Here is a 519,231-nt window from a genome sequence, read left to right on the forward strand (position 1 = left end):
TAGAAGAGAGCTGGCCTGGAAGAGGGGCAACCGGGACAGAATCCGGCGCCCCGCCTGGGACTAGAACCCAGTGTGCCGGCGCCGCAAGGCGGAGGATTAGCCTAGTGAGCCGCGGTGCCGGCGAATATATTTTTCTAAGAGAAGAAGCAAAAATAAGAAAGGTTGAAGACATTCTAGGTGAGCCTGTGCTACAGCAAAATCTCCTTTTTTCTCTGCTTTCTGACTATACTACACGGGTTTATGGACTTGTGCCTGTTTACTGGGCCAGGCCGAACACAAGGCACAAGGCAGACTGAGGAGAGACACTGGATGGGTAAGTACAGACTGGGGAGGAGTGGTGATCATTCTTGGGGTGTGTTCAGAGAAGGCTTCACGAGGGAGGTGGTGTGAGACCACGTGGAGAACTGACAAGGGGTGAGCAGCGGTGCTGGGGAGGCAGTGTCCAGAGAGCAGCAGGCACCAAGGCCCACGGGTGGACGATTGGTGGACACTACAGTGGACGAACTCCCTTTGGCAGCTGTCTGAAAGCAAGAACAGAACAGAGCTTGAAACCCGATGCCGGGCCTCTTTGTACTCTGACAGGGCCAGTTCCACGCTCGCTCGCTCGGGGTGGCCTTGCAGTTGCTGCTGGAGGCTGGTGGCTGAGTCCCACCAGCTCCCCCCAACCTCTCCCAGGTTCATTCTGTCAGGCAGAGCCCAGCAGGCGGCAGGGAGGCCCCAGCCTCAGTCAACAGCATTGGGGAGGAGCCACGGAGCTAGGTGTAGGCAGGCAGGCATGAGGTCAGGGCTGCAACTTGGGGGCATTACCTAGCAGGAGAGGGCTGTCGCTGCGAGAGGGCTGTGGGCTTTGCAAGAAGCATGAGCACAAAGCCAGTCAGGCGTCCACTTCCTTAATCTAACAGCGGGGCCTTTTGCACTCCCTCGGACTTGCTTGCTGAGTAGAAGAAAGGAGAGGGAAATCCCTTCTCCCGCACCGGCTGGTTGGAGTGAGGACAGGAAGTAAAGGGCAGGAGACTTTTCACCCCTGAGTCCTCTCTCTGATTTTATTTATTTTAGGGGAATAGGAAGAGAGTGAGAGGGGTGTTGGTACCCAGGGCTTTTTGTTCTTAGTGGACACACGGTCTCAGTACAATTTGTGACACCCTGCTTTCTATTTTCTTTCAACACTCTTTTTTGTAGGCACACTTTTTTCTGTTTTCTATTTGGAATCTGATTTTACCATCCAATGAGTATGAGGCTTATGTATGTATCATCCTTTTCTCCCCAATTTCAAGTCTCATTTTCATGAAGGCACTGTCTGGATCTTGTAATCTGTCCTCCCTACATTGCCTGCCCAAAACAGCACAGAAGGTGTTGCCTGGAGGGCTCCTGATGAGTGGCTGATGAATGAACAAATATATGTCACGCGTGCATGCTGACATTTCACACAGGGACGGACAGCTGACATGATGGTGGTCGCGTGAGATGAAAAATGGAGCTGGAAATTCCTATGCCTAGTGACATTGTAGCCGTCACAGTGTCCTAGTGCAAGGCGTTAAGTGACATCTTGGCGGTGATGCTGGCGTGAAGTGACCTGCTGTGCTGCCAGTGGAATAAAAGCGTGGCACACACAGTGATGCACAGTGCTTAGTCAGAGTCGATGATAAAAGATGACGCTGCTGGGGCTTGCATGTACAATGCTGCATTGTTATCATTTAGCGTGCATGACAGCGCGCTGTCTACCACCAGCAGCCTCTGCAGTTTGCCAGTCGCAGCAAGGTTCACGTCATGGGATCGACGTGTGTTGTCTAGGTTGGTGTAAGGACATGTGCGCTATGGCGTTCCCACAAAGACAAAATCATTTAATGATACACTTTTAAGAATGTTTCCATGTTGCTAAGTAACACATGACTGGAAATGAGAATGTCATTCTAGAAAATTCTGAAACCCAGAATAACATGAACCATCCCACTATCTAGAAACGTGGACACCACTTCATGTGCAACACTCTGGGCTGTGTTTCACCCCGGGAAGGTCTTTGAACAACACGGGCATCATATTCTGTATGACTCTCTCCCTTAGCACATTACCAGTGCTTCTCCAGGTCATCAAATGTCCCTCACCCCTCAGTCACAGCAGATCCAAAGTCAGTCCAGATCCAAAGGCACTTCTAGGCCGTGCCACTCCCGGGTCCAAGGGCTGGGTTCCGGGATCTGTGATGGGAACTCCGTGTCCCGACCTCTACTGGAAAGGCATTCTGGTGTTACATCAGGGAACTTGCTGCCAGAGGTAAGTGTGGAAAGATGGAATGGGCCAAAGTCCAGGCTTCCCTTGCCAGAAGCTAGGAATGCTGGGACCATGGCATTCTCCTAAGCCAGATTACCCCAGCTGCCCTCGTCTTTTCCAGGAGTGGCTACGATGCCGGAAGAGAGCATTTGCGAGATGCAGAGGCAAGGAGCTGGAGCAGAAAGAGAACTGGCCAAGTAGCTATTAGATAATTCCATAACTAGTATTGGGACTATTTTCTATTGTGCAGGTATATTTGGTGGACTGTTAAATAGATGTTCAAGTTATTCTCATAATATTTGTGAAAATTAGATAGGAAGGGATTATTTTTATCTCATAAAGAAAATAATTGCTATTCACAAAGATTTGCTATCACCAAAGCAAGCTTTTGACTTAGCAGGGAAGTCATTGCCCAGGACACCACGCCCCCTGCCGCGGGAGTGCCTGGTTTGAGTCCTGGCTCTGCTTCCAGTCCAGCTTCCTGCTGATGCACACCTGCGAGCACTCAGGTACTCGGGTCTCTGTCACCCACTTAGGAGACCTGTGGTCGGTTCTGGGCTCCTGGCTTTGGCCTGGCCCACATGTGTGTATTGCAGTCATTTGAGAAGTGAACCAGCTGATGGAAAATCTCATCTCTCTCTTTCTCAAAACCATTGGTACCCTACCCTTAAGAACAATAGCTCCCCTACAGGAATAAGAGACGCAGATAACGAGGGTGTCGCTGTTTGTGCGATCCACTCCCTTAGTGGTCGCTGTGACATAAGCATGAGGCAGAGCTGGTCCAGCACACACGAAGGGGTGCACACCGGTGTCTTCCAGACGGACGATGAACACTGTGGCTACAAGCACAACAGGACACATAGGGTTTCTGTTGTTCACTTATATTTCCACTGCACCTTGCAAGGGTTATTTACAAAGCTTATCTTGTAGGGTAACCAGACTCCAGAAAATACAGACTCCAGAAAAAAGAAATAACCAGACTCTGGAAATACAAACTCGCTTGTGCTTCCTGTACTTAAGTCTCCCAAACAGAAGTCCCTGGCTCTGGTAAGAACGTTCTGATGGACAGAACTGACCACAAACAAATGTGGCAAATGGCATAAACACACACACAAACACAACATCTCTGCAGAGTCCAAAGGAAATCTTGGCAAATCTCTTCTCCCAAGGGTTAGATATCTTACTCAAACTGAGAATCTGAGTGAGAGTCTCTATCCTGTGTATTAGCAAATAATGACCAGACAGTTGGCTGTGCAAGCAGGGAAGGTTAAAGAAAGAATCGTATTCTCTGGCGAGTCCCTATAGCATCCAGCAAGGAAAGCAGTAGAGTTTTACTTCGTGTGGCTTCAGACCCGCATCAGTCCATCTCCTCATTCTGTCCGTAGAGGGTCGGCAACAATGTCACCTTGTCTAGGCAGAACCACATTCTGCAGGCTTCTCTTCTAGAATGTTCTGTATCCACAAGTCCCGAGAGGTACTTTCTCTCGAGAGCTGGAGGCTGTCATTTATTTACAGGCTTCTCCGAGTGGCTCTGCTGTGACCCCAGGCACCCATGCTCTGCAGAGCCTGGCAGTCCTTGCTGATATTTCTGTCTCACAGTGACAATGGGGCAGGGAGTGACTCCCTAGGGTAACCGGCACACAAACACCTGCCCCTACTGTCCCCTGACTGGGAGCCTGGCACCACCCAGCTGGGTGCCATTTCCCCTTCCCCAAAGCACCTCCCTCTCTGTCCCACTGCAAGACTCCCAGAGTGGTTCCCTGCACACACTTTCCTCCCACCATGGGGGTCTCCAGTGTTGGTGTGGGGAGCCAGAAATTCCCACAGATTCATTGACTCACTCAGAAGCCAACTTAGAAAACACCTTTTCTAACGGTGTCAGCCTGCTGAGCTGTGCTGTCTGTGCCTGGGAGCTGAGGACTTCATACCCGGAAGGAAGATTGCAGGGTCCTTTTGGGACACGCATGAGGTTGAGGGGCAGCAGCCTGTCAGCTTTGTAGCTCAGCAACTGTAGACATGAACTCAGAGGGCCCAATTTCGCATGCATCATCCCTCGGTCCCCACGTGGTGCATCCTGGGGTCGTGACTGGGAGAGCAAGGTCCTGGATGGAAGAGTCATCCTTAGCCCCCTGGGCTCCCTCATCCTCTAGGAAGCCTCGGTTTTCCCAGCACTGATGGGCAAAGCTGCTCCCTGCCCAGTGCAGGCAGAGCACAGCACACCTAACTGTGCCCTCAGGCCGCACAACCGGCGAGCTGACCTGTGGAGAAAGACAACTCAGGTGTCCGGGAAGTCTCCTTTGCACTTTCCTGGGGGGATCGACATTCAGGGACTCTCCCAGCGTCCAAGCCTGGCTCTCTCTCTCCCCAGGATCCCAGGAGGAATGGCCCAGCAAAAATGCAGCCTCCATGCCAGAGCGACCTAAGCTCTGCTCCACCAGGTGAGGGCTCCTCCAAGGAGTGCCTTTCTAGAAACTTATTCTTTTGTCCTAATAGATGGTAAACGCCTTTAAGACATAATTATCCCGTTATTTGTTTATCCCGTGTGAGGACTGGGCTGGGCAGGGGGGACACGTGTAACATGTTTTTTGGTGAATAACTGGCTACTTTAGGGAGTGACAATGTGGTCCTTCCCCCTCTTGCTCCGGCAAGGCCATCTTGGGATTCTCTTAGATTCTGGAACTCAGGGCTATGGTCCAGAGCTGAGGGCTGTGGGTCTGAGAGGGGACCTTTTGCAGGAGCTCCTGGAGGAACCACTGAGACTCCCCCGAGAACCAACACAAGTAACCACCAGGCTGTCTTTGGAACACGGATGCCAAGGGGCTGGGGCCGGTCCTGTCCATGTGCGTCTGACCCTCTCTTCGCAATGCAGCACCATGAAGCTCCTCTCGGACCTGCTTCTCTGCTCAGCAGCCACGGCTGCTGCTTCTTCACTGGTGAGGCTACGGAGATTCGGTGTAAACAGCAGCCACCAAGAAGACCAGGGCCTTCTGGAGTTCATGTTCAAAGGCCTGGATGAGTTCCCTGGAAAAGTGAGAGGAGACAGACCAGAGATGAGGGAAGGGGTCCGTGCAGGGGTCTCCGCCCATCAGAAGCTGGGGGGACGGTGGATCCAGCAAAGCAGACTCAGGTGCAGCAGCTGTTGGGGAAAGAAAGCCGCTGTCCCAGAGTCCCTCACGCTGCAGTTATGGGTCAGCGGGGTTAGAGTCTGCCCGGCAGTTAGGAAACCGACCTTTGGATTAGCGGCACTGATCACTTGTCACGGAGGCTACAGAGGAAGAGTGGCGTGGGGCAGATGAGAGACAGGACGGCGGGGGGTGTGCTGGCAATGCCTGGACCCGAGACTTCACCCGAACCACGGACCAGGTGGCAGTTAGAACAGGCGCCCAGCAACACACTAATTTATAGTCAGTTAGTGGCGTTTCTGCAATAGAAACTAGCGATTAGAAGAAATAATACAAAACAAACCCCAACTACTTTTTTTGCTGTTTTTTTTTTTTTTTTTTAAGTTTTATTTATTTATTTGAAAGTCAGAGTTACTCAGAGAGAGAAGGAGAGGGAGAGAGTGAACCATCCGCTGGCTCACTACCCAACTGGCTGCAACGGCTGGAGCTGCGCTGATCTGAAGCCAGGAGCCAGCAGCTTCTTCCAGGTCTCCCATGCAGGTGCAGGGGCCAAGAACTTGGGCCATCTTCTAATGCTTTCCTAGGCCATAACAGAGAGCTGGACTGGAAGTCGAGCAGCCAGGTCTTGAACCAGCACCCATATGGGATGCTGGCCTGCAGGTAGCAGCTTTATCCGCCACACCACAGCACCAGGCCCCCAACTACTTCTGAAAGAGAAGAGTAACGCGGGCAATTAGTACGTGAATGAAAGCCTCAGTAAGTACACAGAGAATCACTGGCCAATAGAATAAAAGTCTCAGAGCTGGATACAGAAGAATATGGGAATGGAGGGCATGGTGGAGGCGGCAGGTGAAAGTAGCAAACAAAACACGGGCCCTTCTGAGCAGGCGCTTATGCCTGGCATCTGAGAAGCTCCCGTCCCTGGTCGGGTCCTGACTCCAACTTCCTGCCAGCGCAGCCCCTGGGAGCTGCTGGTGATGACTCAAGTAATTGGATTCCCATCCTTGACAGCACGGCTCCTAGCTCTGGCCAAGGCCCAGCCCCGGCCATTGTGGGCATCTGGGGGAATACTCAGCAGATAAGAGCTCTCCCTTTCTCTGTCTGTCTACCTCTCTCTTTGTCTCCCTGACTTTCTGCCTCTCAAAAAAACTTTTAAGATTAATTTATTTATTTGAAAGTCAGAGTTACACACAGAGAGAAGGAGCATCAGAGAGAGAGAGAGAGAGAGAGAGAGAGAGAGAGAGAGAAAGGTCTTTCATCTTTATAAAATTAGTTTTCTCGGGGCCGGCGCCGCGGCTTACTAGGCTAATCCTCCACCTAGTGGTGCCGGCACACCGGGTTCTAGTCCCGGTCGGGGCGCCGGATTCTGTCCCGGTTGCCCCTCTTCCAGGCCAGCTCTCTGCTGTGGCCAGGGAGTGCAGTGGAGGATGGCCCAAGTGCTTGGGCCCTGCACCCCATGGGAGACCAGGAGAAGCACCTGGCTCCTGCCTTCGGATCAGTGCGATGCGCTGGCCGCAGCGCGCCGGCCGTGGCGGCCATTGGAGGGTGAACCAACGGCAAAGGAAGACCTTTCTCTCTGTCTCTCTCTCTCTCACTGTCCACTCTGCCTGTCAAAAAAAAAAATTAGTTTTCTCATATTTTGTTGTAGTTATGAAAAGCTAATACACTACCATTTTGTATAAGTACATGCTAAGACTTTCTAATATTTTAGCCATTTTGTATGAGTTTTTTTTTTTAAGATTTATTTATTTGAGAGGTAGACTTACAGACATTAAGAGGGAGAGACAGAGACAAAGGCCTTCCATCAGGCAATGGCTGGAGCTGGGCCTATCCAAAGCCAGGAGCCAGGAGCTTTCGCCGGGTCCCCCACGCAGGTGCAGGGGCCCAAGTACTTGGGCCATCTTCTAATACTTTCCCAGGTCATTAGCAGGGAGCTGGATCAGAAGTGGAGCAGCTGGGACAAGAACCATCTCCCTTATGGGATGCCAGTGTTGCAGGTGGCGGCTTTACCTGCTATGCCACAGTGCTGGCCCCCACAAACCCTCATACATATTTTGATGAAAAGGGGGATCTTATCTTTTCTTTCTTTCTTTCCTTTCTCTTTCTATGTTTCCACTTATCTGTCTACATCAAGTCTACTGCCTGAATACATGTACTTTTGATCTTTATGCTATATTCCCTTCCCAGATTATGCTTCTCTCCCAGATTCATCACCTTGTCCCATGGCTGGTGGAGCAAAGTCACGATTCTCCTTTATCTTTACTTTCCTTAGAAAGGAACCACAAGAGATAGTCAAACATCTCATTTGCTAATTCCTACAGTGTAGTATCTATGTGAGGTTTCTAAGAAAATTGAGAGAGAGCAAGAGTGAGAAGAGAGACAGTGAGAGAGAGAGAGAGAGAGAGGAAATGGCAGGGGGAGGAAGAGGGAGAGAGAGAGAAGGGAGAGAGAGGGAGAGGAGGAGAGTTTCCATCCACTGGTTCACTTCCCAAATGCCCTCAAAGGCCAGTTCTCAGTGAGTCTGGGCAGAGCCGGAACAGCACTCCAGATGTCCTAGGTGGGCGGGAGGAACCCAATTATTTGAGCCCTCACTGCTGCACTCAGGGTTGCATGAACCTGGAAGCTAGAGTCAGGAGCCAGAGCCAGGAATCGAACTCAGGTACTCCAATGCGGGAATGAATGTCGTAATTAGGCCAAGAGGTCACCACTGTATGTGCCATTTTTGGGAAGATCCCCTCCCAAACAGTGATGAGAATAGAGAGCCACAAAGTGGAAAAGGAGTCCTGTCATCCCACACTTGGCTTTACAAATACAACTCCTTTCTGTGATATCAGAAGATAACAAGGGGCTGGCGCTGTGGCGCAGTGGGTTAATGCTCTGGCCTGAAGCACCAGCATCCTATATGGGCACCGGTTCTAGTCCCAGCTGCTCCTCTTTCGATCTGCTCTCTGCTATGGCCTGGGAAAGCAGTAGAAGATGGCCCAAGTCCTTGGGCTCCTGCACCCGCGTGGGAGACCTGGAAGAAACTCCTGGCTCCTGACTTCGGATCAGCGCAGCTCCAGCCATTGTGGCCATCTTGGGAGTGAACCAGTGGATGGAAGACCTTTCTGCCTCTACCTCTCTCTGTAACTCTGTCTTTCAAATAAATAGAATAAATCTTAACGAAAAAGAAGATAACAAGATGGGGAAAATGGCAGTTAGGAAAAACTGCCAGAAAACCAACACGTGGATGACCCAGTTTAGAAATTACTTGTTGATAAGGAAACACTATTACCCAATATGCTAAATTTTTTCTCTCTCTCTCTCTCTTTTTTTTTTTTTTTTTGACAGGCAGAGTGGACAGTGAGAGAGAGAGACAGAGAGAAAGGTCTTCCTTTGCCGTTGGTTCACCCTCCAATGGCTGCCACGGCTGGTGCACCACACTGATCCGATGGCAGGAGCCAGGTGCCTATTCTGGTCTCCCATGGGGTGCAGGGCCCAAGCACTTGGGCCATCCTCCACTGCACTCCCTGGCCACAGCAGAGAGCTGGCCTGGAAGAGGGGCAACCAGGACAGAATCTGGCGCCCTGACCGGGACTAGAACCTGGTGTGCCAGCGCCGCTAGGTGGAGGAGTAGCCTAGTGAGCCGCGGCGGCGGCCAAATTTTTGTTTACTGGGAAAAAATTGAGCAAGAAGGACTTTGCCAGGAGAGGGTGCTGGATTTAAAGCCCCTCTCCCCATCTCTGCCCGATGCCAGTAAGCTCCTAGCGGCTGCCCTGTGATGAGCGGGTGCCAGCACTTCTGCTCCAGCTGGAGATGCGCAGCAGGTGAGCCTCTCCCAGGGAGCACTTTCTCCCGTTCCACTCTGCAGAGCCTTAACTCACTTGAGTGCTGAATTCCAGGGGAGGAGAAGTTGTCATTTCTACTTCTTCATGGGATCAGTGCTGACCAGAGTAGAACTCAAGAAATGCTTATTGTTTGACTTTAGTCTACTTAACTGGGCATACATTGGCCACGGACCAATAACACTAGAGACACGGGGCTGAGAATTAAGGGTTTACACTAAAATAAAAAAAGGATTTATTTATTTATTTATTTAAAAGGCATAATAACACAGAGAGGGAGAGATTTTCCATCCACTGGTTCACTCCCCAAACAGCTACAATGGCTGGGATTGGGACAGACTGAAGCCAGGAGCTGGGAGCTTCTTCTGGGTCTTCCACACAGGTGCAGGGGCCCAAGCACTTGGGCCATCTTCCGCTGCTTTCCCAGGCCATAAGAAGGGAGCTGGATTGGAAGTGGAGCAACTGAGACTCCAACCAGCACCCATACAGGATGTTGGCATCACAGGCGGCAGCTTTACCCGCTGCATCACAGTGCCAACTCCCAAAGCAGATTTAAGATCTCTTTCTCTCTGATTCTCCCTCTCTCTGTCATTCTGCCTTTCACATAAATAAACATAATTCTTTAAAAAGCTCCACGCATTTTGATCTTCTCATATACAAGAATGGAAAAGGGGATCCAGCTGTCTTTGAAATTCAAGACTTCCAAACAGATGCACATTTTGACGGTGACTCTCTGTTCCTCTTTCTCTCACGTCAGCACAATGAGGCTTGTCACAGGCATTGTGCTGTGCTCCTTGGTCGTGGGAGTCAGCGGTGAAGGCTGGTTTTCATTCTTTAAGGAGGCTATACAAGGTAAGAAGGCTGGAGCCTCAGAGCTTCATCCAGCTGTCCTCAAGATGCCCTCTGAGCAAAGGACACACACTTGCTGGATGTGTGTGTTCCTCAAAGGCACTGTGAATGGGCTGGTGCGGAAGGGTGGTTCCCCGTATCTGGTTCCCTGCCAGGTTGCTCTGACTCAGCACCTTCTCCTGGAATCTCCAGACCAAAGGCGAAAAGTGCTGTGGACCCAGCATGGACTGCTGGCACAGCGTGCAGAGAGATCAGGAATTCCGGGGGGCAAGTTCCCACCGTCGAGTTTACAGTCTTAGAATGTAGCCGTGCACTCTGCCCACCCAGCCTCGGGCTCTACTCCAGGGAGGGAGTGTGCCTGGAGAGAGTAGATGAATGCCTGTGCCGAGAAGCCCCGCCCTTTAACTCAGCACAGGGCCAATGGCTTTTAGGCAGTGCTCATGGAAATTAAGCCCTAACTCCCATCCTTGCAGTGAAAAGAGCAAATTCCCACGCATCAGCCACTCAAAAGCTGCAATGGGACCAGGAAACTGACTTCCGCATTTCCTCATGGGCAATGAAGCTTTTAAAATGGCCAGTTTTTAAAATGGCAAAATCATGTTAGTTTTTGGAATATTTTGAGCATCATGAGCTATTAATTTTGTCATTTAGTTTCCATAGTTTTCAAGTTGCTGCCTGGGTTGCCAACATCCTATATTGGAGTGCTGGTTCAAGTTCAAGTTCTTCTGCTTTCAATCAACTTCCTACTAATGCATTCTGGGAGCAGCAGAAGATGGTTCATGTGCTTGGGTCCCTGCCACTCATGTGGGAGATTTGGATTGAACTTTGGGCCCCTGGCTTTGACCTGGCCCAAGCTCAGCCATTGTGCACATTTGGGGAGTAAAGCAGCAGATAGAAAATTTCTCTCTGTGTCACTTGCTCTTGCTCTCACTCTGCATTTCAAAGTAAAAGAAAATAAACTTTTTTAAAAAGGATTTATTTATTTATTTATTTATTTGAGAGGCAGAAGGAGAGAGAGACAGAGGTTTTCCATCCGCTGGTTCACTCCCTAAATGGCTGCAATGGCTGGAGCTGGGCTGATCCAAAGCTGGGTTCCAGGAGCTTCTTCAGGGTCTCCCACGCAGGTGCAGGGGCCCAAGGACTTGGGCCATCTTCTACTGCTTTCCCAGGCCATAGCAGAGAGCTGGATCAGAAGAGGAGCAGGCGGGACTCCAGCTGGCACCCATATGGGATGCTGGCACTGCAGGCGGCCGCTTTACCCGCTAAGCCACAGCACTGGGCCTGAAAATAAACATTTTTTTTTTAATTTAAAAATCAGTGTTGTCAGTCTCTAAAATTTCTGTCATTCTCTTGGGTGTGTAGTGACATCTCATTGCTATGACACCCTCCATAAATAGGAAAAGGAATCCAACCTACATCAAGTGCTGTAATATGCTAGCATTTTATGTATATTATTTTATTTTGTCATATCCTCTACCAGAGGGGTAAGTACGATTATCCCCATTGAAAGAGAAGGAAGCTGAAGCTTAATTGGCAGGAAAGAGTTAAATGTCTCCATTCACGCCCTTTAGGTAAGTCTGCTCATTCAGATCCTCTGGAGCCCTCTCAGGCACTGCACCTCACCCCTATTGCCTATTGCAGCCGATTTCCTGTGCCGTGTGTACCTGTGCCTTTCAGATTCATTCAAGTCACAGTTGCCTTCACTCAGCTGGGAAGGATCTGTCTGGATCTCCCATCTGTAGGCTCATTATCAATCCTAACATCCATTACACAACTGTCCACCTCTTCTTTATATACAGCATGCACAGACCCATACAGGAGGGCCGACACATGGCCTTGGGCACCACAGCTGTCAATCAGTGCGATCTAAATGGATTCCCTGAAAAGCATCTGCAAGGTGTCCGGCGCGTAACAAATCTTCCCAGGCAGACGAATCAATTAATTCACGGGCTTTTATTGGGGTTCCGCTCCCGGGCGAGGTTTCACGGCCCCAACAGAGCAACAGAGCGGGGGCCGGGGAAATCGCGCGTCAGAGATTGGGAGAGCTCCTTTTATAGATTCAGGGCATGGGGGTTAAAGGTTGAGGCGGGTCTGATCCTCATTGGTTGACCTTTAGGCACCCGCAGGGACCTTGACAAGGACTTTTCTTCCCCGCAAGTACAGGTAGGGACTTCCCATTCCGGGAAGTATAGGCCTTCCCTCCATGCGGATCCCAAAGCTACCAGCGTCTTTTTGTACGGGTGCCCAGGGAAGCCATCCAAAGGAAGGGATGATGATCCCCTGCATGATTCCAAAGGATGACTTTTTAAAAAAAAGATTTATTTATTTATTTATTTGAAAGGCAGAGTTAGAGAGAGGCAGAGAGAGACAGAGGTCTTCCATCTGCTGGTTCACTCCCCAAATGACTGCAACTGCTGGAGATGGGCTGATCTGAAGCCAGGAGCCAGGAGCTTCTTCCAGGTCTCCCATGCAGGTGCAGGGGCCCAAGGACTTGAACCATCTTCCACTGCTTTCCCAGGCCATAGCAGAGAGTTGGATTGGAAGTAGAGCAGCTGAGACTTGAATCGGCATCCATGTGGGACGCTGGCACTGCAGGCAGTGGCTTTACCCGCTGCGCCAAAGCACCGGCTCCTCAAAGGATGACTTTATCAAGAGTCAAAATCTGGAAATCGTGCCGGCGCCGTGGCTCACTAGGCTAATCCTCCGCCTTGCGGCGCCGGCACACCAGGTTCTAGTCCCGGTCAGGGCGCCGGATTCTGTCCTGGTTGCCCCTCTTCCAGGCCAGCTCTCTGCTATGGCCCGGGAGTGCAGTGGAGGATGGCCCAAGTCCTTGGGCCCTGCACCCCATGGGAGACCAGGAAAAGCACCTGGCTCCTGGCTTCGGATCAGCGCGATGCGCCGGCCACCATTGGAGGGTGAACCAACAGCAAAAGGAAGACCTTTCTCTCTGTCTCTCTCTCTCTCACTGTCCACTCTGCCTGTCAAAAAAAAAAAAAATTAAAAAAAATCTGGAAATCAGGGGTCAGCGCCATGGCACAGTGGACTAAGCCTCTGTCTGCGGTACCAGCATACCATAAGGGTGTTGGTTCGAGTCCTGGCTGCTCCAACTCGGACCCAGCTCCCTGCTAATGGCCTGGGAAAGCAGTAGAGGATGGCTCAAGTGCTTGGGCCCCTGCACCTGTGTGGGAGGCCTGGAAGAAGCTCCTGGCTCCTGACTTTGGATTGGCCCAGCTCTGGCCGTTGCGGCCATTTGGGGAGTGAACCAACAGATGGAAGACCTCTCTCTGTGACTCTGCCTCTCAAACAAGTAAAATAAATAAAATAAATAAATAAATAAATAAATAAAACCCTGGAAATCACTGGAATGTTTTTCATCCTTCCGCTTCTCCAGTTTCCTTTTTGTCCGTTTCTTTCCTTCCCAGGGGCTGGGGATTTGTTCAAATCCTACTGGGACATGCGAGAAGCCAATTATCAACGTTCAGACAGATACTTCTACGCGCGGGGAAACTATGAGGCTGCGCAGAGAGGTCCTGGGGGTGTTTGGGCTGCGAAAGTGATCAGGTAAGGCAGCTTCCTGCGGATGCCGGGCAGGGAGGGGCTGGCCGAGCTGGTCTGCCTCTCGCCGCTCCTGCCTGTGGCTCCTCTTCCTGCCCACACTCTTCGCGCCTGGGTGGCTCGGAACAAGACTAGGGTTGGTGAGAACGGGCCTCCTCGCACCCCAAAACTGAAAGTGAAAAGCTGGGTGGGGGAGCCAGGCTCAGGGTTGGGGTGAGGGTGGGGTGGGGTGGGGGTTGTCTCAAAAGTGCCTTGTTGCAGGAGGTAGAAAGAATGCACCGATTTAGGTCTTTGCCCCAAAGGGTAGAACTGACTTTGCCCACTTTCTCTTAGTCCTTTCTTGGATGGGAGGGGAGGAGGGAGTTGGGAGGTGGAGCTGGCTCAGGTGAGTCAGGAGATAAATCCGCTGTCTCCCTTGAATTCCAGCAATGCCCGGGGATATCTTGAGGACCTCTTCAACCGGTATTATTTCGGAAGCAGCAATCACAGATTGGAGGACTCGCAGTCTAACCGGAAAGCTGAGGATTGGGGCCGGAGTGGCAAAAACCCAGATCACTTTAGACCTTCTGACCTGCCTGAGAAGTACTGAGTTTCCTGCTCCCTCTGCCCTCAAGGTGTAGACATTCATCTATGTGTGTGAGAAGGGCCTGGGGCACAGCGGGTAAAGCTGCCACCTTCGATGCCGGCATCCCATATGGGCGTCAGTATGAGTCCTGGTTGCTCCACTTCCGATCCAGCTCCCTGCTGATGGCCTGGGAAAGCAGAGAACATCCAAGTGTTTGGGCCCCTGTACCCATGTGGGAGACCCGGATGAAGTGCCTGGCTTTGGCATGGCCCAGCCCTGGTCGTTGCAGACTTGGGGAGTGACCCAGAGGATGGAATAAACTCTCTCTCTCTCTCTCTTTCTCTTTCTCTTTCTCTCTCTCTAGCTCCGTCTTTCAAATAAATAAATAAATAAATATAAAACAAATATGGCTGTCACCACAAGTTTATGTACAGATGCAGCTGCACTGGCCCTTGGGGTCCTTTGGCCAGCTCTAACAAAAAAGAAAAGGGCCGAAGGGAAAAGACAGAAGTTCCTGCAGGAAGCAGTGTGGCAGTCTCAGCAGCCCAGCATTCACACCTCAAAGTGCTGTCCATGCCCCAGTCGCTGTGTAGGTGGTCCTAGTGTCCCACCCTCTGGAGCCACCCCAGTCTCAAAACATCGAGTAATGAAACCTTGGGAGGATTTTCACACCCAGGAAAGTGTGGGGAAATTAGGCACACGTGGCAATTCAAAGATGGCGCCCAAAGGAAGTAAGGTGGGCAGTACCCAATGTCGTTTACCACCAAAGCTGATTGGCCGCGCAGCATCAGGGGAGGTGATGACAACTGATGACGAGTGTACAGACATATGGCTGGTCCTGTAAAAAGTCGCCCTGTAAAATGACCTTTTAAGTAATTGGTTGGTCCTTAAGCCCTGCCCCAGTAATCATGTGGTCTTGTGCTTTAAAAGGCTTTGCCATGTGCCAATAAACGGAGTTTTTGCTTGCTCGACTTGACTCCCCACTGCGTCTGATTGTCTCCGGGATCGGGAGGCTGGGGAACGGGTGAGCGAGCGGCGCACTTACCTTTCTTCGGACCCAGTCCATCCTCGTTTGGGTGGACTAAGACCCAGCAGGAAAGCTTCTGTTCAGAAGAGCTAGAGGAGCAAAACGGTGGAAGGGGATCCTGTGCCCATATAAACCCCGGTCTAACATAAGCCAGGCACACACTTTCTCTCTCTCAGACTCACCCAAAGAGCCGCCTGTCTGGCTTGTTGGATGTGATGTGCCCCTGGGGTGCATTAATTTCTCCTCCAGGCTCTTGCCTCACCAGAGACCAGCATTCTAAGTACAACTGTGTGTAAGGTGCACAAAGTGATGAAATTCATTCAAAATGTGAGCAAATGAACACACACACACACACACACACACACACGAGCATGGGTTGCCCACACAGAGGAATATCCACTGTAAGTGGCCGTGAGCCAGAAGATTGTCTGAATGGAGGAGAGGTGGGGAAAGGGAGAGATAAAGGACAGGGCACCTCTAGCCATGGTCTATGGTAGGACAGGGAGAGAGAGAGAGGAGAAAGACCCCCCTAGTTGTTGGCCTTCTTTATGAGGAAGGAGGCGGTGTCTCTCCAGGTGTGAAAACACCTGGAAATTAATGACGCCACCACAAGTCCCACTTGGAGTTTAAATTCCATATTTTCATGGACCCCTCTTAGGTCCCTGATGAAGTAGAAAGCATCCTGGGGAAGGGGGCGTTTTTAGAAAAAGATTTGAAAAGCAGAGTTAGAGAAATAGAGAGATAGAGAGGGGTATCTTCAACACATGGATTCACTTCTCAGTGACTGCAATGGCTGGCGCTGGGCCAGGCGGAAGCCAGGAGCTTCCTCCAGGTTTCCCACATGGGTGCAGGGGCCCAAGTACTTGGACTATCTTCTGCTGTTTTCACAGGCACATTAGCAATGAGCTGGATTAGAAGTGGAGCAGCCAGGGCTTGAACCAGCACCCATATGGGATGCTGGCATAGAAGGTGGTGGCTTAACCTGCTATGCCATGACACCAGCCAAAAGGGGGCATTTTGATTGACAAGTAGGAGGATAGAATTACATATGGGGGTTTGCAGTGACTTGCAGATCTTAAGTAACGACCTGCCTATCCCACATCAGATGTACTACCTCATTAACTTTGCTATCTTGCTTACCACTACCCTCTGTCTTGTCTGCAATGCTTTTCTTTTTTTTTTCTCTCTCTCTCTTTTTTAGAAAGCTTTTATTTAATAAATATAAATTTCATAGGTGCAACGTTTGGATTATAGCAGTTCTTCCCCCCATACCTGCCCTCCTACCCCCAAACCATCCCACCTCCTGCTCCCTCTCCCATTCCATTCTTCATTAAGATTCATTTTTAATTGTCTTTATATACAGAAGATCAACTCTATGCTAAGTAAAGATTTCAACAGTTTGCACCCACACAGACACACAAAGTATAAAGTACTGTTTGAAGACAAGTTTTATTGTTAATTCTCATACTACAACTCATTAATTACAGAAGTCCAGGAGCTGGTGCTGCGGCGTAGCGGGTAAAGCCGCCACCTGCAGTGGCAGCATCCCATATAGGCGCCGGTTTGAGTCCCGGCCACTCCACTTCTGATCCAGCTTTCTGCTACAGCCTGGGAAAGCAGTAGAAGATGGCCCAAGTCCTTGGGCCCCTGCACCTGTGTGGGAGACCTGGAAGAAGCTCATGGCTCCTGGCTTCAGATCAGCGCAGCTCCAGCAATTGTGGCTAATTGGGGAGTGAACTAGCAAATTGAAGGCCTCTCTCTCTCTCTCTCTCTCTGCCTCTCCTTCTCTCTGTGTGTAACTCTTTCCAATATATAAATAAATCTTCAAAAAAAAAAAAAAAAGGACAGAGGTCCTACATGTGGACAAGTGCACAGTGACTCCTGTTGTTGATTGAACAATTGACACTCTTATGAAATGCTTTTCTTACAGCAAGACAAGGCCCTCTATTCCAGCCATCTCAGCTAACCAGGGACTCAAGCTATGAGGCACACCTGCCCTCCCACAACTGAGCTTGGTGTCCCTGGAAGTGCTACTGCCCAGTCGGTTGCATCCTGTCCACTTTCTGTGTCCAAGTCTTGTCCCCAGCTGCCTCTTCCCAGAGGTACATTGTGCTGGGAAGCCTGATCCCAGGAGTCCTGTGTTAGAACCTGTCACCTTGAACTCCAGCTTATTTCTAACCCAGCACCAGCACCTGTCCCTGACACGATTTGTAACTAGACTCTGTTCATTTCACCTAAGGAGTTCCTCTCATGTTAGCTGCCCTTACCTTTAACCTTGTTGTCTTTCAGTTCAAATAGAACTCTACGTCCTGTTCTACAGGGGAGGTGAGCCACGTAGATGGACACTTGCAACCCAATTTAATAAAAGCCTCACCAGAAGCACACACTAGCGGCAATACAAGCTCTGCTGGAGCGTAGGAAGCCAGTGAATAGCAACGGTAATAGCTGCCATTAAAAACATAGCTGGGGGAGGGAGAGACAGTGGGGAGAAGTGAATGTCATTATGTTCTTAAAACTGTATCTACAAACTATATCAAAGTTGCTAAAACTATTTAAAAATTAAAATTTAAAAAATAACAAAAATAATAAAAACACAGCAGATGTCAGACTGTGCTCCAGAAAGCATTTGAATCACGCTGCGCCAATCCGAAGCCAGGAGCCCACTCCAGCCTGGTCTCTGTCCCCACTGCTACTGCAAAAAACTCTTGTCGCCATTGACCTCCATGTTGCCCAAAAAAAACCCTGACACATTTCTCTTCTTACATCATTAGGTCTCAGAGCTACATGCGATGCACAGCTGTCCTCCTCCTGCTGATAGATTCCGTATCTCCTTAGTCAGCTCTAGAGTAACCTCACACCTGCCCAGTTACTCTCGGGCTAGCACACCAGCCATAACCACTTCTGTCTCTCCCCTGCTTCAAATCTTTCAGCAAGAACTCCTGTTTACCCCAGAAGAACATCCACATCCTCATCTTGGCCTTCACAGCCCAGCGTGAGCTGCCCCTGGCTGCCTTTCAGCACTCACACTGTCACTCTGACCACTAAACCAAGCTCTTATTTGCCACAGGGCCTTTGCATGTGACATTCACGCTGCCCGGAACACTCTCCTGGGTGGTTTTCACATGTGTGTCTGGCTCTTAGCTTGAGGGTCTATCCTAAAATTCCTCTTTTTTTGAGAGAGAGAGGCCTTCCCTGGTTGACCTACCATGGATATTCTTTACTTCTTACTAATTTTCAGTATGTGGGATTATTTCATCATTTTTTAACTTTTATAAACTTACAGAATTATCACATTGCTTCAATTCTAATGGCAGCAACCCTGAGGGAAATGGGCAGGGATAACCCTTCCAGCTTTACAGACAGAGAACAAGAAACAGGGAGTTCAACACAGGACACTGGCAGGATTTCTGTGAAACTTTACGTAACTGAGAATTTCGGGTGAATGTCTTATTCTAAAACAAATGATTCCCTTTGGCCAATAATGTGAAACTACTTAAAGTCCCTCAATAGGGCACAGGAGGAAAGAAAAAGGCCCACCTTCCACAGAGGCACAACCACAACAGACCAAGAGGTCTGAGGGTCTCAGGGGAACATGAAGTGTGGGTAAGTGGCACTGGCCTAAGATGTAGCAAGAACAGTAAAAACCAGACAAGGAAGGGAAAAAAATTAAAACTATGGGCAAGGGGCAGAGGGCACCAAGAAGCCTCAGGAGGTCTTCAAGGGGCACACATAGGCCAGTGTAGAGGACACAGACACAGCCACTGGACACTGGGACTGCGGGCCGAGGGGTCACCTAACCTCGGGTCAGCAGACCTTCCTGTGACACCCATGGAAACACACAGGATAGACTGTGACCCCAGAGACTCAGAGACAGCCAGCAGGGAGCAGAAGGGCCTCTGCTGCTCTGGACAGGCCCTTACAGGGCAAGCTCTCACCATGCCTAGAGAAACAGAGAAGGAGGCAAGACGTGTCTCACGGTCTTAAGAAATGTCTAAGGGTTTGCATTCGTTCGTATTCGGCCCAGATGCCAAAAAACCAGCATCCTACTCTCCCCTCCATTCAGTCTCCGGGGCTCCACCAACCCAAACCCTTCCCAACCCCGCAGTGGTCCACAGACTGTGAAAAGGCCCAGGGACATGAGGCACAGCTCTCAAGAGTCTGCTGAGGGGCTAGTAATGTGGTGTAAAGTGGCCGCCTGCAGCGCCGGCATCGTATATGGGCGCTGGTTCAAGTCCCGGCTGCTCCACTTCTGATCCAGCTCTCTGCTATGGCCTGGGAAAGCAGTGGAAGATGGCCCAAGTCCTTGGACCCCTGCACCCACATGGGAGACCTGGAAGAAGCTCCTGGCCCCTGGTTTCGGATCAGTGCAGCTCCGGCCGTTGCTGAGTCTCAGAGTCGGAGAGTGGGAATATTTGAAGTTCCGCCCATTTACTTCCACAAAAGAAAATAAGCAGAGACAGGAGGTGGAGAGCTAAGGTGCCGGCTGCCCTGCATCTTGCAGTCTTTATAACCGTGTCTCTGGATGTGTAGGCTGCTCCTCGGCTTTTCAGCTCCCGCACGATTCCTGTGGCAGGTGACCAGTGGCTGACACCGCATCCATACCTGGCTTAAAGTTGCTGACTCGTGGCCACTTGGAGACCCAACTGTCTTCTGGATGCATCATGGCAATAGTTCCATGAAAGGAAGAGCAGGTGCAGTCATATGCTGCCCCTCGGTTACCCCTCATCTGTAGGTATGCATCACCATGGTCACAACTGCCGTATTCAATCTGGTCTATAGTCTTGACCAGCGAACCCAGCAATCAAGCCCGTGGATGCCACAGGTCCTACAATACAGTCTCCAGAGCCATCTGCTCTGATCTGTTTTAATACATGAGTTTATTCTTTTTTGTTTGTTTGGATTTGCTTTTGGTCCACCTTCCTCCTTACATTATAAACTAGATGACCCAAGTGACCATTTTTGTTTTGTTTGCTCCTAAATACCCAGTACTAAATGCCTGACAACTAATGGATCCCAACAAATGCTATCAATTGATTGAATGGATGGAGGAATAATTGAAGGGTGGGCACTGTGGCATAGTGGGCTAGGCCTCTGTCTGCAGTGCCGGCGTCCCATATGGGCGCTGGTTTGTGTCCCAGCTGCCCCTCTTCTGATCCAGCTCTCTGCTTAAGGCCTGGGAAAGCAGTAGATGATGGCCCAAGTGCTTCAGCTCTGCACCCACATGGGAGACCTGGAAGAAGCTCCTTGCTCCTGATTGGGTCAGCACCAGCTGTTGCAGCCATTTGGGGAGTGAATCAGCCTTTGAAAGATCTCTCTTTCTCTCTCTCGCTCTTGCTCTCTCTTTCTGCCTGTAACTCTGCCTCTCAAATAAATAAATAAATCTTTTTATTAAAAAGAAAGAATATTTGAATTAATCTACTAACAAAAAAAGGTTTCCTTCTCAATATAGACAGGTCTAGTTTTGAGGAAAAGGAAGGACGTGAGATACTAAAGAAAAACGGAGAGGTGTAACAGGTGCACTGAAGCCTAGCGGAAGCAAGAGGAGGAGGGATTACGCCCATCACTGATGGGCTCTCCTCCAAAGGAGTAGAAACATCTCTTCCTCTGGGAAGGGAAGGAAGGCAAAGAGAATGGAGCCAGAGGAGGTAGAACATTTGGGGTGTAGGATAAGAGAACTGAGGGAGTTGTGCCTGCCACTCTTGTACATTACTGCTCCCAGGATACATCACATTCCACTGGATTTGCCCACTGTAGGGCGTGTAGGTAAGAGATCAAAGGGTGAAAATCACATCTACCCTACTGTGTGTCATCATTGTGTCAAGGTAGCTACTACAGCTCCTGGCACAGAGAAGATACTTAGTCGACGTGTGCTGAAACGAGTGAACAAAACAGGAGAAGGGTATTCTTCAGAAGTCCATGGGCCCGAGAGGAAGGTTTTGGAGTTGTAGAAAGTACAGATTTTTGGTGCAGGTTTTGTTCTGCAGAATGTGGTAATGAGTCACTTTGAAATTACTATGTGAATCTATATCAAAATCTATACTAACATAGCAGCCAAAATGACAAAATTTCACTTTCGCATAGAAACTATCCTATTTTTTTGAAATGCTTTGTGCACTCTCATAGAAATGAAAATTGTGAACTCCTGATATAAATAAACCATTAGTCATAATGGTATCTGATGAGAAGCCTTGGGAGAAAGTAAGAAATATTGAATTTCAAAAGTTTTGTACTGACTACCGTGGAGACAGCAGACTATAAGACACATAAGGCTTAGTCCATTTTCTGTTGCTGTAACTTAATACCACAGACCGGGTGATTTATAAAGAGAGGTTTATGTAGGTTACTCTGTAGGCTGGAAAATCCAAGAGTCTGGTGCTGGTATTTGGTGAGGGCCTTCTTGCTGCCTCACACATGGCAGAGGGCATCACACAGCAAGACACAAGAAGTTTAATAGCTTGTAATTTTTTTTTAATTTGCTTGTTTGAAAGGCAGAGAGATAGAATGAGCTGGGGGTGGGTTTTGGGCTGGGAAATCCATCAGCCGGTTCCCTACCCACATGCCTACAACAGCCAGGGCTGGGCCAGACTGAAGCCAGTAGCCAGAAACTCCATTTAGGTCTCCCGCAGGGGTGACAGGGACCCAGATACTTGGGACATCATCTGCTGCCTTCCCAGGCACGTTAGCAGGGAGCTGGATCGGATAGCTGGGACGTGAACTGATTCTACGATATAGGATGGGGGAATCCCAAGGGACAGCTTAACCTGCTGTACTACACCTGCCGCTCTTCCTCTTCCTATAAAGCCACTAACTCGAGCCCCCCTGATGGCCTCATCTAATCCTAATGACCACCAAAGACCCTATCGAATTCCACGAACTTTCTAGGCTCACATTTTGAAGTCTCTAATTAAGGGAAAGAAAAGTCAGAGCCGCTGGCAGAGAAAAATATGCTTTGTTTACATAAAAATTCAATATTTACAGAGTTCTATCAAAGCACATTGTTACAAAACCTCCAATCAATCAATGGTTCTCTTGTTCCTCTCCTGAAAGGGTCAGGGGAATTGCCAGTAACTCCAGGCTGGGCCCAGCATACCTGGATCCTGCTCGGCCTGACCTGGGGAAGTGCCAGGAAGCATAACAATCTCAATTTACTTCCAGGTAGAGCCGGACTTAGTACTGTCCAGATGGTGCCAGAGTTCTTTAAACACCTCACCTATTCACCATTCCGGTAAAAGTGCTTGCCAAACTCATCCATCTACCCATTCATTTAGTCAACACCTTTACAGTACTTCTTGTACAAGATGGGAACTCTTCTAGGGCCTGGCAATATAGAAGGGGTAAGATAGACAAGACCAGGGGTCCCAAGCAGCTGACTTTCCATTGAGAGAGTTATTACCAAGATAGCGAGGACAGAAGATAACTGAATTACATTCTATTGTGCACTGATTTGTTTATGTGCTATGCTGTTGCCAAGTTTGGGTGACAGCTCTGCAGCACATGGCTGGGAAGCCAGACACCGAATCCTCACGGTCCAGATTTAGATTTCTTCTTTGTGCTGGACTTTGTAGTAGCCGAGTGGAATCATGGAAACACACACATGCTAAGTTGTTAAAAAGTAGCATTTTTAATGATAGCTATTGTATTGCCATATGTTTGTATATTCATGTAGGTACACACTTAGAAAACAGATTGAGGTGCCGCCATCTTGGCCGCAGCCTGGGGGCGCGAGCCGAGCAAAGGCTGCCCGCCCCACCGCCCTGCGGGCAGCTCCAGGGCTCCTTCTCCTCCGGCGCCCAGCTGCCCGACGCCCCAAGGCTCACAGCCAGAGCAGAGGTAATCAAGATGATTACCAACTGGTTGGAAAACTTGGTCGGGGGAAAAGTATAGTATTTGAGGCTATTAACATCACCAACAATGAGAGCGTGGTTGTAAAAATGCTGAAGCCAGTGAAGAAGATAAAACGAGAGGTTAAGATTCTGGAGAACCTTCGTGGTGGAACAAATACCATTAAGTTGATTGACACTGTAAAGGACCCTGTGTCAAAGGCACCAGCTTTGCTATTTGAATATATCAATACTGCAGATTTTAAGCAACTCTACCGGAGCCTCAGACTTTGATGCCCGGTTTTTTATGTATGAACTACCTAAACCACGACTGATAGACTGGGGCCTGGCAGAGTTCTGAGGTCCTGCTCAGGAGTGTGATGTTCGTGTAGCCTCGGGGTGTTTCAGGGGACCAGAGCTCCTCGTGGACTATCAGATGTATGATCACAGCTTGCACACGTGGAGTTTGGGTGCATGCTGGTATGCATGATCTGCGGCAAGGAGCCTTTCTTCCACGGGCAGGACAACTATGACCGGCTTGTTCGGACTGCCACGGTTCTGGGTACGGATGAGCTGTATGGGTATCTGAAGAAGTCTCATAGACCTAGATCCACACTTCAGTGATATCCTGGGACAACATTCATGGAAATGCTGGGAGAACGTTATCCATAGTGAAAACAGACACCTTGTCAGCCCTGAGGCCCTAGGTCTTCTGGACAAACTCCTGCCATAAGACCATCAGCAGAGACTGACAGCTGGAGGCCATGGAGCACCCGTACTTCTGCCCAGTGGTGGAGGAGCAGTCCCAGCCTTGTGCAGCTAATACGGTGCTCTCCAGTGGTCTAACAGCAGCACGATGAAGACGAGAAAGTGATGGGTAATTTGGCATTGATGTTTGCCAGTAAAATCAACCAACCAAGAACAAATATTGAAGGAAAACTACAGTGTGATAAAAGAAATTCTGCTATTCCTTCTAAAAAGAAGAGTAAAGGCCTAAAAGCAACTCCCCAGTACTAGTGGGCATGGAGGCGGCCTGGCCCTGCACGTGGTTCAGGATCTGAGGGCACTCTGCCTTCGGAGTGCATGGGAAATGAGAACCTCAGAGTTGCTGTACATTTCTCTTAGTTCACAGGACAGCGCTGTGGAGTTAACCCGTGCTATCAACAAGCTCTGAATATCTGACTTCCTATCTATTCCACTATGGTCTGGGTTTCCTTTAATGAGAATTCAGGCTCAAGTTTTAGCAAACATCAGCAGTCTATACTGACTGGGCTGTATACAGCCTCACATACAAGATAGAAATATTAAAACAATGACAGTATTTTTTTCACTTCTACAAATTCATGTTTTATGTGTGTGTGTGTGTGTGTTTATGACATCAGCTCTCCAAGAAATGCCTCTTCTCCCTGCAGCTTTCCTCTAAGTGTGCACTTGCTTTCACAAGAGTCCTCTCTCATGTCAGAAGGCATCACCTTAAATCTGATGCCATGAACAGGTCTGTGGGTCTCGAAAGTTCCATGCTAAGTGCGTCACTAGGAGCACACTGTAACCCTTGTGGATTCACCTAACCATAAAATCTAGTTGCTATTTTTTTTGGGGTTGTTGTTGTTTGGCTTTTTTGTTTTTCCCGCAGCCTTCTAAGGAAGGAGAACCTCCCATTTCCAGCACGTCCCTGTGTGTACACCTATCTTAATGCACCTGTGAAACAAAGCCCTTTTTGTTCACAGCCATAACTAAAACTGGAAAGTCAGTTTTCAGGCAGATTGAGGAAAGAGAAAAATATCCTGTTAGATTTTTTCAGGAAAGACTTAACTGAAAAAAAGTACTGCCAATTCTACCCCGTGTTCCTTTCATCCCTACGAGGAAGCTGCTGGCTGTAATCGGGGTACTGTGCATTTGTCAGCTCTGATGTGTGATACTTGAATGTGATGGCCGTGATCAGTCTTTTATGCATGCAGGTACTGGTGAAGAGTTAAAATTGTATATGTGCAGGTGTAAAAAGTTAAGCTTAAGTTTACAGGTTTAAACCTTCCTGGTACAGCTGTAAAAATAAGACAGAATAGCACCTTGACAGTAGGGACTCCATTTTGGAGCACTTGAGACTCCATTCTGAGAAAGCACCCCCCCACCGTGAGACTCTGGTCTGAAACTATGATCTCAAATAGTCGGACAATAGCAGTGCACTACATCACCCTTGGCAGAGCACAAAAACCCCCTAGCATGATTGCTCAAGCTTAAAAGTAGAAAGGTTGCACCTGGGTTACCTGGGCTAATAATAAAGATGTGATTTGTCTGTGTCTTACATTAATGTCAAGTCCTAATTGCTAATTGTAATATTGTAACTGGTATTGTCAAGATTATGATAAATATTAATTTCACTTAGGTTTTAGGTTATGTTGACCCCAGTAACCATATACTCTCTTTTGATTTTATGTACTCTCTTTTGATTTTAGCAACTGTGTATAGCAACCGTGCATAGCAACCATGTATTTCCCCCCTTCCCGGTTTTGCGGTTTTTGCCTTTATAAACCCTAACCTTTGGTTATTCGGGGCTGCTCTGTTCATGTATGATCAGACAGCCCCAGCATGCTGGATAATCAATAAATCTTTAACCCTTTGCTGGTTGCATGAGAGAAAAGTCTCTTGGAGTCGTTCCTCGGGCGGTGGGCTTTTTCAGACTCTAACACTGGTATTGTGTGGGCAAGGCCATCCCCGTAACTCAGGTGCCTGAGAGATGTGTGTAGAGGGGCTTGGGGAAAGAGGGAGCACCCCCTGGGGCAAGTGTTAAAGCTTCCGATGATCCACTGTGCTAACTTAGCTTCATATTAGCAAAGGAAGTAGACTTTGTTTTTAAAAAGTGATAGGGCTGCTAGCATTTTGGGCTTACCTTACCATCAGCTTGGCTCGCCATTGGTCCCCTTGTCCCAGCTGCAGAGCCCTGCTGTAGCTCTGGGGACCTAACACCTAGGCTAGAGCTAGAGCTAGTGCTTAGAAGTGCCCTCCCCCCCCCATCACACTCTAGGACTTCTCTATTAACTATTAATAATGCCGTACGTTTTTATAAGGTTAAATTGTTTGTTTGAAACATCTGTTTACATTCTGTATTCCAATAAAATCGTATTGGTAGAAAAAAAAAAAAAAAAGATAGGAAGCTCCTACAGTGGTTCTCCCTACCCCTTCACCCAGTCTTGGCTGATAAAATTAGAACAGCTTTTCATGTTTGTCTTCACATTTATGGTATATTTTTCAAGTTTCTATCAGCAAACATATTCATTCAACTAAGATTCATTAAGGCAGACTATGTTGTGGGCACTTTCCCAGGCACTGCATTATCCGGGGTGAAAACCCCGCCAACCCAGTTCCTGTCTCAATATTGGGATTCCCATATTGAGATAATGAAACACAACAAATGTTTTATTCATAATATGGTTAACATATATATGACTCTCTCTGTACACACACACACACACACAAACATAATGTGCACCCCTCCCATACAACAATCAATGTACACACAGGTACACAAAAATAATGTATACAAATCATCAAGGATTATAATAAAATGTGCTCCATATTGAATCTGTTAATAATCCTATTGGGCCGTTTTCTGTTCAATGTGATTACATTTTCTCTCAGGCATGCAACTCTTATAGGGTTAGCCAATGGAACTCCAGCACTTGGCCTTGAAAACTAGAGGCCCTACTAGTTTCTGGTGACAGAAGCTTCTTCAAGGTTAGAACATGCTCCCTCTTGTCCTGCCACTGCAAGACTAGCACCTGGGATAATAAAAGCTGTACCGACAAACGTTAATTTCCAACCAAGGAGTTTTGTAAAACAGCAGTAACGACAGCACCAACTGCTACCTAAGGGTAGCAGACTTAGAGATTATCCCTGTGCCCTGGGAAAGCAATCCTACAGTGTTTAAGAGTTGGGCATTGGCCGGTGCCGCGGCTCACTAGGCTAATCCTCCGCCTAGCGGCGCCGGCACACCAGGTTCTAGTCCCGGTCGGGGCGCCGGATTCTGTCCCGGTTGCCCCTCTTCCAGGCCAGCCCTCTGCTGTGGCCAGGGAGTGCAGTGGAGGATGGCCCAGGTGCTTGGGCCCTGCACCCCACGGGAGACCAGGAAAAGCACCTGGCTCCTGGCTCCTGCCATCGGATCAGCGCGGTGCGCCGGCCGCAGCGCCATTGGAGGGTGAACCAACGGCAAAGGAAGACCTTTCTCTCTGTCTCTCTCTCTCACTGTCCACTCTGCCTGTCAAAAAAAAAAAAAAAAAGAGTTGGGCATTAATCTGTGTCTTTGAAACAAAATTATTATTTTGATGGAATTCATTAGGCTAGAAAAGCTGACAGCTGGATCATGCTATGTGTTGGCAAGGACGGGGAGCTCAAAAATCTTCATGTTCTGTTGGTGCATGTGTAGAAGGGGCAGCACCCTGGAGAGCAGTGTGACACATGGGAGTGCACATCCGGGTGTGCGGGCCCAGGACTATCCTCCTTATGGTGTACATGGCTTGTCAGATACATGTAACATGACACGCAGTTTGTGGCCTATTTTTATTTTTCTTCTTACTATAATTTGTGCATTGCTTTGTGTGCTTATTAGTTATTGGGAATTGTCAGGAAACTAAGTCTTTTTACAACCTTTATTCATATTCTATCGAAGTTATTGGCTTTTTTTAAACTGACTCCTTGTATATGTAAGATATGAATCCCTTGCCAGATTTCAGACATTGTCTTTTCCTATTCTCTAAAAACAAATTTTTAATTATTTAAAAGGTTTACTTTATTTATTTGAAAGACAGAGTTACAGAGAGAGGCAGAGACAGAGAGAGGTCTTTCAAGTGCTGGTTCATTCCCTAAATGGCCACAATGTTGGGAGCTAAGCAGCTCCGAAACTAGGAGCCAGGAGCCTCCTCCTGGACTCCCAGGAGGGCCCAAGGACTTGGGCTATCGTCCGCTGCCTTCCCAGGTGCATTAGTAGGGAGCTGGATTGGAAGTGGAGCAGCCAGGACTTGAACTGGTGCCCATATGGGATGCTGGTGCTGCATGCCAGGATTTTAACCCACTGCACCACAGCGCCAGCCCCACAAACTTTCAGTTTTGATTAGTTCTCTGAAATGATTGCTTCTAGTGTTGATAGGTTAGAATTGTATATGATTCTAAGGAAGTTGGTCATCTTTCTTTATGACATTTGCAATCCAGTGGGGAGCGTTTTCCCACACTCTTGGACCAGGGGCCTTGTGAGGAGCTCTGGAGAGCAAAGCCACCCCTGCCTCTGCAGGTAGCCTGGCCTAAGGGTAGGAAACTGCTGCCCTCTACAGGACAAACAGAGGCAAAGGCCCTGCCCTCGTTGAAATATCCAATATATTATTAGCAATGTTCACTACGGTGCACAAAAATTTATTCAAATTCCACAAATTGCAAATATTTACTCCTCTTGTCTAATTGACAGGAGGTCAATATCTCCACGCCCCGGCCTCCATCTACCGGCCTCCGGTAACCAGTACTCTGCTGTCCACTTTCAGGAGTTTGGCTTTTTTTAGACTCCACATAGGAGTGAGATCATTCAGATTTGCCTGACTGTGCTTCACTTATTTTGCTTGGCATAATGTCCTTCTTCCACCCATGCTGTCACAATGGTGGAATTTCCAAGCTGTAATGCTACCTTTCAAAACTGGTAAAAGATTAAATTTTCCCACAATGGAAAAAAAAGATATGGATATGAGTTGATGAATATACTAATTATCTTGATAAAAACAATGCTCACTGTGTACATATACATATATCAAAGTTTTCTATCATACCCCATGTATATATAACATACACATAATTATAATTTGTTGATTAAAAATGCAAATTTTAATTAAAGTATTTTTCTCCTGGTGTATACATTTTTCTTGTTTGCTTTATTGGGAAGAAAATATATCCATATAATTAACACTTATCTAAGAATCTAACAATTTTTTAAAAAGATTTACTTATTTATTTGAAGGCAGAGCCACAGAGAAGCAGAGGCAGAGAGACAGAAAGAGAGGTCCTCCATCCACTGGTTCACTCTCCAGATGGCTGCAACAACTAGAACTGCGCCGATCCAAAGCCAGGAGCCAGGAGCGTCTTTCGGGTCTCCCACGCGGATGCAGGGGCCCGAGGACCTGGGTCATCTTCTACTACTTTCCTAGGCCATAGCAGAGAGCTGGATCAGAAGTGGAGCAGCTGGGACTTGAACCAGTGCCCATATGGGATGCCAGTGCTGCAGGCGGCGGGTTTACCTGCTACGCCACAGCATCAGCCCCTCTAATAACATTTTTTTAAAAGATTTATTTATTTATTTGAAAGTCAGAGTTACGTAGAGAGAGAAGGAGATGGAGAGAGAGAGAGAGAGAGAGGTCTTCCATCTGCTGGTTCACTCCCTAATTACCACTACAGCTGTAGCTGCGCTGATCCAAAGCCAGGAGCCAGAAGCTTCTTCCGGTCTCCCACATGGGTGCAGGGGTCCAAGCACTTGCACCATCTTCTACTGCTTTCCCAGGCCATAGCAGAGAGCTGGATCAGAAGAGGAGTGGCCGGGACTCAAACTGGCGCCCGTATGGGATGCTGGCACTGAAGGCGGCAGCTTTATTTGCTATGCCACAGTGCTGGACCCTCTAGTAACATTTTAATTGTTTGAATGTGATAGAATTGAAGGATAGAGAATGGGAAGTCCAGACTTCCTGGTACTGAAATCTGTGTACCTGCAGTATTTGCTCATTCATTTGTTAAATAAGATTGAGGGAAGATACTGCTTGGTACTGAGCTCCTGCATTAGGGCCACCAGCCCAGTCCAGACCAGAATCGAGTTACCCATGCGTGGTGCTACATAGTCAAACTGAACTTAAAAACAGGCCAGGTTTCCAAAACAAACTAACAAAAACTCCAGGAAACTCACAGCAACCAAGACAGGCCGAGTCCCCCTGAGCAAGCATAAGGAAGTCCCCTCTGCTCAACCCATACAGAGATGACAGCTGATGCGTTTTCCCACTATGCTCTTTCCTCTTCCTGCTAAAGCTGCCTTACCGAAGCCAATAGTTCTTCCAAACGTAGAGCTCCCTTCTATTTTGTAAACTGAATGTTGCCCAGTTCATGAACTGTTAATGAAAGCTAATTGTATCTTTAAAACTCAATGTGTTGGCTGGCGCCGCTGCTCACTAGGCTAATCCTCCGCCTTGCGGCGCCGGCACACCGGGTTCTAGTCCTGGTCGGGGCGCTGGATTCTGTCCCGGTTGCCCCTCTTCCAAGGCCAGCTCTCTGCTGTGGCCAGGGAGTGCAGTGGAGGATGGCCCAAGTCCTTGGGCCCTGCACCCCATGGGAGACCAGGAGAAGCACCTGGCTCCTGCCATCAGATCAGTGCGGTGCGCCGGCCACAGCGCGCTGGCCGCGGCGGCCATTGGAGGGTGAACCAACGGCAAAGGAAGACCTTTCTCTCTGTCTCTCTCTCTCTCTCACTGTCCACTCAGCCTGTCAAAAAAAAAAAAAAAAAAAAACACAACTCAATGTGTTGACATTTTAGGGGCACATATTCTTCAAGGATTGGCATGGCTATGCCTACAAGGAAAAAGGAAAGGATTTGTAGAACTTTGAATTAAAAGGGGGTAGTCTCAAGCATATGCAGAGAAGTGTTTAACAACTGGATCTCCAGAAGGAAAAAACAGAGCCCTTTGTATAGTCTTTGGCAATTTCCACGGTGTCAATACCCTTACCATGGCTTATTTCAAATTGCAAGTGACTTAACACTTGGCTTGCCAGATCCCTGATAACCTAATAATTGATTCCCTGAGCTAGTATGAGCCCGTTCCAGTGTAGCATTAGGTAGTCACTTCCTATCCAATGAAGAGGGCAGCCAAACTGGCGTGGGGGCAATCCCCCTCTGAGGCTGTCCGCATTCACTTCTGAATGTGCTATCTCTTTAAATAAATCCTGCTTCCATTCTTGCACTTCATCACCCATGAATATGTAAAAATGATCAATCTCATTATTAATCAAGAAAATAAAATGTGATACTATTTATTACTGTCCAACCTACTTTGACTTGAGACAAGAACCTGGAATAAATTTCTGTGGGGTCCTGCACATTTCCTTCCATGATACATTATATTAAAAAAGTAGAATGAAAATAAAAACCACAGGGCCGGCGCTGTGACCTAGTGGGTAAAGCCGCCGCCTGCAGTGCCGGCATCCCATATGGGCGCTGGTTCGAGACCTGGCTGTTCCACTTCCAGTCCAGCTCTCTGCTATGGCCTGGAAAAGCAGTTGAAGATGGCCTAAGTCCTTGGGCTCCTGTACCCGCGTGGGAGACCCGGAAGAAGCTCCTGGCTCCTGGCTTTGGATCAGCACAGCTCTGGCCATTGTGGCCATCTGGGGAGTGAACCAGCAGATGGAAGACCTCTCTCTCTCTCTGCTTCTCCTTCTCTCTCTGTGTGTAACTCTATCAAATAAATAAATCTTAAAAAAAAATAAAAACCACAAATTCAGTTAAACATTTGCAGCACACATAACACAAGGCTTTGTATCAAGTATATAAAGAGTGTTTAAACATCAAGTGGAAAACCACAGGGGCAGGTGTTGTGCTGCAGCAGTTACCCAGCTTCTTGGCTCTGTTCATAATTCTAGCTTCCTGCTAATGTGCACCCTGGGAGGCAGCATAGCATGGTTCAAGTGCTTGGATCCCTGCCACTCATGTCAGAGACCCTGCAGGAGTTCCAGGCTCTTGGCTTCAGCCCTGCCCCAGCCCCAGCTGTCTCAGGCATTTGAGGAGTGAACCAGTGGATAAAAGATAGATTCTTTCTCTCTCTCTCTCTCTGTCTTTCAAATGAAAATAAATACGTAAAGAAAAACAACAGAAGAAATGAGTAGATTTTCACAGAGAAGGGAACACAAATCACCCATGAATATGTAAAAATGATCAACTTATTAATAATCAAGAAAATAAAATGTGATACTATTTATTACTGTCCAACTTGACATGAGAAAAACAGGTATGCTCTAGAACGTGGAGCAAAGGGGTGCTCATTGACTGCTCATGGGGATATAAATTGGCACAATTATTTTTGGAAAATCAATTTGGCATCATCAACTAAGGTTGAACATAATCATATTCTAGTCCTTTCCTGGGTCTGTGCCCATAGAAGTTGTTGTACCAGAAGATGTGCAAGATTGTTGAAAGCATCATGTAATAGCAAGGAAAGAAACAATCAAAAGTTGAAATCAGCTGTGATCTATTCAGACATCGGAATAGTCTGAAACCATCAGATGGAAGCCTTGAAAATGAAAGAACTACAACGCACATCAACATGTCTACGTCTGAAAATCATCACTGTTCAAAATAAACAAGTGATCAGCAAATCCATACTATTTAATTCAATTTATGGAAAGTTTAAAAACAGGCAAAGCCTGAATAGTATTTGGCTTATGGATACACATATATGATAAAGAACAATTTCTAAACAGCAAGGAAACAATAAGCACAAACTGTGGAATGGAGATGACCTTGAAGATAAAGCAGGGAGGAGCATGCAGCCAGAGGAGGAACAAACAAAAGTTCAGTGATAATGGTGCTTTCCTGGACTGCTTGAGGAAAGACTAAAACATTTAACTGTAAAGTGATATATTCTCATAAAATTGAAACCTCCCAAGGAGTGAGACAGGCACTTTTATTAAAGGCAGCTTTTAGGGAGAAGCATGCAGTAGGATTCAGCACCCTGGTCTTGCTAAAGATAACTTTTGGGAGAAGCAAGCATTTTGCATCCTCTTAGGGGGACTCTCCTTCCCTCATTTTCCACTGAGACCAACCTTCTACTGACCCATCTGACTCCCCACAGAGAGAGCTGCAGACCCAGTGCAGAGAGGTGCCATCAACTGGTTCACTCCTAAATGCCCGCAACAGTTGCAGCTCAGCCAGGTTGAGGCCAGGAGGCAGGAACTCAGCTCTTTCATGTGGCTGGCAGGGACCCAACTGCTTGAGCTCTCGTCTGCTTCTTTAGGTGTCTGTATTAGCATGAAGTTGGCATCAGGAGCCAGAGCTGGGATTCCGACCCAGGCTCTGGGATATGGGAAGAGGGGGTCTTCACCACTAGGTCAAACTCTTACTCTGCTGTGGAAAGTTCGGAGCTTCTCAAGCTGATTCTCATCTTCTCAATGCTATCCACTGGAATTCCAGGACTCAACCCTAACCCAGCTGGAATTCCATGCTTCCCAACTGCTTGTGAAAGAAGTCTCAGCAAGGAATATCCCTTCTTTTCTTGTGGCCAGAAGAAATGAGGCTGGTTTCTGCATCACCAACACATCTTTACAAGTTATTTCTAACAAAGGATCCTGAACAATAAGAGTACAGAGATGGCTGCTACATGCAGTAGAAGTCAACAATCATTAAAATGGTAATTCTGATTGGTAATATCACGTATTAATGTTAGTAATGTTTTGTCTTGATAATAATATTTTAATTAATCTTGATGTCCTCTGGAAAGTACAAAATATGTGTTTGTTTTTTTTTTTTTTTTTTGGCTCATTGAGTGCTTTGTATGTGTCCCGTTAGCATTAATCATCTAATCCTCACAGTGACCTTGCATGGCAAGTACCATTGTTTCCTTCCTGTTGTGTTTGGAGAAGTGTGAGTCACTCTTCCTGCCTGGGCATAGGTAGGTCTGAGATGTCATTGTTAGTCATGGCAAACTAGCATGTTTGCAGCTTTGTTGTCCTAAACCATACTAGAATTAAGCCTTGATGTTCTCCTTTTCCACTTAAATTAATTATAAGGAAAAAAAAAATGGCCTTTTAGGTCTCTTGAACAGCCTAGTCATTCATAGCTATTAAAGTAGGGTTATTATCTAATTTGCTACTCAAAGCAGGTTTTTTTTTTTAAAGATTTATTTTATTTGAAAGAGTTACAAAGAGGGAGAGGCAAGGCAGAGGCAGAGAGAGAGAGAGAGAGAGAGAGAGAGAGAAGACTTCCACCTGCTGATTCACTCCCCAAATGGTCTAAATGACCAGGGCTGGGCCAGGCCAAAGCCAGGAGCCAGGAGTTTCATCTGGGTCTCCAACGTGGGTGCAGGGGCCCAAGGATGAGGGCCACCTTCTGTTGCTTTCTTAGGCACATTAACAGGGAGCTGGATTAGAAATGGAGCAGCAGGAACTCGAACTGGTACCCATATGGGATGCTGGCCCTGCAGGTGGCAGCTTTACCTCCTACGCTACAGCACTGGCCCCAGTAGCTTATTTTTTGAGAGTAAAAGGAGGTGCCATTATTAATAATTTTTTGTTTGTTTTTTTACAGGCAGAGTGGACAGAGAGAGAGAGACAGAGAGAAAGGTCTTCCTTTGCCCTTGGTTCACCCTCCAATGGCCACTGTGGCTGGCGCACTGCGCTGATCCGAAGGCAGGAGCCAGGTGCTTCTCCTGGTCTCCCATGCAGGTGCAGGGCCCAAGCACTTGGGCCATCATCCACTGCACTCCCGGGCCACAGCAGAGAGCTGGCCTGGAAGAGGGGCAACTGGGACAGAATCTGGGGCCCCGACCGGGACTAGAACCCAGTGTGCCGGCACCGCTAGGCGGAGGATTAGCCTATGGAGCCGCGGCGCTGGCCCATTATTAATAATTAAGCTGATACAATAGTGCCAACAGGGCAAACCAGGATATACACTTGTAGGAGACTCTGGGAAAATTCCCTTAAATCCTGGAGAATGAAATCTTTCAAAGGAAAACAATGAAAATAGCTGATTGCCACAACTCCTGTTGTTGCAAGCACAGCACAGAAAGGAGCTGTGTGTTCCTTCCCAGCAGGCAGAATACACAAAAGATCAAGACATGCAGTTCTAGAAGGTGCATCTGTTCCCTTTTGGAATTCCCATCAGAGAAGGGGATGACTTGAACGTGGTGAGAAAGTGAGCAGAGGACGTCTGGCATCGTGTAGTCCCACAAGGAGTAGAACACTTGTGACGAGATGTCAGCACAGACCCACAATTTTTTCCTGAGGAAAGTAGCAAGAAAGGGTTCTGGACATCACACGGCCTCCTCTGTGGAGCATTCCCCCAAGCATGCCTGGACTCAGCTCCCTTCTTCTGCACCTCGCTCTGCCATCCACTCCCAGACCAAGAGAGCCCAGTCACTCAGACACCACTAGAACCTCAGGGAACCCCATCCTACCCAAGGAATAGGAGATAGGTATGAAGAATATCTGAATGTTGTGTGGTATTGCCTTGTATAAGAAGCAAAGGACACAGACATCCTCTGAGAGCCATCTGTGCTGTTAACTTTCATCCCACTGTGCCTAAATAAATAAATGAACACATAAGGCTCCAACCCAGAGAGAGGCATCACTCCTAATTTTGGCAGGCTCCAATCTAAGGCAATGATTTCCAAACATGGTACAACCTTTCCCTCATTGGCTAAATCCTGGGTCATCACTTCCTAATATCTGACTACTACTCCCTAACGTTTTATAAAAAGATTGGCAGTCTCACCCTTGTTCCTTTCTGGGTTAGTAGTTGGGCACAGGCCCCATCTCCTGCCTGGCTGGTGTTGCCATCTCCCATCTCTGCTACCCAGTCTCCAGGATTGACTCACATCAGTCTTGGGGATTACTTCCCTGTATCTCTAATGCAATGCTCACATTCCACTTCTGTGAGCAAATACTCTGGGGGGAAAATCCTGAGCTATTATAACCTGGGATGGGTCTTCTTCTTTTTTTTTTAAGATTAACTTATTTATTTGAAAGTCAGAGTTATACAGAGAGAGAAGGAGAGGCAGAGAGAGAGAGAGGTCTTCCATCTGCTGGTTCACTGCCCAATTGGCCACAATGGCCAGAGCAGCACCGATCTGAAGCCAGGAGCCAGGAGCTTCCTCTAGGTCTTCCCATGCGGGTGCAGGGCCCCAAGGACTTGGGCCACCTTTTACTGCTTTCCCAGGCCATAGCAGAGAGCAGGACTGGAAGTGGAGCAGCGGGGACTTGAACTGGCACCCATATGGAATGCTGGCATTGCAGGCGGCGGCTTTACCTGCTACGCCACAGTGCCGGCCCCTGGGCTAGATCTTATTTCCTCTACTGCTCAGGCTTCCAGCTCAGAATCACACTGGGAGAAGTAGATCTGTTGCCCTGTGGATTCTTCCATCATCTCTGTCACATTACACATGCATCCTTGCTTTTTTTTTTTTCCTGAAGATTTATTTGTTTATTTTGAAAGTAGAGGGACACAAAGAGAGAGGGAGGGAGAGAGAGAGAGAGAGAGACAGACAGACTCACAGAAACACACACTCACATACCCCTTTCATCTGCTGGTTCACTCCCCAAAAGCCTGTAACAGCCAAGACTAGGCCAGGCCAAAGTCAGGAGCCTGGAACTTCATCCTGGTCTCTCATATGGGTGCACGGCACATAAACACTTGGGCCATCTTATCTCCTAGGTACATTAGCAGGAAACAGGATCTGTAGCAGAGGAGCTGGGACTGATGCTTTGATGGTGCTCTGATTCGGAATGTGGGCATCCCCAGTGGTAGCTAACCCAGCGTGCCACAATGACCTGGGGGTGGAGGGTGCTTTTTTTCCTTTATTCTTTGAGGTTTTCCTTTTGGGTGAAAAGGCAGGGAGGGAGCAGGTGAGGAGACTGAAACCTGATAGCACCTCATGCAGTTTCTCCCTAAGATAATCTTTTTTTTTTTAGTTTTTTTTAAAATTTTATTTATTTATTTTTTTGACAGGCAGAGTGGACAGTGAGAGAGAGAGACAGAGAGAAAGGTCTTCCTTTGCCGTTGGTTCACCCTCCAATGGCCACCGCGGCTGATCCGAAGGCAGGAGCCAGGTGCTTCTACTGGTCTCCAATGGGGTGCAGGGCCCAAGTACTTGGGCCATCCTCCACTGCACTCCCTGGCCACAGCAGAGAGCTGGCCTGGAAGAGGGGCAACCGGGACAGAATCCGGAGCCCCGACTGGGGCTAGAACCCGGTGTGCCGGTGCCGTGAGGTGGAGGATTAGCCTAGTGAGCCACGGCACCGGCCTCCCTAAGATAATCTTAACTCACACAATACAGCACAATCTTGGTTTTCTGGGTAAAACCACTATTCTGGAACATCTCACCCTCCCAGTGCCCTTGTCTAGTATTATCAGTTCACTCTCCTTTCTTCTTGAGTCAACTATTCTCTCAGTGTAGCAGCCAGCGGGTCTCCTGCTCATCTTTATCTGTGCTGTTTTTCTTTCTTTGGAGCAAGTTTTTAAAAATTTTTTATTTTTCTTAAAGCTTTACTTATCTGTTTGAAAGTCAGAGTTACAGAGAGAGGGAGAGACACAAAGAGAGAGGTCTTCCCTTTGCTGGTTCATTCCCCAAGTGGCTGCAACAGCCAGGGCTGAGCCTGGCTGAAGCCAGGAGCCAGAGGCCAGGTGCTGGGGCACAATTACTTGGACCATCTTCTTTCGCTTTTCCCAGGCCATAAGTAGGGAGCTGAATCAGAAGTGAAGCAGCCGGGACATGAACCAAAGCCCATATGGGATGCCGGCATCACAAGTGGTGGCTTTACCCATTAAGTCACAACGCAAGGCCCCTGGAGCAAGATTTTTTTTTTTTTAAGATGTATTTATTTATTTATTTATTTGAGAGGTAGAGTTACAGACAGAGAGAGGGAGAGACAGAGAGATCTTAAAATGGCCACAATGGCTGAGGCTGAGCCAATCCAAAGCCAGGAGCCAGGAGCTTCCTCTGGGTCTCCTATGTGGGTGCAGAGGCCCAAAAACTTGGGCCATCTTCTGCTTTTCCAGGCCATAGCAAAGAGCTGGATTGGAAGAGGAGCAGCTGGGACAGAAACTGGCACCCATATGGGTTGCCAGCACCACAGGCAGAGGTCTAGCTTACTATGCCACAGTGCCAGCCCTGAAAATTTTTATATTATAATCCAGCATACCTAGATTACATCATCCCCCAACATAATCTGTCCTATGACCATAGTAGCAACTGACCACGCATACACTTGAACCTGGAGGACTCCCGCTTCCAGGGCTGAGTCTGCTCACATGAGTGCTGCAAGGTTTATTTTCCAGGGCTGTCATCTCCTTCCATCCTGCTCTTTGTGCCCTGAGGTCTCAGCTTCATTCTGAGCTACACTTGCCATGGATCCAGCTCAGACATCCCATTTGTCCTGCAGTCTCACATTCTCTAGACAGGAAAATCTTTTTCTTTTTAAAAGCATTTTTATTTATTTTACTTTTGAGATAACAAGCTTTTCATTTACATTACAGTCAAAGGTTTATTGGGCCACTAAATAAAAAGATCAACAAATAAAAAGTAAAAATACTCGTAGTTTCACAGGAATGCAGGCAATAAACAATAATCAAATGGAATGATGCAAGTTTCACTCATATACAGTAAATTTTTTAAAGATTTAGTTATTTATTTGAAAGTCAGAGTTACACAGAAAAAGGAGAGGCAGAGAGAAAGAGAGAGGTCCTCCATCCGATGGTTCACTCCCCAACTGGCCACAACAGCTGGAGCTGCGCTGATCAGAAGCCAGGAGCCAAGAGCCTTCTCCAGGTCTCCCACATGGGTGTGGGGCCCAAGGACTTGGGCCATCTTTTACTGCTTTCCCAGGCCATAGCAGAGAGCTGGATCGGAAGTGGAACAGCGGGGACTAGAACCAGCATATGGGATGCCGGCGCTTCGGGCCAGGGCATTAACCCACTGCACCACAGTGCCGGCCCCTATACAGTAAATTTTAAAATAGCCACAGATCATTAAAATTATAGTACATCATTCTTAACAATTTGCTTAACAAAGATCTAACACAAAGTCTGACAAAACACTGTATTTGCAGCAAAACTGGTACACACATTTCTTCCTTTTCTTGTTTTGTTTTTTAAATTAAAAAAATCTCTTTTTCTAATGTTGACTTCCTTCATAGTAAGTTGTCACTGCATTGTTGGGAAGGGGAGAGAGGAGGGCTTTCCCTTAGAGGAAATTTTCTGGAAATAGGCAGAAAAGCCTAACTTACTACAGTCTTGAAATTCACCACATTGCGCAATCTGGGAAAACCAAGTCTGTCTCAGGAGAAATCCTCATGTTTTGAGGGATTGCACAAGAGGTAGGAGAGGTTTGCTCATTCAGCAAAGTGCCAGTATATATAGCACCAGCCGCTTCTCTCCAGCAGGTGGCTCAGGCAGCTCATCTCCACCAGAGGCTTGGGCAGGATCTGACAGTCAGAGGTAAGCCGCTGGAACTTTCCAACAACTTCAGTCTTTGGAGAGTCTCTTCCCTCCAGCGTTCTCGTGCTGCATTCTCAGCTCTCTTTACATCCGCACTTAATTTGCTACTCTGATCATTAAAATGCACCAGATGTGAACCGTTTTTAGAGTAGGGGTTTTGTTCTGTGCTTCTGCTGTGTCAGGTCAGTGATGGATGAAGTAGGCATTCTACAAATAGGTGTTGATTGTTTAACTCAAGTTATTGCATAGATTGGTCACAAGGTCTCTGCCACTGGGTTTCAGGGCTGATAAGGGAAAATTGAAATGGGAAGTGGTTTATACTACAGGTTCACTGCAGTCTCTCAGATACTGGGATTCCAATGAAACAAGTGGAAATGGAGAATTAGGTCTTCTGAATCAGTATTATTGTTTATTTATTGTACACTCATGTGTGTCTATCAAATTGAGTGTGTTTTATTCGTTGAATACAAGAATGGGTCAACATTACAAAAAAAAAAAAAAAACTCACATATCATTCTTGTTTGTTCTTCCTTGTTCCACAGCAAGATGAAGCTTTCCATTGGCATCATTTTCTGCTTCCTGATCCTGGGCGTCAACAGCCGTGAATGGTTAACATTCCTCAAGGAAGCTGGTCAAGGTAAGGACCACACAATGGAGACAGGAGGCTTCATCTGGCTGTCCCCAGGAGTCACCTGGGCAGAGGTCACATCCTCACTGGGCAACAGCGCTAATGAAGCTACAAATGGAAAAAGGAGGAGGATGGCTTTTCCTAACAGGAGTTCCCCCAGGCTTTTCTGCTCAGTGTTGACATTCTTCTAGGAGGACTCCAGGTCTCAGGGCACATAAGGTTTGAGTCACAATTTTTCAGCACTAGTGTGAGAGAGACCTGGAATTCAGGGACGTGGGATCCCTTCATACAAGTGGGACTCAGGGACAGCTCATTTCTGTGCCTCTTGGGTGGCCATAAAATGGTTGCATCAGATATGTGGAGACTGTTCACAGGGAGCCTGAACAGAGCCAGCACAGTCCCCAGTCTCACAACAACGCAGATAACTGAGCCTGTGATCTGTGCTAGGCACAGTTCAAAGAGCTTTACATGTCTGAACGAATCAATTTTCATCCTTTAATTCTGTGATTTAGGCACCAGTATTAGTCTTTTGTAGGGAAACTGAGGCACAAATAGACTAAGGTACCTAAGATATCCCAAAGCAGAATAGGATTGAACCCAAGTAGCCTTGCTCTTCAGACCTCACTCTTAACCACACAGGGAGGGATTTTGAACATATATCCCATTCTATTCTTTAAAAAGATTTATTTTATTTACTTGAAAGGCAGAGTTACCAGGGAGAGAGAGAGAAGCTATCGAGCTTCAATCCACTGGTTCATACGCCAGATGACTGTTTTGGCCAGAGCTGGGCCAGGTTGAAGCCAGGAGCTTCTTTCAGGTCTCCCACATGGGTGCAGGGGCCCAAACACTTGGGCCATCTTCTGTTGCTTTCCCAGGCCATTAGCAGGGAGCTGGGTCAGAATTGGAGCATCCGCGACCTGAACTGGTGGTCATACAGGACGCTTGCAGCACAGGCCAGCATCCTATACAGGCTTTACCCACTATGCCACAAAACCAGTCCCACCCACTGCATTCTTTACTGGGGGAATGGCAAGCAGTCAGGATATAGTATCTTAGAGGTAGGCACTTCTAGCTTTCCTTTCCACTGTAAAAGATAAAATGAATTACCTTTGCAGCAGATCTGCTGGGGCTGGGACATGGCCAGGAAACCAATAGCAATGGCTAAGTGGCAAATTCTCATTTTCAGGATGCACTGTTTGAAATTCCAGATATTATTATTTTCCTGATATAGTCTCAAAATATTTGTTTTAAGGATTTTTGGTTAATTCTATCTAAATTCTCACATACCCAGCTAAAACTTTCACTCCTGAGGTCAATGATTTAAAGGGTTGTTCTAGGACCACTTGCATGAGGATCACTGGGGGTCTGGGAGCTCTGTAAAATGTAGGTTCTCACCCCACACTCCCCTTCCACGAGTCAGAGTCTTTGGGGTGGGAGCTTGGCAATCTGGCCTTTATCAAATACCTGACTGAATTGTTATACACTGTAAACACTGACAACTGCTCCCTCTGGCTTTGCTGCTTTGCAAGTGCTAAAAGACGAAAGGCAATTTGGAAATACCTATTAAGCCAGTGTGGATGCCCAGGATCCATCTAAATCAGAACTCAGAGGGAATTAGTGGAGCAAAATATGTAACTCTCAATAAATTAATCCACCCAAAGGCCAGAAATAATGCAAACATACCATGGAGATAAGTTATCTCAGAGAATTTATGTAAACAATTATAAGTCAATGTTCGATTTCCCCCTTTTCTTGACCCGCTAATTTTAAAAGGTCTGGGTCACTGAATTCTAGCTTCATCAGATTCGCTCAGTTCACAAATCCCAGCTCCTTACCTTAGGTCACTCCTTTTTCTTTTTTTGTTCATTTTTCCTAAGGACCAGGGAAGTGAAGCAATGAACTATTGAGTGCCTAGGATGTTCTAGACACCACACTCAAATTTTCTCAGTTCTTCTGCACAACCACCATGAGGCGGGAAGCACTCCTCCATTTCACTGGGGAGGACACTCAACGTTTTGAACTTGTGGGTCAGTTGCCCTTTTGCTGCACCCGATCTCCCAGTTTCTTTAGCGCTCTCTGTAGAGCCTGCTGATTCAATCCTGATGGTTGGCCAGCTTCAAACATTTCCCTGAATGTCCAAAAGTGTGCAGGCCTGAGTTACCCTTGACTCTGCCCACAGGGAGGAATCTCTCCCACTGGCAAGGTTGGAAGCGTGGTACGTCTGCAGCCTCCCTGGGAAGCCTCTGTGTTCTCGGGCTCAGGACAGAAGGTTCCCTGGGTCTTTGCAGGTCAAGACTCATTGCACAATGAAATGCCCCTTAACAACCAACGCGTGTCTTCTTTCCATGCATCACACATGTGGTCAAAAACTAAAGAGTGACCTAAGGTGAGGAGCCGGGATTTGTGAACTGGGACTTAGGATGGAGTCAAATAGAATACAACTTGCCCCCAGCATGAGTCCCGGCACGTTAGCCCAGGCAAGGGAAAAGCAAAGGAATAGTCATTTCAACCAAGGACCTTGTCAGAGGTTGACTTCTTTGGAGCTGGGAAGAGGAAAGCCCTTTATTCCTCTATTTTGCCAAGATGTGATCATCTTCATCATATTCTTTCTTTCCAGGGGCTAAGGACATGTGGAGAGCCTACTCCGACATGAAAGAAGCCAATTACAAAAATTCTGACAAGTACTTCCATGCCCGGGGCAACTATGACGCTGCCAAAAGAGGCCCTGGGGGTGTCTGGGCTGCCGAAGTGATCAGGTAACTGGGGCTCCCAGGGAGGGCAGAGTTGGGTGAGCAGAGCTTGATTGCCTTGTAGAAGAGTCCTCTAGAGGCTGTGACCGCTCCTGTCTTGCCCATGCTTCCTCTCTGGGCTTAGTGTGGTTCTGGGTGGCTGGTGGCAATGCGCGGTTCCTGTCCCCAGCTGGTGCTGTCCATCCGCATGAGGGTAAGCAACCTGGGCTCGGCAGGGCCTCTGGGGACTGAGTAGGTCAGGCAGGGTCAGTGCTGAAGCCCCTCTGCCTGTACCTTGCTGGGCTGCTCTCAGAGCCTGCTCTTGGAAAGAGGAGGACTTGGGGTAACCAACCTGGTGACCAATCGATTTCTGCCTCAATTCCAGCGATGCCAGAGAGAACTATCAGAAACTCATAGGCCGTGGAGCAGAGGACTCGAAGGCCGACCAGGAGGCCAACCTATGGGGCCGCAGTGGCAACGACCCCAATCACTTCAGACCTAAGGGCCTGCCCGACAAATATTGAGCTCCCTGCTCCCACCGCGCTCAGGAGAACTGAGCCTGCTGGGACACTGCTGAAGTAGAATTCTGTATCTCTAGCACTTGGTAGAGAACATGTAAAATTGCTTAATAAATGCTTGTGAAATCAAATTTGTTGTTGGATTCTGGAAATAGCAGATGACAGTCTTCCTGGGAATTTGGGCATGGTCTATAACATAGGCATTTTTTTATTTAAAAAACAATGGAGATGAGGCACTAGTAAAAAAAAAATAGTAGGAACTGGAGAAGAAACTGTCCATACATAGACCATGTTATATGGATTGTAACATGGGCCAACCATAAGTCTATAATTATATGGTCCATAAAATAGAAATGATAGTAAGAGAATCTATGAATAACCTTAGCAATAAAGTTTAAAACTAGATAAAAATCAACAAATTTTCTGGGAAGGTGCTTGGTGCAGCAGTTAAGACGTCACTTGGGAAGCCAACATCCCACATCAGAGTGCCTGGATTCACGTCCCAGTTCTGCTCCCCTGCCGGGAGGCAGCAGTTATGACTCAAACACTTGGTGCTAGGAAAAGAGTGCAGATTGGTGCCTCCTCACACAGGGCGTTAGGAAAAGCAGTGCAGAACAGAGAGGAGACAGACCACGAACTTGCAGCCAGACCAAATTTATAAGAGAAAATAAATCCACAGAGGTCGACCAATTGCCATTGGGCTCAAAGTATGAACACGTGCCAGAGGCCTCAACCCCAGCAGGCTTTTATATCTTAGGTGGGCTAGGGGTGGGGGTGTGGGCAGTAGGCAGAGATGAGCTTCTCCATACTGGTCCTTCAGGTTTGGCACACTGGCTTCCAAACCTGAGGAAGAATGCAGGGGGTCGGGTGGGAACAATACAGGGTGTGAGATGGAACTCATGAACTCATCTCTTGAAAGAAGGCAGGGGCAACAAGAAATCCAAGACTCAGGTTGAGGCTTATGTCTTTGTTCCATTACTTGGGTCCTTACCACTCACGTAGGAGACACAGATTGAGTTCCTGGACCCCAGCTTTGGCCTGGCCCAGCCTTGGCTGTTGTAGGCATTTGGGGAACCAACCAGCAGATAGGAATCTCTGTCTTTCTATTAGTTTCAAATAAATTTAAGAATACTTTTAAATCAATAATTCTTTATAAAAAAATACAACTTACAGGGTCTGGCATTGCAGTGCAGTGGGTTGAGCAGCTGCCTGCAGCATGGGCATCCCATATGGGTGCTGGTTCAAGTCCTGGCTACTTCACTTCCAATCCAGCTCCCTGTTAATGCGCCTGGAAAAGCAGTGGAAGACAGCCCAAGTGCTTGGCCCCTGAACCCACATGGGAGACCCAGAAGAAGCTCCTGATTCCTGGTTTTGGCCTGGCCCAACCCCAGCCATTGTAGCCATTTGGGGAGTGAGGCAGCAAATGGAAGACCTCTCTCTCGCTCTTTCTCCCTCTCCCTCTCTGCAATTCTGTCTTTCAAATAAAATAAATCTAAAAACAATAAAATAAAGATGTGCTTACCTATCTGAAAGAGTAGGAGAGAGAAAGAGAGAGATCTTTCATCAGCTGATTCACTCCTCAAATGGCTGCAACAGCCAAGGCTGTGCCTTGGCCAAAGCCAGGAGTCAGGAACTCCATCCAGACTTCTCACATGGGTGGTAGGGATCCAAGTACTTGAACCATCATCTACTGCCTTCCCAGGCACCTTAGGAGGGAGCTGGATGGTAAGTAGAGCAGCTGGGACTCGAACCAGCACTCCAGTATGAGATACTGGCATCATAAGCAGCAGCTTGATCTGCTGCACCACAATGCCCCTCCTTCAGTCATATATTTGAATATGCAATGTATGACGAAGCATATGAAAAAGAGAAAAGCCCTTCCATTCCCACTTTTCTACATCTCAGACATCCCCTGATCCTTTCTGGAAAGCCCTAGCCAACTGTTTCTGGAGGGAGCAGTTTCTTTCTGGGGACTCTCCATTCCTACTGTCTCCTTTGTCACAAGTAAATAAGGGTGAGCACTGGCACGGTGGTTGAGACGCAGCTTGGCAATAACAAAGAGCAGTCCTTGTGTAGACTGCTGAGGACCGGTTCTCTGTTTTTTTACTCCATTTTTTCTTTTCTTTTTTCTTTCTGTTTCCTTTTCTTTCTCAGATCAAATAGGAGAGGGGGGAAGGGGGATGGGTGGGAGGACAGGGGCGGTATGAAGAATTACTGTGTTCCTAATGTTGTATTTATGAGGTACATACAAATACAAAAAAAAAAAAAATGCAGCTTGGGATGCCTACATTCCATATCAAAGCTCTTGGGGTCCCATTCTGGATTCTGCTCCCCATTCCAGCTTCCTGCTAAATGTGCACCCTGGGATGTAGCAGGTGATGACTCAAGTACTTGAACCCCTGCCATGTGGGAGACCTGGACTGAATTCCTGGCTCTGGCTTCAACCTGCTGGACCTAGCCCTGAATGTTGTGGGCATTTAGGGAGTGAACCCGAGGATAGGAGCTTTCTTTCTGTCTTTCTGCCTTTCAAATAAATAAAAATAAATAAGTAAATAGTAAAGCTTCATGTTAGAAGGTATTTGTGATGCAGAACTCATATGGGTTTAGTACCCAGAATAAAAAGTCCTGTTGAGTCCATTAGAAAGAAATGAAAAATTGGGCAAAAGATAGGAACAGACAATTCACAAAACAAGAAATAAAATGGAAGGAAATATATGAAGAAACACTCAACTGTGATTTACTAAAAATCAGAGATATATAAAATAAAACCAATACGAATTACTATTTCAACTCTACAAAGTCAGAAAAATCTTTTTAACTTGACAAGTCCAAGTATAGATGAGACTGTAAAGAAATGGGAAGTTTTGCACACTGAAGGAGAGTTTCACAGTAGCACAATCACTTTGCAAAACAATTTGATAAGATCTCTCATTTTTAAAGTAGCACTCCATTATTGAGCTTGAAATCAATTTAGGGGATATTACCAACATTTTCAAAAGACACAGAACCAACTAGACCATGAGAGAAAATATCAGAGGCTCTATATCAAGGATTAGCACTGTTTCACACAATTTTTTTAAAAAGATCTATTTATTTATTTATTTATTTATTTTTATTTTTTTTTTGACAGGCAGAGTGGACAGTGAGAGAGAGAGACAGAGAGAAAGGTCTTCCTTCTGCCGTTGGTTCACCCTCCAATGGCCGCCGCGGCCGGCGCGCTGCGGCCGGCGCACCGCGCTGATCCAATGGCAGGAGCCAGGAGCCAGGTGCTTTTCCTGGTCTCCCATGGGGTGCAGGGCCCAAGCACCTGGGCCATCCTCCACTGCACTCCCTGGCCACAGCAGAGGGCTGGCCTGGAAGAGGGGCAACCGGGACAGAATCCGGCGCCCCGACCGGGACTAGAACCCGGTGTGCCGGCGCCGCTAGGCGGAGGATTAGCCTAGTGAGCCGCGGCGCCGGCCTATTTATTTATTTATTTGAAAAGTAAAATTACATAGAGACAAAGAGAGACAGGGTGAGAGATAGGAAGCAGAGCAACCTGGACTCAAACTAACGCCCATATGGGATGCTGGCAGTGCAGACAATGGCTGAACCTGCTATGCCACAACCCCAGCCCCAGCCCCATTTTTAGTTATACACAAACACAAATATATTGTTTCAGGAAACCTTGTTTTAACAGGTAGGTTGTATTTACTGGCAGACATCGGAAGATGAGAGGCCTGTCTCTGGGATCTTTGGTGCTTATTTCACTCAGAGGTGAGTAAGAGCTCTGCTTTCCAAGTCTTTAGGTCATCTCCTTTGGTTCTCACCACAGGTCTGTGAAGGAGGTGTTAGGGTGTGGCAGCTCCCTGCAGGATGGCTTTTGGGGGTGTTAGTTATGCTTCCCAACACTCTCATTTCAGGCAGCATCACATAAACCTACAAATGGCTGCCAGAGAGGGTTGTTACCTGTTGCTCAGCTGTGTTCACTCTGTAGAAATGCAGAGTGATTGCTCTTGGTCTCATCTGCTCTGCCTGGGAATCTCCTCATGCTAGATGATGATCTGACCCTTGGAGGTGAGGGTCGGAGATAGGACAAGCTCAGTGATGAGGGTGGCAGGTGGGGGACAAGGCTGTTTCTTTGGTCGTTTTGTTAAAAGGTAAATGTTCAATGAACTGTTCTCAGCCGTGTCAAAGTGTAAGTTAATTCATCAGAGGAGTCATCTCCGTCACCTATCCGAATAAATTGCCAGCCCCTTCAAACACTATGTGGTGATCCTGTACCTGGCTGGGAGACTGCCCACGCAGGGGCTTAACCTGACTGTTGGCAGGCGGCAGGAGCCCCAGGTACATTTCCTCCACCCCTACCAATCAGGTAATCCAGGCCCATCAAAAAGGCTACCTCAGCCTACGTGACTTTCAAGCTGATTGGAGAAGCATAGTGGCACCAATATTGGCTCTACCCTACAGATTTAGTGTTGCCCTGAATTACCTATGCCCCTTCTGTCTGCCCTTTAAAAGGCTGCTTTATGGTTAATAAATGGACATGTTTACTGAAACTTGTCTCCAATGCTTCTTGTTGAAGAATGCTGTCCGCTGGTTCGAGACCCAGCTGCTCCACTTCTGATCCAGCTCTCTGCTATGGCCTGGGAAAGTAGTAGAAGATGGACCAAGTCCTTGGGTCCCTGGACCCACGTGGAAGACCTGGAGGAAGCTCCTGGCTTCGGATAGGCGCTGTTCTGGCCATTGCAGCCAATTGGGAAGTGAACCAGTGGAAAGAAGATCTCTCTCTCTCTCTCTGCCTCTCCTTCTCTCTCTGTGTAACTCTGACTTTCAAATAAATAAATAAATCTTAAAAAAAAAAAAAAGATTGCCGACGCCCCACCATCCCACAGTGTACGGGCCTCTTGAGACAAGTCTGCATGCTGTATCATATCACCCTATTTCACTTTCTTTATAATACATGCATGTGGAAAGCCAAGACTCTGTGGCAAAAAAAAAAAAAAAAAAAAAAAAAAAATCCTACATGGAGGATCTCTGTGAGACCTCAGTGGAAAGAATGGGTCATCAAAGAAGGATGTACTCTTCTCTGAAAGGAGGAGAGAACATCCACTTTGCTTATGGTTGTGTCCAAATACCGATGGAGTCTGTGGTCACAAAAGGCTTCCATAGCCTTGGCAGCTCATGGCAAGAGCCTTGGTGATCACTGACGTCATAAATAAGAGTGTTAATTGTTAAAGGAACAACAGAAGTCACTGTGCACTTGCTCCCCATGTAGGACCTCCGTCCCTAATGAGTTGTACTATGAGAATCGACTGCAAAACTTGTTCTCAAACTGTACTCTATATGTCGTGTGTGTGTGAGTGTAAACTGTTGAAATCTATGCTTAAAATGGAGTTGGTCCTTTGTATATAAAATCAAACTAAAAATGGCCGGCGCCGCTGCTCACTAGGCTAATCCTCCGCCTAGCGGTGCCGGCACACCGGGTTCTAGTCCCGGTTGGGGCGCTGGATTCTGTCCTGGTTGCCCCTCTTCCAGGCCAGCTCTCTGCTGTGGCCAGGGAGTGCAGTGGAGGATGGCCCAGGTGCGTGGGCCCTGCACCCCATCGGAGACCAGGAAAAGCACCTGGCTCCTGGCTCCTGCCATCGGATCAGCATGGTGCGCCGGCCGCAGCGTGCCGACCGCGGCGGCCATTGGAGGGTGAACCAACGGCAAAGGAAGACCTTTCTCTCTGTCTCTCTCTCACTGTCCACTCTGCCTGTCAAAAAAAAAAAAAAAATCAAACTAAAAATGGACCATATTGAAGAAGGAGATGGGTGAGGGAGATGGAGGTGGGATGGGAGTTAGGGTGGGAGTGTGGGTATGGGGGAAAGAACCACTATATTTCTAAAGTTGTACCTATGAAAAAATGCATTCATTAAATAAAAACTTAAAAAAAATAATGCATACATGTGTCACTGAAATGATTTTGTCCAGCTATTTACTTCTTTCTTGCCTTATTCTCCCTTAGCCCAAGTTAATTGAGATCAGGGTCCTGGTCTACCTTCTTCATGCCTAAGTTTCTAATAAGATAGTGACACTAAATAAAGATTTGTTGAGTAAATTTATATATCTCTATCTCTCTCTATATATAGATGTATATAGATGCAGTGACTAAATGGCTACCATTAAAATATTCTGTGACCCTTATTAATCCTTGATTTTCCTGACTCAGTAATGTTGCAGAATGATGAGGTAATCTCAGTTCTTGTTTCACACTGAAGAATTTCCATGTGGACAGGAACAGTGAGCAAAACAAGATTTACTTAAAGTGAGAAACCTCCTGCCACAGCAGTCAGCAGGGGGACTCAGGGGAAGAGTTGCCAAAGAAGCTTACCAGCATTGTCTCTTTTATACACAGAGTGGCTCCCTCTGATTGGTTCCTTCCTAAAACTGGATCCAGATTTAACCAATAAGAGGATGAGTAGAGTAACAGCCAATCAGAAGGCAGGGATAACAACCAATCAGAAGACAGTATGTTAATGAGGTAGGCTATATGAACCAACCAGGGAACTGACATTGGAGTAGCTTATTTTGCACAGAAGTGTGCATAGTGTTCAATGAGGTCTGTTGGGCAGACTCAACAACATCTGTAGATTACATTGTATATGTTCCCCCCACATCCTCCCTCAGTGTCCCCCTCCCTCAGGGCTCCTAGAGACTTACACCATGTGGTTCTTTTTTGCTATGTGCCATCCTCAGTCAGCCACACACTGCATCTCATCCCAGGAAGGCCCATTCTTAACTACAAGACTGATGACAGACCTGTGTGTTTGAGAAAGGCAACATTTTAAAATCAGGTGATAAATGATCACAACTAAATACAAAATTTCAGTTAATAAATCAAATCCTTGCAACAGAATTGCCCAAGAGTTTTTTTTTCTTGTACAAAAACAGCTCACACTACTCAGCAAAACACTCAACAGCAGCCTGTAAAACACACACAGTTCAGCTGAGCCATCAGTCCCCTACACCCCACCTGTCCTCCAAAGGATGGTTCCAGAAGTCATTTGGCTCCTGAAAACCATGCTCCACAAGACGTCAAGGAAGATTTCTCTGCAGGTTTCCCTTTGTGCCTCTTTTGCAGTGTAAAGTTCTGAATTAGAGCTTGGGGGATGAGGGATGCTATTAAATTGGCCACTTCCTTAGAGAATGGCAGGAGCATAGTTCCCAAAATGTATCTCCTCCAGGGATAAGGAGTTAAACTCGGTTCTCAGCAGGGACAGTACTGCGTCCACCTTCACTTTCGCCCCAGCTCTTCCATATCTTGGGAGATATTTTGGTTGGCACAATGATGGAGGGGCATTTAGTGAATGGCCCAGAAATACAGGCATCTCACAATGGATTGGATAGTGCCACAAACACTCACCCTGCCTCCTGCATGACCTCTGTACTGTGCTGCTGGACCATGTGCACCTGATGAAGCTTAAGCTTCAGGGCCCTTCCCTGCTCTGGAACCATTCTAAGTCCCTGGGAAACATTCTAGCAAAGTGTTCACGTGGTCAACCAGCTCTGTAAAACATACAAAAGAAAGCTACTTTAGGGGCCGGCACCCTGGCACAGTGGGTTAATCCTCTGCCAGTGGTGCTGGCATCCCATGTGGGCGTTGGTTCTAGTCCTGGCTGCTCCTCTTCCAATCCAGCTCACTGCAATGGCTTGGGAAAGCAGTAGAAGATGATCCAAGTCCTTGGGCCCCTGTACCCATGTGGGAAACCAGGAAGAAGCGCCTGGCTTCTGGCTTTGGATTGGCACAGCTCCAGCCATTGCGGCCATTTGGGGAGTAAACCAACGGAAGAAAGACATTTCTTTGTTTCTCCCTCTCACTGTGTAACTCTAACTCTCAAATAAAACCAATAAAATCTTTTAAAAAAATAAAAAGAAAGAAAGCTACTTTAACTGCAGGGTGTGAATGGCTCTTACTCAGTCCACTCCACCTCCTCACCATCATAGTTCCTCCTGGGTTGAGTGACACTGGAGTTACAGGCATTTTGGATTTGACCAAGGACAGGTTGAGTTGGGAATATAAGTGGTTTGCTATCTTGGAGGAGGAATGGCTTTTATGTAGGCTGCTACTACCTATGGCAGGGATTCACAGGTGCAGGGTCAGGAGACATAGGGAAACATGAACACATCCCATAGGGCTCAGTCCAGAAGTATATGGGTAACTGGTGAGAAATATACTTGGAATGTACAGAGTCAGACATGAAACTATGGGTAACCGTAAAACTGGAAGTGGAAGATTTGGTGCTCATTGAATGCTGGTCAAAATGGGAATTCTCCCTTTGACAGAGGTTTCTCAAATTTAACAACAGTCAAAAATTCACAGTATTACCAACAAGGAATTGTGAAGCTGAAAGAAAATGTTCTTTTTTTTACTTACTTGAAAAGCAGAGACAGAGATTCTCCATCCAATGACCACAACAACCAGCACTGGTCCAGGCTGAATCTGGGAGGGTGGATCTTAATCTGGGTGACCCTCATGGGTGGCAGGGACCCAAACATTTGAGCCATCACTTGCTACCTTCCAGAGTGTTCTGGAATTGAGAGTGTACGTGAGACTTGAGCGCACGCACTTTGATATGTGACGAGGGTGTCCCAAGAGGCATCTTAACTGCTATGACGAATGCCCACTCCTAAAATAAAACTTTCCTAAACTACCAACAATAACATAAGAAGTCAATCAGTCAAGCTAAAGACAGAATTATCTATTTTTTATATACAGAAATGATCTTACAAGGTCAAAGGCACATAGAAAGTTGATCAAGAAATCTCAGCAAAAATTATGTTTAATAAAGGATTAGAGAGGTGGATATTTGGTGCAGTGGGCAATCACCCCTTGGGACACCTCCACTCCATCCTGGAGTGCCTGGGTTTGAGTCCTGGGTCCGCTTCCAATCCAGCTTCCTGCTAATGTGAACTCTGGGAGGCAGCAGGTAATGGATCAAGTACTTGGGTCCCTGCCACCAACATGGGAGACCTGGATAGAGTTCGTGGCTCCTGGCTGCAGCCTGACAAAGCCCTGACTGTTACAGGCATTTGGAGAAAAGACCAGTGAATGGAAGATACTCTCTCTCTCTCTCTTTCTGTCTTTCAAATAAAAAAAATTTTTTAAAGGATTGCAGAAGCGTGTTAGGGTGTTTGTTAACAAAAATATTTGGATATTATTTTGATTTTGATGATGTGTGTGATACTTGTCAACTATTTAAAATTTGTAATTTCTCTTATTTACTATTGTAACTAACTTAACATTTGTTTTTATTGTTTTTCCTAAAGAGGGATCTCTAAATTTCATAATTCAGTTCCCATGAAACCTGCACATAGGTGAAAAACATGGACCTAGGACCTAAGTGCATTGAATGGATTAACTCGGAATTTTAATTTTTTTCTAACTTGAGAGGTAGAGAGAGATCCTATTCTCAGGTTCACTCCCCAGAGGCAATGGCCGCTCATTGGGGTTGAAACCGAGAGTCGGGGACTCAATCCACCCACACGGGTGGCAGGGGGGCTCAATTACTCATCACCTCTGCCTCCCAAGGTCTGCACCAGGAGGAAGCTGGAGACCAGAGCTAAGACCGGGACCCAGGTACTCCAACCTGGGGAGGCTGGCACCTTAGTCACAAGGTCAACCGCCAGCTCCCAGTCCTCGCATTCTTACCGGTGTCTTACCGTACCCAGGACTCCACACCTGGGAGAAGAATGAGAACTTACCAAGGTCTTCAGCAATGGCAATGCGGGCTCCAGGACCAGAAGGCATTTAGAATGAGACCCATACTTTCTTTTCTTCTCTTTAGGTTTTGTACCAAAGACATCGGCCTGTTCTCTGTGTCCCCTCCTCCAGTCAGGAAGGAGCTACTGGAGAAACGGTGATTAAGCGGCTTGGACTGGCCCTCAGGCAGTGCGCGCTCCAGGCAGCAGGAGGCGCTGTGGCGGGAGCCGCGCAGCGCGCTCCGGGCGCTCTGGCGCGAGGACGCCTCTCGACTCCTCCGCGGCTTCCGGCGCGTTTCCCGCGCGACAGAGTCATGGACCGCAATCCCTCGCCGCCGCCGCCGAGTGAGGACAACGGGGAGGATGCGGTGGCTGGGGGAGACTGCATAGGGAGCACGGTCTACAGTAAGCACTGGCTCTTCGGCGTCCTCAGCGGGCTTATCCAGGTGTGGAAGCAGCCCTCGGGCCCCGCGGCCTGCCTCTGGCGGCTCCTCCTGCCGCACCCGCCGCCATCCCCGCGACCACGCCTCCCCTGGCGCGCGCGGAAGGCTTGTCCCCAGCCCCGGGCGCCTCTCAGTTCCCAGGGCAGTGTAGCTTCTGGGATGCTGGGATGCTTGCAGTTAATCATATTTTACGTTCGTGAATTCTCTGAAAACGGACTACCATGTAGATAGCTCGCTCTGTCGTTTCTGAAGCCCAGGTCCTGGTTTATGTCCCCGTATTTTGGGGACTTTTGTTGTTCTACGATCGAAGGTGGCTCCGGACTCGTGCAGATGCAGCTTGCTCCACCTACTAGCTGGGTGACTTGGGCAGGTCTGGGAACTCAGGTTTCTGTCTCAGTTTCGCTAAGGTGATCGTAGCTCTGAGCGTGTTATTATATCTACAGGTAGAATAAACAAGATAATAGTGGTCGCAGAGGGGGTGATGGGGTTGGACTTCAGTGTCCCATCAACACTAAACTACTCGCCCTTCTCCTGACCTGTTGAGCCTTTCCTAACTGTACTCCTTTGCCTTGCGGTTGGTCACAAGGCAGACAGGCAGACGTGTCTCTCTCTCCAAGATTTAACCGAAATATCACATCTGTGCAGAAGTGTTTCCAGCGCGTCTCAGGAACAGGTCATTGGCCGATTATTTTTGCCACCACGACTCTTCTTCCCAGTTTATTTGAGTCACTTTGCCTTTTCTCTCTCTCTCTCTCTCTCTCTCTTTTTTTTTTTTTTTTTTTTTTTGACAGGCAGAGTGGACAGTGAGAGAGAGAGAGACAGAGAGAAAGGTCTTCCTTTGCCATTGGTTCACCCTCCAATGGCCGCCGCGTCTTTTCCTGGTCTCCCATGCGGGTGCAGGCCCAAGCACTTGGGCCATCCTCCACTGCACTCCCTGGCCACAGCAGAGAGCTGGCCTGGAAGAGGGGCAACCGGGACAGAATCCGGCGCCCCGACCGGGACTAGAACCTGGTGTGCCAGCGCTGCAAGGCGGAGGGTTAGCCTAGTAAGCCACGGCGCCAGCCGCCTTTTCTCTTTCAGTTGGCAGCCTGCTTACCCCCCAAGAGATCCTAAACCGCTGGAAAGCAAGGAATTGTACTTGATTCATCTTTGTGTTTCTACCCTGGTGCTTAGCAACAGTATACATGGCGTGAATGTTGAATGATTCACCCAAGGCACTCATGTTTTAAAACAAGACTTTTGTAAGAGAAGGTGTTTTGGGGACAGTGTCTTTGTGACTTTGTGACTAGATGATTATGTGATAATGTGTCTTGGGAGTACCATTGACAACTTCTGTTCATCCCTTTTCTTTGTTTCTGAAGATCGTTAGCCCAGAAAACGCCAAGTCCGGCTCAGAGGATGAGGAGCCGCAGGTGGAGCTTGATGAAGAAGTGGAGAATGAAATCTGCAGAGTTTGGGATATGTCGATGGATGAGGTACGAGATTGGGAAAGAAAACAGACTTAAGATGAGGAGGCAGAAATGATTTTTTTTGTTTACTTAACAAAGTTACACCTGGAAAAGGTGTGGCACCTGGCTCCTGGCTATGGATCAGTGCAGTGCGCCGGCCGTAGCGGCCATTTGCGGGATGAACCAATGGAAGGAAGACCTTTCTTTCTGTCTCTCTCTCACTCACTGTCAACTCTGCCTGTCAAAAAAAAAAAAAAAAAAAAAAAAGTTACAGGGAGGGAGGGGGAGAGAGAGAGAGAGAGAGAGAGATAGGTAGGTAGGTAGGTCTTCCATCTGCTGGTTCACTCCCCAGATGGAGTTAGACAGTGAGAGAGAGAGACAGAAAGATCTTCCTTCTGTTGGTTCACCCCAAAATGGCTGCTACAGCTGGAACTACGCCGATCCGAAGCCAGGAGCCAGGTGCTTCTTCCTGGTCTCCCATGTGGGTGCAGGGGCCCAAGCACTTGGGCCATCCTCCACTGCCCTCCTGGGCCACAGCAGAGAGCTGGACTGGAAGAGGAGCAACTGGAACAGAATCCGACGCCCATATTGGATGCCGGCGCCACAGGCAGAGGATTAACCCAGTGAGCCACGGCGCCGGCCCTGTTTATTTATTATTAAAATATTTATTTTTGGTTTTTTGAAAGGCAGAATTGCAGAGAGAGATAGAACTTCCATCTGCTGGTTTACTCCCCAAGTAGCTGCAATGGCCAGGGCTAGGCCAAGCCAGAGCCAGGAGCTTCTTCCAGGTCTTACTTGTGGGTACAGGGACCCAAGGACTTGGGCCATCCTCAGCTGCTGTCCCAAGTGCACTAGTAGGGAGGTAGATCAGAAGTGGAGCAGCCAGGACTCTAACTCTCACTCATATGGGATGCTGGTGTAGCTTTATCTGCTATGCCACAGCACTGGCCCCACAATACCAATATTTAAATCTTGTTATTATTGTTGTTGCTATTATGTACATGTGATTCTTTCTTATCCCTTTTAATATAATCATGGTGTATCAGTGGTCTTCTCACTCCTAGCCTGCTTTCAAATAAAAGGTCAGAGTTCTCTTGAGGTAGATAAGTATCAGAACTTTTCTGGGCTTTAGCATTTATGAGAGCTAAAAATTTAAGCTCAGATCCACTTCCCTCAAAAGCAAAAGTTTAGCATTTGTACTCCTGGCACCTAACTCTCTAAGTTATATAGCATCTATACTCTGATTACAAAGAGTGATGGACTGAACCTTTTTGTGTTTTTTCAAAAAAGATTTTATTTATATGAAAGGCAGAGTAACAGCGAAAGAGATCTTCCATTTGTTGGTTCACTCTACAGATGGCCTCACTGGCTGGGACTGGCCAAGGCAGAAGCCAAGAGCCCCAGTAAATGGGCCATACTCTCGCTCTCCCAGGCACTTTAGTTGGGAGCTGGATTGGCTGCTGGGCCAGGACTCAGACCAGCACTCTGATACGGTATGCAGGCGTTTCAAGCAGCAACTTAATCCTCTGCACCACAGTGCTTTCCCCAGCCCCCGAAAGTTTTTTATGGCCCTTCATGATGTTTTTCTCTTGCCCTTCTATCACTACAGTTTAGTTTTCATGTTCTAATGTTTTATATACATGGGATTATAGTCTGTCACTCAGAATTATTTTGATATTCATCCATGATGAATGGATATATCATGGATATATCCTGAGTGGTATTTCATTATGGACACATACTACAGTGTATTCATCTGTTCACCTGTTGATGAATATCTAATTGTTTATAGCTTATTACAGATAAAGCCTTTGTGAACATCTGTGTAGAAGTTTGTATGGACGTAGCCTTTCTTTCTCTAAGATAAATACCTAGTGGTGTGGCTGGATCCTGCAGTAGGTGTGAGGTGCAATTCCAGCTTCAGTTTTTCCTCCTCTCACCAACACTGAGGAGGGTCAGTCTTTAATTTTAGCCATTCTAATAACTGCAGTGATAACTTGTGATTATAATTTAATTTCCCTAATTACTGATAATGTTGAACATGTTTTCATGTGCTCATTTATAATCTGTCTCTTTTTTCCTTGTCTTATTCCTGATTGGAGGGGGAAAGTTTTTAGTGTGATGTTAGCTGTGAGTTTTTTGAAGATACTCTTGATTAAAAACTGAAGAAGTTCCCTTTCTGTCCCTAGTTTACTGAGAGTCTTATCAGGAATGGGTTTGAAATTTTGTCAGACTTTTCCCGAGTCTAATGAAATAATCATGTGGGTTTACTTTTTAGGTAATATAATAAACTGTGTTGATCGTTTCTCAAGTGCTAAATCTTATTTAGAAATCTTGCATCTGTGTTCATGAAAGATATTCATTTTGTTGCCTTTGGTTTTCAGATGAAGGTAATGCTGTCCCACGGAATGTGTTGGAAAGTTTTCCCTTTGATTTTCAGGAAAGATTTGTGTGGAATTCATGTTACCTCGTCCTTAAATATTTAGTGGAATTCACCTGCAAAGCTCTCTGGGCTTAGAGTTTTCTGTGTGTGAGGATTTGTTTAGTTTTATTGCTTTTTATGTTTGTATGTTTTTTTAAAGATTTTATTTAATTGAAAGGCAGAGTTACATAGAGAGGGAGAGAAAGAGAGAGAGCTTCCATCCATTGGTTCACTCCCCAAATGGCCACAATGGACGGGGCTGGACCAAACTGAAGCCAGGAGCTTCATCTGTGTTTTTCAAATGGGCTATCCTCTCCTGCTTTCCCAGGTGCATTAGCAGGGAGCTGGATCAGAAGTGGAGCAGTCAGGACTTGAACTCGTTACATTACCCAATACATCACAATGTTGGCCCCATTACTTTGTTTCCTCTCATGAAACCTTAATGTTGGGGCTGGTGCTGTGGCCCTTTTGTTTATTAGTGTAATGGGGCAGATAATAATGACTTTCATGGGGTTGTTTTGAGAATTAAATGAGATAGTATGCAAACCATTTCAGTGTGTCTGGCATTTAATATTTGTTCATTAAATGTTAATTGCCATAATTATTGCTGACATTATTATTATTATTATCGGTATTGTTAGATCACACATATGTTACTCCTGGAGTCATAAACTGAAACATAATTCTGTGTCTGTTTTTTATGGTACACATCCCCTACAGCTAACTGATGTAGTTTGTGTGTCTTACATTCCTAGGCGAGGTTTGACCCACTTGGGGCCACATGTTTACTTTAGGTTCATTCATCTGTGCAGTATGCCTGTTTAGGTACTGCAGTTGGGCAAATGCTAATGGATGAAGATGTGAGTCTGTCACAGTTGCGGTGTGATCAGATGTATTTGCCGTGGAAGTTTGGAAAACAAGTGATTTTGGGCATGGCCCAATAGCAGTTCCTGTTAGCTCTTAGAAGACAGGAATTAAGAGTTTTACTCTTTTCTCGTATCCTCAGCTTCTAGCATAATACCTGACAATCAGCAGATGTGTCTGAATACTTTAATAAGGATCCCTGGTGAGTATAAAATCCATTCAGGTAAACATATTCAGGACAGAATAAGAGGAGGACAACCCTCTGGAGTACATTAGTTGTTTTAGATTAGTTATGGAGCCTTCCCGTTGTCTTGGGACCAGATGCCAGAAAAGACTCTCCTGCACTACTTTTATCTGTTGACATAACTCCTAACCTTTGTTGTTTTTCCCCTCTTGTGTCTGAAGGAGGTATGTGAGCATATGCATGTGGAGTTAACAATTTTTTAATGGGGTTTAAAGAGAAATATTGAGCATCCAAGTTAATGGTCATTTTTGTTTTCAGGATGTGGCTTTATTTCTCCAAGAATTTAAAGCTCCTGACATATTCATGGGAGTACTGGCCAAATCCAAGTGCCCTCGGTTAAGAGTAAGTATGTACATTTCTAAAGCTTTGCTCTTTGGAGCAATAATACCAGATAGTGCTAGAATGGTGTTTCTTTCTCACTTTGATTGTTTTCCTGGCTGTAATCAACATATCAACATATCAATGTTTATTGAACATTGCCAGGTGCTAGGTAATGTGCTATTTGAAATTATTAGAGCCACAGAATTATAGATTTGGACTGGATGAGGGAAACTAATACTTTTCATTTAACAGAAACCAGATAGGTGAAAGCAGAGTTATGCTGCTGATCTGTAGTAGAGCAGGATCAGTGCGTGAAACATCCTGTTTTTCATTTAATTTCTCTGTTTTATTCAAAAACTCAGCTGTTACTCAGGACTTCCACAATCTGAACCTAAACTATCTTTTCCAGCATAAAATCTACCTTCTAGATGGTCCTCCTGGTTTAGCCAGGCCTGTCTCTTCCCTCTCGTCAGATTACTGTGACTGCCGTCTCGGGCCTCCCTTGAGTGGCCTCCATCCCCTCTCAGTACCACGTCTGTTTCTCAGGGTGTACTTTTTCTCCACATCATCCCGCAGAAGTGCGCGCTCAGTGATCACTGCTGATAGTTAGCTGCATGAACAGTGGATGAAGACTGAATTGAGATCTCTGTACTCTATGCTTTGTTGCCATTTCATTTGCCATATGCTGTGAACATCATGGAAGATTAGTAAAGATCTCTTGAATAGTTGTAATTATGAATAACTGCTTTTTTTCTGAATATTTAGTTTTTACTACTCCTATGAGATGCTGTATACAGATGAAAGAACCAAATCTGAGGTTAAAATCAGTGTCCAGGAATACCCAACTAGTAAAGAAATGGAACTGGGGATTGAACTAGGGCCATAATTCAGTATAACCACTATACTATATTGCCTCTTCCCTGGAGATTATAGAGAATTCTGTAGTATGTTTTAAAGATTTTTTTTATTTATTTGAAAGAGTAACAGAGAAAGAGGTCTTCTATCCGCTGTTTCACTCTCCAAGTGGCTACAGTGTCTGGAGCTGAGCCATTCTGAAACCAGGAGCCAGGAGCTTCTAGGTTTCCCACGTGGGTGCAGGGTCTTAAGGACATGGGCCATCCTCCACTGCCTTCCCAGGCACGTTAGGGAGATGGACTGGAAGTAGAGCAGCCAGAACTTGAACCAGTGCCTATATGGGATGCCGGCGCTGCTGGCTGGGGCTTTTACCCACTGCGCCATACCACTGGTCCCAGTACTATGTTTTAATAAAGCTAAGTTTTTGTTTAGTAGAATGTTCCACTTGTATTGGGGCCAGATGAACCCTTTTTCATCTGTTGATAGTAACATAAAGATTTGATAGTTCTATGACTTTTCTGCTGGGTTTTTCTTAGATGTATTGACCCACAGTTCTCCCTAAGAGCACTTAGTGTGGTACCTGGCCATAGTGAGTGCTAATGAACAACGACTGCTATTACTGAGATGGAGTCTTTTAAACTTTTTTCTATTACAGTGCATTATGCTGTTTCAGTGTGTTGTCTGCTCTCTTTAAGAACCTTCATGGTTCCAGATAATCTCCCAGGCTAAGTCCGACCTCTTCACCATGGCATTGCAAGTGCTTAGTACGGATCCTGTGCATCTGCTATATTTATCGCCTAATTTTTTCCCACTTTGTGCCACTGCAGGGTACTTTTTTTGTTAGCTATATGTGTGCCAACTGTATAGATCATCCCTTCCTGCCTTCTCTGGTCCTTTCCCATTATATGGACATCTTCTTGCTTGAGTATCTAAGTTCTACCCATCATTTAAGGCTCATTTTCTCCATAAGATTTCTAATTCCAGGGCCAGCGCTGTGGTGTAGTAGGCTAAGCCTCTGCCTGTGGCTCCTTGCTTCAGATCAGCGCAGCTTTGGCTGTTGTGGCCATTTGGGGAGTGAACCAGTGGATAGAAGACCTTTCTCTCTGTCTCTCCTCTCTCTGTAACTCCACCTCTCAAAATAAATAAATCAATCTTTAAAAAAAAATTTCTAATCCCATAACTCCTCTCTTTGATCTTTCTTTTTCTTGTGTCTTTCATTCTTTCTCAGATACTGTAAGCCTGTCAGCATTGGGGTACAGGCAGTGTATTTCTATAACCTGCCTTACTTCCCCACCCTAAACTTGGTTCAGTGAAAGGTTTTGTTCAGGTTGTTATTTTTATATATTTGACTTTTACTTCAGAACCATTATGACCTGTGAAATTTGATTTGGCAGGAAATCTGTGTTGGAATTTTGGGCAATATGGCCTGTTTCCAGGAGATATGTGTGTCCATCAGCAATGATAAAAATCTTGGGTAAGTCTTGCTACGTGATAATTATTTTTTAATAGATTAATATTTTATACCTAAGAAAATCCCAGTACACAGGAAAGATAGGGAAATGTGCAATGTGATGCTTCTTTGTCCTAACAAATGCTCTCCAGGGTCTTGGTTCTGTGTTGATGGTTGGTAGCTGTGGGCTTCCATGCTATGTGTGGGCATGATTAGCATGTCAGCCTGTTTTCTTCTTCACTGGCAGAGGGACCAGAGTGTCCTCTGTGGTAAGCCTAATAGAGGAAGAGCCACTGTCTTAAAACCTGGAGATGAAGGCAGCTCACCAGAATCCCAAGCAGTTTAGACACAGAGACTCTTAGGTCTCTGAGAACTGGCGTCTAGAGCAACTAGAGTCATTGAATAGTGTCACCCTGAGAGCTACTTTGATCAGGGGTAGTACTTGCCAACAGACTAGACAATATAGATCACCTCTGCTTGGAAGCTAGTTCTCTTCTACATGCAGGGAAGTTTTGAACAGAGAGTTTTTTAGTGTCAGAAACCCTAATGGTTGCTTTAGGTACAGGGATGGGGATCCCTTTTCTGCCAAGGGCCATTTGGATATTTATAGCATCATTTACAGGCAATACAAAATGATCAACTTAAAACTTACCCTGCAATAGATTTGTTGAATTTCGAGTCCTGCCTGTGGTTGCATTCGCAGGGCCACACCAAATGGTTTGTGGACCTTATACAGCCAGACACTCCCCACCCTTATAGGTCTGAGAGTACCCTGAGATTACTTGCTACATTCTGTGAATATGCTCATTTTCTAGGCAGAGTGTTCATCATGGCTGTTAATCAGAATCTTAAAGAAATCTGTGCCCCAAATGGTTTAAGAAAACTATTTTAGGGGTCAGAGTTGTGGCATCGCAAGTTAAGCCTCTGCCTGTGATGTGGGCATCCCATATGGGCACTCGTTCAAGACTTAGCTACTTCATTGTCAATCCAGCTCCCTGCTAATGCTCCTGGTAAAGCAATGGAAGATGGCCCAAGTGCTTGGGCCCCTGCATCCATGTGGGAGACCCAAAAGCTCCAGGCTCTTGGCTTTGGCCTGGACCAGCCCTGGTCGTTGTAGCCATTTGGGGAATGAACCAGCAGTTGGAAAAATCTCTCTCTGTCTTTTAGTCTCTGTCTCTCCTCCTCTTTCTGTAACTCTGCCTTTGAAATAAATTTTTTCAAAGGTCTCAAAAAAAGAAAGAAAGAAAAGTGTTTTAGGTAATTGTCAGTTCTTGGACCATGAAGGTTTATCACAGAATTCAAGTACCTGGGTCTCTAAAAAGAGGTATTTACCTGTTCCAGATGTAGAGGAACTTTAAGATCCTAGTTCAAGATGTTTATTTATTTATTTATTTTATAAAAGATTTATTTATTTTACTTGAAAGTCAGCCGGTGCCGCGGCTCACTAGGCTAATCCTCCGCCTGCGGTGCTGGCACACCGGGTTCTAGTCCCAGTCGGGGCGCCAGATTCTATCCTGGTTGCTCCTCTTCCAGGCCAGCTCTCTGCTATGGCCCGGGAGTGCAGTGGAGGATGACCCAAATCCTTGGGCCCTGCATCCGCATGGGAGACCAGGAGAAGCACCTGGCTCCTGGCTTCGGATCAGCGCGGTGTGCCAGCCGCAGCGTGCAGCTGGAGCAGCCATTGGGGGGTGAACCAATGGCAAAGGAAGACCTTTCTCTCTGTCTCTCTCTCTCACTATCCACTCTGCCTGTCAAGAAAAAAAAAAAAAAAAAGAGTTACACAGAGAGAGGAGAGGCAGAGAGAGAGAGAGGTCTTCGATCTGATGGTTTCCCAATTGGCCGCAGTGGCTGGAACTGTGCCAATCTGAAGCCAGGAGCCAGGAGCCAGGAGCTTCCTCCAGGTCTCCCACGCGAGTGCAGAGCCCAAGGACTTGGGCCATCTTCTACTGCTATCCCAGGCCACAGCAGAGAGCTGGATGGGAAGTGGAGCAACCAGGCCTTGAACCGGCGCCCATATAGAATGCTGGCGCTACAGTCCAGGGCGTTAACCGCTGTGCCACAGCGCCAGCCCCAAGATGTTTAATCCTTAGTAATTTACAATCATTTATGGAATAAATATTCAGGATTATATTTTGTCCCTAATATTCTCTACCAAAAGCCTCATAAATGTTAAGTTCATTGAAATGCTCATCTTAAAATTAATTTGGAACAATTTATATGGTGAATAGGGTGTAAATTTGTTCATTTTTGAACAGCTGGGCATTCTCTAGTCAGACTGAAAGATGTGCATAAGCTATGACCCATCCCTGTTACATAGATACATATATGGGGAGGGCAACCTCACGTGCTCAGCAGCATACTCAGACAAGGTTATAGGTGCATTCCTTGAGATGGCCCCAAACTGGAGTCAGCCCAGATGTCCGTCAGCAGTAGGCTAAAGAAATAATGTTATGTTCACATGAGGAGCCTGTGCAGCAATGAATGAAAGAACAGCTACAGGAACACCTGGATGGAGCTTACATGTGTGGTTTTATACAGAGAAATAAGACTCATAAGAATACACCAACATATGTCTAAACATCACACTGGACCCAATCAGTAGTACAATTATGTGTCAGCAAACACAAAGATGGAAAGATAGGCTGGCGCCGCGGCTCACTTGGCTAATCCTCTACCTGCAGCGCCACATCCTGGGTTCTAGTCCCGGTCAGGGTGCTGGATTCTGTCCCGGTTGCTCCTCTTCCAGTCCAGCTCTCTGCTGTGGCCCGGGAAGGCAGTGGAGGATGGCCCAAGTGCTTGGGCCCTGCACCTGCATGGGAGATGAGGAGGAAGCACCTGGCTCCTGGCTTCGGATGGCGCAGTTCGCTGGCCGCAGTGCACCTGCCGCAGCGGCCATTTGGGGGGTGAACCAACAGAAAAAGAAGACCTTTCTCTCTGTCTCTCTCTCTCTAACTCTGCCTGTCAAAAAAAAAAAAAAAAAAAAAATAATAACCAAAGGCATTTTTAGGAGAAAAATGCAGTATGTAATTTATTTCATATAAACTTTAAAAGCAAAACCAAAACTATATAAAATGTAAAAGTATGTGTCGCTCCCCCTCTTCGTGGAGGAACGACACAGGACCCTGCGCTGTTCTTTCGTCTGCTCGGCCCTCCCCGGGTTTGCTGCTGGTTCTTCCCGGGTTGGCTACTATCCCTTCCACCTCCGTGGAAGGGCAGTTCCCCCTGGCCACATTCCCCACTTCCGCAGGGGAGCGGCACACCGCCGGCCGGCTCTCTGGGGGCTGCACAGGTGTTCCCTTAGATGTTCCCCTTAGATGTTCCTCGTGCATGCCGTCTCTCTCCTCCTTTATAGTCCTCCTCCGCCAATCCTAACTCGGCTGCCCACACGCCGAGTACGCTGCTCTCCAATCAGGAGCAAGTCCTACAGTTAATTGGTTGAACTGGAGGCAGCTGTGCGGAAGCTGTTTACTTCTCTCCCAGCGCCATATTGTGGGAGAGCAGATGCATAGAATAAGTCTTAATTCCAGTAACTCAGTCCAGTCCGGGCTGCTCCCCACAGTATGGAGCAAAACAAAGAAATGATTGCTAGATAAGTCAGGATGGCATTCATTTCTAGGTGGGAAAGAGAATGGTAACTTGGAGTGGACACATTGGGGCTATGCAGATGCAACACTGTTGCATTGTTCTGTTTGGTAGAAATGTGAATGCTTTCTAATTGTTGATTAACTATAGATTTGTATTTTACAGGCTTTTCTACATGTATACAGTATTTCACAAAAATATTTAAACAAAAACTCTGATGTTTGAAATCAGGAAAGTAGGGTTTAAGGCTTAACTCTGTTGTTTTTGTAGGGAGGTGTTACTACACTGTTTATATGATTCAGACCCTCCTACTCTGCTGGAAACAAGCAGGTATGCTTTTCTGTTTTTATGAATTCTCTACCCCATAAAAACCCATGGGGAATCTAGGAAAATAAATCTTCATTCTCAAATGTCCTTTACTTGTTTTTTTGAAAAGATACTAAACTCACATTTATCATATAGGTTGTTGCTTACTTGCCTTTCCCAGACAGAAGTGGCCAGTGTCTGGGTTGAAAGGATCCGGGAACATCCAGCTATTTATGATAGCATTTGCTTCATCATGTCAAGTTCAACAAATGGTATGTACATGTAATCTAGAAGAAAATATTCTAGATTATGTTTGGAAGCTATATAACTTTCTAGAAGTCACTTTTTAAAAAGAAGGTCAGGGGCTGATGTGGTGTAATGGGTGAAGCTTCTGCCTGCAATGCCAGCATCTCTTATTGGTGCCAGTTCAATTATGTGTGCCTCTACCACCTACATGGGAGACCTAAATGAAGCTTTGGTCTCCTGGCTTTGGCCTCGCCCAGTCCTGGCCACTGTAGCTATCTAGGGAGTTAATCAGCAGATGGAAGATCTCCGTCTATCCTGCTGTTCTTCCCTCCCTCCCCTCCCCTCCCCTCCCCTCCCCTCCCCTCCCCTCCCCTCCCCTCCCCTCCCCTCCCCTCCCTTCCTTCCTTCCTTCCTTCCTTCCTTCCTTCCTTCCTTCCTTTTGAAAGAGTTACACAGAGAAGAGAGGCAGAGAGAGACACAGAGAGGTCTTCCATCCCCTGGTTCACACCCCAGTTGGCCACAACTGCCGGAGCTGCGCTGATCAGGAGCCAGGAGCTTCCTCTGGGTCTCCCACATGGGTGCAGGGGCCCAAGCACTTGGGCCATCTTCTAATGCTTTCCCAGACCATAATGGAGAGCTGGATTGGAAGTGGAGCAGCTGGGACTTGAACCGGCACCCATATGGGATGCCGGTGCTTCAGGCTAGGGCATTAACCTGCTGTGCCACAGCACCGGCCCCTCCTGCTGTTTCTATAACTCTGATTTTCAAATAAATATTTTTTTAAAGATTTATTTATTTATTTACTTGAAAGACAGTTACAGAGAGGCAGAGTGAGAGAGTGAAATCTTCTATCCACTGGTTCATCCCCCCCAAGTAGCTGCAACAGCTGGTGCTGAGCTGATTCGAATCCAGGAGCCAGGAGCTTCTTCTGGATCCCTCATGTGGATTCAGGGGCCCAAGGACTTGGGCCATCTTCTACTGCCCTCCCAGGCCACAGCGGAGAGCTGGATCGGGAGAGGAGCAACGGGGACTCGAACTGGTGCTCATATGGGATGCTAGTACTACAGACGGCAGCTTTACATGCTACACCACAGTGCCAGCCCCCTCAATCTTTTTTTTTTTTTTTTTCCAAAAAAAAAAAAAAAAAGGGCAGATGTGTGGCACAGCAGTTAAGATACCACTTGGGACACCCACTTCCCATATTAGAGTACTTGGTCAAGTCTCCATTCGGCTTCAGATCCAGTTTCCTGACAAGTGATGGTTCAAGTACTTGGATCCCAGACACCCATGTGGAAGACCTGGATGGAGTTCCATGCCCCTGGCTTTGTCCTGGCCCAGCTGCTCATCCTGGGCATTTGGGGAGTGAATCAGTAGATGGAAGATCCGTTTCTATGTTCCTGCACCCCATGTTTCCCTCTGCCTTTCCAAAAAAATGAATAAATAAATAAATAAAACTTAAAAAAGGCTAAGTGAAAGAGAAAGGTTTTGTTTCATTTTTTAAGATATACTTGTTCATTTGAAAGTAAGAGAGAAGTAGACAGAGATCTTCCATCCTCTGGTTAACTCCCCAACTGGCTGTGATGGCCAGGGCTGAGCCAGACTGAAGCCAGGAGCCAGGAGCTTCATCAGATCTCCCACCTGGTGTGGCAGAGGCCCAAGCACTTGGGCCATATTCTACTGTTTTTCCCAGGCCATTGGCAGGGAGATGAATCGGAAATAGAACAGCTGTTACACAAACCGGTGCCCAGATGGAATGCTGGCTTCAGGCGGCAGCCTAACCCACTATGCCACTATTCTGGCCACAAGAGAAAGTATTTTGATTCAGTATATAAAATTTTATCTGAAACTCCCAGGATGCTAATAAATCCCTCACTTTAAAATAAGGGAAGATAAGCAAATTTAAACATAAGAGATAAACATAATCACCTATGGAGTAAGACTGCTTTGGCAAGATTTGGCTTTCCTGCAATAGTTTTAGGAATTTTACTTAAGCTTATTGCTTTAGGCATTTTGTTTCTTATTTTGGTATCTGCTTTGTTCTCTGCAGTTGACTTGCTGGTGAAGGTGGGAGAGGTTGTGGACAAGCTCTTTGATTTAGATGAGAAACTAATGTTGGAATGGATTAGAAATGCACCTGCTCAGCCTGTGGACCAAGCCCAGGAGAATTCTGAAGAGCAGCCAGCATTTAGGATTGTGTCCTGTGTACTTGAAGCTGCCAAACAGATACGGTAGGTGAGCTCTTTGGTGCAGAATGTTTGGGGAAAATTCAGTTGCTAGAGCTATCCTTAGATATAAAAATTCTTAGTAGCCTTTCAACAGAATAAAGCATACAGCCTACGTTTGTTAGATTTGATTCACTGCTAGCTAATATTTGTGGTATTTACTCTTGGCAATTATAATGCTTACAGAGTACCTGTTCTAATATCATTTAGCTAAAGGTGATTATTCAGCATTAATTGTGGTTACTGTCTTAACAGCATCGTAATTTTATGAAATTTAAATTTAAAAGAGAGGCTTTTTTTGTGCTTTATTTTGAATTGAACATTTAGCAAATTTGTCAGTTAATTTTGGATTTCATTTGTTTTCTTACTCCTTTTGTGTATATGCCAGGCTTGAATGAGTGATTGATTTTGGGATTTTGAAGTCTTACCAAGGGAGATTAATAGGTTTTACAGGTTATTGAAACAGTTTATTGTTATCCACTAAAAATTTAATTTTTGTATTGTTCTTAGTGGTCAGTAGTGCCTTCTTAGTATAAGACATAGTAAAACCTACTAATTCCATGTCCTTTATCAGTGAGGATTTATACTCATCATATTTCTGTCAAACCTGTTTCTTCAGTATTCTTAGTAAACGATACATTGTCCCCTTCAGATGACGTGGAGGAGACCGGGAAGCCATTATTCACTCTTCCTTCCCTCCCTCTTTCCCATGGTCAGTCAGCCTGCAGGCATTGTGGATTCCATTCATGCCAACCAGGCCACTGTTGTCTCTTACCTGGACAACTGCTTTATTTTCTTCCCTGAGCTCCCTGCATCTAGACTTGTCCCTTAAAGTCTAAACTTCAGAGCCATCTTTGCAGAACACACAGACTTTTCAGTTACCTTCCTTAGGATAGGGTCTGGAGTTTTAAAAGCACATGGCTCGTAAGGCCCTGCACAATGCCTTTCTGTCCTTGCTCTTGAGCTTCGTGCTACAACCACGTGAAGTCAAGCTCTCTTGCCTCCAAGCCTCTGTCTGCATAGTGTGTCTCTTCTGCCTCAGAACTTTCTTTGTATCTTCAGCTACTACCCTGACCCTCCAAACTAAAGTAAGCCTACTTGCCCTGTGATCTTCTAGCACCTGGGACTTGTAGTGTTACATTGTTACCATTTTATTATAATTGCCCCATTAGATATCTTCTTTGCTTTTAGATTAAAAATTTTATGAAGATAGGGATAATGTCTTATACAACTCTGTTTTCCTGGCCCCTAACATAGTACCTGAAAATAATAAGTACTTAAATATTTTCTGAACTAACTTTTTAATTATTCACTATCTTTTCACTTGTTTGGTTCAAGAACTAAGATTTTGCATTTCTGAGAATCCAAATTATTAATAAGAATTACATAGTTTTTGAATTCTCATCTAGGCAGCTAGGATAATCCTGTGAAGTTTTAAAAGCATCATTTAAAAAAATTTATTTATTTGAAAGGCAGAGTTACAGAGAGGCATAGGCAGAGAGAGAGAGTGAGAGAGAGAGAGAGGTCTTCCTTTTGCTGGTTCACTCCCCAAATGACTGCAACAGCCGGAACTAGGTCTATCTGAAGCCAGGAGCCTGGAGCTTCTTCCAGGTATCCTATGTAGGTGCAGGGTGCCAAGGACACATTAGCAGGGAGCTGGATTGGAAGTGGAGCAGCCAAGACTTGAACCAGCGCCCATATGGGGTGCTGGCATGGCAGACAGTGGCTTTACCCATCACGCCACAGCACCAGCCCTGAGAGCATCATTTTTGTCAGTGCTTGGAGCACTGGGCTTTACATTTGTACTATAAAAGTCTCATTTGTTCTTTGTTCTGATTATTGAAGTAAACCAGAATGATGATGTGTTTACTAAATTTCTGAATTGTTACTTGTGTGAGACACGGCTAAAAAGAATTTTGACTTGTCTTGTGTTTGTTGATATAATATTGTGTGATATGTTTGCTATTTGTTTACTGCTGTTTCCCTTATTAGAATATAAACTCTGATGAGCACAGAGACCTTGCTGTATTTCCTGTTTTATCTCAGCACCCACAGCAGTGGCTTGCAGAGTAAAAATATTTGTTGAATGAATGAGTGATTGCAATTCCCTATAAAGTTATTGATTCAGTGCTTTTGCTTTTTGTGTTTAGTTCTGAAAATCCAGAATGGCTTGATGTTTACATGCATATTTTACAATTGCTTACCACGGTAGACGATGGAATTCAAGCAATTGGTAAGGTGTTTAATTGAGGCACAGTATAGTAATTCGTTTAATTGTTTGCTGTTTTTAAATTGCTACTTTGTTTATCATCTTTTTTAAGTACAGTGTCCTGATACTAGAAAAGACACTTGGAATTTGCTTTTTGACCTGGTCTGCCATGAATTCTGCCAGTCCGATGATCCACCCATCATACTACAAGAGCAGAAAACAGTGCTAGCCTCTGCTTTTTCAGTGTTGTCTTCCATCTATGCTTCACAGGCTGAACAGGAGGATGTCAGGGTAGGAAAAGGTAAGTACTGTTTTGTTCACTAAATTTAACTGTAATCTGTCAGATGTTAAAAGCCAGTCTTGTGTTTATTCTTCACTTGGTTTCTTTCTCCCATTTAAAAAAAATGTTTTTATTGAGGCAGGCGTTGTGCTGTAGTGGCATGGTGCAGTAGTAATGCCAGCATCCAATGGAAGCTCTGATTCAAGTCCCAGCTGCTCCACTTCTATTCAGCTCACCTTGGGAAAGCAGTGGAAGGTGGCTCAGGTGCTTGTGCTCCTACTGTGCGTGTGGGAGACCTGGATGGAGTCCTAGGCTAATGGCTTTTGAGGAGTAAACCACTTGATGGAAGGTTGATCTCTGTCCATCTCCCCCCCACCTCTATAATTCTGCCTTTCAAATAAATAAGTTTTAAAACATTGGTTTTATTCCAATTACAAAAATATTACGTACAAACAGAAAATTTTGTAATATTTATAAAAGGCGAAAAACTGTGTGTAATGTTACTATCTAGAGATACTACACATTCACATGCATAATATACATATATATATTTTTTAAAGATTTTATTTATTTACTTGAGAGGTAGAGTTACAGACAGTGAGAGGGAGAGACAGAGAGAAAGGTCTTCCTTCTGTTGGTTTACTCCCTAGATGGCCGCAACGACTGGAGCTGTGCCGATCCAAAGCCAGGAGCCAGGTGCTTCCCAGTCTTCCATGCAGGTGCAGGGGCCCAAGAACTTGGGCCATCTTCTACTGCTATCTCAGGCCACAGCAGAGAGCTGGATTGGAACAGGCGCCCATTTGGGATGCTGGCCCCACAGGTAGAGGATTAACCTACTGCGCCACGGAGCCAGCCCCACATAATATATTTTTATGTCCTGCCTTTCAGCCAACTTTTATCATTTAGAAATATAAAATGAGTATTTTTCAACACATTCTTCCACAGGATGATTTTTTAAAAAAATAGTTGTTTGGGGCTGGTGATGCGGCTCACTAGGCTAATCCTCCGCCTGTGGCGCTGGCACCCTGGGTTCTAGTTCTAGGTCTGGGGTGCCAGTTCTGTCCTGGTTGCTCCTCTTCCAGCTCTCTGCTGTGGCCCAGGAAGGCAGTGGAGGATGGCCCAGGTCCTTGGGCCCTGCACCCGCATGGGAGACCAGGAGGAAGCACCTGGCTCCTGGCTTCAGATCAGCGCAGCGTGCTGGCCATAGCGGCCATTTAGGGGGTGAACCAATGGAAGGAAGACCTTTCTCTCTCTCTCTCTCACTAACTGCTTGTCAAAAAAAAAAAAAAAAAAGTGAATGAAGGAGTGAAAAACCCAACTTAACGGCTGATTCCATGTCTCTTGATTTGTTTATCCACAGAGCTTCCTCTAATTGAAAGCCTGATTCGGGTCTTGCAAAATATGGAACATTGTCAGAAGAAACCAGAGAACTCAACAGCGTCTAATACAGAAGAAACTAAAAAGATTGACTTAACCCAAGACGACTTCCATTTGAAAATCTTAAAGGATATTTCATGTGAATTTCTTTCTAGTATTTTTCAGACATTAACAAAGGTAGGAAAGAAATTTTGGTGATTTTTTTTTTTTTAGCAAAAGAATATATAGATTGCTCAGTGCTCAAAGTTTATACGTGTTTTTTTTTTTTTTATGTAAAAGTTGTATAACCCTGTTGCTTAAATATGAGAAAATAAAAATCTTCTATTATAGGTTTGTAATCTTAAAACAGCAGCTTAGGGGCTGGTGCTGTGGTATAGTAGGTTAAGCCTCTGCCTGTGGTTCTGGCATTCCATATGGGTGCTGGTTTGTGTCCCAGTTGCTCTTCTTCTAATCCAGCTCTCTGCTAAAGACCTAGGAGAGCAGTGGAAGACAGCCTAAGTGCTTGGGCCCCTGAACCCAGATGGGAGACCCAGAGGAAGCCATTGGCTCCTGGCTTTGGACTGACCCCTGCGCTGGCTGTTGGTGGTCATGTGGGGAGTAAACCAGCAGATGGAAGGCCTCTGTCTCTCTCTCTTTCTGTAACTCTGCCTCTCAAATAAATAAATAAATCTTTAGGGGGGAAAAAAAAAACAACTTACATGGTTTGACAAATTTATATATAGATTTTTCACATGCTTTTTTATCTTATTAATTTATTTGAGAGTTACAGATAGAGTATAACTATAAAGAATATATTCATACTCACTGAATTTTTCCCAGAAGATGACTTCTTTTTGAAAATTATTTGTTTATTTGAAAAGCAAAGAGAGGCAGAGAGAGACATCGTCCATCTTCCTATTCACTCCCCAGATGCCTACAATGGCTGGGCCAGGTCAAAGGCAGAAGCCTGGGACTCAGTATGGTCTCCCACAGAGGAGGCAAGAACCCAAATACTTGAGACTCATTGTCTGCTGCCACTCAGATTTTTCACATTGGCAATAGGCTAAAATTGGAAAAGGATGTGGGGCTGGAACCTAGTACTCATAGGAATGCGAGCACCTTAGCTGCCATGTCAAATCAAATGTCTTACTCGAGAATATTGCTTTGAATAAGTTTCTGTTATGGTGAATTTTTTTTTAAGATTTATTTATTTATTTGAAAGACTTAGTTGGTGGATGGGCAGGGTTGGGGAGAGACAAGAGACATTTGCTAGTTTACTCCCCAAATAGCCCCAATGGCTGGAGGTGGACTGATCCAAAGCCAGGAGCCAGGAACTTCATCTAGATCTCCCATGTGGGTTCAGGGCCCAAGCACTTGGGCCATCTTCCACTGCTTTCCCAGGAGCACTAGCAGGGAGCTGGATTGGAAGTGGAGCAGCCAGGAACTGAACCCATGACCCATATGTGACACTGGGTCAAAGCAGTGTCTGCTTTGCCCCTTGTTTTGTTTTTAGTGAATTATCCTGCTTTCCTTTTCTGTAGTTGTATTTTCCAGATTTAAGTTTGTTACTTTAGAAAAGGGTTTTAGAAAATAAATGAGTTTCAAGCAAAGCGGCACAGTGAATTAAGCTGCTGATTAGGATAACTGCATCCCATCCTGGAGTCCTGATTGCAGTCCCAGCTACTCTGCTTTGATCCTGCTTTCTGCTTAAATACCTGCAAAGGCAGTGGATGAGAGCCCACGTTCTTTAGTCCCTGCCACCAAATAGAGTTCCTGAATTCTGGAACTTTTTTAGAAATTTTTAAATAAAGATTTATTTATTTATTTATTTGAAAGAGTTACACAGAGAGAAGGAGAGGCAGAGAGAGAGGTCTTCTATCCGCCAATTGGCTGCAATGACTGGAGCTGCGCCGATCTGAAGCCAGGAGCCAGGAGCTTCTTCCAGGTCTCCCACGTGGGTGCGGAAGTCCAAGGACTTGGGCCATCTTCTGCTTTCCCATGCCATAGCGGAGAGCTGGATTGGAAGTGGAGCAGCCAGGGCCTGATCCAGTGTCCATATGAGATGCTGGCACTGCAGGCAGCAGCTTTACCTGCTACACTACAGTGCCGGCCCCAAATCCTGGAACTTTTGCCTGGTCCAACCTCATTTGTTGTGGGCACTTGGGGAGTGAACTAGCAGGTGAAAGATGATCTCTCTCACCCTTTTCCTCCCTCTCATCTCGCCTTTTGAATAAATTAATTAGTAATTTAACAAAATGCTAGATAACTAGGTCTGGCATTCATTATATGCAAGTAAGTATGAAGATTACTGAGGCATCATGGCTATATTTTCCAAAGTGCTATTGGCATGTTGGTTCTACTTGACCCCTATTATTGGGTACTACAATTTTTATATCGAGTACAATTCAACAGATGATAAATTGTATCTTATTTTGATTTTTATTAGAACATATTTCCAAATTTTTTATATTTCTTGTTTTATAGATTTGTTCATTTTGATTGTTTGTACTTCTTGGGTAATAATTTTTTTTTATTCATTGCAAGTATTCCTTGTTTACCAATGTTTTTGTTTTTTAGAGGGAAGGACACTGAGGTGCCTTAGTTTTTAAGTGGCAGGAATTTAGAGAGAAGATGGGTGATGGAACACTGGAGATAAGATCATGAAAATCTTATTATGCTATATTTAGGGAATTTGGTCCTAATATTGAGGAAACTGAGGAGATACTAAAGATTTTTTTAAGCCTCAAGTAATATCAATTTAGAAAGATTACACCCAAAACAATAGAGAAAAAGGATTAGAAAGAGTTGAGGCTAGAGGCAAAGAGACCAGTGATGGACTCTTTTGGTTGATAATTCAGAATAATCTGAAACATGATGAGAGCCTAGGTGACTGAAGTGTGAATGGTGAAGAGGGGTGGGATGGATGAGAGGTTAAGTAGAACAGAACTGAACACTGCAGTGGGGATAGTCAGCAGTGGGAGGTAAGCAAAATCTTGGCTGTGCTCTGGGGTTCTGGCTGCTGCAGCAGGTGGGTGGGGGTGCCACCTTTCACTAAAATAAGGACTGCAGTGGAATAGAGCAGGTTTGGGATATGCAAGCCTCCTTTGATGATGGTTTATTCGGTTGGGACATTTGAAATACCCATAGGATTTGTGGAGAATTATACACTGACTTGAATTTATTCACCAGAGAAGAGCTTTATTTAGAAATCTTTCCCTTTTGACCTTAAATCTTTTGTTGGTTTGTGTGTTTGTTTTAGGAGACTGTGGCTCAGGGACTAAAGGAGGGCCAGTTAAGCAAACAGAAATGTTCCTGTGTATTTCAAAACCTTCTTCCTTTGTATGGCCCTGTGGTGAGTATGGGTAAACACATAGGTGGCTGAACTGCACAGGAGTATTAAAATGTCTTCAAGTAAGCACCTCATCTTTTTGAGGCCGTTGTCAAGAAAGTTAAGAAAGATAGTATGTACAATTACTATTATTTATTGGGTTTGTGAGAAAGATTACCACTAGATAAATCTGCTGTCCTGGTAACAGTTCTAATTTTAAGAGGAAGGACTCAACAGTGAATTTATTGTATCCCTTTGTATTATGATGTACACAGCATACACATAAAGGTAATTTAAAAGTTCATGAAAAATGAAATTAAAAGATAAGCTTTGGTGCAAAAAAAGTTTTGAGGGGCTGGCATGGTTATATAGTGGATTAAGCCACTGTCTGTGATGCCAGCATCCCATATGGATGCCGGGTTGAGTCCTGGCTACTCCACTTCCTATCCAGCTGTCTGCTGGTGCACCTGGGAGAGCAGTGGAGCATGACCCAAGTGCTGGCCCCTGCACTTACGTGGGAAACCAAGAGAAGCTCCTGATTCCTGGCTTCAGCTTGGCCCAGCCCTGGCTGTTGTAGCCATTTGGGGGCGTGAACCAGCAGATGGAAGATCTATGTCTCTCTCCCTCTCTGTAACTCTGCCTTTCAGATAAATAAATAGATAAAATTTTTTTTGAAAGATTTACTTATTTATTTGAAAAGCAGAATTGCAGAGAGACAGAGGAGTTTTGAGTTGCTTGTATAATTTTTTCATAGTAGTTGCTTATCTTCCATGAATTTTTGGACGATCCCTCATATGCCAAAATTTATTTATCTTATAATTCTATTTTTCATGAACTTTTTGAAATACCCTTGTATTTAACAAAAACAGTATTCCTATACAGGAATAGTCAATAGTTTTTGATGGTTCTTCAACTATGGTTCTTCACATTTGCTACCATTGGAGGTAGTTGAAACTAAGGACTGTTTTAGGAAAATGAAATATAGAGGGCGGGGCATGAGGGAGCATCTCAGCATGAGGTGGTAGTAGAACTCTGGGAATGGACCCTGGAGTGGAAGCAGTGGAGGAGAAGTGCTCAGGAGGAAGACAGAATGCCTGGATGCTGATTCAGGGCACTGTTCAGGAAGTTCTGTTATTGTCATGAGGGGATCTGTTAGCATTGCTTTTCCATTGGAATATTTAGGTAGAGCAGTTTTGGTAGTCAATGCCTTAAATGGCATTGTTTTCTACTATGTTAATTTGGCTCTTTCATTTGACTCATAGGTGGAAGACTTTATCAAAATCCTTCATGAAGTTGATAAGGTCCTTGCTGATTACCTGGAGGAAAACTTCCCAAGTTTGAAGGTTCAGACTTAAAAACGGAATTGGATTTTTTCTAAGAAATAAACTTTATTTTCCTCACAGTGGAAATTGACATAAGGAAATATTAGATAAAACCCATCTTAGTGCACAATTTCTTGGTATTGCACTTAGGCCTTTCTTCCACCTGCATCATCTCACTTTTATTTGGTATTGAGAGTTTTACCACTGTGACTTTCCTTCCGGTTTTTATATTGTGTGTTATTTATCACCTTTAGTTGAAGAAAGTAAAAATGCAAGCTAATTACTGAGGTTCTTTTTTGAAAATGTGAGAGTTTGGTGAGGATTTTCTTCATAACTTTTAATTTAATTTCTTTGTGAGAATTTTATATTTGCTTCCACAAATGCATTCAACTATAGTAACAGAAAGCCCTGCTTTAGTAGCTTAATTGTATATCTTTTGGTTATAAGAAGTCCAGAAGAAGGTGGTTGAGACCCACATAGTGGCTCAGGAACCTTGACAGTTTTCATCTTTCCACATGGTCTGTGACATAGACCTTTGTGTTGTGTTGATTGTCTCATGGTCAAGGGGCTGCGTCATCTCTAAGCCTCCCTCCATGTTTGGGAAAGGACAAAGAAGCCAAGGAGATTTCTCCTGCAGATCTTTACCTTTTTTCTTTTTTCTTTTCTTTCTTTTTCTTTTTTTTTTAATTTATTATTTGTAAGGCAGACTTACAGAGAGAGAGAAGGAAAGACAGAGAGATCTTCCATATGCTGGTTCACTCCTCAAATGGCTGCAATGGTCGGGGCTTGGTCAGGCCAAAGCCAGGAGCCAGTAAGTACATCTGGGTCTCCCATGTAGATGCAGGGACCCCAGGACTTGGGGGGCCACCACTGCTTTCCCAAGCACATTAGCAGGGAGCTGGATGGGAAGTGGAGCAGCCAGGACTCGAATTGGCACCCATATGGATTGCCATCATTAGAAGCAGTGGCTTAACCTAATAAGCCTCAATGCTGACCCCTAAATTAAATTTTTAAAAAACTAATTAGTTTCAAAGATTTAGAATATTAGGCTACTCCTTATACCTTGATTATTAGACCCTGGGGACTACCCTTTCTTAACAATTATTTTTCCTGGGAGACCATGCTTATAAGACTTCTTAAAAAAAAAAAAAAAAGATTTATTTATTTATTTGAAAGAGTTACACAGAGAGATAAGGAGAGACAGAGAGAGGTCTTCCACCTGCTGGTTCACCCCCCAATTGGCCGCAACAGCCAGAGCTGTGCTGATCAGGAGCCAGGAGCTTCTTCTGGGTCTTCCTCGAAGGTTCAGGGGCCCAAACACTTGGCCCATTTTACACTGCTTTCCCAGGCCATAGCAGAGAGCTGGATCAGAAGTGGAGCAGTTGGACTCAAACTGGTATGCATACGGGATGTTGGTGCCAAAGGAAGTGGCTAAACTGGCTATTAGTAGGCTAATGGCTAAACTACGTTAGTAAGGAGCTGGATTGGAAGTGGAGCAGCTGGGGCCCAAACTGGTGCCCATATGGGATGCTAGTGCTGCAGGCAGTGGCTTTACCCACTGTACTACAAAGTGGGCCCCCTGTTTGGCCTCTTGTACTCCTGTCATTCACCCTGAGAATTACCTTGGATAGTCATTGATTCGCGGAGGAAGAGAAACGTGGAACAGACCTAAACCCAGGCTGCAGCCAGAAACCTGGAGTCTTGCCTAGGCCTGAGTTGCAGTCAGCCTACACAACAGTGAGCAGGAACTAAATTCTTGTTGTTTTGCGTCATTGAATTTTAGGGTGGTTTGTCGTACAGCTTTATTGACGTAATAGTTTGCCGAAACAGCTTGAAAGAGTGGCTGCCTTGGTGTTCATCTGTTTTCCAACTTCATGTCAGTCTCATGAGTCTCAGCAGTAATTCCTGTTTTAGGTATGTGTGATAGATCCCCATGTCCCCATTGCAAATAAATTTCACTTATAATGAATTCCATTTACATTCCCATTCTTAATTATAATGACATTCTCATTTACATTCCCATTCTTAATTGAGATAGAAGATGGTTCGAGGAATGAGGTTACAAATAACAGACCAAGGAAATGTGAGTCTGTGGGGTTACAGAATGGTAGGGTGCTGGGTAATGAATTATTTGTAATTCTGGATGAGTAGCAAGCTATCCATGATATAGGTTGTGAAGAGTTAACTGTGTGCCTAAAGAACTTACACACTTGTTCACTAGCTGAGGAGGATAGTTGTGTGTGAACTGCAGTGGCATGCACCTTGCAGAGTTTAAAGGCAATGAAAAACTTAAAGCTTTTCTGAAAGCCTTCTGAAGGAAGAGGGGATTGATGTAGAGAGAATCACTAGGAATTGGTCATTGTTTTGATGAAGAGCTGATTCTAAACTTCTGGGCAGCTGAATGGATGATGGTATCATTCAGTGTGATAGGAAAGTAACTCATGAGGAGTTGCTAGTATGAGGGGTGAATAGGAGATTTGTTAAGTTTTGACATTGAACTTTGTTAGGAAACAGGCGCAGTTTTAGCCAGGCGACCACATGGCCCAACCTCTGTTGTCAAGCTCCACCCCCATCCTAATGGGATTCGCTGCTCCTGCTTCCCTGCCCGCCCTCGGGTAAAGTTTTAAAAGGGCCTGTTCCTGAACATGAGCTCTCTTGGCCCTTCTCTCCTGTGCTCTCTTGGTTCCTCTCTCTAGCCTCCTCCTCTGGTCTCTTGGTTCTTCTCTCTTGGCTCTTCTCATCTCTCTCTCTTCTCTCCTTGCTAGCTCCTCTCCTCTCTGTTTCTCTCTTATACTCTCTTTCTCTCTTTTCCCTTCGCCGCCCCTTCACTCTGGTCTGTTGGGTGTTCCCCAATAAACCCTTCCCCTTACTCAGGTGTTCGGTGTGTTTTATGACAGCTAACATTAATATATAACAAACTTTATCTGTCCAGTTTCCATACAGACCTGGAACTCTGATGAGAGAATGAGGCCAGAGATACAGATTTAGAACCTAGGAAAAAGCTCCAAGAAGCTTTAAGATTTATTTACTGGGGCCGGCGCTGTGGTGCAGCGGGTTAACACCTTGGCCTGAAGTGTCGGCATCCCATATGGGCGCCAGTTCGAGACCCAGCTGCTCCACTTCCAATCCTGTCTCTACCTCTCTCTGTAACTCTTTCAAATAAATAAAATAAATCTTTAAAAAAAAGAATAAAAAGATTGGCTCAGCTCCAGCCTTTGCAGCCATTTGGGGAGTGAACCAATGGATGGAAGATCTTTCTTTCTGTCACTCTGCCTTTCAAATAAATAAATATTTTTTAAAGATATATTTATTTATTTGAAAGAGTTACACAGAGAGAGAGAGAGAGAGGTCTTCCATCCGATGGTTCACTCCCCAATTGGCTGTGACAGTCGGAGCTGTGCCGATCCGAAACCAGGAGCCAGGAGCTTCTTCCGGGTCTCCCATGCGGGTGCAGGGGTCCAAGGGCTTGGGCCATCTTCTACTGCTTTCCCAGGCTACAGCAGAGAGCTGGATTGGAAGAGGAGCAACTGGGACTTGGTGTAGCTGGTGCTACACCATGGCACCAGCCCCAAACATAAACATTTATAAGACTTAACAGTGAAAACAGAGAAGTGGGAGTTGTACAGGAAGACATGGACTACGTTGGGAGAATTTTACATCCTGTAAATGACTGGAATCACAAGGAAATAGTATATTGAGAAGCTGTACGCCAAATCCACCATTCTCATCTTTAAGAGTAGCTGCTCTACCTACAGCCCATCACTTGGTGATGGATTGACTTTTGGACACTCGAAGGCACCAGCCTCCTAAAAAAGGTTTTCTTACAAGGATCTTATTTTTCAAACTCATGATTGAGCAGGCAAGGCATAGTGGAAAGCACACCTGAAAAAGAGGGGGGACCCAACACATTGTATATGAAGTATGATTTTAATTACAGTATCATGCAAAGAGTATTGAATAGAAATAGATCACATATTAATGGTGAAAAGGAGAAAAACATTGATCAAGAGTTACTGTGAGCTTGACAAATAGCTTTTCTGATCATCCTCATGGTTAATTGGAGGTAAGTGCTGCCTCTCCTACAGGATTACTGTGTACATATAAAATCACTGGGAATTGTCAAGCACTGTACAAATCTATGAAGGAGCTCCTAAACACTAACGTTTTGTTCCATGGAAATCAGTTTCTAAGGGAGCCTCAGCAAGATGATGCTTGTTAAAATGAATTGATTGGTAACTAGGTTTTCTTGAACAAGATGGAAAAGGCTAAAAAATCTGAAAGTTCTACAACTGTGCTTGCTTTTCACTAGAGATGAAGATGTGCTGTACAGTGTTTCATTGCAAATCTGGTTTGTACTGGAACAACAAGAGCTCTTACAGTCTGACTATATATATATATATATATATTATATATCTCCCACTTGCTACCTCCAAGTACCTTGTGAAATGATTGGATTAACTTTTAAATACCAGCTTTCTATGTTCCACTGCTAAGGCTACAACATATATTTATAAAAACTTTTCTGCTTGGTAGGGCACTTCATTAATTATGTACTAGGCTTGTATCAATATTGGGCTTGTTGACCTGCAGGCTATTTAGAAGTTGAAACCTTACCAGACCATCTGCCAAACACCGCCATTGGAAATGTGTTTCTCTATTACTGTAATGAAATCACTAAAATCATTTCCTGTTCCCAGTCCTTGTTCAGATCTTCTATCTTCTGTCAATAAGAGGATATTAAAATACTCAGGAAAGTCCACATATCCTTTTCATCCTGGTCCCCAGTGAAGCACATGGCTTTGTGTTTTAGTGATGGAAATAATCATCAATGACGTCAACCCTATTGTAATAAAAGAAGGCTGCTTATTAAAGTCCCTCTCCAGCTGTTTTTCCTTTGACATCATGGGATCTGTTTGTAAAGACTTTTGTGGGTTTTGTCCCTTACCATTTGGGTTATATGATTACATGAGAAATTGAAGTTTTGGGAACAGTCTCTTCTCAGAAGTGACACCTTCCCGCTCAGGCTAAGTACATACAGGCTGCAACAGTGGAATTGTGGAACAGAGAACAGAGGCTTTCTGTGTTCTAGAGGAGTTTGACTTCCTGAGGTAAAGGCTTGCATCCAGGAAGTATGTATTGAGAGCACAGAGGGTGGGTGTGATTGTTTATAAGCAGTCCATAATTCAGGTGAGTGCATGGCTGTGTTATATCACTCAACATAGGAACATGTTTTAAGTCCTGACCCCAAATCATTTGAGGAATTTGACATCTCTGCAGTTTCTTCCTTTTGGACTCTATTTAGGAAGATTGGTGGCATTTGAAAATCCATGTGTGTGGTTTTCTTCAACATTTCACTGATTTGGGACTTTTTCCTCTTGTACTAAGAAACAGGTATTCACCTGGCCTGTCAGCAAGGACTTCTCAAGGGAATTTTCTTAATCCTATTTAAAATTTTTTTTTCTTTATTTATTTGAAAGGCCGAGTTACAGTGAGGCAGAGAAAGATCTTCCATCGCTGTTTTACTCCCAGAATGACCACAGTAGCCAGAGCTGAGCCAATCCAAAGCCGAGAGCCAGGAGCTTCTTACAGGTTTCTCGTGTGGAAAGCAGTTGGGCCAGCCTCCACTGCTTTCCAGGTTTGTTATCAGGGAGTCCATTGAAAGTGGAGCAGCCAGGACAGGAACTGGTGCCCATGAGGGATGCAGGCACTGCAGACAATGGCTTAACATACGCCACAGCGTCGGCCCCTCAAATAGCTCTTAAGTCCTTTACCTCTCCCATCCAGAGAAGTCTGTACTCTGTCAGGAGAAAGAGAAAAGCTGTTGATACAGATCCTGAACAAAGTTCCTAAATTAAATTCTTTTAGGTTTAGACAAGTCAGATAACTTGTTTGTCCTTAAATGACCTCTAGAAATTATTTCAGTGTTTTAAGATGGTATATTTAAAGCAGTTTGGAGACTTCTTGCTCCAAATGCACCTTTTTGTTGCACACATTAAGTGGGCAAAAGATTTTTCTGAATGGTTTTTATAAAGATCCAGATTTCACGTTTTCAGATGACCCTTGAGTGATCTGAAAATGTTAGGGTTTTTTTCCTCTTTTCATTTTATTTGAACATGTATTGTGTGATTCTTATTCCTTTAGAGCAATTTCAAAAGAAATTTCCCAGAACAATTCAAAGTACTCAATAAAATATTGTCTTTTAGGAAGTTGCCCTGAGCGCTTGTGGCTTCAAGGGAAACTGGATCATCCTGCAGAAGCCCTTTAGAGGAACGTGCCAAGTGCTCCGTAACCATGAGCTGGCCCTCCTTTGATGGAGAGATTAATAGTTTCCATAATCATATCATCCTGGTTCTGGGCCCGGAGTTTACTCAGACGTGAAAGAGATGGAAGTTAATTGAAAAAGATTAAAAAAAATTTTTCCTCTCTTATTTCGTCTCCAAGCCTCTCAATCTAGAGAAGTGATGGGAAGGAGATTCAAGAGTTGTCAATGAGAGCCCAGATAGTTAGTTTGCTTTGCAATTCTGCATATAAAGAATCAGAAGAAAGCAGTTGGATGGTGGAGAGGAGGTAGGCATGGGAAGAGGGGTACAGCTGTGCCTAAATAATTACAGCCGGAGCAGAGACAGTGGGCAGTGGACCCAGTGTACATGTGGAGAGTTGTCATAGGGAACCTTGGGCATCTGGTCCTGGAGGAAGTGCAGAGGCTGCAGAAAAGTGATTGTCATCAGAAGAACTGGATTGGGCTGGGGAGTTTTGTGTATTTCTGCGATAGAGGATCTGCCACCTCCTAGAGTTAGGGAAATACTTACCTTTGGTTAAGATAAGCTCATTCTTTTCTGGCTCTAAAATTTGAACTCAGTTTTTTTTAAGCCCCTGTGATTACTTTTGACTTGTTCTCAGTCTGCAAGCACCAGTTTCTGTAAGGTGATTGTTGGTCCTTGGAGAGTTTCAGTGGGCAGAAAATTTGGTCCTCTGGGAGAATCAAGTTGTTAATAAAACATAGGTTCTAGTAAGAGTCCTGTCTTTGGTCAGAGGTAAACTTCCATTAAGTGATCACCACACAGTTTTTTGGAGTTTGTTGAACCAGGAAGAGAGAAACTGAATAGGAGGTGAACACATTGATTCCACAGTATGTTGTGGTCTGAACTTACCGTGTGTTACACATTATGCCTAGTGGGAGTAAGAGGTGACATCAGGATTAGGGAGAGATCTCTTCTGTCACCTTCTGAAAGTTAAGGTTCAGATCATTTCCCCTGGAGCAGTGCATGTTGACTCCAGATTACATGCTAGAGGGAGATCTGGGGTTTTCAGGGCTTATGCATTGTAAGAGGCCCTTTTTTGCGCAGCTGCCTCCCTGCCATTCATATGTAGGCCCAATACCACCTCTCTACCCCAAAGGTAAGGGCAACAGTTAACTGCTTGTCCCCGGGGCTGGTGCTGTGGTATAGTGGATAAAGCCACCACCTGCAGTGCCCGCATCCCATATGGGCACTGGTTGGAGTCCTGGCTACTCTTCTTCCAATCCAGCTCTCTGCTATGGCCTGAGAAAGCAATAGAAGATGGCCCAAGTCCTTGGGCCCCTGGACACGTGTAGGAGACCTGGAGGAGGCTCCTGGCTCCTGGCTTCAGACTGGCCCAGCTCCAGCCGTTGTGGCCATTTGGGGAGTGAACCAGCAGATAGAAGATTCTTTCTCTCTCTCTCTGCCTCTCTGTAACTCTCCCTTTCAAATAATAAATAAATAAATCTTCAAAAAAAAAAAAAATGCTTGCCCCATTCCTCTTGGGATTTTATGAAGAAATCTCATGTGAGCCAGTGCTGTGGTGTAGTAGGTTAAGCTGCCTTCTGCATTGCAGGCACCCCATATGGGTGATGAGTTTCAGTCCAGCTGTCTGCTAATGGCCTGGGAAAGCAGTGGAGGAGGGCCCAAGTGCTTGGACCCATGCACCCACATGGGAGACCAGGAAGAAGCTCCTGGTTGGAGTCCTGGCTGCTCCTCTTTTCAATCCAACTCTCTGCTATGGCCTGGGAAAGCAGTAGAAGATGGCCCAAGTGCTTGGGCCCCTGGCTTTGAATCAGCCCAGCTCTAGCCAATGCAGCCATTTGCAAAGTGAACCAGCAGATGGAAGACCTCTCTCTGTCTCTCTCTGTAGCTCTGCCTCTCAAATAAATAAATAGATCTTAAAAAAAATAAAAAAAAAAAGTCTTCTCTCAGGATGCTTCTATTCCAATCTAGGTGTGGCTATATTCCATCTGCAGAGGAGGCTCTGGTTTTATGCTTTGCCATAGAGTATCAATGCTGAATTGATAGCTAGTGGATATGCCAACAAGCCCACCATGGCAGGGCACAGTGAAACCATAGCAGTAGGAAGAGGGTGTGCTGGTCCAGAAGGCTGGGGGAATGAGAGTTGAGGGTTTGTTGCTAGTGGGAACTGAGATGAGGCCGGGTTGGGTCACTCAGGGAGCACCCTACAGCATCTTGCATTTGTGAGCTACAAGATGGCCTCAAGTGGCAGTGAAGCAGCTAACACTCTGGAAGCCAAGAGGCCAGACCTGGAAAGAACATCATCGTCTTCATGTCTGCCACGTGGGCTCAGCTACACCTCTCCTCCATACTCAGACACCATCTTAGGAGGAAGCTATTTAAGACACTGAACTTGAGAGTCTGAGCAGTTCTTTAAAAATCGACTTACATTATCAGACCATAATAAAGCTAAACTGAATTGCATCTTTGCTTTATTAATTTTCCTGCTGTGAACAGAGAGGGATTCCAGAGAAATTTCAGATTCATTACAGGCAAAATGAAGCTGTTACCTTTTCTTTCCACGTCGAGTAACTGCATGAGTGCAATTTTGAGACCCTGCAGCATGGGGAAAGAGAGGAAATGAAGTTGCTGAAGTTTTAGCAGGTAACTGAGAATTCTTCCAGGTTGTTTTTGGCACACTCAATTCTGCCCCACAGGTAGGTTCATTTCCAAGGAGACAAAGAGGAGGACACTAAGGTTTTTGAGATTATTTTATTTGAAAGGCAGAGTTACTGAGAGGCACAGGCAGAGAAAGAACGAGAGAGAGAGATGTCTTCCATACACTGGTTCGCTCCCCAGATGGCTGCAACGGCTGGAGCTGTGCCTATCTGAAGCTAGGAGCTAGAAGTTTCTTCCAGGTCTCCTATGTGGGTGCAGGAGACCAAGGACTTCGGCCATCTTCCACTGCTTTTCCAGGCCATAATAGAGAGCTGGATCAGAAGTGAAGCCAGGATGTGAACTGGTGCCTATATGGGATGCCGGCACTGCAGGCAGTGGCTTTACCTGCTACACCACAGTCCCCGCCCTGACTTTGTTGTTGTTTTAAAGATTTTATTTATTTATTTATTTGAGAGGTAGAGTTATAGACAGAAAGGTCTTCCATCCGCTAGTTCACTCCAAAATGGCCACAATGGCCAGGGCTGAGCCAATCCAAAGCCAGGGGCCAGTAGCTTCTTCCAGGTCTCCCACATGGGTGCAGGGCCCAAGCACTTGGGCTGTCCTCTGCTGCTTTCCCAGGCACATTAGCAGGGAGCTGGATCTGAAGAGGAGTAGCTGGGACTCGGACCATATGGGATGCCAGCACCACATGCGGAGACTTAGCCCATTATGCCACAGTGCTGGCCCCTTGACTGACTTATATCAAGAATCCACAGAACCATCTAGTATATGTGGTGGAGCCATGGAGTGCCTTTATTTTGAGTATACTCTTTAAAATGCTGACACAGCTAAAGGAAAAGACAAGGTGGAGATGCCAAATCCAGTCTACAAACAGTCTCCAGTGGGAAACAGGAGAGATGACCTAACCAGATTCATTTGTACATTCAGCAAGCATTTGCTGATTGCCAGCTGTCGCTCCCCCTCTTCGTGGAGGAACGACACAGGACCCTGCGCTGTTCTTTTGTCTGCTCGGGCCTCCCCAGGTTTGCTGCAGGTTCTTCCCGGGTTGGCTACCGACCCTTCCACCTCCGTGGAAGGGCGGTTCCCCCTGGCCACTTTCCCCACTTCCGCGGGGGAGCGGCACACCGCCGGCCGGCTCTCTCGGGGGCTGCACAGGTGTTCCTTCAGATAGATGTTCCTCGTGCATATTGTCTCTCTCCTCCTTTATAGTCCTCTTCCACCAATCCCAACTCTGCTACCCACACGCCGAGTACGCTGCTCTCCTCCAATCAGGAGCAGGTCCCACAGTCTATTGGTTGAACTGGAGGCAGCTGTGTAGAAGCTGTTTCCTCCTCTCCCAGCACCATATTGTGGGAGAGCAGATGCATAGAATAAGTCTTAATTCCAGTAACAGTCTAGTCCGAGTTGCTCCCCACAGCCAGCCACATGTCAGGCACCATGCTTAATGTCAGATAGTGCAGCACTCTCCACAGGATTAAATGAATGAATGAAACTATGCCCCCATTCCTGAGGCTGACGTGGCTGAAGCTAATAGAGCTTAAGTTTCAGGCTGTCGTTCCTAAACTTGGATGTGCATTGGAATCACTGAGACATCTTTAAGAATCCTGATGCCTGGAGACAGCGATTTGGCGTAGCAGGTAAAAGCTGCTGCCTGCAGTACTGGCATCCCATGTGGGCGCTGGTTCGAGTTCCAGCTTTTCCACTTCCAATCCAGCGCTCTGCTGTGGCCTGGGAAAGTAGTAGAAGATGGCCCAAGTCTTTGGGCCCCTGAGCCTGTGTGGGAAACCCAGGGGAAGCTCCTGACTCCTGGCTTCGGATCGGTGTAGCTCCAGCCGATGTGGCCATTTGGGGAGTGAACCAGCGGATTGAAGACGTCTCTCTCTGCCTCTCCTTCTCTGTCTGTAACTCTGACTTTCAAGTAAATTAATAAATCTTAAAAAAAAAAAAAAAAAAAAAGAATCCTGATGCCTGACTCCTGCCCCCAGACTGATTTCACTGGTATGGGCTGAGAGCTGGGCATCATGAGTTTTCAAAGCTCCCCACCTTCTAATGTTCAGCAAAGTTTGGAACCACTGGTTTAAAGGCCTCTTATCTGGGGCTCCTTCAAAGACTCTGAGAGGTATCTAGGAAGTTTGAATTTGCAATTTTGTATTCCTGAACAGGGTCTTTGAAATGAACAAACTTTAGGTGCCAAGAAAGGCCTTGTGTGCAGCAGGTCAGCTGCCACTTGGAATGTCTGCATCCCGTATTAGTGCTGGGATTTGAATCAACTACTCCTCTCTTTTTTTTTTTTAAAGATTTTTTATTTATTTATTTGACAGGTAGAGTTATAGACAGTGAGAGGGAGAGACAGAGAGAAAGGTCTTCCTTCTTTTGGTTCACCCCCCCCCCCCAAATGGCCGCTACAGCCGGTGCACTGCGCCAATCTAAAGCCAGGAGCCAGGTGCTTCCTCCTGGTCTCCCATGCAGGTGCAGGGCCCAAGCACTTGGGCCACCCTCCACTGCCTTCAGCAGTGAGCCACAGCAGAGAGCTGGACTGGAAGAGGAGCAACCGGGACTAGAACCTGGCGCCTGTATGGGATTCTGGCGCCGCAGGCGGAGGATTAGTCAAGTGAGACATGGTGCTGGCCCAACTACTCCTCTCTTGATCCAGTTTCCTGCTAATGTGTGCCCTGGAAGGCATCAGATGTCTGAAGTACTTGAGTACCTGCCACTCCGTGGGAGACCTAGATGGAGTTCCTGGCTCCTGGCTTCAGTCTAGCCCAGCTCCAGCTGTTGCAGGAATTTGGGGAATGAATCAGTGGTTGGAAGATCTCTGGCTGTCTCTTTCCTCTGCCTTTCAAATAAATGAAAACAAATGCTTAATCACAAATACAAAGCTTCAGGTGCCACAAAACCCAGATGTGACTCTGCCACCCAGGAGGCAGGCAGAGTGCAGTCTGCTGGTTCCTTAGCCAGCACGAGCTTTCCAGAAGTGTTACTGTACCAAAGATGGAGATTAACAGTCTGCTTATGGCTACCACCCTCTGGAAGCTAAACCAGTATAGGGATCAGATTTCACTTTTTGTGGCCTTATCTCTTGTTTTTTGGCTCATAACAGTTTTACAGTGTTTTGGGGAAGAAATCCATGCTGCAGTAGAAAATTTGTTGCTACAGGGGCAGAGTTCCATAATAAGAGTTTTTCAATGGATTTCATGGTCAGCACCATTTTTTATTCCATACCATTTCCCATGCAAAGCCTTTTCAAGAGACACACTGCAGTCCTTTTCTGTATTCCTGGAGTTCATACCTCACCAGCTCGCCTACTTTGCTGGGGAAAATTGCCTGGTGACACTGACGAGGTTGATTTAAAGCTCTACAAAGTGTATTGAATGATTTTATTACAGAGACAGACAATAACCATTTCTGCTGCACATGGGAGCCAGTTGGTAGACCAGAGGGCTCCGTGTGGCACTTCCTCTTCTCTGCTTTTGGCCAGGTGCACACCTGGGCATCTCCTTGACTCTCAGTGAGATGAGCACCAAGAGGAAAGGCTGGACCTCACTGTAGGAGCTGATGAGGCTCTCAGCTGTGTTTTGTAGTGGCTCTGAACCTGCTAAGTGGCTGTGTAAGATGTGTTTCCCCATATCATCTGCAAAGGACAAAGGCTGCTCCAGGGTCCTCTGAGGTTTCCTTTTCCTGGACACACTTTGTTGTGACCCCTCTGGGACCCTTCCATGTAGCAAACACTTAGGAAGTCACATTCAGCTTATGTATGCATCTGATTACCACTGACTGGATTGCCCACTGAGGAAAGTGTTATGTAATGCATAAGCCGTAGGCCACTCCTCCAACCCCCAGTGAGAAATAAAGGCAGATTAAGGGCAGTACTGCCACTCTGTAGAGAAAGATGGGGCTTTATTTGATTAATTTTGGCCACAGTGGAGCCGGAAAAGCCTTCTAATACCTGGGACCTGTGAGAAGGTGCCCTGGATAAACCCCTTCTGTGATGGGGTCCAGGGAATTAATGCCACATTGATAGGATTTTCCCAAACCAAGGGGATGGTGTCTTCCATCTGTCCATTTGGGAGTCCAGAATTGGCATTCCTTGTGTCTCCACATGCTGTGTTTTCTTTCCTTGGCTCTTCCAGGTGGTTCCATTTGGGTTTTCTCAGAAACTTCCTGATTACTGTGAAAGCACACTGCCTTGAGCTCTGTTGTAGAAACAAGAAGGGAGGTTAATCATCAAGTTTGCTCACTTCCCTGATGTAAACTCAGTAATACCCTTTCATAAAAGCTTCAGAGATTGCTAATTAGACAAAAGGTCTGGCTTTGCTTTCCATGGTCCCAACAAATGCTGTTTGACTTGTAAGTGAAATGACTAGTTGCACTGAATGAGAAGGGTGATAATGCCTGTCTAAACAGCACAAAGCAAACAGTAAAAGCAGATGCTGGGGGAAACCAAGGGTGCCTGAGCAATGGGACATATTTCCCCCAAGCAGTTGTTCTCATGCTGCAACACAGACCCTCTCATGGTAAAAATCAGAATAACCAGTGTTTCCTAATGATTCTGAGTGCTCTGTAATTCCATGGTTACTGGCATTCCCTCGCACTGTTTGCTTTACTTACTACTCCAAAAAGCTCATGGAAAATGGAATTAAAACTTATTTTGGTGCAAATTGTTTTGATTTGCTGAATTGAGAGGTTTCTGTATGATTCTGAATCCAAAGTTAATAAAATCTAAAATCCTTGAAAAAATGAAATGAGTCCTTTGGGATCTTAAGTCCACTTTTTGAAATTTTGTGATCCACTGAGGTTAAAATTTTCATGGGATAAGGGAGATCTTGGATTCTGATCCCTGCCTGTTGCTGTGATTTTAGGCAAGCCATAGGGCATGACAAATGGAGGCTTTTGTCATGACCTGTTCCAGTTGGGCTGCTTTGTTCATGTGCTTGAGATGCTCACAAGGTAATAAGATTTCTCAGGGTGGAGTGTTGAAGAAATGTCAAATGATAAGCCGTGTATCCAATTGTGATTTTTAGAAGTGTAATTGAGAACTGAAGCAGATTTATAGTGGACCTTGCATATGGCAGTGTGCATACAGGTCTGTCCCCAGCTCTTCCCCTAAAGCTGCTCAGGTGTTAGCTGGGGCGAATGCCCACTGAAGGCGTCGTGCTGTGAAGATTAGTGTGCTCTGTGGAGGAAGATTTAGTCCATCTGGATCTTGGGGACTCAGGAGATTATGTCCTGGCTTGATCTCTCCCCTCCCTCTCTTTGCTTCATGAGATTAATTTCCATTTTACCTTGGGTGGAATCCCATATGGCCTCTAGCATCTGAGTTCTTGCAGAAGCAGCCCTTGTTTTATACTCATAGATACATTAATGGAGCTTTGATCTTGTAGTTAAGAATTACAGAGTTAGTATCACCTCTTTCATCTCTCTCCCATAGACTTGCTCATTTTTGCACTCGTTCTTCCTTCTCAATAAGTGCATGTTGAATAATTATCCCTGGAGCTCTTTCTGTGTAACTGGCACTGTGCTGGATCCCGGGCCTTGGAGATGAAAGGCACAGTTCTTGTCCTGAAGGAGTTTCTGGTCAGGGAGAGAAACAAGGGACACACGATTGCAGTGCTGTGGACAGAAGTAAGCTCAGGGAGTGCCCCTCCTGTGATTGTGCTTTTCCGGAGGATGGGGGGAGCCTGCTTCAGGGAGCTCCCCCAGTTAATTGGCCACATCCTCATTCACTGAAGTGCAAGTCACCTTTCCCCTTAGAAGAGGTAGCACAGGGCTGTGAGAACAACTGGGTTCAAGTTTGTGTTAATGCCATTTTCAAGCACATAAGTTCAGGAAAGTCCCTGAACCATTCTGAGTCTCAGTTACATTACAGACCACAGTAAACAGTACAAATAAAAGTACTTCAAAAAATGCAAAGCGGCCAGCGCCATGGCTCACTAGGCTAATCCTCCGCCTTGCGGCGCCAGCACACCGGGTTCTAGTCCCGGTCGGGGTGCCGGATTCTGTCCCGGTTGCTCCTCTTCCAGGCCAGCTCTCTGCTGTGGCCTGGGAGTACAGTGGAGGATGGCCCAAGTGCTTGGGCCCAGCACCCCATGGGAGACCAGGAGAAGCACCTGGCTCCTGCTTCGGATCAGCGCGGTGCGCGAACCGCAGCGCACCGGCTGCCACAGCCATGGGGGGTGAACCAACGATAAAGGAAGACCTTTCTCTCTGTCTCTCTCTCTCTCACTGTCCACTCTGCCTGTCAAAAAAAAAAAAAAAATGCAAAGCACTGTAAGTTTAAGAGATTATTAGTAATTTAAAAAAAGCCTCACCTTGCTGTGTATCCATTATCAGCACATGTTACTGGTAAAGAATAACCGCAACTTTTACTTTGGGCTTCATTTTTTCCTGAAAGGATTTACTAGTCCTGAAAGGATGTTTTTCTTTCTTTAAATAAAAAAGGCAGGCCGGCGCCATGGCTCACTTGGTTATGGGCTCCGGGTTTTAGTCCCGGTTGCTCCTCTTCCAGTCCAGCTCTCTGCTGTGGCCCAGGAAGGCAGTGGAGGATGGCCCGAGTGCTTTGGCCCTGCACCCGCATGGGAGACCAGGAGGAAGCACCTGGCTCCTGGCTTTGGATCAGCACAGAGCTGGCCGTAGCGGCCATTTGGGGAGTGAACCAACGGAAGGAAGACCTTTCTCTGTCTCTCTCTCTCACTGTCTAACTCTGTCAAATAAGTAAAAAATAAATAAAAATTTAAAAGGCTTGTTTATGTGTTTTCATCTACTTGAAAGCTAGATATCAAGAAAGTAAGAGCAAGCACGAGAAAGATCTTCCAGAGATCTTCCATCTGCTAGTTCATTCCCCAAATGCCTGCAATGGCCAGGGCTGTGTCGGGTTGAAACCAGGATCCAGGAACTCCATTTGGGTTTTCCATGTGGTTTGCAGGATCCCAAGCACTTGAACTGTTGCCTGCTGCTTTCCAAGGTGTGCATCAGCAGGGAAATGAATCGGAAGCAAGGTAGCCAGGACTTGAACTGTGGCACCTTGATATGGAATGTGGGCATCCCAAACTGCCCTAACCCACCCTGCTTCAATGCCTGTCCAGGTTTTTTCTTAATTGTATGCACAATCACATTGTGATGTCTAAAACAATTCTTCTTTTACCCTAGTCTCCAATCACAAGAGAATTGGCATGCCTTTTTTTTTTTTAACTTATTTGACAGGTAGAGTTAGACAGTGAGAGAGAGAGAGAGACAGAGAGAAAGGTCTTCCTTCCATTGGTTTACCCCCGAAATGGCCACTGCAGCCGACGTGCTGCACCGATCCGAAGCCAGGAGCCAGGTGGTCTCCCATGCGGGTGCAGGTGCCCAATCACCTGGGCTATCCTCCACATTGGCATGCATTTTGGACTCTTTTATGTATAGCATGTGTTAAAATCTCTATCGATAACTAGAGAGTACCTTTGCCAAGGAGTCTCCCCGAGGCACATGCCCTGTGTGGCAAGGCGACAGCTCGTTTCGGCCTAACTGAACAAAACAGAGAAAGTTCTTCTCCATCCTCTCCATACATTTTATCCCCATGTTTGACATGTTGCTTAATGACAGCACTAAAAATTCAACATGGCTTTTGCTGTCTCGGGGGTAACATCTTAGGACTACAATGTTTACAAAGTGTTTGTGCAGATCATTGTGTAGCTCATGATTAACTCACAAGGAAGATAATATCTCCACATATGGATGAAGCAAGGTTCAAAGAGGTTAGGAAATTTGTCAATGGACTGTAAATGGAAGACTTGAATTTGAATTCCAGTTGATCTCACTATATGCACAGCCCATAGTCTTAGCTGAAAATACTTCTTTTTCTCTATCATACATGCACATCAAACTGCTATCATATAAAATGCTGTACCATTGTTTTTTCTTCGAAGGTAGCATATAAAATGACAAAGGCTGGACTGGCATTGTAGCTTAACAGGTTAAGCCACTGCCTGCAACGCCAGCATCCAACATGGGCATCAGTTCAAATCCCAGCTGCTCCACTTCTGTTAAAGCTGTGCAGCAGCCACAGTGCCAGCTCCACCACTAGATTCTTTCAAAGGGACTAAAGAAAATTTAATCACACTGGCAAAGACTCAAGTTGAGAGAGCAAAGGAGAAATCGAACATTTTAAGATTAAATATATCCATGATATACAAGTGTTAAATCCCATTATTAAAAGTCAGAAATTTTTCTGTTAAAACACATTCCTATAACGTTCCAGAAAAGGCAAAACCATGGGGACAAGTTTGAAATCCGACCAGTGTTTGCCAGGGTCTGGGTGTGGGGGAGAGGGCTTTGTTCAGGGAGCTTTTCTGGAGTGATGGAAATGTTCCATATGTTGACTGCTTGGTGGTTACAGACTATAGGTTGTCAAAACTCAGAGAATTGTACACCTCAAAAGGGTGACAATCACTGTATGTAAATTGAACATCAATAAACCTGACTTCAAAAACTGGAGAAAAGTGGCTGGCGCCGTAGCTCACTTGGCTAATCCTCCACCTGCGGCACTGGCACACCAGGTTCTAGTCCTGGTTGGGGCGCCGGATTCTGTCCTGGTTGCTTCTATTCCAGTCCAGCTCTGTGCTGTGGCCCGGGAGTTCGGTGGAGGATGGCCCAAGTGCTTGGGACCTGTACCCGCATGGGAGACCGGGAGGAAGCACCTGGCTCCTGTCTGGTGCAGCGCTGGCGGTGGTGGCCATTAGGGGAGTTGAACCAACAGAAGGAAGACCTTTCTCTGTGTCTCTCACTGTCTATAACTCTACCTGTCAAAAAAAAAAAAAAAATGGAGAAAAGAATGTCCTGCAATAGAGTGCGTGACACATGAGGTCCACTCTCTACATGCATGGACTCCACATGTGGGGATTCAGCCAATCAGGAATTGAAAATACTCGAGAAAAAAAAAAAATTGTGCCTGTGCCGAACACGGACTCTTGTTGTTGTCATTATGTCCTAGACAATACAGTCCAATAGCTATTCCCATAGCATTTTCGTTGTATGATAAGTGATAACCTAGATCATCTCTAGGTAATAGATAATAGTCTCTAGATAATCTAGAGATGATTTAAAAGCATATAGGAGGATGTGCATGGGTTCGATGTAAGTACCGGGCCATCTTTTATAGAGGTCTTCAGCATCCTTGGATTTTGGTATCCAGAGGGCTCTGGGAACCCCTCAGCCCCACCCACTGTGGATACTGAGGAGGGCTGGTTAGCCCTTTTGGAGGCCATCTTAATGGTCCAAACACTTAACCCATAAATAACCTATTCCAAGTCTGTGCCATGTTGTCACAGAGCCTGTAACTTGATTTTCTGCTAATAGAGCACGCCCATCTGCTTGCAACTTAAGCATTTTTAAATTTAAAAGGCACTGCACACACACCTTCTAAAAGCTTAGCGATTGCTCTGCCTCAAGGAACCAAGCGCAGGATGCGGCAAGACTGGGCTTTGAGATGGGGATTGGGGATGGGGCGGGGGTTGGATAGGACATTCCTGATTTGGTCCCCAACCCGGGAGAAGCAGTGCAAACCCTCAGCAGGTAAATCATAGATGTCACCCAGGTTGAGAGCGAATTTCCAACTCTGGATTGTTTGTTTAGTATTAGAAGTCTGAGATCATGGATGGACTAACATTAGCTTAATTAAAACACCAGTCAGATACACTTGAAAGCTAAGGCGCAATCGGGCGGGCGCCGTCAGCACCCCGCGGAGGTCAGCTGGCGGCTAACGCTGCCCCGCCCGCAGGAGAACCCTCAACGCTGTGCCTGCGGCTTCTCCCTTCTCATTGGTCACTTCCCGGCCGCCTCGGTTGCCTATTGGCCCGCCCCGACGCCCGCTTCTATAAGAGGCGGGCCCCGCGGGACCGCGAACAGACTCGGTTTCCCGCTAGTGGCGCCCAGGTGAGTGGCATGGCCAGTTCCCGCGGGCACCAGGCTCCGCCTGGGAGGATTTGATGGCGCTCGCCGGCGCGGGGCGGGCGCAGCGGCACCCTCCTGGGAGGTAAATGCTGATGCGGAGCCAGGTCTGAGAGGCTGCTCTTGTACCTCCGCGGGCGATCACTTTTCTTTCCTGTCTTCTTTGGGGAGAAAAGACAGTATTTTGGTGCGTGTCCTGTGTGCCAGAAATAGGCTGTTTTTACTTTATCTGATTTCACCTTTATAACAGCTCCTGGGAGGTAAATATTTATTTCATTCTCCCTATGGGGAAATGGGTTCCGAGCGGAACCCGTCTGGGCGCCTCCTCTATGTTAACAGGAATAGATAGATATATTCTTTCTTCTTCATCAAAGAGCAACACCTCTTTCCTTGTCCTTTCTCCTTCCATAAGATAAACCCTCAAAGAAAGGGAGTCTCAGGTACAAAGCCTCTTAGCATCACCCCTTCCCCTTCCCCTCCGGCCCCAGCAGATGCCTAGGTTTGTTTGGTGCAAGGTGGCAGTGGAGCGGGTGCTGGCCGCGCAGATCCACTCAATAGGCCAGCTAAGCTTCGCTTCGCCTTTAACGGGTTTTTCAGAGGTTTCAAATGAGCTCATAGGTGTTTATGCTAGTTGCGTTGGGGGGGAGAAAAGACCAAGGTTGAACTTTCTAACCCAGTGAAAGTTTGTGCCTTTCGCAGTGATATTCTGGGTGTAAGTTTCTGTAAACATGATCTCTGTCGCTCCCGAATTTGGTCACTGGAGCTCATTTGTGCATAGGTTTTTACCGTTATTAACTTATCTTCCGGTTGGAATGTGTCTTCCGTTTCCGTTGTGTCTGCTATGGCTTTGGCTTCCTAGAATACCGTTTTTTTCAAAGGCAGTGTTTTGTTTTGTGTTTCATCTCCACTTTTATCCTCATTCCCATCCCCTCCCCACCGCTACTCCTGTTAGGCAGGAAAACCAAGCCTCTCTAGAAGATTGTCTCCCTCTGAACCAGTCCTCGAGCAGCTCGTGGTTCTGTCCGCAAGCAGCATCCGTGCTTTCAAAGGACTGGAATCTCATAGTGCTTTATGCTTCTGGGTCAGATAAACTTGAATCACACTTGTTATTGGTTAAATTGAGGGGAGAGAGGAATTGGTCACTGTAAACACCCCGCACCCCATCCTCAACTCTCCCATGCAGCCATGGGTCTTCTGCCGCCTTCTCAGAGTGTCTTCCTTATCCCCCTGGCCAGCTCTGCACACCCACCTGAAGGGGTGGGAGAATGACAGCCTTCATTTCATTTCATGAGAAAAGGGTACCAGTTCACATCGGCTCATCAGTGCTGCTGTAAGAAGAAAACAAATGAATCTTGATGAGACATGGATTCAAACAAGTGTGATCCGTGGTCATTTTACGGCCTTTTATCTCACTAGGTTTTCTGTGAAGGAGTAAGGGAGGGTAGGTAGGCTGAACATGGCAGGAAAGACTAACAAGGAGCCCAGGAAGATACTGAGGTCGGTGAAAGAGGTTTAGAGAAGTTCAGTGAAGGGGAAAAAAAGAACTGATGCCTCATAAACTGTCAGCCAGGCAGTTTCAGCCAAACTTTAGTAAAAATCAAAGCCCTACCTGTAAGCTTATGGGGGTGGGGGAGGGAGAAGAGGGGGGAAATTTTCTTCCAGTTTCTTTTTTTTTTTTAAAGATTTATTTTTATTTATTTGAAAGACAGAGTTGCGGAGAGAGGTCTTCCATCCACTGGTTCACTTCCCAGATGGCCGCAACAGCCAGAGCTGCGCCAATCCGAAGCCAGGAGCCAGGAGCTTCTTCCAGGTCTCCCATGCAGGTGTAGGGGCCCAAGGACTTGGGCCATCTTCCACTGCTTTCCCAGGCCATAGCAGAGAGCTGGATCGGAAGAGGAGCAGCCAGGACTAGAACCGGCGCCCATATGGGATGCCGGTGCTTCAGGCCAGGGTGTTAACCCGCTGTGCCACAGCGCTGGCCCCTCTTCCAGTTTCTTAGAAAAGGTTCCTTTTGAGAACCTTCACTCTTATCTTGCCTTAAACAAGAATAGGTAGGTGTCCAAATCTTAATATAATTCATATCTCTAAATAAATAAAAACATAAAATGCCTTCCATATCATAAATGTTCAGTTAACGTATCCTTCACTGATGTCTGCCTGCACCCACTAAGGAAATGCTGGTGGAAAAACTTGATCCATTCTTGGATCAGGAAAAGAAATGAGATTTATGAACCTCAAAGGGTTTGAGTTAGGTCAGCCATGACTGTTAGTATATTTACACATTGACATTTCCAGGGGAGCCCAAGGGCCAGTTTTGAAACTTGAAAGGAAATCCTTATACAGTTTTATAATTAATAATTTCTTTTCTAAACTCTAAGATTGTTGAAGGGCAAACTGCCAGGAAACTTAGAGTTTTGTCAATGCTACCACTGACTTCCCTAAATCCCTTTTCTTTGCCATTTTCTGAGCCTAGCTCCCAGTTTGTTTACTTATATTAAAAAAGGATGAACCCCAAATGACCGCTATGGCTGGCTGCTGCACTGGTCCGAAGCCAGGAGCCAGGTGCCTCTTCCTGGTCTCCCATGCGGGTACGGGGCCCAAGCACTTGGGCCATCCTCCACTGCACTCCCGGGCCACAGTGGAGAGCTGGACTGGAAGAGGAGCAACCGGGACTAGAACCATATTGGATGCCAGTGCCGCAGGCAGAGGACTAGCCAAGTGAGCCACGCCACTGGCCCCCATTTTCTCCTTTTTGAAGACTAGAAAATGTGGGATGCATTCACCAATATTAGAAAAAATATTGATTGAGTACTTAGTGTAGATCTGCAATTGATCTAAGTTTCATATATATTATATTCCATTAATCCTTCTCACAACCATGTATGATATATATTTAATCTCATAGAACCATGAAATAGGTGTTCATTATTCTTCCTCCAAATTCACAAAAAAGAAGTTGATGCACATAAATATTATAACTTGCCTAGATGGATTTATTTACATTTATTTTGTGTCTCTTATTGTTTGCATCTGCTTCTATAGGACAGGGTAACCCATATTGTGTTTGAAAAAAAAAAGTCCACACACACAAGAAATGTTGCCAAAAGTTTCCCCATCTTTAAAAGCATTTTGAGAATGCACAGGTGAGACCATCACTGACGTCAGCTCCAGAGCCACCATCTAGAATTCCCTGCATAATCTTTTTTTTTTTTTTAAGATTTATTCATTTATTTATTTGACAGGTAGAGTTACAGACAGAGAGAGAGACAGAGAGAAAGATTTTCCTTCCGTTGGTTCACCCCCCAAATGGCTGCTACGGCCAGCACTGCGCCGATCCAAAGCCAGGAGCCAGGTCTCCCTGGTCTCCCATGCGGGTGCAGGGGCCCAAGCACTCGGGCCATCCTCCACTGCCCTCCTGGGCCATAGCAGAGAGCTGGATTGGAAGAGGAGCAGCCGGGACGAGAACCCAGTGCCCATCTGGGGTGCTGGCGCCACAGGCGGAGGATTAACCAAGTGAGCCATGGCGCCGGGCCCTTCCCTGCATATTCTTAAGTTTACCTTAAGAAATAGTCAATTCCTTTGAATCTGCAACTCATTTGTAATGTATCTTGCTTCTCATCCATAAATCCTTTCTCAGCAGAGGCTTGAGGATATGTCGGAGGCTTCTTCAGTTAATCTCACAAGATAATGATCTTGGGGGTAGGGGAAGTGAGTAGGGGTACTCAGCCATCCCAGAGCTGGGATTGCAGGGACCCTTCTCTTCTCCTGAGTTTCACTTAATGGAAAGTGTGTTCCCCTGTCTTCCTTGCCCATCCCCAAGTATGTGAGCTCTTTAGAAGCAAGCTGTCTTTAAATCTTTGCTGTCCTAACACTGTCTATGGTGCTTTACGTATGTCATTGTGCTTGGGTTGAAATTTCATTACTTCTACAATTAGTAATCATTTTTTAAAAATTTATGTATTTACTTGAAAGAGAGAGAGAGAGATCCCATCTACTGCTTCACTCCTCAAATGCCTCCAACAGCTGGGATTGGGCTCGGCTGGAGCCAGGAGCTGGGAATTCAGTCCAGGTCTCCCAGGCTGGTGGCAGAGACCCAAGTACTTGAGCCAGCACCTGCTGCCTCCCAGGTGCTCATTATCAGGAAGCTGGATCCAAAGCACAGAGGGACTCAATCTCAGGCGTCCCAGGTGGTGGCTTAAACTGCTGCCCTACAATGCCCACTCCCTAATGGTATGTTAATCGTTGTGCCAAATGCCTCCTCATACCATTTGTAATCATTTGAATCACAGAAAAACCCACACTATTATTAAATTTACTGGCCACTTAGTTTCCAGGCATTTGAAATTGAGATTATTTTAATTTGAGAGAATAAATTGGCACAACTAAAAATATCTAAGCATTTTGGAGACTTAAGCACAATAAATTGATATTTGTTAAAATTTGAATCATATATCTCAGTCTCTTTTTTCAGAACACCACATCATATTCTGACATTTAGAATGTGTAAGAGTTTTGGAATTTGTGAATTCATGTTAGCTGTTTGAGAACTTAGCTATATTCAAAAGATTGTGTAGCATCCTGAGGTCGTAACTAATAAACCTCAGCTCAGTGGTTACACACGTCTAGTTTTACAATCCACATGTCTCCTTACACTGTTTTGCAGTGTAAATAGGTAATGACAAGATGTCAAAGTAGAAGACAATTTCTAAATAGAAGCCACTTTTTTTTTTTCTATCTTCTGCTTCTCTCAACATTTTCAAGATAACCTTGGAGAAATCAGATCCCTATGCTGCCATTCACATTTGCACAGGCCCAGTTTTAAATGTGTGTGCTCCCATTCTCTAGCTGTGTGACCATGGACAGGCTGGTTAGCTTCTGTAAGCTTCAGTTTTCTCTTTTACAAAATAGATATAATTCCTATCTCCTCCCCCAAAGGCTTATGGGAATTAAATGGGATAATATTAGTGCATTACAGACATTTTATATAATTCTCTTACCTACTTCTTGGGTTCTTAAGAGTGGACAAGTCTTGTCAGTAGAGAGAAGAATTATTTTTTCCTTATCTCCATACTCTTTGAACTTATACACAGAAGCCCTTCCAATAGTACATGCCTGATAAATAATTGATAAAATAAATTCCAAAGGTATCACAAAGACTGAATGCTGAAGCAGAAAATTCAGCAGGTACATTTAGTATCTGGTTATTGCTTATGACCATATAGAAAATAACTATGCCAGCTCACTTGGCTAATCCTCCACCTGAGGCTCCGGCACCCCGGGTTCTAGTCCCGGTTGGGGCGCCGGATTCTGTCCTGGTTGCTCCTCTTCCAGTCCAGCTCTCTGCTGTGGCTCAGGAAGGGATGATGACCCAAGTGCTTGGGCCCTGCACCTGCATGGGAGACCAGGAGAAGCATCAGGCTCCTGGCTTCGGATTGGCACAGTGCGCCGGCAGCAGCACACCGGCCATAGCGGCCATTTGGGGGGTGAACCAACGGAAAAGGAAGACCTTTCTCTCTCACTGTCCACTCTGCCTGTCAAAAAAAGAAAGAAAGAAAGAAAGAAAGAAAGAAAGAAAGAAAGAAAGAAAGAAAGAAAGAAAGAGAAAGAAAGAAAGAAAGAAAGAAAGAAAGAAAGAAAGAAAGAAAGAAAGAAAGAAAGAAAGAAAGAAAGAAAGAAAGAAAGAAAGAAAATAACTATGAGCCATTTTGGTACTTTATACCCTCTTTCAAGTCAGGGGGCACTGTTCAGGACTGTCATCTATCTTATAAGGGGCCCCAAAATGTTACATAGTATGGATTAAGGAAGAGTATATATGGAGAAAGAGGAAAGCTTGCAAGAGCTTTCTGATCAGACAGAGAAATGAACAACACCCTCATCTTGCATCACCCCATGACTTTTAATTCTAGAGAATAAATTGGCACAACTCAAACAATCTAAGTGGTTTTGTGAACTTGACAAAATATGGAGAAGTTTTTCCACTTTAGCTTAGTGGAAAACTACCTTGCCTTATTTTTCTCACTTAACCTTGGGTCAGACTGGCCGTGACATGGTGCTCAGACTGGCATTTGGGTGGGCATAGGAGATCAAGTCTGAATGCCCCTGCACTGTCTGGGTGGAAGCTTTTGAAGGGTCTGTCCTTGCTTACCTGGCCCACCTGGCCTCTCACTCCTCTGTAGTGGTTGGTTGCTTCCTCATCTTTTCTTTCACCTCCACATCTACTCCTTCCCATCACCTCCTTTTTCTTTAAGATCGTGTTAAAGCACATCTTCAGGGAAGCCTCTCTGAACAGGACAGAATAATTAATCTAGTTACCGCTGTCATGATACCATCTGTTCTCCTGACAGTTTTTACCCTTTTGCATTGTCATGCTCTCCTTATCAGAATCTCAGTTCCCTGAGGATGGGAATCATATATTTAATGCATTTTAACTTATTTATTCATTTAGTGTCATCTATACAGTGTTATTATGTTTAGGGACTATGAAGATGCTGAGCATACAAATGGTGAGTTAAAGTAATATGATCCCTGGGGGCTGACGCTGTGGTGCAGCAGGTCAAGCTGCCATCTGCAGCTCCAACGTCTTCTGTGGGTGCCAGTTCAAGTCCCGGCTGCTTCACTTGTTAATAATGGTAATAATAGGCCGGCGCCGCGGCTCAATAGGCTAATCCTGCGCCTAGCGGCGCCGGCACACCGGGTTCTAGTCCTGGTCGGGGCGCCGGATTCTGTCCTGGTTGCCTCTCTTCCAGGCCAGCTCTCTGCTGTGGCCCGGGAGTGCAGTGGAGGATGGCCCAAGTCCTTGGGCCCTGCACCCCATGGGAGACCAGGATAAGCACCTGGCTCCTGTCTTCGGATCAGCGCGGTGCGCCGGCCGCAGCGCGCCGGCCGCAGCGGCCATTGGAGGGTGAACCAACAGCAAAAAGGAAGACCTTTCTCTCTGTCTCTCTCTCTCACTGTCCACTCTGCCTGTAAAAAAAAAATAGTAATAATAGTAATAGTAATAATAATAATATTAATGTGATCTCTGCCCCTGTGGAGTTCACAGTCTAGTTAAGAGACAGACATAACCAAATATTCACTGAGGCAAAGTCACAACTGCAGCTGTGACTGTTGTTGTGAATGGGAGGTATATGGTTCTTTTTCTTTTCTTTTCTGTTCTTTTCTTTTCTTTTCTTTTTTTTATTTGACAGGCAGAGTTATAGACAGAGAGAGAGACAGAGAGAAAGGTCTTCCTTCCATTGGTTCACTCCCCAAATGGCCTCTATGGCCGGCTCTACGCCTATCCAAAGCCAGGAGCCAGGTGCTTCTTTCTGGTCTCCCATGAGGGTGCAGGGGCCCAAGCACCTGGGCCATCCTCCACTGCCCTCCCTGGCCACAGCAGAGAACTGGACTGGAAGAGGAGCAACTGGGACTAGAACCTGGCACCCATATGGAATGCCGGCGCCACAGGTGGAGGATTAACCAAGTGAGCCACGGTGCCGGCCCCATGGGAGGTATATGGTTCTATGATAACCAAGAGTAAAGGGTTGACCTGGGAGGGCAGGGAAGGCTTCCACCAGGGAGTGAAGTGTTGAGCTGTGGTAGGCTGGAACAGAGTCTCTCTGGCTCCAAGCCCACAGTCACCACTGTATCTGTTCTGAGTGGTTGCCATGAGCTTGGATCAATCAGTGACAGCAAGTGAAAGACAGTGGAATCAGTCATATCATTTTGAATTGTTATAAGTTAATTCCACTAGAACTACAATATGGAACTTGGCTCAATAACCAAAGGAAAATGATTCAGAATACATTCTTAAATGCTGTTTTCATTGATTACTCCAAATCTTATTTCTCAAATGTGAATCAGCTGACAGCCACCAATGAAAAGATATCCTATCCTACTATACACCCACAATATCCTCACCTCCAACACACGTACAGGTAGTACTTGTAGGCCAATACTGAAAAAGATTCAGGACCCATGGACAAGGAATTCTATGGGCAGAGTGGAACCAGAATTCTCCTGGCTAATATTTACCCATCTGGTCCACATGTGTTCAGAGCTGGCTAGGCTTTGAGTCTGCAAAGTAAGCAGAAGGGCTTGCTTTTGCTCTAAAGATGCTGCCCCGTTCCAAGTCAAGACAGATACGGATAAAACATTTGGGGAAGCCATTCAGGATGTAGTATAACAGAGTGCTAAAATTGTGGGTGAAGGGGGTAGGACTTCATGGGGGAAGAGCACCCAGTATCAAGCTATACTCATCAGGGAGACTGCAAGGACCTAGTGGGCTGAGTCACGTCCTGAAAGAAGGATGGGTTTAGAAAAAAAGAAAAGGAAACTAGTAGTACAGCTACTGTTTATTCTAGGCATGATGGGAGGAAAGCGCTATCTTATTTAGTCTTGTTGTTTTGCAAAGCTTATCTATCTGAGTTTTACATTTTTGACTATTAAGTTTTAAGCTTTCAGGAAAGTGAAGCTTGGTAGATTAATGTGCCTTTGGTTATTAAATATTATCCATATTGTGCAACTTCTTTTTTAGCCTGTCATCTATAGTTTCATACTTTAGTTTTAGAGAATTACTCCAAAGTCATCATGATTGAAGATAATAAAGAGAACAAAGACCATTCTTTGGAAAGAGGAAGAGCGACTCTCATTTTTTCCTTAAAGAATGAAGTTGGAGGACTTATAAAAGCACTGAAAATCTTCCAGGTAAGCACTCTCCATATTTGTGCACAAGCTCTTCTGAAAATGAGTTTCTAAGTTTACATTTAAAACATAAATTATTGTAAATTTTTCATAGATGGGCTACAGAAAATTCTGAAGAACTTAAGTTTCTAAAATATTGATCAATTCTAATAAATGGGTGAGAGATACAATTTATGGAAGAGCAGATACAAATAGCTTGTGGAAAACAGGGAAAAATGCATTTCCTAGATTTCAGAGTATTGAATTTTAATTAAATAAAATGTTAAACTTTAAATATTATTTAATGATATACCTAATCACATATCACTGGGGCCAGTGCTGTGGCACAATGGGTTGGGCTGCCGCCTGCAGTGCTGGAATCCCATATGGGTGCTAATTTGAGTCCCTGGTGCTCCACTTTTTTAAAAAAATTCTAGTTATTTAAAAAAATTAATTTGTTAATTACTCATTTATTATTTATTTGAAAGGCAGAGATACAGAGAGAAGGAGAGAGGAGAGATCAGTTATCCATCTGCTGGTTCACTCCCCAGATGGCCACAACAACCAGATCTGTACAGATCCAAAGCCAGGAGCCAGGAGCTTCCTTCTGGTCTCTCATGTGGGTGCAGGGGCCCAAGGACTCGGACCACCTTCTACTGCTCTCCCAGTCCATACTAGAGAGCTGGATTGGAAGTGGAGCAGCTGGGAATCGAACTGGCACCCATATGGGATGCCAGAACTGTAGTCAGCATCTTTACTCGCAATGCCACAGCGCCAGCCCTATCTATCTATCTATCTATCTATCTATCTATCTATTTTAAAAATCTTACCTTTTTATTATTATTATCAATTTTCTTCTTTTTTTAAAGATTGATTTGTTTGAAAGGCAGAGTTACAGAGAGGCAGAGGCAGAGAGAGAGAGAGAGAGAGAGACATATTTTGTCTGCTGGTTCACTCCTCAAATTGTTGCGATGGCCAGAACTGAGCTGATCTGAAGCCAGGAGCCAGGAGCTTCTTCCTGGTCACCCACGTGGATGCAGGGGTCCAAGGACTTGGACCATCTTCCACTGCTTTCTCAGGCACATTAGCAGGGAGCTAGATCAGAGGTGGAGCAGCTGGGACTCGAACTGGTACCCATATGGGAAGCCAACACTGCAGGCAGCGGCGTTACCTGCTACACCACAGCACTGGCCCCTGCAGTGTGTTTTGTAACTGGCTTCCTCCTATTAGTTCTATGATAAATTCTCTCTTCCACAAGATAAACCCTATTCTAATTTCCTAGCATCCTCTAACACTCACTATTCTTTCTTGTGTGGTTCATGTAACCTAATACTTCGATTGTCATTGGTGCCTTAGCTTGTACATTTCCTTTGATTTGGAATCCCTTCTTCTTCCCTTCCATCTTCCTGTTCTGCCCGTTCTTTAAGATTCATTTCATTCCCCCTTTACTCCACAAAACCTTCACTTTTTAAACTCATAATGGTTTTTTCCTTTACAACATATCTGCACCTGGACACTCACTTTTTGAATTTTCTGTTTGTCATTCGTGTATTGGTCAATTAGATTGTAAAGTCCTTGTATGTGGGTAACATCAGAAAGCTTATGGAAAAATGATTAAAAGGTAAGTTTATTTTGTTGCAAAAAATTTAAGCTCATGTATAGTTGTTTTTATAATATGTATTTGATTGAACTTTTTGGAAGACCCCTGGTGTGTATGAGTCTTACCCTTCTTTGCATTCTTCACAGTCCTTACCTGACTACACAAGTGTTCACTAAATTATTTTAGGATAAACTGTTAGCTTTGGAGATCATTTGCTCATTGTGTGTTTGGTTCTCATGGTTCAATGTTGTCTTCAGTGCTTTCCTCAGCTACCCAGATTGGTAGGAGATGATACCCTTCCCCTCAGGATTATATCATGGGACCCACAGCTCAGGCTGGTATGGGGAGACATCAGAAGAAGCAATTTGGGGGGCTGGTGTGGGGAGAGCTGCTGCCTGCAACCCTGCATCTCATATGAGAACCAGTTTCAGTCCTGGTTGCTCCACTTCCTCTATGGCTCTGTGCTAATGCACCTGGGAAGTATCTGGGGCCCTGCCACCCACATGGGAGATCTAGTTGGAGTTCCAGGCCCCTGGCTTTGGCCTGGCCCAGCCCTGGTCATTGTAGCCATATGGGGAGTGAACCAGTGGATGGAAGATCTCTCTCTCTCTCTAACTATGCATTTCATACAAATAATAAATTAATCTTAAGGGAAAAAAGCTATCTAATTCAGCTGGTTACTAAGTTTGTGGCTTATGAGATTTTAGGCATTAAACTCTGTCTAAGGCGTTCCCCTAGTTTTATTAAATGCATTTTTAAAAAGATTTTTATTTATTTGAGAGGTGGAATTACAGACAGTGAGAGGGAGAGACAGTGAGAAAGGTCTTCCTTCCATTGGTTCACTCCCCAGATGGCCTCAACAGCTGGAGCTGTGCCAATCCAAAGTCAGGAGCCAGGTGTTTCTTCCTGGTCTCCCATGCGGATGCAGGGGCCCAAGCTCTTGGGCCATCTTCTACTGCTTTCCCAGGCCATAGCAGAGAGCTGGATCAGAAGAGGGGCAGCTGGGACTAGAGCAGGTGCCCATATGGGATGCTGGCGCCGCAGGCGGAGAATTAACCTACTGCGCCACAGAACCAGCCCCTATTAAATGCATTTATTTATTTATTTATTTATTTTTGACAGGCAGAGTGGACAGTGAGAGAGAGAGAGAGACAGAGAGAAAGGTCTTCCTTTTTGCCATTGGTTCACCCTCCAATGGCTGCCGCGGCTGGCGCATCGCACTGATCCGAAGCCAGGAGCCAGGTGCTTTTTCCTGGTCTCCCATGCGGGTGCAGGGCCCAAGCACTTGGGCCATCCTCCACTGCACTCCCGGGCCATATTAGAGAGCTGGCCTGGAAGAGGGGCAACCAGGACAGAATCCGGCGCCCCGACCGGGACTAGAACCCGGTGTGCCGGCGCCGCAAGGCGGAGGATTAGCCTATTGAGCCATGGCGCTGGCCTAATTGCATTTTTAAAAGAAACTTTTCTTTTTCAAGAACCAGCATTAATTTGAAACTGGTTTTTATTTGTGAGAAATTTCAAAAGATTCTTTGTATTGAGGAGATTTGGTATTTTTACTTGAATACCAATTAATTCTGACAATCTGAAGAACCTCTAATGGGTGTTATCTTATTAGTTTCTTGAGAGTATGGTGCATTTTGCAAACTTTTTTGAGTAGTACATAATAGCTAAGGGGGAATTAGTTTGCTGTTACCACACTAAAACAGCCTTTTCACCTGTGGCTACTATGACCAATGTGAGATTGATATTTAGCAGTAATGAATGTAATCTGCTCGAAGATTACTAACACTGGAGACAGTTACAGGAGCTGTTTACTCTCTGCTTTACACAGGAGAAACATGTGAACCTGTTACATATTGAGTCCCGAAAATCTAAGAGAAGAAACTCAGAATTTGAGATTTTTGTTGACTGTGATACCAACAGAGAACAATTGAATGATATTTTTCATCTTCTGAAGTCTCATACCAATGTTCTTTCTGTGACTCCACCAGATAATTTTACTATGAAGGAAGAAGGTAAGTTTGAAATGTGAAAGTATTACTTAGAAAATTAGGTGTCTGGTGTATGTCCAGTCTTACCCATTTTGAAGACATGAGAGTAAAAATAAAAATCTGTACAAATTGCTTATAGTCTTGTAATGAAGTGACACAAAATGTAATTGTTAAAAATGTAATTGCTAAGAAAAAATTATAAAACACTGTTTGATCAAATGTGGGAGAAATGAAAAGGAAATTTTGAGCATAAGAAAGAATTCAGGGGCTGGCGCTGTGGTGGAACAGGTAAAGCCATCACCTGCAGTGCCAGCATTCCATACGGGTGCTGGTTTGAATCCCGGCTGCTTCACTTCAGATCCAGCTCTCTGCTATGGCCTGGGAAAGCAGTAGAGAATGGCCCAAGTCTTTGGGCCCCTGAACTCACATGGGAGACCCAGAAGAAGCTTCTGTCTCCTGGCTTTGGATTGGCTCAGCTCCAGCTGTTGCAGCCAACTGGGAAGTGAACTAGTGGATGGAAGACCCCCACCTCTCTGCTTCTCCTTCTCTCTCTATGTAACGCTGACTTTCAAATAAATAAATTTTTTTTTAAAAAGAAAGAACTCAGAATGTTTAGAAATAGATTGTTATATCTTAATTTTCTAATCACCAAGTATCTCTTGATTCCACAAACCACCAGTTCACAACCTCTGAGCTCTTAGTAATGCTCACCGAGTTTAGCATCTAGCTAAATGAATATTTTAAATTTTTTGAAAAAGTTGACAGCTGCTGAGAACTGTAATGTGAAATTCGCTATGTACAGTATTTATTCCAGTTTCCTCTCCCACTTCTGTTGCTAGAGAAGCTCCTCATAGTCCCTGTGCCCACCAGTCACAACTAAAGGGTTAACACCTGGCAGAGCAGGGGCCTAGAGCTCCACTGGTGTCTATTTTGAGTGATTGGTATCCAGGTTGTATTTGAGGTTAAATCTTGATTATGACTCTTAGGTACATTAGAAAGAGTGGTACACGGGAACAAGAAGGATTGCATTCTAGCCCTCCTCTCTTTTCCACTAGAAATTAGTTACCTTGGCAAATTACTTTTCCTTGCTGGATTTTTGTTATTTCATCTATAAAATGAGGAGCTTTCTAGATGGCTAAATGGTTCAGTTGATATTTAGGGTATACCAACTTGGGCCAGATATTTCTACTAAGCAAAGTAGCTTCAAAAATTATAGTTCCTACCTTACAGTTGTTCCAGTGCTTTCTGTAAGACAAACAGATGCATTGTAATAGAACATAATAAAAGCACAGGGAAGATTGGAAGCAGTGTGTCTCCAGAAGTCAGAGGACAAGGAGTCCACCTACAACATCCAGGAAGGCTTTCTGGAATGAAGAGCTCTCATTATATTTAGGTCTGGATGTTCTCAGGAAGCCAGCGGGGTGATGTGGGGTGGGGAGTGGGAGCGCAATATGTATTCTAGGCAGAGGAACAGCGTTTGCAAAAACCCCAGGTCTTATGAGGGCCCAGAGAATGAGACTGGTGTCAGATCACAGCAACAAAGACATTAATGATTTCTAAGATCCTTTTCAACAGCAAAAATAAAAATTCAAAGTGCTTATTAAATCTACACGTTGATCTGTAAACACACTTTACTTCCTTATTCTGCTTTTGTAGATAAATATGTGGCTTACAATTTTTTCTTACTTTTGATCTGTTATTAGCCTACAGTATTTCTCCAGTAATTAAGAAATCAACCTGAAGACCATAAAAAGGTTTTATAGCTTAAAAATTTTGAATACAATTTACTTCTTAGGTTTTCAGTATACATGCTAAAATTAAAAGTCTCATCCAAATGCATGTATTTCTTAATTTTGTCTCCCCATTGCCTTATTTAAGATCATCTTTTCCAGTTTCAGTGGTTTTTGTGTTTTTCAGGCATGGAGAGTGTTCCTTGGTTTCCAAAGAAGATTTCAGACCTGGACCATTGTGCTAACCGAGTTCTGATGTATGGATCTGAGCTAGATGCAGACCACCCTGTAAATATTTTTTAATGACTATTTCCATGAAAATAATGTAAAACAAATGAAAATTAAGGGCAACTTAAAAATTATTTACTTATTTTTATTTATTTGAAAGACAGAGGCAGGAAGGGTAGAGAGAAAGTGAGGGAGAGAGAGAGTGAAATCTCCATTCTAGTGGTTCACTTGCTAAATGCCTCCAATATCTGGGACAAGGTCAGACTGAAGCCAGAAGCCTGGAACTCAATCCAGGTTTCCCACATGAATGAGCCATCACAGCAGCCTTACAGGGTGCACATTAGCAGAAAGGCAGAGGCAGAAGTGGTGCCTGAACTTGAACCAGGAGCTCCAACATGGGATGCAAATGTCCCAGTGTCTTAACTGCTGCACCAAATGCCTGCCTCTAAGAACAACATTGCTTGAAAAGGTGTTTTTTCCTGAACAGGATCTTTTTTTTTTAATATATAAATTTGAGACATACACAGAGCACTCCCATCCAGTGATTCACACGCCAAATATCCATGCAGGCCAGAGCCAGGAGCCAGAAACACAATCCAGGTCTCCCACATGGATGGCAGGAACCCAGTTATTCGAGCTATCCCTGCTGTCTCCCAGGGTCTGTGCTGGCAGGAAGCTGGAGTTAGCAGCCAGAGCAGGGGGTCCAACCCAGGCACTCCAGTGTGGGATGTGGGTGTCTTCATCACTAGGCTATCATGACCATTTTATTTTATTTATTTGTTTGTTTATTTTTGACAGGCAGAGTGGACAGTGAGTGAGAGAGTGACAGAGAGAAAGGTCTTCCTTTTCCGTTGGTTCACCCCACAATGGCCGCTGCGGCCGGCACACCGTGCTGATCCAAAGCCCGGAGCCAGGTGCTTCTCCTGGTCTCCCATGCAGGTGCAGGGCCCAAGCACTTGGGCCATCCTCCACTGCACTCCCGGGCCACAGCACAGAGCTGGACAGGAAGAGGAGCAACCGGGACAAAATCCGGCGCCCCGACTGGGACTAGAACCCGTGTGCTGGCGCCGCAGGCGGAGGATTAGCCTATTGAGCCGCGGCGCCGGCCTATCATGACCATTTTAAAAAAATATTTATTTATTTATTTGGAAGGCAGAATTACAGAGAGAGGGAGAGGGAGAGAAAGAGATCTTTTATCTGCTGGTTCGCTCCCCAAATGGCTACATCCACCAGGGCTGGGCCAGGCTCAAGTTGGGAGCCAGGAACTCCATCTGGGTCTCCCATGTGGGTGGCAGTGCCCCAGACATGTGGATCTTCCTTTGCTGCTTTCCCAGGCACATTAGCAGGGAGCTGGTTATGAAGTGGAGCAGAGGGACTTGAACCAGCACTCATATGGGATGCTGGCATCACAGGCAGCGACTTCACAGGCTACACAACACCAGCCTCTGGGACCATGTTTTGATGTGGATTTCAGGAAGCATTTAGTAGACACCCATGTTGGTGGAATTATGACTAAACTGCCTGAAAAGCATCTAATTTCATTGGCTCCAAAACATCTGTCCAGTACTTGGCACCCCTATTCTGAAGAGCTATTCCAAGTGTTGTGATGAAATGAACACAGTATCTGAAGTCAGTTTGTATTAAAAATGGTCATGGGTTTTTGGAGCAGGGAATAAAGACCACCCATGTTGCCCACCATGATTGGTTTATTAGACAGTTGATGAACTAGGAAGCTGTACAGTACAAGCAAGAGTTGGGGAATCCATAAATCCAGGGCTTAAGCTTGCTCATGGGGCTCTAGGTTCATGGAGGGGAGAGGAGAAGAAAGTGCAGTTGTGGAGTTGCACAGACCAGGGCTTTAATCTGGCTTTTCTCACTTAATGGCTATGTGGCTGTGACCTTATAATACTTTAGACAGCCACTAGTCCATCGTCCATTTATTCTATAACCTCCTTGAATAACTATTGTAATAAATTGCAGTACTTGCCCTAGAGGAGCTTGCAGACTAGTTGAAAAGCTAAAGCACACACATAGAAATAAGCACAAGATGAAACGTAAAAGTGCCCTGAGTGATTAGAACCAGTTGCTTTGAAATATACGCAAGAGAGCAAACACCTCTAGCTGCAGGGATCGGAGAAAGGGCCTCAAAAGGTTTCAGCAGATAAGAGCCGGAGAGGAAGGAAGATTCAGGAAAGATTAATATGAACAAAGGTTCAGAGGCAAGAAACTCTGGGTCATATTTATGGAAAGGTGAGGACATCAGTTTTCCTGATCTCTTAACAAATCCTGCTGCTTCTCACTTCCCAGATGTTTCTGAGATTTGCTCCTTACTCACCCCATTACCATCCCTTAACTGGTTTCTCTGCCTCCAGCCTTGCCACCTTCAAACCTGTCCTCACAGTCCTCAGAGTGAGCGAACACCTCAGTATGACCATTATCCCTCTTCTCTCCTAAAAATCACCAGTGGTTCCTAGGTTCCTAAAAGTACTGAAAACATATGTCCATATAAATCCCTGTACACAAATGTTCATAGCAGTGCTATTCATAACAGCAAAAAAGTAGAAGGAACCCAAATGTCCAACTGAATAATGGAAAAAGTATATGATATCCATGTAATGGAATATTATGTGTTGTAGAGAGGCATGACGTATGTACATGTGCTACAACATGGGTAAACCTTGAAGAAGCAAGTCACAAAAAGCCCCATATTGTATGGTTCCTTTGATATGGAATGTCCAGTGGGCTGACATTGTGGTGCATCCTGGGAAGGCAGCACAGAGCTGGGTCAGAAGCAGGGTGGCCAGGATTTGAACCAGCACTCTGATAAGAGAAGCCAACATTGCAGCTTAACCAGCTGCACCACAGTGCTGGCCCCTTGTTAGCATGAGTTTTAACATTACTGTTATGTCTATTTTTTATTATGGCTTATTTCTTCAAATGGTGAATATGTGTATATTTTGTGATAAAGTCTAAGGCTAGATTATATTGTCACTATTTCAGATATTATTGATTGCTGTTTTATTTTTAATTACTATTTCAGGTAACTGATGATATAGTCAAATGATTAAAAAACAAACCCTGTTTGGAAAAGAGCCATGCATATTTGACTAGGGCAGTGCTTTCCTTATTCTTCAATTTATTTTATTTTCACAGCCTCTATGGTATCTTTGTAGCTACAGTATCTTTTATCTTTGTAGCCACTCGAGTATAAAACTGTCATATAGCATTGAGTTTAAAATAAAAATGATCATAAAACTCTAATCAATGCTTGTTCATAATAACTGTTATGTAGTCCTTTAATATAATAGCTTGAGGAAATGTTTCGCGTATTCTTTTATGTGGATATTTAAAAACTTATCTTTGATTATTAGGGCTTCAAAGACAATGTCTACCGTAAAAGACGAAAGTACTTTGCAGACTTGGCTATGAGCTATAAATAGTAAGTATATCATAAAAATAATGTATACTTTGAGATAATAAAATAGAGTAAATTATATTCATTTAGTGAAGAGAAAGCAAAATTAGTGCTACTATTTATTGAAAGCTAATTTAAAAATAACTCCTTCCCTCTACCTCAATTAGTGGAGACCCCATTCCTAAGGTTGAATTCACGGAAGAGGAGATTAAGACCTGGGGAACCGTATTCCGGGAGCTCAACAAACTCTATCCGACCCATGCTTGCAGAGAGTATCTCAAAAATTTACCTCTGCTTTCCAAGTATTGTGGATATCGGGAAGACAATATCCCACAGCTGGAAGATATTTCAAACTTTTTAAAAGGTAACAAGCAAATTAATTTTTCATAAGGAGAACATTGATCTCTGGTTTGATCATAACAACAGTTTTTAAAAATTTTTAATTGTTTTAATGTACATATTTAATATTTATTTTATTTATTTGAAAGGCAGGATGACAGAGAGACAGAGAGATCTGTTTGCTGGTTCACTTCTCAAATGTCTGCAACTTTTGGGGCTGGCTCAGGTTGCAGCCAGGAGCCAGGAACTCTTTCTAGGTCTCCCACATGGGTGCGGGGTCTAAGCACTTGGGCCATCTTCTACTGCTTTCCCAGGCAGATTAGCAGGGAGCTAGATGGGCAGTGGAGCAGCTGGGACTGGAACCAGTGGCTTAGCCCACTGCGCCACAACACCATCCCCATGAGAACAGTTTTCATAGAGGAATAATGTCTATGGAAGGCCAGCCTTTTCCTATCCTCTGTCCTGGAATATCCAATCAAGGCCTGAGCACCACATTCAAAGAGCAATCATCTTTTTTTTTTTTTTTTTTTTTTATTTTTTTTTATTTTATTTTATTTTATTTTTTTTTATTTTTTGACAGGCAGAGTGGACAGTGAGAGAGAGAGACAGAGAGAAAGGTCTTCCTTTGCCGTTGGTTCACCCTCCAATGGCCGCCGCGGCCGGCGCGCTGCGGCCGGCGCACCGCGCTGATCCGATGGCAGGAGCCAGGAGCCAGGTGCTTTTCCTGGTCTCCCATGGGGTGCAGGACCCAAGCACCTGGGCCATCCTCCACTGCACTCCCTGGCCACAGCAGAGGGCTGGCCTGGAAGAGGGGCAACCGGGACAGAATCCGGCGCCCCGACCGGGACTAGAACCCGGTGTGCCGGCGCCGCTAGGCGGAGGATTAGCCTACTGAGCCGCGGCGCCGGCCGAGCAATCATCTTAAGCTGAAAAGAGAAGAGGAAAGTGAACAGAATTATAAGGGGGTTTGAAAGTATGTCACATAAGTGAAACTGAAGGACTCTTAGGATGTTTAACCTGGAGACTTAAAGGATGCTGTAGCTTTATTTAAATATTTAAAAGCCATCTTATGTGATAGAGGAATCCTAAAGTAAAGAATGGTTGGATTGAAGCTGAAAGTTGCTGGCTGAAAATGGAGAAGGCCTTCCTTGTTGAATGAGCCATTTGAAAGCAGAACAGGCTCATGACCAGGTGCATTTCCCTCCCAGGGAGCTGGGAGCTGTTCATGCAAAAGCTGCACACCTGCTGGTCAGGGCCGTGGCAGGGGACAGCCAAGCAGCTTGGGCAAGGTCGGAGCGTTCGATCGCTGAGGCTCCTTTCCACACCAAGATTCTAATATTTTCCCAAGAAAGATGATGTGCTAGTAGGGACATAAACCGAGGGCAAGGATAGCTTAGTTCCATTTGGTTCTTCTAAAAGGAGAACTTTGATTTGGTCCAGGTCTCTTTGTTTTTTCTAGCTATTATAGGAAGTGAAGTGATGGTTCATCTCCAGGGTTTACAATATTTAGGAAAAATATGTATCCTTCTCTATCTTAGCAGATTAGAATGTTAGTGAAAATGTTTTTGACTCAGAGTTTATTTCCATTTTAGTCTGAAATTACTGTTTTATGTTTCTTACATTGACTGTTAACAGAAATCTACGTTAGCTGATCAGTTCCCCAATTCTTAAGTTGTTCCTACAAAAGCCAGACAATTAAAAACAACTAGTGATTAAGGTTAATAGAGATCAACACACGTGACCTCACTGGACTTACAAATATGGACAAATATGTGCTACCAAAATTGTTGTAAAATTCAATTTGCATGAGAGTTGGAGGAAATATTTTGGATGCAATGCTGAAAGCTGTTCACTTGGGGTCCAGTTATAGAACATGTTTTACAGGCAAGTGTCAGAGAAACTAAAATGACAAGATAGTTCAAACAAAACATCAGTTGGAAGGGGCTACTTCACTGTCAAATGTGATAACCACTAGACATGTGGTTGTTTTATATGTTAAACAACTAAACTGAATTTCAACCAAAATCTTAGTCTCTGCATCACTCTAGTGACATCGCAAATGCTCCGTTAACTACTTGTGGCCACTAGTTGCCTTTTGGGCAGCACAGATTTAGAGCATTTCTATCCCTGTGGGAAGTTCTTCTGGACAGTGTCCTCTGCTCATCAGAGTGTGAGCATCCAAGTGAAAACAACTGGATGGCATGGGAATACCAAAACTGTGATGGTTTGAAGTTCAGGACCAGATTGGGACTCACGGAGGCCTCCCAAGCCTGCCTCGTGGCTGGCTCCTTGTCCAGTAGGCTTGCAGTGTTGGCTTTAGGAAAAGCACCATTCAGTTTAGATAAAACAGAGTATTTTACAAGAGATAGTATTGGTTTAAAATGGTGTAGATTAAACAAATGACTCTCACCTAAATTAATAGATTCTGTCAGCAAGTTTTTAGAAGAAAGAAGTAAGACTGTTCAGGTAAGATTCTAAACCCTTTAGGGAGACAGCAAAGTATAGCATGAGGAGATTTTAGTTCTTTTTTTTTTTTAAATTTTTTTTATTCTTTGTTTGAAAGAGAGAGAGTGAGCGAGCGAGCGAGAGCTCTTTCATCTGTTAGTTCTCTCCCCAGATCAGATACCCACAACAGCCAGGGCTAGGTCAGGCCAAAGCCAGGAGCCAGGAATTCAAGCCAGGTCTCCCATGTGAGTGGGAGGGACCTGACTACCTGTGTTATCACATGCTGCCTCCCAGGGTGTGCATTAGTAGGAAGCTAAATTGGAGAGCAGAGCTGGGACTTGAACATAGGCATTTTGGTATGAGATGTAGGCATCCCAAGTGATGTCTTACTGCATCAAACCCTGAGGCCTAGAGTTTTGTATTCTCTTTATCATTCTCTACATGGCCTTGGGAACATTACTGAGTTGCAGAACCTCAGTTTTATAGTTGTCACAATAGGAGAAAAACCCTTAGCTCTTCTAGCTCAGAGCAGATGTTTGGTATAGTGTTTAAGATGCCAGTGGTATCCTGTATTGGAGTAACTGAGTTCAAGTCCTGGCTTTTCTCAGTTCCAGCTTCCTGCTAATGTGCCCCCCCGGGAAGCAGCAGGTGGTGGCTTAAGTGGTTGGGTCCCTGCCACTCACGTGGGAAGCCTGGCTTGAATTCTGGGCTCCTGGCGTTGGCCTGGCCTAGCCCCAGCTGTTGTGGGCATGGTGGGTGGGTGGGTGCGGTGGAAATGAACCAGTGGTTTCGAGCTCCCTTTTCCTTTGTTTCTGACTCTTTGTATTTCTCTGATTCTCTCTCTGCTTCTCAAATAATAAATAAATTGAAATTTAGAAAGAACTAGCTGATTTCTTGGCTATGGTAAGTGTTTAAAAATTATTAGATCCCCTGGTACACATATGCTTAATTTTAGCTTTCTATGCCCTCTCATCGTGTTACTTGGTGTCACTTGCAGAATTAAAATGGTCTACATCTGTTCTGGTAAGATTTTCTCTGTTTTCACCTTTGCTTTGCAGAGCGCACAGGTTTTTCCATTCGTCCTGTGGCTGGTTACTTATCACCAAGAGATTTCTTATCAGGTTTAGCCTTTCGAGTTTTTCACTGCACTCAATATGTGAGACACAGTTCAGACCCCTTCTATACCCCAGAGCCGTAAGTATTTCTCCTTCAGCCCTTCATTCATCAAATGGTTATTTACAATAACGGTACCTATCACGTGTGTGTGTGTGTGTGTGTGATTAAATGAATTAGCACATGTCAAGCATTGCATTTAGAATACTGCCTGACACATATTATGTGTTGCATGCACTATACACTTTCATCTTTTTTTAATATTTATTTGAAAGATAAAGTTACAGAGAGAGGTAGAGACAGAAATAAAGAGGTCTTCCATCTGCTGGTTCGCTCCCCAAATGGCCACAATGGCTGGAGCTGAGCCAATCCGCAGCCAGGAGGCAGGAGCTTCTTCCAGGTCTCCGCTTGGGTGCAGGGGCCCAGGGCCATCCTCTGATGCTTTCCCAGGTGCATTAGCAGGGAGCTAGATTGGAAGTGAAGCAGCCATATCGGATGCTGGCACTGCAGGCTGGGTCTTTAACCTGCTGCACCACAGCACCAGCCCCAACATGTTCATCTTTATCACTGTTGCTGGTAATTGACAGCATGTTAGCTGCTGGATGCTATTGTAAGCACAGGGAACATAATAATGAAAAAAAAATGATAATTCCTGCCTTTATAGAGCTTGTGTTCTAGTTGGGAGATAAATATAATAACCAAATAAGTAAATGCATGTGTGTGTTATGTAAGAAGGTAGTGACTGTCAAGGAAAAAAAAAATAGAAAGAGGGAAGGGGATAGAGGTGTGTTGTGGGACATTGTTGTTTTGCAAAGGGTGATCAGCAAAGGCCTTGCTGAGAAGGTGACATTTGACAGAGACCTGGTTTGGGGGATATGAGCATTTGAAATATATCTGATATGCACTTACATGTGTATGTCAGTGAGCAGCCAAGATACTGAGTCAAAATCATTTCTTTATCTGATTATTGGCCTTTTGATCTATTACCAAATCAAAACCACCTGATCAACTAGAAAAAAGTTAAAATTGAATTTTGATTTGAGTGAATGGTTCATTATGCATTTATGCTCAGCACCAGAGTGTGACAAACTTATTCTTCTGTTTCAGGGATACCTGCCATGAACTCTTAGGTCACGTTCCCCTTTTGGCTGAGCCAAGTTTTGCTCAGTTCTCCCAAGAAATTGGCCTGGCTTCCCTTGGAGCTTCAGAGGAGGCTGTTCAAAAACTGGCAACGGTAGCAATCTGGAAATAACTATAGATTTGTAATTCTCAATTGGAATGGGATGCATGAATATTGATGTAGTTTAAAAGTTTAAACTACAAAACAAAATAGTAGAAATTTTCCTGTGCGCATAATATTTAAATAATCTAAATGTAAATTTTAAGGATTTACAAAGGGATGCATGAGACTGAACAAGGTAGAGAAAACACAAGGTTATGATAATGTCAATAGGTTGTATATCTTCTATTTTCAAATAAAAATGCTAAGTTCCACAAAAATGATGCTGAAATATTTTTTTCGTATCAAGACAAGTGACTTTTTAGTACAAGACATTGTGCTGAAATTATAAAGATGAGTCAGGCTTGGTTCCTTTCTTCAAGGAGTTTATACGCCACATGAGCTGACAGTTGTGTTGGAATGAGATAAAAATTATGAGAAGTGCATGCTCTGGGAATGCAGGAAACCATTTGAGGGAAGTTTTCATAGAAAAGACACATCTAGGCCAGATGATGGAAATGAATAATGTTTTAATACATCTAGGAAAGAAGAGCACGTCAGGATGAGGGCACACAAGGAAAGACAGACAGAGAGCTGTTTGGTGTGTCAAGGGAAAAACAAGAAGCCAGAACACAGGGTGAGGGTGGAGGAGGTGATGTAAAATAGTCTGGGTGGTTAGAACAGTGCTTCTCCAACTGCAGTTCAGGGACCCTTGGGGTCTCTGAGAGCCTTTCACAGGGTGTCTGCAAAGGATCCATTGAAAGTGCAAAGTGGATTTTAATGTAGCAGACAGTTCAGATTCCACATTGCAGCATGGTGTCAACCCTTTTTCAATTAATAATTGTACGCAGCTGAATTTTCCTCATATTCCTTCAGCTAAAACAGCATATTGCAGCAGGTTAAATATGGAAGCAGATATAACAATCCATCTGAGTTCTAACCAGACATTGGCTAAAGTCTAGCCAGACATTAAAAAGATTTGTAATAATGTCATTAATTAAACATTACAGTGTAATAACATCAGTGATATATAATTATATATGATTATGCTTTCTCACAGTGTTATATTTCTCACAGTGTAAAACAATGCTACTTTTCTCACTTTTTTGTTGTGTAAGATATAATTGTTTTACTAAAATTTGATTTACGTTAGTATAAGATGGGCTTATTATATTTTACAATTAGTTAGTAGCAATTTAGAAATTTTCTAACCTTAAATTCTCAGCATGGTTAATACAGCTAGCTATAACCTATGATGAAATAGAACTTTGGAGTCCTTAGTGATTTATCATTGTATGTAGGAATCCTCAGAACACAAGTTTTAGAAGTGCTGGTTTAAAATGAGACTTGTGAACCGGGCTGGGATTTATTCTGTGCTTTGAGTCAGTGACTAAGAGTTGAAGTGTGTTTTAAATGGAGTAACTCAGCATGTGAAAGTCATATTGATGTCCTTTTGCAGTGCTACTTTTTCACTGTGGAGTTTGGTCTATGTAAACAAGACGGACAGTTACGAGTCTTCGGCGCCGGCTTACTTTCTTCTATCAGTGAACTCAAAGTAAGAGTTGTAAATCTTTGCACGGAATCATATTCACCCTAAAATAGCTGATGCAACCTGAAATGGTCTCTGTATCTGAACAAGAGCTTACTATGGAAAATGCTTGGGGGCAGCGATCAACACTGCTTGAAGGCATTTCCTCTTATTTCCCAAGTTTTAAATTATTCACTGAATGAATACAAAAAGATATTGAAAGATATTCTTTTTTATGCAAAAATGAAATCATTAGTATAGTTTTTTCATAATAGGCATCTTCCATGAACTTTTTGAAAACCTTAGTTTATGTGTATATAGATGAACATGTAGTTTCTTTTTTTTAAAGATTTATTTACTTGAGAGACAGAGTTACAGACAGAGAAAAGGAGAGAGAGAGAGAAAGAGAGAGAGAGAGAGAGAGAGAGAGGTATCTTCCATCTGCTGATTCACTCACCAAATGGCTAGAAGGGCCAGAGCTGGGCTAATCCAAAGCCAGGAGCCAGGAGCTTCTTCCAGGTCTCCCATGGGGATGTAGACCAAGAACTTGGGCCATCTTCTACTGCTTTCCCAGGCCATCAGCAGGGAGCTGGATTGGAAGTAGAGCATCTAGGACTGAAACTGGAGCCCATATGGGATGCTGACACCACAGGTGGATGCTTAACCTACTACACCACAGGGCCAGCCTCAACATGTAATTTCTTGTAAATAAAAAGTATTTTAAAGCTTTTGCTTACAAAGTCTTTCTGTTTACTCTCTATGTATGATATGCTAGCAGCAGCTTTTATAATTTCTAGGGAATTATTTGAGATTTATTATTTACCCAGTGAATGAATGAACTTAACAGTTAAGGGGTGGAGGGAAGAGTGGGAAGAGTGGATGGAGATAATGAGTTGTACTAAGAATCGACTGCAAATTTTGTTCCTAAACTGTACTTTATATGTTGTGTGTGTGTGTGGGTGCAAACTGTTGAAGTCTATGCTTAGTCCTTTGTATATAAAATCAAACTAAAATGAACCCTAATGAAGGAGATGGGAGAGTGAGAGGGAGGTGGGATTGGATCTGGGGGGGAGGGTGGGTATGGGGGAAAGAACCACTGTATTCTTAAAGCTGTATCTACAAGAATATGCACTCATTAAATAAAAACTTTAAAAAAAGTGGAGGGAGAGTGGGAACTGTCCAAGGTACTGTGTTGCTCTCAAGGAGCCTGCCCCCTGGTGGTGGATATAACTCATTTATAAGAATAATGTGCTGAGTAGAAAATACCTGCTACAATGCAGGAACAAATAAACATCTTTGAGTGCCGTCTACACTGAGAAGAGACTGAGAATACAGCCATGGAGATTATCTTGGGAGCATTTGTGGGAAACTGCCAGTTATTTGTGTTTCTGGAAAATATTGTGGGTTAATTAGAGCTAAAGGAGTTAAGTTTGGAATTGTAGGTTGGGGCCATTACGTATGTAAGTCCTTCAAAGGTATGCCAATTATGACAGTTGCATGAGTTATGGAAATAGATATTACCTGATCCACTGACTCTTTGTTCTCCAGCATGTGCTTTCTGGACATGCCAAAGTAAAGCCTTTTGATCCCAAGATTACCTGCAAACAAGAATGCCTCATCACAACTTTTCAGGATGTCTACTTTGTATCTGAAAGCTTTGAAGATGCAAAGGAGAAGATGAGGTAAAGTATATCTTTCTGATGTCCTCTTTTCTTCTGCAAAAGGCAGGTTCAATAATGATAATGTCACAGAAGCTAGATAATTAGGAGCCCACTAGAGGATTTCTGCCAACACATCTCTCTTTCAGAAGAGATACTCAGAGTATGTTGCATATAATGATAGGTGGTTACAAATATGAACCTATATGCTGAATCCATATGAATCTATATTCATATATATGAATATATATATATATATATTCAATCTTATAAGAATCTATATTCTTCCTGGTCCTTGTCATCAGAGTTTATAGTTTAATAGGAAAAAAATATACAAAGTCACTTTTTAACAACATGGCAACTGACGAGAGTCTAAAAGATTTACGAATGAAACATTGTTCTGCATTTTATTCAAAAGCAATTAATTCCAGTTGGGGGAGCAGGTAAGGTTTAATGTCATTTGAGAAAGGATACATAGTAGTTAGATATGTCAAATTACAATCTGAGAGACATGAAGCAAGATAAGGAGGTTGAAAAATGTAAGAGATATGTATGAGGCAAAGCTGTGCTTTAACTATTCAGCTAAGTGTATGGTTAAGAAAGGAGTTTATTGGAGGCAGAGAAAGTTTTTAGGAGACTCTTACAAACTTCAGATGAAAATTAAAGCCTGAATAAAGACAGAGGTCATAGGAAAGGAAAGGACTACAGAAGCAGAGTAACAATGCAGCATTCGATGGAAGGGGCCACGAGGTCACATTCAAGGATGAGGAGGGACTGAAGTTGAAGGCATGTTCCTTATCTTCCAGAGATGTAACTTTTGTGGTGGAATTAGACTGTGCACAGAACCAAATAACAATACCAGCAGGACCTTCTCTATCACACGAGGCATCTTTTTGCAGATTAGAAGAGTGCCCTCTGGGTAGGCCAGGTGGATGGCAACCAATCTGGATTTCAGTCCCTACGCATCATGTGCAATTGTCCTCAGCTGCACAGTTATTCACAGGGGTTCTGAATGTGGTTTTTCTTAGGGGTGCCAAATGCAAGGTTCAGATGTTGGCTTGATAAAGTAGCAAGAACTTTAATGCTTGGAGCAAGAGTAAGATTTAGGTCATTTGAGAGGAGGCTAGAGGAAAACATTCTAAGCAGAAAGAATGTACATATGCAGGAGGTAGGACTATCCTTAGCCCACTGAGGATGTGTGTGTGTGTGTTTGTGTGTGTGTGTTTGCATATGTGAGTTTGTGTATATGTAAACATAGGTTTAGTTATGTCACTGAGGGACCTGTTACTATGGGGTCATGCTGCTATTGCCTATTGATAAAGTTAGTCTCTTTATTGTAGTCAAAAGATATATAAAGCAATAATAAATCATTAACAAAGTCATCTACAGGATCTTTCCCTAGTAATACTGGAATAGAGATGTCCATGATTACTTTAGAGTTTCCACTCTGGGAGATTCCCGGGGATTTCTGCACATGGCCGTGTAGTGAAGCAGTCAGATTGGTTGTTTGCCTGCATGTCTAATAAAGATTTGTCTTTTGCCCAAGGTGTGAAATATATATAATATTATTTAATTTCCACCATTTCCCCCCCTACAAACTTATGGCCTCTTATTTGTTTTCCTAAATAGAGAATTTACCAAAACAATTAAGCGTCCCTTTGGAGTGAAATATAATCCCTACACACGAAGCATTCAGATCCTGAAAGACGCCAAAAGCATAACGAATGCCATGAACGAGCTGCGGCATGATCTTGACGTTGTCAGCGACGCCCTTGGGAAGGTCAGCAGGCAGCTGAGTGTCTGACGGCTGTCAGTCCTAACTCAGACACCGTCTGAGCATCGATTCAGAGGCCTTGGTGGGCCAGCCCTGCTTTTCTTGAAGACCTGATCATGGAAGGATAGCCGCTTCTGGCTAAATGATACTCTCTAATCCCATTTCTTAATGAATCACTAGGCTAAAACTGCACCTGGATACTTTATCTGCTAATCATTTTTTTGTTTTTGTTTTTGGTAATGGTTTAGTGAAATACAATTCACATACCATACAATTTACTCACCACCCATTTTTAGTAGTAAATTATTTGACCCAATGGATGGAACTAGTTTGGGCCTATTTGCTCCAATTCTTCCTGAATAAGATGGCTTTTATGATTATTTAGATCTCTATGAGTATTATAGAGCTCTGACTCATGTTGTTACCTGAGATCCCCTTATTTATAGAGTATTTGCTACTTATTACCGAATTTGTGCCAAGCTCAGTGACATTCACACACCCAACTTGATAGATCAGTTGTTTTATACTGCTAGCATGAGCAAAATTATAGAGGTCTTTATACACAGGGCATACCTAGTAAAGAGTTGGTAGTCTAGTTTCAAGTGTAGTATTTTACAGGAAAATAAGAGTAGCTATCTGGAAAGGTTGATTGGGGCATAAGCCTTCAGGCTAATAATTTTAGGGGGCCCCTTTCCAAATGACTATTCTTGAAACTCACTTTCCTTTCTATGACATCATATAATGCTGGCTTTGACCTAGATTATCTGTCTTCCTCCTGAGTACAAGAGGAAATTGGTATGGGTGCCACCTGGAAAGCCTTGTACTCACACATGCAGTCCCAGATGTTGTAATGGGATTATCCTCTGGCTAGCAGGAGGTAATGTGGTCAAAGGGAGGGTTCAAACTGAGATAAGAGAAGCACAAAGTGAAGGTTGGAAAAGCAGTGCCAAGCACTTTATCTCCAGGGTAAGCAGTGAGGGCAGAGGATGGGGACAAGGGGAGGAAATGGATCTGGAAAGTCAAGAAAAGCAGTTTAGGATTGAGATTGTAAATAATGCAAAGGGTTACAAGGACTGGTTTTTATGTGGTGTCAGCTGAAACATAGGGAGTAAGCAATATAGTGTTTTTTCTCTCTTTTTAAGATGGGGGTAGCATTTTTCTAAAAGAAATATTTATTTATTTATTTATTTTGAAAGTCAGAGTTACAGAGAAAGAGGGAGAGACAGAGAGAGATCTTCCATTCACTGGTTCATTCCCCATATGGCTGTAATGGCCAGGGCTGAGCCAGACTGAAGCCAGGAGCCAGGAGCTTCATCCGGATCTCCTACATGGGTGGCAGGCAGAGACCCAAACCTGCCTGGGCCATCTTCCACTGCTTTTCCCAGGCCATTGGCAGGGAGATGGATCAGAATGGAGCAACCGGGACATGAACTGGCATCCATATGGGATGCCAGCACTGCAGGTGGCAGCTTTACGCACTTCACCACAATGCTTGCCTCAGCAATGTAGTTCTATATGAGTGAAGCAGAACTCCCCAATACATGCTTGTGTCTTCTTAATTTGCTCCTTCTGCCCCTTGCCCCATCCATTAAAGGAAGAAGATCTTCTATCTTCAGCCCTCTTCTCTCTCTGCCGTTCATGGGCAATGTCAGCCACATCCATGATTTCAATTCCTATTTTGGATGACTCCTATATATGTAGTTCTCACCCTGGCATCTTTCTAGAATGTTTGCTTCTTAATTCCCACTGCCTGCTGGATATGTACATCTTGATTTGCCATAAATGAGACCAGTGTTGTACAGTTTTATCTGACACCACTCACCATGAAATAAAGTTGTGCAACATACCAGACCTGCCAAGCATCTCAAATCTGACAGTTCTGAAAAGAACTTAGGAGCACCTGAGTGTTACACCCCTGCAGCTTCTTTGTGTTAATGATATAACAAGGGTCATGTTCTCAGTCAGTTTTCTATGGCTAACCAGCTACTTAAAAACTTTGCCCCCCCATTAATTGTCAAATTGTATACCACTTAACTTGTTTTGTTTTCATAGACTACCAGACCTTTTAAACCTTTTTAGACCTGAAAAGAAATTATAACAAACTTTAAAAAAATGTGTTTCATTTTATGTTATACAAGGAAATAGAATTTAGAAGTGTAACTCATGCTATTTCAGATCTTTACTTATAAATTTTAACAGTTAATTAACTGTTAAGTATACATATGCCAGTAAATGGATCTGCTAATTAATCTGAAATCATTTGAAATATTGGTTAACTAGTTTATAATTAGTCTATGTGCTTGCAAGGAAATCTTATAATATGTAGCAAATAACAGCAAATAAGGCCTGTTTTCATATAACTTTGATCATAGTGAAGAATCAGTTATTAATTTTTAAAGTAATGTATTGAGAATTACTATATAACTAAAGCACACCAAAATAAAGGTTAAAGATACATTTCTGTAGTCCATAATGTCAGAACAATGAAAATATTTAATAATGAATTTCAATACTTTCTTCTAATCTTTGTGATATTTGGTAAGTCAGAAATCTTCTAATTCTTATGTATTTTAAGTATGTCTTCAAAGCATCTAGGAGCTTGTTAATATTTATCCAAACCTGAGAAAATTGAACTAAAATGTGGTTCATAATTCTTTATCAGTATATCATTACTCACAGGCATTCTAACTTTGAAGAAAGTTCAAAACCTAGTTGTCAGAATGCCTACATTTCATCATTTGGAATTATACATGTAGTAATCACACACCAACATATACAGAATTATTGTTAAATTTTTAAGTTGGATTTCAAATTGAAAAAAAACTAGAATTTTCAAAAAAAAACATATAATAGAACCCATACTTCAATTTCTAAATATAAAGATACTGTGATCTATTTTAGTCTGCTTTGTTTTACTATGTAATGTACATTTATGATTTGCAAGTGTGTTATTCAACTGAGTAATAAATGACCATACAATTCATGTTCTCAATGAGTGTTATTGTCAAACATGTTAAAATGGATTTTTATTGATATTAGCAATTTTATTAGTTTAAGAACTCCATCACATCTTCATACTTCTTAAAAAGCCAATGGCTATGAGATATACTAGAAACCAAATATCTGGGAGCATCTTACTGCTTTTTAAAATTCTTGGTAAAGTCTTAATCTCACGTACCTCATCTGTTAAAATAAGTCTATTTTGCCCTGGATTATTGGAGAAACTATGTTGCAAGAGGACTTTGTAAAAAGAAACATTGTTTTCTATGTGTAAAGAATATTTAATATAATCTCACTTCCAATCAGAGATCCCCCATAGCTTCTCATGACTTTATGTTCCTCTAGAGGGATTAACTGTTGCTTCTAGCAGGCAGCATACACATAATGTATGGGAAGATCTCGGTCCAATGAGAAGATGAATTTAAGTCATTTGGGTGGCTGGTCTATTTTCAGCTGATCTCTGTGCTAAGGTTGTAGTCCTTGAGGAACCCCAGGAGAAAGCTATGCGAGTATGACAGGATTGCTTCTTTGGGAGACTTGCACTCCTACGTTTGTCTCTCCCTCATTCTTTTTTTTTTAAGATTTATTTATTTATTTGAAAGTCAGAGTTACACAGAGAGAGGAGAGGCAGAGAGAGAGAGAGAGAGGGAGAGAGAGAGAGAGAGGTCTTCTATTTGCTGGTTCACGCCCCAGATGGCTGCAAGGGCCGGAGCTGTGCCGGTCCGAAGCAGCCAGGAGCCAGGAGCTCCTTCCGGGTCTCCCACATGGGTGCAGGGGCCCAAGGATTTGGGCCATCTTCTACTGCTTGGATTAACCAAGTGAGCCATGGCACCGGCCCCACCATCAGATAGTTTCAATCCAGTCTCTTCAAGAACTGTGACACAACCAGACTGCTCCCAGGAAGAATTAGGCAATGGCATGTATACAGATGAAATAGTTGCAACATCTCAACACTTCCAGGAAATTTTATTAAGGGGTATAACTTAATAACACAACTGTAGTTAAAGTATTGATGTACATTAAGGGGTAAAATTATTTAAAAAAAATTCCACGATGACTGGCTCCATAGGTTTAGTTCTTCCTGGGAACTTTGGGTGAACTCTCAGGTTGCTGCCTTGACCTTTTTCCTCACAAATGGAAAACATCCTTATTTTCTAATATCTCCCTTTCTCTTTCACACACCCATACACACAACTTCTCACTTCAGCATTTAAAATCCTAGTCCTGTGTAAAAATTTAAAACCTCAAACTTTACGGTTAAAGCACTTGTCTTGTAGAAATGAGAAAGGAGGGGTGCGCTTAGCTTCTTCATTTCTTGTTCCTTCTTCCCTCTCACTGGGATGCCTTGGACCCCTTCTTGGCTGGGGAGTGGCGGTGGGGAGGAGAGATAAGGGATAGAAAGCATCTTCTTTGGTCTGATACCGCTATGAACTGGCATCAGCAGTGGTTTCTGTGCTTGGTAAGTGTTTCCTGGGGCTGCATTCTCTTGTGGATACTGTGGAAGATTTCTCACCTTATTTCTCAGGATCTCTTGATGTGGATAAATATATCTCTTTGACTGAATTCATTGCCCTCAGCCTCTGAGGATCCAGAGGTCAATTCTTCCATGGGTGTCATTCACCTCTTCAGAAATTCTCTTGGACAAGGGCCTGAGACTTTCAGTCTCCCAGTTTGCTTCAACATTCATTTTGGAGATACTTGGATTTTCTTTATTTTGGAAATCTCTGGGCACTGAAGACTTTCCCAAAGCATCTGTCTCTCTTTTCTCAACTGTCAAGAGTCCCCATTCTGCCACAAGTCATTGGATTTCTCAGCAAGGACTGAACTGACCAGCAGCCCAGGCAGGCCCCCGTCTGGAGGGATGCACACGAAGCTCTCTGACATCCTTGCTGCAACGCCTTTCCTTAGACATGGCATGGGAAGGCCTCACACCACATGGACAACTATGGCCGCATATCCTATTAGAATTCCCTCTCTGTCGCTCCCCCTCTTCGTGGAGGAACAACACAGGACCCTGCGCTGTTCTTTCGTCTGCTCGGCCCTCCCCGGGTTTGCTGCTGGTCCTTCCCGGGTTGGCTACTATCCCTTCCACCTCCGTGGAAGGGCAGTTCCCCCTGGCCACATTCCCCACTTCCGCAGGGGAGCGGCACACCGCCGGCCGGCTCTCTCGGGGGCTGCACAGGTGTTCCTTCAGCTAGACGTTCCCCTTAGATGTTCCTGGTGCATGCCGTCTCTCTCCTCCTTTATAGTCCTCCTCTGCCAATCCCAACTCTGCTACCCACACGCCGAGTACGCTGCTCTCCTCCAATCAGGAGCAAGTCCTACAGTTTATTGGCTGAACTGGAGGCAGCTGTGTAGAAGCTGTTTTCTTCTCTCCCAGCGCCATATTGTGGGAGAGCAGATGCATAGAATAAGTCTTAATTCCAGTAGCTCAGTCTAGTCCGGGTTGCTCCCCACACCTCTCAGCATCTCTGGCCTGTTTTATCGACTGGAAGTCACATGCTGGTTTCTAGACATCTGCTTTGCAAGTTCTGCTTCGGTGGTCTCGCATCTCACTTCCCAAGACAAGAGTAACTTGGCATTTTGTTGCTTTGGGGACTCAGCCAAAACTCAGATGGGAAGGGTTCCATTTTACATCCTATTGCTTTTTTTTTTTTTTTTTTTTTTTTTTTTTTTTTTTTTTTTTTTTTTACAGGCAGAGTGGACAGAGAGAGAGAGAGAGAGACAAAGGTCTTCCTTTGCCGTTGGTTCACCCTCCAATGGCCGCCGCGGCTGGTGCGCTGCGGCTGGCGCATCGCGCTGATCCGAAGGCAGGAGCCAGGTGCTTCTCCTGGTCTCCCATGGGGTGCAGGGCCCAAGCACTTGGGCCATCCTCCACTGCACTTCCCTGGCCACAGCAGAGAGCTGGCCTGGAAGAGGGGCAACCGGGACAGAATCCGGCGCCCCAACCAGGACTAGAATCCAGTGTGCCGGCGCCGCAGGCAGAGGATTAGCCTAGTGAGCCGTGGGCGCCGGCCATTTTTTACATCCTATTACATGTATTTAAAAGGAGTCATCACATCACGTGCAAGGCAAATACATACAATTTAATGTGTTTATTAAAAAATTTGAAAACAGAAAGGTACAAAAAGCCTAGTCACAAACAGTGTACCTGGTACTTATGCACGCAAGGTTTCTGCAGAATGTCCAGGGGCTTTGCTTCTCTTCTGAGGGCGTGAGGGGATGAGGGAGAGGAGGGGGTGGTGAGGAGGGTGGGGGGTGATTTCTGCATTTTTCCCAGCATGGTTATGGACGTTCTGAAGATGTCAGGGCTCCCAGGGGACTGCCATCAAGTGGTAGAATCACGGAGGATTCACGGAAGGAAAGAACAGGAAAGAGCCCCGTAAGGGCTCATCTAAGACCCTCCCCGGGGCCTCGCAGGCACGAAGGGCGCTGCCACTGGAGGCCCGGGTCAGCGTCGGGCCGAGGGCTCCGGGGTGCTGGTGAGGATCCGCGGTGGGCCCCCATCTGTTCCCAGGGCTAAGGCGCCTTCCCAGGCCCCATCGCCACGCTGCCCATCAGGAAGAGTGTGCCGCACTTGTTGAACTCCCACCAGCAGCGCTGCCGGTGTCTGGCAAGAAGCCATTTCTTCAAGAAAATCTTTGTTGGGGGGAAAAGGACCCCTTGTTGCTCATCAGAATTAGGGCAGGGCGGCGCCCCTGCGCAGAGGGCGAAGGTGCTAGCCGCCTGCAGGAATGAGCGCGAAGCGGCCCCTCAGCCCAGCTCCCGCCCCGAGCCGGAGCGGCGGGCGATGCCGGCTACCCGAGACCCTACACTCGCTCCCAAAGGCTCCCTCGGGTTTTGCAAATGCATAGCCACGCACGCTCGAGACGGTTCCCCCAAGACACCGGCAGGAACCTTCCCACAGCCTCAGGCTCAATTCCCTCCCGCAGCAACTGGTGACACCTGTCCCGGCCTCGTCAGACCCTCTGGAGGCTGAGCGATTCCGACGAGATAAAACCGTGGAGGGCCCGTGTCAGCTACCGAGCGCAGGCAATCTGAAAGGAATCACTGCTAAAAACGGGGAGGGTGGGGGTAGGGAGCGAGGCCGAATGGCCGGCAGCGACGGGAGGCCGGGGCGGGGACTCCGCCGCGGTTGTCTGACTCCGCCCGCGACAGGTCCCGGCGGTCCGAGGGCGCGGCCGCTCGTCCCTCCTCCTGCAGCCAACCCGCTGCTGCCGGGGCCTCCCCACCACAGACTCATCCCCGACCACCCTCCCCTAGCTACCCAGGGCCCCCCAGCCCCCGCTTCCGGGAGTGCCGGGGTCTCCGCGGCGCTGGCTCCGCCCCGGAGGACCCGCCCCCGCGCCGTCCCTCCCGGAAGCGCCGGCACAGCTTCCCTGCATGGAGCGCGAGTCGCGCGCTTCGGAGGCTCCCCCCGCAGCCGCCGCGCTCTTCGCCTGGGTACGTGACTCCGCCCCCGGGCAGGGGCAGGGACTGAGGGGCGCTCGGACCCGGGAGCGGCTGGCCTTGGCGTGGGCGGTGCGGGGGTGTGGGCGCCAGAAGTCCGAGCCGGGCCCTGGGCTGGAGGACCCTGGGCCAGAGTATCCTGGGCTGGGGCTGGGGCTGTGGCGATGGCGGGCAGGGATGGGTCTTCGCGGGGCCTGCAGGCTGGTGGGGCGGGCACGGAGGCGCTCAGGCGCGTCTGGAAGAGCTGCCTCCCCGCGGAGCGCCCAGGAGGACCGCGTGGAGCGCTCGGTGGAGAGAGGATCTCCCGCTCCCGCCTGTGTCCCCGCCCTCCCGTGGCCTGGAGGACCGATGGTGCCCTTCCCCAGCCCAAGCTGGAGCATCCTCTGGGTGTGAGACCTACACAGACCCTGCTTATTGGCCGATGCTCTGCTGCGATGGGAGCTTGCCTGTGCTGGGGCGTGGGAGCTCGGGTGGCGCTGGTTTGGTGCATTGGGAGAGGCAGGGTCATCTTTACGTGCGCTGGAGCGAGGAAGCTTTGTGCATGGGAACTGGCGACGTCTTGTGGCTCCTCATAGGGCGCATCAGCTGTACAGGCTCCTTGGCTAGGATGTCCGCGTCGCACTGGAGTTCCTGTCTCTGGTTCACAAGACCTCGCTTGGGGCTTGGCACCCTTGTATGTCCCCAGTAAGCATTTGTTCACGAATGAATGAATGTGTGTCCAGCTTGTGTTTGGCAAAGACACAAGAATGAGACTTCAGTATTTGTGTCGGGGGAGGGACCCCTATATTGCTGTCAGAATCCGTGTTTATTGTCCAGTCTTTCCAAAGTAGTTGTCAGTCCAAGGTGGCACTTGTTGAGCGTAAGGCAGAAGTTTGGCAGAAGGGAGAGAGCACATGGTGTGGCCGAGGCAGTCTGTCTGGCCGAGCGCCTCTGAGTGGCCGAGTGGCACTCAGCTGTTGGGGATCGCATGTGTGCTGTCTCTGGCTGTTTGCACCTGAGACGCTGGCTGGTGTCTGTGTGGACAAATGAAACATCCGACAGAAAAAAAAAAAAAACAAAAAAACAAAAACCCTTTTAGATCCGGCTTTGTCTGCAATGCAAATATTGCAGAACTCAGCCAGCTGCTGAGCTTGGAGGCCTGATGGTGTGTGTTCTTGCTGCTGCATAATCACTATGTGGGGGTGTGTACCTTTGCTAGGACTACTGCAGAATCCATGGCAGTCTGGGAGGCTTCAGCCACAGAAATCCCGGAGCTTAGCAGCCCAAGATCCAGGTGTCATTGGGCTTGGTCTCTCGTAGGGCTTCTCTCTTGGCTTCCAGATGGCCACCTTCCCACTGTGTTTTCCTCATGTGGCTTCTTCTTGAGGCCTGAGCATCCCTGTGTCTCTTCTTTGAAGGCTGGCGGTTGATTGGATTCGGACCCCACCCTTATAACCTTCACTACCTCATTAATGAGGCCCTCTTTCAAGATACAGTCCTATCCCAGGGTAGTAGAGGTTAGAACTTCAACAAACAGATTTTAGGGGCACCCAGTACAGTCCGTAACAAGATGGTTTACCTCATTTTGGGTTTCTGTGTGTGTGACACGACTGAAATACTTGTAAGGAAGGGAGGCAAACATCATTTAAATAGGTTATCCTAACTCTTCCTTCGTCTTGCTTTATCCTGAATTTAGAATCTCTTGCTGCATTTCATAATTTGAGTCCCAGAGTGCCCCGTGTCTCACTTTTCCATCACACCCTCAGTAGCCTGCAGCCCTGGGAATGGGGCAGCCTTGGGAATCTCAGGGCTGGCTGAGAAATGCTGTGCCTTTACACAGACACCTTTGTCGGTCGTTTGATCTCTCCTGGGTAGGGGCTCCTGAGGTCTTATATTCATTTACCATATAAACAAATGCACCTCTTCCCTGGGGCCAGCCCCCTTTCAGATGCGGGGGAAGTAGCTGTGAGCAGAGTTTGTGCCTGCACGGAGCTTACCTTCCAGTGAGGGAGGCAGACAGTAAGTAAGTAAACATGTAGTGTGATGTCAAGGAGTGCTGGGAAGAAAAAATAACTAGAAAAGGGAAAAAGTGATCGCAGTGGGGCTATTTTAGATAGGGTCATGTTAGTCTCTCACTAGGTAAAACCTGGACTGCTTCACCATATTTGCCCTTTTTATGCCCTTTTTTTTTTAAATTTTTAAGTCAGAGTTAACACAGAGAGAGAATGAGAGGCAGAGAGAGAGAGAGAGAGGAAGAGAGAGAGAGAGGTCTTCCATCCGCTGGTTCACTCCCCAATTGGCTGCAATGGCCGGAGCTGCGCTGATCTGAAGCCAGGAGCCAGGAGCTTCTTCCAGGTCTCCCTTGCGGGTGCAGGGGCCTAAGGACTTGGGCCATTTCTTTCTTTCCCAGGCCATAGCAGAGAGCTGGATTGGAGGTGCAGCAGCTGGGACTCAAACTGGCGCCCATGTGGGATGCCGGCACTGCAGGCGGTGGCAGCTTTACTCTCTATGTCACAGTGCCGGCCCCCTTTTTTCTTTTTTCTTAGAGACACATTTGGGAATAGTGACAGGAGCAGGTTATCCTAACTGTTGCCTATAACCCTGGTAACAGGGCAGCCATAGGGATTTCAGGGCTGACCAGGTAACAATGGAAAGGTACTTCACCTCCCTGAGACTTGAACCCAGGTACTGTGTTATGGGACATGGGTGTCCCAACAAGAATCTTAATCACTGGGCCACAAGTCCACTCCCAAGAACATATTTTAATTTTAACTTTTTATGTATCCATTTTATTTATTTGAAAGGCATATACATACACACAGAGAGGGAGGGGGAGGGGAATGGTGGTGAGGGGGGAGAGGAGAGGGAGGGAGGATGATTTCCCATCCACTGTTGACTCCACAACAGCCAGGACTGAGTCAGGTTGAAGCCAGGAGCCAGGAACTCCTGGCTAGTAAAGATAGTAAAAGTTTTGTTGCTCATTTCTAGGAAGAATCAGCCAGGAGATACTTGAAGACATTATAAGATTTCTGAAATCCTTTCTTTAAAAATTTATTTGAAAAGGAGAAAGAGAGAAAGAGATCTTCTGTCCACTAGTTTGTTCCCTCAATGGCCAGGGCTGGGGCAGGCCAAAGGCAGGAGCTTGGAACACCATCTGGGCCTCATGGCAGGGGCCCAACACTGAGACCATCTACCATTGCCTTCCCAGGCACATTAGCGGGGAGTTAGATCAGAAGCAGAGCAACCAAGACTCGAACTGGCTGTCCAATATGGGATAATAGTGTCGCAGGCAGTGGTTTTACCCACTATGCCACAAGGTCAGTCCCAGATTTCTGAAATATTAGTATGATTTTCCCTGCAGGTCCCCGATCTCTTATCATCAAGTCTAAATTTACTGGACATAAGACTGTTATCTCTACCCATTTGTTATGTTTGTACTTTTTACTGCAGAAATATTCCTGTTTTGCTTATGGGATTCTGCCTCCGGACCTTGCGGCAGTATATTTGATGTGTGTGTGTGTATGTATATACATATGTGTGTGTGTATATATGCACACACACCATATTATTTTTTAAATTATGAAATTCTGATTCTGGCTGTAAGGGTGTCAGATTAAGGATTATGGACTTCTTTATATAATAACAACAGTAGACATTTTGCCTATCAAGGGGAAATCTGTTTCCTGACAGGAATTCTTGGAGTCACACAACACTGGACTTGGAGAAGCCCTTGGAGATCATTGCAAACCCTTGAGATAATGGTGCGCCTTGCCTGAGGACACAAATCCTTCCCTAGCTTTGATTACAGAAAGGCATCTCCATTTTCCCAGCGAGGTGTGGGGGGAAGGGATAAGAACCAGCTCCAGAGTGTTTCCTACCCACTGTGTCCCCCTTTCTCTCTCATTTTTTTCTTTCCTTAGCCTCCCGAGGTAGTTGGTTTTTATCAGAAGGAACCCTGTCTCCCAATGGCAGTTGGGTGGAGCATCACAAGGGAGGTTGAGGAGTATCACAGGATAAGTTGTGGATGCTGAGGACTCTCCCTCCATGGAAATCAGGATATTCTAGGCACGGACCCACCATCTGAATGTGGGGCGCTTACAACAACCTCTAAGAATGTGCCTCTGGAATCGCATCTGTTGGAGATTCGAGAGGAATGTCAGGGTGAGGGAGATAGAGACAGGTCGATAGATGTTGATGGTTGTGGTTCCCATACTCCTTCATCTTTGACTTCTCTTATCCATAGGGTGCAAATAGCTATGGGCAACTTGGCCTTGGCCATAAGGAAGATGTGCTTTTGCCCCAGCAGCTGAATGACTTCTGTAAATCCAAGTGCATCAGGAGGATCACAGGAGGAGGCGGCCATTCTGCAGTTGTCACAGGTAACTTCCCTTATTAGCCCATAGCCTCTTGGTTTTCCTTTTTTGTGTGTGTGTTTAGCCATTTTCTCATGGGATGCTATATTGCCATCTTTCATCCTTCTGTATTTTGCAGAGGAAAATGTTTTTGAGAAAGAGCCAAATTACCATTAGAGAATCCTAGATTTTCAGGACTAGGACTTCAGAGATCTTTTAGGCCACATTCCCCTCCACCCCTCACCTGCCTTTATACAAAAGAAGCTTAAAGAGGAACACTGGTTTCTTGAGGTCACAAGACAAGTTAATGGAAGAGTTACAATATATACCATTTTATGCCATATGTTACTATGCAACTTTCATCTGTGAGTTAGAAGTCTTTGAAAATAGGTTAAATAGTCCTTGAGAATAAGAACCTTGCTATTCTGTTAATCTTCCCTCAGAGCACCTAGGATAGTGCTTAACAAGTGCTACAAGTGCAACAGTGTTGCAAAGGAGGGCATGTTGCATCTGGTTAAGAACATGAGCTCTGGAATCCAACTGCGTGCTCTGGGAGTCATTAGCTGCGTGGCCTTGGGCAGGTGATCGCTGCATGCCAGTTTCCTTATTTGTCACCTAGGCATAATAATAATGGATGAAGAGAATCACTGAGCTAATGGGGCTGCATTATGACTTTCCTTCTTGGCACTTTTGTCTTTATAGACCCCTTCTTTCATAAAAGAAGTCTTTAAAATTTTATTTCATATCTGTATCGGCATAAAGATGAGTATAAGCCAGCTTGGATTTAGTATCATAAATGCATTACCATTATGTTTGCTCATTTTAAAAGAATTTTAAAATTAACTCATTCCCATGAGCTTCTGAAAGTACTGTAGGCTGTGGACACTGTGTCTAAAGGATAAATTGGCTCTGCACATAGAGTTCTTAGAATAGGACTTGGCACATTCTTACGTGTTGAATGAATGTTGGCTTTTCTTGGTCCAGCAGATGCTTAGTTTGGTGATGGAAGGGCCACTGCTCCAGGACTTAGCGTTTCCATTTGGATACTAGATCTGAGGCAGTTGATCTGTCATTTGGCTCTACACATGTTAACATACATAGCTTGCTAACTGGTGTGGAAAAAAAGGTATTGGTCTGTGACTCCAGATGCTTGCTCGCTCTGGTGGTGCCGCTTTCTCTGTGCCCACTGTCACCTCTGTATTTTGTAGATGGAGGAGGCCTTTTTGTGTGTGGCCTGAACAAAGATGGGCAACTGGGACTTGGTCACACAGAGGATGTTCTCTATTTTACCCCCTGCAAATCCCTCCTTGGTTGTCCCATCCAGCAGGTGGCCTGTGGCTGGGACTTTACCATTCTACTCACAGGTGAGTTGACTCCTAGGTAAATCTTTATCACTGCAACGGCTTTGGGTGAGCGCATCGTGCTGATGGTGCTCATAGGTTAAATAAAAGCTTCTTTGTCGTTAAAGCACACACACAGATGTTTTCTGTGTTCATCAAAGAAAATTCAGGGTGCCTTTTAAAGGAAAGTTTTTTTTTTTCTCTTGAAGATTTATTTATTTATTTGAAAGTTAGAGTTACAGAAAGAGAGAAGAGAGACAGAGAGATGGAGAAAGAGAGATCTTCCGGGGCCGGTGCTGTGGTGCAGTGGGTTAACACCCTGGCCTGAAGCGCTGGCATCCCATATGGGTGCCGGTTCGAGACCCAGCTGCTTTACTTCGATCCAGCTCTCTGCTATGGTCTGGGAAAGCAGAAGATGGCCCAAGTTCTTGGTCCCCTGCACCTGAGTGGGAGACCTGGAAGAAGTTCCTAGCTCCTGGCTTTGGATTGGCGCAGCTCCAGCCGTTGTGGACAATTGGGGAGTGAACCATCAGATGGAAGACACCTCTTTCTCTCTCTTTCTCTCTCTCTCTGGCTCTCCTCTCTCTGTGTAACTCTGGCTTTCAAATAAATAAATCAATCTTTAAAAAAAAAAGAGAGAGATCTTCCTTCTGCTGGTTCACCCCCCAAATGGCTGCAACAGCCAGGACTGGGCTAGGCTGAAGCCAGGAGCCAGCAACTTCTGGGTCTCCCACGTGGGTGGCAGAGTTCCACATTCTTGGGCCATCTTCTGCTGCTTTTCCCAGGCCATTATCAGGGAGTTGGATTGGAAGTGGAGCAGCTGGGACTTCAACCAGTGTGCATATTTGGTGCAGTGTCACAGGTGGTGGCTTTACTGGCTATGTCACAATGCTGGCCCCTAAAGGAAAGTTATTTATTTACTTTACTTTAAGGGCAGAGTGAGAGAGAAGAGAGGGAGAGACAGCGAGGGAGAGATCTAACTTCTGCCAATACACTCTCCAAATGGCCTCGACAACCAGGTCTGGACCAAGCTGAAGCCAGAAGGCAGGAACCCCATCCTGATCTCCTGTATGGGGAACAGGGGCCCAAGTACTTGGGCCATCTTCTATTGTCTTCCTAGGCACACAATCAAGGAGCTAGATTGGAAGTAGAGCATCCAGGACTCAAACCGGCACTCTGATATAGAATGCTGGCATCCCAGGTGGCTGCTGTGTAACCCACAGCTCGCAATGCCAGCCCCTAAAGGAAAGTTTTAATATAAAGGAAGATTATGATCGGGCTAGAAAACTTTTACTAGAAACTGGGAAATGGACTAGATCACTCCTAATGGCTGCTTCCTGTCCCACAAGTTCATGGTAACCAGGTGCCTAGGCTGGCTGGCCAGTGATGCTAAGAGTTTACCCCAGGGCATTGTGGTGGGGAAATAATGAGGAAACAAGTTTCCATAGCACGGATGGCAGCTTTCTCCCACTGAAGAAATTTTTCCCCCCATAAGTATTGTTGGACAGAACTGTTGTTCTCTGTGAAGCCAGGTAGCAGGATGGGATGTAGAGGAATAGGATCAAAAAGTTATATGCGGAATGCTCCTGGGAGCAGCTGGCCGCAGTTACTGTATCAGCTGACTTCTGTTGCCTGGAGCAGTCCTCACTCTCTGTTCAGCTTGCCCTGTCTAACTGGCCATTCTAGACTCAGGGAGCATCTGTGGTGTCTGACCAGGCTCCCTCTTTGTCATAGTCCTAGCAAGAGCATCCTCTGACCATGTCACTCTCCTATCTCAAACCTTTGTGTGTTCTTACATGCATACCTCAGATTTCATGCTTTTTAGCACATGGCTTTCTGTAATTCTTTCCTGTCTCCGTTGCTTTGTCTTTTATTCTCTAACCCCCATACTTTTCTTTCTAGTAATAACAAGCAGTGCATGCTTTTTTTCTCTCAAACAGCTCTCTTATGTGTTTGATAAACTCTTATCCTGTCCTTAAAATCCTGCTCAAGTGTTACTATTTCTCTTCTGTGTTGAATTTCATTGTAATTAGTAGACTCTAAATGGCAGCTGTCATTTATGAAGTGTTGATCATGGGCCTGTATGGGGTTGCAGGGAATCCGTTAATAACACCCAGTTTTCGGTTCACAGAGCAGTCAGAGTTGGAGATCAAGCAACCAGCTGTGTACTGACACAAGCTAAGTTGGAGCACAGGGTTAATTGTGAGGCCAAGTGGTCCTAAAGCTCATTTGGGCCAAACTCTAGGCCTTTCCCACATGGGAAACCTTTACTGTGTGGCACCCAAGAATGCTTGAGAGGACGTGCCACGCCGCATTGTCCTCTCTCTTCTAGACTCACCAGCTGGCTGCGTGAGTGCAGTGAGCATGGGGAGCGCAGGGAGAAAGGCCTGGAGTGTCACCATAATGGAAGTGCTGTCACATGGAAACATGAGAACCGGGGGATAAGTATCCTCCCACTCCAGCACCAGGCATTGCACTAAGTGTTGTACACAGATAGTCTGTCATTAATGAGAGAGCATACGAGGTAACCTGCGTAGAGCACTGAACCTGGTGCCCAGTGTTTTCGTTCGTAGAGGAATGAGAGCAGGACGTGTGATCTGGATGGACTGAATCACAAGAGCGCCACTGCCCCCTCCCGGCTCCTTCACACCTCTCATTTTTCAGCATTTGCTCAGTGATCACCGACATCTTACTTCTTAGATTTTAATTTAATTACACGTCTTTTTTTTCAGAAAATGGTCAAGTTCTGTCATGTGGCTCCAACTCCTTTGGCCAATTAGGAGTTCCTCACGGACCTCGAAGATGTGTGATTCCCCAGCCCGTTGAGGTGAGGACCCTGATGCTTAGCTTGCCCATGTCCTCTTCAAGTGTTTCCTGGGTATTACAGAATACAAGGCTGTGTGGGACCCTGAAGACTCATGGGGTAGGAGAATTTGTTGAATAGTAGGTCCTCCTGGGAAGAATTAGGTTGTGTGAAAAACCTCTGTTAGTTCTCATACACGTTGTAAAGTTTTGTCTGAAAACAATAAGGGTAATACATCTCATAAGGACATTAACAAAATCTTATAATTCTAAAGTGAGAAATAATAGGAACAGTACCAGCAATAAATCCAGATAGAAGTTACTTGCCCAAAGACATAAGCTAGGCAAATGGTATAGGCCTGTGTTGTCCAGTAAAAATATAATGTAAACCATATATATAATTTAAAATTTTCTGTTAGCCCCACTTAAAAATGAAAGAAACAGATGAATTTAATTTTTTAAAGATATTTTATTTTATTTTTTATTTATTTGAGAGATAGAGTTACAGACAGTGAGAGGGAGAGACAGAGAGAAAGGTATTCTTTCCATTGGTTCACTCCCCAAATGGCCACAACTGCCGGAGCTGCGCTGATCTAGAGCCAGGAGCCTGGAGCCTCTTCCTAGTCTCCCATGTGGGTACAGGGGCCCATGCACTTGGGCCATCCTTCACTGCTTCCCTAGACCAGCAGAGAGCTGGATCGGAAGAGGAGCAGCTGGGACTAGAACCGGCCCCCATATGGGATGCCGGCGCCGCAGGCAGAGGATTAACCTACTGCACCATGGTGTTGGCCCCCTATGAATTTAATTTTTTAAATAACAGCTTTATTGAGATATAATTCACATATCATAAAATTCACCATTTAAAAATATATAATTCAGGGGCCAATGCTGTGGTGCAGCAGGTTAATACCCTGGCCTGACGCGCTGGTATCCCATATGGGCCCCGGTTTGAGACCCGGCTGCTCCACTTCCAATCCAGCTTTCTGTTATGGCCTGGGAAAGCAGTAGAAGATGGCCCAAGTCCTTGGGCCCCTGCACTTGTGTGGGAGACCCAGAAGAAGCTCCTGGCTCCCGGCTTCAGATGGGCACAGCTCCGGCCATTGTGGCCAACTGGAGAGTGAATCATCAGATAGAAGATATTTATCTCTCTCTCTGCCTCTCCTTTTTCTGTGTAACTCTGACTTTCAAATAAATAAATAAATAAATATTTTAAAAAATTGTATAATTCAATAGTTTTTAGTATATTCATGGAATTGAGTAGCTGTCACCATTATCTAGTTACAGAACCTTTTCTTTTACAGATTATTTATTTATTTGAGAGACAGAGTTATAGACAGAGAAAGAATCTTCCATCTGCTGGTTCACTCCCCAAATGGCTACTGAGCAGATCCAAAGCCAGGAGCCAGGAGCTTCTGCCTGGTCTCCCACATGGGTGCAAGGGCCCAAGCACTTAAGAGGTCTTCCACTGCCTTCCCAGGCTACAAGCAGAGAGCTGGATTCAAAAAGGAGCAGCTGAGACATGAACCAGTGCCCATATGGGATGTCGACACTGCAGGAGGCAGCTTTACCTGATACGCCACAGTGCCGGCCCCTTCACAGAACATTTTTATCACCACCAAAAGAAACTGTACCCAATAGTAGTCACTCCCCATTCAGCCCCTGGTGACCACTAATGTATTATCAGTGTCTTTGGATTTGCCTGTTCTAGGCATTTCATATAAGTGGAATCATACAGCACATGGCCTTCTGTGTCTGACTTACTTTTCTTCATGTGATGTTTCCGAGTTTTATTCATGTTGTAACATGTAGATGAAATTAATCTTAATAATTTCTTAACTAATCCAGTATATCCAAACTATTACTATATCAGGTATCATCAATATGAACTTTGTTAATGTGATATTTTGTATTCCTTACTTTGTGCTAAATCTCAGAACTGATACACATATTTTAGTCACAGCATGTTTCAGTTTAATCCCATTTCAGGTGTTTACTGACCAGGTGCAGCTGCTACCATATTGGACCACTCTATTAGGGAAGACTCTTGGCCCAAGTTCAGGGTTCTTTTCACTGCATCATATTTTAAATGTACACATTTTTGTGAAGTATATTTTAATCTTATCACTGTAAGAATATGGAATTTTGAAAAAAAATATACTGGACTCTAAACTGAGTTTCACCACCTAAGCTGCCCTACTCCTATCTAATTTCCCTAAACTTTGATTAAGAGTGGGAGATTTGTTTCACTGGCGAGAGCGTGGGTCTTCTCCTCTCATCTCGCTGAGCTTGGACACTGGTCTGCGTGGTGTTATTTGGGGTAATGGTTCTCATGGTATGCAAACAAGTTTAGGCTCTGTAATCTCTGTTGTAGCTCCCAACTGCAGAGAAATTGTAAGAATCTACATATATGTTATAATTAATTTAGCTTAATTGTAATTCATATAGTTAAAAAGAAAAAAAGGAAGAATGGTTAAAATATGTTGGATGACAGAATTAGGAAGTGAAAAAGAATTTTGACAGGCTGTGTCTTATGGAACAATGGAAGGGATGTTCCAGAGTGAAATATAATAGAAATCCACCCATTTTTAAAATGGCAACTATTATGTATAGGCATTGTGTTTAGGAAGGGAGGACAAAAGTGAGTAAGATTTGTGCTAGCATTTGACAGTCTTGTAGTTTTGTAGTACATGACAGAAACATACATACCTAAAGGCAGTACCATGTTAGAACTATGATAGGTGCATATGTAGCCCTGAAGAGAGAGTACTGCACTCTTGTTTGGGGGAAGGTGGATGAGAGTAGGCTTAAACTGGTCTTAAAAGTTGAGTAGAGGCCAGCATTGTGGCTCACTTGGCTAATCCTCCGCCTACGGCGCCGGCACCCCAGGTTCTAGTCCCGGTTGGGGCGCTGGATTCTGTCCCGGTTGCTCCTCTTCCAGTCCAGCTCTCTGCTGTGGCCCAGGAGAACAGTGGAGGATGGCCCAGGTCCTTGGGCCCTTGCACCTACATGGGAGACCAGGAGGAAGCACCTGGCTCCTGGCTTTGGATCGGCGCGGTGCGCTGGCCGTAGCGGCCTTTTGGGGAGTGAACCAATAGAAGGAAGACCTTTCTCTCTGTCTCTCTCTCACTGTCTAACTTTGCCTATCAAAAAAAAAAAAAAAAAAGTTGAGTAGAAGTTGACCTGGTTTGGAATAGTAGGATGCAAAGGAAGCCTTCTAGACAGAAGCAACTGTACAGGCAAGGGTGTAGAAGCATAAAACAGGAGCTTTGGGGTACTGTAAGCAATTCAGTATGGTTAGAATATGGGGAAATGGTGGAAGTGCCAGGCTAATGTGGGTGGGGAGGGGGTAGTCAGGGTGGTAGCATATGACAGATGGTAAGAATAGTGTGTTAGGGCCAAATAGGGCAGAGGGTAGGATGGATTGAAGGAAGATTACTCAGGGAACTCTTGCTGACAATCCAGACAAGAAATAATCTTGGCCCTAAAGAAAGTAAGAGCAGTGGGGATGGAGAGGAAGAGATGGAGATGAATGGTGCTGATGAGATAAAATCCACATGTAAAGCTCTTCAGTTAGTTTTGGGGAGAAAAAAAGTAAGAAAAAAAAATTGAGATGCACAGCTAGTATGTTCACATTATATATCAGCAATAAGATTTGAGCATCCCCAAAGCTGATGTGGTTGTGGACTCCACTGACAGGAAAAGAACGTCTCTGGAAGAAGGAAGGCCAGACTCTGTCCTCTGTACTGGTCACTGCACTGGCATGTTGTGTTCTGTTCTGGATTTGGTGCTCAGGCCCTGGGCTTACAGGTACATAAAGGCTTTGCCTTAGTGGGTTCTGAAGTTCAGAAAGGCACTGTGGACCTGTCAATAAATAAATGTGACAAAGCCCCACAGGGGCTGTGATCGATGCATATACATTCCCTTTGAAAGACGGAAGTTGAACAAAAACAGCATATTTAGGAGAGAGAAACCAGGAAGGGGAAAAACCCAGTGGTGGCTGATGGGACTGGGGGTTTTGGCCTAAAGAAGAGCTCTGCATCAGTTCTCTGTTGCTGTGCAACAAATCACCCCCAAAATTAGCAGCTCAAAGCAACAAACGTTTATTACCTGCTGTTAGGTTTGGAGGGTTGGGAATCTAGGAGCAGCCGGGGTTGTCTCGTGGGCTTGCAGAGATGTTGGCTGGGTTTGTACGCAGCCTCTGAAGGCTCATCTGGGCGGGTGGACCACTTCCAGGAGGCTCGATTCCTTGTCCTGCGGGTCTCTCTGCAGGAGCGTTCACAGTGACACCTGGCTTCCCCCCGGAGTGATGGGGTGGGGGTCGAAGGCAAGCGGGAAGCCTCAGTGCCTTACCGCCTCGTCTCTGAGTCACCCGCTGCTTCCACGCTCTTTTCATCGCAAGTGTGTCGCTGAGTCCGGCCCACACAAAAGGAGGGGGGTGAAGTTCCACATCTTGAAGGGGGGAGCATCAAAGATGTGGAGGACCTATTTTTAAAACCACCACGAGATGTCTGAGAGAGGACATGACAACTGTCTTCAAATATTTGGAAAGCGTTGTCATTGTCGAAAGCCTCAGGCAGATAGTTCTGGCTACATCTAAAGAGATAAGTGGAAGAGGGCAAAGGTGGAACAGGCACGTGGTGGGGGGGGCGGTGGTGAGCCCTGTGTCACTGGAGGTGGGTGTTTGGCAGGGGTCAGATGAGCACTTGGCAGGGTGTTGTGGGGGGGTTTCTAACATTGCATAGGGATTGGGCTAGAACAGGAGCAGGAAAGCTAAGAGCCCTTTGTAAATAAAGTGTAATTGGAACAAGGCCATACTCCTTCATTGATGTATAGTCTAGCTGCTTTTGTGTTAGAATGCCAGAGCTGAGTAGTGTGACGGGAGCCATATGGCCTGTAAAGTCTAAAATACTAAAATCTGGCCCTTCGCAGAAAACACTTATCAACGCCTGGACTGGGTGACTTTGGAGAGCCCTGCCCAGCACTGACAGGCATTGTGAAATATAGTATTTTAAAAAGACCTCTTTTTTTTTTTTTTTTTTTAATTTAGGGCTAAATGTAGAGTTATTTGTGAGTGGAGCTGTTGGAGGGGGCACTTTAAACCAGTCAGACTAATAAGGAAGACCCTGCTGCATTGTATTTGGGCATGCGTTACATCAGATTTTGTGGATGGATGATTCTGAGGTCTAAGCCCTTTGCTTTATTTTGACAGCTCCTGAGAGAGAAGGTTGTCTGTGTTGCTGCTGGGCTGAGACATGCGTTAGCCGCTACAGGTGATGGTTTTGCCTTTGTTTTCCAAATAGACATGTAATAAGGAAGAACTGGGCTATAGGAGGAAAAACCCTTTAAGGAGTATTGCAGGGTCTTGCTGGAGTATAGTTCTGATGAAAAGGGGTGAACATAAGGCATAGAACATAAGGCATAAGTCACGTGGGAAAGCCTTTAGTAGGCATGGAGGAATAAAATGAAGTTTTCCAGGCTTTTATGTTCTAGGCATAGTGCTAGGTTCCCCTCATTTAATCCTCACAACCAAGAATGATGTAAAATTTTTACATATGGAGAGACTGAGGAGAGACTGCCTTCCTAGTGGATTTTGCTATTTTCTAATTTGCAAATGCTGAATGAGTTTGTCTACTGTCCCGTGTGTGTGAGGTGGAGAAGGGAGGTGGTATATTTGAGAGCAGTGACTGTTATCTGTCCCTTGTTCATTTTTATGCTCTCCCTCCTTTTTGGCTGAAGGACAGTACTAATCGGCTGTGGCAGCCAAGGCTCAAGTGCTTACGTGAGTCCAGTTATGGACTGGAGGAAGATGAGACCAGGTGAGGAAGAGTTCAGTGCAGCACCGAGCAGATGGTCTCCTGGGACTTAGTGTTGAGGATATGTTCTTTAAAAAAGTCAACTTTTAGGCCGGCGCCGCAGCTCACTAGGCTAATCCTCTGCCTGTGGCGCTGGCACCCTGGGTTCTAGTCCTGGTCGGGGCGCCAGATTCTGTCCCGGTTGCTCCTCTTCCAGTCCAGCTCTCTGCTGTGGCACAGGAGTGCAGTGGAGGATGGCCCAAGTGTTTGGGCCTTGCACCCGCATGGGAGACCAGGAGGAAGCACCTGGCTCCTGGCTTCAGATTGGCGCAGTGCCGGCTGTGGTGGCCATTTGGGGGGTGAACCAAAGGAAGACCTTTCTCTCTGTCTCTCTCTCTAACTGTCTATAACTCTGCCTGGCAAAAAAAAGTCAACTTTTTCTTTTGAGACAAATGTAGATTCATAAACAGTTGTAAAAAAATGAACTCAATCTCACATATTCTTTTCCTGACATCCTGGAATGGAACATCCTGTAAAATCATAGTGTGATCTAGCACAACTGGGATATTGACATTGTTCCAGTCAACATACAGAACCAATTCATTACCCCTCCTGTTGCCCTTTTATGGCCACATGCACTTCCTACCCTATCTTTTTCCTAGTTCCTGCCAACAATTTCCTGTTCCCCATTTCTAGGAAGTCACTGGAAAAATATTATATATAAATTATATTATATAGTAAATATATAGTCTTTTTGGGTTTCATTCAGCATAATTCCCTGGAGATTCATCCAAGTTGTGTGGATCAATAACTCATTATTTTTTGTTTCTGAGTAGTGTTCCTATGGATGTACCACTGTGTTAGTCTACTAGGGCTGTCCTATCAAAATATCACAGACTGGGTGGCTTAAACAACAGAAATTCACTTTCTCACCATTCGGGAGGCTGAAAGTCCAGATTCAGTGTGCCAGGGCTGCACCATGCCAAAGCCAGGGTATCAGTGGCCCAAGATCTTATGCCATCATCCTTTGCCTTCCCAGGAACATGAATAGAAAACTAGATTCAAAGTGGTGCAGTCAGGACTCAAACTGGTGTTCTGATGTGTGGTGCTGGCATTGCAAAGGGAGGCTTAACTCACTGATCCACAACACTGACCCTTGTAATTAATTAAAAGTCTTTTAGCTTTATTGAGGTAAAGTTGGTATGTGGAGAACTGCACCTATTTAATGTGTACAGTTTGATGGATTTGGACCTACCTATGATAGCATCTCCACAATAAAGATAACAGACATAATCAGTACCTCGCAAAGTGTCCTTGTGTCCCTTTGGTTTATATGTGTGTTTGTAGTTTGTAGTTAGAATATTGATGATATAGATCTACCCTCTTAATAAATGTTGAAATACACAAAACTGTTATAACTATAGGCCTTGTTGTCCAACAACTCTCTAGAACTTACTCATAGAGCATAGCTGAAACATTATACCCATTGAACAACTACTTTAGCTTCCCCTACTCCCCAACCCCCTGAAACCATATTCTGTTTTCTGCTGCTATGATTTTGACTTTTATAGATACCTTGTTTAAGTGATAGGTGGTGTATTTGTTTTGTGTCTGACATATTTTACTTAGAGTAATGTCATCCAGATTCATCTGCGTTATCCCAAGTGGTAGGATTTCCTTCCTTTTTTTAGGGCTGAATAATATTCCATTGAATGTTTATATTATAGTTTATTTTTTAAATTTCTTTTTAAAATTTATTTTCATCTACTTCAAAGGTAGAAAGAGAGAGATCTTCTATCTGTTGGTTCACTCTATATGCCTACACAGCTGAGGCTGGGCCAGGCTGAAGCCAGGAACCTGGAACTGCATCTGGGTCTCCTGTGTGGGTGGCAGGGTCCCAAGCACTTGAGCCATCATCTGCTGCCTCCCAGCACGCATTCGCAGGAAGCTGGATGGGAAGCAGACTAGCCAGGACTTGAACCAGTACTCTGATATGGTATTTGGACATTGTAAGTGGCAACTTAATTTACTGTGCCACTTGAACCCACACTCTGATATAGGATGTGGCTGTTGCAGGTGGCAGCTTAACCTTCTATGCTGCAACACCAGGCCCTGTTTCCATGGCTTGACTGCATTCAATACATTAGTGCAGATATCTCTTTAAGATCCTGGTTTCAGTCCTTTTCAATATACCCAGAAGTGGGATTGCTGGATCTTAGTGTAGTTCTATTTTTAATTTTTAAAGGAACTTCCGTAATTTTCCGTTGAATCATTTTGCATTCCCACCATAGTATTCAATGGTTCCAATTTCTTCACATCCTTGCTAACACTTAAAAAAAATAGTCTTCTTATAGATGTGAGATCGTATCTTATTATTTGCATTTTCCTTATCACTAATGTTACTGAACATTTTTTTTTAAGATTTATTTATTGAAAGTCAGAGTTACATAGAGAGAGGGAGAGAGAAAAAGAGAGAGAGAGAGATCTTCTATCTGCTGATTCACTTCCCAGATGGCTGCAATAGCTGGGCTGGGCCAAATTTCTTCCTGATTTCCTATATGGGTGGCACTGGCCCAAGCACTTGGGCCCTCTTTTGCTGTTTTTCTCAGGAGATTAGCAGGGAGTTGAATCAGAAGTAAAGCACCTGGGACACGAACTGGTGCCCATATGGGATGCCAGCATTGCAGGTGGCAGCTTAACCCACTGTGCCACAACGCTGACCCTAAACATATTTCGTATACCCTTGGCCAGTTGTATGTATGTTCAAGTCCTTTTCTATTTATAATTTTTTTGCTATTGAGTTATAGGAATTCCTTATATACTCTAGAAGTTAACTGCCCATCAGATACATGGTTTGTAAAACACTGATGAATGAATTGGTGGTCATATATGTTCATTTTTATCCAATTACAAAGTAACAGCTTCCATCATGCCCTTGATTAAATTAATTATAAGCCCTCTCTCCCATTTAATCTGTAAATATTTTTGCTTGCATTTCTAAAAGATAAGTAATGTTTTTTGTAATACTTAATTTTTTCCCCAGAGACTTTTTATTTAATGAATACAGTCTTCATGCAATTCCTAAGTACAACTTTAGGAACATAGTGATTCTTTCCACCATACCTGCCCTCCCACCCTTCCTCCCACCCCTCTTCCTCCTCCCTCCCCTATTCCTATTCTTTTTTTTTTTTTTTTTTTACTAAGGTCTGTTTTCTTTTTCTTTTTTAAAAGATGTATTTTACTTATTTGAATGACAGAGTTACAGAGAGAGGTAGAGACAGACAGAGAAAGAGAGAGAGATCGATCTTCTATCCACTGGTTCATTCCCCAAATGGCTGCAATGGCTGGAGCTGAGCCAATCTGAAGCCAAGATCCAGGAGTTTCTTCTGAGTCTCCCACGTGGGTGAAGGGGACCAAGAAGTTAGGCCATCCTCTGCTGCTTTCCCAGGCGCATTAGCAGGGAGCTGGATCAGAAGTAGAGCAGCCAGGACTCAAACCAGCGCCCATATGGGATGCTGACTCTGCAGGCCAGGCCTTTATCCCACTGCACCACAGTGCCAGCACCTATTGTCTATTTTCAATTAACTTTATACACATATGATTAACTCTATACTAAGTAAAAAGTTCAACTAGTATGAAAACAAAACAAAACAAAACTGTTCCTTACTCGTCAAGACAAGGGCTGTTCAAAGTCATTGCATCTCAAAGTGTCAATTTCACTTATATAGATTACCTTTTAGGTGCTCTATTAGTTATCACAGATCAGGGAGAACATATGGTATTTGTCCTTTTGAGACTGGCTTATTTCACTAAGTATGCTTTCCAGTTTCATCCATTTTGTTGCAAATGACAGGATTTCTTTTTTTCTTTTTTTCTTTTTACCACTGTGTAGTATTCCATGGTGTGCATATCCCATAATTTCTTTATCCAGTCTTCAGTTGATGGGCATTGGGTTGATTCCATATCTTAGCTAATGTGAATTGAGCTGCAATAAACATGGAGGTACAGATAACTCTTTCATTTGCTGATTTAATTTCCCTTGAGTAAATTCCAAGGAGTGGGATGGCTGGGTCATGTGGTAGGTCTGTATTCAGGTTTCTGAGGTATCTCTATACTGTCTTCCATAGTGGCTTTATCAGTTTACATTCCCACTAACAGTGGATAGGGTAACTTTTCTGCAGATCCTCACCAGAATTTGTTGAGTTGATTTCTGTATGAAAACCATTCTAATAGGGGTGAGGTAAAACCTCATTGGGGTTTTGATTTGCATTTCCTTGTCAGATAGTGACCCTGAGCATTTTTTCATGTATCTATTGGCCATTTGGATTTCTTCTTTTGAAAAATGTCTGTTTAAGTCCTTTGCTCATTTCTTATCTGGGTTGTTTGTTTTGTTGTTGTTGAATTTCTTGATGTCTTTATGTATTCTAGCTATTAATCCTTTATCAACTGTATAGTTTGCACATAATTTCTCCCATTCTGTTGGTTGCTTCTTCACTTTGCTGAAGGTTTCCTTTGCAGTGCAGAAGCTTCTCACTTTGATGTAATCCCATTTGTCAATTTTGGCTTTGTTTGCCTGGGCCTCTGAGGTCTTTTCCAAGAACTCTTTGCTTGTGCCGATGTCTTGCAGGGTTTCTCCAATGTTTTCTAATAATTTGATGGTATTGGGTCAAATTTAATAGTATTTAGGTCTTTAATCCATTTTGAGTGGGTTGAAAACCACTATAATACTAGCATCAGCCTGAAAATTAAACAGTAATTCACTAATATCATCAGATATCTAGTCAGTGTTTAAATTTCCCTGATTGTGTCAAAAATATTTTTTTAAAACTGTTTGAGTTAGGATTTGAATTTGGCTACTACATTGAAATTGGTTAATAGGAATTTTGAATGTCTTTCTAAAAATTTTAGTTTTTCTTTTCAAATTTTTTTATTGTGGTAAAATATGTGTGCATAAAGTTTATCATCTTAACCATTTTTAAAAAAAATTTATTTATTTATTTGAAAGGTAGAGTTACAGAGAGAGAAAGAAGGAGAGACAGAGGTCTTCCGTCTGCTGGTTCACTCCCCGGATGGCTGCTGCAGCCAGGATTGAGCCAGACCAAAGCCAGGAACCAGGAGCTTCCTCCAGGCCTCCCATGTGGGTGCAGGGCCCCAAGTACTTGGGCCATCTTCTGCTGCTTTCCCAGGTGCCGTAGAAGGGTACTGGATTGAAGTGGAGCAGCTGGGACTCAAACCTGTGCCCATGTGGGATGCTGGTGCTGCAGGCCATGACTTTAACTCCCTGAACCACAGTGCTGGCTCCCCATCAACCATTTTTAAGGGTATAGTTCAGTGGTATTAAATCCACTAATGTCTTTGTGCAATCATCACCGCCATCTATGTCTAGAACATTTTTCATCTTTCAAGACTGAAACTGTGGCCATTTAACAGTAATTCACCAGTCCTTCTCCCCCCATCCCTGGCAATGACTGTTCTACTTTCTATCTTTATGGTTTCAACTCTGAGTGTCTCATATAAGTGGAGTAATGCAGTATTTGTCCTTTCTTGGTGACTGGCTTATTTCGGTTATCATAATGTCTTAAGATTCATCTGTGGAGTAGCATATGCCAGCATTTCTGCACTTCTTCAGGTTTATCATATTCTATTGTGTATGTGTATATATATAACATTTTGGTTATCCATCTGTTTGTGGATATTTAGATTGCTTCTATGAATTAGCTATTGTAAATAATGCTGATTTGAATATGGGTATATAAATATTTTTTGTGGGATCATAGAATGATTTTATTTTTAATGTTTTAGATAACTGCAATACCATTTTCCACAGTGACTGTACCATTTTACTTTCCCACCAGTAGCATACGTGGATTCCAGTTTCACCACAGACTCACCAACACTTGTTCTGTTCTTTTTCTTCTTTTTTTTTTCTATAGTAGCATCCAAATGGATGTGAGGTAGTATCTCATAGTGGTATTGATTTTAATTTCCCCAATAATTGGTGATACTGAACATCTTGTCATGTGTTTATTGTCTATTCGTATATCTTCTTGGAGAAATGGCTATTCAAGTCTTTTGCCCTGGTTTCTTTTTCTTTTTTTGTTGTTAAGATATCTGAATTCTCTTTTAATCTGTAATTTTCTCTTTTTTTCTTTGTAATTTATTTGTTGAAGAGATTGTAAGTTGTATTTTATTGCAAAACTGTGCTTTGCTCACATTGTGTTCAGTATGATAGCTTATTTTTCAGAAAACTGGCTTGTCTATTTACAGCCTAAAGGACTATTACTAGTTATAAGATACATACAGGGGAACTGCTGTTGGTTGATGGATCCCAGTTACATGCACATTTGACTGTAAATCAGATATATAGAATTTCATCTGTGTGTTATATGAAGTTCAGCCATGGGTAAACTGAATTAGAGTCACTGGACATGGAAATAAAAGGCCATTCCACTGAGCTCATGGCTATTAGGAAGCTATCTTGTAATCATAAATGTGTATTTATTTGGCAATTAGGACTCTTTGAATTCATCTTGGTATAATGGAGAAGGCACTGCATTAGGTATGAAGAGAACTGAGTCCTAGCGTTTTCTCTATCACTGCTTCCCTGTGTTGCCTTGGAGAAATCGTAGTCTCTATTCAGGGGCTCAGTTTTCTCATCCAGTAAACATGAGCAACGGCCTTGATGACCTTCCACATTCTTTTCCAGTTGGTCTGGAGTCTGAGTTTTCCTTGCAGGTCTATCCCAAACAAGGTGTCATTCTAATGATTTGACTCTGGATTGGATATCTTAGAACTTTTTTTTTTTTTTTTTAATTTTATTTGACAGGTAGAGTCATAGACAGTGTGAGAGAGACAGAGAGAAAGGTCTTCCTTCCATTGGTTCACCCCCTAAATGGCCACTATGGCTGGAGCGCTGTGCCGATCTGAAGCCAGGAGCCAGGTACTTCCTCCTGGTCTCCCATGCGGGTGCAAGAGCCCAAGCGCTTGGGCCATGCTCCACTGCACTCCCGGGCCACACCAGAGAGCTGGGCTGGAAGAGTAGCAGCTGGGACTAGAACCCGGAGCCCATATGGGATGCTGGCGCTGCAAGGCAGAGGATTAACGAGGTGAGCCGCGGTGCTGGCCCCATATCTTAGAACTTTTTGGAGGAAATTTTACTACATTGGAATTACTTTCATGGCCTTAGATTGCCCTGAAGATTAGATTTGTAATTGGCTTGATGGTAATCTCAATGATCAGTCCTAAGAACCTTTGAAGCAATTGAACTTTTTCATAATACTTAGGTTATTTGAGGATGAATTGTGAATTTCCCATTGCAGTGAGGTTCAGTGAGAAATCTGGCCATTCCTGATATGCTTTTTCTGGTCATTCCTGATATGCTTTTTCTGTTTTCTCCTCTACTTCACTGGGAAGTAAGTGGCATGGTGTTCCAGTGGGGGACTGGATTGGCATCATCTGGACGACGGTTGTGCCCTGGGAAGACTCTCCCCTTGTTCTTGACAGCAAAGGAGCCAAGCAGAGTGACAGGTGGGACCCTTATATCTTCTTAGTCTTATTTGTTCTTTGTCAGAAAGTGAAGAGAATGGGTAAATGGATATCTCACTTTTTCTGTTTTTTGGTCTTTCTAGCTTCCTTGCTGCTTGGTCTGTTAGTCTTGGTGGGATTTTTGTGGGCCCAGTCAAAGCAATTCTCTGCTGGCAGAGTTTGAAACCCATTGAGAGATAGATATAAGTCAGGGAGATTAAAGTGGTAATTTTATTATAGAACTATTAAAATCTGGTTTGGAAAACATGATTTAGGTGTTTGGAAACAATGTGTAGTAATAATGAGCCTCTGAGTTCTGAAACCCAGGCTGAATTTACCCAGCAGGTGCTACGCAGCTACATCTCTAGTCAGCCCTGCTAAGCTTGCTGCATGGCCAGGAGGATGTGAGGATTCACTCTCTCCATGGGCAGGCAGACCCCAAAGGAAGACCTCAGACGAACTGTGTTGCACATGCCCAGTTCCTTCTCCTAGAAGGGAAGCACAAGTGAGTGAGGATGTAGAGAGAAGGGCGGGGAAGTATTCCCGAAGGGAGCTCTCTTTACATAACAACTTGAGGAGTAGGTAATAAATATTCTGTCCTTAGCTTGCTGGTTAATTTTGTGTTTGTCCTGTCTTTGTCTCTGTGTCTTCATCTTCTTCTCTCCTTCCCTCCTCTCTCCTTCCCTTTTCCCCTCCCTCCCTCCCTCTGTCTCTGTCTCTTCGCCTCCCCTGCTCCCTCTTCTCCCTCTGTCCCTGCTCTGTCCTCTTCTGTAGATTTTTCTGTGAGTATAGAATCAGGTCTCCATCTCCTTCCCTTCTCCCGTTCTTCCTCTCACACCTTCTTCCTTTGTGCCCCAGGAAACCTGGGCAGGAGACCTCTGACTACTCTTCTGTAGTTCAGTACAAATGAAGGATTTTTGAGAGTGGAGAGAAGGGGTGGGGGAGGGAAGGGAGGCTGCGTGGGAACGATGTACATGGGTGTTGGGGTTGTTCTGTTTCTTCTAAGTCCTAGAGGCTGTTTGCTTTTGCTGGGGTTGGTGTTAGTTTTCCTGAAGCTCAGGGGCTGAGTTGGGTAGTGTACTCTTAGCAAGGGAGAAGGAGGCTTTAGATGCTGGACAGGTAGTCTACTTGGAAACCTTCATAGTATAGGGGCTGGCTTTGTGGCGTAGTGGGTTAAGCCTCTGCCTGCAGCATCAGCATCCCATTTGGGTGCTGGTTTGTTTCCCAGCTGCTCTACTTCCAATCCAGCTCTCAGCTCCTTGCTAATGGCATGGGAAAATCAGCAGAAGGTGGCCCAAGTGCTTGGGCCCTTGCCACCCACATGGAAGACTTTGATGAAGCTCCTGACTTCAGCCTGGCCCAGCCCTGGCCATCATGGCCACTTAGGGAGTGAATCAGTAGATGAAAGATTTCTCTCTCTCTCTCTCCCCCTCTCTCCCTTTCTCCCTCTCTCCCTCCCTCCCTCCCTCCCTCACTCACTCCCTCATTTGCTCCCTCTCTGTAACTCTTTTAAATAAATAAAATAAATATTTTTAAAAACTCTTCATAGCATAAGCTTATACTTCCCAAATAGTTTCCTTCTTTGTTAAGATACGCACTGATCCCTAGGTGTATCCAGCTTTCCCATTCTTTTATGCTGTGGGCAAACTGTGACCTCTCCCTGAAATGTCTTTTTCTTTCTGTTCCCTCTGGGAAACTCCTAAAATTTTTCAAGCTCTAGCTCCTCTTCTAGCCTCCATTGCATTTTCTCCATGTGCATTGGTTGTACAGTGTATTGTACTACTTTGAATTGTTTATATGTTTTCTTATATGCCAAAGATTATGAGCTTTTTAATGAGCTATGTGTCATTCTATTTTAGCACAGGAACTGTATCTGGAAGGAATGAAAAAAAAAATTTTTTTTTAAATTTTATTTGATTTAAACAAGCTGTTTGGGTTTCACTTGGGGCACAGCTTAGATTCAGAGTTGAGTTAGAGTTTTCTGAAGAGAATTTGAATGGGTCATCAACTTCCTGCCCTCAAAGTCCTTTTCCTTCTCCCATCTTCACCTCCCTCATTGCTACAGATCCTGGAGTTTGATCCCTGGCTGTCTCTTCTTCACCTGGCCACTAGGGGGTGAGTTCTTCCTCTCTGGTGAATGTGACTGGAAGCATCTTCTTTGCTCTATTGTCTTTTTTTTTTTTTTTTAAAGATTTATTTATTATTTGAAAGGCAGAGTTACAGAGAAGCAGAGGCAGAGAGAGAGAAAGAGAGAGAGAGAGAGAATCTTCTATCTGCTGGTTCACTCCCCAAATGGACGCAATAGCTGGAGCTGGGTCAATCTAAAGCCAGGAGCCAGGAGCTCCTTTCGGGTCTTTCATGTGGGTTCAGGTGCCCAAACACTTGGGCCATCTTCTACCACCTTCCTAGGCCATAGCAGAGAGCTGGATTAAAAGTGGAACAGCTGGGACTCAAAATGATGCCCATATGAAATGCTGGCACTGCAGGTGGCAGTTTAACCCACTGCGCTACAGTGCCGACCCCTTTTTGTCATTCTGCAGGGTACTTGAAGGTGTGAGGACATTTTATTAAGAGGCTAGTTAATCAGCTAGAAGTATGAGAGAAAAGAGTTACAGAGTAAGACTGCATTTAAGTGCAAGACAGGACACCTGTTATGACAGGTTATGCCAACTTCTAGAAGGTTGATTGGGATTTTACTTTGTCAGTGAAGACCACATAAGTAAGGGAGGAAAAGTGCTAGATTTGGAGATGTAAGACCATTTCAAAGTCTAGTTCTGTTTGTTGTTAGGAGACCTGGGTTTGTATTTAAGTACTTGCACGTGATAATAGCTGAATGCATGAGATATCATTGCTTCCAGACCACTGAGCAGACAGAACTAGGAAATATGCATGCACTTACACATATTTTTACATACACACACTTATATCCGCTTATCTACCTTTACTGGAAACCATGATTTGCACTGATTCGCCAATGCTTGAGATAGTGAGGAACCTATCTCCTTTACCCTCAATATATTTACTTACTTGTTCACTCTTTGGTGTTTTAGCAATATCCCTACTGTGCCAGCTGTCTTCTTGGCCAGTGCTACCGGCTCAGACCCACCTGCACTGGTTGGCAGTTTCTCCCCCTGACCCAGGTGGTACTGGCTCTCTGCCCAGTTTGTTCTATGGAATGTGATTCAAAAGAAAACTTTTTTTTTTTTTTTTTTTTTTGTAGGCCTAGAGAATTCCAAAGCAATATGTGTTCTTGCTGGCTTGGATCATTCAGCTTCATTAAGTGGTGGGTACTAGCTCTTCATAGTTTCACATATTATTCAGAATTCTGTATGTGACTTCCCAAACCGCTGATTCCGTGATACAGATGCAAGTCATAGACTTCAGAGCCAGAATTCTGAGGTGCCACTGGTCTGATCTTAGATTACTTTACTTTTTTTTTTTTTTTAAACATGTATTTATTTAAAAGGCAGTGATAGAAGGAGAGGGAGATATCTTCCATCTACTGGTTTACTCCCCAAATGGCTGCAATGGCTGGGGCTGGGCCGATCCGAAGCCAGGAGCCAGGAGCTTCTTCTGAATCTCCCATGCGGGTGCAGGGGCCCAAGGACTTGGGCATCTTCTACTGCTTTCCCAGGCCATAGCAGAGAAGAGGAGCAGCCATGACTCAAACCTGTGCTCATATGGATTCTGGTGCCACAGGCAACAGCTTTACATACTATACCACAGCACCAGCCCCGAGGTGTTTATTTTGTTGCAAAGAACTTTAGAAGTCCATGTACATGAGAATTTTTCAAAAAGTTCTTGAATAAATGCACATTATGAAAAAAACTGTATAGATTTCAAAAATGTTTTAACTAGAAAATAAGTTCATCTTTTAATTCCATTTTCCACAAACTTTTTGAAGTACTCTCTTATTTCTCTAATTTCTCTCTCTGTTCCATTTCTTTAGTTTGACCATTTTTGGGTCTAATCTGTCTTTTTCTCTTACATTCTATTTCTCTGTTTGGCTGTGTGTCTGTACAACTGTTTGACATACCCAACCAATACAGTGTGAACTTCCTCATGACTTTTTCTGTGGAGACAATTGTCTCTTCCCTTTGACTCAGATTGCTGTGACCCCTGCTGGCAGGGATAGATTGGTGACAATACCTCTGAGCGATTTTTTTAGTAAGGCCTCTCACACAGAGTTGAATGTATTAAAATTTGAAGTAAAAAGGAGAAACTTCCCTACTTAGTGTTTTATGTGGAAATTCACGTGTAAATAAGACATGTAAATTGTTGGTGGCATGCATTTTTTTAAGATTTATTTTATTTATTTATTTATTTTTTTAAGTTAGGTTCATCACTTTATTTTTATTTTTGACAGGCAGCGTGGACAGAGAGAGAGAGAGAGACAGAGAGAGGTCTTCCTTTGCCGTTGGAGTGAACCAGCGGATGGAAGACCTCTCTCTGTCTCTCTCTACCTCTCTGCTGTCTTTCAAATAAATAAAATAAATCTTTTTTTTTTTTTTTTTTTGACAGGCCTAAATTAGGCCGGGTGCCATGGCTCAATAGGCTAATCCTCCGCCTAGCGGCGCCGGCACACCGGGTTCTAGTCCCGGTCGGGGCGCCGGATTCTGTCCCGGTTGCCCCTCTTCCAGGCCAGCTCTCTGCTGTGGCCCGGGAGTGCAGTGGAGGAGGGCCCAAGTGCTTGGGCCCTGCACCCCATGGGAGACCAGGATAAGCACCTGGCTCCAGCCATCGGATCAGCGCGGTGTGCCGGCCACAGCACGGCGGCCATTGGAGGTGAACCAACGGCAAAGGAAGACCTTTCTGTCTCTCTCTCTCACTGTCCACTCTGCCTGTCAAAAAAAAAAAAATATTTATTTTATTTATTTGAAAGACAGCAGAGAGGTCTTCCATCCGCTGGTTCACTCTCCAGATGGCCGCAAGGGCTGGAGCTGTGCCGATTCAAAGCCGGGAGCCAGGAGCTTCTTCTGGGTCTCCCATGTGGGTGCAGGGGCCCAACGACTTGGGCCATCTTCTACTGCTATCTCAGGCCATACATAGCAGAGAGCTGGATTGGAAGAGGAGCAGCTGGGACTAGAACCGGCGCCCATATGGAATGCCGGTGCTTCAGGCCAGGGCGTTAACCCTCTGTGCTACAGCGCCAGCGCAGCATGCATTTTTTAACATCAGATTTGCAATGCAGTCCAATTGAGGAGCTGTTACTGTTTGCAGAGCAGAAAAACCAAAATCTGAGGTAGAGATAATTTATAATTTAATGAGTTTAAAGCAACCGACTGACAAGATAAATACCTGCTGTTAGCTTATGTCTTAGGTGGATTTATATATTTATTAAGAATGTTGAGTTGAAATGAATGACAGTTATAAAGGACTTCACTGGGCATGCAGTCCACCTGTCTGCTTTTAGAGAAGTGACTTGTTCATGCCCATAGTCAATGAGGGGTGGGGAAGGCATTTTTTTCCCCTGAAGATAATAGACTAGGAAGTTTTTCTCCTGTGTTCTAATTAATTTGAAATGACTGATGTTATGTAAACCTAGAGATTGCCTAATTGCTTGCTAGCATCAATCTCTTAAAAAAATGTGATAAATGCATTTACTACTTGACCTGTGGGCCACTTTTATTGTGGTGTTTTCATATAAAGATGTTGCCTTTTTTATTGATGTAATTTGCATATGAAGTTCACCATTTAGAAATACACAACTTAGTGCTATTTATTTATTTTTAAGTTTTTATTTAATGAACTTAGTGCTTTTGTGTGGTCCCAAAGCAAATTGGTTTTTGATGTTTTGAAAGTAGTTCTCTCTCCTTGTCTGGTTCAAGCAGTCACACACTTGATTTTGCTCAGTGCTCTTTAGACCTTTTCTCCGGAGTCATTGTTGATTATGTAACTACTTGGCTTTGCAGCAGAGCTTAATTTTACCTGCTGATGCAACCAGGCAAGATCCTCATGTGGAAGGCAGTTTGTCTTTCAACAAGATGGTTTAGACATCCTAAGAAAAACGAAGTCTTGATACCAACACAGCTTCCGTCAGTGACATCTTCATGGCTCCCTAGTCCATTTAAAGCAGTGATCCTTTGCTGAGGGGGCGTCTTTGCTCTGGTAGAGGTTCTTATAGTTCACACACCCTGAGTTTGCCCTCTTTCTCTGTGTGTGAAATATACCAAGGTTACTTCATAGACCTGCAGAGTGTCAGTACTGTGGGATCGATCACCTGAGTGACAAGAAGTTGAGGGAACAGGCCCAGAATATGAAGCCATATGTAGCAGACGGGACTTGAACTAGGACTCCTGAAACTTGGTCTGATGCCTTTTAATGATCCTTTTTGGCTTTTGACTGATTTTGGGGAATATTCTAGACTGCCCTATGGAGGGCAGTGCTATAAAGCTTTATTGGGAGGCTGGTGCTGTGGTGCAGTGGTTGAAACCACATGGGCACTGGTTCACGTCCTGGCTGCTCCATTTCATATTCAGCTTCCTGTTAATGTGCCTGGGAAAGTGGCAGAAGATGACCCAAGTCCTTGTGCCACTGCCTGCCACGTGGAAGACCTGGAAGAAGCTTCTGGCTCTTGGCTTCAGCCTGGCCCAGCCCCTGGCTTTTATGGAAATTTTGGGGGTGAACTAGTGGAAGGAAGATTCTCTTTGTCTCTGCTTCTATCTCTGTGACTTTGCCTTTCAAGTAAATAAATAAATCTTTTTTTTTTTTTAAAGAGCTTTATTGGGATATTACAAAATGCAGTGGAAGCAGACCTGGTTTCTAACTTTTTAATTCCCATTTGACTCCATATTAACCTTGTGATCTTGAGAAGTCATTTAACATCTTCTAACCTTGATTATCTTCTAGAGCTGTGCTAACAGAAATATAACATCAGCCACCTTTCAAAAAGTAAAATGAAACAAGTGAAATTAATAATACACTTTTTAGCCCAGTTTACCCAAAATATTATTTCAGCATGAAGTAGATGAAAACTATTAATAAGCTAGATTTTTTTTTTGCACTAGGACATTGTACTTCATTTTGTGTTGCTCACTTATGAAGTCCCTCAATTTGGAATAGCCACATTTCAAATGTCAGTAGCAGTGCCTGGTTAGTGATTACTGTATTGGACAGTACTGTTGCAGAACCTTAGAATATTAGGTTAAAAAACCTTTTAGAGCTCCTCTGAGATGTTAAAAACTGACAATCCACAGGCTAAATGATAACCCTTGGCTCCATTTGGCTTTCATTTAAAAAAATGTTTGAACTTGAATGGCTTTTAGACAAGCCTGGGCTCTCTGGTCTGCCACAGGAGAACCTGCCAGTCACTCTTGTTACCAATGTCATCAGTCATTTTGTCTGCTCTTGTAGGCCAATTGCCTTCCCTTCGAATTTTCAGCTGGTGAAGCTAAGGTTTGTAGTGAGTGATTTGTCCAAGGTCAACAGTTAGTTAACAGATCCAGGAATAGAAGCCAGAATCCCCTGACTTGGAATTTGTTCTTTTTCTATTAGATCACCGTGTCAGTCAGTCACATTCCTGCTTATATCATAGGATTACTGTGAGGTTGAAATGAACTAAAATGTCACACAGATGTGATGTGATTACATTGTATTTTCTGCTAAAGAGAACATGCAGTGAAATAGTGGTATGTTTAAAAAGTTTAAAGGATGGGGGTAGATGTTTAGTTCAGTCTAGTGGTTAAGATGCCCACATCTCATGTTGGAGTTTCTGGGTTTGATACCTGGCTCTGGCTCTGACTCTGGCTCTAGCCTCCTACTAATGTAGATTCTGGGAGGCAGTGTGCTCAAGTCGTTGGATTCCTGCTACCCATGTGGGAGACCTGGGTTGAGTTTCTGGTCCCTGGCTTTGGTCTGGCTGAGTCCCAGATGTTCTGGACATTTGGATAGTTAACCAGTGGATGGGAGCTTTTTTTGTCTCTGCCTCTTGAATTAAAAACAAAAAGTTTAAGCACAAATAATATATATTTGCTTATATTTGATTATTCAAGCGGGAAGGAGTTGGAGAAAGGGAAAGAGAGAGCGAGCAAGCAAGCACGAGGCCACTCATCTGTTGATTAGCTCCCCATATGCCTGGGCCAGGGCCAAAGCTGGGGTCCAGGAGCTCATGCAGGTCTCCTGTGTGGGTACATGAGTGGCAGGGACTTCACTACTTGAACCATCACTTGCTGCCTTCCAGGATCTGTAGCAGCACAAAGCTGGGATCAGGAGTCAGAGCAAGGAATCAAACTCAGGCTCTTTAGTGTGGGACGTGAGCATCTCAGTCAGCCTCACAGCAGCTAGGCTGGACGCCCACCCCTGTCTTTTAACCTGTCGTTTTATAACTCGAAACATTATTTCCTAACAAAAGGGAACGTGAGCAAATATTTTAAAATGTAGAAAAATAGAGAAAACTGTTTCACACGTGCCAGATATTGAATAAATATTTGTTGAATGCATAAATGAAGAATAATCATACATTCTTAGCCCTTAAACTACTAAGACTGTTTGGCCTTATTTCCCAAGTATAGAATTTTTAAACATCTTGTGTGTTATTATGCTGTACATGAATTTTGTAATCTGCCTGGCTGCACTCAACATTGTAGTGTAAGTACAAAATGAATTCTTTTAACGTCTTCTTCATCACACGTGTTATTTTCCATTATTTTGGACTAATGTGTCTCCACCTCTTGTTTGCCTTCTGTTTATTTCAGATGCAGGAGAACTGTATGTTTGGGGAAGCAACAAGCATGGGCAACTGGCTACCCAAGCTGCTTTCCTTCCTGTGCCTCAGAAAATAGACGTGCATTGTTTTCAGAATGAAAAGGTCACTGCCATCTGGAGTGGGTGGACACACCTGGTTGCTCAGACAGGTGAGGCAGCATCAGAGGGACAGCTGTCTAAACAGACATGAATGGGTAGGATTAAGGATTTTTTATTGATGAAAAGAATTAAGGACTAGAAAGGGGAGGCCCTGAGGTCTAGTTCTACCACCAGTCAGATATGTGGCTTTGGGCTTTTCCTCTCTGGATCACAGGTTTGTACCCCAAAAGATAGCTGGGCTAAGTTAACTTCTTCAGGTTCTAAGAGGTTTTGAGAAAGAGTCCATTGCAACAAGTATTGCCCAGAAATTTGCCCACATTGTTGGGCAGTCCTTGTCTTGTCATAGCTGAAGAGTTGGTTGTATTTGCATTTCCACCTGAGTCTAAATTAAAAACAAGAGAAAATGTTAAGTTAAAGATAAGTATTCCAAGATTGAGGCAGGAGCATTATTTTGAATCATAGCTGGCATAGTATTCTGATTTAAACTTGGATTGGCTAACATACTATGTGCATTGATTCAGACATCTCATGTGTTCCCTGAGATGGTGACATATCATGCCATGCAGCTTTTGGCGTCCTCATCTTCCTCTGAGTCTTCATGTTGCCTGTAGGACAGTTCACCTTCCCCAGCCTTCACATTTCTGACTCTGTTCTTGAGTTTTGTTTTGTTTTAGATTTCTTCATATGAAAAACAGTGACAGAGCAAGACATACTGCACTTATTTTTTAAAAAAAAACAGTGACGCACGCGCACACACACACACACACAGAGAAATCTTCCATCCATTAGTTCACTCCTCAAATGCCCTCAACAGTTGGAGTCTGGAACTCTGTCTGTCTCCTATGTGGGGAGTGGGGGGTGGGGCTTGAGCCATCAAACTGCCTTTCCAGGTACATTAGCAGGAAGATGGACTGGAAGCAGATGAGCTGGAATCTGTACTCTTATATGGGATGTGTGTATTGTTAGCAGTGACTTAACCTACTGTGCCACAAAACCTGCCTTTGACTTTTTTTTTTTAAGATTTATTTATTTATGTTGAAAGTCAGAGTTACAGAGAGGGAGAAACAGGGAGGGAGGGAGGGAGAGAGAGAGAGAGAGAAAGAGAGAAAGAGAAATCTTCTATCTACTGGATCATTCTTCAGATGGTCACAACAACCAGCACTGGACCAACCTGAAACCAAGAGCCAAGAGCTTCATGTGGGTCTTCCATGTGGGTGGCAGGGGCTCAAACACTTGGGCCCTCTTCTGCTGCTTTTCCCAGGTCATTATCAGGGAGCTGGATTTAAAGTGGAGCAGCTGGGACACGCACTGGCACGCCCACGTGGGATGTTGGCATTGCAGGTGGCTACTTTACTTGTTATGCCACCATGCTGATCCCATGAAGTTTGTTTTTTGTGATCTCTTCATCCCTGCCCTCCTAGAGCTCCTGCTAATTTATAGAGTTCCTCCCTTCCCCTAATAATTTTATAATTCCTTTTTTTAAAAAAAACTAGACTAATAGCATAAGTAAACTTGTTATTCATGAAACAAATTGTGTTTTAAAAATGCTGCTAAATATTGATGCTGACAGTGTTTTTCTTCTGTGAGTAACCCAAGCACATTGTAAATAGTTGGTGAGGAGAGTGGAGCCCTTGGGTTGAGGAACATGCTATACTAGCTATGACTGTAATTCTTGAGATCTCTTCTGAGAAGCCCTGAGTGCCCTTGTCTGCTCCTGTCCTACTTGCTAGCTACACATACATCTTTAGTCTCCCAAATACCCCATGATTGAGATTCCAGGAGTTTCTGGATTTTGCAGCATTTTGGTCAGCTCCAGTTATCCTTGATAAGTCATACATACTGCACTTATTTTTTAAAAAAAAGATTATTTATTTATTTGAGGGGCAGAGTTACAGAGGGAGAGATGGAAGAAAGGTCTTTCATCCACTGACTTACTCCCTAAATGGCCTCAACGGACAGAGCTGGGCTGATCCAAAGCCAAGAGCCAGGAGCTTCTTCCGGTCTCCACACGGGTGCAGGGGCCCAAGCATTTGGGCCATCTTGTGCTGCTTTGCCGGGCCATAGCAGAGAGCTGGATCAGAAGAGGACCAGCTGGGACTTGAACTGGTGTCCATATGGGATGCTGGCACTGCAGGTGGAGGCTTAGCCCACTATGCCACTGTGCTGGCCCCATGCTACATGTTTTTACTCAATGCAGACTTGTGTATCTATGATACTTTTAACTGACCTTTAAAACAATTTCGTGATCATTTTGGAGTAGAGGAAGGCGTATAATAAACTTTCCTCATTATCTCTTCAGAGGAGACTGTAAGGAAACCCGGTCATTCATGTAGGGGGAAATCATGACTTTCCTCAAAGAGGTTCAGAGTGCTTGAAGTTGGGTTCATACAGAGACCTTACTTAAAGAGACTCACTGAACAGGGGAGCTGCTCATTTGTGTAACTGCTGATATCTGCCTTTTCCTCCAGATGATAACCAAGAGGGAAGCATTGCATTAGCCTCGCTCACTTCTTGTCTCTGCTATTACTGGAGAATATTCCCAGCTTTCTTGTGTCAAATTATTTCTGGTTAAAAGAGGCTGAGCATAGGCAAATGCACAGAAGGCAGGGTAGACAGCTACGATGTATGACCTCTGTCTGGGGACTCACTGGTTCGTGAACAAAAGTCTTCAGATTGTCTTTTTGGATTCAGAAGTCCAGTCAGTAAGTGTTTGTTGGCCACCTGTTGAGCCATGTGCTCTAGTCCTTAGAGAAATGAAAGAGACAAGACAGGGGCCATACCTTCTCACTAGAATGTGTAGGTAGGCTTAAGTCTTAAGAATACAGAGATGGAAAAGTTTTCTGTCGGTCCATCCATCCATCTATCTGTCCATCTATCCTATCTATCCGGGCTGCAAATGATGAAAGTCTGTTTATGTAGCATGCCTTGTGCTAGACATAAGTCTTGTCCTTAACCCACTCGGGGAGACAAATCTGTAATGAAATCTCAGAGCATTCTGCTATGAGTGGGCAACAGTGAAGCCAAGTACAAATTGCAAAAGTAGCAAGGAATCCAGCAGTAGTCTGAGTAACTAGGTGTGAACAGGAAGGTGTTTCATAGTCAGTCTTCAAAGAATTACATTGCAGTAAAATACACTTACTACCAAACGATAGTGAGTTTGTCTGAGTTTTTCAGTAAACCCTTTACTACTTACATAGCTGATGAGTGAAAGACATAAAGATGCTGCTTTGACTTTAGCATTGAAGCTCTGTAGACGAGGCGGAGTCGCAGCAGCCAAGCCCTGGGGGTGGGAGGTTGGAACCCACGTCCCTGACTGTCTGAGTCACCCCAGCTGCTCTGGAGCTCAGCTTCAGGCTTCCACCTCCACTTGAGAGCAGGATTTTTTGGTAACGTTTCAGCTGTTTAATTAACTTGTTAATTCAGATCGCTTGTTTATGTACATTGTCACTTTCTCCTTTCTCCTAAGTCCAGAATGGCTTAAAGCTGGGATGTTTGAGTTGTGCTGAATTTTGGGTAAATTGGATCCTCTTGCCATTTGATTCACCAGTTTTGTCTTCCTTCTAGCAGCTATGGAAGCCCTTGCCCTGGCTCATTGTCATTGAGAGAAACACCCAGGGCTTTCATTTAATCAGACTCAGCACTCACATTAATGGGAACAAGATTTCCTCACAGGGTCAGAAGCAGCTCATTAATGGAACAAGGAGTTATTTGACTCTAGTTGTTCTCACAAGCTCCAGTGGTGAATGTTCCTGGGACATGCTTGCAGGCCACATCAGCATACAGGCTGCTCATTGTGGGAGGCATCAGTTGTGATAGTAATTTAAAAAGGGCTTATGTACGGTGATCCTACATCTGGCCAGAAAGATGGGATGGGATGGGATGAGAGGAAGGTAGAGCACTGCATTTTTTCCCTCTTCTTCGTAGTCTCTAGACCAGAGACGATTCTGTCCCTCAGGGGACACTGATAATGGCTAGAGAGACATGCTTGGCTGTCACAGTGGGGTGCGTGGGGTGGGGTGGGGGTGCTACTGGCTTCTAGTGAGTGGAGGCCAGTGTCGCCACTAAGCATCATGCGATGCAAGGACAGCCTCCCACAGCACAGAATTATCCGGCCCCACATGTTAGTAGTGTCAGAGTTGAGAAATGCTGCCCACACCTGACATCCCCGGTGGTGGGTGCCTAGCTGGGGCAGTCACATGGTGTCAGCATAACTTTACAGATTGTCTATATGGGAAAATGGGATGTGTTGTCTGCCCTCCCATCTCAGGAGTCTGGTGCTTGCCTGCAGTGTTTGCAATGGAAAAATACTTTTCTCTGTTAGTCAGAGGCACTTGGAGAGAGTCCAAGAGAACCTGTTCTAATCTGGGAGAGTTGGCAAGGGTAGCTGTGTCTCAGGCTGGTGGCACTGCATTCTAGAAACCTTTCCCAAGCTGCTTAATTTCCCTGATCATTGTTCTCAGGAACTTCATGGGACTCCTGGGTGACTTTACCCAGGCTCGGTGACCTGCAGCTGTCTCATTTGAGATTCATGATTTCCTGACTGGAGGTGCATCACGGAGAGTTGCATGGCAGATCTGGGTTCCTCCTAGCTTGGTGACCTTGATTAAGTGACTTTACCTTTGTAGGCCTCAATTTCCTCATCTCTTAAGAACAATATTGGGGCTGGTGCTGTGGCGTAGCAGGTAAAGCCGCTGCCTGCTGTATTGGTATTGCCGGTTTGAGTCTCAGCTGCTCCACTTCCACTCCAGCTCTCTGCTATGGCCTAGGAAAGCAGTATAAGATGGCCCAAGTCCTTGGGCCCCTGCACCCATGTGGGAGACCTGGAAGAAGCTCCTTGCTTCTGGCTTCGGATCGGATCAGCCCCAGCTCTGGCTGTTGCGGCCCTTTGGGGAGTGAACCAGTGGGTGGAAGACTTTCTCTCTCTCTCTCTCTGCTTCTGTCTCTGTGTAACTTTGCCTTTCAAATAAATGAAATAAAATTTTTTTTTAAAAAAGAAAAGTATTAAAATCTGCTTGCATTCTACATAGTGCTGCTGTGAGGTTAAAATGCATGAATCTGTGTGAAAGATGCCAACTAATTATAAAATGCATACAAAAGCAATGCTTGTCTGAGCTTGGGATATGTACGTAAATCAGTGGTTAGTAGTTGCTTTTAGAAAAATGTCTGTTTCAACAAGGCCTGTGCTGAGCTTGAGACACACCAGCTCTGTCCTTTGGGCTCATGAGCTGGCCAGGGCTACTCTGTATTCCATGATGACTGGCAAACTTTCTTAAAGGCTTCCATTCACATGCTGCATGCAAGTGGTTCTTCCTTTCTTTCTTTTTTAGTTTTTTAAAAAGATTTGTTTGTTTTTCTGAAAGGCAGAGATTCGGGGAGGGGGTAGATATCTTCCATCCGCTGGTTCACTCCCCAAAAGGCCTTAGTGGCTGGAGCTGGGCCAGGCTGAAGCCAGGAGCCAAGAGCTTCTTCCGGGTCTCCCACGTGGGTGCAGAGGCCCAAGGATTGGGCCATCTACTGCTGCTTTTCCTAGCCACATCAGCAGGGAGCTGGATCAGAAGAGGCGCAGCTGGGACTTGAAACGGAGCCCACATGGGATGCCAGCACTGCAGGAAGAGGCCTAACCGTCTACACCACAGCATTGGCCCCTGGAAAGTGGTTCTCTCATATTATCAACACTTTGGAAGATTTTGTGGCCATATAGGTAATTTTACCTGTTAAAATCATTCCTTCGCGGGATCCATTCCAGTTGCAATTGTAGACCCCTATTTATATTCATGTTTTTTCCTGGTCTAGACTGTAAATCTCATGTCAGCAGTGTCTGTCCATGCTGCTGTCCTCAGCACCTGGCACAGTTGTAGTTGGTGATCAGTAACTACTTGCTCAGTGAGTGGATGCATGCAAGGTAGAAAGCAACCTGGGCTTTGATGTCAGACAGACCAAGGTTTGGCTCTCAGCTCTGTCACCTTACTGATTGTGGGGTTGTGGACTGTTCTACTTCTCTCCACCTTCATTGTCACCACCATAGTTGTCTAGTCACTTTCCCCTTTCATCCATTTCCAGGGAATCATAAATTTCTCCCTTGTGAAACTTTTTTTGTAGAATTCTTTGACTAGTTCCCCCTGCCATTAGACTCAAGTATAACCTCCATGAGGGCAGCAGCCATGCTTGGTGTCCACTCTCCATTGAACTGAGGCTCTTCGTAAAATACTTGGCATATGCAAGGTAGATACTTAGTGCATATCAGACAAATGCGTACACTTCTTTAAGCTTATTTACAATCTGTAGGAAAATGGGGGTATTATACTGACCTAGCATGAGCATTAAATGAGATGATGTATTAAAACATCCAGCATAGGGCTACGCTTGTGTATCTGTTCAGTATATACTAGGGGACTTCAAAAAGAAATTTTCATAGAAAATTCACATTAAAATAAAAAAAAAATTTATTTGAGAGTCAGAGACAGACACAGAGATATCCCATCCTCTGGTTCATTCCACAAATGCCCACAATAGCTGGGGCTGAGTCAGGCTGAAGCCAAGGGTCTGGAACTTAATCCCTGTCTCCCTGAGGGTGGCAGGGGCCCAACTACTTGAGCCATCACCTGCTGCCTCCCAAGGTGCACAGCAGCAGGAAGCTGGAATGGGAATTGGAGCCAGGACTGGAACCCAGGCACTGTGATGCGGGATGCGGCCGTTCTAAGCAATATCCTCACTTCTGCACCAAATGCCTGCCTCACATTATCTTTTAATCCCATGTTTCCACAGACCCTTGGAAGACCCTCAGATTAGTTTTCTCTGCCCTTGTGGAAACCCCAGAGGTCAGATCTTCCCATTTCTTCTCTTTCTAGTAGAGGTCTTTGCAGAGCTGGATGTGAACATCTCCAGGTTGATGTGGGACTGTTCTGAAGGGTATAGAAAGAAATGTCTAAAAAATGCTTAGTGCTAGTTGCTGGTGATTTATTAGACTTCCAGGGGAGTGATTTATACAAGGTACAAACCTTAATGTGGGTTTGATCAGGATGTCTAGAATCTGGTTGCTTTCCGGATGCTGGAAGCTTTCCCTGAACTCTGCAGTATCCCAAAGTAGCCTTGTGGTCTCACAGGGATATGGATTGAGAAAGAGAGACCAATGCAGAGCTCTTTGTTCTTTACCTTCAGTGTCACCTAAGAAAGTCCTAGAATCTTGGAAGATTTAGAGAATCAGAGATGGAATAAGCAACTTCCTCCCTTTGCAAATGGGAAAACTAAATCAAGAAGAGAGAAAGTGACTTTAGGCTACATATAAGCTAGAAATCCAGTTCTACTGTTCAGTAATTTTTTCTCCTTCCCACCACTGCCTTCCTGATTCCTGGTAATCTCCTTTTTATTGAGGTATTTTTTATTCTTCTGTTTCTCTGAAGAGGAGGAATTGCATAGTACGTATGGAAGAGACCAGCTCTTAGGCATTTTCTTTTCTTCAAGTGTCACAAACCAAGAAAATTTTATTGCATTTGATGTCTAAGCATTAGTGAAACCCAAGCACAGCCATTGATTCACCCCAAACAGAGTTTATAAATATATCTAATGCTGATTTTTCTGTTTTGGGGCCAAGAGCCTTTCTAGAATAGGGTGACAGTGTATATTACTCTGTCGTCTTTGGGGCCATATATCATGAAACCTTAACCAAGCTTAGGGAGATTCTGATCTTGTGGGTTCTATTTAAAGTGGGTGCTTTGGCATTCATGATGCTTGGGCATTAGGACTTTGAAAACCCAATGATTGAAAGAAAGTCAAACTGAACCCAAAAAACTATTTTGAAAATAACCTTTTGCTTTTTATTAAAGTCATTCCTTTTTGTCTTAGACTCCTTAGGCTGTTAGTAATGGATGGGAGCTTAGAGATCATCTGGTCTGACTTCTTCACTTTGGAGATACGGAAACTGAGGACTAAAGAGAGGAGGCACCAGGGGAAGGTGAAAGAGCCAGACCAGAATTCGTGGCTCATAACTCTTGGTCTAGTGTTCTTTTTGCTTTGTCACACTCCATCCAGAAAAATGTAGATGAGTGAGCTAGTCAAACCCAGGAACCTGATCTACCTCAAGAGAACATTGATTCTTAGCTGAAGAGTGCAGCCATAGATTGATTTCCTGGTGGATACTTGTATGAAACAAAAACTGGGAACTGGTATACCAGGAGCAGAAGTAGGTGGCCCTTCTGGGATTCACAGAAGCAGATACATTTCCATAGGCAGCAGCAGTCATAGCACCTTCATCACTATAAAATTTTGTCAAAAGTTTGGACGATGAGTGTAATGAGCCTTACTTCACAGATGAGCCTGGCGGTGGTTGGCTGCAATGTCCTGCTTCATGTGGATGGGCAGAGCTTAAGCTTGAACTCAATTGTTTGTCCCCAAGCCTGCTATTCTAATCCAAGCCATATGTATCTATGAATGCTCAGTGCGTGTGGGGAATGTCCGTCTCTCAGACTATATGAGGTCCATAAAATCAACTGGTCTGGTCCTGCCAAGACAACCACAAGCAGGACTTGAAATTCAATAAATCCATAGCAGGCTGGGGCCAGCACTGTGGCATAGCAGGTAAAACCACCGCCTGTGATGCTGGCATCTCATATGGGTGCCGGCTCATGTCCCGGCTGCTCCACTTCTGATCAAGCTCCCTGCAGCGGAGGATAGCTCAGGTGTTTGAGCCCCTGCCACCCACCTGGGAGATCACATGAAGTACCCAGCCAAACCCTGACCAGTAGATGGACGATCTTTCTCTGTCTCTCCCTGTCTTTCTGCAACTCTGACTTTCAAATAAACAAATAAATAAAAAAAATCTACACCCGGCTAATTTTGAAGTTGATAATGTTTTTAAAAGATTTATTTATTTATTTGAAAGGCAGGCTACAGAGAGGCAGAGGCAGAGGCAGAGGCAGAGGGAGAGGGAGAGGGAGAGAGAGAGAGAGAGAGAGAGAGGTAGGTCTTCCGTCTGCTGGTTCACTCCCCAAATGGCCACAATGGCTGGAGCCGAGCTGACCCAAAGCCATGAGCCAGGAGCTTCTTCCAGGTCTCCCACATGGGTGCAGGGGCCCAAGGACTTGGGCCATTTCTACTGCTTTCCCAGGCCACAGTAAAGGCCACAGCAGAGAGCTGGATCAGAAGTAGAGCAGCTGGGTCTCGAACCAGCAGCCATATGGGATGCAGGCACTACAGGCGGCAGCTTTACCCACTATGCCACAACACTAGCCTTGATAATTTTTTATAGTTCGTGAATGGTGTTACAAATATCCAAATAACCCTTGGCAGAAAAAAAGGTCTCCTATCCTGCAACATTAACTACTAAACTTCTTACTCTTGTGTGGGTGTTGTGGTACAGCCATTAAGACGCTGCTTGGGATGCCCGCATCCTGTATTGGGGTGCCTTAGTTCCAGTCCCCACTCTGTATCTGATCCAGCTTTCTGCTAGTGTGCACCTTGGGAAGCAGCAGGCAATAGCTCTAGCACTTGGGTGTCTGCCTTTCAGATAAATAGAAAAATAAAAATGAATTAAACTTCTTACTCTTCAGAGAAGTATCTTTTATTTCCTTATTTATTTATTTGAGAGGGAAGGAGGGAAAGAGGGAGGGAGGGAGGGAGAGAGAGAGAGAGGTTCACTTGTTCACAAGAGAGAGAAGAGAGAGAGGGAGAAACACATTTATCCACTGGTTCATTCCCCCACATGTTTGCAATGGCTGGGGCTGGGCCAGGCTGAAGCCCAGAGCCTGGAATTGAATCCAGGTCCCCCTGTGCTGCCTCCCCATTGTGTGCCTCAGCAGGGAAATGGAATCAGGAGTGGAGCTGGGACCCAAACCCAGGCACTCTGATATGGGATATGGGCATTCAAACTGGAATCTTAACCACCAAGTGAAAAACTTGCTCCCCAAAGAAGTGTCTTTCCCAAACTTTGCCAGTGGTATTACATCCTCCCAAGCAACGAGGAAGGAAATTCTTAGTTATCTTTGCCTTTTGGTGGGTGTTTGTGGAATGCTAAGCTAAACATGTGCAGCACTGTGCTACAGAATATAGGGAAATAGAAAATCAAGGACTACCTTCAGGAAGCTTGTGGTTGGAGGAACAAATTTAATATTTAGTAGAAGAATAAAAAGAACGTGGCAGAATGAAAAGGAGTGGCCCAGACACTGAGGGCTCTTGAGTTTCAAGGGAAGGAGAGATGCGAGTGGGTGAGAGTGGTCAGGGAAAGGTGCAGAACTGTGGCTGGGCTTTGGGAAGGTCACATTTTAGTAGGTGATGAGTTTGAGAGTTGGTTTTGTTGCTTTCTCTTGTCTTCTGGCAGACACTTAAACTCTCTGTCTCTCTTTCTCTCAGCCAGTCAATGGAAAGTTGTAAACATTTGATATGTAAGGGCCCTTCTAGCTCTGAAATTCTAGCCTTTAAAAAATAACACTGGCCTACAGAAATAATCATGGATGTATTCAAAGATTAAGTATAATGTCATCCACTGCATCGTCATTTGTAATGACAAAAACAAGTGCATGCAAATGAATGAAATTGATGGGAGATTGGGTTAGCCTTATGTAGGGATGTTCTACAGCATAATCACTAAACAATGCTTTAGAAGGCTATCTAATGACAGGAGTATGCTTATGGTATAGTAAGTGAAAAGAGTAGATTGTAATAAGTTACTATACTACAACTCTTATTTTTTTTTAAAAAAAGATATTGCATAGGAAATACCAGAAGGAAATATGCCAGCATATTATCTCTTGTGGGATGAATGAATTTCATTTTTTCTCCATGCTGAACATATAATTTGCATTCTGATTATCTCTCTCATGAATGCTACTTTTAAGTTAATGAATAAAGTTGCTTACCCCTCACTGCAGGGGAGTAGCTCCTTTACCGTCCATTCCCGTGTGGATGTCCTTCACAGTCACTTCCACGGGCCTTAGTTGGGAGGCCACATGAGAAAGAGGCGAGAGTGTGTAGCAGGCGGCAGGAACGCACGCATCTATTTTTGGCTCAGTGATGAGTCAGCGCTGTGACCTTGGGCAAGTCACTTCTGAGCATCTCCGAGCCTTGGTTTCCTCATCGGAAAAGAGGAATTAGAGGTCATAGAAGATTCTTTGATCAAACCGGCGTAACTGACATTTCTCCTTCTTTGATGTTACTTTGTGGTTGGAGGCTTGGAATTCCTTTCTTCCATTTGTGCATGAAGTATGTACTAGGTTTAGTGAACTTTTGTCACTCTACTATGCTAGGGATATATTCCTTTGATCTAACCCTGATTTGGTACCTGTTTGTATACATGTATTGAAATGTCACACTAATTCAGAAAAATGTACAATTATAGATACTGAAAAACTTTTTAAAAGGAAAACAGAAAAGCTACTATACTATATCATATTTTTTTCTTTAAGGAAATAATTTAAATAGTTACTAACTGAACAACAAAAAAAGAGCTTTTGAGCTCCAAATTATATTTTATCCTAAAGATGGAGAATTTTTCTACTGTTGTAGAACTGACTGAGGGACCTCATTGATTCCTTTAGGCTGGCCTCCTTGCATTTTCTCCAACTACTCAGCATTTGGGCTTGGCACTGGTTGCTGGCTGATTTCTCCCATTTAGAATTAAGGTAGGGGGGATGCAGTGGGAGTTTAGTAATGATGCTCCCAGCCTGGAGCATGTAGTGATAGTGTTAAGCCACTAGAGGGAAGCATTGCTTAATTACATTTCCTTGTTGTGTCTCATCTGCACAGGTAAAACATAGCCTTGATTTGTCTGGGGGTTTCAAATGCTAACATTTTAGACTTAAAAAGAGTCTGAAGATCATCCAGGAGAATCCCATTATGTTGTAGATGTGAGATGATAGAGGCAAGCGTCCTATTTAAATTCATGTAGTATGTTTTTTCAGTATCTGCAGATAGGGTTTAGAAGAAGGCTGTAGACCAAGCCAAGGGTGTGATCGGTTGAGGACACAAAGAGTGAGCAAGTCCCATGACTGTGTAGCAATCTAAGGGATCTGCCTGTACACACCTTTACTGTGCTTCCCTGGCCAGGTGTAGACAGGAAAAGATAGATACCACCTTTCCCCGAGGACCTCAAGTCTGGAGGGGAAAGTGCATACAAACATGTGGGGCTATCCCAGTGTGTCCTCTCCACAGTTTGGCGGTCTACCTCATCTAGGACCTGGGCTGTGGTGGTGGCTTGGGACCCTGCAGGTCTTATCATTTGTTGAGGTTTGCAAGGAATTCTGACAGTTCGTTTCCCATCTTCTAAAACCTTTGTTTCATCGGCTCTGGGCTGACTTTATTTTTGGTTTGCAGGAACCCACCAGCCCTGAACATTATGGTAAAATGGAACTGTGCCCTGGTCTGGGAGCCAGGCAACGCTGTCACCTTGGTCAGGTATTTCTTTTACTTGGGAAGAAAGGTCCAGCTCTCAGCCGCAGTAGTGTCACCTCTGGCAGACAGAGGAGGTTCTGGCGTTATTTTTAGTTTTGTGTTAGGCAGTGACTGCCCACTGATCCATGCTCCAGAGAGATACAAGGTGGATCTGTCCACCTGAACGAGGAGCAAGATTTGCCCTTTCCAACGAGTGCCTTGGGCTTAAAGGGGCCTGACTAAGACCACCAGAGGGCAGCAGTGGGCAGGCAGGAGATGAAGTGGGTAGGGCCAGTATCCAGAGTCAGAATTAGCAAGGTCGGAGCTGGAATGACCGTTTAGAGGTCACCCAGGCCCCGAGAAGGAAGGGGGCCTGCCTGAGGTCTCACCGTGAGTTAACACTTGATGGGGCTTGCTTGTGAGAGGGACTGAGATTGGTTTGGCCTCCAGTAGCTGCTCCACAGGACAGCCAGGAGATGGGGCTTGGGCCAGTGAGCCAAAGGTTGGATGGGAAGCGGGCAGCAATGAACTGTCTGCCTTGAGCCTGATTTCTCCAGGGTCCCACCCTCCTCCCCAGCAAGGCCGGTGTCCACTGTCTTTTTTATTCCTGTCTGCCTTGCTGGGTTCTCCTCTAAGCCAAGGTCTCCTTTCAGGTTGCGCTGTGGATGGAATTAGAGGACATCCCTCCGTCCCCACATCCAACAGATGGGCAGGCCCAAGGCCTTGCCAGGGGCACACTGCAGTAAGACTAACAGCAACCACCGTAATTCGTGGTCAAGGAGGTCAAGTTGGGGGAGGGAACCAGTGCTGGCTGAGCACTTACTGAGTACCAGGTGCTCTACCAGGTGCTGCCACCCACATCTTCTTCAAAACCCGGCAGGGTGGAGTTCACTTCCCTTGTGTTCCACGAGAGCGCTGGGGCCGAGAGGGGCCGAGTGGCTTGTGCAAGCTAACGCAGCTGGTTGAGAAGCAAACAGTCACTGGACCCTGCTCTGTTTGATGCCGGAGCTTGTACTCACCTCATTTTGTCATGCTGCCTCCCTCAAAGTGACCCACTGGGCACATACCAAATGTCATCTTAGTGAGTTTGGGCTGCTGTAGTGAAGTATCACAGAGTGGCTTCTGAACAATAGAAATTTATTTCTTACAGTTCTGTAGGCTGGGAAGTCCTAGTCAAAGCACTGGCCGATCTGGTATGGGGCGAGGGCCCATTTCCATATAGTCAGCCATTGTCTCGCTGTGTCCCCGCCTGGTAGAAAGCTGCAGGAACTCTCCGGGGTCTCTCTGATAAGGTTGCTAATCTTATCGACCAGGGTTTCTCCCTCATGACCACACTGTCTTCCAAAGACCCTACCTCCCAATCGTCCCCATGCTGGGATTTCAACATCTGAAGTTTGGAAGGACACAAACAGTCCATCTGCAATGGATTCCTGGGCTTTGGGGCAGGGAGGAACAAAGTTATGGGGAGTTGGGGTGGTGGGCTACTGGCAGCAGGAGGCCTTTGACTCAGTAACGGGAGTTACTTGTGGAGCAGGTGAGGGTATGGGGGCTGGTGACGTAAAGGCTCTGAGAGAGGCTTGAGCAAATTTGATGTCTGCATCCGTGTTCCGGAAGTTACTTCAGCCTTGAAGTCTCGTCCCCTGGGTTCCCACATAGCTCCTGCCTCACTTCTATTGCTCCCTGCCAAAATGTCCTCTCTCACACACTCTGTCCCCTTCCCTGCGTTCCTTTACATTATAGCAGATTTCACTGCCCGAAACCAGAGTATGCTTACTTGTTTACTTATTTATTGCCACTGTCTCCTCAGTGGATGTGAGCCCCCCCGCAGGTTAGGGACTCAGCCCTGGACCTCTCCTGGCATAGAGGAGAGGCTGAGCGAGTGGCAGGTCTGCGATGGCTGGAACTAGAGACTGTGGATGCTGTCCGTTTCCAAGGGGCTGTGCTCAGGAGACCCAGCATACGGCTCTGCCCTCTCCCCACCTCTGAGCCTGACAGTGATGCTTGCTCCCCCAGCAGTGCTCCTGCCCAACTGCAGGGCCTTGCCTTGGCTCCTTGGCTTCCTTACCTGTCTGCTGTAGGGGAGGGGATACCAGCCGTGCTGCGAGCTCACGAGATGATTCTGGGAAGGGCTCAGAGGTCCCTGGCAGAGGGCTCAGTTTCCATTCAAGGAATCCTCTTCTTTCCTGGTGGGGATTGATTTGTTCCAGGAGCTCTCTAAAAGTGAGTGTTAAATGACCGGCCAATAGCTTTGCCATCATCTGTAGGTTCTTGACAGATGACACTGTGTTTGCCCTTCCTCAGGGGACCTTGCCTGTCACTTGGGAGCTTTTAATAATCATAAGGACAACCAGTGCCTTAAAGTGCTCTCAATGTGTGCCAAGATGAAAGTGGCCTGTTTTGAGGAATCTTGGAAAAAGCAGCTCTTTCCCAATCTGAGAGTGGCTTTTTACCTTAAGAACTGGTCTGGTAAAAAGGCCCTGAAGAGCTAGGTTCAGGTTCTAATTTGGCTGTTTGCTGACTGTGTTATCTTGGGCAAGTCAGTCAACTAGTCTGGGCCTGAATTTTCTCAGGAGGAGAATAACGAGGATCACAATCCCTACCTGACTTGTCTGCCTCAGAAGGGTGCATTGTATCATTCACTCATTCAAAATTGCTTCCTAATTCCTTCACTTTTTTGTTCAACAGATATTTGTTGTATACACAGAGGTGAGGGAAGGACATTGCAGGCAGAAGGAATACTGTGAACAAGCCTGTAGAAGTGCAAAGTGCACCCTGATGTAGTTTGTTTGAGCTTGGGCCAGGTAAAGTGAGAAGAGACTGGAAATGTTTGGTGATGATAGGAGTGGATCCTTGGTTAGGCTTTAGTCTCTGAGCAGTAGAAGGAGCAGCTGAAGGTGTGTGTGTGTGTGTGTCTGTGTGTGTCTGTGTAGGTGGGGTAGGGATGGCTGATAAATATGAGTCATGAGAGGAAGGACCCTGTCTCAGAGTGGCTCTCGCAGCTCTTCTGTTCATTTCGCATCTCCCTGGTAGAGACTGAGATGCTCTGGACTCTCAGGGGAGCCCCTTCCTCCAGGGGCTAGGTGACTGAGTCCCTGGGAGGGATAGGGACTGGAGTCACTCAGCTCATTGGCCTATCATCTGGGAAATCCCTTAATAAGCCATCATGTTGCCTTTCATCTTGAAGCATTTAAAAAATTATTTATTTCAGAGGCAAGGAGACAGCTAGACAGAGTGAATTCCCTTCCACCAGTTCATTTCCCAAATGTCTGCAATGATTGGGGCTGGGGCAGGGCTGAAGCTGGGAGCCAGAAACTCAATCCAGGTTTCCCACATGGGTGACAGGAGCCCAGTGATTTAAATCTTCACTGCTTCCTCCCAGGGTCTGCACTAGCAGGAAGCTGCAATCAGGAGCTGGAGCCAGAAACCAAGCCCAGGTATTCTGTGGGTCTCCTGAGGTATTTGTTAAGGTCTTAACAATGAGCAGCTTTGGGGCTTCTCCCTGTAGCGCCCTGAGGTGTGTGAGGTAGGGATCACTCACTGTATCAAGGACACACTCGGGCCAGGCATTTTGCCAGGGCTTTACAAGCATCATCTGGTTGATCCATACAAAAACTTTACTGAGTAAGGTTCACTGACACCTAACATATGAAGGAACTGACGAGAGAAACACGGCTAACTCTATGTGGGTACTTAGCCATACTGTGCTCAGCTTGAAATGTGGGTCAGCATCACCTGGTCCACCTGGAGGGTGTTGTGAGGATCAGGTGAGGTCATGGATGTGAAAGTTCCTTGTAAACTGGAAAGTGCTGTGTGCACAGGCAGGGGTCTGTAGTAGTTCTCTTGCCAGCCAGATTTGTGCTTCGGATTTCGCTTGGGCCTTCCCTGCCTGGGCTGATGGAAGGTTCTCACCTTTAGTTTATTGCCTGTGCACTGCCTCCTCTTGCCAGCCCCAGAGCTATTGCCTCTGCTCACTACAGCTGTCAATTAAGCCCACAGATTTGAAGATACTGTTCTTTTTTTGGAAAATTAACCCTATAGTGCAAAATTAGCATCAGTGTCAGTTTACTTTTTTGCTATTTTGGTGAAAATCATAGTAAGTCATGGAATTTTAATGCTGGAAGGGCTCGTATCATCCTTACTTGAATTTTGAGTAAGCAGAAACCCTGGGGGAACAGAAAATTTGTTCCCTTAGTGGCACAGCCAAGATTAGAACCCAGTGGGCCCTCTTCCTGGGCCTCTTCGCTGCCCCACACTGCCTCTTTTAGGAGAGACTTACAGTGCTTTCTCTCCTTTGTGGTGGAAGAATCCAGCTTAATAAATTTCATTATACCAGTCCCTTTATGTAACAGGGCTGTTTCCGGGTCCTGGCAGATGGTCCATAGTAACAGTGCTTTGCTGATTTGGTTGGAGCTGAGCCTATGAAACGAAAAACCCTGAGTAGCAGATGCCTCTCCCAGTCCCTGGCCACGGGAAAGTCAGCCTCTCCAAGGAAGGCACTTTGGGCTCATTGTTGCTGGTGGGACTAAATGTGAATGCCGTGGGACATGGTCTTAATCATGTCAGGATTTCACAAAAGTCATGTGCTGACTCGGTGGTTTTTGGCGTGAGGATTCCTAGGAAAGCTTGTTTATTCTGGGGTCTAGTGGACAGGTGGGAGCAGGGAGCAGAGCAGTAGGAAGAATAGCAGATGTAGAGGGGAAGACATGATGTCTCACCATGGGTCTGCCCTGGTGACCCTTCCTGTTCTATACCATGAGGCCATGGGCTTCACTCTTAGCCACGTGAATAAAATGGCAGCGCTTGTCATACCACCCAGCAGCCTCGGCAGTGGATTTTGATCTCAAGACACTCTGAAGCACCTCCTCTGACATTACTGAGAGTCCAGCCCTCCCAATTAGCTGCCCTTTCCCGGCGGGTCCTTTGAAAGTAATGGGTTGACCTCAGTAGCCTCCTTTGGTAATGCTCATTACAGCCACTGCTGGATGCAAGTGGCAGGTCTCCAAACCACCAGCAGCGGAGCGCGCATGACCTCTGCTGAATCTTCCCTACCTTTCCTGCTGCTCTGTTCCCACCTTGCAGTGTCCTCCACTCTAGGAGTGGGAGAGTCCTCCCCATCAGTGGGTGCAGCTCTAGTAGAACCTTTAGTTTATTGCCTGTTCATTGCCTAGGAGGTCTTTTATGCCCCCCTCTCTTGAAGAACCTGGAATAATTTCCCTCAGGTAGGTTTATAGTAAATTTGAGAGGCGCTATCCGAAGTCATGTCCGAGGGTATTCTCACTGGTTGACCACAAACTGGCACCCCTGGGAAGGCTCCCACCCCTCCCTCTCAGTGAATTATTTGCCCACACAGAGATTGGGAGCCACGTTCTCTCCCCTATTTCAAAGTCTTAATCAGGGCCTCCTATTTACTGAAAGCCATCTTCTTTCTAGAACCCAAGGGTACAAAGAGTGTATCTGGAGGATGGTGGAATCTCTCTCTGAGGTTCATGGGGGGGGGACCCTGGCTTCCTAGCAAAGTCATTTTGGTATATGACGGATGGGCTTTGCAGGATTCACTGGCTCCAGTGCCTAGTCCTACGTAGTCCTGGTCCTGCTCCTATGGCCTCGGGAGGTCTGCAGGGGGAGCTGTGTTCCCAGGCCAGGAGCTAGGATTTTTTTCCAGAGGAACTAAAGCTCCTCTCTGCAGGCCCAGGCATGCTTGGGAACCGCAGTTTTCCCTTGGCTGTGCCCAGTCTCCCAAGTCACATTCCCATCTCCAGCCTTCAGTTCAGGCTCCATGAATCATTGTCATCAGTGGAAGATACACCAATAGCTGGCTGCAATCCTTAGCCTCTTTTCTTTTCCTCTCTCTTTTTAGTACCTTTGCAGAGGTGGGAACTGCTGAGGATCTTTTGTGAAAACGGAAGATGATGTCCAGGGCTAGGGAAGGCAGTTCTGGATTGGGACGGAATGGGAGTAGGGAAATGTGTCTTTCCGTTACTCAACCTCTGGGCCTTCCAAGAAGCCATCCTTGGATGTAGGCAGTGAGGGACCAAGTGGACCTCACCTGTCTGCTCTTTCCTGCCACGGAGCCCAAGAAGTCTTTGGTGAAGTAGGTAGCATTGGAAGCTTGGAGAAGTTGGCTGGTAGTTTTTGAAGAAGCTGTAGACATGGTGTGCAGAGTGGCCTGGGTTTTCTTAGCTTTGCTTCAAACTCATGACTTGACTTTGGGTAAATAAATTATTTTGCTTTCTAGAATGATTGGGTAACCGATGCTCTGAGATCTTGTCTCATTCTGATAGTTTGTGAGGTTGAACTGGATGCAGATAACTTTGTTCCCATGATCTTCTTGAGAATCTGAAACCTACAGCTTTTACTCCAGATGACCAGTGGCCTGCTTCCTGCATGAGGAACGTCACATAGACATGACCCCTGCCCTGTTAGGCCCGACAGTCTGTCTTTCTCCTTTTGTCTCCCCACTAGCAGTGGAGAGTCTGCTGGGAAGCAGGAAGCTAGGATCCGAGTCCTGGCTCTGCTAAAACAAATTGTGTCCTTGGGCAAATCAATCCCTTTCCTTCAGCCTCATCTTCATTTTCTTTAAAAGCAAGGGATTTGATTCGCTTCTTGCAGGATGTGATTCTTAGCTCAGAAGCCCTGTGGGTATAGTTTCCTTTCTTGCTGGGAGGGAGAGAAGCAGGATTATTTTTTTTTTTTAATTACGCAGCTAAGATTAGGCAGCAATCTACATTTTAAAGTGTTATTAATAAGACTCTAAAAGTGTTCAAAGAAGCTTTGGAGTTTGAATGTGAAATGAGTTGGGAAACATCTGCAGAGGCACTGGCCTCAATCAGGAACTATCCTCAGGGTGCCGAAGGCTTCTAGGTGCGACCAGCAGCCGCATGTGGTGCTGGAGCCCTGGGGGAGCAGGCGGCCGAGCACTCAGCCAGAGCAGGTGGCCCAGAGCAGAGCCTCGCAGTCCAGCCTGTCGTCACGGTTCTTTCACAGCTGGCCTTGGAGAGTGGTAGCCACACTGACACTTGCCTTTAGAGTTTACAAAGTGCTTTCATGTTTATTGCCTGCCTTTCCATCATTGTGCTGAGAGGTGGTTAGAAGACGTTTAATTGCCTTTACGTGAGTTGGCTGAGACATTGAAGTCCGAGAGTCCTACTTAGGAAAGGTGTTGTGCTGCAGAGGAGCAGCCCAGACAGAGATCGGGAGCCGGACGCTGGTCCTTGGCCTTCACCTCCCTGCCTAGCTCTGCTGTCCCCATTCCTTACTTTATGTTCCTCCGTATTACTTACAGTCATTTGCCATGGGATGCATTGTGTCTGTTTATTTGTTAATTGCCTTTCTTCCCAGTAGAATGTAACCTCCACGAGGAGGGGAGTTTTTTGTGCGTGTTGCGGCCTCTGGCACCAGGGACAGCACGTGGTGTGTGGTGAGTGCTCAGTAACTGTTGAATATTGTGCACACCTGGCTCTCTTTCCACGTGGGCTGTATGTCTTAGAGAAGTTGTTTATTTTTCTCAGCTTTGTTCTCTGTTTGGGGAGTTGGACAGGGTGGTCTCAGATGTCTTTCATAGAAAAGTCAATGGTAAGATCGATGACTGTTACTCTCACAAAACCCTGAACATGGCTCTGGGTCAGGCCCTATGCTAGGTGCTGTGGGAATACAGTGAGAATAAGAACAGACCACTGTTCTCCATAGTGTAGTGGGCTATGGAAGATATGCAGTCACATAACCCTCTGTGGAGGCATAGAATGGAATAGTTGTTGAAACTGAGATAAGCACTAGGCCAGCGGCTCCTAAAAGAAGAGGTGGCTTATTCTGGTTAGGGAATGCTGGGAGGCAGTGGCATTTGAGTTAGGCCCTGAAAGGTAGAAGGAGTTCTGTAGGTGGGGCAAGGAGGCTGGGTCACAGCGATACCCTGAGGCCCCGGGGGGAGGGAGTGGGTATGTTCTTGACAAAGGGGCAGCATTAAGAGATCATGGGTGCTTTGAGGGAAGGACTGCATGAAAGGTGAGGGAGCCACAAAGCCAGCTGGAACTGGGGCTTCCTGAAACCAGTCTGAGTCCTCCCTCCTAGCTTTTGTCTAGGAAGCCCCAACTCTGCATGTTGCAGATAGTCCTGTAGCTAATTTAGGGCTCCTGAGGGTACAGTCTGTCTTGGTTCTATCACGGGTGCCCCGACTTGGTAGTTAATAAGGGCAGTGGTGAAAATGGAGCAGCTGTGTGGAATGCCTGTGTGTTTTGGGACTTTGGTCCTGCTGTGCAGACCCAGGCTGAAGCTCACTCAGTTGCTCACCAGCCAGGCTTTCTTTGTGCCTCTAGGCCACGTGTGTCCCTTGACTGAACAACCCCTGGACGTCCCTGGGCACGTGCACTTCTGAAGAGAGCGTGTGACCAAGTGAAAAGTGAAGCCGAGGTCGGATGGGCCTGTGTGTCCTCTGCAGAATGATGACAGAGGCACTGACTCTGGTGCCAGGCTGTTGGGTGCCTCCTAAGCCTGAAGTTCAGCCCCTCTGTGTGCGTCAGTTTTCTCATCTGTCATTTGAGGATCATCGTGCCTACTCCTTGTGTTTCTGTCAATGGGCTAACCCATGGGGGAGAGTTCAGAGTGAAATGAGTGTCCTCATTCTTATTTTCATTGCATCTTTGCCACTTACTGGTTTTGTGGTCTTGGGCAAGTCATTTGGCCTCTGTGATCTATTTCTCTGTCTGTAAAATGGGCTTCACAGCAATCATTCCGAGTTAATTAAATGATATCACTTAATGACAGTGCCTCCAAGGTTACCATAGAATCACTTAATAAACAAATTCTCAGTCCCTCACCCTTGTGCTCACTCTTACTGCAGGCTTTCTCTCCTCCTTTTAGCTGGGTAGCCCATGTTTAGAGATTTTATTCCTGTATTAATTTGAATTCTCAACCTTTTATAATGTGTTATTGCTCACAATATGACTTTGGAAACTTCAGAAATTTTTCTAAAACTAACAGACTATCCAGTCAAGTGGGCTGTTTTCCCTGCAGCATGTGCCAGCCTCTCTATTGGCCCCCCATCCTCAGCTTCTCTGCTACCCTGACCCTGTTTACCTAGTTAACTCCCACTCACTTCAGAACTAATGACTCCTGAGCCCAGATCAGAGTCTCCTGTGTGACGTCTCCGAGAACCACACTCCTCACTTTGGGAGCGCTTAACTCACAGAATGTACACGTCTTGGAGGACCGCTCAGTTAAATCCATCTCCTCCTTCAGAGACAGCGGGGTTTGTCTTTGTTCACCTCTGTATCCTAGAATGATGTCCAGCACAAAGTAGGTATTCCACAAGTATTTGTTGCCCAAATGAACAAATGAATCTAACCGTCTCTCTGCATGCCAGCCTACCTACCTACCCTTGCTTACTGAACCTAACCATCTGTTGGTTATTCAACATCTCTAAATCTCATCTGTGGTATGGGAATAATAGCATCTCCTCTTCAGGGTTGTTGTTGCAAGGATACTTTTTGCATGAAGTACATGGCACACGTGGTAAATGTTAGCCACTATTACTCCAATTCTCCCAAAATGAACAGTCAGCCTTTTCAAAGATTTCCATGGTTCCACCCACAGTCTACCAATTTGTCAGATCGTCTCCGCCAACTCCCACCTACCAATGTCTTAGGGTCAGTATATTTAATGATAATCAAAGAAGAGGAAGAGCATCGAAGGCTCTGACATAGAATTTTGGATTTTTTTTTTAACTATTCAAGCATAGAAGCTGGCATGTAATACAAATTAATTAAAGGTAGGAAGAAAGAAGAGTATAGAAGGGAGTAATGGAGAAGAGAGCTGAAGAAAGGTGAGTTGGAGAAGAGAGAAAGATTTAGCCTGAGACTTCCAAGACCTCCTCCTTAACCCTGGTTTCTCTTTTAAGACACATGGTCTTACACAAGTCTCTTCTCTTCCAGGGATCCAGCTTCTCCATCCACAAAGTGAAGGGCTAGACCTCTCATACATTTCCTGCTCTGAAAATATGCAGTATATTTTTTCCCTACACCTTCAACCCTGGCTTAGGCCTTGAATGCATCTTAGGCTTGTGTAATCATAGTGGTTTCCTTCTTTTCTTCTTCCCTGTTGACTTACTACCTCTGTGACTTTGGATGAATACCCTATTCCCTGTCAGTAGTTTGGGGATGGTGGCAGTGCCTCTCTCAGAAGGTTGCTAGAGGGATGAACAGGATGCTCCATGAGAATGCCTAGAAGAGTGCTTGACACAAAGTAGGTACCACAGAAGTGTTAGCTGTGAATATTTTTACTTCTGCCTGCTTCCAGTCCTTTGCCAGAGATGTTAAATGTTAACCTCCTCCCAGCAAAGTTCTTCCATCAGGCCCCACCCTTGCTCAAAAGTCTGCAGCCCCTTGGTTAAGTGAGCAGTAGTCCTCATGGTGGACGTGCCAGATGAATTACCAGGGTGTGGGAAGAAAGTACGGTAACTTCTTTTAAATGTTTTTTATCCCATTTTTTTACATTTTCTCTATTTTTTCTTTATGTTTTATGCTGTATATTTTCAATAAGGGCACACACATTTATAATTGTGTATAATACAAGCACATATTTTAATAAACAGATGAAAGCACAAAATTGGTATAATGCTAAACAATGTTTTCCTGCTAGTGGAGAGCAAGTTGAAGCCTCCTGCCCTGGAAGAAGCGCTCCAACCGTAGTGAGCCTTACCTGGCAGACCTGATTCCTCTCTCGGTCTCTGCCCTTGTGACTCTTGTTCACTCTCCTTCCTGCCTTTGTGCCTTCTGATTTCCATGTCATTGCTCATCCCCTCTCCCTGCTCCTGCAGGATCCTCCCTCATTTTCTCATTTTTTTTTAAAAGATTTTATTTATTTATTCAAAAGTCAGAGAGTTACACAGAGAGAAGAGAGGCAGAGAGAGAGAGGTCTTCCATCTGCTGGTTCACTCCCCAATTGGCTGCAATGGCCGGAGCTGCACCGATCTGAAGCCAGGAGCCAGGAGCTTCCTCCAGGTCTCCCATGTGGGTGCAGGGGCCCAAGGACTTGGGCCATCCTCCAGTGCCTTCCCAGGCCACAGCAGAGAGCTGGATTGGAAGAGGAGTAGCTGGGACTAGAACTGGCGCCCATATGGGATGTCGGCCCTCCAGGCCAGGGCGTCAACTTGCTGTGCCACTGCGCCGGCCCCTCATTTTCTCATTTTTGTATCCAGAAGTTCACCTTAACTGCCACTTGTTCCATAAAGACTGCCAGGGCAGTTTTAGCCTGACGTTCTTCCTCCAAGCTCCTTAGATGTTCTTTGTTAGCCGTGCTCTTTGGCCCCTCTTGTTTTCTGTGCTGCATCGAGACCTTTTGCAACGTGTACTCCTTGGATCTGCAGTTACTCTGTGTTAATTCTTTCATGGATGTGCTTTAAATTATATTTCACATGCTGACTTTATTTTGAATTATTTTGTCATTTCTCTCATTTATCATTTATCTTGAGACACATACCCGTATAGTCTTTTTGGATGACATTAATATATCTTTTTTTTTTTTATCACAGTCATATATAATTCTTCACTCTAAGGAAAAGATTGATTTCTTAAATTTGGGATCTGAATGCCCTCAGATATGACAGCATGCTTCAGCTTGAGGCATTTATCTGCAGTGCATTAATGAACTTTTTTTGAGTGTGGATTTGTTATTTTCTTTTTCTTCAGGTGACATAAAATTCTAATCCATTTTTTGGTCTTTTTCTGTAATCCATGTACTTAATGCCTTTATTTCAGCTTGTATAGTCCTGAGTTCTGCATAGCCTCCTGGGAAGGAGGTTGTTCTGGCAAGGAAAGCTGAATGGTACACAGAGCATATCCACTTAATCTGAGCTTTTCTCGTACTCAAACATTGTACAAGTGGCCGTCTCCCCAGCTAAGTTTCATCAGTTTGCAATAGCAGCTGTGCAATCACTAGAGAGATATTTGGACTTGGAGTCAGAAACCAGGTTTAAATCTTGATTCCACCAGTTGCTGGTTGTTTGAATTTAATAAAGTCATTTAACCTCATCTGTAAAATAAGCTTAATCATGTATATGTCATCGAGTTATTATTAAGATTAATTGAGATAGAGTTTATGAGTGTGCTGGGTACCTGAGAGGTTGTCAATAAATGTTGGTTTCAAAGAGGAAGTGAGAGGGTCTCCTTGTCCTCTGTGAAGCTTCTGCAGGGTGTGTTTTGAGGAGAAACAGCCAGCCAGGTTCAGAGAGTGTATCAAACTTAGGCCTGAGCCTGAGACTGAATATCCAGTTGGCCTGGTTTCTGGACTTGTCTCTCCTCGAACGTCTGTGGCCTCCCTGGGGAGTATGAGGATTAATTAGTTAATCTTTGTAAAGTGCTTTGAAGGTGAAGAGTGCTACGTAAGGGGAATGGTTGAATTGCTTTTGGAGATATAATAATAGTGGCAGCACCATCCACTGGCAGTCTTGCTTGTCTTAGACATCAGTAATCAATAACAAAGTTCTAAGCTGTTCTCCTTGACGTGAAAGACAGGATTCTTTGTGTGATTTGTGATAACACAGCCTTTCTGTAGTCTTACAGATATTAACTTCCTACTTCTTCCCAGCAGAGGAAATGCTAGGGTCATTTTAGAAAAAATCAGTCTCATCTTCTTGTTTCCTGGGAGTCTCCTGCTAAGGCAGTTTGGCTGTCAGTCCTAGGCAGCTCAGACAGAGGGACAGTTTGCGAGTGTTGGATGCTTTGTAGGTCCTGGGCACATGGGCTTTTAAAAATCTAGTCCCAAGGAAGTGAAGGAAGAGTGTTGTGATCATGCAGTGACGTGGACCAGTGTCGTAACCTGTGCAATGGTAGCATGGGCTAGTAGAAAAAAAAATACCTTAGTCATGTGACCTTGGACAGGTCACTTCTCCCAGCCTTAATTTTCTCACCTGTTAAATGGAGATATAGGCCGGCACCACGGCTCACTTGGCTAATCCTCCGCCTGCGGTGCTGGCACCCCGGGTTCTAGACCCGGTTGGGGCACTGGATTCTGTCCCGGTTGCTCCTCTTCCAGTCTAGCTCTCTGCTGTGGCCCGGGAAGGCAGTGGAGGATGGCCCAAGTGCATGGGCCCTGCACCCGCATGGGAGACCAGGAGAAGCACCTGGCTCCTGGCTTCAGACGGGCGCAGTGCACCGGCTGTAGCGGCCATTTGGGGGGTGAACCAATGGAACGGAAAGGAAGACCTTTCTCTCTGTCTCTCTCTATCACTGTCTAACTCTGCCTGTCCAAAAACAAACAAACAAACAAACAAAAATGGAGACATAGTAGTTGATCACTGCTGTACTAAATATGGCTTGCAGGAAGGTGGCTTTTACCCTTTCTGCAGAGTGTTGGGGAGTCCAGAAAGCTTTCACAGAACTTGTGGTCCATGTGCTGGACTCTAAGGGTTGCGCCACAGTTTACCAGGTAAGAAGGCCATCCACAGCAAAGAAACAGCATCCACTGAATGATGAAACAGCGCCTTGCAGTGGACCCGCTCCCAGTTGTAATATACCAGGTGCCCTGTGGGCTGCACTGGCTTTGTTCCCCTTCGAGGAAGCTCAGAAGTCAGATTGCTGTGAACTGCTTTAAATATACCTTAGTGTCTGTAAGCAGGCTGATCCTGAGGACAGCATTCTTGCAGAGCCCTGATTCTCTGTGATATTCTGACATTTCCTCCATGAGTCTATGGATGCTTTCTAGCTGACACTATAAACCATATGTTGAATGTGGGGCCAGATGAAGCTTTGATACCAAACATAGAGTATGTAGTAGATTTGTCTAGAATTTAATATGCATACTTGGTGTTTTGTCTCTTAAGCAAAATTTTTCTTTGTTAAAATAAACATGTATAAAGAATTTATACAGCGCACATGGTTATGCATATTTATTGAAGAGAATCTGTTAATAATCTATGCCTCATCGGATTTTGCATTTCTGTTGAAATAACAAATGTAGCACTTGGTACAACTGAATGAATTTGGTGAATTTTATCTGGTAGAAGAAAGGCCATTTATTCTTTTCCAGACTTCATTTTTCTTCTAGCATCTTCAGCACTGGCTAGCTTCCTGTGAGGGGGCTAGGGGACTGAATACTTTTCTGGCTCCAGAAGATTTTGTCTTTTTTCCACCCCTTCTTACATTCCCTTTCTTCCAGCACACGTGGGCATTTGCCTTGGGGCTGTTAGAATTGCTCCTTTGGGTAACAGCCTAGACTCTGAAAGACATGTAGGAGAAAACACGCAAAATTGGCTAATAATTGAGCTCAGAGTAAGACCTTAAGTGTTTATGGCATGGGGAATATCTAGGGGGCAAAAAGGGGCTCTGGATTGAGTCAGGCAAAGGAGTCTGAGAAAAAATATTTGGGCAAAGCACAAGGAGAATGTGAGGAGGGGACAGGGTAGGTAGGCCATAAAGCATGGCTGAAGTTTTATTTGTGGTCATACCCATGTTTACGTCTATTTAAAATGCAAGAGCGTGGGCTTTTGGATTGACCTCTGTTTGGATCTAGCTCTAGTACTCACCACTTGTTTGATTTTGGAGCAAGTTATTTAACTTCTCTGAACTTCAGTTCCCACATCTGTGAACATGAGAGTTCTCATGCTTTATTTACAGGAAGATGGGGAGGCGCCTAGTGCAGAGTGGTTGGTGCTAAAATAAATGTTCCCACTTTCTCTTATAATTCATTGCCTACCAATGAGAACACAACTGTGGAATGTAAACCTAATTCAAATAATGTTTGTTTTTAGAAACTGGTAAGGTGTTTACCTGGGGCCGAGCAGACTATGGTCAACTAGGGAGGAAGTTGGAATCTTACGATTGCTGGAAACCAGAAAATCAGGATCCATCCCTGCCCTGCTCCAGACCATGGAACGGCATACCTTCGTCTCTGCATTGTTTAATGGGAGCGACTGAGGTAGGACTTTGCACAGAGGCGATGGCTCTCTTTTCCTCGTCTTTCAGTGAAGCACTGCTGTGTGCTGGGCATTGTCTTTGGTTACAAGTGACAATCTGAAGGAGCTCATGGTTTAACATGGTAGAAAGGTCAGTTCTCCAGATAACTACACCATAAGGCAGATGGTATGAAACTCGTTAAAGAGAGGTTCAAAGTACGGTACTCTGGGTCTACTCTGAAGAATGAGATATGACCTTGGGGTGCAGGGATTGGCTTAGGCTTTGAGAATGACGTGGCTTTGAGCTGTGTCTTGATGGGTCAGACTGGTCAAGCAGTTACAAGGGTGAAGAGGATCTTTCAGTGGGTGCAACGGCTTGAACAGAATCATGAGGGTAGGAATGGGGAGATGTTTTGAGGACCACTGGCAGTTGAGTTTGGAGCTTGGAGTATCCGCAGGGGTAATTATGAGGTAATATCAGAAATGCGTGTGGGACACTGATTGAGGAGGCCTTTTACACTGAGCTAAATGTTTTGCACTTCTGTTTATATTTCCCAGTGTAGAAAACTTTGTAGTTCAGTTGCTTATTCAAGCCCCTTTGGCTCTCTGAAATGTCTTCAATTTCTACATTTAAGGCGAGAGCCTTAATTTCTCCAGGGTATACGCTTCTGTTGCTAAATTTTGTTTTACTACTGTCCTTAGAAAGGAAAAGACTAGGTTTTTGAGAACAATAAGGATGGCCACACAGGAAATGTTCCTCTGAACCCACGTTGACTTAATGAAGGAATTCAGTCTTCATTCAGAGTCTGCCCCCACCCCCCAAAAATTAATAAACCAGTGAGACTTCTGTAATTAGCATCAGACTAATTACAACCCTGTCCATACCTAGAGGGCTCCCCTTCCCCTGGGGCAGGCCTGGCCTCCTCCTTCCGGGTATGTAGGACGGGGTTCAATTTCTGTTTCACATCTCAGCCCTGGTCCTCCTGGGTCCTTTCTTAGTGCTGAGTTGGGACTGTTATTTTTTGTTTTTGCTCTTGTTTTTTCCTCTCTTTGTCTCTTTAATTGAAAAGGTACGAAACAAGGGCTGGTGCTGTGGCCTAGCAGGATAAGCTGTGGCCTGAAGTACTGGCATCCCATATGGATGCCAGTTTGAGTCCTGGCTGCTCCACTTCTGATCCAGCTCCCTGCTAATGGCCTAGGAAATCAGCAGAAGATGGTCCAAGTGCTTGGGTCTCTGCACCCACGTGGGCAACCCAGAAGAAGCTCCTGGCTTCTGGCTTTGGCTTGGCACAGCCCTTGCTGTTGTGGCCATTTGGAGAGTGAGAGAGAGTCTTCCATCCAATGGTTCACTCTCCAATTGGCCACAATGGCCGGAGCTGTGCCAGTCCAAAGCCAGGAGCCAGGAGCTTCTTCTGGGTCTCCCACGTGGGTTCAGGGGACAAAGGACTTGGGCCATCTTCTACTGCTTTCCCAGGCCATAGCAGAGAGCTGGATTGGAAGTAGAGCATCCGGACTAGAACCGGCGCCCATATGGGATGCCAGCACTTTAGGCCAGGGTGATAACCTGCTGAGCCACAGCGCCGGCCCCAGCATTCATAATCTTATCACCCTAACATAACCACGTTATTTTTTGCATATACACATGTACAATTACAAAATTATAGTGATAGCATTTATGATGTTTTATATTCAGTCTTCATTTATTGTATCACAGATTCTTATTTCTTGGTAGTCTTTAAAATGATCACTTAAAATGACTATGTTGAGTTACATGATGAGAAAGTTCTAGGATTTTCAAACTGTTCTTTGAATGTTGGACCATCGTTTTCTCTTTTGTTTTCTTTGTCGGTCACAATTGTGACCCCTGCTGTAAGCCCCTCATGAGCTGTTTCCTTACCACGTGTTCTTTTGGATGACATTAGAAGGGCAGAGGCTATGAGCATCTTTATGACTTTTGCTCTGTTTCTTTAGATTCTCTCAGAGGAAGTTGACTCTACCAGCAGTGAATGAACCAATGTAGTATTTAAAAGAGTATTGTCTGCTTAGCGAGTTAAGCTTTTGACAGCCTGATACATAACGCTTTATATGCTTTAGCTTTTTATTGTCTTTCTTGGGTCATTTTAGACTTTGTGGCTGGTTGGCATAGTAGAGGAGGCACAGAAACTTTAAATAGAGTCACTGATTCTGTTGGCAAGATGAGAGCAATAATGATATTGGTGAGGATAACGTGCAAAGTGCGGGGCATCCTGTGGACACCCAGGAACTGCTGCTTCCTCTCTTCTTCCCCTTTGGGGCCTTTTAATGTCCTGTGATGTCCACAATTTGCAGCTTGGTGACAAACATGTCCAGTGCAAACATGTGGCCCAAGAGCCTGACTTAGGGGAGCAAAGGGAGGAGTGGACTTGAATCTTAAGCCCCTTGGCAGCTTCATGGCAGGGCTGCCTCCCTTCTCCGCTGAGTCTCTGGGTATTTGGTCTTTCTACAGATTTAGATTCCGTGCTGTTACCCACTGGTCATCTGGGTGTGGGAGTTCTCTCTACCTGTTGATGTCCAAATCTGGCCTGTCAGGCATCTATGAGGGTGCTTTACAAAGTTTGTGGAAAATGAAATTAAAGACACATTCATTCTAGTACAAAAATTTTTTGAAAAATTTGTACCAAATGAATATCAGGGGGTCCTCAAAAAGTTCATGGAAAATGTGTTTTATGTAAAAACTATGCATGGATTTCAAACTGGGTTTGAGGCTTGAATTAAAGTACTTGAAAAGGCTCACATACTTTCTCTGTGTATGAGGTAAAATTGAAACTCATTTTTAAAAAGATTTATTTATTTGAAAGTTAGAATTACAGAGAGAGGGAGAGGCCGAGAGAGAGATCTTCCATTTGTTGGTTCACTTCTCAAGTGGCTGCAACAGCCAGGGCTGGGCCAGGTCAAAACTAGGAGCCAGGAGTATCATCTGGGTCTCTCATGTGGGTGGCAGGAGCCCAAGCACTTGGACCATCTTCTATTGCTTTCCTAGGCACATTAGCAGGGAGCTGGATTGGAAGTGGAGTATCCAGGACACAAACTGGCACCCACATGGGATGCTGGTGTTGCAGACAATGGCTTAACCCACTGTGCTACAACACTAGTCTGAGGTTTAATTTTCCATGTCCTTTTTCATATATACACTTTCCTAGATGAGAAAAATTTTTAAAAAGATTTATTTTATTTATTTGAAAGGCAGAGTTACAGAGAGAGAGGGAGGGAGAGGGATAGGGAGAGGGAGAGAAGTTGCATTCCTTGGTTCACTCCCCAAATGACTGCAACGTCCAGGGATGGGCCAGGCCAAAGCCAGGGCCAGGTGCTTCATCCAGATCCCCCACATAGGTGCAGGGGCCCAAGGACTTGGGCATCTTCCACTGCTTTCCCAGAAGCATTAGCAGGGAGTGGGATGGGAAGTGGAACAGCTGGGACACAAAGCAGCACCCATATGGGAATTGGCATTGCAGGAGGTGGTTTAACCCCTCTGCCACAATGCCGGCCCTAGATGAAAATTTTTGAAGGCTGGAGTCAGGGTCTGTCAATCCCTGAGAACAGCCATGTTTGTCTTCTGAGCCATGTGTCACCTCTGTTCTGATAGATACTTTTTCAAGATTTTAAACCTGGAAGGTATCGTTTTAGTGTTCTTATGGTAGTGAAGACATGTATTATCAGCTTCCTTTAGATGCTAGGCCACCCTGGTCACTCCTGAAGATTCTAGGGATAGCACAGTGTTCAGGATTAATCCCTTCCTGCGTGTGTCAGGACAGGGTGTGTGTAAACAACTTTGCTCCATGACAGGAAACGTGTACCACAGCAGCTTTTTCTCTTTCTAAGCCCAGGTGAGGCTGCTACTTGCACATTTCCTGTTGAATGTTTATTCTAACGTCCACCAAAGGTGAAAGCCTGCATTTTGCAGTTGGGCAGTAGTGCTTGTGTTCATTTCGTGGGTATACTTGGGGGTCCTCAAGATTCTGAAACAGCAGGGATTGGCACCAGGGATGTTAATAGAACCATCAGGAGACCTGTTTGATTTAAGGTAGATAGCCTTTGAAAGGACAAGAAAGAACTAGAATGGGAGTTAGAAGAGCTGGCCTCTAGCTTGGGTTCTGCCATTACAAAGTGAGTTTGGTTATCTCCCCCCACCCCCCCTTCCTCCTGGGTTCTTAGTTGCCCTGTATGTGGATTGGGGATGTTAGTCCAGATGATTCCTAATTTTTTTTTTTTTTTTTTTTTTTTTTTACATTTAAGGGTCTCTGCCATCTCTAATTCTTATTTCATAGACATAATCACTACTTAAATTTTCAAGGGCCTCCTGCTTTTGGAGCTCCTCAGTTTCATAGCCAAGCTTACTAATCCTAGCTGCTAACTCAACTTTGTCAGCCCTGGGAATGTTAACTAGTCTAGAAGGTCCAGGCTTCAGTAACACTTCAACCTTGCTTTGGCTCTTTGGCTCTATTCTCTGCTCATATTTCTTGTCCTCAAACTCTCCTTTTCCAGTTAGTTTTGGGACTTGGTACAGTGTCCCTGCTCCGTAGTCCCTGAACTTCAGAAGCTGCCCTGACTCACTCTTCAATTCTCTGGTCTCTTTGGAACTTGCAGTCTGGTGGTCACCCTCATTCCTGTGGCTGTGTCCTCATTGTTAGGGACAGACCTGGGGGATACTGCCTTCTTGGATTCATTGCCCTCCACCCGCTCCACTGGCTCTGTGAGTTTGCTGTCCTACCTTTTCTGCTTTCCTGGGTCTCTCTGATGTTTACCTCCTTCTTGATTTTGAGCTCAACCCCATAAACATTGGTTGACACTTGCCATGTGCCAGTGTTGGCTGCATAGAGGTGGTAGGTAGGTAGGTAGCTACAGAGATTAAAAAAGTATGTGAACTTCCAGGTATGTAAGTGAAAAATGTTATCAGAGTTAGGTGCAAAAGGCCAAGTGGGCAGTGGAGATGAAATGATTAATTCCGAAAACACTAACAAAAAGAAATGGTATTTGGACTAGGTTCTTCATAGTGAGGAGTTCAGCAAAGATAGAAAGACATTCCTGCGGCTGGTGCTGTGACGTAGCTGGTAAGGCCGCCACCTGCAGTGCTGGCATCCCATATGGGTACCAGTTCAGGTCCCAGCTGCTACGCTTCCAGTCCAGCTCTCTGCTGTGGCCTGGGAAGAGCTGTAGAAAATGGACCAAGTCCTTGGGCCCCTGCACCCACATTGGGGACCTGGAGGAAGCTCCTGGCTCCTGGCTTCGGATTGGTGCAGCTCTGTCCATTGCAGCCATCTGGGGAGTGAACCAGCAGATAGAAGTCCTCTCTCTCTCTCTCCCTCTCTGTAATTATGCCTTTCAAGTAAATAAAAAAAAATTTTTTTTTTAAAAGGAAGACATTCCTGGCAGAAGGATCAGCATGAACTGAAACTGTGCATATGGATCTGCTTTTGACTGCTGGGGCAATCACGATGCCTACCCATTCCATTGGGGAGCCTAGTTTTGCAGTCTGGCTGCCTGTCCAGTCTGTGGCCCTCACCTCATTTGTTAGTGAAGCTAAGTAACTTTCGTGTACATTATCTTACTTGGTCCCAGTGAGATGCCGTGAAATAGGCCAAGATAGCGATAATTAGTCTTGTTTTTATAACTGAGGAAACTGAGGCCCAAAACTAGGAATTAAGAGAGGATCCGAGTCAAAGAGCTGGATCTGCTTTGTTTCTGACGGCCTGTTATGGGCTCAGTCTGCAGCCACAGCCTGAGTCATGTTCATGGTTTAAAATCTGCTCATGTTTGGTTGAGGAGCACTCAGTTCAAGCCAGGGAGCCCACTATACATGTGAGCACGTGTGCACACAAACAGCCATTGGGGCAGGACCAGGAAATGTGGAAATAAACAAGAGTTGTGCCAGAGACTGGGTAATTGTGAAGCTCGAACATCATTGGACTTCATTTTGCTGCAGGACTAAAACTGCTGGAGGATCAACCTGTGCAGAGGGTCCAAGTGAAATCTGTCAGAATGAGTAGGAAAGAATCTATTTTTAGTTTGCAGAGTCACTCACTCGGTTGTGTTAGCTGAGATTTGAGCCAGTCCCCTATGCTTCCCACTGTGGTATTTCTGAAGGAGAAATACCTCTTGAATGCTGTGTAAAACCCATTAATGGACCTGGAAGTTTCCAGGGCGTCTTTGTCCTACAACTCCCTCAGAAGGCTGCCTTTCCTGAATGACCTTCCTCCTTTCCTATATTTAATGCATTTCTAATTTTAAGTTTGTGTCAAGACTGTGGGACTTTGGTGCCCTAAATAACACAGAAATCTACCACCAGCAGTCAGCTGAGTCTGGAGGGCTCTGACGGAACTGAACACAACCTGAAAAAGCATTCCCAAGTGGCTCTGTGGTAAGTCACCCACAACACTGGTGCTTTTCCTAGAGAAGTGGGAGATTTCTGACACCATGTGCTCCAGGCAGCCCAAACCTTGCAAGTGTAGCTGAGGCCAGTGTTTTAGGGCCCAAATGGGACAGCAGTGTTTAAAATGAGTAGCAATGATTGCTGGTCTTTCACTGGAGATTAGAAGATCTAGCACATCTGTGCTGTAGCTGCTGACGTAGTGAGGGAAGAAATAACACAGAACAAATCTGAAGGCAGTGGACTGGATTTGTCCATGTGAACACTCGGAAGAAAGAGCCAGAAAGGGCTGTTATGTTTGAGAGAGATGGTAAAAGGTATGCTGTATCTGCTGTTTTCTTCTTTGTTTATATTTGTCATCTTGCTCTTCCTTGTTCCAAGAGAACAAAGGTCTGTGTATCTTTTTTTTTTTTTAAAGATTGGTTTATTTATTTTGAAAAGCAGGGTTACAGAGAGAAAGGGAGAGACAGACAGACAGACAGACAGACACACACACACACACACACACAGATCTTCCATTCACTGGTTCACTTCCCAAATGCTTCATCTGGGTCTCCCACTTGAGTGGCAGGGGCCCAAGCATTTGGACCATCTTTCACTGCTCTCCCAGGTGCATCAGCAGGGAGCTGGATCAGAAGTGGAGCAGCTGGGACACAAACTGGTGCCCATATGGGATTCTGGGATCACAGGCGGTAGCTTAACCTGCTGTATATCTTGTTCAAAGCCATGTTCTCAGTGTCTCGGGTTGTCCCCAGTACCCCATAGGTGCTTAGGCTGGAGTTGAGGGGGCGGTGATCCTGTTGATCCTGCCCCTTTCTATATCTGTGAGTACCTTTTACCTCTTGTATGTCTAGTCTCTGCGGTTTTGTTGGATTCTGAAGGGCTTGTGGTGGTGGTGGGGTTGAGGTAGGAGGTGGTGACTGAATAGGCTTCCTGAATTGGAAGCCTTAACATTAAATTAGTTCTCAAGGGAGCTGAAGTAAAGTAACTGGGGAATCTTGGCCAGAACTTGCATTTAAGAGGAAAGTAGGGATGAGGAGTCAGCTGGAGATGGAGTATTGACAAGGAAGAGAAATGTGACGTGTGTCACAGAAGTGTCATAGAGGCTAAGGACATTTCGGCAAGAGGTTGGGGCTGGAGAGGAGCCCATTGGATTTGGTGTTGGGGAGGCTGTGGTGCCACTTCTGAGAGCAGCTTCAGTGGCAAGGTGGGAGCTAAAGTAGGGGCACAGCAAGTGAATGGGTGCAGCAAATGCAGGCTGCAGGGGTGAGTGGCGCTTGCTATGGATGCGGCCGTCAGAGGAGGGCGAGAATAAACTCAGTGCCTTGAAAAGGGAGCTTGGCTAGAGTTAGCTTTGTAAGCACTGAGAAGTCAGAGTGTGTCAGAAGGCTGAGAAGGAAAAGATTAGAGCACATGAGAGGGGGAGAAAGCTGGTGAGCAGAGTTGCAAGAGGGAGGGGGAGTGGTTGCAGCAAGGCCCCTGAGGAGGTGGGAGAAATGAATGTACTTCAGATGTGCTGGGAAAATAGAGCTCAAAGACAATTTTGATCTAAAAATTTTTGAAATTCATGCTTTTTTTCATAATACATAATTTCCATGACCTTTTTGAAGATCCCTCATGCACATGGGTCTCAAAATTGTTGCACCAAAATAAACTTATCTTTTAATCCCATCTTTCCATGAGCTTTTGAAGTTCCCTTGTAGAAGCGAGATCACAGTGTAGGGGTTAGTTATGACAAGAAAGAAGGACACTTTTTCTTTCTTACAACACAGGAGTACAGAAAAAGGGATACGTGAAGATAGACGTTTGGAGATAGAAAAGAGGGTGCTTTCATTCCACTGTGTGCATCCTTTGTCATCGGGTTCTATATTATATTATTTATTCCACAAATGTCTACTGTGAGCCACTGTAATCCATGTCAGTGCAAGGCATCAAGAATTCACAGGTTAAATACAAAGTTTTGCCCACTACTGCATTAGAATATTTATTAGTGAGTAGTAGTTAATTAATATGTCCATCTCTAAATCAGACTTTGAGTTCTTTGAGGGCAAGCACTGTCTTATTTATCTTTGTCTGATTAGGGCCAGGCTTGGTACAAAATAATCAGTAGAAGTGTGCTGAAAAAAAAAAAAAAAGTGTGTGAGCTCAAGTTCAGTGGCTTAAATCCTCCTGGTTAGATTGAAAGCCACTGATCTGCTGGAGCCGTGAGGTTAGGCTAGGGAGGCCAGAAGAGAGCGACTAGTTTGTTTTACTCTCCTGTGAGGGCAGTCAGCACCATCTGGTGACTGATGGGACATGGCTCTGATGACTGGGAGGTAAGAGCAGCTGTTCCTGGCCTCATTCCCGAGGGAAGGAAACTGAAGTTCAGTGAGAAAGCTGTCTCTACCTTGTAGTTACACAGTGCCTGGCAGAACTCAGACTTGAACCTGGCCTCTGCTTCCTCTCAACTTGAATCTCACCAACAGCTTCCTCTCAATGCAGTTCTGATCAGGATGCGGCCCTGGCCTCTGGCTCTGGCTGTGATTGTGGCAGCTGGGGCTAGTGGAGACTTGGCATCCCTCTCTGGGATTTAGGTCAGTGTCTTCTGAGGAAAAGCAGCAAGCAAAGGAAGCGTGAGGTAACAGGAAGTTAACTCATGATTATGGTAAACCATAGTACCAGGTGGAGCTGGAGGTCTGATGGAAACAGTCCTGAATGTGGAATGAGACCTGCGTTGGAAGTTATACTGTGTGCCAATAATCAGTATGACCTTGGGTCACTCAAAAACGTGTCCAGTCTTAGTTTTCTTATTAATGATGTGGCTGTAAAGTATCTGTTTTACCTTGCCCACAGGTTATTGAAAGATGCAAATAAGATAAAGCAGGACTTCTGTGAAGTGCTGTATGGAAGGGCTATTGTTGGGTTCATGTCATATGAGCCACTTTATGCTTCAGATCCAGGTTTAGTTATGACTACGGGTCAGAACTATTCTTTTTTGTCTGAGTCACTTGAGATCTTAGGAGCTACAGAGAGCTGTCCTGGATCTGCTTAAAATCAGAGCCAGCGAAAATAGTGGCGCCCAGGTACTTGGTAATCGCAGCCAGTCTTCCTGCAGTACCAGAGTGTGAATTCCTGCTGAGGCGGCTGTCAGCATCCACGGCAAGGATGTTTCTGACTTGCTTTCTGTCAACAACAGAGGACATTCATCAGCCCTGATTTAAAGTCCCCGGTGACCTGATGTGTCGCCACCACGCTCTGCAGGAGTACAACTGCCCTGGGCTTCACCCAGGGTCCCCCTGAAACTGACCAGCTGTCTTTTGTTACATTTGACCTTGAAAGCTGGGCTGTCCCAGGGTGAAAGTAAATCATGCAGAGGTTTAGAGTGAAAACAGGAGGCAATGAGGGTTTGAAGGTGGCTGCAGTGATCTTATGAGAGAAGTGCCAGGTCTGTGAAGCCTGAGAGAGCTTTGCCTGAATTGGTTGTCCAGGGGACTAAGACTGCCTCCATGCCCACTGTGATTCCTTTGGCTTGGCCCTCCATTTCCTATTGCCTGATTACAGTGACAACCTGTAGTTGTTTCACCTCTTGTTCTAATCTGGCCTCACCCCAGTAGACCCAGCCAGTTGCCAAAGTAATGCACTAAAGTATAAATCTGATCATGCTATGCTCTTTATGTTTTTTTTTTTTTTTAAATTTTTTAGAAAATACAGAAAAATTTATTCCCACAATAAATACTTACTGGACATCAACTATAAGGATAGAAATTAGACAACCTTTTAGGAAACTGTCTAGAATAAGACCAGGCCTCTGCTCTCAAGGAGTGGGAGAAACATGACCTATGATCTTTACAGCCAGTATGCAAAGAGCATACGCTCCAGGATTGTTGTTGGCCTTGTTCACCACTGCCTCCTCATTGTCTTTCGTGCCCAGCACACAACAGGTGTGCAACAAATTTAGTTTTTTTTTTTTAAAGATTTATTTATTTATTTGAAAGTCAGAGTTACACAGAGAGAGGAGAGGCAGAGAGAGAGAGGTCTTTCATTCGATGGTTCACTCCCCAGATGGCCGCAACGGCTGGAGCTGTGCTGATCCAAAGCCAGGAGCCAGGAGCTTCTTCTGGGTCTCCCACGTGGGTTCAGGGGCCCAAGGACTTGGGCCATCTTCCACTGCTTTCCCAGGCCATAGCAGAGAGCTGGACAGGAAGTGGAGCAGCTGGGTCTTGAACTGGCACCCATATGGGATGCCAGCCCTTCAGGCCAGGGTGTTAACCCACTGTGCCACAGCGCTGGCCCCTATTTTTTTTTTTTAAGATTTATTTATTTGAAAGGCAGAGCTAGAGAGAGAGAGGGAGAAAAAGAGAGAGAGAAAAAGAGAGAGAGAGGGAGGAAGAGGGAGAGAGAGAGAGGGAGAGAGGGAGGGACGAAGGGAGGGAGGGAGGGAGGGAGAGAGGGAGATGTCTTTCATCCACTGGTTCACTCCTCAAATGGCTACAATGGCCAGAGCTGGGTCCATCTGAAGCTGGGAGCCAGTGGCTTCCTCTGGCTCTCTCAAGTAGATGCGGGGGCCCAAGCACTTGGGCCATTTTCTGCTGCTTTCCTGGGTACATGAGCAGGGAGCTAGATCAGAAGTAGAGCAGCCAGGACTCGAACCAGTGCCCATATGGGATACTGGTACCTCAGGCAGTGGCCACACCCACTGTACTACAGTACTGGTCCTACCTTTAGTTTTTAAAGGCATCCTATCCTGGATTTAGTCCCACATCTCTGCCTTATCATAAGAAGCTCCTTTTGATCCAGCTCTTGTCAAAATATCCAGTATCACCTTCTACCAATCTCTCTCTATTCTGCAATTCATCCATGCTGAACCAGTGCAAGGATCATGTTATTTGAAACGATGCATCTTTGCACATGCTGATTCATCTCTTCGCCCTTGGCTGCTTGGAAAATGCCTACCCACTCACCAACAGATAACTAGGATGATGTTTATTCATCCTGTTATTTCTGCTATCCAGCCGGACAGTCATGCCTCTTCTTTTCTACTCTGTTGGGTTTTTCTTTGCTTGATGTCCTTATCCACATTTCATGGCTCTGTTGAGCTGCTGTCCCTAAGCTCTTTTTTACCCTCCCTTTAGCTCCCTTGTTTTTTATACTGTTGAAAGTTCAGGTCTGGAATTTCTTGGGCTTTTGGCATCCTGGCTGTGAGTTAGGTTGAACCCTGGGCTCTCTTTTCCTTTCTCTCTGCTGGTTTCATTTGTATAAAAATCCTGCCCTGAGCAGGGTCTGGATTTTGCAGATCCCACTGCTGGGGAGTTGGAGTGTCTGTCTTGGATATTTGGCCACTGGGACCTTGTTCTGATTAGCTGATTCCCAAGTCTAATGCCATCTGCTTGATTCAGAGTTGCTGCTTAGAGCTTCCTGCTTGGAGGTTTTCTGATCAATGGGACCTTTTTGTTGTTGGCACTGGCCTGACTTGAGCCTCTGTTTGCCAGGCATTTTTAGGTACTTTAAGTTGGATGGCTGCCTTGAAGAGCCAGCTCTGTAGTCACCCTTCTTTCCAAGCATTATTCCCATCTGGTTGTAGTCTCTTCTTTGCCTGAAATGTACTGAGTCATTGGGGCCTTGCCTAGTAAGTGTCCCTTGAGGGAGATAAAGAGAAAACATTGCTCTTGTCACTTCCAGGGAAGCAAAACCAGGTTATTCCCTTGGGGTACAGGCTTCCGTACTCTAAGATCTGGGTCTTGGAGAGAGCGACCACTGAACTATAACTAGAAGGGAGAATCTACCCTTTATATAGTTACATAATTCCTGTGTGTGATGCTGGGATTCTTTTTTTTAAAGATTTTTAAAATTTTATTTATTTGAAAGAGTTACAGAGAGAGGTAGAGACAGAGAGAGAGGTCCTCCATCTGCTGATACACTCCCCAGATAGCTGCAAAGGCCGGAGCTGCGCCGATCTGAAACCAGGAGCTAGGAGCTTTTTCTGGGTCTCCCATGTGGGTTCTGGGGCCCAAGAACTAGGGCTATCCTCTACCACCATCCCAGGCCATAACAGAGAGCTGGATGGGAAGAGGAGCAACCGGGACTAGAACCAACACCCATATGGGATGCCGGCGCTTCAGGCCAGGACTTCAACCCGATGCGCCACAGCGCTGGCCCCAATGCAGGGATTCTTTGTATGGGGCCACTGCTGGTGGTAGTAGTCACCTCCTGCATCTGTAGATTGCTGTTGGGAAGAGAGTTCTTTTTTTAAATCTAAGATTGGGAGTGACTGGCCATGGGTAAAAAAAAAAAAAAATGGAAGGAATCAGAGATATCTTAGGAAAAAGAGCAGTTACTACCACAATCACTTGTGAAACCTCTGGACTCAGAAGAAAGCAAAGCAGGAGGCAGCAGTGCCAGAGGGCCCCTTGTGATTCTCACAGGCATCCTCTCCTGTGTCCTCAGGGAACCCCGCTGCCTGGGGAAGGGAGCTCATGGGTACTGAACAATGTGTGCTTCAGTCACTCTTGAGTACCTTCCCTGTGATTTTTCCTTCCCTTGTGGTTTCTTTCTTTCTTTATTCTTTTTTTTTTTTTTTTTTTTTTTTTTAAGATTTATTTATTTGAAAGTCAGAGTTAGAGAGACAGAGAACTCTTCCATCTGCTGCTTCTCTCCCCAAATGGCCGCCACAGCGAGGCTGGAACAGGCCAAAGCCAGGAACAGGAGCTTTTTCCAGGTCTCCTCTGCTGCTTTCCCAGGCACATTAGCAGAGTGCTGGATCAGAAATAGAGCAGCTGACTCTTGAACTGATGCCCACATGGGATGCCAGCCCTGCAAACAGTGGCTTAACCTGCTAAGCCACCGTGCCAACCCTGTGGTTTTCTTATGAATAACGTGGAGCATTCCCTTCATTTGAAGGTACAGTATGCATGAGGGCGCAAAAAACAGGGGCAAAGCTGGAAAGAGTTAAGAGGTTCTATACTGTGGCTTCATCCTTGGGCAAGTTGTTTTACTTCTCTGAGCTTCAGATTTTGCACTTGTCAAATATAGAAGTACTGTAAAAATTTGTGGAAAATGTACAATTATCTCTTAATTCCACTTTGCCATGAACTTTTTGAAGTAGCCTTGTAGATACAATCCTTATTAGGTTTCTCTCTCCAAGTTGTCAAAATGGTGTCATGAATATGAAAGCATTTTACAAACTAGGAGACAATAAACAAATGTATATGTGTAAGTAGATTTCTTCTGTGAGTTTTTTTTAAAACTTACCATTTTAGCCATTTTATTTTATTTTTAAATAGATTTTATTTTTTGAGAGGTAGAGTTACAGTGAGACAGAGAGACAAAGAGAAAGGTCTTCCATCCACTGGTTCACTCCCCAAATGGGTGCAACAGCTGGAACTGGACCGTTCTGAAGCCAGGAGCCAGGAGCGTCTTCCAGGTCTCCCACGTGGGTGCAGGGGCCCAAGCACTTGGACCATCTTCCTTCCACTGCTTTCCCATGCCATAACAGAGAGCTGGATTGGAAGAGGAACAGCTGGGACTAGAACTGGCACCCATACCCATATGGGATGCTGGCACCATAGGCGGAGGATTAACCTATTGTGCCACAGCACTAGCCTCTCTTCTGTGGGTTTTCAGGAAACTTTCATTTCCTGTAGCTTTTTGGAAATCATTGTCATTTATCATAGATCTGGAGTTCTTTATCCAGTGGTACTTGTTGAATATTCAAGGTACATTCATTACATAAGGAACTTGGGCTTGGAACATGACAGGGAAGACACAGAGTCTTAAGGCATTCTAAATGAGGTGTTATTGGACTTGTGAACAGAGAGATATAGAGGCAGTGTCAGGCAAAAGCATTGTTGGCCAGGTCTCTTATGTCTTTGGGAGAGTTTCTTAGAGGACAGGAGTGAAAGCTGTGTGAGTTTTGTAGCTGAGAAGATAAAACGTTTAGGCTCTAGAAGGTTCTATGGGAATGGGATAATTCTGAGGCAATAAGCCTGGGATTGGGATTGGCAGGCTTGGGTTTGAGCAGTGAGGTTAGGTTAGAAAGACTTGGTTGGGGCCGGTGCCGCGGCTCAATAGGCTAGTCCTCAGCCTGCGGCGACGGCACACCGGATTCTAGTCCCAGTTGGGGTGCCGGATTCTGTCCTGGTTGCTCCTCTTCCAGTCCAGCTCTCTGCTGTGGCCCGGGAAGGCAGTGGAGCATGGCCCAAATCCTTGGTCCCTGCACCCACATAGAAGACCAGGAGAAGCACCTGGTTCCTGGCTTCGGATCAGCATGGTGTGCCGGCCCCAGCAGCCATTGGGGGGTGAAAAGGAAGACCTTTCTCTCTCTCTCTCTCTCTCACTGTCCACTCTGCCTGTAAAAAAAAAAAAAAAGACTTGATTGGGAACCATAGAATTTTTTAGAAATAATAATTATGGTTCCTATTTGTTCAGCATTGACTGTGTACCATGCATTGTGCTAAGGGCTTTATAAACATTGCTTTTGATTCTGAACACCATTCCTATGAAGCAGGATACTATTTTATCCCTGCTTTGTAGAGGAGGGAACAAAGACTTGGGGAAGTAACTTGTCTAAGGACAAAGTTAAGAAATAGCAAAGCTAACACAGTGGCCACGTGGTGGACTAGACGACATGCAAGTGACTTGATGGTTGTTTTCCAGGATGGAGGACAAAGAGGTGACTGGGAAATATTTCTCACCCAAGCCCTGCCCCCTAGAAATCAGGATGATGCCAAAAAGAGAAAGAGCTTGTGCTAGTTCATTCTTCCTGTCATTGGTGCCTGGCACGGACTGGAGAGGTAAGCAGAGCCACCCGAGAGGCCTGCCTTCTGCAGAAACTGTCACGTCAGAGCTGGGATGGAAAAGAGTACCTCTGAAGACTGGAGAAAAGATATTTTAGTTCCTCATTGTTCTTTCTCGGGCTTCTGTTTCCATTCGCAGTGGCAGCAAGGTTGAGTTTTGGAGTATCCCAACCCCAGCTCCTTCCCCTGCCAATCCGAATTGTGCCACTCCACAGGCTTAGATTAGAGCTTGTTCAGTTGACTTCCTGGACAACTTCAGTTGCCCTTTCAAGTAGAAGCTGCTTGAAGATAGGTGCCATATCTTAACTGGGGCTGCGCCTCACTACAGTAACGATCAAAAAGCAAAGGATTGAGATTTGATATCGAATTGAATGGAAATCTTCCTCAGAGTTTGACTCACTTATTAGTATTTGATTGTTTTGCAACATCTGATTGTCTCGTGTGTGGTGTTCTTCCAGAGAAGAATACACGATGCTGCAGAATGAGCACTGCGTCTTTTGCATTTTGAATATCATACCCTGTGCAGCAGGGAGTGAGAGGCTGGGTCCCACAGCAGGCACTTGGAGAAGCCCTGGAGGCTTCAACTCTACCCACTTGGAAGCAGGCTTGCAGAGGCCTGTCATGGGATAGCCATGTTGGTTGCTAACAGAGTTGTGATGTATTAGTTCTGCGTTGAGAGAAACAAAAACAGAATGCTGACTCCTCCAATAGTCTCAGCGCGAGGGTCGTAGAAGTGTAAGTGTATTTTTCAGCGTGCATTGCTCCGTTCCTCAGACACCTATTTAAGGGTAAGAGTACAGAGGCACGCGAATGGTACATTTCCCTTTGCACCTTTCAAGGTGAAATTTCTGCATGGGGACTTGTGGGAGCAGTTCCGTAGTTACTGCTGCACTATGCATTTATCATTCTGTCCCCTGGCACATTTGCCAAGCTGCATATTTTCCCTGTTCCTTCCTATGCTCACCAGCTCCATGATGATACATCTGGTAGCTGCAACCTCCGTGAGCAAAGTTTGTGGTGCAGTGGAAAGAGCAATGTGTTAACTAATGATGACAGCAGGTAGCGTTCACCAAGTCTGGGTGCTTGCCAGGCTCTCTGCTAAGCATTTTCTAAACACCGTTTCTTCCATCCTCATGGAGGCTCAGCAGAGTTGGGATTATTATTCTTCAGTTTGCAGATGAGAAGAGTGAGACTTGGAGGTGGTCACTTGTCCAAGTTCATACGGCTAGTAAGCGACAGAGTTGCTGTAGAACCCAGATCCTGCTGTCAAGCCTATGTTATTGAATACCAGGATTTCATTGCGAATTCTCTCTAAGGAACATGGGACCAGAGCCTTTGCTTTCCTGGGCCTCAGCGTTCCTAGTCTGGTTAAAGAGAAATCATAGCAGTTTCTTCCAAGGTTCTAAGGCCAGTGCCGTTCTAGCTTGGTTAGCTACCTGGAGACTGATTTCTTTTCAGATTTGAGATTTCGTTTTGTTTTGTTTTATGGTGTTAGGCTAGCCGTTGTGTATTAATTCTACAGGAATAATGTTACAATCAGGCAATTAAGAAAATACATAGCCTAGAACAGTAGGGATAAATGCTGTTCAGTAGAACTTTTCCTATGATGATGGAAATGGCCTGTCAGGCCTGTACAGTTGCTGATCCCCACATGTGGCTGCTGAGTACTTGAAACATGGCTTGTGTGGCTGAGGATGCTGTTTTAAATTCTATTTAATTTAAGTTACTTCAAATTTCAATACAATAACCGTATGTGGCTAGCAGCTATTGTATCATACAGTGGAAATATAGATAAAGTATAGATGGTTCCATTCCATATTTTTTCTTTGTCTCTTACATTCTAACAGGGTTTCTGAATATCAGGTTGATTTTTCCAGATGTATTATTGCACTTGTGTGGTGCTTTCAGCTTTCAGCACACTTAAACACACACTATTACATCATTTGTTTTTTTTTTACTGCCTTTGAGGCAATAGAAAAGATGGATAGTACTATGTGCATTTCTCAGATAACTGAGGCACAAAGAAGTTAAATATACTACTAGGAGCTGAGTAAATATTATTGCGTGAATAAAATGAGTTCTCTAAAGCCATTTTTGGAGCAGTAGAACCAGGATTGGAAACTTACATCTTCTGATTCTCAGCCAAAGTTTCCTTTAGTTTTCCCATCACTGGAGTGCCAAGCATAGAACAGAGAGACTCTGCTTGTTAGATAATTCTTTGAATGTTAAGCAAGGGATTTTTCCTATCCATTTTGTAACTTTCTTACTATTAGATCTCTTAACTGTATATGATATGATCTTCATTATAATAATAAAATGGATACTTGGAAGTTTTATGAAATGTTATAAGGCTGCATAATAGAACTGTTCCTATTTTGTGATGTGAAAACCCATGCCAGAAGAGAGGCAGCTCTACTAGGTGGGATCTGTGGTCAGAAGAGGATTGAATCCCATCATTTTTTTTTTCTTTTATAAAGATTTCTTTCTTTACCTGAAAGTCAGAGCTACAGAAAAAGGGGGTGGGGGAGGAGAGATAGAGAGAGAGAGAGAGAGAGAGAGAGAGAGAGAATGAATGAATATGAGAGAGACAGAATGTGGATGCAGGGGTCCAAGCACTTGGACAATCTTCTGCTGCTTTCCCAGGCCATTAGCAGGGAGCTGGATCAGAAGTGGAGCAGCTGGGATACGAACTGGTGCCCAAATGGAAGCTGGTGTTGCAGGCAGAGGGTTTACCTGCTGCACCACAGTGCCAGTCCCTGAATCCTATCTTTTTTTAAAAGAATTTAATTTAATTTATTTATTTAAAAGATTTTATTTATTTATTTGAGAGGTAGAGTTATAGACAGTGAGAGGGAGAGACAGAGAGAAAGGTCTTCCATCCACTCTTTCTTTTTTAAGATTTATTTATTTATTTGAAAGAGTTACACAGAGAGAGGAGAGGCAGAGAGAGAGAGAGAGAGAGAGAGAGAGAGAGAGGTGTTCCATCCTATGGTTCACTCCCCAGATGGCTGCAATGGCCGGAGCTGTGCCATTCCAAAGCCAGGAGCCAGGAGCTTCTTCTGGGTCTCCCACATGGGTGCAGGGGCCCAAGGACTTGGGCCATCTTCTACTGCTATCCCGGGCCATAGCAGAGAGCTGGACAGGAAGTGGAACAGCCGGGTCTCGAACCGGGACCCATATGGGATGCTGGTGCTTCAGGCCAGGGCGTTAACCCACTGCGCCACAGTGCCGCCCCCTCTTTTTTTTTTTTTTTTTTGAAGGTTTATTTATTTATGTGAAAGTCAGATTTACACAGAGAGAGAAGAGACGGAGAGAGAGAGAGAGAGGTCTTCCACCTGCTGGTTCACTCCCCAGTTGGCTGCAATGGCCAGAGCTCCACCAATCCAAAGCCAGGAGCCAGGAGCTTCTTCCAGGTCTCCCATGTGGGTGCAGGGGCCCAAGGACTTGGGCCATCTTTTCACTGCTTTTCCAGGCCAAAGCAGAGAGCTGGATAAGAGTGGAGCAGCCAGGACTGAAACTGGCACCCATGTGGAATGCTGGCACTGCAGGCAGCAGCTTTACCTGCTATGCCACAGCACCAGCCCCTCCATCTGCTGTTTAACTCCCCAGATGGCCACCATGGCTGGAGCTGAGCCAACCCAAAGCCAGAGCCAGGAGCTTCTTCCAGGTCTCCTACGTGGGTGCAGGGACCCTAGCACTTGTGCCATCTTCCACTGCTTTCCCAGGCCATAGCAGAGAGCTGGATCAGAAGAGGAACAGCCAGGACTAGAACTGGCACCGCAGGCATAGGATTAACCTACTTTGCCACAGCGCCAGCCCCCTATTTTATTTATTTATTTTTAATGTGACCAAATCTCGTGTATTTCACAGATAAAGGTCTAGGAGCATAGTGATACTTCCCATCCTACTTTCCCTCCTGCCCATGTTGTTGATTTTTGTATAAGGTGTAAGGTACAGGTCTTGTTTCATATGTCTGCATGCATAATTTATTACTGATCTAATCTCTGTCTTGGTTATTGGCTGTTTAGCTTTTCCATGCCTTGCATGTCTTTATGATTTAATTTTAGTAGATTGTATGTGTCAGGAATCTATCCATTTCTTCTGAATTTTCCAAGTTTGTTGTCAGACATATAGCTGTTTGTAGTAATTCCTGATGATTCTTTTTGTTTCTGTGGTATCTATTATTATATCTCCTTTTTCATCTCTGATTTTACTGAATCCCGTCTTTACCCCATTTCTTTTTTTTTTTTTTTTTTTTTTTGATAGGCAGAGTGGACAGTGAGAGAGAGAGACAGAGAGAGAAAGGTCTTCCCTTGCCGTTGGTTCACCCTCCAATGGCCGCCGCTGCAGCCGGCGCACCGCGCTGATCCGATGGCAGGAGCCAGGATCCAGGTGCTTTTTCCTGGTCTCCCATGGGGTGCAGGGCCCAAGCACCTGGGCCATCCTCCACTGCACTCCCTGGCCATAGCAGAGAGCTGGCCTGGAAGAGGGGCAACCGGGACAGAATCCGGCGCCCCGACCGGGACTAGAACCCGGTGTGCCGGCGCCGCAAGGTGGAGGATTAGCCTAGTGAGCCACGGCGCCAGCTCTACCCCATTTCTAGTAATGGTTGAATAGTTCCTATCAGACTAACCGTCAATAGAGAACAACCATAAACTCACACAAAATGTAAAAAAACAGCTGCCTGATGGGCCAGGAGGTTGAACTAAAGCAGGCACATTACTCACAGTGTCAAGGTCTCAAAGAAAGACTGAGTAACTGTTTTACATTAAAGGGTTTGCAAGAGATATAGCAACTAAATGAAATGTGCAGTTATGGACTGGTTCCTTTGGTTGCAAGGGACATCACTGGGACAGTTGCTGCAACAGAAATGGAGTCTGAAGCTTCACTGGAAATGGTTTTGAAAATGTTTATCTTTGAATTGTTGATTTTAGTGACAAACATGCTAATATATTTTGGAGTGATGGGGCATCAGTTTGTCTACTTGCTCAGAGATAGTTCAGGAAGAAAAAAAGAGAGGAGAAGGATGATAGAGCAAAGATAGTAAAATGTTAATGTTTGGGGAATGTGAGTGAATGGTAAATAAGAGTTCTTTATATAGTTTATGTAACTTTTCTGTAAACTTGTATTTATTTCAAAATAAAAAGATGTTTTAAAACATCATACTGAACAATAATGAAAACAGAATGCATTAACATGTGTGTTGTGGCTGAAGCACTGCTTTTTTTGGGAGAAGTTTATATATTAGAAAAGAGAAAAATAAATTAGTCACTTAAGAGTCTACCTTTAGAAGTTGGGAAAAGATGAGAAAAACCAGCCCAATAACTAGAAATGAAGGAAATGATAAAAAGTAGGAGTATAAATTAATAATAGAAAGCAGAATTAAAATACAAAAACAGTTCTTCAAAAATATCAGCAAAATTAATTAAGATTGAGCTTAACTGATCAAGAAAAAAGAGAGATCACAAAATACCATTTTAGGATTGAAAGTAGGTATGTTGGCACCGCGGCTCACCAGGCTAATCCTCTGCCTTGCGGTGCCGGCACACCGGGTTCTAGTCCCGGTCGGGGTGCTGGATTCTGTCCCGGTTGCCCCTCTTCCAGGCCAGCTCTCTGCTGTGGCCCGGGAATGCAGTGGAGGATGGCCCAAGTGCTTGGGCCCTGCACCCCATGGGAGACCAGGAGAAGCACCTGGCTCCTGCCTTTGGATCAGCATGCTGCGCCGGCCGCGGCGGCCATTGGAGGGTGAACCAACGGCAAAAAGAAAGACCTTTCTCTCTCTCTGTCTCTCTCTCTCACTGTCCACTCTGCCTGTCAAAAAAAAAAAAAAAAAAAAAAAGTAGGTATGTTAATACAGATTCTATATACATTAAAGGATATAAGGAAATATTGCAAGCAACTTTATGCCAATAAATTTGTCAATGTGGATTCATTCAAAAATGTATTCATTTATTTGAAAAAAAGAAGTGTACTCAAACTGATACAAGATGGAATGGAAAATCTATTTGTATAGTCTAGTAAATAAATCAATTTATCATCAAAAACTCCTATCCCTTAAAGAACTGTAGGCTGGGACCAATGTTGTGGTATAGCAGGTAAAAGCCTCCACCTGCAACACTGATATCCTATATGGATGATAGTTTGAGTCCCAGCTGCTCTCCACTTCTGATCGAGCTCCTTGCTAATGGCCTGAGAAGGTGGTGGATTGCTCAAGTCCATGGTCCTCTGCAACCTGTGTGGGAGACCCGCATGGAGCTCCTGGCTTCAGCCTGGTCCAACCTTAGCCGTTATGCCCATCTGGGGAGTGAACCAGCAGATGGAAGATCTCTGTCTTTTCCCTTCTCTCTATAAGTTTGCCTTTTAAATAAATAAATAAATCTTAAAATAAAAAAAAAAAGGATGCTAGACTCAGATGGTTTCACTTGTAAACTTTATCAAATATTTAAGGAGAAAAAAAAACACTTTTTTTTTTTTTAACAGAAACTCATTCACAAAATAGAGGAAGAGAGGTCAGTTCCCACCTTGCTTCATGAAGTCAGTATAGTGATGATGCTAAAACCAACAAAGACATTATAGAAGAAAAAGAAAATTATAGACTAGTATCCCTCACAAAGAAGGACATAAAAATCTTGAACAATATACTAGCAAATCAAATTCAGTAGTATTTAAAACGACAATATATCATAAATAAGTTGTGTTGTCCCAGAAATGAAAGCTTGCTTTTACATTTGAAAATCAATGTAATTCATTGTATTAACAAAATAAGGGAGAAAAACCATAGTAATAATTTCAATGGATGCAGAAAAATCATTGACAAAGTTTAGTACCTACTTGTAATTAAAAAAATCTTATAGCAAATTAGGAGTAGAAGGAAGCTTATGAAGTCTGACAGAGGGCATTTATAAAATACTAACATTATAATTAATAGTGAAATATTTAATGTGATTCCCTTAAATCAGAATAAAACAAGTATGTCCTCATACTGTTATTCCTTTTCATACTGGATGGAGGTTCTAGCCAGTGTCATAAAACAAGAAAAAGCTATAAGTCTTAACAATCAGAAAGGAAAAGATAAATCTGTTTCCATTCACAGATGAAATGATTGTTGAGACAGAAAGTTTTTAAGGATTCTATAAAATAACTATTAGACCCAAGAAGGCAATTTATCAGGATACAAAGTCAATATTCAAAGATTCACTGTATATTTTATGTAGAAGTATCAAAGAATTGGAAAATTTTTGAAAAGCAGTACTTTTACAATTATATTAAAAGCATAAAATATTTAGATATAAACTTTAAAAATGTCCAAGACTTATATATAGAAGCTACACAAAAATTCTGGGAGACATTAAATGGCGAAAGATATTCTGTGCATGGTTTGGAAGACTCTTTTGTTAGATTGTTCTCCCCTTGGTTTGTAGATTCAAAACAATCCCAATCAAAATCTCCAGAAGCAGTTTTTTTAAGTATAATTCAATAAGTTAATTTTAACATGGAAACATAAAGGATTATAAGTATTCAAGGCAATCTTGAAGAAGAGTAAAGTTGCAAGATTCACATTACCTGACTTTATGATGTGCTATAGCTCAGTGGGTTAAACTGTGGCCTGCAGAACTGGCACCCCATATTGGTGCCAGTTCGAGTCCTGGCTGCTCCACTTTCAATCCAGAGCTCTGCTAATGGTCCTGGGAGAGCAGTGAAGATGGCCCAGGTCCATGGGCGCTTGCACCCATGTGGATGACTCAGAAGAAGTTCCTGGCTCATGTCTTCAGCCTGGCCATTGCAGCCATTTGGAAGGTAAACTAGTGGGTGGAAGACCTTTCTCTCTGTCTCTCTTTCTCTCTCTCTGTAACTCTACCTTTCAAATAAATAAATAAATATTAAAAAAAGATTTGCTATAAAATTATAGTGTTTCAACAACAAAAACGCTCAATAATCCAGTAAAAGAAAGTATAAGGATTTGAATAGGCATTATCGAAAATGAAATACCGATGGCCAACAAGCATATGAAAAATTGCTGAACATCACTACTCATTAGGGAAATGCAAATCAAGACCATAGTGAGATACCACCCAACACATATCGGGATGGCTATTATGGAAAAAAAAAAAAAACAGAAAATAGAAAATATTTGCCAATTTCTCTGTTGAATTTACTACAGTGGATTCTGTTGGCTTGCTAACTGTCTTCACATTTGCTTTCCTCTTTACCTGTCTGGAAGAGGGAAGGAGAAGCCAGACTGGAGAATGCACTAACTGTTTTTGTTAAAAAGGCTTTCTGGGGCTCTTTCCTCTGTAATTAACACTTTTAATTAAAAATAAAACAGGTAAATACCTGATCCTAATTTCCAAATATTACTGAGAATCTTTGCAGCATTCTTGGTTGTGTGCCCTGATGATGTCTAAACTTAGATGCAAACTGAGAAAGGGGTTGACAACATCAGTACCAAAGAGGTTTTCCCCAGGGAATGGCCACGTCTAGAATAGAACAGGCATCTGCTGCCAGATGGACAGCGTTCTACTGGGCTGTGGATTCCACCTAGCCTCCCTGCTGGCTCCCTGACCCTCCCTCCTCCTGCCTCCCTGCAAAAGCTACCCCACATCTTGGGAGTGACACTGCCTGTGATGCCTGGACACACCTGGATGATCCAGAGGAAGCCAGATGCACACTCCACATGCAGCGATGGGGCCCCTCAGCTTCTGTGCATTGAAACACCCAAATGAATTCACTGCTGTTAGCAGTCCCCCCAGTGAAGAGTCAAGACAGGCTGTTCTGTATTTTCCCTAGCAAGAGGTGGGGCTGAGAGGGGTGGCCTTCTCTGTCCATGGCCAAATGCTTCCACCTGATTTACCCTGATACTTCATGGTTTTCGAAGCCTGCAGGCCAAAGGAGGAAGTAGAGACAGGTTGGTAGTTGGACAGAAGTCAGAATAATGAAGTTCACTTTCCTTTTTAAACAAGGAGTTAAAAAGCTTATGTTTCCAGGCTTGTCACCTGACTTGTTTACTATTAAAATATGCTCTTCTAGTCTTTTCCTCTGCCCCAATCTTTCTTTCTCTTTTACCTTGTCCTGCAACTCTTTCTTCCTCCTGTCCTTGCCTCACTTTCTACCCTTTTATCATTTGTTTTCTGAGAATATGAAAATATGGGGTGGTAGAAAAAATACAGCACACTAGACTCCTTCCCCCTTTCCTGGTTAATAAAGTCACTATATCAAAGAGGGAGACTGCATTGCAGTGCAGTGGATTAAGTCACTGCCAGCATCCCATATCAGAGGGTCCGTTTGAGTCCCAGCTGCCCTGCTTCTAATTCAACTCCCTGCTAAAAGACCTGGGAAAGCAGTGGGAGATGGCCCGAATACTTGGCCCCTGCCGCCCATGTGGAAGACCAGGATGGAGTGCCTGGCTCCTGGCTTTGGCCTGGCCTGGCACTAGCTGTTGTAGGCATTTGGGGGTTAAATCAACAAATGGAAGATCTCTCTCTCTGTCTCTCTCTCTGTCTCTCTCTGTGTGTCTCTCACTTTCTTTCTCTCTGTACACACACACACATACATACATACATACACATTTAAAAAAAAAACAGCAAGTGCAAAATGTAACATTCACTCATTCAGAGTTTATCACATTTATTATTCCCTGTCTTACAACAGTTCACTGTCTGATGAGAACAAGGCTCCAGCCAGGTCATGGTAGACCAAGAAAACAAGACAGAAATTGGTTATCCTTCCCTAACACTCATTCTATCACTTTCCCTCTTCTAAGCCCCTGGGAGTGTCTGCCTATCTCCTCTGAGGAGCATTGTGGATGATTGTAGCTTTGTTCATGCGCCTACTTAGTGTTAGATGCTATTTGTTCAATTTCTTTTCAGAACTTTGATTCTAGATTACACAGTGGACCTGTATTTTCTTAGGATATCCTATCTTTCTGTTTGACCATGGTCAGTTACTCCTGACTCCCTAGTATAAATTTAATGTTTCCCCAGTTTCTGTCACTGAAACTTAATAACTCTTCAACAATCATGGGTGGAGAGACCTGTAGGAGGTGGAAGAGTCTGGAGCCCCTCCCAATTTTAGGGACTAGGATGCCTGGTCGGCCAGTGGGCCTATAATGTAACACATTGAACTGGGAGTCAGGAAACTTAGGTTTTAGATCCAGTTTGCCAGTAACTTTGCTGTGTGGCCTCCAAAGTGTCACTTTCCTTCTCCTTCCCTTTCCCTGTCCCCTTCCTCCATAAAGCTTTATTTGTTTATTTGAGAGGCAGAGTTAGAGAGAGAGAGGGAGAGCCAGAGAGAAAGGTCTTCCATTTGCTGGTTGACTCCCCAAATGGCTGCAATGGCCAGAGCTGGGCCATTCTGAAGCCAGGAGCCAAGACTTCTTCCGGATCTCCCACGTGAGTGCAGGGGCCCAAACACTTGGGCCATCTTCTACTGCCCTCCCAGACTATTAGCAAACAGCTGGATCAGAAGAGGAGCAGCCAGTACCCCAACCGGTACCCATATGGTTCTGTTTAATTCACTCCTAATAGTGCCTGCTGCTGAGCGTAAGCGCACTAGGCAGGAAGCATGGGTTCAGTTTGCCTCAATGACAGTGTAGGACCTATGCTGTGGGTAGAGGAATTTTGCAGAAGGCTCTAGAAATCCAGGGGCCTTATGTCTAACCTAATCAGGGCCTTGTGATCACACGGTACTGATTGGAACCTCTCCTTGGGGATTCCATTTTAGGATAGTTCTTAATGTTAGAAAGCTTATCCTTATATTGCTTTTTATCGCCACTTCATAAAGTAAGTAGGACTCAGATTTAAAAAAAACAATTTTGAATTTCTGGTTATGAAAATAGTGCATGCTCATTGTAGAATTATGGAAGAACACCAAAACTATCTGTAATTTCACAACCTAGAGAAATCCAGTTGTAACATTCATTTTCCTATCCCTTTTTACAGGTATTTTTAAAAAGATGTGAGATATTCTACATAGGTTGTTTACTTTATATCCAGATTTTCTACCTATATTTATATTAGAAACATTTCTCCTATATTATTTAAATATGTGAATATTATTTGAAGTAATTATTTAAAAATATCTTTTTTAAAATATCTTTTTATTTATTTATTTATTTACTTTTTGACAGGCAGAGTGGACAGTGAGAGAGAGAGACAGAGAGAAAGGTCTTCCTTTGCCATTGGTTCACCCTCCAATGGCCTTAAAATATCTTTTTAAAAAAATTTTTTTTGCTTATTTGAAAGGCTGAGTTATGGAGAGAAAGGGAGAGGGAGAGGCAGAGAAAGAGATTTTCCATCTGTTGGTTCACTCTTCAAATGGCTGTAATGGCCGGAGCTGGATCAGTCTGAAGTCAGGAGCCGGGAGCTTCTTCTGGTTCTCCCATGTGGGTGCAGGGGCTGAGAACTTCTGTCATCCTCCACTGCTTTCCCAGGTGTATTAGCAGGGAGCTGGATAGGAAGTGGAGCAGCTGGGACTCAAACCAGCGCACATATGGATGCCGGTGCCACAGGTGGCAGCTGTACCCCCTATGCCAATGCTCTAGCCCCAGATATTTAACTTTTTTAAAATAGTTTTAATAATCTGTGACTATTTTTTAAAAAATATTTATTTATTTATTTATTTGAAAGGCAGAGTTACAGAGAGATGAAGGCAGAGAGAGAGAGAGAGAAGTTTTCCATCCACTTGTTCATTCCCCAAATGGCTGCTGTGGCTGGAGCTAAGCTGATCTAAATCCAGGAGTCTGGAGCTTCTTCCAGGTCTCCCACATGGGTGAAGGGGCCAAAGGACTTCGGTGATCCTCCTCTGCTTTCCCAGGTGCATTAACAGGTAGCTGAATCGGAAGTGGAGTAGCTGGGACTCGAACTGGCTACCCATATGGGATGCTGGCACTACCGACTGGGGCTTCAATCTGCTGCACCACAGTATCAGCACCCCTCCCCCAATTATTTAACTTTTAAAAATATATCTTGTTATTTAGATATGCCCCAATTTATGTGATTATATTTGGAAATTTAGGTTGTTTATGAGTTTTTGCTACTAAAAAAATGATCACCATCTTTGTACTTAAATCTTTGATCAAATCTGATTATTATTTTGGAAGAATTTCTAGAATTAGGATTCTTTCATGAAAAGATAAAGACTCTTTAAAGGCTCTTGACGTGTAGTTTCTATGGCAAGAATTTAAAGTGTGTGTGTGTGTGTGTGTGTTTATATTTATTTATTTATTAACAGGCAAAGTTACAGAGAGACAGAGGGAGACAGAGGTCTTCCATCCACTGGTTCACTCTCCAAGTGGCCAAAATGGCTGGGGCTGGGCCAGGCCAAAGTCAGAAGCCTGAAACTCCATCCAGGTCTCCCAGTATGTAGGCTATCTTCTGCTTTCCCAGGCATATTAGCAGGTAGCTGGATCAAAAGTGGAGCAGCCAGTACTTGAACCGGTACTCATATGGGATATAGGTATTAAAGGCACTGAACCACCATGCTGGCTCTTAAACTTTGCCTTCTGGTCCTTACTGATATAATGGCAGGTGCTTGAGTGTCCAAAGTACCACATTTGAAAACTTTGCGCTCCACGTGCTCTTGCCATCCTCAGTCCTATTGATTGGCACTCCTGCCTCTGCAAGTCTGTCTCAGAGGTATTTGCTGGTTTCCAGGGCCAGAGCTTCACTCAGACTGTAGACCCTACAGAGCAGAAAGCTTCATATTACCGTGGAATGACTATATGTTTTTCCCGATCTGTGGTAATAATAGAGTACCTAGAAGGTAACGTATAGGAGTAAAATGGACATTTTGAATTCAATGATTGTTTACAACCCTTGTCTCGACTGTTGAAGAACAATTTTTTTTCTTCATACGAACTGTTGAACTCTTTACTTAGTGTAGGGTTAATCTTATGAATGTAAACTGAAAATAGATCTTTGTAAAAATTAAAGAGTTGGAACAGGAGAGGAAGGAGGAAGAGGGGTGGGAACATGGGCAGGAGGGATGTAGGGTGGGAAGTATCACTATGTTCTGATTCTGTATATATGAAATACATGAAATTTGTATACCTTAAATAAAATAAAAAAATGTTGTTACTGTTACTTGTCAGATGAGAATAATGCATGTGAAAACGCATTGAAAGGTGTGAAGAACTCTATAAATGTAATGTGTTATCAATAGGGTTACTTTGGATTCCAATAATAATGCTGATATGATTGCTAAGTGTTACAGAATGCTTTTGGCACATTAGAAGGCTTTGATAATTGAATGATAATTTGGACCATTAGAGATGATCTACTTTGGCCCCGTCTTTTACAGATAAGAAAGCTGAGGCTCAGAGGACCTAATCATCTTATCTAATTTCACCCAGCAGAACAAACCTGGTCTCTCTCTCTCTCTCTCTCTCTCTCTCTTTCTTTCTCTCTCTTCCCCCCCTTCCCCTCTCCCCTTCTCTTTTTAAATCTCATTCCTGGCTTCTTAACAAAGTAAAGCAATTAATTTCATGCTCATTTATGCTTCTAAGGCACTTACCAAATAGTTTCATTTTTAAAGATTTATTTATTTATTTGAAAGTCAGAGTTACACAGAGAGAGAGAAGGAGAAGGGGTGGGGGGGAGAGAGAGAATCTTTCATCCACTGGTTCACTCCTCAGATGGCCACAACGGCTGCTGCTGTGCTGATCCGAAGCCAGGAGCCAGGAACTTCTCTAAGGTTCTAACTCTAAAATACCATGATTCTATATGTTTTTAGTTTTTTTTTTTTTTTTAAAGATTTATTTATTTATTTGAAAGGCAGAGTTACAGAGAGAGGGCAAGACAAAGGTCTTCCATCCATTGGTTCACTCCCCAAATGTTCACACCCACTGGAGCTGAGATAATCTGAGGCCACGATCCAGGAACATCTTCTAGGTCTCCCATGTGGGTTCAGGGGCCAAGTTCTTAGGGCATCTTCTACTGCTTTCCCAGGCCATTAGCAGAGAGCTGGACTGGAAGTGAAGCAGCTGGGACACAGCCATATGGGATGCCGGCACTGCAGGCTGAGGCTTAACTTACTACACCACAGCGCCAGTCCTGTTCTTAGTTTTTAAATGCTTAACAGTGTTAGAACCATTTTTGTTTTATCATCAAATAAAAGTTCATGCAGAACCTCAAAATCTAAAACATGCAAATGTAACTATTCTGATTGAATTGGAAATAGGGATAGAAAAGCAGAGTGGGAAATGAACTCTCACTACTTGACTGCCTCTTGGCAAGTCCCTTTTTGCAGGTGGCTCCTGGGGCACATTCAGAGAACACAAGGGCTCTATAGGACTTAGTTTGAAAAACTTTTCTCTAAAATAAATGAGAAAATGGGGTCTGGATCATGTCTCTGAGTAAAATTCTATTTGTGTTCAGATATGGATTTGAAAGGATTGTTGAGAAATGAAAAAAATGTAGTTTGCTGTTAGGTGGTAGAAAGGTAGATTGAGCTTTGCTTCATGAAATAATTTTATATTGTTATGCAAAAATAAAATCAGGGTAATTTTTTTAATTGTATGATTGTATAGGAAACTCATTTGGTGAGGTTATTCAATACACTTTGGTCTGTGGTTTCTTTCTCTTCCATGGGTACAACTGTAGCATGAGACCTCGAGATCTCTTTGTTTGGGATTTGCTAGGGGATGAAGGACTCTTTATGAGGTTTTCCCATTATAGTCATATATCACATTTACAGGGCCCATTGTTGAATTCATACTATAACTAATATCTAAGCAATGGGTCAGACCTTGAGCAGAGTTGTCAGATACTTTCAGTAGGACAGTGGATTAAAGAGAAGTGACAAAGGCAGCTTCTTTTCTCCTAAATGTATAACTGGATTAACTCTGTCTGGGTTACCAGCTGGGAAGCAAGGTAGGCTAATATTTGCTTAGCTTTGTAATCGGAATTGTTTGAGGGATGATTTGGCTTGTTTGAATTTGAGTATCCAGTAATAATCAAGGGAGATTGAAATCTCTTGTTTTGTTGAATACATATTTACCATGCATTATATTACCTTTTATTAATATAGCAGTTAAAGAAACATTCAGATTAAATTGTCCATAGACTCATTTGGTTGGTATTTCTTCCTAAAGAATAGCAGTGATATATATACCTAGACAATATTTTTCATTTAAGGATCTCAGTACTTTAAAAAGGAAAAATACTATTCAATTTATTCTGAAAACCACTTGAAACTTATTAATTCATTGGTTATTTTGACACTGTTTTGGAAGAGAGTCAGGGTACTTCAAAAAATATGTGGAAAATGGAATTAAAAGATAAGTTTATTTTGGTGCAAAAGTTTTGAAATCCATCTATACAAGGAATCTTCAGAAAGTTCATGGAAATTGTATATTATTAAAAGAACTATGCATGGATTTCTGCCTTTTTCATACAGAATGAACTTATCTTTTAATTCCACGCCCTGAACTTTCTGAAATACCTCATACAAGCAGAGAGTATCACCTTTAGTAGAAACTTCCTTGTGGCTGTCAAAGGAAAAGCATGACCACTTGTGGATGGCTGTTATTCACCGTCCAACTGCCTCTTCCTGTCTGATGCTATGGTAACTGTAGCAACATCTGGAATTATTCAAATTTAATTTTTCTAAAGATAAAAAAATTACTTTGATGATATAAAATGTATGGATCAGGGCAGGCATTTGGCCTAGCAGGTGACGCCCATGTCCCAGTATTAAAGAATCTAGGCTCAAACCCTGACTCTTGTTCCTGACTCCAGCTTTCTGCTAATGTAGACTCCAGGAGGCAACAGTAACAAGAGACTCAGTTCCTGGCACCATGTGGGAGACCTGGCATGAGTTCCCAGCTCTGGGCTTCGTTGTGGGCATTTGGGAAGTGATCTGTGGGCAGTTTGTTCTAGGACTCTCTGTGGGTACCAAAATCCATGGATGCTCAAGTTCCTTTTGTAAAATGGTGTGATATTCTCAATTAACGTACACATAACCTCTTATATACTATAAATCATCTATAGATTACTTAGAATACTTATTACAATATAAATGTAATATAAATATTTCTTTTACTGCATTATTTAGAGAATGACAACAAGAAAAAATGTACATGTTTAGTACAGATTCAGTTTTTTAAAGTATTTTTGATCTGTAGTTGGTTGAATTTGTGGATATGGAACACGTTCTGCATAGAGAACCAACTGTAGATTATTCTTGGGTGGAGGGTTTGTTTGTTTGTTTGAACGTAGGGGAATTTAGGTAATTCTCACAGTAACACTCCTTGTTTTCTCATCTGCTATTCACAGCAATTTGGTAAATTATGGCAAACATGATTGTTTCATCTTGTATATGAGGAAACTGAAGCCCAGAGAGATGCAGTGGCTTTCCTATGGGAAGGTGGGGAGCTGCAGCTGGCCCAGTGCTGAAACCCAGGTCTCTGCACTCCCAGATGCGTGGTATTTCCAGCAGTGGCTCAACTCCCTGTGTATCGTTTTTTTCCACTCAATTTGACATTTAGTTGTTAGAAGACGACATTGATCAATCAATATAGATTAAAATGAGAGAAAATCAATGGGCGCTAGTAGTGAATTGGAGCAACATTATTAAATTTACAACCTTCTAAGTCCAGAGAGTTGTTTAAATCTCCATTTAAAATGAAAGATGACAGAAATGAACTATCTTTAGATGGATTTATGATTAACCCTGTGTGTCTGTTCCTTTGTGACCTATGGCACCGAAGATCATCTCTATAGGAAATTTGCTGTTACAGTACAGCTGACTTTTTTTTTTTTTTTTTTTTTTTTTTTGGACAGGCAGAGTTAGTGATTGAGAGAGAGACAGAGAGAAAGGTCTTCCTTCCGTTGGTTCACCCCCCAAATGGCCACTACGGCTGGCTCTGCGCCGATCCGAAGCCAGGAGCCAGGTGCTTCTTCCTGGTCTCCCATGCGGATACAGGGACCAAGCACTTGGGCCATCCTCCACTGCCTTCCCGGGCCACAGCAGAGAGCTAGACTGGAAGAGGAACAACCGGGACAGAATCCGGCGCCCCAACTGGGACTAGAACCCGGGGTGCCAGTGCCGCAGGCGGAGGATTAGCCAAGTGAGCCACGGTGTTGGTCAATACAGCTGACTTTTCATTATTCTTGTCTTCCTAGTGTTTAACATTTTGTAGTGTGCTGGAGGAAAATTGTATTTAGAGCATAAAATCAGTGCTAACTTGATATTGAGTCTTCTTCTAGGAAAATAGGTATTTTAAAAATCAAATGTATTATTTTTTATTTTTATTTTATTTATTTATTTATTTATTTTGAAAGGCAGAGTTAGACAGTGAGAGAGAGAGAGCGAGCGACAGAGAGAAAGGTCTTCCTTTTTCTGTTGGTTCACCCCCCAAGTGGCCGCTACGGCCGGCACGTTGTGGCCAGAGCGCTGCACCGATTCGAAGCCAGGAGCCAGGTGCTTCCTCCTGGTCTCCCATGAGGTGCAGGGCCCAAGGACCTGGACCATCCTCCACTGCACTCCCGGGCCACAGCAGAGAGCTGGACTGGAAGAGGAACAACCGGGACAGAATTCGGCGCCCGACTGGGACTAGAACCTGGGGTGCCAGCGCCACAGGTGGAGGATTAGCCTAGTGAGCCGCTGTGCCAGCCAATCAAGTGTATTATTTTAAAACTTAGTTGTAATAAAACATTAAGGTATAGCTTAGGCTAGCCTTTGTCTTCATGAGTACCTTTCTTTAAAGGTTTGTGCATACATTTTTGATACTCTTTAATTACGACCTCTGAATTAATATGCATGAAAATAATGCATTGCTCATCATGATGTCCCTGTCCCCAGCCACACTACTTGAAGCTGCTCTGCATCTCCATTACTACCCCAAAACAACAAAACAAGAAAAGACAAAATAATAGCTCTGGACAGAAACCAAGCTATGCTGGATGGATTTTGCCACCTGTTGGCAGAGGCCAAAAAAGACTCAATATTCCTTCACTACCTTTTCTCCTAGGACTGTTTCATTCTCTCTCTCTCTCTCTCATTATAGAGCTTAGCAAATCCTACATTAAGTGAACCCCTTTTTTCATGTGTAACCATACATTTATCCATCTTCCCTTTGGTCCTCCCTTTATTCTTTAATTTAGTAAGCTCTGGAACATTCCTTGCTCTTTCCGCTTTTATTTTCTATCTTCCTTCTATTTATTAGTCCAACAAAGAAAAAAAAATCATAGCCTTAAATGGGGTTGCAAAGTCTGAGAGCCCCGTTAGCAAACTTGTGGGAACACTCCCTGGAGTGATGGGCTCTCCACTGAAGGAACACAAAAGGCCTGTATGTGGAAATGAATTCTACACAGGAAGAGGCCTGGGGCCTGAAGCCTCGGTGGCTTCTGAGCATGCACTGGCATCCCCTGCTGCATCCGAACCGGCATTTCTGTCTCTAACTAACCTGTTTTTTTTTTTTTTTTTCCAAATTAGTAAAGATACATTTAAAATTTTGACATTCTGTTTTTACAATGTAGTTTTTCTCTTGGGTTTAATTGACAACTTGGTTTCCTACTATTTTTACTGCTGACAGGCAGTGGTTTGGATGCCCTAAGGACAGTAATTCTCAAACTTAAGTGTGTGCTGGAATCACTTGGAGCGTTTGTTGAAATACAGATTTCTGGGTGCTGCTTCTGGAGTTCCTGACTGAGTAGATCCGAGGTGAGCCTTAGGATTTGATTTCTCACAAGTTCCCGGCAGGATAGGTGCTTCTGGTCTAGGATCCTGCTTTGAGCCTCACAGCCCCAGCGTCATGAAGCTCGCTCTCGTGTAGATACTGGGCAATGCGTTGCAGTCCATTCTTTGGCCTAATTGTGTGCAGAAGCCATTTCTGGCATGTGGACTGGGTTCTAGTCTGTTATTTTTCCTTTCACAGTTGGGGCCATTTTAGGCTCAGACTATGTATATGGACAGTAAACTTGTTTTATTCTGTTTCTCTAGCCCTAAGAAGAATGGCTAGAACCATTTATGGGATTGGGGTGGGTAGCAAGGCAGCAGGCCTGGATTGATGAGGATCATTTGTATTGTTTCTGTAAGAAAAGGCTCTGGGTTGTGAGTTGGTTGCATTATTCTGTATGGTATTGCTTGATTGTGACGTAGGCATTATATTTTTGCTCCTGTGTACCATCTGGTAGTTGTCTGATTTTTAGTGCAGGTCAGTAATTCATTAAAGGTATTGCTGTCATTACAGTGGAAATAAAGAAAGGAGACAGTTATTTTCTGTGGAAATGTTATTTGGTAATTTTACTGATGAGTATTTGTAGTACTCCAGCTAGTTTATTTTTTAAAAAATAAAGAATATATAACATACCCAAGCTAGTGACAAACGGTAGCTGCTTCAAGGAGTGCCCATTATGGTATTATCTCATAATCGCTCATGCAGAAGGAACAGGTGCAGTGCTGAGCTGGGAGACTAAATAGGCACAGGAAAGACCGAGCGAGCTCTTCCTTATGACCTTTTCAGCTGCTGTTTAATTGAGAGCAGTGCAGCCGAATGTGCGTGATTGAAGAGCTCTCTGTTTGCCCGCCTGTTATAGCTGATTGACATGCATCTAGACTCTCAGATCCTGAGCACTTTAAAAGTCCTTAGGCAGAACGCTAGTCCAGTTCCTTCAATTTATAAATGATGAAATGAGACCTAGATAAGAGAAAGACTTGTCCCACATCACACGTCTAGTAAGTGGTAGGGTTTGCACTTGAACCTTGTCTTCTAATTCTAGGCCTAGTGCCCCTCCCATTACGCTTGGCTGCCTTACCCCTCTCTGGTCTTACTTAGCCCAGAGAGACCTCTCAAGTCCCTTAGTTTCCTATGGAGACCATAGTTGGGGAAGAGAGTTTTTCATGCTTTTGTCTGTCTGAAAGCTCCAGAGACCATTCTCTGGCACGGGGAGCGGGCTCAGTCTCTATCTTCTCTCCATGGCTGCAGCCATTTGACATCAATCTGTAGGCTTAGTCCTGGATCTGGTCAGAAAGATTGAAGGAGCTGAGTTCATAGGATGTCATTTGGGTCACCATCCCTGTCCTGCCCTGGCCAGTTCCTATCTTATTACCCATGTCTGAATCCTGTCATGGTAACTTTCTGTAGGATTTGGACCTGGCTTAGTTTTAACACCTTTTCCTTAACAATAGGAGAGTTGGGAGGAAGACAGAAGGATAATAGAAGAATCTATTTTATGCAAATCATGCAAATAGTATGATACAAATATATTATTCAGTGTTCACCACACCTGTATGCAGCATTATCTCTGTTTTACAGATGAGGAAACCAAGGCTCCGGGAGACCATGGGGCTGCTTTAGGTGACCCAGCTAATGAGTTGAATCTGTTGAGCTCCAAACCCCACAATTATTTCACTGTACCTCTCGGGGTCTGTAGTTTGCCCCTAAACCCCAGGTTATTTATTTCCAGTAAATGATTATTGAGGCCGCTCATCTGAAGCTTACCATCTATTGGAGAAGACAAAGCAATAATCTGTGTAATGTCTAAAAGAGGGGGTGGCATGGTAGTACACAACAGGCAGGCCTAATCTAGTCCAGAGTGGGTAGGAGTACAAATTAGGCAAGACCTGCTACAGGAAGAAACATTTACACGGAGACCCATGCCGAAGCATGCAGGAGAGAACCTTGTGCAGAAAGAAAGACTGTTGTGACAGGAACATAGTGAGCAGTAGTGGGCTGAGATTCTGCTTCTTGAAATCCTTCTCATACTGCCTGCCTACCTAGCACAGTGCCTGGAATATAATGGGTATCCAGTGAATGTTTGCTGAATGAGTACATGAATGGCTGAAACAATGAATGAAAGGCAATGTTGAAAGCTCATTTTGCTTCTTATATAATACATAATAAGTTACCTTGGAATGATTCATAGTTCCAAGCAGCTTTTTCCTCCAGCTCTTGTCTTTCTGTTGTTTTGGGTTTCCTTGCTATATTTTGAATGTCCACACACGTGTCCTGCCTTTCCTTCATAGCCATGGGGTGTCTTCCTGCCTCAAAGAGAGCAAAAACTGAGCTGCCCTATTATCCTCTTAGTGGTTGCCTTGAGCATGAAGTTTGAAATAGCGTCAGTGATTTGATTTTTTCCTCTGGGGATCTGGCAATTGAAAATAAATGTAGAAAGAGCCCCAAAGGAGTTTTTTCTTGGGGGCATGAGAGATGACAGCACCAGTTATTGGTGCATTTTAACAATGCAGAGTTATGTAAGTGAATGAAAAATAGAGGCTATTCCACCAAAGTCAACTTGCCTTACTTAAGTGGTTTTATATTCCCAAAAGCGAGTGGCCCAGAGTAGTTCTGTGACTCCGCTCTTTGCAATATCCCTATTTTATGACATAGAGAAATTGAATTCTATTGTTTGAGGTTCAAACAAATGTTAATTTAAACAATGACAATGCGCAGGGTACTTTCACATAACATCTAATAACAAAAATAAATGTAGCATCCAGTTTCTAAAGAATACATTTCTCTTCTGAAAGTTCTGATAAGAGTAGCACAAGAGCCGGCGCCGCGGCTCACTAGGCTAATCCTCCGCCTAGCGGCGCCGGCACACCGGGTTCTAGTCCCGGTCGGGGCACCGGATTCTGTCCCGGTTGCCCCTCTTCCAGGCCAGCTCTCTGCTGTGGCCAGGGAGTGCAGTGGAGGATGGCCCAGGTGCTTGGGCCCTGCACCCCATGGGAGACCAGGAAAAGCACCTGGCTCCTGGCTCCTGCCATCGGATCAGCGCGGTGCGCCGGCCGCAGCGCACCGGCCGCGGCGGCCATTGGAGGGTGAACCAACAGCAAAGGAAGACCTTTCTCTCTCTCTCTCTCTCTCTCACTGTCCACTCTGCCTGTCAAAAAAAAAAAAAAAAGAGTAGCACAAAATGTTGCAGAACCTGGAGTAGGTAAAAAGAGCCTATTTGTTAGTACCATATACATTGGTCCAGAAAAAATTCCAAGCCAGTTTGAATTCCATTTTTTCCAGATTTAAATCTCCCAGACCCCAACAAGTCCTCTCTGATTTGGCTCCTGGATGGAGGAATAGGTCTAGCTCACAATGAGTTTGAAGGACAGTCTTGATTGATACTGATAAAACTGAATGAATGATCTTTGGTCTTTGATTGTTGATTGGCTTTATTCGTTGATTCGTGTTTTCATTTGTTCACTCATAAAGCATTTGTTGACTGACTCCTGCATGCAGTCCACCACAGATACAGAGACGAGTTTTACATACCTGACCTCACAAAGCCCACAGTCAATGAATGAGACAGATAAGAGTATGTGATCTGAGATAGAGCATGTAAGTGTGCACTGATGTGGGCACCCATGCAACTCTGGCGGTCTGGAAGGTATCCTGGAGAAAGCGAACCTTAGAAGTCCACCGAGAGTCAGCTGTCAGGGATGACTCCCAATGGCGAGCCCTCATGCCTCCCGCAGTGAGGAAGGGGACTTGCTGTAGCTCATCCTGTAATGTTCAAGGTAGTCTTGCCCACATCCCCGACCACAGTAAGGGTAGGCTTGTTAAGCAGGTGTCACAAGTCCTGTTACCTTGCTTCTTTAGGTTCTGTGTAGTGTTTTCAGATTGTGAAGATTGACTTTTGGAGGCTGAGTATAGCTGTAGCTAATAGCTTATAGAGAATTTTATAATCTAATTTCCATTTGAGGCATGTTTTGTTAGAAAAAATTGTTTATTTGTGAGGCAGAGATACATACACATGGGGAGTGGAGGGACAGAGAGCAAGAGCAAGAGAGCATGAACTGCTCTTGCCTGATTCATTTTCCCAAATTCCTGCAGCAGCTACACTGGACCAGAGCAAAAGCTGTGAGCCAGGAATGCACTTCAGGTCTCCCTTATGAGTGGCAGGAGCCCAATTATTTGAGCCATCACCATAGCCTCCTCGAGTCTGCATTAGCAGGAAATTGGAATCAGTTGCTAGGGCTGGGAATCAAACCCAGATCCTTGGATGTGGGATGAAACACTCACCTCTCCACCTGAGGTTTCTTTCAGAGTTGGTGGAGGGAAATCAGGTGGTCAAAAGTATTCCCCGCCAATGTATGTAGTTATTGTGTGATACCCAAACCATTATGGTAGAATAGGAGCTGTTAGTGCAGTAAGGAGTTTGGGAGCTGGACTCTTTCACAATGAAAAATGGGCACCATGATATAGAGAACTGGTCAAGGAAGGGACACTTTTCCAACTTGCCAATGACCTGCACAGTCATTAAGAACAAGCTCCCTCTTAACCCCCTACCCGCCCTGTCACCTCCAGTACCAGGAGAACAATTTAGCTATAGCACTTGCATAATGGGTGATATGACCATGTGCACAAAGATGAATAATTCTACAATGTGCAGTAGAATCCCATGTCAGGATTAGTATTAACAGGGAAGCCAGTGAAGGGGTGGGAAGTTCAGGAAGGTTGCCTGTCTGGGGTCACACAGCCCACTAGTGTAGAGCTGGCACTAGAACCCGGGGCTCAGGCTGGTTTCTTAGCCTTTCTCAAAGCCTCATTGGCTAGATGAGACTTTCTCAGTTGGATGGTCAGCAAGTCAGCAACTGATTTCCTTGGAATTGAAAGCAGAGGTCTCTACCAATAGGTTTGTTGGTCTGTGCTGCTTCCTCTCTTTGCTTCTCCCCTTCCTGCTCCATCAAACTGACTCTGTGTGGGTCCCTGAACCCTGAGGTGTAGCCCTCTCCCACACTTGCCCTGCTGTCTTGGGCCAGGCAGGCAGCCTTCCTTTGAGTGTGCACCTGTTTGTGGGATTCCAACTGAGACTGAAGTTTGGGTAGGCAAGGAGGTGAGGCTGGAAGAGATGCTGTGTTTTCAGAGGTAACCTCTAGTGCTGATTTTAGAGGTCTTTTCAGTGCCTGCTGGCAGCAGTCCAGTGCAGAAGGAGCTCTGGATTCACTAATGCTTGCTTCATGGTTAGACTTCCGTGCATAATTAGTATTTTTAAGTCATTTTATCTAAAGACTTCAAATTTAGAGACTCTAAATGCTTGAGAGACATTTTATGGATCACAGCTGAGCTAGAAGGCTCTTGGTTTCTCCCCAGCCCTTACTACTGACCAGCTGCTTCTAATCATATTCAGTGAAGTCCTGTGATAGACGCATGCTTCTTCCAACAGCTTGTAGAAAATGTCATGCTCCAGGTTGGTCTGGGTCTTTCTGAGAAGCTGTACAAGAGTTTCTCAAACTTCACTGTGCAGTCACATTGCATCTTGTCAGAATGCAGATTCTGATTCTATAGAACTGAGTCAGCGGGTCTACTGTATGTCTAATCAGCTCCTTGGGGCGCCAGTGCTGTGGTCTGAGCCTAACCCTTTCAGTGGTGAAAAAATTGTCAAATGTCAGACACAGAAGGGGCCTTCAAAATGCCTCACCAGATCTAAGTCTGTGACTTTCCAAAGGAGAATATAGAGATCCAGAGAAGGAAAGGAACTTGCCTGAGGTCCACACCACAAATTAGTAGAAGAGACCGGAACTGGATCCGAGGTCGTCACTTTCTTTTTGTGTTCTATGTGTACTTGTCCTCTGCAGATCTGGTTTCCTACCTGTATTATCAGGTTTCGAGCAGCCTCAGAGAACCACAGTCAGACATGTGGTCGTCTAGGCTCGCCGGGAGCCCTTCTTTCATTTCCCGTGTCAACCTTGGGGTAGTAAGCAGAGCTTCACTGATATAAGGCTTGGTGTTCCATAATGCTAGTTTAACAGGCCTCGAGGGTCTTCCGTGCTGGACAAGGAGAAGTGGATGGGGCCACAAGGTGCCAGACTGCATCTTTAGATTGGGCTAACTCAGGTTCCAGGAATGAAAGGTAGGTCTGGGACACTGATCCAGCCTTAAGACTTAGAACTTGCTTAGCACTTTGACTTTTAGAACATGCTCAGTGGCCAAGGGGACGTACTTTTGGCACAGAGACCGAGTCAGATGCTGGAGATGTGGGAATAGCAAGGACGCCAGAGAACATGGCAATGGTGTAGCCATGAAGGAGGTCCTGGGAGTTGGGGAGAGGCAGAAAAGCAGACAGTTTCCAGTGATTGAGGTAATTGTGCAACCCATTTATTCTGTAAATATTTGTTGTGTGCCTACTACGTGCCAGTGCTGAGGTGTGCACTGGGGGGTGTGGAGATGAATTTCTAGAGCTCTGGTCTCAGACACTCCCAGGTGGATTCTGCGTCAAGACAATCTCTTGGAATAAGAACAAGGCATGACTTTGTTCTTGGTGCAAGGGCTTGTTAGGTAGGATTCAGGGGAAATAATTCAGGATCATACCTGCTGGACCTTCTGGCTCAAAGCTGGGCATGGTTCCTAGAATAAGTCAGATGCCGAGCAATGAAAACCAAAAACTAAGGGTAGGGCAGGAATGACAGCATGCTGATCTCGCTTTTGAGCTGCTAACCTCTGATCCTTGAGGACAGGACTGGGATAGAGCTGAGTCGGCAGGTAAAGGTCTTACTCTGCCCTGCTCTGGCTCTGCTTATGAGAACCATCCTGCTCCTGTGTAATGGAGAGGGAGATTCTGGAAGCTTCTTAGGATCAGGCCCTCTGGAGCAGCATGTTATTAGATATCTCTTGTTGGAGGAAGTGACTAATGCCTCACTTAGGAAAAAGCTGGTGAACTGGTGCTTTTTTTTTTTTTAAGATTTATTTATTTGAAAAGCAGAGTTATGGAAGCAGAGGCAAAGAGAGAGAGAAAGAGAGAGTCTTCCATCCGCTGGTTCACTCCCCAGCTGGCTGCAATGGCTGGAGCTCGGCCAATTCGAAGCCAGGAGCCTGGAGCTTCTTCCAGGTCTTCCACGCAGGTGCAGGGGCCCAAGGACTTGGGCCATCTTCTACTGCTTTCCCAGGCCATAGTAGAGAGCTGGATAGGAAGTGGAGCAGCCAGGATTCGAACCAGTGTCTATATGGGATGCCAGGACTGCAGGTGACCTCTTTACCCGTTATACCACAGTGTCCTGAGACTACAAACCAGTCTACATTTGAAATTGACTTCTGGGCCGGCCGGTGCCGCGGCTCACTAGGCTAATCCTCCGCCTTGTGGCGCTGGCACACCGGGTTCTAGTCCTGGTCGGGGCGCCGGATTCTGTCCCGGTTGCCCCTCTTCCAGGCCAGCTCTCTGCTGTGACCCGGGAGTGCAGTGGAGGATGGCCCAAGTGCTTGGGCCTGGACCCCATGGGAGACCAGGATAAGTACCTGGCTCCTGCCATCGGATCAGCGTGGTGTGCAGGCCGCAGCACGCCGGCCGTGTCGGCCATTGGAGGGTGAACCAACGGCAAAAGGAAGACCTTTCTCTCTGTCTCTCTCTCTCACTGTCCACTCTGCCTGTCAAAAAAAAAAAAAAAAAAAAAAAAAGGAAAAGAAAAGAAAAGAAATTGACTTCTAATGATTGAGCTGGAAGAGGTGCAACATTGGTAATGACCTTAATAGTTGAAGAAGAACAATGCCTGCACCTAGTAGCCCTCAGTAAATATTTGTTGACAAAGTAGGTGTTAGCAAAGTGCTCTGTAGTTTATAAAACACTTCTGAATGTATTCTTTCTCCCAGACTTTTGTGAGATAGGCAGAGTATTATACTCATAAACTGGGGCTTAAGATGTGACATTCATTGCCTGAGACCACACAGCGAGTAAATAGTGCTGACACTAGAACTTAAGTCTTTTGGGTTTTACTCTCATGTTCTAGCTTGAAGACACTTTTGAAAATACAGGCAGTACTACTAGGGGTCTTGCTGTTATAAATTTGAGTTTTGGTACTTATTAAACAGATATTTTAAAAAATATTTATTTTTATTTGTTCGAAGGGCAGAGAGAGAGAGAGAGAGAGAGAGAGAGAGAGAGAGATTTATCTATTTTCCATTTGCTGGTTCACTCCCCAAATGCTTGCAACAGCCTGGGCTGGGCCAGGCCAAAGGCAGGAGCCAGAAACTGAATCTGGGTCTTCCACATGGGTGGCAAAAAGACCCAAGCACTTGAGCCATCATCTGCTGCCTCCCAGGATGCATATTTGCAGGAAACTGTATCAGAAGCAGTGGCCTAACCCTCTGTGCCCCATTGCCCACTCCAGATATCTTTTTTTTTTTTTTTAATGCAGGACATTCTTTTGAAAGGAAAAGTTCTTCTCCGTGTATTTTTACCAAATTGAGCCCTTAGGTCTCTTTATTTTTAATAAGGAAGAAGCACTAGGGTCTAGAACAGCTAAACCAAGTACTATTGCTGCCTACTCATTAGCTCTTCCTGATTAGATGGAAACTAAGAAAGGAAGTGGCAAAGGCAACCATTTTGTGTTTAGCAGGAGTGCTTATATGTATGGCCTTGAACCTTCCTTCCTTTTCTTTGCCTTCCAGAAGGCCATTGGGATGTAGCTCCTTTCACAGGACAGTAATGTATCATGTATCTCTCTCTCTCTCTCTCTCTTTTTTTTTTTTCTTTTGACAGGCAGAGGGGACAGTGAGAGAGAGAGACAGAGAGAAAGGTCTTCCTTTGCCATTGGTTCACCCTCCAATGGCCACCGCGGCTGGCACGCTGCGGCCGGCGCACCACGCTGATCCAATGGCAGGAGCCAGGTACTTATCCTGGTCTCCCATGGGGTGCAGGGCCCAAGCACTTGGGCCATCCTCCACTGCACTCCCTGGCCACAGCAGAGAGCTGGCCTGGAAGAGGGGCAACCGGGACAGAATCCGGTGCCCCAACCGGGACTAGAACCTGGTGTGCCAGCGCCGCAAGGCGGAGGATTAGCCTAGTGAGCCGCGGCGCCGGCCCAGTAATGTATCTCTTTTGCCTGAAGCACATGTGCAGGTTTATGTGTATGTGTATGTGTATGTGTGTGTAAGACAGCCAGGCCACTGGGACCTTAGAGACTTGTTAAGTTACTGTGTCTTTTTCTTGGGGTCTGATCTCCTTGGGTAAAGTTGCTGTTGTTTCTTCTTTAACAATAAGTTAAATATAAGAAATTTCTCTGAAGAACTTGGAAGACCTTGGATTCCTGTAAATGGCTTAAAAATAAAAACGTACACCTGGAAGGTTTTGTTGGTTAGGCCCCAAGTTTGCCAGTGAGTGGAAAAGTGCTGGCCCAGATCCCAGGCCTGTTGTGGGTGGTTTTATGCAATTGTCAGTGATGACAGTGACCTCCGGGCCTACTCACTCTGGTCAAAGCTTTTAGCTGGAGTTTTCCATATTTCCTGTGCTCTGTTGTTGTTATTGCACAAATTGTAAAGGTGGCAAACATGGAGAGAAGTGATTGATTTTATTCATAGACTCAAACTTTATGTGAAAGAGCAAAAGGGAGAGCTAAGGGCCGATGGCAGTGTTTCTGAGGCTCTGTTTCTGCCCACCTTCTTGAGCTGGCTAGCTTCAGTTTTCCCCTCGCCACCCTTTGTCCCATTTCCATCTCTTGAACCCAGCATCTGTCACCTGCACTGCCTTATGTTTATCCCCAGTCTTGCCTCCATGTCTAGCCTTCCCACAGCTGCCAGAGTGCCTGGGCCACACGTTCCCTTCCTGCCAGCCCTGCACCGGCCCTTAGGAGTGTGTTCTCTCCGAGTGGCAGAGCTGCAGGGAGCTTGTGGCTCTCACTGATCTCTCCATCCTCTGTGTCACCACCCCTTCTTTGCACAGACCTGGACTGTAACCAGACACGCAGTTCCTGCGTACACCAGGTCCTCTTTCCTGCCTCTGTACCTTTGCATATGATCTTCCTTTGGCTGATTGTAGTTTTTTAGCTTTTAGTTCAAGTATTACGTTCTCTGCGAATTTTTTTTTTTTAATAAATGTATTTCAGGGCAAAATTGGTACTTCCTCTCCTTTCAACTTTTGCTGTATTCACATGTATTCCTACTGTATTGTTTATTGTATAATTCTGCAATCATTTGTTTGAATGTTTATCCCTCTCTTTTATCCCAAGTGCATTCACTGGTACCATTGTTGAGGACTGACTTTTCATCAGGCAGTGGGCTAATTAAGTATTTTTATGTACATTTGCTTATTTCCTTTTCCTTGGGTGCTGAGCCAATTATTACCTCCACTTTATGGACTAGGAAATTGAGGCAGAGAGTTTAAGTGATTTGGCAAAGCTCGTTCTTGGTAGACCTGGGATTTGTGCCATTCACCATGCTAGATGCTACATATTTGAAGTCCAGTGTTACTTAGTCCCTTCCCTCCAGGAGTGTGTGGCCTAGCAGGTGAGGCAGGTAGGCCAGAGCATCAACCCAGTATGCTCAGTGCAGTGAGGAGGGTGTTGGGTGTTTGAGAAGCTGTGGGAGCCAAGGGGTGGGGGCTGACTCATCCCGAGGAAGGGCTGGGGCTGGGCATGCACCTACCTCTCAGTGCACTCAGTGGTGTGTTAAATTGTTTCCCCCTAGGACCAGTGCTCAAAATCTCAGCCACCTTTTCCTTCACTCTCTGGATTCCCAATGCATCTGGTGCACCTTCGTCCCAGCAGGTGTAGAATCTGTTCTGCCTGCACCCTGGTGCAGCCCCGTTCACATAAACTGCTCCAAGCGTGTGAGGGAGATGCATGAGAGTGTGAAGGTTTCTGGAGCACCAGAAGTCTCTGGAGGTTGCCTGTGCTTGGCTCGTTTGTCATTGCCTAGGCTTCCTGGAGTGTTTCCATCCTAGGGAATTTTTTTCTTGGCCTCAAGACAGAACTTCTAAGAACATGTCTCAGGATTGGGCCCTCTGGCACTGTGTCCCTCTCACCCCACCAGCTCTGGCCAGCCTCTGCTCTGTGCTGGGTGCTGTGCTGCTTGCAGAGCCGCAAGCTCTGAGGCGTGGGCTGGCTGCCCAGGGGCTCAGGATCCAGTAGCCCAAACCAGGGGAGGGGCAGATGGGTGGCTAGGCCCAGATGGTGATGCCTGGGCCCATGGCAAGGCTGGATCAGTAGACAGCAATCAACAGATGGGAGGAGAAGAAGGTTGCAGGGTCAGGGAAGCAGGCAGATGTTACAGATGGATCAGCTAGAGAGGTGTGCAAATTGAGGGATAGCCAGGTGGGCCGGGACTGTCAGAGGAGACAATAAGGAGAGGTGTGAAAAGGCTGGCCCCAGGATTATTATCTGAATTTCTTTCTATTAGGGTAACTCTCAGATGGAAGTTAGTGTCAAACCAGGCAGAGACTCCAAAGAATAACAGTTTGATCTGAAATCAAGAGAGGTGAACTCATTGCCCAGTTATGAAACCATTCCAGTTTTGCAGGGCACAAAAAAAGGAGCAAAGGGAGTGGGGAGCAACTAGTGAGCCTCTCCTGGGTGCTTTGTGCTAGATTCATGGTATGTTATTTAGCCCCATGTATCTGCATTTATAGATGGTGAAACTGAGGCTGAAAGTCAGGTAGATAGAAAATAGGAGAGGATGTGGAGCAGGTGTGATGCCAGAGCTTCACCTCAGCTTGCTGCTTATTCTCAGGGGACTGCACCTCCCCAGGGAGACAGTGTAGTGAGTTCCTAAGTACCACAGGGAGTAAACACTGACCAGTGTGAAAGTGCCAACCAACGAGCAAAGAGCTGTGAATGATCTCTTTGCTAGCTTGGAGTGTGTCACACCTAGAATAAACCCAATGTTTTCTGCAAAGAGTCAGGTTCTTTCGACTTCCTAGTCTCTGCTCTAAGCATGACTGTCCCTTCCTAGGGTACTCCAAGCTCTGGGTAGCAGCCCTATGACCTTGCAGTCTCAGAAAGGTCCCTCCACCTTCTGCTCTATGCTGGTGGCTTGATGAATAACCCCAAGACAATTTAGGCTGGCCTGACGGAGCCCTCTATGAGAGCGTGTGTAATCTGTCTTACTGCCAGAGCTCATTTGAGCTCGTTTAATAATTGAAGGCCCTCGTTAAACGTTTCGCAGTTTGTCCTTGGTGGACAGGAGCAGTTTGCTGTGTGTAAGTGATACGCCATGTTTTCCAAGGACGCTCTCTGTGCTGAAGTGCGGCTGATGCAGCAAATTCAGACATTGCCACTGGGGAGCTTAGATTTCGCCGAGTCCTCTTTTAAAGAGACATCTCTCTTGTCTTGTCTGTGAGACCAACCACATGAGGCTCAGTGGCTGGTGCTGGAGATCACCTGACTGGGAATTTTGGCCAGGCAGGGTGGGCTCTAGAGACTCTCGGTGCCTCCTGTTGTGCTGAAGAGTCAGTGCACTTTACCACTTTACCACCAAAAAGGGAACCATTGCCCATCTTAGTACTGTGATGTTGCCCTGGACTGGTTGGTCTGGGCCAGTTCTAATTGCAGTTGCCCCCAAATCATGTGTTCCTCCTGGATTCCAGGCCTTTGCGTATGGTGTTCTCCCTGTCTGCCTCTGTCTCTGTCTCACCTAGTCCACACTGCTGACCTCGCCTTCCTTTGCAGTTCACTTCAGGTCTTGCTGTCCTTGGGTTAAGGGTGCTTTTTCTGCACCCCCCATCCCCACCCCCAGGCCCTTTGTGTCTACCTTTCTCAGCATCATTGGCCATGTGGGAGTTGATCTGTTTACTTGCCTTTTTCCCCAGTGGACTGAGAGCTCTTGGGGTGAGGGAATCATGGAATGCATCAACAAATGAACAAATTAAGGTGCTTGTAATTCTGCTGCTGGGAAAATGATAATAATTAAGGAAGAAAATCGACATTTAGTGAGGACCTGTTATATCCCAGGCACTGAACTAGGTCTTTTATAGGTGGTATCTCATTTAATTTCCACAACAACTTTGCCTTGTGGATCTTAGGGGTTATATGAAGAAGTCAGGCTCCCTGCAGCCTTTCCTTGTTATCCTTCTGGTTTTGGACTGACTCATCATAAATGACTTACTTTATAATTTAATAATGAGTACTTTTGAAACTTAAAAAAACGCTTTCTTTTAATTTTACAGTTTCACAGTTTAGCATTGAGTACAATAATGTATCAGATGACTGTCAAAATGCAGAATCAACTCTTTGCTGGAAATAATTACACTTTGCCAAACCCGTTTATTTTGAGCAGCTCCAGCGTGTTAATGCCCTGCACTGTAAATTCAAGCCTTGTGATGTATGGATTATGTGGGGGGATCGGAGTGGCAATTAAACCAAGTGCAGATCCACTGGCTGGGTGGTAAAAAGGGAAATAGAACATGTCCTTTTGTTAAATACATTCCCCCGAAGATAACTTTGTAATTTGACAATCTAGGCAGCTGAAAAAATTAGGAGCTGCTTCACTGGAGAAGCTGGCCTGATTTTTCAAACTTGCATCTGGAAAATGAAGCCATTCATTCTCTTGGTGATTCGTGGGTCTGAGTGCCTGTTTCTCAGGCTGTAGGCAGCTCGAGACCTGCAGGCATGGACTTGCTCCAGCCAGGACAAGTCCACTGTCTTATGGGGATGATTGTCCTTGGCTCTAATCTCACATTATGGTCTTCCAAAAAGGCCACTGTCCCCTAGTCCTGTCCTTCCTAAAGTGAGCCTTAGCCCAGTAGAGTGAAGTTAGAGTTGGAAAGATCTGTATTTGAATTCTGATGCCCATCACTAACAATTGTGTTTTTCACTGAAAATTGCATTTCCTCATCTATAAATGGAGATAATTCATTCAACAATTTATTTCTTGAGTATCTCTTATGTGCCATGCACTGTTAAAGACATTTGGGAAATAGAAGTCCTTATTCTTGTGGGATTTATATTTTGGTGAGGGAAGGCAGATATTAATCTAGGTATAATAAATAAGAAAATTATAGAGTGTGTTAGAAAGTTTAAAAATAATAAAAAGAACAAAAAGGAGAAATTCTTTTTGGGGAATTCTGGAGGGTAGATGGGGAAGTGTGGGTTGCGGATTTTAATAGGCTTCACTGAGATGGTGACAAAGATGTGGAGTTGGTGAGGGACTTGGCCACGCAGATACCTGGGGAAGAGTGTCTCAGTGCAAAGGCCCTGAAGTGGGAGCAGGCCTCACATGTTCAGGAAGCAGCAAGGAAGCTGTGTGACTCAAGCAAAGTGAGCATGGAAGAGAATCACAGATGAAGTGCGAGAGGTAATGGCGACAACATATCTCCAGGGGTGTGAGGACTTAATGATGCGTTATCTCTAAAGCACTTTGCTATTCCATTCTACTTCCGCAGTTTTACAATGGTACGGTTGCTCTCCCAGTAACCCAGGCTCCCTGAAACTTTGGTGAGACTTAGATGTCTTGCTTCTCTTTACCCCCATTGCCAGTCATTTGTTCTGTCATGTAGCTGTGCCTCTCTTCCATCCCTTTTTCCTTCTTCCCGTTGTCCTTAACCTAGTTGGTGGCTGCCTGCCCATTCAATCACAGTAGCCTCCTAACCGGTAGATCTGTTGCCTCCAGTCTCTCCATGACCATCCCTCCCCATCACCCCATCTTTTCTGGCCATGATGCAACATTGGGCCATCCCTCTCCTGCTCATAATCCTTCAGCTGTTCATATGTTCAGCATCTTTTTAACATCTACTAACACTTAGTCATTTGAATTTAGTCTAATGGAGGAAACAGACTTGAACATAATTATAATCCCAATTCAGAAATGTTTGTTTTTACCCTAACTTGCTTCAGAAAGGAGTTGGGGTTCAATGATTTATTATGTAAGATGATGAGTAATATGAAGCAGCTCTCACCAAATGCACAAAGTAAAGTTCTCTCTCAACCTGGCATTTAGAGTCTTCCCAGTTTAGGCATAGACCTGCTTTTCTAATTTTATCTCCTGCATCCAAGTTAAGTAAATCTTTTGCTGCAACCAAGGGGATAACTTGCAGTTCTGTAACATGACCTTCTTTTTCACACTTCAATAGCCTTTGCTCACACTCCTCCTTCTGCCAGGAGTGTCAGTTTTTGCTAGTCCACGTTCTGCTTATCCTTCCAGACTCAGCTTTAGTTGGTACTTCTGTGGGAAGTCTTCCCTGATCTCCAGGTCCTAAGCAATCCCTCCCTTCTCTGAACTTCTGTGGCACTTCTCTTTTGTCAGTCACCAATTTTTAATCTTGGATTTTAGGTAGTACTTGTGTGCATGGGAGTGTGCACGTGTGTTCTTGCTTGATGCACTTTACTGGATTATGAACTTGAGGCCAGATCATGTTCATCTTTTAGCACCAGTAGCACCTGGCACAGAACCTTTTCCATAGAGGGCAGTCAATAAATCTTTGAGTGTGTGAATGGATGGATGTTTCCCACGCCATTGTATCCGGGGAGGGATTTGCCTTGAAGGTGCTTTCTCCTTTGCTGCTATAAATGAAGTACCAACAAGTTCCTGGAGCCCAGATGCATTGACCCTGCAGTGAGCTGCCGCCGTCTGGTGCTGTAACTGAGAATGTGCTTTCTTGTAGGGCAGCCATGATGTAAATAGTTTCTATGAGTAGTTCCAAACCAGCACTAGTTCCCAACACCTGACTTAGAAACATAATTTTGGAGGCTCGCTCACTCGTAAGTTGGGGATTGCTTCTTTTTTGAAGTGCTCCATTTGTACCAGCATGCAGGTGGTGTCTGCTGAACTTACAGGCTATCGAACACTGCCCACAGGCACCATGGGGCGGAGCAGGAACAGAGAGCTTGAACCACACAGCAATGATGAACTGCGCTTCTTAGCTGTGTCACCTTCAGCAAATTACATCACAGATCTGAGCCTCAGTTTTGTTTTGTTTTTAAATATTTATTTATTTGACAGAGTTACAGAGGGAGGGGGAGAGAGAGAGAGAGAGAGAGAGGTCTTCCATCAGCTGGTTCACTCCCCAAATGGTTGATTGGAAGCCAGGAGCCAGGAGCTTCTTCTGGGTCTCCCACATGGGTGCAGGGGCCCATAGACTAGGGCCATCCTCTGCTGCTTCCCCAGGCACATTGGCAGGGAGCTGGATTGGAAGTGGTGCAGCTGGGACTCTAGCCGGCACCCATATGAGATATTGGCGCTGCAGGCTGGGGCGTTAACCTGCTCCACAGTGCTGGCCCCTAGTATTCTTACTATTTTTTTTTTTTTAAGATTTCTTTATTTATGTGAAAGGGGGAGAGAGAGAGAGAGAGAGAGAGAGATCGATCTTCCATATGCTGGTTCACTCCCCAGATGGCTGCAACAGCCAGGGCTGGGCCAGGCCGAAACCAGGAGCCAGGAGCTTCTTTCAAGTGTCTCATGTGGATACAGGGACCCATGCACTGGGGCCATCTTCTGCTGTTTTCCCAGACACATTAAAAGGGAGTTGGATGTCAAGTGGAGCAACCAGGTGCTGAACCAATGCACATATGGGATGCTGGCATCACAGGCAGAGGCTTAATCCGCTATTCCTCAATGCTGGCCCCAAACCTCAGTTTTAGAATCTGTAAAACAGGGTAAAAATACCTATTGGGAGCCTTAATGAGGATGAACAAGGTGGCCTGTATAAAGGACAGTACCTCCTAAGTTCTTCTAAATCCAGCTTAACCACAGTCGAAGGAATAGTAAATTTAGTTCCCTTTGCATCTCTGAAGTTCCTGTGGACTAAGAGAATGCCTCTTAAACAGTACTGTGCATATGAATCACCTGTGGGCTTCATAAAAATGCAGAATCTGATTTTGTAGGTCTGGGATAGAGACTGAATTTCTGCATTTTTAACAGTCCTATGTTGCTGATCCAGGGACCAGACTTGGAGTAGTGAGATGTTAGGGTAATAGTTCTCAAACTATAGCCTGCTTCTAAATCACCTGGAAGTCTTGTTAAAAGAGATTTCTTGGCCGGCGCCACAGCTCACTAGGCTAATCCTCTGCCTTGAGGCACCAGCACACCGGATTCTGTCCCGGTTGCCCCTCTTCCAGGCCAGCTCTCTGCTATGGCCCGGGAGTGCAGTGGAGGATGGCCTAAGTACTTGGGCCCTGCACCCCATGGGAGACCAGGATAAGCACCTGGCTCCTGCCATCGGATCAGCGCGGTGTGCCGGCCGCAGCACGCCGGCCGCGGCGGCCATTGGAGGGTGAACCAACGGCAAAGGAAGACCTTTCTCTCTGTCTCTCTGTCTCACTGTCCACTCTGCGTGTCAAAAAAAAAAAAAAAAAGATTTCTTGGCTCCATCTCTAATGATGTACTCATATAGTATGTCTGGACCGGGGCTGAGAATGCAGTGCTAATCATTTCCCAGGTGATCCTGATGCTGCTGATTCCTGGACCACACTTTAAAAACTATTATACTAGGGGGATAACTGGGAGGAAGAAAAAATATGTAAATGACAGTACTTGCTCTACTCTGGTATATTGGTACCCCCCCCCCCCGTGCTTTTAAAATTGTACTTGTCCATACAAGTATTATCTGACCAGGCTCTGGAATGTCTTATTAGTAATTAAATAACAATCACCAATACTGACAGAGCACTTATTTTGTGCCAGACATTGTGCCAAGAGCTTTATATGGGTCCATTTAATTCTTCTTTAAAATGTATTTATTAAAAAAGATTTACTTATTTATTTGAAAAGCAGAGAGAGAGAGAGAAAGAGAGAGATCGATCCTTCATCTGCTGGTTCACTCCCCAAATGATCTCAACAGCCAGGGCTGGACTAGGCTGAAGCCAGGAGCTTAGAACTCTATTTGGGTCTCCTGCTTAAGGGTCCAGGGCTCCAGTACTTGGGTCATCGTCTGCCAGGGGCATTAGTAGGAAGATGGACCCAAAGCAGAGCAGCAGGGACTGTAACCAGAACTCCTGTGTGTGATGGTGGCAGCTCAGCCTGCTGTGCCACAAGTCTGGCCCCTTAAAATTTATTTTAAAAATTTTATTTTTAATTGACATACCATCTTGTATGTATTTATGGAGTATAATGTGATGTTTTGATACATGTCTAAAGTATGGGATGATTAAATCAAGTAATTAACAAATCCATTGCTTCACATGCTTGCCACTTTTTAATGGTGAAAACACTTAAAATCTCTTTTAGCAATTTTGAAATATACAATGCATTATTTATTAAAATTACCATTCTTTGTCATAGATCACTAAAGCCTGTTCTTCCTGTCTCTCTGAAACTGTGACTTTTTGAGCAACATCTCCCCTTTCCCAATAATTCCGCTTAACTCTGATAGTAATCATACAAAGTAGATCTGTGATTTTCTAGCTTGTGGTTTCCCGCAGTAACTAATTCTTAAGAGTCATCTGTTGTGTCTGCTTAAATGACAGATTTCTAGGTTTCTACGTTGATTCTAATTTGGTGGGCCAGTGCTCCCAGGTAATTCATATGATTAGCTAAAGCTGGAAATCTCTGCTGTAGTTCATCGGCTGCTCTGCTTCTCCTTCATTTACGCCCAACACAAAGTGCCAATTTCAAAGAAGTAACCTATCAACATAACACAATATATTTGACATTAAAAATTTGCACTCAGACAAGTTTTTCTTTGATGATTCAAAAATCTTTTAGGGGGACTGGCACTGTGGCTCACTTGCTTAATCCTCCGCCTGCAGTGCTGGCATCCCTTATGAGTGCCGGGTTCTAGTCCCGGCTGCTCCTCTTTCAGTCCCGCTCTCTGCTGTGGCTCAGGAATGCAGTGGAGGATGGCCCAAGTGCTTGGGCCCTGCATAGGCTTGGGAGACCCGGAGGAAGCACCTGGCTCCTGGCTTCAGATCGGCATAGCTCCAGCCATAGCGGCCATTAGAGGGGTGAACCAATAGAAGGAAGACCTTTCTCTCTCTCTCTCTCTCTCTCTCTCACTGTCTAACTCTATCTGTCAAATAAATAAATAAAAAACAAAAATCTTTTAGGATTTCCAAATGCCTTAGAGGCCCCTCCCCTTTTTTAAAAGACTATTTATTTATTTGACAAGTAGAATTACAGACAGTGAGAGAGAGAGAGAGAAAGGTCTTCCTTCCATTGGTTCACTCCCCAAATGGCCGCAACAGCTGGAGCTGCGCCGTTCCGAAGCCAGGAGCCAGGAGCTTCTTCCTGGTCTCTCATGCGGGTGCTGGGGCCCAAACACTTGGGCCATCTTCTATTGCTTTCCCAGGCCACAGCAGAGAGCTGGACTAGAAGAGGATCAACCAGGACTAGAACCGGCACTCATATGGGATGCTGGCGCCGCAGGTGGAAGATTAACCTAGTGCGCCATGGTGCCAGCCCCTAGAGGCCCCATTTTTACCACCCCTGGACTGTAGTGATACAGAAAAGATAGGCGATAGAGCATTCTATTTACCATAAAGCCAAGGAACCCATGTCAACCATATAACATTTAGCTCTCTCTTTTTAAAATGTTTATTTATTTTTATTCATTTGAAAGGCAGAGAAGGGGGGGGAGAGAGAAAGAGAGAAAGAGAGAAAGAGAGAGAGAGAGAGAGATGGAGATGGAGATCTTACATCTTCTGGTTCACTCTTCAAATATCACAACAGCTAGGGCTGGACCAGGCCAAACCAGGAGCCTGGAACTCCATCTGGGTCTCCCATGTGTGTGGCAGGGACTCAAGTACTTTAGCCATCATCTACTGCCTTCCAGAATGGACATTAGCAGGAAGCTAGATCAGAAGTGGGGTAGCTGGGACTCAAATCGGGCTCTCCTGTATGGGATGTGGGTGTCCTAAGTGGAGGTTTAACCTTCTGTGTCCCAACACCCACCCCACATTCAACTCTCTTAAGCATTTTATTTGGAACATTATTCTAGGACATTGGTCTTCATTGTATCCAGAAAGATTATGTGATTCTGTGGGATTTTAAGAGAAATGAAAACTTATAGCTTGCTTTTCTTCAGGCAACAATGTTTGTGTGTACTTCGGCCAGCAGGGCTCAACCACTTGCTTGGAGCATGCCTCATTGCTAAGTCAACAATACCAGCACCTACTGCTCTCTATCACATGGCCAGGCCCTTTAGCTCCTCTCTGGTTTTCCAGCCAATGTCTTCTTTGCGTGGCCTTTCCTGTTTAGCCTGTTTTTCCTGGAACTATGACAAAGAATGGAAAAGGGGAAAGATTCAGACTTGTATGTATAGTTGGAAATTCACCAACCCTTGCCTGCTCTGGGAGTTCCTGTCTTCCTGCCTGATGGGAGGTGGTGGAGTGGGTCAGTGGGTGCAGCCAGGATGAGATTGTCTATTAAATGTATCATGTTGGAGCAGGCATTGACCTAGTGGTTGAGACACCAGTTAAATTACCCATGTTCCACATTACAGGACTTGGATTTGATTCCCAGGTCTGTTGCTGACTCCGACTTCTTGCTAATGCAGACCCTAGGAATCACCAGTGATGACTCAGTAATTGGTTTCCTATCATCCACGTGGGAGACCTGGATTAGGTTCCTGACTCCTGATTCCGGCCCTAACTGTTGCAGGCATTTTGGGAATGAATCAGTGGATGAGTATTATGTTTGAGCCCTCAGGAAAGGCTTTTCTGAGACTAAAGAAAATTGAGGTTTCCTTTAGTGTTACTACGCTAATCTGAGTTACTTCTTGAGCTGACTGAGTTAACAGCTCTCAGAATAGTTATTTGATGCTAATGGGAAGAGTGTTGGAGCTGGGGACTCAAGGCAGCTCTCCTTGGGATTTCCTCTGTGATCCTGGACACTTGGGTAACCATCTTTCTGGGCATCAGTTTTGCCCTTAAAATGAGGAGGTTGGGCTTCTGATCTCAGGATCAGCTTGGTATTCTGTGAGCTTATGGTGACCTAGTCCCAAGAAATATGCTGTCACAATAACTTATCCCAAAATGCATACAAGGTTGTCTAATCAACCAGTATTTATTGAGCATCTGGTGTATTTCAAGCACCATTCTGGGTGTAGATATGAATAAGACACACTGATCTGTCCACTCATTCATTCTTAGGCTCATAAAACAATCTATTGAACACCCATTATGTGCCAAGCGCTATGCAAAAATCTGTGACAGGTACAAGATGAATTAGATAGACACAAGTTCTGTTGGCAGGCAATGTTCTGTCAAAAAGGGAGATGCAGTAGCAATTAGTAAAGGTATTCCTAACTATTCTCCCTTAAAGAAGACTCCTCCTTTTATTCTTCATCCCACTACCTGCTTTTAATAACACCTAACACTTATTTAGTGTCTGTCTCCCCGTAAGAATGTAAGTTTCATGAGAGCAGGGACTTTGTTTGGGTAACTGTCGTATTTCAGTGCTTATGTGAGCACCTGAAACAAATAGTCAATGAAACACTTTAGCAATAAGATGTTTATAAAAGAAGCTAGAAATTGTGTGTCATAAAAGATATATAGAGTGTTAGGGGGTCTGAGTGAAGGGAGAGAGAGATCTCTTCTAAATAGGAAAGTGGTTTTTGGGGCTGATGTGGTACGGTGAGTTAAACCACTGCCTACAGTGCTGGCATCCCATGTGAATGCTGGTTCAAGTCCTAACTACTTCACTTCTGATTCAGCTCCCTCCTAATCGTCCTGAGAAAGAAGCAGAAGAGGTCCAAGTGCTTGTGGGAGACCAGAATGGAATTCTAGGCTCCTGGCTTCAGCCTGGCCCAGCCCCAGCTGTTGCAGCCATTTGCAGGGTGAATCAGCAGAAGGAAGATCTCTCTCTGTCTCTCCCCCTCTCTCTGTAACTCTGCCTTTTGAATGAAAAATAAATAAATCTTTTTTTCTTTAAAAGAGGGGCTGGTGTTGTGGCATAGCTGGCTAAGCTGCTGCCTGTGACGCTGGCATCCCATATGGGCCCTGGTTTGAACCCTGGCTGCTCCACTTCTGATCCATCTCCCTGATTATGACCTGGGAAAGCAGTAGAAGATGACCCAAGTGCTTGGGCCCCTGCCACCCATATGAGAGACATGGATGAAGCTCCTGGCTCCTGGCTTCAACCTGGCCCAGCCCTGGCTGTTGCTGCCAACTGGAGAGTGAACTGGTGGATGGAAGATTCTCTCTCTCTATCCCTTTCTCTCTCTGTCTGTCTCTCTTTGTAACCCAGTGTTTCAAATAAATAAATACTTAGGAAAGTAAGAAACAGCTTGGAAATCAGCTGCCTAGGGCCTACCCTAGCTGATTAAATCAGAATCTCTGAGGATGATGCTTGGACATCAGTACTTTATAGGAGCTCCCCAGGTATTGATCATTTGTAGCTTAGATAATATGAACTAGAATAATCAAGGAAGCTTCATGAAGGAGGTAGCAGTTGAACTGGCTTGAAAATCAGGTAGGATTTGGATAAGAAGGAAGCATTCCAGATGGAGATCAAAGCATGAACAAAGCAGAGTCACAGGCTGAGGTACAGCATCAGCAAGGGCTAACGCCTGAACAGCACGAAGGCAATGGCTGAGGCCGTGTTTCAGAGGCAGATGAGGGCCAGCTGGGGGAGGGCTCTGAATTCCAGGCCGTGGGACCTGGGCTTCATGTGGCTCAGTCAGTGATCATTGTGAATGCAGTGTAAGCAAGGATGGGATCAGATTCTCTTCTGGCCTGCATGGAGGATGGCATGGAAGCGGGCAGGGAGACCAGTTAGGAGGGCGGTTGTGTACCTAACAGAGACTCAGCTAGGGCTACATCGGGGTGTTAGAGGGAAGGGCTGGGGTAGAGCCTTGTGCAACCAGCCTGTGAGGCCTGCCCACCCTTAGCCATAGGTCTCTTCTCTTGGTGCAGTCACCGGCATTGCAGTGTTAAGTGCACTGGCATCCCTGGTGCAGCTTGTTCCTCTGCATGACAGATGAATTGATGGTGCAGCCAGCCTCTTTCCTGAAATGATAGGCCACTGTCTCCAGAGAAGCTTGTCTATGAGTGGCACTCCATATCATCCCCAGCTACTTTTGAGATTAATGTGACAATGTGTCTTTGCTTCTTCTCAATGAATTCCAGCACTGTAAGTGCTGTTAGCTCTCCTAGTATCTGGAGCTGCAGATTTCTGCAGCTCTGGGTATGTGGAGGACACCCCTGCCTTCAGCAGGACCGAGTTAGGGCTGGGGGCTGGAGGTCAGGGAGTATATTTCCAGTAGCCCCATAGCAGGATGTTAATTTACAAACAGCTGAACTTTCTCGGGGAGCACAGGGCATCTGTTTAGGCAAGGACACCATATGTGTGTGAGGCTTAGAGAAAGGGCGGCTGGTGGCAGGAGCATGGTGATTGGGTATAGTGTTGCTGATACAGGCTTGTGCAGAGAGGGCTGCCCGCCCTTGGCCAGATGCAGCCTGTAGCTGGTGCATCCCCAGGGTTATATACTACCCAGAAGGACAGGCGAGAGCAAGAGTTGCTGGTGCGGATCTTTTTCCTTCCCTCTGTTCAGCCAGTGTGGACCTTATTCACAGGCAGTTGCTTCAGAACGTTAGTCCCTGAAACAGGCACAGACTTTGTAGCTTGCGAGATGCTTTCACACCCTTTACGCACTGGAATCTCACAGCAATTCTGTGAATTAATTAGGACAGGAGTTATTGCTTCCTTTATTGGTGAGAAAGCTGGGACTAGTGTGGGATAAAGTAGATGTAGATGTCAGACATGTAGGCTGGGATTCGTTCAAGCAGGAGTCCAGAGGCCACTTCTCAGGGCTGCTCTAGATGAAACGTCTACACACTGCCGTAGGAGAAGTTCATGTTTGGCTCCTTCTTTGTCCAGGAGGGTGACTTTGGGCAAGTCTTTTACTATGTATCTCTATTTTCCCCAGCTATAAAATGGGTGTATAGTATCTATTCAGTATGACTGTTTGAATATTAAAATGACCATTTATTAAGAATCTGTATACTAAGTTCGGCATGTGCTCACTCAGACTTACCCCTAATGGTAGAGCTAGAAATGTGCCATGGGATTCCAAATCCCATTAAGGTGGCATGTATCAATGCCATCTTACTAGTTAAAGTGATCAGTTTAAGTTCATAATTGATAATGAAGATAGGATTAAGTGTCAAAGGGATCATGTAAATAAGACCAGTGTCTGCTAATAATAACTGATAGAATTAAAAAGGAGAGAACAATCCAACATGGGAAGCAGGATATACAGCAGACTCATAGAATGGCAGATGCCCTAAATAGCACTTTGGCCTCAGAATCAGCCCTTAAGGCATTCGGATCTGGCTAAAAAAAAAACCATGAAAATTTCTCAGGCACGGAAAGCCAAGACACTGTGGCAAAAAATGACCTAAATGAAAGATCTCTGTGAGTGAGATCCCAGTGGAAAGAATGGGCCATCAAAGAAGGCAGTACCTTTCTCTGAAGGGAGGAGAGAACTTCCACTTTGACTATGACCTTGTCTAAATAAGGTCAGAGTTTGTGAACTCAAGAGAATTCCATAGCCTTGGCTCATGACAAGAGCCTCAGGTGATTACTGACGTCATAAATAAGAGTGTCAGTTGTTAAATCAACAAGGGAGTCACTGTGCACTTACTCCCCATGTAGGATCTCTGTCCTTAATGTGTTGTACTATGTGAATTAACGGTAAAACTAGTCTTCAAACAGTACTTTATACTTTGTGTGTCTGTGTGGGTGCAAACTGTTGAAATCTTTACTTAGTATATACTAAGTTGATCTTCTGTATATAAAGATAATTTTAAATGAATCTTGATGGAGAATGGGATGGGAGAGGGAGTGGGAGATGGGATGGTTGTGGGTGGGAGGGAGGTTATGGGGGGAAAGGCCACTATAGTCCAAAAGTTGTACTTTGAAAATTTATATTTATTAAATAAAAGTTTCTTTTTTAAAAAAAGAATGTGTACACTAAAAGGCCGGCCATATATTAGATGTTTAATTCCTTTTTTGAAGAAACTTTTTATCTTGAAATAATTGTAGACTATCAGGAAAACAGATACAGATAATTCCATGTAGCCTTCCCCTTGTGTCCTCCAGCGATAGAATTTTAAATAACTATACCACAATATCAAAACTAAGAAATCAATATTAGTATAATACCTCCTGGTAACTAGACTCTTAACCTTATGTAGATAAAAATTAGACTAGATTATTCTCGAGTGTTTTTTTTAACTTTTTCTAGTTCTGAATGCTCTATGCAGTGTCCTCATTGTACTTGACTTCTCTGTGGCATCTGACATTCTAGAACTGTTTTCTTCCTTGGTTTCCCTAACGTTACCTGTTTCTCTTCCTTCTCTTACATTTTCTCTGTCTGCTTTACTCTTCTCTTCTTGCCTTAGGTGGAATATTTTTTTAATTAATTTATTTAGTGTGTGTGTGTGTGTGTGAGAGAGAGAGAGAGAGAGAGAGAGAGGAAGATCGAGAGAGAGGGAGGGAGAGAGATCTGTCCCATCTGTACTGGTTCACTCCCCAAATGCCCATAACAGCTGGGGCTGCTGGAAGCCAGAGCCAGAAGCTCAATTCAGGTCTCCCACAAGGGTGTCAGGAACCTGTTACCTCGGCCATCATCAGAAAGCTGGAATCAGGACCTGAAGCCATGACTCTGATGTGGGACACAGATGTCTTAACGGCCAGGCTAAATGCCTTCCCCCCAATACTACTTTCATCTTTATCTGATGATTCTGAAATTAGTAGTATTCCTAACTCCATTCAGTTCCTTATTTCTGGCTATTTGCTGAATATAAGCTCTAACTCATCATATCCAAAAGTAACCATTATTTTTAATTTTATTTATATTTTAGAGATTTATTATTTGAAAGGCAGAATGACAGAGGGAGAGAGAGAGAGAATGAGGGCTGGTTCACTGCTCACATGGTCACAGCAGCCAGGGCAAAGCCAGGCCAAAGTCAGGATCCAGAAACCCAAGCACTTGAATCATCTGCTGCCTCCCAGATGCATTAGCGGGAAGCTGAATCCGAAGTGCGGAGTAGCCAGGACTTGCACCAGGCACTCTGGTATAGGATGCAGGCATCCAAGAGGCAGCTTAAACTTCTGTGCTACAACGTGCACCCCTAAATATTATTTTTAAATCCTAAACTAGTGCCCTGCCAATCTGCTCCATGTTTCTGTCAGTGAGTCATTATTAAAACTGCCCCAGGCTCATGAGAACACTTTTTCATGATAGATAATGCTCTTTGTCTTAATTGTGATAGGAATTTTCTGGGTATATACATGTGTGAAAGCATCCAATTATGTATCTATGTCAATTATACCTCAATAAAAGTGCTAAAAACAAAACAAAACTGCCCAGAGCCAGGCAGCGCAGGCTTTTGAATTCTGGCTCTGCCACCGAGACAAGTTACTTATCCTCCCTCCACACGTTTTCCACATTTGTGAGATGAGGATATTAACAGCAGTTTACCATATGGAATCTTAGGGAGAATTAAGTGGTTAATGCAGGCAGAGTACTTAAAATAATAGTACCTGGCACATCCTAAACTCTCTAAAAGTGTTTGCTGTTTTTTTCTTTTTTATGTATCTCAAGTGCACCAGGTCTGGAACAGAATGGGTGTTTGATAAGTGCTGGATTATTGAATGAATGATACGAGGTCTTGAGTAGCTCTTTTCTCTTCCTGATTTTTATCCAAATGCTGCTTCTTCTTTAAGGTCCACTCAGGTTCTGCCTGCTCCATGAAGTCCTGTCCACCCACCTAAACCCACAGGATCCTCCTCACCACCCTCCCCTCCTTAGCACTGTTGTGTTTTGCAGCTGTGCATTTGGTACTGCTTCAAGGCCAGATTTTTTGTGTTGTCTTTTTTCCAAAGTGGTTTCATGTTTTTTTCTTCCTTCCGTCCTTCCTTTCTTCCTTCTTTCCTCCCTCCCTCTGTCTCTCTCTTCCTCTCCCTCCCTCCCTCTGTCACTCTCTTCCCCTCCCTCCCTCCTTTCCTTCCTTCCTAAAGATTTATTTATTTATTTGAAAGGCAGAATTAAAGAGAGAGGGAGAGATAGAGAAAGTGAGAGGTCTTTCATCTTCTGGTTCACTCCCCAAATGACTGCATTATTCAGGCCTGGGCCAGGCCAAAGCTAGGAGCCAGGAACTCTATCAGAGTCTCCTACAAGGGTGGTATTACTTGGGCCCTCCTTGGCTTTCCTAGCCACATTAGGGAGCTGGATCAGAAGCAGAGCAGCCAGGACTCAGACTGACGCTCTGGTGTGGAATGCCAGCTTTACAGGCAGGCGGTTAACCTGCTGAGCCACAGTGTCAGCCCCCCATGTGTACAGCTTTCCTCTGCATCTGTGTCAGAGACCTCTGAAGGCATGTGTCATTTCTGACTTTTTTCTACGTCTCTTTGCCTATGCTGGGTGTAAAGTAGGTGCTCAGTAAATGAGGAAGGACTGAGTAGTATCTGAGTCACAAAATACTAGCAAGTTTTCCTACAATAAGACAAATTCCCCATCGGTTTGGTCATTATTAAACACACACACACACACACCTTATAAAATGTAGCCCTGGGGGGAAGCTTTCTAAGTGTAAGTAGCAAGTGGTCCCAGTTGTGTCCCTCTGACCTCAGCTTCCCTTTGGGGTCCTGAGTCTTCTTTAGCACTTTGGCCCAACTTGGGACTCAACCTTCTCTGAGTGCCCCGAGCCAGTGAGGCAGGCTGGCACTGCTCTGAGTCTTATCTGCTGACAATGGGGGAGCCATAGGGAATTAAGCAAAGAGGAGAAATGTGAAGCAGCCTGGTTTACTCAGTCCAGGACCCTCAACCTCTTGCTCTAAGGGATGGGTGCAGCTTCTTCGACTCCTGCCTGGACTTCTGATTTACAGCTGTAACCTCTTGCCTTTGTGGAAAGTCTACTCAGAAAACTTTTGCCCTTGAGCTCCGTCTTGGCTGTCTGATATTTTTGTGTCCAAGATTGGAGAATCTGGTTTCTAGTCCTCTGCATACACATTCCCTTTGTCCAGCTTGAGAGAGATGTCTAAGGTGATCACCACTCAGGTGACATTCCTGGCACCCCACTCCTTGGTGCTATATTCAGATCGAATAGTGACATCGTAGGCATGTCATCAAGAAGACGTGATGCGTTGCTCATGCATGGCAGTACATCATTCTGTGCCATCCCCTGCTCTAGATTCCCCGGTCATCATTATTAGTGCTGTTCCTTTGGATGAACCATTACTCTTTCCAGCATCTTCTCCCACAGGGAATGCTAACATACTGGGTCCCTCATTTCTTAGAGTCTGTTCCTTTATCAGTATGCAATCATTCCTCTCCACAAGGAACTGGATGCCTTGGGATAGAAGAGACACAGCTTCTAGTCAACACTCATAATAATAGGTGCCAATTACATTGTTCCTTCCACTTACAAAGTATGGGATGCTTCACATGTCTTTTTAATCAGTTCCATGAAATAGATAGTATGTTCCCATCTGACCATTAAAGAATCTACAATTCCTAGAGGAACAAGATGGCCTGGCTTGCTCAAGGTCACAGAGCTGGGAAGTGGTAGAGCTGCCTCATTCCAAACCCTATTCTCTTTCCATTGTATCTTCTGACTCCTCCTACCAGCATCTTCTTTTTGATCTGCCTAGGCTTATTCTGGCTTTAGACCCAGGTTTTTATCTGTGATTCCAGGCTAACCTATTTATTACTTTCTCTGCTGCTTCTATTCCTTTTTAATCTTGGGAGAGTTCCATAGATTCCAGCAGGAATGAATTCCTCTCAGACCCTGAGATTCCTCTGTGGCCTCCCATGCTGACTGTAGCACCCTAGCCGTTTCCCTTGGCAAAAGCTCCTGCTGGTTTTTAGTTTTGTTTTTCCTACTGTCAAGTTTGTCCTGGTCTGATGTTTAGGCCTTGCTTTTGTCCCCTAATTTATGCCATGGTTCTCTCTGTTCTTTCTGTCAGCCTTGCTTTTTTGACGGACTAAATCTCTTCCTCCTATCAGGTAGGCTCAATTTCCTACATTCATTAATTTACTTATTCTTTCACCCAGTCATCAACCATTTTTTGAGTGTGGATGTCTAGAAACTATATTTTGGCACTGGGGGGTCCCAACATGTTAAAACATGGCTAATAAAACTGAGAAAGCAGGAGATCTTTACAACTCAATGTGGCAATGGTCGTGAGAGCATAGGAGAGGGTATATGTCATTCAGATTTGGGGGTTCAGAGATATCTTGGAAGAGATCATGTTCTGAATGTGTCCTAAGGGATGTTTGAAGTTGGCTTACAGTAAGAGAATGGTGGTGGGGGTGGTGACTGGGGGAGAAATGGGGCTGACAGAGTTCCCCCGAAGTTGCATGTTCAGGGGATTGCAAGCACTTTTAGGCTGACCAGAGCAGAGATTGTAGGGACGGTAGGGGATAAAGGAAGAGAGAGAATTCAGACAGACATATGTGGGACTGTCCATTCTGAAGATGATGAGAGGCCATTGAAAGATCTGAAGTAGAACAGTGACTTATTTAGAAAACTCTTTCATTAAGATAACCATAGTGGCAGAGTAAAGGATGGATTGGGGAAAGAAGGAGGTAAGAGGTAAGTAATAACATTGACAGTGATCGAGGTCTTAGTTGAGGTAAGCTTGAACTAAGGTTATGGTGGTGACAGAGGAGAATCAGAATATCAAGGAGATAGAATTTCTAGGACTAGTAGATGATTAGCTGGTTATATAGCATACAGTTAAAGGGAAGCGTGCTCTGTTTTTCTCAGCTTTGCCATCTCCTACATGCAGCCTCTCTCTCTCTCTTTCTCTCTCTCTTTGTCAGAAGAGAAGTTTGATGTGGTTTCCTTGTTTGTGCTGTATACCCATTCCCCTTCCCCAACCTCATCCTGCTCTGAGATCTCCCTTGGGTTATCCCTGCTTTCATCATCTGATCAACGTCCAGGACATTCTTTGAATTTTCATTTGGAAGCCTGGGTAAACCATCCTCTTCTGGGAGTAGTTCCTGGGCGGTGGAGTAAGGAAAGGGGTGACCTTGTTCACTGAGTTAGCTCAAAAGGAGAAAGAGGCAAGTATCTGTCTTTTATTTTTAGAATAGAAGCTATTTAAACAGCGGGAAAGAACAGACCACTCTTTTCCATCAAGAGAAGCGAAAGCCCAGTGCGGGAAGGTTGAATTGCTGCAGGTTGGACATGCAGCACTGTTGTCTTCATGGAAGTGCTGACCAGTTTCATCTTTTATGGAACGGAATAGGATAGAGCATTACCACTAGTAGGGACCTTAGAGTTCATCCAGGTCATCGTCCTCATTCTGCATATGAAGACTTGGAAGTCTCTAGGGATGGTGTGGTTTCCTCAAGGTCACAGCAAGTAGCAGAAGTGAGACTGGAATGGGGGCCTCCTGGATCAGTTCTTGTTTCGCTAGCCTGCTGAGAGTATGTGATCTTTGGGGGTAAGTTTGACAGTTTGGCAGTCTGGAGAGTAAGACCTATAAGCTGTTCTACAGTCTGATTTGATATTCCCTTTTCCCCTGAGAGACAGGAAGTATCTTGTCCAAGGTCACAGAGAGACTGAGGGGTAAATGGGCCTGCAGATGGGAAGCCTAGTGCTCCAGAGTCTCACCTAGGGCCCAAGACGTGGACAGCTTCAGCTCCAAGGATACTGAACTGATTGGTTCTTTAAAGGTACTACGACTACAGCTGATTTCATAAGATCCTAAAGACATGATTTCTTTCTTTTTTTCCCCCCAAGTGTCTTCTTTTTCTTGTTTGATGAAAGTGTATAGCTGTGGAAATTACGTCAGTTTAATTAGGCTGCTTGACACAGTACTTTTCCATTGAATTTACTAGGAACTGTGAATTTGTTGTAACAAACTGCACTGCCGGCTGCAGTATCTGATTGGCATGCCAGGAGCATCACTAGCGAGCAGCTAAATAGAGATTGGGGAGAAAACTGGGTCAGGAAACAGGCCTGTACCTGCAGAGGCTGCGGAAGGCGGCGCAGAGGCGGCAGGTGGCCACAGCATGGCACTGTCTCCTAGAGCCTGAGCTCCTGAGCACCCCACCCCCGCTTAGCTCTGCTGCAGCCCCCCTACTCCCCCCCCCCCCCCCATTGCAGGTGATTGTTCCTGTGGCCATTTTGCCTTCTGTTTCTCTCCAGACTGCAAAGCTTTTGTCCTGCCAGTTCAGGAATGGCTTTTTCTCAATAAAAAGTGCAAGACAAATTCAGGTTGACTCTTCATTAGTCACTGGCATTCCAAGCCACAGAGTGAGTCTTTTCAGTCTGCAGAGCTAGTTTTGTCAGGTGTGCAACTGGGCTGGAGCATTCTACACAGTGATAAGGAAAGGGTCAGTAATGTTTCATTTTGCCTCTTTCCTGTTTTCCTTTCTCCTACCCACCCTACCACCATTGTGTTGCATACATATCTCTGGAAGTCCCGGTGCTGAGACACCAAGACAAATCAGGAACTTGGAGACAGAGGAGTCAATTGTCCTGCTAGAATGCTCAGGGGGAGCTTGCTAAAGGCACTGGTGTTCAATGAGCTAGGCTTTGAGTGACAAGTTGAGTCAAGACAGGAAGAGATGAGAGAAAGATGCTACTGCCCTGCCCGTGCGGGGCTCAGCACTGACTTGTGGAAGCTGAAGGCTTCCAGTAATCCGAGGCTGGAATCATCTCTGGGTGTCAAGGCTGACTGGGATCCTCCCTAATGATGTGTTTACTCAGATTTCTTATTTATAGATTGGCAGACTAAAGCACAGAGGAAGGGGCTGGAACACGAAGCCAGCCCACTGCTCTTAACCACTCCATGCTCATTTGTGCACTTTGTCCTCATTTCTACTAGGACTCTGAGAACATCCACTTCCTTCTCTGGCTTTCACTTCCATCCTCTTCTTTCTGACTCCTGTCGTGTGAACTCAGAGATACCCAATGGTCTCTGATGTCAGGGAAGTAGCCCTGAGTCCTGTTAGCCTTGGGCTGTGAGGTCTCTCAGATGCCTGCTGGACAACCACATCCACCTCCTTCCTCAGACCAAGCCAGGTCAGCCTAGTTCACATCGTTCGCAGGGCTGGTGCCTTTCAAGAATGCTTGTTCGGAGCGGGTCTTGCCTGAGAGCTGAGCTCAGACTCTCACAGTTGGAAAACCTGTGGGGCAGGAACCCAGGCCATTATGCTTGTGTGTTATTCTGTGAGAAAATTGGGCTCATTTTGACAACTTTTTTTTTCAACAAATTATACTGAAATTTACTTTGAAGACAACTTTTGTTAGAATATTTTAATTTTAATTCTGTACAGCATCTCTTTCCCTTTAGAGGAGAAACCAGAGGGTGGAATAATACCCTGGATATTTTGGATGGTCTCAATTCAATCAGGAGTGCTGTCTTTGTACCATATATTGATGTTACAATTGAAATGCAGAGTATGTGTCTGTTTTCTGATAGATGTACCAAAGTTTGCTAGTCAGGTGAACCATTTTTGCAGGATCTTTCAGAACAAATTTCAAGGGGGTCAGCACTGTGGTATAGTTTAAGCCACCACCTGCAGCACTGGCATCCCATATGGGTGCTGGTTCAATTCCTGGCTGTTCTACTTCCCATCCAGCTCCCTACTGTTGCATCTGGGAAGGCAGCGGAGGGTGGCCTAAGTCCTTGGGCCCCTGCGCCCACATGGGATACCTGGAGGAGGCTTCTGGCTCCTGGCTTTGGCCTGGCCCACCCTGCCTGTTGTGGCCATTTGGAGAATAAACTAGCAGATAGAAGATCTCTCTGTCTCTCTGTCTCTCTCTCAAACTAGCAGATGGAAGATCTCTCTCTCTCTCCCTCCCTCCCTCCCTTCCTCCCTCCCTTCCTCCCTCCCTCTCTCCCTCTCTCTGTAACTCTGCCTTTCCAATAACCTTACCAAAAAAAAAAAAAAAAAAAAAAGCGAACTTCAAGTCCAACATGTTTTGGAAGACCATTGATAATTCAAATGTCAAGTAGTCTCTGGTTTGAGCTAAGTGGAGTGAACAAACAAGCCCAATAGAATTGTTGTGAGACATTCAGACTATGAAAATCAGGCTTTGATAACCCTCGGAGTCAGGTAACCAAAAGAGGTCCAGTCCTCCTTAAGTACAGGTTCCTGTTTTGCATTCTATTTTTGATCATTGCAGGTGATTTCAAATACCTCAAAATAATTTCCCTGGTCTTGGAAGGTTATAACCACTTGCAAATTGGCAGGCGTTGCATCTAGTTGGTGTTTGCTAAAAGAAAGAGAAGGAGGGACACAGAGGAGAAATGATGGTTGGCACCTGGGCAAAGGTCTGCTTAGAGACTGACATAGAAATTTCTGTTTACAGTTGTCCCTCAGTATCTGTGGGCGATTGGTTCCAGGACTCTCTGAATATCAAAATCTATGGATGCACAAGTCTCTTATATAGTATGGTATAGTATTTGGCTATACCATATACACAACCTCCTGTTTACTTTAAATCCTCTCTAGATTATTTATAATACTGGATACATTGTAAATCCTATGTAAACAGTTGGTCTATAGTTTAGGGAATAAGGATAAGAAATAAAAGTTGATGTTCAACAGAGATGCAATTTTTTAAAATATTTTATTTATTATTTAAATGACAGCATTACAGAGAGAGAGGGCTAGACAGTGAGAGAGACAGGGAGATTGTCCATCCACTGGTTCACTCCATAATGGCCAGGCCTAGGCCAGACCAAAGCCAGGAGTCAAGAACTTCTTCCAGGTCTCCCATATGGGCACAGGAGCCCACGTACTTGGACCATCTTTTGCTGCTTTCCCAGGTGCATTAGCAGGAAGCTGGATCACAAGTGGAGCAGTCGGGACTCAAACTGGCACCCACAGGGGATGCTGGCATCACAGGCAGCAGATTTACCTACTACACCACAACATAGGTCCCAAATATTTTCTTTTTTAAAAAATTATGTATTTATTTATTTCATAGGCACAGAATGAGCATAACATCTAAGGCAGTTGGCTTCTTACATTTTCTCCTCTTCCTGCTGCTTTGCTACAATCCCAACCCCTGAACACTTCTCTGAATGCACTCCCCTGGTCCTCTCTAGCCAGTCTTCTTTTAGGCACAGAGCAGAGGAGAGCTGGCTGATCTGGTGTTTTGGTCTGTGCCTTTAAGGCCTACAAGGCTGAGATGAGGCAGGGACTGTAGTGTTCGCTGCGGATGCCTTCTTTGGTGACTCCCCAGTTCTGATGCTTGTTAGGAAGCTGGGGGAGCTTCAGGGTGTCTCTTCCTTCCTTTCTTATCTGTCTGATCAATTATCAAATCCTGTGGCTTTACCCCTGCAGTTTTCCTCATATCTCTTCCCTTCTTTTGCTGCCTGAGTGATTCCAAACAAGCTTCTCTTCGCACAGTTTTGCTCTGGAAATGTCTGGCCTGGCTGCAGCCTCTACAATGTGAACTTCCACTGCTTGCTGCCCAGGCCTCTCATCTTTTACTGGTTTGCATCTCAGGCTCTTATATTAAATGTTCATTAAATGTTCTACGATCCATCCAGAGCAACCTTGTCAGAACAGGGAGGGAAAAAGCAAATATCTATCTTCTCTCTTGTCATTTCTCTCAGATGAATGAATTAAATATTTTTATTGCCTTGAAGATTAATTATCTCCTGTCCCCAGGCCAGCTTTAATATTCTAGCAGTTATCTCCCTGTGACTGGGGCCTGGCAATTGGAATTTCTGCCCCCACTCCAGACTCTGTGCTTTTGCCAGGTTTCTCATCATCTCCATATCATGTAGGCCTCAGCAGTGAGTCACAGTCCAGGGGTGCAGAGAGATTGGAGCCTGACCTACAGGATTTAGATTGGGTACCGAATCATAGATCTTAAGAGCTGAGAGACCTCTTGAAATCTTCTAGTCCTTCTGGCACATGAGATACTATTATTATGCTTAACAAATAAAACCTCTGAGACCCAGAGAGTTTAAGTGACTAACCCAAGGCCACTCAGCTAATAAATATGGGATCCTAATGCCAGACTAGATGTTAGGCTATAAATATCCTTTATCTTCTTGGGGCAAGCTCGCTCTCTCTCTCTCTCTCTCTCTCTCTCTTTTAAACTAATTAATTTATTTGAAGGGTGAGTAACCGAGCAAGAGAAAGAGAAAAGGAGAGACACAGAGAGATCTTTCATTTGCCGTTTCACTCTCCAGTGGCTGCAGTGGTTGGGGCTGGGTCAGGCTGAAGTCGGGAGCCAGGAAATCCATCCTCACCCCCAACTCGGTTGCAGGGGCCCAAGGACTTGGCCATGACTTGCTGCTTTCCCAGGTGTGTTATCAGGGAGCTGGAATGGAAGTGGAGCAGCCAGGACTTGGTGCTCATATGGGATGCTGGCATTGCCCAGCTTAACCTGCTGTGTCACAATGCCAGCCCCAACCCAACTCTTAATTTGGAGAAGGCATCAACTCTCTGAATTTCTCCTTGTGGATAAAACAAATTAAGATCCACCTTTTCAGTTCTCTGCCTCGTCACAGGCAGGTGATGTCTGGTGGATAGGCAGATATCCTTTGTCACTTGTACCCCAGAGAGTACATGGAATCCGCACGTAGAAAGCTCTGGTCCCACATGCTCCTTGTTCAGTGAAGCCTTGTAGGTCCTAATGTACAACAGGATGTTTTTTGATGGTAAAGTGGAGTCTCAGCCCCTCAGGACTAAAACCACTAATTTGTCATTTCTGCCTGTGTTCTCCTGAAGTGGAAAGAGTCAGCTTGGGTTCTTCCAACATGTGCTGCTCTCCCTGCACCTCCCTGCCTCCTAGCAGGCCATTGTTCTCCCAGGTGTTCATCTGTTCTAGTCCCCCAGGCTTGGAGTGCTCTGTGACTCAGTTTGACAAGACTTATCTGGCATTTGGGTGGCCAGCACTCCCGAGTCTGCCATTTCTTTCCTTGGACCTGCCTTGCAAATTCAGCCACTCCTGTCTGCTCTTTGTGGCTGCCATCAGTCACAGCTGGAATTGGTGCCCTCTCTCCTGGACCACTGTAACAACCTTTTAGTGATCTCCTAGTACTTGGTCCTTCATCCATCATGCAGACTGTTAGACTCCAAGCACTGCCTAGTTTTGAGCTTAAAATCTCTTGGAGTTATCGGTTTCAACATTCTAGCTCCTTCACAATCTAACCCTCCATCCCCAGTAAGAATTGTTCATACCAGTCAGACCAGGCTACTTGTGTCTCCACATATTTAGTGATTCTTTATTCATTTTGTCCCTCTATCCTCCTGCTTTAGAGATTGTGGGGTGGGAAAGGGAGAGAGAGAGTGAGCAAGAGAGAGAGGGAGAGAGAGAGTGAGCTCTAGCTCTTCCATCTGCTGGTTCATTCCCCAAATGGCCCCAAGGCCAGGTCAAAGCCAGGAGCTTGGAACTCTATTCGAGTCTTCCATGTGAGTGGCAAGTGGCCCAGGTACTTAGGCCATCTTCTCTTGCTTTCTCAGGTGAATTAGCAGGGAGCTGGATTGGAAATGGAACAGCAAGACTCAAACCAGTATCTACCTGCAGGCAGATACTAACCCATTATGCTACAGTGCCAACCCCCATCCTCCCTCCTTCTGTTAAAAATATAACTTTTTTTTTTTTGCAAACTATAAAGCAATGTGAAGTTTTATCTGCTCAACAAGTACTCCACTACATGAAGTGGCAGAATGGGTTTTGGATTTGGTAACTATCTACTGTGTTGGTAATTTGCATATATTTATCTTATTTAATCAGTGTGTGATATTCCTGTGACTTAAGTTACGTTCATATTACAGATATGGAAACTGAGGGTCTGAAAAAAAATAATCCATGCTCTTCTGCTATACTGCAGACATGGTGCCTGAGGTGGAGTGGTAGGTGGGAACTAAAGTCTCTAGACTGGCAAGAGGGATAAGGCATGCCCATAAATAGCTGTCACGGAGGAAAATGCTCATTGTCCTGAAACTATATTTGTGGTGCTACAGAAATTCGGAAGATGAAATTTCCTCTAGCTAGAGAGTTAGGGAACACTTTATGGAGAAGTTAGATTTCCACTGAGTGTGAGGATGGGCAGTATTTTTTCAGAAGGAGCTTAGAGCCTGGGATGGCAAGGGAGGGGCTAGCATATCTCAGGTGTTCCCAGAGCTGGTCAGTGTATAGTCTGCTTTGGTTGGAACACAGGGTTCTTGTCGGGGAAGATGCAGTAGGATACAAGGCTGTAAAGATGAGCTGTGGCCTGTTCGTACATAAACACTTACCTGTCTGGCTGAAAGATTCATGGTTTGTTCCATAGGCACAGAGGAACCATTAGCAGATTTTGAACAGGGCAATTGTTAATCTGAGCTGAGATTTAGAAAGGTAATCTTTGGCACCCAATGAGTTGCGGAGAGGAGAAACAGCAGAGGAAAGAAACACTTAAGAGGCCATCGCCATTGTCCAGGGCAGATGTTCTTTCTGAGGTCCTGGACTAGCTCAGCGGCAGTGGTGTTGGAGAAGAGGGCAACGGGAAAGCAGAGCCAGAGGTGTGGATTTATAGGAGTTGGTGATTGGCTGGAGTTAGGGAGTGAGGGAGGAGCCAGAGATGATTCCAAGGTGAGAGTGGTGATGGCAGCACCTAACAGAAATAGAGGGGATTGGCAAGGCAAACAAATTTGGGGTTGGAAAGGGGTGTCACAGTAGGTGGTATGTTCTGTTTTGTGCAGGTTGAATTTGAAGTGCAAATGTGTTACCTATTTCACATCTGTGCACAGTGCTCATCTCTGCTGCTACAGCCATTCCCCGTCTCCTTCTGCCCTGCCTCTTTATTAAGCAAACTTTTGGCTGCCTTTGACAATGTGCTTGAGTGAAGCCCTCAAGTGGACCTTGTTTATCTTTGAATTTCTGCCACTCAGTGTTTCCTAAGTCCAATCTCTCCAACGTGTGCCCTCATACACATAAGTACACCTGTATGTGTGAGATGAGCATCTGGTGGTTAGAACTGACACCTGGTGGTTATAATGAACTAATATGAACATTTTTAGTCAACAGAGCACTTAGAATGATCATAAATGTGTTGCATTTCCTTGCCAACCCCCTAGGTAGGATCACTGGACCATTGACTCAGTAAGTTAAAAAGATTAATAGAGAATAAGTCATAGATCTTTGTTTAATAACAAATGTAGTTTGAAGCCATTAGCACATACCAGATAGGAAAGTCAGGGTGATTTTTAGCTGCTATAAGTGAGTAGACTCTGTTACAAAGGATTATCAAATTTAAAAATTATTCAGGATGATATCAAGGCTGAGATTGATGTCTTGTGAATATTAGGAGTTGCTGTCATGTATTGGGTACTTAACTTGGTACAGGTACTGCTCTAAGGATTTAACATATAGCAGTTCACTCAAATCTCATAATAACTTAGCAAACTAGCAACTATTATTCTTGTTTTTTAGATGGGGATACTGAAGCACTTAAGAGTTAAGCGGCTGGTGCCGCGGTTCACTAGGCTAATCCTTGGCCTGCGGCACCGGCACTCCAGGTTCTAGTCCTGTTCGGGGCGCAGGATTCTGTCCCAGTTGCTCCTCTTCCAGTCCAGCTCTCTGCTGTGGCCCGGGAGTACAGTGGAGGATGGCCCAAGTCCTTGGGCCCTGCGCCTGCATGGAGACCAGGAGAAGCACCTGGCTCCTGGCTTTGGATCAGCGTGGTGCGCCAGCTGCAGCGCGCTGGCCACAGCGGCCACTGAGGGGTGAACCAACAGAAAAGGAAAATCTTTCTCTCTGTCTCTCTCTCTCATTGTCTACTCTGTCTGTCCGCCCCCCCCCCCCAAAAAAAAAGAGTTAAGCAATTTGTTCAAGGTCATACAGCTCAGATATGGCAGAGCCGGGATCCAAACTGAGGAGCTCTCTTTCTAAGCTGCATTGTTAGTCCCTTTGCATACGGGCCCTTGGCAATATTTCAACCAGCCTTGAAATAGCATGTAAAGAAAACTCTAGTCTACTGTATTCTTAACTTCTGGAGGAAAGGGGCATTGTCTTCCCATGGTATCTGTGGTGCCAGCACAGTGCTTGATACATGGTTTGTGCTTACTAAATATTTGCTGAATGAATGAGTATTCTTCTAGGTCACTTTTCCTAATCTTTTATGAAGTGAAGGGGACAATAATGTTTTTTATTCTTCTAGTATGCATTCCTTTTGTTGTTGCTAGACATGTTCTTTTCCACAGAAGTATAGTGAGGTGATCCAGCTCCACTTCCAATGTAAATCTGGACAAATTGCTGAGCCTCTGTAAGCCTCAGTGTTATCATCTTGTAAAATAAAAGTAAGGGTGGAACCTGCTAGGAAGAGCTTATTGAGGTTTAAATTAAATACTTGTAAAATATTTAGCATTGAATGTTGCATAGCACTCAATAAATGTTGGATTATACAAGAATACTTCAAAACATTTGTGGAAAGTGAAATTAAAAGATACGTTTATTTGGCACAAAAATTTAGAAATTCATGCATAGAAGGGTGTCTTCAAAAAGTTCATGAAAATGCATACTATGAAAAAAACTTTGCATGAATTTCATTTTTTTGAAATGAAAGATAAAAATAATGCAGGGGAAAAATGTTTGCTCACCCCTTAACAATTTCGTACTTTCCCTATTCTTTCTCTGGGCTCTTAGATATCCTGCGGACTGAGAGGTAAGTGAACCTGCATACAAACATCTACTTTGTCCAAGATACTAAATATATCTAGGCAATTGAATTCAGTCCTCAGGATAGTCCTTTGAGTTATCACTATAATTCTTATTCTGCAGATGAGGAAATTGAAACTCAGAAAGTCATAGCAGAACCCATGCCCTTTTTCTCCTGCCACACAGCCTTCCTGTTGCATGTGGCAGAGGGTAGAAGCTTGTGTTCACACTTTCACATTAGAGCTCCTAAAACAAGCAATTCATGAAACAATACTTGACTTCTGTATTACTTACAGGTGGAGCAAGTCCAGATATCCAAGTTCCTTAGTCATCATTGCTGCCTGCTACTTCAAATTCTTCTAAAAACATAGTGTTAAAGTATCGTGAACGCTCAGCAGTTCCAGTGTAGGCCCCTGATAAATGGGATATATTGGTAGAAGGACCTTGACGAGAGAAATCTGTGTAGCATATTTTTTTGGAAAACTTTATTCCCTTTTACAGAGTGTGTTTTAAGGTTTTAACTTGTGCTTTGGGTAGACTGTTTACCCACATTAAGGGTTAATAGGGGGCCTTTGGGCCAATTAGAGCTACAGAGAAAGAAATGAATGTGTGATATGGTGTCTTACGAGAGAGCCTCCCTGACTTCAGTGCTGGGTTCATGTTGCAGGGAGTGACAGAAAAATCGGACTGAAAGTGGACGGGATGAGACAATACACTCACCCTCACCTCCAGCCTTCTTATCCCTGTGGATTTGTCATCTGCTTTCTATCACTACACAGCAGATTGGTCTTTCTTAGAGTTTCATGTTAGTAAAATCATGTAGTTCTACTCTTTAATGCTTTCTTTCATTTAATAGCCTCCCTCATTCAGCACAGTGTTTTTTTTTTTTTTTTTGTTTTCCTTCTGAACCTTTTAATTGGATGTGCAGGCTTTTGGTAAAAGGCATTTTATAGGAAACATGTGGTAGGGAAGAAAAGGCCAAGTAGAGAGAGTTCAATTAGGTTCTTCTTCTTCTTCTTTTTTTTTTAACTTTTATTTAATGAATATAAATTTCCAAAGTACGGCTTATGGATTACAATGGCTTCCCCCCCCTCCATATCGTCTCTCCCACCCGCATCCCTCCCCTTTCCCACTCCCTCTCCCCTTCCATTCACATGAGGATTCATTTTCGATTCTCTTTATATACAGAAGATCAGTTTAGCATACATTAAGTAAAGATTTCAACAGTTTGCTCCCACACAAACATAAAGTGAAAAATAATAGATGATTTTTTAAATGCTGATGAAATCAGATCAGACCTATTGTCATGTTTAATCCCAGTGAGAGTCAAGTTGGGAATTGATAATTTCTTTTTTTTTTTTTTAACAGAAGATCAGTTTAGTATACATTAAGTAAAGATTTCATCAGCACAGTGTTTTTGACATTCATCCATATTATGTGTTATCAGTAGGTTGTTCCTTCTTTCTTGATGAGTATTATTCCATTATATTGTTGTACTGTAGTTTCTTTATCCATTTAATCATTGTATTCGGTCTTTTCTTGCTGCATTGCAAATTACTACAAATTAGTGGCTTACCACAGCATGTATTTGTTATCTCATAGTTCTGTAGGCCAGAAGTCTGGGTGGGATTAGCTGGATTTTCTGTTTAGGATTTTGCAAAGCTGAAGTCAAAGTGTCAGCTGAGCTGGATTCTTATCTGGAGACTCTAGGGAAGAATCTGGTACTGAACCCATTCAGCTTGTTGTCAGAGTTTAGTTCCTTGAGATTGTTGGACCCTGGCCCGTGTTGCCTTGCTGGTTGTTAGCCTGGGATTGTTCTCAGTGATTAGATGCTGCTCTTCAGTCCTTGCACGTGACTTCCACCTTCAAAGCCAGAGTGGCTTCCAATCTTCCTGAATTCTCCTGCTATCAGCCAGAGGAAACTCAGTGCTTCTAGGTATATGTGATTAGACTTTGTCTACTTGGAAACAACCTCTCCATTTTTGGTAGGCCTGCATTTTTAGAATGGCCTTTCATTACTTTAACATTTTAAGCATTTCTACCCATTGATCATCTTTCTGCCATCTCACTCTTGCTACCCAGTTCCCTTTGTCCTATCCTGTGGCTGTTGTAGCATACGATTCTACATTATATGCACCTAAATGTATTAGCCAATATTATTACTTTTATGTTATCACCATTTCCCCATTTTCTTTGTTTCTCTGTATATTACCTATGTTGTCAATTATCCTAATAAAATATGATATCCAGATTTATGGGTATCTTAAAGGAGTTCATAAACCTTTTTTTCCAATAATTCTACATTTGAAAAATTTATCCTAAGGCAATAATCATGGATAAAGGTAAGTTTTTTGTTCAGGAATGTTCATCACCAACTAACAGTGGCAAAATATCCAAAGCAACCTGAGTACCCGACAGTAGGAAAATAGTGAAATTGGGCAAGTTCTTACAGTGCTACAAAGCCAAAAAAATCACATGGTACTGAAAACAATGACATGTGAAAGAAAATATTATGTTAAGCACAAAAGTTATGTTATGAAGCTGCATAGTTAGTGTGACCCCACCTGTGTTTCTAAAATTATATACATTTTGTTAACATATAGACAAATATTGATAGGAAAAGTAGTCAAAAGAAATGTACCACATGTTAATGGTGGGCAGAAGGATTATAGATGTTTCTTATTTTCCTTATTATTTTGTCTATGTGTTTGGAGCCCAGAGCGGTCTACAGTTTTGTTTTGGACCAGGAAAGTTGCAGAGTCACATCGGTAGATCAGGAAGGTACTGTGATACCACTCAGCTAGGAACTGGATGGCAGGAGGTGGATCGCCTGGGAAGAGAGCAGCAGCACGCCTGAGTCTGCTGACTTGCAGGGCTGTGCTAGGACAGTCTGTCAGGCTGGTCCCATGGCATCCATCCATTGCAACAGAAACATTCACCATTCTTCCTGCTGTGTTCGTTTACTACATACACTTCATTGGATCTCAGGGGCATCTTAGCGCCATTCTGGACTTTTTAAACCCAGACAGAACAAAGCTCTAGGATCTGGCCTTAGTAGGTTTGATTTTGTTGTGTTTTAAACCCAAAGAGCAAAGACCATCTTCAGTGTGAAGGACTCTGGGATGTAAGAGGGCCTCTTGGTCAAGGGACCATGTTCTGGTGCTCCTGCCTCATGCCTGGCAGTGCTCAGTCAGGTGCTGCTGTGTAGCGGCAACAGGGCTCAGAGTCGGATGCAGTGTTGTTTTATCTTGGTTGTTGGGGATAGAATCCAGAAGGAAGGGCTGAGCTGCCTTCCTCCGCACAACACAGGCCCACTTTCTAACTGTCCGCACCCTGCGGCATCACCACTTGGCTTTTCCTCAGGCCTGTGTCATTGCTCATGTTTTGGGAAACTTTCTCTCTCTCTCTCTTCTCTCTCTCTCTCTCTCTCTTCCTCTCCCTCTCTCTCTTCTCTCTCTCTCTCTCACACACACACACACACACACACTCTCTCTCTTCTCTCTCTCTCCCTTCCTTCCTCCCTCTCTCCTTCTCTCTCTTCCTTTCTCTTTCTCTTTCTTTCCAAGGTGTATTTATTTTATTTGAAAGGCAGAGTTATGGTGGGGAGTGGGGAGAGAGAGAGAGAGAGAATCTTCCATCTGCTGGTCCACTCCCCGAATGGCCACAATGGCCAGAGCTGGACCAATCTGAAGCCAGGAACCAGGAACTTCTTGGTCTCCCATGTGGGTTCAGGGACCTAAGGACTTGGACTGTCTTCTGCTGCTTTTCCAGGCTCATTAACAGGGAGCTGGATCTGAAATGGAGCAGCCAAACTTTAAACCTGCACCCATATGCAATGCCAGCACCGCAGGCAATGGCTGTGACTGCTTCACCACCCTTTCTTGTTCAGTGACTCATTCTGAACTCTGAAGGATCATCTAGTCTCTGCACTCAACCATTATTTACACAGTGCAAATCTTTCCCAAGATCTTTGTAATGAGCAGAGGAAGTTTAGAGATAAATTTAGTGTCATTTGTTTAGCATTTCCTGAGTACCTGCTATGTCAGGCTGTCCACCAAGAGTGGTGGAATATACACAGAGTGACTTCGGCAAACATCTGATTAGGACCTACCCTATGCAGGACACTTTGCAAGGCACTGAAGATAGAAATTAGACGCAGTCCTCATACATACCGAAGATAAATCTGTGTGAACTAGGAAGAGACCGATGTGCACACCACTTGCTAAAAGTGGCATAAAGACCATTTCCATAGCAGGGCCCAGAGGATCAAGCAATTACTTCTGGCCACTTACTAGCTATGTACTTTTAGTCAAGGTATTTAACCATCCTTTTCCTCAGTTAATCTATTAAAATGAATATGTAATAGGTTAATCCATGTAAAGACCTGAAACTTGGTTTAATAGTCAGTAAATGCCAGCAATCCTTTTCTCCTCTTTCCCTCCTTCTTTAAGGATGAGTGGCGAAGGTTCCACTGAACTGAGGGCACAGGCTGAGTGGGGCATGATGAGGAGTGGGATGGTGGAATGCTGTGGGTGGGGGTCTGATGAGACTGGAATGCAAGAATTTGTGGGCAATTCCCTGGGGAAAGAGACTAGAAAACTGTATTGGGTTCTAATCATGGCAGCTCTTAAATCATCAAAAGAATCTGGTACTTGACAATGGAGAGTAAAATGATCTACATGTACTTTTTTTTTCTTTTCTTGACAGGCAGAGTGGACAGAGAGAGAGAAACAGAGAGAAAGGTCTTCCTTTGCTGTTGGTTCACCCTCCAATGGCCGCCGCGGCCAGCGCGTTGCGGCCGGTGCACCATGCTGATCCGATGGCAGGAGCCAGGTACTTCTCCTGGTCTCCCATGGGGTGCAGGGCCCAAGCACTTGGGCCATCCTCCACTGCACTCCCGGGCCACAGCAGAGAGCTGGCCTGGAAGAGGGGCGACTGGGACCGAATCCGGCGCCCCGACCGGGACTAGAACTTGGTGTGCCGGCGCCGCAAGGCGGAGGATTAGCCTAGTGAGCCGCGGCGCCGGCCTACATGTACTTTTGAACAAGCATTTTGGTTAAGCAGGGAGAGATTACTAGGGAGAGGAGCGCCTCTAAGCTGCTGTAGAACTCAGGCAAGAGGTAGACTAACATGGGCTCCAAACCCATAAGAATCAGCGGGTTAAATGCCATCTTCACTGTTAAAATGATCATATTAAATGTTAAAGGCAACAGATAGATCCGGTCCAAGTTTAAAAGGGATGATATAAATAACATCAAGTACCTGGTAAAAATGATAGAATTGAAAAGGAAGGAAGGACCAACGTGGGAAGCAGTCCACACAGCAGACTCCTAGAATGACTTTCGCAGTAAATAACACTTTGACCTCAGAATCAACCTTTAAGGCTTCCTGGTCGGGCTGAAAGACCTGCGAGAGCATTTCAGGTATGGAAAGACAAGACTCTGTGACAAAAAATATCCTACACGGAGGATCTCTGTGAGACCCCAGAGGAAAGAAAGGGTCATCAAGGAAGGAGACACTCTTCTCTGAAGGGAGAAGAGAACATCCACTTTGCTTATGGCCATGTCCTAATACCAACAGAGTCTATGGTCACAAAAGTCTTCCATAGTCTTGGCAGCCCATGGCAAGAGCCTCGGGTGATCACTGACATCATAAAAAAGAGTGTTAATTGTTAAAGGAACAACAGTAGTAACTGTGCACTTGCTCCCCAGATAGGACCTCTGTCCCTATTGAATTGTAATATGAGAATCGACTGCAAATTCCTTCCCCAAACTTTACCCTAAATGTTGTGTGTGGGCGTGGGTGCAAATTGTTGTCTATGGTTAGCATAGCGTTGGTCCTCTGTGTATAAAGTCATACTAAAAATGATCCATAATGAAGAATGAGATGGGAGAGGGAATGGGAGGTGGGATGGAAGCTGGCGGGGAGGGGGAGGGATAGGGGAAAGAACCACTATATTCCTAAAGTTGTATCTATGTAAAAATGTATACATTAAATAAAAATGTAAAAAAAAAAAGGTATATTAAAAAAAAGGTAGACTAAGACAAGACAAGCCATTCCTCTGACCTCCTCAGCCCTTTCACAATGGTCATTGCATTGTATGGGAGTTGAGCATTCTCATACACAAGACCTTTCTGTACATGGACACCAATGGCTTGTACAGAGCTGAGTAGCCATGGAACCTGCTGAAATATGAAATAATTTCATTGCAGGGGAGCCCTTCTGAAGAGATGCCCAGTATTTAAAATCATAGCAATGAAAATTACTTTGAGATTGAGCACATATAAAGACATGTCTGCCAAAGACCCTTTAATATAAAAAGAGTGAGGATATCAAGGGAGATGGAAATATAGAAGTAATAACATTTATTGAATGACTTCAAAGTACTAGCAGCTAGGCTGGATTCTTCAGTATATTTGATCCCATTTAATCTTCTCAATCCTGTGAGACATATATCACTATGCCCATTTTACAATGAAGAAGCAGGGTAACAGTAAGTTTAGTCCTTGGCCCAAGGTGAGATGACTTGCAAATATTAGACCTTGGACCAGGCTTTTAATGTCCATGAACCTCAATCTTCTCATCTATAAAATAAAAATCATAGTAAAATCTATTCCCAGGGCTGTTTTGTAGATAAAATAAGATGCTGCCTAGATGAAAAAGAGAAAAGCATCCCCTGACATCCAGGAGCTGGCATGGTGCTATTAGCTGCTGGGCTGTGGTGTTGCTGGCCAGATATTCATAGATAGTCTTGATGTTCTTCTCTTGAACTGAAACTATTTTATGGAACATTGACATCAGACAAGGCCACTGTGTGACCATGACAGATCAAGATGATCTGTCTGAACACAGACAAAACATGAACATTGTCCAAGCTGTAGAACACCAAACTCCCTCCTCTCTTGCCTAACATGAGTGACAGATACTGCTTTGGCAAATATAGCTCTAGCCTCACTTTAGTCTGCTTCTTTAATGGTGAAGATTTATTGAGATACCCGATCAGAATCATTCCTGCTTTCTGACAGAATCTAATTCAGAGCAAGCCTTTACTTCCTTGGGCCCTCCCTAAAATCACCCAACCAAAGCCGAAATCTCATAAATCCCTTCTAATACTGTCAGCCCTCTCTATTCATGCATTCCACAACTGTGGATTCAACCAACCAGAATTGAAAATATTCAAGAAAAAAAAAATGTGTCTATACTGAACATGTATAGACTTTTTGGGGGTCATTTTCCCTACACAATGCAGTATAACAATTACACAGCATTATATTGTGTTAGGTATTATAAATAAGCTAGAGATGACTTAAAGTATATGGGAGGATGTATGTAGGTTATATGCAAATACTACACCGTTTTGTATGTGGGACTTAAGCATCCATGGGTTCTGGTATCTGAAGGGGGTCCTGGAGCCCATTCCTTATGCATACCAAGGAACAATTTACCTTCCACTTGAGATGCTCCATGGTTCCCCATAGTGTGTGTTCTCCTTCATGGCAACAAGCAATAAATCTTCTTTTTTTGACTACACATGTGTTCCTGGTAGTCAAGGCTGGAGGGCAGTTGATATACTTTGGAAATTTTGGTGCCATGCAAATGTTAGTTGGTATTTTTTATCAGTGATCAACAGCCACAGTAATTCTGCCTAACCAATCCCCCATTACTACGTGTTTTAAAACAATAAGCAGTTATCTGTGTGTGTGTCTGGGCTCCACTGAGTGGTTCTTCTGGTCTTGGCAGGGTTTGCTCTCATGACGAGGTGTCGGTAGGTCTTTGACTAGAACAGCTGAGAGGTTTGTTTCTCTTCCACATAGCTCATCATTCAAGAGGCTAGCCTATGTGAGCTCTCATGGCAGTGGCAGAAGGCAAAGGGCAAAAAATGAGCAGAAATACACAAATACTTTTTAAAATCTCTGCTTGTGTCAAAACATTTGCTAACATCTCAACACCAAAGCAAGGCACATGGCTGAATGCCGAGTCAAAGGATGGAACAGTAACTCTCCAGAGTGGTAGAGCCATTCAAGGCAAACAATGTGGATATGAGGAGTAAGAATTGGGAACATTAATGCAATCAGCTTAGAATAGTGCTTTTATGTTTAACGACCTTTTGGAAATGCTTCAAATTTTCCCCAAGTGCTCCTAGCTTTCTTCCTAATTTCTGTAGTTTTTTTCTGGAAGCACAGTGGAAAAGTTGTGTGCTTCCCTTTCCCCCTTCTCTCACTCCAAGCCTAAGTCTTACTCCAGAATTTACCTATGTATAAATATTTAGAGTCAGAAGCTTTGCCCACTTTGGAAAAAAGATCCTAAGTGATAATCAAGGAACCCAAAGAAGATGGTAGCTTAGAAGAAATGTTTAGTGACAGTAGCAGACCAGACATAGAAACTCAGTATCAGGAAGGACTTCAGTAATTAGCTTTGAGGGCAGGCACCCAGCTTGTAATTAAATGCCCCCCATAATGGGGAGCTTGCCACCTTCCAATACAGATGACTCCTTTTTAGAAGAGCTCTGTGTTAAAAGGCTCCTCTGCATGTTGGACCGCACTGACCGCCCTTCAGTTATGTGGGGAGGCACAGGCACCTCTCCCCACCACTTTCCTACAGTTTTTTTTTTTTCCCCCAGTGTAAGCATCTATCTTTCCTTCAGCAGACCATGATGTAATTTCTAGATGGTTTACTCTCCTAGTTACTTTAATCTAGTTATACCTTAAATCAGTATCTTAAAATGTGCAGTGGTGATGGAGGTGGGGGTGCTGCAGAATGGATCACAGTGCTCCCACTGTGATGTGACCAGCACAGGGGACTTTGGGTTCAGTTTATTTTTGTAGGCAATATTTTTTCTAGTAATGTAGCCTAGATCCTATTTTTTAAAGGCTATGTCACACTGCTGACTCAAATTGCAAGTACAGGTCTTTTTTTTTTTTTTTCACGGAAAATGCTATTTAGTCATTTCTCACCAATCCTCTATCTCCACAACTCATTTTTTGAATTTGAGTGTAGGAATTCACATTTTGAATTATAACCAATTTGCTTCCATTTCCCTATCTGCTTGAATTTGGAGCTTCTCATTCAGTGCTGCTTCTCTAAACATGGTGAATTTTATGTATTGAATTAGCTGACCTCTGGTCTCTATTCAAGTTGTGATTCAGAGTTTAGATAGGCCAGATTGAAGGCCATATCCCCTGGTATCACCAGATGCCTCTCTCTAGGTCAGAGATTCATACAGAAGGAAAGAAAAACCCAACCCTGGAGTCTGTCACAACCTGCAGGGAACTCTTACTGTAGTCTCTGGTTTCTATTCCATTAGTATCATTATTTCTTTTGATGCTCCAACTGTGCCATGTTTTGCTAGTGGGAACCCCTTTAAGTTGGCTTCTGGATCCTTTGTCATATACCTGGAGCACTTTTGTACTCTTACAAAAATTTTCCTGCATTTGTTTCTAGAATCAGCCATTTCTACAAGAAGTCTTGGAACTGTTTAGTGGAGAATGGTGTTTACAAATGAAAAGCTCTAGATGTGTTTGTTGTATTGGGAATTGCTGTTCTTAGGCCCTCTCAGACAAAGCCTGAAAACTTATTTGTTGGGCATGCACAGCACACACACACACACATACGTGTTAATTTTTGTGTCGATCTATTTGTCTATCTTGAAGAATCATGAATTCATACCAATCTCTTTAAGTGTAATGCCAACACTATAGAGTTCATTCTGTAGCTCCCACTTTCTGTTGTAATACATTTTTCAGACAATAAGAAACTTGGCTCCCATTATCCTCAATATGTTTACTTATTTGCTCAGTCCCCCTGTATGAAAGCAATCCACTGCACCACAGTCCTGCTGGTGACCTTCCTTGCATAGGCCAATTCCTCACTAGGCCACAGCTGGCCAGCTAGTCTTCGAGCCCCCAGGGCCTCTGCCTAGCCACTTTTCTCATGTGGGCTCCAATGCTTGGTCACCTTCCTCAATTAGGCTTTTGTATTAAATTATTCAGGAAGGAAAGAAGGCATGAAGAAAGGCTATCTTTAAAAAAAAAAACTTTTTTTGTTTTGGTTGCAGTGTAACTAATATGTAGTAAAATGGTAAAATCTTAAGTATTCAACTCAATGAAATTTTATATTTGTATACACCCATGAAATTACCTAAATTAGATCCTACAGCAAATCTCCCAGGTATTACCTAAAGAGAACCACCATCCTAAACCCTTACTATAGATTAAGTTTTGCTTATTTTTTTAACTTTTTTTTTTTTTTTTTGACAGGCAGAGTGGACAGTGAGAGAGAGAGACAGAGAGAAAGGTCTTCCTTTGCCATTGGTTCACCCTCCAATGGCCGCCGTGGCCAGTGCGCTGCAACTGGCGCACCGTGCTGATCCGATAGCAGGAGCCAGGTACTTATCCTGGTCTCCCACGGGGTGCAGGGCCCAAGCACTTGGGCCATCCTCCCCTGCACTCCCTGGCCACAGCAGAGCGCTGGCCTGGAAGAGGGGCAGCCGGGACAGAATCCGGCACCCTGACCGGGACTAGAACCCGGTGTGCCGGCGCCGCTAGGCGGAGGATTAGCCTAGTGAGCCGTGGCGCCGGCCTGTTTTTTTTAACTTTTTATTTCAAACTAATGCCAAACTTATGAAACAGTTGCAATAATAACAAAAGGGGGGTCAGAAGTGTGGCACAGTGGGTAAAGCCACCACCTGAGATGCCAGCATCCTGTATGGGAGCTGGTTCTGACTGTCCTGGCTGCTCCACTTCTAATCCAACTCTGTATTAATGACCTGGGAAAAGTCTATGCTGCCCACATGGAAGATCCAGATGGAGCTTCTGGCTTCTGCCTGGCCCAGCCAGGCATTTGGGGAGTGAACCAGTAGGTGGAAGATCTCTCTCTCTCTCTCTCTCTCTCTCTCTCTCTCTCTCCCCCCCCCCCTCTGTAATTCTAACTTTCAAACAAATAAATAGATCTTTTTATTTAAAAAAAGAATTAAAAACTTCTCAAATCCTCTCATCCAGATTCAAGTTATGTTAACATTTTTGCCACATTTGTGTTTTGTTTCTCTGCTGAAAATTTAACCTTGATAAAACACTATTTTCTAATCTACAGAGTTTCTTCCTATGTCTCAGTTGTCTCGATTTTATCTTTTTTGACAGTTTTTCACTGTGATCCAGGATCCAACCCAGGACTTAGTTGTCATATCTCTTTGCCTCCTTTAATCTAGCTTTTCTTTGTCTTTTATGACACTGATTTTTTTAAGGGTATGGGACAGTTATTTTTTATAATGTCCCTCAATTGGTTTTATCTGATTTCCTCTCGTGATTGGATTTCATTTGTGCCCTTTTGACAGGAATGCTAAGTAATTTATGTTGTGTTTGTCTTTATGCATCATGTGAGGTGGCGCCTGATTCAGTTTATCCCATTTTTACTGATGCCAACGTTGACCACTTGTGTATGGTGGTGTCTGCCTCCTTTCTCTTCTATAAAGTTACTGCTTATGATTTTGTAATTAACAAGTGATGAGTGAAGAGACACGTTAAGACTATGTAAATATCTGCTCTTTAGACTTTTGCCCAGTAGTTTCAAATAAATTAATGATTCTTGCTTGAATTAATTATTACTAATGGTTGCAAAACCATTTTATAGTTCAGTTATTTCTTTTACATTTATTATTTTTGGCATCCCACTATATGGAAGAGCTTTCTTGTTCCCCTATGTAATAATTATTTAATATGTACTCAAGGATTTTAATTGTATTCAATGGATTATGATCTACTACTGTCATTATTCATTTTTTATTCAAATTCTCTCTTATTTAGCTAGTGGGACCCCCTTAAAACTGGCTCTTAATTACTTGTGACATGTCCCTAACGTTTTCTGATTACTTCTTGGCACAGATGTTCCAGGCTCAATTTGTTTTTCCACGTCTTAACTCTGGAATCAGCCATGTCTCCAAGGAGCTCTGATTTCTCTTAAATAGCACTTAAAAGCCAAGACCTGTGTACCAAGTGAAATCACTGCTGCTGAATGTCATTGCTTCTAGGCAATTTCATATGGATTTAACTCAACCTGTGTGTGTGTGTGTGTGCTTAAAACTCTAAATCCATACTGATACATACATAAACACTAGGAGACCCAAGTACCTGAAATAAAATTATTGCTTATATCCAACAAATGGCATGCACAAGAATGTTCATAGCAGCTTTATTCTTACGAAATAAAAAATGAATAACCTATCATATTCATGAAGAATATTTTGGTATGTACATATAGAGATAACACACATAGATACATATATAAAGCCTTTGACTTTAATAGAACATATGAGGGTACTTCAAAAAGTTCATAGAAAGTGGAATTAAAAGATAAGTTTATTTTGGTGCAAAAGAACTTTGAAGTCTATGCATATATTAGTAGATCACATTGGACATTTGGTAGAACTGTTGAAAAACAGTTTTTCAAGCAGGTGTTAATCTTTTACTCTACTAACAATGTAAGAGAGTTTCTAGTCATTCTGCATCCTCACCAGTACTTGGTATTGGCAGTCTTTTTCATTTCAGTCTATAAGAGTAGGGGTTAACTTTTTGGAGAAGCATTCTATAGGATGTTTCCCTACACTGAATCCCTTAATTGCAAGTCTTTGAGTGTGGTTGTTCAACTTATGTGGTTCCATCCTGTTCCCAGGGTCTAAGTAACTTAGCAGTGTATCTTTACTGAGATCCACATGTGCTATTGTGTTAGGTTTTTTCAGTCTGCCAGGATCAGAAATATTTTCAGGTAACTTTAGTATTGCAAGGATCACATTTGTATGTTAGCATAAGAAAAACTGGTAAAGCAAATGCCTCATAAAAGAATATCTGGAAACCCATTTAGAACACAAGGCAGCCTAAAAACCCAAGCCTTCCTGGGCTCTCAGCAGAAGGAGCTAGTACCTCTTCCTTTAGAATTCTCATATCCTAGTGACTTAGCTGTTCTTCTCTGCTGTTCCTACTGCTTCTGAAGTCTTTCCTGTAGCTTCTTACATTAACATAACTTGTGTCTGTTTCTTACAGCTACTGAATGGACCAGAGGACTCAACCCCTAGAACCTTTTGCAGGCAGAATTTTCACACTAAACTACTTCACAGGTTATGGCCAATCAATGCACTAACCCGCTTCGGGACAGTCCAATTATGTGTGGCCATAGGAAGTAGGATTATAGCAATGTATGAGGAAAGCATTCTCTAAGAAAGGAACCATGGGAAAAACAAACATTCTGATTGCCTGGCCATTTTAATCGCTCATAGTATATTGCAAATATTATGTATGTTATTTTCTATTCAGTAGATATTTTAAGCCTTTCCTTATTTGTCAGTAATTTGAAAAATGAAATGAATTGTTTTATATTGAAGAAATGTGTATAGTGAACCTATGCCAGTTTCTAATGCTTACGGTCTTCTTTTGTATGTTCCCAAATTATATATTTAAATGCCCTGCAAATATTATCTGTAGAACAAGGTCACACTCAAAATGAATTTCATTCTCTAGACATCAGGGGATGGAGGGCACAGAGAGAGGTCTGGAAGAGTTTTAGGATGTGTAAGAGAGATGCTGGTTGTTAGTACAAAGGAACTTCAAAAACTTCATGGGTAATGGAGTTAAAAGCTAAGTTTATTTTGATGCAAGAAGTTTTTAAATTAATGCATCTTTTTCATAATATGCATTTTTCATGTACTTTTTGAAGACCCATCATATGCATGGATTTTAAAATTTTTGAACCAAAATAAACTTCTAATTCCAGTTTCTATGAACTTTTTGAAGTAGCCTCAAATCCCATTTTACAGATAAGGGAACTGAGAGCCAGAGAAGACGTTTGCCCAAGGTCCTATGGCCGGAAAGAGGCAGGGCCAGGACTCAAATCCAGGCTCTTTGGCTCTATGTTTAGGGTTCTTTCTGCTAACCCACACAAACTAGGGTGGCATGCCCTATACCATGCCCAAATTATTGAAAGCACAGGCTGGAGTGAAGGGGACTGAAGAAATCAGGACAGATTTGAGAATTGCTGGGAAGGCAGAATCAACAGGACCTAGAGACAGACTAAACATAAGGCTAGGAGTCAGAGAGCTGTCACTTGGGAGTTTGAGCCTTAGTGGCTGGGCCAGTCCAGAACCAGTATCAGAAGAGTGGGTAGTATGCATAGTGGGCAAGGTAAGTGGCCTTGAAGTGAGGAGGCCCAGTGTGCTCTGGGACTAGTGATTTAACTCCTGAGCAGTCTTGCTGACCAGGTGAGTATGGAGCATGACTCAGGGTCACTGAAGATAGGAGGTCATGCCTGTTGGATGAAATTCTCTCATGGCACATGCTTGGCATCCAGGCCCGTAACAAACTTTAGCTCTCTTGTCTCCCCACCCCGACCTTTCTGGAGTAGAAAACCCAGTTCAAGTCTCATTTTCTTTATGAATGGTGTGTGTGTGTGTGTGTGTGTAAGGAATTGGCTTGGGGCAGACATTGCAGTGCAGTAGGCTAAGTCTCAGCTTAGGATGCTGGCATCCCATATAGTTCCTTGTTTGAGTCCTGGTTACTCTGCTTTCCATCCAGCTTCCTGCATCCTGTGCCCCTGCTACTCACGTGGGAAACCTGGATGGGGTCTCAGGCTCCTGGCTTCAGCCTGGCAAGACCCTTACTCCTAGGGTCATTTGGGGAATGAACCAGTGGATGGAAGATATCCCTGCCTCCCTCCCTCCCTCTCTCTCTGCCTTCCAAGTAGATGAAAATACATACATACATAAGCATTTTTTTAAAAAAAGAAATTGGCTTACAGGTACTCATGAGTCCTTCCCCCTGGATTTGAGATGATTGACAGATGCAGTTTCTGGATCTGGAGCCTCCCCCCCCCCCCCCAATTTTGGTCTCCTTTGGTATCTAGGCTTCAGTCAAAATTCAATCCCTAACAGAGGGAGTTAAAAGTATCTTTGAAAGTCTGGGTGCTTCCAGAAGCTAGCAACCGTGCTGCTGTCATGGTGTCGCCCTGGCCTCCTCCATCTGGGGCTATTTCTGAGCCTAGGCGTAGAACTTCATTGGCTCACAAGGTTGCAGTTTGCCTGTAAAGCCCGCCCAGCCCCCCAGTCCTGCTTTTCTAACAGGAAATCCTGATTGTCACCCCAGAGTTCTGCACAGATGGCAGCTGTTTGGGGCGGAGCTCTAGCAAAGGTGGCAGTGAGGCGCCCATCCCATTGTCCTGTCACCCCTGCAGGAGGCAAGCTGCCCACCAGCCGGGGCTGCCATTCTGAGCTGCTTCCGTCACGTTTCTCCCACCGGGGCTGCTGTGCCAGCCAAGGACGTGCGGAGTGTCCGTGCGGAATGCCGCCCGCCCACTCCACAGCATCCCCACGTTTGAGGCCCTCCTCTCCCCATCCCTCCGACCCGGTGCCAGGTTGTCACGTGCTTCCACACGTGCGTCCCGTTGCCATAGCATCTGCAAGCGCTGGGGCCTATTGGCGAGGGGCGGGAGCCAATCAGCGGGCCCCTCTGTCGACCGGGTGCAGTGAATGGCCCCCGGGCTGCGGCTGCGACTGTGCTGCGACTCTGGCCTGAGCCCGCTTTCCCTCCTTGGCATCCCAGTGTGTTTTCCCCTGAGTCCTAGTCGCAGCCGTGTCCAATTCTCACCCGCACTGTTCCCCGAAGCCTGATTTTTGTTCTGTTCAGAATTCAAAGTCTGGCGGAGTTCTACCAAGTGACAGCTCCCTTGGGGAGGGGAGGGAGGGGGAGGGGAGAGAACAAACTTCGTTGCCACTTAACAGCCAATCCCTCAAGAAATGGGGTGGGAATGTGGGTGGGAGGGCAGGTATGGTGGGAAGAACAGCTATATTCCTAAAGTTGTACTTATGAAATTTGTATTCATTGAATAAAAGGCTTCTTTGGGGGGAAAAAATAAACAAACAGAAATTTCCCTAGAGCTGCTGCTTGATCAGTCCAGAAGTGGGCGCTCCTGGCCCCCAGCAAGATGTTTGCATTAGGGCTCTCTCAGCTTAAAATTAGCACAGGGTCGCCAGATGTAGGGAACTGCGTGGGTGGTTTATTTCCATCGGAAATGTGCAAAGGAAAAATTTGAACTGTTGAGAGGACAGAAGGCTTCGATCGATGGTAAGGCTCAGGGAATCCTGCACAGCCTCTAGCTGTAAGACACTGGGCAAAAGTGACCTCCCGGAAGCCCAGTTACCTCATTTGTAAAACGGTTGTAAGAAGAGAATCTGTGAGATTTTGATGTATGTTCGAATGAGATAACACAGCAAAGCAGGTCCCAGGTGTCTGGAGGTAAGCCCCGAGCTAGGGTCAGGGAGGTATTGTTAGCAACGGCGTAACTGCCCTACTGAGAACCAAAGTACTCACATGCAACAGTTGATGGATATTTTCACATTGGCTAGTTTTTCCTATTCATTTGTTTAGCCCATTAACACATTGAGCATGTGTTTCCTGGCGTCTTCTATTAGTCAGGTCTTGCTCCGGTCCAGCTGTATGTCATAAGATCCAGCCCCAGGAGAGTTGTAGCTCGCCTCACAAGAACTGACGAAGGCCAGCCTGGGAGTGGGGTGGGTGCGTGATGGGAGATCTGCTCCCACTGGCAGGTGAGGGTTTGGGAATTGTTTGCGGCTGTGGTCTTTAGGCTGTGGTCCCAGAGCAGAACAGATGCCTCTGGCATTTGGGCAGCGCTGAGAAAGGACTGCTTTCCACAGCCACCTCTGCTCCCCAGCCCTCACCCTTGGGGAGGTATATGCCCTTCTCTTGACGGCCCCAACTGGCAAACTGGACCTGCTCTCTCTATAGTCCGGGGCTCTGTTTCCTAGAACTGACCTCTGTTGGGATCGTATGTGCTTTGCTGTGCTGGAGTTCCAGGAACAACTCCATTATGCTCTTAATATTCCCAGCATCTCCACACTGTGTTCTGATGGTGCAATCCCCTTCCTCCCACCATGCATCTCAGGACCTGTCTCCAGCCGGGCTGGAGTGGCCACACTGCTATTTGCCCTTGCTTTGGGATCCTATACCTTGCCTTACCCTACCTCACCTTTCCTTTCTCTTTGTACTATGCCCACTTCCTGCACGTGGGCTGTGTGGCAGAAACACTACTGGGAAGGCAGGCAAAGCACACTGTGTCTGACATGTGCACAGTCTGTGAATACACATCCCAGGTGAGATATGGTCCATGATACATGGTGCTGTGGTAGTGACCAGGGTGGATCAGGTGGCAGAGCAGTCGGGGCAGGAGCAATCTGGAAGGATTTGCCTATGTAGACAGTGGAAGGGGAATTCTAGTCAAGGAGAATAGCATGCAAAATGAAAGCCTGAAGTAACATGATGTTCTTAGAGAGGAGGTAATGTGAGTATGAATGGAACAAAAAAGAATTCATTATTTGGGGCTCAGGGATTATGAGTAGCAGACTGAGGCGATGAGGCCAGTGAGGTAAACAGATACTTGCTCATTAGGGCCTTGCAAGCCATACTTTGACCTATCAATGCTGGGATCCTGTGATGCGGTTTATATAGGAGCATAACATGGTCAGACTTGTATATAAGGAAGATGATGGGCATGGCTGGAAGGAGATGCATTGTCTTATTTGCCCACTAGCGGTTCTGTAAGACAGACAAGACAGGCACTGTTATCTACTTTTCGTACCTGAGAATACTCAGAACAAGAAGTGAAACGTCTTGCCAGAGGTCTCAGAGCCAGAAAACGTGGACTTGGGATTCACCTGGCTTTCGGCTCTGAATCTCTTTCTCCTGGGCACGTTGCCATCGTTAACAGAGTTTTCTAGAAAACTGCCTGCAGCTGGGCAGTGGGTAGACACCGACAGGAGCAATAGGAGGCAAATGGTCATTGATACAATCTCTTTGAAGGAGCATAGCTCTGGGATTTTGTGGCCTGTTGTGTTCAAGCTCCTAACCTTTATGCCAACATACAGACAGCAAGTAGCAGCAGGGAACTATGAGCGTCGAGGTCTACATTGGCTTGACAATATCCATTCATCATTGTCTCACTCGTTAATTCAGAGCAGCGTCTGCTGCCTGATACTGGCATGTCAGTGGCTTGTTTCTGGAAGCCCCTTGTCCTCAACTGGTCAGCTTTGCAATCCTCAGCCCTAGGGTGAACCTTGGCAGCCAGAAGCAAGTCCTTTCACTGTCTGCATTTTGTAAAATGAAATGACTTAAAGAAAAACCCCATAAAATCAAAGGTAGCATGATATAGCAATAAGGAACACTGGCTTTGAGATCAGGTAGACCCGGGTTTTAATTCTGCTGCTACCAATTAACTAGCTATGAAATTTATTTAATATGTATGTATATCAGTCCCCTTATCACTAAAATGAGCCAGGTCAAACATATCTGAAAAGGCAATTGTTGCTGGTAAAAGGTGATAATGTTTAGAAAGTGCCTTGGCGTGATGCCTGGCACATTTGAGTCCTCAATATGTGGTAGCTTTAATTCCCACTCGTATTGCTGCCACCACTAATCCCACAGTTCAAGAATATTCAGAAAATAGAGAATAGGAGAAAAAATATCATCTAATCCTACCACTATGATAGAGATACTTTGATAATTTATTTTCCTTCAGTTTTTTCTCCATATTACTTCTTTTTTTTAAAAAAAGATTTATTTTATTTATTTGAAAGACACAGTTATAGAGAAAGGTAGAGACAGAGAGAGAGGTCTTCTATCCACTAGTTCACTCCCCAGATGGCCACAACAGCCAGAGCTGCGCCAATCTGGAGCCAGGAGCCAGGAGCTTCTTCCAGGTCTCCCATGTGGGTGCAGGGGCCAAAGAACTTGGGCCATCTTCTACTGCTTTCCCAGGCCATAGCAGAGAGCTGGACTGGAAGAAGAGTAGCCGGGACTAGAACTAGCACCCATATGGGATGCCAGCGCTTCAGGCCAGGGCTTTAACCCACTGCATCACAACGCCGGTCCCCCTCATTACTTCTAAACATGTTGGATTTTATATCATATATTTTGTAGCCTGGTATAATTTTTCCCTCTGTGTTAGGAACTGCATTATATTTATTTTTCTCATTTTTAATAGCTCTTCCTGAGAGTATAGAAAAAGAAAGAAACAAAACATACTCATGCTGGCGCTGCAGCTCAATAGGCTAATCCTCCGCCTGCGGCACCGGCATACCGGGTTCTAGTCCTGGTCGGGGAGCCGGATTCTGTCCCGGTTGCCCCTCTTCCAATCCAGCTCTCTGCTGTGGCCAGGGAGTGCAGTGGAGGATGGCCCAAGTGCTTGGGCCCTGCACCCCATGGGAGACCAGGAGAAGTACCTGGCTCCTGCCTTCGGATCAGCACAGTGCGCCGGCCGTGGCAGCCATTGGAGGGTGAACCAATGGCAAAGGAAGACCTTTCTCTGTCTCTCTCTCTCACTGTCCACTCTGCCTGTCAAAAAAAAAAAAAAAAAAAAAAAAAAAAAAAAAAAACCTCATATTGCCAAGCTCATCCCGAGCCCAGAGGTAGTCACTGTTCACAATTTGATGTATCTCCTTCCACTTGTTTTTATTCATGTTCTGTTATCAAGCTCAGATCATGTAGAGCGTTGAGCTCATGTATGGTTTTTATTGCTTTTTTCCATTTCACATAGCATCATGAGTATTCCCTTGTTACTACAAGCACTGCATTCTAATGCTGCATAGTGGCCCATCCAATGGCTCTGCGATAATTTACATAAGCACTCTCTTATGGTTAGCACATTATTATTTTTAGAAAGCTTTTATTTAATAAATATAAGTTTCATAGGTACAGATTTTGGAATATAGTGGTTCTTCCCCCCATACCCACCCTTTCACCCCCACTCCTGTCCCACCTCCTGCTCCCTCTCCCATCCCATTCTTCATTAAGATTAATTTTTAATTGTCTTTATATACAGAGACCAGCTCTAAACTAAGTAAAGATTTTAACAATTTGCACCCACACAGACACACAAAGTATAGAGTACTGTTTGAAGACAAGTTTTACCGTTAATTCTCATAGTACAGCTCATGAAGGACAGAGGTCCTGCATGGGAGCAAGTGCACAGTGACTCCTGTTGTTGATTCGACAGCACATTATTTTCTAATTCTTCAATCCTATCATGGACCTAGAGAGGCAGTCATAATACAGCCAGGAAACAGATAATGAACTTCTGCCATGGGTTTGGTATTAGGTGAGGCGTAGTGGGAGCCTTCAGGCAAGTCAGACCCAGAGCCAACCTCCAAGGAGCTCAGAAGCTAGGAAGGCTGGACGTATTTACTGGGGGGTAAATACACAGGTAAGTCATTGGCAAGCACTGTCAGGGAGTCTGCGTAAGTGTGGGTCGCCCCCTTCCCCCTGGAAGCTGGGGTTTGGGAAGCTCAGCAAATGGCCTAGGAAGTCTTCTGCCCATCACTTCTTCCCAGTGTGCAGGTTGACCTCCAGTGCTCAAACACTTCCAGAGTCTGTTGCTTAAGTGTCAGGAGCCTGTGCTAGAAACCTTTGAATAGTGATTCCAAGTGGTTCTCACTGGGAAAGAGTGAAAGTGTCAAGAAAGGAACTTGTGTGAGGATCAGAGTGACTCTAGTCTTAAATGTCTTTCACTTTAGTTTAAAATTTGCAAATAAATTTATTATATACAACATGATGTTTTTATATATTGGAATGGCTAAACAAAACTAATTAATGTACATATTATCTAATATAGTTGTCATTTTTTATGGTGAGGAAACTTAAAATCTACTATTAGTATTTTTCAAGAATTCAGTACTTCTTTTTTAAAAAAATTATTTATTTATTTATTTGAAGAGCAGAATTACAGACAGAAGGAGAGAAAGAGAGAAAGGTCTTCCATCTGCTGGTTCACTCCCCAAATGGCCACAATGGCCGGAGCTGCGCCCATCTGAAGCCAGGAGCCAGGAGCTTCTTCCATGTCTCCCATGTGGGTGCAGGGACCCAAGCACTTGGACCATCTTCTACTGCTTTCACAGATGCATTAGCAAGGAGCAGGATTGGAAGTGGAGCAGCCAGGTCTCTGGCCTGTGCCCATAAGGGATGCCAGCACTGCAGGTGGCAGCTTTACCCATTACACCACAGCACCAGCCCCTGCATGTTTCAAACTATCATCCTTTGTGACAGTATGTATGAATATGGAGGACATTGTGTGAAGTAAAATAAGCATGGCACAGAAAGAAAAATACCACATGATCATAGTCCTATATGGAATCATTCAAATTGATGATAAAAGTTGATCTCGCAAAAGCAGAGAACAGAATGGTGGCCGTAGTCTTCTTTTGACCCAGACTTGCTCTGGGACTGGAGGAAATTATTTCCCCTGACCAGGCCTCAGGGGTCTCCTTGTAATATAGATGATCTCCAGGGCTCTTTTAAGCATTAACATTCTACAGTACCTGAAACTTTCCTCCTGCCAGGATCTAAAATGAACATCCTGATAAAGATCACAGGATGTTTCTCCGGAGTCTAGAGTTCCTCTTAATTAGTGTCTGGGGAACCATTTATGCTTTTATAGCCCCAGTCCCTGCCTCGTGGTAGCAATTGGGACATGCAGAGGCTGAAAGGTACGAGTTTCTCACTGGCTGGGGACACCGGACTCAGAACCCCAAAGGGTTGTCTTTTATGTGGTAGATATTTGTTCTTTTCCATACTTTGTTCTTCCATTCATTCTCTCATTTAGCAGATGCTAAGTGAGGTCCAGGCCTTGGGCAATCCGTCCGTACAATACAGAGATGATGAGACTCTGCCCTGTTCTCAAGATGCCTGCAGTCTGATGAGGAAACAGGAACAGAGCGTTCAAAGGCAACAAGAAGGTTGCGACAATGCCGATTTAATGATGATGGGAGTGTTTGAGTCTGCCTAGAAGCAGCAGCAGCAAAGATCGAAAGATGCTTTGAGAGTTTCAAGAATGAGTTGAAAGTTTTTATTTTTAAATTTTTTAAAAATTTATTTATTTATTTGAAAATCAGAGAGAGTGAGTGAGAGAGATCTATCTTCCATCTGCTGGTTCACTCCCCAGATGACCAGAACAGCCAGGGTTGGGCCAGGCCGAAGCTGGGAGTCAGAAGCCAGGAGTTTCATCTGGGTCTCCCACATGGGTGGTAGGGGCCCAAGCACTAGGCCATTAGCAGGGAAGTGGAGCAGCTGGGGGACACAAATTGGTGCCCATATGGGTTGCTGGTGTCACAGGCAATGGTTTAACCTGCTCTGCCACAATGCCAACCCCTAGTAAGTTTTTACATAGGCAGGAGAAAAAGGTAGAGGAATGAGCGTGTGCAGAGGCCTGGAGGTGTGAGAGAACAGGACATAGTCAAAGAGCTGCAGAAAGCAGCATTTAGCTCATACTTCTATTAGCAGTATGAGCATGAACAAGTATTTAACCATCTGTGCCTCATTTTCCTTGTCTTCATTTATTTATTTATTTTTAAATTTATTTATTTGGTAGGAGAAAGAGAAAGAGGGCAGATGAGGAAAATTAAACATGTCTCCCTGCACCAGTCTGTTTCCACTGAATTCTTTGCTTATTTTATCAGTCCAGATGAGTGTGATGGTCTTTTTAGTTCAGTTTTCAAAAACTGTTATCTTTATTGCCTTATCGTTCTGTTTTTATACTAGCATATGTTCTTTATAGAAAGATTGAAAATACACACACACACACACACACACACACACACAAAAGTCAAAAGAAGGAAGGATTTAAAAATCACTGGTGGCCCAACTGGCTAAAGACAACTTCCTTAACATCTTGGTGTATTTCTATTAAATGTTTTATTTTTTTCACTTTTTTAAAATCTAGCTGTGAGGATGTTGTAATTGTAGTTTTAACTTTTGTAGCAGGTATTTCTATTTCCTTTCTAACACTTGTCAAAAATGGATGTGTCCTTAAAACATAACTGTGATCATAAAATATACTGGCTGAAGCATACATTTTCTTTCTCTACTGTAACTTATTTTCCTCTTCTTAACAGGTTTCTTGTGGCTCAGAGCATAATTTGGCAGTAATTGGTAAGTAATTTTTATACTGATAACCATATTCTAAAATCCATGTGGCAGAATTAGAGAAGATTCTTGATAAACTAGAAGCTTGTATGTGTGTGTGTGTGCGTGTGCGTGTGTGTGTGTGTGTTGGGAGAGATCTGGATTTGGAGAGTGGATGACTTTAGTTGTCCAAGATTTTATTAGAAGCCCCTTTTCTGAAAATTTCAGTCCATATCATCGAGCGTCTTTTTAGGTGCCTGAGGTCTCCCTGCCCCAGGAAGTGGCATTTGATGACATTAAAGAACTCACAGGCTGAGGAGCATTATGTATGGAAAGACAGACAGAAAAAGGAGGAGTGGATTGGACTGCTGTGGTTCTTTGAGTAAATCCCTTATATGAAGTTCTTTCCTCTTAGCCCACTCTTTGGAAACTTGGGGCTCAGCTCACTGCCCCCATTGCCTTAAACTCAAGTTGGATCTAAGTCTCTGGTTAATTGAGGCTTCCCCTTAGTTGGCTCTGGATAACCAAAGTTCGGTCTTTTCATGATTAGATCTATAATTAACTTGAGAAGCCTTCTTCCACAGGTGGGTTCAGTCTGCATCTGACAGCACATGAAAGAGACTGCAATGTAGGGCCAGACTGCCTGAGTTCAATGCAGCCTTCCTGCTATTAGCAGTATGAGCGTGAACAAGTATTTAACCATCTGTGCCTCATTTTCCTTGTCTTCATTTATTTATTTTTAAGTGTATTTATTTATTTGAAAGTCAGAATTACAGAGAGAGAAGGAGAGGCAGAGAGAGGTCTTCCATCTGCTGGTTCACTCCCCAGATGATCGCAACAGCCAGAGGTGTGCTGATCGAAAACCGGGAGCCAGGAGCTTCCTCCAGGTCTTCTCACGTGGGTACAGGGGCCCAAGGACTTGGGCCATCTTCTACTGCTTTCCCAGGCCATAGCAGAGAGCTGGATCAGAAGCGGAGCAGCCAGGACTCGAACCAGTGCCCATATGGGATGCTGGCACTACAGGTAGTGGCACAGTGCCGGCCCCTGTCTTCATTTATTTTTATAAAGATTTATTTGTTTATATATGAAAGACAGAGTTAGAGAGAGAGAGAGAGAGAGAGAAAGAGAGAGAGAGATCTTCCATCTGCTTGTTCACTCCCCAAATGACTGCAACAGTCAGGGCTGGGCCAGGCTGAAGCCAGGAGCCTGGAACTCCATCCAAGTCTCCACATGGCTGCAAGGGCCTGAGGACTTGGGTCATCTTTTGCTGCTTTACCAGGGAGCTGGATTGGAAGTAGAACAGCTGGGACTCAGACCGGAGCCCATATGAGATGCCAGTGCTACAGGCAGTGACCCTACCTGCTGGACCACCTTGTCTTTAAAACTGTGCCTACCTCATAGTGTTGTCATGAGGTTAATGTACATGAAACATATAGAATGGTGCTTAGCTTCCAGTAAGGGATTTCATAATATTGTTATTATCTTATATTTTTATTTTTAAAAAAGATTATTTATTTGAAAGGCAGAGTGACAGAGAGAGGGAAAGAATGAGAGATCTTCTGTCTGCTGGTTCACTCCCCAAATGGCCTCAACAGCTGGGGCTTGACCAGGCCAAAATCAGGAAGCTGGAACCCTATCTGGGTCACTCACATGGGTAGCAGGGGCCCAAGTACTTGGGCCGTCTTCCACTGCTTTCCCAGGTGCATTAGTAGGGAGCTGGATTAGAAGCAGAACAACCGGGACTCAAACTGGTGCTCTGATATGGAATGCCAGGGTCACAGATGGTGACTTAGCCTGCTGGACTACAGCACTGGTCCCTGTCTTATGTTTTTAGCTCAAGTAATTGTTGTCTGCTGGACTTTAGTTCCCCCGTGTGTAAAACTGAGGCATTAAAATGGAAAACTAAGTTTATCTCAAGCTCTAATATGTTAGGACTGCAGTTAGAACCCCACCACTGCTGGGTTTGTGTCGGTGAGCTCTGTTCCTGTGTATTTCTCTCTTCTAGCCTCTGACAGGGCCCCTGTGCTTTCCTCTCCTTTCTTGCCTTTTCCTGGCATTCAGAACAGTGTCTGGGTCTTTCCAGAGACTCAGTTCTCTTTTCTGAATTGAGCTAGACTGGCTCAGCTGCCTTGGGTGGCAGTAGTTTGAATCACTACTTTGCAGGCCAAAATGGATGTGCAAAGAAGCAGAACCCAGGATAGCAGAGGAGGAGGCTGCCAGCAGCAGAGGGGTGAGGAGTAAAAAGGGCTGGAGTGAGAGAAGGAGCTGGAAGAAAATGTAACAGCAAAGCTGCATGTTTTGCAGGCTACCAGATACTTTATATACTCCAGCCTGTGTGTAATTAAGACAAGCTAATCAGATAATCAAAGGCAGTGCCTAGAATGTTACCGTGGCTGCTACTGTCACTGGACTGCAAGAGGTTGGCTTCCCCTGGGACCAGCACAAACAAGAGGATTGCAAGGAATCTAAACACAAGCCCAAAGTTCAGATGAAGGGATGGCTGGAGCTAACAGAGCTGCTAGCTGAGCTGACATCAGCAGTCTGGGGCTGTAGCGAGGGCGGAGACTCTGCACAAAGACAACCTGGTGCAGACCGGCTCCGTCTCCGTGGGAGCTTCCAATTGCGCCCCCTCCCCACCACCTGTGTAATGGGGTTAATAATTCCACCTTGCAGGATCATCGTGGAGGTTAGGTGAAAGGATGCTTTTGAAATGCCCAGCATGTGTATATTCTGTTTGTTTTTTATTTCTCTTGGACAGAGCAGGGGAGAGGAGAATTGTTTGTTGGTGTAACTGTTGTAGTGAAGGATTTCTTTATTGAGAGGGAGAAATGATGACATTCTGGAAAGGTGTGTCCAGCATTTCCCAAGGGAGGGGGCCGTGGAGGCAGTGGGAGAATGGGGCATACTGGTGACCTCCTTGAGGACTGACCTGTTGTTTGCCATTTTGTCCCCAGTGCCTGGGCCAAGCTCACAGTCTGCTGAATGAATGGTGCCAGGGTCAGGAAGGGTGGACCAAGCACAGGACTCTGCACGTCTCCCCCCTGGAGCTGGGAGCAGAGACTCCCTGCCCCTGGAGGCGCGAAGCCCACAGTGGTGCCCCCACAGCGTACAAGCTTTACAACAAGAAGCTGCCTGTTAACCCTGGCAGGAGGCCAGCGAGAGGCAGCAAGCTGGAGAAGAGTCCCTGCCAGCTCCAAGCTCTGTTTCTCCCAGGCAGCTCCTCCCCTGAATCTTACTGCCATTGCCCACGTTAGAGGGGTTTCCCTGCCTGCAGTCTCACTCTCTAAGCTCTGTCTTAGGGGATGGGCTCAACTCCACAAAATAGATTTATTGTACCAGTTTTATAGAGAAGAAAATTGAGACTCAGTGAAAACTGAGACTCAAATGGGTGAAAAGGGTTGCTTAGGGATAAGCAGCTGTAAGCGGTAGAGCTGTCTGCCCGACCCCCAAGACTCTCCCATTCTAGCATACTTTATGGCCTGGAGAAGTAAGTAGTGGTGAAGAGCACAGGCGCTGAAGTCAGATTGCCTGGATTCGATTTCTGCCTCCTGCACTTATGAGCTGTGCAACCTTATGTAAGTGCCTTAAACTCTCTGAGCCTTGATCATCTCATTTGAGACATATTATTGACCTCAGGGTTGTTATGTAAAGTGCTAAGAACAGTGCCTGGCACAGAAGTAAAGGCTCAATAAATGTCAGCTGCTGTTGTTATTATTGCATTAAAACCTCAAGGAAGGAATTGTAATCTGACCACAAGAAGGCCCGAGGCCCAGTGGGAATCTCAGGAGCTAGACAGGGAAGGCTGTCAGGGTCCCAGGCAAGATCTTGACATAGCTGCAGAATGGATATGGCAACTGGAGCCTGAGGGGTCTGGACATCTTGACAGCTCCGGGACCAGCACTAGACCAGATTTGTTCTGGGTCAGACTTCTGTTGTCCACCGCTCTGGAGTGGGACTCGGGCCCTGTGTGCTGCAGCCTGGGGTTCACCACACAGCAGCCGCATTACTGTGTCCTCCAGGGATGGAAATTTTACTCTGCTACTCCATTAGCCTCTAGGTTTCCTCCCCAAGCCCCACTTCTTCTGCAGTGTGGTTTAGTTCTTCCCTCAGTTTCTCAGGTGAGTTTCTCTCGTCAGGACTGGTGTTTGCTGTCAGGCACTCCATGGCTAGACTGCATGGCGAGGTGGTATGAGCTCCTGCTTAACACTCGGGAAGAGCTGCTGGGTCTGGACAGAGCGAAACTCAGGTGCTAACCAGGAAGGAGAGAGCTGATGCCATTGGCCAGGGCTGGTTTGGCCACTGCACCATGTGCCTTGTACAGTCACTCTGCTTCACAGAGCCTCATCCCCATCCTGTGATATCCACCACCGGAAGTTGTTCTTCCCAATGGCACGTCTGTCCTGCTCTGTGCCTGCCGCCTCATAGGTGCTCAGCAGGTGCTTGCTTAGCTAGTTCAGCAGTCTGTTTCCTTCCTTTCCTCTCAGGATTGCCCTCCACATCTGACAGAGCTTGGCGGCTGGCTTCCATTCGTGGACGCCTGCTGAGGTCAGCAGCAATGAGCTAAGGGCCCCCTGGAGCAGGCCCCCTGGATCCTACTGTATCTGCAGGTCCCTCACCTCCATGTCGGCCTGAATTGTCTCCAGCTGTTTTGCTTCCCCCAGAAGCAGCTTATTTTGGCTTGAAAGGGCCATTTGTTTGCCTTCTCTCCTGATGTACAGTTGTTCCGTCTTTCCTTCCTGCAGAGAAAAAAAGAGCTGACTGCGTTTCCTCGCTCCCTGCTCCACACAGACCCTTGGAAGGATGTTATTGGTGGCCTTTTCCCGGAGCACTCAGGCTTGCCAGACAGGCATTATGAAAGGGTTGGATGTTGGCAGGGAAGTGTGGTGCCTCCTCCTCCTCTTCTGAGCAAAGCCAGTTCTTTTACTAAATGGGAGCAATAATTTATGCACAGATTTTTTTTATTTCACTGATGATTTCCAATTGTTGAACCTTTGTGCCTTTTTAATACATATGGCAGAACATCTGACCTTGGCCTGCAACCCATTGAACAGGGTCCTGTAAGAATTAAATATAGAGAAAAATTTAATAGTGAGACATAACTCTATATGTAACACTGGCTGTTCTTCTGAGAGGCTGTGCTGTACCTTCAAACTCTAGGGCCTGTAGTGAGCTTACAGGCAGGTACAGACTTGTTTGTTCCAATGCACAGTGTAACAGGCTGAATGTAAACACTTGAACTATATCATCCTGTTTAAGTTTTGTAGCAAATCGGTGATTGGCACTTTTTATTGTTCATCCCATTTTCTAGATAAGGGAAGATGAAGTTTAGGGTGAGCGATTTACCTCACCCATGTTACACCTCTCAGAGGACTGTCTGTGTTGACTGTTGAACTCAGGCCTCTAACTTTAGATCCTGTGGCTGCTACCCTTTGACGTCCAGCCTGTTTCTAAGGCACCAGATAAGAGGATCTCACCTCTTTCAACATTTAGCTCCCCTTCATATTGACAAGTTCTATACATCCAGCCTAAATCTCTTCTGCTTCAAATTAAACCATTCCCTGCATGACAGCCAGATAAAATTATGCAATTCATGACATTATTTTACAAAGCCACACGTTTAAGGATGATTCTTCTTCCTTCCATTGTCCTTTTCTACTTAAATAAGTCAATTTACCTATTTAATATTTGAGTAATCAGTACATGTACATATTTAAAACTTAAAAAAGCATAAAAATATTTAAAAAACCTCACTCCTACGTATGTCCCATCTTTCCACTTCCGCTCCATGTGCAGCTAGTGCCTGCTATTCATTTCTTCTGTATCCTTCTAGTTTCTGCATATTTAAGTAGACACTAAACCATGTTTTTATCCCTCTTTTTATGTAAATGGTAGCATACCAAATATACTTTTCAGTGTTTGATTTTTTTTTCACAGCAATTTATCTGGGAGCTCCTCCTGTGCCAGTATAAAAACCTTCCCACTTCTTTTTTATAGCTACATAATATTCCCATATTCCTGTTTACCTTATCTGTTATAATAAGTGCCGTGTTCATAGACATTTAGGTCATTTCCAGTCCTTTGCTACTATAAGCAATGTTGTCATGAATAACTGTATATATGTGATTTCTGTGTGAGAGACTGTAGCTTAAAGATGAATTCCTAGAAGTGAAATTCTGTATTGAAGAATGAAAGTATTTGTAATATTGCAAGATACTGAAAAATGGGCCTACACAGGGTACACTTTTCACTCCCACAGCCACACGAAAGTGCCTATTTCTTGCAGCCTTCAAGAGTATGTTTAAAAAAAAAACTTTTGGATATTTTCCAATCTGATAGGTGGACAACTACTCAGGGTACTTTTTGTTTGTCTTATTTTTATTTTTTAAAAAGAAGTATAACATGCTCATATGTTTATATGTATTTCTCAGAATGCATAGAAACTGAATTAAAAGATTTATTTTGGTAAGAAAAATTTCTGAGATCCATGCATAATTTTTTCATAATATGCATTTCTATGGATTTTTAAAGACCATTTGAATAGTAAAGTACACAAATATTTTACAACTTTTTTCTTTATTTGAAAGAGAGAAAGAGAGGAGCCGGCACTGTGGCTCAGTGGGTTAACGCCCTAGCCTGAAGCGCCAGCATCCCATATGGGTGCCGGTTCAAGACCCAGCTGCTCCTCTTCCGATCCAGCTCTCTGCTGTGGCCTGGGAAAGCTGTAGAAGATGGCCCAAGTCCTTGGGCCCCTGCACCCACGTGGAAGACCCGGAAGAAGCTCCTGGCTCCTGGCTTCAGACTGGCGCAGTTCCAGCCGTTGCCGCCAATTGGGGAATGAGCCATCGGATGGAAGATCTCTCTCTCTCTCTCTGCCTTTCCTCTCTCTGTGTAACTCTGACTTTCAAATAAATAAATAAATATTAAAAAAAAAAAGAGAGAGAGAGAAAGACAAAGCGTGCTGTCACATGCTGGTTCACTCCTCAAATACCTTTGACAGCTAGAGCTGGGCCAGGGCTAAAGCTGGGAGGCAGAATCTCAATCCAGGTCTCCCGTGTGGGTGGCAGGAACTTGATTACTTGAGTCATCACCACTGTCTCCCAGGGTCTGCATTAGCAGGAAGCTGGAGTCAGGAGCGGAACTGCGTACTGAACTTAGGCACTCAAACGTTTGGGATGTGGGTGTCTTAACCACTGGGCCAAATGCCTGCCCTATAACGTGCATAAATCTTAAGGGCTCAAACTGTTGAATTTGTGCATATAGATACTTAAGGAAACACCACACCCCACCCAGAGTAAGTTCAGAACATTTCCAGCACCCCAGAAGACTACCCCAAGCCCCATCTTGGTCAAGAACCTACCCCAGAGGCATCCACTGTTCTGGCTTCTACTGTGGAGGATGAGGTTTGCCTGTTTTTGAACTTCACATAATTAGTGACATGTAGTGTGTACTCTATTGTTTGACTTCTTTTTTTCAGTCTATAAGAGTCATCAATGTTGTGTGGGGCAATAGTTTGCTTTTGGCTTGGTAATATTCCACTCTTACAATACAGCACAACTTATCCATTTAACTATTGAACAGCTTGGTTGTTTCTGGTTTGGAGCTTGTAAATAAAGGTGCTATAAACATTCTTAGCTGTGCCTTTTGGTGGCCACATCTTTTTTCTCTTGGGTGCATAACTGAAAGCAGGATTTGAGATACTGCTCAATAGTTTTCTGATAGTTGTACCAATTTATACCCCATGGGCAATATATAAGGATACTACAGAAAATTTTTAAAAATGAGATTAAAAGATAAGTTTATTTTGGTGCAAAAAAGTGTGAAACCCATGCATAGTTTTTTTTTTTTTTTCATAATACACATGTTCTGTGAACTTTTTGAAGGCTGCTTGATGAGATTTCCATTTGTTCCATATCTTTGCCAGATATTTTCAGTCTTATAGATTTAGGTCACACTAATGAATGTGCAATATGCAATTTTACTGATTTGAATTTACATTTTTCTCATAACAAAGATGTGGAGCACCTTTTTTTCCACTTGAGTAACTTTTTTGGGGTCAAATCCAAAGATATAAAGTCTTCACTCATTGTTTTAGGGTGGGTCTTATCTATGGTTTTGTTAGTGATTTGTAGGCATCCTTTACATCTGAGAGGTTCCAGTCCTATATTGCCTATGTGAATTGTAAACATCTCCTGCTAGTCAACTGCTCACTCTTTCTTAATGTCTTAATTTTAATGAAGTCCAGTTTATTTTCTTTCCTTTAATGGTTTCAGGTATTTGCATCCTATTGAAGTCATTTTTACCCACTCCAAGTTCATGAAGATATTACCCTATGTTTTCTTTGTGAAACTTTATTATTATTTTACATTTTACATTTAGACCTAAAATCTATCTCAAATTAGTTTATTCTTTTTTTTTTAAGATTTTTTTTTCTTACTTGAGAGGTAGATTACAGACAGAGGGGTGAGGGATAGACAAAGAGAAAAGTCTTCCATCCACTAGCTCACTTCCCAAATGTGCCAAAATGAAGCCAGGAGTTAGGAACTTCCTCTGGGTCTTCCACGCGGGTGCAGAGGCCCAAGCACTTAGGCCATCTTCCACTGCTTTCTCAGGCCACAAGCAGAGAGATGAATCAGAAGAGGAGCAGCCGGGACATGAACTGGTACCCATGTAGGTTGCAGGCATTGCAGGTGGAGGCTTAGCTTATTGTGCCACAGCGCCAGCCCAAATTAGTTTATTTTAAAACATTATTTCAGAATCACTTATTGAAAAGTTCATCCTTTCCTCCACCTTCACTATAAACCAGGAAATTGTGAGTGGCTTTTGTATTTTTTCTTCTTCATTAGTTTGTTTTTCTAATCATATTTTCTAATTGTACTACACTAGCTCAGTTGCTATAGTTTATAATAAATCTAGATGTCTAGTATCATAAGCCCTCCTACTTTATTCCTCTTTAAGATTATTGTTGCCTTTCTAATCTAATTTTAGTTATTATAAATGAAGTTGAATATCTTCATATGTACAAGAGCCATTTGTATTTTTTTAAAGATCCATTTATTTTCTTGAAAGGCAAAGGTACAGAGAGAGGGAAAGAGACAGAGAAATCTTCCATCCACTGGTTCATTCCCCAGATGGCTGCAATTGCCAGGGTTGGGCCAGACTGAAGCCAGGAGCCAGGAGCTTCATCTGAGTCTCCCCTGTAGGTGGCAAGGGGCCCAAACACTTGGGCTATCTTCCACTGTTTTCCCAGGCTCATTAGCAGGGAGCTGTATCAGAAGTGGAGCAGCCAGGACAGGAACTGGCACCCATATGGGATGCCAGTATCACAGGTGGCAGCTTAACCCACTGTACCACAACTCTGGCTCCTGTATTTTTTTTAATGAAAGGCTTTTTCATACCTGTATTATTTCATTTTTTAAAAGATTTATTTATTAATTTGGAATTCAGAGTTACACACAGAGAGAAGGTGAGGCAGAGAGAGAGAGATCTTCCATTTGCTAGTTCACTCCCCAATTGGCCACAACAGCTGGAGCTGTGCTGATCAGGAGCCAGGAGCTTCCTCTAGGTCTCCCATGTGGGTGCAGTGGCCTAAGGACTTGGGCCATCTTCTACTTTCCCAGGCCATAGCAGAGAGCTGGATCAGAAGTGGAACAGCTGGGACTCAAACTGGTGCCCATATGGGATGCTGGCACTGCAGGTGGCAGCTTTGCCTGCTACACCATAGTGCCAGCCCCATATTATTTCATTTTACATTGCTACTGCAGCAAATTACCACAAAATTACTTGATTAAAATGACACAAATGTATTACTTTAGAGTATGAGGTCAGAAGTCTAAAATGGGTTTCACTGGACTAAAGTCAGTGTTGGCAGACTTCGCTCCTTGTTAGAGGCTCTTGGCAGAGTTCATTTTCTTACCCTCTCCAGCCTCTAGAAGCCACTTGTATTCTTTGCTTTGTGGCCCCTTGCATCTTCCAAGCCCGCCATGGTTTGTGAGCCTTTCTCCTGCTGCACCACTGACACTGACTCTTCCCCTGTCTTCTCTCACATTTGAGGATCCTTGTGATTACACTAGATGCACTTGGATAATCCAGTATAATCTCTCCATTTTAATGTCAGCTAATTGGCATCCTTAATTCCATCTGCTCACTCAGTTCACCTTTGCCATAAAACATGACATATCCACAGGCTGCAGGAATTAGGACATGGGCATCTTTGGGAGACCATTATTCTTCCTGCCATAGTATACTTTGTCCTTGTTTTGTGGTCTGAATGTTTGTTTCCCACTGAAATTAGTATATTTAAACTTAATCTCCCAATGTGATAGTGTTAAAAGATGAGGCCTTTGGGAGGTATTAGGTCATAAGGGCTTTGCCTCCCTGAATGGTATTGGTTCCCTTGTAATAGAGGCCTGTGGGTACTTGTTTGCTCCTTTCACCATGTGAGGGACACAAAGAAGCCACTGTGTTTGAAGAACAGGCCCTCACCAGACACCAGATCTGCTGGCTTTTGCTTTTTCTTGTGATATTTTTGTTTTATTTTGTCCTTATTGTTTTTGCCATGCAACTTTTTCTTTGACTGTAGATCAAATCTATCAGTCTTTTTTTTTAATATAAAGATTTATTTATTCATTTGAAAGTCAGAGTTACACAGAGAGAGGAGAGGCAGAAAGAAAGAGGTCTTCCATCTGATGGTTCACTCCCCAATTGGCTGCAACAGCCAGAGCTACGCTGATCTGAAGCTGGGAGCCAGGAGTTTCTTTCGGGTCTCCCACATGGGTGCAGGGCCCAAGGACCTGGGCCATCTTCCACTGCTTTCCCAGGCCACAGCAGAGAGCCGGATCAGAAGTGGAGCAGCCGGGACTCAAACCATTGCCTTCATGGGATGCTGGCGCTTCAGGCCAGGGCTTTAACCCGCTGTGCGACAGCGTCGGCCCCAAATCTATCAGTCTTTTTGTGTGACTTCTGAATTGTAAGTCAAAGAAACCCTTCCTACTCCAAAGTATAAAAGGTTTTCCTCATATTTCATTCTAGGACTTCTATGGTTTTTTTTTTTTTAACACATAAATCTTTGATCCTTTTGGAATTTAGCCTGGTATATAGTGTCAGGTGTGGATTCAACTTCATTATTTTTCCAGATGGCTGCTTAATTATCTCAATATTGTTGATTGAATTATTTGGCTGTCTTCCTGTGTCCCGTTGCTACCAGAGGAGCCCTAAGGCATCAAGAGAGGAAGTGACTTGTCCCAAAATTGCACAGCGAGTCAGTGGCAGAGCTGAGACTAGAGTTCAGGTCCAGCTCATGCTGCTCAGACAGGTGCTGGGGGCTGGTTCTCAAGCAGTTGCCTGGACTATTTGCCAGGCAGAGCAGCCTCTTTTAATTCTATCCCAGTGATCTTTCCAGGTCCTGCCTCCCTCAGCTCTGGGACTGACTGTATCTTCTTACCTGGTCACTTGATATCCCATAGTTTTCTCTCCACTAGTCCAGAAGCACAGCTAAATCTTTTGCTTTCAGAAGAGATGTTTCATAATAAACACAGAGATCTGTTTACAAAATTTGGTTATCATTTAAGTCACATTTCTGTTGAGTCATGTTTTCAAGGCATAGCCTCATATCCCAAGGTGTACCTTTTTGGTTCCCAATAAAGATAGATTTTTTTTTCCCATGATTATTCCTTAAAAAGCAACATTTATCTCACTCCACAGGAGTTGTCTGTGACATCACAGGGTGAGGATGCCAGGCTGTCGAGGAGGCTCTTCTACTTGCTAAATGACTCACTCTGTCATGCTAGTTGTTTCAAGTACAAGAGTGACCACTATGTCAGCTTGTTGCTTTCCTTGTTCTAGGTTGCTTACACTAGCAGAAACTATCGTTTGATCCACTGGACTTGTTTAAAAATACTCAAGAGGCTTGGAGCTTTGTAGAAGTCAATGTAACTAAAGTGAACTCAAGATGAAAAATACAGAGTTAGAATAAGCTAGAGGCAACCTTCCGTAGTCGAGGGCTGAACTCTGGCCCCAACTCCGTCAGCCACTATCTCTGTGTGATTCTAGGCAGTTACTGTCTGTGAGGCCTTAGAATCTGCACTAGACAATTCTTAAGTCTGTTGCATTTGTCAAAGTCTGTCCTTGAGGTAGGCATTTAGCCTACTGGTTAAATTGCCTGGATCCCATAACTAAATGCCCGGGTTCAATTCCTGGTCCCAATTCCTGCTAATACAGGCAGCAGTGATACCTCAAGTAATTGGGTTCCTGGCCCACCCACATGGGAAACTTGGGTTGAGTTCCTGGCTCCTGGCTTTGACCTGGCCCAGCCCCAAGCGTTGCCTGCATTTGAGGAGTGAACCTGAAGATGAGATTCTCTCTCTCTCTCTCTGCCTCTCTGTCCTCATGACCATACACTGTGTTGTATATCTTAATAGACCTGAATTGTCTCTGCTTGTCTTGCATGCAGTAGACGCCTCATGTGTTTGTTATGTGCTGAATGATTATTATATGCCATGCTTTCCTCATTCCCTCCCTTTAGTTTACTAGTGGCTGCCAGTGTACCTGGTAGCATTGGGGGTGCTGTGAGGAATGCAGTTTATGGTTGTCACCTCATGGAGATCCTATTTAATGGGAGAGAGCTATGAGTTCAATCTGACACAAAGTATGCATTTAAATACTGAATGAATAAATATAAAGTAGACACTGATGGAACTTAGAAGAAAGAGTGAAGAGGAAGGAATGATTAATTTGGGAAATCCTCATGGAACAGATGACTTTTGAGCAGAAGGGCAAACAGGAGCATTCTGTGCCATGGGGTCAACATGAGCAGAGGTGAGGAAGGCTTTAAAGTGTGAATCATGAGTGAGGGACAAAGGTTAACCAGCAAGACAGCTTAGGGGCAGATGGGGCCAAGTCTCCAATAAAAAGCTAAGGGGCATTGACAGTGTGGGGCTATTATGGGTTATTTAGGAAGATATTTCACAAGTCGACAATTTCAACAAAAGATACAACTTTTTATTTTTAAGAAGATAATGCCTTTTATAGAATACAGGTGAAGTGACGGTAGTTGAGTGCCTACTAAATGCTGGCACCATTTTAAGCATTTAGCATATGACATTTTATTCAGTCATCAGCATGCTAGGTAGAAAGGGGATAAGAGTTATCCCTGTTTTCCAGATGACAAAATGGAGACTTAAAGAAATGGAGCCCAGGGTTCAAATTAACATGTGCTGCACGTGGCCCCCATTGTGCTTTTCCTTCCAGAGGTTAGAAGCCAGTCAATTAGCATATCAAGCAGCATCAGCTGAGCTTTTAGTAGACCTGTGACCTTGGAGGACAGGAGAAGGCCACAGCAGAGCTAGCAGTACTGATAGTACTTGTCTGGAGTGGCAGAGGCCAGGCTCTGTCCATGTGTGTATCCTCAGAGCATAGCGCCAGGGGACCAAGTGGGTGGCATTGGGCAGCTTAGACAGAGGCCAAGCAGTCTGGCTCATGAAACTGCTCTGTCCTTCCTTAGATAGAAGCAAGCTTCCCCGAGCCTGGGTGGCACAGCCATCCCTCTCTCTGAACTCCAAGGCCCCCACTGCTGCCCTCAACTCCCACAGGCCTCAGCTTACACAGGTACCCCTCTGTACCACTTGCCCTATGGCTGCTGTTCCTGCTTCCTCTCCTGGGTGCACCTAAAGCCCTGGAATGCAGAACAGCTGCAACTATTCACTTCAAAGTGCTCTCTCTGGGCGGGGCTTCAGGAACATTCTGTTTCGCATTCACGGATGTATCCATTCATTAAGAATGTGTGCTGTGTAGTAGAAAGAGCACTGACCTGGTCAAGAGACCTAGGACTAACTAGACAAGCTGCACTCACCACTGGCTGGTCACTTCCTTCTCTGAGCCTTCTTTTCTTTATGAGATTTGTATAAGGTAATATTCAAGGTGTCTTCAGCTCTCATACTTTCTGAAACTGTTCTGTGCATCTGTAAATTCACACCTTCACCCTCACATGGGGTTAGGAATGCTTTTCAAAAGAGATGATGTTGGGGGCCGGCACTGTGGCATAGCGGGTAAAGCTGCTGCCTACAGTGCTAGCATCCCATATGGGTGCTGCTGGTTCGGGCCCCAACCACTCCACTTCTTTTTTTTTTTTTTTTTTAAGATTTATTTATTTATTTGAAAGTCAGAGTTACACAGAAAGAAGGAGAGGCAGAGAGAGAGAGTGAAACAGAGAGAGAGAGGTCTTCCATCCACTGGTTCACTCCCCAGTTGGCCACAATGGCTGGAGCTGTGCGGATCTGAAGCTAGGAGCCAAGAGCTTCCTCTGGGTCTCCCACGTGGGCACAGGGGCCCAAGGACCTGGGCCATCTTGCACTGCTTTCCCAGGCCATAGCAGAGAGCTGGATTGGAAGTGGAGCAGCCAGGACTTGAACCAGCGCCCATATAGAATGCAGGCACTGCAGGCAGCAGCTTTATCTGGTATGCCACAGCACCAGCCCCCCGCTCCACTTCTGATCCAGCTCTGTGCTATGGCCTAGGGAAACAGTAGAATATAGCCAAAATCCTTGTGCCCCTGCACCCATATGGGAGACCTGGAGGAAGCTCCTGTCTCCTGGCTTTGGATTGGCATAGCTCTGGCAGTTGCAGCCAACTGAGGAGTGAACCAGTGGATAGAAGACCTCTCTCTCTTTCTCTGCCTCTGCTTTTCAAATAGATAAATAAATGAGAGAGAGAGAGAGATGATGATGATGATGATGATGATGTTGGAGGTAGGGTGAGTAGGAGGAAGAGAAAGGCTTTCCAGGAAGTGGGATCTTACGAACGAAAGCATGGAGAAGGCATGGCAAATTGGAGAAAATGAAGGTATCAGGATGGGAGCAGAGCAGTGGGAGAGCAGAGCTTCTGGGATGTCTATGGCTAGATGCTAAAGACCTTGAACATTAGACTAAGCAGCTGGGACTTCACCCTGTGGGATAATGGTGCAGAAAGGGTTTCAAAGCAGAGGAATGACTTAATGTAATCTATTTTCAGAGCTAGTGACTGTTCAATGAGGAATCTGGGAGGAATGGCAGAGGGTTTGATCTTGTGGCTTTGTAAGATACTAATTTGGTACATGTGTGCTTTTCATCTGAGACCTGAAAGATGCTATTGACTTTCTGACCCTTAGCACAGTGGACATCATAATTTAAAAGTCTGATTGCAGCTTCAGCATCCTTATCAGAATCCTTGGCCCAGATTTTTCCTCATCGTACTTGCAACTCCAGGCCCTGCCCCAGGCTAGTGTGTTCCTCTTCCCGTGGCAGCCAAGCCAATAGGCTTATTTGGTCAGGAAGCTCCGCAGTGTAGTCCTAGAGTGGCCTGCCTGCCTATGACAGAAGCCCCTTGTATGTGATCACTGTTGTATATGAGGGGCTTCCACTCATCACCTCCTTTTATTCCCGCAGTAACTCTGAAGTTCCCAGGGAAGAGACAATGTCTATTGTATAAGTGAGGAAACAGACGCTCAAGGTCACATGATCTGCCCCAAGCAGCATAATACAGTGTAAGCGGCATGAGGCCTTGAGCTGGGAAGTCACGGGTTTCATTTCCAGCTCTGCTGCTCAGTATCTGTGTGGCCATGGGCAAGGTTTCTTATCTCTGAAGATGGAGGTAATGATGAGTTCTGTAAGTGCTTGTCATTGGAGCGAATTATGTAGTTTATGGAAAAGCTCGTGGCCCAGAGTCGGTTCTCGGCGTGTCTGTTTCGGTTTCTTCTGACTCACTTCAGTGCTCTTTCTGGTATTTCCCACGTGGCCCATTTTGCCATCTCTTGCTTCTCTGTTCTACAGTCAACATCACAGTTTACACAGTACAAGGCTGGGCCGTGTGGATGGGATGAAAGGGCATGTGACACTGCTCCTGCCTGCACCTTGCTTGTTGCCTGATTGTTCAGTGTCATTGGGACAGGTAGACTCTGATCTTTGCTCTTGAAACAGACCTGAGAGAGATCCGGCCATCAGCCGCAGTCCTGATCATCTCCTCTTCCTCCCGAGGGAACTGTGTGTGAAGTGCCAGGCTGAGATTTTACAGTAGCTCACTGTCTCCCTGAGCTGTTACACTGTGTGTCTGTGTGTCTCACATACGCTTGTAACGCATTGCACTGTCTTGCAAGTGAGAAAGATGGGGTTCAGAAAAGTTGGACCTCTTCTTGTCTTCAGACCTGACAGTTAACGTTCAGTGGGACCAGGATTTGAACCAGGTTATCTGACTCGAGCATGCAACTTTTTTATTAGATTACTTTGTATTTATTACAGAAGAGTATATAAGCATAATTAAATGGTAAAAAATAAGATAAAAGGGTTCATTATGGTAGTTTGTGCCTTAGTTTTTCCTGTTCCCTGGTCCCATTCAGAGGCAGCCATTTTGAATTATTTTCAGGTACCTACCTCTGTATTTCTAAATCAAATGCTTATTTACAGTATCAATTTTAATAAAATACATTTTATCTATTGATTTCTTAATATAAATAAAATTTAATTATACTACCACCTCCATTTCCTCTCCCTCCATTTTCCCAACTATAATTAAATCATGATTCCATTATTGTGGCCAGTGTGAAAACTCTTCTCACTCCTGAGCCAACTAATGTAGCACAATACATCTGGAAAACATTTCCTGATCCTCTTTTTAATTTTGTCAAATACATCAACGCTTTCATCAGTCTCCCCACCCAGCTCTGGAGCTCTGCCCTCCTGTCCCAGCCTGAAATGGTTATTCTTGGCATGCACAGTCACTAGCCTGGTGGTTTCTGCTTGCCACTCCCCCGTTTAAGTCCCTCTTCCCTATCTTCCTCCTCCTTTATGTTTGTCTCCTTCTCGAGGAGCACATGTTTTAGTACCTTCCTGAGAAAGTAGGTGAAGATAAATTTTTTTGATTCCTTTGAGTTTCCGAAAATATATTTACCCTGTTTCCATACCTGATTGATAGTTTAGCTGGGTAAGATGCTAGCTTGAAAATCCTTCTTCCTTTCCTTCTGAGTTTGGAGGCATTTTCTGTTGTCCTCTGGTTTCTTTTTCTTTTTTTTTTTTTTTTTTTGACAGGCAGAGTGGACAGTGAGAGAGAGAGAGACAGAGAGAAAGGTCTTCCTTTGCCATTGGTTCACCCTCCAATGGCCACCGCGGCTGGCGCGCTGTGGCCGGCACACCACGCTGATCCGATGGCAGGAGCCAGGTACTTCTCCTGGTCTCCCATGGGGTGCAGGACCCAAGCACTTGGGCCATCCTCCACTGCACTCCCTGGCCACAGCAGAGAGCTGGCCTGGAAGAGGGGCAACCGGGACAGAATCCGGTGCCCCAACCGGGACTAGAACCTGGTGTGCCGGCGCCGCAAGGCGGAGGATCAGCCTAGTGAGCTGCGGTGCCAGCCGTCCTCTGGTTTCTAAAGTTACTGCTGAGATGTCTCCTGCTTCCTCTGATTCCTTTTCTTTTCCGTGTGTCCAGGTTTTTTCCTCTTCCTTCTTTGAAACTTTTAGGAACTTCTCTTTATCTTCAGTGTTTTGAAATCTTATGATAGTGTTCCTGGTATGGTTTGTCTTTCATTCATTGCTCTGATACTTATTTGCTCTGTCCAGAGACTTATGCCCTTTGGCTGTAGGAACTTTTTCTTGAATTATTTCTTTTTTTTTTTTTTTTTTTTTTTTTTTTTTTTTTTTTTGACAGGCAGAGTGGACAGTGAGAGAGAGACAGAGAGAAAGGTCTTCCTTTTTGCCGCTGGTTCACCCTCCAATGGCCGCCGCTGCAGCCGGCGCACCGCGCTGATCCTGGCAGGAGCCAGGAGCCAGGTGCTTTTCCTGGTCTCCCATGGGGTGCAGGGCCCAAGCACCTGGGCCATCCTCCACTGCACTCCCTGGCCATAGCAGAGAGCTGGCCTGGAAGAGGGGCAACCGGGACAGAATCCGGCGCCCCAACCGGGACTAGAACCCGGTGTGCCGGCGCCGCAAGGTGGAGGATTAGCCTATTGAGCCACGGCGCCGGCTCTGAACTATTTCTTTGATGTTTTTTCCTTACCTTTTTCTGTTCTCTCTCTCTGAGGCTTTAATTAGATGTATATTGGATCTCCTGAACTTATCTTCAAATTTCCTTAGTTTCTTTCCTCTTCATGTTTTTACTTTCTTTAGCACTCTCTAGGAAATTTCCTTAGCATGATCTTCCAACCTTTTTGAGGGAATTTTAATTTTTCTATTATTTTTAATTTCCAAGGGCTCTTTCTTATTCTTTAGTCCTTTAAAAAAAAACCAACCATTTGTTATTATTGTCCCTATGGCCATGCCATCCATCATTTCTGTAAGGATATTATAGAGTTTTAAAAATGTTTTCTTTTGCTCTTTATATTTTTGTCTGTTTATTCCAGTTTTTTTTTTTTCTGTGTCTTTGTTTGGAATTCTGACTGTGCTGGGTGCTTTCTGATTGTTCCAGACATACCCTCTACCCATTCCCACCCTGCTGTGTGCCCAGGGGAGGCTGACCCCTCCATGGCCTGCATCAACAGGTACCCTGTCCTTGGCCTCTGGTTGGCTTCCCCTGAGAGGAACAGCAGATGTAAAGATTGAAAAAGAGTGGAGTCGGTGTATTCACTGTCCAGCGTCCTTCCTTGCGTGGTTGCCATAGCTGAGTCCTATCAGGGGCCGAAGCCCCAGTCAGGCTGCTCTATGACTCTTCTCTCTCTGGTTCTGCTCATTGCTCCTTTCCCTTGCTTCTTCAGTCTGCTAGGTTGTAGTGCTGTAGCTTTATCTCGTAGCCCTGGGATAGAAACCATTGTCCGTATCTCTAGATGGCTCCTTTATGAAACTCCCCCAGCCACTCAGCTGGAGGTGCTGCCTTCTGCTGAGACCCTGACTGATACAGAGCTTCGCCTCTAAAGGGCTGGTGTTCCAACGGAGACGTGAGATCCCAAGTGAGACTGTGCGTAGAGAGTTGTGTTGGCTCCTGGACTTCCTCGTAACATGTTTGGACTGGGGAGGAGGGCAAGGTGTTTCACTGGTAGGCCTGCAGAGGTGAATGTTTATGGACATTTTTTCTGATCTCCTGCATGGGCGTATATATGCCTAGTTGTTGGCTTTCTGGAGCAAGATCCAGGGAAGAGAGGTGGTCTCTGGTATCCTAGCCTCAGTATGCAGACTCATTTTATCCATTTGTTTTGTCCTTATGCTCACCCCCAGCCACCAGTGTGTCTTCTTTTTCTGAGTCCAATGCCTGCCTGGGTCGGTTTTTGCAGATCATAAGTGTCTAGCGTTCCCTTAGGATAGCAGGAAGTAGGTTGCCTCATTGTGTGTGTTGAGGAGAATCTGGGCCTCCAGCTACCTCATAAATACACTTGAAGTCCATGCCTCTGATTTCAGCCCTATCCTTGCCTGGCCTTCACAGGCACCTAGTGCCAGTCCAGGCCTGAGGTTTTCCACAGTCTGCATTCCCCTCACACTCTTCCCTTCATGCGGCCCTGGGCTGCAGCCTCCATCACTCTCTGATGTCTGCTATCTCCTCCATCTGGTACTCATCTGAAATGTGGTAGGCTATCTTGTCTGCTGTTTCCCTTTTCAGTCTCCCTTTCTTGGTGGATTCACACCACCTTTACTCCTTGGTTGACTTAATGGATTTTAGAGATAAAGGCCTGGACTTAGTCTTTCCTAGTTAATGGGAAGTTCCTAGCAACTCTGGGTAGCCCACAGCTAAAAAAGATGGAGGGAGTGGGCACACAGTGGCCCCAGAGACTTCGTGGCAGGCTGGAAGTTGCATCACTGTACAGTATGACAGAAGGGAAGCCACCTGGAGCTGGAGCCTTGGCACTGTGGCCTTATTGTGAGCTTTCTGAGTCTGTTCATTTTTTTTAAGACTTTTTTAAAAACAAGATTTTTTTTTGTATGGCTGAGTGACAGAGAAAGAGGGAGAGAGAGAGAAATCTTCCATCCATTGGTTCACTTCCCATATGGCCACAACTTCTGCAGCTGGGCCAGGCCAAAGCCAAGAGCCTGGAACTCCATCCAGGTGTCCCATGTGGGTGGCAGGGCCTAAGTACTTGGGCATCTTCTACTGCCTTCCTAGGTGCATCAGCAGGCAGCTGAATTGGAAGCAGGCAGCCAGGACTTGAACTGGCACTCATGGGATGCTGGCAACACAGGTAGCCACTTAACCTCCTGGCCCTGAGCCTATTCATTTTATTTAGGTAGTACCACAGAGATAAATTCTGTATATGAGTGGGATTTATTATGATCAATTGAGAACTGATTTGAGAAGTTTTCAGTAAATGATATTACATAGCAAGAAGGCAAAAAAAGAAAAAAAAAGTATGGCGAGCTCTTGGAAAGATGCTTTTTAAAAATTTAATTTTGCAAAATGAAGAGGATGGCCAAAGAAGGTTTATCAGCTTCTACTGTGGGAAGGTACAGCCTTTCTAAGGAAGAATCTTGGCTGATCTGATGCAAGACTCCTGGGATCATAAAACCACACACTTTAAACAGTTGAGAAAACTTCAAGTATGGCTTAATCCTCAGAGACCCCACCTCTAAACACCATCGTCTCATTAAGTTTCCACCCTCTTAATATCTCACAGCAGGAATGACATTTCTTTTTTAAAAACTTTTATTTAATAAATATAAATTTCCAAAGTACAATTTTTGGATTATAGCGGCTTTTTCCCTCATAACCTCCCTCCTACCCACAACCATCCCATCTCCCACTCCCTCTCCCATCCCAGGAATGACATTTCAATACATGAAGTCTTAGAGGACACTTAAACCATATCCAAACCAGAGCAGGCTCTAATTAACATCTACACACACAAATAAAAAAAGATAATAATCTGGGAGCTCTCCACTCCCACCTTGGTTGACACAGCTTTTCTGATATTGTAAAATGTTTCAGTATGGTTGGAAAAGAAAGGTCATAGTCTTGCATAAAAGGCAGGATGGAATATCCTAGTTTTAATAAACATTCTTGTATTATAATTCTCAAATGAATTTGATGTGATTTGGAGGGAGAGCACTAACCCCATGAAGGAACCTTGCTCTGCTCTTTTCTAGTCATGTTACTTTGAGTGAATTGTAACCTCCCAAGCCTTAGTTTCCCTATGTAGATAAAGAGGTTGAAACTCTGAGTTATTTTGACAATTCAGTTGGATAATATATGTAAAAGACTGGGCTTATTAATGCCTGACACATGACCCTGGCAGTACATAAAGATTTCTATAGCTCCACATCCTTGCCAAAACTTGGCATGATCCAGCTATCAATTTTTATCAGTCTAACAGGCTCTATCAGAATGAGATTCTTTTGTTTCACAGATAGGTCCAGATAGAGAAAGAGACCCAGTAGGAGACATAAATTAAGATATTTAATGTGATGAATTGGCTTACCTGGCTGTGGTGACTGGCTAGGAAAGTCTGAAATCCACAAGGCAGGCTGCAAACAGGGACAGGAGCTGATGCTGCAGTCAATAGGCAGAAATTAGGAAACCCCACTTCTGTTCCTAAGGCCTTCTGGGTGACTGGATCAGGCTCACCCAATAGTCTCCTTTCCAGAAAGTCATTCACAGCTACAAAATGCCTTCACAGCGTTAGTGAAGCTTAGATTAGTGTTTGAGTAACGAGGTGCGAATTGGCATGTAAAACTGACCATACATGATCCAACCTGTATTTTAAGAAAGTCATTCTAGGGACAGGATTAAGGCTGAGTTAAACAGGAAGGAGCGTGAAAGCAGAGAGGGGAGTAGGGAATCTGGAACAAGAGAGGGCTGAATTAGGCCAGGAGCAGCAGACAGAAGTAGGGAAGAAAGGTAAAGACTGAACTTGGTTTACCGGGATTAACTGGTTTCGTGTGAACAGGGCTGAGAAGAGAATGGAAGAAATGGGCAGGACCAAGGGTGTGGTACCCAGTTTTCTGCTTGGTAGACCGGGTCTATAGGTTCTCGGGGAATAATACTTGGACAGAGAAGAGATTTGGTTTCGGGCAAGCTGATGAATTTATTTTTGAACAAAACTGAGTGTGAGATGCTTACAGAATATCCAAATAGAACTACTTGGTAGGAGGTTGGAGTGAAGACTTTTAACTCTGTAGAAAGACCAGAGAGGTGTTTCTGTAAAGCAGATCTACTTAATGACAGTTTTTTCTTGCTGTGTGTATGGATAATGTTTCCGCTAAGTGGCCTTGCTGTGGGCTATAGGGCATAGTGGTGTGATGCCTGTGCTGATGTCCCATGATGTGACTGTTCTGTGATGATGGTTCCTGCTGCTGCAGTTATTTGGTCCAGGGCAAAGACTGCTTTCCTTGCCACCTTTGGCAGGGATCAATGCCTCCTGGTGGACTTTCTCCCTAAATACCAGGAAGCCATTTCAAGGGTTGGGTCCTCAGTAGGAACCCCAAATATGTGAAGGCTCTGTCTCCCTGGGAAAACCCGGGATGGAATCACTGATTTCTAGGGGGTGCCCTCAAAGCGTGCAGCACAAAATATGAATAATGATTTCCTGGAGCAGCTCGCTGGCCCAGTGAGCAAGGCCAGCCCGGTCAGGCTGCCCTGCCTGGGAGAAGTACTCTACTTTTGCAGTTTCCAACCCGAGGCCTCCTCTCAACAGATCTACAGGTAACGAGTGAGGGCTCGAGATCCTGGGAGGTTTGGAGCAAGGAGTGAACATTCACTGAACACTTTCCATGTGCCGCACGGTGTGTCTGATACCTTCATGATGACAGTGACAGCTAATGCTTACCAAGTGTATGCCATTGTGTTAAGCACTGCACAACTGGTATTGTTGTTTTTCTATTAAATCACCACAAAACCACCATGTTAGTTAGATACTAGTGTTAACTGTATTTAACAGCTGCAAAAGTCAAGGCAGAGAGATTGACTTGCTCAGGGTCACGCAATTAGATACTTAAGGTAGGGCATGAAAAGTGTCCTGATCCCTAAACCCACCGTTCCAGAATCAGCAGTACTTCTCTTTGGTACTGTGACAGCACCTGTCTCCTCCCTGGCCCTGCCATACAGGGGAGCAAGGCTGCAGAGTTCTCTCCCTGACAGTTCTCACAGGTTTCTGTCCACAGTTGAGTGAGTGAGTGGGTTGGGGGAAGCCCGGTTGGAAATTAGGAGATTTAGGTTCTTAGCCCAGCTGGTGTCTGTCCTTGGACCTTGGATCTTAACCTTTCTGACCCTCCCATTCTTCATCTTGAAAGTGGAAATCTAGGAGCATTAGAAGAAGAAATTGCTAGGAGTTAACTTTGGGAGTTCTTCTATTATATCTGTGCCTCCTCCTCTGTTTTTCAGAACATCCTCTCTCCTTTTCTCTCCCTTGACCTGGCTCCTTTTGTCCTTTATTATGATCTGTGACACCTTGGTCATTTAAAAGTCTGTGATAATCATACCTTGAGGCAAGGACCACTGAAATTGTTACGTAAGTGATTTCTACCTCCTGGAGCCAAGTGGAGGGGCGTGGGGCGGGGTGAGTAGACTTAGCAGCTGCTGAAACCATAGCCGAGAGAAGTGTCCTTGTCAGTCAGTCACAGGGATGAGTCATGCAAATGGCTGCTTTGCTGGGTTCTTCCCAGAGCCATAAGGTAAATCCCAGGGCAGCATTGCTTTCATCACTCATGGAGCTTAAAGAAAGCTCCGCTTCTTACTGTGAAATGTATCAGGCTATGTACTTTGAAAGAGCTTGGGTTCTGGAGTCAGACTCACCGGAGTTGTTTCATTCCCCTGTTGCTACTTACTAGCTGAAGGACCCTGGGCAAGTCATCTCATCCAACTGGCCTGCTTCCTTGTCTGTAAAATGCTTCCCGGGGTTGGTGTGCAGCTCCAATGAAGACATGGGTGAAAAGGGCCCAGTGTGGTGCCAGGTGTTCACTGGTTTCTCAGGGACTCTGACCTCCCTGTGTCTATAAGCTGTGCGAACGAGCACCTGGGGAGGTAGAGTCGATGAGGGGTGAAACAATCTGGTTTCCAGGGTGCAAAGGCAGATACCTCAGTAACAGACATTTGAATTGCACCTCTATTTTTAGTTCTGTGCAGCATAGGTTTAAGAATGTGGCTTCTTCCTATGTCCCTTCATCCTTTCTGTGTAAGCAGCTAGGGTGGAGAGGAGAACAGTGGGGTGGGGGCAAGGAATGGTCCAGCTTCTCTGCAGGTAAAGTACTCCTGCTTTTACAGTTGCATCTTTCTCCTCGTGAGTGTCCAGCACTGTTACCTTGGAGACCGTCAACTTCAAGGAAATCCGTGCTCGTGCATGGCTGTGAGTGTTTTACTCTAGTCTTCAGCTAGGTTTTTTCACTGCCAAACCAGCCTTCAACTCTCTAATTTTTTTAAAAACATTTATTTATTTGAAAGAGTTACAGAGAGGCAGAGGCAGAAAGAGAGAATTCTTCTGTCCACTGGTTTACTCCCCAAATGGCTGCAATGACCAGGGCTGGGCAGATCCGAAGCCCGGAGCCAGGAGCTTCTTCCAGGTCTCCCATGTGGGTGCAGGGGCCCAAGGACTTGGACCATCTTCTATTGCTTCCCGGGTGCATTAGCAGGGAGCTGGATTGGAAGTGGGGCAGCCAGGACTAGAATCAGTGCCCATGTGGGATGCCGACACTGTAGGCACTGGCTTTACCCACTATGCCACAGCGCTGGCCCCATCAACTCTAATTTTAAAACCTTCCGGCCTGCACCACGGCTCACTGGGCTAATCCTCTGCCTTGTGGTGCCGGCACACCAGGTTCTAGTCGGGGGGCGCCGGATTCTGTCCCAGTTGCCCCTCTTCCAGGCCAGCTCTCTGCTGTGGCCAGGGAGTGCAGTGGAGGATGGCCCAAGTGCTTGGGTCCTGCACCCTCATGGGAGACCAGGAGAAGCACTTGGCTCCTGCCATCGGATCAGTGCGGTGCGCTGGCTGCAGCACGCCGGCCGCAGCGGCCATTGGAGGGTGAACCAACGGCAAAGGAAGACCTTTCTCTCTGTCTCTCTCTCTCACTCTCCACTCTGCCTGTCAAAATACAAAACAAAACAAAACAAAACCTTCCTACAGAGGCATGTGTTTGGCAGTGATTAAGTTGCCAGTGCAGATGCTTGCATCCTGTGTCAGTGTGCCTGGTTCAAATCCTGGCTGCTCAGCTTCTGATCTGCCTTCCTGCTAATGCACACCCTGGGTGCCAGCAGGCGATGGCTCCACTAGTTGAGTTTCAAGATACTTTCTCTCTCTCTCTCTCTCTCTTGCCCCACCTCGCCCCCCATTTCTCACCTAAAATGAAATAAATAAAATTTAAAACAACATTCAGAACCACCACCCATGTTCACAGCTTTGTGACTTTGGGGAGTTCAGCATTAAATGTTCTCCTGCTCGAGCTCTCCCTTCCCTTCTCAAGATCCATACAGGCCATACAGCCACAGAGCAACCTTGTCTCCATGGGCTCTGTAGCACCTCCTTGTACTCAGGCACCCAGGAGGCACATAATAATAAATGTGATTTCATTTCTTCCTTTCTGGTAGGTGGGAATATGATTTAGTGGTTACAACACAGAGTTTCAAATCAGACTCTGTACCTTAACTGCTGTGTGACCTGAGCCAAATTACAGAGCCCCTCTGAGTGTAGGTTCCTCATCTATAAGTTGGCAGTATAGGACCCACATCCCAGGACTATGAAGAGGAATAAAGCCCTCAGCACAGGGCCAGCGCGCAGTGTGAATATACACTTAGTAACTGACATCAGTCTCACAGCAGAGGAAATACTGGCCTAGGGAGCTTAACCAACACATACAAGATAGGTATTATCCCATTTTATATAAAGGAAACTCGGACTGAAAGGTCGAACACCTTGCCCAATGTATACATCCAGGAAGCAGTAGAATCTGAACTGCACCCCAGGGTCTCCTGACCCCTCAGCCAGGTGTCCTGACATTTCACCAGAAGCCTCTGGAAAACTAAATCAGTGCCCACACCCATTTATTTAACTGGCCCCCTTGTGGTGGGATCCACATCCAGCCTCTCTCTGGCTGAATCCTGTTTTCCCAAGAAAGCCTGCTGGTGAGATGTGTCTGTGTGTATGTGTGTGTGCACAAATGCATTCCTAAGAATGAAGGAGCAGGAAATATTCAGGAGAATCATGATTCCCTAGAGTGCTCCAGGAATGCAGCATTTGGTTAATGGATTTTCTCAGAGTCTTAACCTCTTGGTTTCAGGTCTTATTGAAAGTCATTATGAAATGCATTGCAGCCATTCACTTTTCTGATGCTAGAAGGGGCTGTCTTTTGAGTCTAATTAAATCCTCCTGAAATCACAGAGGATCTTGGCCGGGTGTCCTGTCACCACCAGAATGATCAGTCATGATGTTCAGGACTCTAATAACAACCCGCATGTCTGTCTGGGTCTCTGACATCCATTATATCATTTAGTCACAGCAGCGGCCCTGTGTGTATGTGTGTGTTGGAAATAAGGCACAGGATGGGAAGAGAATTATCCCCGTCTCACAGGTGAGCAGGCTTGCAGTCAGAGAACATGAATGCCCCGTGTGGGATCACGTATCTTGTTAATGACAGAACTGAAACTGAAAAGACATTTGCCAAGTCATAGTGTTGTAAAGCAGGAAACAGCATAGATTTCTGAGTCAGACGTGACATTCCTCATCTGGAGAATGGGGATAAAACTTCCTTTGCTGGATTATGTTCGTTCGTTCGTTCTTTCTTTCTTTTTTTTTTTTACAGGCAGAGTTAGACAGTGAGAGAGAGACAGAGAGAAAGGTCTTCCTTTTCCATTGGTCCACCCCCCAAATGGCCGCCAGTTTTAGAAAGCCTTTTGGTGCTATTATCAAGAGGCTTGAAGATGTCCATTTTCATTTGTTTATTAACTCAAATTCTTTCCTAAGGAAAGATGTTAAATATGGAAAAGCTTTATGGTTAAAGATGTTCATCATAATATATTTTTTTTTTTGGACAGGCAGAGTTAGTGAGAGAGAGAGAGAGAGACAAAGGTTTTCCTTCCATTGGTTCACTCCCCAAATGGCTGCTACGGCCAGCGTGCTGCACCGATCCGAAGCCAGGAGCCAGGTCTCTCCTCCTGGTCTCCCATGCAGGTGCAGGGCCCAAGCACCTGGGCCATCCTCCACTGCCTTCCCGGGCCACAGCAGAGAGCTGGACTGGAAGGGGAGCAACCAGGACAGAATCTGGCGCCCCGACCGGGACTAGAAACCGGGATGCTGGCGCCGCAGGCAGAGGATTAGCGAAGTGAGCCGCGGTGCCTGCCGTCGTCATAATATTTTTATAATTTTAGCAAAATTAGGAGTACCAGACTGTCCTTTCTTCTGGGGTTGAATAAATTGTGGCCTTGAGTAATGTACAGCACTTACTAAGTAACACTGTATTCACAAGTAATAGCATTGGTCTTGCAAAAACAAAAACAGAGCCATCTATTAAAAACATACCAGGAAGAATCATACTTTCCTATGTAGGCAATGTTGGTGTTATCCAGACTCTTCCCTATCTAGTCTTAGCCATCCACACCATCCCTTTCTGTGCCACTTCTGTTTACTGTGTATGGTGATCACTATGGTAACCCTAGCACATTTTCCTAACAAACATCTTTTGCCCCTGTATGCCTTCATATAATATATTTTTAAAATATTTATTTATTGGGGGCCAGCATTATGACACAGTGAGTTAAGCTACTGCCTATAATACTGGCATCCCATTAGGGCACTGGTTCAAGTCCTGGCTTCTTCACTTCTGATTTAGTTCCCTGGTAATGTGCCTGGGAAAACAGGCACAAGTACTTGGGTCCCTGCACCATTATGGGAGACTCTAATGTAGTTCTAGGCTCCTGGCTTTGACCTGGCCCATCCCCAGCTATTGTGGGTGTTTGGGGAGTGAACCAGCAGGTGGAAGAGTTAGAGAGAGAGAGAGAGAGACCCTGTATGCTTTTGTATGTCTTGTTCCTTCTTCTAAGATACCTTTTCCTCCTTTGTCCAGCAAGTGCACACCTTCTACTGGTCCAGCTCTGTAGGTCTTCTTGAATTACTAGATAGAATCAGTCATCCCTTAGAGTAGGGTGGGAGGTATCACTATGTTGCTAAATCTGTATACATGAAATTTGTATACCTTAAATAAATTTTTTTAAAAAAGAATCAGTCATTCCTGTTCCTATTCACGTTTGTCTTATGTTACAGTTGTGCGTGTTTCTGTCTCTCTGCACAGACAGGGCACTCCCTGAGGACCAGGACCATGTTTTTAACAATCCAGTACCTAACAGAGGGCTGGCATTTAGTAGGCACTCAATGCATATTAGTTGCATCTTCACTTTTTATTTTTATTTTTTGCTTTTCCATGCTTTTTGTATATTTTATAATGGCAATCCCCTGTGTTTATTATGGAGGAAAAATTCATTTAAAGCCAGTCCCAAAAAGACATACCATGTGTTTTTCCTGATCTGAGGTAACTAATACAGCACCTAAAATGTAAAGTATTGGAGCGAAATGAACATTTTGAGACTAGATGATTGTTTACAGTCTTTGTCGCCTCTGTTGAGGAACAGTGGTTTCTTTTTCTTTACATTATTTGTTGAACTCTTTTACTTAATGTGGGGCTAACTTTATGACCATTAAGTAAACTGAAATTTCATCTTTGTAAAAATTAAGAGTGGGGGGCAGCACTGTGGCACAGTGGGTAAAACTGCCTCCTGCCGTGCTAGCATCCCATATGCACGACAGTTTAGGTCCTTGCTGCTCCACTTTTTTTTTTTTTTTTTTTTTTTACAGGCAGAGTGGACAGTGAGAGAGAGAGACAGAGAGAAAGGTCTTCCTTTGCCATTGGTTCATCCTCCAATGGCCGCCGCGGCCAATGTGCTGTGCGCATCCGAAGGCAGGAGCCAGGTGCTTTTCCTGGTCTCCCATGCGGGTGCAGGGCCCAAGCACTTGGGTCATCCTCCACTGCACTCCCGGGCCACAGCAGAGAGCTGGACAGGAGGAGGGGCAACTGGGACAGAATCCAGTGCCCTGACCGGGACTAGCACCTGGTGTGCTGGCACTGCAGGCAGAGGATTAGCCTAGTGAGCCGCGGCACCAGCCGCTGCTCCACTTCTGATCCAGCTCTCTGCTATGGCCTTGGAAGGCAGTAGAGGATGGCCCAAGTCCTTGGACTCCTGCACCCATGTGGGAGACCCAGGAGGAGGCTTTTGGCTCCTGGCTTTGGATCGACACAACTCTGACCGTTGCAGCCATTTGGGGAGTGAACTAGTGAATGGAAGACTTCTCTGTCTCTCTCTGCCTCTCTGTAACTCTGCCTTTCAAATAAATAAATAAATCTTTAAAAAAATTTAAGAGTGGGAATGGGAGAGGGAGGAGGAAGAAGTGTTGAAGTATGGGAAGGAGGGAAGGAGGGTAGGAAGTACCATTATGTTCCTAAATTTCCATATATGAAATACATGAAACTTGCATAACTTAAATAAAATTAAAAAAAGAAAATTATCAAAACATTTTTTAAAAAGAAAAATATTTATTTTAATGAGGTACCTGGCCCACCTCAGCAATTCTCAGACCTGGCCGTGCATCAGAATCACCATACTGCCTGGCCCCATAATGGCCTTCTTGAAGCCCAACCCTCAGGATAAAGAACTGGAAGCAGTGTTGTCCACAAAGCACCCTGGTTATTGGGATGCTCGGCCATGTCTCAAGATCTGTGATCTAAGTCCCTGTAAGGCCCTTTTAACTTCATGTCTTTCTGTGTCTTAGATTGACTTCCTCGCTCTTACTGTCTGTGCTTTAGGATGAGGGCCTGTGGAACATCCAGCGAAAGTGTGGGAGAATAACTGTATTCATTGCTTTATTGGCTATCTCTTCTTGCCTAGGACTGCTTTATATATAACTTTTTAATCTGTACAACATTGCTTTGAAGTCAGATTTATTATCTCTATTTGACAGATGAGAAAACTGAGGAGAAAGGTTACAACATTCCCAAGGTCAAGTCACAAGAATACAATGGAGCCTATATTTCAGTTCAGTTCTGTTACACTTCAGAGATGAAGTTAGAATCTCCCTTGCTGCCTCTGTCTACCTTTTCTCAAACAAGGGCATCCTAGCCAGGCCAGGTACAACCCTGTGTGTGCAGAGCTGCTGTGCGCTCTGCTCAGGCCTGTGGGATCAGCATCCCCAACAGGCAGCGATGCCTCCCGCAAGCGGAGGCTCCAAATGTGCTCTGGCGCCCACCCACCTGCTTACAGGGTGCAGTGAAGCAGTGGAATTCAATTTGCGGCAGTGACCTCAGAAGGGCTATTTTTAGTAAGAAAGTAGGTCAGGGGCTACAGCGGTGCTGGCGGAGAAATGAGCAGCCTCCCCTCTCACCAGGAGGCCTGTTGCCATCAGCTTCTCACACAGCCAGTGTGGAAGTGAAGAAGGCAGATCTGACCTCCCCACATGACTGTAGTTGTAATCATCACTGTAGAACTGTAGGGAGGGGCCACACACTTCGTCTAAGACACAGAGGCTCTGGGATCGGTTTGCCTGGGGTCTCGGCCCCAATTTTCTTCACTCGGAGGTTGGAGTCTCTTGAAACGTCTGCAACATGGCAGGAGGCTCATGCATTGTATTCCTGCTCCGTGCCAGCCACCATTCCGGGCTTGGTGTTCATTATCTCATTTAATCCTTGCAGTGCCTCCGCAAGGTAGGTGTTATTATCCGAGTTTTGCTGATGTGGAAGTGGAGTTGCAGACAAATTAAGAGACTTACTCAAGATCACACAGTTCGTGTGTAGTGGAGCCAGATTTTGAATCCTGTGTTGATGACTGGACTCCACCAAGGCATGCTGGAAGTGATTTTTAACACAACCACTCTGCATCTGCCTCATTTTGTTAAATAATTTAGAGAAAAAGGGTACAAAAATGGCTTTCTGCATCTGGCTTTCTCTGAGTCAGGACAGGCAAGGGCACCCAAGTAGACCCTGTCCCCAGAGAGGAGAGAGTACGTCCCTGCATACTGCTGCCTAATCACAGAGGCCGGTAGTTGCCAAAAACAAACCAGCCACCTGGTTTCCCTGGGCCCGGAGTGTTTCAAATCCCCAGCTCTGCCATATATTAGCTGCAGATCTGTGGCAAATTGCAGGGCATTCATTGGTGATGCCCAGGCGGGCACAAGCTTGTTAACAGAACGCAGTAATTGACATCGTAATTCATTATGCACAGCACGGAGGACTTGAGGAGAAGCCCACTTTGTGGCCAAGTGCCGCTGGCACCACCAGCTTTGAGAATTTGTTCCTGGCTCTGCTGTGGCGCTCCAGCTGGAGGGTCCAGGAACAGCCTGGGGCTTCTGTCTGATCTGCTCCCCACCTCCACCTCCAGGCTAGGAGTGAAGGTGTATCCCCTGCCCCCAGGCTGTGTGACCTTGGAGGGAGATTATTTGCCCATGCATTCATTCATTTATTCACTTGAGGAATATTTTTGAAAATGTATCAGGCATGCAGTGGAGAACCAGGCAGTTAGTTTCTGCCCTCACGGAACTTATAGTCCCTCTCTGGACCTTGATTTCCTTAACATTACATGCGTAGGAAAGAATTGGATCGATCAGTATCTTCTAGCTCTAAAATCTCAGAATTCACAGTTCTGGATTATAAACATTTATAATTGAGTCATAGTGTCGGTCTTAGTCATTTGTAGCCAATGCCAAAGGGAAAAAAAAATGAATATCTCAGATCTCAGAATCTGGATGGGAACCACGGACACAGACTAATTCAATTTCTTCACTTACAAATGTGAAAAATGAGGCTAAAAGAAAGGTGTGACTTGCCAGGGTATCAGTCATACAGCCAGGATGGGAAAGCCCTGAGCCCCAGGCTCGGCTCCAGCCCTTCTGAGGCTGCTCTCATGCAGCGCTGCTCTTGAGCCCACACTGCGGACTCTTGCGACATTTGGCCCCTGTCAAGGAGCTGTCTCAAGTCTCGCCTGCCTAGAACTCTAACCTCTGCTTTTGGACTCCCTTACCAGCCCCAGTTGCTGTGGCCTGAGAACAGAAGGGGAAGAAGCAGGCTCTGATAGCCAAGCCCCAGAAGATAAATAACATTGAAACTCATTACACCAAGACTTCCAAACACATGGCCCTGAAGAAGTTGAACGTAGAGCATGCAGGGTTTGCTGTCAGGTTTCCCAAGCAAACAAGCAGATACCGAAGCAAACCACGGTGAAGCTGCAGAGGTAGGGGACCTGGGGGAGGTGACTGACAGAAGCTGCTCAGTGAACTTCTGTATTGGCTCAGGACCTTGCTATGCCTCTGGCCCTCGTCCCTCTCCTACATGTGGCCAGGGAAAGAAATCCGGAGCTGGAAAAACACAGGACCTTTCTGATCTTCTTGTGAGCAAGGAAGTTGAGTCCACTGCAGAGAAATCGGCAGCAGGGGACAAGCATTTGGAATACTGGTTAAAACCCTGCCTGGAACACCTCGGAACATCCCATATTGGAGTTCCTGGGTTCAAGACCCGGATCCTCTGCTTTTGACTCAGTCCTGCTAGTGTGTACCCTTGTGTTAAGTCCCTGCCACCCATGTGGGAGACCTGCGTTGAGTTAGTGGCTCAGCTTTGGCCTGGGTCAGCTCAGGCTATTGAGAACATTTGGAGGGGCTGGCACTGTGGCATAGTGGGTAAAGCCACTGTCTGCAGTGCCAGCATCCCATATGAGCACCAGTTTGAGTCCCAGCTGTTCCACTTCCGATCCAGCTCTCTGCTATGGCCTGGGAAGGTAGTGGAAGATGGCCCAAGTCCTTGGGCCCCTGCACCAGCATGGGAGACCCAGAGGAAGCTACTGGATCCTGGCTTGGGATTGGCACAGCTCCGGCTGTTGCAGCCAATTAGGGAGTGAACCACCAGAAGGAGGATCTCTCTCTCTCTCTCTCTCTCTACCTCTACCTCTACCTCTACCTCTCCTTCTCTCTATATATAACTCTGACTTTCAAATAAATAAATAAATAAATATTTAAAGAAAATCAGTTATAGAGAACTTTTGGGGAATGAGCCAACAAATGGAGGATCTCTCTTTGTCCCTGTCTCTCTCTGCCTTTCAAATAATAAATTTGATTGAATTAATGAATTAATGAATAGAAATTGGCAACAGGAGGCCCATCATTTTTTTAGTGACCTGAACATCTCTGCCCTGGGTGGGAATAGCAAGGCTTTAGCAAAACTAAAATGCCTATTTGTCTCTTAAGTCTTCTCTTCATCACAGCCTGAGTGCCAGTGGCACTGTCCTTGATTAATTAGTAAGATTTTGTGCCCTATAGTGATTATCTAGGAAGGAGATGGTCAGAGGTAGGAGGCAATGAGAATCTGTTCTTGTTTTTAAAAACCTGGGTCCAGTCTATGTATCATGAGTAATTTTAGTCTCCTAATTTGATTTGTTATTTCACATGTTTCCCATTTGTAGAAAATAATTTTCCATAAGACATATAACATTATCCTTAAAGTACTATCTCCTTCAGGTACATAAAATGTCGTATGTGCACCGATACATGTATATATCATGTGTAAAAATAAAATAGTTGTAGTTTTTAAAAAGTGGCTTCAAGTTGTTTGTGAGCTGATTGCCTGAGTCTGAAGCACTGGCCCACTCATGTGTCACTGGGCTATAGTCATGTTCCCTTCTGCCCCGTCTGCTCTCCACAAGTGAAGGGGATAGATCAGTGAGCTTAGTCGCCTGGCCTCTGAGTCAGTTCCATCACATTACTTGGAATAATTGTTAAACATATGGAAAATGGGTCATTTGCAAGCCAGGCCATAGAGAATGGCAGTGGGATTCATGTCAATTCTTGGTTTAAAACTCCAGACTCTAAATGTGCCATGTTCTCTGTTTTACCATGTGCTGCTGGGAGTTATAAAGATAAATAGCAAAAGAAATTCAAGGAACTGTCGTTAAGTTTGATTTCCTCCTGCAGGACTGATGTCAGAGCTTTCCGTGAAAAACCCAAGTTCATTCCAAATGGATAGTTCCCAAGGCTAGAGATCTTCGCATGGGTCTTAGCATCTCAGCCTCCCACTCCACACATTGTGTGTAGGAGCCACTGCAGCATGCTGATTTTCATTAAAGTGTCTGTCTGTCTGTCTGTCTGTCTCTCTCTAACAACAAGTCCAGCTGTTTCAACCCCAGAAGGGTAGCCAGATTAGTTCTCTTTTAAGCAGAATGGTAAATGTGTATCACTCCCCTCAGTGCCCCAGCCTCACAGTAATAACAGCCACCTTTTGCCAAGTGCCTACTGTGCTTGAGTCCTTATGGCATCTTTATGAGTAGGTATTATTAGCATGTTTGATAGGCAGTAGCTTGTGGTTAAGACAATAGAGTTTGAGAAAGGTTCAAATCCTGGCCCCAGCATGTTTTAGCAAATTTTTCTTTATTGCAAAATAGGGTTTGTAGCATATACCTCATAGTAGTATGAACATTAAGTGGATACCACCCATGTGGCACTTGGCATGGTGCCCATTGCATGTTAAGAAATTCTTAATAAATGTGACTAGTGATGATGATGACGATCTGGCAACACCATGATCTCATCTATAGAAGTTATGCAACTAGAATGGATACTAGAGGAGTGAGGAGAGATGGCAGCAAATCAACAGTTTTCTGTTAGCCTAAGGGAAGCTCCAGAGAACTTCACGAATGGTATGAGAATGAGACCTGGTACGACTGATTGGAATAAACTCAGAGAAGAACTGAATTTTATTTATTCAGCAAATTTTTATTGGCCACCTACTATGTGTCAGGCCTTGTACTAAAAGCTGGAGATACTGTGATGATAAAACAGAATCCCTGCCCTCAAGGAGCTTCCAGTCTAACGGGGGAGAATCAAACACTATTAACACAATTTGACCAGCTATGTATAATTATGAACTAGGCTAAATGCTATGACATAAAGGAATAAGATGCCATGAGAGCATGAAGTATGGGTCCTGGCTTACTTCAGGTGAGCAAGGATAGCTTTGCTGGGGAAGTGAGAGTTGAGATCTGAAGGAGGGTTAGGAGTTAATGAGGTAAAAGGAATGGGTAGGAGAGAAGACCTTTCTAGGCCTGTGGACCAGTATGGCTCTTGTGGTGAGAGGCAGCTTAGTGCTTTCAAAGAACTGAGGTCAGTGCAACTTGAGAGGAAAGAAGGGAATGGAGAGGGAGATCGAGGCTTGTAAGAGGCCTTATTAAGGACGTTTTCCTCTTTATTTTAAGCTCATGGGGACCATTGAAGGATTTAGAGCAGAAGTGTGGGTGTGTTTGAGTGTGTCTATGTGTGTGTGTGTGTTTTACACATGTGGAGAGCTCTGTACTCCATTTGGTATTTACAAGAGATCAACAGTGGCCTTGGGAATGGATGAAGAGTTCAAGAATGTGGAGACCAGTTAAGAAGAAGCTTTTGCATTTGTTCCAGTAAGAAATACAGTGGATATGGCTAAAGTAGTGACAGGACAGATGAAAAGACAGACATTTGAAATATTTGGAGGGAAGACTGGCAGCACTTGAGCACTTGGTGATGCATTGGATATAACTGTGGGAAAAGAGAATCTATGAAGGACTGCCCTAGGTTCCTGGAATCTGGGTGGCTTCTGCTTTTGTTATTCACTAAGGTTTAAAAAGAAGGTGGCTGTTGATGAGGTTTCGGTAGAAGGATCTTGATCTGAATTTGAGCAGATTACACTTGTGGTGCCTTTTATACATCCAAGTATGGGTGTTCTGTGCCCAAGGCCAGCAAGGGTAGGACACAGTGGCCTTGGAATGCCTCTGGGCTGTGTGATCCAGATCCAGCCTCCCTGGGGGTCAGACTTGTTTTAGTCCAGTTGATCTGAGGACTCAGGGTTTGCTTCCCCTCCCTTTCCCCTCATGGTTCTGTTTGTTTACCAGAATATTCTAAAAGGGGATGTTGCAGGAGGATTCAGCCTAAGGAGAGTTGTGAACAGTCTAGGGAGGGAGCTGGCTTCTTTAGGCATAAGAGTTCATTTCTTCATGCACATTGTTTGAGATTTATTTTCAAAATCTGTGGGTGAGATACTGGTTTTTATATGTATGATTTTTTTCCCTTCATGTGCACTCCTTTTTATTTATTCACTCATTTACTGTTATTTCTAGTTGGCACATGAAAATTATAAATATTTATAGGTGTCAGGCGATATTTTTCAATACATGTATAGATTGTATAATGTTTTTCATTCATTTACTAATTAAAATATTCGACACCTGTATATATAGAGATGTATAGGTGTCTGCTAAGTGACAGGCGTAGGATCTGTCACAAAGGACCCCTGGTTCTTTGAGAAGTGATACCCCCAGAACCCAAAACAGCAATGCTGTTTTTCAGATCTTAGAGGAGTCATGCAGGAGGCTGCCCTTCCTCTGAATATTAACTCTCCAGGATGCTGAGCTGTTGACTTTTATCAAGGAGACACGTCCTTGAGTTCAGAGGACTGGATTGTCAGGGGCTGCCTCTGCAGCTGCGACTCCTCAGTGTGTCTCTGGGGGCCTGTGTTTTTCAGAGTCTCCCCAGATGGTAACTACATCAGTGCCAGTTCTCCACTTTGAACAGGGCTCAGCTGGACAGTCTGAGCCCCTACCCCCACTGTCACGTGTTCTGGTTTTCTGAAAGCATCTCTGTGTGTCCAGGTGAGCAGGTGAGGGCTAGAGAAGTGTCAGATCAGCCTTTGTGTCCTCCTGTAGAATGGCCGAGGAGAGCTGGGCTGGCCTGCAGGAAGGGGGATGGGCAGAGGAGTGACTCATCCAGTCCTGGCAGCATGTGGTAGGATCTGTGAATACCCATGTGGAATAGATGTGTGCTCTAATAACACTTGCCTTGTGAAAATCTAAATTCATGAGCCACACTAATTTGGAACAGTGGTTCCCATCACAAAAGGGAGCATGATAGCCTTTTAAAATTCTCTAGTATATTTAGCATGCAGAGCAGTGAGGGAGGAACCTATTTATGCCAGTTTAGGCACTCAGGGAAAACTGGCATTCCCTGCGACAGTGGAACAAAGAACTTCTTACGACTGGAGCAGATGGTGAGCGTCTGTTAGGGCAGGTGCTCCTGCAGAGGCTGGATGACCATGTGTCAGGTAGGACACAGGGATTCCCAGGGCAGAATGGTGGGCTGGGAATCACAAGTCTAAGATTCTTGGGTTCTTGGCTTCACTGTTCATTTTGAAAAATAAGTCTACCTGAAGCAAATCTGCGAAGAACTGTTGTGTCCTTGAAGTCCGAAGGACCAAGGCTAGAACCCAGCTCCACCTCTGGTAGCTCTGTGACTTGAGCAACTTGCTCTCTGAACCTCCTAATCCCAGTCTGTAAAACCAGATGCAGACAATCTTGCAGGGCTCTGTGTGCAGGGGGGCCAGCTGAGTGAAGCCGCACAGCCAGCACCGCAGGATGTGAGGAGGGGGAGCCTGCAGTGTTCCTGGCAGCTGGCAGCTCTGTGGCGTGTGTGCACGGCTCAGCCGTGCATGCTCTCTCTGCACGGGGAGAACATTCACTGCTCCCCAGAGCACAAATGCCGGGCAGTGTCAGCTCTCTGGCAGCCTGGGAGGGGCCAGGACACACTGTCCTGCTTCTGCCTGAGGACTGCCACCCTCTCAGCAAACAGCCCACCAAGCTTAATTTCTGCAGAGAACCCAGTCTTCGTTACAGAGGGATCTTTTCAGGTGCCTACGGTGGTATGTTGCTTGCAGTTTGACCTCCAGGTGCACTATGGCCACATCCATTTCCCCTTTAGGAAACTCCTTTCTAAAGCTGGTTTTATGAGAAATTATTCTTCTAATGTGTTGGATAAGACCCTGACATATATTTCTGATGGTACCTTAGAAGGTTCACACTTGTTATTTTCTAAGTAAGCATTAACAAGATACAGACTAGCCTTTTGTTGGCCCTGGCACTGTGACTAAAGACCACTTGCTTCTTGCAAAATCCTTGACACTCCAGGCAAAGCTCTAGCTTCATATGTCAATTCCAGCATTCTTGATTCATGCCAACCTGAAGATATGTGCAAGTCACTGTTCAGGGAATCCACCATAGTTGTCACAGCTTCCGTGTATCCAAACAATGCAATTTGTGTACAGTCAGTGCAATACACAATGTTATTTTCTCCAGCTAACATTCCTGCAGCCTCTGCGGCGCAGGGTTAGTGACCACTTTGTCCAGATTAACAGAGCATGGCTGTGCAAGGTATAATTGTTTGTCCGAGGTCACACAGCTAATTATTGACAGAGCTGTGTTTCAAATCCTGGTCTTCTAAGATACATCCTGACATAGTGAAAAAACTATCCAACATTTGCATCCTACGTAGAGCATTCATGAGCAGCGTGACCTTGTACAAGTTGATTATTTCTATTACATGTGGTTATTAATATTAATACCAATAGAATTTACAAAGGACCTGACATAGTGGTAGATGGCCTACCCTGTATCTCATTGCATTTTCCTACTAGAAACTGTCAGGGGGGTTTACTATTATTTTACAGATAAGCATCTTGAAATTGGGAGCAGTAAAGTGACTTTCCCTGATTGAACCCCAGTTTCTCCATAGAAGAACTAGAGGAGAATATTACTATCTCCTTAGGAGGGTGATGATGAGGACTGAATGAGGTAATGTATGTAAACTGCCCCACACGGCACCTGGCAGAGGGGAGGTGGTGTTTCCGTTCTCTAGGTCCCCCTCTGATCTCTAATCTAGTGGTCTTTCTGCTGCATCCTCACTGAATGCATTTAGAAGCTGAGGTCACCCTTAAGTTCTCTCCACTGCTTTCTGTGTCACACTCACTCCCTTGCCCAGAGGCTACTTCGAGTCTCTGGTCTGAGCTCGCTGCCAGGGGCCGCCTGTTTCGTATCGTGCCAGTTCAGGAAACATCATCCTTCCCTGGCATGCTGCATCACACCCCTGACATTTGCCCTGAGCTGTGTTCTGGAACGCTAAAGCCTGCCCTGGCAGCTCCAGCCACAGGGCGCTCCCCTTTGCTGACTCTCTGGAAGACAAATGCAGGTTGTTTCCTTGATTTTGTCATTTCACCTGGACTCCTTCATATTATGACATCATCTGTCATGGGGGACTATGCAGGGAAGAGACCTGGGCCCAGGTCTTCTGACTTCGAGTGTTGTTCCCTGAAGCTTACTGTTATTTAATATTTAAGAGGAGTATGCAGTTGTCATGGAAGAACACAGGAGCCACACTCTGGAGATTCTTAGCAATGTAGTCATTGGGCTTTCCATAAATATTTATTGACTTAGCACTTCCTATCAACCAGACTGTGGTTAAGACACTGGAAATGGCTGTGATGGGGACAAGTCTACCTTTCATGGACCATTCATGGAGCTTGCATTCTGGTGTGAAGAAGGTCACAAAATCAAGTAAATCACTAAGATAATTTCAGCTTTGAAATTGGGAAAGCCAAGACACTGTGGCAAAAGATGACCTCAATGAAAGATCTCTGTGAGTGAGATCCCGGTGGAAAGAACGGGCCATCAAAGAAGGAGGTACTTTTCTCTGAAGGGAGGAGAGAACTTCCACTTTGATTATGGCCTTGTCTAAATAATGTCGGAGTCTGTGGATTGAAGAGGCTTTCATAGCCTTGGCAGCTCATGACAAGAGCCCTAGGTGATTACTAACGTCATAAATAAGAGTGTCAATTTTTAAATCAACAACAGGAGTCACTGTGCACTTGCTCCCTATGCAGGACCTCTGTCCTTAATGTGTTGTACTATGTGAATTAACAGTAAAAACTAGTATTCAAACAGTACTTTATACTTTGTGTGTCTGTGGGGTGCAAGCTGTTGAACTCTTTACTTAGTATAGAGTTGATCTTCTGTATATAGACAATTAAAAATGAATCTTAATGAAGAATGGGGTGGGAGAGGGAATAGGAGATGGGATGGTTTGTAGGTGGGAGGGTGGTTATGGGGAGAACCCTTATAATCCAAAAGTTGTACTTTTGAAATTTATATTTGTTAAATAAAAAAAAAAAAGAAATGCTATGAAAGAAATAATAGGCATAGGGAGTAACTGGGAGGTTGTGTACTTTGGATAGGGTGGTCAGAGAAGGAGCAGGTGACATTTTAAGCTGAGTTCTTGTTTTAGTTCATATTGTGCTACTATAAAAGAATACCAGAAACTTGCTATTTTATAATGAATAAAAGTTTATTTTCTCATATTTCAAGAGGCTGAGACATCAAGATTGAGAGACCAGCACTGACAAGGGCATTCTTTTTTTTTTTTTTTTTATCTTAAGATTTATTTATTTTGCCGGCGCCGTGGCTCAATAGGCTAATCCTCCACCTTGCGGCGCCGGCACACCGGGTTCTAGTCCCGGTTGGGGCGCCGGATTCTGTCCCGGTTGCCCCTCTTCCAGGCCAGCTCTCTGCTATGGCCAGGGAGTGCAGTGGAGGATGGCCCAGGTGCTTGGGCCCTGCACCCCATGGGAGACCAGGAAAAGCACCTGGCTCCTGGCTCCTGCCAGGATCAGCGCGGTGCGCCGGCTGCAGCGGCGGCCATTGGAGGGTGAACCAACGGCAAAGGAAGACCTTTCTCTCTCTGTCTCTCTCTCTCACTGTCCACTCTGCCTGTCAAAAAAAAAAAAAAAAAAAGATTTATTTATTTGAAAGTCAGAGTTATAGAGGTGAGGAGGGAAGACAGAGAGAGATAGAGATCTTCCATCTACTGATTCATTCCCCTAGATGGCCGCAACAGCCAGGACTGGGCCAGGCTGAAGCCAGGAGCTGGGAGCTTCATCTGGGTCTCCCACATGGGTGCAGGGGCCCAAACACTTGGACCATCTTCTACTGCTTTCCCAGGCCATTAGCAGGAAGCTGGATATGAAGTGGAGCAGCTGGGATTTGATCTGGCAGCCATATTGGATGCCAGCATTGCAGGTAGTGGTTTTACCCACCAGGCTACAACACCAACTAACAAGGGCCTTGTTGCTGCATCACGCCATGGTGGAGGGCAAGAGAGAGCAAGAGATTGACTTTGCAGCCTCAAGACTTTTTAGTCCTTTCATGAGGTGGAGTTCTCCTGACTCATTAGTCTCTACCCCCAACTGTGTTGCTTCCAACATGTTGTTTGAGGGGACACATTAAACCATAGCAGCTCTCAAATAAGAAGCTGGGGCAAGAGCATTGTAAGCACAGAGAGCAATGAGAACAAAGATCCAAAGGTGGAAAGAGCTCAGTCATTCAGGGAGTAAAATGGAGGCTGTTGGCTGGAACAGTCACAGAGAGAAATGGTGATCAGGTCAGAGATCAACAGGGGTGAGATGGCTTGGGCTCTGGAGGCCATAGAGGAATTTGTGTTTACCTAGAACCAATGGGAGAATTTTAAACAAGGGATTGACATGATCTTAAACATACTGAGGTGGCTAAATGGAGAATGGATTATAAAATATAAAAAGAGAAGCAGAGATACCAAGTTAGGAGGCTGTTGTAGTTATTCAGGAGAATTTACAATGGCCTGGACTGAGTTATGACAGTGGAGCTAGAGAGGCAGATAGATTTGTGATTAGTGGTAAAGCTAGGACAACAAGACTTGATGTATTGTTAGAATAGGAATCCATTCTGCTTAATCTAGTCAATACTTAGTGTAGGTCAAAGCAATACATAGTTTTAGTTACTAAAGGGTAGGGGGCTTTCTTGACAGTGGGTAGCAAGGTGACAATCTAACTCCAGGATGTGCCTCTGGGGTTTGAGAGATATGGATAGAGGCTGGTTCTTGACTGTAGCCATACCATTCTGAACTAGCTTGTCATATCTTAGAAACTAAGCAGGATTGGGCCTGATTAGTACTTGGATGGGAGAGGTTAGTTCTTGTACTTCTACTCTTTTAAATTTGAAAGGCAGGGGCCGACGCTGTGGCTCACTTGGTTAATCCTCCACCTGTGGCGCAGGCATCCCATATGGGCACCAGGTTCTAGTCTCGGTTGCTCCTCTTCCAGTCCAGCTCTCTGCTGTGGCCCAGGAGTGCAGTGGAGGATGGCCCAAGTGCTTGGGCCCTGCACCCGCATGGGAAACCAGGAGGAAGCACCTGGCTCCTTGCTTTGGATCGGCGCTGCGCTGGCCATAGTGGCCATTTGGGGAGTGAACCAACAGAAGGAGGATCTTTCTCTCTGTCTCTCTCTCACTGTCTATAACTCTACTTGAAAAAAAAATTTTTTTTGAAAGGCAGAGAGACAGAGAAAGAGAGAGATCTATCTTCCATCAGTTGGTTTATTCCCCCAAAGAGTTGGTTCTGAGCTAGGCCAAAGCCAGGAGTTGGAAACTCAATCTGGACTCCCAGTGTGGGTGGCAGGGAGCCAACTACTTGAACCATTACCTGCTGCCTCCCAGAGTACACATCAGCAGAAAGCTGGAATCAGAAGTGGAGCTGAGACTTGAACCAGGCACTCCTATATGGGATGTGGGCATCCCAATTGGTGTCTTTTTAAAAAATTTATTTATTTATTTGAAAAGCAGAATTACAGAGAAAGGAGAGAGAGAGAGAGCTTCCATCTACTGGTTTACTCACCAAATGGCCACAACCATTGGGGCTGGGCCAGGCTGAAGTCAAGAACCAGGAGCTTCTTCTGGTCTCCGATGTGGGTGGCAGGGGCCCAGGGGCTTAGGCCATCTTCTGCTGCTTTTCCAGCCATATTACCAGGGAGCTGGATTGGAAGTGGAGCAGCTGGGACACAAACTGGCACCCTTATGGGATGCCAATGCTGCAGGTGATGGCTTAATGAGCTGCACCACAGCACAGGCCCCCAAATGATGTCTTAACCGCTGTACCAAACACCCATCCCAAGTTCTTGCTCTTAAAAGACAACTCAGAGAAGTGAAAAAGAGAGAGATTCAACAGTCCTTTAGCAGGTGCCTTATCTGAGGCTGGTACTATGCTGTTGGAAATAATATTGGGCTCAGACCTGCCATCTCTTGGGGGACCAAGGCACATAGATGGATGAATCTTAGTGAGTCCAGTGTAGTGGCATAGGGGAGTATAAGGGAAGTGGGGATTTAAGTGAGAGGCTTAACATTTCATAGAAGAAATAAGGGAACTCTTCACAGAGAAACTGGGCCTCAGAAGAGGATTAGACAAGAGAGCATTCCAGAAAAGGGGGATAGCAAAGGCCCAGAATCCTCAAAGGAGTGTCCTCAAGAAATAGAAAATATCTCTGACTGTGGTATGGAGTTTGTGTGGGGATTGGTATGTAAGGTTGTTACTGCATTGTGAAGGGCCATGTTGAGGGTGCTGGATTTAGTCCTTTAGGCATCTAGAAATAAATAGAGACCTTAAGACCAAGTTCTTTTTTAAAAAAATTTATTTATTTGAAAGAGTTACAGAGGCAGAGGCAGAGAGAGTAGTCTTCCATCAGTTGGTTTACTCCCCCAAATGGCCGCAACAGAAGCCAGGAGCCAGGAGCTTCATCCAGGTCTCCCACATGGGTGCAGGGACCCGAGTACTTGGGCCATCTTCCACTGCCCTCCCAGGCACATTAGCAGAGAGCTGGATTGGAAGTGGAGCAGCCAGTACAGGAACAAGCACCCATATGGGATTGCCCGCATTGCAGGAGGCAGCATTTCAGGAGATGCCACAGCACCAGCCCCTTAGGGCTGGGTTCTAATTGAGGGAAAGCGAATAGCTGGCCCATAGAATACTATCCCATCAAATCCTCATTTCCTATTGAGTCTGGATGCAGCCTCAGAAACATTCTCACTACAGCATTCCAGGTGGTCACTTCCAGTCAGCCAGAATTGGCAGAGAAAGAAGCCTATTTGCCATTCCCAAAGTAAGAGGAGTTTGTGATTGAGTTTAGAAAGAGAAGGGCTCTAGGACCAAACCTCCTAAAGGAGTGTCTCGTTAGCCACAGGACACGTGATCTCCACTGTGCAAGACACGATGACGAACAGTAAGAAGCGTGGCCCTGTATTAAAGGGTGAGTGGCTACCGTGCAAGGCAGTCAGTAGAGATATTTTCTTGAGTGCAGCTGTGATTGTGTGGATTGGAAAGGGGTGATACTGAGGCAGAAAGTAAAAGGCTATTAAGGAAGCCCAGCCTAGTAGTTCTCGAATAGGCCCTTGGCCTGTAGGGAAGTGTATGTTCCTTTAAACGCAAGTCCTTGTCCAGTGGACAGTGGTCCTTTTCCCCAGGAAGCTCTGTCAAAGAGACAGCTTAGCTCCTTTGAGGAAAGTAAAATGTACTGAGCTGAGAATCTGGGAGATGGCTGCGATTATCCTTGCCAGTTCTGTATCAGAACTTGGCACATAATGTATGTTCAGTGAGGTTTTTGAATAAATGAACAAGGCTGAGAAATTAATCAGTTTTCCAACCAAGCAGTCACCCATCCAACCTGCGTTCTAATCCCTGCTCTTGAATTTCACTTGTTTCAGTCTTTCAGGGTCTTTAAGGCCCTTCATATTATGCTGTGTGAGGATGGTGAATAGAATGGTTCAGAACAAGCCATATTATCATGCATTTCTGATATGCCTCAGATTTAATCAGAATAAAATATCAAAATCAACTATTACTTTCCAAAATCTCAGCTATGCCTTCTAAAAACAGAACCTGCGTCTCTCTGTGAGTTGTGAAGAAAATGTATTAGATAATATTAAACAGTAAGATTGTCCTTTTTGTAGGGGAAAAAAATGAATTAAATCTTGTCTTCCTGACTGAGGATTCTAATTGGAATTTGAGTCAATTTGATCTAAATTTGAGCATCTATCCAAAGAACAATTTATTGACATCTGCTATGAGCAGAGCTTTGTGCTAAGCATGAGAGAGAGAGAGAGGAAGATGAACAAGGAACAGATCCTTCCAGGCAGGAATTGACGATCTAGAGATAAAACATACACTCATTTGATTGTGCTCCGATTGGACAGCGAATAAGCTGAGACAGTCCAGATTCCAGGCTAGGAGTGGTCAGAGAAGGAAATCTCTTCCAAGTACATCCTACAGGTGGGAAGTCTACCTCTTACCACAACCCTAAAGGGCTCAACAGTCAGACGGAGCCATTGCAACCATGATGATGTGCTCTGTGGTTGACTGGAGCTCCTGTTCGTTCTGCAGCCACCACATTGAGCATCTCAGTCTAAGTTGTGGGCAGCACAAAGTGACTGGCCAGCAGGAGCAGTGTGCACACTGCTCTGCCAGGCTCGGTGGCACCTCCTTATGGCTTGTATTCTGGGGATTGACTTCAAGGAAACATTGTCCCCGTAACAGGAATTTGTATTCCTTCTTAAGACTGGAAACTGTCTAACATGTGACTCTTTTTGCCTTGGCTGCTACTGAAAATCAGGACCTAACAAAAATGGGATCACCTGTCTTCCGGTATTTATCCAACAATTGCTTGTCAAACCCTTCTGTTTGCAGGACCTTGTGTTAAATGAGTAGGAGACACACACAGGCCCTGCCCTAAGGAGCGATGTGAACCAGGCCCAGGGGGAGCCATCAGTACCCAGGTGTGAGAAGCACTAGAGGTGTCGGTGGAGAATTTGTTTTCAGGTTAGGGGCACAAAGGAAAACTTAAAAGAAATCTGTGATTTGAACCTTAAAAAATGTAGGGATCATCTGCATTAAAATAGGTGTAGCATGTTTTCTAAGGTAAAATAACGACATAGGTATTGAGGAAGCAGAAAGCTCCAAGTGCGCTTAGAGAATTGGGAATACTTCAGTTTGACTAAAGCGATAATGCTTTAAAAAGCTGGGGCCAGGGGCAGGTACTTAACACAGTGATCAGGCCACCACTTGGAATGCCCATATCACGGTGCCTGTGTTCAAGCCCCAGTTGTGCTCTCCGTTCCGGCTTCCTGCTGTTGCATACCCTGGGAGGCAGCAGGTGAGAGCTGCAGTAATTGACTCCCTCACATTCGTTTGGAAGGCCTGACTTTAGATTGAGTTCCCACTTCCTGGCTTTGGCCTGGCCTACCCTGGCTTTTATGGGCATTTGAAAAGAGAACCAGTGGGTGGGAGATCAGTCTCATATACATGCATTCTCTCTCTCCCTACCCCCCCTTTCTCCCCTTTCAAATTTAATAAATCAATAAGTAAAATTTATCTATTGAAAAACTGTTGGGGTTGGCTGGCGCTGCAGCTCAATAGGCTAATCCTCCGCCTGTGGCCCCGGCACACTGGGTTCTAGTCCCACTCGGGGCACCAGATTATGTCCTGGTTGCTCCTCTTCCAGTCCAGCTCTCTGCTGTGGCCCGGGAGTGCAGTGGAAGATGGCCCAAGTCCTTAGGCCCTGCACCCGCATGGGAGACCAGGAGAAGCACCTGGCTCCTGGCTTTGGATCAGTGTGGTGCGCTGGCCACAGCGCGTCGGCCACAGTGGCCATTGGGGAGTGAACCAACAGAAAAGGAAGACATTTCTCTCTATCTCTCTCTCTCTCACTGTCCACTCTGCCTGTCAAACAAAAAACAAACAAACAAAAACAAACCTGTTGGGGCCAGATTACAGAAGGTCTCTTTAGGATTAGATATTTGCATATTTAATTCTGTAGGCAATGTAGTTGTTAAACAGGAGTTTGGCATGAAGTCTTAGAGTTGGAAAAGACTTTGGATATGACCCATTTTAGCATTCTACACACACACAAGAATGAACCCAAAAGAGGAAGTTACTAACCAAGGAGTAGACAACTAGTAATAGATGGTAATGATGGAGCCAGGGTCAGACCCAGATCTGCCTTCACATACAATGGTCTTTTTATACTCTATGATGAGATCTTTGCTCTGGCAAGATTCATGAGATTTTCTAAGGGATGCAGACAGCCAGGGAGAGGAGATTCCAGACACAGAGAAAGTCTTGGAAGCCATGCAGAAGGTCTTTATCTACAATGCTGCAGTGGGCTGGCAAGGAGGGGGCTAACAGAACACAGAGCTCAGTGAGTGGGGCTTGGGAGGGGAGGCAGACGAGAGGGAGACGTGTACTTGAACTGTCTGTGCATATTCTTCTTTGCTAAATTGTCCCACTGGGTTCTGGCAGGCTTATCTCAAAGTGGGAAAGAAGAAGTATAAATCCAAAGTAAATACATCACACATCTTCAGTAGTTCCCAAGTTGAGCCTCTTCGTAGTCTGTTGTTATTCCTCTTGTCTTGAAGACCTAATCATTTTCCAGAACTTAGCCTTCTAGGTCCCAAGTCCTCCGAAATGTGATCCATTTACCAGCACCACCCTGACTTCATATTTTGCGCACGGCCTCTTGGACTGTCATCATCGTGTGAGTGTTCCTGGTTTTGGGTTTCCTGCCAGGCCCTATGAAGTTGCTATATGGGTGCCTTGCCTCTCATCCCATGACTCCAGGTTTGGAACGGAAGCCCTGAGATGACCTCCAGTCCACACTGTGCTCCGGAATGGGCCAGGCACTCAGCCTGAGGAGGGCACCGGGCTGGGCTGTGGTCTCTGTGAATCCCTAGACCACCCGCCTCAGAATGACCTGGGGACACTAAAGTACAGATTCCTGGGCTCTGTCTTATATCCACTGAACCAGAATCTCTGGAGGTAGGGTCAGGCATCTGTACTTTTGACAAGTACCTTAAGTGATTCTTATTTACCTAAGTTTTGAGACTCTGTCTTATGTTACTTAACTTTTTTTTTTTTTTGAGACCTCAATTTCTTGTTTGAACACAGGGAAATGATATTTCCAACTTGCTGTGAATATAGAAAAGCATTTTGGAAAAGCTATAAGTATGCATGCACTCATATAATTATTGTGTGTTATTAACTGCACCATCTTGGGATAAAAAAGTGTGAACCACACTGAGAACTGGTGAAAGATCTGAGTGCTCACAGTTGAGAAAATAATGCTTCCTGGGTGAATGCGTCTAAGAATGAACACCTCCAGGAAAGATAAACCCTGGGGAAAGGTCATTCAACTCTCACTTCAATATCCATCCCCTTCTGCATTCAATCAGCAGCACTCCCTGAGTGCCTAATAGGGGCCAAGGTATTGTGCCAGGCTAAGACAGAGATAAATAAGAGATGTCCCTGACCTGAAGGGCTTGGAGATCAATATGACTGTTCAATACAGGGTAATAAGCACCAGCTCCAGGGTGGCCAGAGCGGGGGCCTCAGTGTTTTGGCAGCAAGAGCAGGAACCGGCTCTGTCTGATCTGTCAGGAAAGTTGTCACCAAGGTGGTAGCCCGGGAGTCTGGGATGATCCCAAGGAGGAAAACGCCTTTGACAGTCCTTGTCGCTGGCTTCTCTCTTCCATTCCATTAAAGACTCTCTTCAGTTTCCTCTCCTTCCGCCTCATCAAATTAATCTCAGGAACTCAATGTTCTTGGCTTTTTTTCCTTCAACCCAGCAAAACCTGCTTTCACAGTTTAAGTCAACATGTAGCTTTAGTCATAAACACTTGGGTTTTAAACATTGCTCCTCTGAGGAGGGATATGGTTTACATGGTTCCTCCAAAAGCTTTAATCTGACATGGTTTAAGCTCTATTGGGATTTTGTTTGTGTGTGTGCTTATTTTTTACATTAGCTGGTTGGTAGGAGAGGTGGTGTGCTTTCTTGGTTAGTTGTCATTTTGGGGGTTGGGATGAGAGAGAATTATTGACAACTGGTTTTCCCCAGCCTTTATTATTTTAACAGATAAATAATCCCTATTTTTCTTATCTATAAAGAATCAAGGGTTAATGCATGATCTAAACTGACTTGTAAAGAATGGCCTTCTTTGCTTTTTAAAATAAAACAACATGTAATAAGTCAGACTTTAAGGGGCAGACATCTGACACAGTTGGTACCTCTTGGGTTATCCAAGTACCTGCATTCCAGGCCCTGAACCTCTTCTGATTCAGCTTATTGTTAGTGTGTAACTTGGGAGACAGCAGGTGATAGTTCAAGTACTTGGGTACCTGTCACATGGGAGATCTGGATGGAGGTCTAGCCTCTTGGTTTCAGCTTGGCCCAATGCTGGCTTTTGCAGGCATTTGGAGAGTGAGCCAGTGGGTTGAAGATCTCCTGGTCTCTGCCTGCCTGCCTGCCTGTCTCCATCATTCTGCCTTTCAAATAAAATAAATAAATACAACTAAAAAAAGAAAAAAGGCCAATGTAAACATAATTTTTAAAAAAGATTTTGTTTATTTATTTGAAGGGTAGAGTTACAGACAGTGAGAGGGAGAGACAGAGAGAAAGGTCTTCCGTCCATTGGTTCACTCCTCAAATGGCTGCAATGGTCGGAGCTGTGCTGATCCAAAGCCAGGAGCCAGGTGCTTCTTCCCAGTCTCCCATGTAGGTGCAGGGGCCCAAGGACTTGGGCCATCCTCTACTGCTTTCCCAGGCCACAGCAGAGAGCTGGATTGGAAAAGGAGCTGCCGGGACTAGAACTGGCACCCATATGGGATGCCGGCGCCGCAGGCAGAGGATTAACCTACTGTGCCACAGCACCAGCCCTCATAAACATAATTTTTTAAAAATACAAAATAAATAAATAAATCAGACCTTGAGCTAAAATAGCCATTCACAGCTTACAAGTTCCTGGACTGTCCATGTCCTTTCTACTTAAAAGTTGAACCACAGGCTGGCATCGCGGCTCACTAGGCTAATTCTCTGCCTGCGGTGCCGGTACTCCGGGTTCTAGTCCCGGTTAGGGCGCCAGATTCTGTCCTGGTTGCTCCTCTTCCAGTCCAGCTCTCTGCTGTGGCCCAGGAAGGCAGTGGAGGATGGCCCAAGTGCTTGGGCCCTGCACCCGCATGGGAGACCAGGAGGAAGCACCTGGCTCCTGGCTTCAGATCGGCATAGCGCGCAGGCTGTGGTGGCCATTTGGGGGGTGAACCAACGAAAGGAAGACCTTTCTCTCTATCTCTCTCTCTCAATGTCTAACTCTGCCTGTAAAAAAAAAAAAAAAAAAAAAAAAGTTGACCCACAGATCAATGGCCTTGACTGGCCCTAATTAGAAGTGTAGAATTCAGGTTCCACCTGAGACCTGCTGAGTCAGAGTCTGTACTTTACCCATATTCCTTGGCAATTCATGTGCACATTAAAGTTTGGGAGAGATTATGAAGTTGGTGGGTTTTACCTAATTATTGATTAAGACATTGAAGTCCACAAAGGTTAAGGAACTCGCCCAACATCACTTAACAAATGGCAAAGCCAGGTTTCAAGTCATGGTCTATTTGATTCCAAGTTCAGCACTCTAGCCACGCTACACTGGAGTTTCTTTGTGCAATAGTCATTGGAAAACACTCCTTCAGTGGTTCATGCTCACGAAGAGTGAATCAACACTTTCTTGTGGTACAAATGCCTCTTCTTGGGAGCTGCAAGGGACAAGAAGAGTGGAAGGGAAGCTCACATGCCAAGCCTTGACTTTATGCCACTTGGACAACTATGTGACAGGTAGCCTCGTCCCCAATGCATAGGTGCTAAGAATCCTCAGAATGTTACTGAGCAAAACTAGCCTACAGGAGCTGTCAGTGAGGCAGGGGTTGAATGTGGTATTGGGAGCTTATACACTAGGACTTTCTCAATCAAAGATCCAGGAATAAGAGACGTAATAAACATTTTTTACATCCTTTTTTTTTATTTTATTTGACAGGTAGAGTTATAGACAGAGAGAGAGACAGAGAGAAAGGTCTTCCTTCCATTGGTTCACCCCCCAAATGGCCACCACGGCCAGCGTGCTGCGCCAATCCGAAGCCAGGAGCCAGGTGCTTCTTCCTGGTCTCCCACGTGGGTGCAGGGGCCCAAGCACTTGGGCCATCCTCCACTGCCCTCCCGGGCCACAACAGAGAGCTGGACTGGAAGAGGAGCAGCTGGGACTAGAACCCAGTGCCCATAAGGGATGCCGGCGCCGCAGGCGGAGGATTAACCAAGTGAGCCACGGCGCCGGCCCCCATTTTTTACATCCTTAAAGTAAGATCTTCATCTTGCGTGAGGCTAGCTTCTTTGTCTAGTCAGATTTGGTGGCTACCCACTTCTAAAGGCAGAAACATAGGCTTTGGTCACTTGGAACTCCTCTTGATTTATGAACAACTTTGTCTTGTAGAGTTAAAGTGGTTTTCCCAAAGAGGAAAAAATAGTTTCAAAGAAGGCCTTGAAGAATCAAGATGACAAAATGTATTATTTATAAGGCCCTAAAATAAGTGCCGGATCCTCCACTTGAAGTGAGCAGGCAACAGCCGAGCACTGTGGAGTGCAGCACAGCTGACGCCAGCTGGATCCCGTGGCGGAGCTGGTCAGTCACAGCTCTACCCAGAACTCTAAGGGCCCTTCTCAAGAAGTAGTTCCTGCTTCTGGTACAGGACAGCCTGGTAACTCATACCGATGGGCCTCAGCTTATCAAGTTAAAGAGGGAATTCTTGAAGGAAAGTGGGAGAAATGCAGTGGGAATCTGTGGATTGGTGACAAGAGACCAGAAACACATGCACACACCATTTGTAAGAATATATGGAGTTACTGACTTAATTATTCAAGAATTCAGGCATTTACTGGAAGCAAGGAGCCCAGGCAGGACAGGAGTAGATGCAGGGTACCTCAACCCTACCTTCACCAGCCCCTGGTTCTGTAATGGAGCATGCAACTGCTGGTGGCACTGTTTGTGCAGAGTAGGGTTCTGTTGCATCCAGGAATCAGCCACTTGTAATATCACACATCTTTTTCTCTCTGAGTTTATCTCCTTATCTTAAAGAATGCAACAATTTCTATTTTTATTTCAAAATAATATTTGTAAGCATCTCTCCCACAAGAATCTCTTTTGCTTTTTGAAGCAAAGTCATGGACAGCAAATCTACGTCTTTGGCCACTGGAGAAAAAGCAGAGTCAGTGTCTTGGGAATCTTTGATCAATAACCAACCTTAAAGAAAACCCATTTCCCTGCCACCCACCCCTTGACTCTGGCTGTTACCATTGTTGTCTAGATGCTTGAAATACTGAATTAGACTTGAAGGCCATTCCCCAAATCCATTTTTCCAGGGAGGGCATGGAAGAGTAGAAGGTGATGCCACAGAACTTCTGAGGGTATGCAAGACAGCCATGAGACTGTACCCAAGCTTCATTGAGGAAAGTGTGCTTTTACCCACAGACCAGTAGGCTGGGGATTGAACAGAGGCTGCAGGATTCAGAGCCCCCTCACCCAGCTCTGATATCTCCTATACTTCAGCTTCTTCCTTCTCACTCTAAAATTTCTCTTTGGGGATGTGGTGACTATACTGTGAGGAGAACTACTTTCAGAGGTTCTTGATGTATTTGGAGCTTGCTATTTATTCTCGCTCTCTTTTTTTAAAAGATTTATTTATTTATTTGAAAGTCAAAGATACACAGAGAGAGGAGAGGTAGAAAGAGCGAAAGGTCTTCCATCCGCTGGTTCACTCCCCAACTGGCCGCAACTGGCCAGAGCTGTGCCCATCTGAAGCCAGGAGCCAGGAGCTTCTTCTGGGTCTCCCACACGGGTACAGGAGCCCTCCATGGGCCATCTTGTACTGCTTTCCCAGGCCATAGCAGAGAGCTGGATGAGAAGTGGAGCAGCCAGGAGTCGAACTGGCACCCATATGGGATGCCGGCACTGCAGGTGTCAGCTTTACCCGTTTTTGACCGATGGCTCTCTCCCCAGACAAGGGAGCCAGTTGTGATCCATAGGCACTCACACAGTTCCCTTGCAGCATCAACCTAGCATTGCCTCTGGTTCTCATATCAGAGGTCTCCCCATTTCCTTTTCTCAGAGTGGTTGCTCCTGGAGTGAGAGAATAATGCTTATTCAATAGACTCAGATTTACCTGTGTGCCCTGGCAGTGCAGGGAGCCTTCAAGAAAATGGACATCTGACCTTCCTACCTCCCACATCCCCATTCAGAATAATAAAATCTTAGGCTTGAAAGATATCTTCAGCAGGTTTTCATCGAGACATTTAGTCAATATTTGAAGGAGAGGCAGCATGGTATAGAAAGAAGAGCATTAGTTGGGTTCAATCTTGTCTCTACCACTTTCTTGCTGTGCGACCCTGGTCTGGTCACCTGATCATTCTAAGTAGGGATTGCCTTGCAAGGCTCTGCTGGATAATAAAGAGAATGTGGGCAAAGTGCCTAAGTATACAAGGGCACTTCCAAAAGTTTGTGAAAAAATAGAATTAAAAGATACACTTATTTTTGGGTACAAAAAAAATTAAAATCCATACATAGTTCTTTCTTTTTCTTTTCTTTTTTTTTTTTTTTGACAGGCAGAGTGGATAGTGAGAGAGAGAGACAGAGAGAAAGGTCTTCCTTTTGCCGTTGGTTCACCCTCCAATGGCCGCCTCGGCCAGCGCGCTGCGGCCGGCGCACCGCGCTGATCCGATGGCAGGAGCCAGGAGCCAGGTGCTTTTCCTGGTCTCCCATGGGATGCAGGGCCCAAGCACCTGGGCCATCCTCCACTGCACTCCCTGGCCACAGCAGAGGGCTGGCCTGGAAGAGGGGCAACCGGGACAGAATCCGGCGCCCCGACCGGGACTAGAACCCGGTGTGCCGGCGCCGCAAGGCGGAGGATTAGCCTAGTGAGCCGCGGCGCCGGCCCATAGTTCTTTCTTAATATACATTTTCATGAACATTTTAAAGATCTTTCATGTAATACATGTGATAAGTAATGAATAATATTATCATAATCCTAAAAACCAGAGGCTTTCAAACATTTGCCTGCAAAACACCTGAGTGTTTCCAGATATTCTCCAACATGTGGTTTTTAGATCTCTTCATCACACTGGCTACTCTATTTATTATTATTTCATGGTAGTGAAATACTATAGTAAAATATAGCATTTTAGCCATTTTAAGCATACAGTTCAAGGGCATTAAATACATTCATGTTGTCATAAAACCATAACTAGCACCCATTTCCATAACTTTGTTGACCTCCCTTACTGAAACTTTGTACTCTTAAACAATGACCCTTCATTACCCTCTCTCCAAGCCTGGTCACTTTGTTTGAGTAACATGCTTCAATTCTTTTGTGTATTTCTTTGCACCACAAATATGGGTTGGAAAGAGCCCTCTTGGAAGGATTTTATTTGAGTTATTCAAAATCCCTTTGGGAAACCAAGGAGTTAAAGCTCTAAAAGCAGTTGCAGCAAACTTTAGGGTTTGCAGATGGTTATAAAATGGTGTCAACACAGCTGCTTTGCATGGCATAGATCTGGCAAAGAGCCTCCCAAGGACTGGTACATTCCTTCCCAAAATATCAAAGGACATGACTTGGCATAGTTTGGGGAGAGACCAATGCTTTTTGAATTCTTCAACAGAATCTATCTTAGGGTTAAAAAAATTTATGTTACATGTGTAGTACAATACCCAGCACAGGTAAAGCATTTATATTTAGGCTGTTATTATTTTTCAACATAACAGAGACATTGTATATGTTTTGGTATTTATCTCCTACAATAGGTAGATATCTTTATTTTCCCTGAGACAGCTGAGGCTCTGGGTTTCTAATACTCCCCTATTACACAGCTAATAAGTAGCTGGGATTCAAACTCGTATTTTCTTTCATGAGATGCTGCTGTTGGTATATACCAAGAAAGGAACTCCGTGAGGGAGTCATGCTGACTTTACTCCCAGTATTTCATCTTTCCATCTAACCTGGCCTTTCTGTGGGGTACTATCTCCTCACTGTTTCTTCTTGTAAAAGCCTTGAGAGCCTTCTGCATTGGCCAGTCCTCATTCTCTGTACCAGGTGATCACTCAGACTTCAGTAAACTCTCTACTTTAGAAGAGGAAACTGAAACTGTGTGTGCAAACCATGCTTTATTTGATGAGTATCTAAGAGCTAATGAACTGTGCATAGAATTTAGAGCAATCATCCATTGGGGTTTGATCAGAAAATGGTGATTCCGAAGACATTCAAGGTACTCAGAAGCACTTAGCAGAATTTGTTCAGGAAAAAAAAAATGCCTACATTTGACTTCCATGAGTGATTAGAATTTGTTCTTTTTTCAATAAACAAGAACCAAGTTACTCTTTCTACTTTTTGGAAGGTCAGGGTTAACTTTGGTGCTCACTCATAGCATGTATATCAACTTCCAGGGCTGACACTTGAATATTCTCCTTCTAATGTCTCAAATGTACATTTCTGTTTTATTTACTATATTATAAAAATGAGCTTTGGAAAGAGATGAACTCAGAATAAGTAAACCAGTAAAGACACTTAAGTGTCTAGAGGTCACAGATAGTGTTCATTTCTTGTTGTGTCTCCAACACATAGCTCAGCATCTGGCATGTAGTCGGTACACAATAAATGTTTGTCATGTAAATGAATGAAACATATTAATGAATTCACACTCAAAATGAATTAAAGGGTAGCATCTTTGAGCTCAGAAGGCCGTGAAGGTAGATGCCTTAGAAGGTGTTCCTTGGACCTTGGAGATCTACCATTAAGGAATTAAGTACATATGTTAGTAATAGATACGGAAATAATAGTGACTTAAATAGTTCACTGGTGTGAACTGAATTGTGTATTCCCCAAATTCATAGGTTGAAGGCCTGACCTCTAATATTAGATTATTTAGACATAGGACCTGAAAGGAAGCCATAAAGATCAAGCGAGGTGATAAGAGTAAGGTCTTAATTTGATATTCTGTTGTCCTTATAAGAAGAGGAGGCACTAGAGATTACTCCCCCGTGTGTATACACAGAAGAAAGGTCCTCAGTGGATACTGCAAGAAGGCAGCCATCTACAAGCCAGGAAGAGGCGTCTTTCCAAAAACTAACCCTGACAGCACCTTGATACTGGACTTCTAGCCTCTAGAACTATAAAAACCCCACAGGGAATTGCTTCTAGGACACCCACAATCCATGTATCCTTATACACAGTAGCATAGTATTTACATGCAACTTATGCACAACTTGCCTTATACCTTAAATGATCTCTGAATTACCAATACACCTAACACAATGTGAATAGCTGCTATACTATATTGTTTGGGAAATAATAAGGAAAAAAGCCTGGGAATGGGTATTTTGTGTGGCAGTTGAGAAGGTGTTTGGAACTCCCACCTCTCAAATGGGAGTGCCTGGGTTCCAATCCCAGCTCCACCTCCAGTTCCAGTTTCATGCTAAGAGACACCCTGGGAGACAGCAGGCAATTGCCCAAACACTTGGATCCCTGCCATATGGGAGGCTAGGACTGATTTGTTGTAGGCATTTGGGGAGCAAACCTGCAGATGGAAGATCTCTTTCTGTCTGTTTCTGTCTACCTTTTTTTTAAAAGATTATTTATTTGAAAGGCAGAGATACAGAGGGAGAAAGAGAGAGAGAGAGAGAGAGCAAGAGCTCTTCCATCTGCTGATTCACTCCTCAAATGGCCTCAATGGCCAGCGTTGGGCTGGGCTAAAGCCAGGAACCAGGAGCCAGGAGCTTCCTCCAGGTCTCCCACATAGGCAAAGAGGCCCAAGCACTTGGGCCATCTTCCACTGCATTAGCAGGGAGTTGGATCAGAAGTGGAACATCCAGGACTCAAACTGGCACCCATATGGGATGCCAGCATTGCAGTCAGAGACTTAACTTTCTATGCCACAGCACCAGCCTCTTCTGTCTACCTTGCAAATAAATAAATGAAGTCTGCTCATATTCAGTTCAAACACATTTTTTTCCTGAATATTTCTGATTGACAGTTGATTGAATACACAGATGTGGAAGCCGTGGATAGAGAGGCTTAGTGCAATTTCTGTTGTTTGTGTCCCCAGTCTGTGGTATATTATTATGGCAGACCAACACACTAACATATTCACACATGAGAGGTCTGGTGATGTTCACCCATGGCTGGTGTAATAATTTCAAGGCCCTCGAGGCCCTCAATTATTTCTCTCTCTGTTTCACTGTCCTTAACAGAGGCTTTCATCTCCAGGGTTTTTTTCATGGACTAGGATTGCTACTAGAGGTAGCCATTGTGTCCATATTCAGGTGGAAAGCAAGCCGAGGAGAGAAAGGGCAGAAAGAGGCTCCTTTAAGGCTCTTTCCCTGAAGTGCTGCCCAGCCATGTCCACTGAGAACTCATTGACCAGAGCCAAGTTGCATAGCTTCATCTAAGCATAATAAAGGCTGGGAAATTAATCTTTGAGCTGAGCACATGGCTACCCTAAATAAAATTTGAGATTTGTTACTAGGAAAGAGGGGAAGAGTGGGTTTTGAGTGATGTCCAGAAGTCTGTGCCTCTAAAAGCTTGAGTAGTTTGGGGAATAAAGTAGCTGGAGGAGTCAGCCTGTCACTTACCCAGGACAGCCCCACCTCTCAAAGCCCGAGCAGTGACCTTAGCAGAGTGGGGAGGGGAAGTGGTTGTCCCTGTCTATAGAACAGTCCAGGCCTCCTGTCTAACTGTAGGGTGCTGCTCACTTTGGGCTTAGCAGCTTCCCGGCCTTCTCTTCCCTGCTAGGCGTAATGTTGCCCCCGGCTCTGCTCTGTGAATGTGCTTGTTCTCGCTTGCGTTCCACTTCCCTCTCCCTGGACTGTCTTGACACCTTAATATCCTACCTGTCTTTCCAAGTCCAGCCCAAACTCTTCCTCCTGGAAGTACCTCACTTGTTCTCAGAGAGCATGGCAAGGGTATGAGTTGTGTGGGGGGTGGGGGGGAGCGGGGGGCGAGGTGGATAACATTACAGTGGGGAAACCTGGGAAACAGTACTTTGACCAGCAGGTCAGGGTTAACCACACCAGTGAGAAGTCATGTTGATGGTAGCTTCCTTGATATCACTTGATGAGAAGTGCACTTCACCTCTGTGGTCTTCCTCCCACAAACCTGTAATTCCCATCAAACCATGAGGAAAAGACCAGAACAACTCAAATTGAGGAATACCCTACAGAACACCTGTCAGTCCGCAAGCCTGCCAAGGTCCACAAAAAAACAAGGGAAGTTGGAGAAACTATAACTGAACAGAGGAGCTTGAGAAGATGTGAAAAGTAAATGTCATGTGGTGTCTAGAAGAGGATTCTAGAAAGGACATTAGGAAAATCTTGTGACATCCAAGCCAAGTGGTGTGTACTTCATCATCATGTACCAGTGCTAGGAACATGCTATGGTAAATGGGGGAAACTCAGTACTCTTTTCAACTTTTCTGTAAATCTGCACATATTCTTTTTTTAAATTGAATTTTGAGCCTTACCTGCTATTTTTTTTTTAATTTATTTTATTTCTTTGAAAGGCAGAGTTACATTGAGAAAGAAGAGACAAAGAGATCTTCCATCCACTGGTTCACTCCCCAAATGGCCACAACAGCCAGGGCTTGGCCAGACCAAAAGCCAGGAACCAGGAGTTTCTTCTGCATCTCCCACATGGATGCAAGGACCTAAGCACTTGGGCCATCTTCTGCTTCTTTCCCCAGGTGCATTAGCAGGGAGCTGGATCACAAGTGGAGCAACCAGGACTTGAACTGGCGCCCACATGGAATGCTGACATTGCAGGCAGAGGCTTAACCTGTTATACCACAACGCCGGCCCCTGAAAGTTTATTAAAAACACTGTCTGCTCTCGGGCTCACTGATGGTATGAAGTAGGCAAGGCACTTAAGCCCTCTCGGCTCACTTCGGCAGTAAACCGAGGGAGGCCACCTGCTCTGTGGAACCGGGGAGACTGCAGTGAGACAGTGTGGGTGAGAGTCCTCTGGAAACAGTGAGCCTCAGCCCCTGCATGGCTTTCGCTGTTTCCCACAGGATTGCTCCAATGCAGATGCCACTGCTGCCTGCCGAGTCCCACACAGGGAGGCTGGCTTCCAGAGCTGCTGCTGCTGCAGGGCCTGGCAGAGGCCCCCCGCTCCCCGTGTGGCGTTCTTCTGCAGTCAGAATTCTTTGCAGGAAACTTCCCCTTACCTCTCTTGACAGCTTGCTCTTATCGACTAAGAGTACATTTTTATTTTCATATTTCACTTCATTTTCCCCCTTGAATTCAGTTTTTCTCTTTAGGAATCAGCATATGACTCAAAGTGCCAGTTCTAAATTTAGTATCGCCTGTGATACGGAGAATGCATTTAGTGCTGCCTGGGATATGTATTTGGAAATAATGGCTTTATTTATCCACATCCAGTAATTCTGACTGCCTGCTGGGTTCTTTCAGGAAAGAGTTTGTCATCTCCTTTCCTCCTAATGATGAAATGTTGCCTGCTCAGGTCCCAGAGGCCCAGCCTCAGCCAGACGCTGGTGACTTGAGTCTCTGTTTAATTAAACAATATCAGCCCCAGGATTCTGTAGTCCTAGGGTTCTCTCCAAGGCTTCTGTTTAGAGGGAGTTTGGAACCAGGTCTTGCAAGGGCTCATGGACTCTTCAGAGCCTGTGTGCTTCTCGCTGGGTCCCACACTGATGAGATTCGCCCTTTGTGGAGAGAGTTGTCCATTCAGTGCTGGCATGCAGAGCAGCAGGGTGCTGAGGACATAGAGGTAAACCTTGTATAGTCCCTACCCTCCGAGAACCTCCAGGCACTTCCAGGAGACTGACAGCATATCGTCAGAGTAGCTAGAAGACATGATGCGTTAGAGCAGTGTGCATGGCACAGTATTCGTGTGGAAGGGAGAGAGACGAATCTGTATGAAGGGGAAAGCCCAGTGAGAATAGGCGGTGTCTGAGCAAAATGTTGGTGAGTAATAAGTGTGGGGGAATGAGCGAGGAGGACATTCTAGGCAAGGGCAAAGACATGAAAGCATGACATCACATAGTATTTCTGAGGAACTGCAATTCAGTGTTTTAAAAATTTGTATTGAGCATCTACCATGGACTTGTCCCCATGACAATCTGAGTTATAATAGTGACCAAGTCAGATATGGTTCCACTCCCCCAAAGCTTGGTTTCTTTTTTTTTTTTTTTTTTTGACAGGCAGAGTAGACAGTGAGAGAGAGAGACAGAGAGAAAGGTCTTCCTTCCGTTGATTCACCCCCCAATGACTGCTGCAACCAGCGCTGCAGCCAGTGCACTGCACTGATCTGAAGCCAGGAGCCAGGTGCTTCTCCTGGTCTCCCATGCAGGTGCAGGGCCCAAGCACTTGGGCCATCCTCCACTGCACTCCCAGGCCACAGCAGAGAGCTGGACTGGAAGGGGAGCAACCAGGACAGAATCCAGCGCCCCAGGCAGAGGATTAGCCTATTGAGCTGTGGTGCCGGCCAGCTTGGTTTCTTATACAAGTGGCATCAAGAAGGAGATTAGTGATGATATATGATAATAATTTTAAAGATTTATTTTATTTATTTGAAAGACAGGTACAGAGAGAGAGGAAGAGACAGAGAGAGAGAGGTCTTCCATTTGTTGGCTTACTCTCTAGATGGCTACAATAGCCAGAACTGGGCCAAGCCAAAGCCAAGATCTAGGAGCTTTAGCTGGGTCTCCAACATTGGCACCGGGGCCCAAACACTAGGGCCACCTTCCCCTTCTTTTTCCAGGCCATTAGCAGGGAGCTGGATCAGAAGTGGAGCAGCTGGAACACAAACCATAGCCCATGTGGTATGCTAACATTGCAGGCAGAAGTTTTACCTGCCACGCCACAATACCAGCTTTTCTTTTTTCTTTTTTTTTTAAGGTTTATTTTTATTTATTTGAAAGACAGAATCACAGAGAGAGGTAGAGACAGAGAGGTCTTCCCTCCAATGGTTCACTCCCCAGATGGCTGCAACAGCCGGAGCTGTGCCGATCCGAAGCCAGGAGCCAGGAGCTTCTTTTGGATCTCCCACGTGGGTGCAGGGGCCCAAGGACTTGGGCCATCTTCTACTGCTATCCTAGGCCATAGCAGAGAGCTGGATTGGAAGAGAAACAACAGGGACTAGAACCGGCGCCCATATGTGATGCTGGTGCTTCAGGCCAGGGCACCACAGCGCTGGCCCAGCCAGCTTTTCTTTTAATTAAACTTTTATTTTAAAAATATTTATTTATTTATTTAAAAAGCAGAGTCAGAGATAGAGAGAGAGGAGGAGAGAGAGCGAGAGTGAGAGAGAGAATGAGAGAGAATGAATCTTCATTCACTGGTTTACTTCCCAAGTGGCTGCAACAGCCAGGGCTGGGCCAGGCTGAAGCCAGGAGCGTGGAACACCATCTTTGTCTCCCACGTGGATGGCAGGGGCCCAAGCATTGGGCTATCCTTTGCTGCTTTCCCAGGCACCATAGCAGGGAGCTAGATTGGAAGTAAAACATCCAGAACTTGAACCAGCACTCACATGGGGTGCTGGTACTGCAGGTAGCAGCTTAACCCACTGCACCACAATACTGGCCCCAAGCCTCTTTCCTTATTTGGAAAATAATGAGTTTTTTTTTTCTCAAGATTTAAAGGAGATAAAAAATGAAAAGTGACTGGCATAGCCCTTAAATATAATAGGGTCAATGAATGTTACTTCCTTTTCTTACTCTCTGAGCCAGAGCCGTGATTTCCAAACTGAAGGCTCTGGAGCTTTAGAGTCCATTGAGTATGTATGTAGCAAGACCTTCAAATCCCTAGGTGCATCTCACACAGCACTGCCTTCAGCTATGAGAGAGGGTACTTTGTTCACTCAAATACAGCTTAATTCACAAGCTTTACTGAACTCATGGTGATTTTTTTTTTTTTGCATTAAGCATTGCTCTGATTGGTATCTATGGAAAGATCCTGAAATTCCCAGATATGAAAAAAAAAAAAAAAAGAGTCCTTAGATTCCAATATGTTGACAACCACTGGTGTAGCATGGGTGACAGAGATGTCAACTGACAAATCAAATTATGGGTGAACAGAGCTCTTACAGCACATAGCGGAAAGCCAGAGAAGCCAGCTAGAGAAATCTGGGGAGGAGGAGGCGATACTTGGGCCAGGCTGTCAGAGGAGTAGGAGTCCCCCTCATTTGCAGCGACAGCACTGCAGGTATGGGGAACAGCAGCTTCCGAGTCCAGGTGGCTAGGACTTGGGTTTTAGTGGAGTGTGGGGTGGGAGAGAGACCAGAAAAGGAGATAGGAGCTGGGTCAGGGCCAGGCCTTGAATGCCGTGCTAAAGAGTCGAAGATCTCCCTAGCAGGGGAGCTGAGGAAGGATGTTATGTGGAGGAGTGATGGCCTTTTGTAAAGATCACTGCCTTTGTAGCGTGAGACGGAACTGCAGTCTATGGGGGAGGAGTGGGGCTCACACGGCATTGAAGCTCGAGATCTCAGGAGTTAACGCAGCCTGGGCTGAAGTCCCAGCTCTGCTACCTGCCAGTCCAGGGATCTCGGTACTCAATTTCCTTATCTGTGGAACGGATATAAAATAATGTGTCTGTCTCATGGGCATTTTGTGAAATATAAATGAAACATACTCAGAGAGCCTGGCATATTATAGGTACTTAGTAAATGTTTTCTTTCTCTGTCAAATTTTGTACTCTATTTTTTTCCTTATAAGCACCTTGAAAAGAAGGATTTCTTTGTTTGCTTTTTGGCTTTACAGATAAGCAAACTGACACTTCTAGAAAGTAAAATCTTGCTAAATTCCCACAGATAGTGGATGCAGGGCTGAACCCCTTGGAGCCTTTGCCCTCTCTGCTGGCAGCCGCTGCTTACTATGTCTGGTGACTTGTCCTGGTGACAAGTAGGTTCATGTATGAGATCACCTGTAGCACAGCACATGGGGCAGAGTGGACACCCAGAAAGCCATACCAACAGTGTCTAGGTGCCCTAATATGGGCAGGAGGCTGCCCTCCCAGGGAAAGAGGAGACGATGTATAAAGTACTTTGGAAGCTCCACCCATCCACAGCCACCTGCTGGAAGAGCCTTCCTCATAGCTGTAGATGTCCATTCCTGGTCCTATGGCCTTTCAACTCAGAGGACAAATGAGGTCAGCCAGCCCACCTGAGTTCAGTCTGGGGTGTTCACAGTACAGTCCTTCCCAGGGAGAGCCTGAGAAAGGATGCAGCCAACTGTGTGGTTTGCAGCTGAGTACTCAGGCCTCAGTTTCCTCCACCTTTAACACAGAATTATTAGTATGAACCATGTAGAGCTGTTGTGTGGATTAAATGATATGCAGCTAGACTGTCTGGGTTTGAATCCCAGCACCACCACATTACTAGCTATGCACTATTGGGCAGGTAATTTAATCTCTCCATGTCTTGGGTTTCTTGTCGGTAGCATGGACACAGTGATAGATCCTAACTTGTTGCTTGTACAACCCTAACTTTAAGGGTTGTGGTGAAGATTAATAGGTTAGTACACGTGAAGTGCATGGAGTAGTGTCCAATACATTGTACATTCCCAGTCAATGTTAGTGTTGCTAGAGCCACTAACACTTCCCTCTCCTTGGAGTGCTGACTCATGGTGATCAGTCTCCAGCAGCTGTGTAGACATGCAGGGGTCTCTGACACACTGGCACCAGCAGCACTGGAGAGGGATCCCTGGTCTTTGGCAGGCAATGAGATAATGTGCTGTCTGGACAGGCTGCCAGGGGAACAGACCACTTCTGGTCCTTGAAGAACCCTTGGGTCTACCCCACATAAGGTTGTTTCCCTGTTGGGTTGAGCACGCATCTGAAAGAGAAGTAATCGTTGTCACGTTCTAGCCCATTAACTGAAGAAAAACATGGCCTTCAGACCAGAACCCCCAGAACCCTCGAATGCATGGCTAGCCCAGGCGGGAGGCAGAGTTGAGTCTAGATTCCTGGTCTTGGGCCACAAGGAGACGGGGTTCTGCATTTCCCAGCCAGGGTGCAAAGGTAATGCTCGCCTCAGCGCATTGGAGTGGCAGGCCAGGCCTAGGCTGGCAGGAGCCGGAAGTGTCACACTGCTGCCTTACCTTGCCATTTACCAGCATGCCACACACTGACTAGTTTTTTAAAAGTATTTATTTATTTGAGATGCAGAGAGAGAGAGAGAGCAAGCATCCATCTGCTGGTTCTCACCCCAAAAGCCTGCAACAGGGTCTGCCTTGTGGGTGACAGGAACCCAATCACTAAAGCCATCTCCACTGCCTCCCAGAGTCAGCTTTAGCAGGGAGCTGGAGTCAGGGACCAGAGACCAACATCAAACCCAGGTATTTGGATGTGGGATGTGGTCATCTTAGCTGCTAGACCAAATGCTGCCCCCACATTAGCATTTTTATGTGTGCACAGTTCTGCTCTGGGTGGCCGTGCCTTTGCTGCAGGAAGCAAGAGAGCAGCCACGTGGAAGCTGAGCAAAGGCGGCTGCGGGTGTGTATTCCAGCCTTCTGGAGAAAGAAGTTGGTAAAGAGTCTTGACCTCATCTTGCCGGCCTTGATGCTTGTCCATGTGTTTGGAGGGCTGTGGTCATTTCCTCTGTACTGCCCCCTGGCAGTTAGTAGATCTGCTTCTGCAAACAGTGGCCTGTGTCAGCTGCTTCAGGGAAACTGCAACAAGAGGGCCTCATCCATCCTTGGACACGTGTGACTTAGGAGAACAGTGCCCCCCTCCCTGAGCAGGTGCCCTTGTGGGAAGAGGTACCACCCGCATGGGCCAAGGGAGCCGGAGGAGGCAGAGCGTAGGTGTCACCTTCCCCAGAGGAGCAGCCCCTCGAGGGCCCCGTATTTGGGCAGAGAACACAGTCTTCCCACCTCCTGGCAGGAGCCAAAAGAAAGCAATCTGCAGCCTGGATTTGCCTTTAAGAGGAAGAGCACTAGTTGACAAAAACATCATCTTCCCTGTCTCAGAGTCAAGTTCAAAAGTAAAGAAACTGGGACCAGCATTGTGGTGTAGCTGGGAAAGCCACCACCCCCAAACACTGGCATCTCATAAGGGTGACAGTTCATGTCCCAGCTGCTCCACTTGCAATCCAGTATTCCAGTATTTCCCCCTAATACACCTGGGAAAGCAGTGGAAGATGGCCCAAGTGTTTGGGCCTTTGTCGCCAAACGTGGGAGACCAGGATAAATCTCCTGGCTCCTGGCTTTAGCCTGGCCCAGCCCTGGCTGTTGCAACCATCTGGGGAGTGAACCAATGGATAGAAGATCTCTCTATAAATATCTCTCTTCCTCTCTCTGTAATTCTGACTTTCAAATTATTCAGTAAATCTTAAAACAAAACAAAACAACAACAACAAAAAAAAAACAACCTAAGTCCAGATATAAGAACCCATGGGGAATGTAGATCCTAAAGACTATGTTATGTAAAAACAAGTCCTCCTGCTTGAATGAGCAGAACTGTTCACAGCTCTGGTTTCTTTTGGTGTAAATGGCATCCCCAAGGGGAAGGAGAACACAAAGGAATTAGCAACACCATTTACTTTGGCCAGGAATTTTGAACTAGCATTCCTCAGGGGAATTATACTTCTTCATGGCCATATGATGAAATTGATACGTGACTTTTAAGTCATATTTACCAAGTGACTCGACTTTCTAAGCTTCTCTTTACCTTATCTGAAAAACAAGCATCAGAATAGCAACATCTACCTGCCTTGGTCATTTGGAGAATTAAATTAGGTAGAGTGTATGAAAGTACCCAGCTTTATGCGGGGGTCCCTAAAAAAGCAGAACCATATATCTCTACCTGAGACAGAGAGAGAGAGAGAGTTGAAGGAATTGGCTCCCACACTATGTTTTGGTCGAGAGACAGGATTCCTTCTTAGGGAAACCTCAGTCTTTGCTTCAAAGTCTTTGACTGGATGAGGCCCACTCGGGTTGTGGAGGGCGATCTGCTTTCCTTAAAGGCAATTGGTTGTAAACGTTCCTCACGTTGCAAACTACCCCAGCAGAAAGCGTCACGCTAGAATCGGCCAGACAGCTGGTCTCGTGTTGCACAGTTGAGCATCCCGCTGGGTGAGCGCTGGTGTCTCCACGGACATCTCCCTGCCTCCTGGTGGGAGTCGTTGCTGAGAAGCCCTGCGCAGGCCACTCTGGCCCAGGAGCCCGGAAATCACGAGAACCCAAGCAGGGGGCCTGTGGGTCTCTCCTGCCTCTCTGAGATCTGTTTCTCCTGGCTTTACCTCACAGGAAGTGGGATCCCTCCCGCTTGAGTCAAGCCCAAGGACAGCCTTAGTGGTTTTCCACAGAAGCCTGTGCTCCAAACCATACCAGTTCTCCTCTGTATCCTGCCCAAGTTGTCCCAGATCTGCTTCTCTAATAATTGCAGTGCTGCACCCGTTCTCTCTCTCTTTCTCTCTCTCTCTCTCTCTCTCTCTCTCTCTCTCTCTCTCTCTCTACGGTTAGATCAGAAGACCTGGGAACAAGAAAGTTTTAACTGCCAGGATAACCTTTCTGGCATGGGTGAGTTATCAGTGCCTGAAGAACTAAAGGGAAAGACTCTGTGGGAGAGTGAGGGTTAACTCCCTGCCCAGCTATCTCCAGTGGCATTCTGCCCAGAAGTAGGAAGCTGGACTTCATTCCACTGCAGGGATTTAAAATGCAGGTGATCCAAAATGCTTCTGATTTTAATGGAATGTGAAGTTTCTTTTGCCCAAATTGAAGAATTTCTTGATGGAATCTCTAAGGCAGCGTAAGACTGTGAAAAGAGCTCTGGACCAATTAGAAGACTTGAGCCCTGCTCTGTCACTACCTCTCTGTGTGATTGTGCGAAACTCACTTTGTGAATTTATGCATCAGCCACCTTTTTCATTTGAACCCAGATTCTTAGTCCAACTTATTCTGTACCCTTCTGCACACAGTGATGTCTATGATTATTATAAGGGAGAGCACACATTGGGGTTAACAGCAAAGTCATCTAGTAGAGGAGAAAAAACAACACTGGCTTCACCCTCTCAAAGCACCCAAGGGTTTGGAGGGAGCTGTAAATGGACTCCCGTAACCTGAAGGAGTTTGGTCTCCAGCTACCCCCATGCTGTTGGTTCACTTCAGAAAACATTTGATGAAGCTTTTTTTAAATCTTTTTTTAAGAAGATTTATTTTATTTATTTGGAAAACACACAGAGAGAGGTAGAGGTAGAGGTAGAGGTAGAGGTAGAGGTAGAGAGAGAGAGAGAGAGAGAGAGGTGTCTCCTATCCACTGGTTCACTCCCCAAATTGCCACAATGGCCAGAGCTGAGCTGATCCGAAGTCAGGAGCCAGGAGCTTCACTTGGGTCTCCCATGCGGGTGCAGAGGCCCAAGGGCGTGGGCTATCCTCTGCTGCTTTTTGCACGTGCATTAGCAGGGGGCTGGATCAGAAGTGGAGCACTGTGGTGCAGAGGGTTAAAGGTGCCGCCTGCAGTGCTGGCATCCCATATGGGCCCTGGTTCAAGTCCCAGCTGCTCCACTTCTGATCTAGCTCTCTGCTATGGCCTGGGAAAGCAGTAGAAGATGGCCCAAGTCCTTGGGTCTCTGTACCAGCATGGGAGATCCAGAAGAGGCTCCTGGCTCCTGGCTTCGGATTGGCACAGCTCTGACCATTGCAGTCATCTGGGGAGTGAACCAGTGGATGGAAGACACCCCCCCCCCACCTCTACCTCTCTGTAGCTCTGCCTTTCAAATAAATAAATAAATCTTAAAATAAAAAGAAGAGGAAGAGGAAGAAGTGGAGCAGCCAGGACAGAAACTGGCACCCGTATGGGATGCTGGTGCTGCAGGCCGGGGATTTAATGCTACACCACAGCTCCGGCCCTTTGATGAGGCTTTATCCTATACCAGGTTCTCTACTAGGGGGAAGAATAAGTAAGCCTAAGTATATGAAAAGTAGACAGGTCAGTTTTATATGGGAAATATAAACAGAGGGCTTTGGGTTTGCAAATTAAGTCATCCTGGGGAGATGGAAGCAAATATAGCTGAGCCCAGGAAGATGAAGCAGGATTTGTGCGTTTGGACGCCATGCCTACATGAAGCCAGCTGTGGATAGCCTCTGCTATGGGACCTGGCCAGACCCCACCCTGGAGGAGCCTTTCCCATTGCTTGTCAGATTTGATGCAGTGCTTTGAAGCACATACTTCAAAGCAGGAGGCATTCTCCTTGGAGTGCACAGCAGGAAGGAGGCACTGGGGCCCTTGGCAGAGGGATGGGCAGGTTGCAAGGAGGCCCTTTCTTACGAGATGTGCCTGCCGCTCCTGAGGGGCTGAGAGGCGGGAGATATTGCTTTGCATGTGTGATTTTATGCGGAGAGTGTTTTGCGTTTTTATTTTAAAACTGGTTTCTCAGTCTCCCGTGCAGTTTTCTGTCAGCTCGTTGCCATGGAGAAGTGGGTTGGGGCTGGAAGCTCTGTCCTCCTCTGTCAGCGTTTCTGGACCTGCCAGCTGCCTCCCGTCCCTTCTGCAGATGGACGGGGCAGGACCCCGCTTGCTGGGCAGACCCCTTCTCTGCGTGCACTGGAACCGCATCTCCCTCCCCTTTGGGACACTGGTTCCATTTACGCGCGCGCTGACTCAGCAGATCTTTATTGAGTGCCTTATATGTGCCAGGCTTTGTGCTGAGCTCGGCAACTAGAAAGATGACTGCGGCTGGTGGCACTCACATCTCGAGGCAGGACTTTGCCAGCCTGTTCTGTCACACCATCCCTTGCTTGTACTGTTTCCCATTCGCGTTTTTTTCAAGAATCTAAAAGACTAAGTTTGTCTGCCTTCCAATCCTTATAACTGTTCTTTTAGATTCTCCCTGGGAGTTACCCCATGAGCCCACACTTGTCGATCTCATAGCTTCTTTGTGTTCCCAGCACCAGCAGTAGGCCTGGGGCAAAGGAAGCTCAACCAGGAAGTGTGTGTCAATGGGACCCTTATTGGACCTCCCAGAATGTCTGCCTGTCCTAACGTTATTCTTGTACTCTGAATGAAGAGGCAGCAAGTGTAGCAGGTGCAGAAGGATAAGCCAGCAGAGAAAAGAGAGTCTTTGGAACCAGACAAATCTGTTCTTGAGTCTTGGCTCCACCTTTTTCTAGCAAGTGATTTTAAGCAAGTGGCTTCTTCACTTGGAGTCTTAGTCAAACCCAGTGTGTACCCGTGATTGGGCTTTGACATTTTGCACAGCAGTGTAGATAGAATTGCCAGGTCATTTAATCCCACCAGGTACTCTCCTGAGTACTCCATGTGAGGACCAGGTGAGGAAAGTTGTCCTGCAAAGAACCTGATTGGGAATAATGGATCTGGAGCTGGGTCCTGGCTGTGACCTTGATGTGTTGTGTGACCTTGATCAAGACTCTGTAGCAAGCCCTCAGTGGCCTTGTTTGAGACATTCAAGAGTTGCATTTGGTGATCCTGAAGGTTCTTTTAGCTTCCAAAACCTGAAGATTCAGTTTTATTAAAAAAGTCTTCTTTCAGCTGCTGCCACCACCACAGTTATCAAAGCCCCTAGGCTAGAAGGTGACCTCAGCATGACCCCTTGTGCCTGCCTCTGGAAGCTGCACTCCCAGGAGACTGTGGGCTAGAACGCTGATGCTGGATGCAGAAATCTCTTTCGGATGTAAAAGTCTCCTTTGAATGCATCATCTGATCTATTCCCACCCCCAGCCTGGTGGCTGGGCTTGGCTTGAGTCCCAGAACAGTGGAGAATTGCTGGAAGGAAGGTTTTTGGTTTGTTTGTTTGCTTGCTTGCTTGTTTGTTTGTTTTTTCCCCTTTACCTGTGTCCTGCTTTTTCTTGGGACCTGTTGCCTTCCTAAGCCTTTGGCTATTGAGGATTCTGGTTCCTGAGACACCTTCAATCCAGGGCCCTGTGCCAGGCAATGTAAAGGATACGCAGATGCGGAAGCCATTGTTCTACAGACAGCGTCACAGTCCCTGAGGTGGCTGTGTGAAATAACCAGCACTGTAAAGTTCATGGGAATGCTACAGACCTGGGTTCTAGTCGTAGCCCTTCTTTCCGTCTTCGCTAGGCCTCAGATTCCTCTTTCACAGAATTGAGAGAGTTGGGCCAGTAGTCTTAGCTTCGCTTGCTACTCTGAGACTTCCCTGTAGTTCAGTGAAGGAGCGATTGCTGTAGACTTCCTGAAGGAGGACTTGAGCTGAGCTGTGAAGGCTAACCTCGGGCTTGGACTGGTCCAGGGCAAGCGGATGAGAGTATTCTTGACTGTGCAGAGGAAGATGTCTGGGCACAGGCAGAGACTATCGAGAACAGGCTGCTGATGGATCCGGATGGGAAGCCCTCCCGCCCAGAGAAGAGGGTTTGTGTGAGCCAGTCCCAGAGCAGGCAGCCCCTGTGTTTCACCTGAGGGGTTCAGGTTCCCAGGGCCTTAGGGCCCACCGCAGTGGTCCTGCAGGACAGAGAAGCACATGAGGTGGGTTAAAGCCAGGGCTTCCTCCCTATCTAGGCAGTAGTCTGATGCACATGCTGATAGAAAGACCACCACCAAGAAGGCAGTCTGGTCCGAGCAGGGAGAGGCTCCCTGCTCCCTGGGTCCTTTTCTTCTCACCCCAACCAGCAGCTTATAGGTTGGTAGGACCAGAGCAGAATATTGAAGAATAAGTCTTCCTGGGAAAGCTACCCTGTTTCATAGCTGCTCTGCCCCAAAAGTTTTCCTGACTTGGGGTGATAAGAGGAATATTTTGACTGTCCTTGGAGTTGAAGTCCAGATTCATCTACCTGGCCTGCTAATCAAATCCTAGACCTAGGTATAACCTCCATCCTCCCAGGCTTCAAGCTAAGTAGGCTCTCTGACTCCTCTCAGCCTTCTGTGTCCAAAGCTTTACTGCTGCCAAGATCTCTCAGTGCAGCCTCTCTGCTCTCTCTCTTTGGCATCCCACTGCTGCTGAGACAGGCTTTGTTCATCCTCTTTGTCCTGGGCTTTGCCTCCAAACTGATCTCCCTGGCGACATCCTGCCACATGCAGTCAAAGGTGTTTAGGAGCTGCCTCTGTTAGCATGAGTGCCCCCCAGATGTTACGTATCATAACAACAACAATGACAGTGTTGATTCTTTTTATGTCAGATTTTGCTTCTGGAGCACAGCTCTGATTCTGCTACTCCCTTGCCCAGAGCCTTAGTGGCTTCCAATTGGATGCTGATTAAAATCAAATCTTTATTCAGGCCTTTTGAAGATTCTATTTCCTGCAATGATATACCCCCTACCTATCATCCCAAATTTATTTCCTTAGGCCACTTTTTGCAATTCGTCTTCTTGAAGGGATCTGGAAGTTCCCCGTGTCTGTGAGCAAGTATTCACTTAGCTGACTCCATGCAATTATGACCCATGTGTGATATGTACAAGCAGATTGGATCCTTTTATAGCAAATTGGCAGGAGAGGATAAAAACCCAGGGGAACAATATTAGCTTAGGAGTTAGTCCCTGCAATGGTAGGATAGGTGTGTTAGTCAGCTTTTATTACTATAACTAAATACCTACAACAATACTTATAAAGGAAGGGAGTTTAATTTTACTCATGATTTTGGAGGTTCACAGCCCATGATTGGACAGACCCCATTGGTTCAACCATCTGATGAAGTCAAAGGATGGTAGTGATGGAGTGTGTATGGAGAAAAGATCTCGTGTTAGCCTAGAAACACAAAGAGTAGCTAGGCTCAACTCGGGCTTTTATAACCAGCTTTGTCACAAGAACTGTCTTCCAAAGGCATACCCCTGGTGACCTAAGGACTTCTCACTGGCCTAAATAACACAATTGGATTAACTGCCCATGCTCTTAGTACCATCAACTTAATGACTTTGGGATTTGACTCTCTTGAGTTCAGGATCTATATGCTGTTCAAACCATTGCAATAGGGATTGACCATCCAAGATGTAGGGGTCTGCATGATCCTGGGAATGTCAGCATCCTGGAGGGCCCCTGGGGCTAGGGGTCTGACAGCAGGAGTCTTAAGGTAATTATTCTTGGGCATTCAAATTCCAAGGGGCTTCAACCAGGCAACAACTTGGAGGACAGATGAGAGGTTTAGGCCCTTCAGTAGTGGCATGGCAAAAAAATCTTAGCAGAGTGTCAGGGTCCTCCTGTTCAGCCAGTTAGTGCTTGACTCAGGCCTTTACCTCCAGGAACCCCCAAATTTTAGGTGCACTAGTTCTGTGGCTGTATCTTTCCAGAAGGGCTCACCACGGAGTCAAAGGAATATGGGCTTCCTTTCTGCATTGGAATTGACTTGGAAATGCATATGACCTCAGTTTGGAAACACCTTCTTCTGGTCTTCAGTTCCCTTGGGTGGGGAGGTCTTGGAGAAGGAACAGCTGACATATGAGTATAGCCCCAGAGATGGGCCCTACCTTCCCGCCTGGCTCACAATCGGCTCACTAGGCCCTTGCTTCCATTTCAAACTCAAGCCGTGAACTTGCTACCCTCTGGGTCACCATTTGGAAAAGCCAATCTCAGGCTGACACTCACTGTCTATAAATGGCATGGAATTAGGCTAATCAGTGGCTCTTAATTCCCCAGCAAATGCGGATGCTGTGCTAATTGCTAGGGTCCACGCGGGCAGATCCCTGGTTGGCGGTATCAAACAAGAGAAGCGGTAATTTGGGGGCTGGAGTTGGGGAGGACCCGCTTTGTTGGCTGAGCCAGTTAAAAACCATATTACCATCGAGAGAGCCACGGTACAGAGAGCCGGGGCCTGGCCTCCTTACCAGCCAAGGGACTAGGTGAGTAGCCCACAAGTGTGTTTGCAGGAACTGAGCCTCAGCGCTAATGCTAAGCAGTTTCTTGTCCATGCTTTTTTTCCTTCTTCTTCTTTTTTTGGTTTGTTAAGGAAGATTCCACCAGCAGCCTGGTATGGCACTGCCAGGGCAACTCATCAGGGATGAAGCATCCCGAACCTTGGTCTGCCGTTACCATGGCAACATGGCATTTCCAAACTCTCCAGGCAACCTTACTGGCATCTGCTGCTGTGAACGATTCAGATGGAAAAGGGCCACTGCTCTTTTTCCATTAGAGACAAAGCAAGTTATGAAGTCAGGGAGCCATTCAGCGAAGACCAGGGTCTTAAAGGAAAATGCTAGCCCACTGTCATGGGGGCTTCTTGCTGAATACTCGTAGTATTTGAGAGGTTCTTCAAGCTTTTCTGTCTGTTATAATCCGCTGCAGGAAATCTGCAGAATCAGAAGAAATCTCCTGGGGGAGAAAAAACTAAGGGGAGGTAGAGAAAAAGGAGGGGGCACAGCAGGAACTAGGGCCTGGGCTGTGGGAATAAGTGGAGCACGTAGATGGCTGGGCAGTGTGATTGTGGGAGAACAGACGTTGACGGAGTTAAGCAGGTGTTAGCCATGTCCCTCTGAAACCCCTGTTGGAGCCACATCTGGCGAAAGCCCACCCTGTCTCACCTCATTTACATCTGAGAGGAAGGAACTGCTTGCTGCACCTCACTCCTCATGATAGGCGGACATTTCTGCATGTCTCGCCTGACTCTCCAGTGTTTGTGATACCTCCTGTGTCCAGGAGCATTGAAGAACCTCTGCCTTTCAGAGGTGGAATGGAGGCCCAGAGAGGAAAATGCTTGCCTAACTAAGATCACCCAGACACACAGAGGTCCAGGAACCTGGGGGGTTAAGAACTTGGGATCTGGACAGACACTATCTTCCAAGAACCGGGCTCACCACTTGGTGCACAGATGGACCTGAATCTCGGCTTCTGTGGCTGAAATGGGGACCCTGAGCATCCCTGCCCTTTTGGGTTACTGGGGATTGGGAAAGGTAAGAGAAGCGGTACAGCGCAGTTCCTGGTAGATAGAAAGAGTCTAGTTGTTTTCTTTAAGAATGGAGGCTAACATATTCGTCTTTGCTCCTTACTCCTTCTGCTTCCTTGAATACATACAGCACCCGAATATCACTTTATCTGCAACTGACATTAGAAGGATGTTTGCTAATGGGATGGATGCATGAATCATGGGGAGAAGGAACTAGCCAGATTCTTGGGTTCTGTACTCCTGTCCAGTGTTTCTAGCGTTGGTGCATTTTAGTCTCTGCAGAACTGGATCCAGGCCAGACTGAGAGTCTGTGCCGAATAGCTCAGCCTGCACTGTGACTTGCCCATTCAGCTCCCATACCCAGCTGCCTTGTGGCCCAGGACTTACACTCCCCAGTGCTGTGAGCTTTTTGAAGGACAGATGGATGGAGCAGATTCCTCCTTCCTTTTGGGCACAGTATATGATCATCATGGGACTCACATCCAGTAACCATATACAAAAGGTTTCTATTTGCTTTCACACACACCTCACCGTAGCACTGGAATTATCAGGATAATGGTCCATGCTCTGGATGAAGACATTGAGGATCAGTAACAGGGAGTGGCTGGTCCCAGAGCACACAGCAGGAACTGCTTGGAGAGGGGCTTGCTCCCACCTTCTGACTCCAACACTGGTGGTCGTCCCACTGAATGAAGGCTTTGGGGGCCCACAGTTCTTCTTAGGGTGTGATCCAGTAAGATCAAGAACACTTGGCCTTGGAGTCAAACTACCCTGAGTTTTGGCATGACCCATCAGTTCCAAGTTGGCAGCTCTTATGTGAGCCACTTGTGGGTTGTGCTCACTCTCTAATCTTCCTGCTTCTGGTTTGTGGTGCAGCTGAGGGTGCTTTGGAAAGTCTGAAGCTCCAAATGGGAGACTGAAAAGAGGGGCGTCGTCTCCACGAGCCGCCTTGAACTCAGCGAGGCTGCAGCCCCAGCAGGGGAGAGGTGTTGTGGAATCTCAGCCTGTGTGGTGAAAAGTACACGCCATTGTCCTGAAACATTAGCCGTCAGGGCCAGGAGGACCCTTGCAGGTCACTAGAGCTGGTGCTGTCAGTGCGTACGTGTGGAAGCTGAGGCCCTGAGCAGCTGTGGCTCCCCCAAGAACACCTGCTGGGCTAGCTGTGGCGTGGTGCCTCGCCTGCAGAGCCTCACATTTGCCCTTGCTCTGAGTGCCTCGTTTGAATTCATTTTAAAGCATCCAAAAAAGAAGAATTTCTCAGAGAACAGTGTACCAGACAGTATTTTCAACAGTGTTGGCTTAAAAATGTTTTTTATTATATATAAAAGTTACCAGCATCGAAGAAAAATTGAATAATAGAGGGAAGTTCTATTTAGAAAGCAACAAAATGAGGGATCTTAGCTCTCAGATAAACCCCTGTTAGAAGGTTAATGGCTTTCAGATAGGTTTTTGTTTTTTTGTTTGTTTTTTGCCTAATGTTTCCCGATCCCTGCAACACCTTCTGGAAGTTTAGTTGCTGAGAGTAGGCAAGTAACAACCTAGGCCTCTAAGGACTTAGTTTAGTTTTCCAGACTTCAGATAGATAAGTTACTACTACTAAAAGTAGTAATAATGGTTGCTGATATTTCAGAATCTCTTCCAAGGAACAGACTACTTTTTCATAGATGTTCTCACTGGATTATTTGACCCTTCAAAGAATCTTGCAAGGTAGGGGGAACTAGTGTTATTTTCCCATTTTCTAAATGAGAATCTTGAGCCCCAGTAACTTACCCAAGATTACACATCTAGTAAATAGTAGAACTCCTGACTTTAAAGAAAAAACAGGCACCTAATAAAAATCTGTGACTGAGCGGATGACCATCCCTGTCCCCTAGGGAAGGCCCTGGAAACCATCTGGTCCAGTGATTTCCTGCTTGTACTCTGGGGAGTGGCAGTGCTCCATGGAGCCCCTTGGGAGTAGTGGGAGGCTAAGCATGTGGGACTCTGAGCCCCTCCCCCCTGTTCCAGCCCCGAGTATCTTAGTGTCACCTTTTTTTGTGCACTGGGAGATTGGAAGCAACTGAGCTCATCTAATTCTCACAGCAGTGGTTCTCAAACTCTGGGCTGCATCACCAGATGCATAGTTGGTCTGGGGTGGGTACCAGGACTCTGCCTGTTAACTAGTACATGTGGCCATTAGGCCACCGATTGAGAACTATATGTAGTGGCCTATTTCTTAGTGTTAAGGAAGGTAAGACCCAAGGAGAAGCAGGAAATTAGGCACAATATTTACAGGAGATAGGCCTCACTAGGAGTCCAAGTCCTTGGGTACCTCATCCACGGCCCTTCCCCCGTACCACAACTGCGGCTGAGCCAGAAAACAAATGACACAGCAGAGAATAACAAAACGGTTTCCATAGCAATGCTTAGTGGCTCGTGCCTGTCAGGATGCTTCAGACAAACATGAATCTGAACCCTCAGCTAGAACTGTGTGAAATATTACCTACTTGTTCCACACAAGAGGTCTTGGGTAAGGGAGGAAGGAAGGAAAAGGGATAGCACGATTATTTCATGTGCCCCTGTGTTAGGGAATTCTCCCAGATTTGCTAATAGCTGGAGTGAAATAGATGTGACCAAACAGGGCTAGGAGCTAGATCCTGAACAGGAGACCTGGGACCATCCCAGTGGCAGATGGGGAGATAGGAGAAAGAGAAAGTATTGCTTGAACATGTATTGTGTGATGGGCTGTGTGCTAGGTGCTTTATATATTTGTTAAAAAAAGGTGGTGGTGGGGAGTAGTTGTCTTGAGTTTCAGATGAGGAAAGCAAGGCTTATGCATGCATGGGAGGTAACAAGACAGGATCAGATTCAAGCCTGTCTGCCTCCATTTCCAAATTCTCACCCCACTGAGTGAGGACCTGGGGTCTGCACTGCCCAGCTGGCTCCTTGTTTCAGAGGGAGAGGATCAGCCTACAGGCAGACAGATGGATGCTCATTCAAACAGCTGAATGGACTAGGCCATGGCAGGCCTGCCAGGGCGGGATTGGTCCAGAGCCAGTGCTAGAGTCTGTCTGTCCTGAGCTCCAGTGTCTCCCTTACCCCACTGCCGAGGCAGCAGGTATCCTACAAAATACGCCTTCAGGCTGGGCTGCCCCACCTGCCCGCTTCACCAGCTACACACACACAGTCCCTCGGGATTGCGGTCCTTGTGGATGGCCTACCTAGCTCCTTGATGTGGCCTCCCCTCAAGGGAAGTGAACATCTATTCATTCCTGGGCAAGTACACGTTGAGCATCTTGTTCTTTTCTGAGTGCTGGGGATACGGCAGTTGAATAAAATAAGATGTTTGCCTTCATGGAGCTCTTCATTCTCGGGGGGAGAGAGACAAAAGTCCATGATGGAGGGCTGGCGTTAAGGTGCTATTTGCAATGTCAGCATCGCACGTGGGCACTGGTTCAAGTCCCAGCTGCTCCACTTCCAATCCAGCTCCCAACTAATGCACCTTGGAAGCAGCAGATGATGGCCCAAGTCCTTGGGCCCCTGTGTCTGGGTGGAAGACCTGGATGGAGTTCCAGGCTCCTGGCTTTGGCCTGGCCCAGCCTCAGTAGTTGTGGCCATCTAGGGAGTGAACCAACAAATGGAAGATTCTCTCTCTTTCTCTCTCTCTCCTTCCCTCCCTCCCTCCCTCCCTCCTTCTCTCCCCCTCTGTCACTCTGCCTTTCAAATAAATAAATAGATAAATAAATATTTTTATAAAATCTATAATAGGGTGTTCTGTGCTAAGAAGGAGAATGAGGCCGGTGCCATGGCTTACTTGGCTAATCCTCTGCCTATGGTGCCAGCACCCCGGGTTCTAGTCCCAGTTGGAGTGCCGGGTACTAGTCCCAGTTGCTCCTCTTCCAGTCCAGCTCTATGCTGTGGCCCAGGAGGGCAGTGGAGGAGGGCCCAAGTGCTTGGGTCCCTGCACCCACATGGGAGACCGGGAGGAAGTACCCAGCTCCTGGCTTCGGATTGGCACAGTGCCAGCTGTAGTGGCCATTAGGGGAGTGAACCAATGGAAGGAAGACCTTTCTCTCTGTCTCTCTCACTGTCTATAACTCTCTCTCTGTCTCTCTCTCTCACACTAGCTCTGCCTGGCAAAAAGAAAAAAAAAAAAAAAGAAGCAGTATGAGGTGATGGAATTGGGTGATGAGGGAGGAACATTCCAGGCACAGGGAAAAGTTATGCACAGGTTGAAGCCAGCAAGTATGACTTGCTGGTCTAGTTGGAGGACCAGCAAGAGCTCAGTGTGGCTGCAGGGGAGTGGGTGAGCAGGAGAGTGGAAGTAGTGGGCAGCAGAGAGGTGGCTGCAACCACATGGTGTGGGACCTATAGGCCAAGGCCCACACTTTGGATTTCCTCCTGAGCTAGGATGCTGTTAGGCAGTTTGCACTGAGGGACCACGTCGTGTGCCTGGCCTCAGCCTCCGAGCCTCCAGGCCCCTCCTCTGGGAGGAGCATCTGTCACTTGGGGCTGTTATTTTTTGGTGCTGAGTCCATGGGAGACTGAGGAGTCCCAGCTGGGGACATGTACAGTCATGTGGACAAGGGCTTCCTTACCTTCTGTTGTGTGTTTCTTCTCAGAGCCAGAGCTTAAGGGCCACACAGGCTGCCGACCCCATAGACTTCATTTCTGGTGCCCTCACACTCCCCAGAATTAGAAAATGCCCCCAAAGGCAATCTCTGACAAACCCTGCACCCTCTGGGCACGCCCCTTCTCCCACTGACACCTGTGTGTCCCAGCCTGGCTGCTCACCAGGGTTAGGGAAGGATGCTGCTTTCAGTGGGATCAGTAAGAGAAGTTGGGTCAGTGGTTATAATGACCCAAAGTGGCAATTTCCTTTCAAACATTATGTACTTTTTTTGAAGTCAGTACACTCATAAAAGATATTTATTAGCCCATGTAATATGCATTCAGCTCAGTCATGCACTTCATTCAAGAAAAACAGAAACGGAAGCTGTGATTTAGAGTGATAAAGTACCCAGTTAGGTCCCACTGGACCATAGGCACAGCGTGACCTCTTGAGCTGCCCATACTCACCTGGCAGCTCCTACCATTTGTCATTTACCTGGTTTCCCAGCTCTCAGGCTTGTCACTGCTTAGGTTCACCAGAGCTCGCTTCTTGGGGAATGTATTCCTTCATTCACATGTACCTGGCACTTCCACCTTAAAATGTCCGAATCAGAACTCTCAGTTTTTGCCCTCATCCCGATTCCCAGGCCTCCTGCACTTCATCAAGAGCACCACTATCCACCCATCGCTCAAGGAGTCAGTCTGGATTCCTGTCTTCCCTCACTCTTTCTATGCAATCCAGCAGCCAGTCCTAGAAACCCTTCCTGCAAACCAGATGCTAAGTCTCTCTGTTTCTCTCCGTTCCGCTGCTACCAGCCTACGCTGAGCCACTGTCCAGCCCCGCCTGGTGCTCTGCAGTGCAGCAGCCTCCTGACGTGGAGCTGGCTGTCTCCATTTTGCCCTTGCAGAGGAGCCGTCAGAGAGCAGCCCTGAGCTGCTCATCCCCTGCTGCAGAGCCCTCCAGGGGCCTCCCTGCATGCTCAGATAGAGTCCTGACTCCTCACCAGGCATCCCCAAGACCCTGCTTCCCCTTCTCTCTCAAGGCCTGCCTCTCCCCCAGCTCCCCTGGCCCCAGACACACCATGGTTGACCTCCCTGCTGCATCTGGGACAGGCGACCCTCCTTCTCCTTCAGGCCTCTGTACTGCTCATCTCTGCCCGGCAAGCTCTGCCCCCAGGTGTCTGTGTGCTGGCTCCTCCTCTTTCAGGCCACGGCTCAGAAGCCACCTTGCTGGAGAAGACTCCTGACCACCTGCCCTTCTGAACTGGAGTGCTCTGCTTTGTTTTCTTTGTGACTCTGACTAGTAATGGCATCCAGTTGTTCGTATGTTGTCTACTTGCTTGTTTCTTCCACTCAGGTGTAAGCCCCTGGAGGACAGGGACCTTATGCCTTGTCCATTGCTGTATTCCCTCAACTAGAACCGCACTGGACTATTAAGGGTACTCTGTAACTTTGCACTCACTTGTTCAGCAACTCCTATAGATGAAAAATCAATAGGCAAAACACAAAGGACTTTTAGGGCAGTGAAACTCTTCAGTGTGATACTGTAGTGGTTGCTAGACATTATCATACATTTGTCAAAACTCATAGCACCAAGAATAAACCCTAATGTAAACTATGAACTTTGAGCAATAAAGATGTGTCAATGTAGGTTCATCGATTGAAACAAATGCACCATTTTGCTGCCAGATGTTGGTAGTAGGGGAGGCCCTAAGTGTGTTGGGGGCAAGCAGTAAATGGGAACTGTCTGAATTCTTGGCTAAATTTTGCTAAGAAGCTAAACTTTTTCTTAAAAAATAGCCTGTTTGGAAGGAAAAAAATGATGTAAATTAAAAGCATCACTCTATTAGTCTTTTCCTGTTTTGCACCACACACACACACAAAGTTCAATAAAATTATACTGTCTGAAAACATAAAAAGATAAATAAGAGACACACTCTGTTTGGTGTTTCCGCGCTCCCCTTTCCAGGGGCGCTCGTCTCCCTGCTCTGGCCCGTGCTGTGTGGGATCAGTGTGCACTAAATGAATGGGACTGAATGGGGCACAGCGCCACACACAAAACAGGTACTCAGGAGCTCTTTACTCAATGCCTGGAAACCCTAGGGGGCATTCCAGCTCAGGCTTGTGTCACTTGTTTCCATGTGAACCCTAGTAGGCCTCAATGTTCTTCCAACATGTGGATTCTTCTGGACCCGTCACTGGGTTCCAGAGCAGAGCCTCTTACCCCCACCCCTACCCCCACCACTGCTCTAATTTCCGGCCTCCTCTCTCCTGCACACTGGTAATTCCCAACAGGATTGGAGAACAATGTAAGGAGGTTCTGGGAATGGCAACAGTCTAGCTGCTGCTGGGCCCAGAGCTACATCTGTGCCTCTGGCCCTCTTCTGGTAGCCCTCAGAGATTTTGTTAAGATGGTACTTCATGAGGACAACTTGAACGTTCCAGCCAGGGGGGAAACACCCACACACAGGCCACCCCAGGGTGAGGCAGAAGCAGTTTATCTGTGGGTTCAGCAAACTTCAGCAGACGTGGGCTCCAAAGCAGGATACACTAGCAGAGGGGAAACCTCTTGGACAGCTTGTAAGTCCTGATGGGCTCAGCATCGCTAACGCCCTCAGCCAGCCAGGGGAACCACACTGCAGAGGGTGATGACAACCTGAGGCCTGCCGAGAGGAGGGAGCGCCGGCTGGCTGCAGGGACAGGCTCCCAAGTCGTACTGAGGGAGGCTGGATCACTTGCTGTGCAGAAACCTTAGGGACAGGAGAGCTCTCTGCAAATGCCCGAGGGGACTTAAATCCAAAGGTGCTGGACATACGCCTTGACCGCTCCATCTGCTGGGGCCGACTCTCCGTGGCGGCACCAGGCTCCACATCAGACCTGCTAGACCACAGCCTGGCTCTCACACCACATCACAGGCTGTGCTGCTTCCTCCACTCCTGCCAGCCTCTCTTTCTTCATCCAAAGAGCATGATCAAACTACCTTCTTCCCAGGGCTGCTGTGTTAAACGAGATGGGTCCTACACATAGCCTGTAGCATCACATGTGATCGTAGGAGATCTCCCAGAAGAAGGCTATTTTCTGTATCCATCTCCATTCCCAGGGCTGCTGATGAGCCCTGGGAGCCAGCAGTTCTAACAGAGAACACAGAATCCAGAAAGACAGTCTGTAGGGAAGATTTCAGTTGTTTATAAAACAGGCCAACACGTTTCCACCTCGTAAGTTCTAAATCCGTCATCCCTAGCTCCCTAGATCTAAGAATAGGCACCCAGTGGAGCCAACGTGCCATGGCACGCTTTCCCCGCAAGTGACTGGGAAATGTGTCCACACCAGCCTCCCTGCCTCCTACTCCTGGGGGGCAGGGGAGGGGGTGGCCTCTGCCTCTCCCCGCTTGGCTGTTTCTGAACCTCTTCCAGACTCAGTTTTCTCTAACACGTGGTGTTGATCCAAATATCTGCCTCTCTGGGCTGCTCTGACTAGCACATGCGATGCCTGCAGTGATGCAGAGGTGGGGGTGGGGAGGAGAGCAGGGGCAGGAGGAGGAAGGGAGACCTTTGGCTCCGTATTGCCTCACTGTGGAATCCACTTTCCTCTTTTAAAAGAGAAAGAAATTGATAAAGAGAACTGAACAGCTTCTTGAGCAATGGGATTCTTTCATTATTTTTATTTGAAAGGCAGAGAGACCAAGAGTTACCCACTTAGCTGTGTGTCCATCTGTCCATTAATCTTCTTTCCATCTATTCACCCACTTCTATCTACAAATCCACTGTTTAATCCATCTTTTCCATCTATTTGTCCATTGCTCATTTGTCCATACAAGAGCATCATTCTTAAATATTTTTTTATTTACTTGCAAGAGATGGAGAGAGAGAGAGACCTACCTTCTACTAGTCCACTCCACAGATGCCTACAGCCACTGGAACTGGGGCTGGGCTGGGCCATAGCTGTAATCTAGAAACTCAAACCAGGTCTCCCACACGGGTATCAGGAACCTAATTACTTGAGCCATCATAACTATTTCTCCGGTTGCACATTAACAGGAAGCTAGGATCAAGACCTGGTGCTTGGGGTCTGGTGCAATGGCACAGTGGGTTAAGCTGCTGTTTGCGGTGCCGGCATCCCACATGTGCTCCGGTTCAAGGCCTGGCTGCTCTACTTCCAATCCAGCTTTCTGCTAATGTATCTGGGAAGGCAGCAGAAGATGGCTCAAGTGTTTGGGCCCCTGCACCCATGTGGGAGATCTGGATGAAGCTCCTGCCTCCTGGCTTCAGCCTGCCCATTCCCTGGCTATGGCAACCATTTGAGGAGTGAACCTGCAGATGGAACATCTCTCTCTCATTCTAACTTTTTTTTTTTTTTTGACAGGCAGAGTGGACAGTGAGAGACAGAGAGAAAGGTCTTCCTTTTTGCCGTTGGTTCACCCTCCAATGGCCGCCGTGGCCGGTGCGCTGCAGCCGGCGCACCGCGCTGATCCGAAGGCAGGAGCCAGGTGCTTCTCCTGGTCTCCCATGGGGTGCAGGGCCCAAGGACTTGGGCCATCCTCCACTGCACTTCCCTGGCCACAGCAGAGAGCTGGCCTGGAAGAGGGGCTACCGGGACAGAATCCAGCACCCCGACCGGGACTAGAACCCGGTGTGCTGGCACTGCAAGGTGGAGGATTAGCCTAGTGAGCCACAGCGCCGGCTTCATTCTAATTTTCAAATAAATAAATAACCTTTAAAAAAAAAAAAAAAGGGTGGGGAGGGACTGGTGTTGGATTTGAACCCAGGTGCTCCAATATGGGATGTGGATGTGTTAACCATCTTCTTGACTGCTACGATAGATACCCAGCCCCCACCAATGGAGTTCTACAAGAAGTTCTAGAGCACTTCCCAACCTTGTGGTTGCCAGCCCTTCAAGTTCATCACCTGAATAAGGCCATTCCTCTGTCTGGTTGGAAGGAGCTTCCCTGAGGAGTGTTTTCTCCACTCTGCCCTCTGCCTCCACTTTCTTTCTCTTCCTTCTTCCCTTTAGAATGTTTATTTATTTGAAAGGTAAAGTGACAGAGGAGAGAGAGAGAGAGAGAGATTGATTGATTATCATCCATCTGATGGTTCACTCTCCAGTTGGCCACAACAGCCAGGGCTGGACCAGGCTGAAGCCAGGAGCCAGGAACTCCATTAGGTCTCCCACATGGGTACAGGAACGCACGTATTTGAGCCACCATCCATTTCTTCCCATACAAACTAGCAGGAAGCTGTATCTGCAGCAGAGTAGCCAGGATTTGAGCCAGCTCTCCAGCATGGGATGCAGGTATCCCAAGCAGTGGCTTAACATGCTGCAAATGTCTACCCCTTCTCTTCATTTCTTAGACACACTTATACATACCCCCATCACCACACACGTTCTCCAGGGTCGGAAGGACTTTTGATGTGTCTCATCCCATCCTCCACCCTCACCAGCTGGGGACCCAGGACCCCCAGCAGGGTAACCCCTGCATTCCAGGGCAGCCTCCCATACGGCTCAGTGTTCTTGATAGGGAGAGGCAATCAGCCATGCCCGGGGCTCCTTTTTCGTACCTGCCTGGTTCTCTTTGACCTTCTCTCCATTCTCTTACGAGCCATTCGTTCATTCACCTGTTCAGTCATGCAGCAGAATGTATTGAGCACCAGTGTATGCCAAGTACGTCTCAGAGGCTGGCATACAGCAGTCCACCAAACAGTCCCAGCTCTCCCAGAGCTTGGTTTTGGTCAAAAGGAAAGATAGTAAAGCAAGCAGTAAACAAATGTGAAGAATAAAGCAGACAAGGAGATTGAGACGGGGTAGGGGAGGATTGCTGTTTCGTAGAGAATTGACAGGAAAGGTCTCTCCGATAAGGTGACATTTGAATGAATACTAAATGTGAGAGAGTGAACCTGTCGGTATCAGGAGCCCGAGCACCCCAGATGACGGGACCTGTGAGTGCAAAGGTCCCGAGGGGAGTCAATGCTACTGTGTCAGAAAAGTGGACCACGGCGGGACTCGCTGCCAGGGGAGCCGGAGGCTGCTGTGTATTCTGATAAGAGGAGAAGCCACTGGGGGTCAGAACAGAGCAGTCTCCTATCTGACTAAGTTTTAAGAGGCTCACTCGAGCTGCTGTGTGAGCCGAGATGATGGGGCAGTAGAGGCAGCCCCAGGAGTAGGTCGGCAGCCCTTGGAGGACTACCAGCGAGAGGTAATGGGGCCGTGAGAGTGAATTCTCACTGCGTTCTGACCACTGACTTCTGAACGCCCTCCTTCCATAGGCCCTCACCTTTCTTACTGGTGTGCAGCCACAGCCTCCACACTGGCCTCCCTCCCTCCAGCCCTCACCTTCTCTCACCCAGACCTCAGGGCTACTCTGGATCCTGGTCTGGAGAGGACCTTCGACCAGCCTGCTCCCAAGTGCAGGAGGCACTTTGCACCACAAACCCTCCTCTGGGTGAACAGCCCCACTTCCGGGTTCTGGAATGGCTTCTTCCTGCTGCCTCCACTCCTGCCTCGAGGGCATCATTGGCCTTTGGCATGATGGATGAGCTAATTATTGAAGGGGCAGCATGCTCACCATGCCTCTTCCCGCAGCTAGGCCCGATGGGACCATCGTCCTCACAGCCCTTCCACGGCCGTTCTCTGTAGGAGCCACGCGTCTCGCTGGCCCAGGGACAGACTTGCAGCACTCTGTTCTTCAGGCCTGTGACCAGCAGGTGGCCCTGGCCATAAATGGGGATAAAGATAACCATCCAGGTGCACAGGAGTGGGCTCATGGCCCTGGATCTCAGCTCTGTGTGTGCGCGCACACACCCCTCCAGACAGAACAAGGTGTTCAGAGAGACCACGGGCAGGGGGAAGAGCACAGCCATATTCATCCACGCACTAGCTGTTTCCCAAGTGCCTGCCCATGCGTCCGGGGACTGCTCTCTGAACAGCTCTGCTCCGGGGCCCCTGCTCCCACCCCCAGCTCACAGACTGCTGCAGACAGAGAGGGATCCCTGCAGACCCAGGAAAGCTGTGGTGGGTGTGCCCACACATACCACAGAGGGCTCACAGCAAGTGGATCTCACAGCAGGACCCAGCCTTACACACAGACGCCATTCCCTTCTGCAGCAAAACAAAGCATCAGCGTTGGTGACAGCGGCTCAGGGCACATTTTAATGAGGACTCTCTGTTTAAGACTGGTAAACTCTTGTTCGTCCTTCAAAACCCAGCTAAGTATTAACCTCTGCCACTTCCAGTGACCCCCACCTCCTATCCCATAGAGCATATCATCCTTTCTAGACTGCCTGCACTGTTACTTATTTGTTTATTTTAGTCATCCTGTGTTATAGCTTTTTAACATATTTGAACAACACAAAGAAAATGATAATGACCCATCCTCCATTTCTGCCTCTCTTCCTCAATGACTGTTTTCAGTTTGGGATACACTGTTAGGAATCTGTACCTAGAAAAGCATATAGAGGCTTGACATCGCTTGGGTCGTGCTTTCTGCATGTTATTTTAAAACCTATTTTATCTTGAAAATGTCTTAGATATCTTCCCATGTCAGACCGTAGGACTGTACTGCATTTCTGTGAGTACCTGCATCCCATTTCCTAGTGGGGTCAGTCTCTAATTTCTCAAAACACTCCTCGGTTTGATGAATATTTCGGGGTTCCCACCGTCTCTCATGATTACAAACCGTGCTACAGTGAAAGCATTTGCAGATGTCAGTGCCACTGATTCCCATCCCTGTCTTCTCCCAGAACTGCCCCCCCCACCCCCCCGCGGGCTGCGGGCCCTGAGAGCACAAACAGAATTTCCTCTTCTCTGGGTCTTGTGCTCAGCACAGGGCCTCAGCCAGAAAAGACAGCCCTAGGATGAAAGAAATGGTCGCAGTGTGGGCCCGAGCATGACAGCCTGAGTGGCCTGGGAGAATGCGGGGTGCATGCCGTGGACCTGGAGAGCTGGAACAGTGAACTGGCACAGAGAGAGAGCAGACCACAGAGGGCCGTGAGCCAGCTCAGAGGCCGAGGTCTCACAGGTAGTGGGGAGACAGGAAATGTTCTATGTAAGGACCTAGTCCAGCATGTGTTTGTGCCTAATTTCCCCTGCAGGCCTGCAGCATTAGCATAAAGGAAAAAGTAGAGTAGCTATTGCAATTCCCGGGCAAGGGAGGTAAGGCCCTGAACCCCCTCTTTCTTTTTTTATATATATATTTTATTTTATTTGTAGGTATCTCATAAATACACAGTTAGGAACATAGTAATTCTTCCCACCGTACCCGCCCTTCCTCTCACTCCCCCTCTTCCTCCTCCCTCTCCTACTTAGTCCAAGAAAGAAAAAGAAACAGAAAGAATGAAGGAAAAAAGAAGGGAAGAATGGAATATAAATATTAAGAGAACTGTTCCTCAACAGTCTAGACCAGGACTGTTCTATGTTTTTGCTTCTCGAAGGTGATTTTGTTTTTATTCCCCCCTTCCTCTTTTCCCTTCCTTCCTCCCCCTTCTTTCCTTTCAGAAACTTAATTGTCTTTAAAGAAGAACCCAAGGATGGTACATCTCTTGTGAGCTCTTAGACATAACTTTAACTTATGAGACATAATATTATCCTCCATATAATACACTAACTGGAAGTGGTTCTTTTTTTTTTTTTTTTTTTTGACAGGCAGAGTGGACAGTGAGAGAGAGAGAGAAAGGTCTTCCTTTGCCGTTGGTTCACCCTCCAATGGCCGCCGTGGCCGGCGCGCTGTGGCCGGCGTACCACGCTGATCTGATGGCAGGAGCCAGGTACTTCTCCTGGTCTCCCATGGGGTGCAGGGCCCAAGTGCTTGGGCCATCCTCCACTGCACTCCCTGGCCACAGCAGAGAGCTGGCCTGGAAGAGGGGCAACCGGGACAGAATCTGGCGCCTAAGTGATTCTTGAGAGCAAGTTTTACGATTAAGTTTCATGATACAACTCTTTGGGGACAGAGGTCCTGTATGAGAAGTTAGTGCACAGTTGACTCTTGTTGTTTATTTAACAAATAACACTCTTATGTACGACATCAGTGATCACCCAAGGCTCTTGACTTGAGCTGCCTCGGCTATGGAAGCCTTTTGGATCCACTGGCTCAACAAGGCAATAAGCAAAGTGAAAGTTCTCTCCTCCCTTCAGAGAGAAGTACATCCTTCTTAGAAGGCCATTTGTTTCCACTGGGGTCTCACCTGCAGCAATCCTGTATGTAGGACATTTTTTTCCAGAGTGTCTTGGCTTTCCATGCCTAAAATGGAAATCAGCCTTTAGGGCTGATTCTGAAGTCAGAGTGCTACTTAAAGCGATTGTCATTCTATGAGTCTGCTGTATGGACTGCTTCCCATGTTGGAGCCTTCACTCCTTTTTAATTCTATTATTGTTTTCAAACACTTAGTCCTATTTATATGGTCCTTTAACACTTGATCGTATCTATATGATCACTTTACCACTTAATCTTACACATTTGATCTTTATAACACTTAAGTGCTGTTTTTATCAGCCAGCTTAAGGAATTTGGGGGTCTTATGGCTAGTTGTTAAACTGTGCCCCTAGGAGTAAGTGTATAAGGAATTCATATGGACTATACTGCTTTGCAGTTGCAAACTTCATACATTTCACAATTACAACTTTAGGATCTTGGTGATTCTTCCTACTGTGTCCGCTCTCCCACCCATACTCCCACCTCCCTCTTCCTCTTCCCTTTCTTATTTTCACTCTTATTCTTTACTAAGATATGTTTATATATATTTTATTTATTTGAAAGACAGAGTTACAGAGAGATATAGAGCCAGAGAGAGAGAGACATCATCCATTCCACTGGTTCATGCCCCAAATGGCCGCAATGGCTAGAGCTGTGCCGATCTGAAGCCAGGAGCCAGGAGCTTCTTCTGGGTCTCCCACGTGGGTGCAGGGGCCCAAGGAGTTGGGCCATCTTCTACTGCTTTCCAGGCCATAGCAGAGAGCTGCATCGGAAGAGGAGCAGCCAGGACTCAAACCGGCACCCATATGGGATGCTAGCACTGCAGGCGGTGGCTTTACCCACTATGCCACAGCGCCAGCCCAGAGAAATCTGTTTATATTTAACTTTATACATATATGATTAACTCTTTGTTAAGTATAGAATTCAATGAATCATCTGAAGGAAAATATTATAAAGGAAAAGATAAACAAAAGTATAGAATAAGAAGCTGTTCCTCAACAGTAGAGAGAAACGCTCTTCCAAATCACTGGTTCTCAAAGTGTCCCTTTCGTCTCTGCGTGTTGTCTTTAAGGTGCTCTGTTGTTATCACAAGTCAGGGAGAACATACAGAATTTGTCCCTTTGGGCCTGGTTTGTTTCACTGAGTATGATGTTTTCCGGATTCATCCATTTTGTTGCAAATGACCAGACATCAGTTTGTTTGTTTGTTTTGTTTTCTTTTTTACTGCTGTGTAGTATTTCATGGTATACATATCCCATAATTTCTCTATCTAGTCTTCAGTTGACTGGCATTTGGGTTGATTCCATGTCTTTGCTGATGTGAATTGAGCTGCGATAAACATGTTTACATTTATGTTTACAATTTCATTTCCCTTGGGTAGATTCCCAGGAGTGTGAACCCCTTCTTTCTATCCTGAGGTCATTACCTAGACCCAGAGCACTCCAGGAGGCCTGGATTCTGGCTTCCTCGCTCATGGTTCTTGCTCACAGCAAGTCCCTGGAGAGCACCCCACCAACTGCTGCTGGAAAAGTGGGTCCCCTGTGAGCTTGGGCAGCCAGACACTCAGAGGTCTTCCCTAAGTTCGCCCAGCTCCCTCCACTCGCATATGCTGGCTTCCTGAGTCCACAGCCCTGCTCGCTCCCTCTTGGCCGGGCCCTGGGGGACAGCAGCCCTGTGGGATGGGCTAGTTCTGTGGGACAGGGGGAACCAACAGCTGCTTGACTTCTCGAATGCATCGCTCCCTCCTCTTCCCACCGCCAGCAGAGGCAGCAGGGGCAGAGCTTCCTTGGGCCTCAGGCCCAGCACTCACAAGGGCTCCAGGAGGTTCTTGGCCCCTGCATGGCACTTTCTCTCACTGGCCTTCTGTCACTGGTCTTGTCTTCCTACACCACTCCGTACCTTCCCTTGCAACCTGGAAGCAGTGCGCTTGCAGGAGAGGACAGTTTACCAACAGAAGCAGGCCTGGAGCCGTGCTTCCTGGGTTTGCATCCATCCGCTGCTCGCCGGCTGTGTTGCCTCGCACAGCTCAGATCCCCTCTTTGGAGAATGAGGATGCTAGTAGATGGCACCCAGCAGGCCATCTGTTAGGTGTGAAGGGTCAGTGAAGCCTGCTTACAAGTGATGTTCACAGGGCCCGGCCTACACCTACGAATTTAGCAATTCTATTACCATCTTTCATGTGGCTTGGAACTAGTGAAACAGCCTGAGGATTGGGAGTGCTGGGTTCAAGTCCCAAGTAGAGGGGCCATGTGACCATGGACAAGCACTTTTAGCTCCCTGGGCCTGGTTACTTCGTCTGTGAAACCGAGCCCAGGCCACCTCAGAGGGCTGCTGTGGGAATCCAGGGGACTCCTCTATGGGGCCGAGAAGCACCATCCCTAGGTTGCAGCCCCCATCCTCATGGTCAGAGACAGTGGCTGGAATTCTGGCTGTCACAAAGGGCATTGCCACCTGTCTTTGAAGGAGGCATCCCATCAGCTTGAGCCTCATTGGTCACAACCAGCTGCAAGAGAGGCTGGGAAATGGGCCCCTCATTCTGCAGTGCAGGAGTCCGCGCCGCCCGGGCAAGGTCCTCAGGCAGAGAAGCTGCCTCCTCCTCCCCGCACTGGGCTCCCGTCCCAGCACCATACGGCCCCGTGAGCACCCGCGCTGCCAAGAAGCTCCAGCAGGTGCCACAAGGCCTGAACAGATTTGGGTATTGTGCCCAGCTTGTGCCAGAGACCCTGCCAGTGCCGAGGTTCCGCTGCCTGCAGGGCTCTTATGCTGTCGCACGTATGCCGGGCCGTGAGCTCCATCACTTGTCACAGCCTAGATGGAGCCCCGTGAACAGGGAGCCTGAACTCCGAGGGGCTAGGGAATCCCTGTGACTCCCGGGACTTCCATCCAAGGCTCGGCCCCACACCCTGGGGCCAGTGGAGCCAACCCCCATCCCCCATCTGCCAAGTGGGATGTGTGCAACCTCAAGGCCCCAGCCAGTGCTGAGCGTGCTGTCAAACCCCCAAACGGATGTCCCATATTCCCTTGGGCTTAGAGACAGGCTCACCATCGCCCATTCTCCTTCTCATTTCCACGTAACAGCTGCCCATCTGGCAGCGCCCTGCAGAGTCCAGAGGGCCCTGAGCGACTGTGGGTTGGGGGGGGCATGGCAGGAGGGGAACCGCTTCTCGAATGTAGGAGGAGTGCATCGCTTAAAGCTGTCGCACCACACGGCCTCCTGTGCAGGTGGTACCCCCGGCATTCTAGGGTCTGTTTTGTTTCCTATAGGTTTGTTTAGCATGTTTGGAAACCCCACTCCACACCAGGCCTTCCCATCTGCCGATGCCCTCCCTCTCCGCTGGCCTTTTGGCACTGGTGTGGCCTCGTTGCCTCTTCCCCCTCTCCCCAGGGTCTGCTTCACCGTGGGTTTGAGCTGTCACCGTGTGTTGGGCACTTTGGGAGGTGGGTGGGGACTAAAGCAGCAGGTGGAAGGTGGCACCCAGGACAGCAGGGTCTCTAGGACATCGTATAATGCAGAGCTGGCTAGCAGCCACCAAACCTCACTTGCATCCTGTTTTTGTGTGCTCCTGTGTGCAGAGGGTGAAAGAGAACACGTGACAGAGTCGTGATGCAGCCCTCAAACCTATGCTATTGCCTGGCTGCCCTTCAGAGAACACATTGGCAAGCCCTGGTGTGTGCTGTGCAGAGGTTAGCAGCCCCTGGCCAGGCTGCCTGAGCCTCAGTCTTACCCTGTAGAAGGAGAACATTACGTCACACAGGGCTGCCACACGGGTTGTTGGGATTTGATGAGGTAAAGCACATGGAGCACCTCGGCCCTGGGTAAGCTTTCTCTCCAAGTATTGGGGAGGAGATGTCTGGGCCTCTGCCAGGCCTCTCGACCCAGTGGGCATGAAAGTCCTGGCTCTGGGCCTCTGGCTACCCCGGCCCGAGCATGGCTTCCTTAGAGCGTGTCCCCTTTGGCAGGAGGAGAGGGACCTGCCAGCTGCCCATTGTGCCGTGTCCTGCTGCTAGGTCAGCTCTGCCTTCCTCCCACCCCATCCCCGCTGACAGTCAGCTGGTGCCGCTCACCAGGCCCTGGGCACAAGGCCCACACCGGGTGCCAAGCGAGGCCCAAAGGTACCCAGCCTCTTCCACTCTCCTACCTTGTACCTCCAGTCGACCTGGCTGAAACTCCTGCTTAGCTGTAGGAGGCGATGCCTGGGGTTCATCCTCTCTGTGTGCGTTTCCTTGTCCGGGGGCCAAGCCGGCAGACATCTGTGTTTGGCCAGTGATGCCTTCCTACTAGGGGAAAGGAGAGGGAAGGGCAATCCCAGGGCCCAGCCAGCCCCTCCCTCTGAGGGAAGAGCAAAACAAGTTTGTCAGGATAATGATTTACATATAAAGACTTACACATGGTTGGCAGATCAACAAGAATATTCTGTGGTCTAGATAGGGATAAATTCTCAACTGTCAAAAACAATGGAAAGGAATTTGCACACAAAAAAATCTACAAGTGGTACTACCTAAGACCATAACATCCATGAAATTGAAAGATTTTAAAACAACATTTAGTTAAACTGAGAAAAAGTGTGAGTGCCAAATACGGCAGAGGAAGAGTTAATATCTTAAAACAGCAAAGTTTTTATTAAGACACAATAGCAAATATTTGCGTAGTACTCGGTGTCAGGCAGTGTTCTAAGTATTCTGCATGGATTTCTCACTTAGTCCTTGTAAACAGCTCTGTGAGAGTGGCAGTATTATTATCCTCACTTAACAGAACCGAGGCACAGAGAAGCTAAATCCCTTGCCCCAGGTGACAGCTAATACATGGTACAGCTGGAATTGGAACCCAGGCCATCCAGCTCTGTGAGCACTTAGAGTGTTCTATATGAACCAGGAAAAAGATAGGAGGCAGACGGTACACAAAAGAACAAATACAAATATCAGAAGTACAAGAATTATTTTTAGTTTCGATGGTAATAAAAGAATACAAGTTAAGACAATGAATTTTTTGGTCTTCAAATTAGAAGACGTTAGCCACTACAATTCTAATAAATATTAACAATGCAAGAGGGCCAAGAGCCGTCCACAGATTGCTGAAGTTATACCCAGGTGGCCTTTCAGAGGGGGATTCTGGCAGTATTCAAAGCAGCACTCAGGAGTCTCAAAAATGTCTGCGTCCTTTGACCAGGAATTCCTTTCTAAGAATCCAATTTGAGAAAATAATTAAATAGACAAAGATTCATGCACAGAGATGTTCATAGCAATGCTATACAAAATAATGAAAAATTAGAAACAACATAATCATCCGATAATTGGAGACAGGTTAAGTAAATAGTTTAATCTCCATAATGGGCAATTAGGCAGCCCTTATAAATACATTTGTATAACAAAAGACTTACCATAAACAAAGTGAAGACACAGCACAGACTTCTGGGAGACATAGCAACAAAGAATGATATACACAAGAGAACACAAAGAAAACCTACAAACCAATAAGGACAAAGCAAACCCAAAGAACCAAACAGGCAAGGAGTGTAAATAGCAGACAGTTTCCAGGGCTGAGGGTGCCCCACCTCAGCGTGGTCAGGGAAATGCAAACAGCAGAGGCAAAGAGACAGGGGAGGGTTCACATCCACGCTGAGGGCAGTGTACATGGCTCCAGCCACTTTGGGGGGCTTTTTGACTTTCCTCAGTCATGTTGGACACGTGCCCTAGGGAGCACTCTAGGAGGTGGAGTCAGCAAGTGTTGGTGACCGACCACACGTGGGAAGTGACAGTGAGGAAGACTCCTGGAAGAAAGCCAGGTTTGGGGTAGGTGTGGGTTGGTGGGAACAGAAAACACAGGAACACAAGCCCCTGTGGGGCAGGCAAGGAGCAGGAGTAGGGCAGAGACAGGGAGCGTGCCACCCAGGGTCACGGAGCTTTGCACATGGCCATGGGGTGAGGGCTCCAGGTCTCCTCTCCAAACCCACTTCTACAGTCGTCTTCCCTCTTCTTCACAGGTGGGGTGTGTTACTCCTGGGGCTGGAACGAGCATGGCATGTGCGGGGATGGCACCGAAGCCAACGTCTGGGCCCCGAAGCCCGTGGAGGTTCTGCGGTCGGCATCGGGACTCCTCGTGGGCTGTGGGGCCGGCCACTCCCTGGCCCTCTGCCAGCTGCCAGCACACCCCGCACTGGGCCAGGACCCCGAGGTCGCCTGCGCGTCCCCAGATGCCACCAAGGATACTGAATCTCAAGAGGCCATGGACGAAGAGGCAAAGTAGAAGGAAACAGTCAGAAACAACCCAAAGCCAATCTGAAGGGTCCTGAAATGGAGAACTTCGATAGAGAACCTTTAATAAAGTGGCTTCTCCCAGCAGAAATGCCCCCAATCACACTGCTGTATTGTGGGACTGGTCTGAGAAGGACTCGGGAGGCCCTGAGGATCAGGCTGACAGAGGGTGGGGAGCTGCCTGCCTAGCAACTGGGGCTCTGGGGGACAGAGTACCTTTCTCTCTGCTGGGCCCAAGCAGTTGGCTGTCCCTCCACTGAGCAGGTGAGAGTGAGGGCTCCAGTCCTCACCCGAGCCCAGGAAAGCTAAAGCAGCGGCAGGACGGCAACTTCTCCCTGCCCGGTAGAGACAGAAGCCCAGCCCTGTGGTTGTTCTGGTCCAATAACCTTTGATTCAGCAAAAGGCACAGCATTCCCAGGCCAGGCTTAGTACAGCCGTAAGCTTCTCCTAGTATTTTATTTTCAGGCCCAGGACTCATACTTTGCTCATTCAAGGGTATTGAGGTACTGTGCCTGGATACGTGGACAGAAGGAGCTCTTGTCTTGATGACTAGGACCAAGGGAGAAGGCTTTGGCGTGGGGTGGAAGGGAGTGGGGATGAGTAAGTGGAGAAAAACATGACTTCTGGAAAGACCCAGGAGAAGAGACTCCCGACAGACAAAGGAGCCCAGAACCAGTGACACCCTCAGACGTATGTCTTCATCTAAGGCCGGCAGCACTCTGGGGCGAGACTTGTGTGACTGCAGTCGCCACGCTGTGTAGTTCCCCCCGAGGGCCAGGCCGCAGCCTGGCAGCATGGGAAGGGGAGTCTACAGGGAGAGCAGCCCAAAGGCCCCAAGCTCTGACTTCCCCCCCAGGCCCGGCCTCTGCCGGAGCAGGGCACAGAGCTCTGAACCCTGGCCTCCCCGGGGGCAGCTGTGGCTCTGGGGGACAGAGTGCCTCTCTCTGCTGTGACTGACCACAAGCCCTTGGTCAGCGGACCTCAGAAAGCAGACAGGTTGTCATCTGCTGTTTGCCTGTGTCATCAGCCAGGCAGCTGAAGCCTGTGGCCTGTCCCCCTCCACTTTCCCTTTGAGACTTGGGAGAGAGCCTGGGTCTGTGAGTGACTTTAAGAAGGTTCAGAGCTGGAGGGCCTCATCACCGTTCAGTGGGGTGGCCTCCAAACTACATTCTTTAGAACCCCAGAGGCTCCTGGCAACTCAGTAGCCACCTTGTGGACTGTGAGGACAGGAGGCCAAGTACACAGAGGCCTGGGTCCCCACCCCTACCTATTCAAATCAGCTCTAGAGTACTTCAGAAAGTTCATAGGAAAGTGGAATTAAACAGCAAGTTTATTTTGGTGCAGAAAATATGAAACCCTTTTCAATTATGACACCATGAAGTTTGCCACCTTGTCACGGTATACATTTTCCATGAATTTTTTGAAGACCCCTTGTATTATATGCTGGCTTTCACATAAGATTTTATTTGACAAGGGCATCCCTGAGAAAGTTTAAAGGCCATTGATCTTATCTGCCATGTTCATTATCCATGTGGGAAAATGGAGGCATAAAGAGACCAGTTCAAGGCCATACACCTGGGTCCTGGGTCCTTACTGGGAAGTAAGCCAGCCAGGGCCAAGCCAGAGCAGGGTGGCGTAGAGTAGGCCCAGGACCAGAAGTGGGTTCAACCCAGGAGAGCCCACTAAGCTCCCCCTGCCTGCAGCCAGAGACCACCCACAGTTGCAGGCTGACCTTGAACACCAGTGCTTGGAGTCCTGCCCCCAACACTGCACCCTGGAGACGTGTCTGCCCTGGCTGTTAAAGCCCCTGGTCTTCCACCTCCCAGGACCAATGGAAGCCAGTACAGCTTCCAAGTGCTTTGGGGATGGGAAGACGCACATGTCCCTGTTCTCTGAGCTGGTCCTGCTAAGATGCCCAAGCTGACAGGGTGGAGCAATCAGATGGCCCAGAGAGCACCCATAGGAGGAGCCCAGAGTTACTGCCTCTACCCACTGTCCCGTAGGCTGGCTAGGCTGCATCACACTCCCAAGCCAGAACGCACGGATGGTACTGAAGCCTTATACTTCTGAGGCAGACTTTCTACTCACAAGGATCTCTCTCTCTCTCTCTCTCTCTCTCTCTCTCTCTCTCTCTCTCTCTCTCGCTGCTGCAGTGCAGCGCTCCCTCCTGCCCCCTTCAGCACCCGTTAGAGACCCAAATCCCAAGTCCTCTCCTGCCGAGTCCTGTGCCTCTCCCAGGCCTCCCTGTAAACATCAGGAAAAAGTGTCTCAGGGCTCCTCTGCATCCTGAAGCAGGGCCAGGTGGTACATCGGCCCTTAGCCCCTTGAGCCTCAGAGTCTCAGGGCTGAGTCAGAATCAAGCAGGACACAAAGCACACGCGGAAGAACCAACTGGTGCTGGAAGACACCACCGCCCGCCCCATCACCTTGAGTTGCTCCCGGTCACCTTTCCTGCGAGCGTCCTCCGGTGCTGTGTGAGGTGTCCACAGTGCCTCCTCGACTTTTTCCACCAGTTCTCTGACTTTGTGGATGTCTGAGTTCCCCTCCCACCCATCCCCACCACCTCTAACAGACCATGAGCTCCTTGAGAGCCAAGGGATCAAATCTTGGTCAATTCTGGAAGTATTCTTGGTCAGTACTTCACCAAGAACACCTGGTACAGAAGTGCTCCGTAAGTGTGCATGAATGAATTCATCGGCACAGCCCTCGGGTCACCAGAGGAAGCGCCATGATCCCCTCGTTCCTGCCCGCCCTCTGCGTTTATCCCTCTTACAAATGTTTGAGAACTGTCTGTTGACTGCCAGGTAATGTCAGTATCATCCACCTGCCTAGCTAATGTTGTAGGAGCTAACTTGAGAAATGCCCACTCATTTGTAAAAGTCACCTTTTCAAAAATCAAAGCCTGTGAATTGCCTTCACAGGCCTCCTGGGCACAAAGGAAGAAAGGGAAAAGGAGAGGGAGGCGGGGCCCCACTGCGTGCTCACAGGCCTTGGGCCTGGCCCCAGGGGCGGCTGTGGTGGACACTGGTGAGATGCGTTCATTCCCAGCTGCCAACTCCCTCTCCCCTCCTGCTGACAGTGCCCCCCGCCCCCATCTTCCCTTGACACTCCCACCGCCCTGGACCCTGGCTGGATGTGGGGGCCATCAGACCAACCTTAGATGAGAGGTGCTCAGGAATGGTGAATCCAGGCCTCGGGGGCTCAGAATAAAGCCTTCCCATCATGCATCAGGCGTCCACCACTTCTCCGGGAAGTGATTAGTGATCAATGGGAGTTGGGGGTTAGCTCTCAAAGTTAGTGGGGGAAGCAGCTGTCAGAGGGTGTTCTCGCTTGCAAGGCGCATGTGTTAGCTGCTCCAAGTTCAGAATCTCCGAGTGGTGAGAGGAGGAGTCCGCACACAAGGGGGTGGGCGTGGGGAGAGGTGGAGTCAGAGAGGCTGGTGGGCCCTGCGGCCCAAGAGAAGGAGTAAGCTTAGGGCAGCCAGCTGTCTCAGCAGCACAGGGAGGCCGGCCGGCTGCGTGAAGCCAGCTGGGAAGTGGTCCCTCCTGTCCCTCCTGTGGCGCTTCAGGAAGGAGGGCAGGAAGTCAGGAAGTAAAGGCCAGCCCAAGGAAGCCCTCAGCTTGCTTGGGACAACTCAACCCGGACTCTGAAGTCAGAGCACCTGGGATAAATCGGCTTTCTCACTCAGAGCCAGTCCCTTCACCGCCCCACGCCGTGTCCTCTCCCCCCTAAGATGGGGTTACTGAATGGTGTGTGCTGGCACGAGGCAACGTGTGTAGATGCCCTGCAGGTGTAGATGCTCCATCTCCCCACTCGCTACTGTGTCCCTTGGAAACCCGGATTCCAGATGGCTTTGTGTCGAGTCCCACTCTGTGCCCACCACAGGCACTTCTTTGCGGGTAGAATGAACGTTGCCCTCCCTGCAGGAGCTGAGTGGCTCGGCTTGTATGTACCACTGGGCGGAGGCTCCATGAACTTCACACCCTGGGTTCTTGGACAGAACGGGGCACCAAGAGATTGAGTCAAATGCTTAGAGGGGGTGAAAGAAGCCATTAGGTGAGAATTTGGCATCTACGTTAAGTCTCTCAACCACCCATCCCATCAGGGACTCAGAGACTGCGCTGGCCGGCATCGAGGGAAGGGAAACCAGGGGAGGCCTGACACCCATTTGTTGGAGGCCCTGGGCCGACCACTGCCCTCCCTGGGGCTCATCTCATCTGCAAAACACTAAGAGGACATGACCTTCAGGGACTGTTCCCACCCAGCATTCAAGTCTCCCATGGATAGGAAAGGACCTAGAACCCCAGGGCTCCCCCATGCCCCCCACCAAAATCAAGGGGCCAACCCAAGCAAACCAAGCTCCCTAGGAGAGGGCTCCACCCCTTCTGGGATGAGAGAGGGATATTCAACAAGGTGATCCGCCAGACTGGTTCCATCAGATTCAGAGGCAGCTACGTCAGGGAGGAGGTGGCCGTGACCTGCACAGGTCCCAGGGAGCTCTGGCATGATTTGCAGAGAAGGCTCCACACCAGGAAGCTCCTAGGAGTTGTGCGGATCTTAGGTCAGTTCCATATACCCTGTGCCTTCTGAGAGCTCCTGCCTCCTCCCAGCCACCGGAACCTGTAGACCGAGGGGCCACCCTGCCCAGCCAACCTGCAGGGGGCAGCTTCTTCCTTGGGCCTGGCTTTCCCCCAGCCAAGCCACGGTGGGGGAGGGTGGGGAGGTGGAGTGCAGAACCCAGTCACGACACTGCCTGGAGGCAATAAAAACCCAAGTCGGAGCTTCATCTCAAAAGTCAGCTTTTTATTATCAGGGGCCAGGGCCCAGGCAAGGGGAGGTCGTTGAGCTAAAGCATCAGCGCTCTCTTTCCAGGAAATGTTGGGAGCTGCGGTAAAGCTCGAGATGTTGCATTTTTTTCCCCTACTCAAGCATGTGTTTTTCAAAAATCTTATCCTTCTCCCCTCCCCCCGGCCCCCCCATCCGCCCACTAATTTTAGAATCAGACCAAAGCCAAGCTACTGTCCTCTGTTTCGGTTGGGAAAATACTATATTTATTCAAGATGCAGAAGTGTGTCTCTGCAAACCTCCGATTGCTTCAGGAAAACAAATCTGCTTTAGACTATACAGAAACCATGATGCAAAATTTATTTCATGCTAGAATCGCTTTGCATAACATTGGGCATGCAGGTTTTTACTCGGAAGTACTAAATTGCATACAATGCCAGGTTGTGCCTTAGTAAGGTGGAGGAGGGTGCTCCTCCCGGGGTCCTGATCTTTTGCTGCTCTACAGCCTGGTTTGAAAGTAACACTTGGAAAATCCACACGGTGGGGATGATTTACTATGAACGAGTAGTCATGGAAGCTGGTCACACGCAGCTACACACCGGTAAGATGAGAGAAATCGACCTAGGCTAGCCGCTGTCAGGGGTCTCGGGGAGGCGTCCGCTGGGTGGTGAGCGTGGCAGACCGAGAGGGAGGGAGGCGGCAGTGCGGGCTTCCACAATTCTACTCGGAGCAAAGTTCTCGGTTTCCACGGGAGAGATGAACTATGGAGGTGAGGTCAATATGACCAATGACTGACCGACTGCCCTCTCTGGAACCTTGGCTCTCCAGCATGTGTACAAAAGGAGAAGCGATCGTCCCCCTTCCCACCCCTCCTCCCTCGCCCCTGCCCCCCCGGGAATGTACAGGATTCTACGGAACGCCGTTACAGTTTGGCTCCAACAACGTGTGTGAAAGTAAAAGAGTTTTCAAAGAAAATCGAGGACTTTTGCCTTCCCGTTCTTGTTGTCATTTAGGGTGAGCATACAGTTGCGGGGGGGTGGTGGGTTTGGTTTGGCTGGGTTTTCTGTTGAACTTCATGCAAGTCATGCTAAGGAACCCCTCCACCTCCCCCTCCCCAAATAAAAGAAAAGGTTTAAAAATGAAAAGAAGGAAAAGAAATCCTCTACGGTCAGTTACCATTTGGCCGTAGAAAAAGCTACGTCCGTCCTAGTACAGGGCCTGGGCCACTCACTCGGACTCGTCCGGCAAAACTGCATGGCGTGAATTTACTCTGTCCGAGGGTGAGGAGGGGCTGCAGGTCCACCCAGATGCTTAATAGCCACCAGTGTCCTCGGCCAAGCCGCCTGGTCAAGTCACTCTCACAGCCTCTGTCGGCATATACTTAGCAATGACAGGGCTTTCTTTGCAAAGATCTGTATGTAAAGAATACAATTAACACTTGAGCTTCTCTTCTCGGCTTTCCCGTCCCGCTTGGTACTTAGTTTTTTAAGGAAGGAGGAGGAAAGACAGAACAGCCGCATGCAGAGGCAGGCAGAGTCTTCTCCAGCTGGCTTGGGTTTCCCATGCAGTGAGCCAGCTTCGCAGCCTTTCTCTCCCTCCTGGAGGGGGGTGGGGGGGAACAGGTCGCGTCCCTAACTCTTCTCCTACTCTGCACATGAACTCAAACGCCTGCAGTGACTTAGGAGACAGGCACGCCCTCGGCCACCGTGGTGACCCCGTGGGAGTGCCGGCCAAGTGGATGTGGGTGGGGGGGCTTCACCCTCGGCACCTGCTAAAGACTGGCGCTGAAGCCCTGCGGGACTGCGGTGGGGGTGTCACCTGTGGACAGTGCCGCCGCTGGGTCCCCTAGCCACTACAGGGAGATGCGGCTGCTTCCGTCCCACATTCTCTGGGCTTCTGGAAGCAAAGGAAAAAAAAAAGACCCTCCTGCTTGCTGTTTGGGGCTGCACCTAGTAACCCAACATTCTGAAGGAAAAAGACAGGCTGCCGTGAGACCTCCCTGGGCAGGGCTGGGCCACGGGGAATGGTCTACCTGCTTCGCACTCCCACCCCAGCGCTGCCCCTGTTCCCCGGCAGGCCAGAGCCTCCCCTGGGGAAAGCCAGTCGCCAAGGGGAGCATCAGGCCCATCCGTGGGGGGTGCCAAGGCGCCTCCCCAAGGCCGGCAGCCCTCCTTCGTGCAGCTCCATGCGGGGCATGGCTCACTGTGCACTGGGGGTCCAAGGGACCTCGTGGCAGGGCAGAGAAGCAGGGATCAGCCTAGATGAGGGGCGCCTAGCTAAGCACTGGTGACCTGAGGACTGTCCCTCGTCTCGGTGTAGGCTGCCTCTCCTCTGCTGGGTTTGCCTTGGTTGGATTCCCTGTCTCCTCCCTTCTGCATGGTTTAACCACTTCAGCGCTAGAGCAGTTCTGAATGGCCACAGACTCCACCAGCTATGGCTCCTTTAACACCCCCAGCCACTCGCTTGACCCAGCCTGCTCACCCAGGTCAGCATGCATCCGTGTAAGTTGCTCCAAGACATGCATGAGCCGCCCAGCCAGTCTGTGCACCGGGAAGGCTGCCTCTGCCTTCCCAGCCCAGGGCAGTGCCTGGAGCCTCAAGCGAGGCTGTTCTGGGCCCCACCCCAAGCCTCTCCTCAGCCCAAGCTCAAGCTCTCCTAGAAGCCTCTCTCCAGCCAAGTCAGCCCTAAGTTCTGACTGTAAGGCCACCTTGAGCAGAGAGGCCACCACTTGTCTCAGCCTTCGTCAGCCACAAGGGGGCGCTGACTGCACCCAGGGCAGTGGCCAGTGGGCACCAGGCATGGAAGAGGCGGCATACAATGCTGCCTGCCACCAGCAGTGTTCTGACTGGCACACTCTTTCCCTCTGCAACGGCGGTGGCCTTTCCCCTAAGCCCTGGAGCCAGCTCTCCCTTCATGCCTCCCTCCCACTGGCCTCATAAAGGATGCCTCTTCTTGAACAAGGACCTCCGTTAGCTCAGCTTACATGGCCTTGGGCAGGCCAGGCCCAGCCCTCTGCCCTCCCCAAGCAAGGGAGAGGAGAGATCACTGAGCTTTGTGGACCTTCCCTGCCATCTTCCGGAGCAGCCTTGGGGGGAGTCAAGGCTCCCCCTATACCCAAGGGCCCCCTCCCCTGCCTTAGGGCCATAGCATGAGGTCAGCCAGCCGCCTGCCAAGCCCCTGTATCTTGCCCTTAGCTCAGTCCCAGCCCACAGCTGCCCGGGCCTCAGGTTCCGTCAGCCAGCCTGACATCCCACTGGGGGGACGGGATATGGACCCCCAGGGGCTGCCCCCCTCAGCGGGCCTGCCTGCCCCTCACCCGCCGCCCTGCCCACCCATCTGCAGGAGCGCGAGGCGGGCCCGGCTGATGCACAGTGCTCCAGCTTCCTCTACATACCCTTTCTCATTCCTCCACCAGGCGGGCACGCGTACTCCCCGGTTGATAAGAGGAAGCAGGGTCCGTATCTCTCGCGGGTGCCCGAGCGCGTAAAAGGCAGGCCCTCATCAGGAGTGAGAGCCTGGTCTATGTGGGGGCAGTCTTCGTTCGCCAGCGCGGCCTTCGCCACCTCCCCATTCAGTTTGGAATCTTCAAACATATAAGCAGAAGCTATTGAGACACTGAAAACTGTTTAGTTGTTGGGGGGGGGGAGGGAGGGGACAGGCCAGAGACAGGGCATTAGCACAAGGGAGCCATGGAGGAGGGTGCGAGACTTGGGAGGTGGGGCTTGGTTCATCCGGGCAGCCTGGGGGCTACCCACAGTGCCGGGGGTGGGGTGGGGTGGGGTGGGGGCACTCCTGGGTTTGCTCAAAGTTTGCAAAAAGATGAGTGGGTGATGGGCCAGCGGGTGCAGTGCTGCAGGCTGGGCCCAGGGCCTAAGGCGGGGCCGATGAGACAGGATGGTGTGGATGCCGTCATGGGGAGGGGGCCAGACACAGAGCTCGGGGAGAAGACAGACAGACACGCGGAGCACTCCAGGCCAGAGAGGTGGCCTTTGCAGACCCCTCTGCTGCTGACCAGAGCCCGTCTGCCTCACATCCGCACCCAGCCACTTGTGCAGGCTTCCTTAGCCGCATTCAAACACTGACCAACTCCACTCCACTTCCGGTTGGACCCCATCTGACCACTGGGTGGTTTATCCTGTCCCCACCCCCCCCACCCCGCCACACACACACACACACACACACACACACACGCCATCAGTCACTCAGCCTGCCCCACTCCCACCACTGCATCGTGGCCACTCTGATGTGCTGCCTCTTGTACAGACCAGGACTGCCAGGCAGTCTCTATCCTCATATGGACCCAGTGTGGCCCCTCTGCTGCTCTGTCCCTGGTATCCTTCACTCTGTCCCCCATTCACACTCAGCCTCGTCACTGAGCCTACCCTGTCCCAGAGGGACCCTATCTGGTCACTGTCACGTTCTGTCTCCTGTGTAGACCAGGCCTGCTCATGCGGTCTACTCTGTCCCCATAAGGACCCGATCTGGCCACTCTAATGCCCCGTCCACTTGTACACACGGCCACGCAGCGGTCTCTGTCCCGATGCAGACCCCACCTGCCCAGCGCATCTGCTCCATTCTCCACGCAGACCCACGCTGCCCACTCAGTCTGCTCTGCTCCCCGCCCCCGGGCTGTCCCCAGCAGGCTTGGTCAGCGTGTACAGGCACAACAGGGATGTATGCATGACGCTGTGACGGCGGGACATGGACGTGGGAGGGACTCCCGTTCCTCTGTCTCCTCTCGCCAGTGTCCCCAGCAAAGCAGAGCAAATGGAGGTGTAGAAGACAACAGCGGCTGATGGACTGGGGCGGGGGAGATTCGGGTCTCTTCCTCTGCGGTAGCCTGAGAAGGAACCGGGAGAAGGCGTGGCAGCAAAGCATGGCCAGAGCGAGGAGCCCCGTCTCTCCCGGCTCCGGGGAGCCCAGCTGCCTTTCCCAGGCAGCTCGGACTGGTCTCTGCCCCTGCCCCGTGACTCTTGGGGACTGAGCCTCTCCCCGCTCTCTGCCCTCAAAGCAGACCCTTTCTTCCCCAGGTGGAGCCAACTCTGAAAGTGGATCAAGGGCGACAGCCTCAAGGGCAACCCCTTTTGTGGAGGAAAGAGACCAACGTGGGCAAGACCACATTAGGGGAGGCTCCCTGACAGCTTTCGAGGGTGATGGGGGGGAGAAGCCTGGGGACAGTTTCCACCCCGTGTGACGCTCTCCCGTGATCCTGTTCACATCATGTAACTACACGCAGAAGTGATCCTTCCCCGCGTGCACACACTCGGCGTGCACGTGGGCGGGATCACCACCCGTGTGCACATCATGTCACTACAAAGAGGCAGTCAGTCAAAAGAGAAATGGACCAATCAGGTTTATTCATAAAGCAAATCCAAAAAAAAAAAATCCCATCATAATTTTGGAACTTAAAAAAAAAAGTCTCTCGTACAAGGTGGCAAAGCATTTCATGTACAGTGCATTTCTTGACAAATCCCAGGGGCTTCGCTCCCCGACTGATTCTCCACCAGAAAGGCCAGTAACTTGGACACCATGGGACTGGGACTGGGGCCTCTCTGGGGTTCTGGAGCTGCCTAGCACCTAGGGGCGTGTCTGCGGGCACACAAGTGTGCTCCCAGACACGCCCGTCCTGCCTCCCACTCTGTTCAGCCCCTGTCTGCCTTCCCAGAGCTCTCTGGGCTGAAGGAGGAGGGTCCTGGGGAGGGAGAGTGTGGAAGCGGGGGGCCTGCAGTGCCTGTATGAGCTTTCCCAGGCGGCAGCCGGCTGGGAGATGGGTGAGCACTTGCTGTCTCTCTGCTGGCCACCGCCCATCAGGGGTGTGGAATCTGCAGCCTGTGGTTCTTGCCCAGGGGAGGGTCAAAGGTGGGTGCTCCCTCTCTGCCTCGGCCTCCAGAGAGGGTGCAGCCTGAGGTCCCTCCTCTGGCTCTGAGTTGCCGCCCCCTGGCTCTGCCCACCAGCCCTCCCTATCCTGGGGGCTCCCGACTCCCACAACCTTCAAAGGGCCCCAAGTTTAGCACAGGCATTCCCTGCAGAGGCAGGAGGCAAGGAGTAGCCATCAGGGATCTCCCACTGGTCGGGGGTGGGGAGGGAATGGGAGCCAGGCACCCCACCCTCCCTGGGGGGGGATTCCCAGGATACTCCCCAAGCCTGCTTCTTCTCTTGACCTTGGCGGAGGGGGCGGTGATTGGGTGGGGGTGTTTAAGTCTCGCTTTGTGAATAAGCCCGGCCTCCTCGGGCTCTTGGTTTATCTGTGGTATGGGAAGCTCTCAGAATCCAGAGGGGCAGCTGCAAGAGAGACAAACCAAAGAAGGCCAACTGTCTGCATCCGAGGAAGCTGTGCAAAGGGCCAGGGGTAGACACTCACCCATCCCCGCACCCTCTTGCCCTGGCCCGGCCTTCGGATGAGATGGCAGCTAGGCGCCTTGGTTCCCACCTGCTCTCCAGAAGCCTGGGGGCCCTGCCTCACCTGGCCCAGGGCCCCCAGGCCTCCCCTAGCCCCACAGGCCTGCGATGGTGAAATGGCAGCATGGGCAGCGTCTCGGAGATGGTTTCCAGGCTCTGAAATGGCTGAGATGAGCGTCCGAAAGGAGGGGGTCATTTTTTTTTAAACTTTGGAGCAAGGAGACCCCACGTGGCCAGGCCCTCAGCCAGCAGGGCTGGCTTCTCTGCCCCCCCCCGTCTCCAGGCACCACCGACGAGGGACGAGGTACTTACTGTTCACACCAGCAGCGGGCGCCACGGGGCGCACGCAGGGCTGGGGTGGGGTGGGGGGTGGATGGGCATTTCCTTGGGTTAAATCCCAAGAGATCTGCCCAGCTGGGGACTCAGAGAAAAACGTCCCGGGTTAAATGGGGACAGTCTGGGAGAGACACAACCACGAGAACCGGCACGAGTCACGCAACAAAACGAGGAGGGAGAGAGAGGAGAGAGAAACATGATTAGTGGAGAGAGAGAGAGAGAAAGTGAGAATGCGAACAACACGGAAAAGAACACCCATGCCTGGCCCTCTGAGTCTGCTGCTTCCCCCTCAGCTCACCTGGGGGCAGCGAGGACCCCACTCAGGGTCCCAGCCGCCAATACCACGGCTGCTCTGCTCCGCTCGCTGCAACTCTACAGCCCCACCCCCTGCGACTTCCCTGCTGCTGCCAGGGAGAACCGCCCCACCCCGCCCCCAAAGCTGAGACCGTGGTGGTGGCTCCCTGGGGGAGCAGCTTCTATGGGATGTTCTATGGCTGCCCCACCGTGCCCACGGGCAGGAAGGGAGTCTGGCCGCCAGCCCCCCAATCTCCACCCGGCCGCCACCTCCCGCTCACCTACGATGAGCCCCTGCAGCCCTGAACACGGCACCACAAAGGACCAACCCACATCACAGGAGCAGAGATGGACGAGACACATGGATGGACATGGCAGGACAGGGGAAGCTCCGGGCGGCCGCAGAGGTAGGGGAGGAGGTCCCTTCAGGAAACAAGCCGCTTGCTTTCCCTGCTTTCCCCAGGGCCGCAGCCCCAGGCAGTCCCTGGCTGTGCCAGGTGAGAATTACACCCTCGACCCCCACCCCCCCGACTCACACACAAGATCTCAAACACAGGACAGAGCAGCCGCGGATCGTCCTGGGGACAGACACACACAGAGACCTCAGGAGTGACCCAGGCTGGAGCTGAGAGGGAGGTGCTGCTGGCGAGACCAGGAGGCCTGCCTCAGTCCTGCTGCCTGGCCTGGGGCGGTGTGGGGCTGGGATGCCCTCAGGGCTCAGATGGCTGCACTTGACCCCTACCCAGGTCGGAAAGGTGGAATCAGAGAATCTCAGAGGGCAAGGCTGCTTGGCTGTTCTCAGTGTGCAGTGAGGCTAGAAGACACTTGGGGGGAGGGGGCTGCATCTCACCTCCCCCATTTCCTGTAGGTCTGGGGTCTACCCTCATGTTTGCCAGCCTTGCAAAGGCCTTCCCCTCACTCTCTCACAAACTCGCCCTCAAGCCCTTGCCCAGGAAGAGCATAGCTACAAGAAGAAAGGAAGTGCAGGGGAAGGGACCCAGCGGTGTGGAGGTGGGGGCGGGGGACGCCCCTGGGGGCCACACCTCCTCTCGGTGGTGGATCCTCAGGGTCTCAGGCCAGCAGGTGGAAGCAGGAGTGCTCTGTGAGGGATGGGGCTCAGACTAGCCGGGGGTCTCAGAGCTGGTGGGGAGGGGCAGGTGTGGACATCAGGACGGCACCAACGCCACCAGGGGAAGTGAGTGTCTGAAACCTGGAGCCGGGGCAGGGCGGCCCTGGGCACGGCGCTGCCGAGGCGGGGAAGGAGCAGTGGGACCTGGGGCGATGCAGGGCCTTTGTGTGGTTGCTGCTGCTGGTGTCCCCGTGATGAGCTGCTGTGCATGTCTGAACACGTTCCTGTTGTATGTGTGCACGTGTGTGTCCCTCCTCAGGACATGGATAAACACTGCCCTTGCCTGGGAGTACAGAGGAATCTGCCTGCCCGGAGTGAACTGGGGAGCCGTGATGAGCTAGCCTGGAGCACCCATGCTTGGGGCCCCAGTACTGAAAGCTCCAGTGTTGGGGAGGACGTGTTGGAAGGGTCAAGGACAGCCATAGTGACGCCTGCCAGGCCGCGTTCTTCCTGCTGCAGCTCAGTGGAGCCAGCCCAGACCTGCCCCAGAGCCCCAGGAACCTTCCTTGCCCTGATGGTGGCTCCTGAGGTCAATGTTAGCTCAGCCCCAGCGCAGAGGTGGCCAGGGCTCTCCCCAGACACTGCCCCGCGGTGCCCGCCACCCAGCTCAGCACATGAACCACACTCTTCTCAGGTGCCTTCAGCAATCCCAGCAAGGGGAGAGTAAGGAGCGGGGTGTAGGGGCTGTGAAGTCCCCAGGGCAGAGAAGGGGCTTCGAGGGCACTGCACTGGCCACAGCGGGGCGGGGCGGGGCGGGTCAGAGGGAGTTCCTCAGCAGGGGGAGAGGTCAGGCACCCACTGGGGGAGGCTGCTCTAGCAGGGGTGGGGGAGAGTCCATACTGGGAGCTGCACTGGCTTGCAGCCCCGGGGGCCAGACCCAGGCAGGCACGGGGCCGTCCTTGGCGGACTCCGAGCTACGGGGTCTCTCACGTCAGCCTCCCGCTCCCCTGTGCCCCTTCTCAGCTCAGTGCCATCCTTCTTCTCCGGGTCATCCGTCCCACTGAGTTGCCTATGTCCACAGAATAAGGTGATGGCATTCCATGGGTAGAGGTAGACTACGGGCTTTTATATCTTCGGACCAGAGCCCCATGATCAACTTTATGTGCTATGTGCAGGTTCTCATAAAACTGAGAGAGTCCCATAACGAACCACTAGCCATGGAATATTAGAATATATCCCACGGAGACTAGTATTGTCGCGCGCCCGCCGCCCAGGGAGTGCACGGGAAGGTGACTACACCGGTGGGGATGTCCTGTATTGCTGCTGCAGTCCCTACTGCCGGGGTTGGGGAGGGGCCTCGGTGGCGGGGAGGGGCGGCTGCCGGTCTGGAGCGCTGTCACCTAGCTCCCCTCTGGTCCGCTGCTCACCAGCCGCTTCCATCAGGAGGTCACCGGACACGCCCACTCGACCATCAACCCAGCCAGACACCGCGAAAGCCAGAGTCACTCCAACAGGTTCCTAAAGATAAACGCTAAACTCTAGGGTGGTGGTGGAAGATGAGTTGGTTCGGCATGCTATGGGGTAAGTGCTCGGCACGGAGGGCTCGAGGCGGCTCCCGGGGCGGGCCCTGGGGCTCGGCAGCCGGAAGTCGGAGCAGGAGGTCTGCGCAGCCGCTGCGGAGACGGGCTCTGCTGGGAGCGGGGGTGGGGGCGAGAATCCTCGCTACAGCCCCCGCAGGGCCCCTCCTGCCCGGAGGCCACGCACCGCGTCCGCCGTGCACGCGGCCCGAAGGCAGCCTCGCTAAGGACCGGAGCAAGGAGCTGTCCGGCATTCCCCAACCGCACCCGCCCCGCCCCAGCACGGGCTCAGTCGCTGAGTCGGAGACTCGCGCCCGGCCTCTGCCCACCCCGGCAGCAGCCGCCTGGCTCCTGATGCTGCGAGAGTCCCCGGCAGCCTCCCGGCCGCGCCGTCCCTTCCGCTCGGCCCGAGCCCCAGCGGCCGCAGCCTCCTCCCCCGGGGCCGGCAGGCAGGGCTCCTCCAGCAGGCGCTCTCGGCCCTCTGACTCTGGCTGCCCAGCAGCGCCCTGGGCCCCCCCAGGCTCCACACCTCGAGACTGGGTGCGGGGTCCGGGCTGGCCCACGGGACTAAGGAAGCAGTCTGACCGAATCTGGAATCATCGCTACCGGGAGGGCGGAGGTGAAAGGTCAGATCGACATGCCTCTAAGAGGTTTCCTACCTGCTCTGTTAATTTCTAAAATCTCTTCCTGGGCCAGCGGGCATGTGTCACTCTGAGTACTGTGGTGTGGAGAGTTTACGACAGATTTACAATAATTGGGAGATCCCAGCTGCGGCGGCCGCGGAATATGCTTCTTTTTTTTCTTTGGTAGTTTCTGCTTAGCCATGGCTAAGGAGTAGTACATCCCGAAATTGTTCACGATGACCGGCACGGGCATGGCGATGGTGAGCACGCCCGCCAGCGCGCACAGCGCCCCCACCAGCATGCCGGACCACGTCTGCGGGTACATGTCCCCGTAGCCCAGCGTCGTCATGGTGACCACGGCCCACCAGAAGCCGATGGGGATGTTCTTAAAGTGCGTGTGCTCGCTGGCGCTCGGGTCGTTGGGCTGCGCGCCTATCCTCTCGGCGTAGTAGATCATGGTGGCGAAGATGAGCACGCCCAGGGCCAGGAAGATGATGAGCAGCAGGAACTCGTTGGTGCTGGCGCGCAGCGTGTGGCCCAGCACGCGCAGCCCCACGAAGTGGCGCGTGAGCTTGAAGATGCGCAGGATGCGCACGAAGCGCACGACGCGCAGGAAGCCCAGCACGTCCTTGGCGGCCTTGGAGGAGAGGCCGCTCAGCCCCACCTCCAGGTAGAAGGGCAGGATGGCCACGAAGTCGATGATGTTGAGCGAGTTCTTGATGAACTCGACCTTGTTGGGGCAGAAGACGACGCGCATGAGGAACTCGAAGGTGAACCACACCACGCACACGCCCTCGATGTAGGTGAGGAAGGCCTCCGTCTCCGCCTCCCGGTAGTAGCGCACTTGCGTGCCGTTCCGAACATTCTCGATCTCCGTCTTGTTTACGATGGGGTTGAAGCGCTCGTGAGTCTCCAGGCAGAAGGTGGTGATGGAGACCAGGATGAAGAAGAGAGAGGCAAAGGCCACGTACTGCCGGAGGGGGAGGGGAGGGGAGGAGGGGAGAAAGACAGTGTCAGAGCGAGGCCTCGCCGCCCAGGGCGTGGGTCTACTCAGGGTGCTGTGCCGGGGGGAAGGCGTGTGCACAGGACCCCCTCCTCGGGGCGAGGACGGCCTGCGCTGCTGCCGGGCTGGGTTCACCAGACCGCCCGCCGCCATCTTGCCTTCCTCTCCTTGGTAAATGCTAAAGCCTCCCTGGAAAGGAAGGGGCCCACTCAGTGCCTCACTGAACTTCTACCTGAGTGAGAGGCCCCTGCGGCGGCTGAAGTGTGCAAGGAACTGAGAGCGGCCAGCCTGAGCGGATCAGGCCCTCAGGGAGCTCATCGCCTGCCTGCCAGCGCCACTGTCACGTCAAGGACTGCGGGGCGGTGGGAGAAGGCTCCCTGCCTCCAGGGACTGCGGGCCTCTGCGCTGAGGGCGTTCCCCCGGCCCTTGGGGGCGTCTGGGGACAGCCTGGTAGAACCACAGAGCCGGCACCCAACCTCGCAGGGATCTGTGAACCAGGAACTCCGCGGGCTTTGAAACGGTATTCCAGGTTGGAGGAAGAGGCCAGGTTGGCGTTTCAGAATGGCAGCCAGAGAGCGCCCTGCAGAGATGACCTGGGCCAAGGCACCGCATTGCTCTCCCAGGGAAGCCCGAGGCCCAGGACTGGCCGAGAGGAAGAGGGCTGCCCATCTCTCATCACAGGATGGTGACGGTCCGGTTGGCACTGGAGCACTGTGGGAGTTTCTGGAAGCTGAGTGCATCGTTCTTGCCATTCGCCCACCCCTCATTTCACTCAGCTGTCCACCGTCATCCTCCTTTCCTCTCCCCTTCCCTCCTCTCTCTTCCACCCAGTCATCCGTATTTTCATTCATACGCCTGTCCACCACTCACCCTTCCCTCCATCTCCCTCCCTCCCCGCCTATCCACCCTTCCATATCCCAGCGTTCCCCTTAGCTCCTCCCCTTCCTCTACTCTGTTCCTTCCACCTGTCGGTCTTCTTCCCTTTCCCCCTGTGTTATCTCTCCTGCCCTCCCTTCCTTCCCCCTTCCATCATCCACCTGTCACCCAGCCGGCCAGCTACTCGTGGAGTCGCGCATCTATCCTCTCCTCCTTCCACTCCTCAGCAGGCACGAGCTTATACCCCCAGGGACCCCCTGGCTGGCTAAGGGAGAAGGACACACATAGGGACAGAGACAGTGCCATGGACTGACGAGCTGAGCTCCCTCAACCCTCTGAAGTAGTGGGATTGGGAAAGCGTGCGCCTGGGAGAGAGGCACCCTGGGAACTTTAAGCCAGGCCTTCCGCAGCCAGAAGGCTCTTCTTTCAGGGCCCACCCAGCTCAGAACCAGGGCACCACAGAGGAAGGCCGGGAAAGCCACGTGGGAGGAACTGGAGGAGGCTACCACCGCTGACCCAAGTCCACCTTGCTCCAGAGCTCTTTCCATCACCAAGGTCGCCTGAGTTCTTAGAGCTAAGAAATGCACCCTTGCCTTCGAGTTCTGATTCCCTCGGGGGGGGGGGGGGCACAGGGGAGGATCTTGGAGCTTGGTTCACAGCTCAGATTTCCCAAAGGCAGGTCAGGCCATCCCCAGCCACGCCCCGTGCCCTGGCCTTAGTGTCAGAGGAGAGGGACACACACACTATGGGTGTCTAGGGGATGCCAAGAGGCAGGGCCCACTGCCCCATCAGCCTGGACATCCCCCCTCCTAAAACCTCCACATCCACCCTCCTCTCTCTCAGCTGGGCTACTCCAAGTTTTAGGCTTTGGTCTCGGCCACCAGCCCACCCTCCACACAGCTGCCAGAGGGAGCTGCCCTAAGGAATTCAGCTCTGCCCAAGCTGCCCTGAGAGCAAAGCCTAACCCCTCAGCCTGGCAACAAGACTCTCCATCCCCCGGCCTCCCTGGACTCCTGGGCGTCCTCTCCCTACACATACCCCGCATTCTTACCGCGTGCAACACTGCTATTCTGACCAGGGTGTCTCCCCGGTCTCCATGGCTTTGCACCTGCTACCCCTTCCACCCGAGAGTCTTCCTGCCAGTCTTGTCTGGAAAAATCCCATTCATCTTCCACTGCCCGCTCAGCAGACCTTCCCTTGGGGTGAGGCTCCACGTGGCAGCTGCGGAGCCCCTAGGAGGCAGCAAGTGAAGGGATCCGCCCACCCCCCCACCACCAAGGAATCTCTACATCCATCTCCAGGGAGGCAGCAGATCTGTTTCCAACTCTGGCTCATTAGTGCTGGGGGAGGCCCATGGGAATAGCCATACAGGGCACTGACACCCAGGAGTCTACTCCCAGGGGCTCCCCCAGGCTCTATGAGCTCTCCTCTCATTTGCCGCTGTCACAGTACAGATCCTGGTGGGCAAGTGGGGCCCCAGCAAGAGGGTAGGCCTTATCAGGTTACAGTAGAAAAATCCTTGGTTCTTGCGGGTCAATGGACAGCCTTCTAGAGTCTTTCCCTCAGGGCTCCGGTGCCATGGAGTGAGAGAGAGCGGGTGGCAAAAGCCAGGTCTAGAGCCGGACACGAACCTGGGGTGGGACCTGGGCCTTCTCAGCCTCTGCTGCTGTAAGCTCTGCTCTTCCCTCTGTCGTAAGCACAGCCCCAGGAATGTCCAGGTGCAGGGGACACGTGGAGGGCTACAGACCCTGCCCCTCTCCTCACCTGGAGACCAGCGGGAGGTCACCCAAGGGCCTGGCTCCCTCCCGTCCATCCTCCAGGGCCAGCCAAACACAGGAAGGAGAGAGGAAGAAGCTACCGAAGGTTGAGGACCTGCTAGGGGCCTTTACTCCTTGCACCCAGCTGGCAAGGCAGGTGGTCACGTCCCCATTGCATCCAGAAGGAAACCCAGATGCAGATGGACCCCGGGAGCAGGCCAAGGTTTACCAGCCAGTGAGGAAGCTGGGACAGGGACCCGGGATCACTGAGGTCTAGAACCTGGACTCTTCCCACCACTGAGTCGCCAGAGTTCTAGGAGCTGAAATCACAGCGCTGCTCACTGGGCAGAGGGCTCTGACTCTGTCTGAATGATTCCATCCCGGAGCTTGGCACCCACAGCCCAGACTCCATTAAAGAGGAGGTTCTGTCCATCCCCAGTGATGAAGGAGCAGGGTACCGGATCCACTGGCTGGAGCCCGACCATGCTGGAGAAGTTCTTAGGCCTCACTGCCCAGGACTTGCCAACACGGGGCTGGAGCAGCCCCTCGAGGGGGGATGTTGCACCTGCTGTGCTCAGGGAATTATCGCCAGCTGCAGCCTTGGCCTGCCACCTTGCTCAGCCAGAGGGAGGGCGTGAGGGATGGGGAGGTCCTGGGTCAGCTGACCGGGCAGGGAGTGAACCTCTACTGGAAGGGCCAGGGCAGCACGCCTTGGAATGACCGCTGCAGCAACCCTGGCTGTCACCTCCAGGACTGTGGGGGAGGAGGGGGTCACAGGCAAGGACCAAAGCTCTGCCTTCCAATCCCCCATCATCCAGAGCCATGGAACAGTCACCCTGGCGACACACACGTGATAACACCCACTGCACACCGCACCCATTACCTAAGCACAGACACTGGGCACACAGGCAGCCACACGTACGCAGACGGCCAGGGGTCTGCACAGAGTGTACCGAGACACACACCGCGCAGGGCTGATCCGCGAGGCATGCACACTGCACCGGTGCATGCCCACCCAAAGCACACATGCAGTCCAGCACTGGGGCCACTCCACACGCCCCCATGAGCACACATAGAGCCCGGGCTCTGCCGCCCAGCCAGCCCCTCCCCTGCCCCGGCGGTTCCCTGTCAGCCCCTCTGCCCACCCCACGCCCAGCGGCTGGCGGCTGACTCAGTGCCTGCGTCTCTCGCAGGACGGCTCTGCCCCGCCTCTGCCTCCTCGGCCTTCCCTGATGCCCTCAGCCTCCTGCTCGGGTGATGCCGGCTCCTGCATTTTCCGTCCCTGGGCCCTGCCCATCATCTGGGGGCGTCCTGTCACCTGCCAGACCTTGTCTCCTTTCTCTGCCCCTGCCACACCCAGGATCCAGGCCAACTGTGACGCACAGGAGCTTTTGCCAGGCAGTGCCAGGGCAACTGTCCCCCAGCCTGGCCGCCTGAGTGGTCACCCTGTGAAATTGCAAGACAATGCAGGCGAGATCAGCTGTGATACGGCACAAACTCAAGCTGTAGTTTCTGTTGTTTTTTTCCAGAACCAAATCACAAACCGTGAGAGACCCACCAATTGTGTTCTAGAAAGTGGTAGCTATGGCAACAGAGCGAGGCATCCCATTTCTATGGCAACCAGGGTGGTGAGGCAGTTGGCTGTAAAGTCAGACAAACCTACTAACGATCTGTTGACTTAAGAAGATGTTTTATAAATCGCCAAGTTATTTTTACCATAACCCCGCCCCTGAAACCATAAATCACAAAGGCAATTTACTATCTATTAAAATGACCAATATGTGCGATGACTTTCATTTATGAATTATTTATGCCACAGTCATCCTTAGAAAAATGTGCTTCCTTTCAGGGCTGTGCAGGGGCTCGCTGCGGGGATCTGTGTTCTGTTTGGCGTCTCGGGAACAAGGAGATGCTTTGTGACATGGCGTGAAGACCAACATTCTGCTCTGGCCACTCACCTGCTGTGAGCCCTTGGCAAGTCACCTGACCTCTCTGGGCCTCAATTTCATCCTGAGTCAGGCACAGCTTGGACTGGGTCCCTTCTGTGCACGCCGAGGCAGGGCAAGGTTGCCGGCGCTTGGGGACACAGGACGGCCACTCAGGGGAGCCCTGGCTGGTGTCCAGACCCCAGGCCCCCAGAGGCTTCAGGTCAGTTTTTCCGCCCAATTAATCTGCCCAGCGGGAGTGTGGAGCGTGTGAGTTAATCCATGGAGAGTTAGTGATGCAGAGCAGGCGGGACGGCCAATTGTCCTAAATAAATTGTCAGTTGAGTTGGGCTGGGAAACTGAATTAGACTCTGTCTGGACTTCCTAGGGCTGGGCACGGGCTGGTGTGCTGGGCTGGCCAAGGGCTGCGAGGGGAGGAGAGGGGAAGTGGTTTTGGAGGTGTGTGGTGCCTGCTGTGTGCTTTGCCTCCCCATCAAGGCCAGGAGGCCCGGGCACTCTGGCCCCGGCCGCTGCTCCTTCTCACACTCCCCACCACCAAGCACCTACCCAGAGAGCAGTGGGTAGGAGCTCCCCTGCCACAAGCAGCTGGGAGCTGGGGCACGTGTGTGTGCGTGCCAAGCACAAGGTCCAGTGTGGGAGCGTCCGTGTGCTGGGGGCATTGCTGGGGGAGGCAGTGGGTACCTGTGCCGCGCTGGAGCATGGAAGGTGTCGCCTGTGCAGGTGGCCTGACCCCAGCCCGTGCATGAGTTTTGGGTAAACGTTTGCTGCATGTGGCGCAGGAGGGGACTTCAAAAAGTTTGTGGAAAATGGAATTAATGGATAAGTTTATTTTGCTCCAAAAAATTGAAATCCAGAGATAGTTTTTCTTTTAAAACATACACATTTCCATGAACTTTGCGAAAACCTCCTGTATGTGCGGATTTAAATTTTTCTTCTGTGGGACTGGTGTTGTGCAGCAGGTTAAGCTGCCACCTGGCACACCAGCATCCCATATGAGAGCACTGGTTCAAGTCCCGGCTGCTGTGCTTCCCATCCGGCTCCCGGCTAACGTGCCTGAGAGAGCACAGAAGATGGACCAAACACATGGGTCCCTGCCGCCCATGTGGGAGACCTAGAAGGAGTTCCTGACTCTGGCTTCAACCTAGCCCAGCCCTGGCTGTTGCAGCCATCTGGGGAGTGAACCAACAGAAGGAAGCTCTCTCTCTCTCTCTCTCTCTCTCTCTTTCTCTCTTTCTCTCTATTTCTTCTCTGTTGCTCTATTTTTCAAGTAAAAAAATAAACCTAAAAAATTTTTTTTGCACAAAAACAAACTTATCTTTGGATTTCATTTTCTGTGACCTTTTGAGGTTCTTTGTATGTGATTCACGCAAGTAGGACAAGCGCATGTGTGCACGCGTGTGTGTGTGCGTGTGCATGTGCATGAGAACATGTACATGTGTGTGTATCTGTGTATGGGAACAAATGTGCAGTGTGTGTGTTCATGGGGGTGTGTATGGGGTGGTGTGTGTGTGTGTATTGGGTGATGTATGGAGTGTGGTGTGTGTGCATGGGTATATGCATGTGTGGGGACGTGTGGTTTGTGATATGTGCACACTGTGTGTGTATGGGATATTGTGTGCATATGCACTTGCACGTGTGTGTGCATCTATGCGGACATGTGTGATCTGTGGTGTGTGTGCATGCCTGGGCCTTCCAGGGAAATCCGAGTCTGGCTGGGCACACCTGACACTCCTTCTCTGAGGCAAGGCTCTGCCCAGGGCCCTGAGCCCTGTCCATGCCAACAGTGGACACTTTCATACTGGCCCTGGGCAGAGCCTTGGGGCCTTTTCCTGGAACTATCCCTGAGTGGGAGAACGTGGACAGATGGCAGGAGAGGGTGAGTGGGTCCCGGGGGAAGGCAGTGAGGGGGCAGCGCCATGTCCAGCTCCAAATCCCTTCCCCTTTACATGCCCAGGCCTGTCCTGTGCTCACAAGCTCTCTCAGTCCCGGGATCCAACCCGGGGAGGAAGGACCCAGGGCCGGAGAAGGAGCGTCCACGCTCAGAGGCTCTGGAGCCCAAACGCAACAGCTCGCCTCACTGAGTTCATTCTCATGACCGCAGACCTAGGTCAGATCCAGACACGGCCACCCTGAATGCTGAGTCTGGAAGTTCAAATACGTGATAAAGTGGCCCATCCTGCAAATGGTATTTCCTCCTGTAACCCCAGGATGCCGAGACTGAACTAATGGCCTGTCTTAAATCAATGGTGCCTTGAATGGGAGGAAATGTGACCATCAGAAAACCCCAGAAAACCAAGATGGAGAAGGCTGCTGGAGAAGTGGAGGCCCAGTGAGGGGCGGAGAACTCTCAGGATGACCAGAGATGGGCACCCCATTCTCCGGAGTGTCAGCCTTGGGATTTTGATCATCATGAACGCACATGGAGCCGTTGCTCAGGCAGTAAGGAGGGGGTGAAGCGGATGAGTATCTCCTAGGGAATCCAGCCCCCGATCACATGCCACAAAGCACACAGAGCAGCCCGTACCTCCCCTCCTCCCCACTTCCAGCCCTGCCCAGCCGCGGTTCCCGGCTGCTTCCCAGATCCCACATCGTCAAAAGCAACTTGAGGGGCTGGTGAGCTAAATTGCCACGTGCAATGCTTTGAGTTCCTGGCTCCTGATCCAGCTCACGACTAATGCACCTGGGAAAGCAGCAGAGATGGTCCAGGTGCTGGGGCCCCTGCACCCATGTGGGAGACCCGGGTAGAGTTCCTGGCTCCTGGCCCGGACCAGCCCCACCACTGTTGCCACCTGGGGAGGGAACCAGCAGATGGAAGATACCTCTCTCTCTCTCTCTCTCTCTCTCTCTCTCTCTCATAAATACATGAGTTTCTTTTAAAGCAGGTGAGTCTCTTTGAAGCAGGCAGCAGCTACAGCAGACAGGGCAGGACCTTGAAGTCAGAGCAGCCTGGGCTTTAGGTCGGACTCTGAGCCCTCCCTGCCCTGCCTCCCAGGCGGTCCTAAGGGTGAAACCAAACGCAGAGAGGAAGGAGGAGGAGCAGCGTCAGAGGCACCGCTCAGTCCCCGCACCCAGCCTCCTGTACCTCGTGTGGCCTTCCTGCCCTGGGCCCACTGCAGTGGAGCACCTGGGAGCCGAGTGTCTGCATGTAGGAAAGCCTGGGATGTCAGTCACGGAGTGAGCTGTTCCACTGAGTTGGGAGACCCTGGGAGACGAGGCAGAAAGCCCCGCCGCTGCCTCCCTCATTCGGCCCACGCGACATGAGTGAGGCTGAGGTCACCTCCTGTGCAGGCCCCCAGCAGCGCAGTGACCCAGTGAGTTCAGCACAGGGCAGCCCAGGCCCTGGAGCACAGGGGCAGGTGTTTGTGAGGGCGCAGCCTCAGAGAGATCCAGTGGGGCGGCGCTGGAGGAGAGGTCTGCAGATTCAGCAACCAGGAAACCTGGGGGGTGGGGGTGGGGGGCCAGACCCGGAGCCCCTGGGAGGGTGGACTGTGGGAGCTGGGTGTGGGAGCCCTTTCCGGAGGAGTGTGGTGGGGAGCAAAGGAGATGGACGTGGGCACCGGCCTGAGTGACTGGAGGTGCTGGGAGAGTAGAGACGCAAATGCAGAGTCCCTGGCCGCCCCCCCTCCCTGGCTGAAGACTTGGGTTAGTAGTCATGGGTGGGACCAGAGGTTTACCTTGAATTTGTGTGCTGTTGGGGAGGGGGGGTGGGGGTGAGGCTGTGCTACTGCCAGCCCTGTCCTCGTGTGTGGGGTCTTACAGGCCAAGGAGGCCCAGGCGCCAGGCAGCTGTGATGCACCACAAACCCATGAGGTGCTGGGAGCGGGCAGCCCAGTAGGAGGAGCAGGGGCCTGAGTTCGAATCCCAGCTCCGCCACAGCGGTGTGGCTGCAGCCTGGCAGCCTGCTGGAGCTCCACGCCATCGGTCTCAGAAGGTGGACGTGACAAGCACACGCGCCAGGGAGCCAAGGTGGTGTCCAGGGGAGGCGTGTGGAGAAGGCCAGGGGCGGATGCTGTCCCCAGATCGGGGGCGGGAAGAAACAGTCCCCCAAGGCTGCCAGGTCCCCTGCACACTGGGATTCCGGGAGCTGGGCCGAGGCTTCCCTGCACAGAAATCCAAACGCAGCATTTTCGATTTGTGTTTTTCCCAAATTACCAGGGGGTGGGGAGCAGGGGGAGGGGTGTGAGGAGCAGCAGCAACAGCAAAAGGGAGAAATGTGTTCCATTTTCTGTGTTTCCCCCTGATGTGCTCTGCTCCCACTCCCACCTGCCTGCTGCCAAGGGCCCCGGGAGTGTGGGCCAGGCCTGGGGGAGCCGGCGGTCGGCTTGCTTCCTGCAGACAAGGCCGGTGGCGCCCAGGGCCCAGCCTCTGTGGCCTCCAGCCAGGGAGGGACGCAGTCCCAGGGGTGGGTCACACTCACAGGCCCTGGTCCTCAATGTTCTGGGTTTACAAGGGAAAGGAAGTGAAGCCCAGGAGGGAAGGGGCCCCGGGGTCACCACGTGGGCTGAACAGAGCTGCCCACTTCCCGGCCCATCGTCCTGCCTGAGACCTTGGCGTCCCCAGTGGCCAGGCCAGGGCAACCCAGCTCTGCAGCCCTCTGCCACCTGGAAGCCCCTCCAGGCAGAAGTCTAGGTGTGACCCGGCCTCCCTTGCCACCTGCAAGCACAGCAGGTGTGGGGCCTCAGGGTGACAGAGCTGTGCTGTCCCAGGGTGTCCCCTGCCAGGAAGGAGCCAGCATCCCACAGGGGCTGCCCCTGCCCCTCCCTTCTCCTTCCCCCATTAGCATCTCTGACCCAGAGCAAGGGTGTGTCTCCTGCCACACCTGCCTGCCTTCCCTCTCTTGCTCTGTCAGGGCTCAGGGCACAGTTATTTCTTCTGTACAGCACATTAGTCTTACTTTTTCCCTCTCTCTTCTTTATGTTGAAGGGTTCTACTGTAGGTCTTACACGTGTATGAGGGTGCTTCAAACCTGTTTTTGAGAAAGCCACAGGTTGGAGTAGGAACTATGGGAGTGAGATTCCCGGATGCAGGCAGGCCCACACAAGGTACACAGGCCTCCCGAGGGGGTGGTTCGGTACTGCCCTCCACTGAGACCCAGAGACAAATGTCTTTGCTAATCATCACCAACACCACGGAGCCTCCGGGGTCACTCATCCTGTCCTTGGACAGCTTGGAGGCACACGCAGTTACTTCTTAAGTCAAGCTCCTGCTCCTTCCTCAGGCTGGTCAGCCCTCCGGGGTCACTAGAACACACCTGCTCCTTCCCATCCTGTGACAGCCCCCCCCCCCAGCTGCAGAGGAGCCTCAGGCTGCACACCTGGCCACGCCTCCTGCAGCCCAGCCACGCCTCCTGTATGCCTGGCCACGCCTCCTGCACACCAGGCTTCCTTCGCAGCTCCCCTGTTCACTATTTATTTGTTGATTGATTGATTTTAAATTAACTGGAGAGGCAGAGAGATGAGAGAGAGAGAGAGAACTCACATCTGCTGGTTCACTCCCCAAATGTCTGCAATAAACAGGGCAGAGCCAGACCAAAGCTTGGAGCCAGCTCTCCCTCGTGGGTGGCAGGGACCCAACGACTAGGGTCATCACCTGCTGTCTCCGGGGTGTGTGTTAGGGAGCTGGAGTCAGGAGAAGAGCCAGGACTTGAATCCTCCATGCACTGTGATACGGATGCGCCTGTCCCGGGAGGCGTCTTAACCACCAGCACTCAATGCCAGCCCCATCAGAGCCTGCTTTTATTAAGCGCCCACTGTGTATTGCTAAAAGGATTGCACATTTCAGCCTTTTTAATCCTCGCAGTCACTTCAGTCACAGAGCATTTAACGTCCGCGTCGAGTCGCACTCTCCTGGCCGCAAAGTAATCACCCAGCGCTCGCTAGAGGCCAAGGGCTTTTTCCAACGTTATCTCATTCGTCTTTAAGAACCTCTCTGAGGGAGGTATCACTGCCGCCATTTTGTGGACAAGAACACCAAGGCTCAGGGTGGTTAAGACCTGTGCAGAAAACTCCAGATGGAAGGAAGGAGGCCGCGATCTGGCCACTTCCTCTTACAGGTCTCTCCTCGTCCGTCTCGGGCGACCCAGGAAGAAGACTCTTGTCTTCCAACCAGGGTAGCAAGGGGCCTTCACTTCACAACACGTTTCCACATAGGAACCGCACACACAAACACTCACACGTGCACGCACGCGTGCACACCATGAGCAGGATGGTTTGGACTGCCCCCGTTTGGTAGGGGAGAAAATGGAGGCTCTGAGCTCCAAGAAAGAGCTGGGAATGAAGGCTACCAGGAACCCTTAGGCGGCTTCCCCATCCCCCACTCCGACCCCGCCAGGTGCCCACCTGTCGGTTTGTGCGGAGTGGGGGTCCTGCCTCCCTATGTGCACGGGTGTGTGTATATATGAGTGTGCTGGAGGGGCGGGGTGGGGGGATGGCCCCACTGAAAGCAGCTGACACACCTGGGTGGGGCCATCACGGGCTGCTTGCCTGCTGTCCCTCCAACAGATAGGAAGGGACTTCAAAAAGTTCATGGAAAAATAGAATGAAAAAAATGATTGTGGTGCCCCCCCCCGCAAAAAAAGGTAATCCATACATAGTTTTTTTCCTAATTCATATTTTCCATGAACTTTTGCAAGATCATTTATATACACAGATTGTGAGAAAACTTTGTACCCAAGTAGCCTCGTTCCATTTCCTGCGAGCTTTTTGGAGTACCTTTGTGTTTCCGTCTTACCCCAGACCTGTGCAGGGCATTGGCTGTGCAGTGAGCCAAAGTGGCCGGAGCTCCTGGTTACCAGATGACCACACAGGCAAGTATGTGCCCAGCAGAGGTGACAAGGCCATCGGTGGGCCTCTAACGCTGAGCCCTGGGGGGCAGCAGGAGTGGGCAGGCTGGGGAGGGGCAGGTGCAGGAGGAGCGCCGCAGCAGGGAGCGAGGGGATGACTCCCGCTGTCATAGCCTGCGCTCAGCAGCAGCCGCCCCCACCCCCCACATCGGGCCACACCACAGCCTCCGGGGTCCTCCTCCCTCACTGCTGCTCCTGCTCCGTGCCCCTGGTCAGCCGCTTCTCCCGCAGCGCAGTCTCCACTGCCTCCCCTGGTGATTCTGCCAGCTTCGTGACTGCAACACCGTGGCCCAATCCCAGGCCCCGAGACAGCCCAGCCCTGTACCCCACTCCCTGGCATCTGCAGGAGGAGTCCCAGCAGTCCTGGCGGAGCTGCAGGCCACCTGCCGCCGGCCGCCTTCTCTGTCCCAGGAGACATCATCCCCAGGCCTCTCTTCCAGAAACCTGAGTCACCGTCGACACCCCCATCCTGCCGCACCTCACATCTAATCTGCAAGGAAATCCTGGTGGCCTTGCCACCCGCCACGGCTGCCGCCCATATCCCCGCCATCTCATCCCACTGGGCTGTGCCTAGGGGGTCCCCAGCTGGCAGCCAGATGAAGGATGCTTTGCAATGCAAGTCCACTCGTGTCACTTCTCTGCTCAGGGTCACCTCTCTGTTTCTCAGAGGAGAAGCTAAGGGCCTCACCGTGGCCTGCACATCCCTGCCAGAGGTGGGCATCCATTGCCCCTCCAATGTCCTCTCCACCACTGTCCCCTGGCTCACGCCAGCCATACCTGCAGCCCCAAACACATTCCTCAAACATGCCAGACATGCCCTGCTATTGGGCCCTCGCCCTGCTGTTCCCTCTGCCTACGATGCCCTTCCCAGCCCTGCTGCGGCTCATCCCCTCACTGTCTCCAAAGGCCTGCTCTGACCGCCTGGTTTGAAGTCATAACCAGGCTCTTCGGGCAGCACGGCTGAGCTTCCCCGCGCCATTCCTGCAGTGCACTTTGGCTCAACACCAGTCACTCTTTCTGCGTGCCCACTTGCAGCAGTGGGGCGACTCGCACCGTGGAATTTATTCGGCTTTCACGGTCACTGTTGCTTCTTCCCCCGTCTAGAGTGGCAGCTTCCAGAGCGGCCCAGCCACACACTTGCCTGAAGAAGGGGCGGGGGTGATCCTTCCCAGACCCCAGGGAGCACCGCTCAGCACCAGAATGGCTTCCCTATGTGGGGAAAAGTGCGTGTGCTATACTCAGTCCCTCTACCTGCATAATGGGTAGAAAAGTTAACTTCCTAAGCCGCCTTAGGAAGCACTCTGCCCACTCAACGCGCGCCCCATCAGAGTGCTTTTATTAAGCATGGAGAGTGTGCCCAACCACTGGATCACTAACACCACGCCTGCGTCTACACTAACACACCCAACTGTTGGTTTCACACTCACATTCAGGCGTAACCACACTAACAGCGGTGGCTTCCCTGGCAAAGGATCATTTCTGTCCACAAACTTCTCACTCAACTGGCCCCAGGCACAGGCCCTGATGGCACAGCTGTATTGTCAGCAACAGGCACGCACGGGTCTCCACCAGGATAGTCCGTTACACTGCCGGTCGGTACGGTGATTGAAGCAGACCTGTGTCTACACAGGCAACGGGGACACTCACTGACAGCAGACTCACGTCTACACTGGCAGCAGGCACACACACTTTCAGCTCCTGAAATTGGCCACCACTGGTGGAACAAAGACTTGACTCCCCACCGGCCGTGAACACGAGGGCCGCAGGTCATCCATGGAGAGTGGACACAGCTCGGGAGGGCGGTTTTTCAGAGAGGGGGCGGCATACCCTCCCCCCCCAGCAGGCTGGCCAACCCAAGGCGCTCACGCAGAAGGCCCCCAGGACAGAACCGGCAGTGGAATGTGGAATTCAAAACCTGGACGCACTGGAGTCGGGGCGCTGGAATCTGGACACTGCGGCTGGAATCCGGGGCGCATGGCGAGGAGATGAGGCCATGCCTATTCCCAGCGTCTTGAGATCACTCAAGGTGAGGAGAGACTCAGGCTGTGTGGCTCCCAGGGCCGCCCCCCCCCCCCCTCCACACCCTGGCCTGGCCCGGCCCAGCCTGAGCTTTAAAAAGCTCGAGGAAATGTCACTTTCTTTTTGAGGAGGTGCGATGGGCGGAGACGGCCCAGGCGACGTGGCGGTCGGTTTATTCAAAGGCTGGGAACGGTGACAGGACCTCCAAATCCCGAAGCTTGTTTTGTACTCAGGTTCACCCAGGCCCCTTGCCCAGCACAGGGAACCCTGCCGGCTGCCAGCCCTGAGGCCCCCGCCTACCTGACAGCCCAGCCAGGACTCCGCCAGCGGCTGCGAGACTCCTGGGCTGCCCAAGCCACGACCAGGGCTGTGCCTTGAGCGGCTCCAGGGTCCAGGATGCAGGCTACAGCTTGGGGCTCTGGGGCTGAGGCTGGACCACGCACTGCCTACTGCACTAGGCTGGCTCAAGGAGGCCACTGACTGCTGCCTATGTGGCCTGGGACAATGTGGCTCCCTGCTCCCTTTCTATGCTGTCATAAAATGAGGGGCGATCAGGACACCCTCAAGCTCTTCTTCTATATCTGGGGTCCCTGTGTCACCCTAGGGACATCCAGATCCTTCCAAAGACACAGCCTGAATGCAAGACAAATGAGAGTGGATTCCTCCTGAAAGAAGACAGCTCACTCAGCCATCCAGTCCATCGGCAGCCACATCCCGAGGGCGTCTTACACCTGCTCCCGCCATCACTGTCCACAATCACTTCCAGAAATAGCAAGTTGAAGAGAGGCTCCCAGCACAGAAGTAGGCAGAGTAGGTACTCAACAGTGGTGATGAAGATGCCTGCCGTGCCCTGACACTTGTCCTGCGCCACACCCATCATCCTAAGTGCCCTCGCACGCTCCATCTCACTTAGCCCAAACCAAGTCTGAAGGACATGGGTTCGGAGGGGTTAAGTTACCCACAGGAAGTGACGGAGCCAGAATTGGAGACCCCGTTTGGTCTGGCTCCAGCACCATGCTGTTATCCACTCTCCCAGACCCCCATCAAACATGTACTGAATGAGTGAAGCTTTGTGTTGGTGCAAGTGTGTGTCCACCTGGGTGCAAGGTGCATGGGTGTGGGGAGCAGGCGCCTGCAGGTGTCTGCGTGCTTGCTTGTGTGGCTTTTTTAAGGCAAGACTCTCCCTTGTTGTCTCGGCCTTGTGTGTGCTGGAGCTATACTTCGCCGCAGCCATGACTGTAATGAACAGTTAGCGGCACACCAGGCACTCTCATTGGACCTGGTTTCCCAGGGAGATCTCCGGGGCCAGCATGCGCGTGCACGTGCGTGTGCGTGTGCGTGTGTGTGTGTGTGTGCGCGCACGCTGGGGGGTGCAGTGAGCAGCTTGGTGCTGGGGAATGCCAGAGCAGGGTTTCGAGAGGGAGACTGTTGCTCTAAGCGCTGTGCCTGGTGCAAATGGAGAGCTTTACTTAGCTCTAGCTGGAAGCGTATTCTCCAGACCAGTGGCATCTAAGCCTCCAGGCCCTGCCGAGCTCAGCTAGTGGCCACCGTCGCCTGTGGCCTCTTTACTGGCCCCTGGAGCTCCTGGCCAGAGCCTGGGGTTTACTGGGCAGACGGCAGGTCTCGCATCCTGGAGCCGAGGCCTCCCAGGGCCTGGGGAGGGCCCACTCCTCGGGCCCCCCCACCCCCGCAGAGCGGCACTGAATGCAGGGACACACCCTGCCCGAGCCAGCGGAGGAGCCCCTCGCTGAGGCTGAAGACCTGAGGGGGAACCGCGGCCTCCCGCTCCAGAACTCACTTCAGGTGTGCTTGGCACAGCCTGGCAAGCACCAGCCAGTGCCCTCTTCCCCGCCCAGTGACACGGCTGTCCTGCAACTTCTTTCTGCCCACTCGCCTCCACTGGGGCCTCTCAACAGTCAGCACAGCCCGGTCCCTTGGGCTGGCTCCAACTCAGCTCCCAGTTCTCTCACTCCCCACGCCAGCCTGCCCCTGCGTCTCCCAATCCCACTCTGCTCTGCCTACCTCCCTGAGGCCTCAGCTTCTAAGTTCTACCCTCTGGGAGGGTTCCCCTAATGGGGGTGGGGGTGGGACTTCCTCTCCTGCCCTGAGGGCAAGCAACTCCAACAGCAGGCATCTACACTCCTCTGGGCCCACACGCATTATCCACCTGCTGGCCATCCATCCATCCGGGTGTCCTTCCTTCCAACCATGTATCCACATCCATCATGGGTCTCCCTTCCTGTCCATGCTTTCATCCATTTGTCCATCTAACTATAGCATTCTTAAATTTAAGAAATATCTGAGGTCAGTGCCTCAGCCGTGGCTCAATAGGCTAATCCTCCACCTAGCGGCGCCGGCACACCAGGTTCTAGTCCCAGCCAGGGCACCGGATTCTGTCCCAGTTGCCCCTCTTCCAGGCCAGCTCTCTGCTATGGCCCAGGAGTGCAGTGGAGGATGGCCCAAGTGCTTGGGTCCTGCACCCCATGGGAGACCAGGAAAAGCACCTGGCTCCTGCCTTTGGATCAGCGCAGTGCACCGGCTGCAGCATGCCGGCCACGGCGGCCACTGGAGGGTGAACCAACGGCAAAAGGAAGACCTTTCTCTCTGTCTCTCACTGTCCACTCTGCCTGTCCAAAAAAAAAAAAAAAAAAAAAAAAAAAAAAAAGAAAAAGAAAAGAAATATCTGAGAGAGCAAACGAGCAAGCGAGCACAAGAAACAGTTCCTATTCACTGATTCTCCCCCAGATGCCTGCAATGACGTGGGGCCGGGCCAGGCCAAAGCCAGGAGCTGGGAACTCAATCCAAGTCTCCCACGAGGATGGCAGAGACCCAACCACTGGAGCCGTCACCTGCTGCCTCCTAGGGTGCACATTAGCAGGAAGCCAGAACCAGGAGCCAGAGCCAAGCACTGAAACCAGGCCCTCAGACCTAACTGGCAGCTTAACCGCTAGGCCAACTGGCTATCCCTGACCATGTCGCTCTTGACCACAGAACCACAGCATGGGGCCAGAGCCATGGCTCACTTGATTAATCTACCGCCTGTGGCACCAGCATCCCATATGGGTACCGGGTTCTAGTCCTGATTGCTCCTCTTCTAGTCCAGCTCTCTGCTGTGGCCCGGGAAGGCAGTGGAGGATGGCCCAAGTGCTTGGGCCCTGCACCCACATGGGAGACCAGGAGAAGCACCTGGCTCCTGGCTTCGGATCGGAGTAGCTCTAGCCGTAGCAGCCATTTGGGGGGTGAACCAATGGAAGGAAGACCTTTCTCTCTGTCTCTCTCTCACTGTCTACAACTCTCTCTCTGTCTCTTTCTCTTACTGTCTAATTCTACCTGTCAAAAAAAAAAAAAAAAAAAAGAACTGCAGCACATGGGAGCAGGAGGGAATACTGCTACAGTTCTATTTAGCCCTCTGAATGTCCACCAAAAGACATCCTGGTATCCAATCCGTCTTCTCCCACTGACTAACAGAATGGGCCTAGACAAGTGAACTCCTCTCTCTGGGCCATTTTCCCCTCATCAGTAACAAGGTGTCACAGCCACGCCTTCCAGCTCCTGGGGCTGTGGTGAGCTGCACCACCCTGGCACAGAGTTCCTGGCTTCCTGCTATGGAACAGGAGCTGGCCGGGCCCGAGTGGATCCTTGTCCACTACGAGCTTGCAGTTGAGGCTGAGAAACACCTAACATCTGTGGGTCAGTGGATCCAGGGCCCATGGGGGACAGGCGATGCCTCCTGGAAGCACAGAGGGGCGAGCAGGTTCGTGCTGGGGTCTAGAAGGACTGCAGAGAGCAGGGGCCCCGAAGGGAGCATCCGGTCAGATGTGTGGGGTGGGCGAGTCGGCCTTCTTGGTGCCACACACGGTGAGCTCCAAGGCCGGGAGCCAGGGAGCTGCAGCGTGCTGGGGGCCAAGGGCAGGCAGTCCGGGACGGCAGGAGGGCTGATCTCCGAGGGGAGCAGTCAGGCCTCAGGCAGGGCCGTGGACGGGGGAAGGCTTGGTGAATTAGGGCAAACCACCACGATTCTGAATTCCAAGACTTGTGCCTACACCCCCAGCTCACCAGACAGGAGAAGAGATCCGCTTGGTGACAGCCGGGCTCAGGAGACACCATCCCTGCCACCTGGAAGGAAAGCCAGTGCCTGGCATTTCTGACCCTCGTGCGGCCCAATATGTCACCAGTGACGGCGGTTCAGGCCCCCGGGGCTGCACGGCCACCAGATGAAGCTTCCACGGCCTGCCTCTCCCTGCCTCTGTGGCTCAGCCAGGGCCTCCCCACAAGCTGGAGAGTGTGGGCCTGGGGGACAGTGGACGTGGCCCTTGGTAAATGCCAGGCACCAGGTCGGGGGCTTCACCACTGACTTCTCCTGCCCATGCAGCAGCAACTGTCATGCCTGAGCTGCACGTGGAGAAACAGGCCTAGCGGGAGGCGCCTCCCAAGTCCGCAACAGGGCAGGGGGAGGCCTAGACCCACTGACCTGGGCTGCCGCCTTCTCCCTCTCCCCATTATGCCCCCAGCGCCGGAGATGTGTCTCCTCCCGTGCGAGGCCTACAAAGCATCTCTGCCTCTGGTCCAACTGGATCCTCCCCCATCCCTGAGGGATGTCCACTTCATAGACACCGAAACCAAGGCCCGGAGACGCCAAGGCCACGTGCCAGTGCGTGGGCTGCTCAGGGGCCAACGTGGGCCTGGGCACACCACCAGGGCCAGCCCTCAACGGACGACCTCCACCTGGGCTCACAAGAGCCTGGCCCTTGGCTCTCAGCCCAGGGCTCCGGTGGCCCCAGGTGGCCCAGCAGGTGACCATGTTCCTTGCAGTTGCTCAGAGAACCCCCTGAGGTTGAGCATAAAATATTAATCTCTAAGCGATGAGACGCCAGCGTGGCAGGGAGTTGTGGCTGGAGGTATGTTCACATCCCTGCCCTGGTGACAAGGCCCAAGGGAGTCACTCTTGCCCATTCGACCACTTGGGTGGATGGGGAAGGCCCCCAGAGCACCACGCCTGGGTCCCTAGCACGGTCTCCCCAGCTGCAGCCACACTGTTGGGAGAAGGTAGGTCCCCGATCTCAGAGGCTGCTGGGAGACGAGGCCAGCGATGGCAGGGCATCCCAGGCAGCATCCATCCATGGCTCCATCCGCGGCCCCTGTCTGCAGAACGGCGAGGGTGAGCCTCAGCAGAACCGTTCACCCGCGCATCCTGGCTGTCCGCTTGTTCTCGCTGTGTGAGAAGGGCAGACTGCAGGGCAGGGATTTCTGACCGCCTCACTCTTTGCCTACTACGTGCCTGCCACAGAGCAGGTGCTCAGAAATATTTACCGGAAAAATGAATGCACCAATGACCCAGGGCCAACAGCTGCCCGGGCAGGGACACTGCTCAGACTGTCTTGCCGTGCAGGGCAGGGGTGTGGGGAGGCCCTTCCAGCGCCGGAATGGGGAAGGAAAGCAGTGAGGTGGGGACGTCGTGGGCAGCGGGGCAGGGGGCTCGTGGACGGGGCAGAGCCAGCATGCAGCAGGAGCCGGGCGGCCAGGCCAGCAGGAAGGAGGTGAGGCTGAGCCCCAACATGGTCTTCATTTGGCTGCCACGGCGGCGCAGGTGAACACTGCCTCTGAGCCTGGGCCCGAGGGGGCTGGCTCACGAGGCTGCATGAGCTCAGCTACCCAGGGCCGCCCTGGCTAATATTAGCTTGTCCCCACCCAGCCTGGCGTCGGCCTGGGGGAGCAGCCCAGCCGTGGAGTGGGCACTGCACTGGCACCCATGGGAGCCCTCAGCCCTGGCCCCTGCTGCTGCCCCTCCCTGTGTCTGAGCGCCCCTTTAACGAGTTGCTGCTTCAATGCCCGGGGCTGGGATGCACGGCCCCAGCTGCCAGCCCCAGCACACTGCACATCGGTCAGTGTCTCAGGTCCCTGCGCTGGGCTCCCAAGCAGAGCCTGATGCCAGCCTTCCACACTCCCCCTCAGCGGCAGCCAGGCGGAGGGGCCTCCAGCCCTCGCTCTCAGGCCTCATGCCACACGGGGAGGGAGGGGCAGCTGAGGCTTGAAGGGAGCAGGTGAGGGTTCAGCCCTCAAGAGCTACTTAAGAGAAGGGAATGGAACCCACAAATAGCTGAGCCCTTATTACGTTCCGGGTTCTGGGCGAAGTGCTCCACACAGACTCCTCGCGGTAGCCCTGTGAGTCAGGCACTATTCCTGGCCCTCTCCGGGCACACAGACCGGCTAGGGGACTTGTCCAAGGTCACACAGCTGGATAGTGGTGGGGCTGCGACTCGAAGGCAGGACTCAGCAGGATGTGGTGGGGACTCGGGGGAGGTGTGGAGGCCACTCACTTCCCGCTAAGTGCATGACCCGGGGCTCGAAGTAGAGGGATTTGGGACAAAAACTCACCCTGGGCCTTCGAGGGCAGGAGTCTGGTTTGAAAGCCCACAACTACTGCCTAAATCCCCCACAGAGAAAGCTGACAGGGGAAGGGGACCGTGGCGGGGAAGGGAAGGCCTTGAGAAGCAGAGAGCTGGGAGACATGGGGCTGGGGGCTGGGCTGGACCCCGTGGGGCTTGGGGACTTGTGCATCCTGGCTTGGGACAATGGCGCCTTGGCCTGTGGGGGACTGAGCTGATGCAATATGAAGGAAGGGTTTGGAAAGATGGGGGCCAGGATGCCAAGAGCCCTTCTGGCCTGGGGTGGTGACAGTGACAGGTGGGACCCTGCCCAGGTGAGGCGAGGAAGAGGAGGTCCCCCAGGAACAGCTCAAGGGCAGGTGCCCATGTCTGCCCCCAGTCTTGATCTCCACCCTACCTCATAATAGGTATTTACTGAGTGCCCATTACGCAGTAGGCCCTGCTCTAGTTTCCGGGATAGCGACAAGAACCTGTGCCCACATGGAACAGACATTCCAGGCGGGGGTGGGGGGCAGGCCAAAGCCGCCGAGTGCTAGACAGGGACAAGCACCCCGGGGGAAGGGTCCACAGAGGTGCACGGGAGCCAGCAGCACCTGAGCACAGGTCTGGAGGTGGGAGGAATGGCTGAAGGACATGTGCCTGGGGCGGGGGGCAGCCAGCAGCAGCCAGGTCCCCAGGCAGAAGTGCAGCAGTGCAGGCAGGAAGCCAAGGAGGCCAGGGCCAGTGGGCACAAGAGAGGCGGGGGCCATAAGGAGGGGTAGGGGCGCTCCTGGGACCCTTGGAACACTCGTCAGGACTTTGCTTCTCCTCTGAGGCACCAGGGGCCACAGCGAGCTGAGGTCTGGCTTGGTCTGACTGGCATTTTACCAGGATGCCATGCACAGGATGGTTAGGAGGCCTGGGCAGTAACCCGGGCCAGGAAGGCAGTGGCTTCAGCCATGGGTAGTGGCAGAGGTGATGCGAGGCAGCAGGACGTGGAGACAACAGGATTCGCTGATACGTGGAGGAAGAGAAATGGAGAGGGAGTCCCACGGCTTTGGGTCTGAGCCACTGGCCAGGACAGAGATGGGGGCTTGCCCCCAGGCCTCCTCACCCTGTCATCACTGGCACGGCCCTGGGGCAGGGTCAGAGGCATCTGGGGCGCTCTGCCACCTGCACCCCTTGCGTCCTGGTCTGCCCCCTTGTCTGGGAACCGCTGCCCAAGGAGGCACTGCTCCAACTCCGGTGCGCATGAGTCATCTGCGAGCCTCCTTCAAAGGCAGATTCTGAATCCAAAGGTCTGGGGTAGGGATGGGGCTGAAACCCTTTGACTGCTAACTGGGGCCTGGAGACGCCGCTGATGGTCTGGGGGCCCCATACTTCTCGGCGCTGACTCTGCCTCTCTGAGCAGGAGCCTCACCCAGGCGGGGGGAGTAAACACTCTCATCCCACCACCACGCCCCAAGTCTAGGAATCAAATTCTCCCAGGAAAGAGCCAAGGACTCCCATCCATGGAGCCCCCATACCTTTGAAGTTGGCCCCCAGCCCCTGCTCCAGGCCCCCCGCTGGGCACAGTATCTCCCTTGTGAGCGGGCCTTCCTGCAGCTCCCCGAGGACGGATGGCCACGAGAAAGACCTGCAGAGGAGGGGACGGGGGCTGCCCCCAGGCCCGAGCAAACACCCCCTGATGAGGTGGCTGCCCAGCTCTGTGCTGGCCAGAGGGCTGGGTGAGCCTGTCAGCCAGGGCTCAGACTCCTATGCCGTGAATGAATGAATGAAGACTGAGAAGGGTTGAGTGAACGGATGAGGAAGCTCTTCAGCCCCTCGCCCCCTGGCCTCCTACCCACTCCCCTTGCCAGGGGAGCACACACGTGTCCTAGAGGCAGTGAGGCTGGGATGTCGGAGAGCGAGGGCAGTGCCAGGCCGAGGCCCCAGCTCCTCTGCACACTGCAATCCAGAGATCCTGGGAGTCCCAGCAGGCCAGGGCTGCGCAGGGCAGGGCTCTGTCACTCACAGGGAGCGTGTGCGTTTAGAACGGACGGCCTCTGTCCCTTACAGCTGGACAAACTGCAGCCTGAAGGGGCCGAGGGACTTGCCCAAGGTAGCCCTGCTGCTCTAGTTGGCCTGGCGACAGATCCTGCCCTGGTCCTTGTGCCTGCTGCCCTCACCCAGGTCTTGTCTGGGACCTCAGCTCTCCGCAACCCCGGGGCGGGTCCTGAATCCTGAGGCCTGCCTGCACCCAGCGCCAGGCCCCAGAGCTGACCCACTGGCTTCCAGCTCCCACGGTGCAAGCCGCAGTGACTCAGTGTCCACGGGAGCCGTCAGTCCTACTGGAGGAGGTTGGCAAGGACAGCTCAGTGTTACGGAGCTCAGGGACGGCTGTTCGCGCTCCACCAGAAGCAGAGAGGATGCCCAAGTGAGGAAAACATATGAGCAAAACCCAGAGGTTAAAATCAAGGCTGAGACAAGGAGGTGGCCAGGGAGGAGGCCGGCAGAAGGGAGCCCCAGGAGACAGGGCCATGACCCTGAGCAGTAGGTCTTGAGTGCCAAGCTGAGGGGCAGCTAGCATCCCTGCCATGCATAGCTTCACACAGGAGAACTTGGGATCCCCCCAACACCCAGTGCCCCTGCATTCCCCTCCTGGCCACATGGGGGGGGGGTTGTACAGATGTGGTGGGAGGGCAGCTGCAGCCCCAACACAAAACCCTCTTTCTCAGAACTGAGAGAGAGCACCAGCTTAGCCGGCCAGCCCGAGCTGCACCTGCCACTCCCCAGGGACTAGAACTTGCTGAGGGGCACACAGTTGGGGAGGAGAGCACCAGGGCATGGCAGGCCCCAGCTCCCCGTCTCTGGGACACCAGCAGGAGGAGTGGTGATGCACAGGGCTCCAGGGTCCCACAGACTCGGGGCTCAGTGCTGGCCCCACTGCTCACGAGCTAAGTGATCTTGGGTAAGTGGTGTGACCTCTCTGAGCCTCTGCTCCCTTGCCTGTGAACTGGTATGATACTAATAATGCCCCCCTGCGAGAGCCTTGGGTGAATAGGTGAGAATACGTCAAGCAAGCCTAAGACAGTGGCCGGCACCCAGTAGGTGCCTTTGTCTCTAGGAGCCATTGTTACAAGTCAACAATGGGAGGAGGTTCTGGACCATCCTGCCTGGGGAGGCCAAGGATTCGGGATGAGCCTCAGCTGCCTGGCCCGAGAGGGTCTCAATCAGCCAGGCCTGGCCCTGGAGGGCAGGACCGGTTAGTGCCTCCTCCCTGTGGGCTTTGGTGTTCTTTTCAAATTGAGGGCCAAAAAAAAAAAAAAAAAAAAAAAAAAGAAAAGAAAGAAAGAAAGAAAGAAAGAAAGAAAGAAAGAAAGAAAGAAAGAAAGAAATGCACAGGGGGCCAGGCCCAGCACCTAGAGGCCGGCGTCATGAGCTTGAGTCTCACAAATTCCTGTGTGTTCTTGAGCACGTGTCTTCCCTTCTCTGAGCCTGTTTCTAATGCTCTTTTAGCAAAGGGCTCGGAAGAGTAGTCAGTGACGCCAGGACACCCTGCCTGGATGCCTGCTCAGGTTCCCCATCCCGCACTGTCCCCCCAGGAGATGACTGATCAGCAGCCAGAATCCCCTTAACCTGACATTTCCTCCCAGTGATCTACCTCTAGCCCTGGTCCCTGGTTACAAAGTCGCACCTGCCAAGGCTGTATTCAGAGTGCAGCGCAAACCCTCTTGCCCGCTGCAAGACCCCGCCGCCACGGCTCCCGTACCAACTGCGACAGCCGTGAATGAGCCGCGTCCCTGATTACATTCCTTTATCACAGCAGTGACTTGTGGCCTGGGAGCACCCATCTGCTCCGCAGGGAATGCGCGGCAACTGTCCCCAGAGGCTCCTGGCCCTCACTGTCCCCTGAGCTCGCACCAGGGCTGGGACGCTCAGGCCAGGGTGGTGGCCAGAAGCCGACGAGCGGCTGCGGCCCAGGCCCTGACCTTTTGGGCCAGAGCGAGTGCACCGGTCATGAGACTGCTCAGAATAGCCAGAGGCACTATATTCAGCTGCTGTGGGAGGCCGAGATCCCCCAGTGCGCACGCAGTGGGCTTTGGAACGGGCCCCCTGCAGCTGCCCTCCCCTACCTCTGAGACAGCCCACCCGCCTCCCTAAGAGGCTCAAGCCAATCCCCTCCTTCCAGGAGTCCAGGAGCAGGCACAGGCCCTGAGCCCGGAGGTAGAAGACATAGGCAGCTGAACCAGCCTGCTCGCACGCGGCCCTGGGTAAAGCCCTCCACCCTGCGCCACTGTTTCCTCTCCATCATGATAATCGCTCCTATTACACTGCCTATGCGAGAAGCTCCGACACCCAGGTGAAACAAAACCTAGTCACACAAGGCCGCTGATGAGCACTGTATCATAAACCAGATAGCTTTTTGAAAGGAAGGACTTTGGGCCTGACCCTGGCCCAGCCGGTGGAGTCCAGGAAGGCATCACTGAGAACGGATGCTTGGGGGTTGTGCAGCGTGGGAAGGAGTGAGTGGAGCCAGGAGGAAAGAGTGCGCCAGAGGGAGCCGTATATGCAAAGGTCCTGAGGCAGGGAACCTGGCCCATGTAAGAAGTGAAAAGAGGCCAGGTGGTTGCTACTCAGTGAGCACTGAGGAGACTGAGACAGGGAGGCCCTGAGAGGCCAGGGTGTGGGCCAGGGAAGTACCCAAGTGTGTTAAGCAGGCAAGGCGCTGATCGGACAGACAGTGAGCTGTCAGAGGTAACCACAGAGGTTGCCAAGCATAGAGACCAGGGGCTGTGGGTGGAAGAGCTGGCAGGGAGCTCCTGCAGAGGTGGCTTGAAGCCGGAGGGTGGACACGGAGATGGACGGGCATGGGGTACATTGATCGTGCAGCCACTGGGAGTAATTAGAGCAGCCAGCGTCTACTGAGCACCTACTGTGTGCTGGGCCCCGCGGCTCTGCACAGTCACCCCCACGGGCTCTACAACAATGCTGGGAGGTCACGACACCCAGCATTGCCCCTGTTTAGCCTTGGTGAGGCTGTGGGCCTTTGGCTGGGAGACTCGTGGTTTGCGATTTTCATTACTGGGAGGGCAGAGGCCAGGGGTACTGTTCAGACACACAGGGCTCCCTGTGAAAGAATTGGAGGAAGGAGAATGCTTGGGGCGGCTGGGGACGCGGCGGACTCTTCTCCACTGCCCAGGGCTCTCCTACACTCATTGCCTGGAGGAGGTGGGCCCTAAGACAAGAGGCCGAGTCCAACGACGGCGCCATCCACCAGCCCTCCCCTAGAGGAGCCTGCATTGCCTGGGTCCAAGGGAGGTACAGAGGTCTCCAGCTGGCTCTGCGCTCCAGCCTCCAGGGAGCAGAGGGGGACTCAGGGCTGCTTTAGGTCCCAAAGAGGTAGAGACAAGGCAAAGAGATAGACACTAGACGAGGGCTCAGCAGCGAGGCGGGCAGTGCGTGGGCAGGAGTGGGGCTTCCCCAGCCTGGGGGTCGTGGGCACATCTTTGACCTCTGGGAGGTCACTGACTCTGGGGGACCGACATCACCACTCACAGCTGTGCCATGGACCCTGTCTGGCCTGCAGCCTAGGGACCACCACTGGCCCTGATGGGACATGGAATGATGCTCCTGATGACAATGTGCAAGTCACACTCAAAAGCCGAGGGCCTTGGACTTCAGTGGACCCCCCGCAAGGAGGAAAGGAGGGCAGGCTTCAAGCAGGGCTCCCGCGGGCTGCCCCACATCTGTTCTCACACCTCTGCAACTCAGCCCGGGAGCACCGCAGCCCCCTGCTCTCTGCACGGCCAGCCTCCTGCCTGCCCCGCCATTGCCTCTGGGATAATTTCTTATTCCCAAAGCAGAGGAAGCTCCTTAACCCCTCACCCCATGGGATCCTCATCACTCCCACCCAGAATGCAAGCTGAGCTCATCCCAGGACAGAGAGGCCGGGGAGCCAGCTGTCACCTCTCACAAGCTCAGATGGGACCTCCACCCCAGCCACACAGGCTCCATCTTCCTGAGCCAGTGCCAGGGCCTGGGTGGGTGGCAGCTCCTCAGGGAAAGGTGACCTCGCCACTGGGCCTGCCCGCCCACACTGGCTGGAAGTGCCCCTGGCAAGGCGGCTCAGGTGTCCCGGGAGATGGAGGGGGCAGGCAGGCAGCTGCTGCCTTCCGTGTCCCTGCAGGTGCACGCACACCCAGACAACACGCTGTGTCTCCTATCCAGTGACACACTGTCACCTGGAGCAGCATACACGCACAACCGGTCACTCGGGGAGCCTCCGGCAGCCTTCTGCACAGATGGTCTCATGCACACGCACACACACAAAGGCAGCAAAGAGCTTCACACAGGCAGTTGCACACTTGGCCCGCACAGAGACACACTCACCTAGTCTTGCACACACAGCATCTCTCTTCCACACACAGTCCCTCTCCTTAATCATATACTATCCCCTACAGTCTCATCCTCCCTCCCTCTCTCTCTCTCTCTCTCACTCTCTCTCTCTTTCTCACACACACACACGCACAAAGTACATATCACCCCCAATCTGTCTCTCACACTCACCCAGGATTTCCCTGACACAAGGACTTACAGACTCTCAGACTCCGTCTCAGCACACACACGTACACACGCACACGCGTGCACTGCCTCATGGCATGTCTGTCTCTTCTTGCACACACACGGCACCTCTTACACAAGCCTCCTCTCACACATAACCCAACAGCAGCCTGTTCTGCAGTCTAGACCTAGCAATTCCAGGAGGCCTGGGGCCCCGGGTGGGGGAGGGGTGGACGAAGGTGACAGCGCCAGCGGTGGCAGAGCAGAGCGGGAGGAGGGCGGGCAGCCGGCTGGTCCCTGCGCAGCTGAGCCGCAGAGAGACAGCGCAATGCAGCGAGGCTGGCCGGCGGGCGGCCGGGAGCCTGGGTTCCAAACCCTGCTCTGCCTCAGCTCCCTTGCTCCCCTGGGGGCCTGGGTCCTCATCTGTCACCCAAGAGAGTTGGAAGGGACGACAATCTTTCTGTGAAGCTATGGGGGAAATGGTGGCCCAGATCGGAAGAGGCGGGCTCCTGCCAGGAGCCACCTCTGCCCTGGCACCCCTGCCCCGCCACCACCTCCCCCTGCCCAACTTCAATGGACATTTGCATGAGAGATTTTTTTTAAAGACTTGTCAGTTGGGTTTTGTACACCAGCAAGACCCCAAGCCACAGCCAATGGCCCAACTGTCTGCACTGGGTACAGCTACCCCACGTCCCAGGAATGTCCAGTGGGAGGAGAGGGACTGGGACATGCCCCATGGGCCCCTGCCTGCCTTGGAACTCAGGGATTCTGATTAAGAGCCCAAAAGCTGAGCCTAGGAAAGGGGTGTGAGCACCCAACCTCCTGCCAGGGAGAGCCGCTGAGATCACCGTGAGGAAGTGGGGCCTCCCTGGCTTTTCAGGCCAAGGTTGGGGGCAGGCGGAAAACGCTGCCCAAGGTCAAGTGTGGGCTGAATGGGCAGCTGCTCTGACCCAGGCCTTTGCCCAGCCTGTCCCCCACCCCAACCCTAGCACTCACTGGCTCAACACACTGGGGCTCAACACCCCAGTGCCCCTGCTCCAGCCCCTCCCCACAGCTGAGCACAGCTCCCACTTACATAATCCTCTAGCCGTGGTGCTGGCCTCTGTCGGGGAAGGGGACGGGAGGCCTCTGGGGGTCCCAGGCCACTCTAGGAATGGCAGGGAGTTTGTGGCCACCACAAGGAAGGAGAAGCTCCCAGGGGATTTGGGTTCAAGTCTCCCTTAGCCTCCAGCTTCCTGGGTGACCTTGGGCAAGATTCTCAGGGGCAAAATCAGAGGCCAGGCTCGTTCCCTTTTGGACCCCGCTGCCCACACCTACCTGTTCTAAGATTCCAGGGTAAGTCTCTAGCCTGCTGCCCCTCCACCATGCCATCTGACCACATCTGGGCCTCACATGACCTTTTGCTGCCCTCCCAGGCAGACTCCTGCCCCTGCCCCCTGCCCCCTGCCCCCTGCCCCAGGCTCTGGCTCAGGCTCCAGTGGGCAGTGGGAAGCCAGGGTCAGCAGGGAAACAGCAAGGGCAGAGGTAGTGCTTTCTCGGGTGGGTGTGTGTGTTGGGGCAGGGTGGCCGCCCACGGATGGGGAAGGATCTCTCTTTATATTGCCAACTCTGTTCCTGCCCTGGTGCCCTGGACTCCCCACAGGCCTCCAGAGGCAGAGCGCAGGAAGGTGGAACTGTCTCTTCCAGGGTGGCCAGCTGGCTGCTGCCAGTCTCCCTTCTGGGCTCAGTTACCGAGGGGTCAGCAGCAAAGGCCCTGGGAGCCCCCTCTCCCACTGTACAGATGATGACACTAACCCAGAGAGGGCCAAGGTCAGAAGCAGGGTGTCCTTTCTCCCCAGCAACAAGCTGCTTGTCACCAAAGGGGAGTGGCTGCTGAAGACACACCCACCTCTCAGGCACACCTCACCCTGGCAGGCTCCCCCTGAGGGCTCCCCTCTCCCTGAGCCCCCAAGTCCCAGAGGCTGCACAGGTGTGAACCTCATGACCCTCTCAGACACCCATCACTGTGCACAGAAAAGGACAAGCTCTGACCCCAGGAGCAGGTCACAGAGGGATTGCCAGCCCCCAAGTTGCGAATTAGCCCTCAAGATTCCCCCTTGGCTGAGGCTGCTCCGGGGGAGAGGGGTGGTCTCTCTGGAGCAGCCAGGCAGGCCTCAGGCCCTCTTGGGCCCTGGCTGGCTCCAGGCACCTCCTTACCTGGGAGGTGCTTCCTTCCCCACACCAAAATCTATAGAGGGCACTTCGCACCTTCAAGCACACATCTGCAAAGACACAGATACACGCCGACGGCCACTCACGCACACTCATACACCCGTGCTCACTCGCTCCCACCCAAACACACACCACCACACTTACATAAATACGCACACACCAGCTACTCACACACACAAACACCCCTTCCTACCCAACCGCACTGACTCGCTGTGAGGGACAGCGACTCCTGCAGGGCTCTCAACCGGTCACCCTTGCAAAGGGCCACCGCTGCGCTCCAGGACACTCGCATATGCCCCTTCCAGTCCAGACTCCCTGGGCGCCGGCTCTCGAGCCCCTCCCCGCCTCCGCCCGCGGGAGCAGAGGGCGCTCGCTGCCTTCTCGGCCCGCCCGCTCTGCTCCGGGCTCTGTTGCCACTTACCCGCGCGTAGCGAGACGAGTAGGGATCCTCGAAGAGCGCCCAGATGCGTGGCTGCCAGCGGCGCCAGAAGCCGCCCGGCCGGCCGTCCGGGGAGTCGCTGAGCGCCAGGCGCTTGGTCATCTCCAGCTCGTCCTCGCCGTCGCCCGAGTCGCCAGGGCCGTCGGCGTCCGCGTCGTCGGCACTGTTGTCCAAGGGCGCCCCGCCAAAGCTGTCGAGCGCCTCCTCGGCGTCGCGGTGCTGGCGGTAGGTCATCCAGCAGCACGGCTCCACGTCGGTCTCGTCGATGCCCCAGAAGGCCAGCTCCTCCTCGTACAGCGGCCCGCACACGTCGGCCGGGCAGTGCAGCTTGCCCGTGCGGTAGTAGTTCAGGATGTGCGCAAAGACGCCCGGGTGGCGATCGAAGAAGAACTCGTCGGCCCGCGGGTCATAGTCGAAGTGGCTGTGGGCGTCGGGCTCCGCCAGCCAGGCGAGCCGCGTGCCGGGCAGCGTGCGCAGCGTCGAGCGGTACGTCTGGTGGCGCGTGCCGCCCACGTTGATCACGATGCGCTCGCTCTCGTCCCCTTGGCCCATCGCGGCGCCCCCTTAGGCATGGCGCGGCCCAGCGACACCCATGGGAGCGGCCGCCAGGGGGAGTCGGTGCCGGGGAGGGGGGCGCGCGGCCTCCTCCCCCCTCCCCCCAGCCGTCGGGGGAACAGAGGACCGCGGCTCTGGCCACCCCAGCGAGCGGCTGGGACCCGTCGTTCGGGGCGCTTTTTGGTCCAGGGAAGTGCGCGCCGGATCCCAAGGGTCTCCAGGCGCTTGATGTGGGAGGGAGCTGGTCTGGCTGTGGAGGAGGCAGAGGAGCAAAAAGGGAGGGAGGGAGGGAGGGAGGGGGGCGGCGCTCAGCGGCGAGCCCCGGGAGGAGGGGAAAGAGGGTGGGGGGGCCGGGCTTCTATCCCCATCTCAGCTGGAGAGCGGAGAAATCGACACAAAGCTTATGGGGCCAGGCAGATAGAGACCAGCTCCCAGAAGGGGGAGGGGAGGAGAGGGGGCCGGGAAATGCGCGCTCCGCGGTGCGGTGGTCGCCGCAGCGCGTCCTCCGCGCCGGGGAGATGGATGCCGGCTGCCTTCCTCCCTGCGTGGCGGGGCTGCAGCGCGGGGCGCAGGGCGGGCTCCGGCCCCCTCCCCTCTCTCCTTGCCTGGCTGCCTGCTCCCCCCGGCGGCGGGCGCGCCCGCCCGCCCTCCTCGTTCCTTCTCCCCGCCTCCCGGAGGAGATGGCGGGTCCCCTGGGCAGGGGCGCCCGGGTGTTGCTCGGTGCGGCGGCCGCTGCGCGCCGCGCTCCGGGCGCTCAGGCTCGACCTGGGCTCCGCTGGGCTGCGCTGGGACTCAGGCTTCCGCGGCGGTGCTGAAGGGACAGCTCCCAGACGGTCGCGGAGCTGCGTGGGGCCGGACGGGGGTTCTGCCGGCTGGGTTTGGTCTGCGGGGCCGGCCGGCACTGGCTCCGGTGCCTCTGCGCCCCGCGCTCCGCTCCCGGCTTCGGGCAGGCGGTGGGCGCTGCCGGCCGCGGCCAGGGGGCTGCGGAGGTCGGGCCCGGGAGGCGGGGGTGGCGGGGCCCGGCGCGGCGCGGCGAGGCCGGCGAGGCCAGGGAGGCGAGGCGCGGAGCGGCCGCCGCCGCCGCGACGCTGCCGCCGCCGGAGCTGCTGCTCAGCTCGCTGGCTGGCTCGCTCGCTCGCGCGGTCCGCGTCCAGCCCGCCGCTCTCCGGACACGGGCACACGGCGCGCGCAGCCGCACTCGCCCCCGGAGGGAGGCGCCGCGCTGGGTCCTAAAAAGCCCTGATTCCGCGCCCCCCTCCCAGCCCAGCGCGAGCCGGGCCTCCCTCCACCCCAGCGCTGGGGGCGCCCGCCCCGCACGGCTCCCGCTGCTCCCGGGGGACCCGCCGACGCTCCGCCCCAGGGAGCGCTGCTCGAAGGGCGGGGGCTCCAAGAGACGTCTGGGCCCGCGGCCCCGGGTCACATTGAGGTGACAAGGGCGTCGTAGGCACCCGCCCCTCTCCTTCCAAACCCGGAACTGTCTGATCCCCTGGTGAGGCGAGGCGCTCCCAACGGGTCCTCAGAGACACCTTGTCCGGGATCGGGCGCGATAGATAGATCCAAGGAGCGCTTTCATACCAACCATTCGCCCGGAATCTGGAACCCCGCGATGCTTCCATAGCTATCCTGTTGCATGGACTCCAAACACACACACACTCACACACACACACACACACACGCCTTGTTCTCTAAACCATCACAAACAACCAATCCTGGCTCTTTTTCACCCCCTGCCACCGCTTACTACTTTGCGTTTCGGTGAATTCTCAGATAAACATTTTCCCAGAAAGCCATATACAGATTTCAGTTGCCATTAGCCGCTTTTCACATTTTAATAAACAGCTCAAAGATTATGTAAAACAAGAACCCCAAAATCAAAACCAAAAGGCCCTGGACCCGTGGAAGCTTGGGACTGACCTCATCTCCTGGAAGCCCCTGTCCCCCCCAAGTCCGCTGGTCTGCCAGGTGTGGGTCCCTGGGTGCTCTCAAGGCTCACGGGGGATGCTGCTCCTAAGCCCCACTACGTGTTGACATTCTTCTCCCCAGGGAGAAGGCAGCCCCAGCTGCCTTTGGGGCCACCCTGTGTTGCCTGTGGGGCTGGGTGGGAGCAGCTGCCTGCAGTGACGCCCACAGCTTCACAGTGGCTCCTGGGGGTGGGGGTAGCAGTCTGGACCTCACAGCCTTCCTGGCCGCTGCCTGCTGCTGGTGTCCCCACTGACCTTAGCCCATCCCTCACTCCTCCACTCCCTGCTTGTCCCAGGCTCTGTCCCAGGCACAAGGGCACAGGAGATGAATCAGCCGCAGCCTCTGCCCTCCACCAGCTCCAGGCATTGGCGGGGGGCAGGGGGAGGGGAGGTGGGCAGGTGGGCCTGGGCAGGACACGAGGACAGGCCCAGCTCCAAGGGGCAGCTGGGCTGGGAAAGCGGCTTATTGATCCCAGTCCAGCCCAATCGAACACAAGCTGCCTGGGCAAAGGGCGATTTAATTAAGGAGACCTGAGGCTCCTGTTTATACCTGTTGGCACTTGCTGACTGTGCAGGCTGCCGTCCCTCCACACTGCCCCACACACAGATGCTGTTGCGGGCCTGGGGACAAAGCAGTGCTGTGGACATCTCTGCCATCCAGCCAGGGAAATCACCTCCCAGCCACAGAGAGGTCCTTGTGTGGTGGGGAAAGGGCTTGGAGGGATGGAGAAGGGCAAGGGATGACAGATGGAGGGAGAATGGGAGAGAGAGGGCGGTAACTCAGAACTGGAGAGAGAGCTGGACAGACGAACAGAGGACTGGCGTCTGGGGACAGGTGCACACTCCTTCCCTCCAGAGCTTAGTCTGCATGTTTTTTTCCCAGTTAGGAGCTGCTCCTTTCTCAGTCTCAGAGCAATGCAGGGATGAGCGTGTCTTTAAGTGTCCCTCTCACCACGACCTGTGTGAGACCTGTCTGCTAACCATGAAGAGGTCTGGCCTGGTGTAGCCCAGCCTGGCCCATATGCGGGTCCCCAGGACACAGGATCTCAGGAAGCTCTGCCCCAAGACTTCCTAAGGGAGAGTGGAAGGGCACAGAGAGCTTGGCACACACGCATGCCAAGATGGGTGAGATCGAGACCGGGAGACCAGAGACAGGCCTCTCCAGAGCGCCCCGTCCCCCCAGCCTCATGACCAGCCACTCCCCCCTCACCTGCCCTAGACATCTGCAATTGCTGCTTAAGGGCTGATGATCCCGCTTCCTCTCCCTCCTGCAGAAGCACCAGGGGTCAGAGGACGGCTCCCAGACCTTCTCTACAGCTCATCCTTTTGCCCGAAAATGACTTTCAGCTCCCCCAGGGCTCCCCATGTGCTTCCCTGCACAGTGCTCAGAGCGGTGGCTGCTCACTGAGGGCTCCCTGACTCGGGAAAGGCCAGGAGAGGGGCTGGGACCCAGGAAGCCCCGAGGCAGAGACTGTGGGAGTCGGGGCCCCTTACCAAGGCCAGAGTGGGACTTACCCAGGACCCTTTAGGAAGTCAGTACACAGTACACACCCTGGCCAGGGCCCCATGGGGGTCTTCATGGGGAGCTGCTGTGAGACACAGAGGTGGAGAGACAGAGGCAAAGGGCCCCAAGTAAGGGGGAAAGTGGAAGCCTAGGGGCTCTGGCCAGGCCTCGCCCTGGAAGATGAGCTAGGAAAAGAGATACGGTCCAGGGCTGGAGGGAGCGAGAACATGACAGGCACACATTACACCTTAAAATGCCCTAGGCCGCATGCAGAGGCGGCTCGGGGAGAAGTCAGCTGTGTGGAGGTGCCCCACACATTCCACTTTAGGATTCTCACTTGGAGCCCTGGTGACACAAGCCCTTCCCCCAGCCCAGGCCTCAAGAAATAACCCCTTCTGTATCCTAAGCGGCACATAAAAGTCCCTTCTCTCACTTCCTCTTCACACAGAAGGCTGGCATTTGCAGAAAGCCCAGAAAAACCAACAGGGCAACATAGAAGAAAAAAAAAAGAAAGAAAATAAGAAGCAGAGACATAGGAGGGGGAAGTTCGCTTGTCACGAACACTGACCACAGACCCTAAAGCCTTGCCCCCTTTCCACTTTTGAGCTCTCGCCGTTATCCCGGCTCCCCCTGCAGAGTAGGCTGTGGTCCCATGCCACACAATCTTTGGGCGCTGGGGAGGGTGGTGGGAGGAGGCGGTGAGCTACTGCGGGTGGAGGACAGTATGCAGTGGCTTAAAGCACAGACGCGGGCACAAGACCACCTGGGTTCAAATCCCAGCTAACTGTGACCTTGGACAAGTCATGCAACTTCTCTGTGCCTCAGTTTCTTTGCCGTTGGTGTTGGGGACAGTCATCATGCCTACATCCTCAGCACTTCGGCTGTGTGCAGGCTGAATGGGAGGATGTGCAGGGCTCCCGGGAGTTCTGTGTGCATGCAAGGGGCTGGAGGAGGAGCTGGGGCTGGCAGCGAGCTAGACAACGGTGAAGAGAGTCCTGAAGCCAAGTGTGGCCTCCATTTGCACATCCGGCACTCACAGGCCTTAGACCTGGGCGTGCAAGGCCCTGGACCTGGTCCAAGTCCAGCCCCCAGGCCTTTGTCCAGGTTGGCATATTCTTCATGGCTCTTCCAGGCCCAGAGCCTCTGCATTCCTGATGGGTTGGGGTGCCATCTTGCGGCCGTGCTTGGAAGCTACCGTCAGCAGAGTGCTGGGAGAGTCGACTTGGTGGGATAGCCTGCTGTGATGGTAGGCAGTGGGGACAGCAGGTGGCGTCGGCTTCCCAGACCAGACCTCCTCCCTCTGATGGGCAGGGGGGAGTGAACCTCAAGGTGTCACTGTGGGAAACTGGTGACCTTGGTCATAGGATCAGGAGCTTGAGCAGTGACCCTGGTAGCTAACTTGGGCCGGGGTAGGAGTCAAGGTAGAGCTGCTCCTACTTGCAAATCCTGTTTTCTCTTAGACCATGGGAAGCCTAGTAAGGGGCCAAGGTGAGGAATCGTCTGGGCAGGTGTCTTGAACAGGATTTTTCCAACATGTGTGCTTTCGAGCTTGCTCCAGACTGCTCAAGGTACAATGTTTAGCAGGCCTCTATCCACTAGATGTCAGTAGAAGCCGCTTCCCCAGCCAGCATCATCAAAGGTCTATGGACACTGCCAAAGCTCCCTGGGGGCGGAGGGAGGGGGAGGGGATTTCCTCTGGTTAAGAGAATCCTTGATCTAGAGTGTTGGGTCCAAATCGCATTTTCGCTGCTCACTAGCTGAATGAACCAGGCACATTCCCTCTTTAGGCCTTGTTTCCTCTTGTGTGGCAAGGGAGTGATACTCTATGGGGTTTACGCAGGAGAGTGCCTCACCTCCTCTCCGCTTCTCTCCATCTGCCATCCCTCAGCAGCCAGCTCTTACCCCACCTCTCCGTCGCAGACCCTTACCAATCCCTAGCCTTAGGGGGTTGCTGTGGGTCCCGGGCAGAACTGCCACCCGCCCTGGACTTGGTCTTTGGGAAGGCGCGGTCTCACCACCTGTCGGGGCTGGCTGTGGGGTGAGGTGGGGAGGTGGGAGATGATGAAGGCAGGGGAGCAGGTGTGTGAATGCGGTCAGGGGTCCATGTGTGTAGGGACGATGGTGTGCAGGCACTTCTACAAGTGTGTCCCCAGCAGCACTGGGCAGAGGCCACCGAGCCCTCTCCCAAGAGGAGCTGGGGACTCCTGGTGACCCCAGGGCTTGTCCGAGGAGCCTGGCGCTTCCCCTGCTGTGCAGAGTGTGTGTGCGTCAGCCTGCGGGGGAACAGGGTCAGCAGAGTGCAGGTGGGAGGGGTCCCAAGCCAAGACTTTTTCAAAATAGAAGGCGGCCGGCGCCGCGGCTCACCAGGCTAATCCTCCGCCTAGCGGCGCCGGCACACCGGGTTCTAGTCCCGGTCGGGGCGCCGGATTCTGTCCCGGTTGCCCCTCTTACAGGCCAGCCCTCTGCTGTGGCCAGGGAGTGCAGTGGAGGATGGCCCAAATGCTTGGGCCCTGCACCCCATGGGAGACCAGGAAAAGCACCTGGCTCCTGGCTCCTGCCATCGGATCAGCGCGGTGCGCCGGCCGCAGCGCGCTGGCCGCGGCGGCCATTGGAGGGTGAACCAACGGCAATGGAAGACCTTTCTCTCTGTCTCTCTCTCTCACTGTCCACTCTGCCTGTCAAAAAAATAATAAAAAATAAAAAATAAATAAAAACAAAATAGAAGGCAAGAAATCAAATAATAAATAAAAAGCAAGGGAAGAAGTGAATATTTTAAATAAATCAGAACCAAATATACATTTTTAAAAAGTTGACCAATTCCACCGAGAAAACTAGATACAATACGTTGACAACCAAAACAGTTACAACTCCGTTTGCAAGTGCAGAATGATTTTCAGTTGAAAAAGCATTGATTTTATATAAGCTGCATCAGAGATGGCTGAGAATGAAAAATCACGGTCCCTACCCCATATAAGCATTTCTTTCCTGTATACCAGAAAGACCTATTTTAAACTTTCATGCACATTTACGGCTCCCAGAATGTACTAGCCAAGGGTCATGTAACTGAAAGTATCACCAGGTCAGAGCTACTTAGAGACGAACTTGAAATGCCAGGGCCTCAGAAAAGCCAAAACAAGAGTGCTTGGTTCCAGATTTCAAAGCTAACTACAAAGCTGCCATACACAGGACCATATGGCGCTGGTGTAAGGACACGTCCATTGTTCACTGGAATAGAATTCAGAATCCAGAAACAAGACCATGAAATTATGGGCAATTAATTTTCTACAAGGGTGTCAAGACAATTTAATGGGAAAAATATGGTCTTTTCAGTAAATAACGCTGAAACAACTGTAAATCCCAAAGATTGAACTTGGAGCCTTTTCTCACACCGTGTAGAAACTTAAAAATGGATCAAATTCTTAAATGCATGAGCTAAAACTGCAAGACTCTTAGAACTTGGGTTAGATATGGCTTCTTAGACATGATATCAAATACACTAACAAAAAGAAAAGATCGGTAAATTGGACTTCAGCAGAATAAAACAACATGATCAAGAACGTTATAAGACGGTGGGAGAAAACGGTTTTAAATCGTGTCTAGAATGTACAAAAGAGCTCTGATAACTCAGCAAGAAAAACACAATTAACCTATTTTTTAAAAAAAGAGAGACAGAGAGTGAGGGAGAAACACGGAGCTCCCATCCACTGGGTCACTGTCCAAATCCCTGCCACAGCCAGGTCTGGGCCAGAGGAGGAGGAGGAGCCAGGGACTGAGTTCAGGTCTCAGACTCACACGGGGCAGGGACTCAAGTACTTGGGCCACCATCTGGTATCTGCCGGGCTATGCGTTAGCAGGAAGCTGGCATCAGGACCGGTACATAGGTACTCTGACATGAAAGAGAGGCAACCTAACCCCTAGACCAAATGTGCAGCCCACAAATAACCTAATTTTAAAATGAACAAAAGGTCTGAATATTCATTTCTCCCAAGAAAATGTACAAATTGCCAATAAGCACATGAAAACATGCCCAACCTCACTAGTCATTAGGGAACTACAACTCAGAACCACGAGATCATACTTCACATCCACTAAGATGACAATAAAAAAAAAACAATAATAATCAGGATTGTGAAGGATCTGGAGAAACCGAAACCCTAGTACACTGCTCATGGGAATGGAAAATGGTGCAACTACTTTGCAAAAGCCTTAGCAATTCCTTGAAAAATTAAACATAGAGTTATGATACATACAGAGATTTCAATATTAGGTATATAAACCCAAGAGAATTAGAAGCACATGTTTCTAGAAAAATTTGCATGGGAACGTTCATGGCAGCATTATTCATAATGGTTAAGAAACGGAAACAACCCAATGCCCTCAGCTGATGAATGGATAAACAAAATGTGTTGTAGCCGTAGAGTGAAGTGCTACTCAGTCATGAAAAAGAACGGAAGTATCGATGCACATTACGAGATGGATGAACCTGGAAAACACCCTGTGAAAGAGTCACATGTAGAAGGCCACACATTGTTGATTACATTCTTGTAAACTGTCCATACAGCCAGAAAGGGGAGGGGTTGTCGGGGCGGGGAGTGACTACTAATGGGGGTGATGCAGAAGTTCTGGAATTTCACAGTGGTGATGGTTGCACAGCGCACTGGTCAGTTTTTCATTTCCATGATGGAATACCCAAGGACACAGACTTGATCAAGAAAGAGTTGATTTAGCTCACAGTCGTAGAGGTTCAAGTTCAAGATTGGGCAGCTCTGCCTCTGGTGACTGCAGAATCTGCAGGTGGCCTGGAGCAGCACACAGCAAGAGACAGTGGGTGTGCGTCTGCCTGTCTGCCTCTCCTTATAAAGCCACCAGGATGGGGTCCTGGGTGTCACCTTAGTGCCCTAACCCAACCCAAACCCTTCCCAAAGGCCCTGCCTCCAAGCACCATAATTGGGTAAGTTTCCACCCTCCCAGTACCAGTAACGTGAGACTCTGCGGACTAAGCTACATACATCCAAGGACCAAATGATTTTCAGATGATAGCATTCAACCTTGTGGATAGATTACAAACCACTGAAAGGCACACTTTATAAGGGTAAATTTTATGATATGTGAGTTATATCTTTGTAAGACTCTGGGGAGGGGAAAAGGAAGGGAGAAGTTCATGAGGAGGTTATGTCGTTTGTCCGTGCTGAGATGAACCTGGTCCCTGTCCTCTTCTCCGTAAAACATCCACTTCATTTTTTTTTGTTCTTTCTCTGAAGAGCTTTAAGGCACAGGCCTTTCAAAATCATGACATCATTAGCCAGAGAGAAAGCTGAAGTCCAGACAGGCTAGGTCGCATCCCCAGGCTGTCAGAGCTGGTGAATGGCACAGCAGGCCTGGATTCCAGGGACTCCTGGAGCCGGTGACAGGTTCTGGGACTCATTCCCCCTGCTCCTGGGAAGAGTTCTCCATGAACTGGAGTCTACCGTTCAATGTGGTCTGAAGAAACAAAACTTGGGAACTAGACTCAAATGACCCAGTATGGCATAAGAACAAGTGTCGCAGTCTCAGATGTAATTTTCTAAATGCCAGGGCTCTGCGTGGAGGCGGAGTAGATGCTGCTTCATCATTCTCACATCACCGTCTTTGTCTGTCTTTGTCTCCCTCCTCATCTCATCCCTCTGTGCCCTCCTCTGGCTCCCCCTTTCTCCTATCTCTCGGTCTTGCCCTCCCTTCCCGCATGCACCCAACGGCAGATCCTTCCACGGCCTCTTCATGTGACAATGGCTTTGTATCAGGACTAATTTTGTGCTAATTTCTCTATAATTTAGGGAAACATCTTTCACAAGTCTTTGGCAAACATCACGCACATTTGTCAGGGTTTGGGTCAAATTTGGGTAGCACTGCATCAAGTGTTTGTCATCTGTGGGCTGTGAGAGGTCAAAGCATCCCAGACCTTCTGGTGCGGTGGGATATTTGAAATACTGTAAATCGACAAGTTGCATTAAATGCTATGTGGATGTTGCTGAGGTTTTGTTATAGTGGCACAACAGGAATTGTAAGCTATCTTCTGTTGATGGCAGTATATTGTGTCCAATCACCAAAAAAGTAAATCTGTGCTCCCTTAATTTGCTATTCCTTACCGATTGCATTAGCAAACATATTGAGAGTCTTTTTCCATAATTACAGTTGAAAGTTATCTCTTTCTTTTAATAAACTATTTTGGGTATAATCTAAATATAGTTTGGATTACAATTGTCTTCTCAATGTCAGAATTATTTTAATTTATATAATTGCTCATTATTATTGCTTCTGTTTTAAATTGCAATTATTTAAAATAGATTCCACTAAACTCCAGTGCAATTTATGCCTGTAGATGGGACTCAAACATCGTTATCAATGCCCCTCAGTGCAAGAGGAAGTCAGAACAGGAAGATTCAATAATCATACCAGATTGGCTAAAGGGATTTATTATGGCAAACTGAAAGAAACTAGGGGGCTGGCGCTGTGGTGCAGCAGGTTAAGTTGCCTCTTATGTCGCCATCATCCTATGTTGGAGCACCAGTTTGAATCCTGGCTGCTCCTTTGCCAATCCAGCTCCCTAGTAATAAGCCTAGAAATGCAGAGGAAGACAGCCCATATGCTCGGAACCCTGGCACCCGTGTGGGGAGACCCAGATGGAATTCTGGGTCCTGACTTCAGCCTGGCCTAGCCCCAGCCCTTGTGGTCATTTGGGGAATGAACCAGAGGTTAGAAGATTCTCACATTCATTCTCTCTCTGTCTCTCTCTCTCTCTGTGTCTTTCTCTCCCTCTCCTCCTCACCTTTCAAATAAATGAATAACTCCCTTTTTTTAAAAAATGGAAGAAACCAGGCTTCTCACAGGGCCTTGGAAGGAGTTCTGGTAAGGGAGGGGCACTGTGCCGCAGGCTTGGTTGTCTCCACGGGGTCGGCCACTGGTGGGGCCCTCTGGAGACATGGTGCTCTTGTGTGAGCACATGAGGGGTGCTTCAGCAAGTTCGAGGGAAATAGAATTAAGACACAAGTCCATTTTGGTGTAAAAAGTTTTGAAATTCAACACAGGAGTTTCAGACAGTTCATGAAAAGTGCTAATCCCTACATGTATCTGTCTCGGTGTGTCTCTCAAATAATTAAAAAATCGAAGCCTTGCATGCTTTTTCATTATATATACATATATCTACATATCTATGTCTATATCTATACCTATACCTATATCTATACCTGTATTTATATCTATATCCATTCCTATACCTGTATCTACATCTATACCTGTATCTATATCTATACCTATATCCATACCTATAACTATATCTACATCTATGTCTACGTCTACGTCTACATCTACATCTATGTCTATCTATATCCAGAGAAAGAGAGAGAGTGGAAACTCCCATCTGCTGGTTGACTCCTCAGACACCCACAAAGGCTGGGCTGGGCCAAGGCTAAAGCTGGCAGCAGGACTGCAATCCAGATTCTTCCACGCGGGTGGCAGTAATTCAACTACTCGAGCCATCACGGCTGCCCCCTAGGGTCTGCATTGGCAGGAAACTGGAGTCAGGGGCTGGACCAGGAAATAAAATGTAGGTGTCTTAGCTGCAAGACTGAACAACCACTCTGGATGTCAAAATATTTTTTTCACTAAAATGTATCTTTTAATTCCATTTTTCTATGACTCCTTTGAAGTATCCTTGTATGCAGAAGTCTTGCACATCTCATACGAGGGTACTATAAAGAGTTTTTGGAAAAATGGAATTAAAAGATAAGTTTATTTTGGTGTAAAACATTTTGAAACCCAGGGCCAGAACTGTGGTGTAGTAGGTTAAGCCTCTGGCTGTGGAACTGGCATTCCATATGGGTGCCAGTTCAAGTCCCAGCTACTCCCTTCCAATCCAGCTCTTTGCTAATGGCCTGGGAAAGCAGTGGAAGATGGCCCAAGTCCTTGGGCCCCTGCACCTTCATGGGAGACCCAGAAGATGTTCCTGGCTTTGAATTGGCCCAGCTCCAGACGTTGTGGCCATTTGGGGAGTGAATCAGCAGATGGAAGACCTAACTCTGCCTCTCCCTCTCTCTGTAACTCTGCCTCTCAAATAAATTACTAATCTTTAAAAAAAAAAAATTTAAAAATTTCTGGAACCCATGGCCAGCTTTTTCACAATGAGCATTTTCCCTGAATTTTTTGTTTTAAAAAAGATTCATTTATTTATTTTTCTCTTGAAAGGCAGTTTCAGAGAGAGAGAGACAGACAGAGATCTTCCATTCACGGGTTCACTCTCCAAACAGCTGCAATGTCCAGGGCTGGCCAGGCTGAAGCTAGGAGCCTGGAATTTCACTGGAGTCTCCCATGTGGGTGGCAGGGGCCCACTTGGGCCATCTTCCACTGCTTTCCCAGGAGCATTAGCGGGAGCTGGATCAGAAGTGGAAGAGCTGGGACCCAAGCCATACGGGTTGCTGGCATTGCTGGTGATGGCTTTACCCTCTGCGCACCACAGCGCCAGCCCCTCCTTGAGCTTTTTGAGGGCTCTTGTGTATCTGTAGAGCGCACAGCCCTGGGACGTCCTCAGATCCAACCCTGGTCAAAAAGGGTCCCACAAACAAGGAATGTTTCATTGACACTGCAAATGGAGTTGGACTTAGCTGGAACTCCTCACCCCCACCCTGCCAACCCACCCCCACCCCCACCTCCGGGGGACTGAGGTCAGGGACAGGCCAGGGGGGGACCTCACATCCCATCCTCCGTGGTGCGACCCAACCTCTGCCTGCCCCCCTCCCTCACTTCCTCTCTCCTGATTTCTGTAGAGTCCACAGAGAGAGAGCAGCCTCTGGATCTCGCTCGTCCTGGGTCTGGGTTCAAATCCTAGCTCATGACCTGAGCTGGTCCAATGAGAGTTCTTCTCTGGGAATTTTCTAACTGCGGTTCAAGGGTGAGATCTACAGTAACCTTGGAGTGGCTGGGGAAACCAGTGTGGATGGGGGAGGGGCATGTAGAGATGAGGAGGGGGAAGCATGGATGAGGAGAGGGGCTCCAGGCCCAGCTGCCAGGGCCCATAGGTGCTGTGGGGCACTGCCCTGGGTGTCCCCAGCCCTTGTGGGGTCTAAGCTGGTTGGAATGGGGTTTCTATTACTTGAAACTGAAAAGCATCACCCACCTGCTTCTCCTGAGGTCCCTACCTCTGTAACGGCACCACCTACTCACAAGCAAAGCAGAGCCTGCATCATCCATGACTCCTTCTTTCCCACACTCCCTTGGGGCCTCTGCACACAAGGTGCTGTGAACTGTTGTGCAAGTTGTTCACTGCACAAATGCACCTGCCTGAGGTGTGTGGGGGCTGAAGTCCAGTCTGCTGTCTGCTTGCCTGGCCAAAACCCCGGTGGAGGGCAGGTTCCCATTGTTTCCTAATCACATGTGGAGAGATCTGGGGCCGTCTTCACCTATGCCATTGGTTCTCCATGCAGAAATTCCGCTTCACCCCACTTCCTTCTTATTCACCCCATGACTCTCTATCAGCATCCTTGCTGTCCCTTAGAGAGCACCTCACCATTTATAACACAGCACTAAGTCGGTTGTCTCACAGCTGTTCCCACAGCCGGCTTCTATTGACGCCTCAACAACCAGCCCCAATCCTGTGCCTGTGTCCACCCCCAGTCACGCCCCTAGTCCAGGACCTGTCCTGTCTCCTCTGGGCAACCCCAGTGACCTCCTGGTGAGTCGTGCTGTCTCAAGTCTTGTTCCTTTCTGTCCACTCTGCCAGCCCAAACTGACCTTTCTAAAATAAAGATTTATTTGTATCCCACCCCAGCCACACACACACCAGGTTTAGATTCCTCTATGGCTCCCTACTTGTCCTTGGAGTAAAGCCTAAATGAGATTCACTGTCACTCTGCCCCTGCCTTTAGCCTACCTTAGAGCATTTTCCATTTTATGAAGGCACGGTTTTATTTCTCTACCCCAGGGTCTTTGCATATGGTATTTCCTCAGCCTGGTCACTGTTCTTGGGCCCCTCTCCCCTGGCCAGCTCGTTCAAGACTACTCCTATGACCAATTGCTGGACCACACTTCTCCAGATGGGTAGGGCACCTTCCTCTCGGCTCCCAGTGTTCTCTGCCACAAGCACCCAACTCCAGAGCTGCATTCACTGTAATGCAATCAGCTGCTTCCCCCAAATGTCTTGGGTGCGTCTCCCAGGCAGGAACCACACCCAGTGGTATCTGTGTGCAGCCAGCCTAGGACCTGCCATGTGCTGATTGAGTCCCAGGGGGTCTCAGAGGCATGTAAAAAACCCCAAGGGACCTCTGGGGAGGCAGCCAGCGGACAGGCTAGGATCATTAGTCACAGAACAGCTCTGGGCAGCTCCTCTGTGGTGCTGTGTTGGGGAGAGCAGAGGCCGTGCTCAGGGTGGAACGCAGATCCTCAGACACATAATGAGGACATGCCTTCTGGCATCATGCTTTGCCTCCATTCCCGTGGGCCCCCCACTAGACAAAGCCTTGTGAGTGGGCATGTTGGATTTTCAGGAGGCAGATCTGCAGGGTGGAAGGTAGATGCTTGGGTCCCAGGGGCATAGGGATCTTCCAAGAGTTCATGGAAAATGCACAGTATGAAAAAACTATGCATGGTTTCAAAAAAATTTTTTTTACACCAGAATAAACTCTTTTAATGGCATCGTCAACACACCTTTTGAAGTACCCCTCCCACATGGGTTGGGGGTAGGAGGATGACACATGAGTGGCCCAGGCCTTGGGAACCAGCAGGGGGTCGAGGTGTGTGTGCGTGGGTCCGTGGGCATTGCAAGCGCGTTGTCTACTCTTGTTTCTCAAGATGCCACTCCAAGGGCACCTCCTCCAGGAAGCACCCCCTCCAGACCCCTGCTCTTCTCAGCGACTTTTTAGTGTGACAAGAGCACTTGCGCCACCTGTGGCCATGCCGGGTCCTGCGAGTCCCTCTCTCTGGTGGCTCCTGTCTTCTATGAGACCTGGCTGTGCAAGGCTGCTCCAGCGCCGGGTTACTGGCTCAGCAGAGGTGTCTGTGCTCATCTGGCTATGCTGTCCCTTGTGGTGACACTATCAGTACAAGCCTGGAGGGACCCTGCAGCCCACATCACCCCTGTAGTGAGCACCCCATCCCGGCCTGCACTCTGTTAGGACTCCGTGTGGCACCTGAGGCCACCGCCTTTCCGTGACCCTTCGGGAGACACCTGGGGTCATCCTGTGGGGTGCAGGGGCATCGTTCTCAGCTTTGCACACCCTTCAGAATCAGCTGGGGGCGCCCCCTGGGGATCTGGAGTAGATTCATTCATCAGAATCCCTGCGGCTGGGGGCGGGGCAAGGCACGGATTCTTTTCACCTAATGCTATCCATATGATGTGCACGCTTCCATGAGAGCCACCGCCTTGCGTGTGATGCAGATCAAACTCAGAGAAACCCCAGTGTGTGTTCTGGAGGCATCCCCACTCCCTCGACCCTGAGCGGTCTTCCTCCTTGCAATCTGCCTGTCGCCTGTAGGGGTCGCTGCGAGACAGCTGGCCCAGCTCGCGGGTTTTCCTCCGGATCCCGCCCCCGAGCCCGGGGAAAGCCGGAGCCACCGCGGCATAAATTAGCGTCTTTATTTCGAACACCTGAGCGAGCGCCCGCGGCTCGCCCGCCTGCCGTATAAACATAGAAAGTCGCCGTTGCACCGCACACCATGCGTCAGAGATAAATACAGCCCTCGGGGCTCCTGCTCTGGCAAAGCAACTCTTATTTACAGGAATAGATTACAAAAAAGTATTATAAAAAGTGGTCCTGAACCGGAGGGCGGGGTTGGGGTGGGTTACCTGCGGGACTGGCGCGCATCCCGCAGGTGCGATGGGAGGAGCTTGAAAGGATGTAGCTACGGAGGTGGGGCGGGGCCGGGCTTGGGTCCGCGGCGATCCAGTTCCCCCTACTGGGGAGGCGTCGAGGAAGCGGAAGGATCAGCCCCGGCTTGCAGGCGATCGCCCAGCGGCCAGGGCAGGCGCGGCGTGGAAGACACCCACCGTGAGCTCGCCCTGGGGCCGGGGACCGGGTTCCCCCCGTCTCTGCCACCGCGGAGGAGGGGGCGGAGGGTCGCTTTAAGCTCAATCTTGGGGGCACGAAGGAACCCCAGGGGCTCCGTCCCTCGGGCGCGTAGGCAGCGGCGCCCTTGCACGAGGCAGCCCTCCCCTTCAGAGCACCTGGTAGATGGGGTTGGGGTTTGCGGTCGCAGGGCACCGCGGGGCGGTGTCCGGGGCCGGCGTGGGTGCTCCGCGCTCGCCCTCGCTCTCGGCGGCCGCCTCCTGCTGGCGAGGGGGCGACTCCGGTGGCGCGTCCGCCAGCAGGAGCGCGGGCGCAGCGGGGCTCTCCGTGGAGATGCGCTCCACGATGCTGGACAGGCAGTCAAGGCTGGACACGGCGGCACTCTTCCCGGGCCTGGGTTCTGCGCGGGGAGGGCAGGGGAGTGAGCAGGGGTGGAGCCGCGGCTACCTCCTCCACCCCTGAGCCCCCTTGTGCTTCGGAGGACTTGCGGGAGTCTGAAACCATCCAGCGAGGGTGCGGGACGACGGCAGGGCACGCGACCCGCCAGGGCTTCATCCCCCGCACCATTGCCAGGCTATGTGGGGCGGGGTTGGGGGGGTCCTAGGTGGAGGGAAGCCAGGGCGGCTGGGAGAGGGACATGGAGGAGGCGCGGGATACGCACCGCTGGGCGCCTGGCTGTAGTAGGCGCCGTCGTAGCAGTTCCGCCGCCGCGCGCCGCTCGGGGGGCCGCTGTAGTCCATCTGCAAAGGGTTGGGGGGACCGCGTCAAGCCCGCGGGACCGGAGCGCCACTCCCAGGAGCAACCCCCTCCCCAGCTCCCCGAGACTCAGCCGAGGGCTTCTGGTCCCGGATCTGTCCTGGGTGGACAGGAGCCGCGCACCGCAGAGTCCAGAGCCAAACGAGGCAGGACTCAGATCTGCATTTTGGAAACAGGGATCCATGGAGGAAAGGAGCAGATCCCTCAACAAGTTTTGTAACAGCGTCCCAGCCGTGCCGACTGTACCCGTCCTGCGTGCTTCCAAAGCCCTAGGCTACCTCAGCGACAGCCGCCGGAGCCACGCGAGTCCACTTCTGGGTCGGGCCCCTGTCCGCCCATGCCTGTCGCGAGGGCCAGCTCCCCGCCCTCGGGAAAGGCTCCAGACCCACCCACTCCTTCCCCCACCCCCACGCCCCAGGGCTGCCTCCCCTCCTTCCGCCTGGCGTCCAGGCCTTACCATGCCGTCGGAGCAGTTGGAACGCGGGCTAGACGCGTCCGAGTCGCCGCTGTAGTGCTCGCCGCCGCGGCCTGGGGGCAGTGGGCCGGGCGCGTAGAAGGCGGTGGCGCCAGGGCCCGCGGCGTCCTGGGCGCGCAGCAGAGCCTGCAGGCCCTCGATGTAGCGGATGGCGTTGCGCAGGATCTCCACCTTGGGCAGCCGCTGGTTGGGGTTGCTGGACGTGCAGCGCTTGAGCGTCTCGAAGGCCTCGTTCACTTTGCTCAGGCGGCGCCGCTCGCGCATGGTGGCGGCCTTGCGCCGGTCAGCGTTGGTGGTCTTGCGCTTGCACGCCTTGCAGGCCCACAGCAGGCAGCGGCCGGCCTGGTGGTGCCCGCTGGGCGCGCGCACATGCTCGTCCTCGCGCGCGCCCGGGGCCTGGTGCACGGCGGCGGGGAAATGCGTGTGCTCCTCGGGCTTCAGGAGCGCGCCCACGTGCACCAGGCGCGGATCCAGGTCCTCGAAGAAGCGCAGATCCGAGGAGTCGAAACACGGGTCGTCATAGAAGTCGTCCGCTGCGGCAAAGGAGCAGAGGGAGCCGTCGGGGCCCGTCAAGTCCACGTCTCGGAGCGGCGGCGACAGCAGCTCCATGTCCCAGCGCAGGGCGGCGCGGGCCCGGCCTCACCAACCCGGGCGGCAGGGGTTGCCCGGAACTTTCTGTCGCTGGGGAACCCCAGCCGTGCGATGGCAGAGTGCCGGGGGTCTGAGGGCACACCCGACTGTCCGCCACCCCGCCGCGTCCTGGCCAGCTGGACCTGCGGCGAGCAGAGCGGCGGCAGTGCCCTGGGGCTTCCCCGGCCCTAGCTTAGTGCCAGGCGCCCCGGGCTATTTATCCGTAGTAGCCTAAGCGCCCCGGGAGCCCAAGCCGGTTGAGGGGGCGGGGGCGGGGGAGCACGAGGCCAATAGGAACAGAGGAGGGCGGAGCTCTGGGTCCTCGGGGTGGCCGCCAGGGCGAGAGAGTGGCCCCCCTCCCGCCCGTGGACACCAGCGCGCGCGCGCGCACTCCGGTCCCTCCCGGAGCAGGGAGCGCGGCAGACTGGCAGCCTGACCCGCTGCGCTTGGCTCCTAGGCACACCCTTTCCAACACGCGACTCCTGTGTTCGCGGGAAACGCTGGCCCTGGGCGCTCACTTCCCTCCGGGCGGAGTTTGGCTCTTACTCGGTCCCGTATTTGTGCGGAAACCAGGAGCAGAGCCGGGGCAGAAATGAGATCAGGAGAGATTTGAGAGAGATGCAAAGTAATGGGGCAGAGACACAATTAGGGCTGAGGTGGTGCAAAGGCGAGACCCCACCACCACCACCAAAGAGGCCCAGAGACGGAGGGGCCAGGCAGAGACGCACCGGACGCGGGGGCAGAGCCACTCGGCCAGTCCCTGTCCCTGTCCTGAGAGTCACTCAGAGGGCTGCGCGGGCCCTGCTCGTCTTTCCTGAACGCTGAGAAACCCAGCTGCGTCTATTCGGGCGTGGATCTCGCTGCTGGAGCTTAATCTAGCCCCTCTCTCCGAACTCGGGTCGTGCGGGGTCTGCAGGCAGTGAGGTGGACTCACGCCCAGCCCACCCTCGCCCTTGACGCCGGGTGTCCCTGGGGCTAGGCTGAGAGCCTCCTGGGCTGGGAAGTGAACTCCCTTTGCGCAGGGCTTGCGTCTGCTCCAGACCCCCCGCAGACCCGGGAAATGCCTTTCGCAGAGATCCTCGAGGCGGGGACCTGGCCTGAGAACTCTTTGAGAATGGCATTTGCCCACCAGGGGGGACCCAAATCCCCAGTTTCCCAGCTGTGTGATTCTGTGGAAGCCACACCTCCTTCCCCAGCCTCAGTTGCCGTTTGCTTCAATATGGGGATAGGAGGACTTTCTTGGGGCAGTTGCTTAGTGCTGAGAAGCTGGAGAGATCAAGGATGCAGAAGTCCTCGGTCCGAGGTGCAGGGCCATGGTAGTCAGAGGGCCTGCTCTGTCCTGAGCACCAGCTGCAGCAGTGTGCCCAGTGGGCTCCCTAGCCCTCCCCTGGGGCACAAAGCCCCGGAAGGTGCCCAAGCAATCCCCAGGCTCGGCTCCTGCAGAAGCCTCAGCCGTGTTGCTCCCTTGCAGGCATCCTGGAGAGGCTGGAAGCAGAAGGAGCAGGCAGCCGCCCCAAATCTGGCTCCCCTACAAGCCTCAGCACACCCCTCCGCCCCCCATGGGGCCTCACAACATCTTCCTGAATCTGCAGTCCTCACCCTCCTCTCCCTGCTCGGGCTGCAAATTGCTCTCCACCATTCACCCCTTCTGGAATCCGGTCATTGAAGTTTGAAGTGCCTTTCCCACCACCTTCGGGAAGGCCTCCTTCCTGGCTGTTCTGGGAAGAAGGCGCTCAGGGGCCCTAACTGCATCTCCCACCCTGCCAGTGGTGCTGAAGGGCCCTCCCTCACCCCCCACCCCCACTTCATACCACCTCCTCCATTTACTCATTCAGCACACGTTATGGAGTATTCTGCACTGGGCCAGGTGTAGGGAATCCAGCAGTAAACAAAGCCAAGACCCTGCGCGCCTGGTGCTTACATTATGGGACAAGGTGAAAAATCATAAATAAACAAGCAAAGAATGACAGAGTGTTAGGGGGTTACAGGATCTAGGAAGAAACAGGAAACAAAGGAGCAAAGCATGAGGATGCTTTCATTATGTGGAGTGCTCAGGGAAGGCCTTTGTGGGCTGATTACATCTGACCAGAGGGGAAGCAGAAAGCCACATCTATGTGAGGCCAGATAGAGGGACCGCACGTGCAAAGGTCCCGAGGCAGGGCTGTGTCTTACAGTTTGAAATATAGCAAAGAGGCTGGGTTGTCTGGAGCAGGGTGAACAAGGCGGGAGGTGGTGAGAGATGGGGTCAGAAAGGGAGAGAAGGAATTGTATTCTGGGATGGAAAGCTGCAGTGGGGGGGCTTTAGGAGAAGGAAAGAACCCGACCTCACATGTTAACAGCAGCATGCTGATTTCTGGGGGGGCAGGGGCAGAAGCAGGGAGATGAATTAGGAGGTCACTGCAGGCATCCGAGTGAGTGAGGATGGTAGCTTGGAATTCAGTGGCAGCAGTGGAGTTGGAGAAAAGTGGTTGAATTCTGGCTGCATTTTTTTTTTGGTGAAATTTTTTCAAGATTTATTTATTTGTTTATTTGAAAGGCAGAGTTTCAGAAAGGCAGAGGCAGAGAGAGAGAGAGCAAGCCAGGAACTCCATCTGGGTCTCCCATGCGCGTGGCAGGAACCCAAGTACCTGGGCTGTTATCTGCTGCCTCCCAGGTGCGTTAGCTGGAGACTGGATCAGAAGTATGGAGTAGCCAGGGCTTTGAACCAATCCCTCTGATACGGGATGTGGGCTTCCCAAGTGACAGCTTAGCCTGCTGCACCGCAACATGCACCGCTTTAGAAATCCTCTCCTTTATTCATTTCTTCATCAGCTGACGTGGCCCCATGAAGGCAAAGATGTTCAGTTCACCAACATTCACGCAGTAGCTACTTGGTGAGTGTCAGATGAATGAAATGGTGGTCTCGTGCCATTTGGAGCTTTACGCATAGAAGAATGATCTTCAAAAAGTTCTTGGAAGCTTGTAGTATGAAAAAATGTGCATTTCAACATTTTTTGAATCAAATCAACTTTTTAAAAATTTTACTTTTCCATGAACTTTTTAAAGTCCTTTCATATGAGAACTCAGTGAAGTGTGTCAGCATGAGTGTGGTTGTATTTCTTCAGAACTGCACAGTCACGTACGTGACTAAACATATCTGCCCTGTCACCCAGAGCAAGCTCAGGTCCCTCTGCCCGGGGCAGGCACCCTCACACTGCGCCACGACACGCGGCCTGCTGCAGTCCAGTAGTAGCGTGCAGTCGAGAGATTTGGCACCCAGGAAGAGCTTAAGTTTTTACATTTGGCTTTTACTCACAATGAGAAATGGAAATAATGGTTCTATTAATTATTTAGACTGCAGCAAGTATTTCTTCCTATTTGTTTGGGCCTCGACAAAATGCCTGATGCCTGGTAGGCACTCAATAAATGTTTGGTGGGTGAATCCATGTAACAGATGGCACCCTGAGGTTTTCAGGTGAGCTCTCTAAAACACTTGTCTACACTCATCTAGGTTTTTCTCAAATATAAGCAAAGAAAATATAGAAATAAGTTGAGACTTAAGTGATTACAACTTTGCTTTTTTGTGTTTTGTGTTCATAAAAACTTCCCTGAGACAGTTATCAAGGTGCCTTTACAATAAGCAAATGTTGTGTGTTCGAACTTATCAAAGAGATTTACTGTCTTATCACTCGCAGGTTATAAACCAAAGCTGCTTTGACAGTTTTGAACTTGATTTGTCCTGGCATCCCTTTAGCCCTAGTGCTGAGTTGGGGGCAGAGAGAACTGCATCCATTCTGGAAGCTGAGAGTATCGTGTTCTTGTACCGCAGAGTCTAGTCCAGCTTCCTCTTGCTCTGGAGAGACTTTCGGCAAAAGCCAGAAGGGCTCGGGGTGAGGTGGGGTTCTCAGGTCCCTCTTGGGCCAGTCGAGGCCTGTGCAGACTGCTGGGCTCTGGGCTCTGGGCCTTGGTTCTCCTGTCTTCGCCACGAGGGGCTCCTGTGCTGGAGGTGGGGAAGGGGGGCTGCCTGGGGTGCCGCCTTTTCCCTCTGCCCTTTCCAGTCCTCTCTACTCAGCTCCCTTGGCCGGCCTGCCTAGGGGCTATAAATGGAGAATGGCCTCTGGGCAGGAATGCCGGCCTGGCCAGCCCACACCGCCTTGCACCCTCAGGGAGCGGCCGGCCCTGGGGCTCCTGGAAGCCTTTATATCTATCTATATATATAGCTCAGGAAACCCAATCCAGGCTGCACCTGCCCCGGGCTTCAAGCACCCTTGGCCCTGCCCAGGCTGAACCTGTGGCCTCTGCCCTCGGGCTGGCACAGGCTGCTGCTCTGGCCAGGAGGCGGGAGGTGCCCAAGGGCCAGAGGGTGAAAACACGAGTGAGGCAGGACCCACCCCAGGGGCCCTCCATCCCCAGTCTTTCCCCTCTTGTACCTGGGCCCTCTCTGCGCACTCACCCTCCTCGCTGCAGCCTGAAACTGCCCGTCACAGGGGTGCAGATGGTGAGGGGCCGGACTGGGTTGAAGTTGGAGAGGGGCTGTGAAACCGCCAGGTTATAGATGTAGAACGTCTGGTGTCTGATCCATTCACTCAAGCAACAAGCATTTGTCCCAGTGCTGGGAATATAACAGGGCACAGCACAGACCTGACAATAAACACAACACACACGTTCTATGGTAGGTTAGCAGGTGATTCACGGGGCGAGCAAGCACAACGGGATGAGTGAGATTGGGGCACCACCCTGGGGCCAGCTGCAGTGGTCGGGCTGACACGGCGGCATTTGAGCAGAGTTAAGAGGTTTGGGAGGGAGCTAAGTGGCCCTCTGGGGAACAGCCCAGGAGGAGAGGACCTAATTACTGAGAGCCTTCTCGGGGACATGCCTTCTGCTAAGAGCAAGAACTCCTGTGGCTGATGAGACAGATCTGGCTCTTGCCCTCCTGGGAGTGTGTGGCCGGCACGCCTGGTGCTGCGTGGGCTGGGAGAGGGGCACTGGCTGGCCTGAGGCAGAGCCCGAGGCTGGGGTGCCACGGGTGACTTGTCACTCCTAATGCGAGGATCTCTTCAAACCCAAGACATCCTTTGAAAATTTGGCCGAACGGGCTAGAGCCTTCTTTCCTCTCATCAATGGGTTTGTTAAAATCCTGCCCCCGACACCGACATAGCAAGTAAACCTAACACTTTCCCTCGAGAGGGGCTTCTCTAGATGAAATCCCTCACTGTAATCGCAGGCTCACCGAGAATGGAGCTTTTGCCCAGCTCTGGGTGGGAGGCTGTGGAGGAAAGGGGTGGGGGTGGGGGGTGAGGGCTGTGCCCGCCCACAGTGAGCTTGGCTCCATGGGAGAGGAACCCGCCCAGCGTCTCACCCTCCAGTCCACAGGCTGTGCCCACCTTACCCTTGCCGTGTGCCTCTGAATGCCTGTCGCCTCTGCTTCTTCCCCAGGGTCCTAGACAGCAAGGGAAGCAGAAATGGCAGGACCTGGAACTGTGACAGGGGCAGGGGAAGCTGAGGCCCAGTGGGAGAGCCAACTGGGCTTGGCTTCTGGACAGACCCAAGGAGTACACTCGCCCAGCCTTTCCTGCAAGCCCATTCTAATCAGTCTTTCTCTGCCTGTGGGTGGATACAGGGGTCGCGGTGGGCCCAGATTCCTGGGGTCTCAAATGCACACCCACAGCAGTTTGCTAAGCACCGCAAATAAGGCCACTATAGTTTGGTGCCTACAACTGGTAAAGGAGGCAGGTGCAATAAATGCACTGTTCTTCCAACCTAAGGACCCCAGGCTGTTGAGGGCAAGGAGAGTTCATGACCTCCAGGGATCAGAGGACTAAAACCTAAAAGTTGAATTTAACTTGCAGCATGAGGGATTTACACCAGATAAAAGATGCACTATTCGGTATCCCCCAGAGAGCCTGTAGTTCATGACCAGGTTGGGGCAGCCGCAGGCAGGGGGACACATGGGCGACTGTCAGCTTCTTGTATACAAGGCTTTGTGGGAAGCCAGGGGATGTCCACTTGTCTTTTCAGCCTGGGTTCTCCATATGAGGTGTGGCAAGGCTGCAGCATTGGGCCATGGTAGTGTGTCACAGGCATGTGTACTGCAGAACTGTGGACAGCTCCCGCCCTGTGCCCCTCACACTCCGGGAGTGTGTCACAGTCCGTGAGCACCTCACACTCAGTGTACACCTCACTCACTGTGTATCCTCACCCCCCCACAAGTACCACAGGTTTGCTGCACACCTCACAGGCTGTGCACACCTCATATCACCGTGTATACCTCACACACTGTGCACACCTCACACACTGTGTGCCTCACACATTGTGTATACCTCACAGGCTGTGCACACCTCACATCACCATGTAGACCTCACACACTGCACACCTCACACACTGCACACCTCACACACTGTGCACACCTCACACATTGTGCAACTCACACACTGCACCTCACACACTGTGCATACCTCACACATTGTGTACACCTCACACACAGTGCACCTCACACACTGTGCACCTCACACACTGCACACCTCACACACTGCACACTTCACACACTGTGCACACCTCACACACTGCACACCTTACACACTGTGGACCTCACACGCTGCACACCTCACACATTGTGTACACCTCACACACTGTGCACCTCACACACTGTGCACACCTCACACATTGTGCAACTCACACACTGTGCCCCTCACACACTGTGCACACCTCACACATTGTGTACACCTCACACACTGTGCACCTCACACACTGCACACCTCACACACTGCACACCCTGCACACTGTGCACACCTCACACACTGTGCCCCTCACACACTGTGCACACCTCACACACTGCACACCTTGCACACCTCACACATTGTGTACACCTCACACACTGCACCTCACACACCACATAGACCTCAGACACTGTGTACCTCACACACTGTGCACCTCACACAATGCACACACCTCACACACTGCATACCTCACACACTGCTCACACCTCACACACACTGCCCCTCACACACTGCACACCTCACACACTGTGCACCTCACACAATGCACACACCTCACACACTGCATACCTCACACACTGCTCACACCTCACACACACTGCCCCTCACACACTGCACACCTCACACACTGTGAACCTCACACACTGCACACACCTCACACACAGTGCACCTCACACATTGTGCATCTCACACACAGTGCACCTCACACACTGTGCACCTCACACACTGTGAACCTCACACACTGCACACCTCACACACTACATACACCTCACACACTGTGTACCTCACACATTTTGCAACTCACACACTGTGCACCTCACACACTGTGCACCTCACACACTGCACAGACCTCACACACTGTGTACACCTCACACACTGTGCACCTCACACACTGTGCACCTCACACACTGCACACCTCACACACTGCACAGACCTCACACACTGTGTACACCTCACACACTGTGCACCTCACACACTGCACACCTCACACACTGCACAGACCTCACACACTGTGTACACCTCACACACTGTGCACCTCACACACTGTGCACCTCACACACTGCACACCTCACACACTGCACAGACCTCACACACTGTGTACACCTCACACACTGTGCACCTCACACACTGCACACCTCACAAACTGTACACACCGTGTAACCTCACATACTGTGCACCTCACACAGTGTACATCTCACACACTCACACATTTGAGTGACACACACATGTCACAGACTGTGAATACCTTATGCACTGTATACACCTCTCACATGCCTCACACCCCTCCTACTCAATGGAGAGCTGATACACTTTCTTACAATGTCTTTCATTGTACACATACTCCACTCCATGTACACCTGAAACAAAATTGCACACCCACACACTGTGTATGCCTGATGCACCTCACACCCGGGGAACATCTTGAGAACATCATCTGCAATGTGCGCTCACGCTGACGCTCTGTGGTCACTCGCAGGCATGCGCACCCATCACACTGCATGCCCCGCCCACTCTGTATACTTCACACTCTGATGCCTCACACGTGCCAGCAACTCTCATATTACACACACTTTGAGTGTCACATACACCTGGCACCATGCATACGCTTGATACCCTGCCTGTGCCCTTCCCCGTGAGTACATCTCACACTCAGGGCACACCTTCCATTTGGTGTCCGCTGTCTCACCCCTCACAGGCACATCATCATGTGACGTCCCATACGAGCTGTTCTTACTCCATGGATACTTGGTGCAGTGCGCATTCCTCCTACATGGTGTGCCTGTCACCCACAGAACACGCCTCACATACCCTGTACGCTTGTGTCCCCCCTGTCTGTATTCTAGGTCAGGTTTGTCCACATCTTGGTCCCAGTGGGGGCCTCCTGCCACGTGCCTGGCAGCCCCAGTCCAGGAAAGTGACACCAAGGAGAAGGATGCTTTGGCTGCTATATCTATCTCTTCTCTGCAGCTCCAGTCCAAACTTTCTCTTTGTCTTTTTTTAAAAAAAGATTTATTTATTTATTTGAAAGGCAGAATTATGGAGAGGCAGAGAAAGAGAAGTCTTGCATCCGCTGGTTCACTCCCCAAATGGTTGCAACAGCTGGAGCTGGGCCAATCAGAAGCCAGGAGCCAGGAGCCAGGAGCCAGTAGGTTCTTCCAGGTCTCCCATGTAGGTGCAGGGGCCCAAGGACTTGGGCCACCCTCTACTGCTTTCCCAGGCCATAGCAGAGAGCTGGATTGGAAATGGAGCAGCCTGGACTCAAACTGATGACCATATGGGATGCCGGCACTGCAGGCGGCAGCTTTACCCGCCAGGTCTTCCTGCCTGGAGGAGCCTCCAACCAAGGGTTGAAGGAGGCAGCGCTCTGGGACTGGGGGAGGCCTGGTGATGAGGACAGCACACGTGGCAGAGTCCAGTGGGCAGCTGTGGGGTCCTGGGGGGGTGCTCATCTCCCCAGCCCTCTCCTGTTGCCTCCTTTCTGCCTCATCAACCCACCTGCCAGCCTGCGGGGCTCCAAGGGGCTAGGATTAAGGCACACACAGCCTTTGGGCTCCAGGGACAGACGCCAGCTGCTGTCCCAGCAGCTGCCCTGGCCACACGCCCCGAGGGGAGGTCAGGCGCCTAGAGGAAGCCTGATTCTCTGCCCCAAACCTGCCCACCCCTGGCCACTGGCACCCGCAAAGGAGTTTCCTGGCAGGGGGACAGAGGGCCTCACGGCCAATCCTCTGGCTGCCTGGAACACCTGCCACCACCTCTGCCCTACCTGTTGTCCTGCCACCTCCATGAAGTTTTCCTGGATTGCTGCTTCCTGCTGGCTTGGAAAAGTGACTTACGACTCATGTACCCCGAAGGTATAATCTCCCTCCATCCTGCAGTATTCCCTAAACTCCCACTCTGCTTCCAGGCCCCTGGCAGAGGCAGCGGCAGGATCAGGGGATAGTCGGGAGGGCACCCACGGCCTCAGAGGGCTCCCTCTAGTGGGGAGAGAGAGGCGCTGTGGGATGCCCAGAGGGGACAATGAGAAGATTGCTCCCAGGAGGAAACCGAGGCGTTCCTTGCAGACTGAGGGATGAACTGGGGAGCCCCAGGGGAGAGCTGGAGGGAAAAGCATCCCATGCTTAGGGAACAGCATGAGCATAGGCTGGGAGATGTGACAACGTGGCCGACACTGTGTCTAGGGTTCCTTGATCATTTTGGACCAGCTGCCTCAGACCCCGAGGGGGGAATGGGCTCTGTCTAAACTGAAGCCCCTGAGTTTTCCAGGCAAGATGAGAGGGGGTGTCAGGGTGCAGGGGAGCTGTGGGAGGCTGTCAAGAAGACAAAACCGTCCTGGACCGGAGGACGGAGCCTGGGCCCGCTGCGCTGCACCCTGCTGTGTCGCCCTCTCCGAGCCCTTCCAGGCCCCTCCCTGTGTTCCCTTTGTCCATGTGCAGGATGGAGGCCCTGGACTCCTGGCTGCAGTCACTGGAGGTTGGGTCTGGCTGGGGTCCTTGCTTCTTTGGGGCCTCTCAGCCCCTCTTCTCCCCGCAGGAGGGCCGGAGCCCGTCCTGTGACCCGTCCATGTGGCCGGTGCAGGCCGGCTTCACACAGGCACTGTCAGCCCCACAGAGGGTGGAGTGCAAGCCTGAGTGAGACTGGGGCTCATCCTGAGGGCAGACTCAAGTGCTAGCTGCACCCTTCCTTTCTTGCCTTCGGTAAATCCCGTCCCTTAGCTGGACTTCATTTTCCCAGCTGCAAAGTGTGACTGGTTCCAGCACCTACATCTGAGGCTCATAAGAGTTGTACAGTCATAGCCAATGGTGTTGCTGTGTCCTGCCTGCCCCATAGCACACAATAGGAGCTTTGAGATTGGTCTTGCCTTGCTTCAATCCTTTGCCCCCCCTCCCCGCAATGGGCAGAAACTACCAGAAAGAAGCAGGTTTTAGGGGGTGAGGCAGTTGGGAGATGGGTCTGGTTGTTCTGGGCTCTGGGTCTCCTGGAACTGGGGGCCGTGGCGGGGCATAGTGGGTGACGATGCAGCTGTGGAGTGTCGTCTGCGGCAGCAGGCGTCACCCCCTCCACTGTGTGCGCGGGCAGCCCGCCAAGTGCCCCCAAACAAAGCCTGGCCTGGGGTAGGGGCTGGGGGGTAGGGAGCAGAGCTGGCTGATGACAGATGCAGAGGGGCTGGTGCAGGCGGGGCCAGGGCAAGGGCCGGGGAGGCCCAGGGAGGCAGCCCCCACAGAGGCCACACCATATGTGCTCATTGCCCAGAGAGGTGACGGCGCTTGCCCAGGCTCCCGTGGGCTTAGGATCGGAGGCTCTGGGATGGAAACGCACCTCCCTTGAATCTTCCTATCTGGCCACCTCAAGGAGCCCAGCCCTGGACTCAGGAATGCATTTGATCATTGCTTGAGGTCCCTTTACAGCTAGAATGGATAGGGATGAACTTTTATTTAAAAAGTTTTTATTTAATGAATGCATTTTTTCATAGATACAACTTTAGGAATATAGTGGTTCTTTCCCCCAATCTCCCCCCACATATACACACAACTCCCATCCCACCTCCCTCTCCCTCTCCCATCTCCTTCTTCATTATGGTTCATTTTCAGTTTGATTTTATATACAGAGGACAAACTCCATGTTAAGCACAGATTTCAACAGTTTGCACCCATGCACACACACAACATATAGAGTACAGTTTGGGAACACAATTTGCAGTCGATTCTCATAGTACTACTCATTAGGGATGGAGGTCCTACATGGGGAGTAAGTGCGTAGTGACTTCTATTGTTCCTTTAACAGTTAACACTCTTATTTATGACGTCAGTGATCACCCGAGGCTCTTGCCATGGGCTGCCAAGGCTGTGGAAGCCTTTTGTGACCATAGACTCTGTTGGTATTTGGACACAGCCATAAGCAAAGTGGAGGTTCTCTCCTCCCTTTGTTACCAGTGAATGGTAGGGTTCTTGTCTTCGCACAAGAAAGAATTTAGGCGTGAGCAGTGGAAAGTAAAATAGCAAGGTTTATTAGGGCAGGGACATCCGTAAGAACGGATGGGCACCTCTCCAGACAGGACCCAAGAGGTAGTGCGCAGTCGCTTGGACTGGGTGGGGGGGTGAGGTTACATGGTTGAGTGGAGAGAGTACACCTGGCCAGGCCAGGCGGGCGGCTCAGCAGACAGGCAGAGGGCTGAGCGCTCAGTCCACTTGAGGGCCAGGGGTTTTTAAGGTGATGGGCCTTGACTTCCCACATCTTCTCCTCCTGAAACAAAAGACTTTTTGGATGTAAATACTAAAAATTCCTTTCTGAGTTTTCCCTCTGAAGTTATCAGACAGGGGGAAGCCCTGGGTTAGAGGAAGGATGAGCAGGACCCCCTGGAGGATCAGGATCCTGCAGATACTGGGCTGCACCTGGAAGATTTTCAGGCAGAAGGGGTGGGATGACTTTGAGATGCATATGCTGGACCTAGATGTCAACTCTTGAGGCCTTTGTCACATACACATAAGCTCATATCTGACTTCCTACCTAACACCTTCAGAGAAGAGTACATCCTTCCTTGATGACCCTTTCTTTCCACTGAGGTCTCACAGAGGTCCTCTGTGTAGAATATTATTTTGCCACAGAGTCTTGGTTAAGGATGAACTTTCCCCTCCTTCCTGCCCTGGGTGCAGGGACAGACCCATCAGTGGCAGGCAAGGGCCGACCCAAGGCCACGGGGGCTGGCTTGGTTTCTCTGTGGTTAAGAGGTGGCCACTTCTGTCTCATAGCTGCCCTTGGATCAGTCTAACTGAAGAGTCTTGGATCTCACTCTCTCTACTCTGCTGTCTCGGGATGGGTGCTAAGAGTGGGTTTGTTCCAGTAACCTCAGAGAAGTGGGGAGACAGAGACGTCAGGCCTTGGAACCCCGCTGGGCCCATCAGATCTGCTCCCCCTACCTGCCTCTTCTTCCCTTCCTAGCCAAGCCTTCCTTTTCACTCTGTCCTATGAATAATTTCAAACACAGACACGACGCTATAATGATCCCTGTTACCACCTGTGACAGCCATTAGCCCATGTCCCATCCTGGTCCATTAATGTCCTGGCTGCTGCCTTCCTCTCCATAGATTGTTTTGAAGCACATTTCAGACATCCTGTCATATCCACTCATTTCGATATACTTGATTTTATATTTTGATATACTTGATTTTATATTTTGATATATTTGACTTTATATTTCTAACATGTAATGACTTCTTTTTAAACATTGTTGAAAGACAGATGTAAGCTATCATCAAATGAACTAAAAGTAGTAGTAGTTCATGAATAGACAACATTTTTCTGTATTTAGTCCTCTTGTTTGTTCCTTCCCAGGGATTCTGCCAATGTGGACTTTTCTCACTTAGGCAGTTTGAAGGCTGTATTTGTAGACTAATAAAAAGGGAAAAGTAAAATAATAATAATAATAATAATAATAAATAATAAAGCACAATATCATCAGTGGACTAAAAAATGAATAGTCATTTCTTGTACTATCAAGTATTAAGTCAGCAGTCCAATTTCTGATTGTCTGATACATTTCATTTTACTCAAGATCCAATAGGGCCTACACATTGCGATTGGTTGGTCTGTCTTCTAAGTCTCATTAAATCTAAAAGCTTCCCCTCCACATATCCTTTTTTCTTTTTATTAATTGGGGGAAAAATAAAAACCCTGGGTTGTCCGTGCTGCAGTTTCTCACAGATGGGTGCTCTCTGATTGCATCCCTTTGGTGTGGTTTCCTATCCTCTGTCCTGTCTCCCAGTTGGTAGCGCAGAGGCGTGGGCAGGTTCCAGCTTGATCTGCACGGGCGAGGCAGCTCTGTAGGCCGTGTCCTGCTCTCCCCTCACGGGCACACACGTCTGGGTGTCTTCAGCAGTTTCTTGCAGAGCGTCTACACTTGCTGGCCACTCATTGTTACCTCCTGCCTTCTCATCAGCTTCCCAAAGCTGGGCTTCTGCTCTAGCCTCTTCACACAAAGAACCACCAATAACCTTGTTATTGCTCGGGGCTGGGGGTGTTCTGCCTCCCTGCTTTGTAGGACTCATGCAGGTATCATTGACTAGGTCTTCTCTCTCTTTTAAAATTATGCATTTGAAAGAGAGAGAGAGAGAGAAAGAGAGAGAGACATCTTCCACTGATCTACTGATTTACTCCCCAAATGGCTATAACAGCTGGGGCTGGGTTAGGCTATAGCCAGGAGGCAGGAGCCAGGAGCTTCTTCCAGGTCTCCCACTTGGGTGGCAGGGACTCAAGTACTTGAACTTCATCTTCTGCTTCCCAGGCACATTAGCAGGGAGCTGGATTGGAAGTGGAGCAGTGGGCACTCTGATATGGGATGTGGGCATCCCTATCTGACTTGCCACACCACAACACCCCCCCTCCCCCATATATCCTCTTTCTCAAAGTGTTCTACTCCCTGGCTTCCAAGACATAGTCTCTTGTTTGGCTCTGACCGCTGCTCATTCTTTTCAAGTCCACTCTCATGTCCCACCTCCCAGTAAATGCTGATGTCCCCCCAGGTTCTGTCCTTGGCCCACTCTTTGTGGAGTCCTTATTTATTTCAAAGTCTTGGCCACCACCTGTACATTGATGAGCTAATTCATGTCCTTTCCCTTGGCCAAGAACTCCTCTGCAAGCCTCAGCCTCATGTGTCCAACTGTGGACTCGCCACCTCCATGTGGATATCTCATAGCCCCTCAAATTCACTGTGTCCCCAAATGTGCTCCCTGTCTTTGCCAGAAAGCCAGGCTGTCCACAGGAAACCCTTGTTTCTTATTCACTGGAGCCACCCGGCTTATGGACGAGGATGTCATCGCTTGCTTCTTCAAGGCTCTTAACCAGTCATCAAATATCGCTGATTCATCTCTCAGGCATTTTTTTCTCCAATGAGCTGGTTTAATTCCAGGTAACACAGAAATTCAAGGCTAAGAATGGCTGAGTGAAAACAACTCAGGAGACTGTGAGCCATAGTATGGTGTTTACAAAAGTTGATTCGTTCTAACTATGAGTGGCATTTTTTGATAGGAAAGGGGTCAATAGCACCATCACCGGGGGCACGAGGAACAGTTTGCAGTTGCCAGATTTCCAAGGGGCCCTTCCCTGTGGCCTTTGCTTTTAGCACCTCCCGTTTCTCTTGCTCCTGTTTCTGGCTTTTCTTGAAAGCCCTGTCTTCTCCATCCGTCTCTTGGGTCTGCCTCTTGGGCTGTTTCAGGTGCCTCTTCTTGCCCCCTTCCTGGCCAGACATGGTACCTGCAGCTCTTAAGCATTTTTTTGGGTAATGTTTATTTATTTGAAAGGCAGACAGAGAGAGAGGAGAGAGAGAGAGAGAGAGATTTTTCATCCTCTGGTTCAATCCCCCAATGGTCACAATGGCTGGAGCAGGGCCAATCCAAAGCCAGGAGCCAGGAGCTCCTTCCCAGTCTTCCACATGGGTACAGGGGCCCACTTCTGCTGCTTTTCTAGGCACATTAGTGGGGAGCTGGATGGGAAGTGGAGCAGCCGGGACTCCAACCAGCGCATATGGGGTGCCAGTGCTGAAGGTGGTGGCTGTACCCGCCATGCCACAGCACCAGCCCTTCTCAAGCACGTTTTAAAGGTTTATTTTTCAGAGAGAAATTTTCCATCTGCTGATTCACTCCCCAGATGACTGCAACAGCAAGGTGTGGGCCAGAACTCCATCCAGGTCTCCCACATGGGTGGTAGAGACCCAAGCACTTGGGCCATCATCTGCTGCCTCCCAGGATGCATCAGCAGCAGGCTGGATTACAGGCTGGGCAGCCAGGCCTCTGGCTGACACTCCTGTGGGGGGCCCTGGCATCTTAATCAGTTGTGCTGCTGTGCCTGCTCCTCTTTTTTTTTTTTTTTTTTTTTTTGACAGGCAGAGTGGACAGTGAGAGAGAGAGAGACAGAGAGAAAGGTCTTCCTTTGCCGTTGGTTCACCCTCCAATGGCCGCCACGGCCGGCGCACCGCGCTGATCCGATGGCAGGAGCCAGGAGCCAGGTGCTTTTCCTGGTCTCCCATGGGGTGCAGGGCCCAAGCACTTGGGCCATCCTCCACTGAGCTCCCTGGCCACAGCAGAGGGCTGGCCTGGAAGAGGGGCAACTGGGACAGAATCCGGTGCCCCGACCGAGACTAGAACCCGGTGTGCCGGCGCCGCAAGGCGGAGGATTAGCCTAGTGAGCCGCAGCGCCGGCCCTGCTCCTCTTAAGCATTTCTTCAAACCATCTTCTTCTCTGTAGTCTGACCACCCTGTTGTGGGCAGCCCTCGCAGCTCTCATTTCTGGTACTGCAACAACCTCCTCCTGGGAGTCTCCACCTTGAGTCTCAGTGCCTTTCACCCCACCTCAGCCCTGCCACTGGGCCGGTGACTCCGGGACCGAAGTCCAGCAGTGTCTGTCCCGCACGGCCACCTCTCACAGCGCCCCGCTGCCTCCAGAATAAAGTCCCCGCATCCGAGGCCTTCCAGGATGTGCCCCGACACATTCTGCGGCCACGCGGCTCAGTGTCCCCAGGAAGGATTGTGGGCTCTTTCTACAGGATGACTGGCTCATCATTTCCTTCTTCCAGACGTGCTCCTTCTTCCTTTCATGCTGCATGGAACTGTCACTCGTCCTGGAAGACGCAGCTCGGGGTCCCATTGACGAAGCTTTTGTAACACTCCGGCCCTCCATCGCCGGCCTGCAGGCTGGTCCCCTGCCCTCTCTCTGCCCCCAGACCCCCATTTCTTCACCTGTAAAGAGGGATTATTTGAATAAAATGTCTGTGGGTAAAGAATGTAAAACAGCAAACACAGCAAGTGGCTCAATGTTGTTGTCCCTTCCCATGTGACACAGTCCTCACTGACACTGTTTTCTCTTCAGTCCTCCATCCCAGGGTGTCAGATGCACCTAATTCATGCTGCAGGCCCCAGTGCCCGAGACAGTCCCTGCAAGAAAGGATGGGTCACTCATTTGTACTTTCCTACATAATGATAAAATTTTCACTTGAAAATAAAGTGTATTCGTCAACTTGGGCTGCTCATAACAACAGACAACAGATCATGCCATGTCAGGTTGTTTGTTGTTGTTGTTGTTGTTTTTTTGTAACTAAACAACCGTGAACTGTTTACCTGGGTGCTGTCATAAGCTGGGAAGTCCGTCACACAGCAATAGAGAACTATACAATGTCGTGACTCAGAAATTACAATGTCGAGCCTCATGGCATGACCCAAACGCTGCAAAGTGGCCTGGGTGGAGGCTACTCCCTATGCCCTCAGCTTGGGTCTTCTGCGGACAGAAAATCTGCAGTCAATGAGATGTGCTGCTCAGGACACGGGCAGGGGGCGGGGGACGAGAAGGGCAGGGATGTTCTTATCTGACTGGTACCATTATAATATCCTGGTGCCAATGCTCACCAGGGGTGCAAAGTGTTTCACAACTCACTCTTTCACTCCTGGGTGCTCCCATGGGTTCCTTGGAGATCCTCCCTGTCTTCAATGCTGGAGACTCCTTCTCACTGCTATCTCAGTTCCCATCATCCCTTGCAACTCTATGATTCGGGTGGTCTACCTCCAGTTTTCTTCTGTTGAGTTCCCATTGCTCTCCAGGGCAAGGCCTGAAGACACCTCACAGTGGTTCTTTCTTACGCATGGCCCATAGGAAGTGTACATGTGCACGAGAACCTTTGCTTGGAGATCTCTCTCTCTCTCTCTCTCAATGAGTCATCTACCCTGCAACCCCAGGTCATTTAATTTTCTCACTGTTTGGCTTTTTAAAGTATGACTCCGGATTACTATGGCTTCCCCCCCATACCGTCCCTCCCACCCACAACCCTCCCCTTTCCCACTCCCTCTCCCCTTCCATTCACATCAAGATTCATTTTCGATTATCTTAATATACAGAAGATCAGCTTAGTATACATTAAGTAAGGATTTCAACAGATTGCTCCCACACAGAAACATAAAGTGAAAAATAATGGATGATTTTTTTTAATGATGATGAAATCAGATCAGACCTATTGTCATGTTTAATCCCAGTGAGAGTCAAGTTGGGAGTTGATAGTTTCTTTTCTTTTCTTTTCTTTTTTTTTTTTTTTTTACAGAGGATCAGTTTAGTATGCATTAAGTAAAGATTTCAACAGTTTGCACCCCCATAGAAACACAAAGTGAAATATATTATTTGAGTACTCGTTATAGCATTAAATCTCAATGCACAGCACATTAAGGACAGAGATCCTACATGAGGAGTAAGTGCACAGTGACTCCTGTTGTTGACTTTACCAATTGACACTCCTGTTTATGGCATCAGTAATCTCCCTATGCTCCAGTCATGAGTTTCCAAGGCTATGGAAGCCCCTTGAGTTCTCCGACTCTTATCTTGTTTAGACAAGGTCATAGTCAAAGTGGAGGTTCTCTCCTCCCTTCAGAGAAAGGTACCTCCTTCTTTGAAGACCTGTTCTTTCCACTGAGATCTCACTCACAGAGATCTTTTGCCAGAGTGTCTTGGCTTTCCATGCCTGAACTACTCTCATGGGCTTTTCAGCCAGATCTGAATGCCTTTAGGGCTGATTCTGAGGCCAGAGTGCTATTTAGGGCATCTGCCATTCTATGTACTTTGGAAACGTATATTCATTAAATAAAAGTTAAAAAAAAAAAAAACATAATGTAAAAAAAAAAAAAACAGATAGAAAGCTATTCAGATTTTCTTTTTTTAAACTTTTATTTAATGAATATAAATTTCCAAAGTACAGCTTTTGGATTACAGTGGCTTTTTTTTTTATATTATTTGTTCTGTCAGTTTTAGTAAGTGATATTTCTTAAGAAATTTGTGCATTCTTTGAAGTTCTCAAATTTGTTAATAAAAGTTGTTAAAATATTGAAAAAAAAAAAGAAACCCGCTTTGATTATGAAGGTAACCACGTTAAAAATAAAAGTATAAAGAAAATTAGAAAAAAAAAAAAAAGTATGACTCCGATGGCAGCGTACCGTGCCCCTAAACTGTGCGGGAGACACGTTAAGATCCCTGCATGGTCTCCAGAGAGCTCCTCCTCTTGCTTGAGGTGAAGGGGGAAGCACATCCCAGCCCACCCACCCCAGAAGGGGAGTCTTCATAGCCTCAAAGCTCCCTCCCAAGAAAATTCTGCCTCAAACTCTCCGTGCTCTAAGATGATGGCGTCCCAGCCACCCAGGTTAGAGATGCTTGCATCTTAGGATGGGGAGTGCCTCAGCGAGAACTTCCATGTGATCCTCAATAGGAGCCAAAGTGGGACCACAGAGGAAGGGCCAGTGAATCTTGGCTCGATGAGGAGACCTGGGGAAACGTCTCATGGAGATAGACTTTGAGCCAAACGTAGATAGAGAGAGGACCAGCGGATGGAAGGCCTTTCTCTCTGTCTCTCCCTCTGTCTGTAACTCTGCCTTTCAAATAAATAAAACTTAAAAAAAAGTATTCCAAGGGTCAGTGCTGTGGCGAAGCAGGTAAAGCCACCACCTGCGGTGCTGGCATGCCAGATGGGTGCCAGTTTGAGTCCCGGATGCTTTACTTCTGATCCAGCTCTCTCTGTGGCCTGGGAAAGCAGTAGTAGACAGCCCAAGTTCTTGGGCCCCTGATGAGAGACCCAGAGGAAGCTCCTGGCTCCTGGCTTCAGATCGGCTCAGTGCTGGCTATTACAGCCATTTTGGGGGTGAACCAGCAAATGGAAGATCTCTCTCTCTCTCTCTCTCTCTCTGCCTCTGTCTCTGTGGCTCTGGCTTTCAAGTAAACAAATCTTAGAAAAAAAATTCTAATCTTAGGGGCCACAAGAAGCAAAAGTAGAGAGATCTGAAAGGGCATGGTCCTTCAGGATACTCTACAGTGGAATAAGAAGTTCATGACTTCTAGAATAAAACTTAGAAGAAATCAGACCTCCTTCACTAAGTAAAAGGATGGACTGTGGTAGCCTCGGGCAATGGACTATATCATTCAGCACTAAACAGCGAGCTACCAAGCCATGTGAAAGACACAGAGGAAGCTCAAACACACAACACTAAGTGAATGAAGCCCATCTTAAAAAGGCTACATTCTCTGTAATTCCATTCGTATGGCATTCTGGAAAAGACAGCTGATGCAATTCATTCCCAAGGGTTAAGGCTAGAAAGGGACGAAGAGGCAGCACACAGGTGATTCTCAAGGCAGCGAAGCTACTCCTTGTGATACTACAATGGACACGTGCCATTCTCCATTTGTGAAAACCCAGAGAATGTACAACAGCGAGAGTGAACCCTAAGTACAGCATAGAGTTCGGATGATAGACCCGTCAGCATAGGTTTGTAGATTGCGACAGATGCGGGTCTCTGGGGCAGGATGCTGGTGGTCAGGGAGCCTATGTGTGCAGGGGACCATGGGGGATTGGGGAACTCACTGCACTTGGTACTTGATTTTGCTATGAACCTAAAACTGCTTAAAAACCACCGTTACCGTGGTAATGCTATGGAAGCAGCCACTTGCAAGCCCAGTGACTTTCCAGGGGTAGGGGACATTCATCCCACAGGCCGACCAGGGCCCGCGAAATCACTGGATCTGGCCCTGCCATGGCAACTCTATGTAGGACTCAGATACGACTAATTTTTTAAATTGATCATTTTGTGTGGCCCACAAGTGACGTTATCAATATCCAAATGGCCCTTGGTGGTAAACAAGGGTCTCTATCCCTGCACTAATAAGCATTGCTCTGAGTGTGTGAGTCTGCACTTTGGTCCTTTGGGTTGGGCTGTTCTCCTGTGCTCATCTGGGCAAGTGCTCTGGGCCCAGCTGGGCTCAGTCCCAGGCTGTGGTTGACTGGCTCTTGGCTGATCCAGGCTGGTCTAGGCTGGGGTAGCCAGGAACTCAGCTCTTCTCTGCAGGACTCTTGCCCTCCTGGGGGCTAGCCTGGGCATGCCTCCACACTGATGGCAGTGGTGCAAAAGTGCAAGGGAAACACAGAAGCAGTCCTTACGCCTCTGCTTGAGCATTCCTTGGGTTAAAACAAGTAAAGTGGCTACACTTGGCATTGAGATGTGGAGAAGCACATGATGGGCCTCCTGATGTGAAGGGCTGCAGATTCACACAGGAAAGACCCTGGGCACAAGGAGGTGTGCAGGGGTGGGTCCATTTGTGCAACTGGTCTACCACACCGGGATAATAGTACACCTGTCCCAAGAGCTGTTGCCAGGGGGAGACAGGGTTAAATAGAGGGAGTATTTAAGATAGCGCCTGGCCCTCAACAGGAATTAAGTGGTTATTTCCTCCCCACCGACTGGACTCTTCGGATATTAATGGGACTTTTCAGAGAGGGTGGAGGGTTTGAGAAACCTCGGAGCCACGGGAGCAAGGGCGAGCCTGACTTGGGCTTTGCTCAGCAGAGTTCCCCGTAGGGCCTGCGTCACGTACCCGCTTGCATGGTTGCCTGGGTTTGGTCTTCAGTCCTGACAAGGTCTGTGCTGCAGGTTGGCAAGTACTTACATTTACAGAGTGATTTTCGTCTGAGTAGAAGCCCTGTCAAATGAGGGAGTCACTAAAAGTCTTTCAAACCGTCAGCTTCCCTCCCGCCAGAGAAACCTGGGTCCCTGACAGACAAAAATGGATTCTCCTGCCTCACTAGCAATCGTGAGAGAATGATAACGATAATACTAACAGCGCCCACCTTCCAAGTAGGCAAAACAAAATCTCACGTGAGTCGCACATTAACTTACCAAGGTGAGTACGACCACTGGCCCCATTTTGCAAATGAGGAAACTGAGGCTCAGAGAATTCGTTCAGCTCACAAGCAGCAGAGCGGGGACTTGAACCGGGGTCTCTCCAGCTCCCAGGCCAGTACTCTACTTTGCCTTCTAGGCCTGTGGCCATCCTGCTGGTCGCAGATCAGAGGCTGCTTGACAGTTGTGTTTGTCAGCTCCCTTCAGCATTTCCCCACATGGCCATGTCACACAGTGACGTAGGTGACACAGTGACATGTGACACGTACCGTGTGGGCTACTGGGAGTGTTATAGCTGAAGGAGATTTTTCCAAGTCTTGCCTGTGCAGCCGGGGCCCCGATTTCAGGGCTACCCTCACCCCCACCCAGACTTACACTCGAAACCTCGCCCTCCCCTTGAAGGCCGATGCCTGCTGGCCATTCCTGGGGATGGCCAGAGGGCTTGGCCACAGCCCAGACCCTGGTACTGGCCCTCCTGCCGGGGCCTGGACCTCTCGTGGCTCGGATCTAGGGGTCAGGGAAGAACAGGACTCCAGGAAGGAAGATGAGGCCCTCAACTTCAGGCCTGTGTCGGAGAAACCGGAGAAGGCCCCCAGAACAGCTGACCATGGGCGCCACGTTTTGTGGAGGCAGCCACCCCCTCCCCCACACTGGCTGTGCTGCGAGTCACGGGTTTTAAGCTGAGCACTCTGGGAGATTAAGCAGCTTTGTGACCAGCTGCTGGGGGAGGATAGTTGGCCGAAAGAAGCAGGATAAAGTTACCCTCTCAGAAGTTTATAGGAAGGCCCACAAATGCCCCCAGCCGCCGTGGGGCCCGAGATCTGGGGCCGTCCTGGGTGTTCCCCCTGCCCAGGCCCTCAGCGGCTGTGTTCTTGCCCCTGCTCCTCATCCACCTTTGCCAATCGGGCACTCACTGGGAATGGCTGCCCCGCAGGGCCCCGTAGCTCCATGCGGGCTCCTGGGTGATGGGTCTCTCTGGCCTGGATGACACATTCTCTCCTTCTATCAGGAGCAGAGCCCACCCTGGCGTCAGTGGCCAGGGCCTGGCTGCCGCTGCCTGACTCAGGCCCGGGGCAGAGGCCGGCGGGGATGCCTGCAGCAGGATGGTGGGTCACTGGCATGGATGAGAAGGCCCTCGCCCATAGCCCGCAGTGCATCTGTCAGGAGGCCCAGTGACAGCCAACGCTGAGGAGGCCTGGGCTCCATCCAGTCTGTGTCACCGACTCGCTGGCTTTATGGTCCTTGGTCAGCCAAAGGAGGCCTTCTGGACCCCAGAAGGAGAGACAGAAAAATCTTCCATCCACTTGTTCACTCCCCAGATGGCCATAGTAGCAGGTAGCTGGATCGGAAGTAGAACAGCTGGGACTCGAACCGGCATCCATATGGGATGCCGGTGCTGCAAGCTGTAGTTTTAACTTGCTGTGCCACAGTGCCGGCCCTGACCAGTAGCTTTCAAATTGTTTCACCTACCTCTACACAACCATGCGGGCTTTGGGTTTCAGGCTCCCGGGATTCTCCAGCGACCACACATAACCCCCATTTCACATACTTGCACTTATCCAAACAGCCTCATTGATCTCCTTGCAATCAGCTATCCACCCAGCAGTGACTTGTTGAATGCCTGCTGTGTGCCAGGCTCTGCTGCAGCTGGTGGAGCATAGTGCTGAACTGGATAAAGAACAAAAAAATGGAAGTTACACAAATGGACTTATACATTGATTTATAACCACAAAATGGCCGGTCTCCCTGCTCTGCGTGGTGTATCAGGATTCCACTGTGAAATTTACAAGTTTAGCTTTAGATGATCTGGATGTCTCCCTGTCCACCTCACTCCATTCCCCAAACCGTGAGCAGCCAGGCCCCTGGGGAGAAGGCCCCAGAAGAGGCGAAGAGGAGGCCTCTTAGCTCCAGGGGCCCTGCTCATGCGGGGACTGTTCTGCGTGGTGGAAGGCTGCAGTCGGAGTGAGGCTCCGAGTGCCCTCTGCACCAGGGCCTCACGGGCTTGTGGGCAGGAAGATGGTGCCCGGTGCAGCCTCTGCTTCTGAAAGCAAACACGGCAGGGTTCAGGACAGCCCAGCCTGGCCCCTCACCTCACGCCCTCGCCCCCAGCCCCCACTGCTGCCACTACAGACGCCAACCTCTGTCCTGTGCCGGACACTGATACACACCCCCTTCATCTTGGCAGCCACATTTCCCATGAGGAGATGGAAAGACCCGTTACAGGCCTGGTTAGTGCTGGGTTCTTAGGGCACAGTGGGGAGAGAGAGCCAGGGCCCACTCTAGTCCATGGGAGATAATCAGAGTAACATCCGACACATCTTACCCATGCCCAGGCAAGAGCTTTCCCTCAGTCAGTTCAACCTACTGAGCCCATTTTATAGATGGGGAAACTGAGACAGATTAGTATCTCAGGATTATACAGCAAGTAAGACAAGCTGAGACTCGAACCCTGGCACCTGTGCTCCCGAGCCCCTGCCGTAAGCGCTGTGCTGTGCCAGCAACCCACCGAGGAAGCATTCCTCACTGCCTTCCCTGGGGCAGCTGGGCAGACAGGACACAGCCTGCTATTCCACAGCTCCCCTCTAATGCGGGGAGTCCCCGCTCAGGGGAGGAGGGCAGCACCGAGGGTCAGCACTGGCAGGCAAAGCACGAAAGTTCCGGGCATGAATCTTGATGACCTTGGCATATAGTCTCTCTGCATTTCTCTTGTCTCGTCGGAAAGATGGGGGCGATAATGACCGTCTTTCAGGACTGACGTAGGACTAAATAGACAGGGCGTGTGCGGCACTGTGCAAAGGCAGACAGCAGGCAGCCGGGAAGTGGTAGCTGTTAGCTAGGGAGTGGGCGAGGAGAAGGAAGAGGGGGATCCTGGAACTTGTCTCTCTCTGAGTCCTGTTCTTGGCCAGAGTCTGTCTGTCTGTGCCCAGTCCTCACTCAGGCCCCAAGCCTGTCCAGGCACCTGCTGTGGGTCCTGGCACAGGACAGGGCCAGGGCAAGGCCAGGGTGAGGCCAGGAGAGCGAGTGAGGACAGCCCGGCCCAGCTCTGGACTTCTGGGGAGCCCAGAGAGGGGGAGGAGACTGGGCGTGTGTGTGTGTGTGTGTGAGTGTGTGTGTGTGTGTGTGTGGAGTGGGTGGAAGTAAGGCTGGCCAGACTCTCCTGCCCCTTGGAAATGAAGTCCCCATTAGGCTCTCGCTAGCAGTGAGTGGTAAAAGCAGGGCTGAGGGCTCTCCTTGCCTGGCGTCTCAGCTCAGTGGCCATTCTCTATTGTTATCACACGCCCTGCCTACCTGTCTTCTCAGCTCTCACCAGAAGACACACATGGCACCGGAGCAGACGAAGCCAGGTGTGACCCAAGCTTCTGCAGGCAGGCAGAGTGGGCCGGGGTGGGTTGCTGCAGGGTAGGCATCCGGGTGGATGTGGCTCTCGAGCTCCAGGAATGGGGCAGGGCACTCCTTCTGGGCAGAAGGAACAGCGATGCAAAGGCCCAGAGGCTCATCTATGGCACTGGACAAGCGCTCTTAGCTCCGGCGGAAGCTTTGTGCAGATGCCATTCCAGCGGCCATGGTGAAGCTTGCCTGGGGACCCTGAGCTAGGCCTGAGCTGTGCAGGCGCAGGAACACAGGGCTGAACTCCTTCCATCTCCAGGTCAGCACCAGGGTTTTGAGGCCCTGTAGGGTGCAGGGCTGAGACCCCCTGCTGGGAAGTAGGCAGCCTGGGGGGCATTTGCTCCCCAAAGGTTATGTTTGCAGCGGAAACCCAGGCAACAGGCCCCATGGAGGATGGAAGTTGTAAACACACGTCCTCAGTGACACCTGCCTACAGGGGCAGGCAATCCAGCCACCTCTGCCTGACCCTCAGAGCCCGGACCCTCTGCAGGATACCCTGGGGGCGTGGTCCCTCAGCAGCCTCACTCAGGGGACCCTCTCAGGCTGGCGCTGCCGGTGGCCCCCGGGCGACAGCCGCAGGCCCAGGGCGCACGTGCGCGCGCCGCCGCAGCCGCACACAGGGCGCACGAGCTGGGGGGCCCACGCGCCCGCAGCCCTGCGCGGCAGGAGGGAGCCAGTTGTCGGGCGGGGCGGCCGCGGTCACACAGCATTAGCCCTGCGGCCGGCCCGCCAGGTGCGGCCACTGCCCCTAATCCCTGGCCCCGGCCTCGCTAAGCCCGGCCTGAGCGACGCCACAGCTGGGGGCGGCCGGCCACGCGCCGCCCCTCACCCCCTCGCCGCAGCCCGACCCGGCCCCTCCCAGCGCTCTTGCCGGCTCCCACCGCCCCGGGGCTGCCCCAGGCTTTCTGGCCCTGCGGTCTCCTCCCGCTGCTCCGCCCCCAGGGGCTCCCCCTTGGCGCGCCGGCCACCACCTGTGTCCTCAAGCTGATCAGAGCCACAGTTCCATCCCAGCTTCTCCAAGGCGGGACTTGGAGGATCCAACCCCACCAGAAGCCACCCACCCACCTGCCTGTTCTGCACCTGTGCCCTTCCTACAGGCCCTCTCCCCTCCCCCGCACCGCTCCCATTGGACCCTCCAAGTCCCTCATCCTCCACGCCCGCCGCCTCCTCTGTACTTGCTCTGCCCTGTTCAGGTACCAGACCTTGACCCTCTCCCCTACCTGGATTCGCCAAGTCCCAGGATCCCCACTTCCCCATGCAGGCACCTGATTTTGCTATTCCAGGCAGGGCTCATCTCCCCAAACTTGAGTTCTAATCCCAGGATCCTAGCAGGGGAGCATTCCCAGGGATGCTTTGAACCTCAGTTTTACCTACCTGAAAAACAAAGGGGTGTGCTTTGGATGCCTTCTGGGAATTCTTTTGTCTTTTCCTTTTTCCCACAACATTAGCAGGGTCGTGGACTTCCATGCATCTGAATATAAAGACAGAAAGGGGCTGGAAAGGACACCCCCTGGCCGCTAGTCCCCACTCCACCCCAGCCTGTCACTTAGCTCTCAGGGTCTGAGCTGGCTGAGCAGCCTCTAGCCTGTGGTGTGATGGTCAGTAACAGGGGACAGTGCAGAACCTGAGTGCCTAGGACCAGGGCAGGACTTGGGGCTGGCTGTGAGGGGTCTGTGCCCCCCTGGGATGTGCCCTGGAAGGGTGCATCTCTGGGGCCGGGCTGCTGGGGGTCCTGGCCTCCGGCACTGGCAGCATTGGTGCTGATGGACAGCCCCAGCAGGTGGGAGCTGGCCGGTCACCCTGAGAGTCCTGCCCACCTGTCACCCTCCTGCTCGGGTGACCGGCTGCTTGACCCACTGACCAACTTCCTGCCACTCCCCAGCACCCTGGGCACTGTGTGTGCAGTGCCCCGCCCCCTTCCCTTCAGCTTTTCCCAACAACTTGCTGACTGGGAACACACAGCACACAAATATCATGCATATGCAGATTTACGCTGCACTCGAAACCACAGGCTCTAACACAGGGCTGTTTGCATGCATGCCGCTCCTCTGTGCCTGCTTCGTGCTCACGCAAGTCAAGACAGGTGGGAGAGTGGGCATTGCTCTCTCTGTGGCAGCAGGAACATGTAGTTGAGCCAAAGATAATACGTCTGGATCACCAGACGCCTGTCCTGGCTCTGGGATATCCAAACTGTGTGGGTTTGTCAAGTTGCTTAACCTCCATGCACCTCATCTGTCAAAGGGAGCTGATTATAACAAGGGTCTGTCTCGTAGGATTGTTTTGAGAGTCAAATGAGAAAATCTGTAGGAAGTGCTTGGAACTGTTTCTAGTAGAAGTAGGTTCGTGAAAACGTGTGCACCGGGACCTGTGTTGTGGTGCTGCCAGGGAAGCCTCCGCTCGTGACCCTGGTGCCATGTAGCAAAGGTCAAGTCCCCACATGGGAGACTAGGATGGACTTCTGGGTTCCTGTGCCATCTTCAGTCGGCTCCAAACACATCTAATTCTACCCTGAATATCTGAGATATCTGCGAAGTGAACGAAACAGCCTGCGGCTCCCTGACCGCTGTGGACACCATAGGTGCAGCATGAGATTGGGGAGCTCCCCTGCTGCTCTACCACGCTCAGCCCCAACAGGAAGCCTGCTTTGTTCTACTTCTTGTCTGGAATAAAACCCAGGAAAGCCTTTCCTGCTGTCTTTAGTGTTTCGCCAAGTCTCATTTTGCATAGATTCTGTCCCTTCCTCACTGGTCTCAGAAGCCCTCTCCAGTGTGGTTCATCTTCAGGTGTGTGTCCTGCTTGTGATTTTTGGGTAGAGACTTTATATTCATTATTATACCTATTTTGAAGTGTTATTATATAGTATTATAGATATAATTACTATTATATCTATTATACTCTTTCCTGTGTTCCTTTTCCACTGATGCCTAACAAATTACCCACACTTTAGCAGTGTAGAATGTTTATAACTCCACATTTGCTATGGGGCAGGATCCAGGACCAGCTTAGCGGCAGCATGGCTCAAGGTCACTTGCACGCTGCAGTTCAGGGCTTGGCTAGGGCTGTGGTCATCTCAAGGCTGGACTACAGAGGACTCATGCCCAGCTCACTCATGTGGCTGTTGGCTGGAGACTTCAGCTCCTTCCCTGTGGGACTCTCCATGGGACAGCTTGTGACATGGTGGCTGCCTCCTGAGCATACGAGGTCTGAAGTTAGGCCACGTGGGAAGGGGGGCCTTTAGGTGTAGACAGAGAGGGCAGCCCTATGACTGTTAGGACTAGAGTCTGTCAACAAATTGAGCAGATTCTTGGAATATGTCTCATGCCCATCCTCCATGGATACAGAATTTCTTAGGAGACCTTGACATTAGAACCCAGCCAAGCCTACAGACTCCCAACCTACAGAACCGCGGGCTAATTAATGAATATTTTCATTAATGCCTGTGCCTGTGACATTGGCATCCCGTATGAGTGCTGGTTCAAATCCTGGCAGCTCTACCTCTGATCCAGCTCCCTACAAATATGCCTGGGAAAACAGTGGATAATGGCCCAAGGGCTCCACACTCTGATACCCATGTGACAGATTTGGATGGTTTTCTAGGCTCATGGCTTCAGCCTGGCCTAGCCCTGGTCATTGTGGCCATTTGAGGAGTGAACCAGTGGTTAGAAGATCTCCTTCTCTCTCTCTTTCCATCATTCTCCCTCTCCTGCTTGCTCTCTCTCTCTCTCTCTCTGTCACTCTGCCTTTCAAATAACTAAATAAATCTTTTTAAAAAGTGAACAATTCATTTTTAGTATACTCACAAGGTTGTATAACCACATTACTATTTAATTTTAAACATTAAACATTTTCATCACTCTTGCCAAAACAAAGCCCATACTTACTAAATAGTCATCTCCATTCTTCCTTTCTCTTAGTCTCTGGCCATTACTAATCTACTTTCTGTACTTCTCTGCACTTGTCTATTCTGGAAATTTTGTATACATGGAAACATACTATGTGTGACCTTCTGTGTCTGTCTTCGAGTAGCACAATATTTTCAAGGTCTCCAAGTTGTACTATATATCAGTACTTCATTTCTTTTTATGACTGAATAATATTACTTTGTATGCATAGACTAGATTATATTTACCTATGAGTCAAAAATTGGTGGACATTTGGTTGTTTCTACTTTTTGACCCAATGTATGTTTTCAGTTGTCTTGGTTATCTCTCCAGGAGTTGATTGCTAGGTTACATGGTGGTTTAACTTTTTGAGGTACTGTAAAACTGCATCCATTTCCACTCCCACTAGAAATGTGTGGTGGGAATACATCAACACCAACACTTGTATCTGATTTTGCGTTAGAACTATCCCAGTGGGAATGTGCTTATGATTTGCATTTCTCTAATGACAACTGATGTTGAGTGAGTATTGTTTTAAGCCAACAAATTTATGGTAAATTTTAACACAGCAGTAAGACATGAGTACTGGTGCTTTCTCACACCCAGGTGTTGAAGTGGGACAAAAGTTGATAACAAAATATTCTGTTTGAGTTGATCAGGCAAAGAAGTCAATTAATGGCATTCTAAGGCAGGCTTGGACTGCTATGGGTGTGAGAGAAGACATCAAGTTCAGGGGTAGGGCCAATCAAGAACTAGGACAGGTACCCACTTACGAAGGCACAAACAGGGCAGCAGGCATGATGTGAACCAGGGGGATCCTGGGAATAAATTACCCCTGTTTTTTTTTTTTCCATTTTCTATTAGGTCACCCAAAGGTATGACTGCATTAAAGGTATCTCGACATTTTTGATGTTTGATATTTAGCCACAAGTCCCTTATAGCAGGGCAGCCAGATGGGTAGGGACCATTGCTTAATCAGGTTGTTGGGCAAATCCTCAGACACGCTTCAGCATCTCAGCCCTCCATTTCCTAATCTAGCCAAGAGAGCTTTACAACCTTGATTGATGAATTAATTTGTTCATGAATGGGCTAAGTTATGTTTCAGATACTTAGGAGACAGCAGATTCTGTGAGGTTACCTTTTAGGTGGAGAGATGGCCAACAGACATAAAGATAAGACAAAAGTGAATTACATACTCTAAGTGTGTGAGGGTTATACAATAAAATAAAAATCACAAATAAATAGATGAGTAAAGGAATCAGGATGCTGAAGCAAGAAGACTTCATTGCTGTCAAAGGGTGGTCAGTGGAGACCTCCTTGAACAAGACTTATTTGAGAGCAAAGACTTGAGTTAAAACAATAGGTACCTGGAAGAAGAACCTTCCAGGTAAAGGGACAGAGGTTCTATGGCCGGATAATTAGGTTAGTGTACTTGGAGCAGAGCAAGGAGGAGATGAGTTTCAAGTGTTCATGGAACAAGTTCCTATAGAGTCTTGTAGACATTGCCAGGACTTTGGCTTTTGCTTTGAGTGAAATGGGGAAGCCTTGAAGAGCTTTGAGTAGAAGAGTTAAGAGAGCTGATTTACGTTTTAAGAGAATTCCTGTAGCTGCTATGCAGAGAATGGATGGGATGGGAGTGTGAGGCAGGACAAGGGCAGAAGCAAGAGGTTTTACAGTGACGATGTTGCTCTACTACAGCAGTAATCCCAGGGCAAAATGACTGTAGCTTAGTTCACAGTGGTAGCGGTGATGGGAGTAAGAGTAGTCAAGATTTGTTTTGACACAATATTCGATAGCAGAGCCAGTAGAATCTTGTGGTAGATTGAATGTGGTGGGAGTGGAGAGGGGAGACAAGGATTCAGATTCAGTGTCTTGGTTTTGGTCTGAGTAGCATGAATGGTGGAGTTGCCATAGCTGAGATGGGAAAGCTGCACATGAGAGTAAGTTTGTGGAAAGAACAGTAGTCCAGTTTGGGATGGGTTAAGTTTTAGAGGTCTATTGGATAGACCGACATGTAGATCGACAAATAGGAGTCTGGAGTTCAGCTGAGAGATTTGGACTGAATATTTAACAGTCATCAGCATACAAAGTGTTTAAAGTAAGACTGAAACACAGGTGTTAATGTTTCCGACATATGGGATTGCCTGTGTTCCCTCTGAACTGACACATTTTCCTTGTGCACTTTAAACATTTCATCCCATTCCTTGGGCTGATTTTGGTTTTGCTGATTTAACATCGCCAGCTCCTGGGGTTCACGATCCTACTCAGATCTCTGAGTCCCATGTCACTGTCCTATTCACCTGCCCCTACTCCAAGCTGACATCTCTGAAAGGCTGGGCAGCAACCTACTTTGCCATTCTTTCTAGGTCATATCTGTGGCTGCTACATATAACAGTTATATATGGTCAGCCTTCTCCCTCTTCCTCCATTTTCAGGGTGTTGGTAGACTGAAGTCGGACCAGGAAGCTGCTGGATTTAACATCAACGTGTGACCGGCATTGGGAGTCTCCATTGGTGTTTGTAAGTCGGAGTCACAAAACTGGAGGTCAGCTCTGTAGATCATATTCTCAGGGGCAGGAGGTGCACACACGGCCAGTGAGGCCTCTGCTGCCACAGCCACTCAGCACCGGGACGGAGGTGGACCTGGAAGGAGGTCTCCCCTACCCTTGACAGTTGACCACTCTCTGCCTGTCTTAGGGATAGAGGCACAGCCATCAGGGGTGGGTGCGGCGTGTCAGAGGCAGAGCTAGGGAGGCAACTGCTCCCTGGCCATCACTCCCCGGTCTCAGAGCTGCAGGAATGGAGCTGGTCTGGCACCCCCTAGACACACACGGCCGGGTTCTTTCTATCAGCCCTTGCCCGCCTCTGGGTTCTGCTCCCCTCTTCCACAGGCCGGGCTGTCCCCGGCTCCTCCTCCCCCACCTCAGGCGGAGAGGGGCCAACTCCGGGGGCCCTATGACTCAGGCGCCGGGTGGGGGAGGATGTTTTGGATGCCGCTCTGCTGACGCGGGTGCCCTGTGTTCTTACATCCTCCTTAATTTACTGCCTGGGGAGGGGGCCCGGGCTCTGGAGAGGGGATTAGATGGTCCACACTGATCTGAGGCAACAGCTGCTGGGCTGGCGGCCGAGGAGCGCCGAGCGAGCAGGCGGCGGGGGAGGCTCATGCCTCCGCCAGGGCCGGAAGGGAACTGGGCGGGCATCCGGGTGGGGCCCTTAGGTGAGGGTGCCTCTGGAGGAGGCTGCCCGCAGTCCATGGGGTAGGGCCGTGAGCCTGTCTGGCCAATAAGGGCAAACCCAGGGGTCCCCTGAAGAAGGCCACCATCTTGCCAGCTCCCTAGAGAAAACTAGGAAGTCAGTGTTTTCTTTGGTTTCTCATCACCCATGGAGGGGAAGGTGGCCTAATGGGACATTTCTCAAGCCCTATGTTGCCATTTAGTCATGCAAGAGGCCACTAAATTGCTTGCCATCAGTCAGAGCAATTGCTCATGCCCTGAGAATACTTTGTTCACTCCACTCATAAGGTAGAAGGCAGACCAGAGTGGAGTTCCCATTGGACAGAATGGCTGAGCTCACAGAGGTTCAGTGCCTTATGTCCGCTCACCACTGGGGCCAGTGGTGTGGCTCTGATGAGAGCTCGGTGCTTCTCACTAAATCCTCTTGAATTCCAGCGCCTGTACACGGACATTCAGCATGGGGGGCCCAACCCCCTTCCCCCTTCCAGTCTGAAATCCCAGGTGATAGCTTTGTCTAATAGGAAACGCCCATGCATGGGAGCCATAACCCGGACTCTCTCAAGCAATTAATGCCCCTCCTTGGAGAACTTGCTTTCCCCATTTGTGTAATGGAGACTATCTTGAACAACGCTATGACCATGCTAAAAAAAGTCTTGCCTTAATCTCCCCAAAGGACAGGATAGGCTTTGGGGATTTTTTTTTTGGGGGGGGGGATCAACATTTCTTGGATTGAATTTAATGTTTGCCACATCCTAACTCTGTTGTACCTAGTGAGTTTCTTCCTTTCTTGGCGCTCAAGCGATGATAACACCTACTACTCATGAGGAGCGTGAGCACTGAGACTATGCATCCCACAAGCCTAGTGTTGTTCTTGGTGTGTAGTAAGTGCTGAGTGGTTGCTAGGAAGACCAGACGCAGTAGCACCTCTTTCATGCTGCTGAGGGGTAGGGCCAGGAGAACCCAGGCTAGCGGATAGTGTGGGGCATTGAGTCTCAACCCGGGCTGACCAATCAGGATCACCGCATTGGAGATGGATGCTGAACAATGTTCCCAGTTAACCCTCAGGATATCCTGAAGTTGGTAATCGCTGTCATATGGGATCTGCTTTGATAGTCAGATAATTGACATATCAGTTGTTTATAGGTAAACAGGTGCTCGGCCATTTAATGGTTTAAACACTTTTCCCTGATTGGCACTTTCACTATTAATTAACTCCTAACAAGCCCTTCCTTCTCTGGGTCATGGGCAGGAATTCCACTGGGGATTCCCAATTAATGAGGTTTGCCCAGCGTGGGGGCCTCAGCGAAGCAGGCAGGACTTGTTATTCCGTAGCCCCTGTACCCCCTCCGAACCTGACCAAATCCTCTCCCTGTCCTTCATCAATCTTGTCCTGGCCTCCAGCTGGCTTGCATTAGCTCTGGTTTTCCAGCCCCCATGGCTGTGGCTGCAGCCCGAGGTTGAGCCAGTCCAGGCTGGATGGATCTGTCACCCGATCCTGGGCCTGTGCCGCAGCCAGTCCTGGAATCTGGGGCAATGTGATCCTGCCCTGCGGGAGCCCTTAAGCAGGCTGGCCACGTCATGGCGGGGCTTGCAAAATCCCGGTTATCCAGGGACCTCTGCCTAAGGCTCCAAGGATGAGGTCTGCAAACCCCAGAGCACCTCATGTCTCAGCCCCTCGCCTTGGAGGAAAGGTGTGAGGCACCTGCCCACGGCCACACAGTTCATGGCAGAGCTCCAGGCTCGCCGTTCCTGGCAGGAGGAATAGCGTGAGCTGTCCCCACCTCCTTGCCCACCTACTGTCTGCATATCACGTGCGTCCATATGGGGGCGCCTCTGTCCCTAGACCCCTGGGGCAGAGGAGGTCAAGGGAAGGAGGGTTTTGGACCAAAGCACATGATCCTTTTAACTCAGATTAAAGAAATCAAATTCTAGGTCATTTGAAGGAGAAATCTGAGGAGTGGTAAGAATGAAAATATGAGGCCGGCGCCGCGGCTCACTAGGCTAATCCTCCGCCTAGCGGCGCCGGCACACCGGGTTCTAGTCCCGGTCGGGGCGCCGGATTCTGTCCCGGTTGCCCCTCTTCCAGGCCAGCTCTCTGCTGTGGCCAGGGAGTGCAGTGGAGGATGGCCCAGGTGCTTGGGCCCTGCACCCCATGGGAGACCAGGAAAAGCACCTGGCTCCTGGCTCCTGCCATCGGATCAGCGCGATGCGCCGGCCGCAGCGCGCCGGCCGCGGCGGCCATTGGAGGGTGAACCAACGGCAAAGGAAGACCTTTCTCTCTGTTTCTCTCTCTCACTGTCCACTCTGCCTGTCAAAAAAAAAAAAAAAAAAAAAAAAAAAAGAATGAAAATATGGCAGCAATTGAAGTAAAGGCAGAAATGTGGTTTATTTATTTTAATTTTTTCTCCCAAAAGAAGCATTTTATTTAAGGAATACAGACTTAATGCCTTTCATAAATACAACTTTAGGAATACAGTGATTCTTCCCACCATACCCGCTCTCCCACCCACTCTCCCACCTCTCCTCCTCCTCCCTCTCCCATTCACAGTCCCATTCTCCACTAAAATCCATTTTTGATTAACTTTATACACAGAAGACCAACTCTATATACTAAGTCAAGAGTTCAACAATTTGCACAGGAAAAAAAAATTATTCCTCAACAGTTGAGACAAGGGCTGTTCAAAGTCATTGCAGCTTGACATTAATTTCACTTCTTTTTTTGCCTTTTTTTTAGAAACTTAATTAACTTTAATGAAGCACCCAAGAATGATACATCTTTTGGGAGCACTTAGACACAATAATAATACAACTCATTGAGGACAGAGGTCCTGCATGGGAAGTTAGTGCACAGTGACTCTTGTTGTTAATTTAACAGTTAACACTCTTATGTATGATGTCAGCGACCACCCAAGGCTCTTGACATAAGCTGCCTAGGCTGTGGAAAACCCTTTTGAATCCACAAACTCCATCAGTATTTAGACAAGGCCATAGCAAAGTGGGTATTATCTCCTCCCTTCAGAGAAAAGTATCTCCTTGTTTGATGCCCACTTCTTTCCACTGGAGTCTCACCTACCCAGGTCCTTCATGTAGGATTTTTTTTTGCCATGGTATCTTGGCCTTCCATGCCTGAAATGCTGTTTTTTTTTTTTTAAATTTATTTATTTATTTGAGAGGTAGAGTTATAGACAGAGAGAGGGAGAGACAGAGAGAAAGGTCCTCCATCCACTGGTTCACTCCATAAATGGCCACAATGGCCAGAACTGGGCTGATCTGAAGCCAGGAGCCAGGAGCTTCTTCTGGGTCTCCATGTGGATGCAGAGGCCCAAGCACTTAGGCTGGTGCTGTGGTGCAGCAGGTTAAAGCCCCAACCTGCAGCGCTGGCATCCCATATGGGTGCTGGTTCAAGTCCCAGCTGCTCCTCTTCTGATACAGCTCTCTGCTATGGCCTGGGAAAGCAGTAGAAGATGGCCCAATTCCTTGGGCCCTTGCATCCACATGGGAGACCTGGAAGAAGCTCCTGGCTCCTGGCTTTGGATCAGCTCAGCTCTGACCATTGCAGTCATTTGGGAAGTGAACCAGCGGATGGAAGACTTCTCTCTCTTTATCTCTCTGCCTCTCTCTGTAACTCTGTCTTTCAAATACATAAAATAATTCTTTAAAAAAAAAAGGAAGAGGAGCAGCTGAGACTAGAACTGGTGCCCATATGGGATGCCAGTGCCGCAGGCAGAGGCCTAACCCACTGCACCACAGTGCCAGCCCCAGTAATGTGCTTTTAAAATGTCTTTTGTAAATACCACCACTTTCTAGCACAGTATAGGAGCACAGACAGACCGCTGCATGTGACACAGCAGCCCTCCCTTCTGGAGCCCGAGTTTGCTTATTACCACGTCCTGTTTGTTTCACCTGACAGGATGGAGACCCAGATTATGAAACAGAAAAGTTCAGAGGGAGGAAGTTTGCATTTTGTGTACTTGCTGAGGGAAAGGTCAAGACAGTTTTCTGAAGATTGGTCTTTTCCACATCATTCCATTAAAAAAAAGTTCATATCTGACATATCCTACCCGACGCACTTCCCTTGTATCTCCTAAATGATTTAAGCCCAATCCCTGGGACTTTCAGTGTTCTGGATGAGGACAGTAGAGAGGATCTGGCTTCTTCGTCTTGGCCTTGCGAGTGTCAGAATGCCAGATAGCTCTTGTCTAGAGCAGGCGAAACGGCCTCAGAGTCAGCCAGGAGCTCAGAGGTGGCTCCTGTCCTTCAGTAAGAGAAAGGGCTCCCCCTGCCCCAGGTGCATTGCATACAACTGTTTAACGTGGGAGTTTTCAATCTCTATTATATGTTTTGAACACTGTGGCTTAGAGCAGCCAGGTGGCATGCTGAAGGTTACCAACTTACTAAGTGACAGAGCCAGGACTTGAACCCAAGTTTGCAGGACTCAGAAGCCAATAGAGTTTCCTCCAATGCCTTTTGGGTAGAAGTTGGAATACTACATACCTCAGTGTGGATGAGGTAAACAGGTTCCTATTTCTTGCTTCCTTTGAGTTTACTTCCCTACCGTTCTTCATCAGAGTTCATAAAATTGTTCTAGAAGGCTCCAGTCAGTGTGTATAGTCTCTGGTGCTGGTGCCTTGGCCCATTCTGATTTCAGCCACAACCGTAGGGGACAGTTCTGTATGAGCTCAGACTCACTGTCAATGTCCTACCTCAAGCAGGGACTGGAGTCCTTCCAAACTCTGATTCAGTTTCTCCCATGCCGTAGCACCTTGCTCACAGCCTGCAAATTCAGCCTAGAAGCACAAGGCAGTCAGCTTCCCCGGCACAGTGTTCATCCTGTGAGGGAGAGAGGAGAGTGGGTCAGGAGAAGACCTCGGGGAGGCGCTCTGAGACTTGACAGCAGATATGACCTCAAGAAAGCAACCTCAGCTTGCTTGCCTGCTTGTCTGCGTCACTCTTCCTACCCTTGTGCTTCTGCTCCCTCAAATCACCTTCCAAGTAGACCATCTCCAGCAAGTCCTTGTTGCTTTTGGGGCAGCACCAACCAGGAGGGTGGGGCTGTGCCTGGAAGGCTGTGTGCAATGGGGAGCAGCACCATGGGGGTGGGAAGGTGACACACGGGACAGATGTAGGAAAGAACTTTGAACAGAAGGTAAATGGTGACAGATGCAGCAGCCTGGACCCCCTTTCCGCCTCTGAAGATTCTCCACGTGTGACATTCCCAGAGCTCCTAAATTTCTCCCCGTAAGAGCAGCAGCATGTAGTTTGCCAGGGTCTAAAAAGAGGTGATTTCTTGAGATTTGTGGCAGGGGTAGGATCATCACTCCGCTGTCCCCTAGCGCTTGATGGCAGCTTCTCCAGGCTGTTTCTCAGTGGAGCGGTGTCAGGCAGCGACTCTCAGAGAGTGTAGGGAGCCAGTTTCATGGGTGTCACAGAATTTGGATCTTGTACAGCCCAGGGAAGGAGGGCTATTGTACCTGGTAATATCTTTGGACCTTATATCCAGCCGCATCCTAAGCCTCTATATAGAAACAAAGGGGGGAATTTAACCAGCTGGAAAAATTGATTTAAATGCTTCCAGAGAAGACAGTAAGGCCTGACACTGCTGCCTCATTTTCACGAGGTGAGTCACTCAAACGGTTGACCTCATGGCTCATCTATGAGCGAAGGCGTGCTGGCAGTGACCGCTGGTGCAGGACCAGCCTCAGACCTGTTTCCTGGAACCCTGGTGCCAGTCAGAGCCCAAAGTGGCTTTTTGCCATAAGTTAGACTACTTGTCTAGGGAGCGAGTTCCCAACTCAGGGATGCAGGCCTAGCTGTGACTCCTTGATTGGTCAGTTTCATGGAGTAATTCCCTTTTCTCAGTCACTGATTGGCCAGCGCCTTTACCCCACCCATTACAATGTGCAACTCTCATTGGTCGGGCCCACCATATGCTCTCTAAAGACCTTGTTGTCTGATAGGTGGGTTCTACTATCTGGTCAGAGAAGTGAATTTCTGATTGGCCCTCTGTCATGAACCTTCCATTCAGTTTCATTTAAAGACTGCTTACCACTAGGATCATCTGAATCTGTGCTACTCTCACAGACCCATCTGGAAGCTTCCTGTTTTATTTCTTTGCCCTCTTTCATAATGTTAAGGACAAAGGTTTGGAGCTGGATGAGATCAGGACTTGAATTCTAGCCTAGCCGCTTGTTAGCTTTATAACTGTAGACAAACTGTTTAGCTTTTCTGTGCCCCAGTTTTAATAGCTAACAGCATTGGAGTTAGATGTCTTCAAATTATAACCTTATTGTTTGCTGGCTGTGTGATCTCATGTAGGTACTTGACTTCTCTGAACCTCACTTTCCTTGGCTACAATATAGGGATATTAATAGTACACACCATAAGACTTGTAGTAAGGATGAAAGGAGATAATGAATGAAAAATATCTGGGGGCCGGTGCTGTGGCATAGAGGGTAAAGACACCGCCTGCAGTGTTGGCATCCCATATGGGTGTCGGTTTGAGTCCTGGCTTCTCCACTTCCAATAGCTCTCTGCTATGGCCTAGGAAAGCAGCAGCAGATGGCCCAAGTCCTTGGGTCCCTGCACCCGCTTGGGAGACCCGGAAGAAGCTCCTGGCTCCTGGCTTCAGATTGGCCCAACTCCAGTCATTGCAGCCATTTGGGGAGTGAACCAGCACATGGAAGACTTCTCCCTCTCCCTCTCCCTCTCCCTTCCTCTCTCTCTCTCTCTCTCTCTGCATCTCTCTGTAACTCTGCTGTTTAAGTAAATAAATAAATAATTAAAAAAGAAAAATATTTGGCACAAAATAAGTTCTCAAAAAGTGGTAACTATTTCTCTTCTGTGTTTAAAAAAGAGGGAATTTGAAGAGACCCAGCCGTATCCTCAGGTGGCCACAGATTCAGTTCCATTCAACATGCACACCTGGTGGTGGGTGTGGTTTGACCTTCCTGGTGAGGACAGCCTCAGCACCAGGTCCTAGCTGGGCCTGGGCCCTCACAAGGTGCAGGCAGGGACTTCAGGAGTGAGCCAGAGAGCCAGGAGGGGCAGAATGGCACAGAAGGACATGGCATTACAACCAGTGCCTCTGAGAGTCAGAGACGGCAAAAGCATTGGTTGTGTCTATACGATATGCTGCAGCATTTAAGTGCTAGCGTGAAACCATTAACAAAGAAAGAAACGCACACTTACATGGGACTCAGGTATAGGACACAGGATCCAATTTCAAACACACTTGTGATATCTAACAATTGTTACAACAGAGAAGGTGATATTTAAGGTAGTTTACAATGCATCTTTGCACTATTCTTTTAATATGATTTTCTGCCAGTTGCCCAATACCATTTAATTATCATCCTACTAGTCTTTAATTGGTTAAGCAGGTACAAGACCAAAATACAAGGATACTTTTTCAAAAGTTCATGGAATGGGAGCAGGTATTGTGACGCGGCAGGTGAAGCCACCACTTGCAAGGCCCACATCCCTTATGGCAGTGCCGGTTCGAGTCCCAGCTGTTCCACTTCCAGTCCAGCTTCCTGCTGGTGCATCCTGGACAGCAGCAGATAATAGCTCCAGTGCTTGCAACCCTGCCACGCATGTGAGAGACTTGGGTGGAGTTCTGGACTCTTGGTTTAGCCTGGCCCAGCCCTGGCTGTTGCTGACATCTCTCTTTCACCATGCCTTTCAAGTACATGAAAATAAAAAATAAACATCGAAAAGTTGATGGAAATTTCACACTGTTACATGCATAATATGCACGAGGTTTCTGCCTATGGAGCCCAGAAACAAGAGCTCAGTGATTCTTAATGTAGCCCATTCCATCCTTGCTATCAAATTAGTAAGCACAAAATACACTTGTCTTTTAATTCTGTTTTCCACAGACTTGTCAAAGTACCCTAATACACTGTACTTCTAAAAATAAAAACATTAATTTTTTTTCAACAAAGAGAGGCGTAAGAAATTGCTGTATTGATCAAAAGAGTTTTGGGGATTCAGACTTTATTTTGTCAAAGAATGTTTCTCCTGCATTCATTAACCTGAAATCTTTGGATCAGGCTGTACTATGCGTGGGGCTTTTGCGTACAAAATGACATAATCTGGTATATTGGGAGGTCTATAAAAATTGGTCACTGCTTAGCCTTTGCCAGCAGAATCGGAACATTCGTGTGAGCATCAGTAGCAATGCTGCTGTGGTTGCTAGCCCTGTGAGACTCAGCTGCTTGCTAGCTCAAGATATAGAGAAAACTTGGTCAGATTATGTGTCAGGGATCACACATAATTTTTAAAAAGATTTTATTTATTATTTATTTGAGAGGTAGAGTTACAGAGAGTGAGAGGGAGAGACAGAGAGAGAGGTCTTCCATCTACTGGTTCACTCCCCAAATGGCCGCAATGGCCAGAGCTGGGCCGATCCGAAGCCAGGAGCCAGGTGCTTCTTCCGGGTCTCCCATGTGGGTGCAGGGGGCCAAGGACTTGGGGGCCACCTTCTACTGCTTTTCCAGGCCATAGCAGAGAGCTGGATAGGAAGAGGAGCAGCCTGGACTAGAATCGGCACCCATATGGGATGCTGGCACTGCAGGGGAGGATTAACCTACTATGCCATGGCACCGGCCCCTACATATAATTTAAAAATCACTGCTGGGGTGGATGTTTGTCATAGCCATTAAGACCGTGCTGGGGATGCCTGCATCCCATTGCTGAATGCCTGGCTCATCTTGGCTTCACTTCTGACTCCAGCTCCCTGCTAATGTGCACCCCAGGAGGCAGCAGTGATGGCTCACGTAGTTGAATCCCTGCCACCCCTGCGGGAGACCCAGATAGAGTTTCAGCTCCTGGATTTGGCCTGACTCAGCCCTGGATGCTGTGTGGATTGGGAAAGTGAACCAGTGGCATAGGAGATCCCACTTTGCCGCCGTCTCTCTGCCTTTCAAAAAAAGAAAAACCGCTTGGTATAATTTCCTATTCTAAATGTCTGGGTTTGTGCTCTATGGCTCTTCCTTCCTTCCTTCCTTCCTTCCTTCCTTCCTTCCTTCCTTCCTTCCTTCCTTCCTTCCTCAGGCAGAGTGGACAGTGAGAGAGATAGAGAGAAAGGTCCTCCTTTTCTGTTGGTTCACCCCACAATGGCCGCTGCGGCCAGCGCACCGCGCTGATCCGATGGCAGGAGCCAGGTACTTCTCCTGGTCTCCCATGGGGTGCAGGGCCCAAGGACTTGGGCCATCCTCCACTGCCTTCCTGGACCACAGCAGAGAGCTGGCCTGGAAGAGGAGCAACCGGGACAGAATCTGGTGCCCCGACCGGGACTAGAACAAGGGGTGCCGGTGCTGCATGTGGAGGATTAGCCTAGTGAGCTGCGGCGCCGGCCCTCTACGGCATTTTCATTAGCCTTAAGGCCATGGGACTGGAGCAGGTAAGGGGAAGGGAGGAGGTGATGTAGAGACGCAGAGAGCTCTGCAGCAGCTAGGAAAGGAGGACCTGAGCTCAGGGACACAGAGGCAGGGAAAGGCGCCAGATGCCCCAGTGAGAATACTCCTCCCAGCAGGTTCGGGGAGACGCTGCAAGTGCTTCTGCTCCCTGTCCCAGTCATCCACCGCGAGCTGTGACCACACGGACAGCCTGCAGCAACCTTTGCGTGCTGTGGAACAGATGCAGAAGCTTCTGCACAGCTGTGACCAGCAGAGGAGATTGTGCTAAGCGTTGCTCTGGTGTGGAGATACAAAGACTGCCCCATGGGTTGGAGGCCTGAAGAATCTCATTGCAAGGGGCTGGGGGTCCGGGGTGGGGCGGTGGTGGCCGAGCCTCAGAGGGTCAGTAGCTGGAGCAGGAATCTAGTAGCGAGGTAGCAAAGCAGTCACAGAATAATTTGCCCGCTGAGAGCACAGACCACAAGAGTGCTCTGCAATCGGCAGAGGCTGGAGGCTCTCTAGGCTGAGCTGTGCCCTTCCGGGGGTGGGCAGGAGCCATGTGGCTGAGGCCAGAGGGTCTCGCCTGCCATGGGGTGCGCATGGGGTGTCCTCTCTCTCTGCTTCCCTAGCCCTGGGGAGAAGAGAGGAGGGGTCAGTGGGGAGAGCCTTGCAGGCCTGATTAACTGCTCCTAGAGGGGGAGTTTACTCAGCGGCCTTGTGAACTAGAAGAGCTGGATGGAAGTTTCTCCTCCTTCTGCCTTCAGTTTGCTTGGAGACTTCAGAACAGGATAAAAACATAGAAGGGATAATAAAAGAAACATTGTATTTTCTTGCATATCTGACTGTAATCCAGTTACAAACTATACAGTGGACAGTGTCATTGTCCTAAGGCTTTATAAGAACCAACTGTTTTAAATCACATTTCCCACATCGTAAAACCCTGTTGGTTGAAAGGATAATACTTAAAAACTTTTTATGTCATGTGCTCCGAAGTGTCTGCTGCTTCTCTGATCTGCGGATTCTTCAGGGGGAAGGATTATAGGTTGTCATTTTTCATCCTGTAATTGATACAGCAACTGCCCATCGAGACACAAGATTTCAGAGGCTAACTCCAACTCCCGGCTTTGCTTGTATTTCTTTCTCCAGTTCCACTAAAAATGGGTGAAAAATCCGATGTGGCAGACACACCAAAGGTCAGGAAACAATTCTCAAGTAACCATCTAAAGTGTTATCGATGCCGCTTTGTGTAAAATCATTAAAAAGCCAAACTGGTAAAAAAAAAAAATTAAAGCAAAGTTGCTGATGGTTACCATGAAATATTGCCACCCAAGCACCTGTTTCTGTAGTGTACCCTTAAGTTCAACAGTTTCTATCACTTTTAACTTTGGCTGAATGGTCTTTCCCCAGACTAAAAATACAGACCCTTTCTGGAACTAGAAGAGACAGCACCATTTGAGGGTGTAGCCAAAAGACTCAAATAGGGCACAGCAGTTGCGACCTTGGGACTCTTGGGATACCCACACCTTTTATTGGGGTGCCTGGCTTTGAGTCCTGCTCTATCTCCAGTTCCAGCTTCCTGCTGCTGAGCACCCTGCAAGGCCGCAGGTGGTGGCCAAGTTACTTGGGTGGCAGGGATGCAGATGGAGTCTCAGGCTCCTGGGGTCAGCCTAGCCTAGACCTTGCTGTTGTGGGCATTTGGGCAGTGAATCAGCAGATGGAAAAATCTCTGGCGCTCCTCTTCTCTCTCTCTGTCTCTCTCTCTGCCATAAATAAATAAATGCTTAAATTGCTGGAACCTCCCACTCCCTCCCCCCGCCCAGGAATTGCTAAATCAGAGCATACCCCTTGTACTTTGTAAAACGTTCTTTAGAGCAACAAATTATTGTTTGTTATACTATTAACTTTTCTTTATATTTTTTTCCGTGAAGCTTATTTTGTTTTAAGCAACAAAGCAATTAAATTATTGGTGGTTAGTTGAAACCCAGGTTATGGTAATAGGCGCTTTATATTGTTCTCTCTGCTGGCAGGAGGCATGATAAACTTCACCTTGGGGTCTCTTTTTCCTGCCGGAAGGTTTTACCATTTCCTGAAAAGATGCCTGGAACTCCCACCTTGGAGTCTCATGGGCGAAGGGCCTTTTTTCTTTCTTTTTTTTTTTTTTTTTAAGATTTATTTATTTATTATTTGAAAGGCAGAGTTACAGAGAGGCAGCGACAGAGAGAGAGGTCTTCCATCCAGTGGTTCACTCCCCAGATGGCTGCAACGGCTGGAGCTGCACCGATCTGAAGCCAGGAACCTGGAGCTTCTTCTGGGTCTCCCATGCGGGTTCAGGGGCCTAAGGACTTGAGCCATCTTCTACTGCTTTCCCAGGCCATAGCAGAGAGCTGGTTTGGAAATGGAGCAGCTGGGACTCGAATCAGTGCCCAAATGGGATTCCAGCACTGTAGGCGGTGGCTTTACCCGCTACAGCACAGCACCGGCCCCCGAAGGGCCTCCTTGATGAAACGTGCTCACCTGGGCAGCATGAGATGTAATCAGCAGAGTGAGGTAGGAGCCAGCCACAGATACAGAGAAACACTTCTGCGAAGTATGCTGAGCACTGTGCCACATTCTTTGTAAGCATATGCTTGCTTAAAATAAAATTTTTTTCTTGAGGTTCAGTATACATAAAGTGCACATAAATGCATACCTAGGCCGGCGCCGCGGCTCACTAGGCTAATCCTCCGCCTAGCGTCGCCGGCACACCGGGTTCTAGTCCCGGTCGGGGCGCCGGATTCTGTCCTGGTTGCCCCTCTTCCAGGCCAGCTCTCTGCTGTGGCCAGGGAGTGCAGTGGAGGATGGCCCAGGTGCTTGGGCCCTGCACCCCATGGGAGACCAGGAAAAGCACCTGGCTCCTGGCTCCTGGCTCCTGCCATCGGATCAGCGCGGTGCGCCGGCTGCAGCACGCCGGCCACGGCGGCCATTGGAGGGTGAACCAACGGCAAAAGGAAGACCTTTCTCTCTGTCTCTCTCTCTCACTGTCCACTCTGCCTGTCAAAAAAAAAAAAAAAAATGCACACCTTGACGATTGTCACAATAAGAGCGCACCTGTGTATTTAGCCCCCAGGCTGAGAAGTAGAGCATAGCCGCACCCTAGAAGCCTCTCAGTGACTCCTTCTGTCTCTTTGGGCTCTCCCAAGAGTCCTCCTAACAATTTTTTTAAGGGTTTACTTTGGAATAAAGTTGCAAAAGTAATATAGAGAGTTCCTGTGTTCTCTTGAGCCAGCTTCCTTCAATGATCTATCACCGAACAATAAGACAATATCAACCAAGAAATTCGTGGGTACAATAATAGTAACTTAGCTATATGCCTTAGCTTTCACCAGTTTTTGCATGCATTTTTTTTTGGTGAATAATTCTATGAAATTTTATCACCTACATGGATTCACCCAGTCATTACTACAATAGACTACAGAGATGTCCAATCGCTCTAAAGAATTTTGCCTGGGGATGGGCACTTAACCTCGTGGTTAAAACACCTGTGCCCCATGTTAGGGTACTTGGGTTCAACAACCAGCTCTGGCCCCCGACTCCAACTTCCTGCTAATGTAGACCCTGGGACGCAGTGCGTGACGACTCAGATGATTGGATTCCTGCTGCCATGTGAGAAACCTGGATTGTGTTCCCTGCTGCTGACTTGTCCTGGCCCAGCTCTGGTCATTGCTGGCTCTGGGGAATGAACCAGAGAATGGCAGCTTTCCCTCTCTGACTCTCAAATAAATACAGCATTTTTTTTTAAAATCTTACTTGTTTTTGGACTTTAGATCGCACTAGACGGTATTTTTTTCTTTTATGTTAACATGATTTATTCTTGTCACTGTAATTTGTTTTATTGTCATGGTTGTATTCCACTGCATGAATATCCCACAGCTTATTTGCATATTCTATTTTTGGTGGGCATTTTGATAGTTTTCAATTTCTGTCTATTATGGATTACACTGTTATAAACATTCTGGTGTTATCTCTAAGCATTTCTGATGGTTATAAACCAATAAATGGGATTGTGGGGTATTAGGGCATGTATACATTTATCTTTGATAAATCCTGCAAACGAGTTATCCAAAATGGTTATAGCATTTTATATAGCAGTCCACAGAGCCCTGGTTTCCATGTCATTACCAGGTCTTGCTGTTTTGCTTTCTCCGAGGCATTTAGTGGTATCACGTGGCATTGGTGCTGGGTGTAATCTGCATTTCCCTGACAATTATGAAGGTAAGCACAGTTTCACACATTTACTGACAACCTGGATTTACTTTTTTTGAGAAGTACCTGTTCAAGGCTTTTGCAACTTAAAAAAATTATTCCTTTTCCATCCTGATTTGTAAGAGTTTGGATAGGAGTGCTTTGTTGGATGTATGTGCAGCAATATATTCTCCCACTCCCGGTGTTTCCATCTTTTTAAAAAACAGACTCTTTGAAGCCAGTGCTGTGGCATAGAAGGTTAAGCCTCTGCCTGCAGTGCCGGCATCCCATGTGGGCACCAATTCTAGTCCTGGCTGCTCCATTTCCAATCCATCTCCCTGCTAATGTACCTGGGAAAGCAGTGGAGGATGGTCCAAGTGTTTGGGCCCCTGCACCTGTGTGGAAGATGCGGCAGAAGCTCCTGACCCTTGGCTTTGGGCTGGCCCAGCCCCCTGTGCTCGGCCTGCTCATGCCTCCCCCAGTCTTCTGCCACCACTGCTATTTTCACTGTCTCAATTGTTTGCCTTTTCCAAAATGTCACATTTTTGTAATTATACAGTATGTGGCCTTTCCAGATTAGGTTCTTTCCCTTAGAAATATACATTTAAGTTTCTTCCATGACTTTTTTTTTTTTTTTTTGACAGAGTGGACAGTGAGAGAGAGAGACAGAGAGAAAGGTCTTCCTTTGCCGTTGGTTCACCCTCCAATGGCCGCCGCTGCTGGCGCGCTGCGGCCGGCGCATCGCGCTGATCCGAAGCCAGGAGCCAGGTGCTTCTCCTGGTCTCCCATGCGGGTGCAGGGCCCAAACACTTGGGCCATCCTCCACTGCACTCCCTGGCCACAGCAGAGAGCTGGCCTGGAAGAGGGGCAACTGGGACAGAATCCGGCGCCCCGACCGGGACTAGAACCTGGTGTGCTGGCACCGCAAGGTGGAGGATTAGCCTAGTGAGCCACGGCACTGGCCTCTTCCATGTCTTTTTATGACTTGGTAGCTCATTTCTTTTCAGGACTGATAATAACATATTCATTCACTTACTATGGGCCATCTTGATTTCTTCTGATGTGGGACTCGGATAGGGAAGAGGCCAGTCCCACCCTCCCCTCTTCCCCGCTCTGTTCATTCCTGAAACCACCTCTCACCACCTCTCTTCAGAATTTGTTAAGTGCCAGGAGTTCCAGGGTAGGCAGGGGATGCAGGGTAAGAGCAAGATAGGGCAGTCAGGAACCCTGGTTCTTAGGCTAAGTACAGTCGTTAAACTGAATCAAGATTACCTTGGACCACCTATTCTCCTTCTCTGAGCCCGTCCTGTCCTTAGGGCTCCTGGGTGCTCACGTTCTGTGACTTAATGAGATGTGATGTCAGTGATCCCTAATTTGTGGTAAGCTCCAGAAGGTTCCCCCACCTAAAGGGTCTATCGCTTCCTACAGAACCAGGCAGTCTGGTTGCTGTCCTTTTTTTTTATTTGTCCTGAGGAAAGAATCCCGAATATAGAAATATCTCCATGCACAGAGATGTTCGCCACAGCATTGCTTGGAAAACACCTGTCTAGGGAATAAGTGCTCAGCTTTATGCTCTGCCCCAGGCCGGCCAGCCTGGTCCTCAGAGTTCTGGACTGGGACAGAGGAATGAGCCTTATATTGACTTAGTTTTAGGAAGGCAGCCACAGTCCCTGATAGGGGATCCTTTAGTCATTCATCAGATGCTTTTTTTTAAATCACCTGTTACGTTCTTTGCTTTGGGCCAAGGAGTGGCTCTGCAAGTATGATTCAGACACTATTTCTGCCCTCAGTTTAGCTGAGGAAGCAGAAGTATAAGGGATGAGGTGGAAGTCGATGTCCCCAAAGTGCTCCACTGGGAACTTGTAAAAGGTGTCATGAAAGTCTAGAGAAGAGAAAGGTTATTTTTCTTGGAATACAAAGGGTTCCTAGAGGAGGTGCCATTTAGGTTTTCCAGATGAGAAGCTAGAAAGTAATTTTAGGCATGGAGAGGGCAGTACTTCTGTGTAGTGGGATTGCCGGGTACGTGGGGGTGGTGAGGTGCAGAGAGGTAGGACAGCAATCAGGAGAATGAACTGGGGTCAGCTGCGAAGAGCCCTGGATGCCAGGGTAGGCAGTGTTGGCCCCACGAGTGTGGTCAGTTGGGGAGGGGCAACAGGATAACAATGGCAGGATGATCAGGTGATGCTCTTAAAAGATGCATTAGGGAAGGGTAATAATTGAGTTCCAGTGACCAGGTGGGAATGGCTAGCAGTTGCCCAGGAGAAATGGAAAAACTGTGTGAGTCTGAGGTCATTGAGTGGGGAGAGAGGCAGAGTCGAGAGGCCCTGTGGGTGAAGAGGAAGTGGATGTGCTGTCAGGTTTCTGTAGACCGCGGTGTTCTCTACTGATGTGGGGAACCCAGGAAGAGCAGAAGCTGGGGTCAGATAAAGACTGTGGTCTGGGTCTGTGTTGAGTTTTAGGTGCCTGAGGGGAGGTACCAGGAGGCAGGTGGGTGGATAAATCAGGGGCTCTGAGAGATTGAAGCTGCTGATGTTGCTTTGGGCCCTTTTAGTCTATAGTCAGTGAACCAAGCCTTTGGAGGGAAAGAAATGTGTGTTAGGAGGAAGGAACTGAGATGGTGCCAAGAGGAGCCCCTACCGGTTTGGAAGGGAGAGAAGACCAAGGGAAACACAGAGGAGGAGGAGGAGCCCATGAAGGAGACAGAAGAGAAGGAAGTGGTAGTGAACACCAGGAGAGAGCAGTGGACTGGGGCGAGGAAGAAAGGAGGGGAGGACGGTTGGAGAATTTGAAGGTCTCGCTAGGCCCAAGCAGGTAGGGACCAAGAAGTGCCCATTAAATTTAGCACTGAGTGGTCAGAACAGGGCAGTTTCCATCGGTGGAGAGTGGAACACAGTTGGCAAGAAGGTAGGTGCAGGGTGAGGAAGAGGAGGCAAAGAGTGGGGGCAACGCTCATGAGGAACTTGTTTTGAAAGAGATGGAGCAGTGACAGGGTACTGGGGGGTTGAGGCCGTCATCACCTTCCCACTGATTTCCCAGCTGTGGATCTTTCTCCTCTAGCCAGGCTTATCATGGGCAAGAGTGCCTGGGTCACCTGTCTGTCCTCTTCCCCTTTCTGTGTGTGAGCATGTTGTGGATGCTTGCACACCCATGTGTCTGGGCAGGCGGCTGGAGTGTGGAGCCGCTAGGTTAGAGCTCTGGCTCCCCACCTGGTCTGGAGACAGCCCCGGGGCAGCCTCAGGTTTCCTGAGGGGGGCCTGCATCTTTTTCCCTCGGATGAGGACAAGGAGTGGGAGACAGGCTGTAGCCCATCAGGATCTGTCAGCAGCCCCTGCAAGTCTGCCCACCATCTGGGCCCGATCAGACAAGCAGGCTTTTCCTACATTAATCTCTGATGGGCTTGGCCTGGCTTCCATTTCAAAAGGCTCCACTTCTTTTCTCTCTTTCCACCCGACCCCCTTTTTACACCCCCTCCCCAAAACGGGACTAAAAATTATGCTTTCTCCTTTCCTTGGTTTCCCAACCCAGCTGTGGCCAGAGAAGGCTTTGAAATTGGAGCAAGGCTCAGAATGGGAGGGAGGGGATGCCTCTCTGGCTGGTGGGGAGGGATGGGAGGAGGAAATGGCCAACAGAGCGTCCAGGGGAGGAGGAAGGCCAGGGATCTCTTAGGTGACCAACTCTGGCCCTGTGGGGTCTCTGATCCTTTCTTCCTCATATTCCAGCAGCAGCCATCCTTCAGCCTAGTCCTTCCTTTATTTGTCCCATGTTCCTGGAAGCCATAGCCTGCCATTTCCACTTCTCCCTTGGGTGTTTCCACAGATTAGGAGACCAACTATCTTGGTCTTTCAGGAGTAAGTCTAGACAAAAGCTGCCCTGTTATGCCTGAAATCAGGGACTTCCAGGGCCATGGGCCAAGCACTTTGGAAACTTGTTCTTTTTTCCCTTTTGCACAATCATTATACAGTGCAAGGGACCATTGCAAAATGCAAAAGAGTGTGTTGGGGCAACCAGAATAGGTTGAGTATGATGTATCTCAGAGTAGAGGAATCCTGGAATGTCAGACTTTGAGACATCTAGTCCAGCCCAATTATTGTATGTAAAAGAATGCTAGAGCCCAGAAAGAGGAGAATGATCGTGGAGTTGTGGCAGGGCCAGAGTGAGAACCCGGCAGTCAGGCCCTCACTTATGGAGCTGTCTAGTGGTAGAAGACACTTGTCATGATCCACAGGCCGAGCTGAGTTCATAGTCAGTGATGGGCAGGGTTGTTCTAAAGATACCTTATGACAGGTCTGGGTTCCACAGATCACAGAAGAGGGACAAGTTTTTAAGAGGATTAGGGAATGAGAGAAGGGTAAATGTCAAGGAGGCCAGGCTTCTTAGGTCGACTCCCATGTGAGTCTACCTCTTTCTGCACCAAGAAGAGATTCATTCAGTAATGGAAGACTACATAGGTGCAAGATAGATTTGCCTATGGCTACAGAAAACCCAACTTAAACTGAATCAGATAAGAAGAGTACTTGTTTACTCACATTACCATAAGTCCAAATGCAGTGGTTTAGTCATATCACCACGGGCTCAGGTTCCTTGTTTCTCAGCTTTGCCTTACTACATTTCCTAAGATGACTGCCTTCTAGCTGTCCAACAACTGCAGGCTGGAAAGGAGGATTTTTTCCTTTTGTTCAGTTTAATAGGAAGGAGGAAAAATAGTTTCTCCTTCACTGTGGAATTTGTTTTTCTCTGAGTCTAATTGGGCAACTTTAAGTCACATGTCCATCCCTGAACCAATAGTAGTTACAAAGAGAGTCTTAATGGCTTAGACTAGGGGGTGGCAACTTACAGTCCCTGGTCCCAAACCAGCCGTTTGTTTACAAGCTGTGAGCTAAGAGTGGTTTTTATATTTTTAAATAGCTATATTTTTCTTTTTTTTTTTTTTGAGGGAAAGAGTTTATTGGGAGAAACCTGACAGACTAGAGGGAAGGGGCGAAGAAGGAAAAAGAGGGAGAAGGAGAGTGTGAGAGAGAGACAGAGACAGAGACAGAGGTCAGGAGATGGAGAGAGAGCCATGTGAGGAACAGGTCTTTTTAAAACTTCGCTGGGGGATGGGCAGGGAAGTAGGAGCAGCGAATCCCATTAGGATGGGGGTGGGGCTGACACTGGTGGTTGGGCCATCTGACCACCTGGCTTCCAGCAATGGCGGCGGGGGCTAGAGCTTAGGATGGTGTATGGGGTGTAGGTCGCACCTTAAATAAGACTGCACCATTTTACTAACATCCCCCCCCCCTTTTTTTATAAAGCAGGAGTTGTGTCGCTCCCCCTCTTCATGGAGGAACGACACAGGACCCTGCGCTGTTCTTTTGTCTGCTCGGCCCTCCCCGGGTTTGCTGCTGGTTCTTCCCGGGTTGACTACCGTCCTTCCACCTCCGTGGAAGGGCGGTTCCCCCTGCCACTTTCCCCACTTCCGCGGGGGAGCGGCACACCGCCGGCCGGCTCTCTCGGGGGCTGCACAGGTGTTCCTTCAGATAGATGTTCCCCTTAGATGTTCCTGGTGCATGTTGTCTCTCTCCTCCTTTATAGTCCTCTTCCACCAATCCCAACTCTGCTACCCACACGCCGAGTACGCTGCTCTCCTCCAATCAGGAGCAGGTCCTACAGTTTATTAGTTGAACTGGAGGCAGCTGGGTAGAAGCTGTTTGCTCCTCTCCCAGCGCCATATTGTGGGAGAGCAGATGCATAGAATAAGTCTTAATTCGAGTAACAGTCTAGTCCGAGTTGCTCCCCACAAGTTGTATGGGGGTTACATTAGTTCCAAAAGTCAAGGAAGGGTAGAGGGCTGATGATCTGTCTTTAGAGCTACTTCCTGCTGACATGGGGCGACAAGGTACTCTTCACTGGCATAGGGCGATGTCTCAAGCCACTGTCTCCTGGGTGGGGAGCCGAATGTATCTCTGTAGCAGCATTTGACCACCAGGTTGCTGAAGGCCTTGGTTCATTCCATTATCAACTCCTGTAAACACTTAAACAGACACTCTAGTATAAAAGACAGGGTGAGAATAACAGCCAATGATCCTAAAGAGTGGCATTAACCAGGTAATGAGAGGATTTCATAGAGGAGAGGAAATGGGGGTGGGGTCTCTGGACCCTTGTGAGGACTGTTTGATGGACATGGTTTAAAGCTGATCCCAGCCAAGACGGGGAGAAAGGCCTCTCAACTTTGCAGGTAGAGGAGTTTGTCTATGGAGGAAATCCTGAGCAATCATACATGTTAAGTGGGGGAGAGGACCATCAATACACACAGGTTGGGAGTAGAGCCTAAATGGCTATATTTTAAAGGTTATTTAAATACCCTCGTAATAACTTTCATGTTGACTCCTAGACTTCAAAGGATAAAATATTTACTACTTAGGCCTCTAAAGAAAAGTTTTCCAACCCTTGGCCTAGGATCTGCCCTCTGAAGTTGAGGGAATGATTTGAACTTTCTCCAAAGCCCATGCCTGTGAGAAGGACAAGTGGACATGTGTATAAATCTGGGATTCTGTGTGTGAGAGGGAAGATTGCTAGGCTGGGGTAGAAACTAACAGTGTCAGCTTTAACACAAATGATATCCATGTAGTCAAACCTCATGAAAACCCAAGAAAAACCATTTAATGAAATGCACAGCATCTTGAAAGTAGTTCAGGTACTGAATCATTCATAATCTGGTGTAATGTGGTAACTTCTTCAGCACCATAAATTTTGTATCTTTCCATGTTAGCCATTACCCACCACATGATCTAGTTTGTATGTCATTTTTCATGTAATTATTCATATGCTCTGTTTACTAGGGTCCCTGTTGACTCTCGGCTTCTGCTGCTCATGATTCTACTCACTCATGACCTGCTGATGACTAGTACTACCCATTCATGGCTTGCTGACTTAGGTTCCACTCACTATAACCTTATACCAGAATTATTTTTGTGAGTCTTACATTTTTTCCCTACTTTATATTTAATTTCTAAGATACTTAGCTTAGTTTGGGTGGGCCCTCTATTTTAAAGATTTATTTATTCACTTGAAAGGCAGAGTTATAGAGAGGTTTTCTATCTGCTGGTTCACTCCCCAGATGGATGCAACAGCTGGAGCTACACCTATCTGAGCCAGGATACAGGAGCTTCTTCCAGGTCTCCCACATGGGTTCAGGGGCCCAAGGACTTGGGCCACCTTCCACTGATTTCCCAGGCCATAGCAGTGAGCTGGATTGGAAGTGGAGTAGCCGGGGCTCGAATCGGCACCCATATGGGATGCTGGCACTGCAGGTGGAGGCTTTATCCATTATGCCACAGCACAGGCCTTGGGCACTCTATTTCTTATCTGGTCTCATGTGTCCGCCTTGGTTGTAGCTCCATTTATACTCCAAGATTAACACAACAATTCTCATCTTAATACAAGACTTAAGCTAAGTACTATAAGCATTCTTATAAAGCCTTATTATTTACATTCCCTAATTTATGCTCTGTGACTACTGAGATAGAGGACTAAGCTGAAGTTCCTTTAATTAAAAAATTCATTGTCATGGTTAATTTTATGTGTCAATTTGAATAGGCCAAGGGATGCTCAGATAGCTGGTAATACATTATTTCTGGATATGTATATTTAGTGTTTTTGGAATAGCCTAATATTTGAATCAGAAGACTGGGGGAAAATCTTCCTTCACCAATATGGATGAGCACCATTTAGTCTGTTGAGGGCCTGCCTGAAGTAAAGAGGTGCATGAAGGGCAGGTTCTCTGTTATTAACCTGGAACACTCATCTCCCCCCGCCTTCAGACACTGGAGCTCCAGGTCCTTGGCCTTTGAACTCTGGCAATTACACCAGCAGCCCCCTGGTCCTCAGGTCTTCAGACATGAACTGAGTGACATCAGTGGCTTTCCTGATTCTGTAGCAGATGGTGCACTTTCTTGGCCTTTATAAATCACATGAGTCAATTCTCTTTGTGTTTCTCTAGTGAACCCTAATGAGCACAATATATAAGGCAATATCTAAGATCAATCATGATCTCTCATGATCAAAAAATATTTCAGCTTATTATAAGGAAGTGACATTATAGCTTCCTGTCTCAAATACTTGAAATTATTTATGAACAATTTAGAGGTTATTAAAGTTGTCATTTATTGGTTCTTGTTATGATACTCTGCCAAGTTTAGGTGTTCAACCCACGTTACTGCCAAAATCTTATTAAAATGACAGAAGAAATGTAAAAACTAAGAACAAAACCATAGTGGATCTGGAAAAGCAGAAAGGAATACCAATAGCATAGAAATTTAAGAATTTTCTGGAAAATATATGGTTATATTGGATTGATTCAATAGCAAGAAACAGTCATTGAACTAAACGGGCACAGGTAACACCTCAAGAAAAACAGTTAGTGAGGTTGATAAAGGAGAACTTGGAATTGTAATTATTGTACTCCAAGAAATTTGAGAGACTATCATAGCCATAAAATATCAGACCGATCCTCTTTCTGTGTAGACATCTCCAGCTTGTTTGGCAATTTACTTGGGACTTTGCAACTAAGTTGCTGCCACTGAGAAGTTGGCAAAAGCAGTGTTTATGGCCGGCGCCATGGGTGGAGGATTAACCAAGTGCGCCATGGCACCCAAATGGCTGCTACGGCCGGTGCTGCACTGATCCGAAGCCAGGAGCCAGGTGCTTCCTCCTGGTCTCCCATGCGGGTGCAGGGACCCAAGCGCCTGGGCCATCCTCCACTGCCTTCCAAGAACAGAGCAGAGAGCTGGACTGGAAGAGGAACAACCGAGACTAGAATCCAGCACCCATATGGGATGCTGGCGCCGCAGGCGGAGGATTAACCAAGTGTGCCATCACACAGGTCCCTAACCACTTTTTTAACTGGGATCTCTTTTCAATTGACTTATTACATCTATGATGAATTCTATGTTAAGGAGTTCAACCAATGGTATTAAGTAGAGAAAGAAAGAATTAAAAAAATGAAATAATAAACTGTTCCTTGACAGTCTGTTCAAGTAATTGCTTCTCATAGTGTCAGTTTCACTTCTACAGGTTACCCTTTAGGTACTCTATTAGTTATCACAGATCAGGGAGAACATATGGTACTTATCCCTTTGGGACTGGCCTATTTCACTAAGTATGATGTTTTCCAGATTAATCTTTTTAGTTGCAAATGACTGGATTTTCTTTTTTTTAACTGCTGTGTAGTATTCCATAAAGTACATATCCTATAGTTTCTTTATCCAGTCTTCCGTTGATGGGCATTTAGGTTGAGTCCATGTCTTGACTATTGTGAATTGAGCTGCAATAAACAGGGAGGTATAGATGACTCTTTTATTTGCTGATTTCATTTCCTTTGGCTAAATTCCGAGGAGTGGGATGGCTGGGTTGTATGGTAGGACTAGATTCAGATTTCTGAGGAATCTCCAAACTGTCTTCTGTAGTGGCTTTACCAGTTTGAATTCCTACCGACAGTGGATTAGGGTACCTTTTCCCCACATCCTCACCAGCATTTGTTGTTTGTTGATTTCTGTATGAAAGCCATTCTACCTGGGGTGAGGAGAAACCTCATTGTGTTTTTGTTTTGCATTTCCCTGATCGTTAGTGATCCTGAGCATTTTTCATCTGTGTAGGCCATTTGGATTTCCTTTTTTGAGAAATGTCTGTTTAATCCTTTGCCCACTTCTTGATAGTTTGCTTTGCTATTGTTGAGTTTTTTGATCACTTTATATATTCTGGATATTAATTATCAGTTGCAAATAATTTCTTCCATTCTGTTGGTTGCCTCTTTACTTTCTTAACTATTTCTTTTGCTGTACAGAAGCTTCTCAATTTGATGTAATCCCACTTGTTAATCTTGGTTTTTATTGCCTATGCCTCTGGGGTTTTTTCCAGGAACTCTGTGCCTAGGCCAATGTCTTGCAGGGTTTCCCTAATACTCTATTAATTTGATGGCATTGGGTTGTAGATTTAGGTCTTTAATCCATTTTGAATGGATTTTTGTATAAGGTATAAGGTATGGATCTTGCTTCATATTTCTGCATGTGGAAATCCAGTTTTCCCAGCACCATTTGTTGAAGAGACTGTCCTTGCTCCAGGGGATGGTTTTAGCTACTTGATTGAATATAAGTTGGTTGAGGATGGTTGGATTGATTTCTGGCATATCTGTTCCATTGCTCTATCCATCTGTTTTTGTACCAGTACCAGGCTGTTTTGATTGTAACTGCCTTGTAGTATGTCTTGAAATTTGGAATTGTGATGCCTCTGGCTTTATTTTTGTTGTATAAGATTGCTTTAACTACCCAAGGTCTCATGTGTTTCCAAATGAATTTCAGCATTTTTTCTAGATCTGAGAAAAATGTTCTTGGTATTTTGATTGGTATCACATTGAATCTTTAAATTGTTTTTGGAAGAATGGACATTTGGATGATATTGATTCCTCTGATCCATTAACATGGAAGTTTTTTCCATTTTTAAAAATTTTTTCTTTTTCTTTAGAGTTTTGTAATTCTTGTCATAGAGATGTTTGACCTCCTTGGTTAAATTTAGTCCAAGGTATTTTTTGTAGCTATTGTGAATGGGATTGATCTTAAAAGTTCATTCTCAGCCATAGTGTTGTTTGTATATACAAAGTCTTTTTTTTAGAAAACTTTTATTTAATAAATATGAATTTCGAAAGTACAACTTTTGGATTATAGCGGGTTTTCTCCCCATAACCACCCTTCCACCCACAACCATCCCATCTCCCACTCCCTCTCCCATCCCATTCTTGATCAAGATTCATTTTTAATTATCTTTATATACAGAAGATCAACTTAGTAAATACTAAGTAAAGATTTCAAGAGTTTCCACCCACACAAACACACAAAGTATAAAGTACTGTTTGAAGACTACTTTTACCTTTAATTCATAGTACAACACATTAAGGACAGAGATCCTACTTGGGGAGTAAGTATACAGTGACTCCTGTTGTTGATTTAACATATAAAAAATAGTTGAAAACTCTTATTTATGATGTCAGTAATCACCCAAGGCTCTTGTCATGAGCTGCCAAGGCTATGGAAGCCTCTTGAGTTCACAAACTCTGACCTTATTTAGACAAGGTCATAATCAAAGTGGAAGTTCTCTCCTCCTTCAGAGAAAGGTACCTCCTTCTTTGATGGCCCATTCTATCTGCTGGGATCTCACTCACAGGGATCTTTCATTTATGTCATTTTTTTTTTTGCCACAGTGTCTTGGCTTTCCATGGCTGAAAACTCTCATGGGCTTTTTAGCCAGATCCAAATGCCTTAAGGGCTGATTCTTAGGCCAGAGTGCTGTTTAGGGCATTTGCTGTTCTGAGTCTCCTGTATATTCCACTTCCCATGTTGGATTGTTCTCTCCTTTTTAATTCTATCAATTATTATTAGCAGACACTGGTCTTATTTATGTGATCCCTTTGATACTTAATCTTATCTTTATGATCAATTATTAACTTAAACTGATCACTTTAACTAGTAAGATGGCATTGGTATATGCCAATTTAATGGGACTTGGAGTCTCATGGCACGTTTCTAGCTCTACCATTAGGGGTAAGTCTGAGTGAGCATGTGCTGAACTGTACATCTCCTCCCTCTCTTATTCCCACTCTTATTTTTAACAGAGATCAATTTTCAGTTAACTTTAAACACCTAAGAATAATTGTGTGTTAATTACAGAGTTCAACCAATGGCATTAAGTAGAAAAAGAAAATACTAAAAAGAACAAAATAGTAAGCTGTTCCTTGACAGTTCAGGACAAGAGCTGAATAAGTCATTGTTTCTCACAGTGTCACTTTCACTTCTACAGGTTTCCTTTTAGGTGCTCAGCTAGTTGTCACAGATCAGGGAGAACATATGATATTTGTCCCTTTGGGACTGGCTTATTTCACTCAGCATGATGTTTTCCAGATTCCTCCATTTTGTTGCAAATGACTGGATTTCATTGTTTTTACTGCTATGTAGTATTCTATAGAGTACATATTCCACAATTTCTTTATCCAGTCTTCTATTGATGGGCATTTAGGTTGATTCCATGTCTTGGCTATTGTGAATTGAGCTGCAATAACATTGAGGTGCAGATAAATCTTGTATTTGCCAATTTAATTTCCCTTGGGTAAATTCTGAGGAATGGGATAGCTGGGTTGTGTGGTAGGGCTATATTCAGGTTTCTGAGGAATCTCCAAACTATCTTCCATTGTGGCTTTACCAGTTTGCATTCCCCCCAACAGTGGATTAGCATGTGTTCTCCCCCACATCCTTACCAGCATCTATTGTTGGTTGATTTCTGTATGTAAGCCATTCTACCTGGGGTGAGGAGAAACCTCTTTGTGTTTTTGTTTTGCATTTCCCTGAAGGCTAGGGATGCTGAACATTTTTCCATGTGTCTGTTGGCTGTTTGGATTTCCTTTTTTTAAAAATGTCTATTTAGGTCCATGTCCCATCTCTTAAGTGGGTTGTTTGTTTTGTGTTGTGGAGTTTCTTGATGTCTTTGTAGATTCTGGTTATTCTTTATCAGTTGCATAATTTGCAAATATTTTCTCCCATTCTGTTAGTTGAAAAGCTGTTTTTGTTTGTTTGTTTGTTGATTTTATATCCTGCTATTTTACCAAACACTTTTATGAGTTCCAGTAGTCTTCTAGTGGAGTCTTTTGGTTTCCATGTATATATATATATATATATATATATATATATATATATATAAACACACATATATATATACACACACACACACACACATACTCATATCATCTCCCTTTTAAACAGCCAGGTGCCCTGTAATTAGGTGCACACATTGATCCCTTAATAACTACATAGTGCCCTTCTTTGTTTCTTTTAACAGTTTTTTGTGTTAAAATCTATTTTGTCTGATATTAGGATGGCTACAGCAGCTCTTTTTGGTTTCTGTTGGCATGGTATATCTTTTTACATCCTTTCACTTTCTGTCTGCATGCAACTTTGTTGGTGAGATGTGTTTCTTGTAGGCAGCAAATAGATGGAGCAAATAGATGGGTTTTGTAGTTTAATCCATTCAGCCAGTCTGCATCTTTTAATTGGATAATTGAGGCCATTTACATTCAAGGTAACTATTAATTAATAAGCCAGGAATTAACCCTGCCATTTTTTTTCATAAATATTCCTATTGTTTATTTCAGATTTCCTTTGTACTTTTACTGGGATACTTTCTGCCTTCTACTACTTTCATAGTGATGACCATGTTTCTGTGTGTAGCACTTCCTTAAGCATTTTTTGTAAGGCTGACAAATGGTGACAAATTCTTTCAATTTGTTTGTTATGCAAGGTCTTTTTTTTTAATGACTTTTTAAAATTTATTTGACAGAGTTAGACAGTGAGAGAGAGAGACAGACACAAAGGTCTTCCTTCCATTGGTTCACCCCTCAAATTGGTTCACCACGGCCAGTGCTGCGCCATTCTGAAGCCAGGAGCCAGGAGCTTCTTCCTGGTCTCCCATGCGGGTACAGGGGCCCGAGCACTTGGGCCATCCTCCACTGCCATCCTGGGCCACAGCAGAGAGCTGGACCAGAAGAGGAGCAACCAGGACTAAAACCCAGTGCCCATATGGGATGCCGGCACCGCAGGCAGAGGATTAACCAAGTGAACCATGGCGCCGGCCCCATATGCAAGGTCTTTATTTCACCTTCATTCATAGGTGAGAGCTTTTCAGGGTACATTATTCTGGTTGGCAGGTTTTTTTCTCTGAAGACTTGGAAGCTTTCTCGCCATTCTATCCTAGCCTAGGGTTTCTGATGAGAAGTCAGCTGTGAGTCGAATTGGAGATCCTCTGAAAGTAATCTGGTTTTTCTCTCATGTACTTTTTAGAATCTTTTCTGTATGTTTTACTGAGGAGAGTTTGACTACAATGTGTTTGGTGAAGATCTTTTCTGGTCATGTCTGCTAGGAGTTCTATGTTCTATGGACATCCCTTTCTTTCTGCAAGTTAGGGAAGTTTTCTGTAATTATTTTACTAAAAAGTCCTTCTAATCCACTCTCTCTCTTTAAAAAAGATTTATTTATTTATTTATTGAAAGGCAGAGTCCTCCCACATTGATGAGGGTCCCCTCATCCACTTCTTTCCCAGGCCATAGCAGAGAGCTGGATCAGAAGTGGAACTTCTGGAACTTGAAGCAGCACTCATGTGGGATGCCAGCACTGCAGGCGGTGGTTCTACCAGCTAAGCCACAGCGCTGGCCCTCCAATTCCCTTTCTGCACCTTCAGAAACTCCAAGGACCCACATGTTGTGTCATTTCATAATATCCCATAACTCTACACTGTTTTTTAGTTTTTTAATTTCTTCTTCTTCTTTTTTTTTTTTTTTTGGTCTGACTGTAAAATTTTCAGCATTTTGTATCTAACTCAGATATTCTTTCTTCTACCTCCTTGAGTCTGTTCTTAAGGCTTTTCCCTGTATTTTTGTTTTATTGAATCTTCATTTCCAATATTTTGTTTTGATTCCTCTTTAAAATCTGAATTCCGTGGGACAACATTATTCATGTCATATATGGATTTCTTTAGTTTACGAATTTGCTTCTGGTTATTTCTGAGTAATCCTATGACTGATTTTTTGAATTCTGTTTCTGGAATTTCATCAGTCTCTTCATCTTCATATTCTAGTATTGAAATGTTCTTTTAGGGGTGTCATGTTGTCGTCCTTATTTTTTTAAAGATTTATTTAAAGTCAGAGTTGCACAGAAAGAGAAGGAGAGGGAGAGAGAGAGAGAGAGGTCTTCCATCTGCTGGTTGACTCCACAATTGGCTGCAACAGCTGGAGCTGGGCCAATCTGAAGGCAGAACCCAGGAGCTTCTTCCGGGTCTCCTATGTGTGTGTGGGGGCCCAAGGACTTGAGCCATCCTCTACTGCTTTCCCAAGCCATAGCAGAGAGCTTGATCAGAGGTGGAGCAGCTGGGACTCGAACTGGTGCCCACATGGGTTGCTGGCACTGCAGGTGGCGGCCTTACCCACTATGCTGCAGTGCCAGCCCCCTTCCTTATTCTTGTTTCTTGAATTGCTGTTTTTATTTTTAGGCATTTGTGGTGATACTTGTTGGGCCTTTTTCCCTATGATGACTATTATCTTTGGACAATGCCTCTGTGGTTTAGTGGCGTGTCCACTCTTTCATTGACTACCCAGAGGCATGTGCTGGGTGTGGTCAGGGAGCTCTGTTCAGTGCTCCAAGATGAGGGAAGTGTCCAAGGTGACACCCAGGTTGGGCGTGGTAAAACTGCCCCCACTTCTTTTTAATTAGAGGAGTGTTTTGTTCTGCTCTGTTGAAGTATTCTCATGCTTACCTCCTCTCCTCTAAGGTGACCAATGCCTGGGCACCAGCTCCACTGGGTACAGTTTTCATCCATGTAGTCACAAGAACCACTCAAAGGATCCATGCAGTCCTCGGTGTAAACGTGGATCCTGCAGCAATGATCCTCACCAGGGAATCAGGTGGCCCTGAGCATGTGGGCCCATCCACAGTGACTGCCCAATGTCCCAGCTACACCCTGCCCCTTTCCACGCAGGGCCACCATGTTTTTACAGTCCCAGCACACAATCCTCCCGTAGTCACAACCTCCCATCCCAGTCCCCTGTCAATTCTCTCAGCTAGACTCAGTCATCTCCTATCAGCTGGTTGCTGGACACACGGACAGGAGCTGGCACTCTTGCCTGAGATTACACTCCCTCGACTTTGTTTTTTTTTTTTTTTCTTTTGACAGGCAGAGTGGACAGTGAGAGAGAGAGAGACAGAGAGAAAGGTCTTCCTTTGCCATTGGTTCACCCTCCAATGGCCGCCACGGCCGGTGCGCTGCGGCCAGTGCATTGCGCTGATCCGATGGCAGGAGCCAGGTACTTCTCCTGGTCTCCCATGGGGTGCAGGGCCCAAGCACTTGGGCCATCCTCCACTGCACTCCCTGGCCACAGCAGAGAGCTGGCCTGGAAGAGGGACAGCGGGGACAGAATCTGGCGCCCTGACCGGGACTAGAACCTGGTGTGCCAGCGCCGCAAGACGGAGGATTAGCCTAGTGAGCCGCGGCGCCGGCCTTCCCTCGACTTTTTTAAAAAACTATTTTTCCCTAGACTGGAGCAGTAAGCTCCCTCCCCTATTCCATGTATTCCAAGGTCTTTCAAAAATGAAAGCAAAAGAAACATTTTTAGGCAGGAAAAAAATGGGAGAATCCATTGCCAATAGGATAAACCAGAACTATTTAAAGAAACAGTTTTGTAGACAGGAGTTTTATATCAGAGAGACTTTTTTTTTTTTTTTAACAATTGGCACTCTTATTTATGATGTCAGCAATCACCCGAGACTGGAAGCCCCTTGAGTTCACCAACTCTGAATTTGTTTAGTCAAGGCCATATCACAGTGGAGGTTCCTTCCTCCCTTCCTAGAAAGGCGCCTCTCTCCTTGATGGCCTGATCCTTCTGCTGGGGTGTTGTTCACCAGGATCCTTCATTTAGATTGTTTTTTGCCACCGTGTCATTGCTTTCCATGCCTGCGAGAGACTTTTGGTTTTTAAATGAAAATACCAAAAGTAAATGAAGATAACATTTTAAAAATTCTGTTAAATTATAGAATATATTAAAATTATCTTTAATTACTCAAACAACAATAGCATAACAGATGAGAAGGAGTTATTGGAAGCATAGTCTTGGAAGGCTCCTACAATACATGAAAAATGGTAAAATGTTACTTTAAGTGCACTATATGTAAATAAATAAATGGGTGTGCTGCAAACCTTAGTAACATAAATAATAAGACAATAGTGTAGCTAACATGAAATCCTGACAGTATTAAACAACAGGCAGAAAAAGAAGAAAAAAGGAACAAGATAATACCAGTGCTACACAAATTGTTCCATATGTTTGAAGGGGAGGAAATACTCATTTTTATTAGGCAAGTGTTATGCTAGCTGCAAAGCAGGGCAAAGAGAAAACACAGTGCATTATTCCTCATGAATATAGTTGCAGAAATTATCGTTAAAATTTAGTTCATTGATGGAAGAATTAGTACTCATGACCAAATGAGACTTATACCAAAAATGGTTAAGTAATGTCAGTATAATCTACCATATTAACAGAATTTAACAAATGAGCACACAGTCATATCAGTGCACACAAGTAAAGTATTTGATGACCCCAACATTCAACCCTGATTTAAACATGTCTTAGCAAACTAGAAACAGATATCCACATCCTACCCTGGACAAAGGGAATTTAAGAAAAACTTATAGATAAAATCATAGTTAATGTGAAAGACTGAATGCTTTCTCCCTAAATTTGAGAACAAATCTAGAATACTCTAACCATTTCTGGTCAACATTATCCTGGAAATTCTAGATAGTGTAATAAATCAAGAAAAAGAGAAATAAAAGGCATGCGGATAATAAAGCAAGAAAAAAAAACTATTTTTTCCAGAGACACCACTGCTCATCTGTTTGGACAATTGTATGTAATATAAAATAATTTTGTAGCTCTTTCACTTTGTGTTTCTATGGGGGTGCAAACTGTTGAAATCTTTACTTAATGCATACTAAACTGATCTTCTGTAAAAAAAAAAAAAAAAAGAAATTATCAATTCCCAACTTGACTCTCACTGGGATTAAACATGACAATAGGTCTGATCTGATTTCATCATCATTTAAAAAAAAAACATCTATTATTTTTCACTTTATGTTTCTGTGTGGGAGCAAACTGTTGAAATCCTTACTTAATGTATACTAAGCTGATCTTCTGTATATTAAGATAATCGAAAATGAATCTTGATGTGAATGGAAGGGGAGAGGGAGTGGGAGAGGGGAGGGTAGTGGGTGGGAGGGACGGTATGGGGGGAAGCCATTGTAATCCATAAGTCGTACTTTGGAAATTTATATTCATTAAATAAAAGTTAAAAAAAAAGAAAAAAATTGCCATCTAAGAATACTATATTCAGAAAAGCTGTCCTTCAGATATGAGGGAGATATATAAATGTTCCCAAATAAAAACAGAGGATTTATTACCACCATACAGAAATATGCTAAAGGGAGTTTTTTTTCAAACTAAAGGAGATATTAGCAAGGAAGAAGAAAATATCAGAAGGTAGAAAAGTCACTGGTAGGAGTAACTGTAAAGTTCAGAATGCTCTTATTTGTAAACACGATTTTAAGTCCTATCTTCTCTGAAGACTAAAAGATTAAAATCACTACCCTAGAGTGTTAAGAGGCAATATTGAAAGAGGTAAAATGTAACATCAGAACTTCAAAATATCAGGAGTGGAGCACAAATATAGAGTTCCTTATTTGAATTCCTTATCTGTTTTTTGTTTGTCTTTCACTATTTTTTTAAGATCATTTATTTATTTGAAAGGCAGAGGCAGAGAGAGAGAGAGGTCTTCCATTCGCTGCTTCACTCTCCAAATGGCTATAACAGTTGGAGCTGGATCAATCCAAAGCCAGGAGCCAAGACCTTCTTCTTGGTCTCCTGCATGGATGCAGAGACCATATTTTATTATTTTCCAAGGCACTGCATGGGTGCAGAGACCATCCTCTATTATTTTCCAAAGCAATGGCAGAGAACTGGATGGGAAGAGGACTAGCACCCAATGGGATGTCGGCACTACAAGTGGTGACTTCACCTGTTAAGCCACAGCATCGACCCCTCTTTCACTATTTTTTTAAAAAAAAAGAGATTTATTTTATTTATTTGAGAGAGTTATAAAGAGATAGAGAGAAACATAGAGATCTTCTATCCACTAGTTCACTCCCCAAATGGCCATAGCAGCCAGGGTTGGGATTGGCCAAAGCCAGAGAGCTTGGAACTCCTTCTGGGTCTCCCATGCAGATGGTAGGGGTCCAGGTACTTGGTCCATCTTCTGCTGCCCCCGTAGGCACATAAGCAGGGGGATATATCAGAAGTAGATCATAAGGGATAGGTGAGTTTAATCTGCTGTACCATAAAGCTGGCCCCAACTCTTACACTGTTTTTTGTTATCATTGTTGTTTTTATCATTTTGAAACAGCTTGTTAAAGTCAAAAGTTTTTTGGTAAGCTTTATGGTAACCACATAGCAAGAACCTATAACAGAATTACCAAAAATAAGCAAGGAACTGAAGTATATCATTACAGAAAAATCACGTATCCGTGAATAAAGGTTGTAAGAGAGGGAGAAAAAAAATAACTACAATAAAATACAAAACAGGCACCAAAATGGCAGTGGTAAGACCTTACCTATTTATAATTATGTTAAATGTCAATAGACTAAATTCTCCAATTAGAAGACATAGAGTGACCATTAAAAAATAGAACCTAACTAATGATACGCTACTTAGAAGGAATTCACTTCACCTTTAAGGACTCAGGCTGAAAGTGAAAGGATAGGACGAGATGAGTTGTTCTATACTGTATGGTCCTGAGTTTCTTAAATACAGTGTTACTCAAATTATCCCATCTTTGGTGAATAACATTTGGTAGTATGTGTGTTTCAAGAATGTTTTGCATCTCTTTTAAGTGGTTAAATTTATGGATACTTTATTTTCATAATAATATCTTATTTGTCTATAGTTTCCCTAGGATCTGTAGTGAAGTCCTTTCATTCCTTATATTGATCGTTTTTATCATCTCTCTTGTTCTTGATCTGATTGAATAGGAGCTTATCAATTTTATTGCTCTTGTTAAAAAAAAGAAGCTTTGAGTTTCACTGATTTTTCTTTATAATTTCTTTTTCAATGTCATTGATTTGGGTTTTCATTTTTGTGATTTCCCCCTCTTATTGGCTTTGGGTTTAATTTATTTTTCTTGTTCTCAAAGGTAAAAACTTGCAATTTAAGGTCTTATTTTTAAACATATTAAATAATGCTGAAAATATCCATCTTCACTGTGCCACAAATTTTGGTATGTTGTGTTTTCATTTTTATTAGAATATTTTCTTAATCCATAATTATTAATAAATGCATTGTTTAATCTACAAATATTTGTGATTTTCCAGACATCTCTGTTATTAATTTCTAGTTTAATTCTGTCTAGTAAGAATATATATAATTTCAGCTGCTTAAATGCTTTCTTGAGGTTTATTTAATATCTCAGAATATGTTTTCTTTTGGTGATGTTTATGCACACTTGAGAACAATGAGTTATTCTGCTTTGTTAGTCAAAAGTTTGCTTAAATGTGAGGTCAGGTTGATTGGTAGTGTTTAGATCTGTGTCTTTACAGATTTGCTGCCTTTTTACTGTATTGATTACTAGAAAGGAGTTTTGATGTACACTAATTGTAATTGTTGCTTTATCTGTTTCTAAGTGGCATTTTCTCCTTTATCTAGGTTGTTAAATGTATGGGCACTAAGGTATTCACAGTAATGTTCTCTTTTCAGTGATCTCTTTCATATCCCTTCATTCATGACTAATGTTGGAAATTTACTCGTCTCTTGTGTGTTTTGGATTAGGGTAGAGGTTTAGCAGTTTTTTCAAGATTAACAAAAAATAAGATTTTGATTTTATTAATTTTCCTCTATTTTTCTATTTTCAATTTAATTGGCTCCAGTATTATTTTATTATTTACTATGCTTATGTTGGATTTAATTTTCATTTCCTTCTACTTTTTTAGCATGGGAAGTAAAATCACTGATTTGAAAATTTTCTTCTTTTAAAAATACAGATTTTTAATGTCATAATTTTCCTTCTAAGTAGTGGTTTAGATGTATTGTACAAATTATGAAATGTGTTTTAACTTCCACTTATTCCAAATTTGTATTTTTTCTTTGAACCATGGGTAATTCAGAACTATGTGGTTTTCTTCCTGGGTATTAGATTTCCAGAAATATTTCTATTGATAATTCCATGTGGTGAGAGAAACTAATTTTTTTTTTTTGACAGGCAGAGTTAGTGAGCAAGAGAGACAGAGAGAAAGGTCTTCCTTCCATTGGTTCACTCCCCAAATGGCCACCACGGCTGGCGCTGTGCCAATCCAAAGCCAGGAGCCAGGTGCTTCCTCCTGGTCTCCCATGCAGGTGCAGGGCCCAAGGTCCTCCACTGCCTTCCCAGGCCACAGCAGAGAGCTAGACTGGAAGAAGAGCAATCAGGACAGAATCCGGCACCCCAACCGGGACTAGAACCCAGTGTGCCAGCACCGCAGGTGGAGGATTAGCCTAGTGAGCTGCAGCGCCAGCCAAGAAACTAGTTTTTATTATGATATTCTCTTAAATTTATCAGGACTTGATTTATGGCTCAGAATATGGTCTATATTTGCAAATATTCTATCCATTTGAAAAGAATGAATATTCTGTTGTTAAGTGATACATCCAATGAATGCAAATTAGATCCAGTTGGTTGATAGTGTTCAAGCCTATAGTTTTATTGAATTTTTATTTGTTTTATAAATTATTAGTACAGAGATGTTGAAATCTTCAACTATAATTATTTTTTGTTTAATGCATTTTGAAGCTCTGCTATTAAGGTATTGCAGATTATTGTTTTCTTGAAAAAAAAAATTGAAAAAAAAAACCTAAAAGATTTGCTTGAAAGAGAGGTAGACAGAATTTCCATTTGCTTGCTCACTCCCCAGATAGCAGCAATGGTCAGAGCTGAGCCAGGCCGAAACCAGGTGCCAGAAGATTCATCCAGGTCTCCCACATGGATGGGGCCATCTTTTGCACTTTTCTTAGGCCATTAGCAGGGAGCTAGATTGGAAGTGGAGCAGCCGGGAATTAACTGGTGCCCATATGAGATGCTGGCTTCACAGGTGGCGACTTTACCTGCTATGCCATGATGCCAGACCCTGTTTGATTTTCAGTTTACATGTATCTTTAAACTGTGTTTGTTTCTTTTTAAAACTTATTTGTTTAAGAGAGTTATAGAGAGAGAGGAAGAAACAAAGAGATATTCCATTTGCTGGTTCACTCCCGAGATGGTCAGAATGACTAGCACTGGGTGAGGCCGAAGTCAGGAGCTTCTTCTGGATCCCCTTGCAGGAGGCAGGAGCTCAAACACTTGGATCATCCTTTGCTGCTTTTCCAGGCATTTAGCAGGGAGCTGAATTGGTAGTGGAACAGCTGTGACATGAACCATCACCCATATGGGATGCCAGCGTTGCAGGTAGAGGCTTTAATAGCTGTGCCACGACGCCAGCCCCTAAGCTGTGCTTCTTGTGGCAAATATAATTGGCTATTTTTTAAAAACGCAGTAATTTAATTTCTTTTTTAAAAAGATTTTATTTATTTATTTACAAGGTAGAATTACAGACAGAGGGAGAGAGAGAGAGAAAGGTCTTCCTTCTGTTGGTTTACTCCCCAAATGGCTGCAACAGCCAGAGCTACGCCAATCCGAAGCCAGGAACCAGGAGCTTCCTCCGGGTCTCCCACATGGGTGCAGGGGCCCAAGGACTTGGGCCATCCTCTACTGCCCTCCCAGGCCGTAGCAGAGAGCTATATCAGAAGAGGAGCAGCCAGGACCAGAACCAACGCCCATATGGGATGCCGGCGCCGCAGATGGAAGATTAACCTACTGTGCCACGGTGCCAGCCCAGTAATTTGATTTCTTTATTGCATTGCGCCATTTACTTTTTTTTTTAAGATTTATTTTATTTATTTGAAAGAGTTACACAGAGAGTTAGAGACAGAGAGAGAGGTCTTCCATCCAGTGGTTCACTCCCCAGATGGCCGCACTAGCCAGAGCTGCACCGATCTGAAGCCAAGAGCCAGGAGCTTCTTCTGGGTCTCCCATGTGGGTTCTGGGGCCCAAGGACTTGGGTCATCTTCCACTGCTTTCCCAGGCCATAGCAGAGAGCTGGATTGGAAGTAGAGCAGCTGGGACTCGAACCGGTGCCCATATGAGATGCCAGGACTTAATCAGCTGCACCACAGTGCCAGCCCCTATTTTTTTTTTAAGATTGATTCATATGGCCAGCGCCATGGCTCAACAGGCTAATCCTCTGCCTTGCGGCGCCGGCACACCGGTTCTAGTCCCTGTCAAGGCACCGGATTCTGTCCAGCTTGCCCCTCTTCCAGACCAGCTCTCTGCTGTGGCCAGGGAGTGCAGTGGAGGATGGCCCAAGTCCTTGGGTCCTGCACCCCATGGGAGACCAGGATAAGCACCTGGCTCCTGCCTTCGGATCAGCGCCGTGCGCCGGCCGCAGCGCGCCGGCCGCGGCGGCCATTGGAGGATGAACCAACGGCAAAAAGACCTTTCTCTCTGTCTCTCTCTCTCTCTCACTGTCCACTCTGCCTGTCAAAAAAAAAAAAAAGATTGATTCATATGAGGTTGGCACTGTGGCACTAAGAGTTAAAGCCTCAGCCCTAAGTGCCAACATCCCACATGCTCACTAGTTCAAGGCCTGGCTGCCCTACTTCTGATCCAGTTCCCTGCTGATGTGCCTGGGAAAGGAACAAAGTATGGCCCAAGTCCTTGGGCCCCTGCATCCACATGGGAGACCCAGAAGGAACTCTTGGCTTTATATCAGCTCAGCTCTGGCTATTGCAGCCATTTCGGGGAGTGAACCAGCGGATGGAGGATTCCCTCTCTTCCCTTCTCCCCCTCTTTCCCTCTCCCATCCTCCCCCTTCCTCTCTCCCTCTCCCCTTTTTTCCCTCTACTCCCTCCCTCTCTCCCTCTCCCTGTTTGTAACTCTGCCTCTCAAATAAATGAATCAGTCTTTTTTTTTTTAAAAAAAAAGGATTATATTTATTGGAAAGACAGAGTTAAAAAGGTAGAGACAGAGAGAGGTCTTCCATCTGCTGGTTCATTCCCAAATGGCTACAACAGCCTGAGCTAGGCTGATCCAAAGCCAGGAGCTTCCTCTGGTTCTCCCACATGGGTGCAAGGGCCAAAGAATTTGGGTCATTTTCTATTGCTTTCCAGGCCATAATGAGACACCTGGATCAGAAGAGGAGCAGTTGGGACACAAACCAATGCCTATATGGGATGATAGTGCCACAGGAGGAAGCTTAGCCTACTAAGCCACAGTGCCAGCCCTATTGCCATTTACTTTTTCCCCCAGAAACCTTTTATTTAAGGAATACAAACTTCATGTATTTCATAAATGCAACTTCAGGAATATAGTGGTTCCTTCCACCATACCCGCCCTCCCACATACTCTTCCTCCTCCCTCTCCTATTGCTGTTCTTATTTTTAACTAATGTCTATTTTCAGTGAACTATATACATATACAATTACTAAGTAAAGAGTTCCACAGATTATATGGAAAAAACCTGTTCCTCAACAGTCAAGACAAGGGCTGTTCAAAGTCATTGCATCTCGAAGTTGTTAATTCCACTTCTAAAAATTACCTTTTAGGTGCTTTATTATCACAGATCAGAGAGAATATATAGTATTTGTCCTTTTGGGACTGGCTTATTTCACTAAGTATGTTTTCCAGTTTGGTCCATTTTGTTGCAAATGACAAGATTTCATTTTTTTATACTGCTGTGCAGTATTCCATGGTGTACATATCCCATAATTTCTTTTTACAGTCTTCAGCTGACAGGCATTTGGGTTGAATCCATATCTTAGCTGTTGTGAATTGAGCTGCAAGAAACATGGTGGTACACATAACTGTTTCATATGCTGATTTCATTTCCCTTGGGTAAATTCCCAGGAGTGGGATGGTTGGATCATATGGTAGGTCTATATTCAGATTTCTGAGGTATCTCCATTCTATCTTCTACAGTGGCTGTACCAGTTTGCATTAGCACCAATAGTGGGTTGGGGTTCCTTTTCCCCACATCCTTGCCAGCATTTGTTGTTTGTTGATTTCTGTATGAAAGCCATTCTAACAGGGGTGAGGTGAAACCTCATTATGGTTTTGATTTGCATTTCCCTAATGGCTAGTGATCCTGAGCATTTTTTCATGTATCTGTTGGCCATTTGGATTTCCTCTCTTGAAAAATGTCTGTTTAAGTTCTTCATCCATGTCTTAACTGGGTGGGTTGTTTTGTTGTTGAGTTTCTTGATCTCTTTACATATTCTGGCTATTAATCCTTTATCAGTTGCATAGTTTGCACATAATCTCCCCCATTCTATTGGTCGATTCTTCACTTTGCTGAGTGTTTTGTAGTGCAGAAGCTTCTAAATTTGATATCCCATTGTCAAAGACCCTCTGGGGTCTTTTCCAAGAACTCTCTGCCTATGCCAATGTCTTAAAGAGTTTCCCAATGTTCTCTAATAATTTGATATTAAGTTTTAGATTTATACCTTTAATTCATTTTGATTGGATTTTTGTGTAAGGTGTAAGGTAGAGGTGTTGCTTAATAATTCTGCATGTGGAGATACAGTTTTCCCAGCACCATTTGTTGAAGAGACTATCCTTGCTCCAGGGATTGATTTTAGTTTCCTTATCAAAGATAAGTTGGTTACTGTAGATATGTGGGTTGATTTCTGGCATATCTATTCTGTTCCATTGGTCTGTCCCTCTATTTTTGTACCAGTACTGAATGTTTTGATTATAACTGCCCCGTAGGATGTCTTGAGATCTGATGTTGTGATACCTCTGGCTTTGTTTTTGTTGTATAAGATTGCTTTAGCTACTTAGGATCTCCTTTGTTTCCATATGAACTTCAGCATCAGTTTTTCTATATCTAAGAAGAATGTCCTTGGTATTTTGATTGGGATCTCATTGAATCTATAAATTGCTTTCATATATAGTATGGACATTTTGATGATACTGATTCTTCCAATCCATGAGCATGGAAGATTTTTCCATTTTTTCTTTTTATAATTCTTTCTTTAATATTTTGTAATTCTCATCATAGAGATCCTTGACATCCTTGGTTAAATTTATTCCAAAGCATTTCATTTTTTTGTAGCTATTGTGAATGGGATTGATCTTAGAAGTTCTTTCTCAGTTGTGGCATTGTCTGTGTATACAAGGGTTATTGATTTTTGTGTGTTGATTTTATATCCTGCCACTTTACCAAATTCTTCTATGAGTTCTGACAGTCTTCTAGTGCAGTTATTTGGATCCTCTATATATAGGATCATGTCATCTGAAAGTAGGGGTAGTTTGACTTCCTTCTTCCCAATTTGTATCCCTTTGATTTATTTTTCTTGCCTAATGGCTCCAGCTACAACTACCAGGACTGTATTGAATAGCAGTGGGGAGAGTGGGCATCCATGTCTGGTGCAGGATCTCAGTGAGAATACGTCCAGTTTTCCGCATTCATTAGGATGCCAGTGATGGGTTTGTCATAAGTTGCCTTGATTGCATTGAGGAATGTTCCTTCTATAGACAGTTTGCTTAAAGTTTTCATCATGAAAGGGTATTTTTTTTTAACCTTTATTTAATGAATATAAATTTCCAACATACAGCTTATGGATTATAATGCCCCCCCATAGCTTCCCTCCCACCCGCAACCTTCCCATCTCCCGCTCCCTCTCCCCTTCCATTCACATCAAGATTCATTTTAAATTATCTTTATATACAGAAGATAAATTTAGCTTGTATTAAGTAAAGCTTTCAACAGTTTGTACCCACACAGAAACACAAAGGGAAAAATTCTGTTTGAGTACTAGTTATAACATTTAATCACGACGTACAGCACATTAAGGACAGAGATCCTACATGAGGAGTAAGTGCACAGTGACTCCTGTTGTTGACTTTACAAATTGACACTCTTGTTTATGGTGTCGGTAATCACCCTAGGCTCTTGTCATGAGTTGCCAAGGCTATGGAGGCCTTTTGAGTTCACCAACTCTGATCATATTTAGACAAGGTCATAGTCAAAGTGGAAGTTCTCTCCTCCCTTCTTTGATGACCTGTTCTTTCCACTGGGATCTCACTCACAGAGATCTTTCATTTAGGTAATTTTTTTTTTTTGCCAGAGTCTTGGCTTTCCATGCCTGAAATACTCTCATGGGCTTTTCAGCTGGATCTGAATGACTTAAGGGCTGATTCTGGGCCAGAGTGCTGTGAAAGGATGTTTTTTTTAAGATTTATTTATTTATTTGAAAGGCAGAGTTACAGAGAGGCAGAGGTAGAGGAAGAGAGACAGAGAGGTCTTCCATCTGCCGGTTCACTCCCCAAATGACCGCAACAGCCGTAGCTGGGCTAATCTGAAGCCAGGAGCCTGGAGCCCAAGGGTTAGGCCATCTTCTACTGCTTTTCCAGGCCATCAGCAGAGAGCTGGATTGGAAGGAGAGCAGCCAGAACTTGAACTGGCACCCCTATGGGATGCTGGCACTGCAGGCAGTGGCTTTATTCACTACACCACAGCACTAGCCCCGGGTGTTGTATTTCATCATATGCTTTCTCTGCATCTATTGATAAAATTATATGGTTTTTGTTCTTCAGTTTGTTAATGTATATATCACATTGATTTTGTGAGTGTTGAATCATCCCTCCATACCAGGGATAAATCCCACTTTTCCAGGTGAATGATCTTTCTGATATGTTGTTAGACTTGATTGGCTAGTATTTTTTGAGGATTCTTGGATCAGTATTCATCAGGGAAATTAGTCTGTAGTTTTATTTCTCTGTTGTATCTTTTTCAGGTTTAGGGATTAAGGTGATGCTGGCTTCATAGAAGGGGTTTGGGAGGATTCCCTCCCTTTCAATTGTTTTGAATAGCTTGAGAAGAATTAGAGTTAGTTCTTTTTAAATGTCTGGTTGAATTCAGCAATGAAGCCATTCAGTCCTGGGCTTTTCTTTGCTGGGAGTGTTTTCATTACTGATTCAATTTCTATCTTGGTTATTGGTCTAGTTGGGTTTTCCATGTCTTCATGGTTCAATTTAGGTAGGTTGTATGTGTCCAGGAATCTATCCATTTCTTTTAGGTTTCCCAATTTGTTGGCCTATAGCTCTTCATCATAATTTCTGTGGTTTCTGTCATTACATTTCATTTTTCATTTCTATTTTTATTGATTTGGGTATTCTCCCTCTTTTTTTGTTTAGTTGGGCCAATGGTGTGTCAATTTTTTTTCCCAAAAATCCAGCTCTTAATTTTGCTGATCCTTTGTGGTGTTCTTTGGTTTCAATTTTGTTTATTCTAATAATAATTATTTCTTTTTTCCTAGTAGTTTTGGGATTGGTTTGCTGTTGTTTTTCTAGATCCTTGAGATGCATTGATAGCTCATTTATTTGGTGGCTTTCCAATTTCTTGATGTAGGTACCAATTGCTATAAACTTTCCTCTTAAGAATGCTTTTGTTTTTTTTAAAAATATTTATTTATTTATTTGAAAGGCAGAGTTACAGAGAGGCAGAGAGAGAGAGAGAGAGAGAGAGAGAAAAGGAGAAAGAGAAAGAGAGAAAGAAAATCAGTCTTCCACCTGCTGGTTCACTCCCCAAATGTCTGCAGCAACCTAAGCTGGATTGATCTGGAGCCAGGAGCTTCTTCTGGCTCTCCCATGAGGGTGTGGGGGTGCAAAGCCATCTTCCACTGATTTCCCAGGTCATAGCAGAGAGCCGGATTGGAAGAGGAGCTGCCATGACTCAAACCGGCACCTATGTAGGATGCCAGCACCACAGGCAGTGGTTTTACCCACTACGTCACAGCACCACCCCCCATAATTTTTGCTATATTGTATTGTCATCTTCATTTGTTTCCAGAAATTTATGATTTCTCTTAATGTCTTCAGTGACCTACTGTTCATTCAGGAGCATGTTGTTCAGTCCCCATGTGTTCGCATATGTTCTAGAGATTCTTGAGTTGCTGGTTTCCAGCTTCATTCCATTGTGGTCAGAGAAGATGCATGCTGGGGCCAGCACTGAGGCAAAGCAAGTTAAAGCCTCAGGCTGCAGCTCTGGCATCCCAGATTGGCACCAGTTCTAGTCCTGGCTGCTCCACTTCCAATTCTGCTCCCTACTAATGTGCCTGGGAAATCAGCAGAGGATGTTTTAGGCCCTTGGGCTCCTGCATCCACATGGGAGACCCAGAAGAAGTTCCTGGACCCTGGTTTCTGTCTTTGGATTGGCTAAGCTCTGGCTGTTGTGGCCGTTTGGGGAGTGAACCAACAGATGGAAGACCTCTCTCTGCCTCTGCCTCTCTCTGTAACTCTGTCTTTCAAAAAAAAAAAATCTTAAAAAGAAAAAAGATGCATGTTCTGATTTTGATTTTTTTTTAAGTTTGCTTAAATTTGCTGTATGGCCTAGCCTATAGTCTATCTTAGAGAAAGTTCCCTACACTGCTGAGAAGAATGTATTTTGCATCTGTAGGGTGAAAAGTTCTGTAGATATGCATTAGGTGCATTTGGTCTGTAATGTCAATTAACCTCTGTTTCTTTGATGATTTTCTGTCTGGTTGATCTGTCCATTGCTGAAAATGGAGTACTGAAGTCCCCTGTTATTGTTGTATTGGAATCTATGTCTCTCTTTAGATCCATTAACATTTCTTTTAAATAGCCAGGTGCCCTGTAATTAGGTGCATACACATTTACAGTAGTCACATCTTCCTATTGAACTGATCCCATGATCACTGTATAGTATCTGTCTTTGTCTCTTTTAACAGTTTCTATGTTACAGTCTATTTTGTCTGGTATTAGAAGGCTACAGCAGCTCCTTTTTTGGTTTCTGTTGGCATGGACTATCTTCTTCCATTCTTTCACTTTCAGTCTGCCTGTATATTGGTGAGATATGTTTCTTGTAGGCAGCAAATAGATGGATTTTGTTTTTTAATCCATTCTTCAGTCTGTATCTTTTAACTGCAGAGTTGAGGCCATTTACATTCAACATGACTATTGGTAAGTAACCACTTGGCCCTGCTGTTTTTTCATAAATATTCCTATCATTTACTTTGGATTTCCTTTGTACTTTTACTGGGATATTTTCTGCCTTCACCTCTTTCATAGTGATGACCATGTTTCTGTGTTTCCATGAACACCCAGAGGCATGTGCTGGGTGTGGTCAGGAAGCTCTGCTCTGTGCTGCAGGGTGAGACGAGTGTCCAGGGTGACACCTAAGTTGGGCGTGGTAAATGTCTTCTTTTTTTAATCAGAAGGGAGGTTGCTCTGTTGGCATATTCTCATGCTCACCTTCTTTCCTCACAGGAGACCAAAGCCCGAGCACTAGCCCTAATGGGTTCACTTTTCATCCTCGTTGCCACAAGAACCATATAAAGGATGGATCCGTGTAGTCCTTGGTGTTAACATGGATCCTGCAACAATGACCCTCACTAGGAAATTAGGGAGCTCCGAGCATGTGGAGCCACGACAGTGGCTTCCCAATGTCCCAGCCACACTCTGCCCTCCCACACAGCCACAGGGTTTTCACGGTCACAGCACTCAGGGCTACCCCTGTCAGGAGCACTCTGCCCTCCTGGTGGTTACAGGACAGTGCTGTGTAGTTAGGGAGGGAGAAATGTGCCCCTGTTTTCTCCCTCTAGGTTGGCAGGTACATTGTCTCCCATAGGGCTCCAAGCCAGGCCCATGCCAGGCTCTTCCCACAGCTTTGTCGCCAGTGGCTTGGGCTGCTGTCTGGTCTCACCTCACTCCAAAGCTGGTCTGAGGCTCTCAGCTGCTGGGGTCCTTAGCTGCGGGCATTGACACCCCGCACAGTATCTATAAGATGGACTTACTAACTTTTGGTGAGAATAAATATAATCCTCATGTGTTGCAGGTGAAATTTCCGTAGGTCCACAGTGTCCCCCCAGTTTGCGTGGCGTTTCCTCTGCCATTTTCTCCCTAACCCTTCCTTGAGGTTGCACACTCTCCACTTTTTTTTAAACTATCCTCCCCTAGACTAGAGCAGTGAGCTCTCTCCCTATTATGTCACTTTCAACCGGAAGTCCTACTTCTAACATATTATAAAAGGTGGGTTTTAAGCTCTCATTTGATTATTTATATTTGTTCCACTATTGTTTTTTCTTATTTACTTTGTATTCTGCCACTGTTTGGATTTTTTTTTATGACTGTCTCTACCAGTTCTGTATTCACTTTAACTCTTTTCTTAATGACTGCAGAATGGCTTGAAATAAACATCTTTCACTGTTTTGTAGCATATGCCCGTCTACATTCATATAATGCTAGCCTCTTGTATATGTGCTGGGGAAGATTGTACAGTGTGTGACTTTACAATAATATACTGCCATTCTGTCCATTGTGTTATACATTTCACATCTACCTGCATAATTTACCATAAAAAATTGGTATTTTTGCTTTAAATAGTGAAATATCTTTTAAAGACATCTTCACTGAGGTATCATTTAGATATTACATTTACTCATTGTAAGTTTATACAGTTCTGTCATAGTTGACACATCAATATTTTTAAAAGATTTTACTCATTTATTTGAAAGAGAGAGGAAGAGAGAGCTCTTCCATTCTCTGGTTCACTCCTAGATGGACACAGTGGCCAGCACTGAACCAGGCCAAAGCTAGGACCCAGAAGCTTCATCCAGGTCTCCCACGTGGGTGCAGAGGCCCCAACACTTGGGCCATCTTCCCCTGCTTTCTCAGGCCATTAGCAGGGAGGAGGATAAGAACATGAACTGGCACCCTTATGGGATGCTGGCATTGCAGGCCATGGCTTAACCCACTGCGCCACGGCGCCTGCACCTGCCACAATCAATTTTAGAATAAGTCTCTTACTTCAAAAAGTTCCCTTTCTATTTGCAGTCATCCTATTCTCATCCCAGACATAAGATAACTACTGCTCTGCTTTCCATGTAACCATTGATTTATATCTGTTTTTGGTGTTTCTAGAAATTACATATAAGCAGAATCTAATAATATGTAGCATTTTGTGTTTGGCAACATTTCACTTAACACAGTGTTTTTCCAGTTCACCCTTACTGCCTCTATTCATGGTTCACTTCTTGTTTATTCTTGAGTAGAAATCCATTATATGTGCATACTATTCTTATTAACTGTTGATGGACATTTGTGCTGTTTCTGGTTTCAAGCCATGATGCATAATGCTCCTATGAACTTTTGTATGCCAGTCGTGTGTATCTGCCTAGAGATGAAATTCCTGGGTCCTATAGAAAATACGTGTTTAGCTCTTTGAAAGACTCACAAACTGATTTCTGAAAGGGCTCTACTAGTTAAAATTTCACCTACAACATGGGAGGATTCCATTTATTCTCAGCAAAAGTTAGTAGGTCTGCCTTAACAGGTGTTCTAGAGGGTGCTTAGTGTTATCTCACTGTTTTAACTTGGATTTCCCTGACAAACAACGGTCTTCCTTAGAATGTTCCTTGTGCTTTCCTATGCCTATTTGTCATCATAGATCTTGTTTGATGAACAGTTATTTCACATTTGTGCTCATGTACTTACCAGGTTTTTGTTTTAGCTTTTTATTGAATATTGTGTGGGTGTATTTTTAGGCTCTCTGTTCTAGTTCATTGGTCTGTGTGTGTGTCTTTAGGCCCACCACACTGTCTTAATTAATTGTGTACCTTTGCATTAAGTTTTCAAAAAGGCAGTGTAGGTTCTCCAGCTTTGTACTTGGCTATTCTAGGTCATTCATATTTGTGTACATATTTTAGGGTCAGCTTGTCACTTTCTACCAGACAATCTTGCTGGGATTTTGAAGAAAATTTCAGTGGATTTATAGATAAATTAAGGAGAAATTTCCAGCTTAATAATATTTAGTCCTCCAATCCATGAACAAGATCTATCTCTCTAGTCATTCATTTCTTTAAATTCTCTCAATAACCCTTGGTAATTTTCAGCGTATGTATCTTATATACTTAATAGATGCATTTGAAAGTATTTTTTCATTTTTATACTATCATGATTGCAATTATTTTTTTTGACAGGCAGAGTGGATAGTGTGAGAGAGAGAGACAGAGAGAAAGGTTTTCCTTTTTGCCATTGGTTCACCCTCCAATGGCCGCTGCTGCCGGCGTGCTGCGGCCGGCGCATCGCGATGATCTGAAGGCAGGAGCCAGGTGCTTTTCCTGGTCTCACATGCAGGTGCAGGGCCCAAGCATTTGGGCCATCCTCCACTGCACTCCCGGGCCATAGCAGAGAGCTGGCCTTGAAGAGGGGCAACCGGGACAGAATCCGGCACCCCGACTGGGACTAGAACCCGGTGTGCCGGCGCCGCAAGGCGGAGGATTAGCCTATTGAGCCACGGTGCTGGCCGATTGCAATTATTTTATAGTCTTGAGTGTTTACTAACTGTATTCCAAAGTATTTATTCCTTTTTACACCAGCATGATAGGAATTCTTTTTGTAATTTAATTCTCAGATTGCTTGTTATTATATAGAAATATAATTGCTATTTGCATATTGATTTTGTATTGCATAAACTGACTAAATTCACTTGGTGGTTCTTGTAGCTTTCATTTGTTGTTGTTTTTGCAGGATTTTTTGCATAAATGAACATGTAGTTTATGGGTAAAGGCAGTTTTACTTTTGTCTTTCTGCTCAATGCTTTTAATTTCTTGTTCTTGATTGTTAGGGGGACTTTCAGTACACTGGAACTACCACTCACAAGTGATAATACCACAAATTCTGCCACAATTATAATCTTAATGGAAAAGCATCCAGTCTTTTGTTGTTAACTATAATATTAACTCTAAGCTTTTTTTTAAGACTTTATTTATTTATTTGAGAGGTAGAGTTAGAGAGGGAGAGACAGAAAGGTTTTCCATCTGCTGGTTCGCTCCCCAAATGGCTGCAACGGCTGGAGCAAGGTTGCTCAGGAGCCAGGAGCTTCTTCTGGGTCTCCCATGAGGGTGCAGGGGCCCAAGCACCTGGGCCATCTTCTACTGCTTTCCCAATTAATAGCAGAGAACTGGATCAGAAGAGGAGCAGCCAGGACACGAACTAGTGCCCATATGGGATGCCAATGCTGCAGGCAGAAAGTTTAGCCTACTATGCCACAGTGCTGGCCCCAACTGTAAGCTTTTTCATGCATGTCTTTTATCTGATTGATGGAGTTTCCTCCTATTCTTACTTTTTTGAGACTTATTTTATTTTAAAGACTTTATTTATTTATTTGAGAGGTAAAGTTACAGACAG

The 519,231-nt window shown here is 47.3% G+C and overlaps 7 protein-coding genes, 2 long non-coding RNA genes and 2 pseudogenes across 68 annotated transcripts; 6 read left to right on the forward strand and 5 right to left on the reverse strand.

The window, feature by feature from the left end:
• The first annotated feature begins 9,115 nt into the window (after positions 1–9,115).
• Positions 9,116–14,585, forward strand: LOC100342244 (serum amyloid A-4 protein). 2 transcript variants are annotated; one of them, XM_002721361.6, is made up of 4 exons: positions 9,116–9,193; positions 9,969–10,063; positions 13,483–13,621; positions 14,042–14,585. In XM_002721361.6, the coding sequence occupies exons 1-4, from the start codon at positions 9,183–9,185 to the stop codon at positions 14,202–14,204; spliced, it is 408 nt and encodes a 135-aa protein (XP_002721407.2). In that variant the 5' UTR covers positions 9,116–9,182; the 3' UTR covers positions 14,205–14,585. The 2 variants fall into 2 exon arrangements, with proteins under 2 accessions (XP_002721407.2, XP_008273343.1); XM_008275121.5 differs by lacking the exon at positions 9,969–10,063.
• A 4,983-nt stretch (positions 14,586–19,568) lies between these two features.
• LOC149128381 (transcription elongation factor SPT4-A-like) lies at positions 19,569–20,056 on the reverse strand (annotated as a pseudogene).
• Positions 20,057–22,388: 2,332 nt separating this feature from the next.
• On the forward strand, positions 22,389–23,887 carry LOC127487661 (casein kinase II subunit alpha' pseudogene; annotated as a pseudogene).
• A 15,313-nt stretch (positions 23,888–39,200) lies between these two features.
• SAA3 (serum amyloid A-3) lies at positions 39,201–43,176 on the forward strand. The gene is given in 4 exon segments (NM_001082302.2): positions 39,201–39,237; positions 39,780–39,874; positions 42,483–42,621; positions 42,980–43,176. Coding segments are annotated over 3 exon segments (369 nt in total). The 5' UTR covers positions 39,201–39,237; positions 39,780–39,783; the 3' UTR covers positions 43,119–43,176.
• Positions 43,177–49,795: 6,619 nt separating this feature from the next.
• LOC127487669 (uncharacterized) lies at positions 49,796–52,978 on the reverse strand. The gene is made up of 3 exons (XR_007914716.3): positions 52,839–52,978; positions 51,511–51,664; positions 49,796–49,895 (listed from the first exon to the last, which is right to left on the reverse strand). It is a non-coding gene; the product is annotated as an uncharacterized LOC127487669 (long non-coding RNA).
• A 123-nt stretch (positions 52,979–53,101) lies between these two features.
• Positions 53,102–76,013, forward strand: SAAL1 (serum amyloid A like 1). 4 transcript variants are annotated; one of them, XM_017350903.4, is made up of 12 exons: positions 53,102–53,281; positions 54,640–54,753; positions 58,515–58,598; positions 60,827–60,906; positions 64,735–64,794; positions 64,927–65,042; positions 67,064–67,244; positions 69,389–69,471; positions 69,560–69,748; positions 71,088–71,281; positions 74,343–74,435; positions 75,674–76,013. In XM_017350903.4, the coding sequence occupies exons 1-12, from the start codon at positions 53,150–53,152 to the stop codon at positions 75,764–75,766; spliced, it is 1,419 nt and encodes a 472-aa protein (XP_017206392.1). In that variant the 5' UTR covers positions 53,102–53,149; the 3' UTR covers positions 75,767–76,013. The 4 variants fall into 4 exon arrangements, 2 of the variants coding, with proteins under 2 accessions (XP_017206392.1, XP_017206393.1); XM_017350904.4 differs by having other exon boundaries at positions 53,116–53,240; XR_016230695.1 differs by having other exon boundaries at positions 53,145–53,281; positions 69,565–69,748.
• Positions 76,014–94,530: 18,517 nt separating this feature from the next.
• On the forward strand, positions 94,531–125,250 carry TPH1 (tryptophan hydroxylase 1). Of its 2 annotated transcripts, none has more exon segments than NM_001099955.3 (11): positions 94,531–94,563; positions 103,094–103,263; positions 106,671–106,854; positions 108,748–108,848; positions 112,160–112,227; positions 112,371–112,567; positions 116,046–116,181; positions 117,208–117,334; positions 118,779–118,874; positions 120,396–120,529; positions 122,135–125,250. In NM_001099955.3, coding segments are annotated over 10 exon segments (1,335 nt in total). In that variant the 5' UTR covers positions 94,531–94,563; positions 103,094–103,146; the 3' UTR covers positions 122,310–125,250.
• A 4,162-nt stretch (positions 125,251–129,412) lies between these two features.
• On the forward strand, positions 129,413–377,161 carry SERGEF (secretion regulating guanine nucleotide exchange factor). Of its 50 annotated transcripts, XR_016230748.1 has the most exons (14): positions 129,540–129,722; positions 133,951–134,086; positions 135,268–135,423; positions 138,132–138,226; positions 141,898–142,008; positions 143,411–143,471; positions 143,938–144,017; positions 151,407–151,520; positions 153,583–153,632; positions 154,738–154,800; positions 160,211–160,369; positions 187,417–187,583; positions 283,802–283,838; positions 376,800–377,161. XR_016230748.1 is itself a non-coding variant. In XM_089327910.1 (12 exons), the coding sequence occupies exons 1-12, from the start codon at positions 129,663–129,665 to the stop codon at positions 377,060–377,062; spliced, it is 1,422 nt and encodes a 473-aa protein (XP_089184036.1). In that variant the 5' UTR covers positions 129,435–129,662; the 3' UTR covers positions 377,063–377,161. The 50 variants fall into 50 exon arrangements, 36 of the variants coding, with proteins under 36 accessions (XP_008273337.4, XP_051689906.1, XP_089184115.1 ...); XR_016230728.1 differs by lacking the exon at positions 143,938–144,017 and having other exon boundaries at positions 129,538–129,722; XR_016230731.1 differs by lacking the exons at positions 143,938–144,017; positions 376,800–377,161 and adding an exon at positions 290,396–290,744 and having other exon boundaries at positions 129,538–129,722.
• On the reverse strand, positions 371,356–375,088 carry LOC149128382 (uncharacterized). The gene is made up of 2 exons (XR_016230758.1): positions 374,958–375,088; positions 371,356–371,581 (listed from the first exon to the last, which is right to left on the reverse strand). It is a non-coding gene; the product is annotated as an uncharacterized LOC149128382 (long non-coding RNA).
• Positions 377,162–381,852: 4,691 nt separating the features above from the next.
• On the reverse strand, positions 381,853–422,970 carry KCNC1 (potassium voltage-gated channel subfamily C member 1). 6 transcript variants are annotated; one of them, XM_051833923.3, is made up of 4 exons: positions 422,136–422,970; positions 392,190–393,123; positions 385,250–385,438; positions 381,853–383,267 (listed from the first exon to the last, which is right to left on the reverse strand). In XM_051833923.3, exons 1-4 carry the CDS (start codon positions 422,703–422,705, stop codon positions 383,203–383,205), a joined length of 1,758 nt encoding a protein of 585 aa, XP_051689883.1. In that variant the 5' UTR covers positions 422,706–422,970; the 3' UTR covers positions 381,853–383,202.
• Positions 422,971–437,757: 14,787 nt separating this feature from the next.
• MYOD1 (myogenic differentiation 1) lies at positions 437,758–440,331 on the reverse strand. The gene is made up of 3 exons (XM_008275114.5): positions 439,419–440,331; positions 438,867–438,945; positions 437,758–438,605 (listed from the first exon to the last, which is right to left on the reverse strand). Exons 1-3 carry the CDS (start codon positions 440,043–440,045, stop codon positions 438,355–438,357), a joined length of 957 nt encoding a protein of 318 aa, XP_008273336.3. The 5' UTR covers positions 440,046–440,331; the 3' UTR covers positions 437,758–438,354.
• Between the last annotated feature and the right edge of the window lie 78,900 nt (positions 440,332–519,231).

Source organism: Oryctolagus cuniculus, chromosome 1 (assembly GCF_051225735.1).
Source record: "Oryctolagus cuniculus isolate XC-2025 breed Fujian yellow rabbit chromosome 1, ASM5122573v1, whole genome shotgun sequence".
Lineage (NCBI taxonomy): Eukaryota > Metazoa > Chordata > Mammalia > Lagomorpha > Leporidae > Oryctolagus > Oryctolagus cuniculus.

Excerpts from the sequence above, each read along its gene's own strand:
- LOC100342244 (XM_002721361.6), top strand. Across the intron at positions 10,064-13,482 it reads CTTTAAGGAGGCTATACAAG|GGGCTGGGGATTTGTTCAAA; the intron begins GTAAGAAGGCTG and ends TTTCCTTCCCAG. Across the intron at positions 13,622-14,041 it reads TGGGCTGCGAAAGTGATCAG|CAATGCCCGGGGATATCTTG; the intron begins GTAAGGCAGCTT and ends CTTGAATTCCAG.
- MYOD1 (XM_008275114.5), bottom strand. The coding sequence starts at position 440,045 with ATGGAGCTGCTGTCGCCGCCGCTCCGAGACGTGGACTTGACGGGCCCC. Across the intron at positions 438,946-439,418 it reads CCAACTGCTCCGACGGCATG|ATGGACTACAGCGGCCCCCC; the intron begins GTAAGGCCTGGA and ends AACCCTTTGCAG. Across the intron at positions 438,606-438,866 it reads CTACAGCCAGGCGCCCAGCG|AACCCAGGCCCGGGAAGAGT; the intron begins GTGCGTATCCCG and ends CTCCCCGCGCAG.
- KCNC1 (XM_070065286.2), bottom strand. The coding sequence starts at position 422,705 with ATGGGCCAAGGGGACGAGAGCGAGCGCATCGTGATCAACGTGGGCGGC. Across the intron at positions 385,439-392,189 it reads TTTAGAAATTAACAGAGCAG|ATTCCAAACTGAATGGGGAG; the intron begins GTAGGAAACCTC and ends ATATGTTTGAAG. Across the intron at positions 383,454-385,249 it reads TGGTGGAGGAATGAGAAAGG|GAGGGAGAGAAAGGCTGCGA; the intron begins GTATGTAGAGGA and ends ACCCCCCTCCAG.
- SERGEF (XM_089327901.1), top strand. The coding sequence starts at position 129,663 with ATGGAGCGCGAGTCGCGCGCTTCGGAGGCTCCCCCCGCAGCCGCCGCG. Across the intron at positions 142,009-143,410 it reads CTCAGGCCCTGGGCTTACAG|CTCCTGAGAGAGAAGGTTGT; the intron begins GTACATAAAGGC and ends TTATTTTGACAG. Across the intron at positions 160,370-187,416 it reads ACACCTGGTTGCTCAGACAG|AAACTGGTAAGGTGTTTACC; the intron begins GTGAGGCAGCAT and ends GTTTGTTTTTAG.
- SAAL1 (XM_017350903.4), top strand. The coding sequence starts at position 53,150 with ATGGACCGCAATCCCTCGCCGCCGCCGCCGAGTGAGGACAACGGGGAG. Across the intron at positions 53,282-54,639 it reads TCCTCAGCGGGCTTATCCAG|ATCGTTAGCCCAGAAAACGC; the intron begins GTGTGGAAGCAG and ends TTGTTTCTGAAG. Across the intron at positions 69,749-71,087 it reads GGATGTCAGGGTAGGAAAAG|AGCTTCCTCTAATTGAAAGC; the intron begins GTAAGTACTGTT and ends GTTTATCCACAG.